Raw genomic sequence first — 508,462 nt, forward strand, 5'->3', positions numbered from 1 at the left:
CTCAGGCAGAGGGTTGGATTTAACCTGGGAGGGAATTTTCCTTCTGTTCCTGCTCAAGTCAGGGAAGATGACTTGCTGTGCACATTTTTCAGTTCGAGTCAAGTAGCTTCCCATTTTTCTCTTGGAAGGCAGGCAGGAAGATCCTGGGCATTGGCAAACCTGGGTGGGAAGGGCTGGTGCTGCACCCCTGCTTCTCTTGTTAGCTGATTACAAAAGTCTCTGCTCTGAGCTTGGTGCTGACTCCAGAGTGGAAAGGCAGCACTAATCCCACTGTCCCGACCAAGGGAGCTGCCAAAGTTTGGGATGTTCTGTTCAGGGAAGCCCAGCTGATGCCACAGGGTGCAGGGCTGGGCTGGGCTGGTCCAGCAGCTGCTGAGGCCTCAGAGCTCTGAATTTCTCGTCTGAATTTCTTGTGACACCAGAATTATCTCCCTGACATTGTGCCTGCATGCACGCAAAGGCTGCACCAGCAATTCCATGTTCTTATAATCCCCCTGCTCGGATAAAAATCAGATGGGAACAAATGTGCAGCACACGAGGACTAAAGACTTTTATTACAGTATCTTTTTAATTATCAAGGTGGGGAATCACGTTTTACAAAGTCCAGTAAATTGAATTTTATTATGGTTTGTGTGAGGACTTATTTAATAGCAGACTACACGAGACGCTGACACAATTCCTCTTTCTTTCTGGAGGTTTATTTGTTGCTTGTTGAACTCTGGGAAAACGAGCTGGGACTGGAAGCAGAGGGTTGCAGATCTAATCCAAGGGATGGTTCATGTTCATGGTTTAGATTAGCTCAGTTTAATTCCAGATTGTGTGCACTTGGAGCAGCTGGGAAAGCCAGAGCAGGCAGTTGGGCTTTATTAGGAAAGAGCTCCTGCTCTTTTCAATCGGTGCTTTGGGAAGTCTCAAATCCGGAATTATGGCTGTTTGCTTTGGAAGGAGCTCCAGTTCTGCTCTCTGCTCCTTGGTGTTGGAATCTGGGGCTTCTGTGGAGCCTCCTGCCCGGGGCAGCTGTGGAGAGGGGATGGATTTGGTTTCCTAAGCTGGGAACTGCTGGGTTATCCATGGAATCATGGAAAGGTTTGGGTTGGAAGGGACCTTGAAGCTCATCCAGTTCCACCTTCTGCTCTCCAAGCCCTGCCCAGCCTGGCCTGGGACACTGCCAGGGATGGGGCAGCCTCAGCTTCTCTGGGAATTCCATCCCGGCTTCTCCCCACCCTCCCAGGGAAGTTTTCCTTCCCAGTATCCCAGCTCCCCCTGCTCTGGTGAAACCCCAGCGTCCTGTGGGTTTGTGCTCTGTTGGGAATTTTTTTTCATTGACGCCGAGGTCTGTTCACCGTGCATTCAGCTCTGGGTGGTGAGAAGTTCCCCCTCTTGGATTTCAGATTTCTTATTTGGATTTCTTTGGTTGCCTTCCCTGTTTGTGACACTTCACAGTCTCCGGGAGGGTCAGTCCATACAAAAACCCCTTTCAGTTCTGGACGCTGCTGCAAACAAAAGCCATGAGCAGTATTTTGGGTATCAGGTTCTGTGTGCTGAGGAAACGCCAGCTTGAGGGAATTGCACGTGGATCCCCTTTCCCAAATTTGTGTTTGGAAACGCAACAGACAAAACTGATCCCTGAGCTAAGTAAATGGGTTTGCAACTTGCACATTGAGGTTCCAGCATGATCAGCTTTATATTCCCATTTGAACTCCTAAGAAAGCTTTTGGAAATGAAAATCCATCCTATAAACCCACGGAAGACCTTTCTGGCCCCATGGCTACAGCGAGCACAGACATTTAAGAGATGATTTTCATATGCATGGAGTCATCTTAGAATTCTGGAAGGGAACAGTTTGTCTGGGATTCATAATAAATTATTCATCCTTTTATTACCATAATAATCGCTTTTTATGGTTACCCAAGTGAATGTTATTATGAAAGCACAGAAAAATCTATTAATTATTTTCCAGGTTTTTGTAGTATTTCGTTTTTTTTCTCTATTTTTTCCCATTCTGGGAGTTTTTTTGATGTTATCAGAAAGCAAAGTTGTTTTTTTTTTTTCCAGAGATAAAAGTCTCTCTGCACACTTCTTTTGTGTATGAGAGCTGGAAGAACACGAGATCAACTTATCCAGAGAAAATGCCAGTCTGGAGGCTTCTTCCCTGCTTTTTGGACCCTGTGAATCCTGGGGTGTTGCCTTTAACCTTGTGTAGGTCCATAATTTACTTATAAAAAAAAATCACAAACATGGGGTGGGGTCTTAAAAATAAGAAATGCTGCCTTGTGCCAGGAACAACTGGAAACAGGCTGGAATGGAGGATTTCCCCCCTTTAATAGGAGGGGGGTTTAGTGCTGATTAATAGGAGCCTCCAGGGCCTAAATTTGTCCAAAATTTAACAGGGATTTGCGATAAATTTATAAATTCTTGTCCACAACCTGGTTGTTGGAGGGCTGGACGTTTGTTGGTTGGTTTTTCCCCCAAATAAATGATTCCTGTGTGGATCAGCAGCTCCCAATGACATTTATTTCCATGGTTTTGTCCAGCCTGGTCTATGGAAGCTCAGCCTCAGCAGGGGTTGGAATGAGGGGAGGTTTAAGGTCCTTTCCAACCCAAAGCACCCCAGGATCTTCTGGAAGTTTCCCTGAGAGCATGGACTGGGTTGTTGCTGTGGGGTTTGTAAAAATTCTGGCTTTGGAGGGAAAAGCTTCGTGGAATGTCGTTGATCCAGGATATTTGGTGGTGTTAGAGGCTGAGGGAGTGTGAAAAGGACAGATAAACCTTGATTTTTGTCTCTCTTTTGATGGGCTGAGTCTCACGTAATGCAAAGTTCAAGGTTGCCTGTGATGCTCTTTGGGTCTGTAAGTGATGTTCAGCACTGAACACTAGGGAATCTTGGAATAATCAAGGGATAAGCTTGGAATTCTTCAGTGAGATCAGCTCTGTTGGTCAGTGTGTGGTTCTGAAAACGCCGAGGTCGTGGTTCAGCGCCTGGATGGGCCTCGCTTAAGAGCTGGACTTGATCCCTTCCCACTCAGAATATCCTGTGACCTGGAAATAAAGTGGGAATGAATAACAGCTTCCAAAGTGCTTTAAGAAAATCAGTTTTGCATGTTGGAGCTCCTGAGGGAATCCCGCTGGATGTGTCCACGTGGTTCTTGCGTGACCCCACGCGTGAGGGAGCTTGCTGGGGGGGGGGGGATGATGATGAAAGCCCAGCACAGCTGGGAGCCTGATCCTGGCTCATCCCATATCCCTGATTTTCCTGCTTGTGACCCAAGGTGGCTCCGAGAGGAGCGGGCTCAGCAGCAGAGCTCAGCACATCCCTAAGCTCAGGCACGGGCCTAACCCTGTGGCACAACATCCTGGACACCTCGGGAGAAATATTCTCCAGGAAAGCTTGTCTTTGGAGCTGGTTTTGTTCTGAGCATCCATTTGGCCTCTGGGTGCTGGAAGGGTTGGAAAAGTGTCCCCTTTTTGGGCCTGGGGTCCCCTTTTTGGGGCTTGTGCGGGGCCCAGCCCAGGGCACACCCTTCCCATGGTGTTTAAACCCTTCCCACACCCAGAAAATCCTGGATAAATACACTCCAGGCTATTTTATGGTGCTTCCCTCGTGGTCCACGGACCAGCAGATCCAGTGGCCCTTTGGCCACCTGGTTTTGGTGTTGGCTTCTTGTCAACTGGGACGTGGCACTGGGAGCCGGGAGAAGCTGCTGGGAGCTGAGTTCTTCCCTGCCAAATGCCAAGGAGCTGCTTCTCCAATTTTTTCCTGTTCTGAGTTTATTATATTAATGGAGAAGAAGTGCTTAAAGCCCTCAGTGGTTGCTCAATGTAGCCTTTGGCACCACACACAGCAGTGGTGGAAAAAAAGCAAACAGAAGTGTGAAGAGCCCGACAAAACACATGGAAAATATCTTGTATTATATAAATAGGCTCAATGCCTGTGCCTCAAGTGCTGCCTCTCATTCGAGTAAATTCCTCCCACCAAGGAGGCAGAAAAATCAGAAATTCAGAGGCAGGAGCGATGAAAAGGGGGGTGGGGGGGAGCAGTTGAATGTTTTGGAGGTGTTTTGCCCACAGTGGATTTTTTAGAGTGGTTGGAAGGAGTGTACAGGAAGATGCAATGGTTTGAGGGTTCTGTCTGAGAACACACAACAAAAGAGGTGCTTGAATAGGAAAGTCACCTCACTGGGTTGTCAGATGTTGGGGGTGTTGCAGAGTCAGGCTGGGACCATGAGTTCCACAGCTTGACACTGAGATGAGAGCTAAATGAGGTTACAAACCCCTTCAAAACACAAAAACCCCAAAAATAAAACGCCAAGCAACAGCCAAGAAAACCCCAACAAAAATCCCGGCTAAACAACATCCAGGAGTAGAAATCCCAGGGTAATTGGAATGTTTTAGTGGTGAACATAGTGCTGCTGGGTTAACGGTTGGATCTGATGTTCTGAGAGGTCTTTTCCAGTTTTTCTGGAACTGAGGATTCCAATGACACAAGGTGGACACGGGGATTTATAACTGAGCAGAAATTATTTGGGGTTTTTTGTTTGCTGTCATAAGTTGGGGGAGTTCCTTCCTCTCCATGTGCTGGCTGAGGTGCTGGTGGTGCACAGGTGAGGATCCTGTCCAAGAGATCTGGTGGTACCTCTGGTATAGCCAGGTAATTTCAGCAAAATTACCTTTGTAATTCCTTCTGTGATCCAGGGTTTTGGGGCTTTTGGGGGATGAAGAACCCTGTGGGCTCTCAATGCAACCTCCCCTCTCCATCCTCCAAGGAACATCCTGCCTCTTATCCACCCCCTCTTATCCATTCTCTGCTTCCATCATCTTTCATCTGCCCCTAATTAACTTTTCCAATTCTGCTGAGCGTACAACGTCCCCAGATTAACCTAAGAGAGAGTGCAAGGTTCCCAGAGAATTGAAAATCAATTTCTCTGTCTTCGTGTACCTGTCAAGGATTGAGTGCCAAGGCTGGAATTCATCCTCTGGTAGCTGATGGTATCATGTCCACCTAAATCACCTTTTCAGCAGTGCTTGAGATGTGTTAGGCTGGATTCCCTGGCTGCCATCCCGTTCTTGGTGGGATGGGGAAGCAGAGGGGTTGGAGTCAGCGCTGACTGCTCCATGTCTGGCAAAAATCTGGTTGTGGAGCAAGAGGGAAATGCTGGCTGGTCAAAATTCCTGGGTGTCCTCATCCCTGACAACAGCTGAGCTCTGCTGTTTATAAAAAGGATTGAGGGCCTTAAGTTGGGCTTAGTCAGCTGCTGGTCCCTGGGAACGAGGAAGGGGGGGGGTGTTGTTTCTCCATCTAATCACTTGCAGGCTTGTGATTACAACATTTAATGATGATGGCCGAGGTCAGTTTTTAATTAGCTGAGCCACATGATGGGCTCTCGCAGTGCCAGCAAAGCCTTTCCTCATTGATGTCTGGCGTGATGTTCCAGAAGAGCAGCTGTGCCAGTGAAATCCTGGATTTATGGGTTAAATCACGCTGTGCATTTCCCAATCCCGAGCTGTTTTGCTCTGATCTGGATGGGACACGGTGGGTCCAGATTGCAGCGTGCAGCGAGTCCCTGTCTTTGTTCAACATGTTGAGGAGTGAGCAACAAATAGGAAAAATAAAACTCCAAAAGTCTTGGGAAGTTGGCAGATGTGGCTGTTACCAGGACTCACATGATGCCGTGGCCCGGTGGAACCGAGCTGTTGCCGATTGAATCACATGTTTTTGTCCTGGTAACAACCAACAACACCCCGCTCCTTCCCAAAAATCCTAAATATAGTCCTGAGAAGCTCCAAGCAGGGAGGATTGGCTCCGGGCTGTGCCTTTTCCACGAGCCCCGCGTGATGGCCGGGATCCAGCGGGCCCGTGCCAGGAGCAGATGGCAGAGCAGGCTGCACATTCCTGAGTCACTCAGCCTCTCCTCTCCCCTTCCCTGCGAGGAGGGATGGATGGATTCACGCATGGCTTCGCCTCCAGCACGGCTGGAAAGGTGTTGGAAAGGGCAAACGCATGACTTGGGTTTTCCTGGCCCACACGTGGATGATAACAATCCCCCCAAGTCCCTCCCTGCCGTGGGATGGGGTGGAGGAGAGGATTCCCCCAGGGATGAGCCAGCCCCATCCCAGCTGAATGCACACATTTGTTTTCCTGAACGTACATCTCGACAGGCTCCGTGCACGCTCTGCCCTTGACCCTGCTTGCATGTGAGCTATAAAATTTTCCATTGATTTCCTGGAGGTCTGGAGCTTTCAGGCGAGGCTGGGTCCCTTTGAGCCATCCAGGTCTGGAGTGTGTTTAGGGGATGAGCTTTAGCCAAGTCTGAGGTCGCTCAGAGCTCCGCACGTGAGCGCAGCTTTCCTTATCGTGCTGCTCTGCCGAGCCAGGGACACATCCCTGGGGTGCTGCTCCTCAACCTGAGGCAAATTCTGGGGGGGTTTCACCTCCCCTCAAAGTCTGGGGCTGGTCCCTGGTGAAGGCAGAGCTTCCAACCTGTTGCATTGTTCATGAATTCATCAAATTTGGCTCTCAGACATCACTACTGGGATTATTTTTTTATGTTTCCCTGTAACGTCACTGTCAAATTATGGTTCCTCGGTTGTTTTATATTTACCTCACTTTTGTAATCAGGTTTAGCCCAGTTTGTATTTTTCCCTCACTTTTGTCAGCAGGTTTAGCCCACTTTGTGCTTTTTCCCCCCTCACTTTTGTAATCAGTTGTAGCCCAGTTTGTGATTTTTCCCTCACTTTTGTCACCAGGTTTAGCCCAGTTTGTATTTTTCCCTCATTTTTGTCAGCAGGTTTAGCCCAGTTTGTGATTTTTCCCCTCACTTTTGTCACCAGGTTTAGCCCAGTTTGTATTTTTCCCTCACTTTTGTAACCAGGTTTAGCCCAGTTTGTGATTTTTCCCCTCACTTTTGTCACCAGGTTTAGCCCAGTTTGTGATTTTTTTTCCCTCACTTTTGTAATCAGGTTTAGCCCAGTTTGTGATTTTTCCCTCACTTTTGTCAGCAGGTTTAGCCCAGTTTGTGATTTTTTTCCCTCACTTTTGTAATCAGGTTTAGCCCAGTTTGTGATTTTTCCCCCTCAGTTTTGTCCCCAGGTTTTGCCCAGTTTGTTTCTCCCTTCCCTGATTCCAACAAGAGCCAAGGCCCCACCAGGAATCCTCCAGCCCTGACCTCGGGCACTTTCCTGCTCTGAAGAGAAAAGAAGGAATCTCCTGCAAACCTTTTTTGCTCCCCACTCTGGCCGGTTCCTGACACCCACAGGTCCCATTCCAAAGGAGCTGTGCTGAGCGAACTCTCTCCAGTTCCCTCACATTTAACTTTGAGCCTTTCACAGCACCCAAGATTCCCAGTAAGAAAAAAATTGGAATGTGTGGAAGTTGGTCCCACGTCTCTGTTAATTCAATAGTTGAGGATTTTTCCGCTGGGGTTTTGGTTTATGCAGAGCTGAGTTAAGCTAAGGCTGGGTTTTGCCTCGAGGATTAACGCTGTGTTTTAGGAGGTTGAGCAATGTTTTGTCCTCTGAGCCTGACCTGGAATTGCAGTTCTGGGGGAGGTTGGAGGGAAGAGCTGTTTGAATTACAGGAGCAGCAGTGGGCTGAGGGGAGGGCTCTGCTTGGAATGTCCCCCATACTCGGAATGGGATCCGTTCCTCCTTTCTTCTTGGTACCCAGGAAATGAGAACGGCTGGAAAATCCTCTGGAAAACTCAGAAGTGAACTTGGATAATCCGAGATTTGCTCTGTCACTTTGGAGCTGTCTGTTTGACAGGGTTGGCGCAATTTTGGCTCTTAAAATTCCTCAGGATCCCTGCGAAGACCAGGATGAATCCATTTCCTTGCATTTTTGTCTGGAAAGATGTTTGCTCAATCCAAGTCTATCCAGTTCTGCCCTTGGGGGAGAATGAAGAGCAGAATTTGGTGATGTTTGGGTTTTTTCCAGGCCATTTTGGGTTAAGCTTTGGCGTTAATGGTGGTGCTGCTGGAAAACTCAGGGCTTGAGCAGGGAGATTCCAGGGAAGTGTTAAATCCAGCTGGGTCTGGAACAGGATGTGGCTCCCACCAGGAGGTTTTCTTGTGTCTGGACAGTGCCAGTGGCTTTCATGAGGATCTCATCTTTTCACCATGCTGATTTCCTTCTCTTATCACTACTGGCTTTACACACGAGTTCCCATCACCAGGCGGGGGTTTGGAAGCTCTGATCCCAGCCAGGATCAATTCCAGGGCTTTCTGAACGTGCCAGTCAGGAAGGCACTGTAGCGTAGCCTGATATGAAATATTTTGAGTGTCCTGCTGTAGGTCTTGCCTTTATAAACAAGAGCCAGTCCAGAAGTTTAGCGAGGATTGATAGGATCAGGATGTATTTGCAGGGAGGGCTGGCTCAGATGGAGCAGCTGTAGCTCGCCCTCAGTGGGAAGTGGAATCTGCTGCTCTCCCTGTGTGGCTGTGAGGGGGGAAAAAGGCCCAAAAATGAGGAGAAACTTCTTGAGTTGAGATGCATTTTCAGAATGAAGCGTTACAGGAGGGATTTGGGACGTTCCAGGGGTGCGCTAAGTTAATTCCAGTCTTAATTAAAAGGATGTCCTCAACTCTTAATGAGTGGAAGCACACAGCTGGGGTATGAAGTGAAATGGAACATTTGGGATTTTGGGGTGAAATCCTTTCCTGTGAGAATGGGGAGGCTCTGGTAGAGGTTCCCAAAGAAAGTATGGCTGCCCCATCCCTGGGAGTGTCCAAGGCCGGGCTGGACAGGGTGTGAAGCACCCCGAGATAGTGGAAGGTGTCCCTGCCCATGGCACGGGTGGAGTGGGATGAACTTTAATGTCCATCCCATGACTCCTCCAGTGCTGGGTGTGCTCTGTGTGGTCCCAGCATGCAGGACCTTGGGATCCAGCTGCCGTAGGAGCCTTTGGGGAAGCTGGAGAAAGCACTGGAAGACGTGGTGTGGGCAGACCCACCTGGATTGGGAGCGTTGGAATGGCAACAATATTGGAGGAGCTCCATCCCAGGCCATCCTTTCCCTGGCCCCCGCTGGGCTCAGCGCGGCTCTCCCGCGCTTCACCGAGTCCCGGTTGCACGGCGCGACGCCGCCACACCCTTCTGGAACAATCTGGATCCCTGGGGGGAGGAGAAGCGTGGATGGGGTGGGGAGCCCTTGGTGGAGCTCCACACCCACCCTTCAGCTGGTCTGCTGGCCATCCCCGCGCTGGGGAGCACCGGACCGTGCCTGGCTCCGCGGCCCCGCAGCTGGGTCGGAGTTACGACACAAACGCCCTCAGTTATCCCAGTTGGACGCGAAAGCAGCCGCGCGTTCCATGGGAAGCGGCGATGCCAGAACGGGGAGGTCAAGGCCGTGCAGTGTTTTCCTGGCAAAGGAAAAAGCCGTCGGATGGAAGGCGGTGCCTGGGGAATCTCCGGAGCGGTGGGATGAGCTCCGAGCACGACTGGAGATAATGGGGCTTGGGGAGGGGATTGAGCCAGGGAATATTGGAGAGAATCCAGTCCCCCAAGCCCAATGGCCACCCTTCTTCAGGATGAAGTCATTGGAAGCAGCACAACCGCTTATCCAGAGGGCCAACCTGCTTCCAGGAGTTTTGGGATCGTGGTTTAAACAGGTTTTTGTGTTCCCAGCCCTCCGTGCCCACAAGTGCTGCTGGTGCTGCCTCATTTCCCCCTTGGAGCAGCTCCAGCTCATGAGATTCCCTGTCTGTTTTTTTTATCCAGGGGAAGGCTTTTAGCTCGTCTTTCCTGCAGAATGAGGTGCTCAGAACTGTCAGCACCATATGATCCATCTCTCCAGGAATATCCAGGGGGATGGAGGCAATGTGTCAGAACATGTGGAAAAATCCCCCAGAGCTTCCAATTGATGCCGGAATTATTAAAAACAAAAAAGCAGAGAAAGCATTCGTGGAGCTCTGGAAAATGCCACTGATAAGGATCTTTACAGGGCTACTCCAACTTCTCCCTTGAAAAGATGAGCTCAAAGTACCAAGGTTTGGGTCTGGATTTGCAGTTTTCCAGACTCTGGGGACTTGGAGCTTGGAATAACCTTTTGGCTTCTTGCACAGTGTAAGAGAGACCAAAGCTCCAGCAGCAGGAGGCACCTGGAAGCTGCTGGAGATGAGCATGGAGCTGGTCCTCTTTTCCTGGACAAGGATGAAACCAATGTCCCAGTGATGGTCACAGCCCCTGGAATGGGCTCTGATGAGCTTTGGATGAGTTTTGGTTTTGCTCTGCAGAAACCCGCAGCTTTTCCTCGTTGCTCCCCAGAACTGGATCCATTCTGAAGAGCAGCAATACATGGAAAATGGAATATTTTGCTTATTAAAGTCACTTGGAGAATCGCAGTTCCGAGGTTGGCAACCAGAGCTCGGAGAGGCTGAAGGAGCTGGAGAGTTCATTGTTCCCCTTTTCCAAGAGAAACTTCCACATGTGCCAGCACTTTTATTTATAATGCTCAAATAAATGGAGTCCATTTAAAGGTATTATTGAGGGAGCAGCACTTCAAATATATCATTTTTATGTTATTAGACTGCTTGGAGTGAGGTGTCCTACTGCAGGCAGATAATCCATCCCCCTGCCTGGATTCCAGGCTGGAACTTACTGGAAGCTTTGCACCACAAGAATCTGAGCGAAGGGATTATTTTCAAGGAAAGAAAAAGGAGCTTGAGGAGAATTAGGCTGGAAGGCAGAACCTCAAACCACGGTGGAGAAATTTCCTGACAGCAGCTCCACGTCTCGTGACCACCTGATGGCTCCTGAGCTTTTTGGGGATTTTAGCAGATGCCCAAAGGGGAGCTCAGCTGGCTGGGAAGGGTTTGGGGTAGGCTGCACCTGGAGTTGCTGCATTCCACCATTCCATCCATTCTTTTTTTTTGTTGGAACAAGGGAAATCCTGAAGGAATCCAGACGTTCTGAGAACATCAAATGATGGCGCTGACCTTTGCAGGCTGTTCCTGGTGTCCTGTGCTGGGGTCTGTGGCGTGAGGGAACGCTGCTGCTGGCACAGGACTGGGGCAGGGAGAGCCACAACAAGCAGGCAGATATTCCAAGGAACAGGAGAGAGGGAACGTGGACTTGCTTGGGAGCGCCGAGCTCGCAGAGCATCTCGTGTCAGAGCAAGGGCCCTGTGTCCAGCTGAATTCCCTGCAGCCAGGAATTCCCAGGAGCTGATTCTGCGCTGTGAAATCCATGAAATTCAGGAACGCCGGGGTTGTGCACGTGCCCTGTGAATTCCTGATGGAAAATGCTGTGGCACGTGAGCAGGTGCAGGATAAAGAGGGATAATTCCCCGTGCATTCCCCCCTTCTCACAGGTGCAGAAATCAGGATTCAGCCATGGTCAGAACTACCCCAGTTGGAATCTGGCAGGAAAAGCTTTAAAAAAGTGGGAAGAGAACTGATGTTGTACCTGATTTTGTCAGAGAGGAGCTGAACTGAGGCCCAAGGGAGCCCGCAGAATTTAAGAGAGGAGCAAAACAAGATGCAAATGTGTGGAGTGCAGGGGGATTGGGAAATCCATTTAATTCCCAAGTCTTTGGGAGCAGGAGGGATCTGAGGAGCTGGTTGGGGTTTTCATCTGCTCCTGGTGCAGCCTTGTCCAACTTCCTCCAGCTTTCCCACATATCTCAGTCCCTCAGGAGCCAGGACCAAGCCCAAAGGTTTTTTAGTTAAAAAGGGATTTTCATGTGAACATTGGAAGCTTAGGAAAGAATCTCTTTTATCAGGAGCTGTGCATCTTGGTATGAGGCTCCCAGGGAACTCCAGTTGGATCCTGGAGGGGAAAGGGCTTGGGAGATGGAGGAGAAAAACTGCTCAGGAGACAGAGGGGGGAAAACTTCCTCTGGAGGCTCTTGGATGAGCTCTGTGTTGTTAAAAGAGTCATTTAGTGCTATCAAGGAAGTGCCTGGAGGCTGGGCTGGGATCTGTCATTCCCAGTGTGGTGCCCAGGCAGAACAAGAACCAGAGGAAAGAGCAAATGAGGTGAAGGGGAGAGGAGGAGGCAGAATCCCAGATTCAGGATCGGGGTATCCAACCCCACGGTTTTCCAGGACTTTTTTTCCCCTGCAGCTGCAGGAAGGACCCGTCCTTGTGGTGAGGCTCAGCTCCTGCCTGATGTTTGTAAATTCCAGTCTCAGTGTTCCTGACAGCAAATGTTTGGTTCCTGGGGAATATCAGGCCGTGTTTGGAGTGAGGTGGGAATTGGGGGTTTGCAGCTGGGAATAAATGGATTGGGGGATTGCAGGTCGAGGGAAGTCATGAGCGTGGCTGAGAAGCCAAAGGGAACCTATCCATGGAAATCTGTCTGCAAGGGTTTCTGCAGAGATGATTCTTGGAGCTTTTGGCTGAATTCCCCCTTTCCCACAGCAGCTTCCTCAGCAAACCCCAGGCTGTGAGCTCGGGGCGAGGACCAGGCTCCCTGGGAGAGCCCTGGAGCTCTCTTGCTTTGGTGGAACTCTTTTCCCTGGACCTGAGGCTGTTTCCAGCTCATTCCCAGAGCAGCTGCTGCCCCAGTGGAAGTTGTTTGGAGCTGCCTGGCCGTGCTGTGGGCTTGGAGCAGTGTGTGTGTGTGTGAAACGGGGCTTTGCAGAAGGCATTCCCTGGATTCAGCTCTCCTGGGGGGGAAAACTGGAGCTTTCCATAGGTCTGGGGCCTCTTCCCAGTGCTGCATCCCAGCACAGGAGCGGGGATGGGGAATGCTGACAAACCCCAAACCTCGAGGCTGTTTGGGATCCAAACCCAAGGACCAGCCTTGGCTTTGGCTGCCTCCACCTCTTGTGCCCAGGGAATCTGTCCCAAAAAGCTGCAGGTTTGAGCAGCTGATTCCTGGGGGGGGAGAATTGGAAAAATCTGCCTGTCCCTTCTCCCTGGTGTCCTCCAGGTGAGTCCTCCCAAGGATTTCAGCTGGAGATGTGGCACTTCTTCCCTCATTCCGTTCTCCAGCATCTCTGGGACCTTCTGGGAGTTCAGTTTCCCTCTCTGGTGCTGCAGCTCCAGCGGATTCTCCTCAGCCATGCAAAGAATAATTAATGAATGAGTTTTCCATCAATCCTGGAAGGGCCATGGCTTTTATCCTGAGGCTCAGGGTGGCTTTTTCTTTCCATGGAGGATAAAAATAACTCATTTTCCTGAAGTGTTGTGGATTTCTGGTATATCTTAGTGCCTATTCTCTCCTTCCTGTGATAACAGCAGGGCACTCCATTGGATTTTCCTTTTTTCCTCGAGAGTTTGCTGGAATTTCAAGGTTTTATGGCACCTCTGCTGTCCTTGCCGTCTCATTCTCACTTTTTCTTCCTTGTTTTTGGCCTCAGCAGCTGTAGATCCCCAAAATCCTTGTGAAAGCTTCACCTGAGCCAAGTGGGAGCATTCACTGAGGGCCACATTCTTTAGGGACTGATATAATTGATATAAACTTCAAATTTGGTGCATTTTGGGTGGATACTCCCGAGCAAATGGTTAAAGCAAGGAAAAGGTGAAGGAGCAGAAGTTTGCTTTCCTTGTTACTATTTTTATTTTCCTTTTACTGTGTGGTCGCAGTAAAAATTCTCCTTCTGGAATCCCAGAGTTTTCTTTCCCTCTCAATCTGATTTAGGGCAAACATTTGAGCTCCCCCCTCCTCCTGGCTCCTTTGAATGTGGGAAATGAGGAGGTTTCTTAGGAATATTCTGTTCCCTCCCTGTTTTCTGCCAGTTGGCATCTCTGCAGCCCCTCCACTGCTGCATATTTGGGGATGCAGGAGATTTCTCCTGTTCTTTGAGGTTTGCTGGAATTTCTCTCAGCTCCTCTGGGCAAAACCACCCGGATTTAATTGGGAAAAGCCAACATGGAGCTGAACTGTCTCTCTGGTTGTGTTGGCTTGGGAAGGAGCAGCCCCTGCCTTGGGTTTGTCGGGATCAGCCGTGTTTTGTCTGGGAATTGCAGCAAACAGAATGATTCTGGGGTTTTATTTGCATTCTGCACATCCAGCCCCGTGGAGTGCTCCAGGGTGGCATTTCTATCCCCATCCAGCTGTTTGCAGCTGTTTTCCTGCTGCCCGGGCTCCCAGATGTGCTCAGCAGCTGCACCCAGCCCCAGCTGTGGTTCCATGGAGCTCGCACGGGGCGTGGCAGGGGGGGAGAGGAGGTGGCAGATGCCTGAGGGACCTTCTGGATTCCTGGAGAAATTCCCTCGGGTGATCTTGCAGCTCCTGGCATCCCTCAGGAATGGCAGGGGAGGGATGCCAGCGTTGGTGGCCCTTTCCTGGGCTGGGCACCTGCCAAACATCCGTGGATTTACTGATGTGGGTTGGGGTTGGACCGTTAGCTCCAAATGCCGTTCCCAGCTCCCAAAACCTGGAAAAACCCCAAATTCCTGCTCTGCTGAGTCGCCTTCCACAGGGATCCTGCCCTGAGGTGCTTCCTGCCTTAGGAGAGGGCATTTGAGTGCTCCTGACTCCTCAGATTAATTGGAGGATGAATATTCCTGACCCAGGCTCCAGGGAATCAAACAACCAACAAATTCCACGTGGTGGATTCCCACAAGGATTTCAGCACCTGATTCCAGCCTCCAAACCATCCAGAGCAGCTGTGGGCAGGGAAAAGGGGAGGAACAAACATTTCCTTAAGGAAGTGTCAGATCCAGAGCATGGATCCAGCTCCAGAAGGAGTCCTGCTGTGGGCTGAGCCCTCGGGCAGCCTGGAGGATTCGTTTGGATGTTGCCTTTGGATCTGAGCTCTTTCTTTGGCTCAGTTCCTTCCCTGGAAAAGATGGATCTGCTGATTCATCCCCACAAGGGCTGGCTACCTGAAAGCATAAAGATCGTGGAATGGTTTGGGTGGGAAGGGACCTCAAAGCCCACCCAGTTCCAATCCCAACACCTTCCACTGTGCCAGGCTGCTCCGAGCCCCAGTGTCCAGCCAGGGATCAAAGGCAGCCTCAGCTTCTCTGGGAAATCCATGCCAGGGCCTCTCCACCCTCACAGGGAAGATCAAAGGGACGCTTTGGAATTGGAAATTGGCTTTTTTTCCTGTTCTTTAACCCATCTGGGGGTGCTCTGGGTTTTCCCCTGGCACTGCTGATCCACGCTCCACGTGTCCAGCTGATGGAAAGCAGGAGGTGGAATGACTTCATCCCACCCTGCAGGAGTTTAATCCCACTTGACAGGAGCAAACCTTTCCCTTTTCCTTTTGTTTTTTCCTTCTTTTTCTCTTTACACAGAATCCCTGTCCTTTTCCAGAATGGACAGAGGATGAAACAAGCTTGGAAAGTCCTAAAAGAGCCTCACTGTCACTTCTCCAGCTTTTATTTCCCTCTGGCTTCAGCTCCATCCTTTTCCAATTGCATCTTCTCTATTCCCTATCTTTGATTAGAAACAGGACCTTTTCCAAATCCTATTTAGGGTTTTAATAACCCTGAATGCATCCTCTGAGGACAAAACAGATCCTTGTGGGAAGATCCCAGGTGAATCCTGGGTTCTTGGGAGCCGGATATTCCGTGCTGCTGGCTGGGCACGGGATGAGGGGTGCAAAAAGATGGAAAGAGGAATTATCTTCCTTGGAAACTGCCTGTCTTAGGGAAAGAAAAAATAAAAAAAAAGGTGGAATGGCTCCTCAGTGACAGAGCAGCTGTGGCTGCCCCAATCCTGGAAGTGCCCAAGGCCAGGTTGGATGGGGCTTGGAGCAGCCTGGGACAGTGGGAGGTGTCCCAGGGGTAGGATGGGATGATCCTGAAGGTCCCTTCCAAGCCAAAGCACTCCATGAGTCTCTCTGGAGAGAACAACAGTGCCCTTGAGGAAACTGATGTGGTGTCTATGCAAAGGATTTCTGGGAAAGGGGCAATTTCTGGTTTTGTGCCAGAAATGTAAATGATTAAATTTTGAAATTTAAATGTAAATTAATTAAATTCTTACAGAAATGTAAGTTGTTAAATTATTTTATATATAATTATGCGAAGAATGGGAGCAGTGAAATTCCTCCCATCAACTTTTAATTAATTTTGACAAGAAAAACCGATTTTTTCAATGGAATATTCTCAATTTAAAACTGTTTGCTCCTCCTGAGGGCATCCACAAACCTTCCTGGTCAAATGTTATCAATTCTGGGAAAACTTCCCATTGCTCTTTCAGTCTTCCCTTCACTTGGAGCTGGGTGTTGTTTGTTGGGAATTTGAGTGTGTTTTCTCCCTTTCACCACTGAATGAATAACCCAAGTTTTTGCCTGAGCTGCCTAAATTTGGAGCAGGCTCAGGTTTTGTCTTATGGAGCAAATTCCCACCAGGAGTGGTTGGATCCTGGATTGGATCTGATTTTTTTCCTCAGGGCCCTGAAACCATGCCAGCCCCAGCACCTCCTGCTTTGGGGCTATTTATGCTATTTATGAGCTGCAGCAGAATCTCTCTTTCTTCCAGACTTTCCTGAGCTCTCTTCCCACCTGGAATTCTGAGCCACAGGAAGGCCATAAAACGTCTGCTCCTGTAACTCCTGTCAGACCTCCGTGGGTTGTAACGGGACTTTTTCCCCAATAATTCAGATTTCCACCACTTGGTGGTCACGGTGGGATTTGCCCACAGGACCCACGAGCTGTTGTTTTTTTTTTTTTCCTGGGTAAATTGTGCTGCACTTCTCTTTTCCCAAATCCTTGGCACGGCCGCAGCCCCGTCTTTTCTCTGGGAAATCTTTGTGCTGCTCAGCCCTGTGGGGTTGGGAGCACGTGGATATCAGGACTGACAGGTTCAGAGGGAGCTGGGTCATCCTCCAGGAAAACCAGAGCTCACCCCCAAAACCTTTGGGTACCCCTGAGGTGTCAGCACAGCCCCCAGGCCCTGCCTGTGCTCCCACAAAACCGGGAATGCCCCGGGCTGGGTCGCTGTTGATATTCCACACACCTCCATCCCAAACCTGTGCAGCCTCTTTTTCCTGGTGCTCCCCAGGAAACCTCTTATTCTGGATTCCTAGAGAGGGGGAGACATTTCCAAGCTCCCAGGGTTTTCTCACCTCCAAAAAATGCCTGGAGCTGAAATGCTGGCGATAAAAGATTTTTCAGGGCGTGGGTCCCTCTCCTGAACTCCCTGCTCATCCCTAGGAGCTGTGTCCAAAGAAAAATGTGGAGTTTTGAGCAGGGAAAAAAAAAAAAAAAAGGCATTTTGCAAGGAACCAAGCAGGGAGAGGAGCTGCTGCTCTCTTCTTCCAGCTGATCCATTTGTGCCGAGTTCCCAAATATTTCTGAAGGCTAAGAACCCAGCAAAGGTGGGAAGAGCCCAGCACGTGAACAAATGGCTCTTTGATCTGTGTGGTTTTAATCAAACTGGCTTCATGGCATCTCCAAAACTTATTTCTGGGCACAGGAATGGGATTTCCCCCACAAATTCTGTGGAGAAAAGCCAGGGCAGTGCCCAGGTTGGTGGTGGGCTGCAGGGCTGGGCCTGGTGGGGCTCAAAGCCTGGCAGGAATTGGCCACTCTGAGTTTTCAGCTCTTTTTTTGCCATAATCTAAATCGGGATCCAGTGCAGAATTCCATCTGTGCCTGCTGCTTGGAGCAGGGAGGGAGCACATCTGGCCAGATGTGCTGGAAAAGGGTTTGCAGTGCAAGCCCAGCTGCGATGCTCTCGTCGCCTTCGCGGTGGTGATACCCAAAATATCCCAAAATTCTGCTTAAAAATAGCCCAGGATCTCTCCCCTTCCTCCTGTTATGGCCAGAATCCCTACAAGTGGATTTTCAGGGAAGGGTTTTTGGTGTGGAACAGGGAGAATTAGGGAGAAAAGTTACTCTGTGCTTTGTGTTCTGCTTTGGTTTAATCGTGTGGTGAATGAATCCAAGTGTCTCTTTTGGGATCTGGAGGGAATGTTTGCAAGGAAAATGGGAATTTCTGAACTCGAGGATTATTAGGAATCCTGGATGATGGAAATGTGCTGGGTACCAAATAATTTAATGCATCAATCACTGAGTAACTTCAGTCAGTGTTCTGTGTAAATCTGTATTCTGTCACTTTCACAGATCCTTTCAGACTGGCTTTGAATTTGACTTTTTTCCTCTGGATCCACTTGGAAAACCCATTTTCCCAGGTGCCAGACATCTTAGTGCATGAGGAGATTTTTTTTTTTTTCTTTAAAGGATAACTCAATGTTTTTTTGAGTAGGTTGTGGTGCTTTAAGTGAAGAAGTGAATGGTGGAAGGTGTCCCTGCTGCTGGCAGGGGGTTGGAATGAGCTGAGCTTTGTTCCCTTCCAAACCAAACCATTCCACTGTTCTGTGGAGGTGAGGTCATAAAAAGAGCCTGGACTTTGATCTCTTTACATTTGGCTGGAATCTGCAAATCATGTGGAGGTTCAACTTTTCCAGAGCGATCCCGAGCCTCTGGAGCAAAGGCTGGTGGTGACACTGGGGGGAGCAGAGATGGACCTGCCAGGAGTGGCCTTCCTTAAATATCGTGGCAGAGGATTTTAGGATCACCAGGGTTGTGTGGCACCAAATTGCTGCCCAGAACGGGGGGGTTGGAGGCGACTTTTTGCCCTCATCCCGCTCTCCTCCAGCACATCCATACGGTGTCCACGGCACTCAGATGTTCCCCTCCCCTCCTGCCAAATTTCCAGCTGCTGCAAATGAATGTTGGAGCTGCTCTGAGCTCATTGTCGAGGCAAACAGCTGGCGCTGCTGGAATATAGGTTTGGATGGGCTTCCTCGGGATGGGAATGTCATTAATGCCTCTGTGTGAAGTGAAATTGAAATTCCTCCCGTGCGCCCCGCAGGATCGCAGCGCTCCGAGCTCAAGGGAAACGGGGAAAAATCCCTTTAGTGGAGCTCTCAAAGGTTAGCTCCCACCAGGGGCGAGTCAGTTTGTGACCTGGGCATTCCGAGTGTCTGAAAATCCTCCTGAAATTCCAATTTCCTGCTCTTTATTGCTCGGGGAGCATTCAGCCTAATTGGAGTCGGTAGGGAAAAGGCAGAGTTAAGGTGCTGCTGATGATGGAGCTGCTGGGATTGCAGCTTTTCTGGGAATTTCCCTCACACGTGTGAAAATGAGGCATTTCCTGCTGTCTCCTGGGCTGTCAGCGGGCTCTGAGAGCTGCAGTGAGTCGGGATAAACCTCGGGATCCCTCCTCTTTGCTGGCCGGGCTTTCCTCACCTTCCTGCGGGGAGCAGTGGAAGGGGAAATTGCACCAGGAGGAAAAATCCTCTCCTGGTTACAGCCAGAAGGTGGAATCTGGATCTCCAATCTCTGTGCAACTCTGGCCATGCTGTTCACCACTCCCAAAATGCTTTCCCTAAAACGCAGGTGCCAGCTCCTGGATGCATCCCCACAACTTCCCCCTGAGCAGCAGGGAGAGTCCCAGGTGGGAATTCTGCTGGCAGGATGGGCTGTGGGATGTGCTGGGCCCTGGAACAAATATTGGGGTGCAAAAAAAAAAAAAAAAAAAAAAGGGTGGGGGAAGGAAGGAAAAGCCCACCTGCCTTGTTTTCAGCAGCTCTGATTCCATTGTCTCTCCTCAGAACATCCTGCTTGGCAGCTGAGCCCTCTCCCCAGAGCTTTTCCACACCCCCTCTCCTTCCTGCAGGAGAACGTGGCTCTGCAGATGGAGGTTGTTTGCTTTGTGGTTACGGATCCGTGGAGAAATTAAAAAGGGAGGGGAAAAAAAATCCCCAAGTTTTCCTTTTTTTTAGGTTTAGGGGGTGGAGTTGCTCGGTCTGTTCATCTTGGGTTTCACCAAACTCCAGGGCTGGGATGGGAGGTGAGCTCCCAGTATGGAATCCCAGACTGGATTGGGTGGGAAGGGCCCTTGGAGCTCCCAGTATGGAATCCCAGACTGGATTGGGTGGGAAGGGCCCTTGGAGCTCCCAGTATGGAATCCCAGACTGGATTGGGTGGGAAGGGCCCTTGGAGCTCCCAGTATGGAATCCCAGACTGGATTGGGTGGGAAGGGCCCTTGGAGCTCCCAGTATGGAATCCCAGACTGGATTGGGTGGGAAGGGGCCTTGGAGCTCCTCCAGTTCCAGCCCCTGCCATGGGTTGTTCCAGGTTGCTCCAAGCCCCGTCCCTTGAGCTCTTCCAGGGATGGGGAATTCCCAGCTGTGAACATCCAGGTGTGGGGAAGGAATGTGGGCAGGCAGGGAGGAACTGGGAGATGATTCCAAGGGAGGAATTGCCCTCCGTGACCTTCCCCGTGCAGCTCCCGGGGCTGGCAGTGCTCCTGTGCCTGCTGCCTCCGAGGATAATGAGGATTTTTAGGATGGGAAAGAGCAGGATAAGCAGGATGGTGGTGTGGAGGCTTCCAGACTACACCCAGAGCATCCTGACACACGAGTGGCGTCCCAGCTCCCCTTGGAGTGCGTTGTTGATCCGTGTTGGGATTTGGCGTTCAGGGATTGCAGCACTGAGCATCCAGAGGCTCGGGAAGGAGCAGCCAACTGTGCCAGCCTTGTCTTTCCTTCTCCTCACCCCTCCTGGCCCAGCAGTGGGAGGGGGGACGTGGAATTGCAGCTCTCCACGCTGGAAGAGTTCCTTTGGGAACGGGACGGACGGGAGAGCTCGGAGCAGCCCGGGGACGTTTGCAGGTCAACGCTGCCCCGCCGATTTGATGGACGTGCTGAAAGTTCAGGGTGTCCACTGGAAGTGGGCGAGTGGGGCCTTTGTCAGGGGCGTGGGGCTCCCTCCAGGACCACCCAGGAACGCTCCGGCTTCCGGCAGATGCGGCTGGAGATCCCCGCTGCTGCCAGCGGCCACAGCTCTGCGCGAGGATGAGTGGGAGCGGTCCCAGGGGCCGGAGCTCACGTCACAGGGATGCTGGCCGGGGAAGCTGGAGCGGGGATGCCGGGATAAATAGGGATGGAGCCGTGGGAGCTGCGGCTGGGAGCGGAGCTGCCGCTGCCCGAGAGGTCTCCAGGAGGTTCCCATGGGATCCCGTTGCTGCGAGGGAGTGTGGAGGCACTGAGCTTCCAGGTGAGGGCTTTTCCCAGTTTGCTGCTTGTTTCCAAGCCCTGCCACGCACGTGGAGCTGGAATTCCTCAGGAGGGACCTTGGGCTGAGCCCTGGGCTCTTGGGATGGTTCACTGTGGGGTTTTCCCCATCCCACCCATTCCTCCTGAAAGGAGGGCTCATCCTCCTTCCTCCCATCCCGGGGCCATTCCTGAAGGGAGCAGGCGGCGAGGGGGAGTTGGGGTGGGATTGGCACTTTGCTGGCTTGGTTGGTTTGTTTGTTTGTTTGCTCCGAATGGTTTTCCTCTGGTTCCAGCTGGAGCCTTGCCCCGAGCTCCAGGGGGTGTTTTTGGGGAATCAAAGGACCTTTATGCTGTGAAATGCAAATGTGAGGGTGCTGCGCAAGGCAGGCTGAGGGCTTTGTAAATTTATATATTTGTATTTATAAAAGCCCTTTTATTTCCTTGGAATTCTGTGGCTTCTGCTGCTCTAACAAAGTGAGCTCTGATTCAATTTGTGGTTCTTATCCAACCTGAAAACAAGGCTGACTTCTGGAAGTGCTTTAAAACCCATCAATTCCGGCAGGCTTTTCCTCTCAGAACTCATTACAGCATTTTCCTCCTTCGTTTCTTCCTGAGTCCCACACTGTAACTCAAGTATCCTGCCCTGGGATGCATCTCAGAGGTGAAATCCCTGGAATCCTGCATGGCTTTCACCACGGGATTCCTGTTTTGTTGCACTAAATGAACCAAACCCTTGGTTCTTTGGGGATTTTTATTTCATTTGTTGTAACTAATTTTACGTTTTTCACATCCCTTTTGTCGCCTGGCTTTCCATCTTCTATCTTTGCAGAGGTAAAGTCATGGGCAGTATCATTATTGCTGGAATGACCTTGAAGGTTCATTATGGCACAAGGAAAACGAGCTGGGTTTTGTCCTCTGATTTATTATTGCGCCTGTCTCGGCTTTAAAACAAATTAATAGGGGAAATGTTAATAAAGCTGGAAATCTGGGGCACTATTTTGGTCTGGGGTGCTGTGGAGCCCGGAGTGGCTGTGAGGCAGGGCAGGAGCTGTAATTCCAGGCATGAGTTGGAGAAATCCTTCCCTGTGAGGGTGGGGAGACCCTGGAATGGATTTCCCAGAGCAGCTGTGGCTGCCCCTGGATCCCTGGAAGTGTCCAAGACCAGGCTGGAGGGGGCTTGGAGCAGCCTGGGATAGTGGGAGGTGTCCCTGCCATGGCAGGGGTGGGATGAGAGGAGTTTTGGGATCCTTCCAGCCCAAACCATTCTGTGTGAGGCCTCTGAACTGGAGACAACTGGTCTGCACTCAGAGCTGCTGGCTGGGAGTGGGGAATTGGGAGTTTGAGGCTTGCAAACCAAAGCAGGCTGACAAGAAGGGATGGATGGCTGCGCTGGGAGCCCTGGGAAGCTCCTGTTGGGAGCAGTGGGGTGCTGGGGAGCAGATGCAGCCAAGATGCTCCTCAGGCCCTCAGACACATTTTTCCCAATCCCATTCCCCTCCCCTCTGGCAGGAAGGGGCCGTTGCCTGGAAGGGAGAAATGCCAGGGATCTTCCTGAGGGATGTTGTGTCTGCAGGCAGAGGTTTTCCACCAAGCTTTGTTTTCCCACAGTGAGTTTTGTTTTGGTCTCCCTGTTCCTGGTAGCTGCTGTTTGCTGGACTAGCAGCAAGTCTGATAAAATCTGGATGGGGTTGGAGAAATCTGAGGGATTCTCCTCCTTGGGAAAAGGCCTGGCTCAGATTCTGGTGCTGTTTTTATCCCTAATGCAAAGGTACTCGTGCTCCAACTCAAACTGTGGCAGCTCCTCACATTCTCTGCACCCCAGGGAAAGGGCTTTGTACAAAATGCTGCTCTCGCGGGGTTTTCCTTTAAGGGCAAATCTTCCACCAGAAAATTCCTCAAAAACTTCTCGGGGCTGGGATGAAATGTGCCAGCCTTGCAGTTCCAAACTCTGCTGGGAAAGGGGGAGGTGGAGCTGGTGAGCTCCCGATTCACCTGGATGGGAGGGAAGGGGAAGGAGCTCCAGAGATGATCCCAGAGTGTGGAATGAGCCCTTTTGAGGCAGGATCCCTCCAAGCACCTGAAGTTGCTCAGAGTTGGATTTATCATCTTTGAACTTTGCTTTTTAATGAGAACCCCCCCAGCCCTGACTTCTACCCTGACAGGCTGAGAAAGCAGCTCCTTTTTTGCTCTGTCCAGTGTTTAAATCCCTTTTTTTCTGTGTGTGGAGAGGAGGATTTTGTCTGGGTTTGGGAGGAAATTTGGAGACCCTGTGCCTGAGGAGATGCTGCGATCCTGAGTCATCCGGAGCATCCCAAGGACTCCATGTGCTTGCCTGGAGCTCCAGCCTAGCTCTGAGTTATGGTTTGGAGTTACAGCTTGAAGTTTTAGCAGATGGATTCATCCTGCTCGGATCCCAGGGCCATAAACACAACAAATAATTCACGGATGCGCAAAGTCCCCAGGGTCCTCCTAAAGCCCTTAATCACTGCCTGGGGCTTTTCTCCCTCCATGCTAATGAGCCTTTCTGTTTTCCATGGATATTTCTCCTCTGCAAGGGTGCTTTAACTCAAAAATCCCGGATTTAAAGTGAGTCAGAGTGAGGCTTTGAGGCCGCAGAGCAAGTGCTGCTCCCATCCCAAAAAATTTCTTGGGAAATCTGAAAGGGATTTTTCTCAGCAGCTGTTTGTGTCTCTGGGGGTGAAATTAGGTGACCTATATTCCATGGAAGGGCTGCAGGACAGGGCTCATCCCGAGGCAGGAATTTCACTCCTGATAAATAATAATCAAATCAAAAAGGAGGAAACCACATCTGACTCCTGATCCTGCCCGTTCCCAGGAGCCAGCGTGACTAATGGGATTGCTCCAGGGCAAGCTGGATGTTTCACTGGAGTAAAAATAAAATCCAGAAGCCCAGACTGGTGTGTGTGACGTGAGTCATCCTCAGGCTTCTGCAGCTCCATCCCTTCTCCGTGGGATCAGACAGCAGATCCCTGCTGAGCTCCGTGCCAGGGGCAGGAAGGGCACGGAAAGTCCTGAAAAAATAACTGGGAGGTGGCTCTGCCATGCTTGGAATTGCTCTGACTCCGTGGCTGGAGTATTGGGGTGTTACCCAAATTTTGGCATAGACTGCAGAGGACTGCTCGGCCTCTCTGTGATCCCAGTTTTGGGGTTTTCCAGCTGGGATTGCTCCTTGCACGGCCACGGGCAACGCGTGGCGTTCCCGCTTTTCCAGGAGCTGCTGGAGCAAGCTGGGAGAGGGAAGGTGTCCCTGCCCGTGGAACAGGATGAGCTTTGAGGTCTTTTCCAACCCAAACCATTCCATGGTGGCCGCTGGAATGGCCAAAGGGAACTGGGCTGACCAAGGTGTGATGGCTTTGCAGGGAATTGTGGAATTGGCCAGTGGGGCTTGCACTGGGAATGGGAAGGGCAGGGAAGGACTTTTCCCTCTCTCCATGAGCAGCAATGGCTGATGGAAACACAGAGGCACCTCCAAGACCTTGGCTCGCTCTCCAGAGGTGCCCTGGTTCTGCTCCAGGAAGGATTTCACCCAAAATCGACCCGATCTGCTCCAAACGGAGCGGGAGCCCTCCCGGGCTGGGGCTTTGAAGGCGCTCAGGTCATTTCACACGTGGGGGTGAGAGCTGCGCCAAGGAAGGGAAAATATCCCAGGTTTGCACCCAAAAGCAGGCAGGAGTTGATATCTTGGACCGTGCTGGGATTGAGTCATTGAGTTTGGCTCCAGGAGAAATTAGCTGGAATCGCAATCGGTGCAAACCAAACTGGATGAAGGCACGGGGACGATGCCAAAAGTGGGAAAAGGAGCCAAGGTTGGGAAGGGGTCGGGCTGAATTCCTGCTGGGATGGAGCTCCCCTCCACGAGGGACAGGGGACAGTGACCTTGAGGGGCTGCTCTGGGGTGCCACAATAAAAATATCCTTAGGGAACACCATATCCTCCTCTTCTGTACACAAAACCAGAATAAAATCCTCCCAATAACTCTGCTTGGGAAATGTGTCTCAGGCTAGATAAAAAATGAAGTTTAAAAAAAAAAAAAAATCTTCCAGTAGTTTTTGGTTGTATAACACTGAAGGCATCACTTATTTCTTGCCAAACCCCCCTGATAAGACCCCTCTGTGTTTTTCCTTTTAATTAAAGCAAGGCATTTTATGTACGAATAAAACACTGGTGCCATATTTTTCTTTTATGGAATATTATGTCATGGCAGGATTTGTGGCTGCTGCAGACACTGAATTCCCAGCGGGAGGGAAGTAAATCTCAAGTGCATTCTCCAGTCCTTCCCTCCACCACTCCTTGCTGATAGAGAGAGGCCCGATGCCTGCTCATAAATATTCCCAGCTTCCCAGAGGATCCTGGATGCCTCTGCTGCTTTAATGCTTTGGATTAAGAGTTGCAAGAGGGACATAAATTTCATCTCTGGACCCACAGAAAGGAAAGGGCTCTCTAAGTTTAAAAATGTTTTTCTTTGCAATAAAACCAGCAGAATTATTGATTGGAGTTCTTGGGACTTGCAGAGGTTTGGTTTTTTTTTTTTTTTCCCCCCATTTTTATTTAACTTTATTTTAGTTATAAATGCCCAGGAGCAGGGGCTGTTTATTATGTGCCAGCATAAGCCCAGCCAGGGCTGCTCCAAGATTTTTGGTGGCATTTGGATTTGTTGTCCCAGAAATGAGGAGAACAGGAAGAAATATGGGAATGTGGGGGTGACACTTAGGGCTGGATCTGCAGCAGAAGGCCTGGAATGATCCAGCTCTTCTTGGTGGCCTTCCCCAGGGAAGGAAAAGAGAAAACCACTGGACAGGAGTGAGAAATCTGTGGGATTTTGGGAATTACAAGGACATGGAGTCAGCAGCCATGGAAGTGTTTATTAGATTAAAGGGAGTCGTGACTCAGTTTTGGGGACATTTGGGAATTTCCTGTCTGGTTCAAGATGTTCATCCCCTTGTGGGGAATCCCCCACCCTGCCAGGGAGGGAGAGCAGAAATCCTGGGGGTTTGTGGATGTGATTCCCACAGGTTTGTAAGGAAAACTTCACACTGGAGAGGGGCTGGTGCCAGTTCCTGCTGGGACCTGGACTTTGGGATCTCGGGGAGTTCCCTCCCAGCCCATGGAATTTATTTGATGGGGGTTCCTGCTGTGCCTTGTGGAGGGGGAGTGGGGTCAGCTGCTGGAATCATCCCATCCATCCAGAGGGGAGAGCACACTCCTAAATACTCTAGTGCCTGATCCGGGCATTCCTGGGCTGGAATTCCAGCCAGTTTGCTGCAATGATGTCATTTGGGGAGCTGGCACGAGGAGAGCTCTCCTGACTTGCAATCCTAAACCACTTTCCACCTGCCTTTCCATCTTGGCTGCGCATGGAAGGAAGGAAAATCCACTGTTTCCCATCCCCCTCGATGTTTTGGGGCTGGAATATGAAGGGTCCTGGTTTTTCCCCCCCAGGAAAAGTGAACTTGGAGAGTTTCTTGTGTGGTTTTTGGGGTGTCTTTGAGCATGGTCCCCCCTCTGCTGCTGGCAGGGTCTGACTCCTGTCCCGAGGAGCTGCTCTGGCCCCCTCTGCCCTTTCTCCACGAGCTTTTTCCAAGGGAAAACTCATCAAACACAAACTCTTTCTTCCCTGCTCCCCTCATCTCCTGGCTCCCCCTGGCTCTCTCCCCAGAACGCGTTCTTGGATTTTGGTGGAAATGCTCTGGGAGCCCCCCGGAGTTTCCAAGGGGTCTCTCACCCTCTCAGCTCCCTGATGCTGCCTGGGCTTCCTCTCCTTGGATTCTTTTTCTGGACTCTGCCCTTATCCCTCATCTCTTTACTTTTCCTCTCTCAGCCTCTTCTTCCATCAGTATTTCTGTCAGCAGCCTCTCCTTGGCTTCCTTTAACCCTGAAGTCCTCTGTTGTCTCCTTATTTAATTATCAAACTTCCCATGATACAGAATCCCAGAATTATTTGGGTTGGGAAGGACCTTAAAGCCCACCCAGTCCCACATCCTGCCATGGGCAGGGACACCTTCTGTTATCCCAGGTTATTCCAGCCTGGCCTTGGACACTTCCTGGGGTCCAGGGGCAGCCAGAGCTTCTCTGGGCAACCTGTGCCCATCCCTCCCACCCTCCCAGCCAAGAATTCCTCCCCAGTATCCCATCTATCCCTGCCCTGCTTCTTGAACTGCTTTGTGTTGGCCAAGCTCTGGCCTCCTGGAGCCCTCTCAAAGTGAAAAATCTCCTTCTCCTTATGAAAAATCCACATTATTGAGGAGCTAAGGTCAGGGAGAAGCTGGGGGCAAGAGAGAGTCTACGAGTTCTGGGATTAACATCAGGAAAGGGAAAGGGGAAAAGAGAAAAGGAGAACAGTTCCACGCTGAACATGTGGTTGCTCTTTTGCCTCATTGTGCATTATCAGCCCAGTGATTTACAGAGGCTGAAATCCATTCCAGAGCATGAGAGCAGATGAATAAATATGGGATTTTGGACCTGCTTGAGCAGATATTTGTCTCTAGGATGGCTCCCTGAAGGTGTGGCCCGTGTTTTGTGGATCAGCCCCTTTCCACAAAAGCAATGTGCTCCATCCCTGACGTGGATTTGTGGCATCAGCAATTCCTAAAGCAGCTTCAGAGCAGGGAAAATGTTTGGAGGGTTTTTTTTTTTTCTGGCTCAATCCTTTTCAATGTCTATTTTTTAACCTAAAGTACATTCTTGGCTCGGCCAGGAAGGCCAACCAACTTTTCTTTTTATGATCTTTTATTTGCCAAAGATATTAAAATGTATATATTTATATATATATATATATTTCTATGTTCCTAGAGGAAGTTGCCAAAGCAAACTGTCCTCACTGCGTGTCTGCTCCCGGGTAGCTCTGCCAAGGAGCAGGTCTGGATTTTCCTCCCAGTCTAGCCTCCATCTGGGACAGAAGCAAAGGAAAGGGAGCAAAATCCAGGTGTTCCCAAATTGCTGAGCTGGTACCTTCCCATCTCATCCTGGGGCAGGAAAAAGTGGGAGTGTGGGATTGGTGTTCACCTTGGTGTTCTACCAGCGTAGAATCGGAAATATTCACAGTCGTCTTGGGAATAGCCGAAGTTGAGCGTTCCCGGTGAATTCGTGCCAAACTTTGGAACATCTCAGTGGTCAACATCTCAAAACAAACCCGTGGGGATGAGGGGATGGAGCAGCTCCCAGGGATGAGGGGATGGAGCTGCTCTGAGGGATGGAGGGGATGGAGCTGCTCCCAGGGATGAGGGGATGGAGCTGCTCTGAGGGATGGAGGGGATGGAGCTGCTCCCAGGGATGAGGGGATGGAGCTGCTCCCAGGGATGAGGGGATGGAGCTCCAGGGATGAGGGGATGGAGCTGCTCCCAGGGATGAGGGGATGGAGCTGCTCTGAGGGATGGAGGGGATGGAGCTGCTCTGAGGGATGGAGGGGATGGAGCTGCTCCCAGGGATGAGGGGATGGAGCTGCTCCCAGGGATGAGGGGATGGAGCTCCAGGGATGAGGGGATGGAGCTGCTCCCAGGGATGAGGGGATGGAGCTGCTCCCAGGGATGGAGGGGATGGAGCTGCTCCCAGGGATGAGGGGATGGAGCTGCTCCCAGGGATGAGGGGATGGAGCTGCTCTGAGGGATGGAGGGGATGGAGCTGCTCCCAGGGATGAGGGGATGGAGCTGCTCCCAGGGATGAGGGGATGGAGCTGCTCTGAGGGATGGAGGGGATGGAGCTGCTCTGAGGGATGGAGGGGATGGAGCTGCTCCCAGGGATGAGGGGATGGAGCTGCTCCCAGGGATGAGGGGATGGAGCTGCTCCCAGGGATGAGGGGATGGAGCTGCTCCCAGGGATGAGGGGATGGAGCTCCAGGGATGAGGGGATGGAGCTGCTCCCAGGGATGAGGGGATGGAGCTGCTCCCAGGGATGGAGGGGATGGAGCTGCTCCCAGGGATGAGGGGATGGAGCTGCTCCCAGGGATGAGGGGATGGAGCTGCTCTGAGGGATGGAGGGGATGGAGCTGCTCCCAGGGATGAGGGGATGGAGCTGCTCCCAGGGATGAGGGGATGGAGCTGCTCTGAGGGATGGAGGGGATGGAGCTGCTCTGAGGGATGGAGGGGATGGAGCTGCTCCCAGGGATGAGGGGATGGAGCTGCTCCCAGGGATGAGGGGATGGAGCTCCAGGGATGGAGGGGATGGAGCTCCAGGGATGAGGGGATGGAGCTGCTCCCAGGGATGGGGAGATGGAGCTCCAGGGATGAGGGGATGGAGCTGCTCCCAGGGATGGGGAGATGGAGCTCCAGGGATGAGGGGATGGAGCTGCTCCCAGGGATGTGGGGATGGAGCTCCAGGGATGGAGGGGATGGAGCTCCAGGGATGAGGAGATGGAGCTCCAGGGATGGAGGGGATGGAGCTCCAGGGATGTGGGGATGGAGCTCCAGGGATGGAGGGGATGGAGCTCCAGGGATGAGGAGATGGAGCTCCAGGGATGGAGGGGATGGAGCTCCAGGGATGTGGGGATGGAGCTCCAGGGATGTGGGGATGGAGCTCCAGGGATGAGGAGATGGAGCTCCAGGGATGGAGGGGATGGAGCTCCAGGGATGTGGGGATGGAGCTCCAGGGATGTGGGGATGGAGCTCCAGGGATGAGGAGATGGAGCTCCAGGGATGGAGGGGATGGAGCTCCAGGGATGTGGGGATGGAGCTCCAGGGATGTGGGGATGGAGCTGCTCCCAGGGATGTGGGGATGGAGCTCCAGGGATGTGGGGATGGAGCTCCAGGGATGTGGGGATGGAGCTCCAGGGATGAGGAGATGGAGCTCCAGGGATGGAGGGGATGGAGCTCCAGGGATGTGGGGATGGAGCTCCAGGGATGAGGGGATGGAGCTGCTCCCAGGGATGTGGGGATGGAGCTCCAGGGATGTGGGGATGGAGCTCCAGGGATGAGGGGATGGAGCTCCAGGGATGGAGGGGATGGAGCTCCAGGGATGAGGGGATGGAGCTCCAGGGATGGAGGGGATGGAGCTCCAGGGATGAGGGGATGGAGCTCCAGGGATGAGGGGATGGAGCTCCAGGGATGGAGGGGATGGAGCTCCAGGGATGAGGGGATGGAGCTGTGCCAGCGCTCAGGCGGGTGAGTCACGGCCCCTCTGAGTCACATCCCAGATCCATGATTTCATCGCTGGAGGTTCAGGCTGAAAGTGCCCCAAGGAGGGAGATTGATGACCCTGGAAGTCCAGAGGAGTGGGAGTGGGATGTTGGAGGGGAGTGGAGTGCAGCTCCGAGCTGGATGAGGCCAGCACGTATCGGGATGCGCTGATGTCATCGTGTTGACAGTGTGTGTTGGAAAGAAAAGCTCCAGGCCTCAATCTCCAGGTTCCTGGAAACTCTGAGGAGGATTTATTGTTCTGTGCTGCTGAACGGGGCTCTGCATCCGCCTCTCCCTGCCTCATCCCAAGGTTTGGGTGGGCGGTTTCAGTGCTGGAAGAGCGCGTGGCTGCTCCGTGCAGCTCCAGTCCCTGTGGAAGGAGGGAAGGCTGAGAACTCCCAGGAACAAAATCCCCACCTCAGCAGCCTCCTGAACTCCCCGAGCCCTTCCTGGCCCTCCCAGCTTCCCCGTGCCTGCAGCCAATTAGCGAGCCTTTGGAAGCTCATCCCTTTAATTGTTTTGCGGGATCGGCTTCCGCCGCTCGCCGCTGCTCCCGGCGTTTTCCTTGGCTCTTCCTGCTGGGAACACCTCGAGGCAGGAGCAGCACCACGCTCCAGCCCGATGCCTTTTGCAGCGAGGATTTCCAAAGAAATCCAGACTGTGAAATCCCATCACTGTGCACCTGCTGTCCAGCCTGGGAAAGAGCTGTACAGCTTGGAATATTCACAGGGCGGTGGTAACCAAACAGTAAAAACAAGGATTGGGACAAAGACCAGAAGGTTCTGTGTGGTTTTTTTCCTGGGATCTGAGGGTTTCTCCACGTTGTGAGGGAATTTGAGCTGCCCCATCATTAACCTTGCTCAAAAATCAGGGATGAGCTCGAAATGAGATACCTGTGGTTTTCCCGAACCTTCCTGAGGGTGGGAATCTGGGATTGCCTCTGTTTCTGCTCCGTGGACAATTCCAAGAGTTCAGTCCCTCTGCCCCGAGGCCCTGTTCTGGCCTCTAAAGCAGAAAAGCAATTACACAAAAGTAACGGAGCTTTGGGGAGCTGTTGTGGGGAGATCTCTCTGGTTTGTGTCAGAGACTCAGAGCTGGGCCTGGGGCTCTGCTTTCAACCTGATACAATCAGAAACAGCCCCAGAAAAAGGCTGCTTAATTAAAGAACTCCTTTGTGCAACTCCAATAAAACCCAGCAGCTCAAAGCCAGGGGATCCTGGGAGGAGATAAAGGCACGGGGAGAGGTGGATGCTCCGTGGCCTCGGGCATGAACAAAGGCCAGAGCAAAGCCAGATGTGGGCTGGGCTCCAGATGTGTGCTCTGAGCTCTGCCTACCTGGGATGCAGCTGGGAGGGCTGCTGGGATCTGAGCGTGGCCAGGAGGGGCAGATCTCCAGGGGGATTGGGGATCAGAGTGGGCAGTGCCGGCTTCACCAGCTGCTGTTCCTGGGAGAGGGATGAGAGGATGGAATTTGGCCCTGCTCTTTTCCCTTGGGTGATGCTTCTCCCTCTATTCCTGTGACTAATTTCTCCTCCAGGACCTGGGGGCTGTGAGGATCTGGCACCTGCAGATCCCAAATCCTGCCCACTCTGTGTCCTGGGGATCCCTGTGGCCTTGGCTCTGGGTAGTTTCGCTTCACAAAAAAAAACTCTGGAGCAAGAGGGGGCTGCACAGCCCTTCCAAACTCCAGGGTTTTTCTTTTTTCCCCTCAATATTTCACTAAAGAACTCCCAACATTCCTACTTTACATGTTCCTATACAATCCTTTAGAATCCCACTGCCTCGGGCTTTTTCCTTCAGTAACTCCCTGTCCTTTGAATCCAAAGGTTCACAGTGGCTCTCAATCTCTCTGGGAGCTGGGTGAAAACTCCTGTGGTCCTTCCCACCTTTCCTGGCCTTTGGATACTCCTGTGGCCTTAAGCTGCCCCCAGCTCTTCTGCCCTTTGCTCTGGGCAAGGTGGGCTCCGTTCCGTTCATCCTGAGCTTGCATTTCCTTCCTCACTCTCCATCCCTGACCCTGAAGCTTTTGGAACTCCCTCCTGGGAAGGAGAATCCTTTGTGGAGCGTGAAGTGATGGGAATCCTGAGGAGCTGTGGATAAACCAGAGCTCAGCAGGTACCAGGCCCCCACCTGCCATTCCCAGCTCCCACTCCTGGCACAGATGGAGCAGGAGCAGCTGCCAGGGAAAAAAGGGAGGAGGAGGAGGAGGATGGAAAAGCCCATTTGGATGTGAAAGCTGAGGAGTTGTGCAGCTCTTCCCCCAAAACAAAAATAGTAGCTCCAAGTGCATGCAGAGGAGTTCTGGCAGCGCTCATCCATGGATGGGAAGCACATTAGGAATGGTGCCTGCTCTGGAGCCAGCAGCTGGTGCTGTGTCCACTGGAACCGTGGCAGGGAGCACAGAGCAGCTCCCCTGCTGCCCTGGCATGGATTTGGATCTCTCTGGAGTAAATCAGACTCCAGGGAGGGCAGTGCTGTCGCTCTGTTTATGCCAGGCCTGGCCTGGCTTTTCCAAGTCCTGTGGGTGGGTTTTGACATCCAGAGAACGAATCCTTGACATGGATCTGACCCAACCCCCTGGATGTGAACTCTTTGCAAGCTGAGATCCGGATGCAAACTTCCCAGCTGCACCCTCTTGTCCCTGAACCACCCACAGGCTTCAGGAGAAGGGGATTGAGCTCAGCTCAGCAGGTCAGGACCCGCTGAGCCAGCACTCAGAGCAGCCCTGGCCCCTCTTCCCCGCTCTCCGTGGTGAGAACTCAGCAGTTCATGGAAATCTGCTGGATTTCCCCAGCGTGGGCTCAGCTGGAAGCGTCAGCAGGATCAGACCTGACAGAGTTTTGGGTTTGGTTGCTTTGAGGAGGGAGTGAACTCCCATCCCGTGCTGGCCGGGTTTAGGAGGTCACCACTGCCAGGAGGAGCTGGGCCAGGAGCTGGCCTGGATCAGCCCTGCTCACCCAGGACATTGCTGGGAATGTGCTGTCAAATCAGGGCTATTTTTGTCCCTCAGCCCTCTCGGCTCCTTGGGAAAGCTGATGAAGAGTCAAGGAAGTCCTCAGGGAGAGAAGAGAGGGAGAAGGAAGGATGGAGCAGAGCAGTGGTGGGGGGATTTTATAAAGGAAACAGCAGCATAAAACTCCTGAGGCAAATTTTCCCTTCAGGTCCTGCTGAAGTGGGAATCTTCTGCCATCTCTCAGTCCAGGGATGTGCAAGGTGCTCAGACTGACCCGGGTTCAGTGGAATATTTCTGTGGTGGCTCCAGCTGAGAGTGGTTCTTGCTGCCTCAGCCCTGAGCTGGGCGGGTGTGATTTAAGTTTCCCTGGGCAGGTTTTCCCACCCAGAACAGGAATATTTCCTTTTCTTGACATTCAGAAGATCCAATCCTCAGCTCTAACCTTTTTCTGTTCCTGTTTAATCATTAGTTTTTCAAATTTTAGGGGTTTGGGGCAAGCATTTTATTTGACATGTTTCTTCTGGGCAATATTTTCATGATAAAAACTTGATGTGTGCAGATCAAGCCCATCCTTGGGTGGTAGGAATTGTGCTGGATTTAATTTTTTAATATTATTCCTCATGGAATGTGCAACCTCCTGAGATCTCCCTTCCCACGGAAGCAGATCTTTGCCAGGTGTGGTGTCTGTGTTTATTTTGCTGTTTAATAGGGGAAGTTTGGGCGCTGCTTCACCTCTTCTGCCACTCTCCTGGAGCAGCAGCAGTTCTGGGAACAGAGGAGAAGCCTTGGCTTGCAGAATTTGGAGCACTTTAATTCCCAGGGTCACGGCTTTGCTGTTTTATGAGGAGCCCATGTGCCGCTTTCCCAGCAGATGAAAGGATTTTGCTGTCAGCACTTTGAAAAAAAACCAAACCCAAGTGGGACTCTGGGTCTGCCTTTGGCATCTCTTGGGGCTTTTTGGGTCAAGCCACCACTGGGAAAAATCCCCCAATTCTTTCCACTGGGAAAACCCACCAAATGTGCTGGCAAAGGGAGGACAATGTAGGCAGATTAACAGCCAGGTGGTGGGGCCATGCATTTTTAGGGATGCTTCCATGGATCATTTAATCAGTTTAAGCACCCGGTGGGGCAAAATTCCCATCTCCTACACCTTTTTTTTTTTTCCTGAATAAAGGAAAAAAATCACATTATTTCTCTATTTTCCCCTTAAGAACAAAGCTGAACACCATTAAATCACTTTTGTCAAAGTCCTTCTTAAATATTTCCACACCATGGCTCGGGAGCTTTCGGAGAGGATCCAAACCTGGATGTGGTGATGGAGATTTGAGCTGGCCTCAAATCCTGGAGCTTTGTTTTCGGAATCTGGGGAGATTTTGGCAACTATTTCCAGGATGAGGAGTTTATTTGCCGAGAAATGCAATTTTGGGGTTGACTGCAGCTCTTTTCTGAGTTGGCACTGGGAGCTCATCTTTTTGTAAAGGGCAGCTCAGTTTTGTTCCTACATTTTCAGAGCTCGACGTTCCAGTTCTTCCATTTCCCAGTAATATTTTATAGCCTCCAAACCTCCCTGCAAAGGGCAAGAACGATCAGGAGCACCAAACCAAAACGAAGGGATTGGTCATGCTTTGGGCTTGACCTGAACTTAGAGGATTATTTGGGGTTTTCTTTTGCTGAGCGGAAAAATAAATCCGGAGCTTTTCACTCCAAGTGCAAACATAACCTTCCCTCACCCTTGGAACGAGGCAGGGAATCTCATTGTGGGATTGGCCTGGTTGGGGAGTGCAGAGCCACTCTCCACATCCCGGGTGCTTTTGCAGCTTTCTCATCAGGAGGATGGATTAGGATTTAATTAATGCTTTGATCTCGGGCGCTTCCCAGATCCTCACTCCCAGACAAGTCCCTGTCCTTGTCCGTGGGCACTTTGTCCTTGAGTGCAACCAGGTTCGGTTCTTGTGAAGGCCAGGAGGGCAGATTCAGACCTCAATTAACTTGGGTAATTAATTAAATTGAGTTAAAAGGTCAGGGTGTTGCACATCAGGGCAGCACTTTGAGCTCTGGGAACGCGTCCATAAAATTCACCTCTTTTCCAGCCAGGTGTTCCTGAGGGTTGAGGAGGATCCCTGCCAGGGTTTGGGCAGAGGGGTTGGGAGTTCCTGCTCTGTGCTGTTGATCTGGAATTGATCCGTGCTGCTCTGGAACTGGAAGAGTTGTGGAATAGGATCACAGGGTGGGCTGGATTGAGAGGAATCTCAAACCCCATCTTGTTCCCTGGGCAGGGACACCTTCCATAGGGCAGGCTGCTCCACGAGAGCATTCCATGGGCTGATGTGGTCTGGAAGAGGCTGGAGCACAGAGCTGGCTCCATCCCAGAGCTGACGAAGCCTGGGACGTGCAGTGCAGGGTGCAGTGGGACACTGAGGCACTCAGCTGTGCCATGGCCAGCAGCAATCCCAGCTGATGGCCCCCGAGAAGCCCCCGAGGGTCCCTGCAGTCGCTGTCACCCCGTGTTCCAGGGGGGGGATCGGTGCTCTGAGGAGCCAGAGCGATGGAAGGAAGGATTGCTTCGTTCCTGTCAGCACCTCCCCATGCAGGCAGCGCTGCCTCCTGGAACGGGAATCTCATCCCTGGCTGGGCGGGAGCTGGAGCTGAGCTCGTGGTGTCACAGCCTGGGAGCTCCAGCAGGGCTGTGCTGACGAGTGATGCCTCTCTTGGAGGTGCTGACAGATTCCGGGGGAGATCCCGGGGCCAGGTTCTCTTCCTGGATGTATGGAAAACCAGGACACTCCCATCTCCTCCATCTTCCAGCTCCTTCCCTGCTGCTCTTCATTTTATTGCCCATCTCTCTTCATTTAGAGACTCCCTTTTGGGAGATGTCTCTCTTCCATCTCCCTCCTGCTCATCCCTCATGTTGCCTCTTCCTCGATTCTCCAGCTTTGCTGTGGGAAGCGGTTTGTCCAGGATTGTCCACGTTTATTAATGACACATCTGTTATCCTCGGGGCTGACATTTCTGTGGATCTCCCAAATTCCTGCTCCCAACTTTCCCCGTTGTTTCATGGAGCTGGGGAGCCGAGGGAAGCTGGGGAATGTGGCTGAGGGGGGTTCCTGTGTGACAACCTTGGAGCTTCCCGGCCTCCTGCCTCTTCTCAAATCCATGCAAAGCAAGATAAATATTCCCTGTCCTGCCATCAGATGGATTGGGAACGTGCAAACCTCACTTAAACTGAAAGACAAAACCACTCCTGGGTTTGCTCAAGTCTCCCTCCACATGTAGAAAGTAAATGTTCCAATTATTCCTGAGGGCAACTCCCTCGTGTCAGCAAAGAGTTTTAGGTGGCTTTAAGGGCAGGAAGCTGCATCAGGGGAGGGTTAGGTTGGATTTTGGGGAAAGGTTCTTCCCCAGAGGGTGGAACAGGCTCCCCAGGGAATGGTCACAGCTCCAGTTTGGACGCTGCTCCCAGGGATGCACAGGGTGGGCTTGTTTGGGTGTCTGTGCAGGGCCAGGAGCTGGATTTGGATGATCTGTGTGGCTCCAACTCATTTCATTGCATTTATTTCTGTATTTTTGCAAAAATGCTCCTAAAAGCAGCTGTGGGTGATCCCCCTGTTCCTGTGGAGCTCGAGATCCCTCTGGGAATTAGGGACACACACACTGCAGCCCTGCAGTGGGGAATGCTCCTCTGTGGATGCTCCTTTCCACTCCAAGGCCCCAAATTCCAGATGTCTGTGCCAGGGAGGCTCAGCAGACATCAAACCCTTTTTGATATTCCCCTTTCAGGTCAGCTTTGCCTTTCCTTGGATGGAGTGAAAACAAACAGATGTTCCCAGAGAGCTGGGCTGACCTGGAAACCATTAATTAGGGAGTGAGGGAAGGAGCAGAGTGCAGGGTTTGGATTTCCTTTGAGGAGAACTATTTTTAGGCTCAGGACAAGTTAACAGCAACCTGCTGCTGGGGCCAGTGGGGAAAACGAGGAATAATGGTTTCCTTTCAGAGAGGGATGGTTCCTGGAGTGCTGTGATTCCTGGGATTAGTTCAGGTGAAGTTTAGATGTATTAATTTGGGGGGGAAAAAAGTGTGGATGTGTGTCCCTCGTCTTGGTCTGGAAGAATCGTGGGATCATGGAACGGTTTGGGTGGGAAGGAAACTCAAAGCTCCTCTCATTCCAGCCCCTGCCATGGGCAGGGACACCTTCCACTCTCCCAGCTTACTCCAAGCCCCATCCAGCCTGGAACACTTCCAGGGATCCAGGGGCAGCCCCATCTCCTCTGTGCCAGGGCCTCCCCACCCTCCTTGTAAACCTTCCCCTGCCTCAGATCCCAGTCCTTTAGTGGGATTATGTCTGTGGGATTATTCCTGTGGGATTGTCTCTTCCCGCCAGCTAAACCAAGCTTATTTCTGGGCTCTGGGCTGGTTGCAGGTTTTGGGGCCAGCCTGGCAGGTTTGCAGAGCCCCTCTGCAGGGCAGGGAAGGGGCGTTGATCCCAGCCTCGCTCCCCACAGCTGCGTTCCCCAGGCTCAGCTGGAGTGGGAAGTGTAAGTGGGAAGTATGTTTAGCTAATCTGTCGAGTTTAGACACCATATGTCTGTGGAACACAACCCCAGACAGACCATTTTCACTTATCCAGTTGGTGTACCACTAGATACTTGGCCGATTCCAAAAGAAATTAACGAAGCCGTGCGGAGTCCGTTCGCAAGATCGTCCACGTGGGATCTTCTCCTGGGCTTGTGTGAAATGGGCCCAGCTCGGTTTGTCCTGTGCTGCTCAGCCCTGGCAGGCCAAAGGCCACTCGAGCTGCTTTAGCTGCGTCCTGAGCTCCCAAGCACCTGGTCCCAGTTCCTGGAAACCTGAGAGCCGTGGAAGCAGCGCATGGAAGGGCAGGGCTGGAGCGGCCCTGGGGAACGTGTGGGAGTCCTGGTGTCGTGTTCAGCTCTGGAACCTCCCCAGCTCCATCCTCGGGGAGGGATCTGTGCTGTCCTGGAGAGCTGGCCAAGGAGCAGTGAGCTGAGAGCAGCACAAAGGCAGCAATGCAGAGCAGGCTGGGAGCACTGGGAGTACTGGGAATGGCAATCCCTGGGCATCCAGGGCTTGGGCACGGCTTGGCACTGCCCTCTTGATGTCATGGGTGCTGCCCAGGGAGCTTTGCCAGCCTGAGGATGCAGGGAATTGTGTGGCAGCACTGAGGATGTCCAGGCAGGTGTTAAAGCCTGGCTCTGCGTGCTCACAGATGTTTTCCAGCACAAGCACAAAGCCAGGGCCTGGGGTAGGTTCCCATCCTCTGGGAGGTTTTTTTTGTGTGAGTTTTTCCTCCTCTCTCCACTTTTTGGGCGTGTAATTGCCACAGTTCCTGTGCCACGCTGTGGGGGGAGCAGTGCAGGTGAGGATTTGCTGTCCCCTTGTCCCTGCCAGCCCTTGAGTAGCTCACTGTGCCCGGCGAGGCCGAGCCCCGAGTGCTCAGTTCCCTGCTGAGGGGGAGAACTCTAAATGGACCTGACTTCTCTTAAGCATCACATTCCTGCCTCGTCTGGGAATCAATCACCCCTCTGTCAGAACCTCCCCTCTCCCCCAGCCCAGGCCTGCAAGGCTGCAGCTCCGTGGAATCCAAGAGCATTTCTGGGAGCAGGACTTGACTTGCTGCTCAGGGAAGGAGGCGGCGGACGGGGCTTGTTTTTGTGCTGTTGTGGAAGCACTGTGGGTTCACCCAGATTTCATCCTTGCAGGGACAAAGAATTCCCTTCTGTGGCTTGATCCATGTCAGGCCTGGCTGGGGGAGAGGGGCTGTCCCCTCTGTTGTGGGCAGGGAGTTGGAAGATGTTTTCCCTTGGAAAGGCTCCTGCCCTGTGTGTGTGTACTGCACTAAAAGGTGTTTAATCCTATAAAGCTCCTGCTTGTAACACTGCCATAATCCCATCCCTGGGTCATCACAATCCCTGGATCATCACAATCCCTGGATCACCATCCCTGCAGTGCTGGTTTGGGATGGGGAAGCTGAGCCTGTGGCAGTGGGACAAAGTGCTCTCAGGCGCTTCTTCTTCCTGTGCAGCCAAAAAAAACATCAGGGAGGATGGGATTGCAGAGCCCAGGGGGAGAGCAGAGCTGTGCCTTCCTGCACATCCTTAAAATTGTAGGATTGTGGAATGGCTTGGGTTGGAAGGAGCCTTAAAGATCATCTCATTCCTGCCCTGCCATGGGGACACCTTCCACTAGCCCAGGCTGCTCTAACCCGGCCTGGAAACCTTGCAGGGATGGGGCAGCTTCTCTGGGCACCCTGTGCCAGTGCTTTTACCTCCCTCAGAACAAATCTCCACCTGCTTCAGATCCCACTCCAGTTGTGGGATTGTTTTTGCAGCATTGAATTTTCTCCCAGCTAAGACAAACTTATTTTGGGGCTTGGGGTTGCTTATATTTCCTGGGAATGACCTGGCAGATGTCCAGACACCCTCTGCAGGTGAAATACCTGCAGCAGGGCTTAGATCTTGTGTCCAAGTCGTTTCTGCAGCATGGATTTGTTGGGAGAGGCTTGGAATTTTTGGTGTCATCTCTTGTGAGTGAGGAAAATTCACGGCTGCTGAGAGTGAATTGTGTTATTCTGCCTGTTCTCTCTTTTTTAATAAAAAATGGGTTGGCTGAATAATGTGAACAATTTGAGCATTTTCTATAGGACTAAATCACAGGGATGTTTGTTTAACCTACAGCAACAGCCCCCAAATCTATGGGGTTTAATTTGAACGCATATTTTACATAGGTGAGATGACAAGGTTATTAAAAATGAAGCCATTGTGGATGTAAAGCATAAAGAGACATCAGCAGTGAATTTTCCTTCCCCTCAGCAGAGCCCTCCACCCCTGGAGCCAAAAGCTGAGATGCCAGAGTCATGGAATGGTGTGGGTGGGAAGGGATCTTCAAGATCATCCAGTTCCACCAGCCCAGGCTGCTCCAAGCCCTGTCCAGCCTGGCCTTGGACACGTCCAGGGATGGGGCAGCCACAGCTGCTCTGGGAATCTGTGCCAGGGCCTGCTCACCTTTATCCTGAGGGATAAAGGCCCGGGTGTATCTGTGACTCTGTCTTGGTGTTCTGGTTGCTTTGGGGGGGACGAGTCAGACTGAATCCCCTACAGATATGGGGTTGTCCGTGTGGGAATGGATTTGGGGCTGGGCCCCAGCAGCAGCTCCAGGCCAGCTCTGGAAGCCTTTGGGACGAAGGACAGAGGGAGGATCCCGGGGGTGGGGGGATTGATTTATGTTCACCTTTAATCAAACTGCCCAGAGCTCTCAGTGCTGTGATTTTGAGTCGTGTCCATCGTCCTGTAAATCAATCAAACCCCAGCAGCTTTCCCTCAGAGCAAGACCCAGCTGCAGCTGAGCAGGAACACGAGCAGGGCGGTGCTGCAGCTCCCCTGTCCTCACCTTGGGGGGGAAAACAAGGAATCACTCAGCAAAGGGACACGGGATGTGTCCCTGAGCCTGTGTGGCTCCAGGGGGTGACCCTGCTCTCTGCCAGTCAGGTTTTGTCCTTTCCCTGCATTTCCCAGCACTCTCTGTCCTGTTAATTCTGAGGATAATCCGTGCTCACGCTGCAGGAATGCTCTTGGAGCAAGTCTGGTGTGGGTTTTTGGGCTATGATGCACTTGTGGTTCCTCGTGCTACTGTAAATGCAGTGAACCCGGTGGGAAGAAATGCTGATGTGTGACTCCAGCTCAGAAGGCTGAATGATTTCTTCATTATAACTGTGCTAGAATACATTAATATACTATTTAAAGGAGACACTAAAACTACAAACCTGCTTTTTCTAACTCACAACTCATGACCTTCTCTGAGAGTGCAGCCACAGGTGGGTTGGATTGGATTGGATTGGATTGGATTGGATTGGATTGGATTGGATTGGGTTGGATTGGGTTGGATTGGATTGGATTGGATTGGATTGGATTGGATTGGGTTGGGTTGGATTGGATTGGATTGGATTGGATTGGATTGGATTGGGTTGGATTGGATTGGATTGGATTGGGTTGGATTGGGTTGGATTGGGTTGGGTTGGATTGGATTGGGTTGGATTGGTTGGATTGGGTTGGATTGGGTTGGGTTGGGTTGGGTTGGATTGGATTGGGTTGGATTGGATTGGGTTGGATTGGACTGGATTGGATTGGATTGGGTTGGATTGGATTGGATTGGATTGGATTGGGTTGGATTGGATTGGATTGGATTGGGTTGGATTGGATTGGATTGGATTGGATTGGATTGGGTTGGGTTGGATTGGATTGGGTTGGATTGGGTTGGATTGGGTTGGATTGGGTTGGGTTGGGTTGGGTTGGATTGGATTGGGTTGGATTGGATTGGGTTGGATTGGACTGGATTGGATTGGATTGGGTTGGATTGGATTGGATTGGATTGGATTGGATTGGATTGGGTTGGATTGGATTGGATTGGATTGGGTTGGATTGGATTGGATTGGATTGGATTGGATTGGGTTGGGTTGGATTGGATTGGGTTGGATTGGGTTGGATTGGGTTGGATTGGGTTGGATTGGATTGGATTGGATTGGATTGGGTTGGATTGGGTTGGATTGGATTGGGTTGGGTTGGATTGGGTTGGATTGGATTGGGTTGGATTGGATTGGATTGGATTGGATTGGATTGGGTTGGATTGGGTTGGATTGGATTGGGTTGGGTTGGATTGGATTGGATTGGATTGGATTGGATTGGGTTGGATTGGGTTGGATTGGATTGGGTTGGATTGGATTGGATTGGGTTGGATTGGGTTGGATTGGATTGGATTGGGTTGGATTGGATTGGATTGGGTTGGATTGGATTGGGTTGGATTGGATTGGATTGGATTGGGTTGGATTGGCCACCAGGCTCAAACAATCCTCACCTGAATCCATCCAAGCAATCACCCCAGGTAAACAATTCTCCAAACACATTCCACATGGGAAAAACAAGGAGCAGAAATAGAAATTGTTTTCTCTTTCTTCTCTCTGTGCTCCTCTGTGAAAAAATTCTAAGAGAGAAAAGAATGTGCCTGCCACGGGACACGGGATGTGTCCGAGTGTGGCTCCAGGGGGTGACCCTGCTCTCTGCCAGTCAGGTTTTGTCCTTTCCCTGCGTTTCCCAGCACTCTCTGTCCTGTTAAATCTGAGGATAACCCGTGCTCACGCTGCAGGAATGCTCTTGGAGCAAGTCTGGTGTGGGTTTTTGGGCTATGATGCACTTGTGGTTCCTCGTGCTACTGTAAATGCAGTGAACCCGGTGGGAAGAAATGCTGATGTGTGACTCCAGCTCAGAAGGCTGAATGATTTCTTTATTATAACTGTGCTAGAATACATTAATATACTATTTAAAGGAGACACTAAAACTACAAACCTGCTTTTCTAACTCACAACTCATGACCTTCTCTGAGAGTGCAGCCACAGGTGGATTGGATTGGATTGGATTGGATTGGATTGGATTGAATTGGATTGGATTGGATTGGGTTGGATTGGGTTGGATTGGATTGGATTGGATTGGGTTGGATTGGATTGGGTTGGATTGGATTGGATTGGATTGGATTGGATTGGATTGGATTGGGTTGGATCGGATTGGGTTGGATTGGGTTGGATTGGATTGGATTGGATTGGATTGGGTTGGATTTGATTGGGTTGGATTGGGTTGGATTGGATTGGATTGGATTGGGTTGGATTGGATTGGGTTGGATTGGATTGGGTTGGGTTGGATTGGATTGGGTTGGTTGGATTGGGTTGGATTGGATTGGATTGGATTGGATTGGATTGGGTTGGGTTGGATTGGATTGGGTTGGATTGGGTTGGATTTGATTGGGTTGGATTGGGTTGGATTGGATTGGGTTGGATTGGGTTGGATTGGATTGGGTTGGATTGGGTTGGATTGGATTGGATTGGATTGGATTGGATTGGGTTGGATTGGATTGGGTTGGATTGGATTGGATTGGATTGGATTGGGTTGGATTGGGTTGGATTGGATTGGATTGGATTGGATTGGATTGGGTTGGATTGGATTGGATTGGATTGGATTGGATTGGATTGGATTGGATTGGGTTGGATTGGGTTGGATTGGATTGGGTTGGATTGGGTTGGATTGGATTGGATTGGGTTGGATTGGATTGGATTGGATTGGATTGGGTTGGGTTGGATTGGATTGGGTTGGATTGGGTTGGATTTGATTGGGTTGGATTGGGTTGGATTGGATTGGGTTGGATTGGGTTGGATTGGATTGGGTTGGATTGGGTTGGATTGGATTGGATTGGATTGGATTGGGTTGGATTGGATTGGGTTGGATTGGATTGGATTGGATTGGGTTGGATTGGGTTGGATTGGATTGGATTGGATTGGATTGGATTGGATTGGGTTGGATTGGATTGGATTGGATTGGATTGGATTGGATTGGGTTGGATTGGGTTGGATTGGATTGGGTTGGATTGGGTTGGATTGGATTGGATTGGATTGGATTGGATTGGATTGGATTGGATTGGGTTGGCCATCAACTCAAACAATCCTCACCTGAATCCATCCAAGCAATCACCCCAGGTAAACAATTCTCCAAACACATTCCACATGGGAAAAACAAGGAGCAGAAATAGAAATTGTTTTCTCTTTCTTCTCTCTGTGCTCCTCTGTGAAAAAATTCTAAGAGAGAAAAGAATGTGCCTGCCACAGGACACGGGATGTGTCCGAGTGTGGCTCCAGGGGGTGACCCTGCTCTCTGCCAGTCAGGTTTTGTCCTTTCCCTGCGTTTCCCAGCACTCTCTGTCCTGTTAAATCTGAGGATAATCCGTGCTCACGCTGCAGGAATGCTCTTGGAGCAAGTCTGGTGTGGGTTTTTGGGCTATGATGCACTTGTGGTTCCTCGTGCCTTGGTGCTGATGGAGATTCCCAGCATCTCGGGAAACTGGCTCCGTGGTTAAAGACCTTTAAAGGAATTTGAAAGACGTGGGATGAGGCAGTGAGGGCTGAGAGAGGGAGCTGCTGCTGGAGAGCCCCAGCCAGCAGCACTGAGGATGGGCTGGAGGACACAGGGAGCGTGCCAGGAACACATCCAGGTGCACATCCCAAAATTCAGCTGCTTCTGGCCCTCGGAAGAAAGTGGGAGCACCAGGGCTTGTCCTTTCCAAGGTGTGTTATTTGTGCTTCCAAAGAACAAAGGAAAGGGAAGTAAATCAATTGCTGGATTTCAGTTTGACTGGAATAAAAGCATCTATTAATTAATAATTAATATTCTCCTTTAATTAATAATTACTATTCTCCCTCTACCTTCTTTGGAGGCAAAGGTTTGGTTTGAGGCATCTCTGTTGCGTGTGTGAGAGAAATCTTAGGAGCAGTCCGAGCATTCCTGCAAATCCAGGGGGATTCCTGATTGCTTCCCATCCCAACAGCAGAACCACTTGGAAAAGCGCCCTGTGGCCCCCTGCCCTCTCCAGAGCACTGTGTGATGACATGTTCTGAGTCTCATCCCAAAATCCCAAATAATGCTGCTTTATGGCACTTGGAAGCCATTCCCTCTGTCTGTCACTACCTGCCTGTGCAAAAAGTCACTTTCCCTCTCTTTTCCAATTCTCTTTAAGCACTGGAAGGGGCTCCAGGCTCTCCCTGGAGCTTTCCCTTCTCCATGCTGAGCATCTTTGTGCTCTCCTCTGGACCTGCCCCAACAGGTCCTTGTGCTTCTCCTGCTCAGGACCCCAGACCTGGACTCAGGATTGGGTTTTTGAGCTCATTTTTCCAACAAGACATTTCCACAGCACAGATCCACTGGGGAAAAAAAAAAAAAAAAAAAAAACCTGTGGAAAATGTAAGGCACCTCCTGTTGGAATTGTCACTGAGCTGATGAGTCTGTGCCACCAAACTGTGACCGTGGCACCACGGCTGGTGGGGCCAGCTCTGCCCCAGGGCTCCTCAGCTGCCCTGGCACTCATTCCAGAGCACCCTTGGAGCAGGAGGATGAGTGGATCCTCCTTCAGACGCAGTGGGGGACATCCTCCTTCCATTCCTGGAGGAAAAATCCGGGAGATGGGAAACCAGCAGCTCCCACCCTCCCTGGCTGTCCCTTTTGAGGTTTTTTTTGTCCATAACTCGGGAACTCTTTGGTACTCCTGGGATATCTGAGAGCTCGTGGAGCTCCTGGGTGTTACCAACTGGCCGCTCGTTCCGAGTTCTCCCGGGATTTTTGCCCTGAGTTACGAGGAGGGGAATCCTGCTGGCCCGGCAGCTTTGCGTGCGGAGCAGCTTGTCCGGAGGCCTCGGCTGCTGCCAGGGAATCCAGAGGCTTCCCTGGGGCCCTGGGATTAGCACAGCTCCCTCCTCCCCCGCCACGGCTGGCTTGGGAAGAGGAGGAGGGAAGAGAAATCCGTGCGGGGAAGGGGTTGTCCCACCCTGTGTCCCTAATCCTGGGTGGTGTTGGGGGCAGGATGTGCTGCATCCCGGCCAGTCCACGTAGCACCTCCAGACATCCCCGGAATGCTCATCCCTGCAAGCAGCTGGACGAGGCTCTGAGTGAAGATATCCCTGCTTACTTCAGGGCCTGGAAGTTTCCTTTCCAGCCCAGATTATTCCGTGATCCACACCTGATGTGGATCCTGTGGTTTGTACCCAAAGCGCTGCTGGGAGGGGAACTCGGAGCCCGAAATCCTGATGGATTTGGGAGCACAGCTGGGCTGAGCGGTGCTCAGGGAGCCACGGATCCCGTAAAGCAGCTGGTGCTGAGCTCTGCCAGGGCTGGACTCACATCTGGACACCTGATCCAGGCTTTTGCTGCTCATCCCATCGTCCGGCTGCGGGTGGGTTCAGCGGGGTGGGAGGAGCGGGAAGTTCTCCCAGGGAACTGAGACAACACGAGCCTTGCTCTGGAGCTAACGCCTTGTCCTGAAGTTAATTTGTGGGAATGCTCAGGGAAAAGAGGTGCTTTAAACAAAATTCCAGCTTGGTGCTACTGCTTCCGTGCCCTTTGTCAGGATCCCTTGAATTCCCGGAGCAGTTTGGTGATGGCACAAGCAGGGGACTGGAGCTACGGGATAAGGGAGTTTGCCCAAGGGAAAACTTGGATTTTTTTTTCCTGGAGAGAACAAAATGGAACAGAGCAATCTGTTCCCAAATTGCTGATATCTTCTGGGAAAGGGGATCATTTAAAAGAATTAATTAAATCTTCATGAGTCATCCAAGCACAGCCCTGACATCTGTCAGGGCTTTGATCAGCTCCCACACCTGACTCGCGTGCAGCAGCTCCATTTCCAAACATCCACAGCTGTTTGCTGGAGCTTGGAAGCAGTGCCAAGAGATTGGAAGGTGCTGCCAGGAAAAACTCAAGTTGACGAATGGGAATTACCCTTCCTGGGATGGCTGGGAGTGTTTTTAGGAAATCCAAATCTCTCTTGCTGGTCTCTGGCAAGTCATTTGTATTCCAGGCAGGATCAGGCAGTCACCTCCCATTTTAGTTTATTTGATTTTAGTTTATTTGATTTTAGTGGAGCACCCTCAGCTCCGTGTTTTCCTTGAGCAGGTGAGTGGGAATTGTGTCCATACCCTGACGTGGGAGCTGGAGCTGGAGCTGAGGGGAGGTGGGAAGGAGGAAATTGCTGTTCCTTCATTTATCCCGCCCTCCCAGCCTGAAATCCCTCCCTTCCCATCTCCCTGTAAGCGTGGCGGGTCCTTGGAAGTGCTCTGAGCTTTTGTTTGGAATGTCACCTTTCAGTGTCACCTCCGTGGCTCCTCATGGGGAGCAAAGCCCCTCGTGGTTTTTTCAGGGAATGTGGAGAGATGAGGAGATGGATTTTCCATCCCCATCCTCAAATCAGTCACCCAGGCCGTGACTTCTCCCTTCTTTCCCTTTTGGCCCTCATTCCCTTGGGATGAGCTGCCTGGAACTGCCTCTCCACATCTGCTGCTGCCAGGAGGAGCTGCCCTGGAGCTGGGTCTGGAATGGCCCAGACCCCTTTGAGTGGGGTTTGGAATGGCCCCAGATCTCCGGAGCTGGGTCTGGAATGGCCCAGACCCCTTTGAGTGGGGTTTGGAATGCCCCAGATCTCCGGAGCTGGGTCTGGAATGCTGACGTGCTCCTCCTGCAAGTGCAAGATCCTGATTTTTGATATCTTTTTGTGCACACACATTTAAAAAAAAAAAAAAAAATAAAAAAAAAAGGCTTTTTTCACTCCACTGAGCCCAAGAGCCAAGGAAAGGAAAAGTGCAAGGAAAAGAGCAGTCCAGGCAGTTGTCAGCCCTGCCCCCTGCCAGAAGGATTTGGAGATCTCTGCAGAAAAAAAAATGATCTTTTAATCTGCCCTCGATATCTGCAGAGAGCGGGACATGGAATTCCGATTCCAGGTCTGGATGGCGTTACTGAAATAACAGAAATGTGGGAAGAGGATCCTGAACCTCCCACAGAGCCTCAGAGAGGGCTGGGTTAGCAGAGCAGCAGTAGCTGCAGGGAGGGTGGAATTTTTCTCTGTGGCATTCCCTGCTCCTGGAGCTGGGGATGGAGAGGCCCGCACAGCCAAGGGCGAGCGTGCTCCTCTCTCTGTGAATTTTAAAGGATATGCTACTGGAAGTGTGGAAAACGGCTTTGACTGGAGCTGGAATTCTTCACAGAGCTGCTCAGGGCCCTGTCTGGAATTAGGAAACTCGTGGGTTTTTTCTTTTGTTGAAGAATTAACTCCAAGTCTGAGGGTTTTTCCCTTTCCCTCGGCCCTGTTGTAGGTGGAGTCTTCAACGCTTTCCCTGGTGATATTCCCTGACTTCTGCCTCATTCCTGGTGCTCCAGGTCTCTGCCCCGGTTCTGTGCATGTCTCAGAACCATAAACATGATGGATCCCTGTTTTTTAGTGAGCTGTTGAATTATTTATGGATCTGCTGGGATGCGGGAGCTGCCAGCTACCGGCACGCAGCCAGCAGGGAACGGAGCCAAGCTGGGAAAGGGAAAAGCCTTCCACACTGCGAGCTGAACCCGGGGAACGTTGGGGTGGGATCCTCGGGTGAGCATCCTCCAGAAGGTCTGGAGCATCCCTGAGGAGCAGCATCCTGCTCCGAAGCCGTGGAAATGCCCGCGGTGGGAAGGGCTGGCCTCGCAGCGCGGCGGGATTCCATGCGCCCTGCAATAGGATGGATTTAGTTCCTGACCTTTTAAAATCCCGGGAAAAGGCTCGCTGTCTGGGCTGAAGCGTTTTCCAGCTGTTCCCTGTCTGGGGGTGCCACAAGCCAAGGCTGAGGTTTCCAAGGAGGAGCTGAGATTTCCAATGTCAGGGTGACACGCGGGGAGCACGCCCGGGGCTCCAGGACAGCTGGGATGTGGGATTTGGGATTTGGGATTTGGGGCCGGGCGAGGAGCAGGCGGGCTGGGAAAGCCACATGTGGATGTGGGAGGTCTGTGCTGAGGACTGGGCAGCGTGGATGGGATCCAGGCTGGAGGAGCAGGAGGATGGGGGATCTGGAGCACGATCCTCTGGCAAGGGCGCTGTGGGACGCCCGGCAGAGCAGCTGCTCCTCCTCATCCTCCCTCTCCCCACGGGATCAGCCCTTTGGGATCACTGTCCCCACAGGATCAGCCCTTTGGGATCACTGTCCCCACGGGATCAGCCCTTTGGGATCACTGCCCCCACAGGATCAGCCCTTTGGGATCACTGCCCCCACAGGATCAGCCCTTTGGGATCACTGATCCCACAGGATCAGCCCTTTGGGATCACTGCCCCCACAGGATCAGCCCTTTGGGATCACTGATCCCACAGGATCAGCCCTTTGGGATCACTGATCCCACAGGATCAGCCCTTTGGGATCACTGCCCCCACAGGATCAGCCCTTTGGGATCACTGATCCCACAGGATCAGCCCTTTGGGATCACTGCCCCCACAGGATCAGCCCTTTGGGATCACTGTCCCCACGGGATCAGCCCTTTGGGATCACTGTCCCCACAGGATCAGCCCTTTGGGATCACTGCCCCCACAGGATCAGCCCTTTGGGATCACTGTCCCCACGGGATCAGCCCTTTGGGATCCCTCTTTCACAGGATCAGCCTTTTGGGATCCCTCTCCCCACAGACTCAGCTCTTTGGGATCAGCTTTTTGGGATCCCTCTCTCCCCACAGGATCAGCCCTTTGGGATCCCTCTTTCACAGGATCAGCCTTTTGGGATCCCTCTCCCCACAGACTCAGCTCTTTGGGATCAGCTCTTTGAGATCTCTCTCTCCCCAGAGGATCAGCTCTTTGGGATCCCTCTTTCACAGGATCAGCCCTTTGGGATCCCTCTCTCCCCACAGGATCAGCTCTTTGGGATCAGCCTTTTGGGATCCCTCTCTCCCCACAGGATCAGCTTTTTGGGATCACTGCCCCCACAGGATCAGCCCTTTGGGATCAGCCCTTTAGGATCCCTCTCCCCACAGGATCAGCTCTTTGGGATCTCTCTCTCCCCACAGGATCAGCTCTTTGGGATCTCTCTCTCCCCACAGGATCAGCCCTTTGGGATCACTCACAGCAGGAATTCCCCTCACTGTTGGTTGGTTTTCTTGGAGATCTCCTTGAGAACCTTTTGGGAGAGCAGCTTTGTTCAGCCCCCAGGTGGAGGTGGGAAGATATTTGGGAATGTCTAAGGGATGGTGTCAAACGGGGGTGGGGAGGGTTGTAAACTCCTGCCTGCTCCAGGCTTTGCAGTGAATCCAGGACCATCCAGGGATTTTGGGGCTGGAGCAAACCTGGGCGAAGCAAGAACACGCCGAGACAAACTTGGGGTGCAATCCCAAAGCCACGAAAGGTGGGCAGGGGTGGGGTTGGCAGAGGTGATTTCCCAGCCCAGCCTGGAGCCAGGAGCCAATGGATGCAGGGAACAGCCTTGGAAAGGAGTCTGGGAATGGGAGCTGTAGGTAGGGCTGCATTCCGGGTGCATTGCAGGGATAAAAGTGCATTTTTGAGCTGAGCTCAGCCCCTGCCAAGGGACACGGGGCCAGCTCCAGATGCCTGCCCTGAGCCTCCAAACAGTCCCACATTGTTGGGCCCGTGAGTCACCCTTGTGTCAACACCAGGACAAGCCAAGCACATTATTCCTTCGGAGGGAAACGGCTGGAGAAGACAATTCCTGCCTTTTTAAATTCCCCTTTCACCTCCAGGTTTGGCATCCAGGAGCCAGCGGTGCCTCTGCTCAGCTGTGGGGTTGTGTGAGGGAAAGGGAACCACACCAGACCTGGGCTGGGGACAAAGCTGCCCTCCTAAAATATCCTCTGATGTCACAGCTCCTGGGTGTGGATCTTTGGAAGAGGGAGAGAACAGACTGGGACTTCTGCTGGGAAAAAAAATAAACAGAGAGGAGAAGTCTCCCACTGATTGGGTCTCCCGAGGAATTAGGCAGGAATTTGCTTCACATCCCTGCATATTTTTCTCCTTACCTCTCCTGAGGTTGAGGGAGGAATTTTAGGCTTCTCAAAAACTCAGGCCTGTTGTTTTTGAGGAGCACAAGGAAGAACCAGGCTGAGGGTGGGAATCCCAGTGGGCAGAGGCTTATTGGAAACTCTGGGCAGCTTTAAGGGCTGGGGAGAAGTTTCAAAATTAAAATAAATAAAAGCCAGTGCTGGCTGGGGGCCGGGAGTGGTGGCAGGGCAGGCAAACCTTGGGCATGATCACCTGGAAAACAAGGCTTGATCCACCCCTGCAACAGGACTGGGGGCAAAAATCATGGAATGGTTTGGGTTGGAAGGGACCTTAAGGATCATCCAGTTCTGTCCACGGGCAGGGACAGCTTCCACTATCCCGGGTTGCTCCAGCCTGGCCTTGGACACTGCCAGGGATGGGACAGCCGTTTCTTCTCCTCTTCCCTCCCAGGGAACAATTCCTTCCCAATATCCCGTCTCACCCTGCCCTCTGGCACTGGGAAGCCACCCCCCCTTGTCCTGGCACTCCATGTTCTTGTCACCCTCTCCAGCTCTCTTGGAGAGAGGCACTGGAAGGGGCTCCAAGGTCTCCCTGGAGTCTCCAGGCTGCACCAGCAGCTTCATCCCTGCTCCGTGCACAAACCTCATCCTGCCCGAATGTTTGCTTGGGAGAAGTGGGTGTTCCTCACTTCCTGGAAGTGAGTTCCTCCTGGCATGAGGCAGGATCCCCCTGAGCAGGCAGGAATCCTTCCAGTGAGGAGCTCTGAGCTCCTTCCCCCTGGACTCACCTTGGGAAAATGCTCCTGACTCCAGCTTCCCACCCATGTCCCTGCTGTGGAGCAAGAGCAGTGCTTGGCCCATGGAACACCTGGAGGAACCCTTCCCATGGGGCTGGAGCTGCTGTGGGGGCTCAGGGTTCAGGGATGTGCTGGCTTGGAGCTTCCTCCTGCTCCTTCTGGAAGCAAAGTTCTCCAGGTGTGTCCAAGGAAGGGGTTCAGAGGATGCTGGGATGAGATGGAATCAGGATGGGCCGTTCCAGGATGTGCATTGTGCCCTGCTGGGGGTTGGGAAGCAGATCTAGTGTGACTCCTCCAGCATTCCAAACCTCATGGAGCACATCCCTGCTCCAGGTCCAGCATTGCCCCTGCCCTGGGAGTCTCCCAAGGTGCTGCTGCGCTCCATGGGAGCATCCATGGAGCAAACCCCACTGTTCCTGCTGGGAAGTGTCAGGAGATGGTGCTGGAAGAGCTGACAGCTCCTTCCTCATCCAAGGGTGGCCCCACAAATGCGGGGTGAGCACGGCGCCAGTTCCTTTGACAGCATCCAAGGGAATGGGGAATGTCCTCCTGAGGGAGCTGAGCTCAGGGCTCCAGCACTGGAGACAGGGAGGGTGTTTCAGGGAAGCTGGAATGGCTCTGGGATTCAGGCTGGTGGCGTCTGGATGGGAAGGAGCCCACGCCAAGGGCGGGCAGGGAGGGTAAAGCCTTGGTGGCATTAGGAAATTCCATTAAAAATCCATATTTTCTCCTGACCTTTGAGTTTCTGGAAATGCAGACACAATAAACAAATGTGAAAGGGAGGAGCTGGTGCTGGAATATGGGGCTGGAGCAGAGTGGAAAGTGGAAAGCAAACAAGGAAGCAATTAAGGGCACAATGAAGGGAATTAAGCACCGTGCACTTCATTCTGGAGTTATTTATACTCCGAGGCAGAACTAAAAATAAACATAGGATTTCCACAAGGAAAACAAGCTCAGTTCCCTCTTTTAAACAACTCCGTGGAGCTGTGATGGTTATAGATGGAGAAATTCCTTGGATCTCCTTCTCCATGTCCTGGTTTTTGCCTGCAGCAGGGATTTTATAGCTGGGACTCTGGGATTGCAGAGCTCTGGGAAGGCTCTGCCGAGGCTCCTGCAGCATTCCAGAGCAGGGCAATCGCTGCTTTCCAAGTGGAAGCTCCACTCTGGATCTTCTGGGTACCACCAGGCTCTAAAGATTAAAGAATCATCCTTGTGATCTTTGGCTTGGAGCCAGGACAGTGGTGGGGTCGACCTCAAACCCCCTGGAGGAGATTCCAGGGTGGCAAAGAGCAGCTCCCAGTGGGGTTTGGACCCTCTGGGTCGGTGGAGGGAATCTGGGAAGAGCAGAGTTTTCTCTGGGATACCTGCAGGTGTGGAGCCTGAGCCACCTCAGGGATCTCCTCCAGGGCTTCAGTGCTCGTCGTGGGTTTGCTGAATTGGGATTTTGAGGGGGGGGGGAAGGTGGGATTTGGAGGTTGTGAATCCCCACAAAAGTTTGGGCTTTTGAGGTGCATGGAGTTGTGTGAGGAGATCCAGGTGGATTTAGCTCCTTGTGGGATTATCCCGGATGGGATAACGTTGATCCTTCCACGGTGAGTCCTTCTCGTGGGTGCTCCTGGCATGAGGCAGGATCCCTGTGAGCAGGCAGGAATCCTGGAATGGTCCGGGTTGGAAGGGACCTTCAGAGGTCCCTTTGGTGAGCAGGGACACCTTCCTGAGGATCCAGCAGCATTCCCACCTCCCTGTAAACACTGGGGTGTGTTCCTGTTGGAAACCTTTCCAAATCCTGCTTTTCCAACCTCTGGGGTCACAGAAAGGTGGTCCAAGGAGCTTTTCCCATTCCTTGTTCCCACTTTTTCTGTGGGCACTGCCTGTACCCGTGCTGGGATGGGGACTGTCGCCATAACCTTGGGTCATTTCTGGATCCACTTTCAGCTGCTAAACCCCTCTTTTGGAAGCAGAATTCCCTCCTGGCATGAAGGCTTGGCACTGGTCTGTCCTTTTGGATCATGCCACGAACACGGAGAGCTTGGAATCGCCTCCCTGCTGAGCTGCCACGTTCTCCAGGGGAAAGTGGGGGTGCCAATGCTTTGCAAATTCATTCCTTCTTCTCCGGGGTTGCCCAGGATCCTTTCGGATCATCCGAAATTCGAGTGACTTGCGGGAACTGTTGATTTGCATAAAGCTTGGGAGATGTTACGCATGGGCTCGTTAGTGGTAGACGTTGTTATTAATTCCCTCAAATTTGGGTTGCTGCTGTTTTGTCTGAGGGCAGGATTGTGATTCCCAGTGATCCCGGGAGGAGCACAGTTAATGGAGCTGTGCTCAGGAACATGTGGGGGAAGTGGACGGGAGGGGGATTTGCCTCATTTGCCAATTAGCAAAACGTCTCTGTGGATATTTCTGGAATGTTTATGCTTTTGCTCTTCCGAGTTTAGATGAAGGATGGGAAACATCCCGGGCCAGTTGCTTTGGAGCCATTAGAAAGGAGTGGGAATGAGGGGGGATAAAAAGATCAAGTGTGTCGAGTGCTACTTGTTCTAAGCCCTTCACTCCTCGAGTATCCAGACCCTGGATACTTGATCCAGGCACTTCAGCCTCTTATTAATTAATTAATTAATTCATTCATTCATTCATTTATTACCTTCCTGCTGCTTTTCTCAGGCTGCTGCTTTAAGGACAGAGATGTCCCAAAGAAAGAAAAAAAAAAAAAAAATCTCTTGCTTAGCAAATTAAGGGAGGTGGGATTCCAAATCCCAGGTCAACTTCCCTCAGGATCCCTCAGCTGATTCCCTCAATTGATCCCTCAGGATCAATTCAGCTCCTGCTGGGATTCCCCTGGTTCTGTGGTACCCAAAATGTGTCTCAGGCCTCTCTCCTACTTGAAGAGTTTGGTGTGGGGTTCATCGAGCTTGAGGTCCCCTTGTTCCAGGAAGGTGGGATCCTTCCTAGGGATGACCAGGAGCTGTCCCTTGATCCACAGCCTCCTTTGGGTGATTCCCAGTGTCCCTGTCCCGTGGCAGCTCCCTGGAACCAGCACGGACCCCCCTGGACTCACTCAGTTCTCCCTGCTTGAAACCCCCCTGAATTTCCACCCAAGTGTATTTTGGTTTTTCTCCTTTTCTGTTGGATTGTGTCTTTTGGGCTGTGAAAAACTCCAGATTATCTCCAGGATGGAATTGTTCCCTGTGAGGGTGGGGAGGCCCAGGGTGCCCAGAGAAGCTGTGGGTCCCTGGCAGTGCCCAAGGCCAGGCTGGATGGGGCTTGGAGCACCCTGGGATGGGGGAAGGTGTTGGGGTTGGAAGTGGATGATCTTTAAGGCCCTTCCAACCCAAACCATTCCATGATTCCAGAAATCCAATCATGGCTAAAAAGCCCCTGAGGTGCTGAGGAGCGCTGGGAGCTGTGCTGGCCCTGGACAATGGGAAAATGAGCCCATTTTCCTTGGATTTCCTTTGTTGTTGTCCCAAACACGCATTCCCTGAGACTTTTGAGGAATGTGACAGTGCCATGGAGCTGATTCCTTGCTTAGACTGTGGTGGTGATGCACAGGGATGTGGAACAGATTTATTCCTTCCCTCTGGAGTTTGCTGTTGCATCTTTCCTCAGCTGTGATCTTTTCCTTCTGGTCTTTCCCTCAGTCCTTCCCTCGCCAGCCACATCCTTGCCCTCTGCTCTGCATTTTTTAAGGCTAGAAAAGCCCAAAGAGGTGATTTATTGTCCTGCACAGACAGGATTGCATCTCATTACCTCCCACTTGGAAGTAATTTTTCCACTTGATGTCCTTGAGCTGTTGCACAACCCCCCTGGCAAAGGCGCGGTGCTGGGCAGGGATGAGGGATGTGCTGGGAATTCCTGCTGGGAGCAGCCTTTGGAGCCTCCTGAGGACCAGAATGCATTTTGTGGGAAAAGGGGGCTGGGTTAGGGTCGGTTATTTCTGTACCATGAGGATTTTGGGGGTTTCTGACACCGTGTCCCCCCGTAAAATGTGTCCTTTGGGGACAGAGGAGGGAAAATCCATAGGGAACGAGGCACCACTTGTGGGGGAATGCCATCCCAACCAAGCTAAGGCTGAGCCTGAGACCATTTTCCACAATTCCCTGCATGGGCTGGCGTCACAGTCACCAGTTGGGCCTGTCAGGAATGATTTAAACCCAACCCAAACACTGGCAGGATCCAAAAGTGCGACGGGAACCACGGGAAAAGGCAGGGAAGGGATGCTCTGCCTCTGGCAAGCCCTGCTCCTTGCTGGCTCCTGCTTTGCATTAAGCCGGGACTTACAAAACCAAACAAACAAGTCTCCCTGCTGAGGGGAGCAGGGAGGAGGGCGTTGGAAGCGGGGCTGTGTCTCGGAGTCGGCGTTTTCAGGGATCACAGTCCGTGGAAGAGCCGAGCTGCTCCAACGTGCTTTGTGTTAAATGTTCTTTTCATCCCGTGCAGGGAGCTCATCGTGCACCCTGCGTTTGTTCCTTTCTTTTTTTTCGTTTATATCTCATTAAGGTTTTCAGGGTTCGGAAGGGAAGAATTATTACAATGGTTAGAACTGCTTCTTCCTTGGAAATTCTCCTAAATCCCGCTCAGAAATGCATGTGGAAGAATCCGAATGGCTGAAAGCAAAGCAAACCATTCGTAGCAATCCAAGATGAATTTGTAACATTTTTTTTTACGAGCTGAAAATTTGGAGGGCGATGATTTCCAGTCACTCAACATTTTTGAGAGGATGATTTCAAGTGGTTGTCAACAAATAGTAGCTCTTGTCTTGGTCCTGCATTCCCTATGGGAATTTCCAGTCCCAAAAGTTTGAGATGTGACTCAGCCCAAGCTTTAATTTTCTGGTGCTTTTTGTGTTTAATGCGAGGCGTTTCTGGAGTCCCACCACAATTGTTCTCCCATTAGCAGTGGAACCCAACTCCTTCTCCGAGACAGACAGACGTGGGGATGTGGGATTGGGAATGGCTGTGGGATTGGGAATGGCTGTGGGATTGGGATTGGGATTGGGATTGGGTGTGGGACTGGGAATGGATTTGGGACTGGGAATGGGTGTGGGATTGGGAATGGCTGTGGGACTGGGAATGGCTGTGAGATTGGGAATGGATTTGGGACTGGGAATGGGTGTGGGACTGGGAATGGGTTTTGGATTGGGAATGGCTGTGGGATTGGGAATGGCTATGGGACTGGGAATGGGTGTGGGATTGGGATTGGGATTGGGTGTGGGACTGGGAATGGCTGTGGGATTTGGAATGGATTTGGGACTGGGAATGGGTGTGGGATTGGGAATGGGTGTGGGATTGCAATTGGGTGTGGGACTAGGAATGGCTGTGGGATTGGGAATTGATTTGGGACTGGGAATGGGTGTGGGACTGGGAATGGGTTTTGGATTGGGAATGGCTGTGGGATTGGGAATGGGTATGGGATTGGGATTGGATGTGGGACTGGGAATGGCTGTGGGACTGGGAATGGAGTTGGGATTGGGAATGGTGTGGGACTGGGAATGGGTGTGGGACTGGGAATGGATTTGGGACTGGGAATGGGTTTTGGATTGGGAATGGCTGTGGGATTGGGATTGGATGTGGGACTGGGAATGGGTGTGGGACTGGGAATGGATTTGGGATTGGGAATGGCGTGGGACTGGGAATAGGTGTGGGATTGGGAATAAGCATGGGATTGGGAATGGATTTGGGATCGGGAATAGATGTGGGATCAGGAATGAATGTGGGATCAGGAATGGATGTGGGATTAGGAATGGATTTGGGACTGGGAATGGATTTGGGACCGGGAATGGATGTGGGATCAGGAGTGGGTGTGGGATTGGGAATGGATGTGGGATTGGGAATAGATGTGGGATCAGGAATGAATGTGGGATCAGGAATGAATGTGGGATCAGGAATGGATGTGGGATTGGGAATGGATTTGGGACTGGGATTGGAGGTGGGATTGGGAATGGCTGTGCTGGTGGTGGGGGTGGTGTGAGCTCAGGTCTGATTGAGCTTGGTCCCACCTCAAGTGACACCAAAGGGACATCAGGCAGAGCCATGGGGCAGAACTGGAGCAAAGCCAGTTTGTAGATGACCCAGATCTGGGGGTGTGGGGAGAGGATGAAGACCTGGCGGTGTTGTCTCCATCTCCACCCGCAGGGTTTTGGTGCCTGCCCAGTGGGATGAGCTGAGCGTGGCCAGCCCAGGTTTGCAGCTCTCCAGGATCAACTCCAGCTCATAAATCTCAGGCTCAGCGGGGAGCACTCGTGCCATGAACTAATCAGGGACAGGTTCAATCCCCACAAACACCCTCCCCCTCATTAGGGACCCCTCGGGATCCCGAGGAGGTGCCGAAATTCCTCATTAACAGGGAGCAGGGCCCGGGGACTGTGCTGCAGCCCAAGGGGGCAGGAATTCCTGCCACTCCTTTGTGCCCTGCTAATGATTTAAATGGCAATTAGCGGGGCCAGTGCTGTGTCCATGGGCAGGATCACAAAGCCAAGGCGTGGAGATGAATTGGTATTTGCCAGGGAAATGAGGAATTTGGAAGGTTTCTGTAGGAAGAGCTTCTTTCCCTTCTCTTCACCTGCCCTGCTGCTGTGTTGATTTAGTGCTGCTCTCCTCCTTTTTTCCAAGATCCCCTTCCCTCCTCCCTTTTGGATACATTCTCTTCCACTCACTCCGTGTTGTCCTCAAGGGCCTCGGTGCTGCAGCCCTGGGTTTTGTTGGGTTTGGGTGGAAACTGAGTCAGGTCCCATTTAACAGCAGAAAATGGGGTTTGTGCCCAGTGGTGTCACTGTGGGATGTGGAGGTGCCAGGCAGAAATCCCTGGTTCAGGAATTAGGCTGAGGCAGCTCCTCCAGGCCCAGCCTTCTGCCCAGGCTTGTCCTGCTGAGCACACTCAGGGCTTCTCCAGGGAGCAGAAAGCTCCAGCAGCATTCCTGGGATGCCATCCAGGAGGGATGTGCGGAAGGGCAGAGCCTCTGTGTTTGCCCAGCTTGTGGCAGTGGGAACAACGCGACAAATTCCTTTAAAAAAATGGGATTGTGGAGGTGTAAAACGTGCAGCTGGAGCCCCTTCCAGATGTGTGAGGAGGAGAGGCATGCAAATGCCTTAAAATACCATTTAAATAGCATTTAAATAGCATTTAAACACCATTAAATACCATTTAAATTCCATTTATTCCCCGGTGCTGGGGTTCACCCCAAAAGACCCTTTAACACTTCCACCCAGATGTGTTTGGGTGCTGATGGGTCCCCACTCATTTGCTTTAAAAGCCAAAAACTCGCTCACAGCTGCTTGAAAAATCAAGAAGGACATTTTGTAGCAGGAATAATAACCTTGAAGGGAGGAATCCCTGGTGGGTTTTCCCAACCTTTCCTGCTTAATGAACCAACTGATTGAGCCTGTGGGGTTGAAATAATCCTTCCAAGGACCTTGGAGCCGTCCCATTAAGTCAGGGGAAAGATTTTACAGCACAATTTTTGTTAATGAACCCAGACTTTGTTGTCAGAGGGAGAATTGGGGCTTTCTCCGAACCGACTTGAGGTGCAGGTGAAGAAATTTAATTTCTTGCCCTGCATTTTCAGCTGACACCTCATCATCTGTAGAAGTTGTAATGTTTCTTTCTCTTCTTTCCTTATGAACTGAGGGACAATGGAGAGGTTTGTAGGAGGAAAATCCCCCGAGCCCTGTTTAATGCAAAGATAACTCCTCCTCCAGCTCAGGAAATCCCTCAGCTGCTGGCTGTTTTAGGCTGGGGGAGAAAAAAAAAAAAAAAAAAAACCACTGTGTTTATGGTATTCTTAAACCTTTCCTCAAAATGTGCCTTTGGCCACTTCCAGGGACAAAAAATCTGAGCTGGATGGACCTTGGAAAGTCATTATCACCCTTGGTGTCGTCAGGGTGCTGCTGGGTGTAATTAATGCTGTGGAAGTGTTGAGGGATGGCTGCACAGAGGGGGCTTTGTTGTCATCATCCTCACCCTGCTTTTCTTCCCACCTTCCCTCGGCTGCTCCCTGGCTTTTCCTCCGGCTGTGGTTCCCCCAGCCTTTCTCAAGAGGTCAGTCTTGGCTGGCTTTTGTGGGTTTGCTCTCCCACCTTGCGCTCCTGAGGGTGGAATTTCTTTCCCCCAGGATACCAGAGCAGGGTCAGCTCCACTGTGGAGCCCAGCACGTCTCCCCCACGTTTCCAGAGGAAGGGTTTCCTATCTGTGTGCCCTTCTACGTTGCCAATCCTCTCCCAAATCCAAGGAAAGGGAATTCAGTGAATAATTTTTGTGTGGAAGGAACTGATTCATATCAGGGATCCCGCAGATCTGAGTGGGGCAAAGCGCTGGTGGGATTTGAGTTCCCCGAAAATTCAACAGCTCTGGATCCACTTAATCCCTTGGATTATCTGCAGATCTACTTCACTCCTCACCAGACATCCCTCTCAAAATACAAATTAGGGTCTGAGCTTAAAAATCCTTCCCTGTTGTGAAAGCCAAGGACAAAACTCCCCTTTCCTTCGGTGGGACCAGGATTCCCAGCCCTGCCAGAGCCTGTTTGACCTTGGAGCAGCCAGGCAATGAGGAAAGCTGCTCCACGGTGACCCAGACAGGCTGTGGGTGAAGCCTGTGAGGAAAAAGCCCCTCGGGAGGAGGCAGCATCATCCTCATTCCCACCAAAGCCATTTGGCTCCCAGTTGCCAAAGCAGCGCCAAAGCCCCAGTGACCTTTCAGCCTCCTCGCTGTGCTCCGAAGATTTACAGTGGAAAAAAAAGCTCCTTCTTGTGAGGGAATCTTGCTCCTTCCTCCCAGGGGAGCCTCCAGCCGCGGTGACTCAGCCCTTCAGCATCCCGGCTTCCCGGATCCCTCCGGCAGCAGCGGCTCCGGGAGAATCCTGTGCTCGCCCCGGAGCCCGCCTGATGTCACCCCCTGCTCTGGCTTCCCTCAGCTTTCCCAGCTGCCCAGAGTTCACAGCTTTGATCTCAGCTCTCCGTCACCACCCCTGGCTCAAGCCTTCTCCTGGAATGATGGCATTTTAAAAAGGCTTTGGAATGACAGAGGTCCCGAAGTCCCGGAGGAGGCGGAGGTGAAGCTTGCTGGAAGTCGGGGCCTGGCTTTCCAGAAGATCCAAGTCACTGCCTGCCTGTGTCAGGCAGAGCTGCAAACCACAGCCAGCATTTGGAATGGGAGTTTTCATTTCCAAAAATTCTCGACAAAGTACCCTGCAGGGCAAACGCTTGGAGGAGGAATTCTGGGATAAGTGGAAAAATAAGTACACTGAAGTTGGGAAGGAGACGACTGCTCCTCAGTAAAAGAGGAGCTGGAAAACAAACTGGAAGATGGGTCTGAGTCCTGCAGGGGAATTTGGGACAGATTTCCAGCACCTCAGTCAGGTGCTGATTTTACTTGGGATGAGTGGATTGCCGGGTGGCTGCCACAGACTGGGTGGATCCCGGTGGGGAGCGGTGCACTGGGAATCGGGGAGGTGTTGATTATCTCTGGGATTATCTGGGTTGATTATCTCCATGCCAGCAGAATTGCTGGGACCTTTAGGGTGGAAAGCTGCACCAGCAGAGCATGTGGGAGCAGAGCTGGGCTTTTCCTTCCCACCAGATCTCTCCTTGGTTTGTGCTGTGCCTGTTCAGCCTGGAGGAATTCCAGCACTGGAGGATGGAGTTCTCTGGGCCGTGCTGTTAATGAGGCCACCGTGCTGATCAAACCTCAGCCTGGAGCATTATCCCAGACAAATCCCTCTCTCCTTCTGCCCTGCCTGAGTGGACAGACCAGAGAAAGTCCTCCAGGCTCATTTTTTTGGGATTCAAGTAGAGGTGGAGCAGGGCTGGTGCCAGAGATTTCACAACTCTGCCCGATTCAAACCAGCTCCAGACAGAGCAGTGGATGCCTGCTGAGGGCTCGTTAGGGATAATGAATAATTAGGTGTGAAATTTTCAGGAATGGCAACTCCAGGGCTGCAGAGGAGTGTGGGAATGAAGGGAGGAGTGGAGAGGAATCCCATTTAACACTGGTTCAATCTGCAGGCTGGGTTTGCCATAGGAAACTGGCAGCGCTGGCATAAGGAAAACAGGGAAATGCTTGGATTTCCTTCCCTTCCCCTCCAGTTTTTCCCCAGCGGTGCTGATCTGCCAGCTCAGCTCCGAGGAGAAGAGTCACATCCAGCACTTCCAGCCAGGAGCTCTAGCCCAAATCCCTGGGCTTTGCAAACGGCTCAATGTTGTGTCATACTCCGGGCCACCCGCGAACCTTGGAGAAATCCGAAATGCCAGGAAACCTCCGCGTCCAGCTCTTCCAGAGGGATCCAGAGCTGGTCACAAGCTGCAGCTTGCAAGCTCTTGGGTTTGTGGTGGAGCCTCGCTCTCCAGAGATATTCCAGAACCATCTGGACACAGCCCGGTGTTCTGGGGTGACCCAGCTGGAGCAGAGAGGTTGGACCAGATGACCCAGCGTGGTCCTTTCCAAACCAGCCCATCCTGGGATTCTGTGACGTAGCTCGTGGTGGTGGAGGTGTTTTTTGGGAAGGATGGAGACAGGCTGATCCAGGATCATTTTCCCATGGCTTTTAGCTGCTCTCAGGGCTGGAAGGAGGGTGTGCTGTGTTGGAATCTCAGCAGATACCTGAAAATTATCCCAACAATTCCCTCTACTCCAGATGTGATGAGAAATTTCAGACTGCTGCTTCCTGAACCAGCATCCAGGAAGGGAGGCTGCTGCTCCATGGGGCTTCTTCCATGGCTTCTGTCAGCCATGAGTTTGAAGGGAAAACCCAAAAATTCCTCTTCATTGCAAATCTCCCCAGTCCCCAAACTATTTTTGTTGCCTGCACTCATCAGACAACTGCAGGGGTCAAAGAGGTTTCACATTTTGTTGTTGTTTTTCAGTTTTGGGAACTTTTCCCCCTGCAATTTCTAAAGTCCCTAAAGCCAGTGCATTTGAAATTGCTGAGCGAGGGAATTGTTTAGAGCAGCTCCTTGGAGGGGCTCTTGCTTTACGTAGAAAATGTGTTGATTTGGGCAGGTGCCAACCAGGAAATTCCAAAAAGCTGGAGATGGCCCCGTTACAAACAGTTTAACCAACCTCAGATGTCCCTTGGCTATCAGAGTGGGGAGCACATGGTCCTGGAAATAATGAGATAATTAACGAACACACAGAAATTAAACCCTCTGGCTGCCCCTGGGGAACACCGAATCCAGTGGTTCCAGCTGGAATCTCCCAGTTGCCCCCATTTGCCCTGGAATGGGCGTTCTCCCTGTCAAGATCCGAGGCTGGGTTTTGCGTCTCGTGCGCGTCACACTTGAATCCTGCACTTCCCTCCTGAGGAAAGGCTGGATGAGAGGCTGAGGCAAAACAGGGACGGTCTGAGGCACAGGGAGGTGGCAGGAGGAGGGATGTGGTTGGAAAAAGTGGGAGAGACAAGTGCCCATCCAAGGAGAGCTGCACTGCCCTCTTCTCTTGCCTGTCCTGCTGCTTCATTCCTGGGGCCTAAAATATGAGGGAAGAAGGAATTAAGGCAGGAAAGTCTCACAGCCCTCAAAGCAGGGAGCCTGGAGCTGGGTTTTCCATCTCTCCTTTGCTATTCCAGTAGTCGTGACCCCACTGAAGGAGCAGACTGCTGGGAGCTCTCGTGGCTTGTGAAGAAATCAGGTCACTTGTTCCCGTGCCTAAAGAGGGATCCAGGAGTCCCACTCTGGCCATCCAGCTACGGGAACGTTGTCCCGGTTTTTCATTCTCGTGTCTGGGCTTCCATTCCTGGGGCTGGGATCAACACATGGGTGCTGGACATGTGAGTTTTCCCATTAGAGGGAGGAGGAGGGAGAGCAGTGTCCAAAGGTGGTGCCTTCGGTGTCCAAAGGAGGTGCCTTCAAGGTCTTGAGGATTGGGAAAGGTCTTCTGCCACCTTCCGTGGGGGTGGGAAGGATTGGAGATGTCAGGGGTGAGGGATGTCCCGTGTCCACAGCTTGATGCCGAGGTCTTGGGGTGGAATTATCTGGGGTCTGGAGGGGATTCCTACAGCGTTCTGCACTTCAGGATCTCCACCCTTGGAGCATCCATCAGCCTTGGAGCGTGGACTGGGAGCACTGAATTCCCTGAGCCTGGGAGGGAGCAGTGAGCCGTGCACTTGGACATCTTCAGCTCTTTCCTCGTGGAGCTCCAGCATCACTGTTCAACCTCCAGCATTTTGGGGAGTTTGAAGCCATTTTTAGCTGCCAGAGAGAGAGAAATTCCAGGAGGTTGGAGTGGCATCCCCGACACAATGGGAACTTTTCTTAGCAATTTTCCACTGTGCTGCAAATGGCAAAGATCACGGATATATTTGCGCGTCTCAGACTGTCCTGGGGAGTTTACTTTCCCTGTGTTGGGATAAAGATTTTCACATCACAATAATTTCAGTGTTGGGAGTGGATCAAAAAAATCTCCAGCTGAGGAGAGATCTTTGTTCTTACCTGGTGATCAACCTCAAAAAAAAAAAAAAAAAAAAAAAAAAAAAAAAAAAAAAAAAAAAAAAAAAACCACTTTAAGACACTTGATCTGTGTGGGATCAGAGGAGGTGGCAGGCGGGCAGTGCCCGTGCTCCGAGGTTGATTGCACTGCCCAGCCCAGTGGAACCACGTGCATTCCTGGCTGGAGTGACAATCAGGACGGTTTTTTTTGCTCTGGGATAAGTCAGGATTGGACCAGACTTAGGCTTGGCTCTGCAGAGGACGTGCAGCTCGTGACAATCAGCCCAAGAAGACAAAGCTGAGCCACTGGGAGCTGTTGCAGCTTCCAGGACCGTTGGACCAGGCTCTCCTTGACTCTGGGCCATGGCCCTGCTGGGGTTTTCCCCCCATAATTTGAGATTTTGCCCAGTGCTTGCTGCTGGGGGAGTTGTGTGGTCTGTGTGGAGCTGCCACGGGCGACTTCCCCGCCGTGGGACCTGGAGCAGTCCCCAAAATACTGGCTGAGGGCAGGATGGAGGTTCAGAGGGTTCTGCCTCTCCTTGTCTTCACAGGAGGTGGGGTTTGGCCCTTCAAGGGATTTGTGAAGGTGCTCAAGCTCTAGGATGAGCTTCCTCCAGCTTGTAAACTGAATGAAAGTAGTTTAAGATGGGATATTGGGAAGGAATCCTTCCCTGTGAGGGTGGGCAGGCCCTGGCACAGGTGCCCAGAGCAGCTGTGGCTGCCCCTGGATCCCTGGCAGTGCCCAAGGTCAGGGCAGGGCTTGGAGCAGCCTGGGACAGTGGAGGGAGTCCCTGCCCACAGGTCAGAGTTGGAACAAGATGATCTTTTAGATCTTTTTCCAACCCAAACCATTCCACGATTCCACGATTCAGTAGAGACGAGGTGCTGTAGGAATAAGACACCTCCCTGCACTCTGCTCTGCTGGTCCCAAAGCCCATCCCTGATGCACAAGCCCAAGGGAAAAGACACATTCCCAACAGCGGGGAGGTGGGAATGGCGCTGGGGCTGCAGAGCATCTGTTTGTCCATTCCCAGAAACGTCCTTCACGTTCGTCACATCTGGACAACAAATGGGCCCTCCTGGGGGAAGCCAGGTTTGGCCTTTGCTCCTTTTGCCGAAGAACAAATCGAAGACAAACGTGGAGCATTTGCTCTGGGAACCTCCTGTCAGCGCCACGGAGAGGTCGGGAGCTGGCCTGGCTGTCCTGCTCCTGTCACAGAATCACAGAATCACAGAATCACGGAATCACGGAATCACGGAATCACGGAATCACGGAATCACAGAATCACGGAATCACAGAATCACAGAACCACAGAATCACAGAATCACAGAATCACAGAATCACGGAATCACAGAATCACGGAATCACAGAATCACGGAATCACAAATCACGGAATCACGGAATCACAGAACCACGGAATCACGGAATCACGGAATCACGGAATCACAGAATAATGAGGTTGGAAGAGACCTCTAAGATCATCCAGTCCAACCCATGCCCCAACACCTCAACTTGACTGTAGCACCAAGTGCCAAGTCCAGTCTTTTTTAAACACACCCAGAGATGGTGATTCCACCACCTCCCTGGGAAGACAATTCCAGAACTTTATTATTCTTTTGGTGAATTTTTTTCCTAATATCCAACCTGTACCTCCCCTGACATAGCTTGAGGCTGTGTCCCCTTGTTCTGTCAGAGCTGCCCGGTGGAAGAGACCGACCCCACCTGTCTGCACCTCCCTTCAGGGAGCTGTGGAGAGCAACGAGGTCACCTCTCAACCTCCTCTTCTCCAGGCTGAACAACCCCAGCTCCTCCAAACGTTCCTCACAGGGTTTGTGTTCCAAGCCCTTCACCACCTTGTTCCCCTCCTCTGGACGTGCTCAAGCGTCTCAACGTCCTTCCCAAACTGAGGGGCCCAGAACTGAACACAATCACGGATTTATGGAGGCGTGGATGGAAATTCACAGCCTGGAGTCCCTTCCCTGTGTTTGGCCGAGGCTGGGGAAGGCAGAGCCTCTCTTTGAAGCAGGGGGATTGTGGATGTTGTCGTTTTAGATCCCTGATTTTGGGTGTTAATGGAACAGCGAGTCCCACCCCGTGCCAGGACAGTGTGCTCCTTCATGGCATGGTCACCACTGGGACCTGCCAGGGGTCCTTGGGTTGCTGAGATGATGGGCATTGATCAAATTGCACCATTAATGGTATTTATTAAGCAATTGGATGCTTTATCCTCCTTTTGCCTCACACCCACGGGGCTGATGCTGAGCTCTGCACAGACTCTTGCACAGGCAAGGCCTGGATCCAGCATTTTCTTTGGATTATGGATTTGGACCAGCCAGTTTCACTTTTTTTGGGTTGATCCATGGTTTTCTTCCAGTTCCCATCAGATAGGCCTGGGGGCCTTTCCTTTTGTGCCAAAAAATGGAGCTTTAACAGCCAACCAAAACAACCCCATCCCTCCATGCCATGTCACTCCTGGAAAATCAAGGAATGCCTCTTTTTTTGTTATTATTTGTGACATGACTTTGGTTTAGAGCACAAAGCCTGGTCTGCATCCTGCTGCTCCAACGCTGTCCCAGACTTTGGCAGCGGATCTGGTGGCAGATGGTCCCGAGCAGATGGGTTTAGTTAGGCCAGACTCATGGCAGATCCCTGGGATGCCCAGCCCCTGCCTCCTTCCCTCCTTTCTTCGGTCATCAATGAAGCCATTGAGAGAGCCTCAAATAAACAAACAACAAAAAAGCATTTTTGGACAGGCAGTGGGATGGAAAATGACTCACAGGAAAACAGGGATAAAGTCCACTCTAGGATTAGGCATTCCATGTGTCGAGTTTCTGCTGGGGCTCCAGGAATGCTGTGGTTTTTCTCTCGGGATGATGCCAGTGTGGAATGATGTCACTGTGGAGTATTTGGTCAGGAGGAGCTGATGGAGTCTGGTGGTTACTCACAAATATAGGTCTTTCAGCATTTGGAAAATCCGTGGCCAGCGCTTTTTGGGAGGCTCCAGGCAATTATTGCCATCAGTGTTTCCAGCCTGGCTGAATTCCATGAAAACTTCTGGAGTCATGCTTGCTATCCTCTTTCATTTTTGTAGGACACACTTTTTCTCCCCTTGGGATTGGGTGCAAACAAATTGAGCAGGATCCTTTGTGTTGGTTTCGTCCTACCAAAGGGTGGATCCAGTCCTGGAGGATCCAGTCCTGGGAGGAACCTGCAGGATGTTGATGGGAACAAAGAGGAAAATCCTTAAGGGATGGAGGAAAAGCAGGAGAAATATCCTGCACAGTTACAGCTGGGGACCCAGTGGGTGGTGATCAACAAAAAGGCTTTGAGAGGAGAAACCTGAACCCGTTAACCCTTGATCCCCTTCTGTGAATTTTAATGGGAAAAAGGACAATTCCAGGGACACCTGCACTTGTTCCAGAGACTCTTCTGCAGAGCTAAGGAGATTCCAGAGGGGGATGGTGCCCAGTTTCCCTTTCCTTGTTTCCCTGTGATCCTTGTTTTCAGCACAGTAATCCCTAAACCCACTGCTGTATCCATTTTTTAGGAGGTGCTTCCTTCCCATAATTTATATGAACTGATCATAGAAAGGGGGGGATTTAAAAACCCTCTTGCAGTTCTGTTTCCAGCCTCTGTGTGCAAAAAATTTCTCCACTGTGATGATCCTAACTCTAGGAATTACAATTCCGTGGTCCACTGGGTGGTTTCATCACTTCTCCCTCCCTGGCTGATGCCTCATGTAAAACACAGATATGAACCCACAGAATGTATTTATAAAATTTATAAATAAATTATTGGAGAACCCTGGAATGGTTTGGGCTGGAAGGGACCTTAAATCTCATCCCATCCCAAACCCCCGCCATGGGAAGGGACAATTTCCACTATCCCAGGTTGAACAGTTTCCACTATCCCAGGCTGCTGGTAGCACAGAAATGTGGATTCCTTGGGAAAAGGAGGGGAGAGCCACCAGCTGGGTTCATTTCCAGAGGCTCCCAGTGCTGGGACGAGCTGCTGCATTCCCGGGATGGGGCGGCGCCCAGGTGGTGCAGGAATAACGTGGCCCAAGGACAGCATCAGCTGGGAAAAGCCCTTCTGGCCACATCCCATCATGGGAATGGCATGTGCCATTCCTTCCATCCACTTGCTCTTCATGGGCTCGTTGACCTGGAACTAAACTCCTGGAGAAGCCAGAATTCCATGCTGTCCATTCCTGTCCGGCTCCGAGCAGGGAGCGATGAGGCTCCAGGGCAAGGGCCAGACGTGCCGGGGGAGCCAGCTTGCCATTCCCATGGATGTTTTTAGGGGATTAAGGAGGGAATGATCGCTCTCCAGGCCTGTCTCAAGGTTGAGGAATTACCTGGAGGCCCTGCTGGAATCCACTTTTGGATGACTGGAGATTTTTTTCCGATCTGCAGCGACAGGAGGCGAGTCCAGCGGGCTGGAAACGGCCCCGGAGCTGTCAGAGGATCGGTGGCAGCTCCCTGTGGCCCCATGGGAAGCTGATCCATGGCTGGCTGCACTGGTGGGAGCCCCTCGCCAGGGACAGACCTGCCATGGGGAGCCTGGGGACGGGGGACACCCAGCCCGTGCCTCAAACTTGGCCTCCACCACTTGGGTTTGGAGAGGAGCGGAGGGAGAGGAGGAATTAGTGAAAATTCCTGCCTTTCCTGAGGTTCAGTGTTGCCTGATCTCTGGGAAATGCCCACACGTGGCACAGGGAAGATGGTTTGGAGTGGGACCATTTGGCTCTCCACCCCTTAGGTCATCCCCGTGAGTCTGGAGGAACCTCTCCTCCCACGGGCCTGGCTGGGAACTGGAATGGTGGGAAGTGCTTGGGGAAAGAACTGGAATCTGGGGGGCTCTGAGGAGCCCTGATTCCATCCACAGCATCGTCCCAGACATGTAACTTCCTGGGAAACCCTTCCCAGCCCCATTCCTGGAGGACAGGCATCAGTTCCACTGTCACAAGGGATTTTTGCTCTGCCTTGCAGCTTTTTCTCCTCACGTTCCTCACGTGCTTTGCCTTGTTGCTGTCGCATTGCTGATATCCCTGGATAAAGAGAAAAGTGGGAAAACAGAGGAGCAGCAGCACAGATCTTCCCGTTTGCTAAAAAAATAAATGGCTTAATGTTTTTTTTTTTTTTATTTCTCCCAAAGGTGTCCAGGAGCAGATGAGGGGCTGGGACTGGAACAGGACTGGATTAACACTGAGGCCATCCTAGACAGCTCTGATCCCCACCAGAGCCAAGGGAGGTAAGGAAACAGCTCCTTATTTTTTCCTGGATTGGTAAATCAAATAACACAGCGGAGAAAGTTTTCCATGTCATGGATTTTGCTTGTGAGGTTTTGGTTGCTGCCAGCCCCCCTGGCTGCTCCCTGGTTCCTGCATCCGTAAGGATTGAGCCGTCCTTTCCCAATGGCTCTGTTGGGTTGTGTGTTCTTAGGGTGTGATGCCTTTTATAGGGTGAGCCCAAATGATCCTGCGCCTTCCCAAACAATTCCTCTGTAGGAACCTGTGAAATCCAACGCTCCAGTCCCGCATTTGGGGAGCAGGGAATATCTCAGGTGGAATCTTGGCCCTTGAGGGTGGATGTGTGACTCTGTTTCCATGTTTTCCTGGGTGCTCCGGGAGAGAGCCGAGCTCAAGGTCCCGTGCGTGGGACACTCTCTGTGGTTTTGGGTGGAAGGATGTGTTTGCAGCCCAAAATCTGACCTAATTTTTCCTCGTATCATTCCCAATCCACATCCCAGACTGTCTGGTTTCCAAATCCAGGATTTTATGGCAGTTCTTTCCTGCGGGAAAAAGAAACTTGGTGGGAGGGAAACAAAATCATTTTAGAAGCTGAGCAACGCAGAGCAGCCTCCAAGTAAAGGGGTGCTCCTCCTCAAGGTGTGCCAGGGGAGGTTTAGGTTGGATTTTGGGGAAAATCTCTTGCCTGGAAAGGGTTGTCCGACCCTGGCAGTGGTAGAATCCCCATCCCTGAAGGGATTTGAGAACCGTGTGGATGTGGCACTTGGGGACACGTGTGGATGTGGCACTTGGGGACACGGTCAGTGGTGGCCTTGGCAGCGCTGAGGGAATGATGGGTTGGACTCAGTCTTAGAGGGCTATTCCAATTTAAATTATTCCATGATTTTAAGAAAATACGGGAGAGAGATGGCCACTAATGGAGGATTCTGTGCTGTGCAGAGGTTTTGGACCTGGGCAACCCTAAAAACAGTCCCAAACCCGGGGTGTGCTTGGGAACAGGCAACAAAAGCCATGAGAAAGAACCATTTCCCTTTCCAGCTCCTCGGGAGTTGGAACTCGTGTGGAAAAAGATGTTGTGAGTTACTGGTGATGAATGAGCCTCTAACAGCCCCATTAATCAACGCTAATCATCGGGGTTGTTTGGGGAGCGGGAATTTGTCCATGCCGGGGTTGATTCCTGTATGGAGCAAACGCCTCTATGGGATCTGCTCCGGAGTTGGACAGGAATCCTGTGCCTGATGTTTGCTTGACCGTCTGGTGACTCAGGAAAATCAGGAGGGCCCAGCAGAGCTTTTGCTGGCATGGGGAGCTCCGGGGAATCCTTCCAAAAGCAGCTCCAGAGGCGGATTCGCATCCCTGTTGGTTCTTGGGGGGATTTTTCCCGGGATTTTTAGCTCTGGTTTTGATTTCTTTACTTCTGCTGAGAGTTTGCATTGGCATCTGGGCATCTCTGTGGTGTAGAGCTGTGATTCCAAGAGGGTGATTTATTCCAAGTGGTTGTTCCATGAAAATCCTCTCTCCAGAGGCTCCACAGCAATTCTGCGTCGTTCCCGCTCCTAAATCCCTGTAAAGGATCTTTGCTTGTTCAGGAAAATCCCTCTCCTGCTTTGCGGAATGTAGGTGTGACAGAAAAGATAATTCCAAAGGTTTTACCCAGCTTTATTCCTATAAAACCAGTGAAATTCCCCATCCAGGAGACTGGGGAGGGATTCAAGGTCGAAAGCACTGGGTGAATTCCCATTTTATGGTCCCACAAGTTTCAGGGACAATTTCCATGCGCAGAACTCCCAGCAAGCCCCGGTGTAAGGATCCCACCATGCCAATTCGAGACTTCCAGGATACTGGATTTATGGAAAAGCTGAACTTTTTGTGCCCTTTTTGCACAGATTTCCTTGTGCCAGCAAAAGGAACGGGAAACTCCTTAGTGAGCCCTGATCCCTGGATCATCTGTTCTGAAAACAGAGCTGGATAGGAAGGAAAACAGGAGGAGGAGGATAAAAAGTGATATCCCGGGTTTTACCACAGGGAAAAGGTTGAGGAGGTCACTGGAGTGGCCGAGCCACCGGGAATCACAGTTTTAGGGAAGCAGCAGCCCAGGAGCTGCTCTTGGCCAGGGATGGTTCCACCAACCACAATCCACATCAACATTTTTTTTTTACGGTGGAATTGGGACTATGGTGCAGAAAAATAAGGAATCAGGGAAGAAAAATGCCCATAAAGTGCCGTTGGAAATCCCCATTCCCTTCCCAGCCCTGCCTCCATCCCTGTGAAAGAGCCTTTATGGACCTCGTGTGCCAGCAAAGGCTCGGGTTTGGGTTTTTCCCTTTGTCTCAGCGCTCCAGGGACCTTTGTGCCGCGCCATTCCCGAGGTTTATTTGCTCTCCCGAAGAGCTGATAGCTGGATATATCCCCAAAATCAACACGTTGGATTGTGCTGTTTATTTAATGACCTTCCCTCACTTCGGAGTGATTAAGTCCGTCTGCGGCCGGGTGTTTTGCTTAGTGTTAAATTCCCGTTATTTTGGGAAGTTCATTTCCACACTGCGTCCTCCCAGTTGCCTTCCTGTAAGTGAGGAGGGTGGCTTTGGATCCAGGTTTTCCTCCCCTCCTCCCTGGATCGCGATTTTCCCTTCCTGGCTTGCGAGCAGCTTCCAAATTCTGCCTCTCGGAGCGTGAAAATCCACCCTGGAACGAGAGCCTTGCTCCTGGAAAGCCCCAAATCTTCCTCCTGCCACGAGAAAAATGCTCCAAACCTGCATCCCCTCATGGCATTGGGATATCCCAAAGTCCAGTCCCTTGCAGAACCTCCCAGGATGGCGGTGGGCACCAAGGTTCAAGGACCTCCCGTCCTCTGTCCGTCTGTCCCACCAACCGATGGCTCCAGCGGTGACATTTGGGATCCAGGGCAGGGATTTTCCCGCTGTGGGATCCAGTGGAGGCTGAATTCAGGGAGGGACAGCAGGACTGAGCCCTGCCACAGCAGCCCTGCTCCACCTGGAGGTGAAAGCAAATTCCAGCAGAGCTCGGGGCCAGCTGGGATTTGTAGGGCAGCAGCTCATCCCAAAAATCCCAAAGGGGAGAGATTTCCCTGGTGGGCTTTTATTGAGGGAAAGAATCCATGGTGGAAAAGCAGAGGGATGTGGAAGTGTGGAAGTGTGAGGAGCTGCTCTGCTGCTCTCCAGGGTCCATCCCAATCCCTGCCCCTTCTGCAGGAGACTGCTGAGCTCCTTGGGTCCAGCTGTGGGGGTTGGAATTTGGGATCTTCCCTGGTTGGAATTAGGGATCTCCCTGATTGGAATTGGGGATCTCTCCTGGTTGGAATTGGGGATCAATCTTGATTGGAATTAGGGACTCCCTTGATTGGAATTGGGGATCTACCCTGATTGGAATTGGGGATCTCTCTTGATTGGAATTAGGGATCTCCCCTGATTGGAATTAGGGATCAATCTTGAATGGAATTAGGGATCTCCCCTGATTGGAATTGGGGATCTCTCCTGGCTGGAATTAAGGATGTTTCCTGACTGGAATTAGGGATCTCCCCTGGCTGGAATTGGGGATCTATCCTGGTTGGAATTGGGGATCTCCCCTGGTTGGAATTGGGGATCAATCTTGATTGGAATTAAGAATCTTTCCTGACTGGAATTAGGGATCTCCCCTGATTGGAATTGGGCATCTCCCCTGGCTGGAATTGGGGATCTCCCCTGGCTGGAATTGGGGATCTCCCCTGGTTGGAACTGGGGATCTCCCCTGATTGGAATTGGGCATCTCTCCTGGCTGGAATTGGGGATCTCTCCTGGTTGGAATTAGGGATCTCCCCTGGCTGGAATTAGGGATCTCTCCTGGTTGGAATTAGGGATCTCCCCTGGCTGGAATTAGGGATCTCCCCTGGCAGGAATTGGGGATCTCCCCTGATTGGAATTGGGGATCTCTCCTGGCTGGAATTAGGGATCTCTCCTGGTTGGAACTGGGGATCTCTCCTGGCTGGAATTAGGGATCTCCCCTGGTTGGAATTGGGGATCTCCCCTGGTTGGAACTGGGGATCTCCCCTGATTGGAATTGGGGATCTCTCCTGGTTGGAATTAGGGATCTCCCTTCCCAGGGCACACATTCCCTTTGGCTCTGGGGGCTGAATTTTCCTGCTCCTGCTCTGCAGCTCTGTCTGAGCTGTTCCTTCCCTGGGCCCTCCAGAGCTGCCTCCTCCTCAGATTTTCCCCTTTTGGAGCATTTATCCTAAATATCCCAAAAAAACACAAAAATCACCCCATCTCTGGAGACATTTTACACTTAAATATTTCTCAGAGAAATTAATCCTGAATTTCTGTGGAAAAACACCCAAAAATGGAGTCGTATCCTGCAAGACTTCCAGGAAATTAGCACAAGTGAATTACCCCAAACAAAATTACCCTGCCCAGAGCACGTGTGTTCCAGGGGAGGGTTTGGAAATCAGAGCAGAGAAGGCTTGGAGGCTTTTTTTCCCCCTTGGAAATTGAATGGATCTCATCATTTTGCAGAGCCCCACTGGAAATAGGAAAGAGCCTGCCTTGTCCAATTAGGAATTAGAAGGAGAGCAGCAACAGGGAGAAAGATTTCTATTTATATTTTAAAAAATAATACAAAGAAAGAAAAGTGAACTTGTTCTTGAGCTCCATGAAATCCTGCTGGATTGGGAATTCTCTCCTGCTGAATTGGGATTTCTCTCCAATGCCACAGTATTTGCTGATACCAAGAAAAATGCTGGGAATTTGTTGCCAAAAATGAATTAAAAATGCACCCGGGTGAGGATGGAGGGAAAACCAGGAGGGATGAGATGGCAATGGGGGCAGCTCTTCCAGAATGCAGGCACACATTCCCCAAATGTGGGATATTTGGGATATTTAAGTCCTCACTGCTGCCCGAGGGAGCAGGAAATCCCTCCTGCCATGGGGGAAGCACAAAGTTCAGCGGGACAAACAGGGAGGATGGAAGAGGTTTGGGAAATGCTCTTGATCCTGGGGGGGTGGAGCAGCCTCTGGGTGATGACTGATCATCCCGAGGTTCTGCAGCAGGGATATCCCATGGCTCAGGGAAAACTGCTCCAGCTGGGGCGGGGGTTGGAGGTGCCAGTGGCAGCTCCAAAGCCCAGCCCCAGAGCTTTTCCCAAACGATGCTTTGGATTATGGTGAAAATGGTGGAGCTGGCTCCGGGTGGGCTCAGCCTTTGGAGTTCCTGAGCTGTGGTTTTCCAGCCGGGCTCCAGTTCCTCCTGCTGGAATTGCCTGTGCTGTCCCTGCCGTGCCCTGCTGGCTCTGAGGAGGGGAGGGAAGCAAAGGGCAAACTCCTCCTGCATCAGGTGCGTGGAAAACAGATCCCTGTTCTCCTGGCAGCCACAGCACAGCCCTGGAATGGCAATCCTGGAATAACAACCCTGGAATGGCAATTCTGGAATGGTAATCCTGGAATAGAAATCCTGGAATAAGGACCCTGGAATGGCAATCCTGGAATGGCAGTCCTGGAATAACAACCCTGGAATGGCAATTCTGGAATGGCAATCCTGGAATGGCAGTCCTGGAATGGCAATCCTGAAATAACAACCCTGGAATGGCAGTCCTGGAATGGCAATCCTGGAATAGAAATCCTGGAATGGCAATTCTGGAATGGCAACCCTGGAATAGAAATCCTGGAATAACAACCCTGGAATGGCAATTCTGGAATGGTAATCCTGGAATAGAAATCCTGGAATAAGGAGCCTGGAATGGCAATTCTGGAATAGAAATCCTGGAATAAGGAGCCTGGAATGGCAATTCTGGAATGGAAATCCTGGAATAAGGAGCCTGGAATGGCAATTCTGGAATGGCAATCCTGGAATAAGGAGCCTGGAATGGCAATTCTGGAATGGCAATTCTGGAATGGCAATCCTGGAATGGCAATCCTGGAATAAGGAGCCTGGAATGGCAGTCCTGGAATGGCAATCCTGGAATAGAAATCCTGGAATAACAACCCTGGAATGGCAATCCTGGAATGGCAGTCCTGGAATGGCAATTCTGGAATAGAAATCCTGGAATAACAACCCTGGAATGGCAATTCTGGAATAGAAATCCTGGAATAAAGACCCTGGAATGGCAATTCTGGAATAGAAATCCTGGAATAAAGACCCTGGAATGGCAATTCTGGAATAGAAATCCTGGAATGGTAATCCTTGACTGGCAATCCTGGAATTACAGTCCTGGAATAGAAATCCTGGAATGGCAATCCTGGAATAACATTCCTGGAATGGCAATTCTGGAATAGAAATCCTGGAATAACGACCCTGGAATGGCAGCCCTGGAATGGCAATATTGGAATAACAAGCCTGGAATGGCAGCCCTGGAATGGCAATCCTGGAATGGCAGCCCTGGAATGGCAGCAGGGGAGGTGCAGGGAGGGAGGGTGGCTGTGCTGATGGGGAGGGGGTGTTGGAGCTGCCTTTTCCAGGGGGTTCAGCTCCTCCAGCTGCTTGGATCCTGCTCTCCAGTGCAGGGAAATTTTCAGGGAGAGATCTGGAGTGTCAGGATAAAAGGGAATGGCTTCCACTGGTGATGGGATTTTGGGCAGGAATTCCTCCATACGAGGGTGGGCAGGCCCTGGCACAGGTGCCCAGAGCAGCTGTGGCTGCCCCTGCACCCCTGGCAGTGCCCAAGGCCGGGTTGGACAGGGCTTGGAGCACCCTGGGATGGTGGAAGGTGTCCCTGCCCGTGGCCTCTCCATGAATTCTGTGAGGCAGCACAATCTGCTGGGATACAGCGTGCCTGTGCACCCCCAACACCATTTGTGGCTGTTCCCTGTGGAATTCCTGCTGCTTTCTGGCTGTGCCCTCCCATCCCAGGGCTGCTCCCTCCAAAGCCATCCTGGCTGGGGCCAGGGCAGGGTTTGGTCACTGTGCCAGGGCAGGGTTTGGTTCCTGTGCCACAGCAGGGTTTGGTTCCTGTGCCACAGCAGGGTTTGGTCCCTGGGCCAGGGCAGGGTTTGGTCCCTGTGCCACAGCAGGGTTTGGTTCCTGTGCCACAGCAGGGTTTGGTCCCTGTGCCAGGGCAGGGTTTGGTCCCTGTGCCAGGGCAGGGTTTGGTCCCTGTGCCAGGGCAGGGTTTGGTTCCTGTGCCAGGGCAGGGTTTGGTCCCTGTGCCACAGCAGGGTTGGGTCCCTGTGCCACAGCAGGGTTTGGTCCCTGTGCCAGGGCAGGGTTTGGTTCCTGTGCCACAGCAGGGTTTGGTTCCTGTGCCAGGGCAGGGTTTGGTCCCTGTGCCAGGGCAGGGTTTGGTTCCTGTGCCACAGCAGGGTTTGGTTCCTGTGCCAGGGCAGGGTTTGGTCCCTGTGCCAGGGCAGGGTTTGGTCCCTGTGCCAGGGCAGGGTTTGGTTCCTGTGCCAGGGCAGGGTTTGGTCCCTGTGCCACAGCAGGGTTTGGTCCCTGTGCCACAGCAGAGTTTGGTCCCTGTGCCAGGGCAGGGTTTGGTCCCTGGGCCAGGGCAGGGTTTGGTTCCTGTGCCAGGGCAGGGTTTGGTCCCTGTGCCACAGCAGGGTTTGGTCCCTGTGCCAGGGCAGGGTTTGGTCCCTGTGCCAGGGCAGGGTTTGGTCCCTGTGCCAGGGCAGGGTTTGGTCCCTGTGCCAGGGCAGGGTTTGGTCCCTGTGCCACAGCAGGGTTTGGTCCCTGGGCCAGGGCAGGGTTTGGTTCCTGTGCCAGGGCAGGATTTGGTTCCTGTGCCACAGCAGGGTTTGGTCCCTGTGCCACAGCAGGGTTTGGTTCCTGTGCCACAGCAGGGTTTGGTTCCTGTGCCACAGCAGGGTTTGGTTCCTGTGCCAGGGCAGGGTTTGGTCCCTGTGCCACAGCAGGGTTTGGTTCCTGTGCCAGGGCAGGGTTTGGTCCCTGTGCCAGGGCAGGGTTTGGTCCCTGTGCCAGGGCAGGGTTTGGTCCCTGTGCCAGGGCAGGGTTTGGTTCCTGTGCCAGGGCAGGGTTTGGTCCCTGGGCCAGGGCAGGGTTTGGTCCCTGTGCCACAGCAGGGTTTGGTTCCTGTGCCACAGCAGGGTTTGGTCCCTGTGCCAGGGCAGGGTTTGGTCCCTGTGCCAGGGCAGGGTTTGGTCCCTGTGCCAGGGCAGGGTTTGGTTCCTGTGCCAGGGCAGGGTTTGGTCCCTGTGCCACAGCAGGGTTGGGTCCCTGTGCCACAGCAGGGTTTGGTCCCTGTGCCAGGGCAGGGTTTGGTTCCTGTGCCACAGCAGGGTTTGGTTCCTGTGCCAGGGCAGGGTTTGGTCCCTGTGCCAGGGCAGGGTTTGGTTCCTGTGCCACAGCAGGGTTTGGTTCCTGTGCCAGGGCAGGGTTTGGTCCCTGTGCCAGGGCAGGGTTTGGTCCCTGTGCCAGGGCAGGGTTTGGTTCCTGTGCCAGGGCAGGGTTTGGTCCCTGTGCCACAGCAGGGTTTGGTCCCTGTGCCACAGCAGAGTTTGGTCCCTGTGCCAGGGCAGGGTTTGGTCCCTGGGCCAGGGCAGGGTTTGGTTCCTGTGCCAGGGCAGGGTTTGGTCCCTGTGCCACAGCAGGGTTTGGTCCCTGTGCCAGGGCAGGGTTTGGTCCCTGTGCCAGGGCAGGGTTTGGTCCCTGTGCCAGGGCAGGGTTTGGTCCCTGTGCCAGGGCAGGGTTTGGTCCCTGTGCCACAGCAGGGTTTGGTCCCTGGGCCAGGGCAGGGTTTGGTTCCTGTGCCAGGGCAGGATTTGGTTCCTGTGCCACAGCAGGGTTTGGTCCCTGTGCCACAGCAGGGTTTGGTTCCTGTGCCACAGCAGGGTTTGGTTCCTGTGCCACAGCAGGGTTTGGTTCCTGTGCCAGGGCAGGGTTTGGTCCCTGTGCCACAGCAGGGTTTGGTTCCTGTGCCAGGGCAGGGTTTGGTCCCTGTGCCAGGGCAGGGTTTGGTTCCTGTGCCACAGCAGGGTTTGGTCCCTGTGCCAGGGCAGGGTTTGGTCCCTGTGCCACAGCAGGGTTTGGTTCCTGTGCCAGGGCAGGGTTTGGTCCCTGTGCCACGGCAGGGTTTGGTCCCTGTGCCAGGGCAGGGTTTGGTTCCTGTGCCAGGGCAGGGTTTGGTCCCTGTGCCAGGGCAGGGTTTGGTCCCTGTGCCAGGGCAGGGTTTGGTTCCTGTGCCAGGGCAGGGTTTGGTCCCTGTGCCAGGGCAGGGTTTGGTTCCTGTGGCAGGGCAGGGTTTGGTCCCTGGGCCAGGCTGTGGCTGTGCCAGGTGAGATCTGTCAGCTCCACCACGCAGGTACCACCAGTGACAGCTGAGGGAACAGCAGCTCCCAACTCCTGGAATGTTTTTTCTCCCTGTAAAGTTCACAGTGAGGTCAGCGCACTCCAGAGGGGTTTTTTTGTTGCTGTCACAGTGGGGAATTCTCTGGGTCAGCCTCTCTTTGTTGCCAGTGGAAACTCCTTGGCAGGTGAAGCGTGGATTCACCTGCCTCACCTCAGGCAGCTGAGGCAGATGCCAAACCTGAGCTGATCATCCCAGAATAACCATGGAAAGGCACCTGGAATGTCCTAAAACAGGTGGCTGTGGGATCTGTGTGAGCATCAGGAGTCCCCAGGACATGGGGCAGGAGAGGATGCAAATTCCAGGCTCACCTGGATGTGTCTGAGCAGCCTCTGGGTGCCCAGGGGAGGGACAGGACTCAGTGCAGGGGTCCCTGCAGGGACCCAGGGCTTCACTGGGACCTCCTTAAGTTTCCCAAGGGAAATCCCTCTGGATGAGGCAGGAAGGTTTCCCTGTCTCAGGACATTTTGCTGCTCCAGCACCATCCCAGTGAAGCTCCCAGCACTTGGAATCAGCTGCTCCAGGACTTTGTCCGGACGGGCTGTTTTCTGCACCAAAATGTGGTCGTTGGATACGAAAAATTTTTGGCTTCCACTGAATTATTGGAGTGCTGGATTGGATGTGGGATGGAGTAAAATTCCCCCCACGCCCTGTCCAGCCTTCTCCCCTCTTCCCTAAAGAAATCCCACTCCCAAACAAAGCTTTGTTATGTCTCATTGTCTTCTCTGGCACTTGGAATTGTGAGTTTTTCCCATCTCTCTCTTTGGCGCCTTTCCACGCTCTCCAAGGCTTTGTTGGCTTTGCAGTGATTCCCACTCTGGGACTTGACTCCAGGACCATGGGAAAGGCTCCGTGGCTGGGATGGGGCAGGGATGGGGCTGAGGAGAGGCACCTCTGAGCCTGCAGGGGCTGGGCTGGGTGAGGAACACCCAGGAGGAGCTGCTGGACTGCACCCACCAGGATCTGCTGGCAGCCTGGAAGGAACCTAAATTTTATTCCTCTTTTTATTCTTCAGCCGCATCAATCCCCGCTTTGGCACAGCTCAGATGTGGCCACCAGGCACGCGTGTCCTTCCCTTGGGGACAAAACCGTCTGGGGCTGCGCTGGGCACTGGCTGTGTCCAGTAATTCCAGAGAATTATCCGAATTTCCAGCATTATCACGGAATCGTGGAAAGTTTGGGGTGGTCTCGGGGTCTGCTCTGTCGGGATGACCCCGAGAGTGTAAAAGTCCTTTTGTTTCCCAGCCCGTGCAGCCAAAGAAGGAGTCAGAAATGCATAGGGTTGGCTTCTCAAGGTTGTTTATTTTCCCTTATCTAGAACATTCTTTCTCTGACCTGCTGAGCTCTGTCCAGCAGCTCGGCCATGGCATTCTGTGTGCTGCCTCGGGTGGTGTTTACATTTTATATCAAAAATTACGTGTATTATATTTACAATATTGTGCCAATACCCATCATCTATGTTAGACACTGTGTCTGTACCTCAAACCAATAGAAAAGTGTCACCAGCACAGCAAGACATGGAGGGCAAGGAGAAGGAGAAGAAGGTCAGGACACGCCCAAATCCCTCCGTCTTGTCCCCTGAACCACATTTTAAAAACCCCAAAATTCCACTTTTTCACCCTGTGTTAACTCAACTACCACACCACTCAAACCCTTGTGGTTTGTAATTCCTCACACAAAGTTGGCAGCTTTTCCCACGGGCTAAAATCAAACCCACAGGTGTTTTTGACTTCGTGCCAAGGTCTCCGAGCCCCCTGCCAGGGTCCGGAGCCAGCCAGGGCAGCCACAGGGATGTGCTGGACTCTGACAGGATGGGAGGGAACTTTAAAGCTCACCTGGTCCTGCAAGGAGCAGGACCCCTTCACCTGGAGCAGGATGCTGGGGTTGAACATTCCCAGGGAAACACGAAACATTCCAGCCTGGGAACTGCAGTGGATGGAAAAGGTCCCAGGGCAGAGCCAGGAGCTGTGGGGTGACATTTCCCATGGGGCCAGGAGACACCAGGGCAGCTCCCTCAGGAGAGGGGGGTTGGGAAAACACCCCGCACCTTTGCAGCCTTTTGTCCAGCTGGAAATCTTCCCCCGGAGCTGGAATAAAGAGAGATTTCCCCCAAAGAGAGCAAAATCCACGGATATCCCGGCGTGATGCTGGTCCTGCCGTGCCTCCGTCCCTCTGGAATCTGCAGGGCTACAAACCTGCACACAACGAGGGCTTCTCCTTGGCTCTGCCACTCCCTCTGGAGGTTCTTCCCAACCCGGTGCAATTTTTTTGCAGCAAACGAGGTTTCCCAATCCCTGGATAAGATCTGCCTTGCCCTCAGAGGAGTCATTAATTCAATCTGCTGCAATAGCACTTTAATTGGGTTAAATTAGTGCACACCAGTCCCTGGAGCAGTGGAATAAAGCTCTTTATTGTGTGAGGATGCCGAGTGCTGGGCGGGATCCTGGTCCTTATCTCTTATCTCTTATCTGTCTCCCAGTGCAGCCTGTCTCCCAGTCATTCCAGCAATCCCCAGTTAAATGCTGGGGAAAAAAACCTCGTGGCTGTGGCTGGGCTGCCAGAAAAAAAGCAGAGTTAAAATTAATCAGAGTTTAATCAGATTCAAATCAGAGTTTGATTGCTTGTGTTGTGCCAGGTGTGGCGATGATCCCGAATTCTGTGTCATGTCCCTTATCCTTCATCCCCATGTCCCATATTCTTGTCCCCCCTGAGCTCTGCTCTTTGTAGGACCAAGCTGAGCTTTGTCTGATCCATGGGAAAGCTGCTCTGTGCGTGGGAATGGATGAAGGGATTCACCCAGGTGCTCTGCAGTGAGCAGGGAATCCAGACAGGATGATCCCAGCATGGATTGTCCCAGAGCCAGCTCTGCCTTGGAGAGCACCAGCAATCCCAAAGAAACCCCGGGGCTTTATTCCAGCTAAGCCAAGGCGCAGATTTAGACGAAATAATAAATGTCCAAATCCGTTCTCCTGCTTCTTTTCCTTTAATGCATCGTGAAAGGTCTTTGAACACAATTCCAAGCCCTCTGAACAATCCCATATCCCCCATCCTCCCGCTCCGATGCACCTGAGCTCCTCTCCAGGAGCCGTTCCCAAAAACAACGGCTGGGAAATCTTCCCTTTCATAACCTCCCCGTCCTCTTCCAGAGGATCCTCGCTCAGGCCCAGCACGGGATCCAGGCACCCCCCCAGCCCTGCTCCTTCCTTCTTTCAGCGCCGGAATTCAGCTTTAAAAAACCACTTTGTCTGAGTGATCCGGCTGTTTCTGGCTGCGCAGCTTCCAGAGGCTCATCCACGGAAAAAAAAGCAATGGGAAAAACAGATCCAGGAGGTTTTCAGTCATGAAACACAGACACAAAATGCCCTCGGTGAGCAGAGTTCACAGGCAGGACGTAGGCTCCCAAAACCATCCGGGTTTTCCTGGTTTTTGTAGGATAATAATGTTTTCCATGGATCACTGGGATATGATTGAGAAACAAAGCCAAAAAAAAGAAAAAAATCTCCAGTCCTTTAAGATTCTGGCATCCCATCTTCCCAACACCCCAGCTCCCAGGAGAGCTGGAGCTCGGGCTTGGAGATGCCCAAAGCAAGGAAAAGGGGCAACCCCGAACGAGTTCTGGCTGTTCCCACACAAGGGATTTAAGGAATTGTGAGAGTGCCGGGAGGGAAGGAGGGAATTCCCGGCTGTGCTGGGATCCAATCACCCCAGAGCAGCGCTAATTGCAGCTGCACTAACGAGCTTTTCCCAAGCACCACATCCCGGCTCTCACTCTCCTTCCCCCCCCCATCCCATTCCTGCTTCCAGCACTGTTGTGTTTTCCTTGATTATCCGATGACAATCCCTAATTAAGGAACGAGGTGCCGGAGCTCCTGGAGCATCCCTGGCTGCGGAAGACTCCCAGGAATATTCGCCTTTGCCATCATTTGTTTATTTGTGGGAAGCAACAGCTTCTCATTCCACGCTTCCCATTCGTCTCAATCAGGGAGCTTTTCCACACCTCGGCATTCCTGGCAACCGGGGAGTTCCCTCTGGAGCTTTCCTGCCGTTTTCCTGCCTCTCCACATCTTTTGAAGGAGGTTTCTGCCTCTTCTCCCACGCTGTCACCTCTGGGCAGGGTCACGGGGGTGGCTCCAAGCCTCTGGATCCATGCTGTGCTCCAGCAGCAATTCCTGTCCCACTGTTCCATGCCCAGCTCCAGGAAAAAGCAGGAAAGCAGGACAACATCTCCCTGTGGATATTTTAATTGATAAGAGAGTTCAAACCCATTAATTGATTGATTTTGGGGGGGCAGATTTGGTTTAAATCTCAATTGTTGTTCATTTTGGCTGCTGCTGAAGGGTAAATTATGGGTTCCAGGACTTTTCCCCATTTTTTGGAGCCTTAAAATGGGATTTGACATCCCCAGGCAGCTTTGGGAACAGCTTTGGTGGCTTTGGGCTGCCGTGACAGGGAATAGAATGAAAATCAGGATTAGAATCCATCAGCGCTGGGAAAAGGGGGACAAAAGCCTTTTTCCAGTTTGGAGTGTTTTATTTACGGGGATGGGAAAGGGTTTTCCAGCTGTTTGCTGGGATTTGGTTGGTTTTGAGGGCTAGGATGTGGATTCAAGGATTCATTCCCAAAGCCTGGAACCCACAGGAACCCGCCCTGCCCCTGCCTCAGCCTGGGGGATCTCGACTCCTCACATCCATGGGGCAGAGCCGCGATTCCCGGGATGGATGGAGGCTTTTAAGGACAGGAGGGAGCTCCAGGATCCGCTTAACCCCAGCCGAGCTCGGCTTGAACTCCAGGAATCCTGAGCTTGGCATTCCCGAGCTCTGCTCCCCCATTCCTGGGGAGCTTTGGATGGGAAAGCAAACGGGAGCTGCCCCCGGAGCATCGCTCCCGGCCGGGAGCGCTCCTGGGCTCCTTCCTGCTGGGAGCGGCGGGAGGAGGGAAATGGGAATTGCAGATCCGGGGTGCGGGGGGGGCGGTCCCCGCAGATTCCCGTTTTTCCATGGAAAAGGAGCGGCTGCCCCGGGCCGTCCCTGCCAGCCCCTCGCGCTCCATGGTTTTCCATAGGAATCCTCGCTCCGGCGCCCGGCTTTGTGGCATTGCGCAATCCAGGGGCTGCTCCAGCGCTTTTGGAAAGGGGGAATTTTCTTTTCTTTCATTTCATTTCATTTCATTATTATTTTTTTTTCTGTTTTATCTACTTTTTTTTTTATTTTTATTTTGCTTTAATTAATTTTCATTTTAGTTGTATTTTTATCTTTTTATTTTACTTATTTCCTTTATGCTTTTATTTCTATTTTATTTTACCTTTTGATTTTTTCTTACTCTTGATTTTAATTCTATTTTACTTTTGTTTCATTTTTTTATTCTTTTTCACTTTACTTTTATTTTTGTCTTTTTATTTTCTTCTTTAATTTAATTTTTTTTTATTCTTTTTTATTTTATTTTTGTTTTTTTTTTTATTTTATTTTTTAGCTTTTATTTCTATTTCATTCTTCTTTTGATGCCATTTCTCTTTTAAATGTATTTTATGTACTTATTTTTAATTTTATTTCAAATTTTATTTTATTTACTTCCTTATTTATTTGTTTTCTTATCTTATATTATTCCATTCCTCAACCAAGTGGCAAAAATTACCTCTTAGCCTGAATATTAGGGAAGGATCTCTGGATTTTCCTCCCAAAGCCTCACGCTCAGGACTTGCCTCGAAGTCCTTCCAAACCCCAGCAGAGGGAATTTGGGATATTCCCTCCACAGGTTTGGGGGTTTGTGCTAAGAGGGCCTTGGGAAAGCGAATGGGAAATGGAAATATTCCCATGAAAACGGGGTTTGGAAGTCCCTGGGAAGCTTCAGGGCCAGCACAGGGTGCCTTTGGAACGCTGTGCCAGAAAACAGAGGGAAAATTCTCCACATGGATCTGGGGAAAAGGGTCAGGAAAGCTCTTTAGCACTTTGGCTTTGCAGGACATCAAATGCTTTTCCTTCTGTCGGCTGGAATTTGCTTCCAGGGGGGGAATTTTGACATTCCCTCCCCCTCTGCTGCCCTTTTTCTGCCGGAGCATCCAAGGAAGCTCCTGGCTTCCGCAAGGTTTCCAGATTTTCTTTTTCCACGATGTAACCTTTTAAAAATTCTTCTCCCCTTAGGAATCTTGGGATGTTTCAGGTTTCCTTGGCCAATCCGGAGCCTTGTGGAGCTCAAGCTGTTCCTTTGAAGCCACAAAAGGCTCAAATGCAACCTAAGGAATTTGCTACCAGAAAGGGTGGAAAATTCCCCCTCCTCCGGGATGTTCCCTGCCGGATTCGGTGGCAAGAAAAGGGGAGGGAAATAAAAAGGGCAGGAAAATAAAAATGAGGGATAACTCGGCGTTTGGGGCCCAATAAAAACAGGGAATCTTAAAGCAAAATGAGAAAAATTGAGAAGGTTTGCGGGTGTTTGAGGAAAGGTCAGATTTTACTGGATTTCCTCCCAAGAAGGTCGGAATTTCAAAAGGCTGATCAAGAAATGGTCCCTGCCTGGTTCTGCTGAGCAAAAAGTGGAAGTTGTGGGGTGGAAATGGTGACAAATCCCATGAATTTTGAATTTCCTGCAGTTCGTTAATTTCTCTTTCGTTGGCTGGAGGTAAAGCTTTGCTCAGATCCACGGTGGGGATGTTGGGATGGGGTTCAAGCTCGGGGCCATCTCAAGACACCCATAAATAATTGGAATTAGGAATCGATTTTCCAGTGCCGGCTCCTTGGGTTCAACGGGGATGTGATGGAAAAGTGGAAACACCAGTTTGGGGACAGGACCTGCAACGCTTCCTCATCCCAAACATTCCTGAGGGGGATTGTCCCTGCTGTTGTCTGGATTCTCCATTTGGAGATTCTTCAACAGAAAAACAATTTCAGTCCGGTCCAGCTTGTTCTGGATCCCTCCAAACCAAATTCAGAAATCCCACCTCACATGGAATGATTTGGGTTGGAAGGGACCCCAAAGCTCATCTCATTCCACCCCCTGCCACGTCAGGGACGCCTCCCACTATCCCAGGTTGCTCCAAGCCCTGTCCAGCCTGGCCTTGGAATCCTTGGATCCTTCCAGGGATCCAGGGGCAGCCCCAGCTGCTCTGGGAATTCCAGCACGGGAATCCTCTCCCTTCTGGCAAAGCCCTGGTGAGCTCAAACACCTGGCCCGACACATCCCAGCAGCTCCAGGAGCTCCTCCGGGCAAACCTGGGCACAAGGAGAGGCAGGAGAGGGAATTCTGGGCTGCTAAAAATATTCCTGGGGGGAAAATCCCACCTCAGCTCCTTTTGGTGACACGATCCCAACTCTGCACTTGGCCGTGGCGGCGGCTCCTGCCAAAGGCTGAGCTGGAGCTCCCGCTTTGTGCTCGGGCTCTGGCTTTTGCTGGTTTTCCTTGGGAGCAATCGGGATTTGCACGTTCAGACAACCTCCTGATGCTCGTCTGGCAGCAGGCAGGCCTGGATGCGGCGTAGGAAAGTTCCTTTGTCTCCTGTTTCCATTTTTCTTGGAAGGGAGGGCAGCGCGAGAGGCGGCGGCCGAGGAACGACGGGCTGGGATCCGCCGGGCAGATTCCTGCATCCAGCAGCCGAGAGCAGGGAAAGGGAATTGTCCCTGATTGGAGCTCTGGCTTGCAGGCCGCAGCTGTGATGGGTGCTGGGCTGGAAAACTCCAGGGAGGATTCCCCTCCAGGGGCTGGATCCAGACCAGGATGGAGGAGAGGGATGGAGCAGTGGGATGAGCATGGGAAGCAGCCCCCCAGAGGGAATTCAGGTGCCCAGGTGGGACAGCGGCACCCAAATCCTGGAAGAGTGGCACCCCAAATCCTGGAGCAGTGGCACCCCAAATCCTGGAAGAGTGGCACCCAAATCCTGGGACAGTGGCACCCCAAATCCTGGAAGAGTGGCACCCAAATCCTGGGACAGTGGCACCCCAAATCCTGGGACAGTGGCACCCCAAATCCTGGAGCAGTGGCACCCCAAATCCTGGAAGAGTGGCACCCAAATCCTGGGACAGTGGCACCCCAAATCCTGGGACAGTGGCACCCCAAATCCTGGGACAGTGGCACCCCAAATCCTGGAGCAGTGGCACCCAAATCCTGGAGCAGTGGCACCCAAATCCTGGGACAGTGGCACCCCAGATCCTGGGACAGTGGCACCCAAATCCTGGAGCAGTGGCATCCCGAATCCTGGAAGAGTGGCACCCAAATCCTGGGACAGTGGCACCCCAAATCCTGGGACAGTGGCACCCCAAATCCTGAGACAGTGGCACCCAAATCCTGGGACAGTGGCACCCAAATCCTGGGACAGTGGCACCCAAATCCTGGAGCAGTGGCACCCCAAATCCCATGGTGCTCACTGACTCCCTCAAATCCCCAGGTGCCAGAGATTCCTGGAGATTCCCAGGTTCATTTGGACTAAGAATGGTGGAACTGGAAGCCCAAAGAAATGTTGTCAGAGTGATGAGAGAATAGAAAATCCACCCTTTTCCCCCCAGTGGAATTACTTTGAAGGCAGCATCACTTTGCCTGGCGAAACCTGACTCAGGAATTTTGCCTCCTTGAGGCTGGCAGGGCTGGCAGCAGGACAGAAACCTTTGCTCCAAGAAAACTTGGCAGAAAGCGGGACTTGCATTAAAAAAAACCCAACCCAAACAAGAAACCGAGTTAATCCCTTCATTTTCTCTGTAGCTTTTCCCTCCCGAGCTGCCTTTGCACGGCCTGCCTGGGTGTGTTTCGGGTCCCAGGTGCCTCCCAGCAATTAAGTGGAGTTAAAATTCCTTCCTGACCTTGGGTTTATCAAGCGCTGCGCTCAGGTTTGGCATCTGTCAGGCTGCTAAAAACAACATCCCGCGTGCCGGGGCTCGTCCCCGAAGCCTGGGGGCACAGGGGGATCGGGAGCAGGTGGGGCCGGGAACAATGGTGGGGGCGGGAGATGCTCCCGTGGAAACGCGGAGCCGCGGGCTGCTGGAAAATCCAGCGGGAGCAGGAGGAGGGGTTGGCAGGCAGCCACAGCGACAGACACTCCCGGGAGGTACCTGTCCTCCTGGCTCTGCCTTTGGAATTCTTCATCCATGTGTGGATGAAGAGTTTGGCTCTTCCTCTCCGCTCCTCCCGAGGGAGCGTGGAGAAGTCCATAGGTGGGGCAGCCATGGAGTCATGGAATGGTTTGGGATTGGGATTGGGATTGGGATTGGGATTGGGATTGGGATTGGGTTTGGGATCTTAAAGCTCATCCCATTCCACCTTCCAGGGGACACCTTCCACTAGCCCAGGGTGCTCCAAGCCATGTCCATCCTGGCCTTGGACACTTCCAGGGACCCAGGGACAGCCACAGCTTCTCTGGAAAACTTCTGCCAGGGCGTCCCCACCCTCACAGGGAAGAAAGTATCCATTGGTCCTGGGAGACAAATCTTCATCCCAAATATTCCCCTGCTGGTATTTCTGATGGTGACTGGGACCGGTTTGCCCGTGTGGGGAAGTGGAAAATGGGATTTTCCAGCTGCCTGTGGTCAATGTCCATGTCAGTCCCAGTGGGATGGCGTCGAGAGGCTGGGGTGGGATGAACATCTCAGCTTTGTATGGCTCAAATCGTCTTTAGATCTGGAAAAAGTAAAAGAGTCTGGGACAGTGCCCTGGGATTTGGGTGTAAAATCAAGGATTTGCTTTGGGTCCCAGCTGATCCTCATGGCAGGTGGCTTCTTCTAAGGGAAGAGGGAGATATTTATCAGAATAAAATAACCAGGCAGCAGAGGATGCAAAATTGGCCCAGATTCCTGGAATCCATTTAAACATGGCATTTTTTAAACTGTGTGTGTGGGAAAAGTCCTCTGCTCACGTGAGGGAATGGACCCTCTTCTCCCACTCCACAAAACCCAGGTTCGGTGGGATTTGTAAGAGAAAACCTCCTCTGACCAAACTTTACGTTTTCATTTCCTCTGTAAATCTGGGAAATCACCACATTTTTATTGGGAATCAACTGTTCTGCCCCAGCTCGGAGCGGCGAGTTCTCCCTCGGCAGAGCTGCTGCTCCATCTGTCCAAAGGGAGCAAAAATTCCAACCCAAACCTTTCAAAAATATCCCAGAAATGGCTTGTTTTGGCTGGATTGCTCCGGTGAACTTGCTCCAAGCTGGCAGGGAAGTGGGGAAGATCTGCTGGAGCAGGCTGGATGTGGGCGAGCGCTGGAGCAAGGAGAAGCCCTGGAAAGTTTGGGTGGATTTGGAGGAGAGCGGCTTTTTGGGGTGGTGTGTGGAGAGAAAAGTGACTTTTCCACGGATCCAGCTGAATCTGAAGGCTCCTAAAGCCAGCAGGCCAAGATGCCACTTCAGGAATTCTCAAATTCCTCCTGCTTTAGTGGATAATAATCCCATAAATAAACCCCTTTCCCTCCATGGGAAGCAAAGCAAATATCTTGAAAAAACACATTTTGTGCTGAAAGATTCCAGTTTTCCAGCTTGGGCCGGCCCCAGAAAATCCTTTTTTTTTCCCCCTTTTTCCTTGATTTCTGTTCTTCCACAACGCTTTGAGATGAAACGATACCAGCAGCGGGAGAGGAGCCGAGCGGATCGTGCCAAGCCCTGTCCAAACAACCCCGCAGCCTCGAGCTGCTCCCGGCTGGATCCTGGAATTCTCTCCTGTCCAAACAACCCCGCAGCCTCGAGCTGCTCCCGGCTGGATCCTGGAATTCTCTCCTGTCCAAACAACCCCGCAGCCTCGAGCTGCTCCCGGCTGGATCCTGGAATTCTCCCCTGTCCAAACAACCCCGCAGCCTCGAGCTGCTCCCGGCTGGATCCTGGAATTCTCCCCTGTCCAAACAACCCCGCAGCCTCGAGCTGCTCCCGGCTGGATCCTGGAATTCTCTCCTGTCCAAACAACCCCGCAGCCTCGAGCTGCTCCCGGCTGGATCCTGGAATTCTCCCCTGTCCAAACAACCCCGCAGCCTCGAGCTGCTCCCGGCTGGATCCTGGAATTCTGTCCCGCTGGCTGATAACGTGAGCGTGATTCACGCCCTGGCAGATCGCGGTGTCAGCTCCACTCGCGCCCTCACAGCTCCTTTGTCATGCAATTCCCTTGGGTTTTCACGGGAGGCCTTGGGAAAGCTGCCGGGAAAAGAGGAACGGGAGGGCAAGAGAGGCTCGTGGGGGTTGGAAATGCTCCGGGGTCGCTTTTTGGGGTCACGTTTTGCCATCCAGGGTCTCTGGGAAAGCGCTGGGGTGCAGGAATGATGCCTGGGATGGAGCTGCCCTGCAGCACTTCCCTGCACAGTGGCGTTTCCCACCTGGAGAGGACAGATTTTCCTTGGATATAGTGGATAGGAAAAGCTGTTAAAGCCGTGCAGGGATGGAGGAGCCACAAAAACTGGCTTTTCCCAAAGTGTTGCTGCTGTGCTCTGATCCCGTCTCCAGCAGGAATTCTGCACCCGTTCAGTGCCGTGGCTTTGCAAAGCTGGGGCTGGCTGGCACCTTCTGCTTCCAAGGAAATGGATTTTGGAATGCAGAGTTGGGAATGGAGGTGCTCCCTGTGTTGTTTCATGAAGGTCACACGGCTCCGGCCGCCTGCAGGAAATTATTGTGCCCCAACTCCAGGAGTTAAGACAGGGGAAGGAGAAATCCCTGGGAAACAAAACAAAGGGAAAGATGAGAGTCCTGAGAAATCCAGGCTGTCCCTTAGCGAGGCAGCGTGGATGGAAGGGAAATTCTGGTCGGAACAGTTTTGTTGAAGGGAAAAAGAAGGACACGGAGCCTGTGCTGCTTCCCTCGGGCACTGAAGGGAAAAACATCCTAAAATACCTGGAACATCACAGAATTCCACTGGGGAAGGGGAACACACCCTCGGTTTCCTTTGAAAAGGTCAAAATGCCGCAATGATTGAGATGGATTTGGTCTAGGTGATGCTCCGTGTCCCCCAAAACAGGTTTTTCCCATGGCTTTTCAGCTCATCCAGTCTCCAGGTTTTTTTGGAGCTCCCCTTGGAGCATTCCCCCCTCCAAGTGCACTGGAATTTGCAAATTTGAACCAAAAAAAAATCACTTTTTCCAGCCCCCCCACCTGAGACTGGGATGATTTACTGGGAGTTTGGATTTGCAAAGTGCTGAGTGACTATTCTTGTTCTGGAAAAGTCCCCTTTTTCCATGGGAATTGGGCTTCTAAGCAGGAATCGTTGGGAACAGCAAATTTTCCGAGGTTTATTGGTCTTTGCTGGGTTTGGCCAGGGATTGGCATCTCCATGGCTGCTCCTGGGGGTTGTGCTGGGTCCCAGAGCTTGGAGATGATGTTTTCTTGATTAAGGCATAAATAAAGTAAAATTTTAAAAAATAAAATAGAATTAGATAGCCGAAGCAAATCTAGAACTGTACTGTGCAAAACAAAACCTACAGCTTTTCCAAGCTTTTCCCCACTCCAGACTGATGAAATCCCAGCCAAACTTCAGCAGCATCCCTACATCTTAGGGGACGGGAGAAAGCAAATGCTGGCATGGAGAAAGGAGCGGGGGGGAAAGGCATTTCCAGCTTCCAAAGGGTGATGGATATCCAAAGAAAATTGGGCTGTGGCTGCTGAAATCGTGCTGGGAAAAGTGACATGACCTGGCTGGGTCGTGGTTGAATCCTGTCCTTTCTCAGCCCGCAGTGAAGGAATTGGAGATGCTTGGACAACATCCTGGGAAGGGCTGGATCTGTCCCTCCGTAGGGTTTGTTTACTTCAGTCTGGGGCGAAGCTTCTGGAGCGCTTTGGAAGCGTTTCCCAGCGCGCCCGCCGGCTGCTCCTCACGGAATCTGCATTTTTCCCGGTGACCCTCTGTACTGTCCGTGGCCTCTCCTCGTTCCCTCCTCGCCCTCCCCTTGGCAGCGATGGTGTCAACAAAACTCTGCTCCCAAAAATGCAGCCTGATCCTTTTCTGCCCAGTTTTGGGGGCGGTTTTTCCCCCACTGCTGTCCCAGGTCAGTGGATGGATGATGGATGGATGATGGATGGATGGATGGATGGATGGATGGATGGATGGATGGATGGATGGATGGATGATGGATGGATGGATGGATGGATGGATGGATGGACAGATGGATGGATGGATGGATGATGGATGGATGGATGGATGGATGGATGATGGATGGATGGATGGATGGATGGATGGATGGATGATGGATGGATGATGGATGGATGATGGATGGATGAATGGGTGAAGGATGGATGGATGGATGGATGATGGATGGATGGATGATGGATGGATGGATGGATGGATGATGGATCGATGGATGATGGATGGATGATGGATGGATGAATGGGTGAAGGATGGATGGATGGATGGATGGATGGATGGATGGATGGATGGATGGATGGATGGATGATGGATGGATGATGGATGGATGGATGATGGGTGATGGATGATGGATGGATGGATGGATGGATGGATGGATGGATGGATGGATGGATGATGGATGATGGATGGATGATGGATGGATGGATGGGGGATGGATGGATGGATGGATGGATGGATGGATGGATGGATGGATGGATGATGGATGATGGATGGATGATGGATGGATGGATGGGGGATGGATGGATGGATGGATGATGGATGGATGGATGGATGGATGGATGATGGATGGATGGATGGATGGATGGATGGATGGATGGATGGATGGATGATGGATGGATGGATGATGGATGGATGATGGATGGATGGATGGATGGATGATGGATGATGGATGGATGATGGATGGATGGATGGATGGATGGATGATGATGGATGGATGGATGATGGATGGATGGATGGATGGATGGGTGAAGGATGGATGGATGGATGGATGGATGGATGATGGATGGATGGATGATGGATGGATGATAGATGGATGATGGATGGATGATGGATGGATGATGGATGGATGAATGGGTGAAGGATGGATGGATGGATGGATGATGGATGGATGATGGATGGATGGATGGATGGATGGATGGATGGATGGATGGATGATGGATGGATGGATGATGGATGGATGATAGATGGATGATGGATGGATGATGGATGGATGATGGATGGATGAATGGGTGAAGGATGGATGGATGGATGGATGGATGGATGATGGATGGATGGATGATGGATGGATGGATGGATGGATGGATGGATGGATGGATGGATGGATGATGGATGGATGATGGGTGGATGATGGATGGATGGATGGATGGATGGATGGATGGATGGATGGATGGATGGATGGATGGATGGATGGACGGATGGATGGACCTTGGCTTTGATGTTGAGTTTTCCTGGCTGGTGCCAGCCTTGGAGCTGGGGATGGAGGGAGGTTTGTTCTGGGAGCACAGCAGGGTTTCCTGGGAGCCTGGTGGATCCCACTGGAGAAAGCTGGGGTCAACAACTGCGTCTACTCCCCATCAGCAGGGCTGTGCCACATGTAGGGAGCTGCTGCTGGAAAAATTCCACAAGGAATTCTCTCTGAGATGCAGCGAACGAGGTTGGGAGGAGTGCGCTTTGAGGTGGATCCCTGGCTTTTGGGGTGGATTACGTGGGAATGCTCCTGGGTTATGTGGGAATGCTCCATGTGATGCTCCAACCTGTTCTTCTCTGCGTGCTTGGATGATGTTGGAGCATTCCTGCAGGGATTTCCTTGGAGAAGCAAAGCTCAGCCTCTCAGTGATGGGCTCCCTGTCCATGTCCAAGGGTCCATGGGCTCCTTTTGGCCGCTCTGGGAGGAAGCTCCACCACGGCATTTCCAGGAGGATCCTTCCATCGATCCAAGGATAAGGAGAACGGACGAGGGGCAGAGGCAGCGGATCCGGGCTCTCTCCTCTCTGGAATGACGGCATCAGTTGTGGGATTGAGAGGATGAGAACTGGGATGAGCTCTCTCCAAGAGGGCGGAGGGAGCACCCAGGGGATGGTGGCAGAGATTTGGCTTTCCCCAAACAGCTGGGAGCAGCCAGCTCCACACACTCCGAATTATCCTGCTGGGCGACTTCCAGCGCTCGGTTCCCATTGAATTCCTGGCCCGGAGCGTTATTGTCAGGATGCTTTTGTCTGACTCAGGCCACTCCAGTCCCACCCCAAAGTGTCTCCCAGTCTCCTCCCAGCCGGGAGCACAGTGGCTGCTGGGTTTTGAGGAAGCCTCCTGCTTCCCTGTCCCTTCTCAATCAGCTTTTCCTCACTCTCCTGCTTTTGGGGCAGGCTGGAGCCCGTCCATAGGGTCTTGGAGCCCATCCCTGGGATCTTGGAGCCCATCCATAGGATCTGCTGGTCTATTGTTTGACTGCTTCCTAACCAGCTTTCGTCTGGTTGTTTTTTGGAGGTGGCTCAGTGAGAGCTGTTCTCAAGGAGGCACTCGGAGAATCCCAGAAAATCAGGAAAATGTGGCTGCTGGAAGTGTCAGAGCCCATTAACAGTGCCAGACATGCCCTTTCGCTCCCTCTCCTTTGCCATTCTACTCGCTCTGGGTTGGTTTTTCCAGGAATTCTCAAGGCTTTAAATAGCAATTCCAGAATGGCAGCAGCTGGTGAGGAGCTGAGTCCACCCCCCGTCGCCCAGCCCGGCCACGCTCCATGGGAATCCCTGCAACTCGGCCACCAGAGGCACTTCAGGAAGGGCAGAGCTGCTGGAGAGCCACCAAGGAGCCACCCAAAGCCACCCCAGCCTTCCCCACCCACCAAGTGTTTCCCAGCTTTAAAACTGGGAACGGGCTTGGGATGGGAGGGTTGGTGGTCCCAAACATCCCCACGTGACCTTGGCAGAGGCTGTAGATCCATAGGATCACAGGCTCACCAACGTTAGAAAAGCTCCAAGATCATTGGATCCAGCTTGGGACTGATCCCTCACCAGGAGAGGCCACAGAAGGAATTTCTGTGGGAATGACTGGACCATAAAGTCCTCACAAGTGGCAGCAGAGAAATTTGCTCCTGGCCTCTCCTGCCTGCCCCTCTCCATCTTCTCCCCTTGCAGGTGGGACACTGGTCTTGCTGGGACAGCGGCTGAGTCCAGGAGGGACCCAGGATCCGTCATTTCCCAGCTTTGGGAACGAGCAGAGGGCTCATAGCTCCTCTGCAGGCAACCCTTTGGAACCCAGGATTGAAAGGAGTCACGAGGAAAAGTGGCTGTGTGGTGTCTCCTGCAGCCAGGCAGGATTCGTTCCATAAATTTCCACCTGGAAGGAGCCCTTTTTGAAGTGCTGGCACCACTGCAGAGCTCTGGGGGAGCCAACAAGGCCAAGACCCCTCTGCAAGGTGTGTTCACCTCATTGAGACACCCTGGAAGTTGTCCCAAAAACATCCCCGAGGATGGATTGTAGGGAAAAGGGTGGATGTGCTCCAAGACCTTGCTAGTGCCCGCAGGGATTTCAGCCCCTGCTGCCCCGAGCTGGCACATCTGGAGGGAGCAACCCCAACCTGCAGAAGCCCTTCACCCTCCCAGGTGCCACCTTGCCCTTTTTCGGGCTTATCCACCCCAAATTCCAAAGCTGGGAATTCAGAGGGACGAAGCTCCAAACTTTCCCCACGGTTTTCCAGCGCCACTGGGAGGCTCAAAAGGAGCGGCCGGTATCGAACATCTGGGTCTGATATCTGTGTTTACCACAGGCTCATTGGGAGCCACATTCGTGGCACGTGAAGTCATCTGGCGTCCTCCGGAGATGCTTCCCTGCAGCACAAAGTGGCTCCCTCGGATCCGCAGCGCTCCCGCCCCTCATCCCGCTCTCCATCCCTTTGGCTGCGAGGAGACGGAGGGGAAGGAAAAGAAAAAAAAAAAAAAAAAAAAAGCTGTGTTGATTCGAGCGTTGTGTGAAAGTATTTTCCCATCGTTTTCCATGAAAAGCATGATTTAATTAACATTTTTAGATGTTTATTATTGAAGAAAGCCTGTGCTGCTGCCACTGCCTGGGTTGGGTTGTTGTTGGTTTTTTTTTTCTTTTCTCTTGGTTTTCCCCAACTTGTGTTTGTTATGAAAGAGTTGAGGCACATTCCGTGGGATAGCTGGGAGGGAGGGGTGGATGGATGGATGGATGGATGGATGGATGGATGGATGGATGGATGGATGGATGGATGGAGAGCACCCACCCATCCCAACCTGCTCCACCTGGGATTTTGTGGGGTGTCAGCTTGCTGTGGTTGGTGTCCATGCATGGAATAAGTCAGGAATAACTTCAAATTCCCAGACTGGCGTTTTTTCAGTGGTTACACTATCAGTGTGAGAAGCTCCATCGACCTTCTTCCCATGGTTATCATGGAATCTGAGAACAGTCTGGGCTGGAAGAGACTTTCTGATCTGACACCTCTGGTTTAAGCTGCATTTTTTTGGGGATTTATGGCTTTTAAATCACTGCTTCTTGACTTTAGGAAAAGGAATTGTTGGGATACACGTTTCCAAAGGGAGATCACCCAAACCCAGGAGAGGAATCGAGGTCATGGTGAGGATCTGATGTCCTGACCTCAGCAGAGCTGCTGGGAAAAGGAGATTTTTAAGAGATTTGGGACTGTAATGGGGAGTGCCAGCCTGGTTCCTGGTGGGACGTGAAAATCCCAGTGGACAAACTCCCTCCATCCATCCCAGCAGGGTGGACTGAGGTGTCACCAGTGGCTTGAGTGCCAGTGGATCTCAGGATGCCAAGAGATCTGTCCTAGCTCCTAGGAGTTATTTTCCAGTCTTACAAAGGAAATGAAAGCGTAAACTTTGGTCAGAGGAGGCGTTCTCACCTAAAAATCCCTCCTAACCCGGCTTCCTGGGAAAGCCCCTGTGGGTTTCATGGAGTGGGAGAAGGGGGGGCATTCCTAATCTCCTCTAAGCATGACTTGACCTGATTTTTGAGGGTCCACAAAACCCTGTTCAGGTTCCTTTTGAGGGTCCACAAAACCCCGTTCAGGTTCCTGTTGAGGATCCAGCAATCCCTGTCCAGGTTCCTGACTCAGCTCTCCTGGAGACCCCTTGGTCTCTGAGGAGGTTGGTGACAGATTTGTGCCAGTGTCCGGCCTAAAAGGCACAAACTTGGGTGCTGGCTCTTGAAACCAAGCAACATCTTCAGGTGAAAGGTTTCAGGTCTGGATCAGGGCTGTTTAGGGCCAAAAAAAATCCCAAATTGAGGTCCAAAGTCCATTTTTGTCTCCAGGGCTCTGCCCAAGGAAGGGGTGGTGGTGGTTGCAGGTCTCATGTACCAGTCCCAAGGATGGGTTTTTTACTGCTTTGTGGTTTTGCTTAAAAAAAAAAAAAAAAAAAAAAAAAAAAAAAAAAAAAAAACAGGAGAAAAAGAAAGAAAATCCATTTTTAGCCCTTTAAGCACATCCTTAACCTCACACCAGCTCCGGGGGCTCCCCCGCACCAGCGCCGGGGCTTTACTCATCAGGAAAGTAAACATGGGCTTTAGGGCTCTGAAACAGCTCAAATCCCAAAAAACCCGCCCTGGAGGACAGGGATAAACAGTGCTCCAATGTTATCGTTTGTGCAGGGGGTGCTGGACGCGGCCACGACCGCCGGAGTTCCTCCCCAGCCGGGGAAAGTGCCTGCGAGTTTGGCCAGGAGCAGCTGGAGCAGGGAGAGGATTTGTTTGGCATCGTCTGCCCTTAAAAACGGCCCCCCCATCCTTCTGGGGGGGCCCCATCTCAGGGGTGACTGCAGGGTGTGGGTGCGTCAGCAAGATAAGTTTGGAAAAGTCCCTCTCCCAATGCCCTGATCCTCCGCAGCCGGCGCCGTTTCCAGAGGGTCCCAAAACGGGTCGCAGTCAGCTCTGGCTGGGTGGGAGATGATCCCGAGGAGGTCCTGGGACCCCACGTGGGATTTTGGGCTGGTTAATGGTAGGGCTGGATGATCTTGGAGGTCTTGATTCTGGGATTCTCCTCCGTGCATCGAACCTTGCGCCGCTCTGCTCCGGGAGGCGCCGTAGGAAGCAGGGAAGGTGTGCACACATATTTATATCCCGGAAAAATCCCAGCCCTTGGAGGCTGGAATTGCAGAGGGGCCCTCTCCTCGTCTCTCTCTGGGGCTAAAGATAGCCCTGAGTGCAGCTGAGCCGTGAATCAGGAGGAAAAAATGTGGGTCAGCTCCTGAACGGAGCAGGGAACGCTCCGGGACTCGGCTGCTCCCGACCTCACTGTGCCGGGGACAAATCCGGGCTCAGCCCGGCAGACCCCACAGCTGCTCCCAGTCCTGCTCCAGAGGCTTCAGGAAAGACCCCCAAACCCCCGGGACTGATGGATTGTGGGGCTGGGGGCTGTTCCCTGGGGATGGAGTTGGGGCTGGGAGCAGGGATCCAAGTGGTTAAACCCGGAATTCCCAACCCGTGGATGTGCACACGTGTGTGCTTGGTGTGACATCTGCATGTGCTGGGACAGGGTGACCACAGGCACGTGTCTGTGGTCACACTGATGGTCACTCATGTCCATGGACACACTGATGGTCACACTGATGGTCACACTGATGGTCACTCATGTCCATGGACACACTGATGGTCACACTGATGGTCACTCATGTCCATGGACACACTGATGGTCACACTGATGGTCACTCATGTCCATGGACACACTGATGGTCACACTGATGGTCACTCATGTCCATGGACACACTGATGGTCACACTGATGGTCACTCATGTCCATGGACACACTGATGGACACATTGATGGTCACTCATGTCCATGGACACACTGATGGACACACTGATGGTCACTCATGTCCATGGACACACTGATGGTCACACTGATGGTCACTCATGTCCATGGACACACTGATGGACACATTGATGGTCACTCATGTCCATGGACACACTGATGGACACATTGATGGTCACTCATGTCCATGGACACACTGATGGTCACTCATGTCCATGGACACACTGATGGACACTCGTGTCCACGGATACACTGATGGACACAGTGATGGTCACCCTGATGGTCACACTGATGGTCGCTCATGTCCATGGACACACTGATGGTCGCTCATGTCCATGGACACACTGATGGTCACTCATGTCCATGGACACACTGATGGTCACATTGATGGTCACTCATGTCCATGGACACACTGATGGTCACACTGACGGTCACTCGTGTCCCTGCACACACTGATGGTCACTCGTGCCTGTGGACACACTGATGGACACACTGACAGTCACACGTGTCCATGGACACACTGATGGTCACTCATGTCCATGGACACACTGATGGTCACACTGATGGTCACACTGATGGTCACTCATGTCCGTGGACACACTGATGGACACACTGATGGACACACTGACGGTCACTCGTGTCCCTGCACACACTGATGGACACGCGTGTCCAGTGCACATGGATGGACACACGTGTCCGTGTGTGCCCTCTGGCCAGGGGAGTGAGTCCCTCTTTTTTAAATAAATATTTTTCCTGTCCCACTGTTGTAAATCCACTCCCGTTTTTCCTTATCAGAGAAAAACCTGACCTGGACTCGGAACCAGGCAGAATCCCAAAGGACAGGCAGGAGGCTGGAGCTGGGAGCCCTGGGAATTGTCCCTGTCCCACCCTCCAGGTGTGCTCACGGAGCAGTTGCTCTATTTTTCCATGCTTTGCTTCCCCCTTTTCTGTCCCAGGAGTGGGTTTCCCTCTTGAAGGCAACTCTGCTTCCGAAATACATGAGGAAGAGGATGAAGGCAGCGGTGGCTTTTCTGGAGGGTGGCATCACCCGGGACCCGGCTGGGACACAAAATCATGGAATGGGTTGGGTTGGAAGGGACCTGAAGCTCATCCCATTCCCTGAGCCATGGGCAGGGACACGTCCCACCATCCCAGGTTGCTCCAAGCCCCTGGAATCACATCTCTCCTTGTGGAAGGGACATTTGGTGCCGTGGCACAGGTTAGTCAGCGCCTGAACCGCTTCACCCTCTCCCAAAACACAGCAATGACGGGCTGGGAATCCCATCCCCGCTCTCCCTCTCCCTCTGTCGCTGCTGGAAGGTCCCGGCAGAGCTCGGAGGTTGAGGAGACAAAACTGGGACGTGCTCGGAGCCATGACCTGCCAATCCTGGGAGCAGGAATTGCCGTGGGCGAGCCGGTGCCTCTCTCTTCTGCTCCAGCCCGGCCACCGCTGTCCCGAGGATTTCCATCTTCCCGAAGCCCCGGCGCCAGGAAATAGTTAACCACTCCAGGATTTTGATTAGCAGAGCCTTAAAGTCAGTAAAAAAGACAGTCGGGGAGAACTCTCAGGAGCATGCTAATGAAGTGAAGTCATCCGCACACAGCAGAGGAGAATCCATGCCTGCTGCACGCCGGAGGATTCCCGCAGCCCGGCGCAGGTGGAGCGGGGCAGGCGGGGACCCGCGGCTCGGCCGTCCCGACACCTTCGCTCCCCTCCCTTTGGATATTGCCACGCTTTCCCTGGGATTTTTTTTTTTTTTTTTTTTTTTTTCTTCGCCTCACTGGAGCTTAATGATATTTCCAGCTCGGCGGGAGCTGCAGGAAGACTGGAGATAGTGCAGAGAGAGGCTTGGAAAGGCAGCAAAGGCAGCTCCCGGCTCCGCGGGAAAGGTGAGGGCATTCTCTTGGAAAATCCCTTCTTTTCTTGGAAAATCCCTTGGGTTTCTCTCTATCGCTGGCGCTTGGGCTGTGGCACTGCTGGGGGTGGGGAAAGGGGGAAGCTGTGCAGCTGGAAAGTTTGGGAAGCGGGGGTCTGGGGGATGGAGATGTCCCGGCGAGTCCGGCCGTGTCCAGGTACGGAGCTGGAGCAGCCGCCTGGGTCCCGCTTGGAAAAATCCGTGGGCACTTTTTAGAGCGTTAAAAAACATCCTTCTCCTCTCGTGGGACTTTGCAAAGAAGCTGTGCAAAGGTTGGATCCTTTCCCTTGGGATCGGCGCCTCACAGGTCCCTACCTTTGCTGTAAAAGTTGGATTTTTGGGAGTAATTCAGAAACTTAGGACAGAGCAAAGCTTTAGTTAAGCCCGAGGGTTAAACCCAGTAACTCCAGCGTGGCCAAATCCACGGTGGAGCTGATGAGTCGCCGGGGCTGTTTAATTTATATGAAGTCCCCCCAGGAAAACATTGCAGTTTTGTTTATGGGAAATGCAAGAAAAATATGCAGACGAGGTTTTGCTCCTAAACAGCCGAGGTTAACCCGTTCAGGATGATGATTCCAGGGTTACTCCTGGGATAAGCTGAGCACAGATCACTTTCCAGCGGTTAGAAACGAGCTGGTGACTCAGTGGCTGCCTCGGGTTTAGCCCTGTGCAGATCCTCAGTCTGGCTGTTCCCAAATTTTGTGTTTTCTGCCTCATGGAATTTTAATTTTCCTTTTGGAGAAGTGTCCAAGCTTGTGGCACTGCGAGGATTTCGAGGCAGGCAGAGAGGCAGCTCCTGGGTTTCGGAGATCTCCTGGAATACCCCGCTCCTCGCTGCAAAAATGCCTCTGTGAAAAACAAAATCTCCTGAGTTTATCCATATGGGGTTAGCAGGATATCGACAGTTACTGGATTTTTGGGCCTAGGGACTCCCAGCAGGGCTGGTGACAGGATTACATTTTTAATCCTCTGTGGAAGCATCGTTTCCTCAGATCCCAAAAAGTGAGAGTTACTCTAAAAGCAACATCTCTGTCCCAAAGCAGAGCCCTGCAAACCCCATCCCTGGAAAACAGCTCAGTGTTCCCTCGCCGGCTTGTGGGATCGCCTTCCTGGGAAGTTTGTCCCTTTCCAGGATCCCAGGAAAGGCACTTTACGGTGACATCTCTGCAGCCCTGTGGTGGCAAGCCCTGGTGACCGGATTTGGGGAAGAGATTCTTCCCTGTGAGGGTGGGCAGGCCCTGGCACCGGTGCCCAGAGCAGCTGGGGCTGCCCCTGGATCCCTGGCAGTGCCCAAGGCCAGGCTGGACGGGGTTTGGAGCAGCCTGGGAAGGTGTCCAGGGTGGGACTGGATAATCTTCAGTGTCCCTTGCAATCCCATTCTGGGATTCTGGAATTCCCTGACCCTTGCTGATGTGTGCCATCTCCGTGCCACCTTCCCAGCCCAGCTTTCCTCTCCCAGCTCTTGGAGTGATCCTGGCATTCCCCAAATCTGAGATTCCCCTGGTGAGTCCTGCCTGATCCGGGCTTGTGGCTGCACCGAGCTGCCCAAGGAATGAGCGAAAATTCCCAATTCCTCCTTTTTTTCCTGTGGGTAGGGTCTGGTCTCCACACTCAGCAGCGGGGCCAGATGTGGCCAGCTGTGGGTGGCAAAGCCTGACCCCTGGGTCAGCTCTGGCTGCCTTTGGAGGGAGACGGGAGCACGTTTCAGAACCTGGAATGCTGGAATGCTCCTCTTCCCAACCAGCACATGGATTTTGTCCATCTCCCAAGCCCCGTTTCAGCTGGAGCTGCTCCACAGCCCTCTGGTTGTGCATCCCATGCAGACATCCCGGTCGCTCCTTGTGCCGTTGGGATTTCTCCTGCAGATTTCAGGCGGTTGCAGGACTCTGAGACCCAAAGAACCAGCCAGGGGCAGCTTCCCGTGGGCTTCAAGCCCTCTTGGAATGTCCCCCATCCCTTTTGGCCGGCGGTGCTTGGAGCAGAAAGGTGTGAAAGGGCCCGTGGCCACTACTAAGCAACAGTTACCAACAACCTTAGGCAAATAAAATGCAGGGGATGATGGAAACAGGGAACGGCGGCCGCTTCCCTGGGTGAGTCAGGAGCGGGTGGCTGCTGCTCCCTGCTCCTTCCTCGATGACAGCATCCCCCCTTCCAGCCCTTGGAGACTGCAGATCCTGGGATATTTATGATGCTTTCACATAACGAGCGTTTCTCTGGCTGCCGGCAGAGCGGGACTGAGGAGCTGGGATTTGCACGTTCCCGTCCTTTGGGCTGGGTTTTTAGGGCTGTTACGGGATGTTCCCGACGCCGTGTGCTCTTTTCCTGGGAATTTTGGGCTCCTTGGAGGTCATCAAGGCACCAGCTGAGAGGGAAATGCAGGTGTGGAAGGAAGGGCTTTATCCCACTGGTGTTTGACACAGATTCTCAAGGAATGGATCGCTCCGGGACAATTTTGGGGAGGTCCTGGCACATTTTTTCCCAGAGAAGCTGTGGCTGCCCCATCCCTGAAAGTGTCCTAGGCCAGATTGGAGCAACCTGGGCTAGTGGGAGGTGTCCCTGCCCATGGCAGGGGTGGGACGGGATGAGCTTTGAGGTCCCCTCCCACCCAAACCACTCCATGATTCTGTTCCATAGAATTCCCCTCCAAGGGCTGAGTATTCCCAGGGAAATGCCTGGGCTGCATCCAAAGGTGAGGAAACCACTTTTGGAGGTGCCCATCCCGCTGCTGATTCCCAGTCCAGGGAATACCAAGAGAACACAAAACTGATGTTTACTCAAAACCTCTAAAAATCAGTGATTTTATCCCAAGGCAGCTTTCCCAGGATGGCCCTGCTGCTGCTGCTGCTGCTGGAAGGGCTGGAAGCCACTGGAAGGGCATTTTCCATGGGCAGGTGGATTTATTTCAGCTCTGAGCTGCCATTCCCTGGCTCCATATGGATAACATCCGTGGACATTTGTCCGTCTGTCCGAGCCCATTTGCAGAGGCGTTCCCTGGCTCTCCTGGCACGTTGTGCTCCCAGAATCTCCCAGGATTTGGGGACAGCAAAGAAAAGTTGCTGCAGGAAAAGTGTCCGTGCCAGGGCTGCTTCACCATCCCACGGGCTGTGCTGCAGGCTCTGACTGCCCAGTGATCCTGGCTGTGGAAAAAGGATGGGATTTGGGTTGGTGGAGGGGACCTGGCTCCTGCAGTGGTGTGGTTGTGGCCTTGCATGACTCCCGTGCCCTTTCCAAGATGGAAATTTTGGGCTGTGCAGCGTGGGTGAGGCAGCAGAGCCCAGCTCTTGCGGGAGAGGCACGGAACAGCAGCAGGAAGTCAGGAAATCCCTGTGGCAGGGAAGCACAGCTGCTTTTCCCAACACCCTTAAACACACCCCAGCGCAGAGCCCGTTCCTCCTCACCCTGGGAATTGCTTTCACCGCTGCTGCATTCCCATCCTGCCACTCCTCACCATTCCTGGGGGTGCTCCCTCTCCTTCCCAGCCTCTGTCATCCCAAGAGCTGCCAAGGAACCCCTGGAATTTGTGGCTGCCACCTCCAGCTCTTCCCGGGCAGGTGGCACTGGTGAAAAAATGTGGAGATCTTTATCCAGGTGCCTCCGGAGCCGTTGTCCCTTTGCCCTCCATCCCTCTGGCATCACCCACGAGCCCGGCTGGCTGCAGTGACAGTCACGAGGGCTTGGCTGGGAGGTGACATCGCTGCAGGACGTGGCACTGCCCAGTGTGGGTGTGGGCAAGGCTTGGAGGAGCCTCTCCCGGAGCTTCCACCTTTCCCTGGGAAGGACGGGGAGTGGGAGACAGATCCAACACAGGGGCTGGGTCCAGAGAGTGACCCCAGCGCCTCCAGATGTGCTGCCCTGGGAAATCAGGATGAGGGGATGCAAAGCCCTTGGAAGCTTCTGGTTTTGTGGGAATTTGGGCTGGCATCGCTCCGGGGGGAATGTGGGGGCAGAGGTGGCCACCAGCACGGCCCTGTCCCCCCCTGTGCTGCATCCCTTGGGATCACACGTGGAGCAATCCCTGGGGACATCCAGCACACCACAGGAGCTTCCTTCCCTCGGAGATGAGGAATTTCTCTGATGCCACAGGGAGATCCTCCCATCCCGGTCACATTCCTGCTGCTCCAGTGCCCACAGATCCTGCAGAATTCCAGCCTGGGATTGCAGGTCCATGCTGTGGATGGCATCATCTCACAGGATGGATCTCTGCTTCCCTGTGGGAGTTCTTCCCTCTGCTCGACGCCCTCGTGTGTCCCATCCTTGCACCCTAAACACAATTCCCGTGTCTGCATCCATGGCATGGTGCACCTTTCCCAAAGCATCCCGACTTTCCTCTTCGCTTCCAGGCTCTAGGGGGAAATGCACTCGCAAGAGATGGAGTTCAGTCCCATGCCTTGGTTAAAAGGGAGTGGAAGGAGAGACTTTAGCTTGAGTTTATCCTAATTAAGGTGCAGGATAAAGCTTGGGATCGCCGCGGCACCGCTCTCCTTGGATCCCAAAGGATTCCTGGGGGGAACATGGGCCAGGGAGGCTCCCGAGCAGGTTTTGGACAGCAGCCGGCGTTTTGGGGCGGGAAGCTGAAATCCCGGAGTACAACATCGCCACCTGTTTGCCACACGCGAACGTACAGCGGGAAAAATCCCGGCTGGATGGATCCCACCGGGACGCACAGCGGGCGGGGTGATCCCAGCGAGGCGCGGCTCCACGGGGATGGATCCCATCAGGATGAACTCCAGCGGGAAGCACCCATCAGGACACAGCCCACCGGGATAAATCCCTTCGGACAGCCCCAAATCAGGATGAGTCTTACCAGGATGCAAAAATCGGGATACATATTCCATTGGGATGCAACTCCATCTGATGCACCCCACTGAGCAGCCCTCCCTCCACCAGGCTGCATCCCATCAGGATATATCCCACCAGGATGCAACCCATCACGATATATCCCACCAGGATTCAGCTTCATCAGGATATATCCACCAGGATGCAACCCATCACGATATATCCCACCAGGATTCAGCTTCATCAGGATATATCCACCAGGATGCAACCCCATCAGGATATATCCCACCAGGATTCAGCTTCATCACGATATATCCCACCAGGATTCAACCCCATCAGGATATATCCACCAGGATGCAACCCCATCAGGATATATCCCACCAGGATGCATCCCATCAGGATATATCCCACCAGGATTCAGCCTCATCACGATATATCCCACCAGGATTCAACCCCATCACGGTATATCCCACCAGGATTCAACCCCATCACGATATATCCCACCAGGATGCAACCCCAGCAGGATATATCCACCAGGATTCAACTCCATCACGATATATCCCACCAGGATTCAGCTTCATCACGATATATCCCACCAGGATGCAACCCCAGCAGGATATATCCCACCAGGATTCAACCCCATCAGGATATATCCACCAGGATGCAACCCCATCAAGGAGCCCCACATCAGGATGCAGCCCGTTGGAAAGTCCCAAATCAGATGAATCCCACCAGGATACAAGCCCATTGGGATAAATCCCACCAGGGTGCGTTCCATGGGACAGCTGTCCATCAGGAGGGCATCAGGATGAAAACCCGGAGTTCAGGGTCACCCTCGTGTCATGGGGAGTCACTGAAAGCTCTTAGAGCCTCCAGATAAAATCCCAGAATTATTTGGGTTGGAAGGAGCTCAAAGCCCATCCAGTGCCACCCCTGCCATGGCAGGGACACCTCCCACTGTCCCAGGCTGCTCCAAGCCCTGTCCAGCCTGGCCTTGGAAAATTCCAGGGATCCAGGGGCAGCCACAGCTCCTCTGGCACCTGTGCCAGTGCCTGCCCACCCTCACAGGGAACAATTCCTTCCCAAAATCCCATCCATCCCTGCCTTCAGGCAGTGGGAAGCCATTCCCTGTGTCCTATTGCAGCAGGCCCTGCTAAAAAGTTGGGATATTTTGGATATGTGGCAATAAGAGAGGATTCCCCCCATGCTGGCTTTGTCCTCCTTCCCCTCAGAGCTCAAAGCTGCTCGGTGCCGACGCAGCACGTGCGGGATATTCCAACCCTTGGGATAAACCCCCCGTGCTCCCCCCGTTTCCATGGATAACGTGCTCATGGATTAAGTGTCAGGCTTTTGTTTGAAAGAAGCCTTCAGGAAAATGACTCCACGAGACCTCTGTGTGTTTAAATTTGTCAGGATTTGAAATATTTGGATTCCGTGGATGAGCCCGGACATTCAAGGGAGCTGTGTGCCCACTCCCACAGACCTCTCCCCCTCTGGAAAACGGGAATGAGCCAATGGAGGTTGTTCATGAACGGGGATTCATGGCACAAATCCGCTACTGTTTGGTCGGGACAAACAGCCCTAAGTGGGATTTTAGTGCTGGGAAAGCAGCCCTGGGGCTGGGGCTGCTTCCCAGCTGCTCACAGAGGCCTGAATTCCCCTTCAGGGGAGCACAGGGAATAACTGGAGCCGAGAAGCACCAGGATTTGGTGTAGGAAGCAGAAATAAGGTCAGGTTCGTGGAGTGGGGTCCTTCACCTGCGCTGCGTTTTCTCCCGGGAGGTTTTGGTTGGGGAACTCGCTCCCGGTGTTCCCTTTGCTGGTTTTGTGTCAGCGTTTATCCACATACAAATAACTCCATGTCTGGGCTGGTCCTGGATCCAGCTGCTGAGGGATGGAGTCCCCTGCTCCCCCGGGAATGGGGGATGTGCTGGATTCTCCTGGTGCTCTGCAGAAACATCTCAGGAGGGTCTGGCATGTGGGGCTGGGTGGCCCAGGCTGGTGGCACCGTGGGGGAGGACAGGGCAGGCTGGGGCCATGCAGGGCCATGGCCGTGGAGAGACTTTTTGGGGCAGTAGAGCCCAAAAGTGGCTCAGTCTCCACCTCCAGATTCCCAAGTGGGTTTTGGGTGGCTGGAACCACCTCGTCTCCATCCATTTGGGCGGATCCATAGATTTGTTCTCTCTTGGTTTGGAACTCCAGGAATGTTGGCCAGAGCCATGTTCCGAATGGTTTTCCCTACATTTCTGCTGGGATTGGGTCTGTGCCAGTGGAAATGGGGCATTTCTGGGCAGAGCAGCACCAAATCCCTTCCTCTTCCCACTACCCAGGTGAGAGGGCTTTCCTCTCACCCCTGAGGGTGTCCTCATTCTTTTCCCAGTCCCCATCCCATATTAAGACCATGGAATGGGTTGGGTTAGAAGAGGCCTTGAAGCTCATCCACTTCCAACCCTGGCACCTTCCCCTGTCCCAGGTTGCTCCAAGTCCATCCAGCCTGGCCTGGGACACCTCAGGGATGGGAACCCCAAACCTCCCCGGGCAGTTCCAAGGCCTGAGCACCCTTTCCATGCAGAAATTCCTCCTGATGTCCGACCTGACGCTCCCCTGGCACGGCTTGAGGCCACATCCTTTTGTCCTGTCAGAGCTTTGTCACCTTCTGCCTCCCACAGGAGATGGGTGGCCCTGGCACCGTGTGCTGGCACTGCAGGTGGCAACAGGGGACAGGCAGTGCCTGGGCTGTGGTGGGGCTGGAGCTGGTGGGAGGTTGCTGGGAGCTGTTTGTGTGGAGCTGGAATTGTTCTCCCCACGCTGGTTGTTGTTATGCAAAGCCAAGTCCTGAAAAAATATTGAATTTCCTCTGCCATAATTTGGAGGAAAAGCACTTCTCTGGAATTCTGCAGCAACTGGGGGCTGTCCCTCCATCCCGAGCACCTCAGGGTGGGAATGAAGTCTGTGTAGAGCAAACACCCAGACCAGGGCAGCAACCTCTTCCTCTTCCTCCTCTTTTTATGATTTTTTAACCCTCCAGCAGCCCAAAACCCTCTGAAAAGCTGCTTTTGATTCACATACTCCAAAAAAATTCAGGCTGAGCCACTGTGGCTCCAATAAAACTTTAAAGAGGGTCTGGACTTGGTGGTGGGAAGGAGCCGGGATGGAAATGGGAATGAAGGAAAGCCTGGTTGGTGTTAGGAGAAATTTGGGAAAGCTCCTGGCTGTGGTGACATTGGGGGATGCAGCAGGACTGGATGGAGTGTCCCAGGTCCCCAGAGCGTCCTTGTTCCAGCTCTGGATCAGCCATGACCCATCCAGAGTGGCTCTGGGATGATCCCTGCAGGACTGGGGCACGGCCAGGTCCAGGACAGGAGGAAGAGGAAGGTGCTGTTGCCTCCTCATTGCTCCCGTTCAACTCCAAATGCCAAAAAAAGAAAGGAGAAGGATGGAATTGCAGCCAGCTCCGGGGGGCTGGAGGCAGGAATGGGCTGGGGGCTGCAGGTGACACCCAGGAGGTTTGTTTGGAAGTGATGGAGCTGGAAAATCCAGGATTAGCTGGGTTGATTGGAAATGGGGAAGGACAATCAGCCCTGTTGCTGTGCCAAGCACGATCCTGGAATCAAGAACTGGAAGCTGTGGTGGCACCTCCGGGCAGGTGACCCCCGTGGGTGCCAGGCTCCAGGGCACCCTGCCCTGGGGGAGGTGCTGCCTCACTCCTGGAAGATTCCCAGCTTTTCTCTTCGGAGATCTCCCTCAGGGATCCCAGAGCACAGACGGGAATCCCGGAGCAGGGACAGCTCTGCCGTGGAATCGATGCCGAGCCCTTGGCAAAGGTGGCTCCTGCTCCTGCCGGTGCCAGCAGTCGCCCTGGAGCCACCCGTGGCACAGGATCCGCACCCCAGCAGCCCTGGGGACACGGGGAGGGAGCAGGAGCCGGGTCTGGCTGAGCCCCATCCTGGCTGGATGCTCCAGAGCATCCCTTCATGCCAAGGGCACGGGAAAGGGATTGGCACCGCGCGGCCGCCTCCACGGGGCCTATTTTGGCACAATCCCGACCTTTCCTGCGCCTAAACGGCCGGGAAATGGAACCCTGGGGTTCCACATCTGCGAGGTCAGACCCGTACCGAGCCCTGGATGCCTGGGGAATTCCTGGAGGGAGGGGACGGCAGCCTGGGAGCTGGGAATGGGGACACAGCCAGGCCACCGCGCTGGCATTCGCCCCCCCCCCGATGGCATCGGGGCACCAGCAGGATCCCACATCCCTCCAAACCAAACAGGAGCCTCGGGAATGGGGCAGAGCTCTGGAGCCACCCCCCAGTGACCCCTGCAGTGCCCCCAAATCCCCGGAGCCGCATTTCCCTCCTGCCCATTCCCAGCTTGGCTCTGTTTCCCGCTCCCGGGCACGGGGTTGGAGTTTTTTTGGCTCAGCAGGAGCAGAGGCTGGGCGAGCTTTGGTTGTTTTGGCTCTGGTTCAAAAGGAAGCTCGAAAGCAGCCGTGGCTCCGCGTCCCGATCCCAAATCCGCACGTCCCAGCCGGGCCGGCACAGCCAACAGCAAAATCCTCACGTCGGAGGAGCAGCTCCAGCTGGGGAGAGCCCGGGGACAGCAGCCAGATCCCAAACCAGTCACACCCAGCAGCCAGATCCCAATCCCAGTCACACCCAGATCCCAAACCAGTCACACCCAGCAGCCAGATCCCAATCCCAGTCACACCCAGATCCCAAACCAGTCACACCCAGATCCCAAACCAGTCACACCCAGCAGCCAGATCCCAATCCCAGTCACACCCAGATCCCAAACCAGTCACACCCAGCAGCCAGATCCCAATCCCAGTCACACCCAGATCCCAAACCAGTCACACCCAGATCCCAAACCAGTCACACCCAGCAGCCAGATCCCAATCCCTGTCACACCCAGATCCCAATCCCAGTCACACCCAGATCCCAATCCCTGTCACACCCAGATCCCAATCCCAGTCACACCCAGATCCCAATCCCAGTCACACCCAGATCCCAAACCAGTCACACCCAGCAGCCAGATCCCAATCCCAGTCACACCCAGATCCCAAACCAGTCACACCCAGCAGCAGATCCCAATCCCAGTCACACCCAGATCCCAATCCCAGTCACACCCAGATCCCAATCCCAGTCACACCCAGATCCCAAACCAGTCACACCCAGCAGCCAGATCCCAATCCCAGTCACACCCAGATCCCAAACCAGTCACACCCAGGAGCAGATCCCAATCCCTGTCACACCCAGATCCCAATCCCTGTCACACCCAGATCCCAATCCCTGTCACACCCAGCAGCCAGATCCCAAACCAGCCAGATCCCAATCCCAGTCCCAGGTATCCAGCAGCTAGGTCCCAATCCCAGTCACATCCAGATCCCAGTCCCAGAGCATCCAGCAGCCAGATCCCAATACTGGGGAATCCAGGAGCAGATCCCAGTCCCATGTTATCTAGCAGCTGGATCCCAGTTTGGATCCCAATTCCATGGTATCCAGGAGCAGATCCCAGTCTCATCCAGCAGCCAGATCCCAATCCCAGTCACATCCAGCAACCAGATCCCAATCCCAGTCATATCCAGCAGCAGATCCCAATCCTGTGAAATCCAGGAGCAGATCCCAATCCCAGTCTCCTCCAGCAGCAGATCCCAGTCCCAGATACATCCAGCAGCAGATCCCAATCCCAGTCTCCTCCAGCAGCAGATCCCAATCCCAGTCACACCCAGCAGCAGATCCCAATCCTGTTTTCCAGCAGCAGATCCCAATCCCAGACACATCCAGCAGCAGATCCCAATCCCAGTCTCCTCCAGCAGCAGATCCCAAACCAGTCACACCCAGCAGCAGATCCCAATCCTGTTTTCCAGCAGCAGATCCCAATCCCAGACACATCCAGCAGCAGATCCCAATCCCAGTCTCCTCCAGCAGCAGATCCCAAACCAGTCACACCCAGCAGCAGATCCCAATCCTGTTTTCCAGCAGCAGATCCCAATCCTGTTTTCCAGCAGCAGATCCCAATCCCAGTCACACCCAGCAGCAGATCCCAATCCTGTTTTCCAGCAGCAGATCCCAGTCCTGTGCCGAGGCCGGGGGGAATTTGGGAGCAGCCCCAGCCCGGGGGGATCTCACCCTGGAGCTCCCCTTTTGCCTTCTCAGCTCCCTGGGATGGGAAGCTGTGCAGGGATTGTCCTGGATCAGTGCCTTGGGACACGGTGAGCTGATCCCAATGTCTGGAAGGAGCAGCAGGGACGTGCCCCTGTCCGATCCCACATCCCAGCCCAGGCAGGGAGATCCCAGCCAGCTCCAGGAGGGATTTGGTGGCTCTTGGTTGACAGAGGTTTTGTGGATCCATCTTTCACCAATCCAGCCCTTTTTCCATGGAAATGTGCCCGTTCCCAGGGGGATGTGGGGATGGGAAGCCATGGGCCTGTCCACATCTGGCCCCAGAAAACATCTTGCACACAGGAGCTGCAGATGTTGAGCAGGGAGAAACATCTGGGCTGCTTTGAGAGGGGGAGCCAGAAATTCATGGAATGGGAGACAGTGCCCAGCAGGGCCTGGGAGCTTCCATGGGGAAAATCCCAACCCAAAGCCAGCCTCAGTGGCACATCCATGGCCTTGTGCCTCAGTTTCCCCATCAAAAAAAGTGAGAATGCTGGGTCTGGCACATCTGTGGTCTCGTGCCTCAGTTTCCCCATCCATGAAGTGGGAATGCTGGGTCCAAAGGCAGCCAGGCTGATACATCCTTTACCTCGTGCCTCAGTTTCCCCATCCACAAAGTGGGAATGCTGGCTCTGGCACATCTGTGGCCTCATGCCTCAGTTTCCCCATCCATGAAGTGGGAATGCTGGCGCTGGCACATCTGTGGCCTCGTGCCTCAGTTTCCCCATCCATGAAGTGGGAATGCTGGCGCTGGCACATCCCTGGCCTCGTGCCTCAGTTTCCCCTTCCAAAAAGTGGGAATGCTGGGTCTGGCACATCCCTGGCCTCGTGCCTCAGTTTCCCCATCCATGGAGTGGGAATGCTGGGCTCATACCCAGCCAGGCTGGCACATCCCTGGCCTCGTGCCTCAGTTTCCCCATCCATGAAGTGGGAATGCTGGCGCCGGCACATCCGTGGCCTCGTGCCTCAGTTTCCCCATCCATGGAGTGGGAATGCTGGGCTCATACCCAGCCAGGCTGGCACATTCCCGGCCCTGCTGCTCCATCCAGGACTGACCTACTTCCCTCCAGCAGAACTTTCTGCTCCACTTACTTGACCCAGCACCTTTCTGTTTGCCTAAAGCCGGGAATGTTTCCCCCGGGCCAGGCGGGGCGCACGCGGGGCGCGTTTGCTGGAGACACAAACCGCTGCTCTGTGCCTCCCTTGCGGGAGCCCCGACCCCTTTCCCCAGCCCAAAATCCACCCTGGGAAGCCGCCACGTTTGGCTTTGCCCCCTTTTCCCCCATCCCTCTGGTCGTGCCGGGGACAGGGAGGAGAAAGGTGACATTGTTCCCTCCTGGAAGCAGCAGCAGCATCCCAGCTCCCGGGCTCTGTGGCTGCCTCAGTCGTGGATGTTTGCATATGTTAAAAATATTTAGTCCAGCGCTAAAAAAAATATTATCCCCGAGCTTTTGGGGCCAGCTGAGCATAATGGCACCTATGTGTCCGTGGGGCGGCGTTCCGGAGGCACACAGGGCTCCTCTTTGCCTCTGGAGCCATCCCGGGCTGCAGCAGGGCTGCTGGGAGTGGGAATGCCGGGGCTGGGAATGCTGTCCTCCCCCTTGGAGAGGGGTTTGGGGCTGGGGGAGCTCTGTGGGGGCGTGCGGGGCAGGAGGGATGAGCGCTCAAACACAGGTGTTGGCTCTAGGGAGAGGTCATAAGAGCTGGGCTCAGCCATAAAAGCTGGGATGAGCAGGGATGAGCAGGGAACGTCCCCGCGCCCCAAATCCACGGATCAAGCCGTGGAGGGGAGGGCTGAGACCCCCCCCCAGCTCCTTCCACCTCCTGCCAGCCTCACCCAGGCTCTGCCCTGGAGGTACCCAGAACTTCTGGGAACGGGGAGAAGCTTCCAGCTGAGTGTCACAGAAAGAATTCCAAGGCAGCTGGGAGTGTGGGAGGGAAAACATTTCCCCGTAGTAATCTCCCCGTGAGGAGCAGGAGAAAGGAGTGTGGAGTTTGTTCTGGCTGCAGGAGGAAGACAACAGCGAGCGAGGCCACGGGATTTCTGCGCAGCAGCACTAAGGAATCATTTCCTCGGCTTTTTTTTTTTCCCTTATATATTTATTTTTCAAGCGGGAAAAGGAGCTGGAGGAGGGCGTGGAGGTGAAATAATCCTGTCTGGAGAGCGTGAAGGGATCATTATACCCCCGTCCTTTGGCTTTTTTGGAGCTTTTTCCCCCCTTTTCCGAGGGTTCTGGGAGCAGCCTGCGGACACTGCGGCCATTCATGGCTCGGCTGGGGGTGTGAGGGGCGCGTGGCCGGGCGGGAGACGGGAATAATTCCTGCACAATGTGGAGCAGGGAAAAATGGGCTGGTTGTCTGAGGTGGATGGAGCTGGATGTATGGAAGTGTGAGAGCATCAATGCAGCCATTTATGAGCAGAGCTTTTCCCCCTGAATAAACTCCACAGCTCCGAGGAAAATGTAAATGTTCGGGAGCCCTCGGAGGCAGAATTTCAGGAAAAAATAAGGACAGCTTTCAGGGCTGGGAGAACAGCCCCCTGAAGCCCCCCACTGCTGCTCCAGGGGTTATTTTCCCCTCCTTCCTGCAGCTCCTCCGTGGCTCTCCCTGTCCCCACTTTAAGGGATTTGTGTCCCGGTGTCCCAGGGAAGGTTCCCCGCCCGCTTTGGAGCTCGGGAATTCCTCCGTGAAAGGTTCCATTCATCCCTGCCCTGCTTCCCTCTGCAGTCACCACACCCTGGGCCTCTGCTCTCCTTTCCACGGCAGCATTCCCAGCTGGAAGGCAGGGAAGGGCTGGGAAGGGATGCTCCAACACTGTCCTGGCATGGGGATAATCCCCCCAGCCTTGGTCCTGCCAGGGTCCTGATTTCCAGCCTGGAGCCACTTGGACTGGGGGTTTGAGGAGCCTGAGAGAGCAAGAAAATGGGGGAGATGAGTGGTGCTGCTCCAAAATTCCCATCCGTGACTGGATGGGCTTGGAGCAACCCGGGATAGTGGAAGGTGTCCCTGCCCATGGAATGGAATAAGCTTCCAGGTCCCTGCCAGCCCAAACCATCCTGGAATTCCACAAATCAACCCCTGGCTGGTCTCTGGGATTGGATCCTCAGCCCCTTCCTTGGAGCCATCTCGCTCCAGTGGTGGGAGCATCCTGGAGGAGCAGAGAAACCAGGAGGCCAAATGCTGATCTCGTGGCAGTGATGCTGCAAGGTCCCTGCCCTGCAGCAGGAGCCTCTGGATGCTGGGAGCCTCTGGATAAACGGGATCAAATCAGGGGGAAAATGTTCCACGTGAACCAGCACTGCAGGGCCTTCACGGTGCATAATTAATATATAATCATAATTCATTTAAAATTGCACATCCACCTGTACTTGGCTGGCACTTGGAAATATTTGGAAACAAAAACCAAGCACTGGTACTTGGAAAACATTTTCAAGGATAAGATGAAGGTGCTTTCGAGCCCACCTGATTCCTAGGAAATTCCCATGTGAGTTAGGTGAGCGTGGAAGAAATTCCATGTGCCAAAGGCCAGGGCACTTCCATCCTCCTGCAGCCACAGCTGATGGGATCGTCACCCCTTTGGGGGGAAAACCACAATTCCTTGGGAAACGGGGAATTCTGAGGCCTCCAGAGGATGGTGTGGGGGCTCTTTGAGTGCAATTTTTAAGGAATACTTTGTGGTGAGGTGATCCCTGCAGGAAAAGGCTCCTGGGTTGGATTTCTGATCCGTGAGGAAGGTCCTGGCTGAGGCAGAGGGAGGGAAGGGGGGACCCAGCCCAGGGGTTTGGTTGTGCACAAGGAGAAGCTGCTCTGGGGCAATTCCACGAGGGATCAACCCAAATCCATGGATCCAGCATGAACTTTAAACTGCATCGTTTTGCCCTTGGAATGAGGCTCCCAGAAATAATCCAGAAGCCGGAGCCAAGACCCAGGGCAGCCCCAAAGTTCCTCTGGATTTGCCTCAGGAACGTTCTTCCCTCCTCCATCCCTGCTCCTGGATGGGAGTGCTCCATTCCCAGGGATATTTGCCACGTGGAAGCTAAAATCCAGCCCAGGGTACCCTTTTCCCTGGAATATCTGTGATGGATGTATGGATTTGCTGTTCAGGGGATGGATTGGGGTGTTTCCCTCAAGGAAAAAGCAGGGAAAGAGCCCTGCATGTGTTGATCTTGGAGAAGAAGCAGCTAAACCAGTGCAGCACTGGAGGGCACTGGGAGAACTGGGATGCCACCAGCAGCATCCAGGAGTGTTCCCCCATGGAGAGCTCGGGATTGTTGGGATGTGCTGGAATAAAAATATTGGGTTTTTTTAAAAAATAAATTTAAAATAACCAATAAAAATATTGAGGGTTTCCCCCACTTTTTCCCAAAGTGGGAAAAAACCCAATATTTTAGTTTTGGGTTTCATCCAAAATAGGCCTTGGATGGAATTGCAGAGGCTTTGGCTCTGAAAGACTGGCTCTTATTTGATAGATTTATTTTTTAAATGTATTTTTTCCTATATATACCCCATGTATTATATAGACCATCTATATAAACCCCATATATTCTATATATATTATACTTTCATATATTTCCATACACATCATCGATTATATTCACCACATTTTTCTGTGTGCCCACACATCATCTGTTATCTAGATGTTATATTTTTAATATATTTATTTACACACACACCATATTTCTAGAGGGGACTGGAGAGCAAACCCAGGGATCGGAGCTTTTCCATGTCCCAGCCATATCCCAGGAAATGTTTGCTCTCTTCTGGGGCTGGAAAAAACGCCAGAAAAGAGTTGGGGGGGTAAAGTTGTTAAACTCACAATAATTAGATGTGAGCAATTCAAAGCCAGGCAGGAGTTGGTGCATCTCAGTTATGGGCCATCAAAAAGGGCCTTTTCCAAGGATTTCCAAGGATTTCCAAGGATTTCTGCAGCCGCTGCTGTAAATAGGGATCTGCTCTTCCAGGGGCTTGGATGGACTCCAGGCCAGGGGTTTGATTGCAATTCCACTCGATTGCCGGGATTAAAGGAGCGCTCTCTGCGCTCGGGGCGTGCTGGGAATACTCCGGGCAGCTCCGGGAATACCCCTGGAATACCCCGGGAATACTCCGGGCAGCTCCGGGAATACCCCGGGAATACCCTGGGAATACTCCGGGAATACTCCGGGCAGCTCCAGGAATACCCCGGGAATACCCCAGGAATACTCCGAGCAGCTCCGGGAATACTCCGGGAATACCCCGGGAATACTCTGGGCAGCTCCGGGAATACCCCTGGAATACCCCGGGAATACTCCGGGCAGCTCCGGGAATACCCCTGGAATACCCCGGGAATACTCCGGGCAGCTCTGGGAATACTCTGGGAATACCCTGGGAATACTCTGGGAATACTCTGGGCAGCTCCGGGAATACTCCGGGAATACCCCGGGAATACTCCGGGAATACTCCAGGAATACCCCGGGAATACTCTGGGCAGCTCCGGGAATACCCCGGGAATACCCCGGGAATACTCCAGGAATACTCCAGGAATACTCCCGGAATACTCCGGGCAGATGGCACTGGGGGAGCTGCACTGAGCCCGGAGTCAGATATTCCATTATTTCAGAATTATCCCATCAATTTACCCTGAGATAGGGGGGGGAAACCTCCCAGATCCTCCTGCCCGGACAGGGAGCGTTTCCCAGAGCGTTCCCAAGGCGGGATCTGCTCCCAGAGGTGGCTCTGGAGTGACTCCGGAGCTGCGGGAGCGCGGGATGAGCTCCTTTGATATCGGAGCCCGGCGCTGGCAGCGCTCCCCCGCTCTGGCAGCGCTTTGGAAGCGTTGCCAGCAGAGCCGCGCTTCCAGAGGGGCCTGGAAATGCAATCCATGATCTGATAGTTGGGAGCAGCTTTTTTAATTAAGGCTCTGGCCAGGGGCTGGTTGAGGAGGTGGGGAGGGGGGGTTGTCCCCGGGGGTTTGGCACATCCCGGCCTCTGGCACCCTGGGCAGCTCCAGGGCTCACTTTTCCTTCGGTGTCACATTTGGAATGAAGCCTTTCTGCCCCCTTCTATCCACTTTCCCCCCCGCCTTTCTGTCCCTGTTTTCACCCTTTCCTATCTTCCTCCCCCGCTTCTTCCTATGCCCTTTTTATCCCACTTCCATTTTCCCCTTTCTGTACCATTTCCCCCCATTTCTATTCCTTTTTCCCCCTTTCTTTCATTTCCCTTTCCCCCTTGTATCCCACTTCCTTCCCTTTCTGTCACCTTTATTTCCCTTTCCATTCTTTTCCCTGGCTATCCCCATTTCCTCTTCCCCCTTTTCCTCCTTTCCTTTCCCCCCTTTCTATCCCTCTTTATTCCTTTTCCCCTTATATCCCTTTTTTCCTCCTTTTCCTCCCTCTCTATCCCTTTTTTCACCCCTTTCCATCCTTCCCACCCTTTTCCACTCTTTTTTCCTCTTTCCCTTTCTATCCTTTTCCTCCTTTCCTTTTTTTCTCCCTCCCTACCACCTTTTTCACCCCTATCCATTTTTCTTTCCATTTTCCCCCTTTCCTACTCTTGGTCCCCTTTCCCTTTTCCCCTTTCCTACCCTGTTTTTCTTTCCCTTTCCCTTCTCCCTTTCTACCCTTTCCCCTTTTTCTTTTTCCCATTTCCCCCTTTTTCCTTTTTCTTCTTTTCTAGCCTTTTTTTCTTTCCCTTCCCCTTTTCCTCTTTCACTTTTTTTGTCCCAGTTCTTCTTCCCCTTTCCCTTCCCCCTCCTTATTCCACCCCTTTCCCCCTTTCCCCCATTCCCTTTTCTCCCCGTTTTTTCTCTCCCTTTCCCTTCTCTCCCCTTTCTACCCTTTCCTTTTTTCCCCCTTTTTTTCCCTTTTCTACCCATTTTCCCTTTCCCTTTCCATTTTCCTCTTTCCTTCTTTTACCCGGTTCTTCTTTCCCTTCCCCCTCCTTATTCTACCCCTTTCCCTCTTTCCCCCTTTCCCTTTTCTCCCTGTTTTTCTTTCCCCCTTTCCCTTTTCTCCCCGTTTTTTCTCTCCCTTTTCCATTTCCCCCCGTTTTTTCTTTCTCTCTTTCCCCCTTTCAATTTTCTCCCCGTTTTTTCTTTCCCTCTTTCCCCCTTTCCATTTTCTCCCCGTTTTTTCTTTCCCTCTTTCCCCCTTTCCATTTTCACCCCGTTTTTTCTCTCCCCTTTCCCTTTTCTCCCCGTTTTTTCTTTCCCCCTATCCCTTTTCTCCCCGTTTTTTCCTCTCCCTTTCCCTTCTCCCCCTCTCCCCCCTCTCCGGTGCCGGCGGAGCGGAGCATTCCCGGTCTCCTGCGCTCCTCTCCTTCTCCCGTATCCCAACTTCTGTGCGCTACTGGCTGGTGCCGCGCGAGGGGCGTGAGCAGCTCCGTGCCTGTGGTCAGTGATGAAGACTTTCTGCTCTTTTCATCCCCGCAGCACGGAGCCACCGCTCAGGGCCAGCCGGCAGCTCCTAATTCCCGACTTTCGCCTTTTCCAGCCCCTTTCCAGGAGAATGCAGCCTTCCCCTCCGGCCGGCTTATGATGAGGTGAGTGAATTCCCTTTTCCAGCGCCGCTTTGCTGCCTGATGTCATAAAAGTGGGATTTTTTTCCTCGGGGGAAGCCTGGGGGGAAGGGGAATGTGCTGTTTGCCACACGTCGCTGCTGGGGGTTCACTCCAGCGCTTTCCCAGGGTTTGTTCCCCTCGGCATTCCCGGCTGGAAGCTCCTGCATTTCCCTCTGCAGACACAACTTTCCCCCCGCTTTTCCCCCCTCCTCCCTGCCTCATTCAGTGACTCAACGAGGTTTGTCAGAGTTAAAAAATGATGCTCTTTGCTCAAACTATTCGGGATATTTGTGTCATCCCAGAACTTTCAGAGGAAAATCGTTGCCGTTCCCATTCCTCCCTGCCGAGGCCGAAGCTGCCCCCGGGCCCCCGCTCGGGGCTGCTCCTGCTCCCGGGCCCCCCCGGCTGCTCTTGGCTGCTGTCACCGCCCGCGGCGGTGCCACCCCTGCCGGGAAAGTGTCGCCCGTGCCCCGGCGGAGCCACCCCTGGCAGAGCAGGAGTTAATCCAGCCCCCCCTTTCCCCCCTCCCTCGACTTCAGCTGCAAAAAATATGAAGTGAGGATGGATCCGCTCATCTGCGGAGCAGAGAAGTTGCTTTGATGTCGCTCCTGCTGTCGGTCCTTCCTTTCCTCCTTCCCCTCCTTCCCCCCTTAACCCTTCTGCCGGTGCCTGCCTGGAATTGCGGCCCGCCCCCCCCCCCCCCCCCCCCCGGGAATTCCGTGTGCGTGGCAGGGGGGACACGCGGGGACACGCGGGGGGCTGGAATTTCCTTTTTATTTGCCACCCCATTCCCGGGATGCTCATCCCCCCGGCAGCGCTGCAGGGCTGGGGGGACAGCGGGGAGGGGGTGGCGAGCGCCTTGTCACCTGTGGTGGCCCGGGAGGGCTGAGCTTGGAGGTGTTGGGTGTTGTTGGGGTGGGATTTTTCCTTGGAGGGGGGATTTAAGGGGGTTTTAACCCCATTTTTCCGCCGCTGGAGAAAAGCGCCGCTGCCGCTTTAAGGCAGAAGTGTCCCTTTAAGTGACTTTCCATTTGCTGTTTTGGAGAGCCGAGAATTCGGTTTCCCAGATTTCCTCTGAATTGTGTGCAGGAGGCAGAGGGAGTTAAAAATGACTCGGGGAACCTTCAGCAACTGCAAGGCAGAGGGGAAAAAAAAGGGGGGGAATTGATGTGTAGGTCATAAAGTGAGATTTGGGAGGGGGGAAGATTTAGGGAAGAAAAAAAAAAAAAGATATTTAGGGAAGAAAATAAAGGAGATCTAGGGAAGAAAAAAGGTATCTGCTACTGTTTCCATTTGGCTTCCTGATGTTGCTCCCAAATCCCTGCCTGGGCAGCAGAGAAGTGGGATCGTGGGGGATACAGGGAGCTGGGAGGATGCAGCACCCCGGGTAGCCAGGGGTTAACAGCCCTCACCAGCTGGGCAGCATCATAAATTGCAGCCGTTCCCCACCAAATTAATTCGCACTTTCTTTTCCTGATGTTTGCCCTCGGAAGAGTGAAAAAAAAATAAAAATTAAAATTAAGAAAGGAGGAAAAAGAAGAGGAAGGGGAAAAAAAAAAAGCCCCTAAATAAATAATGGGTCTGGAAGGGGCTGGGAAAGGCTCTGGTTCCTCAATTAGCTGGGAATTGCCTTCTCCCGACCAACGGAAGGCAGCAGCGTGTTTGAGCCTCTGGATTTGTGGAGCTCTCTCCAAGTGCCAAGTCTGGTTGTGCGGGACTTTGGAGAGGTAGGTGGAGGAATCCGAGCGGCTCGGCTCCCTTAACTCCTTCGGAGCCGAGGGGATTTGGGAACGCGGCTTGGGCAGCGCCAAACCCGGCGGTGGCTCCGCAAGGAGGGAGGGTTTGGGCAGCGGAGAGCTCGGGGGGGAGGCGATTCCAGCTGCTGGGAATTCACCTGCGCGGCTGGAGGAGTGCCGGGAGCGATGAGCTGGGCTGGTTTGTCACCGGCATCAACCGGGGACACGCGGCACTGAGGGCACAGAGGGACTTCGGGGATGTGCAGGGAGTCAGGGGCCATCCATGATCCTCGTGTCTGGAGAAGCTCAGGGGTATCCATAATCCTCACTGGAGGAGAAGCTCAGGGATTTGGGAAGATGCAGAAGGTCAGGGGGTATCCATGGTCCTCATTCCTGGAGGAGAAGCTCAGGGATTTTGGGGATGAGAAGAAGGTCAGGGGGTATCCATGATCCTCATGTCTGAAGGAGAAGCTCAGGGATTTTGGGGATGAGCAGAAGGTCAGGGAGTTTCCATGATCCTTGTACATGGAGGAGAAGCTCAGGGATTTGGGAAGATGCAGAAGGTCAGGGGTATCCATGATCCTCATTCCTGGAGGAGAAGCTCAGGGATTTGGGGGATGAGCAGAAGGTCAGGGGATATCCATGATCCTTGTACATGGAGGAGAAGCTCAGGGATTTGGGAAGATGCAGAAGGTCAGGGGGTATCCATGGTCCTCATTCCTGGAGGAGAAGCTCAGGGATTTGGGGGATGAGCAGAAGGTCAGGGAGTTTCCATGATCCTTGTGCATGGAGGAGAAGCTCAGGGATTTGGGGGATGAGCAGAAAGTCAGGGGATATCCATGATCCTTGTACATGGAGGAGAAACTCAGGGATTTGGGAAGATGCAGAAGGTCAGGGGTATCCATGATCCTTGTGCAAGGGAGGAGAAACTCAGGGATTTGGGAAGATGCAGAAGGTCAGGGGATATCCATGATCCTCATGTCTGAAGGAGAAGCTCAGGGATTTTGGGGATGAGCAGAAGGTCAGGGGTATCCATGATCCTTGTGCATGGAGAAGAAGCTCAGGGATTTGGGGGATGAGTGGAAGGTCAGGAGTATCCATGATCTCCATGCCTGGGAGGAGAAGCTCAGGGATTTGGGAAGATGCAGAAGGTCAGGGGTATCCATGATCCTTGTGCATGGAGGAGAAGCTCAGGGATTTGGGAAGATGCAGAAGGTCAGGGGATATCCATGATCCTCATGTCTGAAGGAGAAGCTCAGGGATTTTGGGGATGAGTGGAAGGTCAGGGGTATCCATGATCCCCATGCCTGGGAGGAGAAGCTCAGGGATTTGGGAAGATGCAGAAGCTCAGGGGTATCCATGATCCTCATGCAAGGGAGGAGAAGCTCAGAGATTTGGGAAGATGCAGAAGGTCAGGGAGTTTCCATGATCCTTGTACATGGAGGAGAAGCTCAGGGATTTGGGGGATGAGCAGAAGGTCAGGGGTATCCATGATCCTCATGCCTGGGAGGAGAAGCTCAGGGATTTGGGGGATGAGCAGAAGGTCAGGGGTATCCATGATCCTCATGTCTGAAGGAGAAGCTCAGGGATTTGGGAAGATGCAGAAGGTCAGGGGTATCCATGATCCTTGTGCAAGGGAGGAGAAACTCAGGGATTTGGGAAGATGCAGAAGGTCAGGGGATATCCATGATCCTCATGTCTGAAGGAGAAGCTCAGGGATTTTGGGGATGAGCAGAAGGTCAGGGGTATCCATGATCCCCATGCCTGGGAGGAGAAGCTCAGGGATTTGGGAAGATGCAGAAGGTCAGGGGGTATCCATGATCCTTGTACATGGAGGAGAAGCTCAAGGATTTGGGGGATGAGCAGAAGGTCAGGAGTATCCATGATCCTTGTGCAAGGGAGGAGAAACTCAGGGATTTGGGAAGATGCAGAAGGTCAGGGAGTTTCCATGATCCTCATTCGTGGAGGAGAAGCTCAGGGATTTTGGAGATGAGTGGGAGGACAGGGGTATCCATGGTCCTCATGCCTGGGAGGAGAAGCTCAGGGATTTGGGAAGATGCAGAAGGTCAGGGAGTTTCCATGATCCTCATGTGTGAAGGAGAAGCTCAGGGATTTGGGGATGAGCAGAAGGTCAGGAGTTTCCATGATCCCCATGCCTGGGAGGGGGAGCTGGGGTTTGTGCTGTCACATCCCAACCGTTGGCAAATGTGGGATAATCAGGCAGGAATTGCTTTGGGCACCCAATTTAAATTCCCTCTCAGGCACGGGCAGGGAGTTTCCTGTCTCTCCCGAGGAAGGGCAGATGGAAAGGAGAGCTGGATGAGTCCCACAGGGAATGGCCAACGCTGTTCCTTGTCACTCAACACCCACTCGTGAGGATGTGGCTTCCCGGGAAGCCTGAGCCTCTCTGTTACCCAAACACAGCAGGGATTGGTGCCTGTGGAGAGGGAACAGCCTGGCCACGAGACCCCACGGGGTTGTTTGGGGTTTCCCTCTGAATCCCGGCTCCTGGAATGTGGGAATTCCTACAACAATCACTGCCAGGGGCTGCAACACGCACAGCTCAGCCAAGGGTGCACCAGTCCCTGAGCAGAATTCCCTGTGACACCAGGGATCTGTGTCCCCCCTCTCCACATCCCAGAGGAGCTGCAAAAGCAACATCCAGGCCAGGTGGTGATCCAGAGGCAGGATTCTGGGAAACACGGACAGCAGAATGGCCGGGACACGGTTTGGATGGCGTGGGCTTTCCCAGGATTGTAGGCACACAGTTTGTGGGGATTGGGATGGGTGCAGCTGTGAGCAGCAGGTGAGCAATGAGCCACGGAGGGCCCAGGTGTGCTGGGCAAGCAGCAGGGAGCAGAGGGCACACAGCCTGAGCCATGAGGGTACAAAAGGCTGGGCTGAAGAACAAGCAGGGCAGTGCTTGCAGCTCTCTGGGGTGACCTGATGCTGCTCTGCGTGGGCAGGCACCTGAAGCCTTCTGGAATTGTGTGGTGACGCCCTGTGTGTCACGGCCATCTCGGCTGGGACACACGACAGCAGCCACCAGGGATGGGTTTTTCCCCTTTGGAGCATCTCCTGAGGGTACCAGGATCCGGTGCCTCAGACTTTGGAACAGAGAATCCACGGGCCAAGCCGCTGTGGAAGAGGCTGAAGTATCCCAGAAGAACCTGAAGCATCCCAGAAGAGGATGGGTCATTCATATCCAAGCAAGCCATCCAGATTGATCCCAACTCCAGCTGCGAAGGGAATTTCCAGCCCAGAGCTTTGGGATGCAGTTAGGGATGAGCATTCCCAGGAGCAGGGGAATGCCTGGGGCTGTTCCCACACCATTCCCTGTGGGAAACACCGGGACAGACAAACCTGATGTGGGATGAGCTCTGCTCTGTGAGGACGCTCATCCCCCTTCTCCGGGATCCTGCTCCATAGGGATGGAATCCAGCAGGGCCTGGCCCTGTCCCCTGTGATTTCCTTTGGGTTTGAATCTGTTTTCTTTGGGTTGGAGCGTTGCTTCCTGGTCAGCTGTCGGGAAGTGGGGTCGGGAATGCGGCACGGGAGCGCCGGGGCTGGCAGGGCCATGGGCAGGTGTTTGCTCTGGCCTCCTCCAGCTGCTCCCATGCCAGCCCTCCCTGCATTCCCACCTGCATTCCAGGCTGGCATGGGCCTGGCACCGGCTCCTTCCCTTCTCCTGGTGCTTTCCAGCCCTGTGTCCCCAGCCAAGAGCAGCTCCTCGAGGGAGATCTTCTCCAGAGGCTCCTGGAATCTCCAATGTCCCCTTCAAAACCCAGCCTCTTTTTGGGTTGAATCTGCTGCTTTTTAATTATGGGGAGCTGACTGTCCCTCCTGCTTGGGAGGCAGGGATGGATCGGCTGGGAAGTTCTAACTGGAGTAGCCATGGCAGGGAAAAGGCTGCAGGGGAAACTGAGGCAGCACTGGTTCAGGTCCAGATGTTCTCCCATCCCTTTTCCATCTTTCCTGGGATCCTTCAACTCAACCTTGGCCAAGTGTCCCAGATTGGTGGCTGGGCCTGCTGTGCTTTTGGGTGTTTTTTCCTCTAAACCAGGGAATTTGGCTTCCTTGAGCTTTGCCAGAGTCTGTTCCTCCCTCACCCGTTAGTGATGGATCAAATGATAAACCCAGAGTGGGATTTCCACTGAGATCCCAATTCCCGCGGCGATTATCTGGGATAAACACAAATCCCTGCTGTGCCCGGGCCTGGAGCACCCCCAGCACTTCCTGACCTCCCTCAGAGCCAGGGATGCATCCCTGGAGCTTGGAGGGAAGGGGTGGAAGGAGCTGGAGCATCCCTGAGCCTGCCCGGGGATCCCTGTGACCCGGGGATGGGCTGCTGCATGGGGCAGGCAATTCCCACATCCGCGGCATTGCTCCTTGGGAAGGAGGATGATTTCCCCTCTTCCCGTTTCCCTGCCGTGTTTCCCATTTCCTCCGCATCCCGAGGAAGGCTCGGAGCTGCTCCCGGGCTGTCCCAGTGCCCGAGGGACACAAAGAGCTGCTGTTCTGGCTCCCGGCACAAGGGGGTTTTCCTTGGCCGGAGTCCCGAGGGAGATGGGCAGGGAGGATTCCCACATTTTCCCAGGAAAGTGCCCAAGGCGGTGACGCTGCTGCCGAGCCCGTCCTGGGTGCTTTGCAGGAACTCCTGGGAAGGGGTTGGGATATGGGAAGTGGGCTCTGTGTGTGCTGGGTCTCTGCCTCATCCGTCCCATTGCCACCCTCTTGGGAATTACAAAAATCCTGGATTTAGGGGTGGAGCGCTGACATGGAAAAATTGGGGTTTTTTGTCTGTCTCCATTGTCATTAATCCTTTCATTCTTCCAGCATTTGGGAGGAATAAACCCCTTTTCCCATAATATTGTCCCCTCAGCTGTAGCAGAGCAGCAAGTGCTGCTTCCCAACTGCATTCCCAGGAGCACCAGGAGTTTATTCCATGGATAAAATCCTTCTGAGCAGGTGGTGGTGGCTTTTTCTCCCTCTGAGATAGGGAAGTGTTTCCTGGACATTTATTGTGCCACACTGGAGGGACCAGCCAGGAACTGGGAGCAAGGAATTCTGAACGGGGAATTCTGAGCAAAGAATTGCAGGCGAGGAATTTCCAGCAAGGATTTGTGAGTAAGGAATTCTGAGAGAGGAATTGTGAGTAGGGAATTGCCAGCAAGAAATTCTGAACAAAGAATTTCCAGCAAGGAATTGTGAGTGATCCGGTTGGAAGCATGGAATTACAAGCAAGGAATTACAAGCAAGGAATAGAAAGTGAGGTGGGTGTTCCCTGGAGAATCCTGGAGGGATCCCTTCCTCCAGCTCGCTGCTTTTCCCTCTGCAGTGTATTTTTGGGAGCAGCACAAGCAGTGCTGGGGATGCCTGCAGGTGCTCTGCATCCCGGGAGTATCCATGGAAAATATCCAAGGAGAAAGCATCTGAGCCAGAGCACTGAGCCTGGGGTTTGTCATTCCCAGGAGAGCTGGGAGAGACCCTGCTGGGAGCTTAAATCCAGTTTTAATGCAAAAACTGAGAGCCTCAGCTCAGGATCCCTGCTGGAGGGAGGATTCCTGGAGGAAGCGTCGTTCCCATCGCTCCAGCTCCAAGCAGAACGTGCAGGGAAGGCTTGGGGAGCAGGGATGAGGAATTTAGGAAGAGTTTATGAAATCCATGGTGAAATCCCTGTCCCGTGGAGAGCCCAGAGCAGCCTCTGGCCACCAGTGTCAAATCCCTGCTTCCATCATCCGCAGGCTCCTGGGATGAGGCCGGGATCCCCCTGCCTGGCCGCTGGCAGGGAAGAGCAGGAATCTTAATTTATCCCAAAGCACTCCCCTGGTCCGGGCCATCCCTGCTGCCAGCTGCAATCCCTCCCCTCCCTGGGATGATTCCTGGGCTGTGACAGCAGCGGGAGGCAGGGGCAGGTTCCTTGGGAAAAATCTCCTTTTCCAGCAGGGAGGAATCTTTGCTGGGGGATGCAGCCAGAGCTCCCCGGATGGGTTGGGAACGTGAGCCAGGAAAAGTTTCCCAACTCGGAGTTCACCCCGAGGTCTTTGGGAGGGTTACAGGGCTCCAATCCAGGCTGCATCCCGAGGGATTTTTCAATGGAATATCCCTCCCCTGGCTCTCAGGGTGTCACCGCCGGCAGCACTGGAGCCATCCAGGGAATTTTGGAGCATCCGAAGGCAGCAGGAGCTTCCCTGAGCATCAGACAGTGGCAGCAGCCATGGGAGGGCTTGGCTTGTGGGGATTATCTCCATGGAGTCCTGCATCCCGGTGGGATGGCCTTGGGAAGGGCTGGATAAACCCTGGAGGCAGGAACGGCTGGATGCACATCCCAGGGGGAGCTGGATGTGGGGGATGAAATCCCGATGGAAACTGGATGTTGGGGATGAAATCCCGATGGGAGCTGGGTGTGAGGGATGAAATCCCGATGAGTGCTGGGTGTGAGGGATGAAATCCCAATGGGAGCTGGGTGTGAGGGATGAAATCCCAATAGAAACTGGATGTTGGGGATGAAATCCCAATGGGAGCTGGGTGTGAGGGATGAAATCCCAATGGGAGCTGGATGTGAGGAATAAAATCCCGATGGGAGCTGGGTGTGAGGGATAAAATCCCAATAGAAACTGGATGTTGGGGATGAAATCCCCATGGGAGCTGGTTATGAGGGATGAAATCCCGATGGGAGCTGGGTGTGGGATTGCACATCCCAGTGGGAGCTGGGTGTGAGGGATGAAATCCTGATGAGTGCTGGATATTGGGGGATGCACATCCCAATAAAAACTGGATGTGAGGGAGGAAATCCCAATGAGTGCTGCATATGAGGGATGAAATCCCAATGGGAGCTGGATGTGGGGATGAAATCCCAATCCAACCAAATCCAGCAGAGGTGCCCAGCTGAGCATCCCCTCTGGTGCTACCGCAGTGGCTGAGTTCTCCTGAAGCAGGAGCTGATTCCAGCAGCCAGGAATGCTCTGGAGGAAGCGATTTTATTTCCCTCCCCTCGCTGGGTTTCCGAGGACGCCGCCTTTGATCCCCGCTCCGATGTTACCACGGAGGAATCCGCAGCTCTTGGAAGTGGTCCCAGAACCTCGAGGTGGGCTCAGCCTTTGGCATCAGGGTTGGATCACCCCAACCCCGTATCCAGGGATTGTGGCCACCCAGGGGTGTCCAGGCCACTGCTCACACCCCATTTCGGGAGGAAAGCAGAGGATTTGATGCCTGGAGGAGCCCAGATATGGCTGGGTGGGATTTGGGTCCTGCTGCTGTTGGGAACATCTGGCCTTGCCACTGTGTCCCGGGGCGCTGGAAATGGTCACGTCCTGATTCCGGAGGAGCTGCCCAGATTTAGGATGAGGTTTTCAGGGCTGGGCCTGTCTGGGTCATTGTAAAACTCCTTTGTGCTTTGGAGCTGTGGCTGCCTGCCCTAAAATTCACCCCAAAAAGGCACCTTCTTCTTTTGGAGCTGCGTGGATCCAGCTGGAAGCTGCAGAAATGACTCGGTGATGGGATCATCCCTGAGTAATCATCACTGGGATCCCTGGAGGAGTGGCAATGTGGATGGGTCTGGCTCAGTTCCCAAACGAGTCCCACACCGTGGAATGTGGGGCAAGGCAGTGGCAGGGACAGAAGAGCCCCCATGGGTCTGTTTGGAGCCTTTTTGTTCATTATTCCATTCAAAAATCAGGATGCTGTTGTAGCAGCCCCACAGAGCTCCGGGGGGAGCCCCCCACAGCATCCCCCTGCCCGCCAGGCCTGGGAACTTTCCCAAAATCCCTGACTCCTGCAACACCTTCCCATCAGAGCTCCGTGCTCTGGCCTGGATGGCCCCAGGAGCAGCTTGGAGCCGTCTCCAGCATCCCTGGGAGGTCGCTCCCATCTGAGCCAGGTGCTCCCTTCTCCCACGGATCCACTCCCTGGAAGCCACCTCGGAGTGGCACGGAGCAGGACAACCAGGAATGGCCTCTCCAGCCTCTGGGATTTGCTGTGCTGGGGAATTCTGCACGTGCAGAGCCCCCGAGGAGCCCTCAGGGGACGCAGAAGAGGTGCCCAGAGCGTGCCCCCGGCTCAGGGCTGGCTCCAGGGGTGCTGCAGGATGCTCCCAGCCTCGGGAATCCTCATCCAGCACCATCCGTGGGTCCTGCTCCGTGGGGATGGAGACTGCCAAGGCTGCAGGAGCTCTGGAGGAGAGCACTGATCCAGATGCAGGCCCTGGAATGCTGGAGCCACAGCTGAGGGAGTGCTGAGTGCCCAGAATTCCAGCGTCTCCGTGCCTCCTGCCACTCCACAAACCTTTCCCTGGGCTCCACCCAGGGATGCTCCAGGAGGAGCTCCCAGGAATGCTGGCCCAGCAGGGATTGGTGTCCTGGGGGAAGGCAGGATCTGCCCCAGAGGATCACCCAAACACCTGCCAAGGTTGGTTCCCGTGCCAAGGCTTGGTGGTCCCATCACCTCTGCCTCGCTCCCTGGGAAAATTCCCTGTGGTGGTGGGAGGGTGCTGGACATGTCCATGAGCCCACACTGCTTCTTCTGGATTCCAGTCCCGGATTTAGAGCTCCAGGTGGTTTTTCAGCCCAGAAAATCCCAACTTTTCCTTCACTCCCGGCACCCTCAGCTCTGTCTGGGGCTGAACTTTTGCCCTGCAGACAGAGCTGGATTTAATTGTGCCCCATAAAGCAGCTCCAGCTCTTCCCTCCAGGAAGGTTCATGAGGAGGATGGAAATCAGGCCCTTAATGCCCTAAGAATCCACCTCTCTTCCCCCATCCTCCCTTCCATGAACTTTTAAGCTCATCCAAAAAGCTCCATACATTGATGGCAGGGCTGGGATGCTGCAGCTTTGCCAGGAGGGCAGGATTTCCATGGAGTTCTAAGTGGAAGCAAATGGTTTTAAAGGAAATTAAATTTACAGCTCTGTAAAAAAAGGCATTTTATTGCTTTGCTTTGCCTGTCAGTCGGGAGAGGCAGGAGGTAAAGGAATGCTCAGAGGCTGGAGGCAAAGAGGAGCAAACCCATGGATCACCAGGTGGATGGATTTGGGCCCTGGAAAATCCTGGATGCTTGGAAGTGATGCTTAGGATGCTTCATGCTCTTAAATGTTGGCCGGGGATGCAGACACAGCAACGCCTCCGGGTTTATTTATGGGGGAAAAACAGCAAATCCCTGGGATTTATTAATGAGTCCCCTCCCATGGCATTGATTGGAGGGCTTGGATAAAGAGGAATCAAATGGTGGCACTGGATACCCGTGGAAGCCAGCAGGAGTGGAAGGGAGAGGAGGGATTGGTGCCTTCCAGGCAAGGAAGGGATCCAGCTGGATCCGTCTGTGCCGCGTCCAAAGGAGCTGGGAAGACCCCGTGGGACAGGGGAGGGTGACAGCAAGTGGCCCGTGCACCCAGGGAGCTGAGCGTGGCACGGCCCCAGCGCAAAGCCCAGGGGTTCCAGGGGGCATCCCGGGATGCGGCTGGAGCGGGAGGAGCTGAGGGCTCAGCTGGGCTCCTCCGGGGCTGCGCATCCCCTCACTGCCAGCTCCCGGGGCGCCCGGCAGGAGCAGAGGGTGACATCTCCCCGCTGTCCCCCGGCTCAGGGCGTGCAGCAGGGGCTGCACCGGCCGTGCCCGGCCGCGGTGGCCGAGGGGGCTTCGCCCCTTGCCGAGCTCCGGAGGCTCCGGAGCAGGAAGCTCCAGCGCTCCCAGCTGTGTCAATAGAGGAGCCGGGAACAAAGGGGCTCTTTCTTCGCCTCTGTTTGTGCAGCGGGGGGACAGTGGCAGTGGCACTGGGACGGTGGCTGTGGGGACAGGCGTGTGCGGGGCTCAGCCGCGGCTTTCCGGGGAGGAGCCGGCAGGGGGGTGGGACGAGGGAAATCCTGTTTGTGTCATTATAGCCATTGTTATTATTAATTATATCCATTTAATTGTAGTATACATTATATTCTATATATATTTAATTATATCATTATTTCGATATATAATATATTTATAAATATATATACTATATGATATGATATGATATGATATAATATAATAATATATGTAATATATCATAATATATATTATTATTATGTATAATATAGCTATATATAATATATATAATTTTATAATTAATTATATTATATATTTTTTATTATTATTATTATTATTATTATTATTATTATTATTATTATTATTAGCAGGTTACTGGAGGTGTATATATAATTTTTATATTTATATATTTATAGATATATAATATATATATTTATATATATAAAATATATATATAGGAGAGTTAAGTCACAGCATTCTGGACGTGTCCTAGGCCAGGTTAGACAGGGCTTGGAGCAGCCTGGGACAGTGGAAGGTGTCCCTGCCCATGGAATGAGATGAGCTTTAAGGTCCCTTCCCTGATTTTTATCAATATGTATAAATGTGGGTTTCCTTTTGGGGCTTTGTTGAGAGCAGATCGCTGGAGCAAGGGAGGAGCTGTCTCTGGAGCCAGGATTTTTCCCAACTATTCTCCTTGCTGCCGCCAGGATTTGGGGTGGCTGCACATCCCTCCCTCCGTGCCTCGCCCGCGTTCTCTCCATCCCCACCTCCAGGGAGCCTCCCTGACAGGAGATTGTGGCACATCCCAGGGCAGGGGGCTGAGGGACACCGCGGGGACAATGCCAGGCTCTGGCTGCTCCTCTCCCACCAAGTGATCCTGCAGGAACTTGTGGGGAGCTCTGCAGGGCTCGAGCAGCTCTCCCTGTGGATACCTTGCCAGAGCATCTCCCAGGGATGCTCCGCAGGGCTCTGGAGCAGCAGCTGATCCCTGCAAACCTCCTGTGCCCTCCCTGTGCCCCCGGGAGCAGGGCTGGCCCCAGCCCAGGTGCAGCAGCCTTGGGGGTTCCTGTGCTGCGCTTCCTCCTCCTCGGAGCTGCCGGAATCCTCTCCAGCCCCGGTGTCAGCTGTGAAAACAAGAGGAGCCCCTTCCTGCACGGCCCCTCCGGCGCTGGGCTGAGCAGCTGAGGGCTCCCAGCACTGGGAGCACTGGGAAGCTCAGCTTTGGCCGCTGGAGGATGCCCAGACTCGTTGCCAGCTCCCAGATATCAGATTCTGGGATTGGAGTGATGGAATGGGAGAGTTGAGTCACTGGATCCATGCATTTTAAAGGGAGGGGCTTGGAGGACGCCCAAGTCGTGGTGGGAACACGAAGCTCCTCCCGTTTTTTCTCCCCAAATCTGTTCCCACATTTTAAACCACAAATTTCAGGATCTCATCCCTGCTCTTGGCACTGCTGTCGTCCAGGAGCCATCCTGCTGGAGATGCCAGATTCTGCCTGTGTTTGTCACCAGCCAGGCTCCCGACACGGGGAACGTGCTCCAGCTCTGCTCCTCCCTTCTGCCCGTGGATAAATCCACAGAAGCTTCTTGCAGAGCTGCTGGGAATCTCGGGAAGCTTTGCTCCACCTTGAACCCAGGGGTGTGGCAGGGGGCTCTGCCCAAGCCAGCGTGCACCTGCCTGTGTCAGACTGGGAACAACTGGGATTCTTCCCCGTGGATCCCCATTTTCTCCATAGCTGCATTTGGTGGTGGCACCGTTCTGACTGTCCCTGCTGTGACACCAGCCTGCTGGCTGTGACATCCACCCCTGTGCCACAGGGCACCCAAGCTCTGAGGATGAGTCAGGCAGTGAGGGGATGAAGCAGAGCCGAGCAGAGCCGTTCCCATTCCCACCTGGCCTTGGGAAGCAGTGGATTTATGGGAGCATCCATGGGGATATAAATCAGCAGCTCTCCACGCCTGCTGCTGATTCCCACACACAGATCCGTGGAAATCTCGGGGCTGACGGGGACAATCATTCCTGGCTGCTCCAGAGGCCTCTCCAGCAGGAGAAGGGGAGTCCCAGGGAGAGGAGAACATTTGTTCCTCCAAAAAACCTCCTTGCATGGAGCAGAGATGGATTTTGGCGGCTCCTTCCCCAGCTGGATGCTCTGGGTGCTCTGCCCTTGACCCGAGGGTCACCTCTGGGGACAAACCCGCTGTCCCCCGAGCTCCGAGGATGCCGTGGAGCTGCAACTCCCGGGATTTCGCCGCGGCTCCCGGGGCTCAGCCGCTCGTTGGCAGCCGGAGCCGGGCAGAGGAAAACAAAGCCCTGCAATTAAAGAGCCTCTTAATTGCAGCGCTACACGCGGCTCTTCCGCTGCTTTCTAAGTTTGGGGCCGTAATTACAGCAGCAGGGAAAGGCAGCAGCTGCGGCCCCGCCGCGCCAAGCCCTGCCTTCCAGGGATTCTTGGATTTGACCGTCTAAGTCCTGGGCTGAAGCCTGGCATGGGATGAAAGGGAAAAGCAACCCCCAGGCTCTGCCTGGGCAGAGCCCTCGCAGCCCCTGCAGCCCCCGCCGGGCTCCCGGGGCAGCGTTTGTTCCTCTTTTGCCTCTTTTTCCTCTTTTTAATGGTTTTGTTTTGTTTTTTTGCAAAGCAGCTTTAAAAAAAAAAAAAAAAACAAAAAAAAAAAAAACCAAACCAACCCGGGGAGGTCCTGTCCTGGTCAAATCCTTGCAAGTCTCAGTTTGGAAGCAGTGGCCAGGAAGATTAAAGGGTGCCTGGAGAGCCGGGCTGGGTGTCAGGATGCTGCATGTGCTGGGGGTGGACACGGCCAGGAGGGAGTTGTCCTCCTGCTGTCCATCCCTGTCCCCAGCTCAGCTGCTTTTGGGGACAACCCACGCTGGCGAATCCATTTCCCCCTGGCTTGTAGGGCTGGTTGATTTGGGATCATCCCCAGGCAGCTCTGGTTGCTCCAGGGGCACTTTTGTGCCCGGAGGAGATGGGAAGTGTGGGCACAGCCGTGGCAGGCAGACACCCACACCCAGACTGAATGTTCTCCCTGTTTGTTCACCCCGTGGCTTTGAGGAATCCCGGGATGAAGGCCACTTTCTGTGGCACAAGGAGGATGTCTTGGGAGCAGGGGAGGGAAGCTGAATCCAGGCTGTGTTTTGGGCTGGAGCCGTGTCCCAGATCCCGAATGTTTTCCATCACACAGGCAGGTTTGTGTGGGATCACCTGGGCAGGAAGCAGAGGGGGAAAAGCGATACCCCATGGGGAGGCCCTTCTCCAACACCCCCTTCCCCAAAATCCAGCAGCAGCCCGGGTTTTAATGGAAGAAGCAGCCACTTTACAGCAGCTCCTGCTCCATGTGGGAAAATTATTACTTACAACGTTTGGCTGGAAAAGGAGCAGCACAGATGAGAGATGCACAAACTCATTCATTATCCCCATGCTGGGATGAAGATCCCACATGACTTTTCCCCGAAAAAGTCTCTTTTGGAGACTTTAAATCTCCAGAGCTTTAAATCTCCAGGTGAAGGAAAAAATGCTCTTGGTCTGTGAATTCACTGGGAAAATATGCGGGGTTTGGTGGCATTGCTGAAGGGCTGAGGGAAAGGAATCCTTTCCGGTGTCCATGGGATTAGGTATTGTCTGGGATTCTTTCTGTGGGCAGGAAAAATGTTCCTGGGATGAGTGTGGCCCTTCAGACAGGGAGTGATGTCCTCACCCCCTTTCCTCTCCTGCCTGCCTTGGGGGGGCTGGAGAGAAACCATTAATGAGTGGTTTTCACCTTTTTTTGATGTTTTTAATTGTCACTGTTGGGAAGAATTCCGTTTTCCAGCCAGGATATAAAAATATCCCTTTTTCTCCAGACTCCCAGAGGGTTGGGTTGTTTCATTCCTCCTTCAGTGGCTGAAGATGAGGAAAGGGATGAGTCACATGGATCCCACTCCCTTGGTGGTGCTGCCCACCCCAGGCTGGGGGAAATTCCCAGATTCCCTCGTTTCTGTGCCTCCCAGCACCTTTTCCCACTCAGCATCCCTCAGCACTGGGATTCAGCTCTGTGGGAAGAGCAGCAGCATCCTTTCCTCATAGCTTTGAGGCAACGCTTTAAAACCTCCCCGTTCTGCCTGAAAACCACATCCCGAAGCAGGAGGGACATTCCCAATCCTTGCTTTGCATCCCTAAAGAGGGATGTTGTCCTGGAGCAGTACCTGGACCAACACAGCAGCAACGGGCTTGGACTCCAAGAGCTTCTCCAGCTCATTCAGCACCAGCAAAAGGAAAATATTGACAGGATGCCATTCTTCAACCCACGGCTCATTTTTATTTTTGCCTGATGAAAGAAAAATCCAGCAGCGTGAGGAAGGGGATTTTGTCGCCTGGAGTGTCTCTGGAGAAAACATTGCTGGGAGCAAACAGAGCCTGGATTTGTCTGGGCCATGAATATTGGCATTATTCGGCCTCGCTCGTGCAGGGATGGGGCCTGGGGAAGCAGAAAAGCAGGAAAAGCAGCAGGAGAAGCAGCACAGAGGGGTTTCTCCAGGATGGCTCGTGCCGTGGCTGGAGCACAGGGAGGCGTCCGTGTCCCACATCTGCCACCCAGCAGCTGGAGCAGCAGGAAGGGCTGGAAATCCCTGGCGGAATGGTTTTCGTTCCTGGCCCTTTGAAGTTCCAGGCATGTGCCGGGCTCGTGCTCGGCACCTGCGAGCAAACCTGACCCGGCCTGGGGGCTGGAGGGAGCCGGGAACACCGATGGGAAAGAAAGCGATGGGAAAAAAAACGATGGGAAAGAAAGCAATGGGAAAGAAAGCGATGGGAAGGAAAGCGATGGGAAAGAAAGCGATGGGAAGGAAAGCGATGGGAAGGAAAGCGATGGGAAGGAAAGCGATGGGAAGGAAAGCGATGGGAAAGAAAGCGATGGGAAGGAAAGCGATGGGAAGGAAAGCGATGGGAAACGCGCCGGGATTGAGCGCAGCTCCTCCCACCCCAAACCCAGCGGGGTGTGCGAACCCATCCCGCTTTTCCAGGGCTTTGGCACGGCTGGGTGAGGCTGGCACTGCCCGGGGCCGGGCTGGCACTGCCCGGGGCTGTCCCGCTGCTCCCGCCTGGGGCTGCTCCCTGGATCCCGCCCGGCTGCAGCGGCATCCTTGAAGTTGTCCATGAATGTGTCTCTGTTCGCCGGACTTTTTATAGCTCCGGGCGTTTTTCTTGGCCCCGGGCGCTGCTGCTCCCGTGGAGAACAGAGAGCATCGCTCAGCGCCGGCCAGCGGGGCTGCGGCAGGACAGGTTTTTTGGGATTCTGCTTCCCAAAATTCAGTTTCCCCCCCTCTCTGTGGCTCTGCCCTGGCACTGGTTTGGTTTGTAGCTCAGATGTGGGAGTGTCCTGGTGTGATTATCCGTCCCTTTCCTAAACTTTTCCCTGCGTGGCACATCCCTCCTGCCTTCCAAGAGCTGTGGATTCCAGAGTGCAAAGTGATGGCAAACTTGGCCTCAAGCAGCAGCTCCAGCTGGAGGAAGCCAAACCAGGTCATTCTCCATCAAAATCCCGACAGCTCCTCTCCCTTCTCCATCGCTGAACCCCCCCCCCCCCGGGATGTGGTACCCACCGGAGCACCCCATCCCCACGGCTGGGAGAGGGAGCCTAAAGGAAAGGAAACCCCAACATTCCAAAGCTGCCTTCCCTAAGAACCCTCTGCACCCCTTTTGGTGTGGGGCCAGCGCTGGGAATAGGCTCAGGAGAGGTGGCAGCTGAAGCACGAGCACCCTGTCACCCCCAGAGGGACACAGGCAGCACCCAGGGGCCACCCCAGCCACGTCCCACCAGGGATCCCCCGAATCTGCCCCTTCCCGCGGCCAGCACGGGGCATCTTCCAAAGCTGGGTTTGGCTCAACTCCTCCTTTGCTTCCCTTCCCAGAGCCAAGGGGAGCAGCGGGGCTTTGCAGGGACAGGCCGGGGTTAAACCTGGGGTTAAAGCCTGGGGTTAAAGCCTGGGTTTAAAGCCAGCCCGGCAGGGGACAGGCCGGGGGCGTTTCCCAGCTCCCCCTCACCCCGTGCTCCGGTGAAATCGGATCCGGCCCCCACCAAGCGAGCGTTTGTCCTGCAGCATTTTCGGGATGTTTCGCATTCGGGAGACACCCGAGGAATGTCTGCTGGGGAGGGCAAACAGCCTGCGAGGCAGCGAGAGGGGACAGAGCCCCTTCTCCAGGGCTGGCCCTGCTCGGATCCCGCTGCAGAAGAGCAGCTGTGGCTTCTTCCAGCGCCTTCCCAGAGGGATTGACATCCCCAGAGCGCCTCCCGGCCTCCGAGCCTGCAGCCCAGCGTTATTTGGGAGAAGCAGCGGCATCCCCGGCTCTCCCCATCCTCCTCCTCCTCCTCCTCCTCCCTGAACCCCTCGCCCAAAGCTGGCACCGCGCGGGCGGCTCCTTTCAGACACCTTTGCTTCCCTCTGCAGGAAAACTCCATAAATTACAAGTTGGCCTCTCTGAATCCCGTTATCCCAAAAAACTGGACCCCAGCAGGGGTGGAAGTGCTGCCGGGGGGGCCCCAAGTTCATGTCTGCACAACGTGGCCTGCCAGAGCCACCGGCTACTTTTATCTCCATCACTTGTCTATTATACTTAATCAGGAAAGAGGGGATATTATATTTTTATTTGAAATCCACTTTTCTTTTATGGAGAGCAAATTATAATCACTTTTAATTGAAAAAAAAAAAGGAAAAGCTGATAATATTCTGCACCAAATTTCTGGCAGAGAATAATTAACAGTGCAATAAATCCCCAAAGGAAATGCTCATTAATCTTGTCTTTCCGAAGCAAATTTCAGAGGAGAACTGATTGAAAACATTGCTAATAATTATAAGAAAGTTGACAGCTTAAAAGCCCCCAAATCTGGCAGCAGTCTCCTCCTATCAGATCCTGTGGGAACTGGTTCAGGCTGGACGGGAGCATCCTGACTTTCTGGGGCAGCGTTGGGATGGACGGGAGGGATCTGAGTCTGCAGGGATGGGCTCTGGCTGTGCCTCATCCCGGGATCCTGGGGTGACAGGGTCATCCAAACCAGTTGGGTGGCTGGGCTCAGAGCATCCATGCTGGGGCTGCTGGTCCGTGCTGTGGTGGTCCTTGTGCCATCCATGGTCCTTGTGCCATCCATGATCCTTGTGCCATCTGTGGATCGTGTTCTTCCCATTGTTCTTGTGCTATCCGTGGTCTTTGGATCTTGTGTTTCCTGTGGTCCCTGTGCCATCCATGATCCTTGTGCCATCTGTGGTCCCCGTGCCATCCATGGTCCTTGGATCTTGTTCTTCCTGTGGTCCCTGTGCCATCCATGGTCCTTGTGCCACCTGTGGATCGTGTTCTTCCCATTGTTCTTGTGCTATCCGTGGTCTTTGGATCTTGTGTTTCCTGTGGTCCCTGTGCCATCCATGATCCTTGTGCCATCTGTGGTCCCTGTGCCATCCATGGTCCTTGGATCTTGTGTTTCCTGTGGTCCTTGTGCCATCCATGGTCCTTGTGCCATCCGTGGTCCTTGTGCCACCTGTGGATCCTGTTCTTCCCATGGTCCTTGTGCCATCTGTGGTCTTTGGATCTTGTGTTTCCTGTGGTCCTTGTGCCATCCATGGTCCTTGTGCCATCCATGATCCTTGTGCCACCTGTGGATCGTGTTCTTCCCATTGTTCTTGTGCCATCCATGGTCTTTGGATCTTGTGCTTCCCATGGTCTTTGTGCCATCCATGATCCTTGTGCCACCTGTGGATCGTGTTCTTCCCATTGTTCTTGTTCTTCCCATGGTCCTTGTGCCATCTGTGGTCTTTGGATCTTGTGCTTCCCATGATCCTTGTGCCATCCATGGTCCTTGTTCTTCCCATGGTCCTTGTGCCACCTATGGATCGTGTTCTTCCCATTGTTCTTGTTCTTCCTGTGGTCCCTGTGCCATCCATGGTCCTTGTGCTGTCCATGATCCTTGTGCCACCTGTGGATCGTGTTCTTCCCATTGTTCTTGTGCTTCCTGTGGTCCTTGTGCCATCCGTGGTCCTTGGATCTTGTGTTTTCCGTGGTCCTTGTGCCATCCATGATCCTTGTGCCACCTGTGGATTGTGTTCTTCCCATTGTTCTTGTGCTTCCCATGGTCCTTGTGCCACTCACGGTCCTTGTGACACCCAAGATCCTGGTGCCACCAAGAATCCTTGTGCTTCCCATGGCCCTTGTGTCATCCTTGGTGTCCTTGTTCTTCCCGTGGTCCTTGTGGCACTTATGGATCTTGGGCTTTCCGTGGTTCTTGTGCCAGCCGTGGTCCTTGTGCTTCCCATGGTCCATCCAAGCCCCAGGTGAGATCCTGCCCCTCCATCAGCCCAATCCCAGCTGTGTCCAGGCCTCTGGGCCTTCTGGATCCCTTCAGCCAGAGCAGTTTTGGGGGGAGCACCGGGATTTCCCTGCCCTGGCTCTGCTGATCCCTCTGTGCCCGCCAGGGCTCAGCCGGGATCGTGTCCCTGGGAACAGGCAGGACCTGCAGGGAAGTGACTCCCTCTGCCCCTCTCCCACTCCAGGGGCTCACAGCATCCAAAGGAATGTCTGGATTTGTGATCCCATCCATGCCCCCACCCCAGCTGAAGCCTGGGATGTTTAATTGCAGGCAGCCAATTAATTTCTGTCAGTGATCTGTGTGTGCCCAAAGGCAGAACCCCCCCCATCCCTGAGGAGCGGGATGCCAAAAGGACCCGGAGCTAAATGGGGCTGGGGTGAAAATCCCGGGATGTGCTCGTGGCTCTCGGGTTTCCTGTCCCCGTTTGACCAGGGCTGGGGAGCTTGGAGCAGACCCAGGCTCTGCTGGGAGGAAGGAAATGTGAGACTGGCCTGGGAATGCTGTCATTGCCTGGGATTTTTGGCCTTTTTCTGCCTTTTTTGGGGGTCACGGGAGGGAAATGCGGAGCAGGGCCTGATCCTGGGATAGTGGGTGAGGGAATGTGGGATCACAGGACATTGGTCATGCCCTGGTGATGCCCAGGAGTCAGCTGGGGATGTGGGTGGTCCTGGTGTGGCCTCTGAGCTCCCCTTCTCCCAAATCCATCCTTTATCCCCATCTCCAGCGGCACGGAATAATTTCTCCCCTCCTGCCAGCAGCTCCCCTGCACAGGGGTGTCCAGGGACAAATTTTCCTCACATTTAAAACAAAAGTGAACCAGAGAGAGGAAAACCCTCCCTTTTGGCTTCAGCAAATTCCCTCTTGGATAAGGAGTGTGCCCAGGTCAGGCAGCCCTGGGGACGGGGGCATTTCCCATCAGGAATGTTTCATACCTGTGCAAGGCCCAGGGAAAGGGAGCACTTCAAACCCTGCTTCATTTCAGTTCTGGGCCCTCAAACACTGAGGGATGTGCTCATCTCAGAGCCAGGGCCCGCTCAGGCACGGTGCCCTTGTCCAAATAAGCAGGAAAATTTGGGAAAACCTTGGACAGAGGACGTGGTGCCTCCTGCTCTGGCTGTGCCCAGCAGGACAAGGGCTGATCACCAGGGGATGAGCTGCTCCCAGAGCCCTGCACTGCCCCAGCGCCCCGAGGGACACCAAAGCCTCCAGGTTTATCAGGGAATTCTGGAATGGTCTGGGTTGGAACGGATCTTAAAGCCCATCTCATTCCACCCCTTGTTTTCCACCATCCCTGGCTGCTCCAAGCCCTGTCCAGCCTGGCCTTGGGCACTGCCAGGGATCCAGGGGCAGCCAGAGCTGCTCTGGGAATTCCATCCCTGTCCCTCCCCGCCCTCCCAGCCAAGCATTCCTTCTCAATATCCCATCTAAACCTCCTCTTTCCCAGTTTAAAGCCGTTCCCCATCCTGCCCCTCCATGCTCTGTAAAGCTCTTTCATCACCCAGCCTGGTGTCTGAGGAGTTCGTTTGCATTTTTGGGACATTTTTGCCGGGGTTCCACCTGCTCCAGGCAGGTTCTGCCATCTCAGGGACCCCAGGGTCCCCTCCCAGCTGCTCTTTGTCACCCGGAGCCATCGTTTCCACGAGGCAGCTGCTCTGCCCCTGGCTGCCCCTTTTATCTGAGCTCTGTTAAATGATCTCAAATATGTGGTATGATAAAGACAAACAAACACCCGCTCAATTTAGTCCACCCTAATGCCAGACTCTACTTTTACCCAAGTAATTAAGATTAATGCAGTTGATAATTTAGGAAGTATTCTTAAATGTACCCTTCTGGCAGCATCTAACATGTAATTTTACCTTCGAAGATTTATCGGAGCACTTAGGTAACAGATAGGTCCTTAGCAAACAGGAGCATTTAGAAGGAAAATGAAAGATTAATATTCCTTAAATAAATGGCAGAAGAAGTCAGGCTTTATTCCAGCCCCACAAAGATGCTGCTGTCAGCCCCAGCCCCGCTGCTGATCCCCAGGGAGATTAAACCCAGCGCAGCCTCGGGCTCGGGAGGTCTCAGGTGTCCCAGGCCTCTGGGTTTTTAGGGATGCAGATGCTCTGAAGAGCCCCAAAACACAGCAGCCCTTATTTGGGGGGTCTGGGAGCTGCCTCTCGCTGGGAAGCAGCACAGGAGGATGCAGCTCCTGGCTCTGCCCTTGCTCCCGCGGGAGGATGCGTGGATCCAACCCGGATTTCCCTGGAGTGCTCCCGGCCCCGCCTGGCGCATCCCAGCTGATTTTCCTGCCCCGTGATGGGTGAGGAGAAGCAGAGCTGACCCCCGGGAGAGCCTCCCCTCTCCCTGTCTGCAGCCATCCCTTTTCCTTTGGGGCCAAGCGATGGGAGGGGGCTGGAGCCAGCGTTCGTAGCTGACAGCCAGCTCCGGGAGCAGGGGACTGCCAGCCCACCCTGAGCCAGCCATGCCGGGGGTGGGGATGGCCTCCAGCTGGGGCTGGGCCCCGTCTGGTGTCACCTCCTCTCCCCCAGCCCAGCCACCTCCTCCTGCCGCATCCCAGACCTGCAACCTCCTCTGGAAGCGCCTCGGGGCTGGGAAGGGACTCTGGGCTCGGAGCCGAGACAGTGGCTGGTGACACCAGCTGGTGACACCCCTACATCCCATGGGGCGTCCCGAGAGCTGCCAGGCTCATCCTCTCCTCCTCCTCCTCCTCCTCCTCCTCCTCCTCCTCCTCTTCCTCCTGCTCTGTGATTGTGCATGACAAGCGAGGAAGGGTTAGGACTCTTTGCAAAATCTGTATCCCCAGTGAAAGTCTGGAAATTCAGAGCTGCTCAGACCCAGCAAATCAATTCTGCAGCATCGTGAGCAGGAAGGAAAATTTCTGAACAACCTTCCAACTTCCCTGGGCCAGAAAAACCCGCTGGAAATCGCTTCTTGCACCAACACAGCCAGAGCAGAACATCCAGGACCATGTCCATGTGTCCCTTTGTACCTGTGTGTGTCCCTCTGTGTGTCTGCATCCCCAAAATCTTCCCCAGCCTCTCTTCCAAGGTCCTTTTCAAGCTCTCAGCGCCAAGACTTGGCTCCTCCCCTCTGTGGTTTCTCCCCAGGGGATCCCCCAGTTTTTCTGTCCCTTTGGAGCAGCTGCAGTCCCCACTCCCAGCTCCCCTCCCTGGGGACGAGCAGGGCCCGGGGCTGGCATGGAAGGTGTCCCATCCCCCTGGATGTGATGCTCCCGCTGCTGCCTCGTGTCCTGGCAGGAGGCAGAGCCCTGATCCTGCTTTTCTCCGTCTGCCTGGGACACGGCTTAACAGAGGAGGCCGTGATGTGTCGGGATGTGATCCATGTTTCCTTCTTCGAGCAGGAGTCAACTCCAGGCCGGAGCTGGGGCTGGCAGGGAGGGAACAGCGAGCCCTTAAAATCCCCACGTTTCCCCAAACCCGGGGAAAAGCTCCCTCTGGGGGGGCAGGGAGGGCTGGGAATGGCAGGGCCAGGATCAGGCACAGCTGGGAGAGGTTGGCAGCTCCCGGTGCCCAGAGCGTGCCCAGGGCTGGGCTTTGGGCTTTGGCCACCCTCAGTTCCCCTTCCCTCCTGCTCCTCCTCCTGCTCCATCATTTCCTGCCTCTCAGGCTCATGGATAGGATGCACCCCAAAGGCATCAGCTCTGCAGGGATGCAGCAGAGGGGGAGATGGGATCCATCTCCTCCATTCCCTCATTCCCACGGCACCCAGTCAAAGCCACCCGCCTGGGGGACCCACCTGGGCGTGACCAGGATGGGAATTTTGGGGTGGAATCCCCCCCTTTTGGCGCTGAATGCCACAGCACCACAGCCAAGCCAAGCACAGATGCCTGACATATTTTTCTCTTTCCTTTGCAGCCAAGAAATTCATTTTTCATGGGAGGTGAAAGTGAGACCCGGCAGTAGCTGAGCACGGAGGGTGCCAAGGTAGGGGCCAGCTGACAGCACGGGCTCAGAGGCTATTTTTGGGAGCCAGACTCTCCTCCCCAGCCCAGATGGGCTCTGGGAATGCCTCTGGCTGCAGGGATACTCGGGGACCTTCTCTGGCCCTGCAGCTGCTCAATGGCAAGAGGGAGGGAGCTTAAAGGGTCTGGAGAAGGGGCCAGTTCAGAAGGGAAGGGATTTTTCCCAGCTCCAGACAAAGCCATGCTGGGTGGGATCGATCCATCTGGGTGGGATTTCAATCCTTTAGGCAGGGATTAAAAAGCCTCTTTTTGGGGACAAAGTGTGTTCAGAGTCACCCTCGTGCCACATGAAGCCACTGAAAGCCCACAGAGCCAGGGGGTTCCGTGTGGGATCCCCTCGTGGAATCCCAGGATTGTTTGGGTTGGGAGGGACCTTAAAACTCTTCCACCCCTGCCATGGCAGGGACACCTTCCCCTATCCCAGGCTGCTCCAAGCCCCGTCCAGCCTGGCCTTGGGCACTGCCAGGGATCCAGGGGCAGCCCCAGCTGCTCTGGGCGCCTGTGCCAGGGCCTCAGCACCCTGGCAGGGAACAATTCCCAATTCCCAATATCCCAACCAGCCCTGCCCTCTGGCAGTGGGAGCCATTCCCTGTGTCCTGTCCCTCCATCCCTTGTCCCCAGTCCCTCTCCAGCTCTCCTTGAGGCCCTGGAATGCTGCCCCCACCCATCTCCCTCCCACCAGCACAGCGAAGGGCAGTGCCCGGGCAGTTGCCACCCAGCTGGCATCCTGAGATTTTCCAGCCACCCACTCCCACGCCTGTCCCTGATCCCTGAGCTGCACTGCCACAACTCCTGGCTGAGACAGCAGCAGCTCCATGGAACCAGGGAATGTCCTGAGCTGGGAGGGACCCACAAGGATCATCAATCCAACCCCAGCCCTGCACAGACACCCCAACAGCCCCACCCTGGGTATCCCTGAGAGTATCCCTGAGACTCTCCTGGAGCTCTGGCAGCCTCGGGGCTGTGCCCATTCCCTGGGGAGCCTGGGCAGTGCCAGCACCCTCTGGGGGAAGAGCCTTTCCCTGAGATCCAACCTAAACCTGCCCTGGCACAGCTCCAGCCACTCCCTGGGTGCTGTCCCTGTCACAGGGACCCATCCCGGCCTGGTTTGTTCCCCTTGGAGCCTCTGAGCTCACCTGGACCAAACCTCAAGCGGAGCCCCCGAGCAGAGCCCCTCTCCCCGACCCCCTGCACGTGTGCCAGCCCCAGCAGGGCTGCCCTGGGCACCGTCCAGAGGCAGAGCAGGAACAGTCCCTGCCCGCCTAATCAGCTCGGGCGATACAGGAGCGATAGATAAGCGGGGGGGGAGCGTTATCGGGCTGATTTCCAGATGGAGCTGAGTCACCGCGAGTAACCGACTCGCCAAGGTCAGGCAGGGGAGAGGCCGAGCCCAGCGCTGAGCCCGGCTCTGCCAGACCCCGCCGAGGCCGTGCCCACTGGGCCTGCCATGGGAAGGAGCAATTCCCGCTGCCGGAGCCGCGGCTGCCGTTTCCTTGTGGGATGTTTGGCTTTTTTTTTCCCTGCTCACACAGCCGTTCTGTCCACCAGAGTGGGGGTTTGCCCTGGGGACATCCTTCCCCTGTCCCGTGGTGGGCACCTGGCGGTCCCCTCCCCACGGCGTGGTCCCTGCAGGGTGTCCCACATGAGCCGCTGGTGGGATCTCAGCTTTTCTCCCGTGGGAAGGATCCTTTCTCCGTGCTGGGGGTGCTGCGGTTCCCCCCCGGGGTTTGCAGCCTGCGGGGAGGGATTGGGAAGCTCTGGGGTGCTCGGGGACCCTCAGCTCAGCCCTGCCCCGCGGGCACGGCGAGCTCCGGAGGCACCGGGCGGTGAATCACAACCCGTCTGGCACGCTGGGCTCCCGGCAGGACGGGACCTGCCCGGCCAAGAGAGCGCCAGGCACGGCTCTCCGTGCCAGCCAGGCTGCTGCCACCGCCGCTGGCCGTGTCCCCTGTCCCCCAGGGGCTGCAGGAGGCTGTGGGGGGCCCCAGCACAGGGAGGATGCTCCAAGCCCCCCGCAGGTGGGGGATGGCTCTGCCTGCAGCCAGCCAGCCTGGCAGTAATCACAGTGGGTTTTTAAAAAAGCCAAACTCCCTTTGCCTCCGTTCCGTCCCTTTCCACCTCCTCTTCCAGGAGCTGAAATGTCAAAATCCAAGGAGTGATGCCAGTGGTAACCCATGGAGGAGCCTGGTGCTGAGGGCAGGCTGGGGCTGTAAAATCCAGATGGAATAGTCCCAGTTTTCCTTTTTTTTTTCCTGGATTTCCCATCCCACGGGGGGTGAGCTGTGCCTGTGGCAGATCCGTGACCCTTCGGGGGATGGATGCAGGAGCTGCCTGGGCAATATCGCTTTAAATCAACACGCCCAGCCCTCCTTATCGATTGCCCCATCGGAGCCGCATGAGGCCCCGGATTTCCCTGCTCCCGGGGCTGCCGGGCCACCTCGGAGCGATGCCCCGTGGCCACAGCCAGCAGGAGGGACCCCCAGGCAGGGACAGGGGACTCCCAAGCCCTGGCAGGGAGATTTTGGCGAGCAAATCCCTAATTTACACCTTGCCCTTATACCTGTGCACCATCCGTGATTTGCATGGAGTAAATCCACAGCCATTTCCTGCCCAGGCTCTGCCACCTCCAGCAGGACGTGGGTGCCATCGGCAGTGGGACAGCCCTGCGTGCCACCAGCCCTGCTGTCCCCATCCCCATCCCTCTGCCAGCGCAGGGAGCAGGATGTTTGTGTCTCCTGGCGCTCAGCGCGGCCCCCCTCAGCCCTTGCCGTGCAAATCCTGCAGCTTTCCAGCCACACCGACCAGCTTTTCCCTCGCAAAAAAAAAAAAAAAAAAAAAAAACCAAAAAAAAAAAAAAAAAAAAAAAAAAAGGCTCCTTTATGTGGCTGAAAAGCCCGACTGTGATAATGTAGCGAGCGCTGGCCTTGGGTATTTTATCTTGGCAAGGAGCCTTTGCAAATTTAAACAGCAGCGAGCGGGCTCTGGAGTTGTGGCTGGCTGAGGCATAAGTGGGGCATTGTTTTCCCAGCAGAGCCCTTTGTGCCAAAGGGCCGCGTGTGAGCTTTGGCCGCGGAGCCGGCACGCTCGGCTCCGACCCTATCGGCCCCGGATCCGTTTCACTCGGCGGGGTGTGAAACTGGGGAGGAATTCAGGCCTGGCAGCTCGAACCGGAGAGGGGAGCAGTGCTGCATCCCTGCAGCAGCGATGGGGGGGATGCAGCCGCCCCTCTCTACCCCGAGTATTGTTATTAATGCAGCGCTGGGGGTGCTGGGTGCTCATCACCACAGGTTCCAGGTGGGAATGGAGAGGTGAGGTCCTGGAGAGATGCAGGGTGCTCCCGTTCTCCTTGGAAAATCTTCCGTGCTCAGGTCACTCCAGGGCAGGATGGGCGAACCCGGTGGGGTTGGGATTTGTGGGAATTACACCCAGAAGGAGAGGAATAAACTGAATTTCCTGCTCCTCACCCCCTCCCAGCAGTGCCGTGCCTTGACCCACTGCAGCAGACGGTAAAGAAACATTTCCAGCGAGGGAGGAGAAAAAAACCCTCACTGTTTCCAGCAGACTTCTCTTCAAAAAAAAAAAAAAAAAGACTCTTTAAAGCAAAACTTTACCCTTCTTTTTATTAAAACCTTCTTCATATAAAATCCTGGTGGCGCCTTTTAAAACGCCCCGAGGTCTGGGTTGTAAAATCAGCTGGGAAATTCGGGACTCAGCTTTTCTGGTTTTGCCTCCTTAATAACATCTAACATTTCCAGGGCAATTCGCAGGGAGGGTGGTGAAGTCCTTTCTCCGAGGATTTCAGAGCGATGAAGGGCAGCTCCAGGGGGAAAGCGACGGAGCAAAAACCTTTCCCTTCATCTTCCCTCCAGCAGCGGGGACCTGGGGACACGGGAGCATGAGGACACAGGCACACGGGGACACGGGCACTCGGGGACATGGGGACAGAGAGCCCTTCCCAGGATGCCTCTCCCAGCCCATCCCGACAGCCCTTCCCACTAATCCGTAGGTGGAGCTCTTCTGTCATCTTTTTCTGCTTATGTTGCTAAGAAGTAACCCAGAAATAGCTTTCCCGGGAGGAAAAAAAAAAAAAAAAAGTGCTTCCTCAGCAGCTTTTGCCAGAGGTGAACTGCTCTGAGCATCCTTTGAAGAGCCCGAAGCTGCAGGGCTTCACCCCGGGGGGGGGTTGCGATGCCCCCTCCTCCAACCGCAGTCCAAGAAAAGGGGCCAAAATCTCCCCCGTGCCTCCTCTGGCCCCTTCCCTGACTGACCCCCAGCCTTCCCCTCTTCTCTCCTGTTCGCTGCAGGTCTGAAGGATGCGGCAGAGCCCCGCCGGCCCTCGGGACCCGCCCGCAGCCCGGCCCCGGGGAGCTGCTGCCCCTCTGCCCGCGCCGGTGCCCATCGGCGGAGGACCATGCCCGTGACGGGGGCACGGCAGCTCGCAGCGGGACGGGACAGCGGGGCTCTGTAGCCTTGTCCCCTCCTCGGTATCATGACTGGAGAGACCCAGCATGTTTACACCATCGGCGATACTGAGGCCGGCCCCAAAGAGCCCGACAAGGACTTCGGCTGCGAAGGCTGCGGGGACAAGGATGGGAGGGCGCTGGGCGGGGAGGGGACATCCCCCTTCCCCGGCCCCAAGGACAAGGAGCCCCACAGCCAGCGGGAAGCCGTGATCCGGCCGCAGCAAGCGGGGAAGATCGACTTCAAATCCCTCCAGTGCAAGCCCAAGTTCGGCAATGACAGCGCCTGGGGAGAGGTCAAGGGCAGCCCGCTGTCCCCGCCGGGGAAGGGGCGAGCCCGGGAGCGCAGCCGGCGCTCGGGGAAGGGCGAGCGGGGCCACCAGCAGCTCTACCGGCTCAGCATCGCCGGCACCCGGCCCAGCCCCACCATCGGCATCGCCTACCCGCAGCAGAAGGTGACGCCCCCGAAGAAGCCGGAGGTGACCCCCGCGGCCGGCAGCTACCGCTTCCACGTGCCCAGCATCCCCCAGCGCGACGCCGAGCTCCGGCCGGAAGAAATCGGCTTCGGCCGCTGCTTCCCCGACGCCGCCGGCGGCCGGACCCCCACCAGTTATACCTCACAGCCCGGCCCCTCCCTCGGCCCCAAGGGGCAGCCCCCCGCCGCCGGCATCCCCCTCAAGAGCCCCGGCACCCATGGGCAGCTACATTATTTAGAGTTCCAGGCAAACCGGGCCGAGTCGTGGCCTTCCCCGGAGAAGAGCTTTGCCGGTGCTACCTACGGGATCTCGGTGCAGAAGCCCAGCTCTTTCTCCGAGGGTGGCAAAGCCGCTGTGCACGGCCTGGGGGCTTTGCCGTGCCAGTTCCCCTTCCAGCTGCTGCACGAGGCGGGGAAGGAGCCGTTCCGCAGCAGCGCGGGCAGCCAGGAGTACCTGGACGTGGGAATCGCCGCCACCGCCCAGCTGGCTCCCGGTGCCTTCGCCTTCCACTCGTCGCCCAGAGAGTGGCCAGAGGAGCCGCTGGGCGGGGGCTCCTACGAGAGCGTGTCCCCCGAGGGGCGGCTGTACGGGCTGCCCGTGCCCCCTCCTCCGCCGCCGCCGCCCTTCCTGCACCCGCCGCCGCCGCCGGCCCTGCACCACGGCCCCTTGCCCTGCTGCAAGGGCAGGGCCGAGCATCCCGCCGACCCCACTGGTGCTCTCCCGTCGTCTGGTGCTATCGACCAAAACCCAAGCACTTTCCAAGAAAACCAAGCTGTTTTTCCGTCTAGTTTACACTCGCCTACCATGCCAAAGCCGGTGGGGAAGAGGCAAGCCTCGGCCAAGGACGGCGTCCCCAGCCCGCGGCTGCTGGTGCAGAGCAGCCCCCTGAGAAGGACCGTGCCACCAAACTCCCTGTCCCAAGTGCACTTTCAGAGCAAGGCCTATTGCAGCTCCCCCGCGGGCAGCAGCGGCGCGGGAGCCGTGCCTTTCGAGACGAGCGTTCCCACTGCGGCACCCACCCACCCCAGGCTTGTGCAAGCTTGGGAAGGTGCCACGAAGGCGTTTTCTCCCATGGACCAGAATTCAGCACCTTATTCAAACCCTGTTGGAAACCAGTTCTCATTCGAGTGCCAGTCTGGCCCCGAGCAGAGGCAGCACAGGCAGAAAAATGCCAGGCTGCCTTGGCAGCAGATGCACCTCCCTTCTGCAGTGCCCGGTGCCAACAGGCTGGAGCTGTCGAGACACATCAGCAGCCAGAAGCTCCCCTTCCCCCTGGGCACGTCGGACTGGCAGGGCAGCGGGAAAGCCCAGAAAGGGCCCCCCATAAGCAATTCTCCGGGGTACCACAGCAAAAAGCTGCTATCGGGAGAGAGCCTGCAGAGGGGAGATCCCAGCGTGACGGGAGCTTTTTCCTTTGAGAGTGGGAAGGAACCAGGGTCTCCTGCCTGCGACTCGAGAAGCAAAGCCCTGTTCTACAGTATTGCTCAAGCAGCTCCTCCTCCTCCTCCCTCAAGGAGCTCGTCAGGCTCAGGGCTGGTCCTGCCACCGTCAGCCTTGGCAGCTGCCTCCCCTTGCGAGTCCCCGCTGCCGTCCCCTGTCCCCAACCCCACGTGTGGCAGCACCTGCTCGTCGCTGTCCCCCGTGTCCAGCAGCCCACTCAACCCCGGCTTCGAGGACAGCCAGATGTCCGGAGCGCTGACCCCCTCGCCCTTCTTCCAGCACCTCTGCCATGCCAAGGATGCCAACAAAGCCTTCCACCCCTCCGAGGTTCTGAGTCCCAGCTCGCTTCATTACCACCCCCCGGACTCTGTCAAGTCCTTCGGCTTCCCTGCGGATGCTCTGAAAGACGACAGCCTCCTGAAATGTGCCCCGGGCAGCCCGTTCCACAAACCCGGCGGGGAGGCGGCCAAAGGCTGCTCGGAAGGGCTGGATGGGGAGCAGCCTCCGCCGCCCTACTCCTCCCATCACCTGCTGGCCACCTCCCTGAGCAGTGCCAGCCTGGACCAGCTGGACGTGCTGCTGACCTGCAGACAGTGTGACCAGAACTACAGCAACCTGTCCTCGTTCCTGCAGCACCGCCAGTTCTGCGCCTCGCAGCCCGCTGCCCAGGCAGAGCCCAAGGACGCTCCCCGGGCAGCCGAGGGGCGGAAAGCGCTCCCGCCGGAGCCTCCCAAACCCCTGGCGCTCTCTCCAGACCCCCAGGGACATCTGCTGGCATTAAACAAGAGCGACGACTTCTTGCTGGACGGGGAAGGCAAAAGCGAGGGCAAGGAGGATGCTCTGAAGGGCGGCCTCTTCCACGGCCTGGCCGCCAGCTCCCTCCCGCTCAGCGCCTCCGACCTGGACATCGACGATGCCAAGCTGGACAGCCTGATCACCGAGGCGCTCAACGGCCTGGGATACCAGTCGGATAACCCGGAGATCGACAGCAGCTTCATCGACGTGTTCGCTGATGAGGAGCTGCCGGGCGTGAAGGCGGCTGCCGGGGGGATGGCCCACAAGGCCAAGGAAGGCCTGGCCTCGGAGAGCAAATCCAAGCAGGCAGCGGAGGAGAAGGCAGCAGGAGAGGCCAAGGCTGGCTGTTTTTGTGAAGATGACCAGCCAGGTGGGGAGCAGGTGAAGAGAGGGCCAGGAAAGCGGCACCTTCACAAAGGGAGGGTGGCACGGAGGGTGGCACCGCTGGAGCCGGATCCCGCGGCAGAGGGAGCAGAGAGGACAGCCAGGCTGAGGGCGGGCAGGAAGAACAGCATCCCACCAGCCAGCACCTCCAGCCAGAAGCATCCCAGGAAACTCGGCCAAGACCCTCCGATGAAGAGCGAGGTGGGGCCAGGCGTCGCCACCAAGAGCTCCAAGCCACCGCGGTTCTCCATGAAGGACGTGAAGAAGCGGAAGCCCCGAAGCGGGACGTGGAGCAAGGAGCTCATCCACAAGATCGTGCAGCAGAAGAACAAGCTCCACAAGCTGCAGGTGAAGAGCAGCAAGCAGGCCCAGTTGCCCCAGGCCACCGAGAGGCCGCTGGCAGCCACCAAGGAGGGCAGGCTGCGGGAATACGACTACGTGTCCGACTCGGATGAGGAGGGGGCAGAGTGCAGCAAGCCCCGGGGCAGGAAGAAGCGTGGCATGGGATTCGTGGGGAGGAGCAAGTACAGCTTCAGCAAGAAACGCCTGGGCAGAAGCGAGAGAGCCAGAGAGAAAGACCCAGCCTGGAGCTACAGCCGGAAAAGGGACAGTCAGAAAAGGGAGGCACAGGAGGACGGGGATGTCCCGAGTCAGGAGGATGCTGAGAAAGAGGATTGTGCTGCCAGAGCCCGAAGGAGAAGCAGCCACTCCTCTGCTGGCAGCAACCACAGCGTGCCCAGAGAGATGGGCACGAGCCCACCCCACCCTGGTGGGGCTGGTGACAAGGGTGGCACCCAGAGGAGGAGGCGCTCGGGCAGCCCAGCCCGTGTGCCAAGGACTCCCCTCAGCCCTCCCCAGCACAGCAGCCCAAAGACGAGCCAGGAGAGCAAAGAGGACATTCCCAGGGGGAGCAGGAGGTTTGGCTCAGCCAAACCTTTGCTGGCAGGCTCCAGGACACGGCCGAGTGCTGAACCAGATGTTGCTGCCATGGACTGTGCAAAGGAGGAGCCGTCACCGCAGCCCCAGGAGAGGCAAATGCTCGGCACGGCCACCCCAGGCCAGAGCCCTGCCAGCTTCTCCTCTAAGGAGGGGGTGGAAGAGCCCAGAGGAGCAGCAAAGCTCCCAGGTGAGGCAGGAGAGCCCACCCTCCAGGCTCAGGGCTCTCCTGAGCTCACCGTGGACCACCAGAGGCACCAGTTTGCTCCTTTCCCAAGTGAAGGGCTGAAATACCACACAGAGGAGGTGATTGCTCCACCCCACGGCGGTAACAAATCGAGTCCTGGCCGTGGGAGTGCCACCTGCTCGGAAGCAGGAATGAAATTCACAAAGGGCCAGGGGCTCTGTGACGGTCGGAAGGATTATCCCACACCAGCTCCCACCTACGGGGGGGATGCAGTGGGAATGATGCTCGCTGCCAAGACGCCCGATCCGTATGTCAGCGGTGACAACGCGTTTTTTGACCCCAAAGGCCTTCCCGGTCACTACGAGGACAGCCTCTTCCCAAAGCCCCCAGCCCTGGGCTCCTCCCACATGGATGACGTGTACCTGTGCCGGGATGACATCAGCGCCAGCTCCTTCGAGCAGAAACACTCCGGCATCTCCCCTTTTGCCACGGAGATGCCGCAGGGCAAAGTGTCCTCCCCTCTCAGCTTTGACTCCTCGTCGATATTCGGCGAGCTGCCCGTCTCCGAGTTCGATCCGTACGAGGGCAAGGATGGATACGTGACAGCGTTCCCCTGTCCCGGGAGCGGCCCCCGCAAGCCGCTGCCCTTCGAGCAAGCGTACCCACCCTTCCTGCCGGAGAAAGACTGGTCCCTCATGGAGGAGGTGGCTCCCATGCTGCCAGAAGACATGTCTCAGTTCCACAGCCTCTCCGTGGAGAAGCCGCCAGCCAAGAAATTCCCCGAGGAAGGAGCTGTCCCCGGCAGCCAGCTCTCCCTGCCGCTGCCAGACAGGATCGCGGATTACAACGTGACCTTCATGGGCAACATTTCAGACGACGAGCTGGAGATCAAGCGCTTGGTCACGGAGCTGGAAAGCCAACTGCAAACCAGCAAGTTGGACTCGGAGGTGTCCGTCACCCTCCAGAAATCCGAGCCATCCGTGGCTGTCCACCTGCGAGCACAGGGGGCCGAGCGGTTCCCGGTGCTGTCCCAGGGAGAGCCAGAGGCAGGCCAGGAGAAAGGGCTGTTTTTGGCAGGTGAGCTGGGCAGATCGAGCCTCTGCGTTGAGGAGAGGCTGGCAGGGGAGAAGCCAGACGTGGTGACTGCCCGTGAGGGCTACGAGAGACCCAGGGAGCCCTGGCCGTGCCCGCTGGAGCTGGGCTCGCTGGAAACCGGGATGTGCGACCCAGCCCCGCTGGCCACAAACCATTTCTGCTCCAAAGACAGCAGGGAGCAGCTCCAGGGAGCTGCGGCCACTGAGGAAAGAGACCTCGGGAAGATGGAAAATGGGTCTTCTTCCAGCAGTCTACCTGGCTCAAGCACAGCTGACCAAACAGAGGCTCCCATCTACACCGGCCCTGTGACAAAAAGCCCTCCTGTTATCACTGACGCCGTGTTCCCCGAGACCGTGGGTGCAGCAGAAGGAACCAAAGACCCCCTGCCATCCCTGCCATGCCACTGCGGTGCCGAGGGCTTCCCTGTGCCAGGGAAAGCAGACACTGATCCTGCGGAGCTGGAGAAGTTGGATGCCCATCTTCCAAACCCTAAACCCCGATTTGGGTTTCAGCAGGGTCCCACCCCAGCCTTGGATCTCGCCTTTTCACCTCACGTCAAAGAGGTCCCAGATACAGAAGAAAAGACCTTAAGCAGGACTGAGCCCCCCAAAACAGTGAAAAACGCTGTGGATCTCAAAGGGGGTGGTGATGGGCCTGCGCTGGTGGAGGAGACGGAGGAGAGGAGGAGTCCCAACACCTATCAAAGCCCTGGAGCCAGTGACAAAGCCAGCAAGCCCAAAGTGCTGCTGTTTGAGATGCTGAGTGTGCCCAAGGAGAGCAACCGCCCTTCCCAGGAGATGATGGGGGCATCCCAGGAGACCTCTGCCAACCCCCTGCAGCAGCTGCAGCTCTTCGTCGCCCGGACGGTGAAGAACAACGAGGAGGAGCTGTTGATGCCGTGCTTCCCCGGGCTGCTGGCTCCCAGCCACCCCTCTGCCACCACCCACGTCCAGACGGAGCACCAGGAGCAGAGCAGTGGTGCCTTGGAAGGAGAAGATGAGACCCAAGGGGAAGGGGATCTCCCCACTGGACATATCAGTGCTCCAGGGAAAGAGGTGCTTTCTCCCAGTGGATGTGAGCAGCTGGAGGCGTTGGACGCAGAGGGCTCTTACCACGCAAAACAATCCACGTCGGCAAAGCCGGAGCTGCAAAATAATGTAACAGAGCTGCAGCACTTAGCAAATGAAGCCCCGGAGCCGAGGGACATTAATATCCCTGCAGATGGTGTTTCCCAGGAGCGTAATGACCTCTCACCACCCAACAGCACCGCGGTGACCTCGCTGCCAGGGCAGGGAAGGAAAGCTGATCAGCTCAGGGAAGAGCAGGAGGGAGATAACAACACAACGACCTTGGCATTTAGGAAACATGAGCAATCCCACCCCAGCCGTGGTTTGCTCGAGGAAGAAATGCTGGGCAGAGGAGAGGGAGAGAGGCTGGAAAGGAGTTGGGTGGGGAAGGGGGCGCAGCACCCAGGCAGTGCTCCCACGAGTCCCGTCGGCCCCTTTGGTCCCTCTGAGGGGGAGCTCCACCAGGATCACAGCCTGGGGACGGAGATAAAAGCCAGCACGGTCAGTGCAGATGTTCCCAGAGAAGGGAACGGCAAGTTGTCCCTCAATGGCTGTGATGACACAGGTGAATCTCCAGCCAGCCTGCTCTCACCAGCCAAATATTCCAACCTCAAATGCTTGCAGAGCAGCGGGGCCGAGGGGGGAGAGGTCCCCAGTTTAGGCACTCAGCTCTCGGATGAGAAGAAATACGGCTCCTCCCTGCCTGCCACACCAAGTTCATTCGTCACAAAGAGTTGTTTTCCCGAGGCCAGCAGCCATCACATCCATCACACCGTGAGCCCAGCAGAGCAAGGGACATGGGAAAGGGCACCCGCCTTCCCTCCCTCGCTGCGTCACTGCGGGGCTGTGCCGATGGAAGCGGCTGAGGAACATCCTCATCACCTCCCTGATGGTGCTTTGGGTAGCTATGAATCACCTGGAAGAGAGGGGACAGTGAGACCCTGCACTCTGCTGCATGGTGATGCTCTGGTGGGCTCTGCCTTGGAGATGGGTGGTCCCCGGGAACCTCCTGGGAAAGACTGTTCTCTTCCCTGCTCGCCACCTTTCCACCAAAAGGGTGTCGGGAAGGAGGTCCCCGAAAACACCGGTGCTGTGCTGCCAGATTTTAAAGAAAACCAAGGGTGTGCCATCACAGACACAGTCGTTAACTCCACCCCTCCAGAAACCCAGGACTATCCAACCCAGCCCAGAGCGGATCTTCTGCCCATGGAAGGAAGGGAGGTCAACCTGAACCAAGAGAACAAACTTGAAAACTGCTCCCATGTCAGGAACAAGCATCAAAGTGAACCAGAGGCTTTGTGCAATGGTTTTGCTGTTCAGGACATGTCAGCTGCCATCAGCAGAGGTCTTACAAGGGTTGGAGATCTTGGTCCTGCTGAATTAAATGGCCATGAGTTTTCAGGGGCAGCAGAGGTGAGACTTGTTCTTTCCAAAACCACAGAGAGTGAAGGAAAGAGTTTAAAGGGGGAGAAATCCAAAAGCCATGGGGCTGCAGAAGCTGGGGGTTGTGTGTTAAACAGCGTGGGCCAAGGAGAGGACTACACACCCAGCAGTACTCCAGACCCATCCCAAAATGAACTCCACAAAGGAAGAAAGCCCAATGGACTCCCGGTGACCTGTGACATTTGCTCAGCCACGTTCCGGTCCAAGCCCGGCCTGACCAGGCACAAAGCTGTCAAGCACCAGGTGAAGAACGGCGGTTTGCCACAGCCCAGCAAGACTCCCAGGTCCCCTCTGATTCCTGCACACAAGACATCAAAAGCAGCCCAAAAGGTGCCCAGGAGGAGCCTGAAGGCGTCGGTGAAAGACAAAACCTGCAGCTCACAGGCGCTGACCTCCACCGTTGAACGCGTTCCCAAGAAAATACTCGCAGGCCTGGAGAAAGAGCCCAGCACGCAGATGCAGGAGGTGGTCAGCAGAGTGCTCAGCGACCTCAGCGTGATCTCCTTGGAGATGTCCCAGGAGCTGCACCGCACACGCGTCCTGCAGAGGGAGGTGAAGGCAAAGGGACCGCGCCCGGAGATGAGGGGGTCGGGAGAGGCAGCGTCTGGGAAGCTGGATTTGGGATGGCAGGTCAGGAAAGGAGAAAAGGGCAGAAGGAGCCAAAGCAAAGATCCTGGTGAGGGGAAGAGCAGTTCTGAGAAGCAGCTCAACAGGAAAGTGAGGCGAAGGAAAACGAAGGTGTTTCCCAGCAGGAATGAGCCCGATGGTCCCTGTGAGCTGGAGAAGAGCACAGGTCCTGCTGCCCTCAGCTCCAGCCTGCCCGGGACCATGGAGGGCTTGCACGAGCCAGATGGTTGCATCTCCACAGAGGAGCAAAACAGGACCAGCGCAGCCCAGCACTCCCAAAAAGCCAAAGAGTCCTCTTGTGCAGCCGAGCTGGAGGAAGACCTGGGCAGCAGGATGGGGTCTCTAAAGGAGATGGTCAGCAAGGAGACAGCCACGGGCACCTGTCCTGGGGAGGTGGAAGATCCAGATGCAGTGGAAGACACGCAGGCTTGCAGAAAATGGATCAGTGGGTTTGTGGAGCAAGTGGCGAAGGGATGGGGCGAGGTGGGCACAGAGCAGCATCGTGGTGCTGATGGCACAGAGGACATGAATGCTGGGACAGGGGACAGTCCTGTGGCAGGCAGTGACACCAGGAACTGGAGTGGTGCCCTGCAGGGTCCCACAGCTCCTGGCAAAGGGGCTTTGCTGCTGGAGAACCACGATTTGGGAACCACCCAAAATGCTTCTGGGCATGGTGCTCTGCAGACCGCGCCGGGGACCAGCCCCTCTCCTGCAGATCCAAAGCGGTGGGTGAAGGCAGATGTGCCACCAGGCAGGGAGCACTGCGGGGACAGCACGGCCACCTCAGACCTCCAGAGCTTTTTCGACGATGATTCCACCTTCTCCCAGCTGTTCCCCAGGGACGACCAGTTTGCCCGGAGGAAGTGCACGCGGGTGTATGGGAAGCGCAGCAAGAAACCCAAACCTGTCCCCGAGGTCAGCCTGCAGCCAGCGGGGGCCATCGACCTCTTCACCATCCGCCTGGCTTCTGACCTCAGCGACACCAGCTCCTTCTGTGTCACCAGGGAGGACCCTCATGAGTATGAGACCATCTCCGTTGACGATGCCCTGATGCTGAACATGTGTCACGGCAGCAAGGCAAAGAGCGGAGATGCTGCTGCAGATGGATCTAAAAGCATCGAGCTGAGGTTGGACCAGGAGGAGACCGACCAAGGGAAGGAGGACATTGACCTGGAGGACAACATGCTGACCTTCTTGTGCCAGAACAGCCACGGGGACAGCGTTCCCAGCTTGAACATCTGGGGCAGTCTGGAGAAGGAGGGGGAAAGCCTCTCTGCCGAGGACATGTTTGAGCCTCTGATGGACCTTGAGGATGAGCACTCGCTCCAAGAAGCGAGCTCCGAGCCCCCCGACCTGGCAGAGGAGTCCTACAATGGCAAAGATAATGGGGATTCAGACTCCCCCGAATTTCACACCATCGACATTGAGATGCTTAATGCAAAGCTGAAAATGAGAGACATGTGCTTCTTCAGCCCTTGCGAGGATCTTCCTGGCCATGGCGAGGACAACGCCGTGAGTTTGAAGCCAAGGTCGGGCAAGCACAGGAGCAAGGTAGAAGATGGGAAATTGGGGAAAAACCGCGGGGACATAACCATCAAAACCAAAGACAAGCAGTACAAATGCAAAGTCTGTTTCCAGTGGTTCCTGACCCTGGGGGAGCTGGACTTCCACAAGCTCTCCCACAACCCTTCCCCTCCTCCTACCTGCTACATGTGTGTCCAGCGCAAATTCAGCTCCCGGGAGCAGCTCCGCGACCACCTGAAGGAGAAGCACACCAGGAACAAAGCTGGGCTGTGGGCGTGCGGGATGTGCCTGAAGGAGATCTCCGACGTCTGGATGTACAACGAGCACCTGCGGGAGCACGCCACGCAGTTCGCGCGCAAGGGGCAGGCGCAGAAGTCGGTGATGGGCCTGCCGGGCTGCTTCGGTGAGGACAATGCCGCCGTCACCCACTTCCTCAACACCATCATGTGTCGGAAGCCCAGCAGGTCCTCCCGGCACAGCGACCCCAGCGGCCGGCATGGGGTCAGCAGAGAGAGCAAGAGCCCCAAGGAGTTGCCCCTTGAGCAGGAGAAGGTGATGAAAGACCCCTTGGAAAGCGGTGTCAAAGTGAAGCCACCTGCGCCCAGCTCCTCCAAAGCGTCCTCCAGCCCATCTCCAGAGCACACGGCAAAAAGTGAGAACACCCCAAAATCTGTCCCCATGCACCCAGACTGCAAGGATCCTTCCCGGGACTGCCATCACTGTGGCAAACAGTTCCCCAAACCCTTCAAGCTCCAGCGGCACTTGGTCGTGCACAGCTTGCAGAAGATTTACTTGTGCCACAAGTGCCCCATGTTCTACCAGGAGACCAAAGAGCTCCGGAGCCACCTGAGCCAGGAGCATGGCGTGGTGGAGGAGCAGGAGATCAAGCACACCACCCTGTACGCCTGCGAGCTCTGCGCCGACGTCATGCACGTCATCAAGAAGTCCTTCATCTGCAGCATGTGCAACTACACCTTCTCCAAGAAGGAGCAGTACGACCGGCACATGGAGAAGCACCTGGCGGGCAGCAGCAAGACCTTCAAATTCCGAGGGGTCATGAGGCCTGGCGCTGCCTGCAGGGAGGGCAGGGAGAAGGTGAAGGAGGACGGATCTCTCCGGGAGGGAATGCCACCGAGCAAGAAGCGGAAGGTGGCTCACCATGGCAGCTCAATCCCACGCAGGTCACCAGCCCACCTAGGCCCCACGAGTGACCTTCAGCTGGTAGAAGCTGGAAGCCCCAGCCTGCAGGTTCCCACTGACTCCTTCCCAACAGCACCTGGTGACCTGGGAGCACCCCAGCCCTCCGTGAAAGCAGAAGTCCTGGTGGGTGACTTCTCTGAGCTCCTGGCAGACATGGAGAAGTCCCCGTTTGACCCCTTGCCACCACCGCCCTGCCTGTCCCCATCTCTGCCGCCAGCTGCTGCAGGCAGCCCCGAGCTCGGCCACATCGCTGGCCTGTCCATCGAGGAGCTGGAGAAAGGAGCCTTTGATGGGAAGCCACTTCCTTTCTTGGACTCGCCTGAGTTTCCCATGGACCTTGCTGGCTTGGCTTGTCACCAGGCCACCAACCAAAAACTGTCGCCTCCCCTCCTGACGCAGAAACATGGCTGTGCCGATGCCCATAAAACAACAAGCACAGGCAACAAAGATGAATACGGGGCGTGTATCCTGGAAAATCCCAGCGCAGACACCAACGCCGTGGAAGGGATCCCCTATCTCCAGCTTGCCAAGAAGGTCTCAGAGCTTTCTTCCCCTAAGGCAGAGTCTCCACAAGCCACGGACACCCCCAAATGGGGCAGCCCCAGTGCCAGTGACGCCTCTGCCTGGGAAGGCGCGGCTAAGCCGGTGTCTCCAGAAGGTGCCCACCAGCCCCTGGCCCCAAAGGACAGGACAGCATCGCCCACACTCGACAGAGCTTCCAAAGATTCAGCGCCAAAGAAGACCGTGGGTAGCGAGGCTGCTCCCAGTGTGGGCAGCCCCGAGGAGGGTCAGCAGCCCATCTCGGGGAAGGAGAAATCCGTGCCCGAGGCTAAGGACAGTAGCGCTAACGCCAAGGACCAAGGCGGCAACCCGGGCAAATCCAGCGGCCACCAGCCCAGAGATGAGGCGGCCAGCAACACCACGAGACACGGCCACGCGGAGCCAGGCAGAGCTGCCGGCAAGCTTCACCCCAAGAGGAGGAAAGAACACAAGTCCTTGAGCCACCGGAGCAGCTCCGGCTCGCGGGAGAACATGGAAGGAGACGGGAAGAAGAAGAAAGCCCGGCCACCGTGCCCGGCCAGGAGCGAGAGCACCGCTGAGCTCAAACGTGGCAGCTGGAGCAACGCCGAGGCGCCCGCCCTGTCCCCCGGCAGGAGGGACACGCACTGCACCAAGCTGGGACCCAAGCCCAGAACGGGCCCCCAGCTGAAGAAGATGGTCCTGGACCCTTACAACCAGAAGAAAGGGGAGCTCCGCCACGCCAACGGGGACGTGAAGCGCAGGAAGGCCATTCTGGGCAAGAGCCTCCACCAGGTGTTGGCCAAGGGGCCAGCGCCGTCCCCGCGTGGCTCCTGGCACGGCCCCCGCGCCGCCCGTGGGGCCAAGGCGGCCGGCCCGGCCAGCTACCGCAGCGCCGAGTCCCAGAACAACCTGCTCAGCCAACTCTTTGGGCAAAAATTAACCAGCTTTAAAATTCCTTTAAGAAGAGATACTTCAGAATAATTTATGGAAGTGACTTATGGTGATCCTCAGCTGCTTTCATGGGGTTTGCAAGGGAAAAATTATCAAAGCATTAAATTCGTTTGTGTAGCATGATTTCTCTGTCTAGCTTAAATGAACTTGCACTGCAGCCTCTGTGAAATAGTTTGCTTTGTGTCTACTAATCTACTTTAATTCACCTGATTTATCATGCAAATGCTAGAACTTTGATGTTGCTGATGATTTTCATGAACTGAAATTGTAATCGCTTTGGGCAGACTGAATCGTCGAGAGCAATTGCTTTATTGCAGAAGTGCTGAGGTTATAAGGATACTTGCAAATCTCAGACCCTTTTGAGTCTGTGTCTGTGTTATCTTTGTACAAAGTACTTGAAGAGATGAACTTCATTCCGTAGACGTCTTATTCATAAGGTGCAGTACACTGTAGAAAGCAAATTTTTTTTTTTTTTTTTGAAGATTTTGCACAAATAATCCCGTACAATTCATTTAATTGGGAGCTGGCCTAAGCGATGATACAATTAAAAAATTAAATTAAGACCCGAGTGTCCTATATTTTGACAGCCATCCCTAAGAATTTTGTTTCTACATCGTCAAGAGAAGAACGACCCAGCTCTGGGGTTCTGGGGCTGTCGGAGCCCTCCAGAGGATGCTGCCACTCTTTGACCACTGTAGACGATGGGACTGGAGGAGAAGCGTCCCCGCGAGCAAACTGCACCTTGACACTTGTGACAAACTCTGATTTTTTAGGGTTTTTTGGATTTTTTTGGGTTTTTTTTTTTTTTTTTTTGTGTGTGCGTGTGCGCGTGTGTGTTTTTTCTTTTTGTTTGTGTTTTGGTTTTTTTTGTTTTTTTTTTTTTTTTTGTGCAACGAGAAAACTGTGCCAATTTACCGCAGCGAAAACCGGTACTGTCCGAGTGCCCTCAACGGTATCACTTCTAAATTCTCTTACTGTATTGACGTAGTGGCTCTATAGGTATCCGCTTGTACTATGCAGTTACTGGTGCTATTCTTCATTTGTAATGTGAATACAGACTTCCTTGATTGAAAAAAAAAAAAAAAAAAAAGAAGGGAATTGGTAGGGAGAAGCGATTATCTGTCAAAAAAAGGGAGCAGGAGAAGAGAATTTGAAAAAAAAAAAGACAACTCGAGGGGAAAAACTTTCAGCTTTAGGGAGAAAAATTAACTTTAGGGGAAAAATGCAACTTAGGGAAAAATGCAACTTAGGGAAAAATACAACTTTAGGGAAAGAGCTCCTCTATGCTGGTACTCCATAGTGTCGAAAAGGTTACGTCACATTAAACGAGCACGTTCTACAACCGAACTTTTGGATCCAGAAAGAAATCTCAGGTGCAAATGAGGACATGGAAAGATTTTATTGAAATACTCCCAAGTCAAGGAGGTGAAGTAATGCACTGATGTGATATGAACAGTCAGAGTACTTTGCGTCTGTCCTGCAATGATTTTTTTGTTTTGTTTTAGAGTTAAAAGGAAAAAAAAAAAAAAGAGGCTTTATTCTGTTAATATGTATCTTTACAATTCTTTGTATTGTATAAAAAACTATTGTAGGTAATTTACCTTGGGTGCAATGTGTTCTGTCAAAAGTTTTTATTTTGATATTTTGTCCAGAGAAGCAGAGAGAGAGCAGGAAACGCCGTTTTATGATGTTGTCCGTGTGCTTTTAAAGTGCCTCTTTAATATTGTTAAATAAAGTATGAGATAAAAATATGGGGTGGTACTGTAAAGTCATCCATGATTAATCTTTTCAAATATATTCCAATATTTTCACAGAAATTCCCTGTCTGCGTGACTTTTGTGGGATGTTTGAGGTGTCCTCTGTAAAGGGGCTGAGGAGCACCTTGGTGCCACTGCTGCCACCTCAATGGTTTGCAAAGTGTTGGAGCTTCTCAACAGCGAAGATGCTCCTGCAGCTCCTCTTCCTCACAGATCTCATCCGAGTGCTGCTCCTGGCAGGAGAGTCTCGTCCCTGAGGGGAAAAACCCGAGGTGACGGTGGCGGTGGTGGCCTGGTTTGGTGGTCATCATCTGGTGGTGGGGATGGCACAGTTAGGTCATCATGAACTGGCGACTGTCACAGCCCAGTTTGGTCATCACCAGCTGGCAGTGGCAACAGCCTGATCCGATCATCGTCAGTTGGTGATGGTGGTGGTCCAGTTTGGTCATCATCAATTGGTGATGGTGATGGGGTTACCTAGTTGGGTCATCACCAAGTGTTGATGGCCCAGTTTGGTCATCAATTTGTGGTGAAGGTGGTCACGGTGATGGTGATGGAGACGATGATGGTGATGATAACGGCCCAGTTTAACCATTCCCCGTTTTTGATGGTGATGGTGATGGTGATGGTGGTAGCAGCCCAGTTTGCTCATCCCAGATTTATGATGGTGTGGTGGTGGTGATGATGATGGTGATGGCCCAATTTGCTCATCCCAAATTTCTGATGATGGCGATGATGATGATGGTGACAGTGCTGGTGACAGCCCGGTTTGCTCATCCCAAATTTCTGATGATGGCGATGATGATGACGGTGACAGTGCTGGTGACAGCCCGGTTTGCTCATCCCAAATTCATGATGGTGATGGTGGTGATGATGATGATAGTGCTGATGACGTCCCAATTTGCTCATCCCCAGTTGTGATGGTGATAATGACAAAGATGACAGTTTTGGCCATGATGATGATGATGATGATAGTGGCAGCCCAGTTTGCTCATCCCCAATTGATGATGATGATGAGGATGATGATGAAGATGGTGACGGCTCATTTGTTCATCCCCATTTGATGGTGATGGTGATGATGATGATGATGGTGATTGATGATGGTGTTGGCGATGGTGATGATGATGATGCTGCCGCTGCTGATGATGATGAAGATGATGCTGGTGAGGGCTCATTTTGCTCATCCCCATTTTATGATGATGGTGATAATGATGGTGTTGGTGATGGGAATGATGATGATGATACTGCTGCTGCTGGTGATGATGATGATGATGACAAAGATGATGCTGGTGAGGGCCCATTTTGCTGATCCCCATTTGATGATGATGGTGATGATGGCGGTGTTGGTGATGGCGATGCTGCTGGTGATGGTGATGATGATGGTGATTGATGATGATGCTGGTGATGGTGATGGCAGTTGATGATGATGATGATGATGATGATGCTGGTAAGGGCCCATTTTGCACATCCTGATGACAGTGTTGGTGATGGCGATGCTGCTGGTGATGATGATGGTGATTGATGATGATGCTGCTGGTGATGGTGATGGCGATGGCGATTGATGGTGATGATGATGATGATGCTGGTGATAGTGATGGCAGTTGATGATGATGATGATGATGATGATGATGATGCTGGTGATGGCAGTTGATGATGATGATGATGCAGCTGCTGCTGGTGGTGGTGATGGCAGTTGATGATGATGATGCAGCTGCTGCTGGTGATGACGATGGTGATTGATGGTGATGATGATGATGATGCTGGTGATGGTGATGGCAGTTGATGATGATGATGATGATGATGATGGTAAGGGCCCATCTTGCACATCCCCATTTGATGATGACGGTGTTGGTGATGGCGATGCTGCTGGTGATGATGATGGTGATTGATGATGATGATGCTGGTGATGGTGATGGCAGTTGACGATGATGCTGATGCTGATGCTGATGATGATGATGATGATGATGCTGGTGATGGTGATGGCAGTTGACGATGATGATGATGATGATGCTGGTGATGGTAATGGCAGTTGATGATGATGCTGATGATGATTATGATGCTGCTGGTGATGGTGATGACAGTTGACGATGATGATGATGCTGATGCTGATGCTGATGATGATGATGATGCTGCTGGTGATGGTGATGGCAGTTGACGATGATGCTGATGCTGATGCTGATGATGATGATGATGATGATGATGATGCTGGTGATGGTGATGGCAGTTGACGATGATGATGATGATGATGCTGGTGATGGTAATGGCAGTTGATGATGATGCTGATGATGATTATGATGCTGCTGGTGATGGTGATGACAGTTGACGATGATGATGATGCTGATGCTGATGCTGATGATGATGATGATGATGATGCTGGTGATGGTGATGGCAGTTGACGATGATGATGATGCTGGTGAAGGCCCAGTTCTCTCGTCCCCGCTTTGTCCTCGAGCTGACCTCTGCGGCCCCGCTGGGCTGGGGTGGGAGCCGCCACAAAGGCGGTGTATTCCATCCTTTAATTACTGCCGCAATCACAACACGGAGCCGCTGTCAGTGAGAGATAGCTCGGCACCGCCGGCTGGGATCCTCGCCACTCGGGGCTTGTAACTAAAACTGCAGGATTAATTTGATTAATTGATAGAATTATTTTCCAAACCACTCTTTTGTTTATGGAGGCTTAAAATGCTCGCCGCCTGCACCCTCCTGGTGTGTTGCAGAGTGGAGATAAAGTGGCTGAAAATAATTAGTATGGCTTAATTTAGGGAAAAAAATAACCTCAAAAGAATTTTGCAGAAAATTTAAGGCGGCACATTTTACTTTGTTTTGGCAGGAAATATTATGGAGCTGGAAATGGGACTTTTATGTTTTCCCTCTGCTATATTTCACCAGGGCAGCGAACCTGTGGGGAGGAGGAGGAGAATTTCATGCCTGGTTATTACCAGAGCTCTCCCACACCCCCAGATTCATCACCTGGGCACCTGGAAATGAATCTCCTGGGAGCCAGGGGAATGCTGCAGGGATGGGACCCATCCCCAGGGCCCTGGGATGGCTGCAGGGACCCCTTCCCAAAGCTGCACCCATTTCATGGAAGCCCAAGACACAGGTCTCAGGCTCTGCTCCCTCTGGAATGCCACTCCCCAGGGAGATGTTGGCATCATCCCCACATCTTTAGGGGCTGAATTATTTAATTAATCCTTTCCCCTCTGAATGTGAGTCGTTTTTCCCCCCCCCCCGCTCTATCCCACATCCCACTCCCTCAGTCCCCCCCGCCCATCAGCTCCCCTGAGCTCCCTAAAGCCCCCCGGGTTTGCTGAGTCCTGCATTATCCAGCAGCGTTTGTCACTTGGAAGATTGCAGGCCCCTGTCACCGTAATTCCAGTGAGGATGCAAAGCCGGGCAGCTTCTCCTGGCTGGGGATTAACTCCCTGCTCAGCAGGGGCCAGCAGCACGGGGAGGCTCCTGTGGGGGTCCCAGCCCTGCACCCCCCCGGGATATGGGGCCAGTCTGCAGCCACATCCTTGGGGTGGGACAGCTCCAGGCCCCAGGGGTTACAGGGTGGGTCTGATGGGAGGTGTCTGGCATTGATGGAGCCCCTCAGTGGGGATTTCTTGGCTTCTTGCCACCCCCCAAAATTTTCCTCAAGCTGTTTGCTCTTCAAGCTTCCCCCCCCCTCCCCACCCAAATCCAGCCAGCCTTTCTTTTCTCAGCCCCACATCCAAGTTTCTGAGCCAGAGGTGCTTTAAGCCTCTCCATAAAGCCTGGAGGATAACGGGATCCACCATGGTTGTCAGGCTGCAAGCAGGGGCTGAAGATTTAGAAATTTCTTTTCCTTGCTTTTGAGTCAAATCTGGCCGTGCCTTGCACAGCAGGAATTCAAAGCCCAGCTCCCACCTTCCTCCCCAGGGTGCCTGACAGGGACCACACGTACCAGCGGGATCCTGCACCCCTGGGTGCTGAATTCATGCAGGAAAACCTGGAGCCCTGGGGGCTGTGAACTGGAGCACGGGAGCCCTGCAGCCCCCAGGGATGCCATCCTGCCAGCAGTGATGCTTCTGAAGCCCAGGAATTGGTGGGATTGCTCCTTTTGGGAGTTAGAACATCATTCCTACAGAAGATCAATAAGAGGGAGGGGGAAATATGCACTGAGACATCCCAGCCTTGGATTTGGGATGTGGGGGCTGCTCACCCACACATTCCCACCTGGTTTCAGGAGCATCCAGCATCATTTGTGCCAGGGGAGGTTTAGGTGGAGACTGGGAAAATTTCTTCATGGAAAGGTGAGTCCAGCCCTGGGCTCAGCTGCTCAAGGCAGTGGTGGAGCCCCCACCCCTGGAGGGATTTAAAAGCCACGTGGATGTGGCACTTGGGGACACGGTTCAGTGGTGGCCTTGGCAGTGCTGGGGCTCGATGATCTTGGAGGCTTTTCAAACCTAAATAATTCCACGGTTGGGATTTGGTTTAATCCCAAACCCTTCCACGCTGCCACCACGGCTCCCGGGAGCCCGGAATTCCACGGCAGCGTCTCTGCACAGGACGTGCCCAAGCCGTGCCCAAGTCAGGGAGGAACATGCCCAAGCCGTGCCCAAACCGTGCCCAAGCCGTGCCCAAACCATGCCCAAGCCATGCCCAAGCCGTGCCCAGGCTTTGCTCCTGCCATGTCCAAGCCGTGTCCCACCCGTGTCACATCCGTGCCCAGGCTGTGCCCAAGCCTCGGAGGACCCCGGGCTCTTGGCAGCCCCCCGAGGCCGAGCCACAGGCAGGTGACAAGTGGCACCCCGGGCCAGCAGGTGGCAGGGCCCTTCTGCAGGTGGGGCACCGCGATGCCAGTCCTCCCTCTTGGGACAAAAAAAACCACCCTAAAATAGGTTTTTTTGAGCTGGAAAAAAGCTTGGTTTGGAGCCTTGGCAGACCGTGCCAGCGGGCAGTGCCACCGGCTGGCACCGGGGGCTCAGCACAGCCCCCCAAAATGCCCCCCCAGCCGTCCCTGAGCCCTGAAATCCGGCAGAGGCAGCGCCTCGGCTCTTCCCATTGACATTCCTGCGCCGCCGCCTCCTCTCGCCGCGTCTCTAATAATATCAGGCCAGATTAATTGGCACTAATACAAATGTACACAGCTCCATAAAAAGATGTCACCTCGCTCACAATGGGGGGAACGGCTGCTCCCGCATTATCTCTGCTCTGCAGGCGTGTAATTCACTCCTCGGGAAAACACGCTATTTATTCGGCTCCCCTATAACAATCTCTCTGCAAACACCACGGCATCGGGAAGGGGAGCAGGGAGACACCCAGCCCTGCCGCTGTCACCGCCACCGCGACGCTTGTCCCCGTGCAGGGCCACCCATGGGTCCCCCCCAGGGGATGGGGCAGCGGGATGCGGGATTTGGGGACGTCCCCGCGCCGGGATGCAGCGCTTGGGTGGTGGCTGAGAGCGAGAATTGTCAGCCCTGGGGGGGGGTCTAAGTGGCTCCGGGATGGTGCCAAAAAGGGAATTAAAGGGACATCGGCAAGGAATGTGCCAGGGGAAGGACTGCAACCTGTTTCCTTCGCTCCCCAGGGCAGGGCGGCAGCACCCACCGGCTCCAGCGAGGCTTTTGGGGCATTTTTTTTGGGGGGGGGGGCGGGATGCAGCCCCCCGTGGGTGTGGCAATGTCCCCTCGCCCCCTCGAGTTGCTGCCACTGCTTCTTCCAGCACAAAGCGCCGGGGACAGCCCCCATCCCCGTGCTGCCTGCCGGGGAGAGGAAATTTGGGCGCCTCATCGGTGTTCGCCCACCCCCAGCCCCTCAAACCCCTGCAATTAACGATGCTGTGTTTAATTAAACGCTCGTCTAATTATCTTGGCGTAGGCAAACACGCCAGGTGAACAGCACGGGGAGCTGCGGGGGACATCCATGGATGTGCCAGAGGATCTGCCGTGCCCCCAGCCCCAAAACCCCTGCAGCCGAGCCGGGGGGAGGCTGGAGACCCCCGAAAGAACCGCGGCGGATTTGGGGCTCCCCATCAGCAGCCCCTGGTGGGGTCAGACCCCTCGGGACTGGCACAGAGCAGAGGCCACTGCGGGCTCCTCGGGCCGGGAGGGGAAAGGCTCTGGAAGCAGAGCTGCTCCCCCAGGGGGGGTTGGTCTCCGGGAAGGCGGCGATTCGAGGCCACTCGAGGTGAAAGGCGCCGCCAGGATCGTTTTGGGGGGTGGTCAGCCGAGGGGGGGGGGGCAGCAGAGCCTTGTCCTCAGCAGCATCTCCCTCCTTCCATAGGGTTTTTTTTTTTCTCCCCTGGATCTCTTCTTAATTCCTAACTTAATTTCTTTTGACATCCTCATTGCCGGTTTGACCTCTTTACTGGAATCATGCGCTGCTTAAAACTCATTATCCCACCATTGAAACAGGAAGTTAATTAAAAACCCTTTAAAAAAAAAAAAGAAAAAGAAAAAGGGGGGAAAAAAAGCACATCCCATGTCCGGGGATAGATGGAGAAGGGATATGACAGAGCTGTGCCGTGTCCCCACAGCCCACCAGCCCCCTCCACTGATCCAAAACCCCCATTGTTATTTGGGGACCACCAGCTGTCACCACCGGCAAATCCCCCTGATCCCAGGTCAGCCATGGGCAAGGTCCAGTTTGGGAGAAATTGTTTTTCACAGGACAATATTCCCATTGTGGAACAAGTGGCTCCTGTTTAACCCCAAAATTTCCTCATGCTCACAGCTCACCTGGCTGGGATGATGCCAAGGGGGGACCCCAGGACACCCTGGGGTGGTGTAGGTGTCCCCCCACCCTGAGCCAGGGTCACGGTGGCCGTGGAAGTGACAAGGGGGAGGTTTTGGACCCTTCACCTGGAAATGAGAGGGGCTCCAAGGGATCCACAAGAGCCTCTGGGGACCCCACAGGAAGGTTTGGGGGACCCCGTAAGGGGCTTTGAGGATCTGAGAAAGATGGATTGGGACCCAGCGAGGGCACTGAGCTTCCAGCAGGGGGATTGCTGTGAGTGTAGGAGCTTCCAGAAATGTCACAAGGGACCCCAGAGGGGAATTCGGGCACCCCAAAGAAGGATTGAAAACCCCAGAGGGGAATTCGGGCACCCCAAAGAAGGATTGAAGACCCCAGAGGGGAATTCGGGCACCCCAGAGAAGGATTGAAGACCCCAGAGGGGAATTCGGGCACCCCAAGGAAGGACTGAAGACCCCAGAGGGGAATTCGGGCACCCCAAAGAAGGATTGAAGACCCCAGAGGGGAATTCGGGCACCCCAAGGAAGGATTGAAGACCCCAGAGGGGAATCCGGGCACCCCAAGGAAGGATTGAAGATGCCAGAGGGGAATTCGGGCACCCCAGAGAAGGATTGAAGACCCCAGAGGGGAATTCGGGCACCCCAAGGAAGGACTGAAGACCCCAGAGGGGAATTCGGGCACCCCAAGGAAGGACTGAAGACCCCACAGGGGAAGTTCGCGACGCTGGAGATGCGTTGTGGAACCCAAAAGCGGGGTCCGACCTAAGGGGGTGGTGCCAGAGACCCAAAGCAGAGGGTGGAGCCTCACGTGGCTCCCCGGGCGGGGCTGGGGACACTTTTGGGAGCCTTTGGGGACCGCGGCGGGGGCGAGCGGGGCACGGAGCCCCCCAGGCCGGGACCGAGCCGCGAGGCCACGCCCCCTCCGCCGTTAGCCCCGCCCCGCGGCGCGCGCGCCATCCGGTGGGCGTGGCCGGCGGCGGGGCGGGGGCCTATGGGCGGCCGCGGCGGCGGCGGAGGCCCCGCCCCCCCCGGAGCGCTCCCGCGGGTTTGATCCGGCGCGGCGCCCATTGAGAAAATCCCGCGGCGGCGGCGGCGGCGGCGGCGGCTTCGCTCCGCCGAGCACGGCCCCGGCCCCGGCCCCGGCCCCGCGGGCGGGCGGGCGGGCATGCGAGCAGCCGGGGGCCCGCCCGCCGCCACCCACCTGCCGCCCGCCCAGCCGCCAGCCGGGGCGCCGGGCTCGCCCCTCGCCGAGCGATGTCCAGGAGGAAACAGAGCAACCCCCGGCAGATCAAACGTGAGTCGCCGCTACCGGCACCCCTCCCGCCGTTCCCTGCTGACCGCACCGCTCCCCTCCCGCCCCCACCCCCCCCCCCCGCCTTTTTTTTTTTTTTTTTTTTTTTTTTTGCACCACGTCTTCGGCGGCAGCGCTCCCGCACCCCCTCCCCCGGTCCCCGCGGGACACACCCGGGACCCACTCGCCGTGGGTGCCCGTTCCCGCTACCGACCCATCGCCTGCCTTGGTCTCTGTCCCCGCCGCTCCCCCCTCCCGCGCCGCCTTCCCCCCCCCCGCCAGCGCGGTGGCTCCGGTACCGGCTCCCGATGGGGGCCCCGATAAGGCTTTAAAATATTCCGTTCTGCAAGTCCCGTCCTGATAACATCGCTCTGTCGGGACGGCCTGAAATTGTGATCTTATCTCCCTCGCCTGCCTCCCAAAACCCCCCCCCCCCGGGGCTCCCAAACGCCGCCGGGCCACCCCAGCCCTGCCAAGGGCTCCTCACCCGGGCTACGGGCCGCTCACCCTGCCGGGGGCTCCCCATCCCTCCTGGGGTACCCCAGCCCTGCCAGGGGCTCCTCACCGCGGGGACAGCGCCCTGACCCTGCCAGGGCTCCCCTTCCCCGCACGGGGACCCCCATTTGCCTGGGCGCTGCTGGACCCGCCGTGCCACCGTCCCCATCGTCCCCATGTGCCACCCTCCCCACCGGCCGCGCTGTCCTTGGCGCTCCACCCTGCCCCGTGCCCGCCGGGTCCCGCTCGGCATCCCAGCCCCGGTGGGACGTGGCCATGAGGAGCCGCCGCGGGATCCCCCGGGACTTTGGGCGCATCCCAAAGTCCCTCCGTGTGGAATGGTGACAGCAGAGGGTCGCGCTGCCCCTGCTCCAGCCCACCGGCCGGGCTCCAGCGAGGATGTACCGGCAAGGCAGAGAAATCCTGCAAAGTGCTGGAAGTTTTTTTGGTGCCGGGCTCAGCTTGGCTTGTCTCCTTCCTCTCCGGTGTGTGTGTGTGTTTTTTTTTTTTTCTTTCCCCCCTCGAGTCGATGGAAGCTGGTGATAAGAGGGAGATGGGAGGATAGGAAAGGCTGGCCACCATGTGATAATCTACCTTTATCTTTCTCCTGAAATAATTGCAAGGCTGAGTTGCACCTACCTGTTTCCCTGCCTGGGGTGATTGCTGTGGTGATAACGCTCAGCTAGACTTTTACCCGGGGAGAGTTAAAAATAGTCCCAGCTGCCTCCTCTTTTTTTTTTTTTTTTTTTTTTTTTTTTTTTTCGGGATACTTTTCTCCTTTGGCTTTCTCCAACTTCCGCGGCTTTATTTCGGCAAAAAGCCCTGCGAGCCCTGCCCGGGTAACTCCAGCTCGTTCAGCCGGGAGCGTTCAGACCGGAGCGAGCGGTAGCGCTGGAATGACACCGCTCCCTGCGGGAGCTTTGCCGCTGCTGGGATGCCCGATCCCAGCACCCACCAGCGTGGACTTTACGGGGCAAACTGGGGCAGGACGGGGCCGTGGCAGCTCGGCCGGGCGGCGGCAGCTCCTCGTATCTCCTTCCTCTGCTGCTTTTCTGCAGAGATGTGAAGAAATGATAAAGTGGGAGGCTGATCTCAGGCCGCCGGCGATGGCCAAAACTGATTAAAAGCTGAGAGCTTGGAAGCCTTCCTGTATGTGTCAACATGAAAACAGTCATTAGAGGCGGCGAGCGCGGCGAGAGCGCCCTGCCGCTGCTCCATCAGGGAAGGTATGCATGAATCAGGGCTCCGGTAACCAGACTCCTCTCATGTACAGACCGGACCTGTTTCCACAAAGTCTATCCTCCTTATCATCTCGGCTGGAGCATTAAAAACCTCCTCCAGATTGCTATCTGCTGATTTTATTTTCCTGGGTGACGCGATGTTCTCGCTCTGGCTTCGCCTTCTCTTGTGGGGTTGGGGTTTTGTTGTTTTTTTTGGATTTTTTTTTTTTTTTTTTTGAAGCCCGATGCGAGGCGCAGATTAAGGCTCGCGGGGAGATCGCCGGGAGAGCGGGCGATCGCCAGCAGAGATAAGACAAAGATCAGACACCGGACTATATTTAACCAGCTGCTTTAACCTTCCTCTCCTCGGTGCCTTTCCGGGCTGGAGCCGTGCGGGGATGGAGGGGCCGGGGGTGCCGCTCCCTCCCTGCGAGCCCCCCCGGCAGCGGCGGTGGCACGCGGTGGGGAGGCTTTGAAAGCCGATTGCATCGCGATGGTGGCTTTCGATAGCGGAGAAAACACCCCGAGCCATCTCTCCCTTTCATTTTTGGGGGTTCCTGCCCGCAGAGGACAGTTTCTTTCCATCCCTGCCTGTACCACCAACCTCCCTGCAGCTGCTTCTGCCTTATGGGGTGGTTTGTTTTTTTTTTTTTTTTTCTTTCTCTTTTTTTTTTTTATGTGTGTGTCTGTCTTTTGTTCTGCTGGTAGATAGATGTGAGGGGCTGATAGGGAGCAGGAGCTGATCTCCAAACCAGATAGCCTGTTATATTTATTAACTTCAAACATGGGAGCGCGGGCGCCCAGCTGATGAGCGAGGCTCTGGCAGCTGCCGGTGCTTTCACAGCGCCGGGTCCTGCGATGGGGGAGCCTGATAAGCGGGAGATTGATCTCATCGCGCTGATGTGCCTCCCCCTCCCTTGTTCTTTTAATACAGATTTTTTTATTATTTTTTTGCTCCTAAGCGAGCTGGAAGCGAATGTTTTGTCAGAGTTGCAGGGGCCTGTTTGCGGTTATTATTTTTTTTTTTTTTTTGTGGTTTTTTTTTTTTTTTCCTTTTCCCTTTTTATTCTGCGCTCAGCTACAGTAGATCTGAGCTCCTGATAAGCGCCAAGCCCCGATCTCCATCCTGATAGAGATTGCCAGGGCTGATAAGGACCACTTATCTCTCCCCACCAGACCGGAGCAGGATTCGCTACAACAACAAACACAGCAAAGAGGGGCAAAAGGGCTCCAACAATTTGTTCCACTGCAAATGTGATTAACGCAGGCACTTTAATTATCTGATGGGGGGCAGCTGCATGTGTGTTTTTATTTCTCAAGGTGCTGGGGTGGTTTCCCCCCCTCCACGTGCTCTGTGAAGCGAGCTGGGTTGAGAAGCCGAGCTCTCCCAGCTCCTGTTATCGGCTGCAGATGTTGCATTAGTTTGATGAGAGCTTTGACTTTTTTTGATGATTATCTCCCATTCTGCTCCGCCGAGCGAACGCACGGGCTGGGGGGGGGGGGGGGGGGGGGGGGAGGTGAAAACACCGTCATATTTTTGCATGTGTATTTTCTTTAATTGCTATTAGATGGTGTCAGATAACGAGTGCGATCTGCGCTGTTAAAGCCGCCGTCTCTTGATGGGGTTGTGTTGTTGGGCCGGGTGGTTTTATATTTTTTTTTCCTTTCCTCCTGCACGCTCGGCTGCTCCCCGGTCCCGCGTGGGCTCGGCGGCGATGCCGGGAAGGGGATGGTGGAGCCGGGCAGGGGGTGGCCGTGCCGGTCGGGCCGTGGGAGAGCCGTCCTTCCCGGGAGCCTGGAAAATTGCGTTTCTTTTAAAGATGACAGTGGCCAAACCCAGCGTCTATTTTTAGCGGCGGCGTGGTGAGCCGGTGGCGTGGGATGCTCCCGGCACGCCTCCTGCCCGCTCCTTCCCGCTGCCTTCCCTCCCTGAGTCCTTCCCTTTCAGGTGACTCTGTTTCAACCTCCTCTGCTTGCTGCTTTTTTTTTTTTTTTTTTTTTTTTTTTTTTTGCCTGTTTTTCCCTCTGCGCTCCGATGCGGCTGCGCTTTTCCATCTCCGCCACCTCCGTGCCTCAGTTTCCCCATCCGCGCCTCCGGGGTGGGGGTGTTTGGGGAGGGAGGTGCTACCCCGGGGTGCTCCCGTGGGGTGGGGAGGGTTGGGTCCCGGCAGGGCCTCCCAGCTCCGCTCCCAAAACCGGAATTTTCTGCACATCCCGGGGCTCCCTCGGCCTCCCGGCCCCCCCCGCCCCGTACCCCACTCGTGGCATCCCCAGGGTGGCATCCCCGTGTCCCACGTGTCTGCTACACCCACGGGCGCTGCCTGCCTGCCAACCCCTCCCCTCTCTTGTGCAAACACCCCGAGGCTTTTGCCAGCCCTGGCGCGGTGGTGGTGGCACCGGAGCACGGCTCCTCGGAGCTGGCAGGGGTGCGGGTGGCAGAGCCCTGTGGCACAGCTTGCCCCCGCAGTGGCTCTGCCCATCCCGGGTGCCACCGGCCCCCTGGGACGTGCCGTGGGTGACGCTGGGGGCCCCCAGGGCTGGGGGAGCGTCGTGGTCCCCACGGGTGGGATGGGATTGGGGGAGTGATCCGTGGGATGCACCCAGTTCTCCCGGCCATCCCCAGGTGATTCCCACGAGCCACCTTCCTGCCCAGTGGAGGGCCTGCCCCAGCCTCAGGTGATGCTGGAAGAAGTTTCCCTCCTCTCCCACAGCCAGTGCTCCAGGTGCGAGCATCCCTGCAGGCCCCAGCTCCAGGAGAACGGTTGGCAGCTGGCGGCCAAGGGGACAGCTCAGAGCAGGAAATCCATTCGCCACGGATAAGGGAGAAATGGCACTGCTGGCCAGTGCCACCATCCCGTGCCCTGCCAGCCGTGGGACGCTGCGTCCCTCCGTGCCAGGGAGCCCTCCAAGCCCTTTTGGGGCCGTGCTGGGGGTATATCCCAGGATGGCTCTTCCTGGCCATCCCCATCTCCGCAGCGGGCGGGAGAGGAGGATGAGGGGGATGCTGGGGGAGCCGGGCTGGCCACGGCCAAACCAGTTCTGCCGAGGGGCCGTGGGGCGGCCGGCGAGGGAGGCTTTGCCTTGCCAGCAGCTCCTTCCAGGGCCCGTGGGCGCCGGGGTTGGGTTGGTTTTGTGTCTGCTGCTGCTCTTCCACCTCCTGAGCCCCCGGGGGGATGGACTGTCCCCGGCATCCCGGGGAAGCCACCTCCAGCCGGGATTCACACCTCGGCATCCGGCGTGGCGAGGTTGGGCAAGGTCTTATTTTCCACGGTGAATCACGAGGCCACCGAGCAAGCTGCAGCCTCCCCTTTGGCCAAGTTGTGATGCGGCCAGCTCGGCGAGCAGGCCTTGGGAAGAAAGCAGTGCTTTCCCCACGGGTGTTGCAGGAGTTGTGCAAGGAGGCAGTGCCACGGCGGGGGTGATCCGAGGTTCCTGGAGAGGGGCAGCCCCTGGGATGCCAGCGGGGCCACCTGGCATCACCGTGTCCACATCCATCCCGGCGCAGGAATCTCCGTGCTGTGGGACATTCCCAGCCCTGAGGGGACACCCACATCCCTGGGAAAGGAAAGGACAGTGCTGCCCAAAGTGGGAGCAGCAGGGCTGGGGATGGAGCTGCTGGGCCCTGCGTGGTGCTGGTGGATTTGGGGCCAAACGCAGCTGTGCTGGCCGAAGGAAGAGGATGTTTTGAGGATGTTTTCCATCCGTCCTGCTGCAAAAAAAAAAAAAAAAAAAAAAAAAAAGCCATGATCTGCCTTGGAAAACACTGGATGGGGCGTTGCTGTGGAGGGAAAACCAGCCCAGAGCTTCCACAGAGGCACAGGCAGGGCTGAGAGCTGATGCTGCCCGGAGAGAGGGATGTGAGCAACCAGGGCACGGCAGGAGCGAGGAACCTGGAGCTTCTCGGAATTCAACGCTGCAGAAGAGAAGTTGGAAAAGGCCTCTGTGCCAGCCCTGCACCACACTCCACCTCTGCTCCATGCCGAGGACATGGATTTTTCTTCCCGTGGGGCCAAGGAATCAGCTGCCCCGGCTTTGGAGAAGAGCAGGAATGGGAGCAGGAGGCCAATATCTCCTTTTTTTTTTCTGCGCCACGTCCCATGACTGCTTTTGCTGCCTGACTCAGGGCTTTTGGCCGGGCTGTGTCCTGCTGCTCCTTTTATCAGGAAAGTTCAAGTGTTTCGGGGTAATACAGTTCCCTCTTCCGATGGCTGCCCGGTAAAGGCTCCACATTGTTCCTGCAGCAACATGTTTTTTTGGAAGGGCTGAAATGCCGAAAGGAATGCAACTGCTGACCTTGGGCTGCAGTGGGGTTAAGGAGTGTGTGCCTATGAGTCACTCCAGATAAGAGCCTTCCACGGCTTTTTTTTCCTCCAAAATAATTCTTTATCTCCTCTTTCTCACATCAACATATTTTCTTGACATCTCCCATTCGATAGCCCGTGGAGGAAATGTGCTCCTCTGATTTGTCCATCTGATGAAATGTAGATCCATTGTTTTCCCTCGGCCTTGGCCGGCCGGGAGCGTGACCCCAGGATTTGGGGATGTGCCTCCGAGTCAGTGCCAGGGCTTGGGGATGCTCAGCAGGGTCAGGGTCCTGGAGCTTTGGGAATGCTCAGTAAGGTCATGGCCTGGAGATTTTGGGGTCAGTGCCTGGGGTTTTGGGATGCTCGATGGGGTCGGGGCTTGGAGCTTTGGCAGTATTTAGGATTGGTGCCTGCGTTTTTGGGGATGCTTGGTGGGGTCAGTGCCTGGAGATTTTTGGGATGTTCAATGGGGTCAGTGCCTGGAGCTTTGGGAATATTTAGGAATGGTGCTTGCAGTTTTGGGAATGCAAACCCAGGGTTTGGGGATGTTTGATGGGGTCGGTACCCCTTGCTGTAGGGATGGGCTTTGGAGTCGGTGCCCAGGATTTTGGCAATGTTTGGCACCCTGGACTTTGGGGATTCCCTACAGGTTCAGTGCCTGGGGCTTTAAGGATGCGCCTTGGGGTCAGTGCCCAGGAATTTATGGCTGCTTGAAGGCGTTTGGGGATGCACCTGAAGGCTGTGCCCGAGCCTTTGGGGATGCTCAGCAGGGTCAGTCCCTGTAGCTTCGGGAATGTGCCTTGGGATGGTACCCAGGGTTTTGGGAAGCTTGCTGCGATTGGTGCCTGGCGTTTTGGGCATCCTTCTCTGGGTCAGTGCCTGAGGTTTGGGAATGTGCCTTAGGGTTGATACGCGGAGCTTTTGTGATGCTCGGTGGGATCAGTCCCCGGGGCTTTGGAGATGTTCCTCCAGGACGGCGCCCGGGGCTTTTGGAAGGTGAGGCTGGGAGCAGCAGGCAGAGCATCCCCAGCTCGGGAGGGCACGGCGGGGAGGAAAAGCCGCTCTTCCCTCCCCTCCGCGCTCCGCCGAGAAGTTTGGCCGCTCTCTCTCTTCTCCGTCTCCCAGCCGAGGCCTCTCATGCTACTCGCAGCTCCTATGATAATGCGGAAAGTTGAACTGGCCCCATTACTGCGCTGCGATGGTTGCCGCGATAAGGGCCCGATAATGGCAGCGATAGCGGCAGCTCGGTAGCCAATGGCTCCGCCGCTCCTCCCATTAACATTCCCCACCACGGCCGGGCTCGGAGCTGCCTATCTGCTCTCCATTTCCACTCCTCCGCTAGATAAGAATGGAAATACTGACTTCATAGCTCACTGATTAAAGTGTCTGGATTTCTTGATAATACACAGATAAATTATGTTTTTCAAAAAGAAGGTAGGGAAGGGAGTGCGAGGGGAGGGGAAAAACCTCCAGTCCATTTTTATTATTTTTTTTTTTTTCCCCCTTCCTTCCCTCTTTCTGGCCGTGCCCTGGGAGTTGGGTTCTTGCTGCTCCAAAATGCCCTTCCCAGCAGGAAGGCAGAGCCCTGTGAGGCTGCCCTGAGGAATGGGGGGGGACAGAGGATTTTTGGGAGCCGCGCGTGGGGGGGGGTGTAGGGCACGTCCAGCCACGGCCCTGTGCTGGGATGGAGATGCTGTCCCTGCATCCAGGGACCTGCTCCCACCACGGGCAGCCAGGGCTTTGCCAGCTGTGCCACGGGGTGATCCTGGTGGTGGCTGGGCCATCTCGGGTGGGATCTGTCCCCAAGCTGGCAGCGCCCAGGGATGCTCGGGGAGCGTCTCCATGTCTGTAGCCACCTCCAGCCTGAGCCTCCCTGCTTCTGCTGCAGGATGCTGCCCTGGATACTTCAGAGCAGCCTCATCCCTCTGCCCTATTCATACTCAACTCCTTGGCTTTCCTCTCTCATCCCCGCTGGAGCAAACAGAGCTTCCAGACTTCTTAGTTTGGAAAAGGTATCGACCACGAGCCTCTGAGTCTGTTTCATCTAAATATAAAACTAAAGAGCAAACAGTATAAAGTTCATTTTTTAATGTGCTGCCCCATTCCAGTTGGGTTGCTCTCTTTATTTTTTTTAGGGGAACTGTGATAAAAAGCAGAGATAAAGCCAGGACTGTTTTGTGTAGGAGTCGGTATCTGCGTTATCTATCTCCCTTTTTCACTCTCCGGGCAGCTCTGTTGTTTTTCGCTCTTATCTCGCTCCACCAAAATGCCAAGAACAGGAAAAAAAAAAAAAAATTAGAGAAAAGAAAGAGAGAGAGAGAGGCAGCACAGGCACGTTTGCACGGAGCAAACTCGGTGTCCACGGAGCCGGGTGGGAGAAGGGCCTGGAGTTGGAGGAAGAGGAGGGTTGGGGTGCTGGGAAGGATTTTGGGAGCAGCGCTGTCCCAGGGATCTCCATGTGCCAGGCTCGGTGCCAGCTGCTCTCAGATGGGCCACCCAACCTGGCTGTGCCCTCTGAGGGTCCTTCCCTGCCCCTGGAGCCCCCACAGTTCCTGCTCGTTGCCCTGGGGTGCTCCAGGATGGCTCTGGGAGCTGGGATCGGGCATCCTGTGGGACTGGGAGCATCTTTCCCGATGCCCCCTGGTCCCCATCCTTGTCCCCATCCCTCAGGCCTTGTCAGCCAGGGCTGTCACAGCCCGAAAGGCTTGGGGTGGGCACTGAAAACCATCCCTGTTCCCTTTCCATCGCTTTTGGGAGCGGGATGGACCTGGCAGGACCTGGAGCCGCTTCCCACAGGAAGGGGGATGGCTCCAGCTCGGCATCTCCGGGGTAATTTGTCGCTGGATTAGCCCAGAGCTTGACCTCTGTCCTCGCTGTCACCCGGTATTGATGTCCTCGAGTGGTGCCTGAGCACCCCCACCCCCAGCCGTTCCTGCCTGGAATGTCTTTATTCCAGGTGGGAGAAGAAGTATGGGAATCGAGGGGTTTTCCCCCCAGTTCCACCCTTTTGGCAGGGAGCAGGGCTGGCCTGATCTTCCTGGATGGAATTTCTTTCCCGTCTTGTTGCGTATCCAGCTGCTCCCGAAGTGCCCACATCCTGGATCACCGTGGGGATGAACTCTTCAAGCTGCTCCTGGATGGGGCTTGGATGGAGACACCTCCAGTCCCCCCAGGAAGGACTGGTCCTTCTCGCCCAGTCTCGCCAGCTGCCTCAGTTTCCCTGCCGTGCTCCGAGCAGCCTCTCGTGGCTCCGTGTGCTCAGCGCATCCCTTCTCCCGGAGCATCCCCATCCATCTGCCGCGCCAGGCACGGCTCCGTTCCGCTCTCTCCAAATCTATCAGGGCCTTATCGACCCCATCTGAAACCTAAAGTCACTCCATTGTCATTGTCCCCGGATTTCTCTCCCCTCGCTCCTTCCCCTCCCTCGCGCGCGGCGGATCCGCCGGCCGTCCCTGTAGGGAATGGCGGCCCCCGGAGCGCCCCAATCTCCCGGGATCTCTGGGTGGTTTATCGGCCCATCGGAGCCGGGGCTGGCGGGGCCGGCGCTGGCGCCGCTCGCTGCTGATAAAGTTACAGAGTTCAGGCAGTGATGAATGTTCAGTAACTGCACCCGCCGAGATCCCGCCTGGGCTTGGCAGCGCGAGCAGCTCCGGCTGAAACCAATCCCTCCCCTATCAGCAGCGCTGCTTTTTCTCAGGCTCAGCCTCTCCCCGCTTCTGCTCTTCCCTGGGGGGCTCCCCCCGGGGCAGCGCAGCACCCAGGGGTGCTCCGGGGGTCTCCGGCCCAGGGGTGGTTTCTGGATTTCGCCCTGGAATGGTTTGGGTTGGGAAGGAGCGTGGAGCTCATCCGGTTCTAGAGCAGGGACCTTCCACCAGACCAGGCTGTGGTGGCTGGGGCAGAGCAGCTCCCCAGCACTGGCTGGAGCATCCCAAGGAATCCCATCCCATCCCAAGGAATCCCATCCCAAGGAATCCCATCCCAAGAAATCCCAGCCTTCCCAACACCTCCATTCCCTCTCTGTCCTTCGTTGCTCTCCTGGAAAAATTAGGCCTAAGTGTATTGTAAATGTAATCATTATTGTAAATGTAATCATTATTGTAAATGTAATCATTATTGTAAATGTAATCATTATCTTAAATGTAATCATTATTATAAATTTAACAATTATTATAAATTTAACAAATATTATAAATTTAACAATTATTGTAAATACCATCCCACGAGCAACGGCGGCATCACCCACCCCCTCCATGCCCCCACCATCTCTATTCCCCCACCACCCTTTATTCCCCTTCCTGGTATAAATCAGGCCTAATTGGTTCTAACTGTAATAATATTAATCATTATAAGACCCCTCATGAGCAGTTGGAGCATCTCCCCGTCAAGAACTGCAGCATCACCCAACATCACTCTGTTCATGGATAAATTAGGCCTAAATACAGAAATGTAATAGGTCTATAAAATTGATTTGTAAATGATTATAAATATCCCCCATCAGCAGTCCCAGCATCCCTGCCACCTCCTGGATAAACCAGTAATAATTTAATACCAAATCGTGATCAATACATTATAAATCCCCCCCTGCACCTTCCCATTCTCCAACCATACTTCTTTTTTTTTTTCCCCTTGCCCTTTTCCCCCAGGGCACCACGGGCAGGGTCAGGGTGAATTTTATCTGGAGGTGATGGAGAAGGGCCCCAAATTTGAGATAAAGCCCCCTGGGGCCGGGCCCAGCCGCTATCGGCTCCGTGCACGGGGCTGATCTTTCATGGGGAGATATCCATGGGAAGAGCCCGGCCTGGGATGCTGCAGCCAGGCTGATAGGGGAGAGGGCTGATTTGTGCTCCAAAATCCCCTTTTTTCCTCCCAGAGGGACCCCAGACCATTGGAACTTGGTGCAGCACCACCGAGGGGAGATGTCCCGAGGGGTCGGTAACGCTCCCAGAGCTCGTTTGTCCCGGCTCGGCATTCCCGGCTCGGCATTCCCGATGCAATCCGCAGGGAACGGGCTGGGGAGCAGCCGAGGTCGTTGGTAAAACAAACATGGGGAGGGCCCAGGCAGGAATTGGGTGAGAAGAGCGGGCGGGTGGCCCATCAGATAGCGGGATTTGCAGCCCGGGTTGTTCTCCGGGTGTTTCTGGCAGCGGGGCGGGCACGGCACAGCCCCGGCCAGACCCCGGGGAATCCCGGGGTGCTCCAGATCCCACCGAACCACCAGGGCTGCCTTTGCTGAAGGAGCAGCTGGGACTGCCTCCAGGAGCATCTTTCCCTGAGGAATACCGGCCTCTTCCTGCAGCTCTTGGCTCCATAATTTGGGGGCAAAAGCGGTGATTTAGGGCAGCGAGGAAGCGATGCCTGAGTGGAATTTCCACACTTCCAGCATGAGGTGATGGATGAGTATCCTGGTGATGCTTTGTGCATCCCAAAACCTGGTTTTTGGAGCCTTGCCCACCTGCTTTTGGGTTGGTTATCTTTTTTTTTAATTATTATTGTTATTATTATTGTTATTATTGTGGTTTTCTAGAAGAGGATGATGCCACGCAGGGATGAGGAGGAGCTGGAAGGATGGAGAGGGGATCCCCCATTATGCTGCCTGCCTGGTGGAGCTGGAATATCCCTCAGGATGCCCTGGCACAGCTGAGATGTCCCTGCTGTCCCCCCCCAGTGACACCCAGAGCCAAGGCTGAGCTTTGAGGTGCCTGGAGAGAAGGTTTGGGATGTGAGCTCACCTGACTCCAGGCTCTGTCCCTCATTCCCTGACTCCTGGAGCCCTCCTTGGACTCATCCCCTGCCCAATGGGACTTGGAGGAATTTTTATTTTTAGAAATAAGGATCATGGATTCCCAGAACAGTTTGGGTTGGAAGGTCCTTAAAGCTCATCTCCTTCCTCCCCCTCCACGGGCGGGGACACATTCCATTTAGCCCAGGTTGCTCCAAGCCCCATCCACCCTGGCCTTGAACGCTTCCAGAGGTGGGAATTGGAAGGAGTCGGATGGGGAATTTTATTTAAATTCGTATTTAAAAATAAACACTTGGACCTGATGGCAGCACCGAGCGCCAGCCGGCGAAGGCAGGTTGCCACCAGCCTGCACGTGTTCCCAATCCAGGACCAGCTTTCCACCACGGGAACTCCTCCTCCTCTTCCTCCTCCTCCTCCTCCTCCTCCTCCCTGCTCCAGAGCCGGTGGGAAAGTCTGTGGCTGTTGCTATTTTCTATCTGTTATCAAGGCCTCTTATCACTTTGCTCTTGTCTCCGTGCCGGCTCTCCGAGCGCCCAGGGTCTCGCTCTTGGCAGCCTGGAAAAATCCCCCCCTCCTCCTCCTTGATTCCCTATATTCTTTCGCCTTTTATTTAATTTACCAGCTAAGCACAAAGAATCAAGAAAAGCTTTATTGTTCCTGCGCTGGGAGAGCCTTAATTGGAGTGCAGTGATCAAATCTTTACCTGGATAACGCCGGGTTTCCCTGGGAATGCCGACCCTCGGCCCAGCCCTGCTGCCACGGGCACAGCGCCTCAGCTTCCTGCAAGTTTGTAGAGTCACTGTCTTTTTATTTTTTTTTATTATTATTATTTTTTGAGGGGAAAAAAGAAGAAAAGGGCGAAAAAAAAAAAAATCCTTTCTCGTTATCAATAAAAAAAAAAAGGAGGGAGAAGGAGGGAGGGAGAAGAGTTAATCGTCGAAGCGGAGTATCTTGGAAGGGAGCGTTTTTTGGCTCTTCCCCTCTCTGTAAAACCAGCCTCAGTAATTCAGTTTTAAAGCATGAAAAAAGGGAGTTGATGAAATTCCACTATCAGCACTGAACCAATATGCAAAATATCTCGCCGAGAATCAAATAGCTATTATGTTTTCATTTCCATTTCAGCGTATTTGCTTAATGAAGAATAGACAGATCAGGCCAGCCGAGGGAGGCTGTGTGCGGTGATAACTGTGCAGGGCTCCCAGCAATCCCGGGCAAGTGACGCTCCCTCCGCTCCTGCTCCACGCTCCCTCTCCCTCACTCGCTTTTTTTTTTTTTTCCCTTTTTTCCCCTTTTTTTGATTTTTTTTTTTTTTTTTTTCCCCCAGTGGTTCGTTTAACCCGCGCAGCTGGGAGCGCTGGTGGTGCATCCCTGGGGAGTGGGATGCTGCAGTGGGGCTGGGATGCACCCAAGGACACAGCTCTGGGATGCTGTTGGCCACCCAGCCTCCCCATGGGCACTGGCTGACACCGTGGTCCCCAAACCCCTGGTTTTTCAGGGTTGGATTTATCTTATTTTTATTATATTTTTACTTATTTTTATCTGTTTTATTCGTCCCCACCTCCCCTGTGCTTGGGAGTGCTTTGGGGTGGGATGTGGGGCGCATCCAGGGACTGTGTGAGATGATTCCAGGATGCTGTTGGCCACCACTCGTCCCCACACCAGGTTTGGCACGGCTGGATTTGTATGGAGCATCCTCATCTTCCTCATGGCCGGGCCTCGGTGTTTTGGGGGGGGATGTGGGTGGTCCCAGGGTGCATCCAGGGGTCACAGTGACAAGATTCTGGGATTGTTGATTCCCCATCATCCCTGTAGGCGCTGGGTGACACCACAGTGCCCAAAGCCCAGCTGGATTTAGGTGGAGCATCCCCATCTCCTGCCTGGGTGGGGATGGAGATTTCGGGGCGGGATGTGGGTCACCCCAGGGTGCATCCAGCGACCCCAGTGAGGTGGCACTGGGACGCTGTTGGCCACCCATCATCCCTGCAGGGACTTGGTGACACCACAGGACTCAAAGCTGGATTTTTTATGGAGCATCCCGTTGGATTCATACGGGGCATCCCCATTTCCCTCCTGGCTGGGGATGGATATTTCAGGGTGGGATATGGGGTGCATCCAGGGACCATGGATGGGATGCTGTTGGCTGCCCATCATCCTGTAGGATGCTGTGGTACCCAACACCATCCCCATCCTCCTCCTCACGTTTCCCTGGCAGGATGTGGGTGGTCTCAGCACCCTTGGGGGGGTGCCAGGTGCCCTCCTGGCCCCACCCCATCCCTTCCCTGCCCCATCCACCCCTCCCTGGGCAGGCTGGGGGTGCCAAACCCCTGCGCAGGCGAGCGTTGGGTTAACTTTATCAGAAGCCCAAGAGCCGTGAAGGCGTGAAGGAAGAAATTAGCCTAACAATGTTTCATTTACAGCGGGAGAAACGATTTGTTAGCTGGCGATTGTTTCTGAATATTATCACAGCCTTTTTAATTGTGCTGGAACTGAAATTAGCAGAATTAGAATAAATTGCCTTCCCTTCTCCGGCAGCCTCTTTATTCACGCTCATTGTTGTGTGCTTTGTATAGATTATGGGCTCTTTGTTCTGCTGCTGTAAATATACATGCCTGGAGTCACGGCGAGCAGCTGAGGTCTGCAGACGGGCCGGCCCCGCTCGGATCCCCCCCCCGTGATCCCCCCGTGATCCCCCCGTGATCCCCGGTGCCGTGCCTGGCTGGGGCCCGGCAGCCCCCGGCGCCGCGGCGTCGTGCGGCGCCAGCCACGTGTGCCACCGGGGCTGGGCCGTGTGCCACCGGGGCTGGGGACATGGCTGCGTTGCCATGGGAACGGCCGGGAGGGATGGCAGGGATGAGGGGTGTCCCCGTCACCCCCCTTGCGTGTCCCCCCCTGCAGTGGGTCCGTGTCACCGGTCAGATGAAGGGTGGTGGGGACCATTTCTGGGGTCCCTTTTTGGGGACAGGTGACGCCGCAGCTGTGTGCACAGGACCCCTCTTGCTGCCAGGGTGATTCCCCGCAGGGAGGGGAAGATGTGGCCACCTCGGAGCAAGACGTGGCCACCTCTGCAAGGGGACAGCGTACCCCAGGGGGATGCCGCGCCGCAGGGGTGGCTGGGCAGGGCATTTCCTCCCAGCATCCGGATTTCCCAAGTGGGAGAACCCCCTGGCGTCTTTTCCCTCTGGCTGTGCCCTCCTCACCGCCCTGTCCGTGTTCCCGCAGGTTCCCTGGCAGCGATGGAGGAAGGCGAGGACGCCCCGGTGGGGGACAAGAGCCCCTCGGAGAGGGACGGGGCCACCTCGGACTGCGAGGGCTCCGCCGAGCGCGACACCTCCAGCCCCCCCGGCAGTGAAGGTGAGCCCTGGGCTGTCCCTGCTGTCCCCTCCCCAGAGCAACCTGCCGGGCATTAGCTCAGCAAGCAGCCTGGCCACCCCTCGGGGCTGGTGGGCCAGTGGTAGCCCCGTGTCCCTGGGGGGTTCCATCCCCCTGGGGACAGCGCAGGTTGCAAAGCCGTGTCCCTTGGGGTGTGGAGTCGCATAAGTAGGGGTTTAAAGTGACCCTTCACAGGGATGTAAAGTGACCTTTGGGATGTAAAGTGACCCCTTAGGTGCAGAATGACCCTTCCCCCTACCTTGGGGTGCAAAGTCACCTTCCCTTAGGGTGCAAAGTGTCCCATCCCGGGGGTGCAGAGTGACCTCTTGGGGTGCAAAGTCACATCCTTTGCAATACGAAGTTCCTCTCCCCGCCCATGATGAAAGTCACGTCCCTTGGGGTGCAAAGTTCCCCCACCCAGGGGGACAAAGTCCCATCCCTTGGCGTACCCAGCGACTCCCCCGGCGTGCCAAGCAGCCCCAGAGGGCGCAGGTGGTGGCCCTGGCCGTGCCACGGGTGGGCTGGGGGCACGGGGCCGTCGGTGGCACCACAGTGCCCACGCAGCCGCCAGGCTGCCGCCGAGCCGAGCCGTGCCACACCCCAAAGGTGGCTGCAACTCAGGGCCGGGCTGAAACAGTCCCAGATATCCTTTAAGTTCCTTCCTGTGGAGGTGGGGGCAAATCCCAATCAGTTAATGTTTGCAGTGCCCTTTGAGATAACCGCGCCGGGGCAAGGCTGCGCCGGCTCACCGCAGCCGCGGCTCCTGGCAAACCCCGCTGCCCCCAGCTGCTGCATCTGGGGGAGAAGTGCCCCCCAAAACAGGGCAGCCAGGTGCACCAGGGATCCACAGCAGCTGGGGAAGGGCAGGACCCCGACAGCTGGGACAGGGAAGGATCCTGGTCGTGGAGTGGGGAAGGGCAGGACCCCGATAGCTGGGACAGGGAAGGGCAGGACCCCGATAGCTGGAACAGGAAAGGGATCCTGGTCGTGGAGTGGGGAAGGGCAGGACCCCAATAGCTGGGACAGGGAAGGGCAGGACCCCGATAGCTGGGACAGGGAAGGGATCCTGGTCGTGGAGTGGGGAAGGGACACGAATAGCTGGGACAGTCAGGGACCCCAACATTTGGGGCAGGGAAGGGACCCTGATAGCCCCAACAGGACGAGGTAGGGAGAGATCAGGAGGCAGGGAAGGGACCCCAATAATGAGGGGCAAGGAAGGGGCCTCAGTAGCTGGGGCATGGAGGGGACCCCAGTATTTGGGGCAGGCCAGGGACCCTAAAGCTGGGGCAGGGAGCAGACCCTAGTTGGAGCAAGGAGGGACCCCAATTTTAGCAAAAAGACCCCAACAGCCAGGGCAGGGAAGGGATCCTACAGGAACAGGCGGGGAGCCTGATAATTGGAACAGGGAGGGGACCTGATAACTGGAGCAGGGAAGGGACCCCAGTATCTGAGTCAGGGAGGTCTCCCAGGCAAACTTTGCTCAGTGGTGGAGGGAACTGAGGGCTCTTATCTGATGGGGGAGCCGGGCTGGGGGCGAGGAGCTGGAGCCGGGGCGCGGAGCTGCACCTGGCACTGGCCTGCCTCGATAAAGAGGTGATAGCAGAGATAAGGCCGAGCAGCAATAACGGCCACTAAAGCTTTCAGCGCGATGGATAAAAATCGATATGCCAGGCACTTTGATTTATAGCCAAAAATAATAGGACTTTTATACCCGGTGATTGATTTATTTGATGTTAATCATTGCGCTTATCACCTGTATTAATAATCTCCAATGGCGGTGACGTCACCCCTGGGCGGCCGCGGTGGCGCCGATCGATTGGGCTCCGCGCTGCTCGATCCGCCCGGGACGCCAAGGCAAACATGTACTTTGGGCACTAATCTGCCACACTGTCATATGCAGATTGGCTTTATCAGCCCATCTCCAGCAGCAGTTAATGGAGAAAATAATTGTTATCAAGTTGCTATGAATACGCCACAAATAGAGCCGTGAGGGGAGCGGGGCTGGGCCCGCTGGCGTGGCGTGGCATGGGCGGGCCGGGGCTCTGCGGTGGAGGGGCTTGGCTGGGCCCACGGGGCGTCCCCCCAGGGGGATGTGAATCCCCTCCTTGTGCCCATCCCAGCCCCTGTGGAATGCTGCCTCTGGAATTCCCTGCTCCTGACCCGCTGCCTTCCCCCTCCTGCTGCAGAGTCCAGAGACGCTCCGGAGAGTCCGAAGGAGCCGGAGAAGCCGGATCCTGGAGAGAACCCCCAGGAGCCAGACGCCTGGAATGGGCCAGGTGAGTCTCTGGTGTGGGACTGGTCATCCCACTCCATCTGCTGGATCTGCTGGAGCAGCCCTCCAGCATTCACCTCCTCCTGCAAACACCAGAATGAGGAGGACTGGGAGCACTGGGCAGGCTGCAAACCCCAGAACTCCTGCTGGAGGGGAGGTGTGAGGTGATGGGTGTCATCCCCGACGTCTCCAGGGTGCTTTTGGGATGGTAAAACCATGGATTTGGGAGCAGCAGGGATGCCATCCCCACAGCTGGCATCACGCTCCCTGGCACTGGCAGGGTTTGGGCCCGTCCTGCGTCGCGCCAGGGCACTTCACCAACATCCTGGCAACCACAAGAGCGACGCCGGGGTGGTTTGGTGATGGTTATCAAAACCCCAAGGAGCTAATTCAGCCTCTATCTCCCCCTGGTATCTCCACGCCGGGGCTGTGGGCACCAGGGCACCAGTGAGGCCCTGTGGGCACCCCCAGCCCTATCACCCACTATCTCCAAAGCCACGGGGTTACAGACGTGTGCCACACGGATTCACAGAATCACGGAATGTCTGGGGTTGGAAGGGAGCTCTGGAGCTCATCCAGCCCAAGGCAGGGGCACCTGGAGCAGGTGACCACGTCCAGGTGGGTTTGGGATGTGCCAGCGCTCTGGCCAGTGCCAGTGGCTGTGCCAGTGCTCTGCCACCCTCCAAGGGAAGCTGTCCCTCGTGTTGAGGTGGAACTTCCCGTGGTTTCGTTCGTGGCCATCACTCCTTGGCTGGGGTTGTGGGTTGTTCCGCTGGGAACGGCTCCTGGCAGGTGGATGGGGATGTGACCAGGGGGACCCGACACCACATCTCAGGCTGCTGCTCCTCCCAGGGGAGTGTGGGGCAGCGCTGACCCCGCTCCAGGGCGGCGATGGCCCTTTGGGGATGGACGCACCGGGCAGGTCCCGCTGCAAGGCCAGCGGGCTGCGGGTGCTGCAGGAGCCCTGGGAAGCGGCGCCTGCCAGCGCACGCGCTCCTGCAGCTGCCCAAATCCCCACGGCCCGGCGGGAACCCCGCTCCCCTTCCCGTCGGGGCCGAGGGGAAGCTCCTGCCGACCCCGCTGATATCCCGGCCCTTCCTGCGTGCCGGGCAGGAAGGAGCTGCGAGGCCACCCCCGGCTCCTCCTTATCTGCTCCCAGCCCTTTGCCCCCAGCGCTCCCGGGACCCTGGGGCAGGCTGGGAGGGGGCTGCAGCTCCAACCCCACAGATCCCCCCCCCCCCATTCCCCATTCCCTGCGGGGTCACCACACCCCACTCATCCCGAGCTCCTGAGAGGAGCCGGGCAGCCTGGCTGAGCCCGTGCCTCCCCTTCCCCCTCCCCTCTTGGGGTTTATTTGCATTCTTTATGTAAAAGAGATTTTATTATCGGGCCCCGGCAGCCCCATCTCTATTCTGGTAATTGGAGTGGTATTAATTTCGGCGTGGCTGGGAGTTGCTGGCGCTCCGGCGATGCCGCGCCGATAGGGTGTTCCTCTCGCACCAACCGCCGCGATAGCCCCGGCTATCAGGAGCTCTGCAGGCTCGGCACTTATCGGGGATGGAGCTGGCGAAAAGGGAAGCTCGGAGCAGCCTGAATTTTTCTGCTTTATCTGGCAGGATCCGCCGGGTGTCAGCCGCGAGGATGCGCCGCGCCCGGGGTGGGGGGGGGGGGCTGGCTTTGTTCGCACCCCGCGGGGCCTCCCCGTCCCACGGGGAGTTTTAGGGGGTCACCGGGTCGCCCCCCGCTGTGGGTTGGTGCTCCCAAAGGTCATCCCGCTGCTCCAGAGGGGATGTGGCCCGCCAGGACCTCGCCCTGGGGCTGCCCGGCCCCACGTGGCGGGAGGGAGAAGGAGGATTTTGGTTTAGCTTTGAAATGACCTTGTTCCCTGGAAGGGGGCTGAGGATGATGGGCAAGTTCCCAGGAGCTGGAGGCTGAAATCCCAAACTTGGGAGTCTTTACGGATGTGCCACCCCTTCATCCAGGGTGCTGGGACACCCTGGCTCTGTTCTGCTTGCCAGTGGGATCACGGGATGGAGCATGGCCATGCTTTGTGCTCACTCCATCCTCTGGAGGGGCTGGACACAGGATGTCCATCCTTCCCAAATTCCCCCAAACCTTTCCCCGCAGCCCCCCCATCCGTGCCTCAGGTTTTCAGCTTTCCCACTCCTTTTGCTTTGCCCTGCAGAAGGGTGGGTAGCAGAGAATTTCGGGAGCACCCACAGCCTCCAACTCCCAGGGCTGCCCCATCCCTGCCCAGCCAGCCTCAGCAATTCCAGCCAGCTTTCCCAGAAGGATAAGAGGAAAAACTCTGGCAAATTTCGCATGGGGCAGGGATGCAGCAGAGGAGAGCCCTGCTGAGGAGCAGGCTGCTCAACCTCACGATGAGCCACCAGAGAATTCCCACTGGGAGCTGCCCCTGGGAATCCTGGATTCCTCCCTCTCCACCAGGTGGGATGGAGCTTTTTGCTTTTGTCCTTGTGGGAACACCACAGGCAGGGACAGGATTGGAGGAGCTGTGACCAAACCCAGGGTGGCTTTTTTGTTATCCCACCCATCCGTGTCCCACCTGGGAATCCCCAGGGAATTCCTCACCCCCTTCCCTACATCAGCATCACTGTTTGCAGCTCCACCTTGCTGAGCCCCAAGCCCTGCTGCTTGTCTTGCCTGTTTGGGCTTTATTAAATAATTAATTACTCATTATTAAATATTTAATATTAATATTAATATTTCCTCTGGGTGGTAATGATGGCTCCGGGTTGATCACAGGCCTCAGGCTCCTTTCCTGATCCCCCAAACCCCTCAACCCCCATCCTCCATATCAGGATGGCACAGAGCAACTCCTCTTTTTTTTTTTTTTTTTTTTTTTTTTGGTGCATCTAATTAAAACTCCCAACTCCTTTTTTTTTTTTTTTTTCCCCCCCTTTTCCTCCCAGCTCCCCCTTCCCTTCAGTTGTGTTTATCTCCAGCTTCAATAATCTCCAGCTGCCCAGGGTTTGTCTGGAAACCTCAAGGTTCATTATCGGGGTGAGCAGGGCACAATGGGGGGGACGGCTCGTCCCGGGGGGGGGGGCACGGCCCCCGCCACATCTGCCCCATCCCTCCCCCTCCGCCCTGGTATGTGTGGGTGGGAAAAATTATCCCAGCTATTCCCTTTTATCACTGGGAGCGGAGCAGCAGGGAGTTGTGTCTGTGGGAGATTGCTGGGGGATGGATGGACGTGGGATTCAGGGAATTGGCACCCCCAGAGTCCCAAATCAGGGGGTGCCCAGCACCCTGAAATCCTCCCACCCCCCCCGACGTGCATCCAGCAAATCCTCCTGCCAAGGGCAGCCAAAGGGGTGGGCACCATGCCAGCAGTGATGGTGGCACCTGTCCCTGCTGGGGGATGTCCTCCTGTGCCTGGGGTCACTGCAGGGTGGGGGGGACAGTTTGGGGACACTGATATGGTGAAGGGATGCTCCGACTGCTCTGGGGACGTTGCTGGGTGGAAGGATGACCAGACCGGTTTGGGGACAGTGACAGGGTGGAGGGATGCTCAGGGATTTTGGGGACAGGGTGGAGGGATGCTCAGGGATTTTGGGGACAGGGTGGAGGGATGCTCAGGGATTTTGGGATAGTGTGGAGGGATGCTCAGGGATTTTGGGGATAGTGTGGAGGGATGCTCAGGGATTTTGGGGACAGGGTGGAGGGATGCTCAGGGATTTTGGGATAGTGTGGAGGGATGCTCAGGGTGTTGGGGACAGTGACAGGGTGGAGGGATGCTCAGGGATTTTGGGGACAGGGTGGAGGGATGCTCAGGGATTTTGGGGACAGGGTGGAGGGATGCTCAGAGATTTTTGGGACAGTGACAGGGTGGAGGGATGCTCAGGGTGTTTGGGACAGTGCGGAGGGATGCTCAGGGATTTTGGGGACAGTGACAGTGTGGAGGGATGCTCAGGGATTTTGGGAGCAGTGGCAGGGTGGAGGGATGCTCAGGGATTTTAGGAACAGTGACAGGGTGGAGGGATGCTCAGGGATTTTGGGGACAGGGTGGAGGGATGCTCAGGAATTTTGGGGATAGTGTGGAGGGATGCTCAGGGATTTTGGGGACAGTGACAGGGTGGAGGAATGCTCAGGGATTTTGGGGACAGTGACAGTGTGGAGGGATGCTCAGGGATTTTGGGGATAGTGTGGAGGGATGCTCAGGGATTTTGGGGACAGTGACAGTGTGGAGGGATGCTCAGGGATTTTGGGGACAGGGTGGAGGGATGCTCAGGAATTTTGGGGACAGTGACAGTGTGGAGGGATGCTCAGGGATTTTGGGAACAGTGACAGGGTGGAGGGATGCTCAGGGTGTTGGGGACAGTGACAGGGCAGAGGGAGGGATGCTCAGGCATCTGTTCCCATTTTCCCTGGCATTTTCCAATGTGCACTCTTGTGGTGAGAGCCCTGAGGCTGACACCTCCAGGCTGCTGCTGATTGACAGCTGTCAATCACTCACCTGGCTGCTCTGCCCTGGCTGGATCTGAGGACCGGTGAGGATTTGGGGCTTGGACCCCCCCCTCCTCCATCTGGGTACCCCCTCCCAGGGGTTCTCCCACCCCCCACAGGCACTTGGGGCTGTGGCAGGGACCCCCCCCCCTGCGGTCCCCTCCCCTTTTCCGGACGGGATATCTTCCCTCTGCATCGGCTCCGGGGCCCCTGCATTCCCCTTCCTCCCCTCTCCGCTTCCTGCCCCCCCCAGTGCCCTCTTCCCACTGCCTGGGCACAGCCAGGGGTCCCAGCAGCCCCGGGAGAGGGGACAGGGCAGGGACAGGGTGTCCCTGGCACTGGGGTCCCACCACCCTGGCAGCCCCGGCGCAGCCAGGAAGTTTTCCTCCTTCCCATCCTTCCTGAGTGCTTTCTGGTGTTTTTCCCAGTGTTTATTCCTGTCCCCAGCCCTGTGGTCACAGGTCCCGTGTGTTTCCTGGATGTCCCTTGTGAGGAGGCCCCCTGGGAACAGGGACTGCCTTGGGATGGGGCATGGGAACCCCTTGGGATGAGGTCCCTGAGTGGGGACAGAGCAGGGACGGGGCACCCCTGGCACAGAGGTCCTGGCAGCCCCAGGGAAGCCAGGAAGTTTTCCTGCTTCCCGTCCTCCCTGAACCTTTCCTGATCTTATTCCCGGTGTTCCCATCCACACCCCTGCAGGCACAGTCCCAGTTCTTTCCTGGGATGGGAACCCCTTGCCATGAGGGATGACACCCCTGGGGATGGCAGCACCTCAGGGATGGGGGACCCCCTCCCAGCCCCATCCCAGCAAGGCACAGCAACACCCCAAAGGCAAATGTCCCGGGAATGCTTATCAGCCCATCCTGCAGGGGCAGGGCACCCCAGCTTCCGTGGGGTGATCCCGGGGAACACACGGCACGGCCGCTGCCACCCCGGCGCCAGCGCCGGCCAGCTGTGCCCCGCAGCTGGCGAGCAGGAGCGAGCCCTTTTGGGGTGCAGCCCCCCTGTCCAGCCCCCCCGGGTGCCGGGTGGTGCCCACGGGGCAGGGCCTGGCTGCTCCATTATCCGGGGGCAGGGTTCAGCCCGATAAGGAGTCGCTTTTGGACTCGGGCAGCAAACAATCAATAAGTGGCAAGCGATGGGCAGCAGAGATAAGGGCAGAAATCCCCCCCCCCCACCCCCGGCTCCCGCCCCACTGGGGCGTCCCCAGCACCCCAAACCGGGGGGCAGAGCCCAGCTCTGCCACAGCCATCCCCTCTCCATCCGCAGAGCACGCCCAGGCTGAGCCCAGGCAGGCGCAGCCCAGCAAGGCTCGATTTAAACCCTCCTCACTCCTTTGTCGTCCCCGAGGCTGCCCTGATTACTCGAGCACCCGGGACGGCAAAGCCGGGATAATCTCCTTAGCCCCTTTGGAGAGATTTCCCTTTGTGAGCGGAGGTGAAGAGTGGAGATGCTGCGTGTTCACAGCTTAAGACTCTTCCCAATCGGCTCCCTCCATCTTATCGGAGCGGTGCCATCACATCATTGCAGTAGTTGAGTTGTCAGGATTTATTCCTTCCGCCGCGCTCTCACCGCTTCTAAAAACAGCAGCTGGGGCCGGGACGGGGGGAAATGGGGAGGAATGGGGCTTCTCCAGCTCGGATTCCCCCAGGCAGGAGCAGGAGAGCCATGGGAGGTTGGGTACCCATTGATGGATCCATCCCTCCATCCATCCATCCTTCCATCCCACTGCCAGGCCAGCTCCTGCAGCCGCCCACGTTTGCTCCTGGATTGTTCCAGAGGTGCAGCCACATCCAGGCTCTCCTTGTATGGGGAAGGGCAGAGGGGCCCCAGGCAAACCCACCCATCCCACCCCATCCCATTCCGAGCTGCTCCCGCATCCCTTTGCCTCAGCTGCATCCACAGGACTGGAATCACATCCAAACAAACTGTTCAGCCCCTTAGCAGGAATCTGGAGGTCCACCCACCCACCCATCCATCCCCATTTCCCAGTCTCTCCATCACCAGGGCTGGGTCTGGCGTGCCCCCCAGGCTGGCACAGGGCGCTGAATTTAATCGGAGCAAGGCGGCTGATCCCGGGATGTGATCCCATGACACACTGGTGGCAGTATTTATCCCGATAGTATCCAGGCAGCTGCAAACACTGCAGGGACCTCCGAGCCCAGCTGCCCACTGAGGGGCAGAGCAGTTGGTTTGGATGAGGTTCAAGTCCTCTGGATGCAGCTGAGGCAAAGGGATGCGGGAAGAGCTTGGAATGGGATGGGGATGAGGGATGAGTGGGTTTGTCTGGAGGCCCTCTGCCCTTCCCTCCTGCTCGCTCCCACAGGGAAAGCAAATGGAGGTGCCTGGCTGTGGCTGCATCTCCAGAGCTTCCAGCGCTGCTCCTGGCAGTGCCACTCCTCTCCCTGGCCCTGGGAATGCTGTGGTCACCGTGCCCGTGGGCTCTGGCCGTTCATCTCCATCACACCCTGTGCTGGAGGAAGGCTCAGTGATGCTTCCCTGGAATTGTGCATCCCCACGGGCTTCCTCCCTCCCCTGTGCCCACCCTGGACCCGGGAATGTGGGTGCCAGCCATGCCTGCTTGGCCACGGGGTGGTGACAGGATTAATCTTTGCTCCTGGCACAGCTCAGCCGATTCCCTTGGAATCTCTCGATGGGAAGGCAAGCCGGGAGCAGCCCCGTGTTCCCTCATCCGTGTCACACCAGGCAGGTGCACCTGGCTCTCCGGGGGCTTTTCCTTCCTCCTTCCCTTCCCTTCCTTCCTCCCTGCTGCTTTTCTCTGTGCCCCAGAGCAAACAGGCCGGTCCCTGCCCAATTTGGTTAATGAGCTGGGAGATAAGCCCTGCTCCCTGATAACGAGGGACTGATGGCCAGGTGAGATACCTGGGGGGTGTTCACCTGCCAGGGGATCCCACAGGGAGCTGCAGCTCGAGGACTTTGCTCCAGGACACCCCAGGGGCTGGCAGCAGCTCTTCCCAACCTTGCAGGCAGCGGGATGTGCCTGGATCCACGGTGGGATCGCTCCCTGCGGCCTGGTGGTCCCCACGTGGGGACACAGCTTGCTGCCTTTGGGCTTTGTTCCCAGCGTGGAGCACGCAGCATCTCCCAGGCCTCCCCATCACCTTCCCTGCTCCCACTCAGCAGTGCTGTGTGTTTAGCTGGGGAAAAAAAAAAATCATCTTTTCCCTCCTTTTTTCCCCTCGCTGCGTTAACGTGGGCGCAGCGCTCTGGCAGCATCCCTGGCTGGCCCAGGGACAGCCATCCCGCTGGAGGAGCTCTCAGCACCACAGAGGGGTTCAGCCCCGTCGGTGGGGTTCCAGCACCCCACTTTTGGGTGGGTGGAGGCCGCGGGGCGCTGGCGGGAACGGGGCCAGCTCTGGCAGCACTATTTTTGTCCCCCTGTCTGGAACGGTTTTCTCTTTATCAGCGCCTGCGTGTTTTCTCTGCTGGGGATTGATACACACAAGATGAAGTGCTCTGACATGGGAAGTGTCAGGCGAATGCTCTTATCTCGGAGACATGGTCTCCTGACCCAAACGCCGCTGATTACCAGTGAGACGGGGAAAAGGGGGGGGGGGGCACCGCGGGGGGGGCACCCGCAGGGGGACGCGGCCGTTGGGCTCCGGTCCCCCAAAAGCAGCCGGGATATTTGGGGTGGCAAAGGCAGAGGGGAGCCAGCACTGCTGGGGCTCTGCTGGGGGTTTAGGGGTGCAGGGGAAGGCGGGCAGCTCGGGGATGCTGAGGATGCTGCACCCCAGCAGCACTTTGGGAATCAGATGGGAGGCGCTGGAAATGTGGAATCGTGTGAGGGTCCGACTGCCCCGCTCAGCCCCGAGGCCACTCTGCTCCCTGCCTGCCCCCAGTCCTTCACGGACCCTTCCTCAGGCTCAGTTTGTGCCAGGGAATAAATCCCAACAGCTCCTCAGAGTCCTCATCCCTCCTCCTCCTCCCTGTGCTGAGGTGGGGCTGATGAGGAAACGGGCAGGGGGATGCAGGGCAGGAGGATGCCAGGAATGGGGTGTGCCAGGAATGTGGGGCTGATGAGGAAACAGGCAGGGGGATGTGGGGTGGGAGGATGCCAGGGATGCAGGGCAGGCACTGCCCGTGCCATGCTCATTCCCAAAACCCCTTTGCAGGGATGAGATCCCAGCTAGAAACAGAGCTGGGATCTCCATGGCCAGGGTGGCTCTGGGAGCACGCCGGCTCCAGGGGCTCCCAGGCTGCGGGAGTGGGAAGGGGAGCTGAGGCAGAGCCCGGCACCAGCAGTGCTGGGGCCTGTGGCACAGGGCTGGAGGGTGACAGGGACCAGCCTGGTGACCCCAAACACCTCGGGGAGCCTGGACACCTCCCGGTGGGCGGCGGGTCCTGCCGAGGTGGCAGCGGCTGCTCCCCTGGGACGTGCTCCGAGCAGTGCCCAGTGGCCTGGGGTGGACAGAGGGGACCCGTGGGTGCCGGTGGCACCTGGGCGATGGCAGGTGACACCACCCAGGCGCTCACCTCAGCTCACCCCAGCGCCGGGAGGATCCAGATGTCAGCCCTGCTAATAAACACATCAGATTTCAATCTCCGCAGCCATGGGATCGCTTTATCCTCCCCGCGCTCCCGGCTCCAAAGGCAATTTTGCCTTCAGCCAGCGCAGCCTCCTCCCTGCCCACGGCACCGGCTGCGGCCCCTCGGGGCCGGAGGGGGCTCTTTGTCCTGCAGTGCCGGGCCGGGGGTGACCCCGCGGTGCTCGGAGCGTTCCCGGCCGCAGCACGGGCAGGGCTGGGCTCGCTGTCCCCGGGGAGCAGCTCGGATTTGGGGGGCGGCAGCCGGCGGCGAGGGGCAAGGCAGCACATCCATCTGGGTATTGGTTACCTGCCATCTTATCTGCGCTCCCAAAGACAAAGGCACAGTTAAAACATTTTCGAGCAGCCTTCATAGCGTATTCACATGTTATCTAACCCATTAAACCGGAGCCTTATCAGATAATCAAAGCCATTAAGCCCTGAAGCTGCTGCGACTTCGGGTGCGGGGATGGGAAGCGCTCCTTCCGCTCCCCGGGCCGTGCCGGGACCCCCGGGGCAGGGGCTGGATCCCCCCCTCGGGACACCCAGCAGCAGCTCCCGGCTCCAGCCGGGTGCCCACCCCCCCCAGGATTTGGGGTGCCGCAGGCCGGGGGGGGGTTTGGGGGCGCACCCCGCTGACGCTGTGCGTGTCTCCCCGCAGATGAGCTGGAACTGGAGGTGCAGGATGGGCAGAGACGGGTCCGGAGCCGCCGGAGCCTCCCCGAGGGCTTCTCCTGGGGCCCCTTCCCGGGCAGCATCCACAGCGAGCCGGCGTCGCCGGGGCACGGCGACACGGTAAGGAGCCACCCGCGGGGCAAGTCCTGAGGAAACAAATGCTTTGGGAAGGGATGTCCCTGCCCGAGCTCCTCAGCCCTGGGAATCTCCTGGTCTGAGTGCCCAGGAGGTTTCCCTGCCAGCCCAGGGCGTTCCCACGGGCAGGGGACAGGAGGTTGCCATCCCCTCTGCACTGGCTGCTTGGTGGCACCTGTCTGCTCACAGAGGCGATGGGATCTGGCTTTCCCAGCCCAGATTTGCTCCCTGGGGACGCTGGTGGTGCCTGGAAAGCACCAGCAGCCTTGGGGAAGGGGCAGGAGAGGAGCACTGAGGGGACACTGGGGGCTGGTGGCTGTTGGTGGCCATTAGTGCCATCACCCGGGGGAGCAGCAGAGGAGGGAGGTGTCCACGAGTGTGACTCTGGGTGTTTTCAGGCTCTGGATCCTCCATCCCAGCCACGTCCTTCCCTCCACATCCCCCCCAAGCCACACACAGGCAGCTCCAGCCCAGGATCCTCAAGCCCTGGCTCCATCCCCACCTCTTCCTCCTCCTCTCTCCTTTGCTCTTTTTTTTTTTTCTTTTCTTTTTTTTTTTAAGCTCAGGCCCGTTTATCTTTGCTGAATTAAATCCTTGATTAACCCTTATCTGCCCAGTTTGGCTCCCTATCTCCCGGTTGGCGCCGTGTGTCCAGACACCCGGTACAGGATGATTGATTTCCCGAAGATATGCGCAGCTTTTTTCTGATACTTCATTTATTGTCTAAATATTTTTGCTCCCATTTCAGCAGCTCCCTTATCGAGCCCGGCTGATGATTCCCAGCCCTGCTCTCCTCTGCCACTCTCCTCCCTCCCTATCTCTGCTCGGGGAAGGGAGGAAGGAATTGCAGCCCCATCCCTGATAGGGGCTGTCACCCTCAGGTCCCTTCCTCTTTGTTGCTGGCGGGTGTGGGGGGGGGTGCAGGGGGTCTCCCCCAAATCCTGCCCGGCTCTGCTCTTCATCTCCGTGTGGGAGATGATCCCAGCCTGGGGTTTCGGTGGGAGCTGGGAGCACTGGGTGGCTTTAATACTCCGTGGTGTGGAGCACCATGTGGCCCCATGGCCTGCTGAGGGAGGAGGAGAAAGAACAGGAGGGAAAAGAGCAGCAGGAGGAGGAGGAGGAGAAGGAGGAGGAAGATGCCTACCCGCCCCCACCTGATCCCACAGGGCTCCCCCAAAAGATCCTTGCTCGGGAGGGTGTGGGAGCCCTCTGGCAAGACAGCTCAGGGCTGCCAAGGGAACGTGGAGCCCCTCTGGGACTGTCCCCCGAGTCCATCCGCGGCCGTGTCCCCCCCCAGGCCGGGCTGCAGCGAGGGCAGGGGCCGTGCGGATGCGCCGTCCCGGCGGATGCGGAGCAGATAGGGTTTCCGATGGTTATCAGCCGGTGTGGAGCGACACAGCGACCTCTTTGTTCCAGGGAGAACAAGGAAGGGCTTCACGCCGGGCTGGGGCCGCCGCGGGGAGCCGGGCCGGGCACCCCGGGGTGCTGGGAGCACCTCGGGGCGCTGCAGGGTCCGGGGCAGCGCAGGCAGCCCCTCCATCCAGGGGTACCCGCAGGCGGGAGCAGAATTCCCAAGGGATCCTCCTCTCCCTCCGCCCATGTGGCACCAGCAGTGCCCGTCCCTGGGGGGATGCAGGGGGTCCCAAAGCCCCCAGCCCCATTTCCCGTGTCCACAGGGGCGGGGGGTCCCCCGCCACCATGAGAGGTGTCAGTGTGTCACATCACACCTGTGTGCCAGGGTCACACACGTGTGTCAGTGTGTCACACCTGTGTGCCAGCATCACACACGTGTGCCAATGTTACACACATGTGCCAGTGTGTCACACCCGTGTGCCAGTGTCGCACCCATGTGCCAGTGTCACACCCATGTGCAATTGTGTCACACCCGTGTGCCAGTGTGCCACACCCGTGTGCCAGTGTGTCACATCCATGTGCCAGTGTCACATCCATGTGCCAGTCTGTCACTTGTGTGCCACACCCGTGTGCCAGTGTGTCACACCCGTGTGCCAGTGTGTCACTCGTGTGTCACACCCGTGTGCCAGTGTGTCACACCCGTGTGCCAGTGTGTCACTCGTGTGCCACACCCGTGTGCCAGTGTGTCACACCCGTGTGCCAGTGTGTCACTCGTGTGTCACACCCATGTGCCAGTGTGTCACTCGTGTGTCACACCCATGTGCCAGTGTGTCACACCCGTGTGCCAGTGTGTCACACCCGTGTGCCAGTGTGTCACTCGTGTGTCACACCCGTGTGCCAGTGTCACACACATGCGCTGGGGGCTTTATCACGCTGCCAGCACTCTGCTCCTGGCAGTGATAAGGCCCCAACTGGCTGCGACTGTCAGGCTGACTTGGAGGGTTGGAAATATTGGGATGGATAATTAGATTTCATATCGTTACTGCAGCAGCCATCGGAGGATCAGGGAGATTAATTTCCCCCCCCTTGTGCTCATTAATATTCATTAGAATGCGGGGAGGCTGAGCTGGGCATGGGCTGAGCAGGGAGTGCTGTGACCCCCCCTGGCAGCCCCTCAGTGTGACCCCAGCCCGTTTTGGGGAGCATGTGACCCCCCTGGCAGCCCCTCAGTGTGACCCCGGTGCTGACCCCTGTCCCTGCCCCACAGACCCCCCCCCTGACGCTGGTGCTGGGGGACGAGAGCTGCTGGCTGTCCCTCCTGCCCCTCGTGCCCGGAGAGCCCGATGCCAACGCCGTCATCTACAGGAAGGGTTGGTACTGGGGGCACTGGGGGTGGGAAGGGTCCCCATCCGTGTCCCCTGTGCCAGGGTCTGCTCCCCCTGTGCCACTGCTGGCCGTCCCTGGGCTTGTCCCTGTCCCAGCTTCCCTGGGTGGCTGCAGCCAGCGGGGCTGGGGAGGGTCCCAGCAGGGATGGGCACAGGGATGGGAACAAGGATGGTGTAAAGGATGGGCACAGGGATGGGCACAGGGATGGTGTAAGGATGGGCACAGGGATGGGAGCAAGGATGGTGTAAGGATGGGCACAGATATGGGCACAGGGATGGTGTAAGGATGGGCACAGGGATGGGAGCAAGGATGGATGCAGAGATGGGCACAGGAATGGATGCAGGGATGGTTGTAAAGATGGGCACAAGGATTGGCAGAGGGGTGAGTGCAGAGCTGGGTGTAAGGAAGGATGGGTGCAGGGATGGGCACAGGGATGTCGCAGGGATGGGCACAGGGATGTCGCAGGGATGGGCACAGGGATGGGAGCAAGGATGGTGTAAGGATGGGCACAGGGATGGGCACAGGGATGGGAGCAAGGATGGTGTAAGGATGGGCACAGGGATGGTGTAAGGATGGGCACAGGGATGGTGTAAGGATGGGCACAGGGATGGTGTAAGGATGGGCACAGGGATGGGAGCAAGGATGGTGTAAGGATGGGCACAGGTATGGATGCAGGGATGGTTGTAAAGATGGGCACAAGGATTGGCAGAGGGGTGAGTGCAGAGCTGGGTGTAAGGAAGGATGGGTGCAGGGATGGGCACAGGGATGTCGCAGGGATGGATGCAGGAATGGGTGCAGGGATGGATGCAGGAATGGGTGCAGGGATGGACGCAGGGATGGACGCAGAGATCGCACAGGGATGGGCACTGGGATCTGTGCAGAGATGGGCAGAAGCCGGAGCGGCGGCTCCGGGCGGGCTCTGCGGGGCTCACACGGGCAGACACCGCCATCTCCAGGCCACGGCCGGGAGGAAGCAGCGGCCGCTGCCGGCACGGCGGGGACAGGCCGGGCCGGGCGGGCGGCAGGACGGGATCCAGCGATCCCCGCTCACCGCCGTCCCCTTTCCAGACGAAGCCCTGTGGTGCCGCACGACGCGCACGCTGCGGGAGGACGAGCCCCTGAGCGCCTTCGTGGTGGCAGAGCCGCCGGCTGTCCCCAACCACGGGGTGAAAGCGGAGCCCGGCGAGTCCCCGTACCCGGCGGCGCTGCACTCGGACATCCAGCTGCTGCCACAGCAGGCTGGCATGGCTGCCATCCTGGCCACCGCCGTGGTCAACAGTGAGTTCGGGGACACGCGGGGAGGGACACACGGGAAGGGACATGCAGGGAGGGACATGCAGGGAGGGACAGGAGGGGAGGGACATGCAGAGAGGGTCACGAGGAGAGGGACATGCAGGGAGGGACACACGGGAAGGGACATGCAGGGAGGGACACACAGAGAGGGACACGAGGGGAGAGACATGCATGGAGGGATACACAGGGAGGGACACGCAGAGAGGGTCATGCAGGAAGGGACACGTAGGGAGGGACACGCAGAGAGGGTCATGCAGGAAGGGACACGTAGGGAGGGACACGCAGAGAGGGACACAAGGAGAGGGACACACAGAGAGGGACGTGCAGGGAGGGACACACGGCAAGGGACACGCAGGGAGGGACACACAGAGAGGGACATGCAGGGAGGGACATGCAGGGAGGGACACGCGGCAAGGGACACGCAGGGAGGGACATGCAGGGAGGGACACGTAGGGAGGGACATGCAGGGAGGGACACGCAGGAAGGGACACACAGAGAGGGACATGCAGGGAGGGACACACAGGAAGGGACACACAGAGAGGGACATGCAGGGAGGGACACACAGAGAGGGACACACAGAGAGGGACACGTAGGGAGGGACATGCAGGGAGGGACACACAGAGAGGGACATGCAGGGAGGGACACACGGCAAGGGACACGCAGGGAGGGACACACAGAGAGGGACATGCAGGGAGGGACATGCAGGGAGGGACATGCAGGGAGGGACACACGGCAAGGGACACGCAGGGAGGGACACACAGAGAGGGACATGCAGGGAGGGATACACGGCAAGGGACACGCAGGGAGGGACACACGGCAAGGGACACGCAGGGAGGGACACGCAGCACCGCGGCCCTGCCGGGGCTCCCCAGCCTGTGACACAGCAATGTCCCTGTCCCTTGCTCTCCACAGAGGACGTGTTCCCCTGCAAGGACTGCGGGATCTGGTACCGCAGCGAGCGCAACCTCCAGGCCCACCTGATGTACTACTGTGCCAGCCGGCAGAGCGCCGGCGCCGGCTCCCCCGCCCTGGACGAGAAGCCCAAGGAGACGTATCCCAACGAGAGGGTCTGCCCCTTCCCACAGTGCAAGAAGAGCTGTCCCAGTGCCAGCTCCCTGGAGATCCACATGCGGAGCCATAGCGGTATGGCACGGCATGGCACGGCACGGCATGGAGGCTTTGGGGTGGCAGCATGGTGACCGGTTAGAGGAGGCTGAGCCCAGCCGAGCTGCTGGAGGGGCAGGGAGGATGCAGGGCTGGAGCACACTGAGCAGTGGGATGAGGCTCTCCCCAGCTGGGTCACTGGTTTGGCACAGCTCACTTGTAGGTCTTCCCCCATCTCAGACCTGTAGAGGCAGAGGGAGCTGGCGCTGTGGGTGTCCCCACAGTCCCTGTCCCCCTCCCCTGAGCGCTGAGTGTCCGTCTGTCCGGCAGGGGAGCGGCCGTTCGTCTGCCTGATCTGCCTGTCCGCCTTCACCACCAAGGCCAACTGTGAGCGGCACCTGAAGGTGCACACGGACACCCTGAACGGTGAGTGTCCCACGGGGACAGCCCTGTCCCATTCCAGGGATCCTTCCTGCCCTGCCCGCTCAGCCCGCTGCTCTGTCCCCTCAGGTGTCTGCCACAGCTGTGGCTTCATCTCCACCACGAGGGACATCCTGTACAGCCACCTGGTCACCAACCACATGATCTGCCAGCCGGGCTCCAAGGGTGAGGTGTTCTCACCTGGATCAGCCCTTCCTGCTGCCAAACCCCTCGCTCCTGGTGAGTCCTGGGGCAGTGGCCATGGGGGACACAGGATGGCATCGTCACCGAGGGCTTGTCCCCAGCTGGGTCTGGTGGTGGGAAGGGAGGTGGGGATGGGTCAGTGTCCCTGTGCCAGGACGTTGGGAATGGGGAACAGAGCAGGATCCCTGTGTCAGGGGTGTTGGGAACAGGACATGGCAAGCATCTCTCTGCCAGGATGTGTGCAACAGGGAACGGGGTGAGGATCCTGCCCTGGGGGTGTCAGTAACGGAGGGGCAGGGCACCATCCCCGTGCCGGTGTTCTCGGTGATGCCGGTGCTGATCATCCCTGTGCCGGGGCTGCCGGTGACGCCGTCACCCTCTGTCCCCCTGCAGGGCTGAGCCAGCCGAACAACGCGTCCCTGCGGAAGTGCAGCCTGGGCGCGTTCCTGCCCGAGGCGCTGCCGGCCCTGCCGCAGCACGTGGTGCTGCCCGGCCCCGACACCGCACCGGCACCGCCACCGGCACCGCCCGCCTCGCCCCCCGACCCCAGGGCCGGCAAACTCTCGCCCCCAGCCCAGCCGCAGAACGGGGAAGGGCCTTCATCAGCATCCTCCTCCTCTTCCTCCTCCTCCACGTCCGGCGAGCCCGTGCGCATCAAGGAGGAGCCGGCCGGCAGCCCGGCCAGCGAGGCGGAGGCGCCGAGGAGCGGGGAGGGGGCCGGCAGCCCCGAGGCCGGCTCCCGGACCTCGTCCCCCCGCAGCCTGTCCTCGGCCAAGGTCAAGTCGGAGCTCGCCAGCCCCACGCCGGGCTCCAGCCCCGTGCCCAGCGAGCCGGGGACGGGCACGGCCGGCGGCACCGTCTTCCTCCCGCAGTACGTGTTCGGCCACGAGGCCACGGTGGTGCCGCAGGCGTCGGAGATCCTGGCGAAGATGTCGGAGCTGGTGCACAGCCGGCTGAAGCAGGGCCACGGGGGCGCGGTGCCGCCCGCCATCTACGCGGGCACGCCGGTGCCCAAGGGGGCCACCTGCTTCGAGTGCGAGATCACCTTCAACAACATCAACAACTACTACGTGCACAAGCGCCTGTACTGCTCCAGCCGGCACCTGGCCGAGGACAGCCCCGCCGGGGCACGCAAGCTCAAAGCCCCCCCCGGGGCGCCCAAGGCTCCCCTCGCCCCCGGCACGCTGCTGTCCCCTCCGGCGGGCAACGGGCAGGGCCCGGCAGCGGGGGACGGGGACGCCGGCCGCGACGCCACCCCGCCGGGCACCGCGCCGGAGGGCAAGGCCGAGGAGGGGGGCGCCAAAGCGGGGTCCCCCGAGGCGGAGGGGGGGTCGGGGCGGTGCAGCGAGGACAGCCAGAGCCCGGGCAGCTCGGCGGGGGACGAGGGGGACGAGGACCCCAGCAAGACGCTGTGCGAGGCGTGCAACATCCGCTTCAGCCGCCACGAGACCTACGTGGTGCACAAGCGCTTCTACTGCGCCTCTCGGCACGACCCCCCCCTGCGCCGCCCCGCCGCCCCCAAAGTGCCCTTCCTGCCGCAGCCGCTGCGCACCCGCAAGCGCCGCAAGCTCTACGAGATCCACGGCGCCGCTCGCCGCCCCGCCGAGCCCCCGCCGGCCCCGGAGCCCCCGCCCGCTGAGCCGCCCGCCGCCGCCCCCGAGCCCCGCGCCAGCCCCGACGCCGAGGGTCCCATCGACCTGAGCAAGAAGCCGCGGTGGCAGAGCGAGCCGGCACCGGCACCGGCACCGGCGCTGCTGCCCCTGGCCGACTACCACGAGTGCACCGCGTGCCGCATCAGCTTCAACAGCCTGGACGCGTACCTGGCGCACAAGAAGTACCAGTGCCCGGCCACGCCGCTGCAGCCCCGCACCCTGGAGCACCTGCAGAAGATGAAGGGGGCCATGGCCGCCCCCCTCAAGGGCCGGCGCAGCCCCGGCAGCCCCGGCGAGGGGGACCCCGAAGGAGGGGTGCGGCTGAGGGCGGCCCCGGCGGGGAGCCCCGGCATCCCCTACCCCGGGGCGGACTCGCTGCAGCGTCACCCCAAGGGCTCCCTGCCACCGCCGGGGGCCAAGGGTCCCCTCGCCGCCTGTCCCTACTGTCCCCTCAACGGGGCCATCAAGGGCGACCTCCTCGAGCACTTCCGAAACGCCCACGGGCTCTTCGTGGCCAAGCCGCCGGCGGGGCCCGGGCCGGGGCTCCCGGACGCGCTGGCCCCCGGGGCCAGCAGGACGCCCGAGCCCCCGCTGCCCGCGGCGTCCCCTCCTCGCCCGCCCGCCCCCCGCCTCCGCCGGGACAGCCTGACCGCCAAGGAGGGACGGGACAGCCCCCGGCCCCCCGGCTCCCCCCGGGCCCCCGCCTCGCCCGGAGCCCCCGAGGCGCTGCGGGAAGCCGCCCGCAAGCCCCCCACGCCCCCCGCCTACACGGACAGGGGGGTGCAGACCCCCCCGGCCAAGGCCGTGCCCGGCCCGGTGCCCAACGGCAACCACAGGTACTGTCGCCTCTGCAACATCAAGTTCAGCAGCCTGTCCACCTTCATCGCCCACAAGAAGTATTACTGCTCCTCCCACGCCGCCGAGCACGTCAAGTAACCCCCGCCCTCCCCACCAGAGCCCCCCACCACCGCTCGGGGGGCTGCAGGGGCTGGGGGATGGAACCGGTGCCTGACACCCGCCCTGGGCAGGGGGCGGGGTGATGGAGGACCCCCCACCCAGGAGGGTCCACCGGGGCAGCTTTGGCATCTGGAGCCCCAGAGTTCACCCGGGTTGGGGGGTGAGGACACTGGAGGTGGGGGATCGGCCCCCGCGTGTGCCCCGGGGGGAAACTGAGGCAGCAGGACTGTGCATGGCCCTGCCCTGGGGGCTGTAGTGGGGGCTGTTCCCCGTAGACACTACGGGGCTGGGGTGGGGGCGTGGGGGGCACGGGCTTGGCCCCGGCACCTCAGGAAATCTGGGGGTGCCCCCGCCGCAGAGCGGACCCTGCACGGAGGCAGCCCCGGCAGTGAGGATGGAGCTGCCCCGGGAGCTGTGTGTATAAGTGTGTACAGAAATAAATATGTCTGCTAAACACCTGCGTCGGGTGGGGGACACTGCGGGGGCTGGCACGGCCGCCGGCAGCCCGAGGGGCCGGGCCGGGGGGACACGGGGTGTGCACAGCCACGGGTGACAGCAGGGGCAGGGCATGACGTCCCCACGCTGTCCCCGGGTGGCACCTGGAGCAGCCCGGGGAGGTCACACGTCTGTGCCACGGGGCAAAGTCGCTGCTCGCAGATGGGGCTCAGCTGGTGCTGATGGCTCCTAATTATCTAGCTAATTAAGCTTGGGGTGGGGCTCAGCTCTCTGCCGCAGGAGCAGCTCCAGACCGTGCCGTGGGTGCCCAGGTGAGTGTGGCTCAGGTCAGGTGTCCCCCACGGCGTGACAGGGGAGGGTGGCCCTGAGGACCCCCGGAGCATGGCTTCTCACCTCCCCACAGCTCATCCCAGTGTTCCCAGTCCAGCACAGGCGGGCAGTTCCCCTCTCTGGCAGGGCTGGTGCTTCAGGATCTTCCTGGGGACGCTCGAGGACAGTCCCCAAGGGCCAGGCCACTGGAGCCCAGTGCCCCCAGCTCTGTTGGTCTCCCAGCTGGTATCCCTGGAGCTGCCAGGCACTCGGGATGCCCCTGGACCTGGCCAGGGCAGCACCAGCAGTTGTGCAAGGCTGGGGTGGGCACAGTGCCCCTGCCCAGGGCTGCCAACAGGGCTGGGGACCCCAGGGACCAAAACAACCCCCCCCCCCCCGTGTCCCTCTGTGCCAGTCAGGGGCACAAGGAGCAGGGGGATCTTTCATCCCTTTAAAGGGAGCAAGGACAGGCGTGGTGCCAGCTGCCACAGGCCAGGGGCTTTGGGGTTTGCCCCAGCACTGCTTTGTGGGTGGCTGCAGTGCCAGGGGAGCCTCACTCTGTGCCAGGGGGTGGGAGCCAGGCTCTGGTGCCAGGGAGGAGGAGGATGAAGGCAGCAGCTCCCCTGGGGAAGCGCTTGCGACAGGGCCCCTCCTCGCCCCTCTTACACCACCAGCTCGGGGTGCCAAGCAGTGCAAGGGCCGCGTGTCCTGGCTGTCCCCCCAGCAAAGATGACACAAGACGCAGCTGACTTCAGGAGAACTTTACTTAAATAAATATATTTACAGAGCAGCAGCTATTCCAGAGCAGATCCGTCCACACTCAGCCAGCAGAGTGCAGGGAGAGGCTGTGCCAGGCAGCGTTGGCAGCCTCTGCCCAGGCATTGACCTAGCGGGGTGCTGGGACCCCCGAGGGTTGGGGGCACAGCGGAGGGGACAGGCCAGGCCAGCCAGCCTCACTGCGACATCTTCTTGTAGGGCAGGGCGGGGATGCCACAGGGCAGGAGGTTCTGAAGGGGCAGCGGGCCCTTCTCCTCTTCCTTCTGCTCCTCCTCGGTGGCATCCAGGAGCTGCTGCATGTAGCACGAGGTGCCCAGCAGGACGTGGCCCGTGGCCTGCATGGTGAGCAGTGCCCAGCGCAGGGCTTCCCTGGGCAGGGAGGAAGGGGTCAGCGTGCCCTGGGGGGGGGGAGGGCTGGACAAATTCCTCCCAAACCCCTAAATTCCCCAAAATCCCCCTAAATTCCCCCAAACCCCTCAAATTCCCCCCTAAATTACCCAAATTCCCCCTCAAATTCCCCCTCAAATCCCCCCAAATCCCCTCTAAATTCCCCAAAATCCCCCACAAATCCCCCCAAACCCCCTCAAATTCCCCCCTAAATTCCCCAAAATCCCCCTCAAATCCCCCCAAACCTCCACAAATCCCCCCAAACCCCCTCAAATCCTCCCCTAAATTCCCCAAAATCCCCCTCAAATCCCCCCAAACCTCCACAAATCCCCCCAAACCCCCTCAAATCCTCCCCTAAATTCCCCAAAATCACCCTCAAATCCCCCCAAACCTCCACAAATCCCCCCAAACCCCCTCAAATTCCCCAAAATCCCCCTCAAATCCCCCCAAACCCCCTCAAATTCCCCAAAATCCCCCACAAATCCCCCCAAACCCCCTCAAATTCCCCCCTAAATTCCCCAAAATCCCCCTCAAATCCCCCCAAACCCCCTCAAATTCCCCCCTAAATTCCCCAAAATCCCCCTCAAATCCCCCCAAACCTCCACAAATCCCCCCAAACCCCCTCAAATCCCCCCAAACCCCCTCAAATTCCCCAAAATCCCCCACAAATCCCCCCAAACCCCCTCAAATCCTCCCCTAAATTCCCCAAAATCACCCTCAAATCCCCCCAAACCTCCACAAATCCCCCCAAACCTCCACAAATCCCCCCAAACCCCCTCAAATTCCCCAAAATCCCCCTCAAATCCCCCCAAACCCCCTCAAATTCCCAAAAATCCCCCACAAATCCCCCCAAACCCCCTCAAATTCCCCCCTAAATTCCCCAAAATCCCCCTCAAATCCCCCCAAACCCCCTCAAATTCCCCCCTAAATTCCCCAAAATCCCCCTCAAATCCCCCCAAACCTCCACAAATCCCCCCAAACCCCCTCAAATCCCCCCAAACCCCCTCAAATTCCCCAAAATCCCCCTCAAATCCCCCCAAACCCCCTCAAATTCCCCCCTAAATTCCCCAAAATCCCCCTCAAATCCCCCCAAACCTCCACAAATCCCCCCAAACCCCCTCAAATCCCCCCAAACCCCCTCAAATTCCCCAAAATCCCCCTCAAATCCCCCCAAACCCCCTCAAATTCCCCCCTAAATTCCCAAAAATCCCCCTCAAATCCCCCCAAACCCCCTCAAATTCCCCCCTAAATTCCCCAAAATCCCCCTCAAATCCCCCCAAACCCCCCCCTAAATTCCCTAAAATCCCCCCAAGCCCCCCCCAAGACTCCCTGTCCCCCGGAGTGTCCCCAGCCCCCTCGCTCACTTCAGCAGGCGCCGGGCGCCGTGGCAGCGCAGGTCGTAGGACATGCTGTAGGTGCCATACAGGGTGGCTTTGACGTTGAGGCAGCCCAGGTCCTTCGGGTGGGTCTTGTACAGGTCGAAGGTGACGCAGGCGACGTCGATCCTGCGCGGGGGCTTGCGGGACAGGCTCACCTGGTAGCCACGTGTCTAGGGAAGAGCGGCGCGGTGGGCACCGGCTGCGCCCCCAGCCCCCCGAGCCCACCCCCAGCGGGGGACACAGGGGACAAAGCAGCCTCTCAGGGGGTCAGTTCTGAATGGGTTTGTCACCCGTGGGGTCAGTTCTGGGGTGAGTTTGGGGTTTGTCACCCGTGGGGTCAGTTCTGGGGTGAATTTGGGGTTTGTCACCCGTGGGGTCAGTTCTGAATGGGCTTGGGGTTTGTCACCCACGGGGTCAGTCCTGAGGTGAATTTGGGGTTTGTCACCCGTGGGGTCAGTTCTGGGGTGAATTTGGGGTTTGTCACCCGTGGGGTCAGTTCTGAATGGGCTTGGGGTTTGTCACCCCATGGGGTCAGTCCTGAGGTGAGTTTGGGGTTTGTCACCCGTGGGGTCAGTTCTGGGGTGAGTTTGGGGTTTGTCACCCGTGGGGTCAGTTCTGGGGTGAGTTTGTCACCCGCGGGGTCAGTTCTGAATGGGCTTGGGGTTTGTCACTCACTCATGGGGTCAGTCCTGAGATGAGTTTGGGGTTTGTCACTCATGGGGTCAGTTCTGAATGGGCTTGGGGTTTGTCACCCATGGGGTCAGTCCTGAGGTGGGTTTGGGGTTTGTCACCCGTGGGGTCAGTCCTGAGGTGAGTTTGGGGTTTGTCACCCATGGGATCAGTCCTGAGGTGAGTTTGGGGTTTGTCACCCACGGGGTCAGTTGTGGGGTGAGTTTGGGGTTTGTCATTCATGGGGTCAGTTCTGAATGGGTTTGTCACCCATGGGGTCAGCCCTGAGGTGAGTTTGGGGTTTGTCACCCCTGGGGTCAGTTCTGAATGCACTTGGGGTTTGTCACCCCATGGGGTCAGTCCTGAGGTGAGTTTGGGGTTTGTCACCCGTGGGGTCAGTTCTGGGGTGAGTTTGGGGTTTGTCACCTGTGGGGTCAGTTCTGGGGTGAGTTTGTCACCCGCGGGGTCAGTTCTGAATGGGCTTGGGGTTTGTCACTCACTCATGGGGTCAGCCCTGAGATGAGTTTGGGGTTTGTCACTCATGGGGTCAGTTCTGAGGTGAATTTGGGGTTTGTCACCCATGGGGTCAGTTCTGGGGTGAGTTTGGGGTTTGTCACCCATGGGGTCAGTTCTGAATGGGCTTGGGGTTTGTCACTCACTCATGGGGTCAGCCCTGAGGTGAGTTTGGGGTTTGTCATCTGTGGGGTCAGTCCTGAGGTGAGTTTGGGGTTTGTCACCTGTGGGGTCAATTCTGAGGTGAATTTGGGGTTTGTCACTCATGGGGTCAGTCCTGAGGTGAGTTTGGGGTTTGTCATTCATGGGGTCAGTCCTGAGGTGAGTTTGGGGTTTGTCACCCATGGGGTCAGTCCTGAGGTGAGTTTGGGGTTTGTCACCCATGGGGTCAGTCCTGAGGTGATTTTGTGATTTGTCACCCATGAGGTCAGTCCTGAGGTGGGTTTGGGGTTTGTCACCCACGGGGTCAGTCGTGGGGTGAGTTTGGGGTTTGTCATTCATCGGGTCAGTTCTGAGGTGGGTTTGTCACCCATGGGGTCAGTTCTGAGGTGGGTTTGGGGCCCATCAGCTGGACCCCCGCAGGGGTCCCCTCACCTTGGGGGCAGTCCAGCTCTGCCCCTTGCTCAGGGCCATCAGGGCCGTGCCCTCCTCCAGGCTGCGGAAGAAGGCCTCGGTCTCCACCGCCGTGCCGTCCTCGTCCAGCACCAGCGCGATGGGCGCGGGCAGGGCCAGGGCGCTCTGAGCCTGCGGAGGGGCCGGGGGTCAGCAGGGCCCACACAGACAGACAGACAGACAGACAGACGGACGGACAGGCGGGCGGGCACACAGACCTGGCGCAGCAGCTCGGCGAGGCTCGGGGCCGTGACTCCCTTGCGCAGGCTGCGGTCCCAGTTGCACACGCGGTAGGGCCGGGGCCGCGGGGCCGGGCCCGCCAGCAGCTGCTGGGTCATGGAGGCGCTGGCCGAGACACATCTGGGGAGGGGGGCGCGGGGATCGGGGTGTTCGGGGAGCCCGGCACAACCCCCCTGGCAGTGCCAGCGCCCAGGGAGGGCTCTGTGGGGGGATGTCCCCCGTGCTGGGGACAGGGCACTTACCTGGACACGGGGGCAGCCAGGCGCTGGCTCAGGGATTTGGCGTAATCCATCACGCGAGGAGCTCGGGGCAGCCTGCGGGGAGGAAGGACAGCGTCCCCGTCAGCTCAAGAGCTGCTCCCACCCGCGTCCAAATCTGCTCCAGGGGATCTGCTCCAGGCTCCCGTCTGCTGCAGATCTCCGCCAGCGACACAAGTGAGCCTGAGCTCTGCCACCGCTGCCTTTACAGGGGCTGGTCCTGCCCTTTGGCCAGGGCCAGGCCAGCGCTGGCCGCCCGGCCAGAGTCCCCTGCCAGCGCGGCTCTTGCGCAAAGGGACACGCGGGAAACTGAGTCAGCGCTGGGGCAAAGGTGAGACACCAGCCCCGGAGAGGGCAACCGGGCACCCACGGGAGCACCCCCAGCCCTGCTGATCCAAGCCAGGAGCCCCATGGTGGGGAGGGGGGGTCCAGTGGAGCTTCCCCATCGCCTCACCCGCAGGGAACACCGGCTCTCCTCCGTGTGCCTCACCTGCCCTTATGTACCTGTCACGGAGGCTCCTCCCCCGCCCCTCCTGCCCGGCCCGCCCCAATGGGGTCTGCAGCGCTGTCCTGGCTGAGGAGGGGCTGGGCCGGCTGACGGGGGGATCCCATCGCTCCGCAGACATCCCAAACCCACCTGGGGGGCGCGTTCCTGCCCCGGGTGTCCCTGCCAGAGCTCCCTTCCACCCTGAAACACTCCCCGATCCCCGCGCTCGGCCGCGGCCTGGGCACACCTGGGCACACCTGGGCGCACCTTGCACCTGCCCGCCCCTCGGCGCGCCCCCGTGTCCGCCCGTGCGCGCACACCTGCGCGCTCCGTCCGCGCCGTGCGCGGCCCCTTTAAGAGGGGGGGGGGGAAGCGGAGCGCGCGCTCCCCCGCCCCGCCGCCGCCGGCGGGGGCCCGTCGCGCGCGGATGACGTCACGCCATGGCCGCCCTGCGCCGCCGCGAGTAGAGGCCGCTCCGCCGCCCCGTCCCGCGCTGCCGCCGCCGCCCCCGCCGGCCCCCGCCGGCCCCCGCCGCCCGCCGGCCCGCCCCCGCCGCGCCCCGCACCGCGCCGGGCCCCCGCCGCCCCTCCCGACGCCGGTGAGCCGCCGCCCGCGCCGCCGCGGCCTAGCGCCGGGGAGGGGGGGGCGGGCCCGGGCCCGGCGGGAGTGGGGGGGGGAAAGCGCGGGGCGGGGGCGGCACCGGAGAGGGGGGGACAGCGGCACCGCCGGGGAGCGGCCCGGGAAGGGCGGCGGGGAGAGGAGGGGAGCGGCCGGCGGTGCTCCGAAGGGGTCGGGGGGGACGCGGGAGGCCGGAGGGCGCTCGGGGCCGGGAGAGCGCGGAAATGAATGAATTCTCCCGTTTGTTCGGGGCGGGGAACGGGGAGGGGGCGGCCCCGGCTTCGGGGGGAGCCGGAGGCCTTGGGGGGGGGGTCGGGGACAGAGCGCAGGGGTGCGGGTGGCTCTGACCGTCCCCCCTCGGCAGGCAGTGGGAACAGGGAGAGCGGCAGCAGCCGCGGGCACGGCAGGAGAGGCTCGGAGGTGAGGGGGCACAAACTGCGGGGCCCGGCAGCGGCGGCACCGCGGGACAGCCCGGGCTGGCCTTCGGGTCTGGCACCTGCGGGGGCGGCTCGGAGTGGGATTGGGGTGCATCACCTGCGGGGTCAGTTCTGAATGGGATTGGGGTGCATCACCTGTGGGGTCAGCTCTGAATGGGATTGGGGTGCATCACCTGTGGGGTCAGCTCTGAATGGGATTGGGGTGCATCACCTGCGGGGTCAGTTCTGAATGGGATTGGGGTGCATCACCTGCAGGGTCAGCTCTGGAGTGGTTTTGGGGTCCATCACCTGCAGGGTCAGCTCTGATTGGGATTGGGGTGCATCACCTGCAGGGTCAGTTCTGAATGGGATTGGGGTGCATCACCTGCAGGGTCAGCTCTGATTGGGATTGGGGTGCATCACCTGCAGGGTCAGCTCTGATTGGGATTGGGGTGCATCACCTGCAGGGTCAGCTCTAGGCTGGGTTTGGGGTCCATCACCTGTGGGGTCAGTTCTGGGGTGGGTTTGGGGTCCATCAGCTGCGGGGTCAGCTCTCAGGTGGGTTTGGGGTCCATCACCTGCAGGGTCAGCTCTGGGCTGGGTTTGGGGTCCATCACCTGTGGGGTCAGCTCTGAATGGGATTGGGGTGCATCATCTGCAGGGTCAGTTCTAGGGTGGGTTTGGGGTGCATCCCCTGTGGGGTCAGTTCTGGGGTGCGTTTGGGGTTTGTCACTCACGGGGTCAGTCCTGGGGTAGTTTTGGGGTCTGTCACCTGCAGGGTCAGCTCTAGGCTGGATTTGGGGTCTATCACCTGTGGGGTCAGTTCTGGGGTGAGTTTGGGGTCCATCAGCTGTGGGGTCAGCTCTGGGGTGGGTTTGGGGTCTGTCACCTGCAGGGTCAGCTCTGGGCTGGGTTTGGGGTCCATCAGCTGCAGGGTCAGCTCTCAGGTGGGTTTGGGGTCTGTCACCTGCAGGGTCAGCTCTCAGGTGGGTTTGGGGTCTGTCACCTGCAGGGTCAGCTCTCAGGTGGGTTTGGGGTCTGTCACCTGCAGGGTCAGCTCTCAGGTGGGTTTGGGGTCTGTCACCTGCAGGGTCAGCTCTCAGGTGGGTTTGGGGTCTGTCACCTGCAGGGTCAGCTCTGGGCTGGGTTTGGGGTCTGTCACCTGCAGGGTCAGCTCTGGGCTGGGTTTGGGGTCTGTCACCTGCAGGGTCAGCTCTCAGGTGGGTTTGGGGTCCATCACCTGCAGGGTCAGCTCTGGGGTGAGTCTCCTCAGAGCTGCAGCAAGGACAGCACCTCCAGGGTGTGAATTCTTTCTTCCCAAGGTTTGCCTGGATTCAGGGAAAGGCTCCCAGTTTACCAGGACAGCTCTTTGCCAAACTGCTGATCCAAAATCAGTCTTTTGAGTGGGATTATCCCAAATCCTGCTGGAGCCAGGTATGACCCTGCTGCTTGTCTCTTCCTGAGGCCCTGAGAACTCACACCCAGCATTTGCTGGGGGAGAGCTGCAGGAAAAATCAGCTGTGCTGGGAAAACAGACTGCAGCTGCTTTTCCCTTCAGGTCCCCACCACAAATCCATGGGGAACATTCCCCATTGGAGCTCTCTGAGCTCTGCTCAGCTCCTGGAAATGCCTCTCAGCACCAGACTGACCCCACGGGGCAGCTGGGTTTGGGGCATTAAAGGATGCCCTGAGAGCTGCTGAGTTCCCTGGGCATCCTGCACCTCAGAGCTCCCTAAGGATGGCAGAGGAATGAGGATTTGGGTTAATTAACCCTGTTAGCAGCTGGAATTGCAGTCAGGCCAGGGCTGCACACGGGTTCATCCTCTCAGTGTTCTGTGCTTCCCCTCTCCTGGATCCTGAGGAATTGATTTCCTGCTGTCACTGCTCTTCCATGCTTTCCCCTGTGTTGCTTCCTGCCCTTGGTTTTGCTTTGCCTCTGCTTTTGCAGTTCTTTGTTCCCTGAATCTTTGTGTGCTGCCCTCCTCTCCTCACCTGTCCTGTCAGCACTGTTCCCTCTCCTCAGCTCCCTCGTGGTTCCTGCCTGCTCTTGCACCCTGCTCCAGAACTTTGCTGCTCTGCTTTCACCCCTGCATTTCATGGCTCTGATTCACAGCAGCTCTTTGGCTTTTAGGAAGTGGATTTTATCCTTTCATCCCAAAGATTTCAGCCCAAAGGGAAAAGCTCCCTCTCTTTTTTTTTTCCCTTCCCATGTGTCCTGTGACCTCCCCCAGGGCTGCCAGGGGGACAGAAATGGGGAATGCACTTGGTTCTTCATATCCATGAAAATTTGTAGGATTTTAAGGCTCTGCCCAGCTCCAGGTTTTTGTAGGAACTCAGTTCCTGCCTGGAATCTCTTCCCTTTTAATTGTGCACCTTTTGGTGCTGTTCAGTTAATAACAGAGAATAAATTGGGCCTGATTTTACAAAAGGAGCTGCTGGGTTAAAATTCCTGCTCTGACTCCTCTGGCCTTGTGAAAATCAAGTGACAAAGGTGTGAGGTTCAGGGTATTATTTAAAAGTATCCTGGCCAGGTGGAAGAGGGGTTTTAAAAGCAACTTAAGTAGCAAAGGGCTTTTCTCTCCCTGCCCTTAGTGCTGTGCCAAGGCTGCTTAATCCCAGTGCTTTAAGTTAAAAAATCTTGGATGTCATTAAGCTTTGATAAAAATATCTTCTACAGGAAGTGAAGAAGGTGAATTTAAATTTCTGTAGCATCTCCACAAATTTCTCCTCCCCTTTTTAGGGGGGGAAATGTGTCATTTTGAATGTTTCTAAGGAGGCTGGGAGGCTTTAGGAGGAGCAAATTGGCTCCTTCCTGGTGCATCCAGGCACGGTGAGGATGGCCAGGCAGGAGGAGCACCTCTGTCCCACCTTGTGCAAGCCATGGGACTCTGATCAATTCAGGAGCAGTCCATCATTCATTCCCTAATTTGAGATATTGCAGAGCCCAGGCTGTGAAACTTCCAGGTCACTGATGTGCTGTGGGACTAAAAGCTCCTCATTCCTGGGAAGTTCTGCTGCCACATCCTCAATTTCTTCCCTCAGAAGCTGTGATCTGCTTTGAAGAGGCTCTCAGCTCACTGAGGCATGCCCAAGTCATTCCAAAAGCAAGGAAAGACCCTTTTTTTTTTTTTTTTTGCCTGAAAATGCCCCTTATTTATTTCATTTACTCTCCATGGCAAGGCTGGCCCAGCTCATTTAGCCTGGAGAGGTTTGGGAGCCTGGCTGGAATTCCCAGTGCCCTGTGCTGCCCCAAGCTGCCTCAGACACTCAGGAAAGGAATATTTGACACACTTTGAGCAAAAGGAGCTGCTTTTGGAACAGAAATAGTTGTGCAGCTGGGACCAAAGGCAGCTTTGCCTGAATTTTCAAGATTTTTAAAGATAAAAGGCTGCTCAGTGAGAGGCATTAATACATCCCTGCCTCTTGCCTGAGCTGCAAGTCAAACAAGCTTATCTGGGGCTTAGGAGAGTTAATTTTTTGCTTTTATGACTGGTTTTGAACTAGGAAGGAACTGGCTTAGTTTTAAGGCACAAAAAAAGGCCAAGTTTATGATGAGGGAGGGATGAAACCTGGGGGTTTCTGCTCTGCCACGTCTGTCACTGCTCTTTGATTTAAAATACTTCCAAGGAGTAAATTTTTCTCAGTTTTTGTGATTTTTGTCTTTATGTTTCCCTAAAGGGCAGCAGAAAGTAATTTAAAAAACCCCAAATGTACAAAAATCCGAAAACCCCTAAAAAATCCTTTCAAGATTTCAGAGATTTGGGATAAATCATGATTTTCACATTAAGAAGACCTCTCCAGAAAAACCTCTCACAATTGCAGAGATTTGGGATAAATTGTGATTTGCAGTTTAAAAGCTATCTCAAAAAAAAAAACCCAAAAAAAATTCGTAGAATTCCAAAGATTTGGAATAAATTGATTTGCAGATTATTTTAAGACAACACTTAAAACTGGAATTAAACTTGCTGTCCTGTTCCATCATCAGGCAGTTTTCCTTTTCATTTCCTTTTAATTTCCAACTCCCAATTTTTTTTTCCTTGCTGCTGATTTTACCTTTGGACATCTGGGCTTTGTTTTGGGACATTTCCATGCAGGGTAAGATTGCTGCCAAAATCTGCTTTGTTGGTTTTGGGGAATCTTGGAGCAACAGCCCAATCCCTGAATCCAAGGAAATACACCCCAAAAAAAACCCTCCCTGCCTGGATTTTGTGAACCCTTCTCACTTGGGCCATCATTTATTGTGTTTCTTATCATTTCTGCTGATGGAAATTAATAGGAAATTATTACAACTACTGGATGCTCTGGATTTTATAAAAGCTGCTGTGCAGGTCAGTGTTTTGTATTTCAGTGTTTTATATTCCTCACCATCAGAACATATTTGTTTCCTCCCATCCTTCTAAAGGTCTCCATGTCAAACACAAAAAGCCATTTGCTTCACTTAAATACCTTTTTTTTTTTTTTTAATTATTTTTTTGGTGCTGCGTATTTGCAAGAGAACAGAAAACAAATTTCCTGAGTCCACGTGCCCCTGGCAGATTTGATATTTCTGGTGGCCTCCTCGGGCTGACCTTTGTGTTCACACAAAGTCACTTCTCAGGCACTTGGGCAATTAAAATCCCCACTCTGAATTGAAATCCCACTCTTGGAGCCAGTAATGATTTGTGCAGGAATTTATGAGCTCAGCATCAGGTTTGATGTGCTCAATAAGGAGATCATTTGCTTCAGCTCCATCCTGGGGCACTGCTCAGAGCTGCTGTCACCAGGAGGCAACAACTTCTGGTTTTTCATTTGGGTTTGACCTTGTCAGGGAAATCAGAACCTTGCTGGTGAGCCAGAACCAACTTCAGTGTGCAGAGGAAGAAGAGGAGCTGGGAGGGAGCTCAAAATGTGGATTTTCTGCTGCTCTGGGCCCTGCTGATGTTGAGATCATCTCGTGTTGATCAATTAACTGATAGCAGCAGGGCTCTGAGGGCTTGGGGAGAGCACAGTCAGTCCTAAAATACAGCTTAAGGTCCTTCTGGGAGTGGTTTGAATTTATTTTCTGGTTTTAACTCCTCTGCAGACCTCCCATAGTATAAGGAGCAGCATTTTCTGGAGTTGATCTTGGGAGTTTGCAGCAAATTCTGTTCATTACCAAAAGATTTTGGGGGTTCAGGTGCTGGGAAGGCTCGATTTGCTTTTCTTGGGGCAGTGTTTGGTGTGTCTGTGGGGTTTTTTGATGGGAAATCACCTTTCCTGTGCAAAACCAGTTGGACAAACAGGGAAAAGTGTCAGGAAAAGGTGAAATAACAGCTTAATAAAAGATTAGTAAACTCTGATTTCGTGATGGGTGTGTTTCAAGGAGCAACCAGAGTCTGACATGGGTAGCATTTCTGCTCCAAGGGTTTTAAAAATAACAGGTGGAACTCTGCTCATTTATGCCATGGTTTTGTGGCAGCACTAAATGAACCTGCAGGGAACAGCTGGAGTAAAACATGGGACACATTAAAATGAAGATGATTTGTAATTCTGTGGCTTTTTTTAAGGGTATTTAGAGCTTTTGTGTGGATGTCACCCAGTCAGCTCAGCCAGTTCCATGTCAGGCATTTCTATAATTTATGGGATTTTTGTTTCTGGAGTAAAAGAAATTAATGTATGGCCCAGTTTTTTTTTTCCCTGCTTTGCACCCTGCCCTTTTCTGTTGAGTTTATTGGCTTTATTATCAACAGATATGGGATTTTGAACTTCCACCAAGCACATGTTTAGACATCTTCTAGGAAGGTCTCTGTGCAGGCAGCTGGATCTGCTGCTTTGAAGGGATTTTGGGCTCTTTACTGAGGGTTCTGCCCCCTCAGGTGAGACCCCACCTGTCCCAGCCCTGTCCCAGCCCAGGGAGGAGCTGGAGCTGCTGCAGAGATCCAGAGGCTCCAGGAGGAGCAGAGGATGGAGCAGCTCTGCTGGGAGGAAAGGCTGGCACAGCTGGTATTCCTCACCTGGGCAGGAGAAGCTGTGGCCTTCCAGGACCTGAAAGAGCTGCAGGAAAGATGGAGAAGGACTTTGGACATGGGATGGGGGGACAGGACACAGGGGATGGCCTCAGGCTGAAGGAGTGCAGGGATAAGTGGGATATTGGGAAGGAATTGTTCCCTGTGAGGGTGCTGAGGCCCTGGCACAGGGTGCCCAGAGCAGCTGTGGCTGCTCCTGGATCCTGGCAGTGCCCAAGGCCAGGCTGGATGGGGCTTGGAGCAGCCTGGGACAGTGGAAGGTGTCCCTGCCATGGCAGGGGTGGGATGGGATCTTTATGATCCCTTCCAGCCCAGACCAGTCTGGAGCTCTATGAAATTCCAACCTCAAGCTCTGTCATTGTCTGTGAAGGGCAGCACACTCCAGTCTGGGACAATATTGGAATCAGTTCTTTGTGCAGTTTAAACTCTGAATTTCCCTCTTGAAGGATCTATGGGAAGCTGTATTCCTGAATTTATGGCATCCCAGAATGGTCTGGGTTGGCAGGGACCTTAAAGCTCCCCTCCCTCCAACCCCCTGCCACGGGCAGGGACACCCCTCACTGGGTTGGGTCCCTCAGGGCCCCATCCAGCCTGGCTTTCCAGGAGGTCCAAGAACCTTTCTTTAGGAAGCAAAGCACGGGAGAATGAGTCCCTGAGGGTGAGGCTTCCCTGCTTGCCCAGTTTGCTGCCCATAACCAGAGCTGTTCTCTGCCCTGCAGACTCTCGGGGACTGATGGACGTTTCCGACAGCCCGGAGCGAAACCCCTGCTCTCCTGAGGAAGAGGACCAGCAGCTTTCTGATGAGGAGGTCCTGAAGGAGAGCGGCTCAGAGCGGGAACTCGATGGGGAGGGTGGCCAGGGGAGCCTCCTGGGCGAGGAGGAGGAGGCAGGCAGGGCCCTGAGCCGGGCAGAGGAGGAGAACCACTCTGACGAGGAGGATCGGCTGAGCGAGGCCAAGTCGCAGGAATCCGACACCAACGAGCAGAGCGTGGAGCTGAAGAGCCCCCGGCCCCACAAGGGGGAGGAGGAAGACAGGACAAACGACCTGGAAGTGTCCTCTGTCACCAGGGAGCTGGATGAGCACGAGCTGGACTATGATGAGGAGGTTCCCGAGGAACCCAGTGCTGCTGCTGCAGAGGAGGACGGGGAGAAAGCTGCTGGGGAGGATGATGAGGAAGAGGAGAAAGGAGATGATGCCCCTGAGGATGAGAAGAAATCCAGCAGCAAAAGTGATGATGAGAAGAATGGGCAGGACCCCCTCAAGGAGAAGAAGAAAGAAGAGGATGATGGGGAAATTGATGATGGAGAAATTGATGTAAGTAGGAGGTGGGCAGAGCTGGTTGCTTCTCACACTGCAATTCCTTCCTTCTCCTGGTGGGAATATCCACATCCCTGGTGTGCAGGGAACCCTTTTCCCTGGAGGTAAGGCCAGAGCATGGAGCAAGCCCTGATCTCAGGGACTGCCCTGTGCTGAACCAAAACTTTGTGCCAGAGCCATCAAAATGAGCTTTGTTCCCTCAGTGTGGGGAGACTCCAGTGCTGTAGGAAACTGCCCTGCCTGAGCTCCAGGGGGACTTGGGAATGATGCTGACAGCAAATCCCATGGATTGGGTGTCCAGGAGCTGTTCAGATGCAGGGCTGGTGCTGGGGGGTGGTTGTGCTGCTCAAACCCTGAGCCTGAGCTGTTCCTGGGGCTCCAGCAGCATCTGGGTGCTTAGAAAGGCATTGGAAGGTGATGGGATTTCTGGAAAATACCCAAGGCAGGGTTTGGGGATGGGGTCAGGGATGTGCAGTGTTTCACAGCCCTGAACCAACCAAGATACTCAGAAAAATCTAAAGTGGGGTTTAGTTGCAAGTGGGGGTTAGGGAAAATCTCACCTTCAGCCATGGTTGTGTTCAGCAGGGAGCTCTGCAGAGCAGCAGCTGTTTTGTGCAGCTTAACAGCAATTTCCTCCTTTTCCATGAAGAAAACAGGGCAGAGTAATTCCAGTAAAACCCCTCCCGTGGGCTCCTGGTCTGGAACTGCATCCCAGTGGTGGGAGTGTGAAGAGGAATTGCTGGTGCAGAGCACCTGGGCTGACTCCCCATTCCAGAATTCCAGCTGCACAGCTGGGCTGGGGAGTGGGAGTGTCCTGGGGACATGCAGGGAAGCACTGGAGTGGGGTGGGGTCACTGCTGGGGCTCCTCAGCTGAGCAGGGGAGATGTTCTGTCCTTCCAGGGCCCATTCCTGTGGGTCTGACCTGGCCACAGGGACCTGGGAAGCTCCTGGAGCCTCACTGTGCTCCTCCCTTTTCTTTAAAGAATCATATTTGGTGTGGTTTTTACTCTCCCTAATTCACTGACAAGTCTAATTGCTTTCAAAAATGATGTAGTTTTTCTCCCTCGTGCCCATCCTGGCAGGTGATTTTGTTCAACACGTGTTTTCCAGAGGTTTTGTGTATTCCTGAATCAGAAGGAATTCCAGTAGTTAGGGGCAGAAAAAAAATTCCTGGAGTCCTCACTCCATGCCTGCTCCTTGATTAAAATATGAATGCTCTCCTTTGGAGCCTGAGGCATTCTTGGGAGCTCTCCTCACAAAGCAGGAGATGAATCTGTACCCTGGTTTTCATACATTAACTCATAACAGCATTCTCAGCTGCCTGATTCCAAGGAGACCTCCCAGAAATAAATACTTCCCCTTTTGTTCCAGACTTCACACAGCTCTTTTGAAAGCAGCAGAGTGGAGCTGGTTCTCCCATTCATGCAGCACTGAAAGCCAGCCCCAGCTTTGGGGAAAACTTCCAGCTCTGCATTTTCTTCTGCTTTCAGCCTCCTGGCGTGGAGGGAGGGGAATATTAATGCAAATTTTAATTGGAATATAAGTGCAGGCTTTTAAATCCGTTGCTGTTGAGGAGAGCTCTCTGTCCCTGGCTGGCTCAGGAATGCAGCAGGAGAGGCTCTTCACCCTCCTCTCTGTGCTCCTGGGTTTGTCTGCAGCCAAGGGATGGCTTTTTCCTTCTGCCCAGCTGCTCACTGGATCAAAGGAGAGAATTTCCCTCAGTTTTCCACCCAGAGAACAGCTGTGGCCAGGCAGAGGGAAGGCCCCTCCAGATGCTCCCTCTTCACCGTGTTTCACGTGCTGAAAACAGGGAAATGGAGGCAGAGAGGGAAAACCAGGATGTCCTTTGGGATGAAATCCTGATCTCCTGGCCAGATACCTGTGACACCTCTCTGGTCATTGTACCTTTGCCTCCTGCATCCCCAGCTCCTTTTGGCTCTCCAAGTGCAGCCTAACAAAGCTGGGGAAGGGTTTTTTTTGTTTGTTTTTTTTTTTTCTCCTTGGAGAAAGGAAAAAATGCTGGTACTTGAAAGTTCCAAGAACTTTTCTTCTGGAGGTGTTTCATGGCTGTTCTTAATCTTGGAGCAACCTCCAGCTAGCAGAATTTATTCCTGGGGTTGTTGCAGTCCCTGGGGATGAGGCAGAGTTTTGTTTGAGCTGGTTCCCAACTCCAACGTGGAGCTGAGGAGTAGAAGGGAAGGTGGAGATGACTGGAAGAAATCTGTTGGATTTATCCTGAAAAGTTCATTTGTGAGATTGTCCCTGGAGAGGGACTTTGGACAAGGGTATGGAGCGATAGAACGAGGTGGAACTGGCAGGGTTTGGTTGGATATTGGGAAGAAACTCCTCCCTGTGAGGGTGCTGAGGCCCTGGCACAGGTGCCCAGAGCAGCTGTGGCTGCCCCTGGATCCCTGGCAGTGCCCAAGGCCAGGCTGGATGGGGTTTGGAGCAGCCTGGGACAGTGGAAGGTGCTTTTACAGCCACCTGGAATCCTCTGTCTTCACCTTGTGCAGGTGCTCTGGGGCATTCCTGTAACCTGACCTTGTTTTTCTCCCATGGTTTTCCCCCAGGGTGGCTCTCAGTGCCTGGTGTTTGAGCAGACTGGGAAATGCCAGGCCCTGCAGGGCACGCCCCACATGAAATGTCAGCTTTGTGTGTCTGTTCCAGGATGATGACTTGGAAGAAGGGGAAGTTAAAGACCCCAACGACAGGAAGGTGAGGCCACGGCCCACCTGCCGCTTCTTCATGAAAGGTAACCACACTCTGGGGTGTGTGAGGAGCCAAAGCTGCTGCAGCTGGTCCTGTTTGGGGATTTTTTGTTCTCCATTAAGCTGCTGTTACATGATAAATTCTGCCCCAGACGTCCTCAGCGTCACCTTGCTGTTTGTTGGTGGCCAAAGCTGAATTTTCATGGAGCCACTACACAAAAAGGGCTTTGCCCTCAGCGGGGTGGGCCTGGAGGAGGTAAATAAAGGGAGACTTGCAGGAGTTTTTTGAATAAAACGCAGAGGTTGTGGCTGCCCCATCCCTGGAAGGGTCCAAGGCCAGGCTGGACAGGGCTTGGAGCAGCCTGGGGTGGTGGAAGGTGTTGGGATTGGAACTGGATGGGCTTTAAGGCCCTTCCAGCCCAGACCATTCCATGATTCTGCTCCCTGCCTCACCACTGTTTGTCTGGGATGCACTGTGGTGCTTGCTTTGCCCTCAGGTTTCCTGTGAAAGGCAAAGCTCCTGATTGGAAATGTTTGTCATTAACAAATGAGGATCTCATAGGCTCATTCCTACATTTAACTAACAGTGTGTGTCCAGCTCTCCCTTCTCCCCATGGGAATAAGGTTCTTGTACATGGATCCATCTGTGTCTGGATCTCTTTGTCCCCTCTGGCAGGTGGAGAGTGCCAAATCTCTCCCCATGTGTGTGAAAACAGCTAAATCCCACCCAAGCTGGAGAGGAGAAAAGTCAAACCACCTCCAACAACGTTACTCCTTAAAGGGTTTTAAAATCCTGGTGGGGTTTTTGGTGGCTGTGGGGCTGAAGTGCAACACTCTGAAGTGCTGCTTGCTGCTGGAAGCAGGGATCTAACAGCTGTGTGTTCCCACAGGGCACTGCACATGGGGCATGAACTGTCGCTTCATCCACCCCGGAGTGAACGACAAGGGGAATTACTCCCTGATCTCCAAACCTGAGCCCTTCTCCCCCAACGGTGCCCCTCCCATGGGCCCTCACCCGCTGATGCCAGCCAACCCCTGGGTATGGAATCTCTTCTGGCTGTTTATGGCTTCTGCACCACCCTCCCCATCCCTGCAAGTGTTCCAAGTGGGGTTTTGGAGAGCCTGGTCTGGTGGAAAGTGTCCCTTCCTCTGGAACCAGATGAGCTTCGAGGTGCCTTCCAACCCAAACCATTCCACCATCCTGGGATTTTCCTCCTCTTTATTTTGACCTAATGCCTCAGCAGCTGGAGATGTGATTTTCAGGTGGAGCTCTTGGAGTTGCCAGTAGAGGGGGGTAATTTTCCATGCTTTCCCAGCTTAGTGCAGCTGAGGCACGTCTGGGAGTAACTCTGAGGTAGCTTTACAAAGCACAGCTTTGCTGTTTAAAACTAACTCAAGTGTCTTCTCCTGCTCTCCTCACCTTTCCAACAGGGAGGCCCAGTGGTTGATGAAATCTTACCTCCACCTCCTCCAGACCCTCCAACAGAAAGTGCCTGGGAGAGGGGACTCCGGCATGCTAAAGAGGTAAATTCCTTCCTCAGGGAATTGCTGCCTCCAAAATCCACTGGAAAAGCTCCTTTTGGAGCACGAGTGTCTTGCTCTTTCTCCATTCCTTCTAATCTATTCAGTATGGTTTTTTGTGCATCACAGTTGTTAGACAGCCAAGAGGAGCTCAAATCCAGGTTGGGGGGGGGGTTATATTTTAGAAATAGTGAGAATTTCTGTTCCTCAAGTCCAGCCCTCCACAAAGCAAAGCTTTAAGCTGGTCCAATTTCCCTCCCTTCAGTACCTGTTTCTCCAGTTTGTGATCACGGCAGGGGGCAAACTTCTGTTTCCTGCTGTTCTGAGCTAGTGGAACAGGGAATTAATCAGGAGAAGTCCAGTATCCTGCACATTCTGAGGGAAGAAGGTGCTCTGGCTGCAGGAAATCTCCTGAGGGCAGGATTTTTAATATTCCAATTTCTCCCTGCCCCAGGAACCTTCTCACGCTGTTTTTGTGGTCTTTAAAAAGGTATTAAAAATATATATATATATATATTAAAAAAGGTATTAAAACTTTTTGTTCTCTTTAAAAAGGTATTAAAAAAAGCAACCATGAGGAAAGAGCAGGAGCCTGACTTTGAGGAGAAGAGGTTCACAGTGACCATCGGGGAGGACGAGCGGGAGTTCGACAAGGAGAACGAGTTTTTCCGGGACTGGAATTACCGCATCACCAGAGACGTCCGGGACCCCGCGTAAGAGACACCCCCTGGGCTGCCCCAGGGATAACAGCTGGGTGGGAGTGCAGTGCAGGGAGCCTGCCTGGGGCTCACTGTCCCTCCAGACCGGGGGGGATGTCACCTCCAAACAGGGAGCAGCTCCCATGGAGCGGGAGGTTAAACACTTGAGCCGCCTCCGCTCGCTCCGGTTCAACCCCACCTCCCTTCCCAGTCTCCTTGAACCCTTCCTGCTCCAATCTCCTTGGAGTTCTGCTCCCTCCTGGGCTCTCTCCAGCTCTGCATTGCCTCCCTCACACCAGTGTGTTCTTCCAGCTTTTTTTCCTTCTTTTTTTTTTTTTCCCTTACCCCAACCATGAGAATTTAAAAGCGTTCCAGGTGAGGCTGCGAAGTTGGAGCGTGTTCAGTGTGCAGGAGCTGATGGCCCCAGCTGGGGCTTCTTTGCACTGGTGCAGAACTGGCTTAACAAACACCTGGACTGGTCCCAGTTAAACTGGGCACTGGGAGAAACAAAGCTGGCCACAAGAAGCACCCTAAATTTAAGTGTTCGGGTCATTGGGGTTTTAAGTTAAAATTTAAAGTGTTGGAGACCTCAAACCCAGCTCTGGGAAATTGTTCGGTAGATCTCGAGCCAAGAAAAGGAATGGGAAGAGAATTTTTGGGAAAGAGGCTTGGATTCTGAAGGAATACAGGTGGATTTGTCTTTCCTTGCTCGTGCATCCTCTGTTCTTCCTACATGGACAGATTATGGAAATATTTCCACTCCCAGAGGGTTTGCAAGGCTTAGTTCTGTTCATTTTAGAGTGGATGAATTACTAAAAAACCTCTGGAAAGGAGTAGATTAAGTTTTTGTTCAATATTTTTTGATTTGCTCTGGAGTGCAATTCCTTTCCCTAATTAAAAAAAAAAAAAAAAAACAAAAAAAAAACCAACAACAACTCTGTCCTCAGTTCTGAAGGAAAATAAATTTCTAAAGTATTAATATTTTCCTGAGCTTAATTAGCTCTGGATCTTGGCCTTGTGTTCCTCTCAGAGGCACCAGAGGTTTGCCCTCAGTGTTCTGGGGGCTGTTCATCCATTTTCTTCATTTTATGACTGCTCTATGAAATGCCCCAGCAGCATTTTGGGCCTCTCTGATGTAGGAACTGTTAAGAGCAGGCCTGGTTTTCCTATAGTCCAGAAAAAAATGTATTGCACAACCAGTGTTAAACAAAACTCATCCAACAATTGGAATTCCTGAAAATTGAAGGCTGCGTGAGCAGGCTGTGACATTAAAATATCTTCATTGTGTGTGAAGGGAAAAGTTATGAATCTGCTGCTGTAAGCTCTAGAAAATGCAGATTTTTCTCCTCCCCACACACAATTTGTTGCCCCATTGGACACCTTGCAGCCAACTGAGCACTGGAAGTGCAGCTGGGATGTGGAAAATGCTTTCAGCACTGTCCTGTGACACGTGGAGTTGTCTCAGTAGTTCATGAATCCCTTTTTCTTTTTTGAATAACTATAGGGAGGTGGACATCAAAGAAAACATTAACTATGGGTAAGCAGGTCTTTGATTCCAGTACTGTTACAACTGTAAGAAAATTTTCCTTTGCCTTTTTTTCCATTGCATTTCCTCCAACTTCCGAGGCCACAGACAGACTGCTGTCCCCTCAGCAGTGACTCAGTGGATATATTGGACTGTTTTTGGGGTGGTACCAATTGTTTTCTAATGATATAAGCACTGAATTACCCAAACACACAGCAGTGATCCTTTTTGAAATTAAAAAACCTCCACCAATATTATAGAAAGGGGAAATTTGGGCTTGGGGCTGTGTGAAAAAGCAGAGCTTCCTTTCTGGCATAGCTTGAGATGTTTTCCTGTCTCTTTGAATACCTGATGTCACTGAATCCAGGCTGGTTTGGGGTTGTTTGCATCAGGAGTTTGTTGCATACCAAAATCCTAGTTTTCCTTCCCTTGGCTTATTGCTTCAGTCCAAAAGAGAAATCCTAAATTATTTAAAAACACTGAAAGAAATACAAGTACCACTCACAGGGCAGCACCTTCATCTTAACCTGGTTCTTTGGCACTTGTAAAATTCAAAAAGTGGTCCCTTTATTAGTTGTTTGATAAATCAGAGCCTCATTATGGATAATCTGGAATTTGGGAGCACTTGCTGTATAATCTTAGCTCTGCCACCAACTCCTCTGTGGCCCTGGAAGTTTCTTATTCCCTGTACCCCCTCCTCATCCTCACAGTGGATCTGATATTGGCACTCCAGGTGGTTGGATGTTGTTGAGTTGGGGGATTAAAACCATCAAACAATGTAAATAGAAATCAGGAAATGGAGGAAGCAGCTTTAAGGAGGGTGGGGTTTCAATCCTCCTCCTCCCCAGAAATCCATCCTTCTGCAGTTTTGTGTGTGCCACCAGTCCATGGCTGGGCCAGCAGCTGATTCCCACTGGAGAATCTCAGCTGCAGAACCCGTGCCTTCATTCCAGGGGCTAATTCCAGGTGCAGAGTGTTGCTGACCCACCCCAAAAGCTCCACTGCTCCCTGTGGAAAGCTCAGCACCTGTCCTGTACTGGTGGCACTGGTGGCAGCCATCACTCCAGGGGCAGGGAACTGGGGAGTCTCCATCCCTTCCCCTCCTGAAGGAGTTTGGGATGAGCTGTGGGTGCTTGGGCAGAAATCCCAGCTCTCAATCAATGAGGCAGAGCATGTCCTGCTCCCTTTGCAGGCTCTCAAAAGCACTTTCTGTGTTTGCACCACATTGATTTGAAGGCTGAATTTTTGGTAGCTCTTTTTTTTTTTGGTGTTTATCAAGAAAGGTTTTTGCTTTTCTCTGATAAGCCTCACTTTAAAAAGTCTTGTCTGGTTGGGCTGTGTAGAAAATAAACATCTCTGCACAGCCCTGCTGCATTGAACGTGGTTTTCTTGTCACAGTGGCTGAGCTGACCTAGCACACACAGTTTTTGTGGTGCCAAGGTGCCTTTTCCCTCTCTAACATTCCCTGTTTTTCATTGTAGGCTTGATCCCTATGCAGATCCCTATTATGACTATGAAATAGAGCGCTTCTGGCGTGGTGGGCAGTATGAGAATTTCAGGGTTCAGTACACAGACCCCGACCCCTACCGTAACTACAGAGTAAGTAAGGAAACTCCCCCTTCCCCCTTTTCCTTCCTGACTTTCTTCCAGGTTCTTCTGGGCCTTGGCACGGTTCCAGGGCAGTGCTTGAAACAGGAGTTTTCAAATCGTTCAGTCTTGGCTTAATTCCAGCACAGAGTATGCTGGAGGTGAGGGCATGGAGGATGTTCTGTGCCAGCACCATGGGGGCAAAAGCAGTGTTCCAGGCTGGGGAGTGAGGCTGGGAAGCTGCCTGATGGAAAAGGACCTGGAGTGCTGGTTGAGAAGGCCACTGGCACCTGGCTGGCACCAGCCCTGGCATGGCCACAGCCCCAGGGCAGGGACTGTCCCCTGTGCTGAGGTCACACCTGGGGTTCTGGTCAGGCTTGGGCTCCTCCAAGACAGACCTGGAGGGGATGGAGAGTGTCCAGGGAAGGGAATGGAGCTGGGAAGGGGCTGGAGAATCCTGAGGGAGCAGGAAAGGGGCTGGAGAATCCTGAGGGAGCTGGGAAGGGGCTGGAGAATCCTGAGGGAGCTGGAGAATCTGAGGGAGCTGGGAAGGGGCTGGAGGATCCTGAGGGAGCAGGAAAGGGGTTGGAGAATCCTGAGGGAGCTGGGAAGGGGCTGGAGGATCCTGAGGGAGCTGGAGGATCCTGAGGGAGCTGGGAAAGGGCTGGAGGATCCTGAGGGAGCTGGAGGATCCTGAGGGAGCTGGGAAAGGGCTGGAGGATCCTGAGGGAGCTGGAGGATCCTGAGGGAGCTGGGAAGGGCTGGAGGATCCTGAGGGAGCTGGGAAAGGGCTGGAGAATCCTGAGGGAGAGGGAAAGGGGCTGGAGGATCCTGAGGGAGCTGGGAAGGGCTGGAGGATCCTGAGGGAGCTGAGGGGGCTCAGCCTGGAGCAAAGGAGGCTCAGGGGGCCCTCCTGGCTCTGCACAGCTCCTGCCAGGAGGGGACAGCCGGGGGGGTCGGGCTCTGCTCCAGGGAACAGGGACAGGAGGAGAGGGAACGGCCTCAGGCTGGGCCAGGAGTGGATTAGATTGGATTTTAGGAAAATTCTTCCATGGAAAGGGTGTAAAACATTGGAAAAAGCTGCCCAGGAAAGTGGTGGAGTCCTCACTCCTGGAAGTGTTCAGAAAACCTGTGATGTGGCACCTGGGGACATGGTCAGTGGTGACCTTGGTGGTGGTGCTGGCTGAGGGTTGCACTTGATGATCTAAAGGTCTTTTCCAACCTTAACAATTCCATGTCTGAGGTGGGAGGGTGGTTCCTGCTCCTGCTCCTTGGCTGCTCCTCGGTGTAGCAGTTGAGCAGTGCTTCCTCATCCTTGGACATCTTGGAGAGGGAGGGAGTTTCCAGGAAAGGTCCTGGTGCAGGAAAGGGTTCCTTGTTAATTCCTGGGAAGGAGAGGATTAGATTTGGGCAGGTGTGCTCTGTGTAGCAGCAGAGGCTCCAGCCTGACTGCAAATGTCAGGATTGAGGCCCAGGGCAGCAGCAGCCAGGTGCTGAAATCCCAGGAGTTGTGGGTGGTACACCAGGAATGGATCTGGATGACAACAAGGCTCTGAACCCTTTCCCTGCTCTTCCTTTCCCCTCGTGCAAACTTTGTGCCTCTGGAGCAGTGACCAAACCAACCAGTCCTGCTCAGGGGGGAGCTTTTCAGTGCTTTCCATCAAATCCTTTCAAGAGTACCTTTTCCTTTGCTCTAAATCCTTGTTTTCTGCAGGACTGGAGCCTGGGCCTCACTGTGGCCACACATCACCAATTATTTTCCTGGTGCTCATTTGCAAAGTTAATTATCTGGTTACAGAAATGATCAGCAACGAGAGGAAAGACTTGTAAACAGCAATACATTTATTTAATGAGCTTCATAAACCAAATTAATCCAAGTGTTGCCTTTTGAAAACAACAGTTGTTGTGTGGGATGTGATGCTGGGTTTGTAAACAGGTTCTGCTCAGCAGGATGCAGATTGTTGATCTCTGGATTGTTGATCTCCAGACTGTTATTTATCATTGATCTCCAGATTGTTGATCTCCAGATCATTGATCTGTCATTGATCTATCATTGATCTCCAGATTGTTGATCTATCATTGATCTCCAGATTGTTGATCTATCATTGATCTCCAGATTGTTATTTATCATTGATCTCCAGATTGTTGATCTATCATTGATCAATCATTGATCTCCAGATTGTTGATCTGTCATTGATCTATCATTGATCTCCAGATTGTTGATCTGTCATTGATCTCCAGATTGTTGATCTATCATTGATCTCCAGATTATTGATCTATCATTGATCTAGCATTGATCTCCAGATTGTTGATCTGTCATTGATCTCCAGATTATTGATCTCCAGATTGTTATTTATCATTGATCTCCAGATTGTTGATCTGTCATTGATCTCCAGATTGTTGATCTCCAGATCATTGATCTGTCATTGATCTATCATTGATCTCCAGATTGTTGATCTATCATTGATCTCCAGATTGTTATTTATCATTGATCTCCAGATTGTTGATCTATCATTGATCAATCATTGATCTCCAGATTGTTGATCTGTCATTGATCTATCATTGATCTCCAGATTGTTGATCTGTCATTGATCTCCAGATTATTGATCTCCAGATTGTTATTTATCATTGATCTCCAGATTGTTGATCTATCATTGATCTCCAGATTGTTGATCTGTCATTGATCAATCATTGATCTCCAGATTGTTATCTATCATTGATCTCCAGATAGTTATCTGTCATTGATCTCTAGATCATTGGTCTCCATGTCATTGTTTGCAGATTATTGATCTCAATCCTTTGCTGAGGGAGGGCGGATGTCATTCCTGGCATTCCCAGGCCCTCCGGGCTTTGCTGGGAGCTGCTCCCACAGCATCACTGTGGCTTCTCTGTGTTTTTTTTTTTTTTCAAGGAAAGAGAGCGAGAACGGGAAAGGGAAAGAGAGACCAGACAGCGGGAGCGGGAACGGGAGCGGGAGCGAGAGCGGGAGCGGGAGCGGCGGCAGCGGGAGCGCGAACGGGAGCGGGAACGGGAGCGCGACAAGGAGCGGCAGCGGCGGAAGGAAGAGTGGGAACGGGAGCGGGAGCGAGTGAAGAGGGACGAGAAGGACAGGCAGCACAGGGACCGCGACAGGGACCGCGACCGCGACAGGGAGCGGGAGCGCGACAAGGACAAGGACAAGGCAAAGCCCCGGTCCCCGCTGCTCCCCAGGTAAGTGCGAGCTGGGATTGGCTGGTGACTGATGGGACTGAGGATCCGGGTGGGTGTGACTGCTGAGGACAGTAGCAGTTCATGAGCCTTGTGGCCACTAAGTGGAGCTAAAACATCGGTGACAATGAGGGTGCAAAACCTGACCCTGAAAGCAGGGGTGTCCTTTGGTATGGAGATGGTCGGCTCCTCCCTCTTCCCTTCTGGCTGGAGAGGGTTTGGGAGGATGAGGGGCTGCTGCGGGTTGGATCCCTGGGAGGGCTGTGGTGGCTCCCTTTGAGGCTTTGAGAAATGTCTGTCACAAGAACCAGGGCTGCTTTGGGAGATTGTGGATAGCGAAAGTATCTGGAGATTTAAGTACAACTCGAAAAAGTAAAGGAATTGTCCTTGGAACGAGTCTCTGCTCAGTGGAATTGCAGCGTGAGGTCAGGTTTGTTTCCTCTGACCACCCATTGTTTGTGGAAATCGTAGTTGTGTGAAAGAGAAAATGGAACCAGACAGACTGAAAGTGCAGGAATGTGATTCCTGTTTCGTTCCTCTGTCAATGATTTATGTACCCTGCCTTCCCAGCCTCTTCTGGCTGAGGCACATTTGTAAAGAACTGGATAAATATCCCAGTGGAATGGAAGCTCTGATGTCACAACCTCGTTTGGTTCAGAATCATGGAAAAGTATCACATTTTTTGCAGAGGGACATTTTGGAGCAACCTGGTCTAGTGGAAGGTCCCTGCCCGTGGCAGGGGGGTGAAGTGAGATGGACTTCAATGTCCTTCTCAACCCATCCCATTCCATGATTTTGGGATCTCCAGGAAAACTGCTGAACAGTTTCTTGGGAAGAGTGGCAGACGGACACTCCCACAGTTTGTGGAGCACCCTGGGGACACACAGGGGTGTGTGGGGCACAGAGAAGTGCAGGGAAGCTGTTTCCCAAGATTTATTGGAGCTTTTCCTGCTGCCTGGTGTCTGTGCTGTTCCTCTGCACTGGAGGAAGGCGTGAAACACGATGGGCATGAGGAAGAGTTGGATCAATGAAGAGCAGGGCTAAGAATGCCAGGAATGAGGCTCCACGTGGAATCAGGTGGGAGCAGGGCTTAGCCCTGAATCCAACCCAGAATTTTTATCTGCATTACTGAAAGGTTAGCTGATTTTTGACCCTCTTTCCCAAGAGGAAGTGACAGTTTCAGAACGGTCTGGAGGAGCAGCAGCAGCTCCAGAGCAGTTATAGGAATACCATAATTACATGTTCCGTTTAATTATAATCTTCACAACCACGATTTGTGCACCTTAATTACCACCTTGCCCGGTGGTTTGTGCTCTCCTTGGCTTGGTGATGGGACAGATCTTGTCCAGACCCATGTGATGGAGATGATGTCAATGAAAGTGATGTCACCTGCTTGGCAGCTCGAGGTCATGAGTCAGTGACAGTCACCGTGACCCAAGGATGAGCCTGCTGGCTGCTCCTTCCCTTGGCACTCCTGGAGTCCTGGGGCAGGGCTCTCTTGGGAGAGTTTGGGCTGCCCAAAGGGTGCTGGGTAGGAGCAGTGGCCGTGCTCACCAATCTCAGATCCATCTCATTCCATGAAACCACGTGGGAGCCCAGAGATGGGATGGACAGCACTCAGGGGATACACATTCCCTGCTTCCCTCTGGCACAAGGGAGCCTCTTGTGTCTCCAAAACAGGCTCCTTGAGATGAGTCTTGGTCATTCAGAAATAGTTTCTGCGCCTCTTTGCTTTTTTTTTGTTTGAAGTCTGCTACAGAGAGGGACTTTTCAAAGGGCATGGAGTGACAGGGCAAGAGGGAATGGCCTTAAGTTCAAGGGAGTGCAGGGTTAGGTGGGATATTGGGAAGGAATTCTTCCCTGTGAGGTTGGTGAGGCCCTGGCACAGGTTGCCCACGTTGGAAGGGACCCTAAAGCCCATCCCATCCCCTGCCATGGGATTTCAGTTCCCATGGTGGACATCCATGTCAACATGACCCCGTCCCACAGCTCTGCAGGTGTCTGGTGGAGACAACAAACCTGCAGAAAGAAGTTTTGAAAAAGCTTTTTAACAAGTGAAAGCGTAATTCCAGCTTCTCCCTTGGAGGCCACATCCCTCATCCGCCACTTGGCGTTTCCCCAGGAGTCCCCGTCACGCTCGTGCCGTGACCTGGCTCTGGCCTGTGTCCCACGTCACTTTGTGACCAGCTCCCAACTTCCTCATGGCAGTGCAGCAGCTCGAGCTGTCTCACCTTTTCTCCAGATTCCTCCGTGCCAGTCTCCAGCGGGGCAGCAATCCTGGGATTGAGCAGCTCCCGAGCTCGTTTAACGTGTCACGCCTGGGATTGCTCCGCGCTTCCTGGGAAGCAGGATGCACAGCAGTGCCACAGCACACACCTGGGGCTCTATTTATAGACTCTGGGCTTTCCCTAATTGCAGGATCCCAGCTTTTGGCAGGTCCAGCCTCTCCGGGCTGGCTCACGCCACGGCTGCCCGTTAACATTCCTGCCACTTCCAGGGCCCACGCGGCCCTGTCGCTAATGAGCTGGGAGAGCTCCTCCAGAGGGCTGGGAGAGCTCCTCCATGGGGCTGGGAGAGCTCCTCCAGAGGGCTGGGAGAGCTCCTCCAGAGTGCTGGGAGAGCTCCTCCAGAGGGCTTGGAGAGCTCCTCCATGGGGCTGGGAGAGCTCCTCCAGAGGGCTTGGAGAGCTCCTCCATGGGGCTGGGAGAGCTCCTCCAGAGGGCTGGGAGAGCTCCTCCAGAGTGCTGGGAGAGCTCCTCCAGAGTGCTGGGAGAGCTCCCGCACAGAACTTGGAGAAGTCCTGCACAGAACTTGGAGAGCTCCTGCACAGAGCATGGAGAGCTCCTGCACAGAACGTGGAGAAGTCCTGCACAGAACTTGGAGAACTCCTGCACAGAACGTGGAGAGCTCCTGCACAGAACGTGGAGAAGTCCTGCACAGAACTTGGAGAACTCCTGCACAGGGGTTGTGCAAGCAGCACTGAGCTTTGCCCAAGGCAGAGCTGAGGATGTCGGTAATTCCAGGTCCATGCCGGTCGCTCCCGCAGGAGCTGGAGGAAGGAACAAACCAGGAGCTACAGAATCAAGGGCTGAGAGAAGCCCAACAGCAAACAGCCAGGAATACAGGAACAAACTGCCTTTCCATTCTGCTGGAAACAGGAAGGTTTAACCTGATTTCTAAACAACAGAGGAGTTCAAGGCTAAAAACGTGGAGAAGCCGGAGTTGTTCCCAGCATTGCTGGGTGATGGAGCTGAGGAGGAATAGCATTTAACAAAGATTTAAACCCTGATGCATGTAGGGACAAGTGTTTCTCCTTAAACCTTTGGAAATAAGAGGCTGCGGTGTTTGGGCTCCAATGGGATTGTCACATGTGGATTGGCCTTTTTTGAAGGAATTCACAAAGTTGTCTTCCAGTACCTGTAGGGAGCCACCGAGAGAGAGAGAGGGACTTTGAGCAAGAGCATGGAGTGACAGGACAAGGGGGGAGATGGATTCAAACTGGCAGAGAGCAGGTTTAGATTGGACTGTGGGAAGAAATTCTTCCCTCTGAGGGTGGGGATGTCCTGGCACAGGTTGCCCAGAGAAGCTGTGGCTGCCCTGGATCCCAGATCCCTGGAACTGTTCAAGGCCAGGCTGGAGCACCCTGGGCTAGTGGAAGGTGTCCCTGCCCATGGCAGGGGGTAGAATGAGATGAGCTTTAAGATGCATTCCAGCCCAAACCATTCCATGGTTCTGTGAATGTGCAATTGCTGTTTTAAACTTTGGGTTGAGTTTTTTTTTTTTCCCCAAGCTTAAGGTGAGCACTCCAAGAAGTTTAAAATCTGCCATTGTACTTATGGTAAAACTGTTCCTCCTCCTCCTCCTCCCTCCTCAGGCATTGAACACTCAGACAAGCCAGGACACTTTATGATCAATTAGAGGGATAACTTGGCTGTCTGTCCTCCTGCTCCCATCTCCAGAACAAGTTCTGATGCCCCAGGCTGGGCCTGATTTTTGCTGAGTGCAAAAATTCCTTCTTTTTCTCTCCGTCTTGCCGGCGGAGCTCCCTGTTGTGCAAAGCCTTTCAGGGATAAAGAAGTGACATGAAATATGTCCTCTGAAGAAACTTAGAGCAGTGCAAGATGTTCTGACCCTTAGCTGGGGGCAGAAGCTCCACACACTGAAATAATTTGCTTTAATCCTTTCTGTTGTTGCCATAGGCCTTTATCCCACCAGCATCTGATGGAATCTGTTTGTTCCAGGAGCTCGTGAAGCAACCCAGTGTTGTGGGGCCTGTTGGTAGTTGTATTCCCAAAGCCCTGAGGGAGATTCAGGAGATCATTCCCAAGGGGCAGCGCTGGCACTGATGTCCCTGTGACAGGGACAGCACCCAGGGAGTGGCTGGAGCTGTGCCAGGGCAGGTTTAGGTTGGATTATCAGGGAAAGGTTCTTCCCCCAGAGGGTGCTGGCACTGCCCAGGCTCCCCAGGGAATGGGCACAGCCCCGAGGCTGCCAGAGCTCCAGGAGGGTTTGGACAATGCTCTCAGGGATGCCCAGGGTGGGATTGTTGGGGGGTCTGTGCAGGGCTGGGGTTGGACCCACCAGAGAGAGAAGGCACCTCAATTTTGCTGCCCCCTGAGCTGGAGTGGCGCTCGGTGTTGTTGATCAAGCAAGGAGGAAGAAGGTCCATGAGATGGGCATTGGTTTCTTTTCCCACCTGCATTTCCTCTCCAAGGAATGCTGGGGGTTCTGCTGGGGAGCAGATTGGCAAAATGAACCTTGGAGTGAGACATTGTCATCTCCAATCTTGGAGTTTGTCCTGACGTCTGACCTAAAAGTTCTTCCCATAAAGACCAGACAAGCTTCAAGCTGTGCCTGGGGAGGCTCAGGTTGGATTCAGGAGGAATTTCTTTATGGGAGAAATGGGTGGGCACTGGAATGGGCTGCCCAGGGAGATGGTGGAGTCCCCATCCCTGAGGTGTCCAAGGAGGGACAGGACGTGGCACAGGGTGGGGATCAGTCACAGGTTGGACTTGATGACCTTGGAGCTCTTTTCCAACCTCAGTGATTCTGGGATTCTCATGATATGGAGGCCAAATTCCATGGAACCACCAGTGCCAGGTAGGATGAGGAGAAGGAGGGGGCTCTTGTCCTCAGAGATGTTCCCAGGAGGTGACAGCAGCTCCAAAGGTGCCAGGAAGGAGCAGAGTCTGACAGACCATCCTGTCATTATCGCACACACCACGCTTTTTTTGGAAGGAAGTTCCCTCCATCAGGACTAAAACCTCTTAATGGAGAGCACTTAGGCAGCCATTAAAAACCAAAATAACCCTGTGAGCGGGGACTCAGACACCTGACAGCAAAGTCAGAAAGGACAAATCATAAATCCTCCTACAACCTTTCCAGCAAGGAACGTTGAGCTTCTTCCCAGCTGCTCCCGAGGTGTCACCTGGAGTGTGAGGTGCTGCAGATTCCAGGACAAAAGGTTACGTGATCCCACGGCCGTGCTCACCCTTGTGTTGTTTTCTCAGGCTGGCTCAAGTTGACTTTGTTAATCTCTGAGCACGTTAATGAGCAGGATAACCCAGGCTCTGGAATCAATGCAGGTTATCCAGGGCCTGCAAGTCAGAAAGTGTTGGAATGAGCTTGATTAGATAAAGGAGTGGCAAAAAGAAGGGAATGCAAATGGAGTGATTCATGGTGGTGTGTGCACCACAAAGCAACTGAACTCGTTTTTTTGGAAGAATCTCTAATTTTGAGTGTTCCTGGGTCGTCGTTGTCTTTCCTGAGAGCTTCTGGTAGTCTCCCAATGCTGCCAGCTGGATTTGTTCCCTATTTTTTGGGTGTAGAAGCTCTGAATGAAAGTAGCTGTCAGTGAGTTTTGGGAGGGCTTAGTGATGGCATCTCATCCTGCTGCCTAAAGGTGGGAGAATGGTTGGATTTGGAATCCTCTTCGTTTTCCCTGTGGAAATCTGTTAATTCCTAAAAGAAATCCTTCATTTGTTCCCTTTGTCCTGCCACAGGAGGAAGAGCAGGCAGGACAGACAGCTGTGTGCCCTTCCTGGTTTTGGAGCTGGGCATTGGTGAAAGCCTGGAATGCCCTGATTTAGTCTGTGTCCATGAAAATTGAGTGAAGGGGGGAACACCTCCGTCCAGGGGCATGGATTTGCTCTGCAGGTGTCTGCACCTCCCTGGGCAGCTTCCAGGAGTGCAAGGGATTAAGGGAAGCAAATGACCCCAGGCTGTTGAGTTTCCCAGGCTGAGACGGGATTTATGTGCTCCAGCTGGAGCTGGACCTCTGCTCCTGCACACTCCAGGTGTTCCAGGACTGCTCAGAGAAGGAATTCCCTTCTTTTCACATACAGAACACATCCAAGGTTCTTTGCAATCTCAATCCAGTGCCCTGCATGGAAGCTCTGCTGTGATAAACACGATAACAACTTGTTTACATCCCCGTTTTTCGTGGTGCAGCTGCCACCCCGAGCCATGGAACCTGCTTAGACAGCTCTGCTTTCATTTCTGCTCCCAGGACTTTGGGGAAGTTGGTGATAAGAACAGCTCTGCTCTGGAGCCAGGCTGGGAGAGCTGGGGGTGTTCAGCTTGGAGAAGGAAAAGCTCCAGGAAGAGCTCAGAGCCCCTGCCAGGACCTAAAGGGGCTCCAGGAGAGCTGGAGAGGGACTGGGGACAAGGCATGGAGGGATAGGACACAGGGAATGGCTCCCACTGCCAGATTAGATGGGATATTGGAATTTCTCCCTTTGAAGATGGAGGTTGCCCAGAGAAGCTGTGGCTGCCTCATCCCTGGAAGTGCCCCAGGCCAGGTTGGATGGGACTTGGAGCACCCTGGGATGGTGGAAGGTGTCCCTGCACAGGGGCTGGATGAGTTTTAATGTCCCTTCCCACCCAGACCATTTAGTGGTTCCATGATGATAAAGTCTGTGGATCAAACCAAGCTTTCCAAGTTCTCCACAAAAAATTCCTGCTGCCTGGAATTTCTGTTGGTCCTCATGGTTCCTGAGCTGCTGCCTCCACTTCCCCAGCAGCAGCAGAAGAATTTCATAACCCAAAATCGAGATGGAGGGCAGCGAGTGACTCGGATGTGGATCTCAAGGAATGTGATTTTCTTTGGCATTTCAGAGCTGGAGTTACAGGGAGATCCCCCAGCCTGGATTTTAGTGGAACAAGGTAATTCCAGGGCAGGATCACTGGCACATTCCAGGCAGGATGGCTGCCTCCTGCTCATGGAGAGGAGGCTCTCCAGGCGTCAAATGCTCAGCCCTTAGGGGAGATGCCATCTCAGATAGCTTTATCTCCCTGCTGGGATGATTTCATCCTGGAGGTTCAGATTGTATCTCCACTCTTTAATTTCCAAGCCTCTCCCCATCAGGCTTTGAAGAAATCCTTCCTTTTTTTTTTTTTTTTTCTTTTTCTGAAGTGACTGATAACTCAGCTTCAGATGGAAACAGCTTGAGAAAAGCATTTTCCCTGCTAATATTTCACCCAGCTCAATGGGCAGCAGCTCCAAGGCCCAGCATTCCCTGTCCTGGACACACGTAGGTGGCTCTCCAGAGCTGTTGTCCCTCTCCATTACTCCAAGACAGGAAGAGTTCCTGCGTGCTTGCACTCTGCTGGAATTTACAGCTTCACAGCTGCCTTGGCACATGGCTCCAGTCATTCCTCGAGTCCATTTCCTCTGGAAAATTCCACTTGCCACTGAAGGAAAAGCGGTGCTGACGCAATCACAGCTTTCCTGCAGGAACACAAAGGCTGTTAAATCATCCCTGGACTTTCCTCCTGGAGAAAAGGGAGCTGGAAGAGCAGCCCCGGAGCCAGGCTGACGTCACTGCTGCCCAGGGGTGATAAGGTTTGGTTCCCTGTCCCACAGGATGGGAAGGACAGGAAGCACTTTTCCCCTGCACACTCATTTTCCCCTCCAAGATTAGAAATGCTTCGGCAGCATTTGCATAATACATGAGGAGAACTTGAGCTGGGCAGCCTTTTTTTTTTTTTTTTTCCCTCCTCCAAAGTTTTGTTGGACTCAGTGATGTTCAGCCCGGGTTTTTTTTGGGAGGCAGGCTTATTTGGGAGCTGGCTGAGCCACGCTGGGGTGCTGCCAGCTGGAGCTGCCTCTGCTCCTCCTCTCCCTGCCAAAGCCAGGTTCAGCTTCACTTCTCCTGATTGCAGTCATTACATTCCAGCCAAATGGGCATCAGCGTGTTCCTTCTGGAAAAGAAAACTTTCGGTTGTTTTAAGGGTAAAATTGCCTTTGGAAGCTGCTGCCCAAGTGATTCTTGAGGATCTGGGTGCAAATTCAGGTGCTTTTGGTCACTCTTGTCTTGTCTCTTCTTCCCTCTAATTAATTCTTTTAAAACCTTGTGGAAGAGACTTAGGAGTTAATTCTGAAATACTTCAGTTGTTTCCTAAAAATTGGAATTTGGTGAAAAAGACTGGGATGAACACGAGAGTTCTTTGCCACTCTCTGTTCTGAAGTGGGTGAGGCTTGCCAGCAGCCTGGGCAGCTGTGCTGAGGGTGAGGATGAACTCCTGAGCTGATCCCATGGCTCACCAGCCCTGGAATTCTTCCCTCCTTCCTTCCTTTTCACCATGGCACGTTGATCTCACTGAGCCAGCAGCAAAGCATTCTTATTTTTTAATTTACTGAATTCAGGGGCTGGGAGCTCCACCAAGCACCAGATCCAGCACAAAATCACCTGGCTGTAAGAGTGAAAGTGAGCAGAAATCCTCCCCTGCTCATCTCCCAGCCATGGGACCTGGCCAGGCTGTGACTGGGATGTTCTCTAGGGAGCTGCTCCAGCTCACTTCCCATTCTGCCTCCTGAATTCCACTGGAGAAGATGAATCCAGCAGCATCAGATCCCAGTTTTAGGTTGAACAAGTTTCTTTGGTGATGCCGCACGTTGGAAGCTCTGAGGAAAGGCTTTGAAATTGTCCTGTCAGGAGCAGCATCTTCCTTGTCTGTAGCGTTTAGTGCTGAGTCAAAAAGCCAAGCACACCCCAAAATGAGCCTTTCTGTTGTGGTTTTCCTTCCTTCCAGAAGGTGACTTCATCCAGAGGCAATTGCATCAAACCAGGTAATAGGTGGAAGTAAATGAGATTTGCTTTCAGAGTCATCCGTGCTCCCAAGCTCTGGACTTCAGCTGGAGCTGTTCCAGCTCCCAGGATGTGCTGTTGGATGTGAGTTTGAGGTGGTTTTAAGGGAGAATAAATCCTGTAGGATGCTTTTCTTTCTGAAAACTGGTTCAGGAGGGAGTTGAGCCTGGAGAAGTGCGAGGACATTCGTTAGTTCATGGACTTGTGGGTTGTCCTGAGCTGGAAGGGACACACAGGGATCTTCAGCCCAATGCTTGGCCCTGCCCAGGACACCAAAATCCAATCCTGAGCTTTGTCCAAAGGCTCCTGGAGCTCTGGCAGCCTCAGGGCTGTGCCCATTCCCTGGGGAGCCTGGGCAGTGCCAGCACCCTCTGGGGGAAGAACCTTTCCCTGAGATCCAACCCAAACCTGCCCTGGTAGAGCTGTTGGTTTCCAGATTGGTCATTCTGGAGAAACTTCTCCAGAGGTTTTATCCTGGATAAAGCTGCCTGTGCCAGCAGAATGTTTCCCCTGCATCTCCCAGAGCTCACGGACTGCAGTCCCCTGGGAAGGGACATTGGATCAGGATATTGGGCATTTTCCATGAGCACCCTCACGTGGTTTTCTCTCCCCCTTTCCTTGCTCTTTATCCTGCTGCTTCATGCAAGGTGTGGAGGCTTTTCCCAGTCTTCTGTTTCTTCTTGCTCTGCACTCGGTTGATTTGAGGATATTCCAGAGGTGAAATTGGCAATTCCAAATGGATTTGTAAACATCTGCTGGAAGAAGCCCTTGAGCCCAGCTTGGACCGTTGAACGTTACCAGGCTGTAACACACTGGTGTTCCTCCAAGGTGGAATTCTCATGGAATTGTGGCTGTAACTGGGAAAACTTGACCAAAGCACTGCAGATAGCCTGTGCTGAGTTAAACAGTGTGTGTTGGAGCAGTGCTGGGAAAGGGGGAGGATGGAATGGGGCTGCTGGGGAGTGAGGCTGAGCCAGGAGCCTGCCTGGGACTCCCTTCCCGGGCTCTCAGCACTTCTGTGTGGGATGGAGGCATCCAATTCTCCTCTGCTGGAGCTGGAGTGAGATTGGTGGGAGGGGTGAACGTGAAAGGAGGGGTTTTCCTCTGAATATTCCGAGGGAGTTGTGGGACAAAGAGTAGAATTGTTTTTACATCAGCAGAGATAAGGAAAGAGTCAGATGCTGGATTTTTAGGTCAGCACATCCCAGCCCTGGGCTGGGGATGAGGAAACTCTGCCAAAAAGGAAGGGATGAGGCTTCTGTGAGGTGTAAAGTCTTCAAAGGACAGGCTCCTGACCAAGAGCTTTCATTATCCCTGGGGTTTGTTGAAGTGTGCCTGGAATTATTAGAAAACTTGAAGGTGGCTTTTTTATCTCAAAAAGGTAGAGGAAGTTGTGTGGGGAGTGGTTGCTTCAGTGGTGTGAGTAATGGGGTGGTACTGGCTGAACCCAGCGGGGAAGGGGCCTTTCCTTCCCCAAATTCCCTGGGAACTCACTGGTTTGAGGAAAGGAGTAAGTGCACCATTGTCCTGCTAATTTGGTGAGTGCAAGAGGCTTCAGAAAGCTTCAATCCCTCACAAACTCTGCCCAAAACCCCATGGAGAAGGTTAGAAGCAGGTAATTGAGGAGTTGAGTGCAGGTTAATTCCAGGTTAAATCACCCAGAGATAAGAGAGGTAATAAAATCTCAGCCTCAAGAAACTCATCCTGGAGTACTTAAGGAAGTGTCTGGTGCAGGTGCTGAAAAGTTGGCCCTGAATTGTTTGCAGAGGGTTGGAGAGGAGAAAGGAAGCCCAGAGAACCAGAAAAGGGGAAATGAAAGTAGGGCCCTAAAAAGGGAAGGGAGGAAGTGGAGAGTCAGGCCTGGCTGGGCACCTCTGGTGCTGTTTGAACACCAGGGTAAACCAGCCTGGTTTGTGGCCAGCTGGGGAGGGAAGTGTTCCCTTTGGAAGGGTGGAAGGAGGTCACTGTGCCTTGGCCTGTGGCAGCCCCACGGCGTGTCCTGGTGATGGCAACCTCAGAGTCATCCAGGCTTGCTGGTGGCTCCTCCACTGCTCCAGGCTGGGCTTGCTCCAGCTCTCCATTCTCTGGGGAGAACCACGTTTCCCATTCCCTTCCCTCTTGCTTGTGTCCAGTCCTTGGAGGCCAAGAGCTGAGCCTGGAATCAGCCAGGAGGTCGCAGAGTGCTCAGTGGGACAAGGGAGTTCCCAGAATGTGGCTTGGTTGGTTTGCAGTGCAGCACTGGTTTGTCCCGGGTTCCCAGAGTTCTTCTAAACCTTTACCACCCCAAAATGCTGCTGGGATCCCACAGGGGAGATTAGGAGCTGCAAGCAATCAATCAAAGGCATGAATTTGGGGATTTTTCCATGGCCATGTATGTTTATTCATACAATTTATTATAATATATTAAGAAATAATTATATTATTCTTAATTATTATTGTTAATGTATTCATATAATGTGAATATATTATCATTATATTATTATATAATGTTATATAATATATTCATATATTGTCATTTTATTATTATATTATTATAATAAACAATATAATATTAATTAGTATTATAATATTAAATAATATTATATTTTATTTGATCATATATTACATATAATTATCATATATTACATATAGTATATTATCATATACATATACATATCATATACATATTACATATAATATATTATCATATATTACATATAATAATATATATTATAATATGTAATATATAATAATATATTTTTTATATATATTGTTGTTCTGTTCTTTTTAAAGTTCTTTTAAAAGTTTTCTATGCCTTCTTTAGTTTACGTATTTCTCCTGGAGTTTCTCACGCACTCTTCACGTAAATAATGATTGCTTTGCATTCTTCTTTGTGGGAGGAGACAATTGATGGACTGTTGGTTTGACCAGTGTGGTTGGACAGGTGGCAATTCCACCCTCCAATCCACTGCCACTTTCAGAATTCTATATATTTCAAGGTCAAAAATAAAGTTGGCTCCTTTTACTACCTTTTTACTCCTTCAATCTGAGCGCGCATACATTATTTCGTGTCCTAGTGCGACACGATATAATATATATATTATACTATGATATATTATTATTACAGCAGCATTTCTGGCTGCTTTCCCCCCACCCCTTACACACCCACCTTTCCGAGCCCAGCTGACCCCGTGCCTGTTTTGCAGCCGCCAGCCCGAGGCACCAAAGAAGGACAAGGAGGCCCCGGCGCTGGGCAGCGCCCCGTCCAAGCGGGCGGACGAGTGGAAGGACCCCTGGCGCCGATCCAAGTCCCCCAAGAAGAAGCTGGGCGTCTCCGTGTCCCCCAGCCGTGCGCGCAGGCGCCGCAAAACCTCGGCTTCCTCGGCGTCCGCCTCCGGCTCCTCCAGGTGAGGCCAGCGCCGCGCGGTGTCGTGTCTTAGCGCCCGGGTCTGGGCTTCCTGTCAGCTCTCTGCAAAGAGGCAAAACAATTCCTTCTTCTGGCTCCAGCTGGGCACCAAGCACAAATGATCCAAATCTCGGGGCCAGGAGCACAGACAGCGTGGGCTGGAGAGAGAAAAACAAGGATGGTGTCGGAACCCAAGGTGTCCCTCAGACACTCTTGGATGTTCCAGGTCCAGGGCAGAAGCCTCTGAGACCCTGGCGGGCAGCCAGAAACCCCTGTGGTCTTGAGTTTGACCCATGGAACAATTTACCAACTTTGCAGGGAGAACAAGAAATCACAAAAGTTTAGATATTATAATAGAAGTAATCACAAAGTAAAAGGAAGGATTTTTGAGTGCTGTACAGGGGGGGTTTAGGCCTTGTACAGAGGGGTCTGAGTTTTGTACATGGGGGGCAGAGGTTCTGAGATGGAGGGATTTGGGCGTGCCCTGTCCTCCTTCTTTCTCCTTCCTATCCCCCATGTTCTTGGTGGTGTTGGCACTCACAGATTGGTTTAGAGTAGAAAGCCACTGTTCAACATAGGTGATAGGCATTGGGGAAAAACTATAAACATTTAATAGGTAATGTGTGATATAAAAGATGGCACCAGCCCCTTGAGAGGGAGACGGAGAGAGACGCAGAGGGAGAAGGAGTCAGGGAGAATGTCAGGGAGTCTGTGTGCCTTGAGACAACACACAATAAACTGCCTTGAGACCAGACGACTGAAGACTGCTGAGTCTTTCTTTGAAGGCACGGGTTGGAGGAGAGACTTTACCACCACCCGGAGTCACCCCAATCTGGGGGAAGACTCCAGCAGGATGGGACTTCATAATCTAAAGCTATAACTGGACAATTAGCTCCAGTATGCAAATGGAGCAGAAGTTATAAAAGTGAGAGGCCCCGTGACTGGTTGTCCACTTTTGTGGCCATTTTGGGTTGTGCTGCCCAAGGTAGATCTACTGAAGCCTCTTAATAAATCCTTATTTTATTCTTTAGTCTCTGTTCTAGGTCAGCCTTCACAAGGCAGCAAGGGGGAGAGCCTGGGAGCGTGTCCTGGAATGGGATGGGGCTCCCTCGTGGCTGTCACTGTTGCTGCTAGAAATGAAGGGGTGGGACTATTTTCAAGCTAAGAACCATTTATTGCTCAGATAAACATCAATCTCAGAGGCCGTGAGATTTTAGAGGAGCAAGCAGTCAGCCATAGCTCAAGAGTAGTCACAAGTTTCTTCATTACAAGGCAATACAGAACTTTCTAACCCAGCAGACAGTTGTCACAGGGTTTATTTTGCTTTTCTGACCTATCACATTACTTCTGCTGCACTGAGGATACTTTTATCTAACAGGCTTCTAACTCATGTCAATACATATTCTATTATAACTATATATTCTATTATATATTCTACTATATATTCTATTATATTTTCTATTATAACTATATAACTTCTATTATAACTTCTAAACTCTTAACTTATTCCATACAGCCACGCCCTCACATTATAACCCTTCACCATCTCACCAGTACAGTTTCTCACTTACTTAAGGCATATTCTTACTTACAACTATAGAAATACAAGTTTATGATTTTTCTGCTTAATGTCTGTGTGCTGTAATTTTACATCAATCCAAGCTTCTTCCAAGGCTGCAGATCAAACCCTTCAGTGTCTGTAGAAGTTTCTGTTTTTCTGATTCCCACACGTGGCCAGGGAAGGCGTTGAGGTGATTGGAACAGGTTGTCCAGAGAGGTTGTGGCTTCTCCATGCCAGGGATAGTGGGAGGTGTCCCTGCCCAGTGGAACTGGATGATCCTTAAGGTGCCATCCAAACCAAACCATTCCATGGTTTGATGTTTGGGAAAGCAGTTCAAGACTTGCTGCTCAGGAGCACCCATGGACACGTGGTGAGATGGGAGCCAAAGCAGGCAGGGAGCTGTGGGAGCTGTGCTGTGAGTGGTGGAGATCAGGGAAAGGCAAATCCTTGGAAAAGCCACTTTTCCAGTGAATTGGAGCTGGATGCAGTCTGCATGATAGCAGCTCACCTAGATGAAAACTGATCTCAAAGGAGCAGCAAGAACTGTAAAAATTAGGTCCTGGTCATTCTGGGATGGATGGAGGGAGGAGTTGAGCTCACTCCAGTAAGAGCAGGTTGATGCTACTGGGAGAACTGGGATTGTGGAGGTTTGACAGAGCCTTGGAGGGCTGGAATGGGGCTTGGAAACCAATGGTGTAAAATAAGATAAAAACCATCTTTCAGAAAAAAAACTCCCTGAATCTGAGAGCCTGGAGGCACAAACTGGATCCATTTCCTTTAAATGCTTGAAGCTCCTGAAAGAGGGGGAAAGTATCCAAGGAGGAATGAGGAACACGTTACATTGGAGATAGACATCTAAAAGGCAGAGCCCTCCTGAAGCAGATTTTCCTGCTGGGATCACTGCACCCAGTCAGGTGATCTGTCAGGGGATTGTCCAGTGAAAAGGCACAAAATATGTGGAAGCAGTTCCCAGAAAGGATGGAACATCAGTAATTAAAGGAAGGGAGGCTTATTTAAGGGTGCAAAGAGAGTAGCAACAACAGGATCCTCCCTAAAAGAAAAAGGGGATTTGAGGAGAGGCTGTAAATCCTGACAGTTCCATGAGAGGAAGGCAGGTGGGGTTTGGAGCAGAACATCTTTGGAAACAAAACCATGGGGGTTTTTCAGGAAGCTCTGAATTTTAACATTTCTTTTCAGGAAGCTCTGAGTTTTAATATTTCTCTTGCAGGTCCTCTTCTCGTTCATCCACCTACTCTGGGTCCGGCTCCTCCCGCTCGCGCTCCAGGTCCTCCTCCTACAGCTCCTACTCCAGTCGCTCCTCCAGGCACAGCTCTTTCTCAGGCAGCAGGTCCAGGTAGTGGCTCCTGGGACTGGGGACCAGTGGTGGGATGGTTTCCAAATGCTTCCTGACAGTTCCTTTTTGCTCTGTTAAAACGAGCCGTTCCAAGCCCTTCGCTGAGCGAGGGAGGCTGTGGTTGATCTGTCAGCCACCCCCTCCTCTCCCCAGTGCTCTCACCCACGGGTGCAGTGCTGTTGTGGCTGGGCTCTTTCCCATGCCTGTGGTGGATTAACATTCCCATCATTTGCATTTTCTGATTGGAAGAAGTTCAGCAGCGTGTCTTTTCTGTGGCACTGGGACTTCTATTTCAAGAGGCAAATCCCGTTTCTTTATTAAAGCAGTTGTGTCTTGTGATAGTCCTGACACTTCAAAGTAGCAATCCAGTGTCCCATGCTGATTAAGATTTATTCCTCTGCAACTTCCTTGCCCCTGCAGACAGTTTCCCAAGTCTGGAATATCCATAGTAGGAGAACTGGCTCCTTGGATAGGAGCTGAAGCCACACAGGAACCCAGAGCAGATCCCACAGCTGATGGCAGAACACTCTGTCACTTCTGGAGACTGATTTCTCCTAGGAAAAGCTCAGCTGGGAGCTGATTCCATCTGGGAAGCAGAATGAGCTTCTCCATCCATCCATGCTCCAGGCAGGACAGTGCCCGTGTGGGTGACACCTTTGGCTGCCTCTCCCCCAGGTGACAGAGTGAGGAACACCCCGTGCCCAGCTGTCCCCAGAGGAGCTGGCACACAGGAGTCAGGCTGCTGAGGGTGCAACAAAGGCACTTCCAGTCTTGGCACTGGGGTGAATCACCCCAACAGTGCTCAGGGGCTCAGGAAACAGCTCCTGCCCTTGATTGTCACCTTTGGGGTGCTCCACTTAATGCTGCTTCTTGTGCTGCAGAAATTACAGGTCCATATTAGCTTTAGCTGTATTTTTTGTCTTTCTCCTGAGTTTCTTTTGGTTTTGTTTCTGTTTAAAGGATGAACTGCTCTGGGAGTTACAAGTGATGAGCATAAACCTCAAAATCCTGCTTATTTTCTTGTGTATTCTCCCTAAGGAGAGAATAGAGAGGATGGAGACAGCTTCAGGTATTGCTGTGGAATACCTGGAGTGCCTCTCTTCTAGCTGCTCCTATTTTTCCTTCTGTTTCCTACTTTTCCCGCTGTCTGGTGGCAGAAGTTAGGTTTTGTTGCACAGAGATGTAATATAAAACCAGGAGAAGCTCAGGGCAGGTTCCTGGGGAGGGGGGAGTGGTGGCTGAATGCCCTGAGAGCCAGGAAAAGCTCCTGCAATCCCAGAGCTGAGTGATGTCCCCTTCCTTTCCAGGTCAAGGTCCTTCTCATCTTCTCCCTCTCCTTCTCCAACACCATCTCCTCACAAGCCACTGGCCAAGGCTAAAGGGGAATTATTGCCACCTCCTGGGAAAGGGTAAGGATCCAAATTTCTCTGGATGAGAGTCCACACAAGCCCTTCTGACCTTCAGGGGCCTTGAGCTGAAGGAATGCAGGAGTAGATGGAATATTGGGGAGGCCCTGGATCCCTGGAAGTGTCCAAGGTTGGACAGGGCTTGGAGCAGCCTGGGATAGTGGGAGGTGTCCCATGGCAGGGGGTGGAGCAGGATCTTTGAGGTCCCTTCCCATCCAAACCATTCTGGGATTCTAAACCTGATTGAGTTTAAGAAAGAAATTAAAGATGCCAAATACAACCTTTATTGAAGAGTTTTTAGCTTGGCGGATTTAATTAAATAATGTCACTTTTACTTATTAAATCCAAGTTAAACTGTACAAGTATCCTTAAATATTACCTGTATACAAGTGTTTAAACACATGATTTACTGCTGGAGCATTCTGTATGTGCAGATATATTTGTATAATCTAAATATACATAATAGATATTGTGGGTAAGTTTTAAGTTCCTTCCTCTCCTGTGGCTTTGGTTAATCCACAGCCTCAGAATAAAGAAATGGTTCAGCCTCATCAACTTTTCACACTGGAGACAGATGAAAACAGGACTGGAGCTGCCTGCAGCTGGGTTTGGCACATTCTGACAGCGCTGCTGCTCTTTTAAATTCCTGAAATTGCTATTTCACAAACCCTGCAGTGGCAAATTACGGGGAGGTTGGAGGGTGACACAACACCGCAGTGATGTCACCTCTTCTAAGCTGACCTGCAAATAAATGACACCATGGGAATCCCCCTGAATTCTCCAGAATTTAGGACAATCCCCTTTGCCACAATTCTTGTCCCTTGTTAGCCTGCCTTTTGGGGTTTTTCCCCCTCCACGTGGGGCTCAGCCCTCCGAGGTTCTCTGCTCCCTCCCAGTGCTCCTGGCAGCGCTGCTTTGGTGACACCAGGGCAGCTTGTCCCAGCACAGGGGTTATTGCCACTGGAAACGTGCCATGGGCTTAATCCTGTGTTCTGCAGGGGATAACTGCAGGTACTGAGCACGGGAGGAGGAATCAGCAGTGTGTGTGTGCAGGCAGCACCTCCTCCCCAGCTGCTGGCTGTGAAATCAGTGCTGGGATGCTCCAGGGCCTGAGGGACCTGTGGACAAGGGCCTGGAGGGACAGGACACAGGGAATGGCTTCCCACTGCCAGAGGAAAGGGTTAGATGGGATATCAGGGAGAAATCCTTCCCTGTGAGGGTGGGCAGGCCCTGGCACAGGTGCCCAGAGCAGCTGTGGCTGCCCCTGGATCCCTGGCAGTGCCCAAGGCCAGCTTGGATGGGGCTTGGAGCACCCTGGGCTAGTGGAAGGTGTCCCTGCCATGGCAGGGGGGGTGGAATATGATTTTCAAGGTGTTTCCACCCCAAAGCACTCCAGGATCCCTACTTGGAGCAGTGTCCAGCTGTCAGAGCAGAGCTTTGAGCCCTGAACGGGGCAGCCCTGAGGAGCCAGAGCCATTCCCATCTCCTGCAGTGGGTGTTGGATAACCCAGTGGTGCTCCCACCCAGTTTTCCACAGGGAACACAAGCCAAGGGACAGATCCAGGCACACACACAAGCTGTCCTGCACCCTCCTGATCTGTGTGCTGGAGTTAAAGAGAGAATTTTTGCATTAACTGTGCTCATTTCATCCTGAAGCTTGTCTGGCAGATTTTAAGCAGGTGTAAGTGTCTGGGATAAAAATGATGGAATTAAATGGATGAGAAACAACATTTCAACCCAGTCTGCTTCAGGAGTTAATTTACAAGTCAAATATCTCCAAAATTGGCTGTTGTACAGTAATTTGTCTCTGAAAAGATGAATTGATTGAGCATGTGAGGAACAAATCCCTTTAGGGAAATCCGTGGTGTTTGTGTTCTAGTGAAACAGCCAAGAGTTTGTAGCTTCAGGAATCACATCAGGGCCGGGTTGGATGGGGTTTGGAGTTAACCTGGGATAGTGGAAGGTGTCACATGGAATGGAGTGGAGTGGGATGATTTTTAAGGTCCCTTCTAGCCCAAACCATCCCAGGATTCCATAATCTCTAGAATATTAAACAGCAACAAAACAGAGCACATCATTTCTGAGGATGTCTGTGCTCTGTGCCCACCCCCTGGGATCACACACCTGAAAATTGTCGTTTTTCCAGGGAGAAATCTGTGAAGAAACTCACTGCCCTGCCAGTCCCTCAGCCACTCACAAAAATTACAGCAGCAGCCCCGGAGCCAGCCAAGGCAGGGGATAATCGGGAAGCAAGGAGGAAGGAACGTCAGACAAGGACTCCACCCAGGAGGTGAGAGATATGGGGGGTGGAGTGATGCTTGATCTCATGGGAGATCCAGAAAATCCCAGGTTTCTTTCTCCTGGAAGATCCAGCAAATCCCCGGAGTGTCAGTGTTCGGGGAGAAATCCATCTCCTGGGGCAGGGAGAGAAGGGGAAGAGAGCTGGGCTGGGATGGTCCTGATCTGCCATGGGTGGCTCCTGCCTGTGGAGGCTGGGGGGAGGATGGAGTGGGTGGAACACAGGAAATGTGGCAAAATCGGGGTGGGAGTGGGGGAAAAGGCATTTTTGAGAGCTGCTGCTCGTGGAGGTGGCAGAGTGAGGAAAAAGGAACGTGCGGGATCTGTTTGGTGCCACACAGATCTGACGTGGTGGAGGGTCAGCAGCTGACCCACACTGACCACAAGGATGCTGCCCACCACAGAACACCATTCCCAGGGATACTCCCCACCACAGAGCATCATTCCCAGGGATGCTCCCCACCACAGAGCATCATTCCCAGCACATAAACTGGGCGAGGTGGTGGAGGGGGGCCGATCACCCCTCAGGGAGGGCTGGCCGTCAGTCAGAGGGTGCTGAGCTGGTTCTCTCTTGGGGTCCCCCCCAGTCTCTTTGCCATTACAATTCTCATTCTGGGAGGGGTGTTTGCTGCCTTGCAGGAGGACCATCAGTGGCAGCATCAGTGGCAGTGCCAGCAGCTACAGCGGGTCCAGCTCCCGATCGAGGTCCTTGTCCCGGTCTCTCTCCAGATCTCATTCCAGATCATCCTCTGCCTCAGTCTCCCACTCTCCCTCTGGCTCAAGGAAATCCAGGTACAGCCCTGAGCCTTCGTGGCCTTTATTTAACAGCAGAGATTGTGGCTGTTGTTCACAGGTTTGGTTTCCTGCAGTGGAAGCTCTCTGTAGCTCCAGCAGCACCAGCTGCAGGAGCCTGGGGGTGGGACAAAGTTGGGTTTGTGGTACAGATCCCAAGTCCTGAATTGTGATGGGAATACAGTAATGGAGAGGGCATGGGGTGACAGAACAAGATATAATGGCCTTAAACTGATAGAGGGGATATTTCAACGGGATATTTGGGAAAAATGCTTCCCTGTGAGGGTGGGGAGGCCCTGGCAAAAGTTGCCCAGAGAAGCTGTGGCTGCCCCATCCCTGGAAGTGTCCAAGGCCAATTTGGACAGGACTTGGATCAACCTGCTCTTTTGGGAGGTGTTGAGCTTGGAACTGGATGATCTTTAAGGTACCTTCCAGCCCAAACCATTCCACGATTCCCTGATATTTCCCTTGTGGTTTGTTCAAGGAAATAATCCTGTCCCGTGTGTCCAAGTACCCATTTAACCTAAATGGTGACCAGAACAATTCCTTCTGGCCAGGGTGATCCCACATCCTAATTAAACTACAAATGAACAGTTTCAGGCTACAGAGCTTGGCTCTCCTGAGCCTCTCCTACCTCTGTTCCTGTGTGTCCTTAGGGAAGATGCTTGGCCTGTCAAGAAAGGTAGGTCAGAAAATCCCTAAACGGCCCAGCTAATGATATTTTCCCTTTGTTGGCAAAGTTGCAGGTTCAGTTCCTTTGTGTTTAGCCCCAAGTGAACAGTTCCAAGACTGTTGGTCTGTGGGATGTGTAAACAACAAACTCCTTCCAGCAAAGAAAAACAAACCACTCTCGAGTCATTCCTTCAGGTTTTTTTTCATCTCTTCACACAGAGGATTTCCTGAATCCTCACAGGCAGAGCTTTGAAACCTAAAACTTCCCTGGCACATGGGGGTAAGAGTAGTCCTGTGGTGTAAAACCAGTGGCTGGAGCAGGATTTGGCTCTGAGCAGCTGCAAATTCTCATCTGTGACCTGTGTGGAACTCCGAGGTTCCACATCCGCGTTATTTTACGGAAATCCCGGCTTGTTTACTCCGTGCTTGTCACATTCATCAGCTCAGCCTGGGGTGATGCAAGAGCTTCAGAGAGCACCAGGGCATGGATGGGAACTGTGAGCACGCTGGGGCTGCCTGTGCTGCTCCTGTGGAAAGGGGGAGACGTGGGAAATGCACTCTGTGCCCACACCAGCTTTGCTGGGCCAGCCTGCTGGCCTGGAGGAGTTCCTGGCTCATCCTGGCACCGTTGGAGCAATCCATGAGACCTCTCAGAACTCCTGGTGCCAGGGGTAGAGGCTGCAGAGGGTTGGTCTGTGCTGAAGCAGCCACAGCCCCTTCAGTCATCCCAATGCAGCTTGCAGCCAGGGAGCCTGGGCCTTGCTGGCAGAGCAGGTTGGTGTGGTCAGAGCAGGCTGGAGAGGCTCCCTGAATATTCATGGAGTGGGATGGTTTGGCTTGGAGAGGAGCTTAAAGCTCATCCAGTCCAACTCTCTGCCACTTTCCACTAGACCAGGTTGTTCCAGCCCTGTCCAGCCTGGCTTTAACACTTCCTGGGATAGGCCCTGCTAGGAGATTTCCATCTTGGGGGCATCTCCCTGTCGTTATCAGTCGTGACAGGGGATGTGTGCTGGCAGCAGAAACCCTGCCAGGGAACCCTTGCCCTGAGCTGTGACACTGACCTGGATGTGCCAGTGTGCACTCCCTGCTTTCACTCCCTGTTTTCCTGGACAAACAGTGACCTGTTTACACATTGCCTTAATCCTGGCTATAAATAACCATTGCTTTCTAGGCCTGCACCCGACAGCTTTGGGATTTTTCATACCAGCAGCACCCCAGGACACAAAGGAATGGCCTTTGCGTGCCATTCCCTGTCGAGCCACACAGGGAAATGCAAAAAGGCCTCGTTGCCTTCCTGGGTGTGATGAGCTGTTGGGTTCTTGGCAGGTCCCTGAGCGTGAGCAGTGTCTCCTCCGTGTCCAGTGCCTCGTCCAGCAGCAGCTCCGTGCGCAGCGCCGACTCCGAGGACATGTACGCAGACCTGGCCAGCCCCGTGTCCTCGGCCAGCTCCCGCTCCCCCACCCCGGCCCAGCAGAAGAAAGGTACAGGCACCTGCTTTGCTGGGCTTGTATTCCCCCTAGGGAGTCTTTGGAGAAGAAGGGAGGAGCAGAGATCCTTCCCTCTGGGCTCCAGGAAAATCCTTGAGCAGAGGTGGCACAGGAGCAGAGGTCCTGTGGAGAAGGGAGGCTGTGGAGAAAATCTGCATCCACATCCTTCCGTCCCTGTGCCTCTGGTTGTCTCATCCCTTGTCCTGCCTCTCCCTCACCCCGTTCTCCTTCACCCTTGGAAGGTGATGTAAATCTGGACAACTCCAGTATCACTTTGCTCGTCCTCTGCTCGTTCCAGACCGTGGCAGAGCCTGTGGCAAAAGCCTTTTGTTCTTTGTCTTTTCTGTTGCTCTCTGTGGCACTGCTGGTTTCCTGAATCCCTTAACCTCGTGTCCACGAGTTGAGTTAAGTGCTGTGGGCTTTTCCCATCCCTGCAGCAGCATCCTCTTGCCCAGAGGGAGAGCAGGCAACAAGAATCATTCCCAAGTGACCACTTGTGCTCTCTGCTTTCAACAGGAAAGTCAAAAAAAGAAGACAGTGCTAAAGAGGAGAAGAGGAAACGGGATGTGCCTGCTCAGCTCCTGAAATCAGCCAAGCCCACCCCGGGAAGCAAATCCCAGCAGCTGCCCCAGGGCCAGCAGCCCTCGGCCCCGCAGGCGCAGCAGGGCAGCTTCAGCGGGCACAAGGAGATCAAACTGACCCTCCTGAACAAGGTGGGAATCCCTGGTGGCTGGGATTGCCTGCTCCTGGGGGCCTGAGGGGGATGGATCCGGGCTGGAGGGGGACGGATCCGGTCAGGAGGGGGATGGATCCGGTCAGGAGGGGGATGGATCCAGGCAGGAGGGGGATGGATCTGGTCAGGAGGGGAGCTCCAGGCTCGGCACTGTTGGGATGAGCTCAGCCAGGAAGGTCTGGGGCTGGCTTGGAGGGCAGCACACAGAACCAGTCTGGCAGCACACACCCTGTGGTGGCTTCACTTTGGGACTGTGTTGGCGGCTTCCCTGGGGCACATTCCTGCTGCAGCTTCCAGGCTCTTCCCCGCTTGCTCGAAGGTCCCGCATGTGCCGGGGCCTTTCCCCTGGGAGATGCTCTGGGAGCGCTCCCTGAGCCACGCCAGAGCGGGCTGGGAACAGCCAGGCACAGAGTCCAGAGGGAGAAAGGGGCAGGTGAGCCCCTGGGGTGCCCACCTGGCTCTTCCCCTCCCCGCTGATCCCGCTGCCCCGGTTTGGAGCCCTCGGCGCAGATCCCAACCCGCAGCGTGTGTGGGGGAGTTGAGCCTCGTGGGGTTTGCTGCTGGGGCAGGGTGTTGGCCCCATCACGTGGGCAGGTTCCTGTTTTTGATATTTTGCTCTGCCAGCCCAAATTCCCCGGCGCAGTCTGAGGCTGCAGATTTCTCTACTTCCCTGTGCTCTGACGTGAGGAGGCTTTATCAGAGGCAGGAAGCTGCTCCGGAGGGAGGAGTGTGCAGTGACACATGACAGCCTGGAAAAGGCACGGCTCCACATGCCTCCCTCACATCTGCTATCCTTGGTGCTGCCGGGAAAAAAAACATCCCAGCAAGCTGCTCTTTTCCTGTTCCTATTCTGACATTAGTACAGCCTCAACCCCAGTGCAGGGGGGTGTTGCTGTTGGCTCCTGGTGGTTGGGAATTAGGTGGATTCAGGGATGGCTGGGCCTGGTGTGTGCAGAGTTTATTGAGAAAGGTGTTTGCAGGAGGCAGGCAGCACATCCCAGGGAATGGCTGTGCCTCTTTCCCTCTCCAGAGGGAAGTGGCTGCTCAGCTCCATTGTTTTAATTCCATTGCAGGCAGCTGACAAAGGAAGCAGGAAGAGGTACGAGCCAGCAGACAAAGAGAGGCCAACCTCTCCTCCAGCCAAACGGGCCAACCTGTCACCTGACAGAGGTGAGGCATCCTCCAGCCCGGGCTCCTGCTTTCCAACAGCTGGAAAGAGCCTTTGCACTCATCCCAAAACCTCAGAGTGGGATTGCCACCATCCTGCTGCAGAAACACAGCAGAGCTGAGGCCCTGGGCAGGCCAGTGCCAGCCTTGCCACACTGTCCCAGGGGCATATTGTGACTCCACTGTGTCCCTGTAAGTCTTGTCCAAAAAAAACACCCCTTGGCTTTGAAGACACGGAGTTCTCACCTCCACATCCACCCCAGGGCCTCCTGCTCGCTGCTGCTGCCCTCGGATGTGGCTGTGGAAAAGAGGTTTAGGTTGGAAATCAGGAAATATTTTTTTCCCAGAAAGGAACAGATTGTCAGGTAGGGATTCCCCATCCCTGTAAGTGTTCCAAAAACGTGAGGATGTGGTACTTGGGGACAGGTGGTGCTGGGCTAAAGCTTGGATTGGATGATCCTGAAGATCATTTCCAAACCTCAGCCACTCCAGGATTCTGAGTCACAGGAGTTTCCTTTAGTGCATCCTGGAGTTTTCCCGGGGCAGCTGTCCCTGCCTGCCAGGCTGGTGCTTCGAAAGGCTGGGCTGGAGGGAGGGATGCAATCAGTGCCTGCCTGCATCAGCCAGCCTGGGACACGAGCTGGTTGCCCCACCTCTGGGTGACACAACTGCCCTGGATGTTTAGAAAGACCTGGCCTTTCCAAGTGTTCTCCTGGGCCTCAGTCCTCCCCAGCAGCAGGAACAGCTCGGGAAACCGAGCTGGCAGCCACAGGCAGGGACCTCAGTGCCACCCTCCAGCCTTGGCCGTGGCTGCCCAGAGGCAGAGGGGGTGTGGGGGGAGTTGGCAGCCAGAGGTGGCTGCTGGTGACGTCGGAGCTGCCACGTGATGTTGTTTTCCCTGGTGGCTCAGCCGTAGGTGGATCTTGTTGACTCTGGGTGCCAGCCAGCAGCAGGTCTGTGCTAATAACCTGCAAGGTTCACCTCCTGCAAGGGCAGCCTGCAAGGGACTGCCCGGGGTTGAAGTTCACCAGGGTCTGGTTCACACACGAGTGACAGGGCCAGGCCAGCACACTTTCTAGAGGGACCTTGATGTCATCTTCTGCTTTTTGTTAAAAAGCAGTTTTTGAGCCGTAGCAAATCACAGAAGCACAGATTGGTTTGGGCTGGAAGGGACCAAAGAGCAGGGACACCTTCCAGTACCCCAGGTTGCTCCAAGCCCCATCCAGCCTGGCCTTGAGCACTTCCAGGGATGGGGAGTCTGAGGCACGGAGCCCCAAATCCAATGGCAAAGGTGCCCTTGGCTGAGTTGGGACTGAGCCCCTCGGCATCCCAGCACCAAACTGGTGGTGGCCGAGTGTGTCACCTGCTCTGTGACCTGCACCTGTGGGCTGAGGCTGTCCCAGCTCCATCCTCAGGAGCAGAGGGATGCCCTGGCACACGCAGGGGCTGCTGCCACGAGGTCAGCTGAGGTCAGTGCAGGGCAGCAGCTCCACAGGCTGCCTGCCAGGTGGAATTCCCTCCCTGTTCCTGGGATAACCCAGCTGCTCCCCAGCATCTGAGTGGGCCAGGGCAGCTCTGTTGGGGCAGGGCCTGGCAGCTGAGCCGTGCTGAACAAACAGGGGGGTGCTGCTGCCTCGGGGGAGGCCCCGCTGGCTCCGGAGGCGGCAGAGCTGCCCTCACCTGTCACTGCTGCAGCCAGTGCACCCTGTGACCCGCCAGGGCAGAGCCAGCAGCTCTGCAGGCACCAAATGCCGTGGAAGAGCCTTATTCCAGCAGCTGGAGGGTGAAGAAGAGCTGCTGGGAGGTGACTGTGGGGCACAGCCCTGCCTGGCTTCTCTCAGAGGTGCGGGGGGCATGCAGTGAGGCTTTTCCAGCTGCTGCTGGACTTGGCTTTTTTTTTTGGCACGATGTGGTCAGTGAGTGCAGGCAGGGGGTGGCCTGTGCCTTGGTGCCAAGCAGGAAAATGAAGGAATGTCCTTTTGCTCTCCTGCCAGGCTCTCGTGATAGGAAGGCGACCGGGAGACTCTCGTCCCCCAAACAGGAGCGGCAGCGGGGCCAGAACCCAAAACCTTCCCCTGCACAGGCAGACAGGTGAGTGCTGCTGCTTCTGCTGGGCCCCACACTCCTGCAGGGGCTCCAGCCCTGCTCCAGCCCTGCTCCAGCCCTGCTCCAGCCCTGCTCCAGGCTCTCTCCCAGGCTCTCCCAGGCTCTCCCAGGCTGGCAGTTCCAGTTGCCATGGAGCGCAGCACGAGGAAGGACGCGGAGCTGCCTGGGCAGGTGCCAGGGGTGCCAGGGCTTCGTGCAGAGCCTCCAGCTGGGCCATTCCAGCTGGGAGAGAAGAGCAGGAGTGCCAGGAGCCAAGTGGGTCAGGAGTGAGCTCAGGCAGTGCCTCTGCAGCTCGTTAGCACGGTGTTAATGAGCACCAGAGTGCAACCCCTTCCCCCCCTGCCCCAGCTCCTCCTGGCACCTGGTTCCAGTGCCTGATTCCCCTTTTCCCAGCCTGGCACACCCTCAGCTGCTCCCCTTGCTGCTGTGGCATATTCAGATGTGTCCCCTGCTTGGGACAGAGCAGTGACAGCCCTGGCACCTTCCCATGCAGGTGCCAGGTGACCAGCTCAGCCAAACTCCTGGCAGGCTGTGCCTGCTGCAGCATTGGGAATATCCCAGTGCAGGACTGGATGTGTGGCCCTGGGGGCTCGAGGGTTGTGGATCCTCTCCAAGGATCTCTGGGGGCAAACATCACAGGGAAGGGGCTGAAGGATTTGGGATTGAGGGGATGCTCCAGGGCTGCTCTCCCCTCTGGGTCTCACAGGGAGCTGCTCAGTGCAGCCACGAGCTGGCACTGAGTTTAATCCTGGGAATCCCTATGGAATGGCTGGTTTTTTACTGTTTAAGCCAGTTTTTAACCCAAGGCCTACTCCTGTCTCCCAACCTCTTTTCTCCCACCTGCTCCTAGAGCGAGCCATGTGTTACATGTGGCACTTCTGATATTTTAGTTCAGAAATTAGGGAGAAATCCTTCCCTGTGAGGGTGGGGAGACCCTGGCACAGGATGCCCAGAGCAGCTGTGGCTGCCCCTGGATCCCTGGCAGTGCCCAAGGCCAGGCTGGATCAACCCGTGGTAGTGAAAAGAGGAAAGAGATGGAATTTGTGTAAGAACCTTAAAACCCATGATTTCAGCGTGGCCAGCGGGGCTCAGCGCACTTTTGGGATTCCCTCGGAGCCTCTGGGCCGTTCCCAACTCCTCTCACTGCCGCCTCCCTCTCTCCCTGCAGGAAACGCCAGCTGTCCCCTCAGTCCAAGAGCTCCAGCAAAGTCACGAGCGTGCCGGGCAAGGGCTCGGAGCCGGGCCCTGCGGCTGCCAAGGGCAGCAAATCCAGCACCCTGTCCCGGCGGGAGGAGCTCCTGAAGCAGCTCAAGGCGGTGGAAGACGCCATCGCCCGCAAACGGGCCAAAATCCCGGGAAAAGTATAGTGGGCCGTGCCCCCTAGTGACTGTGGATGTTTTTATAAATAGTGGGGGGAAAAAGCGGCCGCTTTGGGATTTTGCAGTTCCTCGTCTTCATTTTGGCCGCGGTTCTTTTTAAGGAAAAAAACAAACAAACAAACAACCAAACCCACACACACACACACACAAAGAAAATTAAGGAAGTTTTTGTCCGGCCGGGAAAAGCCCGCGACGAACGGCTCCGGGAGGGCTCCGGGGCCCTGTAAATTCTGCACAGAGGACTCCAGCCCCGTGGGATGCTCCCGCCTCTCCTGTGTCCCCTCTCCTCTTTGCTAGCCTCGAGTTGTATTCTCCTAGTTAGCCCTGCTGTGTGTTGAGTGTCTTCAGCAATGCAGTTCTAGTCCCGTGTGCCGAGAGAGCCGAAAACTGCTGTGAACTGCTGGCAGCACCCCTCCTCCCCCAGGAAAAAAAAATATATATATTCCTGCCTCAGTCCCCTCGGGAGTGCCCTGGCGTTTCTTTGGAGCAGGGCATCGGTTCAGTTGATTGCCCAGGAGCCCTGCAGGTGTTGTGGGCGTGTCTGTCTGCCAGGAGGGTCCTTCTTCCTTTGGTTTTTCCTTTTTTTTTTTTTTCTTTTTTTTTTGTTTGGTTTTGTTTTGGTTTCTTTCTTTTTTTTCTTTTTTTCTTTTTTTTTTTTTTTTTTTTTTTTTTTTTTTTTTTTTTTTTTTTGGAGGGATCTCCCTGAAATAAAATATTTTGATAACCAATTTTCCTGCGCTTCTCTGCATCTCCCTTGCCTTTGGGGGGGGGGGGGTTTGTACCCCTCACTTTGGGGGTTTTGGGGGCAGGAGCAGCTCCGTGGAGCTGGAAAAGCTGCTCTGTTTCCTGGGGGAGCACCCAGTGTGAAACCAGTGCCCCACTGGTGTGTGACTGGGGGGCCCTGCCCTGCCTGGCATCAGGGGCTCCCTCTGATAAATGCCCCTAATTTAGGGAGCAGTGTTGATCCCAATGGGTTTCCCAGGCTCCTTGTTCCCAGTATGGAACCAGTATCCTACTGGTGTGAAGTGAAAGTGGGGGGCATCATCTGCCAGACCCCTCTCATTCAGAGAACAATTTTTGGGGTCCCTGGGATTCCCCATCCTCCAGCCCTGCTCCTTGTTCCCAGCGTAAAACCAGTATCCCACTGGTGCTGCTGGAAGCCACTGGGCCATCCTGGAGTGGTGATGGCAGCCCTTGAGCCCTTCCCGGGGGTTGCCCAATTTGGGATTTCTGCCCGGGAATGCGATGGTGACGCAACGGGGCAGGGCCAGGGGGATGCCCGTCCCCGTGTCACCGGGACACCCCTTCCCACCTCCCTCCCGGGATTCTGGAGCTCGGAGGCGCCCGTACTCCCGGCTGGCACACGTGGAGTGCAGAAGGAAGTGCCGGCCCGCGGGGAGGAGGAAGGAACCTGGAGCTGGAGTTTCCAGGTGTGTGCACATCACCTGCCCGGCCCTATAAAAAGGCGGCGGCGGCGGCGGCGCTGCCACTCGGCCGCCTCATCCCTGGGGCTGCGCTTCCCGAGGGGCCCCCCCTTAAATTTGGGCTTGTTCCCCAAATTTGGGAGTGTTCCCTAACCCCCTTCCCTCCCCCCCCACCCCACACCAAAATTCTGGCGTGGTCCCTCAACACCTGGCTGATGGTAACGTGGGGTTCGGGGGGCTGGGGGATGTGGGGGGTGAGGGGAGAAAGTGTGGGGCTGGCAGGGGGTGTGGGGCGGGGGGGGTGTGTGGGGGGGGGTTCTCTGGGTGTCGAATGAGTGTGTCACACACCCCGTGCACAGCTCTGTGTGTGTTTTATGTGTGTGTCACACACCCCGTGCACAGCTCTGTGTGTATTTTATGTGTGTGTTACACACCCTGTGCACAGCTCTGTGTGTATTTTATGTGTGTGTCACACACCCCGTGCACAGCTCTGTGTGTTTTATGTGTGTGTCACACACCCCGTGCACAGCTCTGTGTGTATTTTATGAGTGTGTCACACACCCCGTGCAGGGTTCTGTGTGTGTTTTATGTGTGTGTTACACACCCCGTGCACAGCTCTGTGTGTTTTATGTGTGTGTTACACACCCTGTGCACAGTTCTGTGTGTATTTTATGTGTGTGTTACACACCATGTGTGTGTTTTGTGTGTGTTTTATGTGTGTGTCACACACCCCGTGCAGGGTTCTGTGTGTTTTATGTGTGTGTCACACACCCCGTGCACAGCTCTGTGTGTATTTTATGAGTGTGTCACACACCCCGTGCAGGGTTCTGTGTGTTTTATGTGTGTGTTACACACCCTGTGTGTGTTTTGTGTGTGTGTGTATTTTATGTGTGTGTTACACACCCTGTGCACAGCTCTGTGTATGTTTTATGTGTGTGTCACACACCCCGTGCACAGCTCTGTGTGTTTTATGTGTGTGTCACACACCCTGTGCAGGGTTCTGTGTGTGTTTTATGTGTGTGTTACACACCATGTGTGTGTTTTGTGTGTGTTTTATGTGTGTGTCACACACCCTGTGCAGGGTTCTGTGTGTTTTATGTGTGTGTTACACACCATGTGTGTGTTTTGTGTGTATTTTATGAGTGTGTCACACACCCCGTGCACAGCTCTGTGTATGTTTTATGTGTGTGTTACACACCCTGTGCACAGTTCTGTGTGTATTTTATGTGTGTGTTACACACCATGTGTGTGTTTTGTGTGTGTTTTATGTGTGTGTTACACACCCTGTGTGTATTTTATGTGTGTGTTACACACCACGTGTAGGGCTCTGTGTGTGTTTTATGTGTGTGTCACACACCCTGTGTGTGTTTTATGTGTGTGTGTATTTTATGTGTGTATTTTATGTGTGTATTTTATGTGTATTTCATGTGGTGTTACACACCGTGCAGGGCTCTGTGTGTATTTTATGTGTGTGTATTTTATGTGTGTATTTTATGTGTGTGTATTTTATGTGTATTTCATGTGGTGTTACACACCCGTGCAGGGCTCTGTGTGTGTTTTATGTGTGTGTATTTTATGTGTGTGTGTATTTTATGTGTGTATTTTATGTGTGTGTATTTCATGTGTGTGTGTATTTTATGTGTGTGTATTTTATGTGTGTGTGTATTTTATGTGTGTATTTTATGTGTGTGTATTTTTTGTGGTGTTACACACCCCTGCAGGGCTCTGTGTGTGTTTTATGTGTGTGTATTTTATGTGTGTGTATTTCATGTGTGTGTGTTTCATGTGTGTATTTTATGTGTGTGTATTTTATGTGTATTTCATGTGGTGTTACACACCGTGCAGGGCTCTGTGTGTATTTTATGTGTATATTTTATGTGTGTGTATTTCATGTGTGTGTATTTTATGTGTGTGTGTTTTATGTCTGTGTATTTTATGTGTGTGTTTTCACCTCTGTGTCCGTGCCGTGTTTCCCTGTGTGTGTCCGTGTGTGCACACCTGTGCCCAGGTGTGAGCGTGTGTAAAACCCAGCTCAGGGGCGGGCACTGAATGCCGGGGGGTGTGGGCACACCTGTGTCAGTGCTCTGGGTGCTTATCTGTGTTTGTAGGTATTTAAATATATTTATTTCCATGTCAGGGTTGTGTGTGTGTGCTTATCTGTGTTTATCTGTGTTTATATGTATTTTTATATATTTATTTCCATGTCAGTGCTCTGTCATGTAAACAAAAGGATAAAGCAAAGAAATAGAGAGTATAAATACACATAGAAAATGAAAATAAAATAGGAAATGAAAATAACAAATTAAAAAAAAAGAACATAAAATTGAATATAAATAACATAAAATGGAAAATAACTGAGTAATAAATAAAAATCTGTGTGTGTTGAGGGGACAGCCTCCAGCAGCCCCTGTGCTCACAGCTGCCAAAAGCACACCTGGATCCCTCTGTGTGTGCAGGGCTGCACGGGAACGTCCCAGACACGGACAGAAATATGTATAAACACATGTAAAATATATATATATATTTCTTTGCTTTATCCTTGTGTTTACATTGTCTATTCCTTTATATATTTTTTTACTTATTTATAGTTCTATTTATTTTATATACTTTATTTTAAAACACTGAAGTACAAAATTATTTTTATATATTTATATTTCTTTCTAATTGAATTTATTTATTACATTTACCTTTATTATTTATTTTTATATATATAAATATATATATATATATATATATATATATATTCTGTGTGCATGTAGGTGTATATTTGTGTGTGTGCACCTGTCCTGCACACCTGTGACACTTTTTTTGGGGTGAAGGGTGTGATATCCCCGTGTGTGCATATATATATACTTTTTTATATATATATATATATATACACTTTTATATATTTTATATATATATATATACTTATATATATATATATATATACACTTTTATATATTTTATATATATATATATACTTTTTTATATATATATATATATATATATATATATATATACATACTTATATATATATTATATATATATTTTATATATATATTTTTTATATATATACTTATATATATATTATATATATATTATATATATATTTATATATATATACTTTTATATATATATATACTTATATACTATATACTTTTATACATATATATGTGTCTGTGAGGTTTTCTCTCTCTACATATTTTTGTGTGTGTGTACTTATAATTTATTTCTATTTCTATTTCTATATTTATATAAATATATATAAATATATATTTATATAAAATATATTTATATAGAATATATATATATATATATATATATATTTGTGTGCGTGTTTATTTATTTATATTCGTGTGTGTGTGTTCAGACCTGCAGATGTTGCTCCGTGTGTGTACAGTGTGTGTGTCTGTGGATACTGAGTGTACCCAAGCACGTCTGCATGTGGGTGTGCTAAGTTTTTAGGGATGGGATACATACATAAATATAAATAAATACATAAATATAGATAGATATGGGATAAATACATAAATATAGATAGATATGATAGGTACAGATATAGATAGATAGATAGATAGATAGATAGATAGATAGATAGATATGATAGATAAATAGATGATAGAGATAAAAATATAGATATAGATAGAAATATAGATAGATATATAAATATCTGATATATAAACAGATATATAAATAGATATATAAATATCTGATAAATATAGATACAGATAGATATAGATAGAAATATAGACAGATATATAAATATCTGATAAATATAGATACAGATAGATAGACATAGATAGAAATATAGACAGATATATAAATATCTGATAAATATAGATACAGATAGACAGATAGAGATAGAAATGTAGATAGAAATGTAGATAGCTATAGATAGACATAGATACAGGTAGATCTAGTAGAAATAGATATATACAAAGATCTATTGACATATAGATAGATATAAATATATAGCTATATAGTTATATAGACATAGATACAGAGACAGATAAAGACAGGTACAGATATGCAAATATCTAAATAGAGACACGCAGAGACAGATGCAGAGGTGATCTAGAGATATCGAGGTGCAGATTAAAACGTGCAGATGCTCTGTAGACATGGAGATATGCAGGCATCTACAGATCTAGAGATGACACATGTCGATAGGCTTATAGAAATCGATACATCGATAGATAATAGATAATCGATAAACACACACACACCTGCCCCGGGGCCGTGGGGCTGCACACTCGCGTTTTGGGGAGGGCTCTGCTGCTCCCTGCCTGGCACTGTCACTGTGTGTGCCTGTCCCCTCGGTGTCACTGTGCTGAGTGTGCCTGTCCCCGCAGTGTCACTGTCACTGTGCCCTGTGAGCCTGTCCCCTCGGGTGTCACTGTCACTGTCACTGTGTGTGCCTGTCCCTGCGGTGTCACTGTCACTGTGCTCTGTGTGCCTGTCCCCGCAGTGTCACTGTCACTGTCACTGTGTGTGCCTGTCCCTGCGGTGTCACTGTCACTGTGCCCTGTGTGCCTGTCCCCTCGGGTGTCACTGTCACTGTCACTGTGTGTGCCTGTCCCTGCAGTGTCACTGTCACTGTGTGTGCCTGTCCCCGCAGTGTCACTGTCACTGTCACTGTGTGTGCCTGTCCCTGCAGTGTCACTGTCACTGTTACTGTGTGTGCCTCTCCCTGCGGTGTCACTGTCACTGTGCTGAGTGTGCCTGTCCCCTCGGGTGTCACTGTCACGGTGTGTGCCTGTCCCCGCGGTGTCACTGTCACTGTCACTGTGTGTGCCTGTCCCTGCAGTGTCACTGTCACTGTCACTGTGTACCTGTCCCTGCAGTGTCACTGTCACTGTCACGGTGTGTGCCTGTCCCCGCGGTGTCACTGTCACTGTCACTGTGTGTGCCTGTCCCTGCAGTGTCACTGTCACTGTCACTGTGTGTGCCTGTCCCCGCAGTGTCACTGTCCCTGTGCTCTGTGTGCCTGTCCCTGCAGTGTCACTGTGCTGTGTGTGCCTGTCCCTGCAGTGTCACTGTCACTGTCACTGTGTGTGCCTGTCCCTGCAGTGTCACTGTCACTGTGTGTGCCTGTCCCCGCAGTGTCACTGTCACTGTCACTGTGTGTGCCTGTCCCTGCAGTGTCACTGTCACTGTGCTCTGTGTGCCTGTCCCTGCAGTGTCACTGTGCTGTGTGTGCCTGTCCCTGCGGTGTCACTGTGCTGTGTGTGCCTGTCCCCTCGGGTGTCACTGTGCTGTGTGTGCCTGTCCCCTCGGGTGTCACTGTCACTGTGCCCTGTGTGCCTGTCCCTGCAGTGTCACTGTCACTGTCACTGTGTGCCTGTCCCCCTGGGTGTCACTGTCACTGTCACTGTGTGTGCCTGTCCCTGCGGTGTCACTGTCACTGTGCCCCGTGTGCCTGTCCCCGCAGTGTCCCTATCACTGTGCCCCGTGTGACTGTCCCCTCGGGTGTCACTGTGCCCTGTGTGCCTGTCCCTGCAGTGTCCCTGTCACTGTGCCCTGTGTGCCTGTCCCCCCGGCTGTCCCTGACGCTGCGCTGTCCCCACAGGGCTGGCTGTGTGCCCTGGCCCTGCTGGCGGCGCTGGGGCAGTGCCGGGGGCTGCGGCGCACCGCGGGCGGCTCCGCTCACTCCGCCGTGCGCTGCTACAGCGGGGCCGAGCTGGGGGACGAGGCTCCTCCCGCGCAGCTCCTGGGCCGCAGCCTGCGCTGGGACCGCCACGTGTCCGTGCAGCTGGTGCCGCAGCTGGAGCGGCTGGAGGCCGGCGGGGCCCGGCGGCTGCGGCGGCAGCGCCCGCCCGGCTGCCCCGCGCTGTCGCTGCGCGCCGGGCTCCGCAGCGAGCCCCACGAGCGCTCCATCTCCCCGTGGCGCTACCGGTGAGTGGCCGCCCTCGCCCCGACCACCCCGCGCGTCCCCTTCCCGCCCGCTCAGGGCTGGTGGCTCGCTGCAAGGTGTCGCCGTGTCCCCCGCAGCATCGACGAGGACGAGAACCGCTACCCGCGCAAGCTGGCCTTCGCCGAGTGCCTGTGCAGCGGCTGCGTGGACGTGAAAACCGGCCGGGAGACGACGTCGCTCAACTCGGTGACCATCCACCAGACCATGCTGGTGCTGCGGCGCAAGCCGTGCCCGCGGCCCGCGGGGCCGGGGCTGGTGGCGCTGGAGGTGGATTACATCCGAGTGCCCGTGGGCTGCACCTGCGTCCTGCCCCGCACGGCGCGCTGAGCCCGCCCCGGTGACCGTGTCACCCCGCCCGTGCTTGTTTTAGAGCACCCGAGCCCGCCAGGGTGTGCCCCTGGTTATTTATGAGTAATTTAATGAGCCTTGCTGCCGGGGGGCTTTTTGTACCCTCTATTTATTGGTGACCCCCGCCCAGCCACGGCTGTGACTCCAGGGCCAGCATCGCCCCACGGCCAGACCCTGTGAGTGCTGCACTCACTGGTTATTTATTCCCTCCCCCCAAAAAAAGGTATTTATTGTCTCCTTCCTAGTGCTATTTAATGCTGCAAAATAAAAGCTAACAACTCCTGGCACAGTCCTTGCTCTGTTCCCAGCCGGGCACTGGGATGTTGGGAATTGGGGCGCAGGGACAGGGGCACATCCGTGGGCAATGCCCAGCTGTGGGACACCCCTGAGGCCCTGCAGGGTGGGCAGAGCACCAGTGCAGCAGGGCAGGATGAACTGGGAGGTGATGGGGAGGGCGGCAGGGCACGGGGGTGCCCCAAACCCCCAGCACCCCGACACCCCACACCTTTCCCACGGCTCTGCCCCATCCCACGGAGCTGGTGCCACCTGCCAGGGCCACTCCACCTGTGCTGGCAGCACCTAGGGGGGCCCTGGGCCACCTGCAGCCCCTGAGGGGCCAGGGTCTGTGTGGGGAGGGGACAGAGCGGGGCCTGGAGCAGCTGCTGATCCCAGTGGGATCGAGGATTTGGGGTTCGGCACCCACATCACACCGGGGAACGTGCAGCACCCACGAGTGGGGATGGGAAGGGAAATGCTCCCCACGTTCCCTGCGGGGGGTTGTCCCAGGTTTTGGGGGCTCCTTTGGGACTCCCTGTGCACCTCCAGTGCGGGGCCCTCCCAGTTCCACCCCACTGTGGGCTCCATAAGGATTTTGGGAGGGGACCCTGCCGTGGCCATACTCTGCACATCCACATCCTGGATTTGCCCACAACTGCACTGTTTGTCCCCAAAACACCTCCCCAGTCCTGCCCCAGCCCTCCCAGGAGCAGGGCAGGACTGGGAGGATTCCCCCTGGAGCAGGAGGCAGGGGCAGGCAGTGCCTTTCCCACTTTTTATTGCAACAGCAACTGCAGAAATGACAAAAACCAGGGAGAGCGGGAGCAGAGCTGCCTGATCCCCCTGGGAGCTGGGGATTCCCTGAGAACTGGAGTTCCACAGGGATTTGGGGATTCCCCAGGGAACTGGGGGGTGCTTGGAGAGTTGGGACCCTCAGGGAGCTGAGCATGCCCAGGGATCTGGGGTTTCCCAGGAACTGGAGACCCAGAGGGAGATGAGAATCCCCAAGGATTTGGGGGATCCTTAGGAGCTGGGAAGGCCTTGGGGGCTGCAGACCCCACAGGAAGCTGAAGATTTTTGGGGATTTAGGGAGGTCCAGGAGCTGGGGAGTTCCTGGGAGCTGGAGACTCCACAGGGAGTTGAGCAGCCCCAGGGATTTGGGAATCTCCATAAGTTGGGAAGTCCCCGAGGGCTGGAAACCCCACGGGGAGCATCAAAGGGAGTTGGGAATTTGGGAGCTGAGCGTCTTAAGGGATTTGGGGATCTCTCCAGGGAGACAGAGATCCTACAAGGAGCTGAGCATTGCTGGGGATCTGCAGACGCCCAGGAGCTGGGAACCCCAGAGCATCACTGGGCATTTGGGAATCCCTTGGGGAGCCCGGGGGGGAACTGATGATCCCAGGGATCTGAGCATCACCAGGAGCGAGGGACCCACAGCAGGAGCTCAGCACACCCGGGGCTTTTGGGGATCCCCAGGAGCCCGCTGGCTGCAGTGGATCCAGGAGCAGCTGGGAAGCAGGAGCAGGGCAGCAGGGCAGGAGGATCCCCCGTTATTCCACCTCCACAGGGATGGGGTTCACCTGCCCCCCCACCTCCGGCTGCTTCTTGCGGGCGTCGGGGGGCGGCCGGGGCGGGGGGTTGCTGGGGGGCTGCTTGATGGTGCCCCCCACTTGTGGCCTCTCCCGGGGCTTCTGCTCGATGGGTCTCCACTCCTCCCCTCGAACTGCAGCCTGTGGGATCGGGAATAGCGCCAAGGAACAACCCCCACCCCCAAAAAAGGGGCTGTGTGGGGCAGGGAAAGCGCAGCTGGGGAAGGAAGATGTGACCCCCCTGTCCTGGGTGTTCCTGCAGCCCAGCCTGGGAATGCTTCTGGAATTCACACGTGGGTTTAGGGGTGCCCTGCTCCTCCCAGCCCCCCCAAAGCCCCTCTGCACTCACCAGCAGGTAGATGCCACTGGCGATGCCCAGGCAGACGGTGCCCAGGATGGTGGAGAGGAGGAATCCGGCAGGGACAGCCAGGCTGTGGCAGAGATTTGGCGTTCAGAGGGAGCTGGGGAGGGGCCCAGACCCACTCCCGACGTTCAGAGGGAGCTGGGGAGGGGCCCAGCCCCACTCCCGACCCCGCACCCCACTCACGCGGCGTGGAGGACGGCTCGGATGTAATAATTCCTGGTGAGGGGCCCCAACAGCTTCACCACGGCTGTCAGGTACTTCTGGCCACTGCAGGGTGACAGCAGGGGGTCACTGGGGGTGTCCCCACCCTCGGGGGACACCCGGCCTCCAGCCACCCCCATCTCGGCAAGGATCACCCTGAGGAACCCACCCGTGGGATCCAGCTCTGCTCCCACACCCCTGAGTTTGGGGGTACCAGGACGCCCCGTGCCAGGGCTGCAGGGGGGACCCAGCACTCACCACCTCTCCATGGTGGAGCCCTTTTTCCGTTTGCTCCTGGGATACTCGAGCAGGCAGACCAGGACGCCCGCCGCGCTGCCGGGGCGTCAAGGAAACGCGGGGTGGGACCGGGAACAACCCGCATCCCAAAAAAAGGGGCTGTGCCGGGCAGGGAGCGCACAGCTGGCAGCAGGAGGGGGAGATAAGGATGGGAGCCCTCCCCGGTCATGCCTCCCACCCCGATCCGGACAGGGTTTTCCCGCAGCCCAGCCCCGGGAATGCTGTCGGGAAGGATACATGGAATACGCCGCGAAGTACCAGCCCTTGAACTGCCCCGCCACGGCCACGATCCCGCCCGTCAGCAGGACTGCGGGAACAGCCGGCGTGGAGGGGCCACACCGGGACACGGCCCCCGGCCACGACACCGACCCCAACCCGGGACACAACCCCCCAAACTGGGACACAAACCCCCAGACTGGGATACACCCCCCCAAACCTGGATACAAACCCCCAGACTGGGATACACCCCCCCAAACCGGGACACAAACCCCCAAACCGGGATACACCCCCCCAAACCTGGATACAAACCCCCAAACCGGGATACAAACCCCCAAACCTGGATACAAACCCCCAACCCGGGACACAAACCCCCAAACCGGGACACAACCCCCCAAACTTGGATACAAACCTCCAAAACTGGGATACAACCCCCCAACCCGGGACACAAACCCCCAAACCTGGATACAACCCCTCAAACTTGGATACAAACCTTGAAAACCGAGACACAACCCCCCAAACTTGGATACAAACTCCCAAAACCGGGATAAACCCCCCCACACCGGGACACAACCCCCCAAACTTGGATACAAACTCCCAAAACCGGGATAAACCCCCCCACACCGGGACACAACCCCCCAAACTTGGATACAAACCTCCAAAACGGGACACAATCCCTCAAACTTGGATACAAACCCCCAAACCAGGATACAACCCCCCAAAACCGGGACACAAACCCCCAAAAACGGGACTCAAACCCCCAAACCTGGACGCAAACACCCAACCCGGGCTACGGCTCCCAAAACCGCGCATACAGCCCCGAGCTCAGGATATGCCGCCCCCAAACTCGGGACGCAGCCCCCCGCAAAGCCCCAAGCCGGGATCGTGGCCCTGGGGACACTCGGGACCCCCCCGGTCCAGGGAAGGGCCCTGGGGGTGCCGTGGCCCTCAGGAATCCCAGGTGCGGGATGCCGGGGAGATGCTGCGGGCGGGACCCGCGGGCCCAGGGAACTCCGGGGCCTCTGGGGAGATTTTTGGCCTCGCTGCCGGAGGAAGAGGAGAGTGGAGGAGGAGAGGACGGAACCGAGGAAGAGAGGGCAGAGGAGGAAGAGAAAAGGAGGAAGCGGAGGCTGCAGCCCCGCTGGGCCGGGACTTCCCGGCTGTGGCCGGCGCCTCCCGCCCGCACCCCCAGCCCGGTGGGACCCCCACCCATCCCATGCCATGCCCCGGGCGCTCACTCCTTCCAGAGCCCGGGGACTTTCTGGAGTGCCCCCAAACCCCCCCCCCCGCACTCACTGAGCCCGGCGGCGAGCGCCTGCTCGTTCGCCCACATGGCCCACTCGATCTGCCCCATGGCCCACAGCGGCTTCGGCTGCTCCCGGCTCCGCTCGGCTCGCTCCGAGCGGGTTCGGCTGCTCCCGGTTCCGCTCGACTCGCTCCGAACGGGTTCGGCTACTCCCGGGTCCGCTAAGCTCGGTCCGAGCGGGTTCGGCTGCTCCTGGCTCCGCTCGGCTCGCTCCGAGCGAGTTCGGCTGCTCCCGGTTCCGCTCGGCTCGGTCCGAACGGGCTCGGCTACTCCCGGTTCCGCTCGGCTCGGTCCGAGCGGGTTCCGCTGCTCCCGGTTCCGCTAAGCTCGGTCCGAGCGGGTTTGGCTGCTCCCGGCCCGGTCCGGTTCGGCTCAGCCCAGAGGGTTCGGCTCCGCTCGGCTCAGCCCGGCCGGGTTCTGCTCGGATCGCACCGCCCGCCCCGGCCCGCTCTGCTCTGCCTTGCTTTGCCCGCTGGAGCTCGGCTGCTCCCGGCCCCGCTGGGCCCGGCTGTCCCGGTTCGGCTCCGCTCGCTCCGGTCCCGACCCGGAAGGCGGGTGCGGCGCTACTCCCGCAGGCCACGCCTCCTTCGCATTGACCACACCCCTTTCTCCACTGGCCACGCCCCCGCGGGGACACGGCACCGAGCCGAGGTCACGGCACCGAGCCGGGGCCACCCCGGGGTCACGGCGGTGACAGGGATGGAGCGGAGGGACGCGGGGACAACAGGGGCCACGCGGGGGCACGGGGCCCGTCCCAGCAGCAGGGACATCGGAGCGATGGGGACAGGATCACTCCTGCAAGGGCCAGGGAGGGGACAGGGGACGTGGCACGTGGAGGGACAAGTGACAACTTGGGGACATATGGGTCAGGAGATGCCCCACAAGGGACACAGGGGCCCCGTGGGGTGACAGGGCTGTGCGAGGTGACAGGATCAGCCCCAGGGACTGTCCCCATCTCCTGTCCCCGCTTTTGGCTGGCGCTGTTCCCCCCCCCAGCCCCGCACACAGAACCCGACAGCCCAAAACAGCACTGGAACCAGGAACCTTCTGTTTCCTTACAAAAGATTAAAAACCAGCCCCGGCGTCACATCCCGCCCCGGGGCTGGGGACAGCTTTGCAGCAGGCCTGGCTCAGGTCCTGAGGCCCGCTGGTGGCACCGGCAGAGTCCCCCCGGCGTGTCCCGGCGTGTCCCGGTGTCACCGGGGTCAGGCACGGCTCCGGGGCAGCCCGTCCGTGCCCAGGAGGTGCTGGCTGGGGTCATCCACCAGCTGGGGACCAGGGCCAGGCTGTGGGGCAGGACACGGGTCAGGGACACTGGGGAGCCCCACTGCCTGCAGGGCCCCACCCCCTGCTGTGGGTGGGGGGCACCCACAGACCCTAAAAGGTCACCCCATGGCTGGTGACAGGGGGAATGTGTCCAGAAATGGGGTCCTGCACACCCACCTGGGGATGGGGATAGGGATAGGGTCCCACACACCCACCTGGGGATGGGGACAGGGCCCTACACACCCACCTGGGGATGGGGACAGGGATGGGGTCCCACACACCACCCTGGGGATGGGGACAGGGCCCTACACACCCCCCCTAGGAATTGGGACAGGAATGGGGTCCCACACACCCACCTGAGGATGGGGACAGGGATGGGGTCCCACACACCACCCTGGGGACGGGGATGGGGACAGGGATGGGGTCCCACACACCCACCTGGGGATGGGGACAGGGCCCTACACACCCCCCCTAGGAACTGGGACAGGGATGGGGTCCCACACACCCCCCCTAGGAATTGGGACAGGGATGGGGTCCCACACACCCACCCTGGGGATGGGGACAGGGCCCTACACACCCCCCCTAGGAACTGGGACAGGGATGGGGTCCCACACACCCACCTGGGGATGGGGACAGGGCCCTACACACCTCCCCTAGGAATTGGGGCAGGAATGGGGTCCTGGACACCCCTGGGGACAGCAGTGGGGTCCCACCACCCCCTTGGCGCCAGGAACGGGGTCAGAGCCCTCCCCTAGAGGCCGTGTCCCCCCCGGCCAGCCCCCCCCCAGCCCCCTCACCTTGGTGTGCAGGATGTACTGGACAGCCCCCGGCACGGGCTCGGTGACCACGGCGGCCAGCAGCTCCTGCGGCAGCGCGGCCGAGCCCACGGGCAGCCCCCGGACAAACCTGCGGCACGGGGGGGGGGAGCCGGCGCTCAGTCCCCGCGTGCCCGGCACCCCCCAACCCTGCCCGGTGAGGAGCGGGGTTCCCTTACTGGTCCCCGTTGGCGGCGGGGGGGAAGCTGCGCCTCACCACCTCCACGAACTCGGCCACGGCGTCGGCCAGCGCGAAGACGACGGCGTTGGGGCCGGCGTCGAAGGTGTAGGCGACCTGCGGCGGCGTTGTGGGCACGTGGGGACCCGGGGAAGGGCCACGGCGCCGTGGCAGCCCCGGGGCCCCGCGGGTACCTTGGTGTGGCCGTGGTGGGCGTTGTAGCGGTGCGCCAGCGCGATGATGTGGCGCGACACGTCCGTGAGGTAGAAGATGGGCGGGAAGGTGTCGAGGCAGGTGGCGTGGAACTGGTTGCTGTCCCTCATGGCCAGCTGGCCAAAGCCCTCAAAGTCCCGCTCCTGGATGTGCTGCATCATCTGCGCCAGGCACTCGGGGACCACCACCTCTGCCCGGTGCTGCCACGGCACGGGGGGGTCACCATCAGCCCATTTCAGTGACACCCATGGCAAGCGTGTCACGGTTACCCCAAATCAGGGACAACCCCAGCGGGCAGGTTGTGGCCACCCCAATTCAGTGACACCCATGGCAGGTGGGTCGTGGTCACCCCAAATCAGGGACAACCCCAGCAGGCAGGTTGTGGCCACCCCACTTCAGTGACACCCATGGCAAGTGTGTCACGGTTACCCCAAATCAGTGACAAGCCCAGCAGGCAGGTTGTGGCCACCCCACTTCAGTGACACCCATGGCAGGAGGGTCGTGGTCGCCCCAAATCAGTGACAAGCCCAGCAGGCAGGTTGTGGCCACCCCACTTCAGTGACACCCACGGCAGGAGGGTCACGGTTACCCCAGTTTGTTGATGCCCACAACAGGTGGGTTGTGGTCACCCCAAATCTGGGGATACAGCAGGAAGGTCACTGTACCCCCAGTTTGGTGACAGCCACAGCACCATGACCCTCTGGGGGTCACTGCACACCCTCCAGCCCCATTGCAAGGGAAAGGGGACGAGTCCCGTGTCCCCCTACCTTCAGCAGGGGACTGGTCTCCACACTGGTCTGCATGCCCGCCGTGCTGCCCACCGGCTTCTTCTCCCCACTGACCTGGGGGGGACACAGGCGCTGGGACACGGCCCCTCCTGAGCCCCCCCGAGTCCCAAATCCCCCGCCAGCCCCTCACCACCAGGATGAGGACGCGGAGCTCCGGCCAGTGAGTCTCGGGGGCCACCTGCAGGGCCAGGCTGTCGGTGCCATCGGGGCGCTCCCCGCGCTGCCACTGCACGAAGCCCCCGAACATGCTGCGACAGGCACTGCCCGAGCCCCGCCGGGCCACCTCGGACAGCTCCTCCTCCAGCCCATAGAGCCGGGCCAGCGCCGACACTGCGGGGACAGGCAGAGGGGACAGCCCTGTCACCCCTCCTGATGCAAACACAGAGCCGGGCCAGCGCTGGCACTGTGGGGACAGCCCTGTCACCCCTCCCAGTGCTACCACAGAGCTGGGCCAGCGCTGGCACTGAGGGGACAGGCAGAGGGGACAGCCCTGTCACCCCTCCTGATGCAAACACAGAGCCGGGCCAGCACTGACACTGCAGGGACAGCCCTGTCACCCCTCCCAGTGCTACCACAGAGCTGGGCCAGCGCTGGCACTGAGGGGACAGGCAGAGGGGACAGCCCTGTCACCCCTCCTGATGCGAACACAGAGCTGGGCCAGTGCTGGCACTGTGGGGACAGCTCTGTCACCCCTCCCAGTGTTACCACAGAGCTGGGCCAGCCAGAGCACAATGAGAGGGGACAGCCCTGTCACCCCTCCTGCTGCTACCACAGAGCCGGGCCAGCGCTGGCACTGCGGGGACAGGCAGAGGGGACAGCCCTGTCACCCCTCCCAGTGCTACCACAGAGCTGGGCCAGCACTGACACTGCAGGGACAGCCCTGTCACCTCTCCCAGCACCCTCCATGCCATACTGCCCCAGGCAGGGAACAGGGGACAGCGAGGGGACACCCCCAGCACCCCTCCCAAGGCAGGAGGGGACAGATGAGGGCCCCACACGCACCCAGGCAGGCGTAGCCAGCGGCGGACGAGGCGAGCCCGGCGGCCGTGGGGAAGTTGTTCTCGGAGGCGATGTGGATTTTGTAGGACAGGCTGAGCGCCGCCGTGTCCTCAGCGCCCCCGCGGCGCTTCCGCGCCAGGCGCCGCACTGCGGGGACAGCGGGGTCAGGGGACAGGGGGACAGGGGGGACAGGGGACAGGGGGACAGGGGACAGGGGACAGGAGGAACAGGGGACAGCGGGGTCAGCAGGGACAGCGGGGTCAGGGGACAGGGGGGACAGGGGACAGCGGGGGTCAGCAGGGACAGCGGGGTCAGGGGACAGCGGGGATAGAGGACAGCGGGGTCAGGGGACAGGGGACAGGGGACAGTGGGGTCAGCGGGGACAGGGGGACAGCGGGGTCAGGGGACAGGGGGACAGGGGGACAGGGGACAGGGGGACAGGGGACAGGGGGACAGGGGACAGGGGACAGGGGACAGGGGGACAGGGGGACAGGGGACAGGGGACAGGGGACAGGGGGACAGGGGGGACAGGGGACAGGGGGGACAGGGGACAGGGGACAGCGGGGTCAGGGGACAGGGGACGGGACAGTGGGGACAGGGGACAGGAGGGACAGGGGACAGGAGGGACAGTGGGGTCAGGGGACAGCAGGGACAGCAGAGACAGGGGACAGCGGGGACAGTGGGGTCAGGGGACAGGACAGCGGGGACAGGGGACAGCAGGGACAGGGGATACTGGGGACAGTGGGGTCAGGGGACAGCGGGGAGGGACAGGGGACAGCTGAGACAGGGGGGACAGTGGGGACAGCACAGGCAATGGGGTCAGGGGACAGCAGGGTCAGGGGACAGCAGGGACAGCGGGGACACCCCCGGGCAGGGGACGCTCACCCTCGCGCAGACAGGCCTGGACCCGCGGGTGCCCCACGTCCGCCTCCTTCCCGTTGAGCCACAGCCGGTCCTCCGTGAAATCCCGGCTGGCCGCCGCTGTCGTGGTGGTCTTGAGCTGTGGGGGGAGAGAGGGAGGGGGCTCAGCACACCTGGTCCTGGTCCTAAACCTGGTCCTAAACCTGGTGCTGATGCTGACCCACCTGGTCCTGGTGCAGCGTCACGCTCAGGGAGGAGTTGATGGGCAGGATGAGGTCGGTGTCACGCTTGCCCCCTGCAAGAGAGCACGGCATGGCACGGCTAGGAATGGCATGGAATGGCATGGAACAGCATGGCACGGCTAGGAATGGCACGGAAGTTTGATGGCACCAATGGACACAGCAAAGTGTAGCATGGCACAGCCAGGAATGGCACAGCCGGGAATGGCACAGCCGGGAATGGCACAGCCGGGAATGGCACGGCACAGCCAGGAATGGCACGGCTAGAAATGGCATGGCACAGCCAGGAATAGCATGGCACAGCCAGGAATGGCACAGCCGGGAATGGCACGGCACAGCCAGGAATGGCACAGCCCAGCCAGGAATGGCACGGCTAGGAGTGGCATGGAACAGTTCCGGATGGCACGGATGGACACAAGGCAAAGCAAGGCATAACAGCGCTTGGCACGGCTTGGGATGGCACGGCACGGCACGGAACTGCACGGCAAGCGAGGACACAGTGCAGCACGGCCTGGCCCGGCGCCGCCGGACACCGCACACCCAGCCCAGCCCGGAGCCGGTGCCGCCGGGCCCCCGCAGGTGCCAAGCCCGCCCCGGCCGTGTCCCCGGCACTCACAGTACTTGATCACGGCGATGTTCACGGGGGCCGTGCAGGTCGCCATGGCCAGCGCGCGCTCCGCCGCCATCGCCGCCGGCCGCCCTCAGGCCCCGCCCCCGCGCCACGCACGTGACCCGTGGCCTGCGGCGTGTCCCGCCTCGCCATTGGCCGAGAGCGCGGCACCCGGTCCCCAACAGCCAATGGCAGCGATCGGACCACGCGAGGCCCCGCCCCCTGAGCGCGTTGGGCTGGGCCTGGGGGGCGCCATTTTTGAATTGGGCAACACCTGCGCGTGCGCAGATGCGCCCGGTGCCCCCGGTACCGCTCCCGACACCCGCCCGGTTCTGCTGCCTGCACCGCTCAGTCCCCAGTGCTACCCCGTGTCCCCGGTACCACCCCAGCGCTCCAACTGTCCCCAGTACTCTGAGTGCTCCCAGAGCCTTTAGGGCCACTGTATCCCAGTGCTCCAGCGCTCCCAGTATCCCGGTGCTCCCAGCACCCCCAGTATCCCAGTGCTTCCAGTATCCCAATGCTCCAGTATCCTAGCACTCCCAGTACCCCGGTGCTCCAGTACCCCAGTGCTCCCAGCACCTCCAGTATCCCCAGTATCCCAGTGCTTCCAGTATCCCAGTGCTCCAGTACCCCCAGTGTCCCAACGCTTCCAGTATCCCAGTGCTCCAGCACCTCCAGTATCCCCAGTATCCCAGTGCTCCCAGCACCCCCAGTATCCCAGTGCTCCCAGTATCCCAGTGCTCCCAGCACCCCCAGTATCCCAGTGCTCCAGCACCTCCAGTACCCCCGGTATCCCAGTGCTCCCAGTACACCAGTGCTCCCAGTACACCAGTGCTCCCAGTATCCCTCCAGTGCTTCCCCCGGCCCAGAGGCCACGCGTGGATGAAACTGCCTTTATTGAGAAAAATGGTTTGCTACAAATACGTCATCGAGTTAATTCCTCTTCAAAAAACAGGACGGCTCGTTAAAAGTTCTAATTATGCAAAAAAAGTGGTGGGCGATGCACTGGTGGGCACGGCCAGTGGGATCCTGGCACTGGGAGGATCCCTGGCACAGAGAGGGATCCCTGCACAGAGAGATCCCTGGCACAGAGAGATCCCTGGCACAGAGAGGGATCCCTGGCACAGAGAGATCCCTGCACAGAGAGATCCCTGGCACAGAGAGATCCCTGGCACAGAGAGGGATCCCTGGCACAGAGAGATCCCTGCACAGAGAGATCCCTGGCACAGAGAGATCCCTGCACAGAGAGATCCCTGCACAGAGAGATCCCTGGCACAGAGAGATCCCTGGCACAGAGAGATCCCTGCACAGAGAGATCCCTGCACAGAGAGATCCCTGGCACAGAGAGATCCCTGGCACAGAGAGATCTCTGGCACAGAGGGGGATCCCTGGCACAGAGGGGGATCCCTGGCACAGAGAGATCCCTGCACAGAGAGATCCCTGCACAGAGAGATCCCTGGCACAGAGGGGGATCCCTGGCACAGAGAGGGATCCCTGGCACAGCCTGGTGTGGCCCCTCACAGCCAGGGCCTTAAAGTGCTTTACAAAAGCAGCTCTTGCTGCCCCTGCTCTGTCTCTGTGGGGCAAAAAGGAGGAGGAGAAGGAGGAGGGCAGGGAAGGAGCCCGAGGTTAACAGTGCTGGCCCAACAGCACGGAGCTCTCATGGAGGCTGCTCCAGCAGCTGAGGGTCCCAGCTGAGCACAGGACAGGGAAACACTCCCAGCTCCCTCCTGGAAGATGCCAGTGCTCTCCATCCCACCAGGGACATCCCCCAGGTGCCAGCAATGCCGGGCAGGTAAGGGAAGATCCCACCCCTCCTGGCTGGCCTGGCTCCAGAAAGGGGAGCGGGGCAGCTCCAGCCCTTTCCCTGCCCTGCCAGGGGAGCTGAGGGCTCCCTGCACGATCCCAAAATCATCCAGGACTAGGAAAACCAAAATAAACCCCAAGCCAGTATTGCTAGAGCAGAGCTGGAGCCAGGTTTTGGATAAAGCTCAGGAATTCTCCGAGCAGGGAGACGCAGAGGGGGCCTCTCCCACCCTTTCCCTGCAAATCCCTGCAGGAAGGCTCTCGGGAATCACCCCCTCCCTCAGGGCTCACCCCGTGCCTGGTGCCATCTCCCCCCCAGCCTCTCCCAGCCCTGCAGAGCCAACTCCAGCAGCAGCAGGCAGGGCTGAGAGGAAGGGGCAGGGGGAAGGGGTCACCAGGATGCTGTGGAGCACCCTGGATCCCGTTCCCAGGGAGGGATTACCACGGGGAGATGCAATCCCTGATTTCTGGGGGGAGCAGGAGCTCGGGGCTGGGATCCTGCATGGGCAGCAATTCCATGGGCAACCAGCACCTGGATCCAACCCAGCCATCCTGCCCGCTCCCTCACAGGCAGAGGAATTCTGCTGAGGGAAGGGAAAGGCCCAGAAAGATCCAGGAAAGGCCCAAAAAGATCCAGGAAAGGCCCAGAAAGATCCAGGAAAGGCCCAGAAAGATCCAGGAATGGCCCAGAAAGATCCAGGAAAGGCCCAGAAAGATCCAGGAAAGGCCCAGAAAGATCCAGGAAAGGCCCAGAAAGATCCCTGCACTTCCCCCACCTCAGAGTCCGACGCGCTGCTCTGGGATCCAGCTCCTGCCTCCTGCCCCGTTCCCAAATCCACGTGTTCATTGGTTTGGGTTATCTGTGTAAAAAATAAACTTTCTTCATCGTGTTCCATAAAAATACTCTTGTCCCGGGTGGCAGATATTGCAGAGTGAAGGGGAACAGCTTCTGACCCCGCTCTAGAAAACGTGGAAAAGGCTTCGCTTTGTGTAGAAAAAGGCAAGGGTTTGGTGTCCCAAGAGCCGGTAGAAAACGAGGAAGGAGAGGTTTCCCTGGATGCTGGATGCCATCCTCGAGGGCTCCTCTGAACCACTGCTCAGTCTCATCCTGGGATCCAGGTGAAGGAGGCAGCTCCAGCCTCCAGCACGGGGGTCAGGACAGCCTGACATCTCTAGAAAAATCCTTGGAGAGTTTAAAAAAAAGATGCTCCGTGCTGCCTTCCTCTCCTTTTTAAAAGGACGTGGCTGATTCCAGTCCCAAATGAGGGTGTTGGGCATCCAGTCTGTCATTTTCAGGTTCCTATTCTGCTGCAACAGAGAGCAGGGACGAGTGTGCCAAAGAGCATCTAACAATAAATAGATCTGGACACAGGGCTATGCTCCCAACACGGATATGAAATGCCAATCCAAGGATTGATCCCAGCCCTGCTCCAGCGCTCTCTGCTCACTCACTGTGACAACTGAAGAGGCTCCACCTTCTTAAACAAGGTGGGAATTGCAGTGGGAACAGAGTGGGGCTCCGGAGGGTTCCTGGAGTGTCCAGAAGGAGCCAGGGCAGGGAGAGGGATCAGCCTCAGTTCTCAGAGAGGGACAGAGCCAGGGCCGCCTGCAACGCTGCCTCCTCGTCGATGTTGTAATCCTGAAAATCAAAGAGGGCAGCTCAGGAGAGCTGGCACAGCTGGCACTGTGAATCGCAGTTCACTCTCTGATAAAAGAAAACGAGCTAAAAATTAATGGTCACTGTTGGATTTCAGTGCTGTTTGTAACTAAAATCTCCTGAATTCACTGATATTTGAATTTTTCCCTGCTCCCCTGAGTACTGGTTTCCTCACAGTTATAGACTTAGTCAATTCTTATCCGAATTATATCTTTACCTAATATTCCCTGTACTTTCCTTATTAGTGACACCTTTTTTTATATTTAAATCACATACTGAAAAAAGTTATCTGTAAGCCTGAATATTGCAATAAGGTAAAGACGAAATATATATGTCATATATAAAAAATAATGTAGGAGTGGCACAGGCTGGACTCTTAATTTTGAATTAAACTTTTCTAACTGTGTCAGGTTGTCCTCTCTTTTTCAGGTGGGAGTATTCAATTCTTTCTCCTATTAAATTTCTTAAGAAACATTTCTGTTTAACGGAGCCTCTGTTCCTCTGGCACACACATCCCCGGGGTGCCCCCTGTGCCCACATCCCTCTCCTGCCTGGGATCCCACACCTGCCAGGAGGGGTGCCCACACAAGCTGAGGCCAAAGGGTGAAGCTTTCTAGCAAGGCCAGGGTTTTTTGCAGAGCTCCAGGTCGGGTTTATCCAGCTCCTGAAGTCAGGATATTCCTCTGAAAATGCCTGGAGGGTCTTTTCCCTGACACATCTCCAAGGAAAGCAGGATGGGAACGGAGCCTCCCGTGAGGCCAAGGCTGAGCCATCACAACTGCCCCCCACACAGGAGGGGTCAGGGACCCCCCATGTGCAGCAACCACACCCCCCCAAACCCTGGGGAAGGGCTGCTCCCACCCCCTGCTCCCAAAACCTCCAAGAAAAGGGGTTTTGTGTTACAATTTCCTCAGCGCAGGAGTTCCATGGATAAACCCATTTTGTGGAGCACAGGAGCAACCCCCTCTCCCTCCTGGTGTGTGAGGACAACCTTGGTGGGTGTGGGGGTCTCGTGGGTGGGACACGTGTGCCCCGTGAAGGGCTGGTTTCACCTCCTGGCACAGAACACAGCCCCTCTTTTTTACCTCAGGGTCACACTCACCACGAAGGTGTCGTAGGAGAACTTGTGCCTGTGGAGCAGGTGCTGCAGGAAGTTGGCACTCTTGTAGCTGGGATCCCCCCAGGGCATGGCCGAGCACACCGGGCACACCTGTGGGGACACGGACATGGTGGCACCTGCACAGGGACCTCGCAGAGAGGTGAGTGGTGCCCCTCCTCTGACAGGCTCCAAGCTCCATCCAACCTGGCCTTGGACATTTCCAGGGATCCAGGGGCAGCCACAGCTTCTCTGGGCACCAGTGCCAGGGCTTCCCCACCCTCACAGGGAAAGATTTCTCCCTAATATCCAACCCAAACCAACTTTCTGGCAGTTTGGATCCATTCCCCCTTGTCCTGTCACTCCAGGCCCCTGTCAACAGTCTCTCTCCACCTTCCCTGAAGGTTCTGGAAGGCCACAATTAGGTCTCCCTGAAGCTTCTCTTTTCCAGGCTGAACAATCCCAAATTTCCTCAGCCTCTCCTCATGGCAGAGCTGCTCCACCCCTCTGATCAACTTGGTGATCTCCCCTGGAGCAGCTCCATCAGCTCCAGGTCCTCCCTGTGCTGAAGATCCCAAGTCCCCCACCTTGGTCCACCCAGAGGGAACAGGGAGAGGAAATCCAGCACCACCTGGCTTGCAGGAACAGGGGGATGGAGGCAGCTCATCCCAGGGAGCCTCTAAGAAAGCAGAGACAGATCCCCACCTCCCAAAGGGATCTGAACCAGCTGGAACACAGCTGTGCCTCCACACCCACCCGTGCTGCTGGCCTGGGGTGCTGCAGGGGGTGGCTGGATCCCAGAGCCGTGGCACACAGCCCAGCAGCACTCACCACTTTGTTGGGGTCGTTGCGGTGGTTCTCCATGCAGTGCTTCACCAGCTCCTGCTGGTCCAGGTTCCGCGCCCCGCAGTACGGGCACACGAACGTCGAGCGGTTGGGAATGTTGCTGGAGAGAGCAAGGATGAGCTCAGATCTGAGGGGAGGCTGCAGTGACTCCTTCCAAACCAACGCAGCAGAAGCTCTGTGGCAGCAGGAGCCAGCCCAGCCCCTCTCCCTGCTTTGGTGGAGCCTTCATCCCACCCCGCGCTCCGAAACGCGGAGCGGCAGCGCCAGGAGGGAAACAGGCGCTGCTCTTCCTCCCAGGGAAAGGCACAACACACACCTGGATTTCAGGGCATGCAAGGAGGGCCACGTTTCCCTACCTGAGGCACAGGAATACCTGGGAATAGGCTGGGATGTGGGGACAACAGGAACGAACTTGGGGCAGTTGGCCATCTGCTCCTGCACCTTGGCGCAGGACGAGACGTGAGAGCGCATTTTGGCCAGGGTCACCTGGGGAAGGAGCACAAGAAACATTCCTGGAGGTGCAGGGACGCCTGCCAGGAGCCAGGAGAGGAGCTGGCTTTGCTCAGCTGAGGTGGCAGCGACCTCTGGTCCGTGTGGGATGACCCACAGCAGCGGGAATGCTGCAGCCACCTTGCAGGACGGAGATTTGGGGCTGCGGGGATCCCCAGAGGTGCTGTCCCTGTCCCCTGGGAGCAGAGCCCGACCCGCCCTGGCTGTCCCCCTCTGTGCAGAGCCAGAAAGTCCCTCCTGAGCCTCCTTTTCTCCAGGCTGAGCCTCCCCAGACCCTTCCCCAGCTCCGTTCCCTTCTCTGGACACATTCCAGAGGAGGATGGGGACAGTGGGGACAGCAGGGACAGTGGGGACAGGCAGCTTTACCTTCTTGCTGCAGCCTCTGCAGGGAGCCTTGTAGGACGAGAGCTGCTTCTCCACGCTGGAAGCCTTCTCCACCTTTTTGGGATCGAAGGGCACGCGGCAGAGCGGGCACAGCGGGGAGGGCACCTGCAGGCAGGGCTGCAGGCATTCCCCACAAAACCTGGGGGGCACAGGGTGGCCCTGAGCACCCCGGGCACAGCGGGATCCCAGCAGGGCACCCCGCTCCCCCAGAAGCCAGGGGATGGGCTTTGGCTTTTCAGCAGCTTTAGCTTTTGTATTTTCAGATTCTGCGCTGCGTTGGTAAATAACTCTGAACTCCACATGAATGTCAGCAGCTCTCCCCACAGCTCAGACAGAACAATCCCTTTCCAGCCCCAGAACCAAGGACACCGCTGCAGCTTCAGCCCCAAAAGGTGCAAACAACAAAAAGGCCCAAAAGGCCCAAAAAATCCAAACCACAGGGAATTGAAGAGAGAAAACTGGGAGGCTGGGACTGCATCACCTGGAGCTGTGACTGGACAATGAACCCCAATATGGAAATGGACCAAAACTTATAAAAGTGTGAAAACTTGTGACTCAGAGTCCATCTTGGGCTCTGGCACTGCCCAAGGTGTGTCCTTTGAAGGCCTTTTTAATAAATCCCTAATTCAATCCTTTTACTTTGTTTAGCCTCTGTTCTGGGCATCGCAGGGATCAGCATCCCTGCTGGGGGAACTGGGAGAACTGGGAGCAGGTGAGTCCCCAGGGAGCTCCTGCAGGCTCACACAATTCCCCTGCTCCAAGGCTGGATTGGAAAGGAGCCCAAGGCAGTGCTGGGTATCCAGGCCAGGCAGGATCAGCTCATCCCAGCTCCTTCCATCGCCAGGAGCAAAGGAATGCCAGCAGCCCAGAGGAGGCAAAGGAGCCCCCGCGTCCCCAAAACGCGATTATCCCGGAATTCACCAGGAACAGGGAATGAAACACCCCAAAGGCTCTGCCACTGCCAGGGGAGCGAGGACAGGGGATCGTGGAAGGGTCAGGAATCGCCCCCAGCCCCAGAGAAGCAGTGAGGCGGTGCTGGAGCCCCAAACAAAGCCCCAGCCCCTTGGGAACGTCCCCAAAATCCGATGGGAAAGGGACCAGCGTGTCCCCGGAATGCCGGGGGGACACGTGGGCAAGGGCTGGGGGTCCTGGGGACAGCAGCCAGCTCTGGGAGCTGAGGGCGTGGGAGGGTGGGATGGGGATCCCGCTGTGGGACGGGATGGGGGCCCCGGTACTTGAGAGGGGAGTCCCGGTACCGAACCATCCCCGGTGTGGGCCGGGGGTCCCGGTGCCGCCTGGGCTCACCAGGCAGAGCGCCCGCAAGGATCCCACGGCCGGCACAGCGCCCAGCCCCGCGTCCCGCCCGTCCCCGGGGCCGCCTCATTCCGGGGGTCCCCGCCGCCCCCGCCCGGGCCCCGTCTCACGTGTGCCCGCAGCCCGCGATGCCGACGGCGCGGTGGAAAACCTCGAGGCAGATGGGGCAGCTGAACTGCGCCTCCAGCGCCTCGGCCGCGGCCCCGGGCCCGGGGGCGGCGCGGGGGGGCCCGGCCGGGCCCTGCGGCCGCTGCGCCGCCGCCACCAGCAGGCTCCGGAACATGGCGGCGGCGGCGGCGGCCGGCGGGGCGGGGGCAACGTCACCGAGCGGCGCCGCCGCGTCATCGCCGCGCGACGGGAGCGCACCGGGACACGGCGGGACCCGGCGGGACCGAGCGGAGCCGAGCGCGGGCCGAGCGGAGCCGAGTGCGGGCCGAGCGGAGCCGAGCGCGGGCCGAGCGCGGGCCGAGCGGAGCCGAGCGGGAGCCGAGCGGGAGCCGAGCGGAGCCGAGCGGAGCCGAGTGAGAGCCGAACGAGGCCCGAGCCGAGCAAGACCCCCCCGAGACTCACCGGGACCGACCGGGACCAACCGGGACCTACCGGGACTCACCGGAATCCACCGGAACCCAGTGGCGCCGCCATGTGCGACGCGGCGGGCGGCGGTGGTGGCTGCGGGGCGGACACGGATCCGCCGCGGCGCCACCGCGCACCGGCAGACAGGTGTGAGTCCGGTCCGGCCTCGGAATGGACCCCCGGGGCCGCTCCCGGTACCCCCCGGTATTCCCCCGGGCATCCCCCCCCCGGGATCATCTCTCGGTGCTGCCCCGGTAACATCCCCGGTGCAGCCCGGGGACCGGGACCGCTGCCGGGGGTCGGGTCCCGGTGTCCCCGGTGACCGGCCGTGTCCCCGCAGCCACCCCCGAACGTGCATGAAGTGCGGGCAGGGCACGGCCGCGCTCGTCATCCGCGTCGGGGACCCCTTCTGCCGGTGAGAGACCGCGGGGACAGCGGGGCTGGGGACATCAGAAATGGGGGACAGCAGAAATGGGGACATCAGAAATGGGGGACATCAGAAAGGGGGGACATCGAGGCTTTGGGACATCATAAACTGGGGACATCAGAAACTGGGGACATCAGAAATTGGGGACATCAGGGCATGGGGACAGCGGGGCTGGGGACATCAGAAATGGGGGACATCAGAAATGGGGACATCAGAAATGGGGGACATTTGGGCTGGGGGACATCAGAAACTGGGGACATCAGAAATGGGGACATCAGAACTTGGGGACATCAGGGCTTGGGGACATTGGGGCTGGGGGACATCAGAAATGGGGGACATCAGAAACTGGGGACATCGAGGCTTGGGGACATCAGAAACTGGGGACATCAGAAACTGGGGGACAGCAGAAATTGGGGACATCAGAAACTGGGGACATCAGAAATTTGGGACATCAGGGCTTGGGGACATCGGGGCTGGGGGACATCAGAACTTGGGAACATCAGAGCTTGGGGACATCAGAAACTGAGGACATCAGAAATGGGGGACATCACAAACGGGGGACATCAGAAACTAGGGACATCGAGGCTTTGGGACATTGAGGCTTTGGGACATCAGAAACTGGGGACATCAGAAACTGGGGACATTGGGGCTTGGGGACATCAGAACTTGGGGTCTTTGAGTCTCCAGAGGGTGGAGGCTGGGGAGCTTTGGGTCTTGGGGACATCAGGGATTGGGGACATTTGTTCTCAGGGACGTTGTGTCTGGAGCATTGGGTTGTTGGGGCCGGGGACATGGGATCTCTGGGACTTCAAGGTTTGGGGACATCGCGGCCAAACAACATCAAGGCTTGGGGACACTGAGCGCTGAGGACACAGAGGAGGGGGGACAGCAACCTTGGGGGATGTGGCTCACGGGATCTCTGGGATGTCGGGGCCTGAGGACGCTGTTCTCCGGGACGCTGGTCTGGGGGACATCGGGGGGACTTTGGGGTGCGGGGATGCGGGACCAGGGGGTGCCAGCACAGCCCGTGGCTCGGGAGTCCCCGTGTCCCCGCGTCCCCCAGCGGCTGCTTCCGCGAGTACTTCGTGCACAAGTTCCGTGCCATGCTGGGCAAGAACCGCGTCATCTTCCCGGGAGAGAAGGTACCGGCGGGGGGGACCCGGCCAGGGGACCCCGAGGTGGCCCCAGGGCTGGTGACCATCCCCGCTGTCCCCCCAGGTGCTGCTGGCAGTGTCGGGGGGCCCGGCCTCCAGTGCCATGGTCCGGCAGGTGCAGGAGGTGAGAGTGGGGGTTCAGGGGGAAATCGGGGGGAGCACGGCTCGTTCTCCCCTCACCCCACTCCTCACCCCACTCCTCACCCCACTCCTCACCCCACTCCTCACCCCGCTCCTCTGCAGGGGCTCAGCCGGGAGGCGGCCAAGAGGCTCCGCTTCGTCCCCGGCCTCGTCTACGTTGAGGGTGAGGGAGCCTCGCTGCTGCTCCTGTAAAACTGCCCATCCCAGCCCCATTCCCTGCTCCTGTAAAACTGCCCATCCCAGCCCCATTCCCTGCTCCTGTAAAACTGCCCATCCCATCCCCATTCCCTGCTCCTGTAAAACTGCCCATCCCAGCCCCATTCCCTGCTCCTGTAAAACTGCCCATCCCAGCCCCATTCCCTGCTCCTGTAAAACTGCCCATCCCATCCCCATTCCCTGCTCCTGTAAAACTGCCCATCCCAGCCCCATTCCCTGCTCCTGTAAAACTGCCCATCCCAGCCCCATTCCCTGCTCCTGTCCAGCCCCATTCCAGCCCCATTCCCTGTTCCTGTCCAGCCCCATTCCAGCCCCATTCCCTGTTCCTGTCCAGCCCCATTCCAGCCCCATTCCCTGCTCCTGTCCAGCTGCCCATCCCAGCCCCATCCCAGCCCCATTCCAGCCCCATTCCCTGCTCCTGTCCAACTGCCCATTCCCTGCTCTGTGTCCAACTGCCCATTCCCAGCCCATTCCCTGTCCTGCTGCCTGTTCCCTGCCTCACTCCCCATTCCAGCCTTGTTGCCTGTTCCTGCCCCATTTCCTGCCCCACTGCCTGTTCCCTGTCCCCCTTACCTGTTCCCTGTCCCCTTTGCAGCCCCGCTGTCCATTCTGTACCCCATTCCCAGCCCTGCTGCCCATTCCTTGCACATTCCTAGCCCCACTCCCTGCCCCGTTACCGACTCCCAGCACAGTGTCCCCTGTACTGTGCCAGGGCCGGGGTGCTGCCCCCCCTGGCCCCAGGAACGGGGCTGGGAATGTGGCAGCAGCCCTGGCACTGCCCCCCTGGCCCCAGGAACGGGGCTGGGAATGTGGCAGCAGCCCTGGCACTGCCCCCCTGCTCCAGGAATGGGGCTGGGAATGTGGCAGCAGCCCTGGCACTGCCCCCCTGCTCCAGGAATGGGGCTGGGAATGTGGCAGCAGCCCTGGCACTGCCCCCCTGCCTTCCAGAGGGAGCCGTGCGCAGGCAGAGCCCGGAGCAGCGGGAGCAGACCCTGGCCCAGATGGAGACCCTGCTGCAGGCCACCGGCTTCCCCTACCACCTGATCCACCTGGAGGAGGTATTGGGGTGACATGGGGACAGGTGCCGAGGTGAGGGGACACACTGGGACAACTTCCCCCGTATCCCTCTCTGCCCCGCAGGCGCTGGAGCTGCCCCCATCCATCTTACAGCCGGGGCCGGAGCGCGCCGGCACGTCCGGCACGTCCGGCCCTTCCTACAAGGAGGCTGTGGACAGCTTCATCCAGCAGCAGCGGCAGGACGGGGACAGTGGCACCTCTCTGCCTGGTCACAGCGCCCCGGACACGCCAGCAGGACCCCCGGCCACCCCCCGCCTGCCGGACGCCGCCCAAACCCAGGAGCTGCTCCGCTGCTTCGAGGCCGCGGCGACGGCGACGGCGCGGGAGGAGCTGCTGGAGATGCTGCGGTGAGGGGCTGGCCCTGCCGAGTGCCAGCACCGATGCCAGCTGGGCAGGGTGGCTCTGATCCGCTGTCGCCTCGTCCCCAGGACCCACCTGATCGTGCAGACGGCCCGGGACAGGGGCTACGCCAAGGTGATGATGGGCGAGAGCCTCACGCGCGTGGCCGTCAAGCTCCTCACCAACCTCTCCCTGGGCCGCGGCGCCTTCCTCGCCGTGGACACGGTGAGCTGGGGGCGGGCGCCCGCACACCGAGGGGTGACACGATGCCACGGGGGCATGGCTTGGGGGTGGCACAGTCCCCTGGCAGCCCGGCACCCGCAGGGCTTCACGGACCGGCGCCACGGTGACGTGATGGTGGTGAGACCCATGCGGGACTACACGGCCAAGGAGATCGCCTTCTACAACTTCTTCTTCGGCGTCCCCTCCGTCGTCGTGCCACCGCTCTTCACCAAGGTAGGGGGTTCCCGTGGTGGGGAGCCCACGGTGGGGGGGGGGGGTGTCCCTGTGGCAGGGACGGGACCCCCGGTGCTGCCCTGCCCTCCCTGTCGGTTCCCACAGCGCCGGGAGAAGCCCAGCATCCACCAGCTGGTCGAGCGCTTCCTGCTGGGGCTGCAGGAGGAGTTCCCCTCCACCATCAGCACCGTGTACCGGTACGGGGGGGGGGTCAGGGGGGCTACTGGGGGTGTGGGTGGGGATTGGGGTGCACCCACAACCCCCATTTTGGCTGCAGGACTGGGGAGAAGCTGAGCCCGGAGCCAGCCAAGGCCAGCAGCGAGTCCCAGCGCTGCCTCCTCTGCCTCTGCGGCCTGGACACCTATGGGGGTGAGTGGGGAGGGCACTGGGGGGGGCTCGGGGGAGTTGGGGAGCAGCCATGCACCCCTCAGCGACCCCCTGGCTCTTACAGAGGAGGAGCTGGCTCTGGAGCCCACGCTGATCTTGGAGGAGCCAGCAGCAGGGTGAGCACGTGGGCTGGGGGCGTTCCGGGATTCCACAGCCGCTCCCAGGCCACCACGGTGGCACCACTGAGTGTCCCTGTCCCCGTCCCTGTCCCACAGGGTTGAGAGCAAAGCTGCCTACATCCCCCTGCTGTGCTACAGCTGCCGCCTCACCTTCAAGGAGCTGGTGAGGTTTTGGGGTGCAGGGCGGGGGGGGTGGTTCTCGGGGCTGGTGGGGGTCCCCAGGCTCACGGCCCCTCTCGTGCAGGGTCCCCTTGACACACTGCCACCCTACGTGCGCGCCGAGGGCCAGCGCAGGATCCGCAGGTACCGGGGCTGGGGGGGTCCCTCCCCGCCTGCTCTGCCCCCCGAGGCCGTGTCCATCCAGCGTCTGTCCCTTGCAGAGCAGAGATGGAGCAGAACCAGGAGCCCAGCGAGAGCTGAGGGGCTTGGGGACAGCTGGGGACACACCCCCATCCCACTGTGGCACTGCTGGGGCCGGTGCCGCTCCTCAGGGAGACCCCAGAGGTTGCTGAGGACTCGTGACGCCCAGGCAGCTGCTTTTATACCCCATTTCTGTGCCAGCCAGGGGCAGGGAGAGTCCCCATCCCCATTTACAGGGGGCTGGGGTTCAGGTCCCTGGTCCCCCCCACCGCCCTGCCCCAGCTGCCTGTCAGCCAGGGAGGCCTCAAGTTTGTTTTATTCGGTATCTGTATAAATAAAACATTTGAATTATTAAAAAAAACCAAACCCAAAGTCACAAGTGTCTAAAGTCCAACTGGGGCTGCCAGACCCCCTCAAACTTGGGGGGGGCCACAACCCAGGACCCCCATCCTGGAGCTGGGGGCGGGGGGCTATTGCTTGAGTTCAACCTGGTTCTGGAGCTGGGGCAGGGAGGGGGCACGGGCTGGCTCTTGGACCCCCCCCCATCCCCACCTGGCAGCCAGGGGTGCCCAGTGGGTGGGGGGGCCACCTCCTGTCCCCCCCCTTCCCGGGAAGGCACAACGTGGTCTGTGCAGGTCGGACAGCTTCAAAGCAACGTAAGAAAAACCTCCAGAAAAACATCTGTGCCCAGAACCCCACATCCCACTGCCTCCCGGGCCGGGATGCGGCCCCAGCTGCGGGGGCTGCTTAAGGCATTGGCGGTGATGTCCCTGTCAGGGGGGCGGCTGGAGCCCCTTCCCCTTAATTCTTCTCCCGTGTCCACTTGATCATGGTCTCGGGCGAGCGGTAGAGGAAGATGAGCTTGGCGTAGAGCTCCTCCTCCAGCTCCAGCTCGCCCGTCTCCCGCACCAGGAAGATGTCCTGGCACAGCTTCAGGATGCGATCCACGTAGGGCAGCTCCTCGAACATGATGGAGTGGGAGATCTCGCTGAAGAAGCCCCGCACGAACTTGCCGATCACCAGCACGATGGACACGTAGAGCCCCATGATCCTGCAAGAGTGGGGGCACGTCCTGGATCCCACCAGCAATTCCCTACGGATCCCCCCCCCACACACACCCTGGCACCCTCCACGTACCCGTAGCCAGCCAGGAAGCCCAGGCTGGGGGGGCTGACTTTGTCGTTGAAGATGACCATGGGGAGGATGTTGCCCTCGTGGGCTGGGGCGTCCTTCTGCCTCAGCACCCACCACTCCACAAAGTGCTCCCCAGGGCCAGAGCCCCTGTGCTCCCGTTTCAGCTGCACCTCCACGTCCAGGTAGCTCTCCACGTCATCTGGAGAGGGTGACACCGTCAGGGCACGGCACAGTGGCTGCTGTGCTCTTAAGGACGATTTTTTTTTGGGGGGGGAATCGCGTCCTCACTGTCCGCAGGGGCTGGCACCATCAGGGCTACTGGTGTGCTCCCAGCACTGATGTTTTAGGGAGGGACACACTGGGACTCATGTCCTCCCTCTCTTCAGAGAGGTGGCACCCAGTGTTGGGGACACGCTGGGACCTACTTGGCAGCAGCTGCTTGATAGGTTCGGCTTCGAGGCCGGTGGGCGCCCGGATGTATCTGGGGAAGAGGTTTGGCAATTCCCTGCAAGAAAGTGGAGTGATAAGGGGGGGGTTACACCATCCCACTGAGCACAGGGGTCCAGCCACCCTTCAGGGGACACTCACACGGGCTTATCCCTGGTGCCATCCAGCATCTGGGCCAGCTCCAGGCGCTGGGGCGCGCCGGGCTCCAGGTCGGTGTCGTGTTTGCCGTAGGCGTTCTCCACCGTGCCCCCCTTGCTCAGGTCCCTGCGGGCACGAGAGGCTCAGTGTGGGCAGGGGGGTGCAGGCAGGGCTGGCTCCTCCCTGGCCGTGCCCGAGGTACCTCTGGAAGATCCAGGTGAGGTGCAGGGTGATGTCAGAGGAGCCGTTCAGCAGCTCCAGCCGCATCTGCTCGCGGCTGGGGGGGCTGATGCTCCACAGCGAGCCCGAGCTGCCCTCGATGCGGGCGGTCACGATGTCCTCCATGCTGTAGAGGCTGACGAACTGCATGGCCAGCTGCCACACGGGGTGGGGGGAACACGGCTCAGCCCTGCCCTGGGGGCTCTGCCAGCCCCTGCCCCGGGCAGCCAGCAGGGATTTTTTTGGGGTGGGGCGGGGGGGATTTACCGGCTCGCTCTCGAACTCTTTGGTGAGGTCGTCGTATTCCTCGGAGGTGAAGGGCTGGATGTATTGCTGCTGGGAGCTCGTGCTGAACAGAGGCTGTGGGGACAGGGGGACATCAGCCAGGCAGGGCACCCTGGGGTCCCATCTGGGCACCCCAACACCCAGCCCCACATGCTCACCTCGTACCCCCCTATCTTGAGGTTGACGGTGACATCGATGGGGTGGTTGATGACGCCCACCACGGAGCGCACCAGGGACATGAAGAGCAGCGGGAACCAGATGATGCCCACGAGGAAGAGGATGATGAGGCCGCCCATGCCGTACTTCACCACCTTCTTCTTCTTCTGCCCCTTGGGCTGGGGGTATTTCTGGGGCGGGGGGAGACAGCACACGGTGGAGGGTGGGCTCAGGGGGACCCCAACAAGCTCCCAAGAGGGGTTTAGTGAGGGACCCTTCCCGGCGTAGGGGACCTACCTTCTCAGTCTCCCGGCTGCACTTGATGATGAAGATGTTGGCGTAGATGTCCTCCACACACATCCAGTTGGAGAGGGACAGCGTGGTGTCCGTCCACACCCAGTCCATGACGGCCCGCAGCTCCACCAGGAAGGGCACGAGGCGGAACCTGTGGGGACACGGGGAGAGGGCAGTGGTAGGGCACCCTCAGGCTGCCCCAGAGCTCCCCGTGGCCCCGTGCCGTACCCCTGGAAGAGGAAGAGGTTGAGGTGGTTGTATTTCTTGGTGAGGAAGTTGCCCAGGATGCGGGTGGGGTAGCCACAGCGGATCTGGTAGGCCGACAGTCCGAAGTAGATGCACTTCACAAAGTACCACAGCTGGGCCACCGTGTTGTGGCGGAACGACCTGCGGGAGGGACGTGTCACCCTTCAGCCACCAGCCGGGGGCCACCACGTGGGCTCGGGGACACCCAGGTGCCACGCGAGGGCCACGCTGTGCCGTGGCGGGGAATCCTTTGGGACGTACCTTTGGGTGACGTAGGGCAGGATGAAGAACATCCAGACGTGGATGCCAAAGACCAGGGTGACCTGGAAGATGAGCTTGCCCAGCACCATCTTGCGGAGGTAGAGCGCGCGGTCGATGACCATGGTGCTGAACTGGAAGAGCATCATGAAAAGGAAAGCCTCCGGCACTTGGTTTTCCGACAGCGAGGAGGTGATGTCGGCAGCCACCGTGTGTTTCTGGGGTGCAGGAGAGGTCAGCGTGTGGCCCAGCCTCACCCCGTGGTGGAAGCAGGACAGTCAGGGCCCGGTGGGACTCCCCGCTCACCCCAAAGGCCCAGAAGCCGAAGATGATGATGATGAAGTCCACCACATCAGCCAGGAACATGTAGGCGTAGACGTCGGTGGCTGCGTGGCTCTGTGTGTCCAGGATGTTCCGGAAGAACTTGCACACCGGCTGGTACATGTTCTGTGCCCTGCAGGGACAGGGGACACGGGGGACACGGGGGACAGGTGACTGGCACCGCACCCCCACCCCAACCAGCACCGCCACGACTCACTTGGTGAGGAAGAAGCCCTTGACCCGCAAGCCAAACGCCTTCAGCTTCCTGTGAGCGTGGCTCTCTTCTGACACTTCCTCCTCCTCTTCCTCCTCCCCTTGAAGTGAGGCACAGCGTGGGTGACACCCAGAGTCCTGCAGGGCCGCATCCTGCCCGACCCCAGCACCCTGGGGGTGCCAGCCTCGCTCCTCAGCAGGGCACGAGGGCTGGGAACTGGTGCTCACCTTCTGCTGGAACCACCTCCAGTGTCTTCCTCCCCTGCTTCCTCCTGAAGCGAAGCTGCGTGGCCTCGGTCCCCCCTTCCTGCTCCACGGACTCGCCCTCTGGCTCCAGCTCCAGCCCCGTGGCTGCTCCCAGTGCTCCTGGCTGGGCTGGAGCCTCCAGCCCTTCCTCAGCCACCGCCGATGGCGGGGACACGGCTTCATCCGGCTTCTCCTCCCCTTCCTTGCTCTCCCGCTTCTCGTCCGTCGTCTTCTCCCACAGCCCATAGGACTGCGGAGGGACACGGTCAGGGGTCCTGCTGCCCCCCAGCCCCACACACCTCACTCCCCATCCTGCAGCATCATCTCCCACCAGCACTGGTGGGAAACCACGGCAGAGCACCCAGCACCCGCTGGGTTCTGCCTGGAGCCCCCAGGAGCAGCTCCAGCTCCCCCCAGATGCCCACCTGTGGTAAAGCACATTCTTCTCTCTCTCAAGACTTTTTCATAGAGAAACACAGAGAGAAGAAAGAGAAAACAATTTCTATTTCTGCTCCTTGTTTTTCTCATATGGAATGTGTTTGGAGAATTGTTCACCAGGGGTGATTGCTTGATTAGATTCTAGTGAGGATTGTTTGAGCCTGATGGCCAATCCAACCCACCTGTGTTTAGACTCTCACGAGAGGGTCCTGAGTTGTGAGTGAGATAGATATAGTAGTTAGAAGAAGTAGATAGGCAGTTTTAGTATCTCCGTTAAATAGTATATTAATGTATTCTAGCATAGTTATAATAAAGAAATCATTCAGCCTTCTGAGCTGGAGTCACACATCAGCATTTCTTCCCACCGGGTTCACCTGCATTTACAACACCCACCCACGGCCCAGGGCTCACCAGCAGCAGGGAGCGATGGAAGAAGAGGGCCAGGAGCTGCAGGAGGTCATACTTGATGTAGTGGACAGACTTCTCCAAGCCCAGGATGCGTGGTGGGAAGAAGGGCTTGCCCTCGTGGCGCAGCAGGGTGATGTAGCCATTCCAGGGGAAGAAGCCGAACTGGAAGAGGTATTTCACCACCACCGTCATCTGTGGGGGACGCTGGGGTCAGTGGGTGGCAGCGGGGGCCGGCTGGCATCGTCCCTTCACTGGCCACCCCCTGCCCACCTCGGTGAAGATGATGGCGGTCATCCAGAAGCGCTTGGTGGGCCGGGGGATGGAAAGCATGGCCCAGAGGAAGATGAGGATGGGCAGGCAGAGGGAGATGACGGAGCCGGTGACCATGTTGTTGAGGATGATGGTGAAGTAACAGAGCAGCTCGGAGTGGCCGGTGACGCAGCGGTACCCGGCCAGCAGCAGCTTCAGGAACCGGTTGTGGGATTGGTAGAACTGCTCCGACTGCTCCAGCTCGGAGACATAAAACCTCCTGCAGGATGCAGGGCTGGGGTGAGCCCCCCCCCCCGCCACCCCCCGTCCCCATCCTGCTGTCCCCGTGTCCCCACATTCACCTGCTCTTGAGGAGCTCACTGGCAGTCCTCCTGCGCTGCTGGGGAACGGCCAGGAACTGCTGAGCCTCAGCCACGTCCTCCAGGCTCGTCACCTGCTCCTGGCTGCTGGAGGAAGGGGCAGCTCTTAGGCACCCGCCGGGGATGACACAGGGACAGGGACGAGCCCCCAGCCCCACCTGTGGCACTGCCAGCGGCCCCCTCGGGGGTATCTATGCACCTGCCTGGAAGCGCCGCTCTGGGAATCGGCAGCCAAGGAGCCGGGCGGGCTCGGCTCCTGCGGGAACTCCTCGGGCTCGTAGAGCTCATCCGGGAACTCCTCGTTTATCTCCTCTCCCTGGGGCAGGCAGGACGTCAGTGCCACTGCAGGCTGCCACCCACCCCCCCCCCGGCGCCCCGGTGTCCCCCCCCGCGGGCTCACCTTGGCCAGCCGCTGTGCCATGACAAATCTCTCGAGGCACAGGACCTGGGACATGTCCGTGTGCTCCCGGGTGTGGGTGTCCAGCCACTGGGTCAGCCCGTCCACCAGGGCCTGGCACAGCAGCCACAGGAACCTCAGCGTGTTCAGTGCCCGCTGCAAGACGTTGCTGTGCTCTGCCAGGGCAAAAAGAGGGGTGGAGGGGTCACTGGTGCCCTCTCAGACCTCCCCAGCACCCCCCTGCGCTGCAGTCCTGCTGCCCACCTACCAGAACTTTCCACGTTCTCTTCCTCCTGGCTTTCAGCCCCCTCGGCAGCCTCCACCTCTCTCCTTGCGCCGTCCCCTCAAAGGTCAGACCCCAGGGAAGGATGAGCATCATTTTTGGGGCTCTCCCATCCACCACCCCATCCCCTATGCCCCCACATCCGCCTTAAAAACCAGGGTGGGCACCAAAGGAGCTGCACAGCTTGTGCCAAACCCCGCTGTAGCCACCAGAGAGTCTCCCCACACACTGGGCACACAGTGGGCGCCAGGCAGGGCTGTGTCCCCTCCTGCCCCCCAGCCCGAATTTTTTTTTGGGGTGTCACACCCACCTGCAGCGCTGTCGGTGCTGGGAGGCCGTGGCTGCTCGGGCTGCTCCTGCTGCCGCAGCACCGTCCTGGTGTTGGTCACCCAGGCCTGGTAGGCGAGCTGGAGGGGGACAGGGGCCATCAGCACCCCGGGGACACTGCCAGCCCTCCGGCTGCTCTGCAGTCCCCCAGCCCCGCTCACCTGGAAGGCGCTCGGCCTCCCCGGCTGCGGCTCCTCCTGCACCTCCTCCTCCTCCTCACTGTCCGACTCGAAGAGGAAGTATTCCCCGGAGTGCAGCACTGCCGGGGGGGCACAGGCTGTCAGGGCACAGCCAGGGCCGTGGCAGGGGTGTCACACCCCAGGCTGTCCCCGCTGCCATCTCCCAGGGCGCTGCCTGGCACCGAGGACACCCAGGGGGACATCAAAGCCGACGACTCAACTGCCACGTCCCCAAAGCGGCGTCCCTCCGGCGCCAGCGTTCGGAGCTGACCGGCGTCAGCGACCCCAAACCCAGCCTGGCACCCCCAGTCCAACACCCCGTTAGTGCTGGGGAGCAGAGAAGCCGTGGTTAGTGCTCTGCGGCCGAGCCTGGGGACGGGGGACATGCAGGGTGTCACCCTGGCCAAGCAGTGCCACCAGCGCCCCTGCGGGTGTTAGTGGTCCCCTCTCCGAGGGGCTGAGCCCCGTCACGGCCCCGTGCCGGGGGCTGTACCTGCGGCGTGGTCTAACCATGGCCGCCACCAGCGCTCCCTCTGCCGGGACGGGTCTGCCGGGCCGCCGGGCGCTGTGGGACGGCACACGGGGCTGAGAACGGCCCCACTCAGGGCACCCACCCCGCCTGGGAGGCGCTCGGGGCGCTCGGGGTCACCACAGTGCTGCACAGGGCTCCACCAGGATGGGCGCTGGAGAAGGGTCGCGGTGCCACCCGTGTGTCCGCAGAGGGGTTGGGGACACGGGAGGGACCCCCCCCCTCCTCGGCTCTCACCTGCTCTGGCCCCCTCCTGCCCCGGGCTGGTGGCCCACTCCGGGCGGTACTTCTGCTGCTTGGCTCGGATCCGCTCCATCCTGGAGGCAGAGGATGCTGCAGAGCCCGCTCCCCCAAGACCCCCCCGGGGCACCCCATAAGCAGGGGTGTCCCAAGGTGCAGGGAGAGGGGTCCCAGTGGCCCCCAAAACCCACTCACTGCCGCTTCAGCTGGTCCAGAGACTTCCTCTCGGCTCGCTGGTGCGAGCGCAGGCTCTTCATGATGCTGGCCTTGAACAGCGCCACGCCCCTGGGGGACAGGGACAGTGGGAGGGTCGGGGGGGGCCCCCAGCACTCATGGGGACCCTCCAGGACCTCAATCGCACCTGGAAGCCTGCAGGGCAGAGGCTTGGAGGTTCCACATGACGTGCAAGTAGTAGGAGCTGAGGAAGATGCGGCGCTGGAGCAGGAGGAAGAAGAAGCAGATGCTGTCCCATATGATGCCGGCCTCCTCCACGGGCAGCATGCAGTCGTGGTCCTTGGGCATCGCCTTGGCTGGCGGGCAGAGGCGCAGGCAGGTCAGGCAGCAGCCCAAAAACCTGCAGCCCCAAGCGCACCAGATCGCCCCCAGACCAGCAACTCACGGTCGTAGTAGCCCTTGACGGTGCAGACGAGGCTGAAGAGCTGGATCACCCAGCAGAACCTGCTCTGCATTTGCTGCACGAAGACGCAGGACAGCAGCTGCGGGCACAGAGGGCACTCAGGGCTCTGTCACCACCCCGGGCGACCCGAGGAGAAGCAGGTGGATCACAACGCACCGACAGCATGTTTTTGGAGACGATGACGGTGATGTTGTAGAGGATGAGGCAGTCCCAGAGCGCGAGGCGGGCGCGGGCCGGCTTGCGCAGCATGGCCGTGCCCGAGAGCAGCAGGTAGAAGCAGGCCAGCACGTAGCCCAGGCCGAAGAGGCTGATGCGGTTGGCACCGGTGATGAAAACCACCACCAGGACGACCCAGAAGAGGTACTGGAACACCACCACCTTCACCATGTCCAGGTAGGACCTGCGGGTGGAGTGGTCAGAGCAGGGGCCTTGTCCCTTCCCAGCACGGTCCCAGTCCCCCCACCAGTCCTATCATGGGGTCAAAGGGCTTTGTCCCAGTTTATGGCACAAAGCTTGTGAGGGTCTGGCACCATCACCAGGGGCGTCCTGGACCACCTCATCTCCTTCCAGAAGAGCCTCAGGGTGTCCCTGCTCCGGCCATCAGGGGGGTCATGTCCAAAGGGACCCTGGCCCAGAGGGGTTCCAGTCCCATCCCAGAGGATCCCAGCCCCCAGCAGGTCCCATCCTACCCACACCTCAATCCCATTCCAGGGGATTTGCCATCCAAAGGTGGGATCTCATCTTGTCCCTACCCCAAAGGGTTCCACCCATCCTGTCCATACCCCAAAGTTTGGCATCCCAAGGCTGGAATTCCAAGGGTGTGATTCCATTGTGTCCACACCCCAAGGGGTCTCATCCCAGCTGGGTCCCATCCCCTCCATACCCCCAGGGATGCCATCCCAGAGGAGCGCCCCCCTCACTGCCCGCAGGGGATCCCATTCCCGTGGCCCCAGCCCCGGTGGAGGGGGGGGGGGGGTGCTGTGCCGGGGGCACCCACTTGCAGTAGATGAAGTTTGGGGTGGGGTTGTGGTGCTCCTGCTCCCGGTCCAGCCGGTCGGAGTTGTCCCCGGCCGCCCGCAGCCACGGCTCGGAGCGCTCGGCCTCGAACACGCGCCACTGCTGCGCCGCGCACAGCAGCAGCATGAAGTCATCTGGGGGAACACGGCTCAGCCCGGGCCGCGGGCTCCCCCAAAATGCTGCTACCCCCCACCCCACCAAACCCTGCCCCCAGGCATGGGGCATCCCCGTCCTGCCCAGGATGGGGAGCTGGTTAATTCCCTCCGGGCAGGTGCGGCTCTCCCCGGCCCCACCTCCTCTTTAACCCAGTGTGGATCTCTCCAGGCCCCTCCTTTTGCCAAAAGGGGGTGGCAAAACAATTAAGGTCACCCAAAAAGGGGTGGGGTTTGCCACGACTCCTTCTCCAACGGGGGTGTGTGTCATTTAAGCTCTGTCTCCAAAGGAGTGGGGCTCTTAAAGCTCCTCCACCCCTCCTGCCTGTCCTCCCCCCGTCCTGGATGGAGGATGGACACAAACAATGGCTGGGGAGGTCCCAGAGGCTGGGGGGGCTGGAGTAGGGGGACAGGGCACCCCATGGGCACAGAGGTGGGGGGCCAGGGGGCTGCCATGGGCTGTCACCCCATGAGCAGGGGACTGTCAAGGGCTGGAGTAGGGGGACAGGGCACCCCATGGGCAGGGGGGCTACTCACTGATGAGGTTGGTGGATTTGGGAGCCTGGAAGAAGTCGGGCAGGTAGAGCCACTTGACGAGCGCCGAGTTGAGGGGAATGCTATGGCTCCAGCGCCACGGATAGTCTGGGGGGGCGGGGGGCACCATCAGTGCCAGGCCTCTCCTCCAGCCCCTTCCCAGGGCAGGCCAACGGCGCCCCACAGAAAGGTGGGGTGCCCCCCCCGTGCCCCTTACCCATGCAGAGGGCGGGCGGCATCCCCAGGCACAGCAGGTACTGGTAGAGGAAGAAGACGACGAGGAAGAGGCAGTACTTGGGCCAGAGGCGGGCGATGGCCGCGCGCCGCCGCCGCGTCAGCATCACCACGAGCCAGCAGCCGTGCAGGATCACCAGGAAGTTCATCCGCTGCCCGATCACGTTCACGATCATCAGGAAGCAGATCTGGGGGTGCGGGGGGGGGGGCCCGGGGCTCAGCACCGGGGATGCTGCGAGCACTGGGACCCCCCCCCCCCCCCCCCCCCGCCCAGCACGAGGCCCACGCTGCCACCTCCAAGCCAAACTTGTAGTAGAAGTAGTTGATGAAGTATTTGGCGCAGCTGACGAGGCCGAGGTCGAGGTGCTCGCGGGAGATGTCCTCGAAGACGGTCTCGGTGACGGGGGCCACCAGCTGGTGCCGCTTGCGGTGGTACTGCTGGCGCCGGTACACCACGGCCTCGAACACCAGCAGCAGCAGCACCTGCAGGTGGTTCTGGGGGGACAGGGGACGCTCAGGGCCACGGCGTGAAGCCAAGGACCCCCCCCACCGTGGCGGTCCTTGCAAACAGCATCTCTCCAGGTTCTCAGAAGAGATGCTCAGGGCCACGGCGTGAAGCCAAGAACCCCCTCCAGGCGGTCCCCACAGTGTCCCCGTGCCCACCTTGACGTATCCCCAGTTGGGGAAGCCCTTGCGGATGCCGAACCAGTTGGCAGGGTCCACGGGGCCACGGTACAGCGTGGAGTTGCCCAGCTCCTCTGGGGTCAGGTTGGTGCCGTTGGGTAGGGGCTGCAAAAGGGGAGCGCCGGGGGGGTGGGTCAGCGCCCCTCGGCCCCCCCCTCCAGCCAGGGAGCCCCCCAAGATCCGGCCCCGCTGGGCACACCTGGGTGCAGTTGCTGAAGTACTCGCGGGGGTCCACGACCTCGAGCTGGTAGAGCATCTTGCAGACGATGATGATGCAGGTCCAGACGGTGGAGAGGCACGAGGCCATGTGGCGGAAGCGGCAGTAGGGCATGGCCAGGGCCCACAGCAGCACCAGCAAGAAGTTCATCACCGAGACCTGGGGCAGAGGCCACATCAGCACCTCGGGGGGCCCAGGCTGAGCCCCCCACAACCCCCGCAGCCCCAGGGGTACCTCCTCCAGGGCCACCCAGACAGTGTAGAGAGCCACCATCTTGACGACGTGGAGCTCCAGCAGGCGCCTCGTGAAGACCTCCCCGCGCGTCACCGTGTCCGAGAAGGTCCGGCCCAGCACGACCAGGCGCTCCAGCACCAGCCCCCATTTGTTGGACACTGTGGGGCACGGACCCTCATGGACACCCCCAACAGCCTCGCTGGCTCTCAGGACACCCCAACCCATCCCCTGCGTCCTCCCCGATCCGTTCCCACAACCCCTCCACTCCTGCAGAACAGCCCAATCCGTCCCTGCAACCTCCAGCCTCTTCCTGGCTCAGAGGGCATCCCGATCCATCCCTGCAGGGGATCCTCCTCCTTCCAGGCTTGGAGGAGACCCCAATAAATCCCTGCACTACGCTGGTCCCAACCCTGGCTTTCAGAACACCCCAATCCACCCCCACGCCCTCCCAGCCCCCTCCTGGCTCAGGGGACATCCCAGTCCATCCCCACACCCTCCCAGGCTTGAAGGACACCCCAATCCACCCCCACACCCTCCCAGGCTTGAAGGACACCCCAATCCACCCCCACACCCTCCCAGGCTTGAAGGACACCCCAATCCACCCCCACACCCTCCCAGGCTTTCAGGACACCCCAATCCACCCCCACGCCCTCCCAGCCCCCTCCTGGCTCAGGGGACATCCCAGTCCATCCCCACACCCTCCCAGGCTTGAAGGACACCCCAATCCATACCCTCAAAGTCTCTTCCAGGCTTGGAGGATGCCCCAATCCACCTCCATACCCTCCCACACTCGGCTATCAACCCAAATCCATCTCCCTACCCTCCCAGGTCCCCCCTGGGCTGGAGGACACCCTCTCCCAGCCATGCCCCACCCCTGCCCTGTACCCAGGGACGTGGTGTCCGGCTCTCGGGACTGGGCGGTCTCGGCAGCGGCGGCGTCCCGCAGCAGGCGGCTCCCGTGCAGCTCCTCGGACCTGTGGGAAAGGGGGCTCAGAGCAGGGATGGGGGGCTCGGGGTGCAGGGGTGGGGGTCACCCAGCACCGGCTGCTACCTGGGGATGTGGCAGGGGGCTGGAGAGGGGGGGCGGACGCGCTGCAGGTCAGTGATGAGCATGAAGGGCTCGTGGAAGTAGTGGAGCTGGAGGATGCAGGCCAGGAGGAAGAAACCCAAGATGAGGATGCTGGAGAAGAGCTTGGAGACGCTGAACTGCTCCAGGCCCATGTCGCTCAGCCTGCATGGGGGACAGGAGGGTCAGCACGGGGTCTCACCCATCCCACCCCAACCAGGCACCGAGCCCCCGCGCCGGGGATCAACGCCAACCTGCTGCGTGCCTCGGTTTCCCCATGTGCAACCCAGCCCTCGGCCATGCCCTGGTGCCACCTCAGGGCTGGTGCCAGCAGGGACCCCACAGCGGGGAGGGGGACACTCACTGGTCATCGGTGAGGCCTGTGAGGTTCCTCCAGTACATGGGGAAGTCCTCGAACTGGTAGGTGTAGGTGACGATGAGCACCAGCATGGTGTAGGCCACCACCAGCCACCAAAAACCCTTGAGCACCTTGCGCCACAGGCTGTAGTACACCTGCGGGGACAGGGACATCAGCAGGGCCACCCTGGGGATGGCACAGGACCCCAAGGGGTTCCTAGCCTCTCTACCTGGAACAGGATGAGGCAGAGGAGGAAGAGGAGCATGTAGACGATCTTGTAGACGACGAGGCGGCCAGCAAAGGTCACCACGATGAACTTGGCAGCGCAGACCAGGAACCAGAACTTGACGAAGAAGTTCCACACCACCTCCCCCAGCTTCTGCAGCACGTCCCGCATCTGGCTGGCCTCTGTGGGGCACAGAGGGGCTGCAGGAGCCGGGCGGGGGCACCCCCCTCACCGCTGTGGGGTGCTCAGCGTGGCACAGCGTGGGTGACGCCGGGAGCCCTCACCCGTGTCAGTGACAGACACCTCCAGGAGCGGCGTGGCCGGGGCCCTCCTCGTTAGCACCTTCTCCGTAACGAAGCGCCGCAGCAGCATCCAGAAGGTGAGGGTGAACAGGAGCTGCGGGGACAGGCGGTGAGCGGGCACAGCCGGGCGCTGGCAGGACAGGGGCGGGACAGTGCCACGCTCACCTTGGCCCCCAGGGCCATGCAGGGGTAGCTGGGGTGCACCAGCCCCAGCGGCTGCAGCCGCATGAAGCTGATGTGGGTGGGCAGCTCGGGCACCACGTCCATGGCCCACACGTACTGCAGGCTGCACAGGGCGACGGCGTAGAGCACCAGGAAGGGCGAGCAGAGCATGGCGAAGTGCCGGCGGTTCCGCACCGTCCAGATCAGGCACGCCCAGAGCAGCAGCACGAAGGTCAGCCAGCTGTGGTAGGAGATGCTCCACACCTGCGGGCGCAGGGACGATGAGGGCTCGGGCCACCACGGCTGCGTCCCCTCCCCGGGGCCGCGTCCCCTCCCAGCTCTTTACCATCATGGCGATGAGGGCGGACACGTAGCTCTGCTTCATGAGGACGTGGCCCAGGGCGTGCAGGGGCAGCCACGCCGCCGGATGCCTCCTGCCTGGCATGGGGAGAGGGAATGTGAGGCCCCCCCGCACCCCGGGACCCAGGCAGGGTGTGGGGAGAGGGAGCACAGAGCACCCCCGGGCTGCAGGTGGGGTGTGGGGAGGGGCTGGGGTCAGCCTTACGTGCGCTCAAGGTGTGGATGGTGCAGTTCTCGTTGCTGGCGCTCGGCTTCCCGGTGTTGGGGCACAGCATGGGCTGAGGGCAGAGAGGGCTCAGAGCCCACCCTGGCACCCCCATCCCGCACCCATTCCCTGCACAGCTCCCCCCTGAAACCCACCTTGGTGTCCTCGGCCACACGATCAGTGTCCTGGGGCCAGCTCTCCAGCTCCACCAGGTCCCTCGGCCGCGCCGGTGCCACGGTTCTCTGCGAGGGGCAGGAGCCAGATCAGGGCACCCAATGCCACCACTGGGCACATGGACCGTGCCCCAGCCCCCTGCCAAGGCACCCCACACTGTGGGCACCCCACTGCCCCCCACCTCCCTTGCGCCAGGGCCGGCTGCAGCCAGGCACATCGTCACCACTGTCACCGCTGTCACCACCCGGGCCTGGCTCAGTCCTGCAGCCCCTCACCTTGGTGTCCCGCCAGCGCAGCTTCACCAGGGTGGCCACGGTGTAGTAGAGCAGGAGCAGGATGCCAGGGTTGGCGTAGACGAACCAGGGGTAGCTGTTGTTGAGCTCCAGGGTGTTGGGCTGGGAGCAGTTGTAGTACAGGATGATGTCCTTGAAGCCGAACACCCTGTGGGGACAGAGGAGGTGGCATCAACCCCCCAGCCAGGACCAGGAGCCAGGGTCCCATCGCTGCGCTGGCACCAGAGGGATGCTCTGCCTGCTCTCCCCAGGCTGGGACAGGGCAGCTCAGCCGGTCACAGCTCCCTCCCCAGGGACTCACCGTGCCCAGATGGTGGGGGGCGGGAAGACCCCCTGGACGAAGGGGGTCTGGTAGGCATAGAGGCACAGCAGGTGGCAGGCGCTGTAGATGCCCACGAGGACGCAGAGGACGTTGAAGGCCTGGTGGCTGGTGGGGAGGTGACAGGCCCACCACGTGCACAGCCCCATGAAGAGCAGGAAGTAGACGCTGGAGGAGGCGGAGGGCAGGGTGATCCCTGGGGAGCAGCGCCCCACGGGCGGTCAGTGCACAGCCCGGCAGCCCCCTGGACCGAGCAGCACCCCACTGGGCTGAGAGCACCCCACAGCACCCAGCATTCCTCCTCAGATCAAGCATCCCTTCCCCTTGCACCGAGTTTTCCACCTTGGTCCAAGCTTTTCTCCTTTGGACTCTAAATCAGTCCTCAGACCACGCATCGCTCCTGCCTGGAATGAGCATCCTCCCTCCTTGGACGGAGCATCAGACCAAGCATCTCTTCCTCCACAGGGCAAGCATTTGGCCCTCAGAGTGAACAGCTCTCCCCTGGACTGAGATTTCTGCCTTGGATTGAACGTTCTCCCCCCTTAGACCAAGCATCCCTTCTCCTTGGACTGTTTTTCCTCTGGACCAAGCATCCCTCCCTCCATGCCCCAGGCACGCTTTCCCTCGGACCCGAGCGTCACAACCACCCTGGACCGAGCACCCCCACCTTGCACCAAGCCTCCTCCCCAGCAGCACAGCCCCCCATGTCCCCCCCCCCCACGCCGTGCCCACCTGCCAGGGCCAGCAGCAGGATGGCCAGGCCCTTGCCAGCCTCCCAGAGCAGGGAGTGAGCCTTGTCCCGCAGCCGGCTCCGCAGCCGCGTGTCCCTGTGCGCCGCGCGCCGCTGCCGCCCCGCATCCTTCTCCTCCCTCTGCCAGGGAAAACCAGGGCGCTGTGAGCTCCACGACCCGATTCCGGGCAGCTCCTGGCCGTGCCTCAGTTTCCCCACTCTGCGGAGGGCAGGGGTGGCCGGCCAGGCGGGCTCAGTGCCCGGCACCTGGCCGTGTTTATCTCGTCAGCCGCCTGGAAAGCGCCTCCACAGGGCGGCTGTTGTTCTTGGCTCCGGGAGCCGGGTTCCCAGCACTGAAGCTTTTTTCCAGGCTCCCTCCCGGGCTCACGGCAAAGGCATCCGCGCCGGCCGCTGCTCCGCTCGCGGCCCGGCACGGCCGGAGCCAGGCACCACGGCCGGGGCTGCTGGGGAGCCCCAGAGCTGGGGGTGGCTCTGCCACGGGTGCCACAAGCACAGTGTCCCCACAGTGAGCTGCTGGCACTGCCAGCTGGGGCTGGCATGGCACAGCACCCAGCCCTGCACCAGCGAGCTCGAGCTGGGGGCCAGCACCCCACAACTGCCCACCCCACAACTGCCCACCCCACAACTGCCCACCCCACTGTCCCGGCTCTTTGCCACGATCCCTGTGGCAATGCCAGAGCAAACATGGGCGCTCCTCCGTGGCTGAGTCACCCTGAACTGTGTGACAATGACCAAGCCCTCCAACCTGGCCAAAACTGCCCCAAACTGGGTCCCCTGCCACTGGGGATGGCCCCATGCCAAGCCCCAGGCTGTGCCCGGGGAAGGGACAGGGACCAGCCAGACAGGCTGGCAAGGGCCCGGTGGGATGTGGATGGTGGGATGTCCCCATGGCAGTGGGGGTGGCTCTCACCAACTCAGAGGACTCCAGGGGCTCAGGATTCCCTCTGAAGGTGGCAGGGCTGAGGCGGTGGCACAGGCACAAGGACAGGGACGACACCAGCAGGATGCCAACGTCGGGTGCCACCAGCCGCACCGAGTTGGGAATGTCACTCAACTCCAGCCTGGGGGGACAGCGGGGCAGGGGAGGGCTCAGGGGTGACCCCCCCCCAGCCACTGCCAACCCCCAGCCCCACAGGTCAGGGTGCCCTTACCTGGTGACCCCAATGTGCCGAAAAAGGACCTCCCAGGAGCTGCCTGTGGGGAGGAGGGGGGCACTGAGCGGGGCAGACCCCGCGTGGGCAGGCACTGAGCACCCCCCACCACGGGGAGAGCACTGCCATCCATGGCAGTGCAGGACAGGCTCTTGCCCAGTGCAGGGGGCACCCAGCAGACACCCCGGCATGGCACGGGATGTCCCCAGAGGTGGCACGTGGCTGGGACCCTGCAGAGCCCCAGCAGCCCCCCCAGCACCGGCAGGATGGGTCCCACACGTTACCCCAGGGTGCAGCCCCAGGGCAGCACAGGGCTGTGGGTGGGTGGGTGAGGGTGGGCACGGGCACCCCCTACTCACAGCTGGGCCCCAGCAGGTGGTCCAGGATGGGCAGCGTGTACAGGCATATCTGGAAAACCAGGTGGGCGAGGAGGAAGAGGATGCTGGTCCCCAGGAGAGCTTTGAGGATGCGGCTGGTGTGACCTGTGAGACACGGGCAAAGCTGCCACCCACCAGCCAAGGACACCAGTAACCCCAGCAGGGACACTCAGGAAGAGCTGGGAAGGGAGCACTGTGCCCAGAGATTCCAGGGCTCTGCCCCAGGGTCGGGATCCCACCAAGGCTTTGCCCTCACCCAGCACAGCCCGAGGGCAACCCAAGAGCCAAAGCCCAGGACCACCCTCCATGTGCCTGCAGCCCCAGCTGGCACCTCCCTGGCCCTGCTGGGACCCAGGGGGTCCCCATCCCTGCTGGAACACCCCGTGGGAGGGCTCCAGGGGTCCCCATTCCTGCTGGAACACCCCGTGGGAGGGCTCCAGGGGTCCCCATCCCTGCTGGAACACCCCGTGGGAGGGCTCCAGGGGTCCCCATCCCTGCTGGAACGTCCCGTGGGAGGGCTCCAGGGGTCCCCATCCCTGCTGGAACACCCCGTGGGAGGGCTCCAGGGGTCCCCCCCAGTCCAAACCCCGTCAGCCCTTCCACCAGCTGCAGCCGTGCCCCCATCCCACCCGGCTCTCCGGGCCCTGTGCCCGTTTTCCTGGCCAGGGGGTGGGGTGGGCAGCGAGCCCACCACAGCTGCGAGCTGGCCTGGGGGCGGCCCCGGGCCAACAGCTTTCCCTCCCCTTGTTTTTTCCTGTAAATCCAGGCAAAGGCTCTCGGCAGTGCCGGGATCCGGGGCCGTGCGAGCCCATGAAATATTCAGAGGGTAAAGCTTTTAGCTGTGGCCGTGCCAGGCGCTGGGGGTGGGGTCAGAGCCGGGCACAGGGGGGCTACGGGCACCTGCCCCGCTGTGGGTGACCCCCGAGGCCACCACGACGCCCCAGCAGCCCCGGGCAGGGCGGAGGGGCTGCTCGTGGTGTGCCCCGCACAGCCCAGCCCTGAGGTTTTTGGTTAATAAGGCTCCAAACCGGCCGCTCTGGGGCACGAGGGCTATTAATAGCCCCGCTGGGCTATAATTAACAGAGAGAGGCTCCACACGGAGCCACGCTGCCCAGCCGGGGCGAAACCGCAGCGAAGGTGCCCGCGGCGGGGGGGGGTGGCAGCTGCCCTGCTGCCCACCCCACCCCATCCCAGCCCTGCACCCCCAGGGGAGCCCCTTACCTGTGGTGAAGCGCGGGGAGGGCCCCGGGAACCAGGGCAGGAGCAGCAGGAAGAGCAGGTACACCAGGGACAGGACGTTGTAGCGGAAAAGGCAGGCTGGGGACAGAGGGACAAGGGTTAGTGACAGGGATGTGGCACAGGGAGGGCTCACAGCTGCACCCCCCCCCCCCCACCACCACCACGGGGATGCCCAAAAGAGGGGCACCCCGAAATGCCAGGCGGTGCTGGGGTCCTGGGTGATGCCAGGGAAGACAAGGGGGTCAAGCCCCAAAAAAAGTGCCATCGGAAAGAGGGACACGGGCAGGACGTCAGGCTGTGCCACGTGGGTGACAAGAGGGGACACCAGAGGTCCCAGACACATGGGGTGACAGGGGAAGAAGAGCCATGAGAAAAATCTGCTGCATTTCCACATCATCCCCACCAAACCAGGCTGAGCATTGCAGGGACCCCATGGCCAGGCTGGGACCCCCACCCGTGACCCCCCCACCCAGGGCTGGCACAGCACCCGCCCCCAGCCCTGCTCTGGGTGTGCCACCAGCTCTGCACCTTCCCCCTCACTTATTTTTAGACCTAAATTACAGCTTGTTTGGAGGCACGAAACTACCGGAGGAGCCGGGGCGAGCCAGTGCCCTGCGGGGACAGGCATGGGGACAGGCATGGGGACAGGCATGGGGACAGGGACGTGGCGGGGCACCTGTCACCCCGGCTGGGGACTCAGCGTTCCTGTCACCACGCTGACAGTGACGGACAGCAGCACATGCACCGGCAGGGGCTGGGAGCACCCACGGGGCAGCCCCGATGGGGATGGGCAGCACCACCGGGACACCCGCGGGATCAGCGCCCGGCTGGGGACAGGGCCACGCGCTTTGTCACTGTGCCCTGCCCCAGGCACTGCCGGGGACATCCCCCATCCCCTCTGCTGCAGACCACAGGGACACATCCCACCAGCAACGGGGGGGGTCCCTCTGGGACAGCCCAGGGAGGGGACAGCCACAGGAAACCGGCGTTGGTGACCCTGGGGTGCCAAGGGGTGCCAGGGCAGGGAGCTGCTCCCCTTGGCACCCCACGTGGGAAGGGGGTGACACGGGGGGGGCTCAGCCTTGACCCCGTGGGACTGGAGGGGGTGAGGGGGGCCCGGCCGGGCGCCAGGGACACGCTCAGCTCTGCAGCCCGGCACAGCCCTTCCTGTGTTTACGAGGTTTCAATGGGACAACACATCCTGGGGAGAGGGACGGCGCACCCGGGGGGGGGGGGACACGGCACAACGCCGGGGACGGCGGGACACCTTCGGAGGGAGCGCCCAGGAACGCCCCGGGACACGTCCCAGGCTGGGGCTAAACCCAGCCGCGGCCCCGCAGCGGGGTCCCCACGTGTCCCCAAGGCTGCGAAGCACAGCCTGGCCCCGAGCAGGGCTGGGGGGCACCAGGACCGTCACCAGCAGCCACCTCCCCGCGGTGACCCCGGGCGGCGTCACCTCCCGCAGCCGCTGCCGAGGGCTCCTGGCTGTTTCGGCAAACCATGATCTCATGGAGCAAATATTCCAGCCGAGAGGAGCCTTCCCGGCACGGGGGCGAGACGCTGCTCCGGCTTCCGTGGGAGCCAGGCAGGGCCCCTTGGCCACTGGCACCGCCGTGCCAGCGCCCACCCAGCCCCACCGGGAGCCCCCCGGCCCAGCCACGGCCACGTCCCGGGCGCTGGTGGCATCGAGGGCACGTGGTGGCACGGCTGGGAGTTCCAATGAGAACACGGATTATTGCTGGGCGCTGGGGGGGTGCCCGCCTGCTGACCCCATGATTTGGTGCCACCAGCACCCCCCAGGACCCTCTGGCTGGCGGCTCACCCTGCACCCCTCGGGCGTCACCAGGAAACCTCCCAGAAGTGCTCCATGGCTTCAACCAGGGTGGAAAAGGAGGGAAAGGAGGTGGTGACAGGTGGCAGCCTGGTTTGGGGGCACCCTCGGAGCCCGGCCTGGCACCCCCCCGGCTGCAGCGGGGCGTGCCGTGCCCGGCTGCGTGGGTGCTCCGTCCTGCACAGTCGGAGGGAGGGAACCGGTTCCCCGCAGTGCTGACAGCGGGGAAAGTGCAGGCACAGGGAGAAAAACCAGTTTGGCGTGTGGGGAGAGCAAACCCGCCCTCCAGCAGCCGGCTGGGGGGTGGGGGGTGCAGCACCCACAGCCCCCTCCCCACGCAAGCAGTGCCCTCGCCCACGACACCCCGGCCGTCTGAGCACTCACCTTGTCCCCTAAGCCAGGTATCCTGGACTGGCACCCCAATTCCTGCCTGCCCAGCCCCGTGACCCCGGAGCAGCCCGAGGAGCTCCCACGCTGCCGGGAGCTCCCCGCCACCGCGGCCGGCACCGGTAGCACGTGAAATATTAACGACATTAATGAGCCTGGAGGAGGATAAATTACAGCACTGGGGAGCTGGGCGGGATGTGCCGGGGTTCCTCCACGCCAGCCTTAATTGAATTTCCCCGTGGGAGGGGATTGGGGTCACTGGGCACCCCTGGCAAAGTGGGGGCAGCCAGGAGGAGCGGGCACCAGCGCCTTCCCCGCGGCACTGGGCTCCTGGGAAGAGGGTTGGGGTCTGGCACAGCCCCCTCCCTGCACACCAGGCACCGCTGCACACCCAGCCAGCTTCCAGCAGGGATCCATCCCAGCTGCACGGGGAGAGGGGGCTCCCCAGACCCCCGGAGTTGGGGGAGCCCCACACAGCAGCCCTGCTCCACCATCGCTCTGCATCCACACGGCGCTCGGCACCGGCGCAGCCGCTGCTCTGCGGGGACCTGCAGCACTCAGGATTAATTAGCAGAGCTCTTTAATTCCCTGCCCTGCTGCCTCACAAGGGCCCGTTACCTGCTGCCGGGGCCAGGCAGCTCTGCCAAGTTGGGGCCAAGGTCACCAGCCCCAGCTGGCGACCCCGGGCACCCTGACAGGGTCACCAAGGAGTCACTTTGCTCCCAGGACTCGGCTTTGCACCCGCTGGCTGCAAACCAGAGGCAAGGTGAGGAACCCAGAGGCCTCATCCCAAAATCCCGTCAGTGTGGCTCTTCCTATCCCAAAATCCCATCAGCCCCAAAGCAAGAAGCCCTTGGGCAAGCGGAGCTGGCCACCGGCACATTCCCAGCGCCAGCCTCAGTCCCTCTTTCCAGGAAAGAACAGCCCCACCAGCTCACCCACCATATCCTGTTTTTGTGGAAAGTTGATCCCGCCAGCTCCCGACCCTGCTCCAGGGAATGCTGCAGGAGATGCCCCAGGAGGGCTCTGGGCCAGGTGCCAGCGGGTGCCACGGCTGCCAGCCCGACAAATCCCAGCATCAGCCAGGAGCTCGTGCCACGGGACAGGGAACGTGCCACGGGACGGGGAGCGCAACAGCTCAGGGGGACAAGTGTCAGGGACACCCCCTTCCCTGGCACACGCCAGGAGGGCACAGCCCGTGCCACAGGGCTCCCGGAGCTGCAGGCTCAGCACTGGGACACATGAGGACACACGTTCCCAGAGCCACCAACATTCCCAGTGGGGCCATGACCGTGGCTGCCATGTGGCAGTGCCAAGCGGTGCCCAAACCCCGCTGTCCTCACCCAAAGGGGACCCGCTGCACCCCTGGGGAGCCCCCCATGGTGTCCCCCACCTCACTGGGGCTGTGGGGGCTCAGTCCTGGCACCCGGGGCCTGCATCTCCATCCCATCTTGTCCTGCCACCCCATCCCATCCCCTCCCCTCCCCCTGTGCCCGGGAGGAAGCAGCAGTTATTGCTCTTGGAGACAGCGGTGGCTTTGCTTTTTCTTTTTTTTTTTTTTTTTCTTTTTTTAATAGTTTTTTTTTTTTCTCCTCCTCTATTTTATTTCCCTGGGTTTTATAAAAAGCACCTGACCACAGGAGGCAGCTGCTGCAGCCCACGCTGGCACCCAGCTGGGCTCCAGCCCTGTGGCACCTGGGACCCCCAGGGACCCCCCCCAGCACCCTGGCCGGGCTGGGGGGGCTGTGTCCCCACACCAGGGGGTTCGGGGGGCACTGCAGCCCCAGAGAGGGGGTGCCACCTTCCCCCATCACCTCTGCAAACGGAGCCACGGATCAGCGTGGCCACGACTGGCACTGGGGGTGCCCGGTCCCCTCTCGTGGGGGATGTGCTGTGCCCCCCCACAGCGGCTCCAGCACCCCAGAATCCCAGCAGGAAGGATGGAGCCGAGGTGGGGACACAGCCCAGGGCACGGCTGGGACCCCCCCCCAGTGCCGTGCCAGCCGGGGGGGGGGGCTGCCGTGGGAAGCGGGGGCTGCCCCGAGGCACGGGGCCCGAGCCCTGCGCCTCCACTCGCCCCGAGCTGGCCGGGAGCCGCGAGCAAACATCCTCCGGACGTCTGGGGAGAGCCAAACCGGCCGGGAAGGAAAGGCCGCAGGCGGGTCGTGCTGCGGGGCAAATCCTCCCACCCAGGTGCAGTGGGACGAGCCACACACACACCACACCCCCCCCCCCCGTGCCTCAGTTTCCCCCGGGTGCTGCTCCTGCGAGACCCCTGGGCGCTGCTGAGTCACCCCCTCTCGCCAATCAACTGGAGCAGGACGGAGTCCCCGCCCAAGCGGAGCCCCAAATTTAAACAAGCCACCTACAAGCTCAGCGCGAGGGGGGGGGGGGGGGACAGCAAGGCCACCAGTGTCCCCATCCGCGGGGGACCGGCGGTCCCCAGCATATCCCGCGCCGGAGCAGGGGGCAGAGCCAAGCACGGCCGTCACGATGTGGGGCCAAATCAGCGTTATTCGGAGCAGGAGGGCCCCGCGGGAGGCTGGCCCGGAGGCCACGTGTCGCCCCAGGCACCCATGGGACGCACCCGGCAGCTCCCGCGCCCCGGCCCGGCCGCTGCCCCCCGGTGCGGGCGGCGCAGCCCCCTCTCCCAGCCCCGCTCTGGGCTGGGTTATAATTAACCTCCTGACATCCTGCGCGATGCTCTGAGTCACTGCCCCAGCAAACCAAAGGAAAAGCAGCTTTTTCATGAGTCGCCGACTTCCTCCGCCAGCGAGGCTTTGCCCGGTGCCAGCGCCCCGAAACCCAACCCCGCTCCCCAAAACACAGCCGGGAACGGGGCTGCTCGGCTGGGCGAGCCTCCCTCGGCCGGGAGCGTGTCCCCCTCTCTGCAGGTGACAGTATCCCAAAAGTCCTTTCCAGGGCCACCCCCAAAAGCCATGCCAGAGCTCCCCGGGGCTCAGGCCCCCAGCGCGGGTGGTGCGAGCCCGGTGTCGGTGCCAGCCGCAGCCCGTGCCCGGCACAAGGAGCCCCTTGAACAATCCTCGCTATAAAGAGCTTTTTCCTTTGCGTCTACGCAAACGCAGCGTCCCCGGAGCGGCTCCGGAGCAGGCGGGCTTCAAAGAGCCGATTCTTGTCCTGCGCGTCCCGGGACACGGGGATTTTCCAGGCCGGTGGCCAGCCGGTTGCCTCGGTGGGTGGCACATCTGCCATCAAAGGCCGACAGTGCTGGGGAACGGGCCGGTGGCAGCCTGGGGACCGCAGAGCCACGGGGGCTGGGGTGGGCACTCTGCTTTCCGGGATCCACCCGGGCATGGGGACAGGACGGGTGCCAGCTGCCCCCCGGGCATCGCCCACCCCGGCCCGAGCAACCTCCGCTCGCAACCGCAGCACGGCGACACGGCTGTGACCCAAGTGGGTCACCTGCACCCCGGACAGCCCCCGGCTGTCGGGGGATAGCGGGGGGGACACGCACACAACCGTCCCGCCCCGGAGAAAGTCGCAGCGTTCCCCGCGAGTGGGCTCGGTCACGGGTGGAGCCGGCGGGACCTCGGGCGGAACCACCGCCCGTCCCGGCACCGACCCCCCCCTCCCCGGGATCCCAGCCGCGGTTCCTGCGCGCTGATCCGCTCGCCCCTGGCTTCCCGGCGCTCCCCGCGCCCCTCGCCCCACGTGCCGCGGGAGCCTCCGCGCCGCGCAGCCACCGGCGAGCGGCGACAGCCGCGGGGACAGCCCCGGGGCGTCCCCCGAGCCACCCTCCCCACGGGCGGGGGTCGCACCCGGGTCACCTTTGGGTGATCCCCGCACTCACCGGCGAGCAGGGCGAGCGGCAGCAGCAGCCAGTAGAGCCCCGCGCAGAGCCCCCGCCGGTTCATCCCGCCCGGCCGCCGCGGCGGGGGCCCGGCCCGAGCCGCTCCGAGCCGTTCCGCCCCGCCGGGGCTGGGCTGGGCTGGGCTGGGCTGGGCTGGCCCCGGTGCCGACGCCGCTGCCCGGTGCCGCGGCGCTCCGAGGCGCTGCCCCCGCCCCGCGCCCGCCGCTTTATAAAGCGGCACCGCCCGCCCCCCACCCGCGGGGCCGGCGCGGCCCCAGCGCCGCCCGCCGGCACCGCGCCCGCCGCCGCCGCTGACACGAGTTGTCCGGGCTCAGCACGGGCCCCGCAGCCCTCCGGGTTCCGCTTTTTTTGCGGTCAGGGGACAAAAAAAAAAAAAAAAAAAAAAAAAAAAAAAAAGTATCCACTCAAAAGAAGGAAAAAGGGAAAGAAAGATAAGCAGATGTGCTTCGTGTTTATTTCGTCCGAAAATGAAATGAAGAAGTCAGAGCTAGTTTTTGTTGAATGTTTGTTGTTGATACCAGGGCTGCAAGGAGTGGGGAGCTCGGGAGGGCTCCCATGGGAGCTGATGTGCAGCCCTGGAGCTGGGTCCATGATCCCTGGCACTGGGGAACCATTCTGTGTTCCTGGAGCTGGGTCCATGATCCCTGGAGCTGGACCCACAGTCCCACGTTCCCCGAGCTCGGTGCCCACTGCAGAGCCAGATGCAGACCCACACCCCCATGGGAGTGGGAGCCCAGGTGTGGGGACCTGGGGTCACATCTGGAGCTGGGCTGTCTCAGTCCCGAATCCCGGTGGATCCCGCCGGGCACAGCCGGTGGCACGGGCAGCGTGGCCAGTGACACCTGGCAGTGCTGGTAACCACCAGCCTCCAACAGGAACCACCGGCCCATGGAATTCTCCACATTCCTTGGCTTCCCTGCGCTTGTTTTCCCAGCACGGTTAATAAACTGGCATCCAGCTGGCACACTGCCGGACTGCTCCCCACTCTCCTCTGGGCTCCCTCCAGAATTCCAGGGCCTTTTCTCCCCACCCCGAACCATCCAGGCACGCCTGCCCACACCATAACCCCCCAAACCAGGGTGGGCCTGATGGCTCCCAAATGTGATCCATGGGTTCAGTGGGCACAGCCCCTCGTGGGAGCATCCTTATCACGGGGACTCAGCCGCACCCACCCTCATCACCGGGATGCGGAGGGAGCTGCTCGTGTAAATGAAACCCTCGTGGTCACAAAAGACGTGAAGTTCAGCGTTAACACCAACATCCCCGAGACCTGGGTATGGGAATTACCCCTGCCAACACCCCAGTGCACCCCAGGCCAGCAGGGATCCAGGAAAGGGTGGTGCAGGCACCCGCACCGGCCTCTCGCTGCAACCCAGCCCCGAGCACCCGCAGGCAGGCGGGGAATGGAGGCTGTGGAAGCAAATGGGCACTGGGAATGGCACCCCAGAGCCCTGCCCTGCCCGGCTGAATCCAGCCCTGCTGCACTTTGCCAGCCTCGCTCAGGTTTTACGAGGGATGGGGGAGACCCGTGAGGCTCCGTAAAGTGCTGCGGGCACGGTCTGAGTGCCCGCTCTGGCAGTGATGGGCCAGAGGCTTCTCCCAGCTCCGGGCACTGCCAACAGCACAGGGACAGGCGTGGGGCAGGGAATGGCGGGCGGGGGGACGCTGCAGGAGCTCCCGCAGCCCCTCGTTCCCATGGCTGCGCCCTGAAGGTCTCCCTGCCACCATGGAGCTCCCGGTGGAAGCCAGCTAGGGCTCGGCCCCACGTGCGGGCGACCACCAGCACCATTCCAGATGGAAATTCCCGGCTTTTCCCCACTAGCCCCAGCCGGAGTGAGCAACCTCCATCCCTGCCCACGGCGCATCAGCTGCTCCCTGACCCGGCAGGGCCGGAGCCCCCCCGTCCCCCGGAGCTGTCCCGAACCCCCCCACCCCCGGCTCCCCACGTGCAGCAGCGCTCCGAGGGGTGCGGCCCCTTTAAGAGCCGAGTGGCGCCAAACCCGTCTCACGTGACCGCTGCCCGCCCCGGTGGGCGGGGCCTCGGCGCGCGGGCTCCCGCCAAGAGAGAAGCGCGCGGGACTGGCCTCACGTGTTCCCGGGATCGGGATTGGGATCGGGATCGGGATCGGGACCGGGACCGGGACCGGGACCGGGATCGGGACCGGGACCGCAGCCATGGCCCAGCTCCGCCTCACCGACTTCTTCGGCCAGACAAAAGCGACCACCGGAGCCCCGGCCAAGCGCGGCGGCGGCCGCCTGCTCAAGGCGGCCCTCGCCGGTCCCCCGGTGCACCGGGAGGAGGAGGATGGTGTCCCGGCGGGGCTCAGCGCCCGCTCGCTGCTGCTGCCCGGCTCGCCGAGCACCCCGGCCCGCGGGGGCTGCCCGGCCCTGCGGGGCATGGCGGGCAGGAAGCGGAGCCGCCGCGAGATGGAAGCGGAGTCGCCGCTCGGGGCCCGGCTCGGGGAACCGAGCGGGAAATCGGCGCGGAAGAGGCTGGAGCTGCCCCGGGATGCGGAGCCGGGGTCTCCGGGAGCGGTAGGGAGGTGGTGGGGTCGGGGATGCGCCGCTTCCTCTGGGATGGGGGAGGATAAAGGCGTGGGGGAGTGAATGGGTGCGTGTGGAACCATCAAACAGCCCCGCGAGTGTCCGACCCCTTTTCCCCGTGCAGGACCCCCCGAACTTGCCTCCCCTTCTCCTGATTCACAATGCCCCCCTCACCCGGACTTAACCCGGCCCCGAGTGCAGGAGCCCCAAAACTCGCCCCCTTCAGCCCCTCTGCCCCCCGGGCTTGCCCCCTGCCCCTGTTGCAGACCCCTCTGTGGCTCCCCTTTCCCAGTGCAAGACTTTGGGGGGCACAGGGGAGGGGATCCGGGCGGGTGGGTTCCCCGGACAGTCCCTAACTCTCCTCTCTCTCTTGCAGGCCGCCAGCTCCTCGCCTCTGGCCACTCCTCGACCCCCAACGCCCCTCTCCCAGGACCTGGCCGTGTCCCCCCCGGCCAGCACCAGCGGCTCCCCGGGCCGTGGGCAGGACGCGGGGGCAGAGCCCAGCGCAGCAGCCCCGGGGCCGGCCCGGCGCCTGCAGCGGGTACGGGCTGCTCCCGGCGCGGGTGGATTTGGTGCCGCGCGTCCCGCTCTGACCCTGCGTCCCCTCCCTGCCCAGGAGGACGTGGCCGAGCTGCAGGGCCGCCTGCAGAGGATGAAGGTGCTGGGCCAGGTGCCCTCTGTCCCCAGCGGGACCAGCAGTGACCTGCGGAGCCGCCTGGAGCGCGTGCGGCAGCTGGAGCTGCGCGCCCGGCAGAGGAGAGCGGCCAGCGGGGCCGGGGACAGCGGGGCGGCCGCTCCTGAGGGACAGACCGGGTGAGGAGCAGCTGCAGGAGGGATGTGAGGGCGCTGCCGCAGCCCCCAGGTGGTTTTGTGAGGGTCTGGGGGCTGTGGGGGCTCTGAGCGTGGTGACGCCGACGTCCCCGGGTGACGCCACCCCGAGAGCTCCTCAGAGAAGGGGTTTGGGATGGGCGTGGGAGCTGGGCACCATGGCAGCAGCAGGACCCTGACCCCGTCCTGTCCTTCCCCGCAGCCAGAAGCCCCCGGCCTACCAGCGCTTCCACACCCTGGCCCAGGACCTGCCCCCGGGGCTGACGCTGCCCTACAAGTTCAGGGTGCTGGCAGAGATGTTCCGCAGCGTGGACACCATCACCGGGATGCTCTTCAACCGCGCCGAGACTGTCACCTTCGCCAAGGTCAAGCAGGGCGTGCAGGACATGATGCGCAGGTGAGTTGGCCCGTTTTGGGGTGCCAGCAGCCCGTTTTGGGGTCCTAGCTGAAGCTCTGGGGGTCCCCAACCCCTGTGGTGCTGTCACAGGCAGTTTGAAGAGCAGCACTTGGGGCAGATCAAGGCCGTGTATCCCAGCTCGTACCGGCTGCGCCAGGAGAAGAACGTCCCCACCTTCAGCAGCGGTGGAAAGAAGTCTGAGTATCAGCTCACACTGGAGCCAGTCCTGGGGGAAGGTACGGATGGTTTTGGGGTGCCCGAGAGCTGGGGTACGCTCAGTGTACGCTCCCTGAATCCATAGGGATGCTCTCTGCTTGGTCCGTTAAATGGAGCCTCTGAGCGTGTTGGAAGTGGGAAACGATTTGGGACAGGAGGGACAAGTGTCCAGGCAGCGACTCAGCTCCGTGGCAGGGCTCTGATCCCGTCCTTCCCGAGGCCGCCGTGGTTTGTGCCCCGCTGGGGTGCTGTGGGTGACACTCGTGTCCCTCCTGGCAGAGGAGAGGGTGGATGGGCGCCCGCACCTGTCGGCGTCGCGGCTGCTGGAGCGCCGGAGGGAATTCCACCGCAACCTGGTGAACATCGTCAGGGAGCACCACAAGGTGAGGGCCACCTGGCACCCCCTGCCCTGGGGTTGTCACTGGGGCCATCCAGGCTGAAGGACACGGAGGTTCCTCTCGGAGGTGGGCTCTGAATTCGCTCCCCGTGTCACCAAGCCGTGCTGGGAGCGCAGGGCAGCGGCTGCCTCTCCGTTCCTGCTGCCGTGACACAGCTCTCGCCCCTCTCCAGGCATTCCTGGCTGCCCTCAGCCCTCCCATGGTGGTGCCAGAGGAGAAGCTGACCCGGTGGCATCCCCGCTTCAACGTGGATGAGGTGCCGGACATCAGCCCCGCGGAGCTGCCGCAGCCGCCGCACGAGGACAGGCTGAGCACGGCCCAGGAGGTGCTGAGCACGGCCCGGGGGATGCTGAGCCCCAAGGTGAGGCAGGGCCAGGGGCTGGCTCAGTCTGTGCCACCTCTGGGAAGGTGTGGGTGGCTTCCTGTTGCCACAGGGCAGGGTTAGATGGGATAGTGGGAAGGAATTCCTGGCTGTGAGGGTGGGCAGGCCCTGGCACAGGGTGCCCAGAGAAGCTGTGGCTGTGCCATCCCTGGAATTGTCCGAGGCCAGGTTGGATGGGGCTTGGAGCAACCTGGGCTAGTGGAAGGTGTCCCTGCCCATGGCAGGGGGCTGCAAATGAGAAGAGCTTCCACATCCCTTCCACGATTCCATGAAGCACCCCAAACTCCCCTGTGCAGGCAGGATGGATCAGGATCACTTGGGCTGCCGGGTGACGGCGGGGGCGGCAGAGGGGAAACTTCTCCTTCCTCCAGCTTGAACTGTAACCCAACTCCTCCTCCCTCTTCCACATGAGCAGATGGAAAAAGCTCTTGCCAACCTGGCCCTCAGAACGGCCGAAGCCAGCGCGGGGGAACCGGCGCTTTCCAAAGCCCCGGCCCCTGCCAGCACCTCCAGCGCGCTCAAAGGGGTGTCCCAGGGGCTGCTGGAGCGGGTGAGTCACCCCGGCCTGGCCCAAACACGGGGCTGGGGGGCTCTCCCCATCCCCACGCCCAGCCCATCCCCTCGGGGACGTGCTCACCTGCGGTGTCCCGCAGGTGCGGGCGAAGGAGGCGGCGCGGCTGGCGGCGCTGCTGACGCGGGACGCGCGGCAGGAGGAGCGGGCGGCGCGGCTGGCGCGGCTGCCGGCCATGGCGCGCGTCCTGCGCAGCGTCTTCGTGGCCGAGAGGAAGCCGGCGCTCAGCATGGAGCTGCTCTGTGCCCGCCTGGCCGACAGCTGCCCCGAGCTGGTGGCACCCGGTAGGAATTGCTGGGGGAAGGGGATCTGTGGGACGAGGGGGCTGCGGGCAGCCGAGCTCCGACCCCTGGATGCTCCCGAGCCTGGGGTACTCCTGAGCTCTGACCCTGGGGTGCTCCTGAGCTCTGACCCCGCTGCTCCCGAGCTCCGACCCCGGGGTGCTCCCGAGCTCTGACCCCCGGATGCTCCTGAGCTCTCTGACCCCAGGGTGCTCCCGAGTTCTGATCCCAGGGTGCTCCTGACCCCGGGGTGCTCCCGAGCTCTGACCCCACTGCTCCCAAGCTCTGACCCCGGGGTGCTCCTGAGCTCTCTGACCCCAGGGTGCTCCTGACCCCCGGGGTGCTCCTGAACTCCGACCCCAGGGTGCTCCTGGGCTCTGACCCCACTGCTCCCAAGCTTTGAGCCCAGGGTGCTCCTGGGCTCTGACCCCAGGGTGCTCCTGAGCTCTCTGATCCCGGGGTGCTCCTGACCCCCGGGGTGCTCCCAAGCTCTGACCCCTGGGGTGCTCCCGAGCTCTGACCCTGCTGCTCCTGAACCCCGGGGTGCTCCTGGGCTCTGACCCCACTGCTCCCAAGCTTTGAGCCCGGGGGTGCTCCTGACCCCAGAGTGCTCCCGAGCTCTGACCCCACTGCTCCCAAGCTTTGAGCCCGGGGTGCTCCCGAGCTCTGACCCCCGGGTGCTCCCAAGCCCAGGGTGCTCCCCAGCTCTGATCCCGGTGCTCCCGAGCTCTGAGCCCGCTGCTCCCGGCCGCAGGTGAGATGGAGAAACACGTGCGGCTCTTCGCGGAGCTGCTGCCCGACTGGGTGGGCGTCCACGCCCTCAGGACGGACACCTACGTCAAGCTGGACAAAGAGAAGGACCTGGGCCTCGTCACCGAGAGGCTCAACAAGGTGGCCAAGGAGGCCGGAGCGCTCTGAGCCCCTCCAGGGTTGGGGTTTTTTTTCTGTGCAATCTCCTCCAAGTGTAGCAAATCCCGACAGCGCTCTGGGTTCTGGGGTGGGCTGGAGGGAGGCTCATCCTCGGGTGGCTGAGGAAGGGTAAAATGCCTTAATTTAACTAATTCCTGTGGTGGGAGCTGTGAGGATTGTAGGTCCCCATGTCCTTGAGCAATCCTGTGTCCTGGGGTTGATGATGAAAGTGACCCTAACCTGAGGAACCTTTTCTTCTCCCTTTCCTGGTTCTCATGAAGGTTCAGTGCAATGAGGGGTGTCCTGAAGGTCCAATTTCAGAGTTTTCTTCCATTAACTGGGTCCTGGTGGGGTGAAGGCAGAACAGGGCGGGCTGAGAGGGTGACAGGCAGGAAGGAGTGAGAGAAAAAGTCACAAATGGATGTTTCTGGAGCTTCGGGCCTCGTTCTGTTTTTAAGGGAGGGAAAATGCATCTTCCAGTCCTCGCTGGAAACAACTACAGGACTTGTCAAAACACATTTGTATTAAATGTTTTAAATATAGTTGACTTGTGTTAACCCAGTGCTCTTCCTCCTCGCTGCCTGTCTCGTGGTTCTCCATGGCAATTGGCGCCGGGAAGGGCTGGGTCCTCGTCCAGCTCCTGGAGAAAGACTCACTGGAAAAAGTGAGCGTGGGTTTGCAGGGAGCTGAATGCAGCTTTTGTAAATGGGGCTGGGGGAGCAGCTGCTGCAGGGACTGGGGCAGGCAGGGCTGAGGGATCCAGGTTTTTTTTTTTTTTTTTCTCCCAGGGGAAATCCCAGGCCACTTGGCTGAAGTGGCTTGGGAAGAGGGACAAAGAGGGTGAGGATGGCTGCGGAGGTGCTGGGCTGGCACCGTGCCCAAGGTCAGGGCAGTGTGGGCTCAGGGGAGGGGTGGGAGCTGCCCAGGGCCATGTCACACACACCTCACGCTGCTCCCCGAGCCGGGCTGGGCTGGCTGGAGCCGGGGGAGCTGCAGGCAACGGGGACTCCCTCTCATCCTTTCATCCCATGCTGCTCCTGGGCACATTCCCCACCTTAAGTGCTGGGCTGGAGTCTGGCAGCATCTGAGATCCCACAGCACTTCCTGAGGGAGCAAGAGGCCTTCCTCCTCCTCCTCCTCCTCCTCCTCCTCCTCCAGGCCCGTGCTTGCCTGTGCAGCCCAGCTGGCCAGCTCTGCTGGCAGGAGCCTGCCCAGTTTCCAGGGAGGAGGAGAAGGGATTAAATCCAACCCAGGGGCTGGGGGTGAGGCTGGGGGGACTCCTGGGTGAGGCTGGGGGCTCCTGGGGCAGGCTGGGCTCTCAGCCATGCTCAGGGACCTCACCGTGGTGGGAAGGAGCTGGATTGCAGCAGCTGGAGTCGAGGAGCAGGACTGGAAAGGAGCTGGAATCAGCAGCCTGGCAGCCACACTCACGTCCCAGCAGAGCTCCCAGCAGAGCTCCCGTTCTGCTCCTCGGGATAAAACCCTTCTCCCACCTGGAAGCTGCTCCTGCCCAGCCTGGTCTCTCCAAGCAAATGACATCAGGGGCTGCTGGCAGCCCAGCCAGGGCCAAGGCAGCGTCCCCACGTTCCCTGATGTCACCTGCTGGCACTGGCAGGGCTGACGCCGCTTCCCCGGCACGCAGCTGCTTTCCACGGCTCTTTGGGGTGGAATTGATTTTCCCTTCTCCCCCGCAGCAGGGACCCTCTCCTGGTGCCAAGCCCGGGAGGTGCTGCCTGCCCTGGCTCCCCGAGGGCCCTGGGGCAGGCAGGTCCCCAGGGAATTGTGTTCCTCGGTGTGAAGTGAGCAGCACCAAAGGGGCTTTCCAGGAAATGGGGATGGAAATAAGCTGGAATGGTCCTTCCAAGTGGAAGGGCTGGGTGGGGAAGGGGAGCTGAGCTGACCGAGCCTCTCCAGCCAGAGATTGGTGCAAAGTAAAGAAAAGGCACCTGAATGCTCGCTGGGAAACAACTCCAAGCATTTGGGGGATAAGGGAGAGCTCACACCACAGCCTTGCCCCACCAACCACCTGGGGCTGCAGGGAGCCACTCCCAAGGGTCATTCACGGCTTCAGCCACTGCAAGAACAGCTCTGAGACAGCTTAGGAAATACAAAAATACATCACTATTTATTTCACCTGTGAGTCCAGTCCCTGCTGGGCCAGGGACACAGTCCCTGATGTTTTCAGGCTTGTGGAAGTTTTGGCACACAGGGATTTTAGCTGTGACCAAACTGAACTGTGCTGGAGGAAGCATCTCCAACCCCACCCCTCACACACCTGAGACCACTGCAACACCTCTCCTGTGGCCTCAGCTGGCACCAAGGGCAGGCTCTGAGCTGGCAGCAGCCTGATGGCCCAGAACAGCCCAGCAGAGGGGAAGCAGCAGCAGGGGAGTGGGATGTGGTGCAGGAGATGGGGAATTCCTGCTGAACAAAAGGTGCCTGTGGTCTCCAGGGAAGGAAAACACTGAGTGGGCTCATCCCACACCAGCACCATCCTGATCTAAGGACACAGCAGGCACTTCATTCACCTGAACAAGCACAGCCCTGGTGTAAGAGCAACCTGTTCTGGTGTGAGTGACAGCACGGAGCAGCCAGCCCATCCTGAGGTCAAATACAGCAGGATTTGTCCCTTACAGAAAGAATTGCTTTTTGCCCATTCCCTGTGTTTCTTTGGGAATTTCTTAGCAGGTTCCTTGGAGGCTGACAGGCCCAGCCCAGGGAATGCTGGTGCCCTGTCAGAGCTCTCCTGCCTCAGCAGCAATGTCATCGCTTTGGTCTCCTAAAAACCACAGATTCAGTGAGGCTGCATCTTGGTCAATCAGACAATCAGCCTGTTCCTTCTTCCTAAAAGGATGAACGTCAAAAAGGGATCACTACACTCAACACAGTGCTTGGGAAATTTAGGATTGAAGAGCATCTGGCCATGCTGTGTTTAGCCCCCTTCCCCACCCCCTTGTGACATCCAGAGTCACTAAATAAAGCCCCAGATTTGTTCCCAGTGCTCTCTCCTCCCTGCTCCTCCTCAGTCATACTGCAGCAGGGAGTAGAAAGGGATGGAATTGAGCTTTTCCGACCCTTTCAGGGCTTTTAACTCTATGATCACCAGGCACTCCAGGATTTCAGCCTTCAGCCTCTTCAGCAGCTCGCAGGCAGCACGCATGGTACCTGTGGAGGGGAGCAGAAACATCCTCACTCCAGGGGCAGCTCCCCACAGCCACCCCTGCTGCTGCCAGGCTGTGGATAGCAGAGAGGTGTGGCTAGCCCAGGAGTGTCCAAAGCCAGGCTGGACAAGGCTTGGAGCAACCTGGGCTAGTGGGAGGTGTCCCTGCCCAGGGCAGGGGTGGGACTGGAAGGGATTTACACACAGGTGTACTTGGGGCACGCGTGATTCCCTCACCTCCAGTTGCCAGCAGGTCATCCACAACCACCACCTTCTGCCCTGGTTCCACAGCATCGCTCTGGATTTCCAGCTCAGCCTGCAGGGAGCAAAGAGCAGCTTTGTTTTAGTCTGGCCTTGGAGAGAAACCCCTCAGGAGCTGCTGGTTCATGCTGGAACACAGACAAGTCCTCAGCGACATCAGTCTAAACGCAGCACCTAAAATCCCAAAAACCCCACAAATCCCAGCTACAGGGGAGCGCCAGAGAAAGAGCAGGGAGGGGGTTGCTGGGCCAACCCTGTGGCACGCCAAGATCCTGAACTCTCATCGTGTGAGCTATGGTGGAATCTTATCCCAGAGCAGTTCTCCAGCGAGGAAAATCTCCTGTCACGCACTGGGGAGCTCTGCCTAGAGCCAGATCCAAACTGGCACCTGTTTGGATGTGTCACGCCAGCTTGGTTGGCCCAAACAATCCTCATGGCTTAGGCCTGGCTTTGGGGGCTCTGCTGCTGTTAGTGGGAGCAGCACAGAGCGAGGCTCAGCCCTGGGAGCAGCCGCGGGGCTGCGGGGCGGGGGAAGCCACGCGGGACGGCTCCGACTTACAGCACGTACTGCCAGAGTGGGGGACACTCCCCGTGGCCGTGCCCCTGAATTCAAGCCAAAGAAAGCCATTTAGCACCAAGTCTGAGCACCAGCCCCCGAGAAGGATCACGGCCCAGCAGCAAACGTCACCCGTGGGCACAGACGGAGCGAGCGTGGCTCGGCGCCGCTCCCCTCCCGGGCCTTGTGCCAGATTATCCACGGCATCAGAACCCAGCCTGGGACCCCCTCCCCACGGGTTTGAGGCCCCCTGGCCTCACCTTGCCGTATTCCAGGCTGTAGGAGATGGACTCGGTGGCACCGGGCAGTTTCCCCTTTTTCCGCACGGGCACGAAGCCGATCCCCAACCTCTGCGCCAGCGGGGTCCCGATGAGGAACCCACGGGAGTCCAGGCCTGGGGGGCACAGCAGGAACCAGGGATTCAGTCACGTTGGAAGAGGCCTCCAAGACCATCAAGTGCAACCATTTGCAGCACTGAGCCACGTCCCCAAGTGCCACATCCACGTTTTTTTTTTGGAATGGTGACTCCACTACTGCCCTGGGCAGCCTGTTCTGGTACCTGCTCACCCTCTCAGTGAATTAATTTTCCCTCATATCCAACCTAACCCCCCCCCCCAAGGTGCAACCTGAGGCCTTCTCCTCTTGTCCCATCACTCAGATCAGAATCATTTCACTGGGGGAGGGTCTTGGCACAACCCCTCTGTTTTATCCTCCCATTCTAAAAGCAATTTGCTCTTCAAGTCACTTCTGAAGTGAAGAAAACACAGCCCACACTCCTGTTCTCACCCAGATGTGCTGCTGCTGGCCCCAAGAGCCCACTTCCCTCCCCTCTGACCCTTCTCCTTAGAGATAAAGCCAGCAGGGCCCTGGTATCAGTCCTGCTACACAAGCAGGAACTCTGCACCTCTGGGCAGACTTCACTTATCACACCTGGGCCAGGTTTGGTGCGTGCCCCTTTGGCTGTGGCCCAGCCCAAGCACTGCCTTCCTCAGCACTCTGCCAGGTGAGCTGAGGTGTTCTGCCCACCAAGGTCGTTTGTGCTGGCCTGGAGAGGCTCCCTGAGGAAAAGCAGCTGGGACAGGGTCTGCCTGCCCTGGGGACAGCGTGGGGACACTGAGGGCACAGCAGGCTTTGGGTGCCCCCTCCTTTTTAGCAATGAATTATGCAGCTGGCACTGAAGTGTGGGATGCATTTCAGGAAATCCCAGAAGGAGCTGAAGGGTAGAAGCTGTCCTGGTGTCACCACGTGACAGAGGCCAATGTTCAGGTGATTTTCGTGTCCAAGGGCTACAACGCTCCCCAAGGGCCACCCCAAACTTCCCACCCGGGACACACTGCTCTGCCCTGGCCTCGGGGACGTCCAACCAACAACACTCACCCACAATGAAGTCGACTTTAGGGAAAGACGCCCTCACATGATCCTCCAGAAGATCAATCAGAGTCCTGAAGGCCACAGGATCCTTCAGCAAGGGGCTGATATCGCTGCAATGAGAGAGGGCAGGGGGTGAGGGACCTGCGGGGCTGCTCTGGGAACGCTGAGCTCCCGAGCCCGGGGGAGGCTCCCGAGCCCGGGGGAGGCTTCCGAGCCCGGGGGAAACTCCCGAGCCCGGGGAAAGCTCCCGAGCCCGGGGAAAGCTCCCGAGCCCGGGGAAAGCTCCCGAGCCCGGGGGAGGCTCCCGAGCCCGGGGGAGGCTCCCGAGCCCGGGGAAAGCTCCCGAGCCCGGGGGAGGCTCCCGAGCCCGGGGAAAGCTCCCGAGCCCGGGGGAAGCTTCCGAGCCCGGGGAAGGCTCCCGCCTGGTGCTGCCGGAGCCAGGGATGAGCAGCGAGTCCCCGACCCGGCTCCAGCCCTGGTCCCATCCCAAATTCCAGCCCTGGTCCCATTCCTGGCGCCATCCCCATCCCTGCTTCCAAACCCCAGTTCTGGCTCCAGTCTCGGCCGTGGTTCCCTCCCCGATCCCATCCCCGTCCCCGTCCTCATCCTCGCCCCCATCTCCGTGCCGGTGCCCGTCCCGGCCGCACCGGAACAGCACGCCGGGCTCCGGGAAGTCCGGGAAGGGCCGGACGCGGTCGCGCACCGCCCGCAGCCGCTCGTCGCTCATGGCGGCCCCGCCGTGCGCAGCCGCCGCAGCTCCGGCACGGCCGGGCCGGGCGGGGCGGGGGCGGCTCCGCCCGCCCCGGGGCGGCACCGGAGCGGGCGGGCACCTGGGCATGGGGCGGCAGCGCCCTTGGGGCGTGGGGGTCAGGTACCTCGGGGCGTGGAGCATCAGTCCCCCCGGTACTTGGAGCTCCGGTACCCCGGAGTGTGGAGCTCCGGTACCCCGGGGCATTGAGCATCAGTCCCCCCGGTACTTGGAGCGCTGGTATCCCGGGGCATTGAGCATCAGTCCCCCCGGTACTTGGAGCTCTGGTACCCTAAGGCATTGAGCATCAGTCCCCCCGGTACTTGGAGCTCCGGTATCCCGGGGCACTGAGCATCAGTCCCCCCGGTACTTGGAGCTCTGGTACCCTAAGGCATTCAACATCAGTCCCCCCGGTACTTGGAGCTCTGGTATCCCGGGGCATTGAGCATCAGTCCCCCCGGTACTTGGAGCTCTGGTATCCCGGGGCATTGAGCATCAGTCCCCCCGGTACTTGGAGCTCTGGTACCCTAAGGCATTGAACATCAGTCCCCCCGGTATCTGGGGCTCTGGTACCCCGGTATTTGGAGCTCCGGTATCCTGGAGCATTGAACATCAGTCCCCCCGGTACTTGGAGCTCCGGTACCCCGGGGCATTGAACATCAGTCCCCCCCGGTACTTGGAGCTCCGGTACCCCGGGGCATTGAACATCAGTCCCCCTGGTACTTGGAGCTCCGGTACCCCGGGGCATTGAGCATCAGTCCCCCCGGTACTTGGAGCTCTGGTATCCTGGAGCATTGAGCATCAGTCCCCCCGGTACTTGGAGCTCCGTTATCCCGGGGCATTGAGCATCAGTCCCCCCGGTATTTGGGGCTCTGGTACCCCGGTATTTGGAGCTCCGGTATCCTGGAGCATTGAACATCAGTCCCCCCGGTACTTGGAGCTCCGGTACCCCAAGGCATTGAACATCAGTCCCCCCGGTATCTGGGGCTCTGGTACCCCGGTATTTGGAGCTCCGGTATCCTGGAGCATTGAACATCAGTCCTCCCGGTATCTGGGGCTCTGGTACCCCGGTATTTGGAGCTCCGGTATCCTGGAGCATTGAACATCAGTCCCCCCGGTATTTGGGGCTCTGGTACCCCGGGATGTGGAGCTCTGGTATCCCAGGCCATTGGAGCCCCAGCCCCCCGGTGTTCAGAGCTCTGGTATGTTGGAGCATGGAGCACTGCCCCCCAGGCACATGGAGCTCTGGTGTCCCGTGCACAGAGTCCCAAATTCCCAGTGCATGGAGGTCTGTTACTCCAGACATGGAGCTATCCCAGAGCCCCCAGCCCCCCCTGAAGGTGTGGTACCCCAGGACATGAAGCACTGATACCCTCGGTGTGTGGAGCCCTGACACTTCATGCACAGAACCCAAATCCATGGAGCTCTGATAACCCTGGCACATGGAGCTACAATTCCCAGGGGCATGGAGCCCTGGCTCCTTGGCACATGCAGCTGTAATTCCCAGGGGCACAGAGCCCTGGCTCCTTGGCACATGGAGCTGCAATTCCCAGAGGCACAGAGCCCTGGCTCCTTGGCACATGGAGCTGCAATTCCCAGGGGCACGGAGCCCTGGGAGCAGTGGATGGAGCCCCAGGCTCTCCTCTGAAGAGTTCCCAGGTACCTGCTCCCTGTGGAGCTGGATGTCCCTGCCTGGCTTCAGCCTCAGAAAGGAGCTCCCTGCCTGGGGGTTCCATTTCCACCCCCTCACCCTGCCCAGCCTTCCACAGACAGCAAACTCCTCAGGACTTCACTGTTTCCTGCTTTTCCATCCCTCATCACCTCGTGTGAACTCCTGGAGTCGTTCTGTGTTTGTTAAACCCGTTGGTTGGGATGAGGGACAATAACACAGCCCCAGGTCCTGGACCAACAGCTCCTGGTGTCCCCGAGCCCTGGGCAGGGCAGGGAGCTCCCACAGCTCCCATCTCCCATCTCCTGCTGCTGAATGTTGTTTGGCCATGCAAAATCCACCAAATGAGTTCAGGTCTCCTCTTCCATTAGCAAATACGCCTTGGATCTGCTCCAAACCCGTCCGGGCACAGCTCGCTGAGGAAAGCAGAAGCAGTTGGAGCTGTAACACCCCTGGCTGAGCTCAGTGTTTGCTGCTGAGAGCTGTGACTGGGAAAACTTCACCCACCCCCTCTGGAGAGCCCCTGCCATGGGCAGGGACACCTTCCACTAGCCAAAGGTGCTCCAAGCCCCATCCAGCCTGGCCTTGGACACTTCCAGGGATCCAGCGGCAGCCGCAGCTGCTCTGGGCACCTGTGCCAGGGCCTGCCCACCCTCACAGGGAGGAATTTCTCCCTAATATCCCATCTAACCCTGCCCTCTGGGGAAGTCATTCCCCCTTATGCTGGCCCTTGTCGTCCCTCTCCAGCTCTCTCAGAACCCCTTCAGGCACTGGACAGAGCCCTCAGGTCCCCCTGGAGCCTCCTCTTCCCCAGGCTGCACAATCCCAGCTCCCGTTAAGGTTAACTCCCTCTGCTGCCAGAGACAGCCCGTGCTCCCTTCACAGCCATTCCCCCACAAACTAAGATTTTCCCTGAACTCAGATCATCTCTTTGGCACCGGGAGAATCCTCTCGGGCAGCTGTTCCAGGGAAGCAAAGAGGGAGGAAGGACAGGGCCTTCCAGCAGAGCTCCCTGCGATGAGCTGGACGCCTTGCTCTGGTGACCTTACAAGCACAGCACTGGACAATGAGCTCTTCCAGCAACTCCTCTTCTTCCTGGCAGATGGAATTGCTGATGGAATTTATCTGCCTACTCGTGGAAATAAATAAGCAGGAGCTTATTTCCTGGGAAAAAGGATCTTTTCAGCCTGCCAGGCAGCTCTGCTTCTGCCTCTCACTAACGGAGGGGCCGGAACGGGGGGTCTGTGTCACCCCTGTCCTGTTTGTGACCCCCCCACGATCCCACCCTCACTGCAGGAGACTCCACCACGTTTTCCTGGAGGTCGAGTGAGGTTCCCAGGCCCCTCATCAAACCTTCAGCAGGATGAGCTGCTGAGTGCCCCCACTGCTCCACCCCACAGCCAGGGATCTCTCCTCCTCCTCCTCCTCGGATGTGGGATCAGTCTGTCCCCGTCGGTTCTGCCGGGAAGGGCACAAAGGTTACACCAAATTGGACTTGCAGAGACCCAGCTGCCAGAAATCGTGGTTAAAAGACAACATTGCTGAGATTCCTGTCTGAACTCCTCATTTATCCCCATCTCCAAGGATTCCAAGTGCACCCACCGGCACAGACTGGACTGGAACACCCCAAGGAAATCAGTTTTCCCTGTGACTGTTCCACCTTTCAAACAACACCGCTGACTCCTACTGCAATTTCCATCTGCAAAGAACTTTCCTAGGACCCCTTTCCAAATGTGATGTCAAAGGGCTCTGGAATATCACCCGGGAGGTGACTCCACATCCGCTCGTGGCTCCGAGAGGTTCAGGGCTGCTCCGTGCCTGGCAAAGGAATCACCACCTGGAATCTGGATTGCCCCAGGGAACGCTGGGTTTGCCTCTTTTCTGGACACCGAGGCCATCAGTGATTTAAAAGTGCTTTGAGATCCTGACAGGAGAGGTGTTATTAGCCAGGGAGCAGAGAAACTGGGAATACAAAAGCTTGGGAACTCACTTTAATCAGCTTAACCAGGCAGTTAAAGAGCTGTGCTGAGCCTGGAAGTTTCTGTTCCGTTCAGGATTTTAACACTTCAGTGTGAAGTGGAACAAAATGCCCCAAATTTCAACATCCCCCTTGCACGAGGGAAAACGAGCACGAAAATTTCCCTGCAAATCCACTGGAATGTTTTGTTTCAACCTCAGCTGAGGAAACTCATGCACTTTAAACCCTTTAAAAAAAAAAAAAAAAAACCACCAAATTTGAAATATCTTATTTCAACACCAGAAGAATGCAGCTCCCCAGCCAGATCCCTGGGCTCGGGATGGAAGCCTCAGACCTGGTTTTGTCCCCCTAAAAGAGGGAAAAGCGTCGTGATCCAGCTCTGCCTCCCTGGGAGCCCAAGGCAGCACCTCCTGCCTGCTGCAGCAGGTTGGATCGGGCCCTTGGAGAAGACACAAAACTCCTCTCTCTGCCCTGGCCAGCCTGGGTTTTGTGTCTGATCCAGAACGAATGGATTTGGCTCGCATTCCTGGCTGCTGGCTTTTATCTGCTCTCCCTTTCAGCTGGGAATTGTGCTACCAACCTCCTGTCACCCAGAGGGTGTTAAGTGACTCCAAGAGGGACAAAGGCCCGCAGAGCTGCCAGATTGCCTCTCTGCAGAAGCTGGAAGGAAGAGGTTTTTTTCTCCCTCCTAAAAGACCACAAGCTTCTGGCCATGGATCCACCTTTATTTAGGATTTATATAATCCCAACTAGACTTCAAGCAACAACAAAATTTTAAATGGTGGAAGGGGATATAAAGAAAACAGGCAAATGGAGCCTTGGTGTTTCAAATAGCCATTTTCCAAAGGAGAAAAGAACCCAAAATGGGATTTCAGGTCTTCCCTTACAGCTTTTCTCAAAACCTGACAGTTTAATTCAAGGGGCACCACAGTGTCGCCTCCTGATAACATAGAAAAACATCCAGTGCTACCAGAAAACAAAAGGAAAAGTCGATTTCCAAGTATTCTAACTGCTAGGAGAGATGGAAAACAGGCCATTCTAACTGCAGAACAGTTATTTGGAAGCTGAACAAGCAAAGGAACTCCTAAGAGAATAAAAGTGTGTTTAGTTTGTCAAGTTTCCCAGTGCTGAGGACAAGGGCAGGATCCCTGGGGAGGGATTTCTCTGCTGGCTGTGCTCCAGAGGCTGCTGGGGGCTCTGCAGCCAAAAATCACCCCCCAGCACCCCAAACCTTCCTCCCCCACAAACTCCATTCAGTTCACACCTTCCACGGGTCCTTCCTCAGCTGCTGGAATTCTTTCATGGGGTTACTTCAAAGCTGTTGTCACTGGGGAAAATAAGAGTGTCCAACCTTGAGGAGATCCTTTATGTGAAACCAGGAATTTTGGGATGCTGTCCATGATGTCTGGGAAGGGCTGGAGGTGACAGGTATGGGAACTGCCACTGCTGTCCCAAGTCCCACAGCCTCCTTCTTGGAGATCCCAGTTCCACTTCTTTTAGTCAAATCCCACTGCCACTGCCCCAAAACAGCCCCCAGGTTTCACCAGCAAATCCATGGGACTCTCGCTCACTTCCCTTGCTCCAGAGCTCCCCATTTTCCTTTGACACATTCCCAGGCTCCCCTCGGCCAGGCAGGGCCGTGTTCTCCTCACTGCTGCACTCAGGGCAGTTTGCAGGGCATTAACCTTGGCCCTAAGTGTTGGGAATTGATCTGCTGCTTCCCAGTTCCAGCATTCAGCTCCCCAAATTGTTGGTCCCCAGGGACCAATTTGCCACCGAAATAATCCATTTGTCGCTGCAGGGTTTGAAATCAAGGCTCCACTGCTGCAGCCAGAGCCTGGAAATGCAGCCGGAGTTCTTCCACGATTATTAGTTCCATCCATTTCAGAAGCTCCTCTGCACGGAGGGTGGGATGATAACAGAGCCTCAGGGGCAGAGCTGGGAGGCTTGAGAGGCTCAGCTAATTGGAAATTAAAGACAACAAAGAAATTCTTCGGACTCTTAGGCCAGGAAGATATTGAGCTTTTAGCATTCAGCCTAGTAAACATAAAGAAAGGAACATCACAGCCCTAAACTCCGGCATTCCTTTGGCATTTCTGTCTCCTAGCTTGAGAACAGAAGGCACCAGCAGATCAGTTTGGCTGCTGCAGGACCCTGAGTGGGCAGGAAATCCCTCCAGCCCCACTCCTGCCCCAGCTCCCAAGCTGGGAAGCTTCAGGCCAGAACTCAGGATGGTTTTTAAGGGCAGATGTGGCCCCTTTGTGCCCCGAGTGGGCAGTGGGGGCTGCAGGCACCATCCCCACCCCTGTGCTGGCCCTGGTTCCCCCCAGCCCCTGAACTGCACCGTGGGGGCTGGGAGATTGATCCATGGTAAAAATAATTCCAGGAAAACAAACCAAGTTATTTTTAAGCCCAGTCAGTCCCATGATCCAGGAGGTGAATCTGGGAGAGTGCCCCAAAGCAAGGTGTTACTCCCGTGGCTTACAGGTGAAATCACAGACTGCATTGCTGATAAATTAGTTTATTTTTCCTCATTAGTTCTTCACCTCACAACTTTTAAATCTGTGCAATTTTAGGAAAGGCATTCATTTAAAATTCCTCCTTTTATGCAGCTGTAAAACAACGATTCCTATTTAAACTTAAAGCAGAAGCTCTGTCACATTAAACCCTGATTATTTATTATCTGCTACGTGTCCTTTTATTCTAAACAGACACGTCATGGCTTCACTTACTTGCTTTCAAGTGCAAAATTTCCCTCCAGGATCTGTGTCCTGAGAGTACTCCAGGAATGAGGAATGAGGGTTTGCTGTGCTGGGAGGGGGGGACAAACCCCGTGGCTGCTCAGAGCAAGTTCCAGGGGCAAAGCAGGATCTTCCAAAGTGCAGCTGGGAAAGAGAAAAGGAGGAAGCAGCAGGCAGGGACAGGGAGGAGGTGTCCAGAGCAGATTCTGGGGGCTGAGGAGCGTGGCCAGGCCAGGGCCCTGCTCTGATCCTGGGGGAACTCTTCCTAAGCAGCACAAAACCCACCAAGTGCTGTTACCTCACAAGGATCTGAGGGCTGACAGGACTGCCAGGGAGCTGCAGCCATGGACTCCCTCCTCTGGTGGGAGTTTTACACTGAATGCTCTGACAGTCCCAGTGACAGAAGTGTGGAATCAAAGTCGCTGAGCTTGGAAAAGACCTCAGAGATCATCGAGTCCAGCCCTCAGCAGCACCACCACGGTCACCCCAATGCCACATCCACATGGTTTTCATCACTTCCAGGGCTGGGCATATCAGCACTGCCCTGTGCCAATGCTTTTCACCCTTTCCATGAAGAAAATTCCCTGATATTCAACCTGACCCTCCCCTGGCACAACTCTCCTCCTGTCCCTGTTCCCTGGGAGCAGAGCCTGTCCCCTCCTGTCAGGAGTTGTGCAGAGCCACAAGGGCCCCCCTGAGCCTCCTTTTCTCCAGGCTGAGCCCCTTTCCCAGCTCCCTCAGCCCCTCCTGATGCTGCAGCCCCTTCCCAGCTCCACTCCCTCCTCTGGGCACAGAGAAGCCCTAAAGCAGAGGTGGAGCAGCCCCAGCAAATGGGGAGTTCCTGCTTTTATCTGGTCTCCTGTGCTGCCAGAGCCACAACTGCTCCCAGCCCTGACCTCACCCCGAGGGAGCTGCTGGCCACATCTCCCAAGCCTTGAGCCGTGTCTAAACAAGGAGGAATGTTATGGATGAGCTGGAAATGCTGTGATAGACTTGAAGGACAGTTAGGAACATCCTAAGAAACGTGGGCTATAAACAAATGCCACTTGCAGATGTGCAGGGATCTCTGAAATGCTGGCTGGGATTTCTGAGAGGTGCAACAGCAAGAGCTGACCCAAGTGCTGCTCTCATTCCAGTTTAATGGGATTATCCAGCTTCACGAGACACACACCAGGGATTCCCGTGGAGGGGATTACAGGTACATAAACCATGGGATGGGGTTTGGGATTACAGGAGGCTGGAACAAGCAGCTGAGAGCCAGGAGCACCACAGCTGGCACAAGAGCAGAGCTCTCAAGCAGCTCCAAGCTTAGCTGGGGAGGAATTTGAGCTGTTTCCAGGTACAGAGCACCTGGATTTTCCTAAGGCAGCACAACATCACACACACAGGGCATGTGTACTGTGGAAAACACTGGAGGGGTGGAAGCAGAGCTGTTGGTGGGACAAATGGAGAATCATGGAATGGTTTGGGTGGGAAGGGATCTAAAAACTCATCCTGCTCCAGCCCCTGCCATGGCCAGGGACACCTTCCACTATCCCAGGCTGCTCCAAGCTCCTCTGGGCACCCTGTGCCAGGGCCTCCCCACCCTCACAGGGAACAATTCCTTCCTTACATCCAACTAAACTTCCCCTCTTTCAGTCTGAACCCAAACATGCTCAGGCTCCCTCCAGCTGCTGCCCTGAAGGCCCAGAGGAGGGTTTTTTTTTGCTCCAGACAGGTTTATTGGAGATAGGGAAGGGTGTGGAACAGGCTCCGAGGCAGAGCAGGGAGCTGCCCTGCAGGATTGAGCAAAGGCTCTGTGTTCCCCAGGAACTCTGGCTAAAGGAGAGCCACAGCCAGGCTGGGAAGGTTTGCACAAGGAGAATTCCTGGGAGAGAGTGTGCTGGAAATGGGGTCAAGAGTTAAGGGCTGATGCCAAGGGGCATTTCTGAGCCTGCACTTGGCTGGGCCCAGAGCACGAGATGGGAAGTGTGGCTTGGACCAGCTTTAGATCCAGATTTCTGGAAGTTAAGGAAAGCCCCAAGATGAACAGCTGACCCCCAGCTCCCCACAGATGTCCTGCACAAACAATTGGCAACAGAATCCTGGAATGGTCTGGGCTGGAAAAGACCTGAAAGCTCATCCAGTGCAATCCCACTTCCACTGCCCCAGGCTGCTCCAAGGCCTGCCCCAATCCCTGGACACTGCCAGGGATCCAGGGGCAGCCCCAGCTGCTCTGGGAACCTGTGCCAGGGCCTCACCACTCCTGCAAGGAAGAATTCCTTTCCAATATCCCATCCATCCCTGCCCTCTGGCAGTGGGAAGCCATTCCCTGTGTCCTGGCACTCCAGGCCCTTCCCCAAAGTCCCTCTCCAGCTCTCCTGGAGCTCCTTCAGGCACTGGCAGGGGCTGTAACCCCAATCCAACACTTACCTGAAGACAATGCCCACCTTTCCTTAAACCATGACCTAGGGAATGTTTGCAGCTACACATGGAAGGAATTCAGGGCATTGTCCCCAGTTCCAAACCCCTCAGCTGTGAGCAGAGGAGGGATCCCTGGTTTGCACCCAGAACTCACAAATTTAGGGAGAAAGGAAAAACAAGTTGATGTCCAGAGTTCACAATGGAAATCAAATGTTAAAACAACAAGCTACAGGCAAAGAAAACACGGGCAGTTTGGGCAGGGCTCTCTGGCAGCTCTGAGTTTCCTGACCTGTCCCGTGGCTCCTGTTGGGGCACCCCAGTGAGCAAGGCTGGGTGGAAGGAGCAGAAGTGATCCATGGCATTTTGGAGCTGATGGCAGAGTCGTGGCTGTCCAGGGAGCTTTTACAGCCGACCCAATCCTCACTGGAGTTACCATTTAGGGAAAGAACTGGGGGAAAGGAGGAGTAGAGGCTAAACCCTGAGCACGAGGAATATAAACACTGGCCCTTTTGGAAGAGCAAGAGATGATATCATGCACACATCACACCCTTCCTGTGTAAACAGGAGTGCCAACAGGAGCAGGCATTGGAAACTGGATGTCCAGCTTAGCTCTGGAGGGCTGCAGCCATCAGTGAGGCCAAGAGCATTTCTTAGGATCAGACTCTGGTGCTTTCAGGCACTTCCCAAGCTTCTCACAGCCTGGAGGGGACCAGTTCTGTTAAAAACAAACAGAAATAGACAGAACGATGATTCACACCAAGTATCTGCTAAGCTCTCACCCCAACCAGCTCTTTATGATCCTCACAAAGACACTTTTATGTGCTGCTTGAAAAATGAAACTCCTCTTGCAAGCCCAAGCCTCTGGGCTCATAAACTTCTCCACTCCAAACAGTGCTCAAATAAAAGCTGGGAAAGGCTACAAATGCTGTGCAGCAGATGATTCCCTCTCCTGGGACACACCAGTCCTTCCTGGCCTCTCCCAGCCCAGCTTGCTGGGATGCTGGTGACCCTCCTCTCCCTCCTGTGGCAGCACAGAGCAACCAGACCAGGAGGTTTTGGGGTTCCTGGGGTTCCCATTCTCAGCACTGCAATATCCAGGCACTGTCCTGAGGAAGCAAAAGGCAGCAGAAGGCCAAGGGTGTGAGAGAGATCAGAATGCTGGTATTTTAAGGAGCGTTCTGATGGATGAACCCATGGGCACACGGAGCAGGAAGCATTCCTGAGACTCCTCTTCCAGTGCCTGCACACCAAAACTATTTGTTTTCCAGTTTTCCACGTTTCCTGAGCTACCTGCATGTGTAGAACAGAAATAGGAGATCCACTGCCAACCTCGGCTTCCAGAGGGATTAATGGAGGAAGGAATTTGGGTAAGCGAACATTTTTAATTTCACAGAGGTTTTGCCATTTTAAATGTGGGATTTCGGTTATGGGAAGGGCAGATGACAATTCCCATTCTGCCCTCGGGAATCTTTTGTGCCTCCCTCTCTCAGGTCTGTCCATCCATGGGACATTCCTGCTGTCCCCTATTAAAGGCCAGTTCAACACTGAGCTCTTGCCTTTCGTTTTGCCGATTTTCACCCTGCAAGTATTTATGTTTTCTTGGAATTAAATTCCTACGGAAAAGAAACGTTCAACCCCTGGAAAAAAACCGCTGGAGCAGGTTTTTGTTCCATGGAGCTGACAACAGATGGCAGTGAGACACCAGCAATTCCTGCAGAGCAGCAGACACAGAGGGAGCTGTGCTGGAGGCACCTCTGCACCGAGGGCTCCGCAGGCTTTCAGAACAATTAATGTCGCTTCCTAAATCTGTTCCTCTGCTCTAAAATGTGCAGCCACGGCTGGAAAAATCAGAGCACTCTGCAGAAGGAACCGAGAGCCAAAGGAAAGGCATGAAATGAAATGTTTGTTCTTTTGAAAAAGCAGAACAATAAACGGTCTGTGCTGCACTCCCGCAGCCCCAGTCCCGCTGCTGGGCTGTGCTGGAGCCCTGGGGACACCACGTGTGCTCAGAGCCAGCCCCGAGCTGCGGGGAACAGCTTCTCCCACACTTGCACAGCAGGAAAACCCAGCAGAGCTGCCTCTGGGGGAGCTCCCCGGACACTGCTCCGGGATCCAGCACAGATGGGCTGCAAACACCCCCCTGCTCCTGCTTCCACCACTCCTCTGCAGGAGCTGCAGGATGATCCATCTGCTGTCCTGGAATCCTGCAATGGCTGGGTGGGAAGGGACCTTAGAGCTCACCCAGTGTCACCCCTGCCATGGTGGGGACACCTTCCACTGTCCCAGGCTGCTCCAAGCCCTGTCCTGCCTGGCCTTGGGCACTGCCAAGGATCCAGGGGCAGCCACAGCTGCTCTGGGCATCTGTGCCAGGGCCTGCCCACCCTCACAGGGAACAATTTCTTCCCAATATCCAGTCTAACCCTTTCCTCTGGCAGTGGGAAGCCATTCCCTGTGTCCTGTCCCTCCGTGGCCTTGGACACTTCCTTGAACCCTTCCACACACTTTGTTTATGTGAAAGCAAAGACAATTCTCCTCCTCTCTCCCAAACACATCCAACAAAAACCCTTTTCAAATAAACAGGTGACAGGAGATAGTGTCAGTAAATTATCTTTATCTCCCAGCATCCCCCAAAACCAGATTTAGCCCCCAGTCCACCCCAGCAATATAATCACTCCCTAAAGGTTTGCTTATCTTCATTTCTGGTCTCCAAAGGCAGCAAGCTGCTGCCTGATATTGTGGTGTAGTGACCATGGAGTTATCCTGTGAGGAGTGCACACAGACTGGAGAACTCACCGTGTTTCCTGCTGGGACTGAAACATTTCTCCTGGGACTAGGATCCCCCAGCCCACCCATGGCCTTCAATTTGGGAAGCACTTTTGGAAGAAATGCCTTGCAGAGCACTTTTGGAAGAAATGCCTTTGCCTCTGGCAGCAGCCAGGCCCTGGGGACAGTGCCTGAATCCAAAAGGTCCCAGAGGAGCAGAGAACAGTGTTTATGAAGGGAAAAGTTGAATAAGGAAAGAAAACAACACAGAAACAATGGGCCCTCAAATCTTTTTCCTATTTAACAGCCAAAAATAAAGAGATGGGACAAAGCTAAGGGAGATCTTTGCCTTGTTGCTGAGGGGACATAGCTCCACGTTTTGTTCTTTGCTGGTGACAGACCAGAGGCAGCAGGTTCTGACTGACTCAGGAGATTATTTCTGCATCAGGAAGATTTTGCCTGTTACTATTTTGTCTGTCAGCCCACAACACATTCCCTCAGACTACACAACCTCCTGTCAAGTGACAACCTCCCCCAGATTATCCAGTTTCTCTCCCAGGTTCTCAACAAACCAAGCAGTGTTTGACAGGGAAGTCAAACTGTAACTTTCCAACAGGAGACTTGAAAGAGAAAACAGAGCTGAAAACGTTCAATTTCAATAAAGACTTTGGAAAATTCAGGCATGGGGGGAATTGGAGGAGACAGAGCAAGACCAAAGATACATCACTGAAAACGAACTGTTCCACAGAAGACTCAGAACAAAGAGGGCAGGGATAGATGGGATATTGGGCAGGAATTCCTCCCTGTGAGGGTGGGCAGGGCCTGGCACAGGTGCCCAGAGCAGCTGGGGCTGCCCCTGCATCCCTGGCAGTGCCCAAGGCCAGGCTGGACAGGGCTTGGAGTATCCTGGGCTAGTGAAAGGTGTCCCTGCCATGGCAGGGGTGGCACTGCAGGAGCTCTAAGATCCCTTCCCACCCAAACCATTGCAGGATTCCAGGATTTTGAGAATTGCACAAGGGGATTAGAAAGGGGAAGAAGGATCTGCCCTGTTTCTAAGCAAGGAAGTGTGACCGTGCATATCTCCATCCCTTCCCAACACTGACATTTTATGAAACCTTTACAACAGGTATTTTAACCCAAGGATTGCCCAGTGCATTTGTGCTTCAGGCACTCACCATGACAGCCTGGTCACACACGTTCAGCTGGGGCTGGCCTGGCACCAGGGTGGCCTTGTGCTGCTGGACCAGCCCCGAGATGTGCTCCACGGCCCGCTGGTATTCCTCACTGGCAAAACTGCAGGGGGAAAAGCACAGGGGTTACTGCTGGGGCTTCCTCTGGTGTCCACAAGGAGGAGGAGATGTGCAAACATCCTGCCAGCTGCCCACGGGTCTGTAGGGAATGAAATCCAGGCTGGCAGGGTGCAGGTGCTCTGCTTAGGGCAATGAGGATGGCAGTGGCTTTGTCCTCCCCAGAAATCACCTGGCTTCAGAGCAGCTCAGCTTCCCAGACTGCAGCTCCAGGGGCCCCAAATGTCTCCTCCTCGTGCAGATCTGCTAGGAGCTCATGTGGATTCCCAAGGGAATTGTCTTAGCAAATAACAGGGCATTTCTGGGCTGTCCTCGAACTGTCCCTTCAATGATTATCAAGGGACACTTCCCAGACACAGGACAAACACTTTCCCAGACAGCTTAGGACAGAAATTTCCCAAGGCAACCCTTCCAGCGTGTCCCACCTGAGGTCAGCAGCTCTCCACACTCTCACCCCACTCTTCCAAGAGCTCTCCTGGAACACCCGCCCCGGGCAGAGGCGTTTGTTGTAGGGAATGTCAATATTTTGTTTTACGAGAGTGTTCTCAGGAAGGGTTTCAAACACAACCCCGGGCCAGTTAAACTCCACAACCACCAAGGAAATGAACTAAAATTATGCAAACAGAGAGGAGAAGAATAGAAGGGCCTCGTCCAAGACGAGAATACCTCCCCCCATTCCACAAAATGCCGAGGTTCTGCCCCATCCACATTCTTCCATTACAGCTTGATTATTCCAAGCTGGGATCCATCTGCCATTCCCCAAAATGTGGTTATAAACGACCAGAGCATGACCCACCCGACTCCTCCAGCAGGTATTTGCTGGAGTGGCTCAGGGTGCACTTCACTAATATCTCAAGTATTTCTAAAAAGCAGGACTCCTATCAATGATCTCTGTCCATCACCTTAAGAGTCACTTAAAAAAACACCAAAAACCCCACAGAGAGCGGCAAATTCCTTCTGAAGATAAAAGAAACAATGCAGCTGGGTCCTGACCTCGGGCTCCCTCTGCTCCCAGGCCAAGCTGGCCACCAGCCCCACACTCCAGCTAATTTCCTTCTTTGCAAAACAATCACATTTGGAAGGCCAGCGATGTGCCAAGCGCTTCCAGTAAACCCTATAAATATCCCAGCTGGGCAGGCAGCCAGGGAGAGGCTGATTGTGGGGCTGGGCTGGGCTGTGCTGATAGAGAGCCGGAAGGGAACGTGGGATGAGGAGCTGCTGCTCTCACACCCAGCTGCCTGGATCCTGCTGGAGAGAGCTGAAGGACCACCCTGAAACCCAGAGGATCCTGCGAAGCTCCAGAATTTCATAGAAGCCGACAATCCTGGAATGGTTTGGGTGGGAAGAGATTTAAAGACCATTTCATCCCACCCCCTGCCACGGCAGGGACATCTTCCACCATCCCAGGGTGCTCCAAGCCCTGTCCAAGCTGGCCTTGAGCACTGCCAGGGATCCAGGGGCAGCCTGGAATTCCTCACAGCCAGGAATTCCTTCCCAAATCCCATCTAACCCTGCTCCATGGAGGTTGGTTTTCTTTTCCTGACCCCATGGAAATCCCCATTCTACAGGGGTTGGTTTTCCTGCCTTCATGGCTCAGTTTTTCCTCAGATATTCCTGTTCAGCTCCACAACATGCCCCAAAATCCCACATCCATGGATTTGTGAAGTATTTACTGACTGCACAGGAGTTAAAACTGCCTCCAGCCCTAAGCAAGTGCATTTTGAGACAAAATCTGCAAGAGTGCGTGGAATTTGCATGTAAAATGGGGATAATTACCTCATGGTAATCAGTCGGAGCTGTTAAGGGAGCTGGGAACCTCTCCTACCTGGAGTCCCATCCTTTCCTGCTATGCATATCCAGGCCTGGGCTGCAAGGCCAGGTTTGCTGCATTCCCTGCTCCAAAAAAGAGGTGGAATTATCTGTCCAGGTGTCTGGGCACCATTGTCTGGGAGAGCTGCCTCCGGGGCGAACTGCATTTCGTATTCCAGTTCAGCAATCCTGGGAAGGAGAGCTGGGAATAGCAGTGCAAGAATGAGAGGGTGAGCAGGTGGCGTTGTGAGGAGTTTGCTAAAAGAGATCCCCCAGCGTCCATGAAATTATTCCACGCTCAGAAGCAGGGAGCAGAGTGGACAAAGTCCAGGGTCATTACACTAATTGACACTTTACCTCCGGGAAGTCCCTGGAGATGCAATCAGGGCTGGATTGGAGCGCGGGGTCCCAGGCACAGGTGTGGGCTGTGCTTCCTTCATTTACTGTAATTGTGCCTTGGCAATCTGCTCCATCCTCCCCCCACAGCTCCTGGAACCTGCTCTGCTGCTTAACCCCAGCGTGCCCTCCCAGCAAACACAGCTCTGCAGGGAGAGTCAAACTCTGCTTCAATCCTGTGCTCCTTGGGCTTTCACCTTCGGGGATGCTTCTCTGCCATGGTTAAATGCACCCTCAAATAGATCAGCACCCAAACAAATCCAGGAGCATTTCCAGCAGGATTTCAGGATGTTTGTTTTACACCTCATCCTGCTGATTCACAGCACAGTGTCTGTCCTGGGAGTGATGGGGCCGTGGTGAAACTCAGAGGACTGGACCAAAATGGGAATATTATAAAAACTCCCATAATGGGATTCACAGAAACCTGACAAAGGCCTCTGGACCAGGCTGGACAGGGCTTGGAGCAGCCAAAGGTGATGAACTTTAAACAGGATGAGCTTTAAAGGCCCCTTCCAATCCAAACCATTCCAGGATTCCATGGTTCTAGGAACAGCAGCTCTTAGATTGATAGGAAGTTATGGGAAGAGCATAAAACGTGGCTAATGATACTTTACTTCCTTCTCCCCTGGAATTATTTTAATTAAAACCATTATTTTTAATTCTGAAATACACCCAGATTCTGATAATTTGATTTTATCTGTTATCAGTGCTTTGAGGCTTCGCAGCACCGTGGTATCCAAGTCTTGATCTTGTCTTATTACTCAGTCTTCCTCAGTTCCTCTCTCCTATTATCAAGTTTATTTGCAATTTAAGGTCTGCACAATGCAGGAGGCAGAGACAGGTTTGGGGCTCTGCTGCTGGAATTACTGGAGAGACTCAGAGGAGCCAAAGGAAAGCAAATGAGGAATCAAAGGGTGAAGGTGGCCCTTACCCCAAGTCCAGCAGCATTTTGGGGCCAGATGCATCCCTGGAGGCATGAAGGGCATGTGGCCACTGGGCCACGGGAAACCTTGGAATTCCAAAATCATCCAGGTTGGAAAAGGCCTCCAAGATGGGAGAGCCCAAGCTGTGATGATCAGCACACTCCTTGCAGCAAGGCAATGTGATGGTGCTGATCCTCCACCTGCTCACCTATTTTCATGGAAGTTTTCCCTCCCCAGCTCCCAGAATCCTGGCTTTCACTGCCAGGAACCCCACACTGAAATGGCAAAGGGGATAAAGGTGGAGTGAGCAGTAAAGCCTTCATCTGGGGGTGAACAGGTGACAGGAAATAACAGCTATCCACTGATCCTCCTGCTGGCTGCTCCTGTGCTGTTCCTGAAGTTCCATTTTTCAGTGCTATTCCTGAATCACGATTTATGTACTGTGCTCTTCAGGCCACTTTCTTGTGGCTGCAGCACTGCCTGGACCTGTCTGTGGAGATGATGATGAAGATGATGGCGTCCATGTCAAACTGCATTTTGCATTTTTTTCCAGCTGGTTTGTGCAGCTTTTTTCTCCCACTATTCCTTTTCATGCAGCATCACTCCACCCAGAACACCCGAGGGCTGTGGGCTGATGAACCACGAGCTCCAGGTGGGTCCCAGACCCTGGGAAAGGGCAGCCACAGACCCAGAGGTGTTTGTGTCCATTCCCAGTCTCCAGGCTGATGATTCTCCTCCACAGGTGGATTTTATTTCCCTCCAGCTGGCTCTGTACCACTCCCACCTGGCTCCCTTGCTTCTTCCCACCTTGCTGCAGCCATTCCCAGCGTGGTTGGTGCTCCATGGTTTTTACTGCCACCTCTGAGGCTCCTCAGCCACAGTTTCCACACTTTTAGTGTCACTTCTCCTGTGGCAGCTGCTCATTCACCCCTGCAATGCAGCAGGTACCATTTCCCTCTTTTCCAAGATGAGGAGTCAGCATCTCCCCTGAGCACAATCTCTGTTATTATTCACATTTTCCCCCTGTTTTGCACCTTCTCTCTCTTCCCCACAGCCAGGTTTGTGCCCTGAGCACTAAGGTGAGACTGGCAACTTTTCTGTCAGATCCTCTCCCCTTTAGCTTCCCTTCAGGAGCTCCTTCCCTTTTTTTTCTGGCTCCATAACCACTGCAATTACCTCTCTGATGATTTCCTGAATTTTCCATCTGCTCGAAATAGGCACTTGTGAGCTCTCTTCTTAATTAATGTGTTCTAAAATCATTATGTTCATCAACCAAGCCTTATCACTTCCATTTTCTTCCATAATAGTAAAATCCATTGCCCTAAGTAAAACACAGGAATTTTGATGTTCATAATTCAATAAACTCATTGCTCAGGGCAGAAGCTGCTACAAACCTGGAGTAACAACAAGGTGTGAGCAGGCTGTACTTACCCTGGCCTCACTTGTTATTAAGCTTTGCACCTCTGGCTCAAACTGGCAGCATTTCAGAGATTGCTGTTAGAAATTCTTTGGCTTCAAAACACTTTTTCTACTTCAGGCTGCATTAGGTATTTTACTAACTGTATTTTTAGCTGTGCCAGCTTTGCTTTTTTAGATATATATATATATATATATATATATATATATATATATTTATATATATATATTTATCTCTCTCTCTCTATATATATATATATAATCATTATGCAGTATTTTAGTAAATGTCTGTATAAACAATAGTCTGACTCAGATAATAAAACTGACAACTACTTGTGAAGATGGTACCAACAGATAATTTTACTGAATTTGTCACATTGGAGAAACAAGTTCCCTCTGTGGTACTTAGCACACACACCACAGCCCAAAGATAACAGAATCTGCCAAGTAAAAAGCCTATCAGATCTTTTAGTTCTGCATTTGGATAAATTTGGTAACAAGGGCAGTTATTGCATCCAGGGAGGAAACAAAGCCCTGCTCAGACTCAGGGAAATGCTTCTGCTTTCTGTGCTGCCCAACACACAGTCTTAGTTACAGCTTAAAGTTGAGAGCTATAAAAAAAGAGATTTTTTCTGTCCCCAGCCTGCACTGATCTAGGTGAGAAAAAGGCACAAAGGGTTCACCTCTCACCACCAGCGATGAGGTGACTCCTACACAAGGGTCTAAAGTTTCCTACACAAGGAATCCAAAGGAAGGAATTCCTCTCTGTGAGGGAGGTGAGGCCCTGGCACAGGTGCCCACAGCAGCTGTGACACCCTGGAAGTGTCCAAGGCCAGGCTGGACAGGGCTTGGAGCCACCTGAGATGGTGGAAGATGTCCCTGCCATGGCAGGGGTGGCGCTGGATGAGCTTTCAGGTTCCTCCAACCCAACCCATTCCAGGCTTCCAGGATATTTCAAGGCCAAGGAGCACACACAGCTGTGTCCCTTGGCAGAAGATGGGGGGCAGGGGAGGTCCAGCCAAATCCAGAGGGGCAGCAGCAGGAAGGGAACACATGGGCAGGTGCTCAGCACTGCCAACGTGTCCCCACACGCTGACAGGAGCTGCCTGGAATCACCTGAGCCATTTTTCACTGCATGTGGAGCTCCTTTTTGCTGGGACTCTTTGCAGGCAGGCTCCAGGAAATGCAGCGAACAGTGTGAGGAAGAGGAAGGACTTGTCCTGCCTCACCAAGAACCCCAGGGAGGTGAACATGTTACTGCTGCCTCTGGGTCTTGCAGGACTTGCATCTTCAGGAATCCCTTTAGCAGCCACTTTAACAAAGACTGAAAAGCTTTGCTTGATTTTTGGAAAAATAGGTTATTTCTATCCACTCATCTTCCTAATAGAGAGTAACAATCATGGAATGCTTTGGGTGGGAAAAGACCTCAAAACTCACCTAGTTCCAGCCCCCATGAGAAGAGTCAAACAGTGGTGGGCTTGGCAGGGCCAGGTTAATGGCACCTGGTGGCCCTAAGGCTCCAATCTTAAATCCTCCCTGAACCTATAAAGTTGCAGCCTGGGAGAACTGTCCCTGTGTGTCCTGCACGTGCAGTGTCACAACCCTGCGAGTTCAGGGGTGACTGAGCTGCTGATTCCTGGGATTCCCTGGCTCTGAGATGCCAAATATAGAAGCAGTGATTCCCTCTGGAGGTGCATGTGATGCCAGGCCCTCCTGAGCAGCAGTGACACCCACTGCTGGTGGCTTTGCACGTGACCCCACTCCAAACCCATGTAAATCAAGAGAGATGACAGATTATTAAAATCATTTCAAGGGAGAAGAAAAGGCTGCACTAAATAAGGAATAAATGTAATAAAAAATGAGCAAAAGCAGGCAGGGAGAACAGAGCCAGCACGTAGGGACAGACAGATGCAGGCTGGGAGCAGGATGCTGGATTCCCTTTGGAGAAACATTAGTGTCGGGACTCCCAGCAGGCTCCCTGCCAAGGGGGATAATTAAGCTAAATAAAAATACACACCAAGAGCAGCTCCACAAATGAGGATAATTTAATTACCACATTCGATAGAGCAGACCCACTTCCCATGAGTTTTCCATTGTGACCAGAGAGGAGACAATAGCAGCAGAATGTGCTGGAGAAAGGAAGAGTGGAGTGCTAAAACGAGGGTTTCTATGAGGGGCTGCATAATAAACACCAGCCCAGCTCTCCATAATTGGGTCATAATCTTGCCATAAAATTCAATCAAGGCAACAGCTTGTGAATATCCAAAAAATCAATGCAACCATATGAGAAATGATTGCAGTTGGAACCCTGGAATTTATTTCAATGCTCACTCCACGGTGGTGGGAAGGAACAGTGGAATCACAGGGAAGCAGGTGCTGCAAACACCTCTGAGGGAAGAGCTCCTCTGCCTCAAATCCAGAGGAAACACAAACAGTGTCAGAGAATCCCAAAATCACAGAGTATTTAGGGCTGAGAGTTCTAGAGCTCATCCAGTGCAATCCCTTGGCAAGGCAGGGTCACCTGGAGCAGGTGACAAAGGTGACACACACAGCAGGTAAGCTACAGTTCAGTTACTGCTACCCCTTTTTTGATTTTTGGAAAAAGAGATTATTTCTATACACTCATTTCCTAGAACAGAATCACAGAATCCTGGAATGGTTTGGGTAGGAAGGGACCTGAAAGTCCATCCAGTGCCACCCCTGCCATGGCAGGGACACCTTCCACCACCCCAGGCTGCTCCAAGCCCTGTCCAGCCTGGCCTTGGGCACTGCCAGGGATCCAGGGGCAGCCCCAGCTGCTCTGGGCACCCTGTGCCAGAGCCTCAGCACCCTGGCAGGGAGGAATTCCTCCCCAACATCCCATCCATCCCTGCCCTCAGGCAGTGGAAGCCATTCCCTGTGTCCTGTCCCTCCATCCCTTGGGAAATGAACCAGTTGTTAAACTGCCAGGTCTCACCTGGAATCCCAGCCCGGTTTAGTTGCACTGAGCTGTATTTACAGCCCTGGGGCTGCAGCTGTGCTTTGTTCATTAGTGCTGGAATGCAGTGGGAGCAGAGCCCCCAAAGAGCTTGACCCACTGCTGATGCACCTCTAAAGTGCTCTGTTAAGTGAGAGAGAATGGAAATATTTCCCCTCCCCTCCTCTCTCCAGTGAAAACACTCCGTGGACAGCACAGGCTCATCTCCTCTGGAAGGAATGGGGCGAGTGTGTCCACTCAATTATTCAAACCAGCTGAGTAATTGCAGCCCTGTCAGCTCAGGAAACATCTCTGCCTCTCCAGGCTGCTGCACAAACCCAGTTCTGGGCAGGCAGTCCCAGCAGCTCTTGTTCCTTCTTGATTTATTTCCACACTCTCCCTGTCAGAGCCCCTGGTGAGGGATGAGGCTGCGTGTCCCTGATTTGCTGCAGGGAGGGAGGGAAGGAGGGAGGTGAGGACACCTTGGGAGCGTTTTTGGAGGTGGCAGGGCTCTTTGTGGCCTCTGCTGGCTGCTGACTGCATAAATCCTTATGGGAATCTCTCAGGGCACAGTGAGTGCCAGAGATAAATATTACAATAGCAGGCTTAGAGGAAAATGGATTCAGACAGCCAGGAGAGCCCGAGGAAGGAGCAGGATTGGGCACAAAGTCCTCCTGTTAAACACCCTCAGGAGAAGCTCTCTTAGCTGGGGTAGGAGACTGGAAGGTGACCAGTCTGCCCTCCAGAGATTCCAGCAGCACACAGCACTGGTTGTTTCTTCCCTGGCCCCAAAACTCCCACTCCAAGGCACAGCTGCTCAGCAGCCCTGTTTGAGTGTGCTGCACTCAGCCCTGTCCTGCCCAAAAATTGGTGTTTTCCTCCTCCCCGAGGGGCTGCAGGACACAGAACAGGAACAACCAGGCTGACAAGTCCATGTGCACACCCAGCTCACCTGACCACCTGAAAACAAGGTTTTTGTTCCTTCTCCAGAGAAAAAGCCAGCAGGACAGCCATTATTTCCCAGCGTGGCTTTCTGGGACAGTTTTTAAGCAGATTTCAAGAACCAGCAGATAACTTTTGAACAGTGACATTGCTGAGTTTTCATGGCACCCCATGAAGTGGCTCACCTTAACGGGTACTTCTCACCAGGGTCCCTGCCCAGGTGGAAGAGCAGGGGCAGGTGAGTGTGCTCCTCCTGGGTGTGTGTGGTCACTCCAGCCACGCTCTGGCCAGGACAGAAATCGATGCCCTGCAGGAAAAAAGGAGAGAGGTCACCAAAGGTGATGCAGGGCAGGCAGCAAAAACTTGACTTGATGCCACTTCCTCCAGCAAAACACCAACAAACCTCAGGATTATTTTAAACCAAGAGTCCACTTCAATCTCCAAAACACATTCTGAGCTGGTGGGGTAAAATAAGGTGAGCAAGTGGTGTTGCACTGACACAGGAGCTGAAGCAAAGCCGTGTATTCTTGTCTTATAAAAATATAATCCCAATAAAATATTCATTAAAATGAAATGGCAGAGGAAAAGACAAAGAGGTGGAAGCATTTAATCATAAAAATCCTGCACGTGGAAAGGATTTTCTGGCTGGTTTTCCTGGCTTTGGAAGGCCCTAGGAAGAGGGGATTGCTTGACACTTCTGATCAAAACCAAAACCCCAGGAGAGACATCCTTGAGAGGCAGCAGGCACCTGAAAACTCCCCTGGCAGCACCTGAGGGATCAGTTTCTCTGAGAAATGAAGCAACACTGGTTAATTTTATAAAAACTGATGTGTTTCCAATTTGATTCAATATTGAGTGACTCTCCTGGGTATGACAGTGGGGATGGGAGTACTGCAGGAAGGGGAGACGTTCCCACATTCCTGTCTCTGACCATCTGTGGGGGCACAAGGTGGCATTCTCCCTGCAGCAGCAGGGCACAGCTACTGGGAATGTCCTGGGGAAGCAGCTGGGAGCAGCGAGGGGTTAAATGCTCACTGGGCACCAGAGCTGCCAGCTCCATCTGCCCCCCTGCCCTGCCAGCCCTGATTTGCCAGCTGGGAGCTCCCTAATCCCTGGCCTGCGGCCTCCAGAGCCCATTTAAACCCCAGCAAGAGCCAAAAATGCAAAAGCACTCATTTCCCTGGGCAGGCAATAAAGCAGGGCCCCCCAGCCCAGCCCAGCCCAGGCAGGCCCAGCCCCAAATGGACTTGTTAAAGCTGGGTTTTACAATTCCAGCTCCCACGCTGTTCCTCACAATCCCAAAGTGCCCCGAGACACGGACAGAGACATGGAGAGCAGGTAAATGGGAATGGTTCAATGGAAGTGGGAAAGCAGCTGTAGCATTTGCTTATAAAACAAACTGAAAAGGCTCTCTACAGATGTTGGTAGGATTTGATTGGCAAACAATTTTCTAAAAATATCCTGTGTTTTTAATGGACAGCTGGTCAGTGGAGCAGTTAATATTCTGCTTTTCAATAAAGCAAGAAGTTTAGAAGCCCATGAAATCCCATTTATCTGCACAGGGCTATAGATTCCTGAATCACTGACTGGAAAAATAAGGGAGTTGCTCGATAGGTTGGAGTGGCCCTACCAATAAATGGACTTTAAATGGATACAAAACTGATTGACCTTCCCAGCCTGTGATGCCACAGGCCTCTGAAACACACAGGGAAAAGAGATTTTTGTGGGTTTTTTCCCCCACAAAAGGACCGGGTAATGAAAAGGTATCAAAGCCTCCATAACATCCAAATTATAATTTGGATGCAAATCAAACAAGCAATTTAATTAAGAGCCTGCTAATTGGTACAATGCTCCTCGGCTGCAAATGCTTCAGTGTGAAAGATTTTCATCTCTTGGGTGTTTGTTTAGACATTGCTCTGTTTCTATTTTATCTTGTGTTTCCCAGGAAATCCTTGTAGCCCAGACTCCAAAACACAATCCCAAAGATTCCCAGGAAAGAAAATGCTGGGACAATTTGCCTGATGCCACCAGCCCAAAGTCACCTGTCATTCTAATTTAAGCACTCAGTGCCCTCTTGAAAAGCAGTCCAGTGGAGAAAAGTCAAATAAATAAATTGGTAAGTAAATAAAACCCCAATAATACCATTTTAGGACATTTCTAAGGCATACCAACTTTATCCCTGCAAATAAAATTGAATATTGCTATTTTTATGTACTCTGTGAGTCAATATTCAACCTGCAGAGAGAGCTTCAAAGATTTTCTATCTATTCATCAACAAATTAGTAAAAAATATATATAAATATATAGAATTCAGTATTATTTATTTTGTATGGGTAGGTTTGGTGATGTTTGGAGCTGGAGAAGCCTGTCCTACCCAGGAGGATAACACCACCCAATCCCACTCTCCTGTTATCCTGCTTATTGTCAGACTGTTCATAGCAATATGCAGGGATCAATAATTTAAGCAGATTCCTAATTTGTGTCCCTGCTCCCTACCCAAGGTAATGGGTGGAGTGCCCATCCCTGCAGGTGCTCAGGGAAGGACTGGATGTGGCTCAGAGCTCACACCTGGGCACTGGTCCCAGGTTGGACTCCATGACCCTGGAGGGCTTTTCCAGCCTGGAAACTTGCTCACTGATCAAACACAGCACAGAGGCCACTCCCTGTGTTTCAGCAAACTCTTGGAGCTTTTCTCCTGCATCACAAAAGCCTGAAAGCCAAACCAGAAGCTCCTGTCCAGAGCATCTCCTGCCTTCTAAAGAAGCCCATCAAGAGCAGCTCAGCTCACTGCTCTTACAGCGTTTTGTACCACCACAGAAACCTGTTTGCTGCAGGAGAGAGTCCAACAATCCTTTCCTTCCATTATTCAGATTAAAGCATGACATTCCTTGCCCACCAGGTGAGCCTTGCAGCGACCACCATCCCTGTCCTTGTCAGCACTCACACAGCCCCGGCTGGTTTTCCATCCCTGCGATGCAGCAGCCTTTGGTTGCACAGCTTTAATTTCCAGAGCAAATGGCCCACAGATGCTGTGTCAATATAGACATGAGACAAACACAGCCGGTTGCCAGTTTGGGCTCCCTGCCAAGAGATGGAATCACCACTTGTGTTAACGGGAGCCCTCTGGCAATTCCTCAGCCTGGCTCCAGCCCAGCCGCTCAGGCTGGCAGGAGCAGGAGCCACCCCAGCCCAGCTCTGCCTCCTGCTCCGGTCTCCTCGCTGCCCCAGCACCGCCCAGGGCACCAAAAGCAGCTGAATACTGCAAGGAGAAAAGTGCAGCTGTCAATTAAAGCCTGGAATGTCTCTTGCTGCTTGCCACAGCACAGGTAAACGATGCCCTTGACCTCCCGGCCATTCCCGGTGAAATCCTCCTTGGGATGAGCGAGGGGGGTGCCAGGCTTCAACCCCATGCACCCAAAATTGCTTCTGATGTGTTAAGAGGTTGGAAGAGCCCCCAGAGATGGGCAGCCCTGGAGATGATGGGCAGCCCTTGTGGATGGGCAGCCCTGGGGATGATGGGCATCCCCAGGGATGATGGGCAGCCCCCAGAGATGATGGGCAGCCCCAGAGATGATGGGCAGCCCTTGTGGATGGGCAGCCCCAGAGATGATGGGCAGCCCCAGAGATGTTGGGCAGCCCCAGAGATGATGGGCAGCCCCAGAGATGTTGGGCAGCCCCAGAGATGTTGGGCAGCCCCAGAGATGATGGGCAGCCCCAGAGATGATGGGCAGCCCCAGAGATGATGGGCAGCCCTTGTGGATGGGCAGCCCCTGGGGATGATGGGCAGCCTGGGGATGATGGGCAGCCCCAGGGATGATGGGCAGCCCTGGGGATGATGGGCAGCCCTTGTGGATGGGCAGCCCTTGTGGATGGGCAGCCCCTGGGGATGATGGGCAGCCCCCTGCATGGGCAGCACAGCGAGCTCCGATCGATGCCTGGTTCATATGCTCAGGGGACCAAAATCAAATATCATTATTTGTGAGGTTCTACTTGACTTCACATCCCCGGCGCAGAAAAGGCTTTATCGATCCCTTCACGTGCAGGAGAAGGGCAATCACAGAGCCTGACTGGAATAACCCCTTTGGCATTTCGCATTAAAACAATAGCGGCTGCAGGAGGCGCCTCCACGCAGCCTTTAAAGCCACAGGAGTGCTCCAGGAATCCCACTGAAGGCTCCGAACAAGCTCACAGCACAAAGGTTGATGTTATCAGCCCCTCTCCCACAACCAAAGGGCGTTTTCCACGTTTTTTCCCTCATTATTTTTCCCCCTTCTTGCACCAGTGCTCTTGGGAGGTCCAAGGGCTGTTTTGTGCTGGATGCTTTTGGTGGGAGGCAGAGAAAAGGAAATTTCCTTTCTCCTGCTACCTCCCATTCCTGCCTCCTCTACGCAGCACTAAATTAAGAAATTGCTGAGGACTTGCTGCCTACTCTGGTAAATTTATAGAAAACACCAATTTTTTTACCCTTTCCGACCCCTACTTGGAAAAAACCCCAGCATTTGACAGGTGACTGCCAGTAAAAGTCGTGTGTTTTCACTGTCCAAGAGGGATCTCCCCAGGTTTATCCTCAGTTCTCCCTTTGCTCCTGCACACGTGGCAATTTTCATCACTGCTGATTTTTGCTACAAGGAAAAAAAGGTGAACAGCAATGGAAAAGCTTGATATCCACCAGTCCTGGAGCAGCAGGGACTCAGCCCGTGTGCAGGAGGGAGATTTTTCTGCCTTTATCAAACTGTTTAAAAATACAAACACATTTTTCAAGTCAGGCTTCCTTTCATCTCCCTCTGTCCCATTTATCACCTCCTGAATGTCAGAGATGTCAAATTATGTAAACATGAGCCACCTATATAGATAGAAGGCAGGTAAACAGCTCCAAATAAGCCTCCTGTGCAATCCTGAGGGAAAATGTCCCACAAAATGCTTACTCCCACTTGATTCTGTGGAGTGAGCCTTCCCTTTATGCCTTCAAGAGACCACCCCCTCAAGAATCAAGAAATCCAGTTAATCCAGCAGAAAAGGCAGCATCAAGGTATCCTCCAGCACTGAGAGAGACTACAAGACTTCCTGACAGGAGTCAGACTAGGGAAAAAAAAAAATGCTTGGGGGTTAAAAAATAAACAAACAAAAGCTGGGAAGAACAGAAGAGCACAATTCATCAGTGTGTCAGATGACAAGCCCTAATCCCAGGCCATAAGGCAGAGGATGCAGACCAGTAAGGGCATGCTGCTGTCATGGGACTGGAGGATGACAGCAAACCTGTGTGCTGCCTGCATGGGATGTTTCCAGAGTCAATATTCCGAGTGCCAGATGGAGAGGAGCCTTCAGAGCCCTGTTCTGCTTTGCTAGGCTGTGCTTTCTGCAGGCTGCGTCTCCCTGGTACATTTTTATTTGTGTGTACATCCTTTATTACTGAACCAACTCACACCCCAGTCAAACACAGCTTTCCAGGTGAGGGGCCACATCCTCCCTCACCATCCTGGTCATCCCAAACAGGCCCAGGACAGGCACCAGCTCCCCATTTTCCAGTATCAGCATGAAAATGGGGTTCTGGCTGCTTTAATGAGATAATCCCACCTGAAAGTCGAACAAAAATGTGGATGAAACCCAGGGCAAGTTTACTGTATCAGTGCTTTTCCACACAGTCAATTACCAAGGGAACTCTGAAAGTGAAATGAGGGCTGGCTAAACCCTGTCTGTAAAAACCATGAAATATTCCCCTACCCATAAAACAAACCTCTCCAAAATGTGCAGGCAGCTGTTTTGCCACATCTGGCCAACCTAAGCTCTCTTTCCAATGGATGACAGGGAAACTACATATTCCAGGTCTGGGTGGGGACCTTCACACAGAGAGTTTCATATCTGCAAGTCTCACTGGATTCACAATGAGGAAAGACCTCTAAAGATCATACAATTAACAAATCCTCATTAGCTGGAGCTCTACTGGGATGGCAAGCCAACCTTATTGAACAAACAGCCAACAGTCAGAATTCCAAATGCCACAGATGTGCATGGATTTATAGTTGTTTTTCAAATGGAATTAGCAAACAAAGTGGCCTTTTTGATTCCAGAGTCCAATATCAACACAGCTGGGAAGCCCAGTCACTGAAAGAGGGAACTGTGCTGTAAGGTGAGCTTAGAAACTCCTCCAGCAGGGCTGGGAGCTGTGGAGCTGCCCTGCATTCTGATTTATTTCTATTTTTAAACTTGCGAGGTTTGTAATTAATGGCTCGAAGACATGAGGAGAATTGGAACAAATCTCAGCCTCAGCTTCCTCTGCGTGTTGTTAATGGCTGCTCTGGCCACTAATGTGCTCCAATTTTCCCCACATCCAGCTCATGTGATCCAAGCTGCAGGAAAGAGAGTGGATTTGTAATCGTCTCTCTGATGTACAGGATAATTGCTGACTTTTATCAGACAGCAGTTAAACAAAGACTTGGAAAGAAATAAATATTCCTTAATTGCAGCACTGCCACTGCTCACAGTGGGAGAGCCTCTGGAAGGAGTAGCTGGTCCCCATTATCACTGTTCCACACTCAGACATGTAGGAATGAGTTGAGTTCCATGCAGGGGTTTATTTATTTGCCAACTGGAAGTGTGGGTATGTGCTTTTATCACCACAGAGAGCAAGAATTCCTGTGGGAATTTGCTACCCCTACACCCAAACACACACACAGAGGAGCTCCCAGTTCTTCCCACCCAAGGAAAACCCTCCACGGGTGATAAACAGCTTTTAACTCACACACATGACAAATAAATGATCTCATTTTATCTGTGTGGAATTAGCACTGAGACAGAGCATAAAAACCATTTCTAGAGCCAACTTTCCTTTCCTGCTTGCTCCCTGTAAAACAAGCTTTGACTCCTGAAGCACTGCAGTCTGAAAAAAAGACAAACACACTTTTACAGCCCTGAATGGAAATGACTCCCTTGGAGCTGACACTTCCTTCTACCCCCAGGACATCCCAGTGAAAGAATCCCTGCACTTTTATATCCACAAATGTCACCAGCACTTAGTTCTGCACCTGTGATGCCTTGAGGACCTTCCATAAGTTAAAAAAAAAAAAAAAAAAAAAAAAGCAAGAAAAAAATAAATCATACAAACAATCCCTCCCCAAGCCCAGGCTGCTGTCAGGATTGCTGAGAGCTGGGCCTCAATGCTCTGGGTTCCTGTCTGAAGGGATCTGCAGCATGGCACACGTGTGAAGCTGCCACTCAGCAAATGCCCCAGAGTTTAGGGCCAAGAAAGACACAAAAAGTAAAGGAAATAATAGTGCTTAACATCTAACTGTGAGGAGATCAGCCAGGAGATAAATAAAATAAATAAAGTGTTGGACACAGTGTGATGTGGGCTCACACAAGTGCTGATAACAGATGAAACACGTTTATTTCACTGTTTTCAAGCACTGCTGTATTTTCCACTGTGCCTTTCCTACAGCTTTCCTTTTAAACCATCACAAACCCAACAAACTCATCCCAGTTCCATTTCAGTAGTTCAAAATAGGGGTTTTGTGCCAGGAATTGTGAGACTCGTGGGCAGTGTGACATCAGGCTCCAGACTTTCCCAGAATATCCTGAGTTGGAAGGGACCCACAGGGATCAGGGAGTCCAACCAGAGGTGAACATCTAAAAGCTCCAAACTCAGCAGGGAAGGTTTAATATTAAGGGGGATTAAGAGCTGACTAAAGGGAGCATCCCTCAGAACAACCTGGAATTTGCTCATTTTCCTCTCTTTGTCCCTAATTTCAGGAGGGGGGTGTCCAGTCCCCTCAGTTTTTTTTAGGAGCACAGAATTATTTAGGTTGGAATATCCTCTAAGACCATCGAGTCCAGCTGTTCCCCCAGCACTGCCAAGGCCACCACTGACCCATGTCCCCAAATGCCACATCCATATGGCTGTTAAACAGGGGGACAGGGACTCCACCACCTCCCTGGGCAGCTGTGCCAGGGCTGGACAGCCCTTTTGGGGCAGAAATATTCCTGATACCCGACAGAAACCTGCCCAGCAGCTCAGGTAGCTCTGAGGAGCCTGAAGCATGGTGACATCCCCCAGTTTACAGGGTGTCTGTCCCCAGGATCCCAGTGACTCCAGGTCCCTGTGCCATTACCTTGCCGTGCTCCTCCCAGGAGTTGCTCCAGGTCCAGTAGTGAGCTTTGTAAAGCCCAGCTCTCACTGCCATCAGCTCGTTGCCACGATAATAGAAAATGGGCCTGGAAGGAGAGCAGAGCTGCATGAGAAACACCAACAGCCTGGGCCCAGCCCCCTGATAAGGGCCACAAACCCCTTAATGGCATCCCACTTCCCATGTGGATATCAGGCAGGAACAGGCTGCCTCCTAATAGTCTCCTCTGCAAGGTTTTCAATTAACATTTCTTAAAGTGTTCATCAAGTTGAGAGCTCACACGGTGCAAGAATGAAACATTATCCAGCTTGGCTGCCAGTGATTGTTAATCCTTGAACTCTCAGCCCCTGGGATTTCCTCTGGAGCGTGGCGGTTCCAGCGTCAAACGGCTCTCAAGTGCCTGCCTGGGAGGGAAAAGGGGGATTCACGGGCTCTGGGATGCTCAGGCTCCTCTGCCCAGCTCCACAGCTCTGCCATGGAGCTGGCAGTGCCACAGGGGCAGGGTGGAGCTGGCAGTGCCACACGGGCAGGGTGGCCAGGAGGACACCAGATGCCGGCGTGCTCTGGATGACATCTCTGAGAAACTCCACATGGAAAAACCTGGCAGCCAGACACGCTGTGGTTTTAATTCCTCTCCATTTCCCCCCCACCCCAAACCTCACTTTGCAGCATGTAAACACGCTGCTAAAGCTGCACTTGCTCCCAGAGGTTTCCCTAATTAATAATTCATCCAGGAAATGCATCGCACTCGCTGCATCTGTGCTGCTCCCTGGGCATCCCAGCAACACTCCTGTTGGTTTTCCCAACAAAACACTCCTGGTTTTTTTGAGGGAACAGCACAAAATTTTACTGGAAGGGACTATCTGGAGGAGAGGGGGTTGATTTGTTGGTGCAGCTCCTCTCTCCAGCTCTTTTGGGCTGCTGACAGGACAGGAGGGTGAAGCTGTTTGTCATTGTCAGGGGGAACCTTTGTCTTGCCTTCTCAGATGCCACTCCAAACACAACTCACTCTGGCAATGCCACCTGGAAAAACCCGTCCCTAAATGCAAGGTGAAATTTAAATATCCCTGGGTGAATGACAGGAGTGGCCTCAGAGCTCTTGTAACAATGAGCCTCCCTCCTTTGTCACCAAGAGCTGCCACCAGGAACAAAGGGGAAACAACTTTGTCACCAGGAACAAAGGGAAAAACAACTTGGTCCCCAGGAATATAGGGAAGCTGCTCCCAGAAAAGCCCATTCCTGTATCCTTAACACACCTGGAAGTGAAATAAAGGCAGCAAGAGAGAGCTGCCAAAGTGCAGCACCTGATCTAAACCAGTGCCATCAACAAAACCTCCCAAAAATATTCCACACAACGCTCCAGTCTCCTTTTCCTTGCTATCAACAGCCAATATCAGTTATTATGTGCCTTCCTGACTGAAGGTTTTAGGTTTTTCCTTTTAAAAAAATAATTTTTCTGTTTTGAAGGAGGATTCCAGCTTGTACTCAGTATTTTGATAGAAATTATTTCTTCCCCTGCCCCCCCTGCCCATTCACTCTTTCCTTTTTAAGCTTAAAAAACCACAAAAACTGCATCTCTTGGAAAGTTTCTGGGGGGCTGTGAAAACTTTGTCCTAGTCATGTCTAGAAGAAAAAAAAAAAAAAAAAAAGGAAAGAAAAAAAGAAGGAAAAAAAGCCACAATGTGCTTTGAGGGACTGATATTGTAACACAAGCAAGGGGTTGGTGAGTGCACTTAAATTCCCTTTCAAAACAACAAAGAAACTTCCCAAACTTCCAGAAGATGGGCCAGGCTGTGTTTGAGGAACCTGCAGGGCTCCTGTCAGGTAACACTCAGGTGTGCTCCTTGCTTAAGCGGCACAAAAGGAATTTCACAGCACAAAGGCTCTCATCCAACAAGGAAAAGAGCTCCAAAAATGTTTTCCAAGCGTAAGTTTCCTTATGATTGTAGTCAGATTTCCCAGGCTGCCAAAATTCCTCACCAAAATCCCAACTCCAAGACCTCTCCTGACCTCTGACACTTCCAATAAAATATTTGTTGGCAGGATTTGCTGTCAGACCTTGGTGCCTGTGCCCAAGAGCTGACAGCACATAAAGATTCCAGGTCTTCCACCCAAATCTATCCCTGCAGAAGCTCTCCAGGACCTTGGGAAGAGGATTTTCCTGCTGTTTCCAGGTCCTCTGCAGCAGCACAGCCTTCACCTCCCAGTTCTGCAGCAGGACAAGGACCCAGCACACTCTGGGCAGCTTTTGCCGTGATAAATAATGGATTCTCCCCCAGCCAGGCTCCAGTTCTCAGGCTTTTATCTCCCCTCCTGCCATATGTTGTTCCAGGGATCCCTGCTAACCCTGTGACATTTTCATCTGTCCCCAGACTCCACTGTATGGCAACATGCCACATGTCAGGAATTCCCACCTCAGCTTGTTCCAGCGGAGCAGTGGGAAGCTCTGCTGCTGCACACATTCAGCTTCCATTAAATACTTGTGAGCTGGTGTTAAAAAAAAAAAAAAAACAGCCCCAAATCTGGCATCCCTTCAGGCAGGAGCAGGGCTGGCAGCTCTGGGATAATCACTGACCTGTCAATTAGCTTGCCCTGCAGGATGACAGGTAAAAGGTCGATGCCATCAATCTGTCTGTCACTGGGAGGCTGCAGACCCGCCAGGGAGAGGCTGGTGCTGAACAGATCCATCACACTGCCCAGCTGATGGCTGACCTGCAACCAAAAAAAATCAACAGAAACACATTTGCAAAGAGCCCTTCAGGAAAATCTGTATGGAAACAGGTTCCCTCCAAAGCTCCCTGAAAAGCTCTCCCTTCACACTGCTGCAGTCACCAGTGAACTCCTCTGAAAACAATAAAGCAAAGGAAACAATCCTAATTGCTCCATTTCCAGGGAGACTTTGCATTTTGATTTTTTTTTCCATTTTCCTCTCCCTCTCCTCACTGCTGTGTATCCCTTTTCCAGGAGTGTGTTGTCACAGGGCTCAACTTAATTTAGCAAATTCCAGCTCATTTGTGGATTGAAAAATCAGCACTTACACCAAGGGAAAAAAAAAGTCCTTGATTTGTTCCCTTCTCCAGGTCATCTCTGGAGTCCAGAATACCCTGAGAGAGTTCCCAGAAAGCACAGGGATAGATGGATAATAACAAAAAGAGCCTGATGACTTCATCTGCAAACCATTTCCAACAATTCAAGAACTGTAAAGTTGTGGTATTTTTAGTTCATATTTTAATAAGGGAGAAAAACATCTGGGTTTGGCTTCAATGGAGATGTGCAAGGGGTTTTTTTTTTTTTCCCCTCCTTCCTTACTTGGAAGCCATACTCATCTCTATGCTCTTAATTATTTATATTTTAAAACCCTACAAAGTCTGTTCTGCCTGATTCTTTGTGAGTCTTTGCTCCCTCCCCGTTGTTGCAGGGTGTTTAATTAGTCAGTGACACACTCAGTTAAAGCAGATGCTGCCAGATCAGGAGCACCAGGATGCACCAGCACAAGATGTGACAGGAAAAGAGCATTTTCAGCCACAGCACTTGTTGGGAAACAAGAAACCATTGGATACAACCCCACAGCTGTGAGTACCAAAGCACTTTCTGACTAAAATCCAAGTCCAATCCCAACAGAACAATGTTGGGACTATCAAAGACCTTTTACCTCTGATTCCTTCTACTCACAAACAGACCCCCAGCCTCTAAGCTGACACAAATTATTTAAATGCAACAAATGATGACACAATAAATGAATTTTTATGAGATGCTGGCTCGAAAATAAAGGGAAAAAAAGGGATACTAAACCTTGTATTAAGAGGCTGGGCTGAACAAAGTGAACACAAAGGAAGAATTAAGAAATTAAAAAAAAAAAAAAAGAACTGGAGAAAGCAACATGCAGGGGCCTAATTACAAGTTTAACATTACAATATCACATTACTTGATTACAGTCATTTAAATTTTTAATGGCTTTCATTCATCAGGAGGTGTTGGCAGGAACACATCTTATTAAAGCTGCATGCAAGAATCCTGCCACAATTCCTTGGGAGGAAACAAAGTGCAAAGCTTGAAGCACAAGAGGAAACCTGGCTGTGGAAATCCTTGGGAAAGCAGCTGGATCAGCTGGCCACGACCAACAGGTCCTGGGCCCTCAGTTCAGGATTCATCCATGGCCAGAGCCTGGAAAGGTCCTGCTCAGCCTGGCCTTGGGGGCAGGCACAAAGGGAGATGTTCCCAGAGAAACTCTGGTTGCCCCAGCTCTGGAAGTGCTCAAGGCCAGCTTGGATGGGGTTTGGAGTACATTTATTCTTTATTTTAGTGTAGGCTTTTCCTCTCCTTAAAATGATTTTAATCATGCAGTCCCACCTCCTGGCTCAGGCAGGGCCATCCCAGAGCACACGATGGTGTCCAGGCAGTTCTGGGATGTCCCCTGAGGGAACTGCACACCCCCTCTGGGCACAGAGGAAAGCTCTGCCCCATGTCCAGGTGCAACTCCCTGGGATCAGTCCCTGCCCATCCCTTCTGTGCCATGGCTGGGCCCTGGGAGCAGAGCCTGGGTCCTGTCCTGTCCCCTCCCTGCAGAGGGACATGGCCAAGGTCCCTCTGAGCCCTGTCCTGTCCCCTCCCTGCACAGGGACATGGCTGAGATCCCCCTGAGCCCTGTCCTGTCCCCTCCCTGCAGAGGGACATGGCCAAGGTCCCTCTGAGCCCTGTCCCTGCACAGGGACATGGCCAAGGTCCCCCTGAGCCCTGTCCCTGCACAAGGACACAGCCAAGGTCCCCCTGAGCCCTGTCCCTGCACAAGGACACAGCCAAGGTCCCCCTGAGCCCTGTCCCTGCACAAGGACACAGCCAAGGTCCCCCTGAGCCCTGTCCTGTCCCCTCCCTGCAGAGGGACATGGCCAAGGTCCCCCTGAGCCCTGTCCCTGCACAGGGACACAGCCAAGGTCCCTCTGAGACCTGTCCTGTCCCCTCCCTGCACAGGGACACAGCCAATGTCCCTCTGAGCCCTGGCCCTGCACAGGGACATGGCTGAGATTCCTCTGAGCCCTGTCCTGTCCCCTCCCTGCACAGGGACATGGCCAAGGTCCCCCTGACCCCTGTCCCTGCACAAGGACATGGCCAAGGTCCCCCTGAGCCCTGTCCTGTCCCCTCTCTGCACAGGGACATGGCCAAGGTCCCCCTGAGCCCTGTCCTGTCCCCTCCCTGCACAGGGACATGGCCAAGGTCCCCCTGAGCCCTGTCCCTGCACAAGGACATGGCCAAGGTCCCCCTGAGCCCTGTCCCTGCACAAGGACACAGCCAAGGTCCCCCTGAGCCCTGTCCCTGCACAAGGACACAGCCAAGGTCCCCCTGAGCCCTGTCCCTGCACAGGGACATGGCCAAGGTCCCCCTGAGCCCTGTCCCTGCACAAGGACACAGCCAAGGTCCCCCTGAGCCTGTCCCCAGGGCTGAAGCTGAGGCCATGAGCAGCTCCCAGCCCTGGGGGCTCCTCCCCGGGCTCATTCCCACCTGCAGAGCTGCAGAAGGAGCAGCTCCAACCCCTCCTGCTCCCCCCAGCCAGCCCAGGAGCCAGCCCCTGCCTGAGCCCTTTTGTAATCAGAGCTCTCACAATTTCTCCATCTAATCCAAAAATCACTTTTCCTGTTGTGGCTCCGTCCCAGCGCCTCAATCTTTTGATAAGAGGCAATCGCTGACCCCGGGCTCGTGCCTTTAATGTCACCTCATTTATCCAGAGCATGGGGACAATCCTGGGGGGCCACCACACTCCCCTTGTCCTGGCCCTTATTAACCAGCACCAGATGTAGATGACTCTCTTTAATCATCCAATTACGTTTCTGGTCTCAGACAACATTTTTGCCGCGAAGCAGAGAAAACTTCTTAAGGAAATTAAATGCCCATGCCACAGCCACTTGGATTTATCTGTGCTCTGCAGCACCACATTGAAGAAGGAAAAAGGGAAAAAAAAAAAAAAGGTTAATGTTTATATACAACTTTGAAGTATTTTCAGAGAAAAAATAAAAAAATTACCATTTTTCTCCTGTCAACAGGGCTCTTTCATTCTAGTTGCCTTTCCCTTTTATTTATTTCTTTTTTTTTTTTTCCAAGAAAAGAAAAAGAAAAATCCAGAGAGGGCAACAGCCCAGAGAAAATAAATAATATATAAACGGAGGGAGATCAGATATTGCTGTATCAGTGAGGAACAGCCGGTATTACGCACGTAAGGAAGGATTTTTTTCCCCCTCCTTCCCCCCTTCTTTTTAATAAACTCTCAGTATCCACACAACGTCTTTAAGAAAATGAAATCCTTTTGCTGTGGGCCACGGCGCTGGAAGAAATAGTCCCCAGTGCTGTTATCAGTGCTTTCAAGCTTTAACTCTGAATCAAAGGCGACAATTAATAAAGTCGCCCCCGCCAGGAATGGAAAGGAGGAAAGCTAAATATTTGAAACTGGGTGAACAAATGTCAGGGTGTTTTTAAATAAAATCCTTTTACAGTTATCACAGCGAGCAGACCTGATATCCCTGTCTAATTCAATTTCAATTTGCGCCCCATGGGAGATAGGGAAGAAAAGGTTGCAATGCTGTCTTTGGGTTGATATGTTCTTTTCTCCTTCAGGAAGCAGGCACGAGAGAGGAAGGGGAGGAGGGCGAGGGGAGAGAGGAGGAGGATTCAAATACCAATAGAATATGATTTTTTTTTTTCCAGCTGGATCCTTCCAGAAGGCAGATGTGATGTGGGGAATGCTGAAACGCTGATTTGTTGTGAATTCACCTGGAAAACGGAGCCGAGCAGGGAAGTGCAGTCAGGCTGTTTGTGTGGGAATAAATATTCCTGGTGGGGAGCAGAACTCACTGAGTGTTGATGCCAAGAGCAACACACACTCCTGAGGCATCTTTCCCCTCCAAAAACCTGCAAACCAGCCAACTGCACCAATTATCCCCAGCTCCACAGAGCCTGGCAGGTGCTCCCACCCTGTGCCTCACTCCTTGCACAGATTGAGGAGCTCCTGTATTCCAGCACATGAATGTGCTCTTTAATAAAAACAAACCCCCCAGCCTTATGGATCAATAAAATTATTAACAAACTGCCAGGTGGAATCATGGAATGGTTTGGGTTGGAAGGGTTCTGAAAGCCCATCCAGTGCCAACCCTGCCATGGCAGGGACACCTCCCACTGTCCCAGGCTGCTCCCAGCCCTGTCCAGCCTGGCCTTAGACACTGCCAGGGATCCAGGGGCAGCCACAGCTTCTCTGGGCACCTGTGCCAGGGCCTGCCCACGCTCACAGGGAGGAATTCCTTCCCAATATCCCATCTATCCCTGCCCTTTGGCAGTGGGAGGCCATTCCCCCTCATCCTGGCACTATCTGCCCATATAAAAAGTCCCTTTCCCTCCTTTTCCCAAGGCACTGCAAGGCTGCAGTGAGGTCTCCCTGGAGCATTCCCATCAGCAGGCAGAGCTTTTCCACACAATAACTGGATTTCACTGGCCAGAGACACAAACTCCTTTCCTGGCTGCAGTTGTTCCACCTGAAACAGCTCCTGGCCCTTCCCCTGCTCCTCAAATGGAAAGAAACAACCACTGCCCTGGGAGCAAACCCAGCACAGGAAGGACTTGACCCTTCAGCTTTGTGCTGAAGCTCAGATCTCCCAAGCCTTTGCTTCCTTCAACTCCTGAAAAGCAGGAGCAACGAGAGACTTTGAAGCAGCTTTCCCACATTTCACAGCTACTTGGAGTGCCCAGGCTGAGCAGTTAAAATTCCTCCAGAGGATGGTGAAGCTACAGCAAGGTACAGAAAAAAAAAGCCACAAGTGTAGTGGTGGACACAAGTCTCTCACCTGTGGTCAGGGCTGCTGAGGGAGCAGTGCTGGAGCCTCGAAGGCAAGAACACAAGCAGAAAACACAGGTGAGTTTCTATCACAGTTCCTGAGCAGCAGATAAAGGAGGATTTGAAGCTGAGCACGTGCTTAAGGCTGACACTGGCATGGTGGAGGAGGGATTTTGGGTGCATCCCAAAATCTAGGAGCTCCAGGCACAGCTCAGTTGCCCAGCCCACCCTGCACACACAGCTCTGCACAGCAATGTCTCTTCCCAGGAATTCAAGCAGCAGCTCCCAAAAACTACCTGGGAGAGGGGTCCCAGCCAGGCAGAAAAGAAGCAGCCACAAGGATTTCTCTCTCCTCCTGTTCTTAATTATCCTCAGAGTTACTACAATGGAAAGAATTTTTAAATTTGGGCATTTTCTCATCCCCATTTATAATGCATGTTTACTTTTATCACATTATTTGGTTTGGACCCAGCAAACAAAACACTCAGCTGCAGTTTCATGTTCTCCTTTGCTAGCCCAGGGCTGTTGTACTTGGCTTGCAAAGGCTTTATGGAAATGTTTAAATTTAAACAAAACGACTGTTTTCATTTCAAATTAGAAAAATAATAAACCATCCTTGGTAGGTTTGCTGAACTCTCGAAAAATAATGAAAGCAAACCACCCTCCTGCCCTCAGCTGCAGATCTGAGCTGCCTCACGGTCCCTCCTAAATGTAAATGATAAATTATCATTAGCCTGCCTCAATTAAACCACCCCCATGGAATGCAACTTCCACAAATGTTTTATTTATGACCAGTTTGCAGGCTGGAGCACGGTGCCCAGTTAATGAAGGATCACTTTCTGCAGGGCTCAGAGATGCTCACCAGGGGGAGGGGGCTGTGCTGTCCCCCTGATCCTGCAGCAGGATTGATTGCATCCTCCTGTAATGAGAGCTGGGACAAGGGGGGCTGGCAGTGCCACTGGGGGGATATTTTCAAGTGATCATATCTGCATTTGTGTACAGGCAGCACAGAGCAATAATGTGGTGTCTAAATCTAAACCTCCCCGAGTGGAACTTTCATCAAGCACCAAAGTGAGAGATGAGAGGGTCAAACCACTCAGCACCTCAGGGCATGGAGAGTGGGGGGAACAAACTCCTGCTCTTTATACTCCAGTTTGTTCAAACACATGAGAAATATCGAGGTCCAAAAGAGCAAAGGGTTTAAAAAGAGCAGGAAGAGAAGAGCAGAGCAAAGTTGAGCACAGACCCTCTAAATGGAAATTTGCATTGAAATGGCACAGTTGTCTGGGGCAGCAGCAGCTCCTTATTCACACAAACACTGGGACTTGGGGCACGGTAAAAGTGTGAAGCAAAGCCCCCTGAGCCCAGCAAGGAGCTCTGCACTCCCTGCAGCCCCCCCAGGCTGCTGAGAACTGCCCAAGGCACACACTCACCCCTCCTGCAGGGATGTGGCCGGGCCACCAGGCGATGGCCGGCTCCCTCATGCCACCCTCGAAGGTGGTTTGTTTGCCACACAGGAAAGGCCCATTGCTTCCTCCTAGGGACAGAAAAAATGCCTTAAACCCCACAAAACACCAGCATTTCAAAAGGACACCGTCACTCAGGCTGGTGTGAAATGAATTCTCATTTCTGCATGGATGCTTCTTCAAACGACACGGCCAGAGTTGGGTTTTTTGTCATTATTTCCTTGTTTGTTGTGTTGTGGTTTTGGTTTGGTATATTTTTTTTTTTTCAATATCCATTTGTGATGAAATTTTAGGAGTGTCTTTTCAGCACAGGGAGAAAGTGACAGTTAAGCACACCTTGCTATCAACAACCAAATTAAAAACAAACCCCAAACAAACAGGAAATACCTCGCTGGTGTTTTCCTTCCCTCTAAGGGTGTTAACTGCTGTCTGCAACCAAAGGAAATCTGACACTTTCAGGCAGAAATAGCATTTTTTCATAATGATTTTAAATTTTACCAGAACAATATTAGGTGAAGGTATAAGAGTGAGAAAAATTATCCTGCATTCCCTGAATGGTCACTCAGAGATGACCAAAGCTTTGCAGGAATATCTGGAGTTTTAACCCAACCCTGGAGCTCAGCTGGCCAAGGAACAATCAGGAGGTCTCATAACATAACTTAACTTTTAGTCTCATAACTAAAAGGTCACAGAAAGTCAAAGCCAGTGGCTGAGCTGAAATCAGAACTCAGGTTACTCCCTGCTCTGTGGTTCAATAACCACAAGCCAAGCCTGGCTCCAAAGAGAAGAGAGCAGGTTCTAAAATCAATTTGCAGTGATTTGTTTCAGAGAAACCATCACTTAAACAAAAGAAAATTTGTTAGGCAACAAAAATCGTTTATCTTCTTGATATTTTTCATGAGAGCTAAAGAATGAGGGACTCTTGAACTCTCTCTAATTGCTCAGAAGGCTGAAATATGCATTTGGCAGATGGAGAGTAAACACCCTGCTAAGTTACTGAGCCAGGTTGTCAATAAATTACAGAATATTCCCTCCCTGACAGTGCAAATACACACAGGTAACAGCAACACTGGGGCAGGAAAAATTCCATTTGGCCAAGGACATCTCCTGCAACAGTGGCCAGAAGCACTGAACATAAATTATTCCAAACATAAATGTCTTTTGAGGCTTCTCCTACCTCATAACACACCCCACACACAGGGTTCTTTTCTCCTCAGAGAGAGAGATTTAAGCCTTGATTTCCCAAGGCCAGGTTTGTTCAGCTGAGCCTCACCTTGCTTGGGAGCTGAAATGAGAGCAGCCCCATTATCAGAGGTGAAAAACACAAAGGTGCTCTCACTGATGCCCAGCTGCTGGAGGTGCTTCAGGATTTTCCCAACGCTGTCATCGATTTCCCGCACAGCATCCCCGTACCTGGGGCAAAAGGAGATGCAAAATACTCAAAAGAAGGGTCAGCACAATGTGTTCAGTGGATTTAATTTGTACCTGTGCTACAGAAATCCTTCTCATGCATCAGTTTTTCTGCTGCCACTGCAAACTTTTGTGTCTCTGGCCTGCAGAGAGCAGCCCCTCTGGGGTATTGAGGGTCAGGGTTTGCTCAGGTGTGAGCCACTCTTGGACAGAGGAATTCAGCCATAAAATTCACAAACAGAGGCCAAACCCACCTTGCCACAGACTGGGAGGTAACAGCATGGCTTTCCTTATGGTTAGAATCTCTTTGAAGCAACACTCCCAGTGTCTACAGAGCTCTTTGCCTCCTCCAAACTGCATTTTCTATTTGCTGGTCTGATTTATAGGCTTTTAAAACAGGCACTAATCATACAAAAGCCTTCTAAAAAATCATCTGTGCCACAGACAGCATTTCATTCCTCACACAACTGGCAAAGGAGCTTAGAGCTCCCCTCCTCCCCCTGGGAGGCTTCAGATTCAGATTAAAGCCAAATTATGAAAGAACAATCCAAGCAAATAATGCATTTTAGCACACACACACTTGAGGAGTGATCCATGCCTTGGATCTACCAAGCACTGCTCAGGTTGGCTGTTCCAGCTGCAGGAGGTATTCATTAAAACAACCCCAAAACCAACATCCCCAAAAAGCAGAACTTACAGCCCTCTCTGACTCGTGCCCAGGAACTGTTTGGAGGCATAAACAGGAGCGTGGGTAGCATCAATTGCCCAGTATAAAAAGAATGGCTGCTGGCTGGCCTGCTGCTTGCTAATAAAATCCAGAGCTTCCTGTAAACAACAATAAAAATGAATTTATCCTCTGCCATCAAAATTTCTCCAAAACAAAAAGCATAAAGTCAACTTGGCTTCTAAGCCAGTACTAAAATAGTACCTGCAGGTACAGCTGAGTCAGGTTGGCTTCACCTGTCTTCAGATCAATTTTGAAGTCTTCATAGTATCTTAAGATAAAAGGAATCAGAGAAGGAAAAGAATCAATGCTAAGGAATAAACCATCAGAAAAAGGATTTTCCCCTCCTTTATGGATTTTTTCCCCCCATGTAAGGAGGTGACAAACAAGTCACAGTTAACACTCAGCAAACTCTCTTCAGATATTAAAAATATGTCACTGTAATTGTTCTTATGGGAGAAAGCAGTGACACAGCTTGATGCAAATTAATGACTTCTAGTTTTGGACAAACCTGAGGGACTGGCCTTTTGCTGTAGGGGGCAAAATGCTTAAAAATCTCATGGTGATTCACAAAGAGCTGATTGAAATGTGAACAAAATTTCAGAAGTACACAACAACTTTCAGCGAGACAGAGAAATGCTGGAAGCAGAACTTGGGCTGCTTTGGAAATATGAGTTTAGAGGGATCTTCAGCCACCAGTAAAGCAGGAGGGCCTGGGGAAGTGCTCAGGGAAATAAGAGCAGTGAAATGAGACAACACCAGAGTAAAAAATGAATGGACAAGAAGGGCTCAGACTGCAGACTGGAGCAGGGAATCGAGCTATGCAAACACACAAGATGTTATTCCAAACAGGAAGAGAAGGAACAAAGAGGTCTTTCAGTACAGAATGGGAGCAGTTTCCAAGAGTGGAAGCCTTTAGGGTGCCAGGGATGAGCAAACAGCTCTGGGAGGGCAGCTCCATACCCCTACACCATCCACATGACACTTCCATGTTGGTCATGGTGTTGCACCTTTATTAACCACAGAATCACAGGATCCCAGAATGGCCTGGCTTGGAAGGAACCCTAAAGCCCATCCAGGTGTGTAATGGCAGCAGGGAGAGCCCAGACAACCCCAGTGGCAGGCAAGGAGGTGTTGTAAATGTAGGTGAGCCCAGTGGGAAGAAATGCTGATGTGTGACTCCAGTTCAGAAGGCTGAATGATTTCTTTATTATAACTGTGCTAGAATACATTAATATACTATTTAAAGGAGATACTAAAACTACAAACCTGCTTTTTCTAACTCACAACTCATGACCTTCTCTGAGAGTGCAGCCACAGGTGGGTTGGATTGGAATGGATTGGATTGGATTGGATTGGATTGGATTGGATTGGGTTGGGTTGGATTGGGTTGGATTGGATTGGATTGGGTTGGATTGGATTGGGTTGGATTGGATTGGATTGGGTTGGGTTGGATTGGATTGGGTTGAATTGGATTGGGTTGGATTGGATTGGATTGGGTTGGATTGGATTGGATTGGGTTGGATTGGATTGGATTGGGTTGGATTGGATTGGGTTGAATTGGATTGGGTTGGATTGGACTGGATTGGATTGGATTGGGTTGGGTTGGATTGGATTGGATTGGGTTGGATTGGGTTGGGTTGGATTGGATTGGATTGGGTTGGATTGGGTTGGATTGGACTGGATTGGATTGGATTGGGTTGGGTTGGATTGGATTGGATTGGGTTGGATTGGGTTGGGTCAGATCGGATTGGATTGGATTGGATTGGCCACCAGGCTCAAACAATCCTCACCTGAATCCAACCAAGCAATGACCCCAGGTAAACAATTCTCCAAACACATTCCACATGGGAAAAACAAGGAGCAGAAATAGAAATTGTTTTCTCTTTCTTCTCTCTGTGCTCCTCTATGAAAAATCCTGAGAGAGAGAAGATTGTGCCTGCCACAAGGAGCTGGCTTACCTGCCAACCATCTCCCAGTCCCTGTAGACGGGGATGTTGGGGCGCTCTGTGCTGTCGTAGGGCCCGAAGTGGCAGTTTGGGGACCCAAACCACTCATCAAAGCCATGCTTCAGGGGGTGGAACTGGGGCCGGTGCCCCAGGTGCCTGGCAGCAAAAGCAACAGGAAGAGTTAAAATTCTGCTGCAGGGAAGCCAAACCTCAGCTCCTCAGAACAGCATGCAGGAACACAGTCTCTGCCTAAGAAATCAAAACTCAAAGCACTTCAATCACATAAATGACTCCAGAGCAGTGTCTTGAGCTCTCTCACACTTGTTGCAAGCACAGCCATGCAGACTCACCCCAGTGCTCACTTATATTCCATTTTATTTACTCTCCAATCACTGTTTTCCATTTTTTCCTTCCACTGGTGTCTTCTCCCATGCTGTCTGATGATCAGCACTGATGGACTACACTGCCCCAAACCACTGCAGAGATGCACATAATGTTTTACTTAAGGATTCTGATCTATGACAAGTCCCTTTTATCCCACTGAGCTGTAAAAACACAAGGCAGAGCTCGTGAAATGCACCATTCCATCCTCATCCCCTTTATGGAGCATTCATGCTGCCAAAATGGTACAAAGAGACCTGAATGGAAATGAAATGAAGTTTTTGTGTGCACATGTGGACATAAAACACATTTAGCTGCTCCTGATGACAGCTCCTCTCTACTGTGCAGCTTGAAAATCTTCCATCCTTAACTTCCAGATGAAGCTCTTCTCTAATCTCCAGATTTTGTACTACAAATTCTACATTTCCTGCTTTTATAGCACCTTGAAGACAGAGAATTCCCATGCTCTCTGTCTCTAAAGGGGATCTTGGTAGCTCAATGTTTATTTAACCATTCCATCTTCCCCTCACAAGCCTGGAACTGCCCCCTGTCCACTTTGTGCCATCCCCCTCTGCACCTTCTGAGCATAAAGGGCATAAAATGCATTCCCTGGAATAAAATGATCCTTGGAGTGACTCTGAGCTGTTCCAAACTGAGTTATTACAGAAATAATCCTCATTTCAGCTATGATAACAGCTTGGTGATGTAACTGCCACTGCAGGTCTGACCTGCTGGACTCCACCCTTTCCCCTTTTGTAGATGTGGGAACACAAAGTCATTCCTGGCTGTTTCTTCAACAGGAGAGATGGAAAAACCTCTTATTCTACAAAAGCCCTAAAAGAACTTACAGAGACATAAAACAATGACTGAGATCCAGATCAGTCTCTGCATCTTACAGCACAAAAAACTGAGATTTAATGAAACACAACAAATTCCACGCTGGTCGTGGAAAATACCTGACTTGCAAACTTATAATTAAACCATGGAATTCACTGTCACAGGACACCCTGAAGAGTTTTTACAAGGGATGATGAAACAATAAGAAAATTTTCTGCTGGAAAAACCTTTGTGAGGCCAGGATGAGACTCCAGTTTTACCCTGCATTTCTTCACACCTTTCCAGAGAGCAGGTATCACTCCCAGTCCTGTCCAGGAGAAGTTTTTGGATGCACAATAATGCCCTGCACATTCCTACTTAGTCCTATTCCTGCTAACAGCTGCAGCTCCTTCCAGATTTGCCTTTTTTCCCAAGGAACTGGCACCAATCTGCTTTTGCCTTGTTTATTCCTTTTCCCTGGGTGTATGAATTTCCATTTATTAGCACTGAACTGCAGCTGATTGCACCCAGCCCACTGAGCTGATCCCTCAGGGCCATTTTCCTGCTTGGATTTGTGCTGATAAATAATTCACTGTCTTAGGGTGCTTTGCTTTCTTCCCAATTCCAGCAGGTGAATCCAACCACAATTCAAACTCACCCATCTCTAACTTATTAATGAAACTGATAAAGAAATTCCTGTTACTTTCCACAGGAATTCAGTTCATTAATAAAACCCCAACATATAGCAAGAGTCAAAGATAAAAACCATGTAGGTGCTCAAGGCAAATTCCAACAGCATATCCTGGTGTTTGCTGACTAAATAAGTGGTGTGAGGTGTGGATAAAAGGCCAGAGTTGAGGAGTTTATAAATACAAATACACACATAAAACCTCATCAACTCTTTGTATGAAGATATATGTCAGTTCTTGTAATGGGAACACTCAGGAATTGATCCCAGCAGGGGGAAGATCCATCACACTTTCCAAAGTTGGACATTTGGGCTTCAAAACAGTTTTTTTTTCCCCGTAGTTCTGTTTTTTTTTTTTTTTTTTTTTTCTGCTGCTCCTTCCCAACCCACACACAGTGAAATCTCAAAGCAAGAGATCTCCAAATAAATTTACCATTTGCCAATGATCTTATTGGTGTAACCAGCTTTCTTCAGGAGCTCTGGAAGCAGTAATTCGGAATCTGGGATTCCTCCCACTATATCCTGTGGTGTGTATGCTGTGGAAAACAAATCAAAAACACCTTTCTGACTCTTCAAATTATTACAGCTCAGGTACTGGATCAGAAATAGAGTTGTGTGGTGGCCCAGCAATGCCATTCCTTGGAAATCCTCCCATGGGATGGAGAGAATAAAGTGATCCAGGGAGACCAAAGGGACATTTCCACCCACTTGTGCAGGAGGGCAAATAATAAAGGGAGCTGCCACCCCAGAGTGGAGATGAGATCCTTGAAAGGGAGATGTCACAGCAAATCAGGTGCTTTAGGGGTGGTCTTTACAGTGTAAATTTGCTTTGTGCTTTCTAAAATGAAGGCAGCCTTTCCCTAACTCAAATCACCAATAAAGGTGCTCAGACTGCAAGGGCTGATATATTACAGGGTGATATCCCAAAGGTCTTTTCCAACCTAATTCATTCTGTGATTCTGAAAGAAATGAAGAGTGTCTCTCAGCCCCTGAGGCTCCCAGGTGTGACTTTGCTCAGAGAATCAACCCCAGGCTGCTGATCCCTGCCCAGCCATGTCCCAGCACGTGGCATTTGTCACTCTGGGACCCAAATCAACCCAGGGATCTTCCCTGGAAGCACCAGAGGCAGGAGGGATGGAAAACTGCTCTACAACTGGGTAGAAATCTGAATAAACCTGTGAGCAGCCAGCTCTCCCCTGTGGGGATTGATACCCCCACCTGATTTTCCTTCACCAGACCCCAATTCCCCTGCCCAGAGGAAATGTTTCTCAGCCAGCAGAAAGAAATGATCAAGCAGCCAGGTTTATCCTCTTAATTTGAGGAGGTTTTCTGCTTGATGACGAGGAAGCAATAAATTGTACTTGATGATCTTAGAGGTCTCTTCCAACCTCATTATTCTGTGATTCTGTGAAATTCACACTTACTACCAGCACTTAACAGGGTTTGGTGGCACTTTGGGACATCCGTGGGGAAGATCCCCTTTGCCCAAAGAGAAACTTCCTACAAGGCACAGAGGGAAATCAGGAGAGGAAGGGAGGTCAGGAAGGAGGCTCCTACCATTCCTGGCGTGTCCATTTGTGGTGTAAAAGCCATTCCTGACCGGGAGCCGGCCCGTCAGCAGCGCTGCCCTTGCTGCAAGCAACACAAACATTTATTTATAGCCATTCTCTGCTTAATATTCAGATTATTGTAGGAGGATGAGGCCAGCACACTGACTGTGTGTCAGTGTCCTCTTGTCACAGCCAGCCACTAAATCACCCACACTCTCCCATGAGCCATGGAGAGAATCAGTTCTGATGCATCATTTCAGTTATTCCAGCTGAAATTTGGCCCCTTTATTAAATTAGCCACACTGAAGGCTCATTCCTTTGAATAGTCAAAGGAAGCAACCCTTACAGCTCAGTTATATATATATTTATTATGTATTTAAGAGGAAATCCTAGCACAAACTGATTAGATGCTCAAGGCTAAGCTTTCGAGCTTGACTGAACAAAAATCATGAAATACAAAGAAAGAGCTGTCCAGCTTTGACAATAAAAGTCAAGTCCTGACTGCAGGGAATATTTAAACAGATGTTTAACTTCAAGCATACGCAGTGCCACCACTGGCTTAGCAGGATTTCAGCTTATTTTAAATGCCTTTTCTGAGCAAGGACATCATCAACACACTGGCAAGTGCTACCCTCAATGAGAGCCCAAATAAAAAGCCCCCGTTCTTCATTTTTGCTTCAGTTCTTGGCAGCTAATCAGGTTTGAGGGGGAAAAAAGAAAGTAAAAAAAAAAAAAAACAAACCAACTCACAGGAAAAAACAACAAGAAGGAAAATATCTGCTTCTCCCAGACCCAAACGTTCATTTTATCTCTTGTCCCTGTCCCAGGAGTCTTGTAAGACACCAGGGTCAAAAGCAGGACACAAACTGCTGCCTTTCCTTGCATGAAAGTCTCACCAGGGCCAAAAGAATCAGACCAAATACGTCCAGCCACAGTCCAGATCCTGCTTTGTTCAACCCAAAATGAGAAAGATGAAAAAAATGCAATGACTGGGGCTGGAATACTGAACTGAAATGGTAAAAAATCCTTTAGCTGGACTGATCACCGAAGCAGCGCTTTGTACAAACTGAGAACTGTCGGGTTTCCAATCCAAACATAAATAAAAAGGGAGCAAAATGCAAGATCAAAGCAGCAAATGCAATCTCTGGCCTGAGGGCAGGCACTGGTTTGGTTGTTAGCCCATGTCAGAGGCTGGCAAACACCCCAAACTCCTCAGAGGGAGATGTTTCTCATGCTGACGTGGTTCCAACTGCAGTTTACTTACAGGGAGAGCAGAGGGGGCTGGCAGTATAAAAATCCAGGAAAAGCATCCCTTCTGCAGCCATCTGGTCTAGGTTAGGGGTTTCCTTGGAAGGCTCTCCGAAAGCTCCCAAATCCCCCCAGCCCATCTGCAAAAGGAACACACCAGAAGATGTCAAAGGCCCTCTCCACAACCACATTTTTGGGCCCACATAACACATTCACTGTACCCTTTAATTTATAAATTTTCACAGTGCTCATCTCCCTACTCAGCACTTCACAAATGTGACAGAAACGATCTCTGCCAGCCCTGTGGAGCAGGGAACTCTTACACTTTCCCCTGGTGGGTGGGAAATTGAGGCACACACAGGATTAAATGACTTATGAACAGGTATTAAAGCACTTGCAGGAAGCCCGGTGCCTTCACTGCTACTCAGAGCCCTGAGGCACACCCAGAGCAGGGAGGAAGAGGAAGTTACACGTGGTTTACTCGGGGTTGTGCAGCTGCCATGTCTGAGCCTTCAGTCCCTGCCCTGCTGTCTGTGCTGGAGCCCAGGATTCCACCTCAGCCTCTGGATCTGTCCCTCTGCAGGACTGCAAACACAAGGAAAAGGCCTCAACTCCAAAGCAGTGCTGCAGGAAAAGCCAGGGAGTGTTTTAAAAGCCAGAGGCATCAGCAGTCACTGCAGGAGTGTGGCTTCACCCTGCTCTTCCTCCTGAATCCGAGGGGTCACACGCCAGGAGAACCACACCGTTCCCATCAGGGTGTCTGTGCTCACTGCTGAAAACCATTCCTGGGGAAAGCACAGCTCCAGGCAGAAGGTTCTAGAAGGGAGCAGCTTAATGAGCCACTAGGCACCAGAGGTGCTGGGATTTTAGTGTGCTTTAGGAAAGGCAAGAGGTGCCTTTGATGCAGGTGTGTGTCAGGGATGCATCCAGATCCTCAGGGAACCATCTGGTGCCATCAGTTTGGAAAAGAAAATCGTTGCAGAGATGGTTTCTGAGTTAAGGAGCAATTAAATGGTTCCCCCTGGCACTGGGATGAGGGATTAAAATGGATTCACCCCCAAGTTCTTGATTTTTCTTTATCCTCAAGGAAAAAAGAATCTCACGTTGCTCTAATTCCAGAGACCCAGAGGATCAAGGGGAAAAACCCAGAGTGAGGTGTTTTAAATGGACATTTTAAATAAATCAATGGTTCACAGAAGCTGCAGACAGGAGCCTCGTGCTGTAGCAACACTTCCAGAGTGGGACAATCCCTGTCCCAGAGAGCTTTGCTCTGGAAAATTACAAATGCCAGCTTGGGAGGGGGAAAATATTCCTGAATGGAAAACTGAGGTAACAGAATCACTGAGCTTGGGAAATACTCTGAGTCCAAGCTGTGCCCAGTGCCCATCGTGTCCCCAGCCCAGAGCACTGAGTGCCACCTCCAGGGCTGGGGACTCCAAACCTCCCTGGGCAGCCCCTGCCAGGGGCTCAGCTGCCTGGAAAAGCAGGGGATTCTCCTGCTCAGGAGTGTGGCAACAGCACGGAAACAACGGGCAGGATAAACTGGCAAAAAGGGAGGGTTTGCCCACCCTCATGAGCTCCCCGAGTAGCTTCAAACAGCAACAAACGCATTTCCACCACAAACACAGCAGGAAATTATCAGGAGAGAAGCAAACCGGGTAGATGGCAGCGACCTGAATGAGTTGGAAATTAACATAATTCCTTATCCATGTGGCCAAGGGTGCAAAATTGACAAGATTCTGAGCTAGAAATAAACCTGTGATAATTTCTGCTCTTTAATAATTTATTGTCATTTATTTTCTTCCCCGTTCAGAGAGCCATAATGAGCAGAATTACTTTTCTTCTTGTTTAGTTTTTCAGCAGGCCACCAAGCCCCTCCTCATGACCAACAATCGTTAGGGTCGGGAGGGAGCTCTGCAGACCACCCAGGCCAAGGCAGGGACACCCGGGGCAGGAACGCGCCCCCCAGGTGGGTTTGGGATGTCTCCAGAGAGGAGAGCCCCACATCCCCGGGCAGCTGCGCCGGGGCTCTGCCCCCCTCCATGGCCAGGGAGCTTCTCGCGCTTTGCTTCGTGGCCGCTGCTCCCCTTCCCGTGGCCGGGCACCACTGGGGACAGCCCGGCACGGTGCTCCGAACGTGTCTGCGGAGCGATGGGATCCCCCCGTCAGCCTGCGCGGCCCCTCCTCAGCCAGGACAGCGCTGCAGGCCCCTCACAGCCGTCCCTCCGCGACGGCGACACCAACCCCACCCCCCCCCCCCCCGCGCCCCCTGCCCCACTCACGTCGTCCATGAGGAGCAGGACGATGTTGGTGGCGGCGGCGGGGCCCAGGGCCCAGCAGAGCCCCAGCGGGCCCAGGGCCCAGCGGAGGCCCCGCGGCCTCCGCGCCGCGCTCGCCATGGCAACCGGGGCCGCGCGCCGCCCGCGTGACCGCGGCCCGCGCCGCGCGTGACGCGGCGGGAGGGGCGGGGCCAAGCCAAGATGGCGGTGTGCATCGCCGTGATCGCCAAGGAGGTGCGGGGGCACGGCCGGGCCGCGGGGACCGAGGGGAGGGGAGCGGCGGGGACAGCGTGTCCGGACGGCGTCATGCCGCCCCCGGGGTGGGGCCGGGTGGAGCAGCGAGGCCTGGACGGGCAGCGGAGGCCTCAGGCTGTGGGGAACAGGGGAGCAGTGGGGTGTGGGGAATGGTGAGGGGAAAGAGGCCGGGGCTGTGGGGCCGGGTGAGGCTGTGGGGTACGGGAGAGGGGAATGGGCAGGGTTTCGGGTTGTGGGGTTGAGGAGAACGGGGGATTAGTGGGGTCTGGGGAAGGGTGAGGGGCTGGGCCTCAGGTTGTGGGGTTGGGGAAAAGAGGGGATTAGTGGGGTCTGGGGAAGGGTGAGGGGAGAGGGGCTGGGCCTCAGGTTGTGGGGTTGAGGAAAACGGGATTAGTGGGGTCTGGGGAAGGGTGAGGGGCTGGGCCTCAGGTTGTGGGGTTGAGGAAAAGAGGGGATTAGTGGGGTCTGGGGAAGGGTGATGGGAGAGGGGCTCTGGTTTTAGGGTCCGAGCAGGACTGGGGCTGTGGGGCAGGGGAGAGGGGAATGGGCAGGATCTCAGGCTGTGGGGTCTGGATAGGGGTGAGGGAAGCAGAAGAGAGCAGAGCCGGGGCAGCGGGGCTGGGCAGGAGCAGAACGGGAGCAGGGCTGGGGCAGCCAGCACAGGCACAGTGCGAGGCTGCTCTGGGCTGTCCTGCTGCTGGGGAGAAGGGGTTTCCTTGGGACAGACAGGCACAGGCCCTGCTGGGACAGCAGAGCACTGAGAGCTGAGCCTCCTGTGCTGCCTGTGCAAGTGGTTCTCCTGCCACGGGGACAGCCGTGCTCCAGAGGTGCTGCAGCGTGGGGAGGGGCACTGCTGGGAGCATAAATGGTTAACCAGCTCTGGCAGCAGCACATCCCAGGCAGCGTGACTTGCTCTGCTCCCAGAATTACCCCCTGTACATCCAGAGCGTCCCCACGGAGAACGAGCTGAAGTTCCACTACACCGTGCACACCTCCCTGGACGTGGTGGATGAGAAGATCTCGGCCATGGGCAAAGCCCTGGTGGACCAGAGGGAGCTGTACCTGGGGCTCCTCTACCCCACTGAAGACTACAAGGTGTATCTTTGTCAAGCCTTGGGCCAGGCCACTGTGGGTTTAGTTTAATCACGGAATATCCTGAGCTGGAAGGGATCATCAGGTCCAACCCCAGCCCTGCACAGACACCCCAACAGCCCCACCCTGGGCATCCCTGAGAGCATTGTCCAAACCCTCCTGGAGCTCTGGCAGCCTCGTGGCTGTGCCCATTCCCTGGGGAGCCTGGGCAGTGCCCAGCACCCTCTGGGGGAAGAACCTTTCCCCGAGATCCAACCTAAACCTGCCCTGGCACAGCTCCAGCCATTCCCTGGGTCCTGTCCCTGTCACAGAGAGAACAGCTCTGTGTCTGCCCCTCATGAGGAAGTTCCCTCTCAGTTTGTCCCTCTGGGCACGTTCCAGCCTGGTTTATGGCTGTGCCAGGCCCTGCTGTGTGAGAGGCAGGTCCTTGACCCCTGCCCAGCTACGGCTACGTGACCAACTCCAAGGTGAAGTTTGTCATGGTGGTGGATTCCTCCAACACAGCCCTGAGGGACAACGAGATCCGCAGTGTGAGTGCACCAAAGCAGGGCCACCTCGGTGGGGCTGCTCCTGGCAGCTGCTCAGGACGTGCTGAGGGACAAACAATTGATTCACTCACCTCCACTCCCCTTGCAGATGTTCCGAAAGCTGCACAATTCCTACACGGACATCATGTGCAACCCTTTCTATAACCCCGGGGACAGGATCCATTCCAGGTGAGTGGGTTGTCCACATGGTTCTTTGACACTTTCCTGGAATTTTCAGGGCACCTCTGCTGCAACAGGACCAACCCTGTGGTTGGCCAGTTCAGGTGTGTGTGCTCCAAGTGCCTTAATGAGAGCACTGATGTTGGTTTTGGGCCATTCCTGCTCATGAAAAACTGATGGCGTCATAAAAAGTTCTCTTAACTCCCAACTCCTACCTCAGAACTGGGGTTACAAACATTAAGCCAAGAAAATGTATCTTTTTGAGTGAAAAAATTACCTGAAAATAGAGGTAATAGTTGGACTTGATGGTCCTAGAGGTCTTCTGCAAATTTAATATTTGTGAATATTAAAATGTAGTACATAGAACAGGTTAAAGAGTTAACAAGTGCTCTTGTCCAGGGTTTATCCTGAGGTAGGGACAAACATTCAGCACATGGAATTCCTCACCTGTGAGGGTCAGCGTGCCCCATTCCCATTGTAACCTCTCAGGGAATTTTAATAAACTGGGAGTTTCTACAGCCTAGGCAAGAACAACTTTGCAGACCCAGGGCAGCAGCCAGAATAAGACCTGTCCTTTCCTCAGCTTAATTAAGGGTCATTAATCCCTCAACAGCCTGTGCTCTAAAGGAATACCCCGTGTCCAGCTTAGGGAAAGCCAGGCAGAGTCAGGGTGAGAAAGCAGTTTTGTTACAAAAGCTGGGCTGTGCAGAATGAGCTGCTTCCTTTAATAATCTGTGTTTATTTTCCCTCTCCAGGGCTTTTGATACTATGGTGAACTCCATGATGATGCAGGTGTGCTGAACCCCTTCCCACCCCCCTGGGAAACATTCTCTGTGTGCAGGAGCATGCCTGCAGTGCTGTAAATATTCCATTCTGTGTAATAATTTAAATTTGTTCTGTGTAAAATAAACCTGACACCTGCGAGGTTTGCCTGGGTTTGTACTCGAGCAAACACAAACCACTGCTCAAGGAATCATGGCATGGTTTGGGTGGGAAGGGACATCAAAGCCACCTCATTCCATGGGCAGGGACATCTTCCACTGCCCCAGGCTGCCCCAAGCCCTCTGGAACAAGAGCAGCTCCAAGGGCCCTTCCAACCCAAACCTTTCCAGGAGCTTCCCTGCCTGGGCTGATTTCTGGGTGCCTCAGTTTGCACCTCATCCAGACACACTGCACAGTGATCCCCAGCCCAGGTCGAGCAGCTGGAATAAATCCACCCAAATCCAGGCATGGATTAAGCCATCAGGATTGCACAGCTGCCTGGCTCATCCCAACTTCATCTCTATTAGCATCTCCTCCCCTGCAGCTCCCTGCTGTTCTAATTACAGACTCCCAAATCAGGAGCAGGTATTTGTCTGGAATAAAGCACAAATTGCACTGGAAAAGCATCCCAGCTCCATCACTCCTAGTTCAGCAGAGGAGATGCAAGCAGGAGCAGGCACAAACACCTCTGCTGCAAGCAGCTCATCAGTTAAAAACCACAGAAACCAGCTAAGAACAGCAGATCTGCCCAGCCCCAGGGGATCCCAGGAGCCTGGAGAAAGCCAGAACTGCACATGAAGTTCACACAGCAGGATCATTTATTTTAAAAATAAGTAACAGTTACAAATACTTTCTCAAACAGAACTTAAGTTCATTTCATCAGCAACCACCTGGAATATCTGGGGAGGTTCAAGCCTCTCCCACCATCTCCACAAGGCACAGCTGTGCACTGTTATCCACAAACATTTTCATCTAAAAAATTTGGCTGTTTTCACTCACAGAGATGGCAGCTCAGTGTTGCCTCTTCCACAACAGAGTCCAAACACCCCAAAGTAGTTTTTTATTAAAAAATAAGCCTCAAAAATTTATAATCCTATCAAACAGAAGCCCTAGAAAAAGCTGGTTTATAGTCTAAGCCTAAGGGTAGCTCAAATCAAGGTCAGTCTCAGCAGCTCTGAGCACAATATCAACACAACATGAAGAGTAAAGGCCCCAAGCTTTTAAAAAAAAATCTAGAGATCTTAAAGGGGAAAAAAAAATCAGTGGGATTTTTAGCCTGGCAATGCCCCTGAGCTGTGAAAAGCTGCTTTAGGAGTCGGTTGCATCTGCTGCATCTGGGTTAGAGGAATCCTAACCAAGGATCCCAAAAGATTAGTGGGAGGATTACATAATAAAAGCCATTTCCATGCAGAACTTCTCCCAGGAATGCTGTGTGCCGGGGTTCCAGCCTGCCTCTCCTAACACAAAGCTCTTCCTTTAAAAACACGTGGCTGCATAAACACAAATTCAGCAGGAAAGGGAAGAGCCAGGAACCTTCTTCCCTGGTACCCAGCTCCTGTGGTGCTCCTTGGTCCTGAGCCTCCAGCAGGGCTCACACCATCCCCAAATGTGACTCCGGAGCAGGAATGGTGATGGGAATAAAGAGGGAGAGCAGACCAAACTTGCACCAGTGAAGGTGACTCTGTAATGCTGCTACTGCAAGAAAGAGGAGGTGCCAGCACCCCTTGACCCCTGGAGATTGGAATAAAAGCAGGAGGGAGGGAAGAGGGCTTTGCTAACAGCCAAACTAAAAAAGAGGAAGGGTTTTGTGACACCCAGGTCCTGTTTAGCTACCACAGAGACAGAGAGGCTCCCAGAGAAACAAGGGATGCTTTTCCCCTGTCCTGGATATACAAACACAGCGAGCTAAAAACCAGACCCAAACCACATCAGGCTTCCCAAGAGGAAGGTCACATCCATAGGGCTGATGAAGGAAAAGCTCCCCAGCAATCAGATCTGGAGCTGCAACCCAGAACTTTCTCCACTGATTTAGGAAAGAGTCTTTAGGCTCTTAGAAGAAAAGACAACAACATCCAGCTGCTGCAGGAAGAGCTGAGGAGGTTCATGGCCAAGCAGTGGCACGGAGGGCATGCAGCCAGCCAGGAACCAAACCCTCCAGGACAGCCCTTTTCCATGGGATAAGGAGAAGACTTGATGGTCTGGGAGAGCTCTTCCCTTCCCAGGACAGCGTTCTCTGGAATGAGCCTGTTCTCTGTGCAAACACAGCCCCCCGGGCAGAGCTGAGGTGGGATGAGCTCTCCTGGGATGCTGGCAGGGTGGAGCAGATCCCATCTTCCCTCCTGCAGCCCAGCACAGGGCTCACCAGTAATCCTCATGGCCAGGCAGATGGCATTTTTAAAATTAATCTGTTTTTTGGCTTGGGTAGGCATATTTTTAAATCTCTCCAATCCCATCTCCTCGTTTCAGTCCCGATGGCATCACCAGGCAAGTCCAGCCTCTTCTAGTATGGAAAATACCAAGGCAGCAGCCTTGCCCGACCCCTAAACAGGAACAAAACCAACCTCCTGAAGCACAGGGGCATCGCTCCCTGCTCCTGTCACCCTCCCAAGGGCTGGGATTCCCCTCCTGCACAGCACCCCCAAAACCAGGGGAGCCCCACAGCCAGCCACAGCTCTGGGACCGGTCAGGCTGGGAGTGCACTGCCCACACTCCTGCAGGGACAGGGCGACAACTCCCAACTTCCCAGACGTTCCTTCCTGCCAGAGCCCTCCTCCATCCTCCCAGCCACGGCGGGAGCAAAGCCGAGACAGGGGAGCAGGGAACCCCATCCCGCTCCACACCTGAGGACCCTCCCACGCCCAGACTCACCTGTAGATCCTCCCTCGCACCCTGGGGTGCTGCCCGAAGTAGCCCCCCCAGCGGCCCAGCCCTCCCCGGGCGTGGAAGTAGCCCCGGTAGCCGCCGCGGTCGGTGCTGCTGATGCCGGGCATGTTGGTCCTCTTGGGCAGCACCTGGAGGGTGGGGAGGGGCTGCAGGAGCTGGGATTTGACCCAGCCCCAGGCAGCCAGGGCTGGGAACAGGGGGGGGAGCAGCTCCCCAGGGCTCCCCCAGCTCTCACCTTGATGACACGGCCCCTGAACACGCTCTCGTCCAGCTCCACCGCAGCCTTCACAGAGCTCTGCTCCTCGAACTCGATGTAGGCATAGCTGTGGGGGAACGGTGTGAGCAGAGCCCCAGGGACACCCTGCAGACCCCCAGCCCTCCCTGCACACAGCACTGACCCTTTGGGGTGGCCCGAGAACTTGTCACAGAGGATGGTGACGCGGTTGATCTGCCCACAGCTGTTGAAGTGAGACTCCAGCTCCTCTGCTGTGCCCCCGTAATCCACCTGCAACGACAGCCCCAGCCCCCAACTCGTGCAAGTGCCACCTGATGCCTTGGGTTTCAGCTTTTCTGTTTTTCAGGTTCTCTGCTGCCTGGTGTGTAACTCTGAAATTTCTTATTAGGTGTTAATAGGTTCTCTTCACAGGGTAGCTGGACAAAGCAATCCCTTCCCAGCTGGAGAATCAAGGACAACCTTACCCAAAAAGCACCAACAACAGCAAAGGGAAGGGGGCAAGCCAGGGGCTTGGGACTTCATGACCTGGAGCTGTAACTGGGCAATTAAACCCAATATGTAGATGAACCAAAACTTAGAAAAGTGTAAACACCTGTGACTGGGATCCATCTTGGATTCAACCTGGCTGTAGCCCTGGCCAGGCTCTTGTGCTGCCCAAGGTGTGTCCTTTTAAGGCCTTGCAATAAATACCTGTTTTTTCCATTTAGCTCTGTCTACTCTCTGTTCCAGACCAGCCTCTCAAGGCAGTAGATCCACACCCCAGCACGGGAGGCAAAGGGCCCAGCTGGCCCCACTCACACCCCCCCACCACAACTCAGCCTCTGCTGAGGGTCAGGGGACCCTCCCAGCTGAGTGCTCCCACCTGGAACACAAATCCAAGAGACAACCTGCCCCATTTTGAAGGGACAAGCAACACCACACAACCCACAACTTCCAGGGGGCTTTTTGGGGAGCTGACACTTGCCACAGATGAGCTGGAAGTGGCAGACAACCAGCGACGCTCCCAGGCTGAGCACAGGAGAAACACTTGGGATGGGAACAGCCAGGCTTTGGTGGGGGACAGATCCACACCAGGGATTTGGGACACACACCCAGAGGGGCTCCCACTTACATTGCCCACATAGATGGAACGCTGGTCAGCCTCCATCTTCTCCTTGGTTGTCAGTGGGAAGAGAGCTGTGGAGAGGAGGGATTTGTCATGGACAGAGGGACATCTGTCTGCTCCCAGCACAGCCACCCCTGAGCTGACACACTGCAAAGCTCCTCAGATGCCTCTCACATCCAGGTGTATCCAAACCCTCACACTGCTGCCTCCTCCTCCACCCCCCTTGGCCCTCTTCTTTTCACAGTGACTCCTCTACTGCGGCTGTTGGTAATAAACTCAATTACTTGACTGAATTAAGCACAATTAAATTAATTTACTACATCTGGGCCCACACAGGTAGGAGGTTAGAGCTGACAGAATGTGCATTAGCACCACACCAGGCCTGGAACCCCCTTCACCCACCTTATGTGTCCAGTCCCAGGTGCCCAGAGAGACAGAGCCAAATACTCTGGGCTCCAATTGTCACCCTGTGCCCCAGAGGTGTCCCTGGGGTGGGACAACAGCACCCTGTGACAACCCATACCTGCTTCTGAGCTCATGAACAGATGGTTCTCAGCTTCCAGCTGCAGCTCCTTCAACCTCTCATCCTCCTTCTCTATTTCCCGCAGTTTGGCTTTGATGGCCTCCAGCTCCTGAATCCCAAACCAAGAATTGCAGGAGCAGCACTCGGAGCGGGGACACCCCAGGTGTAAAAAGTTCCCCACTTCCTTTGGGCACCAGGGAAAACTGGTTCCCCATGGAGGCAGGCACTCACCGGGTCCTGAACATCCTGCTCCTCTGTGCTGTTCCCCTCCTGGGGGCTCACATCCGAGCCCTCATCCGCTGCCTTGCACACGGCTGCCACCTCTGTCACGTCCCAGGGCGCTGCCTCGGCTCGCAGGGACGGTGGGTCCTGCCACCAGATCTCTGAAGTGTCCAGGAAGAGAGGACTGGACGGGACAAGGGGCAAAGGGCATTGAACCAACAGCCATTTAACGTATCAGCTAAAGCACAGCCTCCGCCAGGCAAAGGCTTGCAGGGCGTTCCCAGCAGAAGGATGAAGAGGTGACATTAATGCAGCTGTGCAGCAAAGGCACAGAACTGCAAAGCGCAGCCAAAAGGTCTCCAGTTCATACTGGAGTCGATTCCCAGCTCACGGGGGCTGCAGAAGGGACCTGGAAGCAGCTGCCCTAAAGTGGAAAAAAACCCCAGGGCCACAGAGGGGACGGGTAGGGAACGGAAAGAGGAGGCAGCACACGGCCACCAGCAGAGCTGCACAGAGAGCCGGGAGAGGCAACGACGAAGAGCCGCACCCTCCCGAAGGGCTCACGGAGAGACACACCCTCCCACCCAGGAGAACGACTTCTCCGACCCGGGAGTGGGCAGCCGTCCCGGCTGCAGCCCGTGGAGCTGCGGCACCGTGCCCGAGCCGTGCCCGAGCGCTGGCCAGCCGTGCCCGGCCGGTGTCCGAGCGCTGGCCAGCCGTGCCCGAGCCGTGTCCGAGCGCTGGCCAGCCGTGCCCGGCCGGTGTCCGAGCGCTGGCCAGCCGTGCCCGGCCGGTGTCCGAGCGCTGGCCAGCCGTGCCCGGCCGGTGTCCGAGCGCTGGCCAGCCGTGCCCGGCCGGTGTCCGAGCGCTGGCCAGCCGTGCCCGGCCGGTGTCCGAGCGCTGGCCAGCCGTGCCCGAGCCGTGTCCGAGCGCTGGCCAGCCGTGCCCGGCCGGTGTCCCAGCGCTGGCCAGCCGTGCCCGAGCCGTGTCCGAGCGCTGGCCAGCCGTGCCCGGCCGGTGTCCGAGCGCTGGCCAGCCGTGCCCGAGCCGTGTCCGAGCGCTGGCCAGCCGTGCCCGGCCGGTGTCCGAGCGCTGGCCAGCCGTGCCCGGCCGGTGTCCGAGCGCTGGCCAGCCGTGCCCGAGCCGTGTCCGAGCGCTGGCCAGCCGTGCCCGGCCGGTGTCCGAGCGCTGGCCAGCCGTGCCCGGCCGGTGGCCCCGAGCCCCGCACGCACCTGGCCCGGCCCCCGAACATGCTGCGCGCGGCCCGCGCGAGCGGCGACCACGTGCGGCTCTCCCGCCACCACGAGCGGGGCTCGCGCCCGCGCGCCACTTTCACACATCAGCGGCCAATCGGGGCGGGGCGCGCGCGCCGGGGCCCCGCCCCCCGCCGGCGGGAGGCGGCCCCGCCCACGGGGGGCGGGGGGGGGAAAAAACGACACCCCGGGGCCGCGGGTTCGAGACCCGGCAGCGCCGTTCAGCTGGGGCTGATGGCCGGGGGCAGGGCCCCCTCCGCCCCGCCCGGTGCAACGACCCCGCCGGTGGGGCCGGGGCTGCGGCCGGCTGGCAGCACCGGGGCAGCAGGGGGGGCGCCCCAAGGGTGGAGCTGCAGCAACAGGTGGGACAGATCGCCTTGAGTGGCCCGAGGACACAGCTGAGTTACCCCGCCGTGGACACCCCTCCTTCGCAGCGAGCGGCCCCAGGGCTGTAAATGAACCCCCCGAGCCAGGACTGGGGGCACAGAGTGCAAAGCACTGCCAGGAGTGGGGGACGAGGGCGCCCGGCACAAGCCCAGGCTACGGAGCCTCTGGTTGATATTAAATTGTCTTTATTACACAGATACAGAGTTAAGAACAGACATAACCTGAATCATAAAGTTTACATCTTTCACAGGTCAAACATACAGTACACTTAGAGAAAGCGGGGAACAGCAAGGGGGGGGACAGCATGCCGAAGGAAAGTCCTACCACGTCATCTCTCTGGGCTGGCCCCGCTCCCCACGCCCGGCCCCGGCGGGGGGCTCTGGTTTCCAGCCCCTCAGGGCCCCCCGTGCCCCGGTGTCCCCATCCCAGGGCAGCAAGGGCAGGGCTCAGCCCCGCACGGGGCCGGGGAAGCGCTGCTGCCGCAGCCGGGAGGGAGGGGGGGACACTGGCACGACCTCCCTCCCGGGGCCTTCGGTGACACCAGAGGAGCCCCCAGGGCTGCCACGGCAGGGGGGACACCCCATCACAGTGCCTGGGACCTGGGAACACAGTGGCATCTTGTCCCCAGCCTCAGAGCCGCTGGGATCCAGAGGGGGACCCCAGCAGCCCCCGGAGGAGGAGGAGGAGGAGGAGGAGGAGGAGGAGGAGGAGGAGATGCTGCAGGGGGAGTTCGGGGGGCTCTGGCAGTGACGGAGCAAAAGCCAGGCAGGTGTGGGACCCCCGCTCCAGCCTCGCCGGGACGTGGCACTTTGGTTTCAGCTGGGATTTTGGGTTGGGAACGTGAGGAAGGGGCTGGAGAGGGGACCCTGGTGCCGTGGGTGGCACCAGAGAGCCACGTCCCTCCTGCCACCTCCCCAGCTTGGTGGCACACCAGCACCCAGCGCCCCGGGGACCTGGGGCACGCTGTCCCCGTGTCCCCAGCGCCGTCCGCGGTGTCCCCAGCCGTGATGGGAGCAGGAAACCCGGGAGCTGTGAGCAGCCACGGGCGCCTGGTGCGTCCCCAGGCTGCGGCCAGGCTGTGCCAGCACCACGCTGCTCATCCGCTGCCATCTCCACGGTGCCACCAAAGGGGCACAGCACGTGGCACGCGTCCCTCGCCCCCCAACACCACCATTTCGGAATGGTGGAAGCCCCCAGGGTACCAGCACAGCATCACTGCAGCCCCCGCGGCCGCTCCGTCCTCCCCGCAGCACTTTTTTTTTTTTTTTTTTTAATTTTTTTTTTTTTTTTTTTGGGAAATCTCGCATTTAAAGCTGTCGTTCTGGTTTGGCCGCCCGTCACCGCCGTCTCCCCCCTCCCCTCCCTCGGCTTTTGGTTTCAATGCAAGGTTCTGTAGGGTAGTTTTATTCTTAATTAAAATTTTAAAAAAAAGAAATCATAGTAACTCAAAAAAAAAAAAGAAAAAAGCAAACCAGCAGGGAGTGGAGTGGAAAGGAGAGCAGTCCCTGTGGAAGTGCTCTCGCCCGCGGTTTCCCGGCGAGGTGGAGGTAGAGAGGCAGAGCCCCGGCAGGAGCGGGGCCGGGGGCAGGCGGGGACAGGCGGGGACACGGCGGGGACACGGCGGGGACGGGCCGGACACCCGGGCCAGCAGGGGCATCTGCAATACTCTTATATATTACCTCTTCTCAGGAAACGTAAGAAAAATAGACAATATTACATATGTCACACCATAAATAAAGTGAACAGTCACGGGAGGGGCACCCGGCGAAGCTCCCAGGGTTTGGGGGGGGGGGCACAGAAACCACCCAGGGGGTGCACCGAGGTCTTGGGGGGCACAGAGACGTCCCCGGGGTTGGGCCAAGACCTTGGGGTGCACAGGGAAACCCTGGGGGGACGCACCAAGACCTTGGGGTGCACAGAACCTTCCCAGGAGGATGCCCCAAGGTCTTGGGGTGCAGAGAAACCTCGTGGGTGGGGGGGGGATGCACCGAGACCTCAGAAGAACAAGCCTGGGAGGATTCAGAGAGATCTCAGGGTGCACAGAAACCCCCCCCCCGCCAGGGTCTTAGGGTGCACAGAACTCATCCAGGGTGATGCACCAAGATTTTGGGGTGCGCAGAACCCTCCCCGGGGATGCACCAAGGCTTTGGGGTGCACAGAACCCCCAGCAGGGCCGGGTGCCGGCGGCACAGGGCCACTGACATCACCCTTGGCGTGTGCCAAGCTCTGCTGTGGCTCAGCCCAGCCCTGTGACCGGCAGCACAACCCCCCCCACCCCGGCCCGAGCCCTTCCCTCCTCTTCCTCCCCTACGGAAAACACACAGGATGGGTTTTGCAAATGCGGAAAAACTACAGCTCCTCTCGATGCCAGGCCTCGCTCCGGCCAGCGCCACGGCTCCACGCTTCCTCCTCATCCTTTATTTGGCAAACGTCTCTTATTATTATCACTAGCATTATTATTATTATTATTCATTTTTGGACCTCTGCAGACACTATTTACATTCACATTAGCGCACAGCACTGCTGCCTCCGCTCGGAGCTCGGACTTTCCCTATTGCACTTCCGTCCTCCGTGCCGCTCCAGCGAGGCAAGAATCCCAAATAATCCACATTGTCCTTGGCCAGGAAGGCGGCAGCGTTCCTTTTCCTTTCCTTTTCCTTTTCCTCTTAAAAATCCTTGTGAAACAAATCCAGCGCGGGGTGTGGGAGCAGCCTGGCAGTGAAGGGATGGGGGGTCCCCCGACAGCTTCGGTGAGGGAGAAACCCAAAATCCGTCTTTTAATTTCCTTTTTTTTTTTAAAATTTTTTTTTTTTTTTCTTTAAATCTCCTTTTTGTTCTCCTTTCCCAGGGCGGTGGCGGGCAGAGGTAGAGATGTGCCGGCTCCGGCTGCGGTTCTCAGCCCCATCTCCCCCTCCCACACCTTGGGGGTTGGGGTTTTAGTAAAAAAACACCTTTTTTTTTTTTTTTTTTTTGCTTTATTTTAATAGAAATTCTTTAAAGCCCCAGGGGCATGTCCATCCATCCTTGTGGGGAGGGGAAGGAAGCGACAACAGAACGAAACGAACTTTGGCAGTGGAGAGACGTTTGGATCTTCCTTGGTTTTGGATTTCCTTTGGAGCAGAGGTGAGTCTGGTCTGTTCTTGGCTAGCTAGCAAGGTAGTTACAGGTGAGCGTCCGTCACGCGTCGTCTGGTTTTTGGATTTTTCCTTTTTTTTTTTCTTTTTTTTTTTTTTCTTTTTTACAATTTCTTACTTAAAGCCAAAGAGTCCGACGTTTTCTTTTTTATTTTCTTTATTTTTTTACAAAAAAAAAAAAAAAAGGTAAAAAGAAAAAAAAAATAGGAAGAGAGAGCTGAAGAAAAGAAGGTTCTGTCCTCCTCCAAGTGAGCCCCTCGGCAGCACTGATGGGGGATGGGATCGGGCTGGTCTCTCCCCACAGCACTGCGTGGTGATGCTGGAGCCAAATCCCTCATCCAAAGAGCAAAAAAAAAAAAAAAAAAAACAGCCAAAAAGCCCAAAAAATCCCAAACCACAATCCCCCAACCGATAGAAAACCAACCGAAAAAAAGCCAAAACAAAGACTGAAGAAAGAACAGAGACCGGTATTTGCCTTAACTCCACTTAAAGCCCAGTTTGAGGATCCGTGAGGATTAGTTGTGAGAGCTAGAGAGGTCGTTTCGGAGGTCACACGAGTCAGGTAGCTGAGGAAATTGCACGGGGTGCAGTCCGTGGCTCCGGCAGCCCGAGGGTGGCTCAGCGGGACGCGCTGTCCAGCGGCGCCGGCGTGGCCGGAGTGCCGGCGCGGGACGCGGCCACCGAGCCCGCCTCGCTGGGGCTGCTGGCCATGGCGGGCACCCCGTCGGGCTGGCCCGGCCCGGGGGCGGCGGGGCCCGGCAGCCCCTGCAGAGTCTGCCCGCAGACGTGGTGGTGCTTCTCCCAATCCTTGTGCTGGCAGAAGGAGCCGCAGTAGCGCGCGGTGTTGCAGCCGCTGCACGTCTCGCTCGCCTTCCGCCCGCAGTTCCAGCAGCTCTGCGGGAACGGGAACACGGCCTCAGCTCCGGAACGTGCACCCCGGGCCAGGCTGTGCACCCTCACCAGGACTGGGCACTCCATCACCCCAGAGAGTGCACATCCATCCCAATGTGTGCACATCCATCCCAGAGAGTGCACATCCATCCCAGAGTGTGCACATCCATCCCAGTGTGTGCACATCCATCCCAATGTGTGCACATCCATCCCAGAGTGTGCACATCCATCCCAGTCTGTGCACATCCATCCCAGTGTGTGCACATCCATCCCAGAGAGTGCACATCCATCCCAGAGTGTGCACCCCTGTCCTGGACCATGTACATCATCCCAGAGAGTGCACATCCATCCCAGAATGTGCACATCCATCCCAGTGTGTGCACATCCATCCCAGAGTGTGCACATCCATCCCAGAGAGTGCACATCCATCCCAGAGTGTGCACATCCATCCCAGAGTGTGCACATCCATCCCAATGTGTGCACAACCATCCCAGTCTGGGCACATCCATCCCAGTGTGTGCACATCCATCCCAGAGTGTGCACATCCATCCCAGAGTGTGCACATCCATCCCAGTCTCTGCACATCCATGCCAGACTGTGTATTTCCATATCAGACCAGGCACACCCATTCAGGACTGTGCTCCCCTGTCCTGAACCAGGTCCCCCTAATCCCAGACCATACAACCCTACCCTGGACTATGCACATCATCCTAGACTGCATCCACATCCAGGACCATGCACCCCATCCTTGCCCACGTGCTGCATCCCCATCTCGCTGCAGGAATTCCCCTCTCCTCCCATCCCACAGTGCTGCCGCACGCTCCCATTCCCACCCTCGCATGCAGATGCTGCAACCTCGATGGCATGACGAGCAGGTCCCGCACCCCAGCACTGCCACCAACCCGCCCCCCCGGGGTCCCCACCTCGCTCGAGTCCTCCTGCTGATTGATGACGGTGAGGGCATCCTCGGACGCCTGGCGCTTGGCCTCGGCCAGGGCCCGCTCCATCTTGGCGCGCTCCGTCGTGATCAGCTCGTGGGCTTTCCTCTCGGCGTCCGACACGGCCTTCTGCAGCTCGGACATGGCCTGGCGCTTCACCTCGTTCACGGCTTCTTCTGGAAGGCAGCAGCCGAGCGTGGCCGCGGCGTGCCGCTGCCCCAGCATCCCCCCCCCCTTCCCGCAAAACCACCCCGAGTTCCTCTTGCGCCGCAGGCATCCCAGTGAGGGGAGCTGGGGCAGAGCCCCTTCCTGCTCACACCCCGCACTCACCAGCCTTCCTCCAGATCTCCTCGGGCATGTACCCGGAGAGCGGCCGCGGCGCGAAGTCCCGGTGAGCGTCTGCGAAGGAGAGAGGGGACGCCCTTAGGAGATGCCGTCCCCTTGGGACGCCCCCGCCGGCAGCGCCAGACCCCCGGGAGAACGGCGCAGGCACCCGGAGCGGCCCCCGGGGGTCAGTACCTAACTGGGGAGCCTCGGTGGCGGCGGAGGAGGAGTTGTGGGGGCGTGCGGAGGGTGGGCTGCCTTTCTTCATGTCCTCGGCGTCGCTGTAGCGCCGGATCCAGTGGTTGAGCTCCTCGCGATCGGCCTCCTGGCACCGCCGCAGCACCGTCAGCGACCGCCGCGTCTTCTCCACCATGTCCATGATGCAGTTCAGCAGCTGCGGGGGCAACAGCGGGCATGGGGAGGGGGCTCTGCTGCGGGCAGCCGGGGGGCTGCGGTGCCCGGTGCTGGGCAGGGGGATTCGGGCTACGCCAGGCTGTGCCGGCTCCGGGCTGCTGAGCTGGCTGTGGAAGCAGAGGATGCTCGGGAGGAAAGCCCCGTGAGGGATTGGGGGCAGAGGGGAAGGACACACACACACGGATGGGGCAGGGACACTACGTACGTTGTTGAGGTGTTTCCACTCCTCCGCCCACTCCCGGTCCGTGAGCCGGTGGTCGATCACCTCCTCCTGCCGCGTCCCGTGCACGGCTGCAAGGCAAGAGCGGAGCGGGGTCAGCCCCTCCTGCAGGACCCCCCTCCCTTCAGGGGTGGTCCCAGCCCCGTTCCCCCCCCCGTGCTTGGGGACAGCAGGGCTCACCGGCGGGCCGCTGGCGCTCGCGGAGCTCCCGGGGGTCGGGGTGCCGGTAGGCGTCCCGGTAGTGGTGTGCCATGGCCATGTCCTCCAGGCGGTAGTGCTGGGGCAGGGGGGGGCCGGCGGGGGGGTGCCCCAGCCCGTTCGGGGGGTGGCTCAGCCCGTTGCTGGGGCTGTAGCGCTGCGCTGGGCTCATGGTGCACGGCCGCTTGCTGAGGTGCTCGGGGTGCAGGGGGTCTCGGTCCAAACCGTTCTCTTTGGTCCTGGCCGGAGGAGAGGAGGTTGGTCCCCACCCACTTTTCAGGGGTGCGTCCCCGAAAAATCCCACACGCCCCTCCCCGGCTGGCACCTGTCTGGCGTCCTCCTCTTGCCGCTCTCGCCCACCTCCAGGAGCAGCTCGGAGGAGTCGATGGGAGAGGAGGCGTTGGCGTCCAGCAGCAGCTGCTCGTGCTGGGCCAGGTACTGGGCCGGGGTCTGCTTGGCCATGCGGGCGCAGTGCAGCAGCTCCCGCTGCAGCAGCGGCAGGTTGGCCTGCGGGGGGGAGGTGACAGTCCAGTCCGCAGCCCTGCAGCCCCCCGGAGCAGCCTGGCTGTGCCCCCAGCTCGCCACGGGCAGGGGGTGTGAGGGGGTGCCTTCCCTTTGGGGTCCTGCTCCTTTTCCCCAGGGGACAGCCTTGGGATGCCAGTAGGGTACCCAGGGGCCAGGTGGGCTTTTGGGGGACGTGTGTGGCACCCCACAGGGTTCAGACACAGCTTCAACAGAGCCCTCCTGCATCGTGGCAGGGGCTGCAGAGCATCATCCCTGGGCCAGGTCAGCCACCCCCGCCACCCTGTCCCCAGGACTGCACCTGTGGGACCCCCAGCCCCTGTGGCACCCACAGCTGTAAGGATCAACTGTGAACTCCCCTCCCACCCACCCACTGTGTCCCCCCACGGCGCTGCAGCCCCAGGAGCAGCAGGAATTAAGCAGCAGAGCCCCCTTTTGCCTGGCACTCTGGCTGCCAGCCCTGGATTTTGCCTTAGGCAGCTGAGCCGCAGCCAAATCCCATCTGTGGGACACGTTAGCGCCCGAGCCCGAGCCGCAGTTGCGGTGAGCAGGGCCAGACCCTCCCTCCCCTTCCCTTCCCTGGCCGGGGGGGGAGCAATCCCACAAAAACAGCAAGTCCCCAGTCTGGGAAGCACGCCGAGCCTGGCTGGTTGCAGTTAGGATAATGAGAAACATCTGGGCCGGGTGGTGGGAACAGCTGGGAGCGGGGTGCCAGGGCGGCCGCTGCACTCTTGGCACTGGGACAGCGGGGATGGATCCCAGCCTGCCTGGAGCCACAGGGCCACCAGTGCCTGTGGGGGCCTGGCCGTTCACCTTTCCCTGCTCCCGTGGATCCCAAAAACCCTGCAAACTGGGACAGGAGGGGAGGGGGCTCTGCCATCCCCCTCCAGCTCAGCCTGGAGCAGACCACTCCAGCAGATTCCTGTGATGAGCATGGACCTCCACTCACGGACCCCTGCTCTGGGCTGGCATGCAGAGGTGGAAAAGGGGCTATTTTTGCACTTTTTAATTATTCCTTCACTAATAAAGGACAGGGGACACTGGGCTCAAACATCTGCTGGCAGTGCCGGTGCTGCCAGGCGTGCCAGCGCTGGGCAAATTCCTCTGGAGCGGGGTGACACTGCAGAGTCAGCACGAAATTAAAAGGAAAATAAAAAAAAAAAGGGGGGGGATTTTTAATGAATTGCAAATGGCAACCAGCTGGGCTGACCCCTCGCTTTATTGCAACCAGCCCTGGCCCTGTGTGACTCACACGTGTGGGGGCACACGTGTGTCTTGGGGGGGCACGGGCAGACCCACAGGCAGCTGCCAGCCCCAAAGCCATCCCCAAATCCCCTGTGCTGAAATGCTGCCACAAATCCTGCCCTGCCCAGGCTGGAGACCCACCTTGAGGAAGGGGATGACGAAGGGTCGCAGCGGGAAGTTGGTGGCCTCTTGGAGCTTGGCGTGAAACTCCTCGATGGTGAGGGTGGAGTTCTGTGGGGACAGCCCGGGCTCAGCACCCCTGGCACAGCCCCCGCACCCCTGGGGACACTTGGCTGTTCCTCCCCCATTCCTGCTCCTCTGCCAGGCTCACAGGGAAACCACACTCAAGGGAAAACCATGCTCAAGGCTTCACTGGCAACGCCAGCAGCCAGGACCAACCCTGCACTGTCTGTGCAGCTCCCAGGAGACGCTGGGGAAACAACCCCCTCTCCTCCAGGATTTAGATCAATCTAGGCCACCCTTTCCCTTTTAGCAGCATCTCCATCCCCAAAAGAAAACCCAGGATCCTCAGATGGCGGGGTCCCCGTGGCTGAGCCCACGGACGTACCACGAGCCCCAGGACGAGGGTGCGCACCCGCTCCCCGATCTCGGGGGAGATGTCGTTCCCGAACTGCTGCAGGGTGGTGAGGAAGCGCTTGAGCTTGGAGAGCTGGCGGGCCCCACAGGCCGGAGGGAGCTGGTGGGTGGACAGGGAGGCGCTGGAAGAGGTGGCCGGCCCGTTGCTGAACCCGTTGGGGGTGGACGGAGCCCCGTTGATGGCGGTTGGCGAGTGGCTGCTCCCGTTCATCACTGGGGAGACAGGGAATGGGAGGTCAGAGCGGGTGGCCGTGCCCTGGCACCACGGGGACAAGGCTGGGATGGTAGGACCAGAGTGTCCTGCTGAGTAATGTGGGGCTGGCAGCCCCTGGAAGGTTTCAGGATGCTGGTGAATCCCTGGGGCTGCATCCTGGACTGGTCCCAGTGCTGTGGGGGCTGTGGGGAAGGAGGGGATGCAGAGCATGCCCCAGTGCAGCAAGGGCCCGATCCAGCTCCTCAACAGCCAAAGCAGCCGAGGGGAGGGGCTCCATCCTGCCCCTCGGGGAGCTGCTCAGCACTCCCAGAGAGAGCCCATGAGCCATTTCCCATGGAGCCCAGCCTGGCTTGCAGAACCCTGCCACCTCTGTCCCCACTGCCCGGTCAGGAAAGACAGGAGCTGCCTGAACACCGCACACCAGCAGACCTAGGGGGGATATTTTGGGGTATCAACCATCAGAGTGGCAGACCACTCTCTCCTGCACCAGCCCCACAGGGGCCTTTTCCCAGCCAGCACGGGTGACAACACGCATCACCCATGTCCCAATGGCGTGGGTGACAACATGCATCACCCATGTCCCAGCCAGCACGGGTGACAAAACGTGTCACCCATGTCCCAGTGGCATGGGTGACAACATGCATCACCCATGTCCCAGCCAGCACAGGTGACAACATGTGTCACCCATGTCCCAATGGCTAGGGTGACAACACACATCACGCATGTCCTGGCCAGCACGGATGACAACATGTGTCACCCACGTCCCGACGGCGCAGGCAACAACATGCATCACCCGTGTCCCAGCCATCACGGGTGACAAAACGTGTCACCCATGTCCCAATGGCTAGGGTGACAACACGCATCACCCGTGTCCCAGCCAGCACGGGTGACAAAACGTGTCACCCATGTCCCAATGGCTAGGGTGACAACACGCATCACCCGTGTCCCAGCCAGCACGGGTGACAAAATGTGTCACCCACGTCCCGACGGCGCGTCGCCCCGCGGCCCCCGGCACGCACGCGCCTGTCCCCGCTGGGCTCTCACTGACCTGGGGGTGCCGTGCTGCCCTGCCAGCCCTGCCTGCTCTGGGGGGTCCCGCTCTCTCTCCGGCCGGGCAGCGCCCGCCGCCCGCTGAAGAGGTGCCAAAAATAACCCGGCGGCCACAACTGCTTTTATTCCCGCGACAGGTGCGCCCCTAAGTTGGACAGCACACGTGTCCCCGGGCCGGGATGGGGCTGGGGTTCCCGTCCCCGTGACCCGCCGGGGCAGGGCGAGGGGCTGGCGACGGGGAGCACCCCCGGGGCTGCGGCTGCGCTCGGGTCTCTCATGAGAGCGGGTGTTTCATTTTACTTACAAAGACAGACCATCGACCATTTCAAGCAACCATGAAAACGGCCGCGAGGCAGAAACGTCGGAGGGCCAGCGTCTCGATCTGCAAGCAAAATAAAACACGCTATGATGAGAGAGCAGAGGGGGCAGCTCTCCAGCCCTGCACGGGATGCTCCTCACCACGGGCACGTGTGCCATGGGCAAAGCCGCCAGACCCACCGGGGAGCCGGGTCCCTGCGTCCCACTGCAGCCACAGGGAGGGGTCAGGGGATGGATGCTTGGCTGCCCAATAAAGTCCTGACAGTTTAGGGACCCAATGAGGTCCCTCAAAGCCAAAAACAACCGAAATGCCATGGTGTCCATGCCAAGCTGTTCCATGCCCCCAGCCTTGTGTCTCAAACCCTGCTCCATGCTGAGCTGGGAAGGAGAGGCCGCCTGCACCTCTGGTCCTGTATCCTGAATCCTGCTCCGTGCTGAGCCGTGGCAGAGAGGCTGCCTGCACCCCCAGCCCCGTGTCCCAAACCCCTCTCTGTGCTGAGCAGTGGTGCAGAGGCCACCTGCACCCCGGTGCTTCATCCCAGACCCAGCCACAGCTGGGCTGCCACATCAGCACGGGGCTGGGATTGACACCCAAAGCCCCTCCAAGCACAGCCGAGCATGAGCTGATTTCTAGCGTCCATAAGCGCTGCTGGGGGGCTGCAGGTGTCAGGGGATGGATCTCGGGGGTTGTTTTGTGGTGTTTTCTTCCCCACTGGGGTTCTTCTGAGCAAGAAACAGCTACGAGCAAAACCCTTGCGCATGCGCGTGCCCAGGAAAAGTCTCAGCAGGACCGGAGCAGCTGCTGGCAGTGGCCACTGCCACTGCTGCCAGGGGGCCAGCCTTGTCCCCTGCCTGCCTGGATCCTGCACTGCATGTGCCTTGTCCATCCACGTGCCAGGACGGTGGCACCAGCACAGTGACAGATCCCTGCGGGTGTGCCATGAGCCCACGCGCCTCTGGTGCCACCACCGCGCTGGGTGGCTGTCCCCAGTCCAACTACAGAGACTGAAACTCCCACCTGGAGTCCCCTGATGCCACCACGCCATAGCCTGGGCAGGGCGAGGAGGTCCCAGCCACTGTGGCTGGCCACCACTGGGTGCCACGTGCAGAGTGGCAGATGTGTCCCCACATGCATGGGACCCACCACAGGGCCATCTCTGATCCACAGGAACTCCCCCAAGCCCCACCACCCTCCAACCACGCGCTGCCCTGTGCCAGCACTTGGTGACGGGCTGGCAGAAGAGCAGGATGTCCCTGTCCCCAGGGACCTCACAGGGCACTGCTGGCCACGGGCAGCGCCACGGTGCTCCCTGCAGGAACCACGGCTTGGCAACGTGCACCCAAGGAGAGCCTCCAGCCCGAGGGCAGGTAATGTCACCCCATGTCACCGGCAGCACCGCGCCGGGCTCTGTGCGCGCTGCTGGCCCCGGGTGCCCACGCGAGGCGGAGCTGAGGGCACAGCCCCGGGCTGGCAGCCCGTGCCCAGCGGTACTCACTGGTGCTGGGCGTGAAGGAGGGGTGGCGCGTGGCTCCCTGCGAGGCGGCGGGCGGCGGCGGGGGCATGCTGGGCGGCGTGGAGCGGGCCTGCGTCTTCACGTCGGCCGGCGAGTCGGGCATGGCGGCGGCCGGAGTCTCCGCGTTATCTGCGGGAAGAGGGCACGGGGTGGTGAGCGGGGGTGTGCCAGGCAGGGCAGTGATTCCCTGGCAAACGGGGCTCAGGGGCAGAGGGGACACCTGGGGACCTTGGGCTGGCCCGGGCATCGCCAGTGCCATTGTAGAACTCGGGTAACAGGGACAGTGCCCAGTGTTCTGTGTGCCACAGGGTGCTGGGGAGGGTGATGGACCTGCTGTTCATCTGCACAGAGGTGGGGACAGTGCCCTGTGCAGGGACACAGGGTGCTGGCACCGCTCTGCCCCTGCCGTGCCAACCCTGCCCCAGCCTGTGTCACATCACTGCTGTCACAGCACAGCACCCTCCTGACACATCCTGGGAATTCCTGCTGACCCCTCACCATCCCTGGCAGCATCACCCAGGGCTGGCACAGCCCCTGGCAGAGACTGTGGCATCGTTACAGCCAGTGTTTAGTGGCAGTGACAATAGCAGGACCCACACATCCACCAGACCCAAGTGGCCCTGCAAGGCCAGGTCCTGCAATCCAGGGATCGTGGAGCTCCGGCCATCACCATCACCCCAGCGGGCATCGCCGCCTCCCTCCCAACCCCAAATAACTGCCAGCAGTGCATTCCAGGAGGGAACACCATCCATCCCCTGCAGGCACGGCCCCGGGGCAGGGCCTGGGCCCCGCGCCTGCCACGCTGGCCGTGACGGGTGGCCACAAGTGCTGGCAGCTGTGGGGATCTGTCACCGTGCCCGCGCTGCCGCCGGCTCCGGCCAAAGATGGAAGCGGCCACCACGGCCAAGGGGTCCCCCCTGTGCCCTGGCACGCTCCCACCTGGCCTGGCTGATAATCACTAATCCAATATTCATCCTTAATCCAGGATAACTGCGGGGAGATGAATTGAACCCGGCCACAGCGCATTGGCCAGGCGGAGTAAAAGCAGGGTCTGATCCCCCGGAGATGTTATCGGGGTTGTGCCACAGCCAGCGGCTCATGGAGCGCCAGGAGATGGTGGCAGGAGCCAAAATCTCAGCTGGTCACCCACAGGATCCTTCTGGAAGGCTCCAGCACCATGGATATCCCTCTCTGTCCACAGCACACTGGAATGCTGCACACACCTGGATGTGAATGCTGCAGTTCCCCATTCCTCGCTCCCTTCTCTCTCCCCAGCCACAGGAGAAACCCCAAGACCGCGCAGCTTCCCTCACCCCAAAACCTCAGCTTCCTTACAGGGCCTGCCAGAAGAAATGGTTTGCTTTGAAAAGCTTTTATTTTCCTTTTCATGGAAATGTCCATCTCTGGGCAAAACTTCTCCAGCCTTCCAGGCCTCCCCTGTCACTCAGCGGAGCAGGATCCAGCTCTGAGGGCAGAGGATGAACCCTGAGTGTGCACAGAGTGTGACCCTGTGAGGGTCACAGCTGCAGCACCTGGATCCCACACGATCCTTGCCTGCATCCCTGGCACCACCCCTGTCCTTGTCACGCCCCTGGCAGCATCCTTGCCTGCATCCCTGGAATGGTCCCTGCCTGCATCCCCATCCCAGCTCCGGTCCCCCTCGCTGCCCTGGCTCCGTGCACATTCCCACACCAAGGAGAAAACATGGATACATCCATCCTGGCACCGACATGGCTTTTCCACAGCTTCCCATCAGCAGGAAAGTTTCCATCAAGCTCAGCAAGCACTCAGGGAAATGGGGCCTGGTTCTGGTTTTTCTTGTATTTTCTTTTTTGCCTTTAAGTTTTAAATTTTCTCCGAGGTCTTTGCAACCCAAATACAGCCAGGCAGGCACAGGAATGGGGTAAAGAGCTTGGAATGCCCAGAGGACCCAACCAGGTCTGTGCCACCAACCCAGGTCCTTTGCAGGATGGGATGAGCTCCAGGAGAGCAAAGGAGGTTTTGGGGAGCAAAGTGCAGCCTCCCCTCAGTGATTCCCTCCAAACAGCGATTCCTCAGCACAACTCCAACTCCAACTCCACTGGAATTGTTTTTCCCTCTATTTTTTTCTCTCTTTGGGGTAATTTGTCCCAGCCGCTCGGGGCCGTGTCTGTTTTCCTCCATCTGGTTTCCATTAGGTCTGTGCAGCCCAGATGAATAAGTAATAATATAAAAATAAAAGGATTAGTATTTTCTCCTGGGCTGGCGGGAGCGGCTGCTCCCCACCCTGCCCCCCGGGGCCAGCGGATGCCGGACCCCCGCACACCCCTGTGTGACCCCGAGCCCCCCATTTGTCACAGGGCAGGGTTTAACCCCCGGGGCAGGGTCCCTGCTGGGGTGACACCGTCACACGGCCAAGCATTCCAGCGGGCACACGGCGTCCTGCAGCCTGGAGCCGGGGGGACAGGAGCAGTGCCGGAGGGATGGGGCTGGCGGCCATCCCAGCCCGGCGTTTGCTTTTCCCACAGCCCCAGGGAGCCCATCCAGCCACCACGAGCCCCGGGGCTCTGCCTCTTCCTGGGCAACAAGTGGGATGTGCCAGCTCCGGGGTGAGTGCGGAGCGCCCGGGCCGGCTGCTCTGCTCTCCTTTCCCCAGGGATGGGGATGAAGCAGGCACGGAGCTGCCCTGGATGTGGCCCCTGGAAAGCCCCGGCTCCCTGCAGGCGAAGCTTCCCGGGTGAAGAAGGGGTTAAAGGGAATGCAGCGCCCAGCATCCTTCATGCTCTCCAAATGGCCACAAATGAAATCCAGATGCTGGAGGCGACGTCTCCCCGAGCCAGGCTGCCTCCGAAACAAAGGCAGGGAAGCATTCCTGCTCCTCAGCTGCCGCAGCCAGCGGGGCCAAGAACAACTCCCCGATAAGATGGCAGGGCCGGAGCTGTCCCAGCTGGAGCAGCTTTGGAAGCGTGCAGCGCCTGAGGCCGGGCAGCAGCGGCAGCCACGTGCACCAGCCCGGCAGAGCTGGTGGGACCTCACGGCACCATCAGCTCCCATCCTGACCCCCTCCCTGGGGCCATGGTGACAAAGGGGACAAAGGTGACAACAGGCAGCTTGGAGTTCATCCCCAGCTGCACTTGGAGCATGAGAAAGCACGAGTGCAGCTGTGGGAAATGACAGAAGGTGGGTTTAGGTGGGATATTGGGAAGGAATCCTTCCCTGGGAGGGAGGTGAGGCCCTGGCACGGGTTGCCCAGAGAAGCTGTGGCTGCTCCTGGATCCATAGAAGTGTACAAGGCCAGGTTGGACAGGGCTTGGAGCAGCCTGGGATGGTGGAAGGTGTCCCTGCCATGGCAGGGCAATGAGGTGAGCCTTAAGGCCCCTCTCAATTCAAACCATTCCACGATTCCATGATGATGCTGGAGGGATGCTGCCCATCCATCACCGGGGTGTCACAGGTGCTCATTTTGGGGAGCCAGCCCAGCAGGGAGCAATCCACACCCAGCACTCATCAGCAGAAATTAAGCCCGTCAAAAGTAAATCCAATTAATCAAACTCTCTGCGCAATTTGTAGAGGAACCCAGATTCAGCCAGCTCCAGTCCTGGGCAGCCCCTGCAGGCCATCCCCACCTTCCCCACGGGCATCCTGAGACAGCTCCTGTGCTGCTGGCCCAGCTGGGATGCCTCCCACCAGCACAATTCCAGGGCAGAGCAGATTTCCCCAGCTCAGGTACGTCCCAGTTGGCTTTGCTTTCTGAGCACCCGCATCCTGCAGTGCCAGCGCTGCTGGCAGATGCCCCACGGGCAACTCCAGGCCAACAACTCCCTGCAGGTCCCAAGCCCCCCGGTGCCCTTCCACCTCCCGCGGTGTGGCAGTGACAGCACAGCTCCACACGGGACAGCAGCACCCGCAGCCAGGCTCTCCACGCACCCCAAACCCCAAAATCCCAGTTTTCAAGCCAAAGCCAAGCACCCAGGGACCCAAACCAGCTGGCTCGGTGCCACCAAGGCAGTGCCAGCAGCTCCTGCTGGCCCCGAGCTGGCGTGGCCGGGGGTGGGGGTGGGGATGGGTTTGATTTTTCCTCGAAACAACAACAAAAAAAAAGCCAAAAAAAAAAAAAAAAAAGTTGCCCTCTCTGTTTTACAAGCCTTCATTTGCTATTGTTTATGTAAACAGGTAAATTGTTTCGTATCTCAATTAAAAACATCTGCCACATAAATGAATACCAATTAACTCATCCTGTTTTTAATTACTCTGTTAATTACACACAGGCAGCAAAAAGGATGGCAGGGGAATAGGGAAAGCATGCTTACACCCCCCCTTCCCACCTTGCTCTTGGCAAGGATCCGAAATGTGCCCAGATAATGATGGATTAAGGTGAAAACCGTGGCTCGTGGCCAGCTCCGGCGTGGCGGCTCCCTCCCGGGGCTGCCGGGGCGCCTCGCACGGGGATTTCCCGGGACCCTCTGGAGAGGTTTTGGAAAGCCCAAGCCCCACGGGATGCCCCCTGCGTCACCCCCCGCGCCGGGCGGCGCAGCCCCGCTGGCACTGCCGGTGCCAGCCCCGCGCTCCTTCTCCAAACGGGAGAGAGCGAAACTTTGGGATGGCGAGAGGAGCGAGGAGGCAGCGTCCTCATGGACCGAGCGCATCCTCGTGCTGCCCCCGGGAGCCCTCCTGGTGGCCCCGAGGGGTGGCCCCACGGCTGCGCGGGGTGGGTGCCATCCCTGGCCAGGGACCCCGGGCGCCGCCGCCCCCCCCCCCCCGGCTGCGGGAAGCTTTCCAAGCGAGCAGATGGGGCAGGGAGCGGCGGCAGGAGGAGGAGGAGAGCAGAAAAGGCTATTTTCTCACGCTACATATTTTACAAGTCGAACATTTTGTGCATTTCAGCCCTGCCTGTAAAAGCATCTCGGCCTCAGCCCCGGGACTCGACAGCGGAGCCTGTGAGTCAACAGCGGCTGGCGACGACGTGGCTGCTGGCGGGGGGACAGGCTGGGAGGAGGGGTCCCCCACACACAGGGGCAGTTTGGGGGGTCCCCCTGATCTGTCGGCCAGCAGGGCACAATATCTGCTGCAGTGTCGTGCCCGCTGCCACCGTCGGATTCATCCCACCGGGGTGGCACAGGGAGGTGGGCACGCACGCACACACCCTGCTGCTCCCCAGCTGCCTTACACTCCTGGAAATTAAATATCCTGGCTAAACACCAGGAGTAAACAGTGCCGCGGGCAGCCCGGAACACCTGGAGAGGAGCAGGGCTGGGGCTGACCCTGCCGGAGCTGCCCCCACCCAGGAAACACCCACGCCTGGGCTGCACCACCCCCCAGAGCACTGCCAAAGGGGCACCCCAAAACCGGCCCCACGCCCCAGCCGGGGCTTTCTGCGGCCGTGGGCACGGGGATGCTCATGCCCAAAGGTGGCCCCGGTGGCTGGAGCAGGGACAAGCGGCACACGCAGCGGGCTCGGGGCATCCTGGAGGCAGAGAGTGGCTGGAGAAGGGAAAGCTCCCCCTCCACAGCGCCGGAGCTCCCGGCGAGGCCCCTGCAGCGTGGGAACGCCGAGGCGCCGCCGGCTCCCCAGGGACCCCGTGCCAGCCCCTGCCCCGCGGGCGCCAGGCTGGTAGCGGCTCCGAGGGGTGCCGGATGCGGCCGTGCTCTCCCACAGCCTCCCGGCTGCTGCCTCACCGACTCTTTGTCTATTTTTGAACCACGGGCTCCATTTCCAAGGCGATTTTGCCCATGTGAAATGGAATTCAAAGAACACAGGAAAAAAAAAATATTAATGAGAGTTTTGCAAAATAAACAGGAAATCCCTCGGATGTTTTCTGGAACCATCGGTCAGCATCTTCCGAAGGAAAGCTGGGGGTTTGTCAAGGTGGGGTTCCCCCTGGGGAGCCTGAGCACAGCGGGAGGGTGGGCAGAAAACAGCTTCAGGAAATCTAAAAATAACCCCAAACCGGGCAATGGCACTAAGGCCAGGGCACCCGGGCAGGGGGTGCCCTTTGTGCCACCAGCCTGTTCTTGCCCCTGGCTGGCAAGGATTGATCCCAGCTTGGGGACTCCCGTTGTCCCCATCCTGCAGGGCAGCTAAATCCATCTCCCACGTGAGATCCAGCTTGGAAAGCCCAGGCCGGGCTGCAGCACCCGACCTGCAGCTCCGACCGCATCCCCCGGCCCCAGCAGCAGCCATTAAGCCCGGCTTAACCCATGGGCTGTCCCTGGTCCCTCCCAGCCCCTTTCACAGTACCCGGCCCTGATCTGCCCCAAACCTTGTGCTCACTGTGACCCTGCTGGTCGGGCTGGGGGCTGAGGAGGGTCAGTGCTGGTGTGGGGGGATTTGTGTGTCCCCCCCGGGAGGGACCCAGCTCCTGCCCCGCTGCCAGCACTCCCTGGCAGCCCTGCACTTCCTGGTTGACTCGCTGCCAGTCCAATGACTCCCACGAAGAGGTAAAATATTTATGGGGTGCCTCTCCTCCCCGGGGGTCCCACAGCACGCAGACACCTTCCCGAGGTGGCTGCAGGACAGGGGACCGCGCACAACCACGGGCAGAGCCGAAAGTGCCCCCAGACTTCAGCAGGGATTTACGGCAGCGAGCGGAGCCAGACCCCATTTCCTCAGCACCGCCGGACACCGCAGGAGCCTCAGCTCCAGGGGTTTTCCAGGCATGCAAACATCCATGGCTCCAAAGCAGAATTCCTGCGATGTCGGCAGAGACCTGCCAGCCCCAGGTACCCCACGGGACCTGCCAGAGCCCCCTCCTGCCTGCACAGCCCAGCCCTGAAGGGGGGCTGAGCACCAGAATATTTTTCTGTCCTGCAGCCTGGAAGTTCCCGATGTAAGAGGCAAATCCTGCAGCCACGGGAAGCCTCCCCACTGCCCAAACCCGGCACCCAGCCCACGGCAGCACCCAGAGCCACGGGAGAACAGCCTCTCCCCCGCCGTGTCCTGGCTTTTCCCCTCTACAAACCAACATGTGCACTCACGTTTTCCAAACAAAACACACCCAACATCTGTCTGCTCCCGGGTAAAACCTTACCTGCCAGCATGGGAGGCAGCCGGCAGGGAAAACCCCCTTGGCACAGCCAAGTTCACCTCCACTCACCTCCCCAACCACGCAATCTCTCCCTGTGTGGAAACTCTCAGCACGGGGACCTGCCTCACAAAGCTCCGAGGATCCAAGAGCCCACCCCAGGCGGCAGCTCAGCTCCATGGGGCTCCTCACCCGAGGACCGTGGCTGTCAGCATCCTCCCCGGCTGCTGCTCCGTGTTTGCCGTGGGATTTCGGGCTGGTTCCCCCATTTCTCCATGCCCTGTACACGGCAGAGCTCACCCCACCGCGGCGCCGAGCAGACGGATGGTTGCAGAGTGTCTTCAAGTCGCTCGACAAAGGAGCAGGGAATTAATATTCCTTTTAATTAAAGGCAGAAAAATCTCTTTGTTCCTGAACAGAGAGAAAACAACAGAGGGAAGAGCTCAAAAGCTCTTCCTAAGCTGGAGACGAGACCATCGCTTGGAATCAAAGACACTGTCAATGCACACGTGACCTCGAATTAAAAAAACAAAATGAAACGCAGCAGCGGCAGTGGCTCCTCTCCGACAGCGAAGGAAAGTTGCAAAGTTTTTCTTGGCTAATAGAGGGAAAAAAAATAATTCCAAGAAAAGGTGTGTTTAACTAGAGAAACGCTCTGCGGTATCCGAAGGCACCATCCAGCGGCGAGGGAATGACGGGAAGAGCTGCTTGTGCTCCGGCTCAGTGTCGCGGAGGAGCCACGGAGAAGCGCGGGGCCAGCCTCGCTCCATCGCTCCGCCGGCAGCATTCCCTTGGCAAAGCCGGGCTGCCCAGCTCAGCGCAATTCCAAAGGGAAAGCAAGAGCAGGCGGTGATGAATGGCAGCGCTGGAGACTCCCGAGCCAGCCTTCCTTCCCAAATCCGCATCCAAACACACATCCCCTGGCACGCGCCAGGACTCTGCCAGCGTTCCCGTGTCCCCAGCACGGACCCGTGTCCTCGCACAAAAAAACACAGAGAAGGGAGCTGCAACTTCCCAGAGCAGCCCCGGGATTCCTCCCGCAAACTCTCCCGAGTGGGTCAGCTCCTCCTCGCCACCCAACACGGCTCCAGCTCCAAGCCCACAGCAGCCGGCGTGGGATGCGGAGCTGGCGGCAGAGAGGAGCGATGCGGGGATGACAAAGAGCTGGACTGCTGGGCACGAGTCGGGAGCCACAGCCGGGGGGGGGGGTCTGCTGGGGGTGGGCACAAACTCGCGTGGGTTCCCTGGGACGCTGTGCCGCCCCACGCCGCCCCGGCGCTCGGGAAACGGCGCCGGGGACACGGAGGGGAGAGCAGGAAGCGCCCGGCAGCGCAGGGAAGAGGGGTCTGCGCTCCGCCGCCCCCCGCGGCAGCGCGCTGCGTGGGAACGGGGCCCACGGGCGCGGCGATCCCGCTCCGGGGCTGCCTCCGCCGCGGAGCCGCTCCCAACGCTGCGCCCGCTCGCCCCGGTTGTGCCCCCGCTCGCCCTGCCCCGCTCCGCCGCCGTGGCGGGGACCGGAGCGTCACCGTCCCTTGCGCACCGGCAGCTGCCCCGACACCGGGAGCATCCCCCGGACACCGGGAGGCTCCGACTGCCCTGCGCACCGGGAGCGTTCCCCGGGCGCCAGGAGCCTCTTACCGCCCTGCGCACCCGCAGCTTCCCCGACACCGGGAGCCTCGCCCGGGTACCGAGAGCATCTCGGACTCCTGCACAAACAGGAGCGTCCCCCGGGCACCGGGAGCCTCCCCGGCTCCTTCGCTCCGGGGGCACCCCCCGAGCATCAGGAGCATTCCCAGCCCCTTTTCCACGAGAGTCTCCCCGGGCACCGGGAGCATCCTCCGAACACCGGTAGTACCCACAGGCTCCTCTGCCCTACGAGCTCCCCCGGGCACCGGGAGCCTCCGATTCCCCCTGCACCGAGAGCATCCCCCGAACATCTCCCCCTTGGAGAATTCCGAGCCCCGCTTTCACGGGAGCCTCCGCGGGCACCGGCAGCCTCCCCGTCCCGGTCCCGGTTGGCGGACGGCACTTACCGTCCTGAGGTGTGGCGGAGGCGTGAGGTAAGTCCCAAGGCAGGGGCCGGCGGCGCCGGCAGGAACGGGCAGAGCCGGCAGCGGCCCCCGGCGGCGGCGGCCCCGGTCCGCTTAAGGCCGGCGCTGGCGGAGCGCGGCCCCGCGGCGGCGGCTGCCCCCGGCACCTGCCCGCCGCCGCTCGCCGCGCCCGGGGCCGCCGCCCGCCGCCAGCTCCGGGGGTCGGGGCGCTTCCCCTCCCCCCGGAGGGGGGGCACCGGAGAAGCGGGGGAGGGCGGAGAAGCCGCGGTAAATCCGCGGGGCCGCTTCACCCCCTGCGCGCTGCCCGGCGGCGCATCCTCCCGGCGCCGCGCCGCGGCCGTGGGGCCCCCGCGGCCGCGCTCCGTGCCCGGCCGGGCCCCCGCCGCGCCGCCGCTGCCGCCGCGCCGCCCGCCCGGCCCGGAGTGAGCGGGGCCCGCCCGCGCCGCTGCCTTAGACCGGGGCGCGCCGCGCCCGCCAGGGGGCGCCCCGCCGCCGCCGCCGCCACCGGAGCGGGACCCCCGGGATGCGCGACCGGGAGGGGAACGGGCTGGGATGGACGGGGACAGGGAATGGGCGGTATCGGGACGGGAACGGGCTGGGATGGACGGGGACAGGGAATGGGCGGCATCGGGACGGGAACGGGCTGGGATGGACGGGGATACGGGGCACCAGGGATTCTGCACGGAACCGAGGGGCCGCTCGGCACCGGGGGACTGAGTGGGACACGGGGCTGCGGGGCACCGGCGGTCTGCACGGGGACACCGGGCTGCCCAGGGCTTCAGGGGGTGAGCGGGACCTGGTGACGCCATGGGGACTGGAAGGCCGTGCAGGGCGGTGTACGGGGCTTGGAGGCTGCAGGGATTTGGGTTTGCAAAAAAAAAAAAAATAGTTGGGGATGCTAAAGATCGGGCGTTGCAAAGCTGAGAGTGGGGGGCTGCATGGGGGGCGGGGTAATGCGTTTTGGGGAGCTGCAAGGAGCTGGGAGTTGTTTTGGGGGAGGTGGAGGGACTGCAAGGGAACGGGCCAGGACTTGTCTGGGGCCATGGGAAGAGTCAAGGGTGTGGAGCAGGGTGGGAGTGTCTGTAAGGGGCTGGGGGGCTGCGGGGGGATGGAGCTGTGCTTGCTCAGCTTCCCTCTCCAGGGGCCCAAGGGCTGGGGTTGCACTGAAGCAACCACAAGACCACAGGCACAGCCCTCAGAGTCCCACATGCCCATCCCGGCCTGGCCTTGGAGTGCCCCCCACCCTGCTGGGCCTCGGTGGGGCTCCACGGGCAGCTGCGTGCTGGGAATGCCGGTGGGACCCTCCCCGACGGCGCTGCGGGGCAGCAGTGCACATCTGGCTGCCTGGCACACCCTTCCCGCGTGCCCCTGTGCCAGCTGGGGCACAGCATTCAAGTTTTCCCTCCCCAGGTCCTACCACAACGCTGCCGCTCCTGTGCACTGGGAGCACAATCCCTGCGAGTTTCCCCGCGAATTTCCCTGCGAAGCCAGCCCTGCCTCTGTGTGTAATTGCTGTGCCTGGCAGCTGCTTCCCTCTGCGACTGCCCTGTGCCGGTGCATTACTCATCCTCGCCCGCTTCCCAGGGATTGGGAGAGCGGCAGCTCTGCCAGGCGGAGTCACCGGCACGGCACGGCTGCTGCACAGCCGGGGTTGGGTGCCACAGAACAGCTGCGTGGCCACTGGACAGCCAGAGAGTGGCCCAGAGGCATGGGCACTGCGTGGGCACTGCGTGGGCACTGCACGGCCCTGGCACGGCCACTGCACAAGTGCTGCATGGCCACTGCGTGCCCACTGCCTGCCCAGCAAATGGTCATTGCATGGCCTCTGTGTGGCCACTGCATGGCCAGTAAATGGTCATTGCATGGCCACTGTATGCCCACTGCATGGCCAGTAAATGGTCATTGCATGGCCACTGCATGGCCAGTAAATGGTCATTGCATGGCCTCTGTGTGGCCACTGCATGGCCAGTAAATGGTCATTGCATGGCCACTGTATGCCCACTGCATGGCCAGTAAATGGTCATTGCATGGCCTCTGTGTGGCCACTGCATGGCCAGTAAATGGTCATTGCATGGCCTCTGTGTGGCCACTGCCTGGCCAGTAAATGGCCATCACACGGCCAGTAAATGCCAATCACATGGCCACGGAGTGACCTTTCTGTAGGTAGTAAATGATCATCACAAGGCCACGGAGTGACCATTCGATGGCCACTAAATGGCCATCATTTGGCCACTGTGGGGCCACCACACGGTCCCCAAATGACCACTGCATGGTCACTGCACAGCCCAGCTCCCCGCTCTGATGGGGTCACGGCAGGAGGTGCTGCAGAGCCCTGACCCAGCCTCAGCTCCAGTTTTCCAGTTTTTGCTCCCAGGGGGCTCCTAGGGGGCTGTGGTTCTCCAGGTCGTGCTGCCCCCATTCCCACGGGGATCTTTCCCCAGGAGCCCCACAGGTGCCATGGCCCCACTGGCACAGGAGCACCAGAGGGAAATCCACCCCGCACAGCTGCACCCGGCCTTGCATGGGTGGCACCGCTGGCACATGCAAATGCCAGCACCACGTGTGCTTGGGGACACAGGCACTTGGACACGTGGTTCCCAGCACAGGTCGAGGTGTTGTGGACCCCCAGCATGAGGGGGGCAGCCCAAGAGTGTTCCCAGAGTTCTGGGCTGCCAGCACAGGGCTCCTTCGGGATCAGGCCGCTCACTGGGAGAGCAGGGACCTGCCCATGGGGGTGACCAGGCTCTCAGCGCAGCCACCTGTGTCACACACCCAAGGGCAGCCCTGGAGCACACCACAAAGCCCTCCTGAGAGTGCCCAGCTGGTGCCGTGCCACCAGCCTGGCAATGACCAAACCCGTCCCCTCTGACCTGCCGCGAGCACCTCACAGGGACCTGCCGGGAACTGTCACCACCTCTCCTTAATTCGGGGTGCAGCTGAAACAAACACCCCCTGCCCTGGCACCTCGTGCCCCAGGAGCCCCTCAAGCACTGTCGGGACGGGCAGGTGGCACCGTCACCCCGCAGGACAGCAGGGGGACAGAGCCACCGCGTCCCCCCCCCCACCTCCCGGCGGCGTTTGGGTGGCAGGGGCTGCTGCGTTCCCATTCCACGCACGCAGCCTGTAATTTTGGTCTATTGAAGTCATAATTCACTACTGTGAAAATAAACATTTGTGTTAGCTCGCTTTATTCGGCGGGGTTCGGCTGAATGTTAATAATTCCCCGCCGGCGGCTTTGCACGTGGCCTGGGATGCTGGGACAAAGCCGGGGCACCCGTGGCCATGGCCGTGGCCACCTCCTCGCAGGCTTTGGGCGAGTTCCCACCCTCCTTTGTACCCTATCCCTAGGATCCTCTGGATCCCGAAGGAAATGGGAAAAGAGAGCCACTTTGTACTAATCCAGTGATAATGAGGAAGATAAACGTAATTTTTAGACAATGTTTGGAGTCCAGCACTTACTCAGACCCTTCCCTACCCGTCCCTGTCACTGCGTTTGTAGCCTTGTGCTGTTTTGGGGATGCTCCCACCACACCAGAGACACCCCATCGCCCACCCCGTGCCACGGCCACGCAGGGGGCGGCCTGGGCCCCCCCACGCCCGGCTGTCCCCAGATCTCTCCCTGCTGGGTGCAAGGGGCTGCTGCTTCCCTCGGCATTTGCATCTTCCCAGCCTTTATCTTCCTCCCGGTCTCTGTATTGCTGCAATTACAGACACTTTAAAACACAATGATCTGGCTGTTAGCGTGATGGATGACAGAACCTTTCTGTCTGGTTTAAATCATTGCTGAGAGTGAGCAAACTTCCCCGGGTTAACCCTTTCCTGCCCTAAACCCGCTGCCAGCCATGGGCTGCTGTGGGCTCTATGGCCACACGCCGGGGTCCCATGGGTGGGATAAAGGGGGATCTGGCATTCCTACGGGAAAACATTCCCCCATCCCTCAGCTCCCTGGGGTCTGTGCTGCTGGGGCTCCCTGGGTGCCTGGGGACAGGCGATGGGAGCAGCCCCGCCCCGGCAGAGCCGGTGGCCCCGCTCCGCTGCGGTGGGAAATTAACGGCTGGAGCGGAGATAAGCGCCTGCCGGAGCCCGATAGCCGGCTGGATCCATCCCAGCCCCGGGCTGGCAATCCTTCCCCCGGCAAATCTGGAACCGGGGCAGGATGGGGCCCCAGTGCATTCCCACCCGTGGCAGACGGTGGAAACTCCTGTCCTGACTCGGTGTCGGTCACGCTGGCGCGTGATTGATGGCGTGGCGAGCCCGGGGCGGGGACGAGCCACACGCGTTGTGGTGATCCGTGCTCCCCTTGTTGTGGGGAGGTGGCATCTCCCACTGCCCAGTGCCCATCCATGCCTGCCCACCCCGCAGGGGTCCCAGTCCCACGGGAGGGTGTCACCATCACCCAGCACCCGTGCTCACGGAGCTGGGTCGTGTCCTCCATCCCTGCTGGGTGTGCACGTGGAGAGGCTGCATGCAGTGGTTTGAGGGTGCCAAGGACCTGTCCCAGGGGAAGGGACACCCCAAGGCACAGCCTGGGGGAGAAGGGGAGCACTGAGGCCTTGGCAACAGGAGATAAAGCGCTCGCTGAGGGCAGATGAAGGCAACTGGCAACAAAACCTCACAGGAAATGGTCACCACCATGTGCCATCCATATCTGCCCCTGCACATGACCCCTGCCAGCTATCGGGGCCGTGCACACAGGCAGGGGCAGCGCGGTGGCTGCTGGGCTCACGGTGCCACTAAGGCACCCGTGGATTCCCCCCTCTTGCCTCTGCAGCCACCGTGGTGATGGGGACGCTTTTCACAGCTTGTGGGTGCCCACCCATCGGTGGTGACCCAGTGCTGTCCCCGTGCCTCCCACAGCTGATGCACTCCCCCTTCTCCCGGAGCTCTGCCTCAGCCCCGGCGCTTCCCAGCGTGCCGGGACGAGCTGATTGCTATTCCGGCTGCATCCCCTCTTCACAAGCCTCAGGCTTTTTAAAAAAGCCCACGGTGCTTTATCACACCTTGCCCCTGGCCAGGCTGGTGGCTCAGCCCGGTCCCCCCACGGGCACCCCGTGCCGTGCCGGGTCCTGCCCCTGCCCGCTCTCACGGGACGGCGTCTGCAGGCGAGGGCACCGAGCCGTGCCGGCGCTCAGCCCTGGCGTGCCACGGGTTTCCTGTGTCACCCCCAGCGGGTCTGTCTGTCCGTCTGGGTTTCTCAATCTCTATCCGTTCCCTCTCGGGGAGCAGAGCATCCCTGGGTACCTCTCTGAGTCCCCGCCGGATGTGGCACTGCCAGCGGTGCCCTACAAGCAGAGCTTGGTGACAACGTGTGGCCGAGTGTCCCCAAGCTGCAGTGACGCAAAGCCCTGCACGGCTGGGGCGTCTCCAACCCCCATTTGCTTGGAGCATCCCTGCAGGGACAGGGAGCTGCTGGGCTGGGTGTGACCGTGGATGGCCCCATCCCATCGCCCTGGCTGCGAGCATGGATGTGGTGGCCCAAATCTCAGTGTCCAAATCTCAGTGTCCAAATCTCAGTGCCCAAATCTCAGTGCCCAAATCCATCCCTGAGCCAGCATGGAGCACCGGGAGCCGGGCTGCAGCCCCCGGCGCTCTTCCCTTGGCATTTGCCTTGCAGCAGGAGCCCTGGCGCTGGATTTTCCCGCACGTTAATCCATCGGGGAATGCAGCAGGGAGATAAGGGGCTGGTGGGGAGCCAGCGGCCGGGGAAGACGCTCGCCTGCCCGCCGGCTATCGCCCTCCGCAGCTGCATCCGCCCGGGGACATCTGCTCGGCAGGAAGCGCCCTGCGCCAGCCTTTCCCAGGGAAGGGGCTTCGCTTGTGCCTGGCTTCCCTCCGTGACCACTCCTGGGGGTCCCCACACTTGGGCTCACCCACCCTGCAGCCATCGGGCTGGAAGGAGCAGTCCCACCAGCTGCTGAAGCAGATCCAGTGGCTTTGTGGCTTTCTCACAACTTCCACATAGAAAAGAAAAAAAAAAAAAAAAAAAAAAAAAGAGCATCTCCCATTAAAAGAAAAAAAAAATTAAAATCCTGTTTTCCTTGCTGACAGATTCGTTCCTGCTTCGTGGCGTTCAAAGGGAAACCACCCCGTACTGCTTATCATCCCGCTTGCCCTGCACTGCTGGCTCCAGAAAATCACTGGCTTGCCTTAAAAAACGGGAGACTTTAGGATACAGCACCATTCCCTGAGTGCTTCCAGGTTTTAGGGCTGCCAGGGGCAAAGTTTCCAGCTTTTCTTTTCCATGGAGAGCCCGTGAAGTGTTTGAACTGCAAAGCAAAGATGGCCACGTGCTGCCCTGACTCCAGGAGCTGTTTTGGGGTGCATGGAGATGCTTCTGGCACCTCCATGGGAGCAGCACCCAGTGGTAAGTCCAGCCAGCCTCATCCTTGGCCAGCAGGAATTCACTGGGAGATGCTGAACAAAATCCCCTGAGCTGCCCTTGGGTTCACAACAGGTTCACATTCCCCTTCTCCCACCCCAACCTTGGGGACCAGCTCCTTCCTGGCCCTCCCCATCCCACAGGCTGCACCGCCTGCATCGTTCCCAATAATGATGGGAATTTAATTAGCAGGCATTGAGCTTCCAACACCTCGCATCCCTGCAAAAATCAATGGGAGCTAGCCGGAGGTGGTGTGAGCCTGCCCTCACTCCGGCACGCAGCTTGGATGGACATCCAAGCCCTGGGGCTGCTTTCAGAACCTTCCCAGGGCCAAAATCCTCCAGCCTTGGGCTCTGGCTCTGTGGAGGCCAGTGCTGATCTGTGTCGTGCCAGGCCATGCCACGGGGAGCCACGGATGAGGTCTGGGATTTGTTACGAGCTCCAGATGCGCCACGGCAGCAGAGGACGTTGCGGCTGTCTCTGGCCACCTGCATCGTTTCCAAGTTCCCAGGCTAAAAGCAGGGCTTGTTATCAAGAGCAAAAAATGTGCCACCTCTGTTGTATTTCATTTCCCTTTCTCCACCTCTTCCCTGCCCGCTGTGCATCAGAGATAACAGCTCTCGGTGCCGAAGCCGGAGAGCGGGGCCGGCAACGGCCTCGCCAGCCCTATCGCTGCCTCGCCGGCCGCAAGGAAATCAGGAAGTATGCAGAGATATTTGGCCAACAAAATAAACATTTCTCCTGCCAAAAGCCTAACGGGCAGCCCGGCGAGCCCGCAGCAATCTGCACGGCTCCCTGGCTGCAGCCTTCCGGAGCGCGGTGCCCGCCGAGCCCCGCGGCCGCGCCGCCTCATCCCGGCGCCTTATCGGAGCGTGCCCCTGCCTGGCATGTGCCAGCTCTGGGGACAGGGACCCCAGCGCGGCTCCCCCACCCTTGGTGGACCTGCACAACAGGTGAAGCACCCAGGGTGCACCCAAGCCCTGCCCTTGTGCTGTCCCAGCTGTGTCCCTGACCCATGGGCAGGTGCCAGGGGTGGGCAGGGGGCTGCGGCCGGAGCGCGGTGCCGGGGCAGCGGGGTGGGGAGTGAGGGGAAGCGAGGCACGGGGCCAGCATTGTTCACACTGGTGACTCAGCCGGCTCCGCTTTCCTGCCCGCGCCGGGCAGGGGCCCAGCAGAGCCCCCGAGCCCCCCAGAGCTGCCACAGCCCCTTGGCCTCGGTGCCTGGGGATGCTCCAGCACAGGGGTGTGGGATGCTCCATCCCCACGGAGCCTCCGCACTGCAAACCATCAGCAGCAGCACCCGTGGGGTCAGATGTGAGCTGCTGACCCCAGAATGAGCAAACACCCAGCAAACACAGGGTTGAAATGCTGGAAATAAAACATCCCCTGGGCTGATTACTCGTTATGGAAAGGTTTAATCACAGAGCAGGCTCCGAATGGGTCCCCATGACATTGAGCCCATGGAGCCCCATGGTGCCTTTGCCACGGGCTTGGCTGTGTCCCAGCTCCCTGTTCCCTCTGGCAGGTCCCCAGGGGAGATGCACCGACTGGTGCCAGCCACGTGCCACCCTCGGGGAGCACCTGCCTGCCCAAGGCTGCATTTGGCACCGGGGTGAGCCACCCGTGCCACGGCACATGGCACTGCCACCGCCACCTTCCTCCCGCCTCTGCCTCTCACCTTGGCTGCTCCTGCGTGGTGCCCTGGCCCAAGAGGGGTCCCTGTCCGCTCCGAGGAGTCCTGAGGGGATGGTGGCAGCACCCCAAGTCTGCGAGCCCCGCCGAGCCTGGTGCCGCCAGCCTTGTCCCACGTGCGGGCAGGAGCTGTGCTGGGGCTGGCGATGCCGAGCTCCGGAGGGGCGCGGGGTGTCCTGCCCGCTCCCGCTCGGCGCCTGCCCGGCCGCCAGGGCCGCTCATGTGACGGCCGGGGCCGCGGTGGCAGCGGAGCCGTGTCCCATGGCGAGGGGAAGGTGAACAGCTGCCGGGCAGTGATAATGCGGCGGGTGGGGGTGGCCGGGCAGCTGCGCCCGTGTCCTTCCCCAACAGGAACCATCTGTGACCAAGCCCAGCTCTGCCTTCCCTATCAGCCATTCCGGTCTGACTTTCCAACAACTTCCCCTTCGCGCCGGCCCCACTTCCTCACTGCGAGGGGCCGGCACGGTGCAGCGTGGCACGGCAGGACGGGCACGGCAGGACTGGCACGGCACGGCTGTCCTGGTGCACCTTGGCACAGGGAGCCCCGTGCACAGGGCCACAGCATAACCAGCATGGCAAGGCATGACGTGGTTGTCCATTTGCAGCCTGGCACAAACACGGGGTTCACCCCCACTTGCTGCAGCCCCTTTGCCTGGGATCATCCATGGGATGAGGTTTCCCCACGGCTCCTGCCCTGATCTGCAGCTGCAGCATCGCCCCGACCTTCTCAGCACTTGGGGTGACCCCCCCTGTGCAGCCCATCCCTGCACCCCCGGCCAGGCCCCTCAGCGCCGGCGTTTGGGCTCCCCAAGAGCTGTCAGTGAGAGAGAAACAACTTGTTAGAAACCCGAAAGGCGGCTCTGGGCTGCAGGTGGGAGGGAGGAAACGTGTCCTAAAAATACAGCAGCGCCTGCACGGTCCCCGAAGGTGGCTGAGCAGATGGCGTGTCTCGGCGGCCACCTGGGCTCCTGCAGATGGTACCCGGGGCTCCCCGCTTCGTGCCCCCCGCCCAGGGCTCGGGGGGGGGGGCCAGGAAGGGATGGGTGGAAGGTGTGGGGGTGCTGTGCTGTGGGGGCAAAGCGGGGTGTCACCAGCAGGGTCCCTGCCCTCTGGGTGCAGCCCCGAGCCCCAGGGGACGTTGAGCAGGGTCTGGGTGCTGCAGGGAGATGAGGGGAATCCCCAGCACGGGGCTGATGTGCTGGGGAAAGGGCCACAAGCTACAAAGCACAGCCTGACCCTTCCAGGACTGTGTGTTTGGGGAGAGGTGTCACAGCTGTCCCCAGCACAGCCCCAGCCCCACCTCCTGCAACCCCAGCTCCATTCTGCCCACCCTGGAGATGCCCGTGCCCCGCCAGCACATGCACAGCAGCCTGAGTGTGGACTGAAGGCTGGCAGAGGTTTTGGCAGGGTTTCCAGCTGTGTTTCAGGCTCTGGCTTCTTCCCCTTTTCTTTCTGGCCAGCCCAGGTGGGCGCTGTGTCATCGCTCGGGGTTTTGCCAAGCTCCCCCTTGGCCAGGGCCAGGCTGGCCATAGGACACGGAGTGGCAACTTCTGGGGAGTGTCCCAGGGCAGCGAGTCAAAACAAGAGGGTTTCAGGGCCGGCCAGGAAAATCCCAGGCAGCTGCGGCCCCGTGTCCCCGTGTCACCCGGGCGGGAGGGTTTTCTCCGCCAGGAAACAGAGAGCACCTGCCCGGGCAGCTGCAGACGCCGGGCTGCCGGGGAATGCCCCAGCGTGGGGGAGACCCCCGAGCTCTGCCCCAGGGAGCAGGGAACCCCCGGGGTCCCGGGGTCCGGCCTGGCAGAGGGGGGGAACCCCCGGGATCCGGAGTTCTGACTCAGCGAGGGAGGGGAACCGCCGGGGTCTGGCTCGGCGAGGGGAAACATCTGAGGTCTCCTAACACGGAGAGGAACCGCCGGGGGCGGAGGGCCCGCCCTGGCACGGGGGAACCCCTGGGTCCGGGGTCTGCCCCGTCACAGGTGACCCCTCCCGCCCACGCTCCCGGAGCCCGCCGGTGCTCCCGGCCGCTTTCTCTCTGAGTCAGAGCGGCTCTCGCTGCCGAGCAGGAACTTCCCCCTGCTCAAGGAGAAGCAGGACGGGCTCCCACCGCCCCCACACTCGCAGCGACCCGGGGGGACGAGGTCAGAAAGCCCCGGGGGGCGGTCCAGGTGTTGCCACCTTCACACGTACCGGGGCTGTGCCAGCCCTGTGCTCGGCGGGACACGCCATGGCATGGCACGGCACTGGATGGCACGGCACTGGATGGCATGGCACGGCACAGGATGGCACGGCACGCTTCCCCAGTGCTGGAAATGCCCCGTGCTCGTGTGCCCCTCTGCCTGCAGTGCCCCGCTGCCTTCCCCTCTCCATTTGAAAGCGACGGGTGGGGGAACAAGGGGGAAAAGGAAGCGGCAGCAACAACCGGTGAGCAAAACATCACCGGCAGCTGCCGGAGCCAAACCGAGACCATCACCTCCCAAAAGGGGCTGGGACAGGGGCACGGCCCAGCCTGGCCTTGGGATGGGGCTTAAATCGGCCTCCTCCAGCCCAGGGAAATGGGGATGCAGGAGCAAAAAGCAGGAGCTGGGAGAGGGAAGGAGAGCGATGGCCAAGCCCGGGAGATGGGAGCTGCCGAGAGTTCACAGGGAACACAAAGACAAATTCTTTAAGGAAAAAAAAAAAAGAAAAAAAAGAAATCAAAGGGATGTGGAGAGGGAGATAAGAGGGAAGACAGAGCAGGGAGATGGAGGGAGCGGAGAGGACGCGGGCAGAGGGAGGCAGGCGGCGCGGGGAGGCGAAGCGGGAGCCGGGGGAGCTGTCTGGCGCGTCCCTATCGCCTCTCTCCATCGCGGGAGCCCAACCTCAAGTAGTTTTTCACTGAGATTGGAGTGATCAGGTAGGGCTGCCCTCGGCGGCAGCTGCGGGGCTGTGAATAAGCACCTGCTTATCTCTGCCCAGCGGCTGTGCGCGGCTGCAGATTGCGGGGGGACGGGAGCTGGCTGCCGGCTGCGATTTCCATATCAGCGCCCTGCAGCCGCCTGCGCCAAATAAACACAACAGCCCCACGGACAAAAGGTTAATTATCAATTTTCAGAAAGGGAGAGAGAGGGGAGGGGGAGAGGGGAGAGCAGCGGCCGTCGGCAGCCGCGGGGACGCGCAGCCGGGCCCTGACGGGGTGCTGGGCTCTGTGCCCCGGGCACAGCGGCCCCGAGCATCCCCGAGCATCCCCGAGCATCCCCGAGCATCCCCGGGGCTCTGCCGGCACCCGCCGGGCTCTGGGGAGGGGCGGGGGTGGGATGGGATAATGGGATGGGATAATGGGATGGGATGGGATAATGGGATGGGATGGGATGGGATGGGATGGGATGGGATGGGATGGGATGGGATGGGATGGGATGGGATGGGATGGGATGGGGGGTGGGGTTGGGGGTGGGACAGAGATGAGAATGAGGACAGATATCGGGATGGGGGCAGTGACAGGGATAGAGATGGGGATGGGGATGAGGACAGGGATAGGGATGGGGTCAGATACGGAGATGAGGACAGAGATGAGGAAGGAGACAGGGATGGGGCTGTACATGCACTGGAACAGTGGGACTGGGGGGAAGACAAGGGAAAGAAAAAAAACAAAAAAAACCCCTCCCAATACTCTGTTTCAGCCCTGGCTGGGCAATGGCCAGACTGGAAGAAGAAGGCACATCCTCCTCCTCCTCCTCCTCCCCTGGGCCTGCAAGGCCCTGCTGGCTCCACTTCCCACAGCCACATTTCTGTATTCAACAGCTTTCCCCTCTTATCAAAGCAACCACGAGCTCCCAGCTCAGCTGGGCCACAGGGCCCAGGGAGAGACAGGGAGGGAAGAGGTGCCCTGATGGCCCCAGCCCCGGGCTGTTGATCAGTGTGCTTGGGGTCAGGGCTTTTCCCTCTCTCCTGACACTCAGGAGTTGTTAAATATGGCAGGGGGTGCTGGTGTTTCCCTGGTGTCACCCACCCTGTCCCCCGCGTTCACTCGGGGCTGCAGAGCTGCTCTCCTGCTGCTGCCACCCCTGCTCCGGGATGGTTTTCCCATCCTGCACGTCCCACTCTCAGCACACCCTGGCCAGGGAGCACTGCCCCGAGCGTGCCCATGGTGCTCCCAGCTCCCACGAGGACACACAGGACCCAAAAGAGCCTCACAGGGCAGCAGCCACGTGGCCGGGAAGCCTCGAGCCCACACGGCACCAGATTTAGCCACAGACATGCTCCTAAAAATAGCCAGGAGCTGGGAGGTTGCAGAGCTGCATCTGCTGCCACAGGGAGCAGCCCAGAGCTCCAGCCTCATCCCCCAGGGCTGGATGGAGCTGGGAGGGATGGAGCTGGGGTGAACAGAGCTGGGCTGCACAGGACTGACCCCGGCACAATTTGGCTTGAGGAGAGTTCAGAGCCACCAGCCTGGAAGGATCCAGCCAGCCCTGTGCCAGCCTGGTGCCAGGGACAGGAGGACACCAGGATGCACACGAGATGCTCTTGGTGCTGGGATGGTCCTAATCCACTGGGGAATTAGATGTGCAGCTGTGGATAAGAATAATGAGAGTTGATAATATTTAATATAACCTCTAAGGCAGGCAGGGCTCTGCAGCTCCCACCTGATGGGTGCCAGGAGATGGGTGCCCCTGGGGGGTTTGGGGGAGAAGCTGGGGACAGAGCCAGGACTCAGAAAGCTGTGGTGCCTGGCTCTGAGCTCCGGTGTGGCCCCAACCTGCCCCTGATCCCAAGAGGGGCCTGACCTCCAGCTGATAAAACACGCTAAAAATACCAGGATAAATATGAGGGAATGCAGGCGGGGTGTGAGCATCCTGGGCTGGAGCAGCCAGCCCCTCCTCAAGCCTTGCCCAACCCCCCCCCAAATAACCCCAGCCCAAAATACTAACCCAGGGCCCATCTGGTGTCCAACTGATGAGCACAGATGTGTTTGGGATTTCCGAGCCGGCTGGCAGCCGTTCAGACCTGTCGCAAGCTGCACCTGCTGCAGGATATTTTCCCTTCTGGATTTAATCCCCATCCCCCCAGCAGCCCCAGGCACCCCTCAGGGATGGGTGGGCAGAAGGAGACCCCCCCCTCAAGTGATGACCTTCCTGACCCGTGCCCATCCCTGCCATAAATATGGATGTGGGAGCAGGAGAAGGGGGGAATTAAATGCCCAAGAGGAGCTGTGCACTGCCCAAATCTCAGCCCCCCACCAAGGAAATGCCTGGGGGAGGGCTTGGTGTCACAGCCACCCTTCCCCAGGATGGATTCCCCCACCTCTGGGTGTTTTGGGAAGGTCGAAGGATTTCTGGGAGCATCCCCAGCCACAGAGACCCGAGCCTTTCATTGCAGACACTGAGCCCAGGGGATGCTGCGGGGTTTGGAAACCATCCAGTGCGTTTCCCAGCCCATTACCATTGCCACTGCCCCCCAATTAACACACCGCTCTCACGTTTTAACAAGGCTCTCCCAGCTCAGATGTTGACCCCTGTGATGATCGTGGAGCCTGCGGAGGGAATAAACAGCAAATCCCCTTTTAAATGAAGGGCTGCCGAGGGATTAGGAGCGAAGGGGTGGCCTGTCCACCCCCCCGTCCCCCCCCCGGGGCTGCCTGTGCAGATATTCCGGGCAGGAGAGGTCTCGTCTGTCCGTCTGGCCCGTCTGAAGTGGTCCTGGGCGATAGGGAGTGATTAGGATTAGACACATCCAGGATGAGAGTTTTTTCACCAGATAGGGATGATAATGGGACCCATGGGGAGGATTAGGGTCCCGTCTCTCCAGGAGAGCGGCCATCTGTGTGTCTCCTGCTGCCTCTGCTGCCCCGGCGTGTCCAGCCGGGCTCTGGGATGGCAGCACTGCCCCGCTGCACCTCCCAGGCTGGACCTCCCACCCATCCCCACCAGGATCATGTGGCAACAAGGGCTCGTGGCCGTCTGGGGTAGCCAAAGTGCAGTCCTGCAATGGGCACAGCACCCAGCATCCCTGGTACCAGCATCCCTGCATCCCTGGTACCAGCATCTCTGCACATCCCTGGTACCAGCATCCCTGCATCCCTGCATCCCTGGTACCAGCATCTCTGCACATCCCTGGTACCAGCATCCCTGCACATCCCTGGTACCAGCATCTCTGCACGTCCCTGGTACCAGCATCCCTGCATCCCTGGTACCAGCATCTCTGCACATCCCTGGTACCAGCATCCCTGCACATCCCTGGTACCAGCATCCCTGCACATCCCTGGTACCAGCATCCCAGCATCCCTGGATATCCAGTATCCCTACATCCCTGGTACCTGCATCCCTGCATCCCTGTGGTACCCAGTATCTCTGCACATCCCTGGGTATCCAGTATTCCTGCACATCCCTGGTACCAGCATCCCTGCATCCCTGGGAACTCAGCATCCCTGCACATCCCTGGGCCACTCAGCATTCCTGCATCCCTGGGGAATTCAGGCATCCCCCTGACATGTCCTGGTTTGGAGCCGCCCCCACACACCCGGGATGCTGCCGAGGGGACAGGGTGACACATCCCTGTGAGCACCACTGGAGGCTTTGCCATCCCCCGGCCTCCCCATCCCTGGCGTGGGACGAGCGCTGCCGGCCCGGCCTCCGCAGGGAGGGCAGTGGTGAGAACGGGCCCGTTCCCACCGGCCGGCATCTGCTCCCTCCCGGCAGCATTCCTCCCTGCTGAAGTCAGAGGCACCCGGCAGAACCCCCGGCTCCTGCCAAGCACAAACATTTCCTATTTGGGATGTTTGGCCCAGCGTGTGCACGGCCAGAGGATCCCAGGGAAGGCTGGAGGTTCCCAGGGAAGGCTGGAGGATCCCAGGGAACACTGGAGGATCCCAGGGAAGGCTGGAGGATCCCAGGGAGGGCTGGAGGATCCCAGGGAACACTGGAGGATCCCAGGGAACACTGGAGGATCCCAGGGAAGGCTGGAGGATCCCAGGGAACACTGGAGGATCCCAGGGAAGGCTGGAGATTCCCAGGGAACACTGGAGGATCCCAGGGAACACTGGAGGATCCCAGGGAAGGCTGGAGGATCCCAGGGAAGGCTGGAGGATCCCAGGGAAGGCTGGAGGATCTCAGGGAAGGCTGAAGTTTCTGTGCCTGCTGCAATTATGGAGAGAGAGAGAGAGAGAGAGAGAGAGAGAGAGAGAGAGAGTGGCATTTTGAAGTTTGGATAAAACCTTAATTGAAGTCTTGGCTGGTGTTAATTATATTAAAGGCAGAGTGAGCGATGGGCTTTTTATTAGTTAATGAGGATTTTCATTTTCTGGCAGAGAAGCCCTTTGATGTTTCCAGGACTAATGGCTGTTAAATTCAACTTATTCGCTTTGCCAGTGCTGGAGGGTGATGGGGAGTAGAGGCTGCTCCAGTCACGGTACCCGAAGCCCTGGGAGCCACCAGCCACTGCGGAGAGAGGACAGGGATTCTCCCACCACATCCCCACCGGGGTCATGTGGGAACAGGGATTTGTGGCCATGCTGGGTGGGAGATGGGCTGTCCTGCACATGAGCACGGCACCCAGCGGTCCTGTGTGTCCCTGTGGTGTTCAGGCATCCCCCTGCATCCCGTGGATCCTCAGCATGCCTGGACATCCCTGGGGCACCCAGCACCCCCAGGCTATCCCACGTCCCTCCAGCCTGTCCTGCTCTCCACGTGGATTTTTCCAGACTATCTCCAAACCCGTGCCAGGCCGCCTCCCTCCTGCCACAATTAGCATTTATTACGACTATTTTGCATTCATTACCCGCGGAGCCAGCGCTCTGCCCCGTCTGAAATCATGTGCAAATTCCCTGTGCATCACTTTTCCCACCCTTGCAGGGGAAGGGCTGCACAGTTTGAATATTCCAGGCTCGGGGAGCGCTCGGTGCCGGTCCCGCGCCCCAGCCACGTGGCCAGGCGGCTGCTCCCCAGCTGGATGATTTGGAGCATTAATCAAGACCCAGAGTACTTTGCATTTCAAATGCTGGCAGGGAAGAGCCAGGCAGGAATCTGGGCTTTGGGGAATATTCAGGAAGAAAACGGGTTTGGGTTTGCCCACAGGAGGTTCTGGGGTGGGAACTCGTGGCACTCCCGTGGGTTCTCCCCGCATGGCAGAGCCCCAGGGAGCCCAGCAGCTATTTAAGGAGTTTTTGGGGTGCCCAGTGGGGCAGGATGGGGTGGGATGAGGGGTTGGTGGCAGTGGGCACAGGAGCCTCTGCAGCAGCACTGACAGCAGTAAGAGGGGCTGGGGGGCAGGGGGGTCCCCCGAGGCTGGGTCAGGAGGGGTTGCTCCCCCCAGACCCCCAAACAGCCCCTCCTGGGGGGCCACGCTGTGTGTGGCTGCCGTGGGGCAGGAGGGGAGGGCGGGGGGGGCTCTTTCCTGGTAATTACCCCTCGTCCTTCCCAGCCAGGCTCACAGAGGGAGCCGGGGGGGACACAGCTTAAGCTATCAATGGTCCTGCCTTGATGGGAATAAAATATGCACTGAAAGACATGAAAATGGAGTAAATAAAAGAGATAAAAATGGAACGATCAAGCCAGCAACTTCTCCTCCTCTGATTAAAAAGAGGGAGTGGGGGGGGGGGGGAGAGGGGATGCGCTGAGCCCTTGAAGAGGCAGCTGCTGCCGCAGCCGCAGCCCTGATAAAGGGGCTGAGCAGCCTGTTTGGGAGAGATAAAGTGAAGTCCCAGCGTTTCCTGTCCTCAATCCAAGCCTTACCATCAATATTAATACAGCCTGACAAACTGGCGTTTAAGATAGAATAAATATAGACTGGTGCTGCTATTACCTAGACCTTATTAATCTGCTTGGAGGCATTTAAATGCCGTTAAAAATATGGAGTTTACTCGCTGGCACTTCAATAGCTTCACAATCCATCAGCGTTTTGTTTTCCACCCTCCTCCTCCCCTTCCCGAGGTGTTGGCTCTGGGTGCCCACTGCCCTGTGCTGCTCCGGGCTGGGAGAGAGGAGCCAAGGGGGGAACTGAGGTGGGAGCTCAGCTGGAGGATGATGATGATGATGGGTGGGAGCTCAGCCCGGGGCATGGAGGCACAAACCCCTTGGAGATGGTGAGTGGAGCATCATCTCCAGGACTGGAGGGCCAGAACCCTCACGTCCAGGTGATGGAAGCTTCACCTGTGTGCTCCTCACTAGGAGAGACTCGGGGCTCCCAGGTGCAGCAGCCAGAGGAGCAGCCCCCTGCAGCCCCAGCAGCCTGTGGGATGGACAGAGTCCAGCACGTGCTTGGGAAGCTGCTCCCCATCCTGACTCCTCTGCTCCTGGCAGCGTGGATCTGGGCTGCCATTATGTCGTGGCACCCACATGCTCCTTCCTTGCCAACCAGAGGCACTGCTTGGTCCCCAGCACTCTTCCCTGGGCCATCTCCTGCCTCAGCACCCGCAGGGTGGTAGGAGCAGCTCTGGATTCATGAGTGCCAGGTGCACAGCAGGGCCTCCATGGTGTGGGCATGAATCCATGTGCCAGGGTGCGTGGCAGGGGGGCCCTGGTGTGGGGCAGGACCCAGGGGTGCCAGGCACATGGCAGGGACATCCCTGTACGTGGCAGGACCTGTGGGTACCAGTTGCATGGCAGTGAAACTGCAGTATGGGAATGGATCCATGCGTGCCAGGGGCACAGCAGGGTGTGGGGCAGGACCCCGGGGTGCCAGGGGCACAGCAGGGTGTGGGGCAGGGTTAATGGGTGCCAGGGACATGTCAGGGTGTGGGGCAGGGTTAATGGGTGCTAGGCACACGGCAGGGTGTGGGGCAGGACCCCTGGGTGCCAGGGACATGTCAGGGTGTGGGGCAGGGTTAATGGGTGCTAGGCACACAGCAGGGTGTGGGGCAGGGTTAATGGGTGCTAGGGACATGGTAGGGTGTGGGGCAGGGTTAATGGGTGCTAGGCACACAGCAGGGTGTGGGGCAGGGTTAATGGGTGCTAGGGACATGGTAGGGTGTGGGGCAGGACCCCTGGGTGCCAGGGGCACAGCAGGGTGTGGGGCAGGGTTAATGGGTGCTAGGCACACGGCAGGGTGTGGGGCAGGACCCCTGGGTGCCAGGGGCACAGCAGGGTGTGGGGCAGGGTTAATGGGTGCTAGGGATACAGCAGGGTGTGGGGCAGGGTTAATGGGTGCGGGCACATGGCAGGATATGGGGCAGGACTCCGGGGTGCCAGGGACACAGCAGGGTGTGGGGCAGGACCCCTGGGTGCCAGGGACACAGCAGGGTGTGTGGCAGGACTCTGGGGTGCCAGGAACATGTCAGGGTGTGGGGCAGGACCCCTGGCTACTGGGCACACGGCAGGGCCAGCACCCCGGGGGTGGCGGGCGCAGATGGGGCGTGCGGGGCAGCGGCGGCGCGGGCGGCGGGAGCGGCGCTCGTTATTCGTGTATTATTCATCGGCAGCTTCTGTCGCCTGCCATCTGCTCCGGCTGCGCGCCGGGCGGGCGGCAGCAGCCTAACGGGGCTGCGCGGCCCCGCTCCCGCTGTCACACCTGGGCTGCCACCGCGGCCGGCCCCGCGCGGGGCTGGCGCCCCGGGCAGCCGGGCGGGGTGCGGGATGTCCCCGCTGCCTCCCGCGGGGGTGCTCCACGGGCTGGCTGCCTCGAGGGAAAAGGGAAAAGAGGTGGCACGCCCCGGGTTGGGTGCCCTGGGTTGTGGAGCTCAACCTCAGGCCCTTCCCGATCCAGCGGCAGCTCTGAGCTGCTGCCCAGGTCTGGGGCTGGGCCGGGAATCCGCGCCCAGGGCAGGACGTTCCTCCTTGGAGCACGGCAGCCGAGCTCATCCTGTATCCAAGCAACACCTTCATCCCCTCACCTTTTAATTAAAACACTTGATGAACTTTCTAACTTTCCACAGCAGCCCCGTGGGCTCTGCGGAGGTGCTGCCTGTGCCGGAGGTGAGGTCCCAGCTCGGGGGATGGGTTTTGTCCCACTGCCCCATTTCTGCCCCTCCCCTGCATCCCCGAGCACCAGCCAAGCCAGGAGCTTGCTGCTCCACATTGATAATTGCCAGGTTTAATTACTTGGCAGCCAAATGACCTTTTGCATCCTCCAGCGAGGCCGTGAAACGTCTCCCTGAGCGGGAGCAGCCGCGCAGAGGGAACATGACAGGGCTGACACGCCACCAGCATCACCCCAGCAGCGTGATGGGGACAAGGCCAAGGTGACAACAGGACCAAGGTGTCCAGGGGCAGGACCCTTCAGTGTCCCTGGGGAGAGCTGGGAACTGCTACCCATGGCCTGGGAGGGAGCATCCCTGGGGCAGAGCCAGCCTGGGAGCCACATCCTGGCCCAGGGTGCAGCTCCCTGCACATGGAGGGTCTCTGCTGGCCCTTTGCTCTCCCGAGCTGCCTCTGGAGCAGCCTCATCTCTTCTCCTTCCCTTTTCTCCTGGAAATTAAGGCTCCACAGCTCAGCAGAGGTTGGTGCCAACCCACAGGCCGGGCACAGCCCCTGCCTGCCCCTGGCTCCGTGTGCTCTGCCAGCCTTGGCCTCACCCTCCCACGGAAAGGAGCCCTTCTCCTGGTGATAATTACGGAAAAGTTCAGTGCTGAGAGAGGCGGGGGGAGGGATGTATTAAAATGCATGCGCACAGCTTGGGCCTCGCAGCAGATGTTGGCATAATTAGAGAGGAAAAAATTATGAAATTAATTTGTGGTTCAATGTAAATTTTGGCGTTGGGGGGAAAGCTGGCGCGTGCTCCCTGGCTGCCACCGGGACCTGCCGGGGGTCTGGGGGAGCTCCGAGCACAGCGAGGGGCACGAGGGATGGGAAATGCCTGCCCTCAGTGAGGAGGGGCTTTGGCACTGCTGCATCCCAGCTCTGTCACAATGCAGAGGTGGGGAACAGCCTGGGGAGGTGGTGACCAGCCCAAGGAGATGGGTCATGCCCGGGGAGATGGATCAGCAGCCCAGGGAGAGGGACCACCAGCCCGGGAAGCTGGGCCACCACCCTGGGGAGCTGCCAGTCCCTCCAAATGAGTGTGCAAACAGAGGAGGGTTGGGGAGGAAAAATAAAAAGCGGGCTCCAGCAGTGGCCGTGGTTTGGAGTTTCTGTTGACCCCCACCAATATATGTTTGTTAATACACTCAGTGTCACAAACAGCCCGGGGACCCTTCCCTTTTGGGGGGACACGGCTGGGATTGTCCTTTAGGGGGACACACCTTGAGGTGTGTGAGGACCATCCTTGTACACAGTGGTGACAATCCCAGACCACGCTGGAGCCAGTCAAAGCTTTGCTTTCCCTACTCGGCTTTTCCCATCCCCTTTTCCTTCGGGAGATGAAGAGGAATTAATATCTGTCACCTCCCCCTGCCCCCCAGCCCCCCTGGCCCGGGGAGGAGGTGCAGGCTCAGCTTTAAGCGCCCACTGATGGGCACATCCTCCAGGCATGGCTCTGCACCGCTGTGCCAGGGCTGGCGTGGCCATTCCTGGCGGGTGAGGGATGTCCCGTGTCAGGTGGGCACAACCTGCCACCACCACCTGGGAAAGCGGGGCCAGCCCCAGGGTCCACGCCTGTGCTTGGCCAGGCAGAGTGGGGAGAGGGGGGCTTTGTGCTGGACCTTGCACCCCCACCTCTTGCAGGTGATGTTGATTCGGGGGGACCCTGAATTTGTGCTGCTGAAGGAGAGGAGGAGCTGCAGGAGGCGGGTGGGGATGGGTCAGACCTGAGGTCAGGGAAGATGTGCCCAACTCAGAACCTCCAAAACTCAATGTGCCCCCAAAACATGCCCCCAAACCATGGGAAGAGCCCCCAGCATGGCCCTGAGCACCCCTAGAAATTCTGGGGCTTGCAATGCCCTGCTCCTCCCAGCTCCCTGGTGCCAGTTCCCCTGGACAGCCCAGGGAGGGGCACGAGCAGCCCCACGGGTGCCAGGCCCTGGCTGTCCCTTCCCTCGTGCTCCACAGCAGCTTGGCCAGGGCTGGCCCTGCAGCCTGGGAGTCGTTCCCACACCCCAGTTCATCTGTGGGATAAGAGGAGGAGCATCCCTCGGACAGGTGTGGCGGGGTGAGAAGAGAGGGGCTCTCCATGCCCCCCACACCGCCAGCTGGGCAGCGTTGGGATGCTCTGGGCATCACTTACGGGGAGAAGTGAGATGGGGAGAGCCCGGCAGAGCCCCCTGCACCCCTCACCCTCCTCCCGCGGCGCTGAGCAGGGCACGGGCACGGGCACGGCGGGCACGGGCTCGTCCTGGTGCCCGTGTGCTCCTGGTGTGATTCCATCTGGCTCCATCTGCTCCCGCCCGGGCTCGGCGGGACCGAATGTGGGTCGAGGCGAGCGCGGGTGACACACGGCGGAGCGGCCGGGCAGCAGCTGATCCCCCCGGGCTGTGCGGGCTGCGCCGCCGGGCCGGGATTACCCAGCTGCTGCCGAGCTGGCACGGGCACCGTCTCCTCCGAAAGGTTCCCCTTCCAGGGGATTACGGATAATGCATCTGGAGCAGCGCTCGCTCATCCAGGTTTGTGATTTATCTGAAAATCAAATTCCAGTAATCTCGCCTGCCATCTGGCCCCCGCGGACACGCGGCCGCCCCGGCGGGCGGGGGGCAGCGGGAGGGTCGGGGCGGGGGGCTCCGGGTCCCCCCCCCCGAGCATCCCCCGCGGGAAGGACAGAGCGGCTGTGGCTCCCCGGGCTGCTGTGAGGCCGCCTGGGAAGGAGCTGCCCCAGGAAGCATTTTTGGGAGGGTGAGGAGTGCCAGGGTGCGGGCAGGGCCTGGAGAACTCAGCTCCTGGCAGGGACGTGCCCGCGTCCCCACACATCCCTGGATGCCACCATGAGGGCAGAGCTCAGACCCGTGCAGGGATATTCCTGTGTCCCCACACATCCCCGGGATGCGGGCAGCGCCCGGAGAGCTCAGCTCCTTGCAGGAACACGGGCAGGAGGAGGGGATGGGGAGGAGGTGACGAGCCCGGCCCTGCCCAGGGGACATCCTGGCAGCAGGGACGTCCCGTGGCCCAGCAGGGAAGGCAGAAGAGAGCGGGATCCATCCTTTCCCCCGGCAGGAGTGGCCCAGAGGGGAGCCGGAGCCCCCAGCATTCCCCTCCCTGCCCCTCATTCCCAGCTCATTAAGGCTCTCCCATTATTCTGACATTTTGTGCGCGTCACGTAGCGGGAAGAAGTAATTTACTTAGAAGAAATTAAAAGTTCATTTTAATTGAGCGCACACTGCAGTATGCAAATGCGGGCGCATTATGTACACTGATGCGGAGACAAAGGCTGTAATCAACTGTTAACCCTTTCCGAGCCAGCCCCGCGCTCCTCCGCAGCGCCGGCACCGCTCCGGCCACTCCGGAGACCCCTCACCCACGTTTGGGATGCGCCCCCTGCCCTCAGCCCCGCGCTCCCGGAGCAGGGGGCAGGATAAACCCCCGGGCATGGCTCCGTGCGGCTGGGATGCGGGAGTCAGACAGGGATGCCGAGGATGGAGGTGTCCCCAAATCGCTGTGACGCGCTGGGATGGCTCCGAGCCAGCGAGACAGGGTGGATGATGGGGCAGGGGGTCTCCAGGGGTGAGGAAGGCATTTCGGGGAGCTGGGATGGAGGTGCCAGGGGGATATCCCTAGGGATGCATGTCCAAAGGCCAAAACAGGGCTCACTGCAGCTGCGACCACCCTCAAATCCAAATACCTGGATAGTGATAGCTGGATGTGAGGGTGGTCCAGCTGCGACGAGCCCGTGATATTCCCAACATCCTGTTGCTATTTTTTTAATTTTTTTTTTTTTTACTACCTGTCAGACCTGAGATTTTTTTAATGGCAGTGCAAACGGAACTGGCTCACAGATGCGAGATGACAACCCGCTGCAGGAGACAGACAAATTACCTCCAGCCTCGGCTCAAGACGCCCACAGACTCCCAGACAAAGGGAGATGGTGTTTGGGGGGCTGTCATGAGTTGTCAGTGCTCAGCCAGGCTGCCCTCCCTGCTCCTTGGGTGCTCTTTGTGTGCAGCATCCGTGGGGACCCCGTGTGCGCGGATTCCACGGGACACTCCCGCTGCAGAGGGGCTTTGGGGAAGGCACACGCTCATCCAACACCACATTATGGGTGGATGATACTAAAAATCAGAGAGCCGTGGGGGCAAATGTGTCCCTTTGAAGGGGACACACCGGGGATGACAGAGTGGACCCGGCCACTCTTTGCAGGAGGGATGACACTGTTGGGAATCCCTTCTCCTGGCTTCGCCAAGGATGGCAGGGACGGATCTGGGAGGGGACCCCGCCACCCCGAGGGGGTGACAATGGGTGGCTTTTCAGCCTGGAACCACGCAGGGAGGAGGGCCAGGGGACACGCTGGAGCTGCCACCTCCACCTCAGCCGCCTTTCATCTGCCCTGTGCTCCCAGGAGCCGCAACCCCAGCGCTCCCAGTGAGCTCCCGAGGGCAGCCCGGGTGGTCGGCAGGATTTAATTGCTGTGTGTAACCTTTGCAGCCCGTCCCACGTGCCGGCTGGGCGCCGGCTCCGCAGCTCCAGATGGCACCCGGGAAAGAGTTAAGTCCGCTGTGATCAACAGCAAGAAGCAAGTGGTAAACAGTTTTTCTCTCCCTCTGCTAAATTAATATGCAAATTCCCCCCCTTCTCTCCCCCCCCCCTTGCTTCGAAATTAGCGAGGTAGAATGCTTGGGCTAATTATGCATTCAAACGAGCAGGCTTCGTTAATGTGGCACTAAGAGGAGCCTGAAAATGATTGTGAGACGATGAAATTGAAATTGGAGCACGGCACTTCTAATGCATCTGGAGTCACTCTTGCGTGCCCCGGCAGATGTAACCTGGCAGTGACCGGCAGCTCCCGCCTGCGCCCGGGCACCCGCAGCACCCAGCACCCCCGCAGCCTCCTCCAGCCCCCCCCAACCCACTCCAAAACCAGCCCCTCGCAAGATTCCCCAGCCCAGTTCCTTGGGGATAGAAGGGCGGGATGGCCCTGTGCACCCAGAGCTCCCGGTGTGGGGTGGGGATCGGGCAGACAGCCCGGAGCATCCCCAGGGCACGGGGAAGGGCTGGGATTAGGACTGGTGAGCTCCGGGTGAGCAAAGCAGGTCCTGGCACAGCCCTCGGAGTGTCCATGCAGGTCCCCTGGGTGATGCTCCCATTGGTTGCAGCAGGGGTGGGGAGCACGTTCCTCCTTCCCAGGCAGAATCCTGGCTCCCAAGGCAGCCAGCAGGGCCTGGGCATGTTTGGTAAAGCTCCACTTGTGCTTGCATGGATAAACCTCTGGATGAATGAACCTTCTTCACTGCTGGGGATGCTGAATCCTGGTGGCTGCAGGGGGGTCACAGGGGAAATCCCATTCCCGTTGCCACATCCCAGCGGATTTGGTGCTCAGCAGTTGTTGGCGCGTCCCAGCAAGGAGCAGGCTGGTGGCACATCCACATCCGTCACATCACGTGAGCCACAGCCCCAGGATTGTCCCACAACAGGGAGGGGTGGCACAGTGACATCCAGGGCCAGGCTGGGGCGGCTCCTATGGGCCTGAGACCTGCAGAGGAGAAGCAGGAGAAAAAGTTGAGGGTGACAAGACAAATAGGGAGATGTTTTACTTTTGGGGCTGTGTTAGGCTGAGGATGAGCAGCCACCAGCTGCAATGGGCACAGGGGATGATGAGGGATTCATGGCAATACTGGCTCAGGATGTCACCAGTGCCAGTCTCCGCTGGGATAACTGCTCCCTGCCATCTGCACAGCCTTGGATGCAGCCACCCAAGGGCTAGACCCAACTTCCCATGAGACACAGCAGCACTGTGGGACCAGCAGAGACGGATGTCGGTGTTAAATATTCATCAGAGGTGTGGAATTTACTGGAAGCATCCATTAGGAGGTAATGCCCCATCCACAGCGTGCTCCTGCAGCCAGGGCCGTGCCGAGGTGGGCGGAAGGCGGCGGGGGAGGGAGGCGGATGCTCCCGAGGAGGCTGCAGAGCCGTAAAGCAGATGCACTGTGAGGAATCAATGAGGAGCTCCAGACTTCAGGCACTCAACCACCGGGAATGAAGAGAAGGAGTAAACAGACAAGGAGATAAATAACACCCCGGAAAGGAGGGGAAGGAATGGGGGAGCAGCAGGGATACACATCCTGGAGGAGATGGTCCCCAGGAGCAGAGTGGGATGGAATGGCATGGTTTGGTCAGGAGGGATACAGATCCTGGAGGAGATGATCCCCAGGAGCAGGGTGGGATGGAATGGCATGGTTTGGTCCAGAGGGGATGCACATCCTGGAGGAGATGATCCCCAGGAGCAGGGTGGGATGGAATGGCATGGTTTGGTCAGATCCTGGAGGAGATGATCCCCAGGAGCAGGGTGGGATGGAATGGCATGGTTTGGTCCAGAGGGGATGCACATCCTGGAGGAGATGATCCCCAGGAGCAGGGTGGGATGGAATGGCATGGTTTGGTCAGATCCTGGAGGAGATGAACCCTGGGAGTGGGGTGGGTTGGAGTGCCATGGTTTGGTCCAGGGGGATGCACATCCTGGAGGAGACGATCCCTGGGAGTGGGGTGGGTTGGAGTGCCATGGTTTGGTCCAGGGGGATGTGGAGCTCCAGGAGCGATGTCGAGCATCCCAGAGGGATGCCCTGCAGTCCTGAGGACACACACCTTGGCAGGGGAGCCTGCTGGGCTCGGAGTGAGCTGTGGTGTACCCGGGCAGGGCCAGGGCATCCCACGGGCATCCCACGGGCATCCCATGGGCACCAGGACCCGCCGCACCGGCCGCGCTCAGCGGCGTGCCCCGGGCTTGGGGCTGGCACACGGAGGGGGTTGTTTTCCTCATCTCTCCGGTAATTTTTCCCTCTGACTATGATGCATAGCGGTGCTAATTCGGCACGTTGCCATTAATTCCAGCACAGCTGCCGCTCTCTCCCTCAAGGCATTTCGCTAATACTCGGCTTCAGAGCCTCTCAGCAAATTAACATCATTTGTTCTGCAGAACATGTTTTATTTCTACACTACATGCATAGCTTATTACTCCTCCAGAAACTCGGGGTGTGCAGGAGGCAGCGCCATGGGCACGGCCCTCCAGAGCCAGCCCTGCTCCCCAGCTCGCCGTGCCCATCCCTGGACGGGCACAGGGACACAGCCCAGTCCCTTGTGCCACCTCACACTGACCCGAGCTGGAGCTGCAGGGATTTTCTCCCAGTGCCAGGATGCTGTGGTGCTCTTGGAGCACCCAGGGCTGGTGATATGAGGGGGGATGGTGGCAGTGTGCTGGCTGGCATCTCCCGCATCTCCCTGGCATGATGCCACCTCTCAGTGCTCCAGCATTTAGGAACAGAGGTGACAGGATGTCCCAGGATGTCCGGGCGGGCTGGGGCTTGCTGGGTGTGACACTGAAGGGAACCAGGAGCCCCCAGCACCAGTGGAACAGCTCAGACCCTCTGGCAGCACCTCTGGGATGGAGGAGAGCACCTCCCACGTGGCCCTTGGTGCTGAGCTCCCGGAGATCCCGGGGCTGTCGGTGGGGGAGTGAGCGGGGCAGAGTGTCACCAGCCATCAAGGTGTCACCAGCCACGCAGAGTGTCACCAGCCACGCAGAGTGTCACCAGCCACGCAGGGTGTCACCAGCCACGCAGGGTGTCACCAGCCAGGCACGGGGTCCTGCCACCACCCACCAACCCGCAGCCCCTGCCAGTGATAGTTTCAGGTCTTTTCGCTTTGATTAAGGTTATTTAAGCTTTTTACCAAAACATAAAACCTGATTGTTTGCATAAACAACCTAATTGGATTACAGTGCACAGCATCGCTAATGCCGCGGGCTGGCTGGGAGCTGCGGGAGCGGGGAGCACCGGCAGCACCGGCAGCACCGGGAGCACCGGGAGCACCGGGAGCACCGGGAGCACCGGGAGCACCGGGAGCCGGGATGGGCAGGGGATTGCTGAGACCCCTCCGTGCCCCACGCCGGGGTCCGCATCCACCTGCCCCCTTCTCCCAGCCACGGAGTCCCCAGCCGTGGCTCCGGCTGCGCCCTTGGTGTTGCCTGCAGGGCGAGAGGGGACAAAGCCCCCGCTCCGGCACCGCTGGTGGGAGGAGGAAGAGGAAGGTGGAGGTGCCGAGCGGGAAGCAGGGGGCCGGGAGCTTTGCAGGAATGCTGCCTGCGCAGCGTTTCCATGGCTGGGAGCTGCAGAAGGCTTTCATGGCAAGAGGAGGAGAGGCTCCATGAATATTTCATTAGGAAAGCAATGTGGTGTGCTGCAGAGAACATCTGGCTGGAGTCCCTGGAGACCCCTGCCTTGTGCAGGAAGCAGGAACTGTGAAATACGGAGGAAAACGAGGGAGAGGGGGAGATGGGGGGATCATCCCGTGACACGGGGAGCGTTCCTGCCCTCTTGGCCCCGCACTGAGCAGCGCGGGGCGGGCGTGGGGCTCAGTCCTCTGGGGAATGACAGCAGCTGGAAAGGCTGTGGTGGTGCCATCCAGGTGGAGGATCCTTCCCTGGACATTTTGGGGACCAGGCTGCAGCGGGCTGCTATGTTTCATCCCAATATCCAGTGCAGGAATGGGCAGAGCTGTGTGGCCAGGTGATCAGCCCAGCGTTGGGATGGGATGGGATGGGATGGGATGGGATGGGATGGGATGGGATGGGATGGGATGGGATGGGGTGGGATGGGATGGGATGGGATGGGATGGGATGGGATGGGACATCTCTTGCCACATCACTCCCAGGGAGAAGCTGATGGCCTCGAAGCTTCCCTGCCAGGCTCCTGCAGGTGATGGATGCTGAGGGAGGTTTGTCCTGCTGGGACTGGTGCAGAGTGGACATCCCAGGGCACAGGGGTGCTGGTGGGCACAGCCAGGGTGCAGAGCAGCAGGAATTGGGGTGCTGTGACATTTGGGATTGACAGCATCCCTGTTTCCCTTCAGGAAACCAGCTCCTTCCCTGGGCATAGGCCAGGTTTGGTGCTCGGGGACCCTTTTGCAGCCACTTTGCACAGTGCCAGTGGAGCGGTGATGCCATGCTGTCCCTGCCTTGGGAATGGCTCCAACACTGCTCCTGCACTCCGGGCAGGCAGGAGGGCACACAGCAGCACCAGCTCTCTGCCCTGCACCCTCAAGCCCCTCCCCAGGTCTACCCACTCCCCCTCACACCCCCAGCCCCACACAAACACCCACTCACACCCCATCTCCTTCACCCAGCACCCCATGGCCACGACTCCGGCATCGTGCAAGTCATGGCCACGGGACCACAAGCTTGTCCTGCAGTCCTGCCCTTCCCTCCTCCTCCTCCCCAGCATGGTGATGGATGTGGGGGCTCTCTGCCCACCCTCCCTCTCTCCTTCTCAGCCAGCCGCCAGGCTGTGCTCCGGGGCAGCCCCGGGCTGGGAGCAGGGCGCGTTTCCCACGTGCCAGCGCTGCTGGCGGCAGGACTTTGGCTCACACCTCCCTCCCTTCCCGCAGCCCCGCCGGCCCCGGCCCCTCCGCGCCGGCAGACAAAGCCCAACCACACAAAGCCACAACCTCGCTCGCCGGCCCCGCGTGCGGCAAAGCCTCTGTGCAGCCCCAGCGCGAGCCCGGCCGGCACCTGGAGCCTGTGACTGCCCGTGCCGGGCAGCGCTGCGGGCAGGGAAGGGCTGTGGGACAGGCCAGGCGGGAGATGGCGGGACAGGCCAGGCGGGAGATGCAGCGATGGGCAGGGAGGCCGCGGGCAGCCTGCGCCGAGCGGAGCCGGCCGGGACGCGGAGCCTGTCACAGACACATGCACGCACACGCACCCTGCACAACGAAGGCAAATACCTCTGTCCTCTCCGGCTCCTGCGGCTGCCGCCCGTCCTGCCTCGGCCACGCCGTGCCTCCTCCACGCTGCCCGTCCTCCATGTGCCCATGCCGGGACGCGCTGCCAGACCCTCCTCTCCGCCGCCGGTGGGTTTTGGCCCCCGCTGCCTGCTGGCGTTTTGGCAGCCTTACCGCTCCAGCGATGGCATGTGTCCATTATTTTTTTTTTTTTTCCTCCCTTTCTCCCCTTCACAATCCGTCCTCCCCATCCTTCTCTGCCGGTGCCTCCGGAGCCGCCTGCGGTGCCAGCTCGCAGGGAAATTGGCAGCGAGCGCGGCACAGGGATCCTCCCGCAGCTGACGGAGCCCTGCCAGGCGCAGGCAGCCCTTCTGCCAGCCACCAGCCTTGGCACGGGGGGCCAGGGGGCCGCGGGGGGCTGCCGAGGCTTGGCAGCCCTTCCCCGGCACTGCACGCCCCAGCCGCCGCCACGGCTCCGCTGCCAAATGCCAAATGGGGGGAGGAAAAGGGGAGAAGGCAGAGAAAGGACTTGGCATCGCCGTGCCCGGTGGCGGGGACCCACCAGGGACCCCTTCCAATCGCCAAGGCCAGCTGGGCGACGTCCTCGTCCCTTGGCGCAGGCTCCAGAGCCCGTCCGTGGTGCCGGCGTCGCGTGCAGAGGCTCAGCCCCGTCTGCCCCACGTTGTGCCCCCAGCCCAGGCGGGAAAGCCATGGCAGGGATGGCAAGCGCCGCCGCAGACCGGCGATGCTGCGTGGCGAGCACGGCTCCCACAGACACACCTCTTACCCAGCATCCGTCTGCTGCATAGGGGGGCCCGGGAAATTGGGAAGGGGAGAGCGGAGGAGGGACTTCTGGGGATGGGTGGGGGTTTTGGGGTGCCCTCCGGCCGCCTGTCGCCTGGCACGGCCATCTCAGCCTTGTGCAACGGAGCATCCCCAACTCGTGCCAAAATCCTGGCCCTGGTGGTTCAGTCGTGCCATGACTCCATCCTGGCCAGGCATTGGCGTAGCAGCCAACCCTGCTTTTCCAGCTTTTCTTCCCAAAGCCCCTGGTTTGGGTGTCTTTTTGAAGGTGGAAGTGGGCATGTGGCTTGTGTCTCCACTGTAGCGTGGATGCTCCTGGTGCCAATGCTTTTAGAGGGCCCCTAAGGCCAAGGGAACGGGATGGGAATCTCCAGGCAGGAGACAGGGAAGAGCCCAGCTCCTGCTCAGTTTCTCCCAAAAGAAGTCATTTACTGGGAGCCACATTCACTGGGAGGCACAGGGGTGCTGGGGCAGGCACCAGGAGCACACAGAGAGCAGCGGCCATCCCTGGTTAACAGCTTTGCCCCTGATCAGGGATGTCCTTAACGCAGTTGGCAGGAGGAGCCAGGAGCCCTCCATGGGCAGGATGGGGTGGGAGTGGGTCACACCGGCCCGTCCTCGTGCCACGCTTCACCCGGTGTCCCTGGGTGGTGGCACATCCCAGCCCGGGGATGTGGCAGCTCCTGGGATGGATGGCAGTGACTGTTGGTGCCGTAAGAGCCATCCTGACGTGCCCCGTGCCCCCGTGCCCCGGTGGCTGTCCCCGGCCTGCCCGTGTCACACGTGTGCCTGCCATTTCCTCAAATAAGCAGCTAATCTCCATCAATCATAATTCCGGGCAATTATCATAATAGGGCCATTTTGCACTTATCCTCGCCACGTGACGCAGGAGCCACTTACGGCTCCACTTCACTCCGAGCTGCTCCCGTCCCCGGGGAGTCCCCATGGCAATCGTGTCCCCTGCAGGCCCCTGGGGACAGAGCGGCCCCGCCGGTGCGGGCAGTGCCTGCAGCAGCTCGGGGGATGCTCGTTCCGGGAGGGATGCAGCCAAGGGGGGATCTCTGAAACACGGGGGAAAGCAGAGGGAGACCTTGCCCCTGCCACGGCAGCAGCAGCACAGGGTTAAACCCCGACCTGGGGACAACTCAGCCTGCTTTCTGCCACCACAGGGCCCTGGCGGCCCTGGCAGCCTCGCGGTGGTGCCGATGCCCTCGTGGGTGTGGCGGGGGACAGGGCCAGCAGCCCCTGGTGACCTTCTGCTGCCTGGCCGGGAGCAGCTCAGGGAGGCTGGGAAGTGGTGAGGCACCAGGGCCTCGGGTGGGGATTAGGGGCCAGCGGATGGATTCAGATCAAACATTTCACTGCCCCTTGTTTACAACACCCTCCTGGGCAGCCACGGCACTGCTCTGGCTCTGTGCCTCCTTGGGCTGGGGCAGCATGGGGATAGGGACACAATTCCATGTGGGAATGAACAGTGCCAGTGGGATGAACCTTGCTGTGCTGCATTCCAAGCAGCACCACAGTGAAGCTGCCAGTGCCCCCATCCCATCCCATCCCATCCCATCCCATCCCATCCCATCCCATCCCATCCCATCCCATCCCACTCTCCGTCACCCTGAGCATTCCCACAGCCCCGCGGTGTTTGTGGTGTTTACACCACCCCAGTAATTACTTCCCTTTTTGTTTTCTTTAATAAATACGGATGTGCCACAAGTAAACTCCAGCGCAATAAAAGCTTTCTGCTGGATCCATAATTAATCACTGAGCTGAGCAAGGCGGGGAGGGCCGGTGGAAAACCCTCCCGCCGGCGCGGGCTGCGGGCTCACACCCGGCTGGGAGGGACCAGCGAAGCCGCGGTGGCAGCTTGGGGACAGCCCGGTGCCCTGGGGGCCACGGCAGCAGCCGAGGCCGGGGGTCCGTGGGCGGGCAGGGCTGTGCTGCACGCGGGTCTCGGCTTCCATTCCCAGCTGTGAGGAAACATCTGGAGCCAGCCCTCCCCGGTCGGTCGGGGAGCAGCTCCTTCCCTCCCTCCCTGCGGCCCCGGGAGCAGCCCCGGGCGGGCCGGCGGTGGCCGCGGCTCGGCATCGTCTCCGGGGATGCGGCCGGCTCCAGATGGCCGCTGGGCACCAGGTGCCGGGGCCGGAGCGGCAGAGGGTGGCTGGGGGTGACATCTGCCGTGTGTGACATCCGCGGCCAGCTGGCCCCGCCGCCTGCCAGCGTCGGGGGGAGCACGGCCCTGTCACCCCCATGGCGAGGGGTCCCCCCGGAGGGGCCGCTCCTGGCACATCCTTGGATGTCCCAGCTCTGTCCCCAGCACGGGCAGTCTGTCCCTGCCAGTCCCTGCACCTCCCCGGGGCTGTTGGCACCAGAAACCTCCCCCCCATGGCACACACCCCGGGGAGGGGGCTCATCCCTGCGGGGCGCCGGGGGCGGGGGGCTGGTGACACAGGGGGAGTGTGGAGAGTGACACTGGCGGTGGCAGGGCCGGGCTGGGTGCTGGGCACACCTGCAGGGAGGTGGCACACCTGCAGGGAGGTGGCACCCGCTGGCACTGGGGCCGACCCGGAGCTGCTGGGAGTGTTGGGAGCCTCCTGCAGCAGCCCTGCACAGGACAGGGGGGTGGTGGGGGAGAGAACAGGGTGTAAAATGGGAAGGGGGTGAGAGCTGTGCAGTGGGGACACAGCGTGGGATGGGAGGAACTGGGAAGGGGCTGTAGGATGGCAGGAACTGGGAAGGAGGTGTGGGATGGGGAGGAACTGGGGAAGGGGCTGTGGGATGGCAGGAACTGGGAAGGAGGTGTGGGATGGGGAGGAAATGGGGAAGGGGCTGTGGGATGGCAGGAACTGGGAAGGGGCTGTGGGATGGGGAGGAAATGGGGAAGGGGCTGTGGGATGGCAGGAACTCGGAAGGAGGTGTGGGATGGAGAGGAAATGGGGAAGGGGCTGTGGGATGGAGAAGTGTGCAGTGGGGAGGGAATGGGGACAGAGCTAAAGGACACAGAGGGATCTGTGCCATAGGGACAGGAGAGATGGGGATGGGGTGGGAAGGGAGCTGTGCCTGGGGAGGGAGGCGTGTGATGAGGAGCCGTGTGCTGGTGAGAAAGAGGGAGGGAGGGGTGGCAGTGGTGCAGCGGGGAGGAGGGGAAAGGGCAGATATGAAATGGGAACAGAGGGTGTGAATGGGGAGCCATGGAATGAGGAGGGAGCCAGGAGATGGAGAGGGAACCCTGAGAAACGGGGAGGGAGCTGGGCAGGGCCTCCAGTGCGGAGCCGTGTGAGGGAACTGTGCAAGGGTTGTGCCAAGGGGAACTGTGCAACGGAGCTGTGCAACCGAGCTGTGCCAAGGAGCTGTGCCACGGGGAGCTGTGCAATGGAGTTGTGCAACAGAGCTGTGCAACGGAGCTGTGCCGTGGGGAGATGTGCCATGGGTGCCATGGAGAGCCATGCCATGGAGACCTGTGCCATAAGCAGGAACTGTGCCATGGAGAGCTGTGCCATGGAGAGTTGTGCCATGAGCAGGAGCTGTGCCATGAGGAGGGAGCTGTGCCATGGAGAGCCATGCCATGGAGAGCCATGCCCTGTGTGCCATGGAGAGCCATGCCATGAGCAGGAGCCGTGCCATGAGGAGGGAGCTGTGCCATGGAGAGCTGTGCCATGGAGAGCCGTGCCATGGAGAGCCGTGCCATGAGGAGGGAGCTGTGCCATGGAGAGCCGTGCCATGAGGAGGGAGCTGTGCCATGGAGAGCTGTGCCATGGAGAGCCGTGCCATGGAGAGCCGTGCCATGAGGAGGGAGCTGTGCCATGGAGAGCCGTGCCATGAGGAGGGAGCTGTGCCATGGAGAGCCGTGCCATGGAGAGCCGTGCCATGGAGAGCCGTGCCATGTGTGCCATGGAGAGCCGTGCCATGAGCAGGAGCCGTGCAGGGGCGTTGGGTGCTCTCCCCCCAGCGCTGGGATCCCGGCCCCGTTTCCGCTCCCAGCCCGGTGGAAACGCACCTGGGCAGGTGGGCGGGGGTCACCGCGGCCGTGCCGCTCCACAGCCCTGTGCACAGCGGAACAGCACGGCTCCGGCAGGCCACGGGCCATGGGCCATGGGCCACGGGCCACCACGGGACCTCTGGGCGTGCCCGCAAGGCTCTGTGTCCCCAGGGTGTGGCTGTGTGTCCCCTCATGGCTGTGTGTCCCCTGGGTGTCTGTGTGTCCCCACATGGCTGTGTGTCCCCTCATGGCTGTGTGTCCCCAAGGTGGCTGTGTGTCCCAGGGTGTCTGTGTGTCCCCTCATGGCTGTGTGTCCCAGGGTGTCTGTGTGTCCCCTCATGGCTGTGTGTCCCCTCATGGCTGTGTGTCCCAGGGTGGCTGTGTGTCCCCACATGGCTGTGTGTCCCCACATGGCTGTGTGTCCCCACATGGCTGTGTGTCCCCTCATGGCTGCGTGTCCCCTCATGGCTGTGTGTCCCCAGGGTGTGGCTGTGTGTCCCCACATGGCTGTGTGTCCCCACATGGCTGTGTGTCCCCACATGGCTGTGTGTCCCAGGGTGGCTGTGTGTCCCCACATGGCTGTGTGTCCCCTCATGGCTGTGTGTCCCAGGATGGCTGTGTGTCCCCTCATGGCTGTGTGTCCCCACATGGCTGTGTGTCCCAGGATGGCTGTGTGTCCCCTCATGGCTGTGTGTCCCCTCATGGCTGTGTGTCCCCACATGGCTGTGTGTCCCAGGGTGGCTGTGTGTCCCCAGGGTGTGGCTGTGTGTCCCCACATGGCTGTGTGTCCCAGGGTGGCTGTGTGTCCCCACATGGCTGTGTGTCCCAGGGTGGCTGTGTGTCCCCAGGGTGTGGCTGTGTGTCCCCACATGGCTGTGTGTCCCCTGGGTGCGTCTGTGTGTCCCCAGGCTGTCTGTGCGTCTCTCGGATCTCTGTGCATCCCTGGGATGCCCGTGTGTGAAGGTTCCACGAGCCCAGGCCCTCCCTGCACCCTGCCCAAATCCCCAAATCCCCAAGTCCCCAAATCCCACAGACGAGGCCTGTGATCCCAGGACCCGCGGGGCAGAGCTGCAGCTCCATGACGCCACACCCGCCCGCCGCGACATCCGAGGACACCGGTGACACTGCGGGGGACTGCGGGCACGGTCAGCCCCGCGGAGCCCCGGCCCCGCCCCCCGCGGGCGTTTTGGGGCCAAATCCCCGCAAATCCGGTGCGGCGTGGCGGAACATTCGTGCGCGGAACGTTCGTGTCGCGGCGCCGCGTTCCCGCCGGAGCTGTTCGCGGCCGAAGCGGTCCCCCGGCGGCAGGTGAGGCCCCGCGGGGCTGCGGGAGGCGGCGGCGCCGGGGCGGCCCCGGGGCGGCCCCGGGATGTCCCAAAGCCGGGACGAGCCGAGCGGGGCCTGCTGCCCTCGGCCCGGAGCGCTCGGACCCGGCTCTCCTTCCGTGCGGGCGCCGCTGGCTGCGGGGCCTGGGCGGGGGCGCGCCTGTGGCCCGGTACCTCGGGAAGCCCGGCGCGGTTTTCGCCGATTCCTGCTCCGCGATGTGCCGTGAGTAGGCTGCGGGCAGAGAGCTGGAGGGTGGGAATCCGCTCCGGAGTGAGAGGAGAATAAAGCCCTGTGAGAGCACAGTTGCCCAGAGCGGCTGTGGCTGCCCCCGGCTCCCTGCAGTGCCCCAGGCCGGGCTGGACGGGGCTTGGGGCACCCCGGGACAGTGGGAGGTGGGGCTGGATGGGCTTTAAAGTCCCTTCCAACCCAAACCCTTCCCTGTTTTTTGTTCTGTGAGAAGGGGGGAACAGTCAGCACCTGTTTGATGCCTTTTCCAAGACCCTTGGTTACTTTATGATTTTGATGCCTTATTTGATTATCTGATGCCTTTTCCAAGTCCCTTGGCTACTTTATGATTTTGATGCCTTATTTGATTATCTGATGCCTTTTCCAAGTCCCCTGGTTACTTTATGGTTTTCTAATAAAGTATTTTTTTATGATTTTCTAAGAAGGCAGTATTTTTATCTCTGTCATAGGACAGCCAGGAATCCCTTTGTGTTCCCGTGCCTGTACATGAGGAAAGGGTGGAATCCTGCAGGTCAGGCTCGCTCTGGCCACACAGCCACAGCTGGAGCCAGGATCATTCCTATAATAACTCACTTTGCATCCTTTTACTCCAGGCAATGCATTTCATGCCCTTTATGCTCAGGAAGTGCAGAGGGGGGTGCACAAAGTGCCCAGGGCTGTGCAGTGGGTCAGCTCCCAGTCTGCACTGGTTTTGTTGTGCTGGGAGCTGGGGAGAGCCCTGCAGCTGCTTTGAGATCTTCAGCCTTGGGAGGAGGAGGAGGAGGAAGAGGGCTTGGATTTTCCTTTCCAGGGGATTTGAACCTTCCCTTCCAAGGCAGCAGAGCCACATCTCTGCACTGCCCTCCCCTTCCCGTGGGATCCAGGGACAGACTTTGTTTCCAGGTGTGTCTGTGGCACCAGGGATCCCTGAGCAAGGGGAGGGGGTGGCAAACAGCCCCTGGATTTACCTCTCCCTGTACCCCACGTGTCTGCACCCCAGCTCTGTAACACCCAGCGTTCCCAGGCCTGCCTGGAGGTGCTGCTGTGAATTGCTCCATGAAACACAGACTGCAGGGAACGGGGTAATTTGATTTTTGGAAAGAGGAACAGTGAGAGCACTGAGAGCATCAGCCACGCTGCTCCTGGGCAAAGCCATCTTCCAGTTCATGGCCCTCATCATGCTCAGGGCATTGACACCTTGCCATGGCCACGGGCTCAGTTTAGGGTGTGGATTAGGTCGGGTTTTTGCATTTCAGTCTCTCCAGAGCAATGCAGAGACGTCACACGAGCTCTGCCTTGAGCTGCTTTGTTTTTTTCCATGCTGGTGGCAAGTGTCAGGAGTTCCCACGGTCACCCCGCTCTGGGGCTGCAGCCTCTCTGCTCCCCCAGATGTTTCCACCCTAAATCACAAGCTTGTTTTGCAGAAGCAGAAATTGAGGTTGATTTGCAAAAGAAAATCTGAGCAGGGCCAGCGTCTGGGTGGGGAAATGCTCCGAGGGCAGAGGGGAGAGACCGCAGGGCTCACGGAAAATAAACCTGTGCAGCCTGAGCTGAGGCAGCCCTGATCAGCTCTGCCCCGGGGAGCTGCTGGGCTGGGTCCCCTTTGTTCCAGCTCCTCCCCACACTGGGAAGCTGGGCTGGGAGGCTCTTGGAGCTGAGCTGCTCCACTAATAGGCATTTATCAAAAAAAAAAAAAAAAAAAAAGGGAAAAATCAGGTTGTTATTGCTGGCGTCAGGGAAGTGTCACGGCCGCTCTCGGAGAGTGAGAGCTTGTCATCCTTTGGCTGCTTCCTCTTGTCATGGAACCTCTCTGGGGATGTTTTGGTGCTGATTGGATTCTGTGCAGCAAATCCCTCTCTCTCCCCTGCCACAGCCCTGTCCTCTCCTCTCTGCTTCTCCGTGCTCTATGGAGAGGGTGCTCCAGGCTGTGCAGAGGGGTTTGGGATTCGTCGCAGAATCGTGGAATGGCTTGGCTTGGAAAGGACCTTAAAGCCCATCTCATCTCACCCCCTGCCTGCCAGCAGCCCGGGACACTGGAAGGTGTCAGGGGGTGGAACTGGATGGGCTTTGAGGTCCCTTCCAGCCCAGACCATTCTGGGATTCTGTGAAAGCTGGTTCATCATGTAAATTAGCTGGATTTTAGGGGTTAGGGGCTGTGCAGGGAGGGGTCTCTGCCTCCTGTTCCATCGTGGCAGGACCCAGGGATGCTCAGGCTGCCCAGGATGTGGCACTCCGAGGCAGGGACATAAATAATACAGTGGATATTATTCAAATGAGGGCTGCCACTTTGCCTGGGTGGGAATAACCCCCTGGGTAATGCCTGCCCGTGCTGACGTGCTGCCATCATTGCTTTCTGCAGAGTCGCTCCAGCCCGGCCGTGCTGGCAGGATGCTGCTCCCCCTGCTCTTCCCCCAGCTGTGCCGGCCCCTCCGCTGCCTCCTGCGGGACCTGTCCCGCTGCACGTGGCACGGGAGGAGGGCTGGCTGTCCCCACAGGGCTCTGCACACAGCCTGGGCCACCTGCAGCAGTGACGTCACCCCTGTGTTCACCAGGGCCCTGGCTTTTGGGGACAAAGTGGCCATCGTTGACCAGAACGGGGAGCACACGTACAGGGACCTGCTCAGCCGCAGCCTCCGCTTGTCCCGGGAGATCTGCAGGCTCCTGCAGTGCCCCAGCAGGGACCTGAAGGAAGAGAGGATCTCGTTTCTGTGCCCCAATGATGCCTCCTACGTGGTGGCCCAGTGGGCTTCGTGGATGAGCGGGGCCATAGCGGTGCCCCTGTACAGGAAGCACCCGGTGCCCGAGCTGGAGTACGTGATCCAGGATTCCCAGAGCGCCCTGCTCGTCGCGGCCGAGGAATTCCTGGGGAAAATAACCCCCAGTGCCCAGAAACTGGGAGTCCCCGTGCTGCCACTTCCCAGGTCTGGTGGTGGTGGATGCACGAGCCCTGCAGCCACGGAGGAGGGGCCCTTGCCAAGCTGTTCCTCGTGGAAGGACAGAGGAGCCATGATCATCTACACCAGCGGGACCACGGGGAGGCCCAAGGGTGTCCTCAGCACCCACGAGAACGTGCAGGCTGTGGTGAGTGCTGCTGCCCCCCCTGCCAGGCTCGTGCCAAGGTACAAAGTCTTGGGATCTGGAGGGGATTTGGGGTTGCAAACACCGTTCCACTGCCAAATTCCTGCAGAGAGCTGTGGGGCTGCAGCTCTGGAGTCCTCCACGCTTGGAAGGTGAGCACACAGCAGCGTGTGAGGCTCTAAACCTTGGCCTGTTGGTGCTGCAGCTGCATCCCGAGGCAGGTGGATTCTCCTCCCTGCTTTCCTGGAAAGCAGAATGGATGAAACCTGTTGTAAAAATCCCGATTTCTTTGCCATTTGCTTTTCTGCCCCCTGACTAGGGGAGAATCTTTGCTCTTAATTGGAAAGTGTCTTAGCCCAGCCCAGTGCTGTGTGAATCCTGTGCATTATTCAGCTCTGTATCCCCAAGGCAAAAAAATCCATTAGCTCTCAGAGCCAAAAGGAATTAAAAGTTTGAATAAGCCTGCTGCCTGCCTCACCACTTGGTTATCAGTGCCTGCAACTGCCAGACTGCTTCCATCAGGGAAGGAGGGCAGGGAATGCAGGGGTGCCTCGAGAGCTGCTGCTGCTCTGGGCACTCGGATCCTGCAGTGTCCCAGCAGGAATGAAAGGCTTGATGGATGGAGCCAGGGCTTGGCTATATTGGGCAAAGAATCTGTTCCCTCACAAACATGCTGAATATTTGGGGGGGGTGGCCTGAGCAGTCCCCATCCTTTGTGCTGTCCTGCAGGAAATCTAAAAGCTGCTCGCTGCCCTGTGGAAGAGGGTTGTGAGAGACATGACCGAATTCCACTGCTCAGATGCTTTTCTTATTTTTAGGTGGCTGGAAATAAGCTTTGCAGTTGCCAGCACTGGGCTCTGAAGGGCATTGTTGACCCAGAAACCTGATAATTATCCCTTCAGATAATTATCCCTTCAGAGCAGAGTGTTTTGGAAGCTTGATGCTCTCATAATTTTTACTAACATGAAACCTACTTTCTGTTTATCAGCAATTTCCTGCTCCTACTGATTATCCCTTACAGGTGCTAAAAGCCTGATGTCATCAGTGTCCTAACTATGGCAACAGAATTCTGGGAAAATTAGCTTTTTGATTACTATTTCTGCCAAATCTTCACGTGCAGCAGTAGATTAATATTTTTGTATGTCCTACTTAAAATCAGTGTTGATATTTCCCAGGAACAAGGAAGGGCTTTGCTGATTTAAGGACACATCCTGACAGGATGCTGAAGGTGTTCCTTTTGCGTTCTTGCTGCTGTGGTGGGAATTTTTCTCCTGCTGATCCTAAAAGAAAGATTTTGTGCTCAGGCAGTCCTGGAATTCCTGCCAGGGAATCTGGGGCTTGAATACCTTGGGAATACCTCGGGAAAACCTTTCCTCCTGCCCTAAGGCCGCGCTGTTTGTTTTCTTCTGCAGACCACGGGGCTGGTTGAGAAGTGGGAGTGGAAGAAGGAGGATGTGATCCTGCACGTGCTGCCTCTGCACCACGTCCACGGGGTGATCAACAAGCTGCTGTGCCCGCTGTGGGTGGGAGCCACGTGCGTCATGTTCCCGGAATTCAGCGCGCACATGGTGAGCCCGGGGGGAAATCCAGCAGCAGGATTGCACCCAGAGCAGCCCTGGGAATGAGTTCCTAAGGAATTCCAGCCCCTTTAGCCACTGGCTGTGTGTGGGACACAGCAAAGGGAATTGGTTGGGTGCTCAGCCCGGGGTAGATGTGCTCTTCCAGAGGGTGCAGCTCGCGTGAGTGTGATGTTGGAATGGGAATGCTGCACTGCCCCTCCCAGCCCTGGCCTGGGGTCTGGCTGGGGCTGGGTGGACCCTTGTGTGTGCCCACCGAGAGTGTTTCCATCCAGAATTAGGGCTGTGGGGTTTTTGGTTTTTTTTTTTTTTTTTTACTGCCAGGAAAGGTGGAAATACTGTTTTTTCTCTTGTGTGTTAGTGGTGTGCTGCTTGCTGAATTCTTTAGTGACTTGCATTTCCCAAAATCCCCAAAACACTGAGGCTGGAAAAGACCTCCAAGGTCACCCAGTCCACCCTGTGACCAATCCCCACTTTGTCACCTGGCCCAGAGCACTGAGTGCCATGTCCAGTCATTCCTTGGACATCTCCAGGGATAGGGGCTCCACCACCTTCCTGGGCTGCCCCTGCCAAATTTTCCCCTTCCAGTCCTACATCCTTAGTGTTTTGTATTGCATTACATGACAGAGCACAGCCTTTTGAGTTTTTTGCAGCCCAGGTAAGGGAAATCCTGGTTTTCCTCACTTACATGGAAAGATGGCTCTTCCTCTGTGGAGAAACAAGAGTTAACAGAGCTGTCGGGTTGGACTCAGTGATGTGAGAGAGAGTTTCCAGATCCAGACCTTCTTGCAGCTTTTAGGAAAAGTGGCAGGAGGGAAACCTTACTGGAATGATGCTGTTATAAAGCTGTTTTCTATCTGAGCCAGGAAACAGCAGTGCCAGTGTTGTGCTTATCCTTTGTTCTCTGCAGCAGTGGCACACGATGGGGAGAGGGGAAGGGAGAGGCAGCAGTAAAGGTGGAACAGGTTCTACATTTCCCAGCCCCTGGGATGCAGCACCATCCATCCACATCTCCCAGTGTCCTGGGTGGTGTCTGCAGTGTCACTTTTAAGGGACAGTTGGGTTTTCAGGTGCTGCTGCTGCTCGGAGCAGAAAGGAAGCAGAAGTGTTGTCATTACAGAGTTCCCTGGGAAAGCCAAAGGAGCCCGTGCTGGCTAACTGCCAGGCTGCTCTCCCTGCCTGTGTTTATCCCCATGCTGGGAAGGCTTGTCCCATGGAAAGGACAAAGTGCACGGGTGTGGGATACACCTGGAGGTCTCTGGCTTTGCTGCTGCCAGGTGAGGGCGGGCCCAGCTTCGACCGGAGCGGCCGCAGGGCCAGGTGATTCTTTATGGCTCATTTCTGCTTCTCAGAGCAGCAGCCACAGAAAATTCACACTTCCTTTTTCTGTCAGGGTGGCTGTGACACCTGAGCACTGATCCTTTTTTGGGGGTACAGCCCCGGAACCCCAGCAGGGCAGCTCTGCACTTCCAGAGTAAATTGGTAGGATGCTGTGGTAGAAGGCAGGACGGTCCCTGGCTGCCATAGCCTGTGCTTTCACCCCAATGATTGCTGCCAAGTTGTCCTCCCCGACGTTAGGGTGACCCCAAAGGCTCGGGGTGCAGCTGGAGCAGCGCTGGAGGTGCCGCTGAGAGGCTGGAGCGAAGCCTCTGGAGGGCGCGGTGCTCCACATCCTGTGCCACCGGTGATTGATGCTCCCTCGCACCCTCGCCTTTTCCTCTGCTCTCTCCCGACATCTGCAAATCAATGAGCTGACGTTGAGGGATGGGGTCGGGATGGGGGAGCGGGACCCCCCTCCTGCCTGCTCTGATCAGAGCTGTCCCCAGATGTGACACCAGGGACACGCGGGGACAGCCCTGGGGGCGGCCGCTTGACCCTGGAGCTGAACTTGGGCACGGAGGGCGGCTGGCGCCGGGCGGGGCTCGGAGGGACGGCATTTGCTTCTCCGGTTCCTTTCATTCCCGTTATTTTTCCGAGAGCCTCCCGTGGGAGCTGCAAGTGGTTTTGATCGACACTCCAAAGCGAGCACGGGAGGGTAAATAAGGCTTTCTCCTGGAGTTTATTGCAAGCTGCCTTTCAGTTCCACTCTATTTTCACCAGCTGTTTACAAAGTGCCCTTTGCTACTGCAATCAGCTTGCAGCAAAGCAGCAGTGGAGGATTTTGCCAAAGGAGCCCGAGTTTTGCCGTGTGCTTTTTTTCCTTGGCTGCACCTTGAGAAAGCAGCCAATTATAGTGTGATATAAAGAAACTCGACTGGCAGCTAAAACACTTGACAGGCTGATCAAAACAAGGCGAGGAACTTACTCTCAACCTGCTGCAGACATATTTAGCCTTGAGTGATACTGGCAAAGGTTCAAGAGAAACCGCAGCAGCACGCCCGATGTGTGTTTGGTTTCTAATCACTAACACTTCATTATACAAAATAAATACTTTATTATTACAGTGTTTATTAAATTACATAATTTGCGGCGTGCCTTATAGTCGTGGATACAGATGGCAGTCTGGTTTTGGTGGTGGGAATAATGCTCTTTTTTTTTTTTTTTTTTCCCCTGAAAAGACATTCCCAGCTCCAGACCACAGCTTGCTTGTCGTTCCCCGCCGTGCAGGGGTAGGAGGTGGCAGCTTTCAGACCTTTACGTCTGGTTTTGGGAGCTGTCCAAGGAAAGGTTAAAAATCAGGACTGTGGAGTAGCCCTGGTGTCCTGACCAACATCCTTCCTCTCACTAAAACAGCATCTGATGTCTGTGGCTACTGCCGAGGCCACGACGACTCGTTAAAGTGTGCTGAGGTGCCTCAAGCGTGAAAGTTGCTGCATAAAATCAGATTCTTTTTATTAAATGAGGACATCCATTACGCTGCACTAGCTACTGTACATGTTATAATTCACTTTATAGCACCATCTGTTAAGACTGTCTTGCTTAAGCTTTTCGTAGCATTTTTTTATTGCAAGTTATTAAAAAATATGGCTGCGTCTATTAATCATTTATTAATAAAGGGTTTATAAATGGACCCTTAGTTTCCAGAATTAGTCGACTCGTACGTGATGTACTGAGTCCTCTGGTGCTCGTGCTCCTTGGGGTGCAGTGTCTTCACAGGGAGCCCATGGGAGCAGCATCCAGTGCTCCTGTCTGGGCTTCAGGGGTTGGGAATGGCAGGGATGGCTGTGGGGGGAGACTCTTCAGCACAGGCAGGGATGGAGCAGGCAGGAGAACAGCAGTGAGCCCGAGGGGTGCTCTGCCAGCAGCTGTGTGGGGCATGGCTGGCTGTGATGTTACTGGTTTGCTGTTTCATTGGTTTTCAAGGGTGAGAAGTGTGAGGGCAGAAACCTCCTCTGGAGCCAGAGCAAGCTGCAGCCTCAGCATCCCTGTATGATCCTCCCCCCATATCCTGCTCCCAAGCTGAGTTTACTCTTCCAGCTGCACTGTTCCTGTTTGCATTTCTCAGCTGCTGCTGGCCTGTCCCAGGTGCTGGAGTGGGAATTTCTTGTCCAGGAGTAGGGATTTTAAAGGTGCTGTGCTTGTACAAATTTTGTGCACGTTGGTGACAGAGGTGAAGAGGTGACTGTCTCTGTTAAGGAAGGAGTGCAGGGGGAGCCTTCTCCTCCTGGCCAAGTGCTTTTGGAAGGCTCTGAGCATCAGGAGGGCTTGCACCAAGCACCCTTTGGAGCATCCATTCCCAGTGACTGCCTCCCTCCATCTCCCTCCCTGCATCAGTTGAAGCACAGCCTGTGGTGGGACTGTTGCTCTGTGGAAAAGTCAGTGAGTCTGGAGAGACAGACCCGGGGCAGCCCAGGGTGCCCTGTGCTTGCTGTGACAGTCACACACTGATGTCCCCATTCCAGACCAGGCACTCCTTGGACAGGACCATTTTGGAGCAAATGGTGAGGTCAGTGTCTGGTTTACAGGATCCTCTGCTGTGGTTTTTGGACAAAGAGGATCCATTTTGGGCTTGAACAACAGGAAGAGCTGCTCTTTGCCTTGGACACCCCCGACCTTGCCTTGAGGGGAAGATGTTCCAATGGCAAAAGTTTCCCTGTCAGCTCTCTGCATTGATAAACACGAGAGCAGATCCTGGGAGGTCTTCCAGCCTCTTGTGCAGAGTGGGAAATAAGAGTACTGAAAAACCTGAAGGAAGAAACTTGCTGTGCTGAGTGATGGGAGAAGCTGATGGAAATCTCCACTCCGGGTGACCCAGTTGTGGCGCGTGCTGCCCGCTCGGCTCCGCTGGGCAGGTTTGAGCTGTGATGTGCTGCCTGTGCAGTGACAGCCCTGGCTGTGCCCTGCAACCCCTTCCATGATGAATATGCCAAGATGCAGATTTCCTGCCCTGCAGTTCCAGGAGCTGCTGTTTCAGTGCCAGCCTCGCTGCGTGTCTGACTTAAGGTGCTCTGAGGATCAAGCCCTCTAAAAACCATGCCCTGTTTTACAATGTCACACTCAAAGCCATCAAAATCATCTTGTTTGGATCCTTCTTTCTAGGGAAATAGGAGTGCTGTGTGCCCAAAGGTGGTGTGTGATTCGGGACAAGCTTCCCCTGGTGTTCTGTCCCCCGTGGCACCTTTTCCCCATGGTAGGAGGGAGCTGCAGGCCTGGCACAGGATGAGTGGGAGGTGTTGCTCCGGGGTGCTGCTGCATCGTGTGCTCACAGCCCTGAATTCCTGAAGGCCTGGGCTGTATCTGGGAGCAAACTTTGTCCTTGTCACTGCTGCTCTCTGTGTGAGCCAGGCTGGGCTGGGTGCTGGGGCTGTCTACCTTGGCTGGGCTGCACAGGGAGATCCAGGGCTCGGCAGTCGCTGTTGCCTCCGGGAAGGAGAAGCGTGCACTGCACTGAGCCTCTCCCCTGGATCTGTCACTTCTGCAAACATCACTCTGGGCAGCTCTTTTGGTTTATTTTTAAAAGAAAAGCAAATCCAAGCAGAGGAGCCTGAGCTCCAATATCCAGGCACGCTGGGGATCACGGCCCCCATCCAGCTTCAGCTGGAGAGAGGCTGAAAGTCTTTTCATCTGTTAATGGGAGGCTTCAGAGGAGTAATTTTATTTCAGACTCAAAGAGGAGTCGGTGGAGGGAGGAGCAGGTCACTAGTGAATGGATTATGTTTGATCACTTCTCACAGACCTGGCTTTAAAAAGTTAGAGGTTTTCTTTCCCATCTCCCCAGATCTGCCGTCTGTCCTCAGCATCTGTTCCCAAGTAATGCCTTTTGATGTGTGTGGGGAAATATAAAAAATGGAACCAGAGCCTGTCATATTTACTTATATTTCCAGGTCCTAGGGAAAGCACTTGCTCCTTTCAGTATGCCTCCAGCATAGGAAGGGTTTAAAAGCTTCAGCCTGGAATGCAGAGGGGCCATCAAACTGTGCTGATGAATAAATGATTAAAACCAGAGTCACACAGAGCGCAAACAGTTTGGGGTTAGAACAAACATGAGACGAAGCCACCGAGGGCCTGATTTCTCTTTGAAGAGAAGAATGTTCCTCTCTCTCTGTGTATTGGTTGTGAAGTGTTGGAGGCTCAGTCCCTGGGAGAGAGCAGAGCTCCCCTTGGTGCTCTCCTACCTCATGTGCCCATCTGATCTTTTGGGATAATTTGGTGTCGGATGTGTGAGCGTGGTCCTGCAGTCCCTTGGCTGCTGCTGTTGAGTTACAGGAGCTTCCCACCCTCTTCTTTGGCACAGGATCTCACCAAACAAGCAGCTGCTTTGGCCACAGCCCTGTTGCTCCCACAGACATTCCAAAAATCACCGGCATCCCTTTTCCTCGATGGTGCTCCCCACATGGCAGCAGGCAGTGCTAAACACAGACCCATCTCCCTGAGCAAGAGGGAAGTAAAGGGCTGAGTTAACCTTCCATTAGAGGCATTGTTATTTTTGAAAAGGCTTGAAAAGATTCAATTACAACTGAAAATGGCACAATAATTTTATAGAAGAGAGGAGCTCTTGTGTCTGTCAATAGAGGCTGCACCGCGGGCTGGCTGTGATCCGTTTGTGGGCTGATGGAAAAATCCATGCTGATATTTGCTTCCTTTACAGCTTGTAGTTCTTCTGACTGGTTTTGAGAATCTTCTATCAGCCAAAATCTTACATGGTTTAGCACATAACTGGGTTTGCCACTGATTCTTCTCGTTTTGCATGAGAAGATGCCCAGGTATTGGATTTGGTGTTTCTGGCTGGTTCGGGGCATGGCACATCTCCCTCTCTAAAGGGAAAAGTTGTTGCCTTTTCTCCTCTGTGCTCACATCTCTTCCTTCAGGTGACCTTAGCAGGTCTGGAGGCTGGTTGGGAAGGTTGCTGTATGGACTGGCCATCCTCACTCACCATCTGCGTGCTGGGAAAAATAAGTGGGAAAAATCTCCCAGCTGTGCCTTGCTGCGCTTGTTTTGTACCCACTGGTGTCATTTTCTCCTTTTTTTTTTTCTTTAATGATGGCAAAATCCCACTGGCCAGCTCATGATATGCTTTTGAGCAGTGGGAGGGGAGGAAAATCAGGAATGTCACGCTGACAGGAAGGCTCTTGGGAACATTAGGTCTCCCACTTCTCTGCTGGCACAGGCAGCCCTGACCCAAAGCATTCCCTGCCGTTATTGCTGGTGGGAAGCTCTATCCACTCTTGCTTTCTTGCAGTGAGAAACTTCGTTTCTAGCCCTTGGTTATCTTAAAAGGAATCTTGATCCATCTCCTGAGCATATTCCATGGGAAGGCTGTTGCTTCCCTTCTTTGCAGAGCCTGGCAGCCCTGGCACACGGTGCCATGTTTGCTTCCCGAATCCATGGCTTTTTTAAAGCACTTGGAGGCATCAGGTGAGCAAAACAAAACAGAACATTGGGCTGCCAGTGCCCTGTGCACGGGGAATTAACGTGGTGACAGTGACAGTGGGATAACTCGGGGTATGGACGGTGCTGCTCCAAGCCCGGCGCTGTCGGGGGATGCTGGGTGCTGCAAGGACAAAGCTGGCGCCTTGCACGGGATTGATTGATTAGTCCCAGGTAACGAGGCTTTCCCAGATCCCTCTCTCAAAGCCTGGAGTTACAGTTAGAAGCCAGGAATAGCTGTTCCAGCTGGCTGGGCAGTGCCAAGCCCTCCGGCCAGCTTGGGCTCTGCGGAGCGCTCGGAGCTGCCAGCTTTGTCCCACGGCTTAGTCCTGCTAAAACACATGGGAAGGATCCAGATTTGGCTGAGCAGGAGCAGAGCAGGTGGAGAGGTCTGGCTGTCAGCAGATCACCCCAGCAGCTGGTGGCACAAATCCAAAGGCAGCTGCTTATCCTCAGGAAGGGTCTGTTGCTGGGTGAGCTGGACTGACAGGGAAAAGCTGCTCCTGTGGCTGCAGTGCAGGAGGGAGGATTTTATCTAAGGCAGGAGTTGAGCTGGCAGAGGGGGACAGGGGACTCTGGGGTGCAAGGGAGACTTGCTCTGTTTAGATGGGTTTGGGGTTTTTCAGATCCAAAGTCATGTGACAAAAACTCTGCTGCATGGCCAGACTGGAAGTCTGCCTGCGCTCCCACAGCTGCTCGGGACTTGGGAAGGCAAAACAAAATCACACAGCAAGGACTGAACAACCCCTGAGCATCTGTTTCCATTCAATCCCCTCAGCACAGTCCTGGTCCCTGCTTGCCATCACGTGTCCTTCCCTGCCCACAGCAATGGCTCTCAGAGCACCAGGCTGAGGAGAGCAGATCCATCCAGCCCTGGCTTTGGAGAGATCCTTCTCCACCCTGCTGCCTAGAATGGGAAAGATATTGGGGAAAAAGGGGGCTGGGAAATGATGCCTTGGGTTTTAGCTTTTCTGTTTTTCAGGTTCTCTGCTGCCTGGTGTTTAACTCTGAAATTTCTTATTAGGTGTTAATAGGTTCTCTTCACAGGGTAGCTGGACAAAGCAATCCCTTCCCAGCTGGAGAATCAAGGACAACCTTACCCAAAAAGCACCAACAACAGCAAAGGGAAGGGGGCAAGCCAGGGGCTTGGGACTTCATGACCTGGAGCTGTAACTGGACAATTAAACCCAATATGTAGATGAACCAAAACTTAGAAAAGTGTAAACACCCGTGACTGGGATCCATCTTGGATTCAACCTGGCTGTAGCCCTGGCCAGGCTCTTGTGCTGCCCAAGGTGTGTCCTTTTAAGGCCTTGCAATAAATACCTGTTTTTTCCATTTAGCTCTGTCTACTCTCTGTTCCAGACCAGCCTCTCAAGGCAGCAGTTCAAACATGGGGGAGGTCAGACCCCTCTAAATGCACTTTTACCTAATCTGGCTGGTAGGTGGGTTTCTGCAGGGACTGAAATGTTCCCTCTCTGGACCTATCACCCATGAGTGCAGGAAGTCACATCCCAGTTCTGCTTTCCTTTCCCAGGGGATCTTGGCAGTGCTCGTGTCCCACCTGCCGGGGTGTCCAGTGGCTTTGCACCTTGTGCATTCAACTCTCCCCACCCAGGGCTGTCCCTGGGCTGGGAGGCAGCGTGAGCTCCCTCCTGTTGGGTGGGACAGTGCCTCTGTGGATGTGTCCTGCTCTGTTAACAACAACCACCCGGCGCTGGGAGGGTTTTTTTAGGAGCTGATTGTTCTGGAGCAGCGGAGTGCGAGATGCGGGGGGAGGCGGCGCCGGCGCAGCCAAGGAGAAAGGGATGAAACGGAGCCCGAGCGAGCAGAACGGAGGGAAGGGGCAGAGTGACAGCATGAAGGAGAATCCCTGGCTCACCTTCAATCAATCCCTGCCTCGCCTCGCTCGTGTGCAGCTGAGCGTGCGCGGGGAGCGCCGAGGCAGCGCTCGGTGTCAGGAGCTGTTAGGGAATACATTTGTCACCGGCGGGGCAGGGACTGGGCTCTGATTTATTGATGGCTTTGCATCGCTCCTGCCTTGGGAAGGGCTTACCTGGCAGGGAGAGCGCTGAGGTGTGGCAGGAACGGGCTCAGGTGTGACAGTTGTGCCTCTGACCCGCGGTTGGCTGCGCAGAGGTGTCGTTGTCCACATCCCAGCAGAGCTGGCTGCTGGAATTTGCCCCCATTCATAGTTCCCACAGGTCAGCAGGAGTTGCAGCTGAAGAACATTATTCCCACAGGGAACATCCCTCTCAGGAAGAGTGTGGCTGGGGTAGTGGCCCTCCTGAAAAGCCTCTGTCTCCTGCTGCCACTGCTTTACCTGTGCATTCTGGTGGCTCCTCTGAGCTCGCCAGGGACATGGCTCTCTGTACCTCACCATTTTCATGAAGTCTCACTCCCAGTGCCTGATTCCTCTCTTCCCAGCTTTGCCTCAGAGGTTGAGGTCCATGGGCTCCAAGCTGTGTATTGTGTATCAGGTGTGGGCCGTGTCTTTCCAAAGAAGAGCTCCTGTGCTTTGGAATACTGGTGGCTTTGTGCTGCCTTTGAAGAGCTGTGCATGATAAGGGAATGAGCTGATTCTGCCACAAGCTTCTATCTTCGTGAGCAAATTCTTGGCTGCAGCATGACAGGACTAACAAATGCCATTTCCATCATCTCATGAGTGATGATGGGTGCGGGATCCACTGGTGGGATGAGAGATGAACGTTGTGCCTTGGGAAACAAGGGCATGATGAAAGTTGGGATCTTGTTTTGGACAGGGATGGGGGCACACAACAGCTTCTAGCTGTACTTCCAAGAAACCTTAGATAGCAAAGGTGTATTTTCATCCATGTGTGTTCCCTTCCTTCCTAGGTGTGGAAGAAGCTCCTGAGCTCCCAGGCTCCCCGTGTCAATGTGTTCATGGCAGTGCCCACCATCTATGCCAAGCTGATGGAATATTACGACGAGCATTTCACCCAGCCCCAAGTGCGGGATTTCGTGCGTGCCTTTTGCCAGGAGAACATCAGGTGGGTGAGCTGTGGGCAGGGGCTGGTTTGCTGGGTGCTCCAGGTTTTCCTTTCAGCATCACTTCTTTCAGTGCTGGTTGTTGTGCTTTGGTGTCTCTGTGACAGGAACAAGGGTGACATTATTTAATTATGAGCCACTCTTGCATGGGAGAGCCAGAAGGGGCTCGTTATGTGTCACCCTGTGTAACATAGGGCTGAGGACTTTGTCCTGCAGGCCAGGCTTGTACTCCAGGATCTCTTTTAAGAGGCTGTCCTGCTTAACTTAAACCCCATATCAGGCTGAGAATGTGAGGGGCATCTCTGGTACTGGCTAAAAGGATTTTGGGGCTGCAGGTTTTACGTAGAACTTTTTGTGCCCGTGTGTCAGGCTGCAAATTCCCTGGAGCAAAGGTGCTCTCAGGTACTCTCTTACCTGGCCTTTCCCTGTGCAGGTTAATGGTGTCAGGCTCAGCAGCCCTGCCTGTGCCTGTCCTGGAGAAGTGGAAGAGCATCACGGGGCACACCTTGCTGGAGAGGTATGGGATGACTGAGATTGGGATGGCGCTTTCTAACCCTCTGCATGGAGTCCGTGTCCCAGGTAGGAGTCTCCAGGGGGTGCCCCCTGTTTGGAGGCGTTTGCTGGGAAGTGCTCTGGGCTGTTCTCTGCACGTGAGTGAGGAGAGGCCACGCCAGGAACAAGGGTGCTGGGAATTGGCACTGGGGATTCAGGACATGGATGTGTGGGAAGTGGCTGCTGGGTTTCCCAGGGATCAAAGCTGTGTGTGCAGAGCTGGCAGTGGTGCCCACTGGCCTGACCAGGCTGGCACGCTCCAGACTGATGCTCTGTTATTTCCAAAATCTTAGTGAATTGAAGGAATGTTTCTTCAGCCCCTGCTGCCTGGAGTTGTATTTCTGGGTGGTGTCACACAGGATTCTCCACACAGCAGTGCTTGTCCAACCCATCAGTGCTGAACACTTAAAATAGGACGTCTGCTCACTCTTATTTTAGTGCCTGTTTCTTGCCTCTTCAGGAATTCAAAATTGTCACACCTCGCTGTACACTCTGGGCCTGTTCTCTCCTTGTCTTCCCCCCCTTCTCTGAGCTACACTTTGTGATTCCTCTCCATAGCTGTACTTTCTGGAACCTAGAAATAAATTGATCTGAGACATTGCAAATGTAAAATGCCCCCACTCTCCCTGTGGTTGGAGCGTGGCCATCTGTGTGCCCACCCTGTGCCACCTGCCTCCCCACAGGCTGTCTGTGCAGGCATGGCACCATATGCAGCCTCCTGGGGAACTGGTGTTACCCCAGAGGGGGTCCTGGGTGTCACAGCTTCCCACAGCACCCCAATCCCATGGGATGCAGGAACTGGGTTCTGCAGGGGTGGCACAGGGAGAGGAGAAGCCAAAACTCCCCCTCGTTGACTCCTCAGCCTGAGAACAGCTTGAAATGCAAACTCTGTTTTACTTTTGCAGGGTAACTGTCATTCCCTCACCCCACCTCAGCCCGTTTTATCTTCCTCCAGCAGCCCCATCCCTGCAGGCAGGAGAGGGAAGCAGGAAAAACAAGACTCCCATCTGCAGGAGCTCGAGCTGTGTGTGAGCCTCACACCCCAGGGGGACAGGGCAGGGATCATTGCACTGTCCCTGTGTTATATTTGCTTTTTATTGATTTTTGTGAGGGAAAATGAGTGGAGACTCCAGAAATTTCCCAGGGGATTAAAAGAGAAAAGGAATAAGACTGAAAGTATCATGGCAGTGCACAAGCTGGCACCCAGAAGGGCAGCTCCTGCCCCAGAGCTGGTGGCTGTGCTCCTGAGGCATCATCCCTGTGGATCCTGGGGTCTGTAGGGGACCTGGGCACAAATCCTCTTGTGCAGCCAAAGCAGAGGGGCTGGGGACTGTCACTCCAGCCCCATCCAGGGGCTCCTGCAGCCCCGAGAGGGGAGGGAAGTGTCTCACAAAGGTGGGGATCAGCAAGAAACCGTACAGAAAGGAGGCTATAATTGAATAGGCTTGATTAATTTATTTCAGGAAGTGTCAGCTGGGAAGCAGATGGGTGAAGCTGAGGCATAATTTACTGGAGCTGTGAAAAAGCTTTTGATCTAGTGCCCTGTTAGAGGCTGGGTAGGAGGTCACCAGGTACCACAGGGATCCCAGAGGCAGCTGATGGTGGGCTGGGAACAGGGGACATCTGCCAGAGGATTTCTCCTGGACTGGGAGCAGCACATGACCTTCTCTCCTGCTTTGACCTGTTGGAGTGAGCCCAGAGGAGGCACCAGGAGGATCAGAGGGATGGAGCACCTCTGCTGAGAGAACTGGGATTGTTCAGCCTGGAGAAGAGAAGGCTTTGGGGTGACCTAATTGTGGCCTTCCAGTTCCTGAAAGGCTTTCCTACAAGGAAGATGGAGTGGGACTTTGGACAAGGGCCTGGAGTGACAAGACAAGGGGGAATGGCTTCACAATTAACTTTAGGTTTAGATTAGATATTAGTAAGAAATTCTTGGCTGTGAGGGTGGTGAGGCCCTTCTCTGGGTGCCCAGAGCAGCTGTGGCTGCCCCTGGATCCCTGGAAGTGTCCAAGACCAGGCTGGATGGGGCTTGGAGCACCCTGGGCTAGTGGAAGGTGTCCCTGCCCACAGCAGGGGGTGGAATGGAATGAGCTTTAAGGTCCCTTCCAAACCATTCTGTGATTCATGAACCTGAGGAGAGATCCTGGGGCTCCCCTTGCCCTCTTGCAGGCACTTGGTGTGGCAGGAGAAAGGTCGAGTCCTTGTCCCTGCCCATCCTGCCTGTGTCCCCAGCAGCGTGTCCCCACTCTCCACCCACAGCACAGGTCTGAAGGGGCAGGGATGGGGGTGTGGGAGCTTTAATTTCCAGTAGCAGCAAAGATGAAAGATTTGAAAGATAAATGTTTGCTTGTATATGGTTAAAACCCTGCTTAAAATGCCTCTGTTTTCACCAGCTCTCATTCTAATCCCCCCTGGTGCTGTTACTGTGAAGGGAGATGAATAATTCATGGCCGGAGAATGCCTCACTGGGCCTAATCACCACTTTAATTGGAGGTTTAGATCAGAGGCAGCTAATAGCTGCTACAGCGGGGACTCCGTGTATTGTTGACAGTGAGATCCTTGAGTGCCTTATCGTTGGCCTGTTCCAATCCTCCCGGGACAGAGCAGCACCGAGCTACCCAGATACCGAAGGACACCGAGCACGGGGCCAATTAAATCTATCTGGGAAGAGCTGACAACTTTTTTAAACAGAGGAGAAGGGGTGAAAGCAGAGTGGTGTCCCCCCCTCCTGCCCGCTGCCCGGTGACACCGCGGGCGAGGTGCCAGCCCTGCTTAACATCCCCGAGTCTCCAAATTGAAGGGATGCAGAGGGGAAGGAGCAGAGATTTCTCCCCAGCTTCCCCTCGGGATTATGGCTGGGGACAAAAGGAAGCCAGTGCAGAGTGTTGACCCCTTCTGACCACCCCAGCTGTGGCTTGATGAAGGCAGAACCTCCGGGGCTGCTCCTTTGGGAACGGGCCCAAATTTCTGCTGACCTGTTGGAGTTGGCACAGGGCATGTTTTGACACGGTGGATGGGCCTGGGAGGCTCTAGTCATTGTTTTTGCACAAATTCTATTAATCCTGTCAGGTTTGTGGAGCTCTGATCAATGGTAGGAGCTTTTTCAGCCTTTACAGATGTTGATTTTTGAAGTTTGTCACTTTTTCCTAAATATCAGAAAAGCTTCTCCAGACAGAAACATAAGGAAGCAGCTCTCCACCAAGGGACTTGTTTTACATGCTGGTTTTATTTTAGCCAAGTAGGAGAGGAACTGGTGGGGCTGTGTTAGTAACTGTGATCTGAAACACTGTGTGGGGAACATGTCACCTCCTCTGTGCCAGCCCTGTGCTGATCTTTGGTGTCTCATTCCCAAGGGCTGGGACCAGCAGTGGGCACTAATCCTGGAGTCCTGATGCCCATGAATCACTGCCCATTCCCATGTTGAGGTCAGCAGCTTGCTGATCTCCAGGGAAGAAGCATCTTCCACAAAGGCATCTGGCTGACCTTGATTTGAAAAATTCCAAGTGTGTGAGAGCCCCTGGCAGTTCCTTGCATTGGTTTCTGCTCCCCTCCATGAGCTTTCCAGGACTGACTGTGTGGTGCCTGCCCACAGACGTGCCATGTTTTGTGGGCAGATTGGAGTCTGTTCACACACAGTTTTTCACCCTGGAGAAACCATTCCCACAGAAGTCTAGAAGGTGGCTCCAGCAACCTTCCATGCAACACTGAGGGTGTTTTCTGTGACTTGTTACTTGCTTTGAGGCCTCTTGGAGCCTCCTGTGGCAGGTGCAAGATTGTTTACAACACATATGGTGTGATTTTCAGGGTTGTCCTGTGCAGAGCCAGGAGCTGGACTTGATGATCCTTGTGGGATCCGACTTCTGTGATTCTCTGATTCCATAAATACCTCGACACTGTACCTCAGGGCACTTCTGGCTCGTGGCTCCCTCCTTGCCCTGCTGCAGCCCTGTGTCTCTGATTCCTGGCAGTGTCTGGCCTGGAGGTGGGAGCAGCCCAGGGGTGCTGCTGGTGAGGGGGGGGACGTGGCTGTGCTGGCTGACCAGAATGCCAAAGGCAATTCTGAGCAGAGCAGACACGGATCACGGAGCTGCCACGTCGCTTTGTGTTTATTTCCAGCCAGATTTGCTAATTGTTCTGGTAGTTTTGCTGCAATAAAATCTCACTCCCTCATAGCCCATCTGCTCTTGGCTGATCCTGCAGGGATGCCATAAATCTGGGCTACGACGACATATCCATTTCCATGGCAACTGACCAATGTAGCAGACAAAATCATGATGTCACGGATAGCAGATCTCCAGGGCTTCAGCAGGGGAATGAGACCAGGACAGGGAAAATGCCACTTGAACCCAACTGCCTGAAATACCAGTGACAAGAGGAAGACAGGGCTCAGCTCCAGGTCCTGCACTCCCTGCTCTAGGGAATTCCCAGTGTCAAGGTGATCCTGGCAGACCTGGAAAGCATCAACTGGAGGGGAAAAAATTGGTCATCCTTTAAAATAAAGAGCACAGTTACCAATTTATAGAATCACAGAATGGTTTGGTTTGGAAGGGATCCTTCAGCTCATCTTGTTCCACCCCCCCTGAGGGACACCTTGCACTATCCCAGGCTGCTCCAAGGCCTGTCCAGCCTGGCCTTGGGCACTACCAGTGATCCAGGGGCAGCCACAGCTGCTCTGGGAACCTGTGCCAGGGCCTCAGCACCCTCACAGGGAAGGATTTCTCCCTGATATCCCATCTAACCCTTTCCTCTGGCAGTGGGAAGCCATTCCCCTTTGTCCTGGTACTCCAGGCCCTTGTGAAAAGTCCTTCTCCAACTGAAACTCAGTCCTGCCCACTCGTGCTGAGCCACAGGATGCTGTGAGGTGCTGTCCCTCTCCCTGCTCACAGGGGATGAAGGTCACAGGCCCCATTCTGTCACAGGAGCCATCTCGTGCCATCAAGAGGCTGAGCCAGACCTGCTGAGATCTCTGCCCATCCCACGGGTCACAGGAACAGAGCTGCCCTCTCTGCTGAGCTCTCAGGTGCTCCCCAGGAAGAACAGGCCCTGAACCAGGGGGTGGGAAAGCTGCAGGTTGGGAAGCTTGGGGTCCCAGGGGCAGCTTGGAGCTCAGTAGTGGTTGTTGTGACACTTTGTCAGCTCCTTGGCTTTGAAATTGAAACCTGTGGAAGAACGGGGTGGTTTTGATCCCTGCTTTTCTCCTGTGATGTTTTCTATCCAGTGAATTGATGTCTCCTAAAACTGAGATAATCCCTGGCAAGTCTCAGCTGTTAAGCCTTTGCCTCCCCTGTCAGGTGCAGGCTGTAGAGGAGCAGAGTAATCGCTGTGCTCTCTCTTTCCACAGCTTTGTGTAGAGTTTGTGGTGCCTTTCTTAAAAAAAAAAAAAAAAAAGAAACAGCTTAATTCCTGAGCTCTGAAGAGGTGCAGATGTCATCAAAGAGTGGCCAAGAGAGTCTGTTCAGGGCTGGAGACACGTTTGTGTTCAGAGGCGTTCCCAGCACTGCCTGCTCCTGACGTTTCCACGCAGACACACGGTGAGATCGACGCCTTCCTGGAGGGACACCCTCGCTAGGAAGTCCTTTAGTGCCAGCACAGCCTGCAGATGCCATTGCTAGACGAGCAGCCGCTCTTTTGCACCCCTGATTGTGTGCTTTCCTGGAGGCTGTGCCCCGTTTCCATGCTGCTCTCCTCCGCAGGCTCCGTGGGCACCCCGCTGCCCGGCGTGGCCGTGCGCATCGCCAGCGAGACCTTGAGGGACGGGGCTCGGTCCTACACCATCCACGCCCAGGGGGATGAAAACAGCACACAGGTACTGCCACCTTCCCCTCTGCTTCACTCTGAAAAGCTCTTCACTCGGGGAAAGCTCTCTCCTTCCCAGCCCTCTGAAAGCCCCAGGAGTGAGGCATGTGCTGCTCCTGTTCCCGGAATTCAGTGATGGAGTTTGTTGTACTTTGTTTGGGGGTTCCTGTAGCTGTGGTGCTTTATGGACTGGACAGGTGCTGTCCATACAATCCTGGAATGGTTTGGGTTGGAAGGGACCTTAAAGCCCATCCAGATCCAGTGCCACCCCCTGCCATGGCAGGGACACCTCCCACTGTCCCAGGTTGTTCCAAGCCCCAATGTCCAGCCTGGCCTGGGACACTCCCAGGAATCCAGGGGCAGCCACAGCTGCTCTGGGCACCTGTGCTCAGCACCCTCACAGGGAAATATTCCTTCCCAATATAAACCCAAATATAAACCAAAATATAAACCTATTCTATGTCACTCTGAAGACCAGGTCTAGTGGAAGGTCCCTGCCCATGGAACGAGATGAGCTTTAAGGTCCCTCCCAACCCAAGCCATTCCATGATTCTGTGATTGGAAGGGCAGGCTTGGTGGCCTTGGGGGTTGCACTCATTTGGAAACAGCACTGGGAGAAAACCCATCAGGTTTCCATGGAAGTCAAGCTCCATGCTGAGCTCCACAGGATACCTGCACAGTTCTGGTGTGCCAGAGCTCAGGCATCTGGGACTGGGAAGCATAATCCACCCCAGTGCTGGGGTGCTGAGTGTTCCCTGCTGCAGCAGCAGCCCCAGCCCAAGGTCCAGGCTGTCTCTTGCCACAGAAGTGGCTGAGCAGGGTCTGCATTCCTGCCCCCTCCCCTCCACACCCTCCCTGTGGGTGTTGTGCTGCTCTGGCAGATCCATCCCTGGCGATGTCTGGGCTCGGCTGAGCAGATAGATGCTGTGTGTGACAGAAGTGACCCCAGCAGTGACACCGCGTGGGTGGGACACAGGCAGGCGTGAGATTCAACCTGAAATAGGTTCCTTTGCTCACTCCCCTGGGAAATGGCTTCTCATCCAGCCACCTACATGCTGAGGGTTTGAAAGGGCTGTGGCAGAGACGCTGCTGGTGCAAGCACTGCCAAGAGGCTCAAGAAAAGCTTTTTTTGTCTGAATTATCTGGTGGCAGGTGGAGGAGCCAGCAGGAGCACAGACAGCCCCGTGGGTGGGCTGTGCTCAGGTTGTGTTTTGTGTTCTGATGCTGTAAGAGCTGGATCCACCCCAGGCTTGTAAACCAGCCCAGGGAACAGCTGAGAGGGACCACGGATTGTGGCTTTTATGAAAAAAAAACCTCTTTGCTTCTCTTTACTCTGTGTCACTGCCGTGGTGTGGCCGAGCAGCAGGCAAAGCAGGAGACTCCCCATGTTCTGTTTTTTTCACTCCCTGGATGCGTGTTAGATTTCACAGGTTTGTCCTCTGATCCCAGAGTTTGCTCTTGGCCTTTTTTTTCCCACTTGTGTGGAACTGAGACATGAAATATAACGTGTCCCTTTTAATAATGATCCTATAATGCTTTTTTCCCCTCAGGGATCCCTGGGCGCTTTACAAATTAGATCTCAGACACGAGAATCCCCAAAGTGCAGCTCCTTCCAGGATGAAATGTGGATGTTGTTCTACTGAATTATGAAAGGAAAAAATATGGAATGTTATTTTTTTCTGCTCAGTACTCTTTCCCCTTCCTTCTCATTGCACTTAGTGACCAGAGAAGGGGAGCCCAGATCTGTGTCTGGTGCTGGAAGCCCACCACCTCCTCAGGCCTTCACAGAGCTGGGATTCACATAACTCTCCTCTTTCCTCTGGCTTCAGGCTGCTTGGGTTTATTTTGGGGGCAGAGGAATTGCCCTTTATCCTGGTGATTTCTCACGTGCACCCTGCAGCCCCCAGTGTGGTCCACACCCACAGCTCACAGTTCTTCCAGGAGCTCCCACCAGCGCTGGCCTTGGCTCCCTGCCCCTTGCTGATGGTTCACTTTCCGTCAGGCTCTCCCTTGGGGACCTTTAGAATGTTCTGCTGAATTCTCAAGTCATCAGCCGGGGAGGGTGTGGGGAGGTGGTAATTTGCCTCTGGGCATTGGCTCATGGGTTGGTCCCTCTCTGAAAAGCTGTCCCCATCTCACATCTCACCCACCATTCCTCTTGTCCCAGCTGAACTGGGAGTTTCTTCAGGCTGAGGGGAGAGCAGTGGTCCCATCTGCTCAGGCCACCCTAGGAGAGAGTGGCTGGCTGGGTACCTCCAGGACAGCCACAACATTTCCAGGAGCAGAGCAGAGCCAGCTGCCTCTGTCCCTGGGACTGTCACAAGGTGGGAAAAACAGTCCCCGCTCCCAGCATGTGCTGGCACACATGGATGCATGGAGATGCCAGGAATTTGGGTTTTATATGCCCTGGGCACGGAGTGTGACTTTGCCTGGCGTGACCAGGTGGCAGCCATGGTGACAACACCTCTGCTCCCAGGGATGCTGGAATTCCTGTGCCTCACACCTGCGGTCCCAGGCAGAGCCTCACCTGCTCAGTGCCTGCCCCAGACGTTGCTGCTGGCACTGTGTGCATCATGCTTGGTTAATAATTCATGTCGGGAGAGACAACGTCAGTGGAATTTATTTAAAACGAGGCGGATCTGACAGTCCGAGTGCTCATCACGCTCCAGCAGTCCCAGAAAGGCCCAGCTTTGTTCAAATCAGCTCCTCCAGGGCGGAGGGATTTGAACAAGGCCCAGGGGTGGGAAGAGCTGGTTGGTGTCACCCTGCCTGTGCCACCAGATAACCCCGTGGCTCTTTCCTTGCCTCCTGTGAGAAGGATAACAAATCCTTCCTTGCCTCCCTCCCAGGAGGGCTCTGAGCCTTATAGTGGCTGAGGGCTGGAGGAGACTGAGGGGAGGCCTCAGGGGTCTTCAGCATCCTCCTGAGGGGCAGCAGAGGGGCAGGTACTGATCTCTTCCCTCTGGTGTCCCCTGGGGACAGGACCTAGGGTATGGCTGAAGCTGTGTCAGGGAGGTTTAGGTTGGATATTAGGAAAAGGTTTTTCCCCCAGAGGGTGCTGGCACTGCCCAGGCTCCCCAGGGAATGGGCACGGCCCCGAGGCTGCCAGAGCTCCAGGAGAGTCTGGATAGTGCTGCCAGGGATGCTCAGGGTGGGTTTGTTGGGGGGTCTGTGCAGGGCTGGGGGCTGGATTGATGATCCTTGTGGGTGCCTCCCAGCTCAGGATATTCCATGATTCCATAATCCAAGCACCATGGGGCTGATGCAGGGGGACGCTGAGCACCCCGGCAGGAGTTGGGCTCTGCGCCATCTCTCCTCCCCGGGCTCTTCGAGCAGGTGATCTCTGTGCCGGGGCTGAGGCATTGTCAGGGCAATCTGCGAGGCGTTCACAGCTCGGCTGTGCCTGCAGAGCCCTCCCGAGAGCGAGCAGAGAGCGCTGTCTTTGCCAAGGGAGTTGTGTGCGGAGCCTCGCGGGGTCAGCGCCTTCCGCGCCCGCGTTGGGCTGGGTTCCTGCCTCCTGCCCCACCACAGCCGGCGTTCTCCGACCTGTTCCTTCCCCACTAACACGTCTCTCCCGTTAGGCTGGGGCGTCGCTCCCTTTCCTCTCATGCCGGCGCCCTTTGGACATGTGCGATGCAAACAGGAGCGGCGGCGGAGGAGGAGGAGGAGGAGGAGGAGGCGGCAGCCTGTGGGTGGCAGGAGCAGGGAGTTCAGGAGTGTTCCTGCTCTGCCATCCGGGAACTGCCTGAGCTTGCGGCAGGGGACCGCTGCAATTGGCAAAGCTGGCTCCTGGCACGCCCTGAAGATCAATAATCTACTTAGCTGAAAGTTTGCTGGATCTCTGTTCTTCCCTGCATTTTCTCCCGTCCCTTGATTGGAGCGCTGGATTCCTTTCCTTCAGTCCTTCATTCTCCTCTCAGCAGCCCTGTGCCCCGTCCATCCCATCTGCTCGGGTTTTCAGCCAGCGCTGTGCTGCTCCCTCTGGGTGTTGTGCACCCTGTGCTGCTCTCGGGGGCTGCGTGGGCTGGCTCAGGCTGCCCACACCCACGCGAGGTGCTCCAGCCTGACACATCCATCGCTGCTCCGCCTGTTCCAGCCGCGGTGTGCAGCAGCCTGGGTCTGGGGGTCCGGGTGTTGAGGTGACCCCGAGAGTGAAAAAGCCCTCGTTTCCCAGCCTGCGCGGCCAAAGAAGAAGTCAGAATGTGTAGGATCGGCTTCTCAATGTTATTTTCTCTTATCTAGAACATTCTCTCTCTGCCCTGCTGAGCTCTGTCCAGCAGCTCGGCCATGGCATTCTGTCTGCCCTCAGGGCAGTGTTCACATTTTATACCCAAAACTCCGTGTGCCGTGGTTACAATAACGTGCCAATGTCTGTCATTGATGTTGGACAGTGTGTCTGTACCTTAAACCAACAGAAAAGTGTCACCAGCACAGCAAGGCATGGAGGGCAAGAAGGAGAAGAAAGTCAGGACATGCCCAAATCCCTCCATCTTGTCCCCATGAACCCCATTCTAAAAGACCCCAAAATTCTACTTTTCCCCCCTGTGTTAACTTAACTATCACACTACTCAAACCCTTGTGGCTTGTAATTCCTCACACAAAGTTGGCAGTTGTTTCCAGGGGCTAAAATCGAAGCCACAGGTGGTTTTGACTTCGTGCCAAGGTCTCTGAGCCCCCTGCCAGGGTCTGGAGCCAGCCAGGGCAGCCACAGGGATGTCCTGGGTTCTGACACCTGGGGACACCTGTGACAGGCCAGCAAGGGCAGGAGGTGACAGTGCCATCAGAGTCACAGCCCTGACTGTGTCCCCACCTCCTGCCTGCGCTGGAGAGATGCTGCTCTGGGAGAAGGGCTTCTCCTCCAGCCAGCGTCACTGGGGAGCAGAGGTGTGGAAGTGGGTGTCAGCACAGCTTTGCCTGCCCTGAGTCATCCCACATCCTGCTCCTGGAGCCACTGGCATCCCGAGCAGTTCCTCAGCTTCCCACCTTCCTTCGGCTGCCTCCTGCTGAGCCCGTGTGACCCTTCAGGCTCAGTAATCCTTACCCACAGCCCGGCTGCTTCTTCCCCTGGCGTGGTTTCCCCTGAATTTTTGGCAGCTCTCCCCGTGGCTCTGGCGCCCAGGAAAGGGTTACAGCTCTCCAGCTCTGAACGCTTCAGTTTGCTTTGTTCAGTGCAATGCATATTTCATACACTCAGCTTCCCAGCTGGCAGAGGCCTGGAAACCCTGCAAGCTGTCGGGTATTGTCTCTCTCCTCCTTTACTTGTTTGTTTGTTGGGTTTTTTTTTGGGCTGTCATTTTTGTTGGATTTCTCTTTTTTTTTTTTTTTTTTCTTTTTCATCTTTCCCAAATTGCTCTCTCTCGCCGAAGCCCAACCCTAGTGCTGACAATGGGGGGCTATCAATAGCTAAATGGCTTCACAGCTGTAGCCGAGGCAGGGCTGTAGCCAGGGCTTTTATGGCGAGCAATTTCCTCGTGCCGAGGCTGCGGAGGGAGCGTGGGGACGGATGGCTTGCAGGAGCTGGCAGCAGGAGGACGCTGTGCCACCACGGGCTTCCCCCCCTTCCAAAGGTTGTAATTATCTCGTTTATCCATATGCAAGCTGTCGTCCTGGACGGGAACCGGCTCGGCTGTGGCTGTCCCTCCTGAAAGCCACCAGCATCTCTGTCCCCTCCTCCCCGTGCCCCCCGTGTCTGTGCCATCTGCTCACAGCTTGCTGCTGGTTGCCAGCGCCTCGGCGGGGCTGGGGGCAGCTGGCTCTGTCACCCGTGGTTGTGACTGCAGCTCTCGGCTGTTGCTGTCCTGTGGAGGGGACCAGGAGCGGCTCCACCTCGCTCGTGTTCGTCCCAGATCTCTTCAGAACCCGTGGGGTGGTGCCCACTGAGCTGCCAGGGTTGTCTTGGAGGACGGGGCACCCCAGTGGCTGCTGCCCGTGGCTGGCGTGGCTCTGGCTACTTGGCACGGGCATCCCTGTGGGATTCTCCTCACCCATCCAGGTACCCCAGAACAGTTGGTGAGGCTGTAGCTGGCTCTTCTCCAGAGGCCAGATATGGGCACATGCCCCCCCTGCCCCGTGCCTGGCATTCCTGACAATGGCCAGGTATGGACAGGATGTGATCACCTGCCCTGGGGGGTCCTGTCCCAGAGGAACAATTGAGGCAACATTTGGATTGTTCCTTTCCTGTCCCATTCAGACCTCAGCCTAGACCAGTTCATTCCTTGTCCTCAGTGCTCCTGCACTTCCAGAACAGCTCTCCTCCAGTTTTTCACTGGTTTTCTTGTCCCTGCTCCATCCCATCCTCATGTTTTGGTACCTTGATGGTGAACTTCACCTCCAGCATCCCCTTTCCATCTCCCATGAGGAGCTTTCCCTCAGCTCCATGACCTCTTCCATCAGGCAGTGTGGGGAATGTGTTGTTGAAGGCAGTCTGGATTACATCTGCAGTTTTTCTTCTCTCTGCAACCCTAACCCTCAGGATTTCTGGCACAATCCACCTTTGATAAAAACACTCTGTATTTATTCCCATTTTCCATTTGCCTCAGCTTCTTCCAAAACCTCCTTCCAAAGCCCTCTCAGTGCTGGACACTGCACTTGTGTGTGTTCCAATTATCTTTTTTTTTTTTTTTTTTTGCCATATTTCTCTCATCTCCTCAGGATCCTGTTTTGTGTCCTGACCAAGTAATTCAAGAGTCTCCACTTTGTTGCCCAGGCTGCTTTTGTTCCTGTATAAACATTTTAGCTGCTTCTCATTGATCACATGCTGTTCCTTACTCAACTCAGGCATTGATTCCATTCTCAGATGTATTTATATCTCCTTCCTTCTTTCTGTCTGCCCTCTGGTTTTGTTTTTTTTTTTTTTTTAATTTGTGGCCATAGCTCTGTTTTATTTCTTCCTGGTAGTAAAAGTGGAGGCAGAGGTTGCAGTAGCATCATGTCCCCTTGTTTCTCAGCTGAAAACTCTTCTCATCACAGGGACAGCCTTGATTCCAGGAGAATATTTCCTTGCACATGGAGGTTGAATCCATCTGTCAAGAAGAACCCTCCTTCCACAAGAGTTTCCTTTGAGCTCACCTTTGTCACAGCACCCCCAGGACCTCTGTGAATCTCTTTGTTGTTGTTTTGTTCTTCCATTGCATCCCAGCCTGGTTTGGGTTGGAAGGATGAAGCTCAACTGGTTCATGGGCAAGGAATAGAATATTGCCCTTTGTAGCTGAGGGAAGATTTGGGGTGTTTGTGGAGGAGCCCTGGGCGTGGTGGGGAGGTGCTGAAGCAGAGGCTGAAGGAAGAGGAGCTGTCTCTGTCCCAGGGTTCTTGCAGCCAGGGGAGCAGGGGGTGGCTCAGCAGGGGCAGCAATTAGAGGTTGTGGGGCAGTGTGTGTGCAGTCACAGCTCATCACAGCCTCCCAAACTGCACTTTTGGGGGAGGCTGAAGGAAACCAAACCAAGGGTGGGCCACTAATGGAGTCCTTGCCTGGTCCTCTGCCTGCCCAGAATCAGCTGAGGGCACATCAGGAGCCTTCCCCCAAGGGGGAGAGCAGGGGGAGTGGGAAGATGTGCTGACATCTCACCTCGTTTGTTATCCCAGGGAGCCTGCAAAGGACAGGGATGAGAACAGCAGCCTGGAGAGCTGTTGGCATCTCTGCAACAGTGTTACACATTTAATTTATGGTGTTAATATAGATCAAGAAGTTCTGTGTCCATGGAACAACTGCAGGGAGGGCTGACCTTTCCCAAACTTGGCTTGTTTTCTGTCGTGCTTTTGGGATCATCTGGAGCTGATCAGGCTGGTAACCTAAAAAAATCAGTATTGCCTAAAAATATAGACAATCACTTTTGTTTTCAGTGGAGCAACATTTGCTGTAAGTAGAGGGTTGGGTTGTTTGAAAATAAGTTTCAGTGTTCCAGCTCCACTGTGCACCAGCCTTGCTTTTAAATTTATAACTCTCCAAAATGAAAAGTAAATGGATTGTGTTATTCCCAGCCCTTTTATAAAAGTTAACATTGCAAAAACAGATGTGAAATGTGGCCTCGCAGATTACAGCCTGAGCTTGGGGTTTTTAGGTTGGGGTTTTATTTTTTCCTTACTCTCTCCGTGCTGTGTCCCTGAGGAGCAGAAATCTGCCTTTTTCCAGCAGGAGGAAAATTGTTCTGTGTCTAAATTGCCTCCTGCCAGGCTTGTGTGGATGCTGCAGGACACGGAGCTCCAAGGAACGATAACGCCTTTACAAAACCAGGCAACTTAGCAGGGAATTTTTAATTAGGAATGCGCAGGAAAGTTCACATTGCCTGGGAATTTGGTAATGCTCTACCACACCTCCCGGCCCTAGGACATCCCTTCCAGTGTGGCCCTGGGAGATGGTGGTTAAAGGCACTGCCAAGCAGGTTATTATCTCCAGCTTCCTTCAGCAGGCAGGTGAGCATGTCCTCACCTCCCACACCAGGCCTGGCTGTGGTGTGGTCTGGAAAAGCAGAGTCTGGGCCAAGCCTGGAGCTGCCCTGCTCTCTCCAGGTCAGTGGGGGCTGAGCTGTTGGATGCTGAGTTCAGCCTGGAGCAAAGGAGGCTCAGGGGGGCCCTCCTGGTTCTGCACAGCTCCTGCCAGGAGGGGACAGCCGGGGGGGTCGGGCTCTGCTCCAGGGAACAGGGACAGGAGGAGAGGGAACGGCCTCAGGCTGGGCCAGGGCAGGCTCAGGGTGAGCAGCAGCAGGAATTTCCCCATGGAAAGGGGGTCAGGGATTGGAACTGCCCAGGGAGGGTTGCAGTGCCCATCCCTGGAGGTGTCCCAGGAATTCCTGAGGTGGCACTCAGAGCTCTGGGCTGGGGACAAGGTGAGGACTGGGCACAGCTTGGACTTAATGATCCTGAAGCTCTTTTCCAGCCTCAGTGATCCTGGGATTCTGGGACAAGGCTCTGGGCCACCAAAGCCTTGAAGGGGTGATTGAGGGGACAGGGAGGTGTCTGGAGGTGCTGGTGGCAGTTAAGGTCCAGCAGAGTGGGGAGCCTGACTTGGGGTGCAGGACAGAGCTGGATCAGTCCTTCAGGCTTGGTTGTATCATTTCCTGTGCTCTGGTATGTCAAAAAAGCCCAACAAACACCAGGAAAAAGTGACTTCTCTGGCAGAAGAGTTGAAAGGGCTCCGTCACTTCCATAAACCTCACATGCATAAATTATTGTCTTCTATTAGTCACTTAAGGGCTCAGTTGCTTAATTATTTTGATCACAGTAATCATTTATTTACAAGGTGGGGAAAAATGCCAAGCACTTCCAAGCCGAGCAGCACAGCAGGGAGGAGGCAGGGCTGCAGAAGCATTTCTTTCCTCCCCACAAGTCAAAATGCTTTTGCCTCGTGGAGTTACAAGGTCCCTTTTGAGGTCCCTGCTGAGACATGATGCTCTGATCCACAGCCTTTGGTGCTCCCCCAGGAAAGAAGTTCAGCAAAACCAGCTTCAGGTCCCTGTGCAGGAGAAGGCTCCAGGGAGAGCCCAGAGCCCCTTCCAGGGCCTAAAGGGGCTCCAGGAGAGCTGGAGAGGGACTGGGGACAAGGGATGGAGGGACAGGACACAGGGAATGGCTTTAAACTGAAAAGAGATAGGCTTAGATGGGATATCAGGGAGAAATCCTTCTCTGTGAGGGTGGTGAAACAGCACAGGCTGCCCAGAGAAGCTGTGGCTGTCCCTGGATCCCTGGAAATGTCCAAGGCCAGGCCAGACGGGGCTTGGAGCAACCTGGGCTGGTGGAAGGCGTCCCTGCCCATGGTGGGACTGGATAAACTTTCAACCCAGACACTTCCATGGCTCTGTGAGTATCTGGGGGATGAAGGGGAAAGAGGCATCTGGTAGAGTTTAAGTGGATCTCTCTAAAACCTGTTTGCAGGCTGACGGTATTTGGGTTTTCTCCTAAAATCTGTCTTCCTCCCAGTCCCCAGCCCAAGAACACGCTCTCACCTCCTCAAACCTCACTTTCCAGCTTCCCCTCTGTGTGTCCCACATGTTTCTGCTTAGGAATCCACCGTGCCTTCCCTGCTTCCCAGAGAAGGACACGCAGCTCTGAGCCTTCCCTAATTCCATTAGAGTCCATTAGAAGCTCCGTGCTGCAGCTCCCGGCGGAGCGCGGGGCAGAGACCGCAGAAAACAAACGGCCACTTTGAACAAATCCCAGGCCCAGTGCCAGCCAGGGATTCCCAGCTCTTTACAAAGCACCCTCCTAATAAAGAGGTAAAATGGGAACGGGGAAGGGGGAAATATGCATTTTCTAATCACCCAGATTTAGGCCTTCAAAGGATTTATTACAACCTTTTATTTCCATGCATGGAAAATGGAATCTTATCTCGTGAGCCGGCTGGTCCAGCTCGACTGGGTTTAGAGCAGGGAGCTCTCAAACAACCTTCAGGGCCACGCTGTGCCTGGGTGTTAAACTTGCTGGAATGCATTAAAATATGGCACTGGGAGAGGGGGAGATCCGTGCACTCAGCAATGTGATGCCTCCAGCAGCTGCTCGTGCCATCGAGCCGTGCGGGAACAACAGGAGCCACCAGGATTGGAGCGAGAAAGGAAACAACCAGCCCAGCTGTGTGCTGCCATCCCTGCTCCCAGAGCCAGCCAGCCTGGCGTACCTGGGACTGCAGAGGGATCAGACACGAGGGGTTGGAGGAGATAAATGCCATGAACCTTGAATTTTAATTGCTGCTGTCGGGGAGCGGGCGCCGGGGCGGTGTGTGCCCCTGTGCCACGCTGGGGAGCAGTGCCGGTGACACTCCGAGTGCTGCAAGCAAAATCCTATTAAGATAACGTCACGGCCTCTCTGTTTTACTGTTTGCAAGCCAGCCATAACATCATTAAATTACACAACAGGGAGGTGCCTGCTGCCAAGGGGCTCTGCTCGAGATAAGATGTGGGTTGAGCCGCTGCCAAAGTTTGAGTTGATATGACAAGAAATTTGGAGCGGGTTCAAGGCTTGATTCACACCAGACATGGCACTGTGCAGGTAAATCAGGGCAGGATTGATCCCTGTGATCCCTGAGATCCCTGTGGGGCTGTGCAGGTACCTGGCACCGTGGAATGCTGGGCAGGATGGGGCTGGAGGGGGTTTGTAGCAGACAGATTTACAGCTCTACTTGTGTTCAGCGCTGACAAGAAGAAGGCAGAGCCTGGCAGGGTGTGTAGGTGAAGTTCAGGGAACTGTTTGCAGGTTCTTAGCTCTGCCATCCCCTCCCCAGCCCTTCTGGGGAGTGGGAAGGAGCCTGAACACCAAACACTGCTCAGGGAAGCTGCTTGTTTTGTGATGCCACAGCTGGAACAGCAGGAAAAGGAGTGAGAAGAAAGAGCTGCACCCTAAAATGCCACACAGCCTGTAAGAGCCCTGAAACCAGCCTTGCTGGTCCCTCTGTGTCACCCACCATGTCCCTGCCACTCTTGTCCATGGAGGCTTTGTGCTTCTTGTGCCCTTTGTGCCCATTGTGCCTTTTTTGTGCCTCTTTGTGCTCTTTTTTGGATCCTTTGTGCCCTTTGCTGCTGCAGGTGTGGAGTTTTGCTCCAGGCCCTCCAGACCTCAGGTTTCTCTCATGGATAGTCTGGACTTCAGCTCCTTCTTTCACATCTGTGGGGAGAGCTCACCCAGCACCATCCCCACCTTGCCATCGCTCAGCAAAATTCCTCATTGGCATTAATGACTTTTCTTTCCTGCAGCATCTTCCAGGCAGGGAATTGATCCCCAGCCAGGGCTCTGGAAGCCTGGGCTGTGTGTGCAGAGATCCCCTTGTCACCCCATCCTCCAGGACAGGACATCAGGAAGGAAATACTTTAAAATGATGCCTTAGAAGCAGTTTCCTAAGCGTTTCCCATTAGGGAAGCTTTGTTTCCATCAGAAGCTGCAGAGAGCCTGCCCTGCCCTGGGACTGCCTGGCGCTCCAGCACTGCTATTACAGCTTTCCCTCGTGGCCCTGTTTCTGGCACTGCTGGTTTTTGGGGTCCCAGATGGATCCTGGCCATTGCAGCAGCTCAAGTACGAAGTGGCTGGGAAAGTGGCTTGGAATTCCTGTTACTGAGCTATTCTCCATGGAGTAGCGTGTCCAGGCACATCCCACAGCACCCTTCCATCCCAGCAGTGGCTTTGCACACCTTGCTTGTGGATTTCAACTGACAGAGAATGGGTTTAGGTGGGATATTGGGAAGGAATTCCTGGCGGTGAGGGTGGGGAGGCCCTGGCACAGGTTGCCCAGAGAAGCTGTGGCTGCCCCTGGATCCCTGGAAGGGCTCAGAAAGGACCATCCCATTCCCAGGAGTATTTCCTGCATGTCTGACCTCTCTCCCAGCAGCTGGAAGTTCCAGGATGGCAATTCTTACTCTCATATAACACAGGTGCTTATTTCCAGTGCTTTGGGATATCAAAAGCACCTGCATGAGCCCTTCCACCTGAGCAGAGAGGTCCTGCAGGTGGGCAGGGCGTGGTGGAGCTTGGCAAGGGCTGGAAGAGGCCGTGGTGTGGGTCCTGCATGTCACCCTGCACGCTGGGGGACAGGGGGACAGGGGGATGCACTCACTGTGTGCCTGTCCTAGGTGACCCCGGGCCAGGAGGGACAGGAGGGGGAGCTGCTGGTGAAGGGCCCCTCGGTGTTCCGCGAGTACTGGAACAGACCCAAGGAAACGGCGGAGGCCTTCACGCCCGACGGATGGTTCCGAACAGGTACGGATGGGACAGGGGACAGGGGACAGGGGACAGCAGCTCTGGACTGGTGCACGGGCTTGGAGAGGGCTTGGAGCTGGGAGTGCAGGCTGGATGTGCTTCCAGACGCTGGCTTATAGTAAAAATGGTGGTGGTGAACCCCGGCTCAGGGAAGAAGTGCTCATGTCTGGCTCTAGATCAGGAGGCTGAAGGAGAGCTTTATTAAAACTCTACTATATTATATTAATATACTATTTAAAGAGACACTATCCTATTCTACATACTTACTTCTTACTCACCTAACTAACTCAAACTCATGACTCTCTGCTGAGAGCCCGAGCCACAGCTGGATCCCTTTGGTCACTGACCCCAAACAACCTTCACCAGAATCCAACCCAGCAATCACTGCAGGTGAACAATCTCCATACCACATTCCACATGGGGAAAACAAAGGAGCAGAGAGAAAGATAGTTTTCTCTTCTTCTCTCTGTGCTTCTCCTGAGAGACAGAATCACATCTCTCTGTCCAGAGAATGTCAGTGTCACACTGGCTCAGGAAGGGGCTTTGGGCACAGTGACCAAGTCACCAGGTAATGGGGGGTGTTTAGGGTCCTTTGCTCCTAAGCATGAAATACCACTGCTTAATGTTTTCCTGGGAATTCAGCTCTGCTGACAGGTGGGATTTGTCTCAATTTACACAGGGACTGTGTCACAGAATCATTAACTACCAGCTAGAACCCCCTGAGAGGAGGGTGAAGCCAAGTGGGGGTTGGGCTCTACTTCCAGGCTATCTACTTCCAGTGATTTGAGGAAATGGCCTCAAGCTGTGCCAGGGGAGGCTGGGGTTGGACATCAGGAGGAATTTCTTCATGGAAAGGGTTGTTCGTTGGCAGGGGCTGCCCAGGGAGATGCTGGAGTCCCCATCCCTGGAGGTGTCCAAGGAACAGCTGGACATGGCACTCAGTGCTCTGGCATGGGTGACACAGTGGGGATCAGTCACAGGTTGGACTTGATGACCCTGGAGATCTTTTCCAACCTCAGTGATTCTGGGATTCTCTGATTCCATGATAGCCACAGCTCTGATTTCCCCATTCCCCTCTTTACTGTGCGTTAGCAGTGCTGTGGTGGCAGGAGTCAGGCTGGATTTCTGATGCCTTCTGTGTAACCTGATTTATTGACCGTTCCTGAAGAAGCTGTGATTTATTCTAATTGTTCTCCCGAAGCAGAGCTCACTCTGCCAGCAGTGTCACCACGAGTCCCCAAGCCAGGCAGGCACCGCGGGCTGGGACCGGAGCATCACCAGCCCTCACGTGGGGTGCAGGGCAATCAGCTTTAAAAAATTTTTTTAGTCAACACTCCTGATGAATATTTCAGCTGCAAAGGAATAGCGTGCATTAATTATTGCAAAGAGATGTCTTTAGGAGAAAATGATTTTGAAATTCAGTTTAATTTCATTGTAATGCGCCGCAAACAGGAAGGGAGTATGTGTGTTTAATTGGCTCTCGGGGGTAAGGCCGGGAAGATGGCATGCCTTTGTCACAGGCCATTAGTGATACAGACTGCATAATGAGGGACTACAATCAGCTCACAGCTGCCGGCTCCTACGGGGAGAGAATGATATTAAATAGAAATCAGTATAAATTAAACTTAACCCTTTCGCCAACCGAGCCAAGCTCAGAGCTGAAACAAGGGAGGGGAGCAGTGACAGGAGTGGGGGGTTCGGGGTGGGTCAAGGGGTGCTTGGACAACCCCCTCCCCAGCATCCAGGTGACCTCCCTGATGTTCCCCTTCCCTCAGGCAGAAGGCTTGAACTCCCTTCTCCATCCCTACTCCCACTCTGCCTTCCTTGCCTTCCTTCCCTCTCCTGCCTCCTGCTCCATCTCCCGTGGATATCAGGTCAGTGGGACTGGGTTTTTCCCAAGTCTCATTTTATCCAGCAGTGCCAGGAGTGATCCCATGGCCCCATCCTCACCCTGCCTGCCCCAGCCTCATCAGCAGCCTCTGGAGATCACTCAGAGGTGGCAAATGTCCTGTGGTGGTAAAAAACCCTTGAGGGAATGAAAGGGGTTGTGTCCTGTCACAGGGATTGGATCTGGAGGGTGAATTATCCCCATTAAGCACAAATTGGTTACCCTGGAGCCAAAACCATACTGGCAGGATCCAACAGAGGTGAATCCTGGCCATTGCCAGGCTGTAATTCCCTGTATCTGCCACTTCCAGGTCATCCAGGTGAGTGTTTTACAGGTGAGGCTGAATGCCAGCACAAGGTGTTCCCAAACCCCAGCCATGGCTTTCCCAACTCCGTGCCAGGGTTCTGCTCACTGCTGACCCTTGTGGTGTCCCCACCAGTGACCTACAGGCTGCAGGTGGTGGCCAAGTCCCTCAGAGCTGGGGTTTCACAGAATTATGGAGAGGATTGGATGGGAAGAGACCTTTAAGCTCATCCTGTCCCATGAACAAGGACACCTTCCACTAGACCAGGTTGCTCCAAGCCCTGCCCCAAAAAAGGGGGAAAAAACCCAGTGACTTTGATGAATTCAAGATCATGGCTCTTCTGAGAAGCCCCTGAACTCCTGGTGGTGCAGAGGGGATGTGCTGTTACTCCCATCCTCTTTATTCCCTGGGATTTGTGCTGCTCTCTGCCAATCCCTGCATCTCTCATTTCCATCCGAGTGAATTTGATTCTTTTTATTTTATTAACGCTGTTGACAGAGCTGCTTAGATCAAAGTCCCCTCCAGCCATTTCCAGGGAGACTGCTGGGTTTCCACCTGCTGTCATGCATCCAAGTGGCACCGAGCCCTCGGAGGCCAAGCCAAGCCCAAAGGACAAATGCCTGTGGGCATCTGGCTCCTGTGCCTGCTGAGCCTGCCCAGCTGTGCCAGGCCCTGCCAGCTGAGAGGCAGCCTCCAAACCCTCACGTGCTGCTGAGAGGGGAGGAGAGGGGAAAAGAGGGAAGGAAGACGTTTTTTAGGATGAGGCCCTGGCCCAGAGAAGCGGTGGCTGCCCCTGGATCTCTGGAAGTGTCCAAGGTGAGGTTTTGGAGGAACCTGGGACAGTGGAAGGTGTCCCTGACCATGGCAGGGGGTGGCACTGGGTGGCCTTCAAGGTCCCTTCCAACCCAAACCATTCCATGGTCCTGTGAGTAAAATCAAACCTTGGGAACTGGAGGAAAGGAGCAGAGAAACAGCAGCTTCTGTAGTCAGTCATCCATCATCCATCCACCCATCATCCATCCATCCATCCATCCATCCTCCATCCCTCCATCCATCCATCCATCCATCCCTCCATCCATCCATCCATCCATCCATCCATCCATCCATCCATCCATCCCTCATCCATCCATCCATCCATCCATCCCTCATCCATCCATCCCCCATCCATCCATCCCCCATCCATCCATCCGTCCATCCATCCATCCATCCATCCCTCATCCATCCATCCATCCATCCTCCATCCATCCATCCATCCATCCCTCATCCATCCATCCATCCTCCATCCCTCATCCATCCATCCCCCATCCATCCATCCCCCATCCATCCATCCATCCATCCATCCATCCATCCATCCATCCATCCATCCCTCATCCATCCATCCATCCATCCTCCATCCATCCATCCATCATCCATCCCTCATCCATCCATCATCCATCCATCCCTCATCCATCCATCCATCCATCCTCCATCCCTCCATCCATCCATCCATCCCTCATCCATCCATCCATCCATCCATCCATCCCTCATCCATCCATCCCCCATCCATCCATCCATCATCCATCCATCCATCCATCCCCATCCATCCATCCATCCATCCATCCATCCATCCATCCATCCATCCATCCATCCTCCATCCCTCCATCCATCCTCCATCCCTCCATCCATCCTCCATCCCTCCATCCATCCATCCATCCATCCATCCATCCATCCATCCATCATCCATCCATCCATCATCCGTCCATCCATCCATCCATCCTCCATCCCTCCATCCATCATCCATCCATCCATCCATCCATCCATCCATCCATCATCCATCCATCCATCCATCATCCATCCATCCCTCCATCCATCCATCCATCCATCCATCCATCCCTCATCCATCCATCATCCATCCATCATCCATCCATCATCCATCCATCCATCCCTCCATCCATCCATCCATCCATCCATCCATCATCCATCATCCATCCATCCATCATCCATCATCCATCCCTCCATCCATCCTCCATCCCTCCATCCATCCATCCATCCATCCATCCATCCATCCATCCATCCCTCATCCATCCATCCATCCATCCCTCATCCATCCATCCATCCATCCATCCATCCCTCCATCCATCCCTCCATCCATCCATCCATCCATCCCAGCCTTGCCATGCCCACAGGGGCCAGGCCCTGGCACTGTCAGGCTGTGTTATCCCTGCCCAGGAGGCAGCAAGTGGCTTTGGAAGCACGAGGAGGGTTTGGGAGCGTGGTGGGTGCCCACCATGGTGCCCACCACTGCCCCTTCCCCACATCTCCCTGCACACGGGGGCTTCTCCAGAGGAATCTGCCAATCCAGCCCTGCTCCCCGGGCAGCGGCACGGCCCGAGAGCAGCCTGCTCCCCGAGGGAAGGGCAGCTTCCATTCACATTTGCCCACACATCCAGAAAATTAGAATCTGGTGTATTCAGGGAGATTTATTTTCAATTACAGGTTAAGGCTGAGACATGAAATAGCACGGGGTTTGAAATAGTGCATAAATCCTGCGACAAATCCATGTATCCCTGCTCCATATAATAAGATTTTATTGATTGCTATATTGTATCTGTCAGAATAAAACTCTCTTAATGCATGCATCAGGATGGAGAAGATAGAGAGCTTGTTGGGGGTAGAATCTGATTCAAGAATCAATGCACTTTGATTAATATGTCATTAAGAAAGTAAGAGTTATTTAACTTGTTTGATGCACATTGCAGAATGATGACTCATATCTTTTAAATTTCTTTCTTCGAGCTGCATTTAAAAAAACCCCAGAACCTTGGAGCTCTTTTTCACATTGTTAAATCTTGGTTTATCAGTGAATTTTTGCTGGATCCTTTTGCCCCGGTCACAAATGCCCCTGAACTCCATTAGTCATAAATCCTATGGCCCAAAACACTTCTCATATCCTGTTGTTAAGGCTTTAGAGGGAGAACAGAGTGGACCTGGTGTTTCTTTATTTCTTCTGGATGTTCTGTATCAAAGACAACATGAACTGAAAGGGAAAACAAAACAAAACCCCAACAACAAGAAAAAGAAGCTGTTTTTCCACTGTGATTACAAATCCAAGCAGCAAGGACAAGCCCTGGTTTAGCTGGGAACATCCCACTCAGCACTGAATTCCCAGCTTGCTCCAAAAATGGAACACGCTCTTGCTGCAGCCATGAATCCCAGTCCAGGGAATGATCCCAGTGACTCTGACTGGTTTCAGCAACATCCTGCTGTCTCTCTGTCATTTTCACACTGAGCTCTCCAGTCCACAACTGACACCAGCTGCAGATCCTTGCCATTCCCAGCCCTGGCTCTTGCAGATTCCATAGAATCATGGAATAGTTTGGGTGGGGAAGGACCTTTCAAGGCCATCAAGTCCGACCCCCATCACGACTGGAGCACCAGGAGGGGCTGAGGGAGCTGGGAAAGGGGCTCAGCCTGGAGGAGAGGAGGCTCAGGGGGGCCCCTGTGGCTCTGCACAACTCCTGACAGGAGGGGACAGCCAGGGGGAAACAAGGGACAGGATGAGACAAAATGGCCTTAGAGAGGGCTTAGGGTGGATATGGGAGAAAATTTCTCTGTGGAAAAGGCAGTGGTGGAGTCCCCATCCCTGAAAGTGTTGAAAAAACATGGATGTGACACTTGGGGACATGGTCAGGGGTGCCCATGGTGGTGGTGCAGGGCTGATGGTTGGACTTGATGATCTTTTCCAGCTAATTGCATGATTCTGTGATTTCCACCCCTTCTGGTGGGAAAGGCAAAGCCTCCTGCAGTTTTCCAGCAGAGAGGAGTGTGGTGTTTGTAGGAAAGGCCCTGGGCAGGTCATCCTTGGCCAGGCACAACTCTTCCCTGCTCTGGGGCTGTGCCCTAAGGAGAAGGAGCAGGATGCAGCCCCAGGCCTCTGGCACAGGCTTTTCCCGATGCTTGGCTGTCCCCAGGGAGCAGCAGGTGTTTCCCTGCCAGGGGAATTGCTCACATCCGTGGGTGGAGCACAGACACCTGAAAGAGAAAATACTTGAGGCTGATCAAGGCAGATTATAAATAGAAATGCATCTAATTAGCATCTTAATCTGCAGGTTTTCTGTTTGTTTGCAGTGGCTTTCCTACTCACAAATCCAGCTAATGCAAATTCTATTTTTAAAGAAATGATTCCTTAATTGTAATGTGCTGAAATTATGTGAGTTACCGGTGTGATCCCCCTGGGTGGAGCGGGGGCTCCTGCCTGGAGGAGCTTCTTGAGGAGTCTGGCAGGGACCAGCTCATGGGTGGGGCAGGATGGCAGCGCTCAGCTGCTGCCTTTGGGATGCACCTTCCCACAAATGCCATGGAAGGACACCCCCAAAAATGCCAGGTGGACCCCAAACACGCTGCTGTAGGAAGGGGCAGGAGCAGAAGCCAGACCAGGCATGTGCTGGGCTCCCCTTTCCACCCAGCCCTAGTTTAAGAAGTGTTTTTAAAATTAAAACCATAAAGATGGAATATTTTCTGGTATATCAGCCTTTATCACCCCCAGAGGTTCCTTAAACACACACTCAGAGCACTTTGGAGAGAGAATTCTCTTTTTTTGCTTCCTGCTTGAGTATTTATTCCTTCTCCTTGAGGATTCAATATTTCCAGGTTTGCCTGACTACTGGAAGCCTTGGGGTCACCAGGACATGGGTGGGGTGGAACGAGATGAGCTTTAAGGTCCTTTCCAACCTGAAACATTCCCTGATTCCATGATTCTGTTTCCCTGACTGCTGGTGAAAGTGATGTTTTCAGCAGTTCAGAGTGACTTGGGATTTTTGTAGCTGTAAATGAGAGCAGCTTTTGGCACAGAATTTGTTTACTCTCTAAAGCTCTGCTCTCGTCGTATCAAACATCTTGGATGCCAACCCTTTCCTTCTTTGAGAACCTCTGCTGCACTGAGGCTCCTTTCCAGAGGCATGGAGCAATTGCTCCCCAGCTGAGAGTCGGTGGGAACAGCAGGCACCTGCAGCTCCAAAATCCAGGCTCTTCCCTTTTGTTCTGTGTCTGCTTTTACCCCTCGAGCTCTGCTACAGCAGTGCTGCTCTCACAGCCTGGAGGGAGAGCCTGGAATTAGCCCCTGACTGCTGGGAATCATTCTTCCCATCCCATCTCACCCAATTCCATCCCATTTCAGGGATTTAGGAAGGATTCCTTCCTGTGAGGCTGGGGAGGCCCTGGCACAGGGTGCCCAGAGAAGCTGTGGTTGCCCCTGGATCCCTGGAAGTGTCCAAGGCCAGGCCCCAGGACACTGCATGGAAAAGAAGAGGTGATTCTGCCTTTTGCTAAGGTTTGATTGTCCCTCAGTGGCTGCAGGGAGCAGAGGGATCTGCTCTTATGTTTTTATTATTACCATTATTAATTTTTGTGACCACACTCTCCAAAGCTCTAGCAGCCCCATTCAGCTGTGCAGCCACACCTTGGAGCATTGACTTATTTATTACTCTTTGAGTTTTCTTTTTCGTCTCGTTGTCTGCAGGGGTTTCCATAAATATTTAAATGCTAATGTGAAAAAAAAAGAAGCGTTTTTCATTTTTACTTACCCATTTTCTTCTCTGGCTGGCCCTCTGGGCAAACCCATCTGCAGTAATTCAGGCTGGAGGAGCAGGGGGGTCCCTGCTCAGCCTGCTTGTGTCGTATCAGTCACCCATGAGTTCCTGCTAGTGAGGACTGAGCCTCCAAGCTCCTGGCTGCCTGGTTTGCAGAAACCTTCCAGGTTTGCCTGGTTTATCCACTGCTTTCCATGGGAGCAGGACATGCAGCCTGGGGAGTGTTCATCTGCTCTTGTCCTTCAGTTCTGAGGGCTTGGAGAGGCTCCTGGTCATGCTGAGCTGAAGAAATGAGATAAGAATGAGGAGCAGCACCTCTGCCAGGGCAGGCAGGATCTGAGGCGCTGCCAGGCTTTGCCAAGGCTGTTTCCATTTGGTGCTGTCCTCTCCTGGCTGGATGCCCAGGACTGGGCTGGCACAGGCTGTGTGAGGGTGGCCAATGCCAGCCCAGGCCAAGGCTGGAGCAGGGACCATCTGCAGCAACCCCTGAGGCCCCAGAACAATAGGACAGACACAGCTCTTTGTATTTGGTAGCCAAACCTGCTGCCCAGTGGGATGTGATGGGAAATCTGGCTTGCAGGGGATGGGGGAGGGATGGCTTGGAGAAGGGATGCAGTGGATGGTGTTTTCCCTGCCCCAGGGGGATCCTGAGTGCAGACACGGTGCAGTGGGACAGTGACACCCAAGGGTAATGCCTAAACACTGCCCTGCCTTCTTCCCTGTGCTCAGAGGAGAAAAATCCTTCTGGGAGCAGGGAAAGGTCTGTGTGGTGGAATGAGCCCACTCACGGGAGCCAGGAGGGGTTGTGGAGGGGGAATGTGGATGGTGAAGGAAATAGGATGTGCAGACAAGCCAGGAGGGTCAGTGGGCATCACCCTGACTTGTCACCCTGCTGAGAGGTGCAGTGAATGCGAGGAGCCTTTGGAAAATACGTGTGTGAGGGGAAGGAATCTCTGACAGACCAGCTGAGACAAGGGTTAGCTGCGCTCAAGGCAGGTCCCCAAGTCCCTCTGTCCCCTGGCTGGAAGCAGGGTGGGCAGAGCTCAGCTCAGGCTTGAATCAACCTTGTCTTACCTGCTCCTTTCCCCTCCCAGGTACCTGAGCTGCTGCCAGCACTCCTGGCACCGCTCCATGTCCCACGCAGCCACACAGCGTGGGGAGGAGAGCCTTATTAGCACAGCTCTTTGTGAGATGCCCTTGAGTGATTTATTTTTTTTCCAGGTGTAAATGCCAGGGGAGGCTGTTCCAGTGCTTCCCATTCTTTCATCTCGGCAGGGTTTTGCCCTTTCTCCCAGCATGGCTCTGACAGCAGGCTCAGCGCTGCTGCCTGTGGAATATAAAGTTCCCTGTTAGAGAGCATGACAGGAATTCATTCCAGGCTGGGGCTTGCTTTTTTTTTTTTTATTTTTTTATTTCTGATTTTCTTTTTTCCTCATGCTGGCTGCTCCAGGAGTCTCTGGAGAAGTTCTGAGAGTGGGGAGTCCATTGTTTAACCCCTTTCTCCTGGGAGCAGGCAGCTTGAAGATGGCCCAGTACCTTTCCCAAATCAATCATGGAATCAGCTGGAAGAGGTGCATTAAGATGATCAAAGTACAAATCCTGGCCCTGCACAGACACCCCAACAATCCCAGCCTGTGCCTGAGAGCATTTTCCAAACCCTCCTGGAGCTCTGGCAGCCTGGGGGCTGTGCCCTTTCCCTAGGGAGCCTGGGCAGTGCCAGCACCCTCTGGGGGAAGAACCTTTCCAGATATCCACCCTAAACCTGCCCTGGCACAGCTTCATGTGCATGGATAGAAAGGGCTGCAAAGCAGCTTTGAGCTGTGATACAATTCCCATCCCCTGCCCAAATCCAGAGCAAGGAGCAGCACACTGAGGCATCTGAGCCAGCACAGGAGCAGCACACTGAGGCTTCTGCATCCCTTGGCAGCAGCCACGAGGGCATCCAAGGGTCTGTCCCCCGTTCAGCTGGTGGGAGCCAGGCACAGGGTAGAGGGGAGGATGGCCCTGAGCTCCAAGTCCACTTGGCAATTTTATGATGTAAATAAATGGTGCTGCACATGCACCCGCTGCTGCCGCCGCTCCCGGCGCCGTTCGAGGCAAGGCGCAGGAACAAACAGCAATTCCCTTCCAGTGGACTGATTCCCTTTCTCAGGAGCCATTCAATTACCTCCACATTTCAGGTGGGTGGCCAAATCCTGCTCTGCCTCAGTGGCCAGGGGCCCACAAAGCTTGACAGCCTCTGCTTGCTCCTGGATATTGGTGTGGGAGAGGCGTGGCAGCACCCTCAGGGTGTTGGTGTCTTTGGATGGTCCCCCTTGTGCCCAGCAGGATCCTCCAGGCCACAGCAGGAAGGGCTCTTCATTCCTAGGGGCTCTGGGATGGAGTTTCACAGAATCCCAGGATGGTTTGGGTTGGGAGAACCTTAAAGCTCATCCATTCCATCCCCTGTCATGGGCAGGGATACCTTCCACCAGCCCAGGTGGCTCCAAGCCCTGTCCAGCCTGGCCTTGGACATTTCCAGGGATCCAGGGGCAGCCACAGCTTCTCTGGGCACCTGTGCCAGGGCCTCAGCACCCTAGCAGGGAAGGATTTCTCCTACCCCCTTTCAGTTTAAAGCCATTCCCTGTGTCCTGTCCCTCCATCCCTTGTCCCCAGTCCCTCTCCAGCTCTCCTGGAGCCCCTTTAGGCCCTGGAAGGGGCTCTGGGCTCTCCCTGGATCCTTCTTTTCTGCAGGTGAACACGCCCAGCTCTCCCAGCCTGGCTCCAGAGCAGAGGAGCTCCAGCCCTGGGAGCAGCTCCGTGGCCTCTCCTGGACTGGCCCCAGCAGCTCCACATCCTTCCATTGTGGACTGCAGGTGGAACCTGCCTGGAGAGCACCTGCCTGTTCCCACCACAGGGACAGATCTGGGGCTGCAGCTGCTGAGCCACTCTCCTCCCAGGCCCCGGGCCCTGCTGGAGGATTTTGGCAGCAGATTGGAGTTGTGCTGCCAGGCAGGGCTGCCCGTGCCAGGATAGCAGCTGGATCCAGGAGCGCAGTGCTGGCCCTTCTCCCAGTGCCAGTGGCTCTGCTGGGCAGGGTGGGGACACCAGGAAAGGCTTTGTCCTGCACCCAGGGAGAGAGTGGGGGCCCTGGGAGCTGCTGGGGAGAGGGTTTCCTCATGAATAACTGCTGTGGAGTTAATATACATGTGATTTTTTGAGGAAGTTTCAAACTCTGCCCCTCAGGAGCCTTTGATGCTTTATTAATGATCACGGGCTGTCCAAACCCCCCGTGCTCTGCAGAGGCAGCTGGGCCTCGGGGCAGCCCCAGTGTTCTTGGACAGGGCCTCCTGTGAGCCAAGGAAGGCATTTGCTGGCCCAGGTGACCTGGTGAGGGTAGATGGACTCGAGTATCCCCTCGGAGTCACTCCAAGATTGTGACACGCTCCAAAGGGAGCAGCAGGTTGGATTTTGGGAGCCTGGCAGGCCTCAGACCCTCCTGGTCTGAGCAGGGTGGAAAAGGTGGGGAAAAGCAGGAGCTGATGATTTCAGCTGCACTGGGATTAACAACAGGAGCTGCTGAACCCTGGGCTGCTGGGAATGCAGCCTGCTTCCAGGGAATGTGCGTGCTGAAGGGCTGGGGTGGATGGGGATGACTGGGGAGAGGAGACCCAGACTTCCCAAGTCTAATTAATGTTAATTAGCTACAATTAGTGCTCGTGACCTCTGTTGGCAGCCAAGATGGCTGACAGCAGGGACACACATTCCTCACTTCCACGCAATAAATCAAGCTAAAGTTGCTCAGTTATTTAGCCTATCATTTAGCATTTCATTAAATAGATCTGTGCACATACATCAGCACTGCTGAGGCGGTGTCAGTCCCTGCAGGAGCAGGGATGGCTCCCATCAATCCCAGCAGTGCCAGAGAGGCTCTGGATCACCGAGGGTTGCACCTTCCCCAGCATCTCTTGGGTGCTGGGAACTCACCCGAGGCCCAGGATTCCACCAGAGAGTGGCTCACAGCGAGGTGCTGTTGGTTCTGCAGGGAGATGTGGCTTGGAGAGAGGTCTCACTCAGAGGATGAGGTGGAATTCCTGAGCTGGGGACAGCCTGGAAGGTCCCAGTTGGAGGCAGGACGTTGCTTCAGTTGGGCCCTGCTTTGCCACCGTGTCTTCTCCCATCTCTCCTCCTAGGGAACAAGCAACAGGACAAGAGTGAACAGCCTTCCCTGATACCTGACAGCCTCAGGTGTTAGGGGAGCTTTCCTCATGGAAAGGGCAGCCCAGCCCTGGCACAGCTGCCCAGGGCAGCACTGGAGTCTCTATCCCTGCAGGGATTTAAAATCCATGAGGATGTGACATTTGGGGACACGGGTTAGTGCAGGGGGACAGGTGCAATAGACAGTCTTAAGGGCCTTTTCCAGGCTAAATAATTCCATGATTCTCCTAATGCCAGCAGCATTCCCATGACACTCTTGGAGGGGCATTCTGCCTCTTGCTGCTGCAGGATTTGTGTTGGGCTGCCCCAGGTGTTCTGTGCCCTCCCTCTCCCAGAGCTCCAGAAATAAATGCCCCAGTCCAGGCTGGCACACTGTATCAATCTTGTTTAATAGACTGGAAAGCTTATTGCACGGCGGCAGGTCGCGGGGACGTCGGGGTGATGGATTGCACCTTCCCGCAGTCGAGCGCCGTTGATATATAATGAAATATTTATGATTTATTCCAGCTAATAAACTGGAGTGAAGTGTGTGATGTATGTGAGCAGATGGGGGATCTGTGGATGCAGTTTTCGTGCTGTGGGGGGAGGGAAAGGTGGATGTCTGTGACGGAGAGGCAGCGCTTGGCCGCCCGTCCCACGGCCCGGCCACAGAGGGGATGAATTATCTAATTCCTATAAAAAGCCTTTAGCACTTGCCTTATAATCATTTATCCACCCCACGTGGCTTTTCTCCAGCACAGGAGCCTCTGGGAGTGGGAACAAACCATTTCTTTTTGCTCTGGGCTTGGGAGCTTGTGCCCAGAGGGATGGGAAGAGAGGCAGAGTGACCACAGGAATGTCACTGCTGTGCCACACTTAGCAGATTCCCAGCCCCACTGTGTCTGTACTACCTGCAAAACAATCCTTCCCATGGGTTTAGGAGAGTGGTGAGACACTAAAATGCCCTGGGAAGAGCAGGGAAAGAGCACGTGAGAAATGTGACAGGCACATGGAGCTTACGGCTGCAGGAGGATTCCAAAGCCTGTGAAGGAGCATCTCCATGGTCTGCTGCTGGAGCTGATCTGCAGGCAGGAAAACTGTGCTGAAAGGAGGAGGATGGAGGAGGACCTTCCTGCCAGCTGCCTCTGAGTGGTCAGGGGGACAATCACAAGCCCTGGATGGGCCCCTGCATGTCCCCATCCAGCTGTGGGTGTTGGGGTTGGAGACTTAATACTGCAAAATCCTCACCTGGTGATGGAGGTTTTAGCCCCCAGATTTTGGCTCTGCTCTCCCAAGTGGTGAGGATCGGGATCAAGGCTCTTCATCACCTGCCTGGGTTGTTGGACCAATCCTACCTGGAAAATAAATCATAATCCTAATCAGCAAGGTGTGTCTGCCAGAGGGCGAGCTCTGCCTCAGCCTGATGGACCAGCAGCATCAACAATGACTCCAGGGAAGTGGGAGGCAGGTAGGAGTTAATGCCAGGGTAGAGCAAAGATCCAGAACCTCCTGCCCACTGCTCCTGGCGTGTGAGGCCACTCCTCATCCCGCCACTGTCCTGCCAGCTGTTCCCTTTCTGCCTGAGTAGCCTCTGGGTCGGTGTGCTTGGAGATCCTCTGCTGAAAGGCACCAGAGAAGGGCAAAGAGTGATTATTCCAACTGCCTTCCTGCAAGTTTCCCGAGGGTTTTCCAGCTGGGAGCTTGCTGGTCCCCCCCACACGCTCACTTGGTGAGAGCAGCAGTTCCAGAGGAATGCAGGAGGGCGAGTGCACTGCTCCAGCTCTTCCCTCTGGAAATGAGGGATCATCCTGGCAGGAGAACAGCTGACAGCAGGGAATTCCGCCTGGAACTGGGGTGAAAAAAACCCATAAAGGCTCCCAAAAGTGCAAGGTGGGGTCTGAAGGAGCTCTGCTGGCTGCCCATGGGTGGTGACTGTCCCCAGAAGAGCTCTTCTGTGTCCCTGCAGGTCCGTGTCACCTGGAGCAGTGGCTGTGAGACATTCCTGCTCTCCATCCCCACTCCGAGGAGCACCGGGCTGAGCTCTGCATGGAGCATTTGAAAGCCAAGAGTTTGCAAAAATCAGGAGTGATTCATTAACAGCAAAAAGGTCTAATTAATATTTGAACGTGCTCCAAACCACATCCTGCTGCTGGCAGGGAAGAGCCCCCAGCATCCCCGGCGCCGCTCCGGCCCCTGGAGCTCCTGAGGAGAGCATTAACTGCCTCCAGAGCAGGAGGCTGAAATCATCAGCAAAATCATTTGCCTTTCAAAGGGGACATTTGCTGTTTCTTGGTATTTCCTGCTGTGCAGCACATGGTCTGCTGGAGCTGGGACAGGCACGGGGGTACATCACGTCTGCAAAGAGCCGAATCCCCTGGGAATGATGCTCGTGGACCAGGCTCTGCTGGTGGCATTGAGGCTTTGGTTTCAAACCTGGCAGTGCACATCCTCAGATGGGAGGAACACCCAGGACACAGCCAAGTCAGAAACATCCCTGCCCTCAAATCGACTGTGTCAGGACAAGAAGATTTCACTGATCTTCCCTTTCCAAGTGCAGACTCTTCTTCACATCACACTTAAAGGTCAACACCAACTCCTCTGCCCTAACAGACTTCTTCACTCTCCTAGAGTCTGGGAACAAACTTGAAAACTCTTGGGAAGCACCTGCCAGGTCCCCTCTGGAGCTCTGAGCACGAAGGAAGAGGTGCACAAGTAGTGTGGGGTGGGGAGGCACTCCCAGGAGCCGCGGTGCCGCGTGACAGTTTGTAAATCAGCGCGCTCTCGCTGCCACCAAGCTGGTGACACCTGTTACCAAACAGTCCCCCAGGCTTCCGAGTGACATCTGTCCCCCAGAGCAGGGATGGTGTGCCTGGGGTGGGCTCCTCCTGGGGGCTGACCTCTGCTCATCACCTGTGTGCAGGGTTGGGGTCTTGGACTCACGGAGCCCCAGTACAAAGCCAGCACTATCCCTGTTTGTCCAGCACATCCTAGAACATTCCTGACCCTCTATCTTAGACCAGGCTGAAGTCACCTGATTTACCTAAAAAGTCATTTTTTATGCATACTTCAGCTATCTTAGAGCTCCCCGAAGCCACTCAGTGTTTCATTTCTTGAGCCAAAGCGTTCCCTAGGTCAATAGTTGGTTGTACCTTTGATGTGGGAACTCTGCTATGTTTGCCAGGAACAAACTGCCCCATGGGTGAGGGTGTTGACACAGGTGAGGGTTTGATTCTGCAGCTCAGCTCGAGGAGCAAAGGGGCTCTTGTTCTCCACATGCTGGGAAGCAGCTCTGGCAGCCTCTTGGTCCCCACGAGGTCTCAGCACTCAGTGAAGGAGGTGCTCAAACTACAGCAGAGTCCCAAGGGCCCTTTTGTGTTTGCAGTGAGGATTTTGCAACTTGAGGAACGTCACGGCAGAAATCTCCGCAGTTTGAGTTGGGAAATGTTGATCTCCATTGCCCGTGTCTCCTCCTGCATCTCGCTGGGAGGGTGCTGAGGGCTGGGAGCAGGTTGTCCAGAGAAGCTGTGGCTGCCCCTGGATCCCTGGAAGTGCCCAAGGCCAGGTTGGACAGGGCTTGGAGCAACCTGGGATGGTAGAAGGTGTCCCTGCCATGGCAGGGGTGGAACAAGATGAGTTTTAAGGTCCTTCCAACCCAAACCTTTCCTTAATTCTATGTTTTTAACTGGATAAATATATCTAGAGCCGCCTGTAACTCCAGCAAAGGGCAGCCCCCGCCGGTGCAGAGCCTGCTCAATATGCAGCTCAGCAGAGCCTTTAACATTTCACAGAACAGATGCCCACTGAGCATCTTGAAACAAATCCAAAGGTAGCGGTGACGGCTGCTGTCAGGGAAGCAATAATCCCACGGCCCCGGCAGCCGCAGCTCCGGCGTCGGCCACGTGCCACGAGGTGCTGCTGCCACGGCTTTGTGAGGTGACAGGGGCTGGGGGCAGTGGCCCAGGCAGGCAGAGGAGGAGATGGGGTGTCAGAGACCCTCATCTCAACGGCCAAAATTCCCTTTCTGGTGCAGCTGGCCCAGGGCAGGGAGTGCTGGTTGTGGTTCTGAGCTGCATCCCGCTGGATGGAGCAGCTGGGATGGATGGGACACAGCACCAGCAGCTGCCCACAAGGGCTGCTGGGCTCGTGGGGCAAGGGACTCACCTGTGACCCCCAGGAGGACGGGCACAGTCCTTGCTGTGGCTCTCGGGGCAGCACCACTTTGGAAGTGACACTCAGCACTGCTGGGGACAGTCATTGAGCAAATTCAGCATCCTTTTAACTGGTCTCCCTGGTGTGGGAATTCCCCACTGGCTTGGGAAGCAGGGAATGCTGCATGTGCCACTGCACAGGCTGCCTGATGTGCTGGGCTGGAAGCAGATGGTGCAGGGCAGAGGGTAACGGGGCTGTCCTCAGTGGATGGCATCCCCCAGGGCACTCGGGGCTGTCAGCGTGGGAAGTGACAGCCAGGGCCTGATGCTGGAGAGGAGCTGGAAAGGAAGAGACAGGGGGAATTACAGAGCTGGTCCCAGGAGCTCACAGTAGTCACAACAATAATGTGACATATCCCCTGCCTGTGCTGTGCTGCCAGTGGAATGGAGGGATCCGTGTGGGAAGCAGCGATGGCGTTTGTGGGGAGCACAGGGATGGGAGGGGAGCAGAACTGTCAGGGACCATTCGCCCCATCAGGGCAGAGGGAAAGCAAACGTGCTGGTTTCCTGTACTGACATCCCAAAGAACGACGTGGGAACTGCGTGCCACTGAACCAGGGCTGAATTCCCTCTCCTCTCCCCATCTTCTCTGTGGGAATAAGCAGCTCCTGCTCTCCCAGTGCCACCGTTTAATGAATGTGCCCTGTCCCACCGTGTGTCAGTCACACACCACGGGATCAGGGTGCAGGAGGCAGTTCATCACAGCAGCCATGACTTCCTCCCCACTCCAAGCAGCCAAACACCCAGAGAGCCCCAGTTTCAAACTTCCCTCAACTTCAGAATGTTCCAGACAGCCTTCAGCATCCACAGAGTGCCAAGGGGCAGGCAAATGCAGGAACAATTAATCATCCCCTGGCTGAGCTGAGCGGCTCAGGATTTTGGCAGATGCCAGCTGAGCAGGGACACAGCTCTTCTGGGGAACAGCCTGGATTTTCACGACTGATTCTGATGTTTCCTTGCCCTGGCAGTTTAAATGTCTGGGCCTTTGCTGCACCACATGCAAATCCCACAGTGCCAGAGGTGAGCTGGAAATGGGATGTGAAAACTGCACCACTGCTGGCACTGCTGTCCTGTGGTACCTGGCTGGGCTGATTATGGGATCACACCTGTGGGAAGGACAGCTTGGACCAAACATCTTGCTCAGGACAGGCTCATTTTCCCAGTGTCATTCCCACCTTTTTTTTTTTTTTTTTTTTTTTTGTAGAATCACAGAATGGTTTCGTTTGGAAGGACCCTAAAGCTCAGGATTCCTTCCCAGTATCCCATCCAACCCTGCCTTGTAGCAGTGGGAACCCGTTCCCCCTTGCAGCACCACCAGAATACCACATCCACAGGCCAGGAAAGGTAGAGGGGGGGTCAAGGAGCAGCCTCTGATGGAGCTGCTTGTTTTCCAGGAGACACAGCAGCATACAAGGATGGAGTGTACTGGATCAAGGGCCGCACCTCTGTGGACATCATCAAAAATGGGGGGTTCAAAATCAGCGCGCTGGAGGTGGAACGTCAGCTCCTCGCACACCCCCACATCACAGGTCTGTGCTCTCCCTCCTGCTGCCTGCCCAGAGGGGACAGAGCGTGGGGACACTGCTCTGGGGGCAGCCCTGCCTCAGCACGTGCCTGGAGCCCCCTCCCACAAGGGGATGTTTAAATCCCACAGTTCCTGCTCTCCCAGGGCCGGAGCTGAGTCAGCAGCAGCTCCTGCCTGATTTTGGAAATGAGGCTGCAATTAAATCTGCCCTGCCCTTGTGCGAGGGGTCAAGAAGTGGTGCCCCCAGCTCCACACCACTCTGTACATCATCTTCCTCCCCCTTGACTCCAGATTCTCCAACCATGGAGCTTCCTGCCTTTTCCACGCTGAAAAGCTCTGTTCTTGTGCCAGCACAGAACTCCACGGTGTTTTCCCGTGCTGACATCCCGTGGCATTTTCCTCCTGACACCTGAGCCCCTGTTCTGGCCAGCTGGGCCCCAGGAGCTGCTCAGGTCCCTGAGGGCAGTGGCTGTTGTCCCTGCAGACGTGGCGGTGATCGGGCCCCCGGACATGGTGTGGGGACAGCGGGTCAGCGCCGTGGTGAAGCTGCGCAAGGGACAGATGCTCTCCGTGAGGGACCTGAAGGACTGGGCCAGGTAAAACCCCACGGCAGGGGACACGGAGAGCAGGCTCAAAGCCAGCAGTGTCCTCAGCAGGGACATGCCATAGGATCACAGAGTCATGGAATTGTTTAGGTGGGAAGGGATCTTAAGGCTTGTCCAGCGTCACCCCCTGCCATGAGCAGGGACACCTTTCACCAGCCCAGGCTGCTCCAAGCCCTGTCCAGCCTGGCCTTGAACACTTCTAGGGCATCCAAGGGCAGCCACAGCTTCTCTGGGCACCCTGTGCCAGGGCTCAGCACCCTCACAGGGCAGAATTTCTTCCCAGTATTCCATCAATCCCTGCCCTTTAGCAGTTTGAAGCTATTCCCCCTTGTCCAAGCACTCCAGACCTTATAAAAAAAGTTATTCCCCCTCACCTCCTCTTTTCCCATCTGAACTAGCCCAGCTCCCAGCCTTTCCTCACAGGAGAGGCACTCACTGTGCTTTAGGTGGCTGCTCAGCCCTAAATCTCGTGCCAGGGACATTGGTGACCCAGCCAGGAGATCCCTTCATCCCCCACCTGCAGCCTTGGGGATGCCCCAGGTTGTTTGGGGGGGTCCCTGGTGCCAGGCAGGGGGCTCTGCCCAGCCCCCCCCCGTACTCCCCTGCCTGCCCCACTCCCAGAGCGTTCCCTGCACGTCTCTTCCCGTCGCTGTCCCCAGCTCTGTGACAGGGACGTTGCTCTTGTGCCCTTGAACGCAAATGCCCCGCAGGGTCCGGCTGTGCTCCCTGCCCAGCGCCGGCCCCCGCCCGCCTCTCCCTCTCGCCCTGTCTCTCCCCTTTATTTTTTATGTCACTTAGGCTCTCTTGGCCCCCGTTCTCGCACTCCCTGGCAGGAGACACATGTCCCTCTTCAGAGTGATTCATTTTGCGGCTTTCGCCTTCCACGGTGCTTCCCGGCGACAGGCGCCATCCCGAGTTAGCGGCTCCATATGGCCGGGTGCTGGTGGCGGCGGGGGGAGGAGGCCGGCCGGGGCTCGAAGGGCTCGCCAGACTTGGCATCTCGCATTAGAGTCGGTGCCAGGCGCTGCCGGAGCCGGGCACGGCCCCGGGTCGGTGACACACGGGCAGCAGAAGGCAGGAGAGCCCCCCCTGCGCACCCCGCGAAGGGCACGGGGTGCTGCTCGGGGCTGCGATCGCTGCCAGTCACCCACACCCCCCCCGGGGAGGCGATTCAGCTGCGGTCCCCTGCGGGGCTGGCACCAGGAGCACGGGGGGCTCTGCACCGCTGCATGCCACCCCTGCCCTGGGGACAGTCACTGATCCCAGCCGAGGAGCCCCCAGGATGAGCTGCTCCCACTGAGCCAGGCTGGGAGCTGAGCTTAAATGGGCTCCTGGGATGTGGGTGGGGGTCCCAGGTGGGGCTGGTTGGGGCTGTGGCTGCTCCTGGCAAGGCTCAGCTGCTCCTGCCCAGCTGTAACAGCTCCGTTTGGTGTTCCAGGGACAGCATGGCTCCCTACGCCATCCCGACGGAGCTGATCGTGGTGGAGGAGATCCCGCGCAACCAGATGGGCAAAGTCAACAAGAAGGAGCTTCTGAAACGCTTTTACCCAGCCTAGTGCCCACCTGGGGGGGCTTGGCCATGATCCACGGCCATTCTGCCCCTGAGGAGGAGCCAGGGCATCATCCCTGGCAGCTCTGGGCTCACTGCAGCCTAGTCCTCAAATCATGTCCAGTAAAAGCAGGATTTGTCCCTCCTGGCTGAGCTGAGCCAGAGCTGCAGAGTTAGGGTTTCCTTGTGGGGAACCCTTTGCAGGAATCACAGAATCACAGAATGGTTTGGGTTGGAAGGGACCTTAAAGTCCATCCAGTCCCACCCTTGCCATGGGCAGGGACACCTCCCACTACCCCAGGGTGCTCCAAGCCCTGTCCAACCTTGGACACTTCCAGGGATGGGGCAGCCACAGCTGCTCTGGGCACCCTGTGCCAGGGCCTCTCCAGCCTCACAGGGAGTGATTTCCCAGCAGAAATAAAGAATAAATCCAAAATCACACATAAATACTGACTGTATTATCCAGTGCATCCACCACCATCAAGTGATCCCAGTGCTCTGTTGATAAATCCCACCTTTCAGCGTGGAAGTTTGTCCTGTTGGCTCCACACGTGAGCTGCCAGCCCCAGGGGCTCGATGATGCCAGCGGGGCACAGCAGCCCCCAGCCAGGGGGTCCATCTGCTCTGGTCCTGTCCCGTGCTGAGGGGCTGACAGGGAGTCCAGCTTTCCCAGCAGCTGATGGGGCTCTGGAAGCACCAGGGAGGGCAGGAGGAAGAAGGAGCACAATTACAGGGATTCCTTTGTTAGGGTCGCTTGAGCCCCAGAAATATGGGACATGTAGAGAACATGGAAAGGACATGGAGGGGACCATGGAGGGGACCACAGCAGGCACATGGTGCTGGGCAGAGTGGGCAGGGAGGGGCTGGGATGAGAGTGGGGCTGGGAAAAAGGGGAAGGGGATGTGGATGGGGACAGGCTTTCTCCTGCACAGGGCTCTGGCCACAGGCCCGCTCTGTCCACGCCAACACCCTGCCCACAGTGGCATCTCCTGGATTTTGGTACTTCAGGCTCAAAAGGACTTGAGATGGGGACACGAGGGGCACCCAGAGCTCCTGAGCCACCTTTCACTGTCCCACATGCCAGGCACAGGGACACACGTGTGCAGCCCAGCACCAGCGGGAGGGCCCGAGCCGATCCTTTGTTAAAACATCAACGATGCAGTAAATTTTTTAACTTACCAAATAGATCAATATCAAATTATCATGTCTCGCATTCATAACTCTTAAGCAAGCAACAATGGAGAGAGACAAGGTCACTGGAGAATAAATAGCAGAGAAAGCTCTTAATGATCTATCATTCTCGACAACCCCGGGCACCCCGCACCAGCCCGGTGACAAGATCATTAATAAAACTCTGCAGGAACGCTATCGATTGCTTTGATGGATGATCACAGGTAGCAAATACTGTAAAACACCTGGCTGTCACACACAAAATGAGGAGTTTGACTCACACCTCGGCACAGGGACCGGCCTGGGGCTCTGCCAGGTTTGCTCCTTGGGGATTCCCACAGGGAGGGGGTCAGGGGTGACCCCCAGTTTGGGGCTGCCATCCGTGCTGGACCCTCATGCTCTCATCTCCACTCGCTATAGGTGGGACCTGTTAATTAAAAGCCTCATTAAAACACCTGGTCACAGTGGCCTGTGTGGGAGCTGAGCTGGATGGAGGTGGGGTGACCTGGTGCCACTGGATGAACCTGGAGACCTCCAGGAACACCAACACAGCCAGGCCTGTAGGGATGGATGGGGGTCCCAAGGCCGTGGGCTCTGCTCCTGCATCCCTCGGGGTGCAGGGGGGGCTCTGTGTGTCCCCCCAGCTCCAGGCTCTGTGCTTGCCAGCCACATCAGCATTGACGGTCAGATCATATGTACACAACCATTCAATTACCCCGTAATGGCTGCAGGCGATTAAGCCATCAATCTCCTTCATTAGGGCCTGCCAGGCCCGGCCCAGCATCACCCAATAAAACCATTAAAACAACAACAACCCAGAGCAGCAGCTTTAATGCATTGACCGTAACCTCAGCCCGTGACAGCGCCGGGGGTGCCCCCGAGCTGGGGACCCACTCGCCCCGAGGAGGTATTGCCCTGCTGGGGTGTCCCCGGGGAGCTGGGGGCTGCCCACCCCTCTGTGCCCCCCCCAGCCCGGCACGCCAGGACCTGCTCTAGCACTTTATAGCTGACATTATCTTTTATTGCCACATAAAATCCAAGCTCTGGTGGCTTTATGGGGCTGCACCGGCGTGTGGCACCTCTGCACTCCCAGCTGCTCCCTCTGCCCTCCTGGGCACTGCCATGACCCCCTCCCCAGTCGCTGCACTGGGGTCACAGCTGGTCCCACTGCACCACACGTGAGGGACATGACTGGTGCCACACTGGGGTCATGACAGGTCCAGCTGCACCCCACGCTGGAGACGTGACTGTCCCAACACACACTGGGGTACAGCTGGTCCCAACCCCCGTGACACGTGCACTGCTGGGCAGGTCAGAGGGTGTCAGTGGGACACTCCAAAGTGGGGTCACCCAGCAGCCAGAGCAGCACGGGAAGTCGTAGTCCTGGGCTGGTTTGTGAGACCCCAAATCCCTGCAGCGCAGCGGGAGCCCCGGTTTGCAGGGGCAGGGGGTGTCAGTGCAGGGACAGCAGGGGGCCGGGGGTCGCTGCCGTGTCGTGCTGCAGCCGTGGCCGTGCCACCGGCAGCCCCGTCCCCACGAGCGGGGCTGGCGCCTTGTCAGAGCCTGTCACGTCTGCCACCCCCGCGCCGCGGTGCCGGTGGCAGGGAACATCTGCTCGGCCGCCCCGCTGCCACGGCGCGTCAGGGTCAGGGGCAGCCGCCAGGACCCCCGGCCTGCGCCGCCGGGGCGGCTCCTCGCCGTGACACTGACTCGGGGTGACAGGGCAGCGGGGCGGACGGATGGCATCGGACACACAGACGGGCAAGTGAGCGCCGCTGCCCACGCCACGGCCCAGCCGCGCCGCGGGTCACCCGGGCCCGACGCTCACCCGCTCACCACACGTCCCTGGGGACACCGACAGCCCTGCCACCTGCGTATGGACGGGACACATCCTGCACGCCTCCTCCTGTATCCCTTTTCCCACGCCTTGTTCCCCATCCCCGTGCTGGTGACCCGCACCGGAGGGCACCGAGGGCATTTATTCCCAAGGGAAGGGACGATGCTGGGCGGGGGCCCCACAGCTGCCGAGCGGGGTCGAGGTGGTGCCACCAGTGTCACCGACACATTTTCACTTCCTTGCCAAGCCCAGGACTCGGTTTTCCCGGGAGGGCAAGAACTCCTCGACCCCTTCGCCCTTCCCGGGGGGTCGTGGGTCTCCATCCCTGCTGCACCGGGACCCCCGGGACCCCGCGCCGACGGGCGGGGGACGTTCCCCGGTGAGGCACCGCGGGCTGCGAGGACGGCCGGGACCGGGGCCGGTGGCCGGGACGATGCTGCCACCTGGTGCCACGGCACGGCGGCGGCGCCGGGACAGGCACCGGGGGTCGGGGGAAACACCGGGACCGGCCGCGGAGGTCGGAGGAAGCACCGGGACCGGCGGCCGGCGTCGAGGGAAACACCGAGACCGACAGCGGGGGTCGAGGGCAGCACTGGGACTGGTCGCGGGGGTCGGAGAAAGCACCGGGACCGGGGGGTCAGGGGGCAGCGCCGGGACAGACAGCGGGGACCGAGAGCCCTGTCGGGACTCCCGGAGCAGCCCCCGCCCGGTGGGAACCCGCCGGGCCCGGGAGACGCGGGCGCTGCCGGTCCCTCTCCCGGCTCCGCGCTGGGACGGGCCCCGACGCCAACACAGATGGCACCGGCACCGGGAACCGCCGGGGATAGACGGGCGGGCTCTCCCCGACGGGAGGCGCGGCCGAGCGGGGCGGGAAGAACCGGTCCCGGTCCCTCTCCCTGTCCCGATCCTGGTCCCGGTCCAGGTCCAGGCCCCTGTCCCAGTGTCGGAGCCTGTCCCTGTCTCGGTCGCTGTGCCAGTGCCGGTGCCGGTGTCGGTCCTTGTCCCGGCGCCGGAGCGGCCGGGGGGCAGCGGGCCCGGCTCTCCCCCCTCCCGCCCGCCCCGTCGCGGCATCCCCGGAGCGCGCCCGGCGGCAGCTGCCGCGTTCCGCCCGCCCTGCCCGGGGCTGCGCACCCCGGCCCCGGCCCCGCTCCCCCGGCCCGGCCAGCGGGGACCCCCCCGGCGCCCCCCGCATCCCCCCACGGCCCCCGCACCTCCCCCGTCGGGCCCCTGGCGGGCCGGGCAGGGCAGGGGGTGCGGGCTGCGGGCCGGGGGCGGCGGGGCCAGCTGCCCGCGGGGGGGTCCGGTGCCCGCAGCACATGTGCTGTCACTCAGCCAGTCCCGCCGCTATTTTAGCTCGGGGCCGGCGGCCGGGCTGTGCCCCGCTCCGCCATGGGCCCCCCGCTCCTCCTCGCCTGCCTGCTCGCCCCTCTCTGCGCTCGGGTAAGGGGTGCGGGGACACCGGGGCGGCGGGGATGGGGTGCGGTGGGGTGGGATGGGGACCCCCGGCTCCGTGCCCCAGGAGGGCTGGCTGGGATGGGGAGCCTGCACGCAGAGCCAGGGCTCGGCCGGACCCCAGACCTCGTGGAAACTCGTCCCTGGGGGCAGCGGGGATGGGGCTGGGGGTGATGGGGGCTCGGAGCCCCTCTTGAGGCATTTCCCACCCCACAGATGGCGGTGGCAGGGGGGGGCCTGCGGCTCCGGCACATTGCCTGCGCCTGTGAGCGGGATGGGCTGAGATGGGCTCTGGGGGAGGGTTAGGCACTTAAAGACACCCTGCTCCTCTTTTTTTTGCACCCCAGCTGTGGTTCCAGACCTCCCTGCACCCCCCTGCCCACTCACGCCCCCCCAGAGCCCCTCATCCTGGTCTCAGGCCTGAGCCACACGGGGCCGTTGGGATTCTGGCCTGGACCCTGCACTCAGCTTCTTCAGGGCAGGGGAAGAAAAGGGGATCTGCAGGGCAGCCCCATGGAAACGGAGCCCCCAGCATCCCTCCCTCACATTCCGATCCCCCCCCAGCTCCAGCAGCCCCCAGGGACGGGCGGGGGGTCTCTCCTGCTGGAGGAGGGCGCAGAGAAAGACCTGGGGGCCACAGCGCAGCCCCCGAGCCTCAGAAGCAGCCCCTTGTCCTGCCCATCCCGTACACAGCCCCCCTCCCCAGGGACCCCCGGCACAGCCAGCCCCACTGCCCCGTTCCCCCGTCCCCCACCAGGGCACACAGGCCCCTGGGGCTCCAGGGACCCCCCGGCAGCCAGCGCTGCAGGCACAGCTGGGCACAGATGTGGGTGCAAGGCTGGCGCTGCCCAGATGTGCTCCCTCCTCGGGGAGGGGACAGCGCCTGTCCCCGGGCCCAGGGCGAGGGTGGCACGGAGCTGGGGGGTCGGCAGCTGCATGCAGACCTCTCTGCCCCCTCCCCACCCCCAGCTCCCCCAGTCCCCATGGCTCCAGGCCCCCCCCCTCACAGTCACCCCAAATCCCTGACCTCGGTCCCACACAGCCCCATAACCCATCCTTGCCCCCACAGCTCCCTGACCCCACTGCAGCCTGCCAGAACTCCTGTTCCCCTTGTTTCCATCCCGAATCTCCCCCTCACAACTCCCAGCTCTATCCCAGGCCCCCAACTCCCTCTGCCTCCCCCCAGCACCCCAGCCCTGTCCCCCAGGGTCATGCTGACAGCCCAAACTGATCCCTGACCCCCCAACCCTCGCTGCCACATCTGTGGGGTGACAGTGACATGGAGGGGAGGCCACAGTCAGTGCTGCCTGCCCGAGGTACCCCCCGCCCCGGGGTCCTGTGGGGCACAGCCCATGCCCAGGGCACCACCAGGGTCATTTGTGGAGCACCCCTTCCTGGTGAGCCCAGCAGGACACCCGTCACCACCACACTGGGGTGGCAGGGGACACTGACACAAAGCTCCTGGGAAAGCTGGGAGGTTTCTGCATTACCTCAGACCCAGCCCCAACCCCATCAGGGGGACCCAGCACTGAGCACTCCAGCACCGTGTACCCCTCTGTGCACACCTAACCCAGGTGCATCTCCCTGCCCACTGCCCTGGCATTCCACCCCACCCCGGAGTTTTGGGGTCTCTGGCAGCCCCGTGTCCCCCCAGGGTGCCAGCCCAGCCCAGCCAGGCGCTGCAGCCCCCCAGGCCTGGCGGCAGCACGAGGCTCCCCGGCGGGTGAAGAGGGCCTGGGTGATCCCCCCCATCAGTGTCTCGGAGAACCACAAGCGCATCCCCCACCTCCTGGTGCAGGTAGGTGAGAGCCCCCCCGCCCCTCTCCCAGCTCACAGGGCGGGGACATCCTGGGCAGGATGTCCAGGGGCACCTCCAGAGGGGCACAGACCCCCAGCCTGGGACCCCCAGCCCCGATTTTCCTGGGGCAGATCAAGTCAGACAAGCAGCAGCCCGGAGGGGTGATCTACAGCATCAAAGGGCCGGGGGTGGATGAGGAGCCCCTGGGCATCTTCTCCATCGACAAGTTCAGCGGCAAGGTTTTCCTCAACGCCATGCTGGACCGGGAGGAGCACGACCGCTACCGGGTAAGGATGATCCTGGGTGCCCCTCCCTGGCGTCCCCAGCCAGACCCCGACCCCCCCGCTCTGCACCCACAGCTGAGAGCCTTCGCACTGGACCTGGGCGGGGTCACCCTGGAGGACCCCACTGACCTGGAGATCATCGTGGTGGACCAGAACGACAACCGGCCGCTCTTCCGGCAGGACGTCTTCACCGGGCGTGTGCTGGAGGGGGCTGAGCCAGGTGGGTCCTGCCGGGGGGGCTGGGCTGGGGGCACCGAGCCAGCCCTGTGCCAGCACCCACCGGGCGCTCCTGGGCCACAGGGACCTGCGTGATGACGGTGGATGCCACCGACGCCGACGACCCCGACACGGATAACGCGGCGCTGCGCTATTCCATCCTGGAGCAGGGCGCTGCCGGAATGTTCAGCATCAACGCCACCACCGGGGAGATCTGCACCGCACGGCCCGGCCTCGACCGCGAGGTAGCGGGGTGGGGTCACGGGGATGGGACTGGGGGGGCACCGGCACTCAGGACAGTCACGGACACCCCACATGGTGAAACCGCAGCTCTGTCCACGAGCAGATCCAGGCGTGGGGGCAGATCCAGGGTGGGTGGGCAGCAGCTGGGGGATCTCTGTGCTCCCTGGGGGCTGGGCGGGCTCAGCTCTGGCCCCCTCATTCCCCACAGACCATGGGGGTGTACAACCTGACGGTGCAGGCGGCCGACATGTCCGGGGACGGGCTGACCACCACGGCCGTGGCCGTCATCTACCTGGAGGACATCAACGACAACCCTCCCGAGTTCACCAAGGAGGAGGTAACAGCCAGGATATGGGGACGTGCCGGGGTCAGTGGGGCCGGAGCTGCCCCCCCCCCCCCCCCCGGGGGGTCTGCAGCATCCCAAAGGGGCAGAGTCCAACCCCACGCCGCTCTCCCCCAGTTCTCCATGGAGGTGGAGGAGCAGGCGGCCGGTGTGGACGTGGGCAAGGTTTTTGTGCACGACAAGGACCTGGCGGGCTCGCCCAGCTGGTTGGCCAAATTCACCATCCTGGAGGGCGACCCCGAGGGCGCCTTCGCCATCCGGACCGACCCCCACACCAACGACGGCGTGCTCTCCGTGGTCAAGGTGGGCGCGGGGCAGCCGGGGGTCACCGGGGGTCCCATGGCTCGGCTGACCCCTGGCCTCTCCCGCAGCCGCTGGACCACGAGGTGCGGGACCGCTTCGAGCTGACGGTGTCGGTGCAGAACGAGCGGCCGCTGGAGCCCTCGGCCCCCGCCAGCCCCCGGGCACTGGCCACGGTGCGGGTGCGGGTGCGGGACGTCAACGAGGCGCCCGCGTTCCGCGAGAACCCGCGGCGGATCAGCGTCCTGGAGGGGACACCCCCGGGCACCCCCATCACCACCTACACCGCCACCGACCCCGACACCCACCAGATCCAGACCCTCTCGTGAGTGCCGCTCCCCTCCCATGGCCCCCGGCACCCGCGGGGCGGGGTGGGGGTGTTGCCTCACGCACCCCCTCGCCCACAGCTACGCGCTGCTCTACGACCCCGCGGACTGGCTGCAGCTGGACCCTCACGCCGGCACCGTCCGCACCAAGCGGGAGCTGCTGCACCCGTCCGCCTTCCTGCAGGGCGGCTGGTACATCGCCCTGGTACTCGCCCGCGACGATGGTGAGCAGCCGCCCCCGCCTCCCCCTCGCTCCCGCTGCCCCCGCTGACCCCTCCGCTCTGTCCCCAGCCGAGCCCCCGCTCTCGGCCACCGGCACCCTCTCCATCGAGATCCTGGAGGTGAACGACCACGCTCCGCAGCTGCAGCCGCCGGCCGGGGTGCTCTGCGGGCGGCCGGGACGCGGCGGGACCCTGCTCCTGGGGGCCACCGACGATGACCGGCCCCCCCATGGAGCCCCCTTCCACTTCCAGCTCAGCCCCCAGCACCCCCAGCTCGCCCGCAACTGGAGCATCGCCCGCTTCAATGGTGAGGGTCAGCCGGGGAGGGGGGGATGCTGCACGGAGGGTCCCGCTCACCCCCTGCCCACCCCGCAGTGACCCACGCCGTGCTGGCCGTGCTGGCGGAGCTGCCCGAGGGGCCCTACTCGCTCCCGCTGCTGCTCCGGGACTCGGGGACGCCCCCGCGGGAGCAGCAGCAGCTGCTGAACGTCTCGGTGTGCCACTGCGGCCGGGACGGCACCTGCCTGGACGGGGCACTGGCCGCGGCCACCGCCGGGGCCGGCATCACCCTCGGGGCGCTCATGATCATCCTGGGCAGCACCATCCTCCTCCTTGGTGAGTGAGACCCCCACCGTCCTTCCCCCGCCCCTCCAGCCCGCCCCGCCGCCCCCCAGCCCTGTGCTGGTCCTGGCCACCCCTCCCGACCCCCACTGTCACCTTGACCCCCCGCCCAGCACCCCATCCTGGGCTTGGCCTCCCACCCAACCCTCCCCACGACCCTCAACGCCTCCCCCCTACCCAGCACCCCCTTCTGACCGCAATCCAGGCCCCTCATTTCCCTCACTGCCCGTCCCACCCCAATCCCAGCCCAATCCCTACCTCCGCCCCTATCCCTCCTCCCAGCCCAACTGCATCCCGCCCCAGCCATCGCCCCGTGCCCGCCGTGCCTCCCCGTGCCCACACGCGTGTCCCCGTGTCCCCGTGTCCCCGCAGTGCTGGCGGCTCTGGGCGCTGCGCGGGTGCGCGGCCGCCGCCGGGCGCTGCGCAAGGGGCTCCTGCAGCGCTCGCGGGACGACATGCGCGACAACATCCTCAACTACGACGAGCAGGGCGGGGGCGAGGAGGACCAGGTGAGCAGGACCCGTGGCAGGGGGGTCTCACGGGGGGTCCGCGGCTCAGCCCTGCACCTCTAAACCCCTCCCGGCCCCGCAGGACGCCTACGACATCAACCAGCTCCGGCACCCCGAGCTCTTCTCCCCCCGGGCCAAGCCCCCCCTGCGCAGGGACGCCCCGCTCAGCTCCGGGACCCCCATGGCCCCCCGCAAGCTGCCCAGCAGCCCCTCCGACATCGAGGACTTCATCAATGAGGTGGGTCAGGGCCCGGCAGTCCCCCGGCGGTCCCCCATCGCCGGCGGGCTGACGGTGACCCCCTGTCCCCGCAGGGGCTGGAGGCGGCTGACAGTGACCCCAGCGTGCCCCCCTATGACACGGCCCTCATCTACGACTACGAGGGCTCGGGCTCGGTCGCCAGCCCCCTCAGCTCCATCGTGTCCAGCCTGACGGACGAGGACCAGGACTACGACTACCTGAGCGAGTGGGGGCCCCGCTTCCGCCGCCTGGCCGACCTCTACGGGCACTAGCGGGGATGGGGGGCAGGAGGGGACACCCCCCTGCCCAGGGAGGGGCTGGGGCAGGCACGGGGCAGCGGGCAGCTCACACACACACAGAGGAGATGCCCAGAGGCGGCGGCTTCACGAATGGACCCGCACAGGATGCCCGGCTGCAGCGGCTTTGCACACGCGTGTGCAACGAGAGGCCGCCGCGCAGGGGGTGCACACCCACACGCCCCGCGGAGCCCAGCTCAGCAAACCTGGGGGGAGGACGCCCGGGTGAGCCCCACACAGCTGGGGAAGGGGGCGAGGAGACCCCTGGGCACCCCCACAATAAAGAGCGGGGGTTGGTGGCGGGGGTGTGTGACCCCCCCCTCCCACACCAGCGACCCGTAGAAACAAGGCACTTTTATTGGGAGCCGGCAGCACTCCCGGGGGGGCTTCACCCCCGCCCCAGGGCTCCCAGCACCGCCGCTCCTGGGGCGGGATCCGGCCCCACCGCGGAGGGGGGGTGCTGCTCCCCCAGCCCGCCCGCCGCACTCGTCCTGCTGCTCCCGTAACATCCCCGGGCGGGGGTCCCTGCTCAGCCCCCCCAGCACGGCTACATCTCGCAGGGAGGGTCCGGGGAGCGCAGCATCCTCTTGGTGGAGGCGGCCAGGCGGGAATAGTCGTGGGGGATGGCGTGGGGGGCCAGCAGGGGCAGGTGGTCCTCGCGGGGGGGCCGGCGGAACAGGGGCGGGCGGCGCTGGCTCTCGCCGTCCTGCAGGGACTGGGGCAGCCCCCGGCCCTGGCTCTCGGGCAGTAACATGATGCTGAGCACGGCCAGGATGGCGAAGGAGGCGAACACGACGTGGTGCAGGAAGAAGCCGCGGCTGTTGGGGATGGCGGTGATGGGCGCCGCGGCCTTGCCCACGAAATTGGCCCCCACGACCAGGCCCAGCCCGGCGCCCCTGCGGGAGGAACACGCTCAGGGGGGCCCTGCCCGGTGCCCCCCGCTCCGGGGTAGCACAAGATGGGGGCAGCTCCCCCTTACCTGACCACGGTGGGGAGAACCTCGCTGGCAAAGAAGATGCTGAGCATGGTGACGGCGTGGGAGGCGGCCGTGCCCACCACGGACAGGGTCAGGACAATGAGCTCCAGCAGGTCTGTGGGGGGGGGGGGAAGCACATCAGGGGGCAAATCCTGCACCCACCTCTCTGTACCCTCTCTTCCCCCTGGCTGGGGCTGCGTCCCGGGGGTCCCGCGGGGGTCTTACACTGGGTGAGGGCCAGCAGCAGGAGGGAGGAGATGCCGGTGAGGACGGTGCAGAGCAGGAGGATGGCGCGGCGCCCGAAGCGCTCGGCCGTCAGGCACACGAAGAGGCAGGCGGCCGTCTCGGTGCCCACCAGCACCAGGTGTGAGGAGAAGAAGTGGGGCAGGTGGGGGACCAGGTTGCGGGTGAAGCAGTGGCGGATGCCGGAGCCGATGAACCTAAGGGACAGCGGGGTCAGGGGGCCGCGAGCGGGACCCCCCCCCCCCCGGCCCACCGCCACCCCGCCGCCCCCCGCCGCCGCTCACGCCGCGAAGCCGAGGATGACGCCGTTCTTCCAGATGACCCTGGTGCTGCAGATCTCACAGACTGAGTGGTACCGGGGCCGCGGGGGCCCCTCGGACAGGGCCTCCAGCTCTGCCGGGAGAGGGGAAACCAGGATAGAGCCGGCTCTGTTACGCCACCCGCACAGCCACGGCTTTGGGGATGGGGCTGATCGCCCTCGGAGTCCCCCCACGCACCCGCGAGGAGGCTGTCCTGGGGGCAGTTTTCTTCAGCCAGTGCCTGCAGGGTCTTCCTGGCCCTCTCCAGTTGCCGTGTGGCCAGCAGCCAGCGCGGTGACTCCAGCAGCAGTGCGGGGCACCTGGGGCACGAGTGTCGGGTCACGGGGCTCCCCACGGGCCTGGCCACCCTCCAGCACTGACCTTCCCACCGGGTTTCAAAGCAACGCTGCCCAGAAACCCTCAGCTTCAAACCTGAGCAAACATTTACCCAGGGTGGGGGGGTTCTCACTCCTCTGGAGAGCCCCGGGTGGCCTTTGATCCCCACCGTGTCCCCGGGCAGGGTGTCCCGGGCTGGGAAGAGCTTGGCACCAGCCCCGGGGCACAGCCCAGCCCCACGCAGCCCCCTTCCCGGTGGGTCCTTACCACCAGCTGGCAGCCAGCAGGGCCAGGATCATGGTGACGGCGCCCTGCAGCACCCGCCAGTCCCGGCACAGCAGGGCCAGCCCCGGCAGCAGCAGCTCCCCGGCGATCCAGAAGAATCCGGCCACCATCGTCACCGCCAGCCGGTGCGGGGGGTCACACAGCTCCAGCCCTGGCAGGGAGCGAGGGGGCCACAGTGGGTGCCAAGGACACGGGGCATCCCGCAGCCTGGAGCATCCTGTATTCCAGCCCATGGTACATCCCGCAGCCTGGAGCATCCCGCAGCCCCCACACCCCTCCGGATGCCCCCATCACACTCACGTGCCACGTAGAGGGCGAGGAAGGCTCCTGCCAGCGCGGCCCCGAAGAGCAGCCGTGCCACCAGGACCATGAGGAAGTCCACAGCCAGTGCCACGCCGAGGCCCACGGGCACGGCCAGCGCCAGGGACAGCAGGAAGGTGGGACGGCGGCCGAACCTGCCAGGGACGGGCTGTGAGGGGCTGGGCACGGTGCCCCCTGCCCGCGGGGGCTGCCCGGGGACCCCCATTACCTGTCACAGGCCAGGCCGGCGGTGACACTGCCCAGTGTCCAGCCCAGCAGGTGCGTGGTCTGCTCCAGGGGCACCTTCCAGCGCGAGGCGCACACCAGGTCCCACTGCGGGGACACAGCGGGGAGGTGTCAGCGTGGGGGGCTTGGCAGACCCCCTGACTGCCCGCAGGGCTGGGACGGATGGGGCGGCAGGGATCCTGGAGAGCCCCCACCCCACAAACAGAAACGTGGGGACAGTACCGGTGATTCCAAGAGCCCTGGATGCTCTCCAGCCCCTCAGCGCCCTTCCCCAGGGCTCCCCCAGCCAGCCCCAGACCCTCTCCAGGGGGTCATTGCTCCCCCTGCACATCCAGGGCTTTCCCGTGGCATCCTTACCGGAGCCCCCAGCAGGCTCTGGTGGCTGAGACCCCCCAGTTTGTTCCCCCCGACTCCTCGCAGGTATCCACCCCCAGAGCATTGCCAGGGCCCTCCTTTAACCCCTCCTTTACCCACGGGACCCCTCGGCCCCCTCCAGCGCCGCAGAATGCCCCATGCCCGGGGGTCCCCCCACTCTCCCCAAGCCCGGCACCCCCCTCGGTCCCACCACCCCCGTGCCCACCTGCGTGACGAGGTTGGCGCGGAGGCCGGCGGCGGGCAGCGCGTAGTGCCAGCCGCGGGTGCAGGGCCCGGTGCCGTTGGGGCGGGGGCCTCCGGAGGGGTACCGGTACAGCTGGCAGGGGCTCCAGCCGCCGCGGAGGCGCGGCACGGCGGCGCGGAGCAGCGCGGGGCCCCCGAGGCGGCGGAGCGGCGGCGGCAGCAGCGCGGTGTCGGGGCGGCAGCGGTGCGGGGGCTCCGCGCCCAGCGCCCAGCCCAGCGCCCAGCCCAGCGCCAGCGCCGCGCACGGCGCCCACCCCCCCGCCGCCCGCCGGCCCCGCGGCCGCGACCCCCCGAGAGCCATCGCCGCGGCCACCGCCACCCGCGACCGCCACCCCACAGCGCTCGGGCTCCGCGCCGGCAGGTGGGGCGGCACCGGCCGGACCCGCCCCGCGGCACCGCCCCGACGGCTCCCTGCGGATCTGACCCCCAGCCCGGGTTCAGACCCCTCCCCAGTCCCGGTTCGGACCCTCAGCCCCGGTTCAGACCCCCAGCCCCCGTTGAGACCCCCTCAGTCCCGGTTCGGACCCTCAGCCCCGGTTCAACCCCCCCCCAGTCCCGGTTCGGACCCCTCCCCAGTCCCGGATCTGACCCCCAGCCCCCGTTCGGACCCTCAGCCCCGGTTTGCTCCCCCACAACACGAGGCTCAGTTCTGGTCTAGATCAGCCCTCAAGGCCGGTTTGTCTCGCCAGCCCGGTTCACAAACCCCAGCCCCGCTCCCGATCCCCGGCCCCGTTCACAAACCCCAGCCCCGCTCCCGATCCCCGGCCCCGCTCCCGATCCCCGGCCCCGTTCACCCCGCTCAGTCCAGGTTCGCTCCCCCCAACACTGGACCCAGTTCCCACAGCCCGCTGCACCCCCAGCGTGGTTTGCCCCCTCCCAGGCCCCCCAGTTTGGTTCTCCAAGCCCCATTCCCCCCACCTCGGCCCTACTTTGCCCTCCCCCAGCCCTGCTTGTCCCCCAGCCCCGGTTCACCGCCCCCACCCCAGCTCTCCATGGTGCTCCAGACCCCTCTCTCAGGACTGGGGGACCCCCCAGCCCAGCTGGTGTTGGGGGTCCTGGGGTGCAGCCGGGGGTTCCAGGACCCATCTGTGAACACCCACAAAGGCACCCAGGTCTCCCCAAACCTCAGAGGGGGCCAGTGGAATCTGTGACACCTCCTTTAGGAAGGAAACGTGTTGGCACCCAGCACCACGTGAGCCCGTGGGAAGAGCCAACAGAGCAGCCAAACTGCAAACAGGCTTTATTTCCCTCTTCCTTCTAAAATTTACTCACAAATGTGATTTCTGGGGGCAGCAGCATCACTCAGGGTGCTCGGCTTCAGACCTGCAATGGTGGAAAAACTCCATCTGCAAAATCACATTGAAAATCACTGAAAAATCACACCTGCAAACTCACATTGAAAAATCACACTAAAAAAAAATCCCATCTGCATTTTTTTTTGCCTCCCTCTGAGGGATCCACACCCCCACACATATCTGGGAGTTACAGCACCAGGAGGAAAACTGAGCCTGGAGACTCCCAAGGTCACCAGCACCGTGGTCAGATGAGCCTATGGGACTTTCCAGCTCTACATGCCCATGAAAGACCTCTCTGTGACTAGAGACAAATTTATGGCTGTTCAACAAAATAAAGACAGGGATGGAAATTAATCCAAGACCAAGTGTTACCTGTGGCTGCTTTCTTGAAGCCCCTGACACAGGAGCAGCCCCTGGTCCCAGCACTGGCTCCAGGGCCCCATCACACTCATCCCACAGCTCAGGAAAAGGGTCGGGGGGAAAAATCCCTCTGGGTGCAGCTAGGACATGGCACTGCTGCGGCTGTGTGAGCCCCAGTCCTGGTGCCAGCAGTGCCAAGGCAGGGGCTGAGGGCTGGGCAGGGGACGGAGGGACCCCCGTGGCTCTTCCAAAGCTGCTGTGATGTGTTGGAGTGAAATCCTCCAGGATCCCCCTGCCCCGACTGTGGAAAATTCCTCAAGTGGCTGCAAAGCTGATGGCAGCGAGGGGGGAGCTGGGGGATGAATCCAGGGGTCCTCCCTGGTCCCCAGCAGAGAAAGTTGGAGAACCCAGAGCTGGCAGTGGGGGGTCCATGGGGGCCACCCCTCGCTCCTGCCTGGGGTTGGCAGCT

General features: G+C 56.6%; 20 protein-coding genes and 1 long non-coding RNA gene across 40 annotated transcripts; 10 read left to right on the plus strand and 11 right to left on the minus strand.

Annotated features, from left to right (window-relative positions):
* The first annotated feature begins 146,387 nt into the window (after nucleotides 1–146,387).
* Nucleotides 146,388–159,843, plus strand: ZNF469 (zinc finger protein 469). The gene is made up of 2 exons (XM_053953277.1): nucleotides 146,388–153,424; nucleotides 153,716–159,843. The coding sequence occupies exons 1-2, from the start codon at nucleotides 146,388–146,390 to the stop codon at nucleotides 159,033–159,035; spliced, it is 12,357 nt and encodes a 4,118-aa protein (XP_053809252.1). The 3' UTR covers nucleotides 159,036–159,843.
* Nucleotides 159,844–168,670: 8,827 nt separating this feature from the next.
* On the plus strand, nucleotides 168,671–204,804 carry ZFPM1 (zinc finger protein, FOG family member 1). Its single transcript, XM_053952986.1, has 10 exons — nucleotides 168,671–168,775; nucleotides 183,751–183,882; nucleotides 186,087–186,176; nucleotides 195,851–195,984; nucleotides 198,620–198,722; nucleotides 199,807–200,016; nucleotides 200,944–201,174; nucleotides 201,466–201,561; nucleotides 201,646–201,795; nucleotides 202,153–204,804. The coding sequence occupies exons 1-10, from the start codon at nucleotides 168,736–168,738 to the stop codon at nucleotides 204,345–204,347; spliced, it is 3,381 nt and encodes a 1,126-aa protein (XP_053808961.1). The 5' UTR covers nucleotides 168,671–168,735; the 3' UTR covers nucleotides 204,348–204,804.
* Nucleotides 204,805–205,879: 1,075 nt separating this feature from the next.
* CIDEC (cell death inducing DFFA like effector c) lies at nucleotides 205,880–210,692 on the minus strand. Its single transcript, XM_053952784.1, has 6 exons — nucleotides 210,605–210,692; nucleotides 209,953–210,024; nucleotides 209,689–209,830; nucleotides 209,453–209,602; nucleotides 207,662–207,846; nucleotides 205,880–206,279 (listed from the first exon to the last, which is right to left on the minus strand). The coding sequence occupies exons 2-6, from the start codon at nucleotides 210,000–210,002 to the stop codon at nucleotides 206,087–206,089; spliced, it is 720 nt and encodes a 239-aa protein (XP_053808759.1). The 5' UTR covers nucleotides 210,003–210,024; nucleotides 210,605–210,692; the 3' UTR covers nucleotides 205,880–206,086.
* A 290-nt stretch (nucleotides 210,693–210,982) lies between these two features.
* ZC3H18 (zinc finger CCCH-type containing 18) lies at nucleotides 210,983–257,922 on the plus strand. 3 transcript variants are annotated; one of them, XM_053952416.1, is made up of 19 exons: nucleotides 210,983–211,052; nucleotides 218,192–218,787; nucleotides 221,459–221,543; nucleotides 222,390–222,538; nucleotides 222,931–223,023; nucleotides 223,576–223,733; nucleotides 225,223–225,255; nucleotides 226,725–226,842; nucleotides 229,742–230,040; nucleotides 242,312–242,512; nucleotides 245,301–245,426; nucleotides 246,734–246,835; nucleotides 248,979–249,122; nucleotides 249,770–249,922; nucleotides 251,921–252,075; nucleotides 252,598–252,794; nucleotides 253,888–253,984; nucleotides 255,976–256,072; nucleotides 257,256–257,922. In XM_053952416.1, the coding sequence occupies exons 2-19, from the start codon at nucleotides 218,206–218,208 to the stop codon at nucleotides 257,452–257,454; spliced, it is 2,988 nt and encodes a 995-aa protein (XP_053808391.1). In that variant the 5' UTR covers nucleotides 210,983–211,052; nucleotides 218,192–218,205; the 3' UTR covers nucleotides 257,455–257,922. The 3 variants fall into 3 exon arrangements, with proteins under 3 accessions (XP_053808391.1, XP_053808389.1, XP_053808392.1); XM_053952414.1 differs by lacking the exon at nucleotides 210,983–211,052 and adding an exon at nucleotides 212,811–212,922; XM_053952417.1 differs by lacking the exons at nucleotides 210,983–211,052; nucleotides 225,223–225,255 and adding an exon at nucleotides 212,811–212,922.
* A 4,392-nt stretch (nucleotides 257,923–262,314) lies between these two features.
* IL17C (interleukin 17C) lies at nucleotides 262,315–265,418 on the plus strand. Its single transcript, XM_053953184.1, has 3 exons — nucleotides 262,315–262,320; nucleotides 264,442–264,767; nucleotides 264,864–265,418. The coding sequence occupies exons 1-3, from the start codon at nucleotides 262,315–262,317 to the stop codon at nucleotides 265,111–265,113; spliced, it is 582 nt and encodes a 193-aa protein (XP_053809159.1). The 3' UTR covers nucleotides 265,114–265,418.
* Nucleotides 265,419–266,171: 753 nt separating this feature from the next.
* Nucleotides 266,172–269,965, minus strand: LOC128793375 (cytochrome b-245 light chain). Its single transcript, XM_053952469.1, has 6 exons — nucleotides 269,374–269,965; nucleotides 268,099–268,168; nucleotides 267,823–267,897; nucleotides 267,547–267,630; nucleotides 267,349–267,430; nucleotides 266,172–267,140 (listed from the first exon to the last, which is right to left on the minus strand). The coding sequence occupies exons 1-6, from the start codon at nucleotides 269,429–269,431 to the stop codon at nucleotides 266,961–266,963; spliced, it is 549 nt and encodes a 182-aa protein (XP_053808444.1). The 5' UTR covers nucleotides 269,432–269,965; the 3' UTR covers nucleotides 266,172–266,960.
* Nucleotides 269,966–270,414: 449 nt separating this feature from the next.
* MVD (mevalonate diphosphate decarboxylase) lies at nucleotides 270,415–275,454 on the minus strand. Its single transcript, XM_053952455.1, has 10 exons — nucleotides 275,359–275,454; nucleotides 274,728–274,798; nucleotides 274,528–274,642; nucleotides 273,646–273,789; nucleotides 272,774–272,973; nucleotides 272,623–272,697; nucleotides 271,837–272,055; nucleotides 271,644–271,759; nucleotides 271,447–271,555; nucleotides 270,415–270,669 (listed from the first exon to the last, which is right to left on the minus strand). Exons 1-10 carry the CDS (start codon nucleotides 275,426–275,428, stop codon nucleotides 270,589–270,591), a joined length of 1,200 nt encoding a protein of 399 aa, XP_053808430.1. The 5' UTR covers nucleotides 275,429–275,454; the 3' UTR covers nucleotides 270,415–270,588.
* Nucleotides 275,455–276,231: 777 nt separating this feature from the next.
* Nucleotides 276,232–283,248, minus strand: RNF166 (ring finger protein 166). 4 transcript variants are annotated; one of them, XR_008432785.1, is made up of 7 exons: nucleotides 283,076–283,248; nucleotides 281,634–281,790; nucleotides 281,131–281,243; nucleotides 280,743–280,857; nucleotides 279,918–280,025; nucleotides 278,611–278,797; nucleotides 276,232–278,463 (listed from the first exon to the last, which is right to left on the minus strand). XR_008432785.1 is itself a non-coding variant. In XM_053952462.1 (6 exons), exons 1-6 carry the CDS (start codon nucleotides 283,246–283,248, stop codon nucleotides 278,732–278,734), a joined length of 732 nt encoding a protein of 243 aa, XP_053808437.1. In that variant the 3' UTR covers nucleotides 276,232–278,731. The 4 variants fall into 4 exon arrangements, 1 of the variants encoding a protein (XP_053808437.1); XR_008432784.1 differs by having other exon boundaries at nucleotides 276,232–278,466; XR_008432786.1 differs by having other exon boundaries at nucleotides 276,232–278,018; nucleotides 278,113–278,797.
* Nucleotides 283,249–283,382: 134 nt separating this feature from the next.
* CTU2 (cytosolic thiouridylase subunit 2) lies at nucleotides 283,383–288,645 on the plus strand. Of its 2 annotated transcripts, none has more exons than XM_053952445.1 (15): nucleotides 283,383–283,742; nucleotides 283,879–283,953; nucleotides 285,029–285,107; nucleotides 285,184–285,243; nucleotides 285,363–285,423; nucleotides 286,425–286,534; nucleotides 286,617–286,900; nucleotides 286,982–287,117; nucleotides 287,217–287,348; nucleotides 287,454–287,545; nucleotides 287,626–287,717; nucleotides 287,800–287,851; nucleotides 287,951–288,017; nucleotides 288,099–288,157; nucleotides 288,235–288,645. In XM_053952445.1, the coding sequence occupies exons 1-15, from the start codon at nucleotides 283,606–283,608 to the stop codon at nucleotides 288,272–288,274; spliced, it is 1,476 nt and encodes a 491-aa protein (XP_053808420.1). In that variant the 5' UTR covers nucleotides 283,383–283,605; the 3' UTR covers nucleotides 288,275–288,645. The 2 variants fall into 2 exon arrangements, with proteins under 2 accessions (XP_053808420.1, XP_053808421.1); XM_053952446.1 differs by having other exon boundaries at nucleotides 283,383–283,685.
* Nucleotides 288,515–312,405, minus strand: PIEZO1 (piezo type mechanosensitive ion channel component 1). 3 transcript variants are annotated; one of them, XM_053952412.1, is made up of 51 exons: nucleotides 312,323–312,405; nucleotides 306,276–306,371; nucleotides 305,037–305,159; nucleotides 304,678–304,720; nucleotides 304,437–304,587; nucleotides 303,508–303,646; nucleotides 302,758–302,971; nucleotides 302,439–302,604; nucleotides 302,145–302,231; nucleotides 301,990–302,062; nucleotides 301,771–301,862; nucleotides 301,428–301,688; nucleotides 301,245–301,356; nucleotides 300,964–301,142; nucleotides 300,741–300,889; nucleotides 300,362–300,541; nucleotides 300,196–300,284; nucleotides 299,311–299,468; nucleotides 299,059–299,235; nucleotides 298,839–298,964; nucleotides 298,470–298,670; nucleotides 298,159–298,363; nucleotides 297,945–298,049; nucleotides 297,236–297,389; nucleotides 296,395–296,638; nucleotides 296,221–296,317; nucleotides 295,963–296,131; nucleotides 295,797–295,886; nucleotides 295,599–295,678; nucleotides 295,326–295,397; nucleotides 294,815–294,912; nucleotides 294,637–294,733; nucleotides 294,312–294,386; nucleotides 294,047–294,219; nucleotides 293,846–293,962; nucleotides 293,629–293,726; nucleotides 293,288–293,546; nucleotides 293,021–293,209; nucleotides 292,154–292,421; nucleotides 291,930–292,026; nucleotides 291,698–291,845; nucleotides 291,395–291,525; nucleotides 291,116–291,274; nucleotides 290,891–291,038; nucleotides 290,596–290,784; nucleotides 290,420–290,512; nucleotides 290,136–290,308; nucleotides 289,937–290,059; nucleotides 289,774–289,853; nucleotides 289,352–289,547; nucleotides 288,515–289,265 (listed from the first exon to the last, which is right to left on the minus strand). In XM_053952412.1, exons 1-51 carry the CDS (start codon nucleotides 312,384–312,386, stop codon nucleotides 289,016–289,018), a joined length of 7,257 nt encoding a protein of 2,418 aa, XP_053808387.1. In that variant the 5' UTR covers nucleotides 312,387–312,405; the 3' UTR covers nucleotides 288,515–289,015. The 3 variants fall into 3 exon arrangements, with proteins under 3 accessions (XP_053808387.1, XP_053808385.1, XP_053808386.1); XM_053952410.1 differs by having other exon boundaries at nucleotides 291,395–291,609; XM_053952411.1 differs by lacking the exon at nucleotides 295,326–295,397 and having other exon boundaries at nucleotides 291,395–291,609.
* A 2,023-nt stretch (nucleotides 312,406–314,428) lies between these two features.
* Nucleotides 314,429–319,430, plus strand: CDT1 (chromatin licensing and DNA replication factor 1). Its single transcript, XM_053952431.1, has 10 exons — nucleotides 314,429–314,878; nucleotides 315,264–315,428; nucleotides 315,504–315,700; nucleotides 315,918–316,112; nucleotides 316,203–316,348; nucleotides 316,608–316,711; nucleotides 316,899–317,087; nucleotides 317,524–317,658; nucleotides 317,762–317,963; nucleotides 318,715–319,430. Exons 1-10 carry the CDS (start codon nucleotides 314,519–314,521, stop codon nucleotides 318,876–318,878), a joined length of 1,857 nt encoding a protein of 618 aa, XP_053808406.1. The 5' UTR covers nucleotides 314,429–314,518; the 3' UTR covers nucleotides 318,879–319,430.
* Nucleotides 319,431–320,967: 1,537 nt separating this feature from the next.
* Nucleotides 320,968–327,007, minus strand: APRT (adenine phosphoribosyltransferase). 2 transcript variants are annotated; one of them, XM_053952467.1, is made up of 5 exons: nucleotides 326,787–327,007; nucleotides 324,224–324,327; nucleotides 323,107–323,240; nucleotides 322,267–322,345; nucleotides 320,968–322,034 (listed from the first exon to the last, which is right to left on the minus strand). In XM_053952467.1, the coding sequence occupies exons 1-5, from the start codon at nucleotides 326,927–326,929 to the stop codon at nucleotides 321,892–321,894; spliced, it is 603 nt and encodes a 200-aa protein (XP_053808442.1). In that variant the 5' UTR covers nucleotides 326,930–327,007; the 3' UTR covers nucleotides 320,968–321,891. The 2 variants fall into 2 exon arrangements, with proteins under 2 accessions (XP_053808442.1, XP_053808443.1); XM_053952468.1 differs by lacking the exon at nucleotides 326,787–327,007 and adding an exon at nucleotides 324,865–324,961.
* Nucleotides 327,008–331,117: 4,110 nt separating this feature from the next.
* GALNS (galactosamine (N-acetyl)-6-sulfatase) lies at nucleotides 331,118–374,850 on the minus strand. Of its 3 annotated transcripts, none has more exons than XM_053952443.1 (14): nucleotides 374,716–374,850; nucleotides 372,450–372,573; nucleotides 371,193–371,267; nucleotides 370,069–370,171; nucleotides 367,763–367,906; nucleotides 366,006–366,072; nucleotides 365,775–365,902; nucleotides 364,941–365,080; nucleotides 363,635–363,738; nucleotides 356,964–357,100; nucleotides 354,374–354,476; nucleotides 346,454–346,575; nucleotides 337,695–337,812; nucleotides 331,118–334,471 (listed from the first exon to the last, which is right to left on the minus strand). In XM_053952443.1, the coding sequence occupies exons 1-14, from the start codon at nucleotides 374,830–374,832 to the stop codon at nucleotides 334,385–334,387; spliced, it is 1,569 nt and encodes a 522-aa protein (XP_053808418.1). In that variant the 5' UTR covers nucleotides 374,833–374,850; the 3' UTR covers nucleotides 331,118–334,384. The 3 variants fall into 3 exon arrangements, 2 of the variants coding, with proteins under 2 accessions (XP_053808418.1, XP_053808419.1); XM_053952444.1 differs by lacking the exon at nucleotides 331,118–334,471 and adding an exon at nucleotides 339,603–339,719 and having other exon boundaries at nucleotides 337,727–337,812; XR_008432783.1 differs by lacking the exon at nucleotides 331,118–334,471 and adding an exon at nucleotides 342,131–342,275 and having other exon boundaries at nucleotides 337,732–337,812.
* On the plus strand, nucleotides 374,851–377,690 carry TRAPPC2L (trafficking protein particle complex subunit 2L). Its single transcript, XM_053952473.1, has 5 exons — nucleotides 374,851–374,946; nucleotides 375,892–376,064; nucleotides 376,502–376,589; nucleotides 376,696–376,775; nucleotides 377,522–377,690. The coding sequence occupies exons 1-5, from the start codon at nucleotides 374,914–374,916 to the stop codon at nucleotides 377,565–377,567; spliced, it is 420 nt and encodes a 139-aa protein (XP_053808448.1). The 5' UTR covers nucleotides 374,851–374,913; the 3' UTR covers nucleotides 377,568–377,690.
* Nucleotides 377,691–378,323: 633 nt separating this feature from the next.
* PABPN1L (PABPN1 like, cytoplasmic) lies at nucleotides 378,324–383,812 on the minus strand. The gene is made up of 8 exons (XM_053952461.1): nucleotides 383,729–383,812; nucleotides 382,506–382,680; nucleotides 382,275–382,383; nucleotides 381,758–381,822; nucleotides 380,810–380,916; nucleotides 380,647–380,734; nucleotides 380,397–380,539; nucleotides 378,324–380,068 (listed from the first exon to the last, which is right to left on the minus strand). The coding sequence occupies exons 1-8, from the start codon at nucleotides 383,746–383,748 to the stop codon at nucleotides 380,029–380,031; spliced, it is 747 nt and encodes a 248-aa protein (XP_053808436.1). The 5' UTR covers nucleotides 383,749–383,812; the 3' UTR covers nucleotides 378,324–380,028.
* A 492-nt stretch (nucleotides 383,813–384,304) lies between these two features.
* Nucleotides 384,305–413,040, minus strand: CBFA2T3 (CBFA2/RUNX1 partner transcriptional co-repressor 3). 7 transcript variants are annotated; one of them, XM_053952438.1, is made up of 12 exons: nucleotides 412,825–413,040; nucleotides 395,698–395,844; nucleotides 394,188–394,265; nucleotides 392,591–392,832; nucleotides 392,164–392,253; nucleotides 390,581–390,762; nucleotides 390,238–390,494; nucleotides 390,043–390,128; nucleotides 389,619–389,817; nucleotides 389,430–389,498; nucleotides 389,085–389,275; nucleotides 384,305–388,164 (listed from the first exon to the last, which is right to left on the minus strand). In XM_053952438.1, exons 2-12 carry the CDS (start codon nucleotides 395,816–395,818, stop codon nucleotides 387,889–387,891), a joined length of 1,791 nt encoding a protein of 596 aa, XP_053808413.1. In that variant the 5' UTR covers nucleotides 395,819–395,844; nucleotides 412,825–413,040; the 3' UTR covers nucleotides 384,305–387,888. The 7 variants fall into 7 exon arrangements, with proteins under 7 accessions (XP_053808413.1, XP_053808415.1, XP_053808409.1 ...); XM_053952440.1 differs by lacking the exon at nucleotides 412,825–413,040 and adding an exon at nucleotides 404,750–404,836; XM_053952434.1 differs by lacking the exon at nucleotides 412,825–413,040 and adding an exon at nucleotides 402,909–403,127.
* Nucleotides 413,041–422,185: 9,145 nt separating this feature from the next.
* On the plus strand, nucleotides 422,186–424,431 carry LOC128793378 (uncharacterized). Of its 3 annotated transcripts, XR_008432788.1 has the most exons (4): nucleotides 422,192–422,306; nucleotides 423,682–423,718; nucleotides 423,877–423,984; nucleotides 424,223–424,431. It is a non-coding gene; the product is annotated as an uncharacterized LOC128793378 (long non-coding RNA). The 3 variants fall into 3 exon arrangements; XR_008432789.1 differs by having other exon boundaries at nucleotides 422,186–422,259; nucleotides 423,679–423,718; nucleotides 423,877–424,431; XR_008432787.1 differs by having other exon boundaries at nucleotides 423,877–424,431.
* A 2,523-nt stretch (nucleotides 424,432–426,954) lies between these two features.
* LOC128793368 (uncharacterized) lies at nucleotides 426,955–435,862 on the minus strand. Its single transcript, XM_053952459.1, has 2 exons — nucleotides 433,538–435,862; nucleotides 426,955–429,293 (listed from the first exon to the last, which is right to left on the minus strand). The coding sequence occupies exons 1-2, from the start codon at nucleotides 434,466–434,468 to the stop codon at nucleotides 429,193–429,195; spliced, it is 1,032 nt and encodes a 343-aa protein (XP_053808434.1). The 5' UTR covers nucleotides 434,469–435,862; the 3' UTR covers nucleotides 426,955–429,192.
* Nucleotides 435,863–439,716: 3,854 nt separating this feature from the next.
* On the plus strand, nucleotides 439,717–493,289 carry ACSF3 (acyl-CoA synthetase family member 3). Its single transcript, XM_053952432.1, has 10 exons — nucleotides 439,717–439,862; nucleotides 442,225–442,946; nucleotides 444,356–444,511; nucleotides 454,184–454,338; nucleotides 454,770–454,915; nucleotides 460,582–460,694; nucleotides 473,233–473,359; nucleotides 490,897–491,031; nucleotides 491,512–491,623; nucleotides 493,071–493,289. Exons 1-10 carry the CDS (start codon nucleotides 439,856–439,858, stop codon nucleotides 493,186–493,188), a joined length of 1,791 nt encoding a protein of 596 aa, XP_053808407.1. The 5' UTR covers nucleotides 439,717–439,855; the 3' UTR covers nucleotides 493,189–493,289.
* Nucleotides 493,290–497,501: 4,212 nt separating this feature from the next.
* Nucleotides 497,502–503,370, plus strand: CDH15 (cadherin 15). Its single transcript, XM_053952425.1, has 14 exons — nucleotides 497,502–497,628; nucleotides 499,295–499,438; nucleotides 499,570–499,725; nucleotides 499,798–499,942; nucleotides 500,023–500,183; nucleotides 500,390–500,518; nucleotides 500,642–500,827; nucleotides 500,896–501,149; nucleotides 501,232–501,374; nucleotides 501,442–501,678; nucleotides 501,747–501,986; nucleotides 502,365–502,501; nucleotides 502,584–502,739; nucleotides 502,814–503,370. Exons 1-14 carry the CDS (start codon nucleotides 497,578–497,580, stop codon nucleotides 503,009–503,011), a joined length of 2,337 nt encoding a protein of 778 aa, XP_053808400.1. The 5' UTR covers nucleotides 497,502–497,577; the 3' UTR covers nucleotides 503,012–503,370.
* Nucleotides 503,371–503,393: 23 nt separating this feature from the next.
* On the minus strand, nucleotides 503,394–506,639 carry SLC22A31 (solute carrier family 22 member 31). Its single transcript, XM_053952442.1, has 9 exons — nucleotides 506,301–506,639; nucleotides 505,704–505,807; nucleotides 505,475–505,629; nucleotides 505,157–505,325; nucleotides 504,752–504,873; nucleotides 504,539–504,647; nucleotides 504,237–504,451; nucleotides 504,015–504,126; nucleotides 503,394–503,931 (listed from the first exon to the last, which is right to left on the minus strand). The coding sequence occupies exons 1-9, from the start codon at nucleotides 506,637–506,639 to the stop codon at nucleotides 503,583–503,585; spliced, it is 1,674 nt and encodes a 557-aa protein (XP_053808417.1). The 3' UTR covers nucleotides 503,394–503,582.
* Nucleotides 506,640–508,462: the final 1,823 nt, after the last annotated feature.

The sequence above is a fragment of the Vidua chalybeata genome, chromosome 11, assembly GCF_026979565.1.
Source record: "Vidua chalybeata isolate OUT-0048 chromosome 11, bVidCha1 merged haplotype, whole genome shotgun sequence".
Lineage (NCBI taxonomy): Eukaryota > Metazoa > Chordata > Aves > Passeriformes > Viduidae > Vidua > Vidua chalybeata.

Bases quoted from the DNA above. Each gene is read 5' to 3' on its own strand.
- ZNF469 (XM_053953277.1), top strand. From the start codon at position 146,388: ATGACTGGAGAGACCCAGCATGTTTACACCATCGGCGATACTGAGGCC. The intron at 153,425-153,715 runs ATACGGCTCCTC...TCTGGTGGGCTC, and splicing joins CAGCTCTCGGATGAGAAGAA to TGCCTTGGAGATGGGTGGTC.
- ZFPM1 (XM_053952986.1), top strand. From the start codon at position 168,736: ATGTCCAGGAGGAAACAGAGCAACCCCCGGCAGATCAAAC. The intron at 200,017-200,943 runs GTGAGTTCGGGG...TGCTCTCCACAG, and splicing joins GGCCACCGCCGTGGTCAACA to AGGACGTGTTCCCCTGCAAG. The intron at 201,796-202,152 runs GTGAGTCCTGGG...GTCCCCCTGCAG, and splicing joins TGCCAAACCCCTCGCTCCTG to GGCTGAGCCAGCCGAACAAC.
- CIDEC (XM_053952784.1), bottom strand. From the start codon at position 210,002: ATGGATTACGCCAAATCCCTGAGCCAGCGCCTGGCTGCCCCCGTGTCC. The intron at 209,831-209,952 runs GTAAGTGCCCTG...CCCCCTCCCCAG, and splicing joins CTGGCTGCCCCCGTGTCCAG to ATGTGTCTCGGCCAGCGCCT. The intron at 206,280-207,661 runs GTGAGCGAGGGG...CTCCCTGCCCAG, and splicing joins GGCGCCCGGCGCCTGCTGAA to GGAAGCCCTGCGCTGGGCAC.
- ZC3H18 (XM_053952416.1), top strand. From the start codon at position 218,206: ATGGACGTTTCCGACAGCCCGGAGCGAAACCCCTGCTCTCCTGAGGAA. The intron at 225,256-226,724 runs GTAAGCAGGTCT...TTTTCATTGTAG, and splicing joins AAAGAAAACATTAACTATGG to GCTTGATCCCTATGCAGATC. The intron at 253,985-255,975 runs GTGAGGCATCCT...CTCTCCTGCCAG, and splicing joins CAACCTGTCACCTGACAGAG to GCTCTCGTGATAGGAAGGCG.
- IL17C (XM_053953184.1), top strand. The intron at 264,768-264,863 runs GTGAGTGGCCGC...TGTCCCCCGCAG, and splicing joins ATCTCCCCGTGGCGCTACCG to CATCGACGAGGACGAGAACC.
- LOC128793375 (XM_053952469.1), bottom strand. From the start codon at position 269,431: ATGGGGCAGATCGAGTGGGCCATGTGGGCGAACGAGCAGGCGCTCGCC. The intron at 267,898-268,098 runs GTATCCTTCCCG...ACGCCCCGGCAG, and splicing joins TACTTCGCGGCGTATTCCAT to CGCGGCGGGCGTCCTGGTCT. The intron at 267,631-267,822 runs GTGAGTGCTGGG...GTCACCCTGCAG, and splicing joins GGCTCCACCATGGAGAGGTG to TGGCCAGAAGTACCTGACAG.
- MVD (XM_053952455.1), bottom strand. From the start codon at position 275,428: ATGGCGGCGGAGCGCGCGCTGGCCATGGCGACCTGCACGGCCCCCGTG. The intron at 272,974-273,645 runs GTGCGTGTGGGG...CTGTCCCCGCAG, and splicing joins CGCTGGCTACGCCTGCCTGG to TGTCGGCGCTGGCCCGGCTC. The intron at 272,056-272,622 runs GTAGGGGGACAC...GTGCCGTGGCAG, and splicing joins AGACCAGTCCCCTGCTGAAG to CACCGGGCAGAGGTGGTGGT.
- RNF166 (XM_053952462.1), bottom strand. From the start codon at position 283,248: ATGTTCCGGAGCCTGCTGGTGGCGGCGGCGCAGCGGCCGCAGGGCCCG. The intron at 281,791-283,075 runs GTGAGACGGGGC...TGTGCCCCCCAG, and splicing joins ATCGCGGGCTGCGGGCACAC to GTTTTGTGGGGAATGCCTGC. The intron at 280,858-281,130 runs GTATTCCTGTGC...TGCTCTCTCCAG, and splicing joins ACATCCCAGCCTATTCCCAG to CAACATTCCCAACCGCTCGA.
- CTU2 (XM_053952445.1), top strand. From the start codon at position 283,606: ATGTGCGACGCGGCGGGCGGCGGTGGTGGCTGCGGGGCGGACACGGAT. The intron at 286,901-286,981 runs GTGAGGGGCTGG...CCTCGTCCCCAG, and splicing joins GAGCTGCTGGAGATGCTGCG to GACCCACCTGATCGTGCAGA. The intron at 288,158-288,234 runs GTACCGGGGCTG...TGTCCCTTGCAG, and splicing joins GGCCAGCGCAGGATCCGCAG to AGCAGAGATGGAGCAGAACC.
- PIEZO1 (XM_053952410.1), bottom strand. From the start codon at position 312,386: ATGAACCGGCGGGGGCTCTGCGCGGGGCTCTACTGGCTGCTGCTGCCG. The intron at 295,887-295,962 runs GTGCGATTGAGG...CCTGTCCCCCAG, and splicing joins TCTGCCCTGCAGGCTTCCAG to GGGCGTGGCGCTGTTCAAGG. The intron at 289,548-289,773 runs GTAGGTCCCAGC...CACCCTCTCCAG, and splicing joins TATCAAGCAGCTGCTGCCAA to ATGACGTGGAGAGCTACCTG.
- CDT1 (XM_053952431.1), top strand. From the start codon at position 314,519: ATGGCCCAGCTCCGCCTCACCGACTTCTTCGGCCAGACAAAAGCGACC. The intron at 316,349-316,607 runs GTACGGATGGTT...CCCTCCTGGCAG, and splicing joins GGAGCCAGTCCTGGGGGAAG to AGGAGAGGGTGGATGGGCGC. The intron at 316,712-316,898 runs GTGAGGGCCACC...GCCCCTCTCCAG, and splicing joins TCGTCAGGGAGCACCACAAG to GCATTCCTGGCTGCCCTCAG.
- APRT (XM_053952467.1), bottom strand. From the start codon at position 326,929: ATGGGAGCTGTGGGAGCTCCCTGCCCTGCCCAGGGCTCGGGGACACCA. The intron at 323,241-324,223 runs GTGAGTGTTGTT...TGTGCCCCCCAG, and splicing joins TAAAGTCGACTTCATTGTGG to GCCTGGACTCCCGTGGGTTC. The intron at 322,035-322,266 runs GTGAGGGAATCA...TCCCCTCCACAG, and splicing joins TGACCTGCTGGCAACTGGAG to GTACCATGCGTGCTGCCTGC.
- GALNS (XM_053952443.1), bottom strand. From the start codon at position 374,832: ATGGCGAGCGCGGCGCGGAGGCCGCGGGGCCTCCGCTGGGCCCTGGGC. The intron at 370,172-371,192 runs GTAGGAGCCTCC...TGTTTTCCACAG, and splicing joins AAATGGACACGCCAGGAATG to CATACACACCACAGGATATA. The intron at 365,903-366,005 runs GTACTATTTTAG...TGTTGTTTACAG, and splicing joins TGACTCAGCTGTACCTGCAG to GAAGCTCTGGATTTTATTAG.
- TRAPPC2L (XM_053952473.1), top strand. From the start codon at position 374,914: ATGGCGGTGTGCATCGCCGTGATCGCCAAGGAG. The intron at 376,065-376,501 runs GTATCTTTGTCA...ACCCCTGCCCAG, and splicing joins CCCACTGAAGACTACAAGGT to CTACGGCTACGTGACCAACT. The intron at 376,590-376,695 runs GTGAGTGCACCA...CTCCCCTTGCAG, and splicing joins GGGACAACGAGATCCGCAGT to ATGTTCCGAAAGCTGCACAA.
- PABPN1L (XM_053952461.1), bottom strand. From the start codon at position 383,748: ATGTTCGGGGGCCGGGCCAG. The intron at 382,384-382,505 runs GTGAGTGCCTGC...TTTGGGATTCAG, and splicing joins AGCAGGATGTTCAGGACCCG to GAGCTGGAGGCCATCAAAGC. The intron at 380,069-380,396 runs GTGAGTCTGGGC...GTTCCTGTTTAG, and splicing joins GTGCGAGGGAGGATCTACAG to GGGTCGGGCAAGGCTGCTGC.
- CBFA2T3 (XM_053952438.1), bottom strand. From the start codon at position 395,818: ATGCCCGACTCGCCGGCCGACGTGAAGACGCAGGCCCGCTCCACGCCG. The intron at 392,833-394,187 runs GTAAGTAAAATG...CTGTCTCCCCAG, and splicing joins ATGGTCGATGGTCTGTCTTT to TGATGAACGGGAGCAGCCAC. The intron at 390,763-392,163 runs GTGGGTCTCCAG...TCCCCCCCGCAG, and splicing joins TCGTCATCCCCTTCCTCAAG to GCCAACCTGCCGCTGCTGCA.
- LOC128793368 (XM_053952459.1), bottom strand. From the start codon at position 434,468: ATGCTCCGTTGCACAAGGCTGAGATGGCCGTGCCAGGCGACAGGCGGC. The intron at 429,294-433,537 runs GTATTTGCCTTC...TCTCCTCTGCAG, and splicing joins AGGAGCCGGAGAGGACAGAG to GTCTCAGGCCCATAGGAGCC.
- ACSF3 (XM_053952432.1), top strand. The intron at 442,947-444,355 runs GTGAGTGCTGCT...TTTCTTCTGCAG, and splicing joins ACGAGAACGTGCAGGCTGTG to ACCACGGGGCTGGTTGAGAA. The intron at 491,032-491,511 runs GTCTGTGCTCTC...TTGTCCCTGCAG, and splicing joins CGCACACCCCCACATCACAG to ACGTGGCGGTGATCGGGCCC.
- CDH15 (XM_053952425.1), top strand. From the start codon at position 497,578: ATGGGCCCCCCGCTCCTCCTCGCCTGCCTGCTCGCCCCTCTCTGCGCT. The intron at 501,150-501,231 runs GTGAGTGCCGCT...CCTCGCCCACAG, and splicing joins CACCAGATCCAGACCCTCTC to CTACGCGCTGCTCTACGACC. The intron at 502,502-502,583 runs GTGAGCAGGACC...CCGGCCCCGCAG, and splicing joins GCGGGGGCGAGGAGGACCAG to GACGCCTACGACATCAACCA.
- SLC22A31 (XM_053952442.1), bottom strand. From the start codon at position 506,639: ATGGCTCTCGGGGGGTCGCGGCCGCGGGGCCGGCGGGCGGCGGGGGGG. The intron at 504,874-505,156 runs GTAAGGACCCAC...CTCGTGCCCCAG, and splicing joins CTGCTGGCTGCCAGCTGGTG to GTGCCCCGCACTGCTGCTGG. The intron at 504,127-504,236 runs GTAAGACCCCCG...CCCCCCCCACAG, and splicing joins GCTGCTGGCCCTCACCCAGT to ACCTGCTGGAGCTCATTGTC.